General features: G+C 43.0%; 3 protein-coding genes, 1 long non-coding RNA gene and 2 pseudogenes across 84 annotated transcripts, besides 49 other annotated features; 3 read left to right on the top strand and 3 right to left on the bottom strand.

Annotated features, from left to right (window-relative positions):
• On the bottom strand, positions 8,417-9,274 carry RPS3AP36 (RPS3A pseudogene 36; annotated as a pseudogene).
• Positions 35,556-35,850: a silencer, noted in NCBI's record as "tiled region #13709; HepG2 Repressive non-DNase unmatched - State 22:ReprW". NCBI's record gives its function as "represses a minimal TATA promoter and a strong SV40 promoter by Sharpr-MPRA in HepG2 cells {active_cell/tissue: HepG2}" and the evidence as "EXISTENCE:reporter gene assay evidence [ECO:0000049][PMID:27701403]".
• Positions 42,122-42,491: a silencer, noted in NCBI's record as "silent region_2648". NCBI's record gives its function as "represses an Ori minimal core promoter by ATAC-STARR-seq in GM12878 lymphoblastoid cells {active_cell/tissue: GM12878}" and the evidence as "EXISTENCE:reporter gene assay evidence [ECO:0000049][PMID:35858748]".
• Positions 42,122-42,888: a biological region, named in NCBI's record as "H3K27ac-H3K4me1 hESC enhancer GRCh37_chr10:97320711-97321473".
• Positions 42,126-42,888: an enhancer, noted in NCBI's record as "H3K27ac-H3K4me1 hESC enhancer chr10:97320711-97321473 (GRCh37/hg19 assembly coordinates)". NCBI's record gives its function as "activates a minimal SCP1, AML or CMV promoter by ChIP-STARR-seq in naive H9 embryonic stem cells {active_cell/tissue: H9 hESC(naive)}" and the evidence as "EXISTENCE:reporter gene assay evidence [ECO:0000049][PMID:30033119]".
• Positions 42,471-292,069, top strand: SORBS1 (sorbin and SH3 domain containing 1). Of its 79 annotated transcripts, NM_001419685.1 has the most exons (34): positions 42,471-42,522; positions 112,722-112,807; positions 162,662-162,716; positions 166,287-166,352; positions 169,125-169,220; positions 171,266-171,394; positions 181,626-181,652; positions 181,769-181,881; positions 188,980-189,348; positions 193,065-193,209; positions 197,695-197,724; positions 204,653-204,825; positions 206,559-206,622; positions 208,767-208,841; positions 209,169-209,231; positions 219,557-219,604; positions 219,728-219,857; positions 222,043-222,157; positions 227,786-227,869; positions 231,793-231,858; positions 232,415-232,516; positions 236,143-236,192; positions 246,039-246,211; positions 248,875-248,960; positions 252,466-252,633; positions 257,390-257,436; positions 262,164-262,278; positions 262,432-262,557; positions 264,515-264,709; positions 266,548-267,321; positions 281,037-281,096; positions 281,821-281,879; positions 285,410-285,522; positions 288,716-292,069. In NM_001419685.1, exons 3-34 carry the CDS (start codon positions 162,707-162,709, stop codon positions 288,781-288,783), a joined length of 3,939 nt encoding a protein of 1,312 aa, NP_001406614.1. In that variant the 5' UTR covers positions 42,471-42,522; positions 112,722-112,807; positions 162,662-162,706; the 3' UTR covers positions 288,784-292,069. The 79 variants fall into 79 exon arrangements, with proteins under 79 accessions (NP_001406614.1, NP_001406631.1, NP_001030126.2 ...); NM_001419702.1 differs by lacking the exon at positions 209,169-209,231; NM_001034954.3 differs by lacking the exon at positions 281,037-281,096.
• Positions 42,532-42,641: a silencer, noted in NCBI's record as "silent region_2647". NCBI's record gives its function as "represses an Ori minimal core promoter by ATAC-STARR-seq in GM12878 lymphoblastoid cells {active_cell/tissue: GM12878}" and the evidence as "EXISTENCE:reporter gene assay evidence [ECO:0000049][PMID:35858748]".
• Positions 51,185-52,119: an enhancer, noted in NCBI's record as "H3K27ac-H3K4me1 hESC enhancer chr10:97311480-97312414 (GRCh37/hg19 assembly coordinates)". NCBI's record gives its function as "activates a minimal SCP1, AML or CMV promoter by ChIP-STARR-seq in naive H9 embryonic stem cells {active_cell/tissue: H9 hESC(naive)}" and the evidence as "EXISTENCE:reporter gene assay evidence [ECO:0000049][PMID:30033119]".
• Positions 63,613-64,114: an enhancer, noted in NCBI's record as "NANOG hESC enhancer chr10:97299485-97299986 (GRCh37/hg19 assembly coordinates)". NCBI's record gives its function as "activates a minimal SCP1, AML or CMV promoter by ChIP-STARR-seq in naive H9 embryonic stem cells {active_cell/tissue: H9 hESC(naive)}" and the evidence as "EXISTENCE:reporter gene assay evidence [ECO:0000049][PMID:30033119]".
• Positions 71,721-72,468: an enhancer, noted in NCBI's record as "H3K4me1 hESC enhancer chr10:97291131-97291878 (GRCh37/hg19 assembly coordinates)". NCBI's record gives its function as "activates a minimal SCP1, AML or CMV promoter by ChIP-STARR-seq in primed H9 embryonic stem cells {active_cell/tissue: H9 hESC(primed)}" and the evidence as "EXISTENCE:reporter gene assay evidence [ECO:0000049][PMID:30033119]".
• Positions 94,257-95,883: an enhancer, noted in NCBI's record as "VISTA enhancer hs2353". NCBI's record gives its function as "enhancer in: heart[4/6]" and the evidence as "EXISTENCE:transgenic organism evidence [ECO:0001131][PMID:17130149]".
• Positions 159,876-160,170: a silencer, noted in NCBI's record as "tiled region #10569; K562 Repressive non-DNase unmatched - State 23:Low". NCBI's record gives its function as "represses a minimal TATA promoter and a strong SV40 promoter by Sharpr-MPRA in K562 cells {active_cell/tissue: K562}" and the evidence as "EXISTENCE:reporter gene assay evidence [ECO:0000049][PMID:27701403]".
• Positions 172,871-173,371: an enhancer, noted in NCBI's record as "H3K27ac hESC enhancer chr10:97190228-97190728 (GRCh37/hg19 assembly coordinates)". NCBI's record gives its function as "activates a minimal SCP1, AML or CMV promoter by ChIP-STARR-seq in naive H9 embryonic stem cells {active_cell/tissue: H9 hESC(naive)}" and the evidence as "EXISTENCE:reporter gene assay evidence [ECO:0000049][PMID:30033119]".
• Positions 173,483-173,572: an enhancer, noted in NCBI's record as "active region_3800". NCBI's record gives its function as "activates an Ori minimal core promoter by ATAC-STARR-seq in GM12878 lymphoblastoid cells {active_cell/tissue: GM12878}" and the evidence as "EXISTENCE:reporter gene assay evidence [ECO:0000049][PMID:35858748]".
• Positions 179,917-179,966: a silencer, noted in NCBI's record as "silent region_2646". NCBI's record gives its function as "represses an Ori minimal core promoter by ATAC-STARR-seq in GM12878 lymphoblastoid cells {active_cell/tissue: GM12878}" and the evidence as "EXISTENCE:reporter gene assay evidence [ECO:0000049][PMID:35858748]".
• Positions 184,470-184,549: a silencer, noted in NCBI's record as "silent region_2645". NCBI's record gives its function as "represses an Ori minimal core promoter by ATAC-STARR-seq in GM12878 lymphoblastoid cells {active_cell/tissue: GM12878}" and the evidence as "EXISTENCE:reporter gene assay evidence [ECO:0000049][PMID:35858748]".
• Positions 256,277-256,929: an enhancer, noted in NCBI's record as "OCT4-NANOG-H3K27ac-H3K4me1 hESC enhancer chr10:97106670-97107322 (GRCh37/hg19 assembly coordinates)". NCBI's record gives its function as "activates a minimal SCP1, AML or CMV promoter by ChIP-STARR-seq in primed H9 embryonic stem cells {active_cell/tissue: H9 hESC(primed)}" and the evidence as "EXISTENCE:reporter gene assay evidence [ECO:0000049][PMID:30033119]".
• Positions 278,835-279,336: an enhancer, noted in NCBI's record as "NANOG hESC enhancer chr10:97084263-97084764 (GRCh37/hg19 assembly coordinates)". NCBI's record gives its function as "activates a minimal SCP1, AML or CMV promoter by ChIP-STARR-seq in naive H9 embryonic stem cells {active_cell/tissue: H9 hESC(naive)}" and the evidence as "EXISTENCE:reporter gene assay evidence [ECO:0000049][PMID:30033119]".
• Positions 278,835-279,390: a biological region, named in NCBI's record as "Sharpr-MPRA regulatory region 12220".
• Positions 279,096-279,390: an enhancer, noted in NCBI's record as "tiled region #12220; HepG2 Activating non-DNase unmatched - State 16:ElonW, and K562 Activating DNase matched - State 5:Enh". NCBI's record gives its function as "activates a minimal TATA promoter and a strong SV40 promoter by Sharpr-MPRA in HepG2 and K562 cells {active_cell/tissue: HepG2 | K562}" and the evidence as "EXISTENCE:reporter gene assay evidence [ECO:0000049][PMID:27701403]".
• Positions 293,512-293,691: an enhancer, noted in NCBI's record as "active region_3799". NCBI's record gives its function as "activates an Ori minimal core promoter by ATAC-STARR-seq in GM12878 lymphoblastoid cells {active_cell/tissue: GM12878}" and the evidence as "EXISTENCE:reporter gene assay evidence [ECO:0000049][PMID:35858748]".
• Positions 305,916-306,499: a transcriptional cis regulatory region, noted in NCBI's record as "candidate enhancer chr10.3436 targeted for multiplex CRISPR interference". NCBI's record gives its function as "positively regulates PDLIM1 gene expression with high confidence in K562 cells {active_cell/tissue: K562}" and the evidence as "EXISTENCE:mutant phenotype evidence [ECO:0000015][PMID:30612741]".
• Positions 307,988-308,167: an enhancer, noted in NCBI's record as "active region_3798". NCBI's record gives its function as "activates an Ori minimal core promoter by ATAC-STARR-seq in GM12878 lymphoblastoid cells {active_cell/tissue: GM12878}" and the evidence as "EXISTENCE:reporter gene assay evidence [ECO:0000049][PMID:35858748]".
• Positions 308,188-308,237: an enhancer, noted in NCBI's record as "active region_3797". NCBI's record gives its function as "activates an Ori minimal core promoter by ATAC-STARR-seq in GM12878 lymphoblastoid cells {active_cell/tissue: GM12878}" and the evidence as "EXISTENCE:reporter gene assay evidence [ECO:0000049][PMID:35858748]".
• Positions 308,284-308,880: an enhancer, noted in NCBI's record as "H3K27ac-H3K4me1 hESC enhancer chr10:97054719-97055315 (GRCh37/hg19 assembly coordinates)". NCBI's record gives its function as "activates a minimal SCP1, AML or CMV promoter by ChIP-STARR-seq in primed H9 embryonic stem cells {active_cell/tissue: H9 hESC(primed)}" and the evidence as "EXISTENCE:reporter gene assay evidence [ECO:0000049][PMID:30033119]".
• Positions 308,508-308,837: an enhancer, noted in NCBI's record as "active region_3796". NCBI's record gives its function as "activates an Ori minimal core promoter by ATAC-STARR-seq in GM12878 lymphoblastoid cells {active_cell/tissue: GM12878}" and the evidence as "EXISTENCE:reporter gene assay evidence [ECO:0000049][PMID:35858748]".
• Positions 310,189-310,278: an enhancer, noted in NCBI's record as "active region_3795". NCBI's record gives its function as "activates an Ori minimal core promoter by ATAC-STARR-seq in GM12878 lymphoblastoid cells {active_cell/tissue: GM12878}" and the evidence as "EXISTENCE:reporter gene assay evidence [ECO:0000049][PMID:35858748]".
• Positions 310,769-310,838: a silencer, noted in NCBI's record as "silent region_2644". NCBI's record gives its function as "represses an Ori minimal core promoter by ATAC-STARR-seq in GM12878 lymphoblastoid cells {active_cell/tissue: GM12878}" and the evidence as "EXISTENCE:reporter gene assay evidence [ECO:0000049][PMID:35858748]".
• Positions 312,482-312,561: a silencer, noted in NCBI's record as "silent region_2643". NCBI's record gives its function as "represses an Ori minimal core promoter by ATAC-STARR-seq in GM12878 lymphoblastoid cells {active_cell/tissue: GM12878}" and the evidence as "EXISTENCE:reporter gene assay evidence [ECO:0000049][PMID:35858748]".
• Positions 312,612-313,001: a silencer, noted in NCBI's record as "silent region_2642". NCBI's record gives its function as "represses an Ori minimal core promoter by ATAC-STARR-seq in GM12878 lymphoblastoid cells {active_cell/tissue: GM12878}" and the evidence as "EXISTENCE:reporter gene assay evidence [ECO:0000049][PMID:35858748]".
• Positions 312,839-366,270, top strand: PDLIM1 (PDZ and LIM domain 1). The gene is made up of 7 exons (NM_020992.4): positions 312,839-313,022; positions 332,058-332,209; positions 334,980-335,064; positions 339,779-339,978; positions 356,476-356,627; positions 365,157-365,274; positions 365,731-366,270. The coding sequence occupies exons 1-7, from the start codon at positions 312,927-312,929 to the stop codon at positions 365,915-365,917; spliced, it is 990 nt and encodes a 329-aa protein (NP_066272.1). The 5' UTR covers positions 312,839-312,926; the 3' UTR covers positions 365,918-366,270.
• Positions 313,052-313,151: a silencer, noted in NCBI's record as "silent region_2641". NCBI's record gives its function as "represses an Ori minimal core promoter by ATAC-STARR-seq in GM12878 lymphoblastoid cells {active_cell/tissue: GM12878}" and the evidence as "EXISTENCE:reporter gene assay evidence [ECO:0000049][PMID:35858748]".
• Positions 313,172-313,281: a silencer, noted in NCBI's record as "silent region_2640". NCBI's record gives its function as "represses an Ori minimal core promoter by ATAC-STARR-seq in GM12878 lymphoblastoid cells {active_cell/tissue: GM12878}" and the evidence as "EXISTENCE:reporter gene assay evidence [ECO:0000049][PMID:35858748]".
• Positions 314,003-314,322: an enhancer, noted in NCBI's record as "active region_3794". NCBI's record gives its function as "activates an Ori minimal core promoter by ATAC-STARR-seq in GM12878 lymphoblastoid cells {active_cell/tissue: GM12878}" and the evidence as "EXISTENCE:reporter gene assay evidence [ECO:0000049][PMID:35858748]".
• Positions 338,757-339,532: an enhancer, noted in NCBI's record as "OCT4-NANOG-H3K27ac-H3K4me1 hESC enhancer chr10:97024067-97024842 (GRCh37/hg19 assembly coordinates)". NCBI's record gives its function as "activates a minimal SCP1, AML or CMV promoter by ChIP-STARR-seq in naive H9 embryonic stem cells {active_cell/tissue: H9 hESC(naive)}" and the evidence as "EXISTENCE:reporter gene assay evidence [ECO:0000049][PMID:30033119]".
• Positions 342,755-343,444: an enhancer, noted in NCBI's record as "H3K27ac hESC enhancer chr10:97020155-97020844 (GRCh37/hg19 assembly coordinates)". NCBI's record gives its function as "activates a minimal SCP1, AML or CMV promoter by ChIP-STARR-seq in primed H9 embryonic stem cells {active_cell/tissue: H9 hESC(primed)}" and the evidence as "EXISTENCE:reporter gene assay evidence [ECO:0000049][PMID:30033119]".
• Positions 348,973-349,152: an enhancer, noted in NCBI's record as "active region_3793". NCBI's record gives its function as "activates an Ori minimal core promoter by ATAC-STARR-seq in GM12878 lymphoblastoid cells {active_cell/tissue: GM12878}" and the evidence as "EXISTENCE:reporter gene assay evidence [ECO:0000049][PMID:35858748]".
• Positions 358,370-358,429: an enhancer, noted in NCBI's record as "active region_3792". NCBI's record gives its function as "activates an Ori minimal core promoter by ATAC-STARR-seq in GM12878 lymphoblastoid cells {active_cell/tissue: GM12878}" and the evidence as "EXISTENCE:reporter gene assay evidence [ECO:0000049][PMID:35858748]".
• Positions 361,301-361,964: an enhancer, noted in NCBI's record as "H3K27ac-H3K4me1 hESC enhancer chr10:97001635-97002298 (GRCh37/hg19 assembly coordinates)". NCBI's record gives its function as "activates a minimal SCP1, AML or CMV promoter by ChIP-STARR-seq in primed H9 embryonic stem cells {active_cell/tissue: H9 hESC(primed)}" and the evidence as "EXISTENCE:reporter gene assay evidence [ECO:0000049][PMID:30033119]".
• Positions 361,965-362,628: an enhancer, noted in NCBI's record as "H3K27ac hESC enhancer chr10:97000971-97001634 (GRCh37/hg19 assembly coordinates)". NCBI's record gives its function as "activates a minimal SCP1, AML or CMV promoter by ChIP-STARR-seq in primed H9 embryonic stem cells {active_cell/tissue: H9 hESC(primed)}" and the evidence as "EXISTENCE:reporter gene assay evidence [ECO:0000049][PMID:30033119]".
• Positions 372,114-372,683: an enhancer, noted in NCBI's record as "OCT4-NANOG-H3K27ac-H3K4me1 hESC enhancer chr10:96990916-96991485 (GRCh37/hg19 assembly coordinates)". NCBI's record gives its function as "activates a minimal SCP1, AML or CMV promoter by ChIP-STARR-seq in naive and primed H9 embryonic stem cells {active_cell/tissue: H9 hESC(naive and primed)}" and the evidence as "EXISTENCE:reporter gene assay evidence [ECO:0000049][PMID:30033119]".
• Positions 372,114-373,252: a biological region, named in NCBI's record as "OCT4-NANOG-H3K27ac-H3K4me1 hESC enhancers GRCh37_chr10:96990347-96990915 and GRCh37_chr10:96990916-96991485".
• Positions 372,516-372,810: an enhancer, noted in NCBI's record as "tiled region #568; HepG2 Activating non-DNase unmatched - State 23:Low, and K562 Activating non-DNase unmatched - State 7:EnhWF". NCBI's record gives its function as "activates a minimal TATA promoter and a strong SV40 promoter by Sharpr-MPRA in HepG2 and K562 cells {active_cell/tissue: HepG2 | K562}" and the evidence as "EXISTENCE:reporter gene assay evidence [ECO:0000049][PMID:27701403]".
• Positions 372,684-373,252: an enhancer, noted in NCBI's record as "OCT4-NANOG-H3K27ac-H3K4me1 hESC enhancer chr10:96990347-96990915 (GRCh37/hg19 assembly coordinates)". NCBI's record gives its function as "activates a minimal SCP1, AML or CMV promoter by ChIP-STARR-seq in naive and primed H9 embryonic stem cells {active_cell/tissue: H9 hESC(naive and primed)}" and the evidence as "EXISTENCE:reporter gene assay evidence [ECO:0000049][PMID:30033119]".
• Positions 373,276-373,570: a silencer, noted in NCBI's record as "tiled region #8644; HepG2 Repressive non-DNase unmatched - State 23:Low, and K562 Repressive non-DNase unmatched - State 23:Low". NCBI's record gives its function as "represses a minimal TATA promoter and a strong SV40 promoter by Sharpr-MPRA in HepG2 and K562 cells {active_cell/tissue: HepG2 | K562}" and the evidence as "EXISTENCE:reporter gene assay evidence [ECO:0000049][PMID:27701403]".
• Positions 374,392-374,961: an enhancer, noted in NCBI's record as "OCT4-NANOG-H3K27ac-H3K4me1 hESC enhancer chr10:96988638-96989207 (GRCh37/hg19 assembly coordinates)". NCBI's record gives its function as "activates a minimal SCP1, AML or CMV promoter by ChIP-STARR-seq in naive H9 embryonic stem cells {active_cell/tissue: H9 hESC(naive)}" and the evidence as "EXISTENCE:reporter gene assay evidence [ECO:0000049][PMID:30033119]".
• ACSM6 (acyl-CoA synthetase medium chain family member 6) lies at positions 374,913-409,604 on the bottom strand. 3 transcript variants are annotated; one of them, NM_207321.3, is made up of 11 exons: positions 409,539-409,604; positions 409,165-409,377; positions 401,647-401,857; positions 396,427-396,634; positions 393,049-393,192; positions 391,808-391,964; positions 390,902-390,984; positions 388,867-388,990; positions 383,871-383,951; positions 378,451-378,552; positions 374,913-375,198 (listed from the first exon to the last, which is right to left on the bottom strand). In NM_207321.3, the coding sequence occupies exons 2-11, from the start codon at positions 409,354-409,356 to the stop codon at positions 375,058-375,060; spliced, it is 1,443 nt and encodes a 480-aa protein (NP_997204.2). In that variant the 5' UTR covers positions 409,357-409,377; positions 409,539-409,604; the 3' UTR covers positions 374,913-375,057. The 3 variants fall into 3 exon arrangements, with proteins under 3 accessions (NP_997204.2, XP_047280594.1, XP_047280595.1); XM_047424638.1 differs by lacking the exon at positions 374,913-375,198 and having other exon boundaries at positions 378,190-378,552; XM_047424639.1 differs by lacking the exon at positions 374,913-375,198 and having other exon boundaries at positions 378,190-378,552; positions 409,165-409,604.
• LOC107984257 (uncharacterized) lies at positions 375,064-500,310 on the top strand. Its single transcript, XR_007062253.1, has 10 exons — positions 375,064-375,153; positions 375,412-375,504; positions 378,131-378,294; positions 430,655-433,561; positions 434,716-434,812; positions 435,374-435,461; positions 459,424-479,623; positions 486,234-486,324; positions 492,077-492,511; positions 499,942-500,310. It is a non-coding gene; the product is annotated as an uncharacterized LOC107984257 (long non-coding RNA).
• Positions 375,706-376,447: an enhancer, noted in NCBI's record as "H3K27ac-H3K4me1 hESC enhancer chr10:96987152-96987893 (GRCh37/hg19 assembly coordinates)". NCBI's record gives its function as "activates a minimal SCP1, AML or CMV promoter by ChIP-STARR-seq in naive H9 embryonic stem cells {active_cell/tissue: H9 hESC(naive)}" and the evidence as "EXISTENCE:reporter gene assay evidence [ECO:0000049][PMID:30033119]".
• Positions 401,398-401,692: a silencer, noted in NCBI's record as "fragment chr10:96961907-96962201 (GRCh37/hg19 assembly coordinates)". NCBI's record gives its function as "represses an EF-1alpha promoter that drives an FKBP-Casp9 reporter gene in an ReSE screen in HepG2 liver carcinoma cells {active_cell/tissue: HepG2}" and the evidence as "EXISTENCE:reporter gene assay evidence [ECO:0000049][PMID:32094911]".
• Positions 419,619-419,668: a silencer, noted in NCBI's record as "silent region_2639". NCBI's record gives its function as "represses an Ori minimal core promoter by ATAC-STARR-seq in GM12878 lymphoblastoid cells {active_cell/tissue: GM12878}" and the evidence as "EXISTENCE:reporter gene assay evidence [ECO:0000049][PMID:35858748]".
• On the bottom strand, positions 419,623-420,194 carry PAWRP1 (pro-apoptotic WT1 regulator pseudogene 1; annotated as a pseudogene).
• Positions 419,689-420,018: a silencer, noted in NCBI's record as "silent region_2638". NCBI's record gives its function as "represses an Ori minimal core promoter by ATAC-STARR-seq in GM12878 lymphoblastoid cells {active_cell/tissue: GM12878}" and the evidence as "EXISTENCE:reporter gene assay evidence [ECO:0000049][PMID:35858748]".
• Positions 420,209-420,508: a silencer, noted in NCBI's record as "silent region_2637". NCBI's record gives its function as "represses an Ori minimal core promoter by ATAC-STARR-seq in GM12878 lymphoblastoid cells {active_cell/tissue: GM12878}" and the evidence as "EXISTENCE:reporter gene assay evidence [ECO:0000049][PMID:35858748]".
• Positions 505,736-506,030: an enhancer, noted in NCBI's record as "tiled region #2936; HepG2 Activating DNase matched - State 8:EnhW". NCBI's record gives its function as "activates a minimal TATA promoter and a strong SV40 promoter by Sharpr-MPRA in HepG2 cells {active_cell/tissue: HepG2}" and the evidence as "EXISTENCE:reporter gene assay evidence [ECO:0000049][PMID:27701403]".

Here is a 510,337-nt window from a genome sequence, read left to right as displayed (position 1 = left end):
TTTCTTCCATAATGAGAAGTCCAGAAGTAGCTCAAGACCAACGGGGCAACTCTGTGATGCCATTAGGAACCCAGACTCTTTCCAACTTTCAGCCCTGACATTCTTAACTCCGCAGCTTCCCTTGCACCATGATGGCTGTTCCATCTCCACACCTGTGTTCCATCTATGTCCCAGTCAGGAAGAAGGGCAGGGGAAAGAGGCATGCACAGCTGAGTTCGCCCAACACACCCACATTTAAAGAGCTCTCCTGGAAGCCCCAGTAAGTGACTTCCCTTACATCTCATCAGGAGGAACTGTTTATTGTGGCCACATGAGCAACTGTAGCTGCAAGGACTGGGAAGTAGAGTTTTACAGCTGGGCACATTCCTGCTCAAACAAAAATCAAGATCCTCTTTGTGAGGAAGAGGAGAAGATAAAAATCGGGTAAGCTACTACATTAGGGGGTAGCGATGTTAGGTACAGTTACCCCTAGTGACTTTCCAAAGAGATTTTCTTGGAAGGCTCTTTTGTTCCCTTGAACTCATTGATGAGTTTTGTAATGCGGGTTTAATATAGGAAAGCTGAAGTGCTCCATAAGAGGTGGAGAAAAGACAAAATTCCCAGGCAGTTTTGGAGAGGAAAGAGTGAGTTGTAGGCCGGTGCAGTGGCTCATGCCTGTAATCCCAGCACTTTGGGAGGCCAAGGCGGATGGATCACCTGAGGTCAGCAGTTCAAGACCAGCCTGGCCAACATGGTGAAACCTTGTCTCTACTAAAAACACAAAAATTAGCCGAGCATGGTGGCAGGCGCCTGTAATCCCAGCTACTTGGGAGGCTGAGGCAAGAGAATCTCTTGAACTGGGAGATGGGGGTTGCAGTGAGATGAGATCGTGCCATTGCAGTCCAGCCTGGGTGAAAAGAGTGAAACTCTGTCTCAAAAAAAAAAAAAAAGTGAGTTGTAAACTTGCCCTAGGCAGAGGCTACAGACTAAGGGTCAGTAGGAAATGAGGCTAGAGAAAGCTAAATGTAAGAAACAAAGTATAGGAAAAGCCATCTATTTTTAAACTGATGGCTTGATGGGGGTTGTTATGGACTAAATGTTTGTGCCCTTCCCAAATTCCTTCGTTGAAGTCCTACCCCTCAATGTGATGGTGTTTGGAGACGGGGCCTTTGGGAGGTAATTAGGGTTAGATGAGGTCGTGAGGGTGGGGCCCTCATGGTGGGATTGGTGCTTTCGTAAGAGATGCCACGTCTCTCAACAAACTGTTGAGTAAAAAGTAAAATAAGAGACTCTAGAGACCTTGACCTCCTGCCCTTCATGTGAGGACACAGTGAGAAGACAAAACAGTCTCCTGCAAGCTAGGAAGCAGGGCCCTCACCAGACACCGAACTGGCCAGCACCTTGATCTTGGACTTCCCAATCTCCAGACTGAAAAATAAATTTCTGTTGTTTGATCCACCTAGTCTATGATATTTTGTTATGGCAGCCCAAGCAGACAAAAACAGGAATAATTGTCTTGGAGATACCTGCATTTTAGAAAAGGAGTCCTAATATTTCAAAGAATTGGCCAGAGTGGCATAGTGGAAAGAGTATGGATTTGGAAGTCATATGACTTGCACTCCCATCTATAAATTGTAGGAATTTGCAGGATTGTTTTTTGCTGCAATGAGCCTCAATTTCCTTATTTGGAAAAAAGTAGACAGTTAATACTTACCTTGAAGACTCCTGTCAGTAAATAATCAGATAATGGACCGGACACCTAGCTCATGGAAGAAGCACCATCCAGGTTGGCCACAATTAGCCACATCTGGCATATCTGTCTTTGTATCCCCCACTGAGCCCAGCAAGGTGCAATGCACACAGATGCTCACTGAGTAGCTTTGAAACAGGCTACTTGGGCAGAGCTATAGAGATGGAGGGGGCTTTCTCTGAGATCCATGGACCATTAGGGACACTGGTATGAGGCTGGCAGTCTAAGACGATCAAGTCGTCCCTGACCCCAACTTATTTCTAAACCACTGAAGAGTGTCATTGTTCTCTCTTCCTTATGAAAGTGTCCTGTGGAGTCTCCTGTAGTAGAATTGAGTTAAATGTTACAATGTCTTTTCCACTAGCACTTCTGGCAAAAATCGATGAATAACTTCATAACTACCTTAAGGGCACCTCATTTAAGTTTGCAGATCTCTGCTATTTTACAGAACTCTGCTATTAGGGAGAATGAGATTTTAAAGCCTCATTCAGTATCCAGTGAGCACCCACTACGTGCCAGATGCTGGGGATAAGAGACATTCCCTCCACCTGATGGTCCAAACGTTGATCTGTCTGAGAATTGCTGCTCTAAATTCAGGTAATTCTTATCCTTAAGTCCCACCCTTTACAGCCTATTTTACCCTAATCCCTAGGAGAAACCCTTTGGCCAATAGGAAAACACCAAACTAGGCAGCTATGATCCCATACTGAAGGCAGGAGGAGTCACCATAACCTAAGAAAACCAACTTGCTCTTTATTCCATCTGGCCCCAGGATTCCTCTAACGCTAGAGGGCAGTCGGGTCCCATGGACCTAAGGAAGTCGGCCTGCTCTTCCTCAATGCCCAGCAAATTATCCCCTCCCGATCCTCAGGCTGCTCTCCTGGAAATGAAGTGCTGGATCAGTAAAATAACTTCCAGAGATCCTCTTCCTTACAGGGTAAGAGCACAGGCCTTTTCAGTTTAGAGGCAGAATAGGGTTTGGACCTTGATTCTAACACCTACTAGTTGTTTGACCTGGGGAAAGTGTCTTAACTTCTCTGAATTTTGATGATACGTATCCATAAATGGTTTTGCGAGAGTAAATGTAAAGCACTCAGCACGGTATTCAGCATATGGTTAACCTTTAATAACTATTGGCTGTTACTGTTTATGATTCTAAGGAATGGCTTTCTCTTAGTTTTCAACATTGCTTTTTTTTTTCCCCTTTGAGACAGGGGTCTCACTCTGTCACCCAGACTGGTCTCAAACTCAACTCCTGGACTCAAGCAATCTTTCTATCTCAGCTCCTGAATAGTTAGGATTACAAGTGCATGCCACCGCACCAGGCCCTACGTTTCTCTTTTATTTAAAGTCCAAGCATCAATTCCTAGGACATAAAGTGAGGACATTCTTAGGACAGATCTACTATGTACTAAGCACCATGTACTAAGCATCATAGTAAGGGGGCTAGATGAATTATGCATGATGCCACAATAATCTGAGTAGGGGAATTGTTACCCCTATTTTACAGGTATAGAACCTAAAGATCAGTAAATTCCCCAAGATCACACTGTAGCGGAGGAACCTGGATTTGAACCCAAGACAACAGAGCTTCAAAACTCTTCACCACCACAGGGGGCATAGCAGTAGTGTTTTCCCAGAAGCTTCTTGTACCTTATCCCAAAGGCAAGTTGTAAGGCTGAAGAAGGAGGTTGCCATAGCTACTAACTGGACCCCTTTTCACGTAATCAGATCCTCAGTCTGCCCCAGTTTTGCAAGAGGAGCTGCTTGTCTGGAAACTCTCCTCAACACCTGCCCCTGGAGGGAGCCGACTGTGTCTGAATTATTTAGAGAGTCTCTAGACACTTGATATAATGAGCAGGTGTGGATGCTTCTCTGACTTCCCCCACATGCCTTTACTTACCTCCTTTCCCCTCCCCCAAGTTGCCTATGAGGAAAAAGGAGGCATCATCCGTTTCCTCACTGTAGATGTGTCTGCCTCATCTTCATTTTTCATCCCGAAGTCTGTTTGTAAGAAGTGGACCACTTTCTTTGCAAATATCAAAAATCATATTGATTTCCATTGAAATTGGTGGTGTAAATTGACCCTAACTAGTAAATGCATAACTTGGCCAGGAGTGGTGGCTCATGCCTGTAATTCCAGCATCTTGGGAGGCCAAGGCAGGAGGATCGCTTGAGCCCAGGAGTCTGAGACCAGTCTAAACAATATAGTGAGACCCTGTATCTAATTTTTTTATATTTTTTATTTTTTTTTGAGACTGAGTCTCGCTCTCTTGCCCAGGCTGGAGTGCAGTATCACGATCTCGACTCACTGCAACATCTGCCTCCCGGGTTCAAGCGACTCTTCTGGCTCAGCCTCCTAAGTAGCTGGGACTACAGGTGCGCGCCACCATGCTCAGCTAATTTTTGTGTTTTTAGTAGAGACGGGGTTTCGCTATGTTGGCCAGGTTGGTCTTGAGCTCCCAGCCTCATGATCGGCCTACCTCAGACTCCCAAAGTGCTGGGATTACAGGCATGAGCCACGGCACCCAGCCAAAATTCTTGTTTTTGAAGAATATTTACTGACGTGGAGACGAGACGCACTAGAAAATATTGAATAGGAAAAAACTAAGCTATAAAACAGTATAAATAAAATTTCTCAATTATATATATTTAGTTGGAAAAAGACTGGAAGACAATGTATCAAATAATATTATGGGCTGGGCACAGTGGCTCACAACTGTAATCACAGCACTTTGGGAAGCTGAGGCTGGAGTATCACTTGAGGACAGGGGTTCAAGACAAACCTAGGCAACATATCAAGACCCTATGTCTACAAAATTGTTTTTTTACTTAGCCAGACATGTTATGTGTATCTGTAGTCCTGGCTACTTAGGAGGCTGAGGCGGGAGGGTCTCCTGAGACCAGGAGGTCAAAGCTACAGTGAGCAATAATCAAGCCATTGCACTTCAGCCTGGGTGACAGAGTGAGACCCTGTCTCAAAAAAAAAAAAAAGATATGTGTATATATATATATATATATATATGTATGTGTATATATATATATATATATGTGTATATATATATATGTGTATATATATATATATGTGTATATATATATATATATATATATATATATATATATATAGAGAGAGAGAGAGAGAGAGAGAGAGAGAGAGAGAGAGAGACTCTCGCTCTGTTTTCCAGGCTGGAGTGTAGTGGCGCGATCTCGGCTCACCACAACCTCTGCCTCCCGGGTTCAAGTGACTCTCCTGCCTCAGCCTCCTGAGTAGCTGGAACTACAGGCACACACCACCATGCTCGGCTAATGAGTGATTTCTACTGAGCAGTGAGACAAGTGAGTTTTATTTGTCATTATACTTTTCTAAGTTTTCTACTTTATTTTAAAATTTTCATAGCTATTAATATTTCTTTCTATGGGAATTATTGGTGCAGACCAGGCATGGTGGTTCACACCTGTAATCCCAGCACTGGGAAGCCTAGGCAGAGGATTGCTTGAGCCCAGGAGTTTGAGACTAGCCTGGGCAATATGGTGAGACCCTGTCTCTACAAAAAGAAAAATAATACAAAAAGTAGCTGAGGATGGGCCGGGCGCGGTGGCTCATGCCTATAATCCCAGCACTTTGGGAGACTGAAGCGGGCAGATCACAAGGTCAGGAATCTGAGACTAGCCTGGCCAACATGGTGAAACCCCGTCTCTCCTAAAAAAATACAAAAATTAGCCGGGCATGGTGGCATACACCTGTAGTCCCAGCTACTCGAGAGGCTGAGGCAGGAGAATTGCTTGAACCCGTGAGGTGGAGGTTGCAGTGAGCTGAGATCGCGCCACTGCACCCCAGCCTAGGCGAAAGAGCAAGACTCTGTCTCAAAAAAAAAAAAAAAAGTAGCCAAGCATGGTGGTGCACATCCGTGATCCTAGCTACTAGCTACTAGGGAGGCTGAGGTGGAAGGATTGCTTGAGCTCAGGAATTTGAGACTGCAGTGGGCCAAGATCGTGCCACTGCACTCCAGCTTGGGCCACAGAGTGAGACCTTGTCTTGAAAAAAAAAAAAAAAAGAAAGAAAGAAAAAAAGAGAGAGAGGAAGGAAGGAAGGAAGGATGGACAGAAGGAAGGAAGGAGAGAGAGAGTCAGAAAAGAAAGAAAAAGAAGAAAGAAAAGGAAAAGAAAGAAAGAAGAAATTATTGGTACAATGGTGAAAATAAAATTTGTGATAACAATTTTTTAAATTTATAGACAGGTTTATTTTCCATTCCATCCTTCTTTGTATTCTATCCTTTGCAGATGAAGAAATCAAGGTTCAGGTGCTCTTGGTGACATAGCCAGTTGAGGGGAAAGTACAGACTAGATGCCAGACCTCTACACTGGAGGGAGAGAGTGACCTCAAATGGGAGACTGGACTAGTGACTTCTAAGGTCCCTTCCAGCCTGAGGCTGTGTTTCTCTTTGCTGCTGTGCTGGTTTCACCCCCTGCTTTCACAGCCCTCCCAAGGTAAGAGAACTTCAGAAACTCATGAAGTGCTTCTGCCTCAGGTACTTCACTGAACTCTAGTTTTCTTTCTGTAACTTGCAAATAGGGCTACAACTCTGACTCTGTGTTTCCAGATTCTGTTTCAATGCAGACAATTAGATGGTAAATAATTCAAGAGAACGGAAACTGGCAAAGTGGTGTGTGATGTCCAAACAGCTATCTTATTTATTCTCTGGTGTAAACTTCAGGCTCATCTGCAACTCGGGAGCCCCAGGAGTAAGTGAAATGTAGAAACACAGGAATCTCCCCTGTTTCCATTCCCCCCATTTTTTAATATTGTCTGGGGATGGGAATGCAGTTTACTTTAATCAAAGATTAAGGTAAGACAGGTTGGCTTTGGATGACAGATTCAGACAACTTCTTAGGCATGTCTGAATTTCTTCCCATGGTGGAGTAGAGTGATCAGAATCTAGAGGCATCAGTTTCTCCTTGGCCTGAGGATTCATGATCCAAAGTTGTGGTCTCAGAAATATCACCATTCATCCTCTTTCTCTTCCTTCTGTGCAATGAGGGAGACACATTTCACCGGACCCTTCTAAACCTGCCCCACCATTAAAGAAGTAGTCTTAGTTAAGACTCGTTGAATTACAGGTAACATAAACCACCTCTGCCCTGCCTAAGAAGAAAAGGATAATGTATTATATGGACATAGGGGTGTCTTATAAAGCCCAAGGGCAAAGAAAATAGAGATGGTCCAGACTCTCAAGAAACTGGAGCTAGAGGCGTCATGTTACAGGACTTCAAAGTATATTACAAGGCTATAGTAACCAAAACAGCATGGTATTGGTATAAAAATAGACACATAGATCAATGGAACAGACTAGAGAACACAGTCAACTGATCTTCAACAAAGGTGCCAAGAGCTTACACTGGGGAAAGGACACCCTCTTCCATAAAGGGTGCTGGGAAAATTGGATAGCCACATGTAGAAGAATGAAACTGGATCCTTCTCTCTCACCATATGTGAAAGTAAATTCAAAATGGATTAAAGACTGAAACATAAGATCTAAAACTATAAAAATACTAAGAAAAACTCTCTTGGACATTGGCCTGGGCAAAGAATTATGACTAAGACCTCAAAAGCATAGGCAACAAAAACAAAAATAGACAAACGGAACTATAATAAACTAAAAATCTTCTGAACAGCAGTTGATTGTTTCAATCAACAGAGTGAAGGGACAACTTGTTGAAAGGGAGAAAATATTTGCAAACTATTCATTCAACAAGGGACTAATATCCAGAATATAAAAGGAACTCAAAAATCTCAAAAAGGAAAAAACAAATAATCCCATTAAAAAGTGGGCAAAAGACATAAATAGACATTTCTTAAAAGAAGACATGTAAATGGCCAACAGGTATATGAAAAATGTTCACCATCACTAATCATTAGAGAAATAAAAATCAAAACCACAATGAGATCTTACTCCAATCAGAATGGCTTTTATTAAAAAGATAAAAAAATAGCATCTTGGTGAGGATATGGAAAAAGGGGAACTCTTTTACACTGTTGGTGGGAATGTAAACTAGTACAACCACTGTGGAAAACAGTATGGAGATTTCTTTTTTTTTTCTTTTTTTTTTGAGACAGAGTCTCACTCTGTTGCCCAGGCTGGAGTACAGTGGTGCAATCTCAACTCATTGCAACCTCTGCCTCCCGGGTTCAAGCGACTGTCCTGCCTCAGCCTCCTGAGTAGCTTGGATTACAGGCACCCACCATCATGCCTGGTTAATTTTTGTATTTTTATTAGAGACGGGTTTTCACCATGTTGGCGAGGTGAGTCCCGAACTCCTGATCTCATGAGATCCACCTGCCTTGGCCTCCCAAAATGCTGGAATTACAGGCATGAGCCACTGTGCCTGGCCAGAGGTTTCTTAAAAAAACTAAAAGTAGAATTACCATTTGATTCAGCGATCCTACTAATGGGTATCTACCCAAAGGAAAAGAAATCAATATATCAAAAGGATATCTGCAAACTTGCATGTTTATTGCAGCACTATGCACAATAGCTAAGATACGGAATCAGCCTAAGTGTCCATCAATGGTAGAATAAAGAACATGTGGTATATATACACAATGGAATACTGTTTAGCCATAAAAAGAATGAAATCATGTCATTTGCAGCAACATGGATGGAACTGGAGATTATCATTATTTTTTTTCATCACAAATAGGACTTTTTATTTGCCACTATTATAAGTCTGAACTTTAAACAGATTCTTGGACTGGTCATTCATATCCATCAGCTCATTCGACTTTAGCACCTGTCTTGTCCCCAGTGGCTTTTCCAGAACTACTGCCTTCACCATGAAGCTCCATGAGTTTTCCCAATTCAAACTTGAGCTTCTTCAGCATTTTTACTTTTCTAACAAAGACATCGTGGAGAAGGTAAATAGATTGGCAAGCCTTTTCTATGTCTTTTCCAATGCTGTCTAGAATCAATTTATTGACCACTTCTTTCAAGTCATTTGTCTGCACCTCTTGGGTCATGATTTCCATCATCTTCTGGATTTGGCGGATCTGTTGGTGCTGAGCATAAGAGGTCTTCCGTATCTGATTGTTGCTTTTTTTAGTAAAACCAATACAGAACAGACAAAGCAAGTAACCATGAGTAGTCTTAACATCAACGTGAGCTTCAATCATTGTCTGCCATTTTTTGACCATGGAACACATTTTGTCACGAATAAGATCCATGCCATGGAAGTTAGGCAGTTTTTGCCCTGAACATCTTCAGTAATCAGTTTGAATTTTCTAAATGCAACTTAATCATTCTGCAAATCAACAAGACTCACTTCAAACACACGACCCTCGAGGCCATCGGATGCAATTTTGGTTCCTTGGGTCCTGGCAACTAGCGTCTTTCCAATATTTCTTATATTGAACATAGCAGATGCTTTCACATTATACCAATCTTTCTTAGAAAATGGATCCATCACTTTCTTCTTGGCTCCCTTTTTGCTGCCTTTTGTAAGGTGCTTGTTCTTGCCAACCACCGTGGTGCTGCTCAGAGAGCCACAAGGCCTGGAGGTTATTCTCTTAAGTGGAAAAAGCCAGGCACAGAAAGACAAATATTGCATGTTGTCACTTATATGTAGGAGCTAAAAAAATTGACCACATGGAGCTAAAGAATGGAAAAACAGATAATAGAGATGGAAGGGACAGTGGTGGGGGGCAGGCGGATAAAGAGAAGTGTTAAAACATACAAATATACAGTAAAATAAAAGGAATAAATTCAATATTCCATAGCAGAGTAGGATGACTAAACTTAACAAAAATGTGTTGTACTCACATGACAGACACCCCGAATGCCGCTTCTTGATCACTATGTATTATATACATATAACAGATTTTCTCATGTACCCCATAAATATACACAAATAAATTTTTTAAAAAAGAAACTGGAACTAGCTTAGGAAGAAAAGGGAAGTATGTGGCTCAGGTAACCAAACCACAGCAGGAGCAAGTGACTGGAATCAGGGACTCCAACATCCCCTGGGTGCTCCCAATGCCTCTCCTTTCCGTGGAAGGGCTTCATTTCCTCCTGCTGGAGACTGGCCTCTTCCATGAGCATGGGGCATAGCCATTGGAAGCTTCCAGACTTATTCTCACAGCTTTGTCAGACTTTCCACCCACTGTAAAAATAAAAAGGCTCATGGTCCCCAGTTTCGCTGCAAAAAGACTCTAGTCTGTTTGGGCCACCTGTCCTCACTGTAGTAGAGGTGTGGAGCAGGGGCCATGGTATGCTCTGGGTTGATTCAGCCGTATATATCTGGATGACCTCACTATGGTTAAATGTTGAAAGGGTTTCAGAGGGCTTCCTCTTCTGGATAGGATGTATATGTAGGAACAATCCAACACTCCTGCTGAAGCAACTAGAAAAAACAGAGTAAGTTACAGAAATCACCTTTTTAAGACACCTCAGAGTTGTGCCATCAATGAGGACTAATGAACTGAAATTCTGGAGAGGAAAGAGCCCTTTCCGTTTTTTTTTTTTTTTTTTGAGACGGAGTTTCACTCTTGTTGCCCAGGCTGGAGTGTAATGGCACGATCTAGGCTCACCGCAACCTCCGCCTCCTGGGTTCAAGTGATTCTTCTGTCTCAGCCTCCCAAGTAGTTGGTATTGCAGGCATGTGCCACCACACCCAGCTAATTTTGTATTTTTATTAGAGACAGGGTTTCACCATGTTGGTCAGGCTGGTCTCAAACTCCTGACCTCAGGTGATCTGCCCGCCTTGGCCTCCCAAAGTGCTGGGACTACAGGCGTGAGCCACTGCGCCCGGCCGGAAAGAGCCCTTTCTAAATGTGCTGATTGTCTCTGACCATTTTCTTCCCAGGGGGTATTTGCCAAATCTGTGCACAGGCCAAGGATAGGGCTTGACCCAGGCATAGGGTCTCTACTGGGGCAAAGAGAAACTGGTAGAGTTTTTGATGATCAATGTTATCTGGTGTAATGTTAGAATCTAGAGCTAAGCTGGAGCTCCTAAGAACAGAGCTGAATCTTCCATAGGCTTTCAGGGATGAGAAGACAGAGACATGCCAATGAAAAGCTTGAGTGGGCTCCATCCAAGGAATAGTGGTGACTCAGAGGTGGACTGGGACTAACCAAGACTGCAACCCAGCCTCAACCCAGCTGAATTCTTGACTAGGTTAAGGTGATCAGTCCCTCACCCCATCTGCTAACAGAAGAAAAAGAGATTCATCACTGGAGGAAAATAATATCATCTTTTGCCTCTGTTTTCTTTTATATAATTATAAGGCATGCAAAGAGCAGGAAAATGTGACTGATAAGGAAAATAAGCAGGGGCCGGGCATGGTGGCTCATGCCTGTAATCCCAGCACTTTGGGAGGCCGAGGTGGGTGGATCACCTGAGGTCAAGAGTTTGAGACCAGCCTGGCCAACATGGCGAAACCCCATCTCTACTAAAAATACAAAAATTAGCCAGGCGTGGGGGTGGACACCTGTCATCCCAGCTACTCAGGAGGCTGAGGCAGGAGAATCGCTTGAACCCAGGAGATGGAAGTTGCAGTGATCCAAAATCGCACCATTGCACTCCAGCCTGGGTGACAAGAGTGAGACTCTGTCTCAAAAAAAAAAAAAAAGAAAGAAAAAGAAAAAGGAAAAAAACAGGCTGGATGCAGTGGCTCATGCCTGTAATCCCAGCACTTTGGGAGGCTGAGGTGGGTGAATCACTTGAGCTCAGAATTTGAGACCAGCCTGGGCAACATGGCAAAATCCCATCTCTACTAAAAATAGAAAAATTAGCCAGGTGTGGTGGCACATGCCTGTAGTCCCAGCTACTTGGGAGGCTGAGGTGGGAAAATCACTTGAATCTGGGAGGCAGAGGTTGCAGTGAGTAGAGATCGCACCACTGCACACCAGCCTGGGTGATAGAGCGAGATCCTGTCTCAAAAAAAAAAAAGAAGTTAAAAAATTACCTGGGTGGCCGGGCAGAGTGGCTCACGCCTGTAATCCCAGCACTTTGGGAGGCCAAGGCGGTTGGATCATGAGGTCAGGAGATCAAGACCATCCTGGCTAACACAGTGAAACCCCTGTCTCTACTAAAAATACAAAAAAAATTAGCCGGGCGTGGTGGTGGGAGCCTGTAGTCCCAGCTACTCAGGAGGCTGAGGCAGGAGAATGGCATGAACCCAGGAGGCGGAGCTTGCAGTGAACCAAGATTGTGCCACTGCACTTCAGCCTGGGGCGACAGAGCCAGACTCCGTCTCAGACAAACAAACAAACAAACAAACAAACAAAATTACCTGGGCTTAGTCACAATACCTGTAGTCCGAGCTACTTGGGAGGTTAAGGAGGGAGGATTGTTTAAGCCCAGGAGGTCAAGGTTGCAGTGACCCATGATTGTACCACCACACACCAGCCTGGGCAACAGAGCAAGAACCTGCCTCAGAAAAAAAAAATAAAAGTAGAGAAAGAGCAGGCAATAGAAGCAGACCCACAACTGATTCTGATATTTGAGTTAGCAGACAAGGACTTTATAATGAGTATTATAAACATGGTAAATAGAGAAAATAGTACAATAGATGAAAAATAAAGAATTTCAACAGAGCATTCGAATCTATAAAAAAAGAACCAAATGGGCTTTCGAGAACTGAAACATGCAATATTTATAATTAAGAACGCATTAAGTGAAATATTTCCATAGCTGTTGGTAAATACCTACTGACCCAAGACTCCTAAGTTCCCTGTCCTCATCTCCTGGCCATCCTGGACCTCCTTGGGACACCCTGGACTTCCCCATGGCCCAACAACTAAGAGTTAATGGCTAGCCCAGCGTCCCTTGTGATTGGTTGGTGTCTGTGCTTTCCCATTGTTTAACTATTTTGATTTTAATGTCATCTCTGACTAATTGATTGACTGATAGAGTTGAGGGTTTTTTTGTTTTTTGTTTTTAGACTGAGTCTCGCTCTGTCACCAGGCTGGAGTACAGTAGCGTGATCTCGGCTCACTGCAACCTCCGACTCCTTGGTTCAAGCGATTCTCCTGCCTCAGCCTCCTGAGTAGCTGGGATTACAGGCATGCACTACCACACCCGGCTAATTTTTGTACTTTTTGTAGAGACGGGTTTCACCATGTTGGCCAGGAAGGTCTTGATCTCCTGACCTCGTGATCCACCCGCCGCAGCCTGCCAAAGTGCTGGGATTACAGGCATGAGCCACCGCGCCTGGCCTGAGATGAGATTTTACTGTGTTGCCCACGCTGGTCTCAAACTCCTGGGCTCAAGTGATCATCCTGCCTTGGCCTCCTGAATAGCTGGGACTTGATGTCTTGGTACTGTCACTGGAAGTCCCTATCAGAACCAAATAAATGAAATTGGGTAGAAAGAATTCCCCAAAGGTGGCAATACCAATAAGAGGAGATGTGGAAGGACACAGAAAGGATATTTGTTCACTTATGATGCCCACTCCGAAAGCCAGATATCTAAGACTGAAGCCTGCTGTTTGCCGAATTGAGCTTCTTTTAAGTTTCCTCACCACTGTATTTGAGGAGACTTGAGTGAGCCAGTGGGGAACAGATTCAGTGAGGCTAGATAAGTTTGCTGTGTGGCTTGGTCTCCTGAATATGATCAATTTGTAGCTCCTACACCAGTTATTTTCATGAAATAATCAGGACAGCCTTAGCAACCTGCGTTTCTCAAAGGCAAAAGAATTTAGTGTGGACTAACTGCCTCCCAGAATACAGGTTAAAAGAGTAGATTTTAGAGATGGACAGTTCCGGATTCAGACTCCATATCTGCAATTAACTGGTTGTTTGACCTTGGGCAAATCACTCTACCCCTCTGAATTGCTCATGTGTATCTCGAAGGTTTGCAGCAGACACTGTTGGTTAACTACCGAATGGGTTCCTCCCCTTTTCTTTGCTGAAAAATAGTGTTTTTGTTTTGTTTTTTTTTTTTTTTTTTTTTTTGAGCGGAGTCTAGCTCTGTCACCAGGCTGGAGTGCAGTGGCGCGATCTTGGCTCACTGTAATATCCGCCTCCCTGGTTCAAGCGATTCTCCTGCGTCAACCTCCCAAGAAGCTGGGATTACAGGCACGCGCTGCCACGCCCAGCTAATTTTTGTGTTTTTGGTAGAGAGGGGTTTCACCATGTTGGTCAGGATGGTCTTGATCTCCTGACCTCATGATCCGCCAACCTCAGCCTCCCAAAGTGCTGGGATTACAGGCATGAGCCACTGCGCCTGGCCAGATCTCATTTTTCTTTTTTTTTTTCAGAGTGTTTTATCTCTTCCTCTTTCAACTCAGGGGTGAATTATGCTTGGTGTAGGCCCATTGCAATAATACCACTTTTGGGTCAATGGTTGGATTAAGCATGCATGTATGACCCAGTTCTGGCCACTGAGATGAGAGGGGTGATCAACTAGAGGCTTCTTGGAAAGCTTTTCTTGTACTTAAAAAAGATACAAGGAAGAGATCGTCCCTCTGCTAAATACTGTCATGTCCAGATGGGATGCCTGGAAGTGTAACAGCCATTTTGTGGTCACAAGGGTACCCAGGCTGACGATCCAAGCCAACTAAGGATGGCAGAGTGAAAAGATGGCAAGAACTGGGGTGCCTAATGACATCATCAAGCTTCTAATTTAACCAACCCTAAAGCTACCCCTGGTAGGGACTTATTATTACATAGAAAATAACTCATTTCCTCACGTTTAAGCTATTTTTATTTGGGATTTCTCTTACATGGAGTCAAAAGCGTCCTAACAAACCCAGAGTTGTTTATGAGGATTTGATTCAATAAAATGATTTATGTAAAGCACTTAACACAATTCCTGGTATAAAAGGTGCTCAAAAAATAAGTATTATTATCATCATCATCATTTTTTTCTCATTTTTATCTCCCCTTATTGCCTTGGTGCTGGCTGTAAGCAGAGGATAATGAGTCTGGGATTTAAAGACGTGATGACAGGGATGGGGGAGTCAGAGGGAAAGGGATGAATTTAGGTGCCTGGGCTCTTCATCCAGAGCACCATTGAACAGTAATTTCAGTTAAGGGTTTTTCATCTGTGTGTGGATGCAGACAACAGAAACTGACTTAAGTTAGCTCGAATGAGCAAAAAGCTGTGTTTTTTGAAGGGTATGGAGTGTGTCACATAATTGAAGGAAAAGATGAACAGCAAAGATTTAGGCAAGGAAGGAATTAAGTTTCGGAAATTCTCATCCTCGGAACATCCCTCTCTCTTTGGAGCTCTCAGATAAGGAAATTTGGGCAAGGTGTCTGCACTGTGTTAATCAGCTTTGATCAAGGGGCAGGGGCATACAGTTGTGGTAATTGAGAGGGACTATCCTTGGCTATCAGGACCTTTCTGAAAGAAGGAAGAACCCAAGATGTATCTCTTGCTCCCAGATGCTTTTCCAAAACTGCAGGTTTCCCCTAACTTTACACAAAAAGCAGCAGCCCCAAGCCAAATTCTGGACATGCTCAGAATTCAGTAATGCCAAAGGTGGTCTGTTTTCCATGTTTTCCTTTCCATGACTGGGAAAGGAAAAGAAAAAGCTGGACAGGGGACTAGCCTGGACCATGAAGTCTAACCAGACGTCCTCACTTGGGGCATCCAAACACTCACTTGAAATGCCCAAGCCAGAAGGACCAACACTGCCCTGGTGTTTGCAAAAGTGCAAATATTGTCCCATGTGACAAATGTCTAAGTGCTTAAAAGCTATAAATCGAGTTATGCCCACCTCTATCTGACATTCTCAACCAGGCTTTTCCCTCTCACAAAGCTCACTTCTTTGAGTCTTGGAAGCTAAAGGAGACAGGTTCTGTTTGTGTCATTCCTTCCACCTGGATGCTTGAGTTGTCATACCCTGGTTATGCAGGGACAGGGCAGGGCAGTGCAGAAGCTGGCCTCAGGCCCAGGACTCTTGGGTGGTGACTGGATCCACCCAGTCTTGGGATAGGGACTGACTCAGTCAAGCTCTCTTTTTTGCCAGGGTGACCAGGTTACCTTCCTCACACCTTACTTTTCCAACTTAGGATCTCCAGGCATTTTTATGTGCCTCCCCAAACTACACTACCCTAACTGAAGAGCAGGGAGTGGGGAAGAGAGGGTCGGCAGGAAAGTAGTTACAGGGAATCAGTTCTGTTGAGACATGCACTTGGGTTGATTTGAGGAGATGACTTGAAATTGAAGCAACCACTCTCTCCCTGATTTCCCAGGACAGAGCTGTGATTCTGTCCCCCTACTCCCCACCCCCACCCCACTTTCACTGACAGCCTCAGGCCTCCTCCTCTAGCCTGAGGAGATGAGTTGGGTTTACACACACCCTCTTCCTCCTACCTTTCAGAAATCTTTCCTGTAAGACCCAAGAAGAAAATAACCTTTGTGTCTCAATGTGTATACTATATGAGGCCAAGGATGGGCTCTATTCTTTACTTGATCTGAGGGCAGGACTAAGAAGGACCTTAGAGATTATCTCAGAAGTTGAGTTCACAGAAAGTAAGAACCTATCAAACACCATGGAGTTGGGTCAAGAGGGCTCAGGAGCAAATTAAGAGATCCCCACAGTCCCACTGGCCAATGGTAGAAGAATCAATGAGGATTATAACTTCATTGATCTCAAACTCATTAAATATATTAAACCCATGAATTTTTAATGGTACTTAGAAAAAAAACAGCCTCATTTGTCATCTTTTGAAGGATGCTAGGAAATCAACCTATTATTTTGAAACTGACAAGGAAGGAAAACAAACAGCATTGATTCTGTCTTTTCTTTTCCAACTGTGTGTCATGATAACCAAATAGTTGATAAGAAGGCGATTTTCTTTATAGAAACATTCTAGCTAATAAATGAAGAAGAAAAGAAGCTAAGAAATGTTAGCATATCAACATTTTGCATATCGAAATTTTGCAACTCTTAATGAAATAATGGAGCTAGGCAATGATCATCAATAGCTGCTAACATCAAAAAAAGAAAGATAACTGGGCATTATGTGCCTCCTGATGGAAACACAAAAAGCTGGACCGGGTGCGGTGGCTCATGCCTGTAGCCCCAGCACTTTGGGAGGCTGAGGCAGGCGGATCACTTGAGGTTAGGAGCTCGAGACCAGTCTGGCCAACATGGCAAAACCCTGTCTCTACTAAAAATACAAAAATTAGCCAGGCATGATAGCGCATGCCTGTAATCCCAGCTATTCGGGAGGCTGAGGCAGGAGAATCGCTTGAACCAGAGCGGCAGAGGTTGCAGTGAGCCAAGATCGTGCCACTGCACTCCAGCCTGGGTGGACACAGTGAGACCCTGTCTCAAAAAAAAAAAAAAAAATTGTATGACGCCATCTGTGAAATTTGAACATGCAATTAATATTAAATGATATTTAAGGAGGCTGGGCATGGTGGCTCATGCCTGTAATCCCAGGACTTTGAGAGGCAGAGGTGGGAAGATCACTTGAGCCCAGGAATTCAAGACCAGCCTGGGCAACAAAGTGAGACACCGCTGTCTACAAAAAATAGAAAAAAAAAATTAGCTGGGGCAGGGTGGTGTGTACCTTTAGGCTGAGTTGGGAGGATGGCTTGAACCCAGGAGGTTGAGGCTACATGCCACTATACTCTAGCCTGGGTGACAGAGCTAGATATGCTAACATTTCTTAGCTTCTTTTCTTCTTAATTTATTAGCTAGAATGTTTCTATAAAGAAAATCATCTTCTTATCAACTATTTGGTTATCATGACACACAGTTGGAAAAGACAGAATCAATGCTGTTTGTTTTCCTTCCTTGTCAGTTTCAAAATAATAGGTTGATTTCCTAGCATCCTTCAAAAGATGACAAATGAGGCTTTTTTTTTTCTAAGTGTCATTAAAAATTCATGGGTTTAATATATTTAATGAGTTTGAGATCAATGAAGTTATAATCCTCATTGATTCTTCTACCATTGGCCAGTGGGACTGTGGGGATCTCTTAATTTGCTCCTGAGCCCTCTTGACCCAGCTCCATGGTGTTTGATAGGTTCTTACTCTGTCTCAAAAAAAATCATAATGATAAAAAATGATATTTAAGGAAGTATTATTAACATTTTAGGTCTGATAATGATTTTGTGGCTATATTTACATATTACTTATCTCAGAGTGACATACTGAAATATTTGTAGGTGAAATTATATAATTTCGGCACTTGCTTCAAAATGGTCTTTGGGATATTTAGAGGTCAGCTGATGGGAGCATAGAAAAGCTAGACTGGGCTTGAGGGATGATTCTTGGGGCTGGGTAATGGATGCATGGGGGTCTACTATGTGTCCTTTTCATGTGTGTGTTTGAAACATAATGAGCACTTCATGGGTGTGTGTGGTAAGAAGGCACTGTGTTAAGGATTCTAAAATGATGCATCACCATCCCTGCTCTAGAGTGACTTCAGTCTGGTTCCCAAACTCTTATCACTGAGCACCTATTTTATTTTTCTTTTCCCTCATGAGTCCTGTGTTTGGGAGATTCTCATCACCTAATAAATGTATTTATTTATTTATAAGGCAGAGTCTCACTCAGTTGCCCAGGCTGCAGTGCAGTGGTGTGATCTCGACTCACTGCAACCTCCACCTCCCAGGTTCAAGTGATTTTCGTGCCTCAGCCTCCCAAGTAGCTTGGATTACAGGCACATGCTGCCACACCCAGCTAATTTTTGTATTTTTAGTAGAGATAGGGTTTCTCCATGCTGGCCGGGCTGGTTTCAAACTCCTGGCCTCAAGTGATCTGTCCTCCTCGGCCTCCCAAAGTGCTGAGATTACAGGAATGAACCACTACGCCCAGCCAATGCATTTATTATGTAATAATTTAAAAGTACTCTTTGTGGTGTGTCCAAACATTTCTTCTTTTGTGAAGTCTTAAGGAAAGACTGGGAACCCCAAAGTGGCCCAACCTTTTAATTTTACAGAGACAGAAATTGAGGCCTAGACAGGGAGACTGCCCAGGCCACACGCATTGGCAGAGGTGAGACTGGAGTCCAGTTCTAGAACTCACTCTTCTGCTTGTCCAGTGCACCACCACTGGCTGAGCACAGATGGTGTTTTGGAGTGTGTAGCTGATCTAGTTTACAAACTAGAAACAGTCACTATATTAGCCTGTCAGCTTCTGTTTTTAAGACTCATTGATGCCAATTTCTTCAACTTTTCTTTTTAAAATTTTTTTTAAATTTTTTTTTTTTTTTTTTTTGTAGAGACAGGATTTCCCTTTGTTGTACAGGCTGGTCTCAAACTCCTGGGCTCAAGTGATCCTCCCACCACGGCCTCCCAAAATGCTGGGATTACAGGTGTGAGCCACCACGCCCAGCCCAACTTTTCTTCATAGATTTTCTTTACTTTCCACCTTCTGAGACTATCCCAAAGCTGTCTGACACATTGCCTGTGTCAATTTAAATTTTCTCTTTATGATGGGTTGCTGAGGACTTATTTTCTTCACCCCCTGTGGTGAAGAAGGGAGCTAGAAAAGAAATCAAGCACAGTGAACTCCTGGTTATCCCAGGGCAGGATGGCCAATTTTCCATCAATCATGCTGAAAACAAAACAAATGCGACTACATGATACGGGTAGAATAGCAATCAGTACATGCCACACTGGGTAACATTTTTTTTAAGACTGGTGAAGCGCAGTAGTGAGAAGGTCGGGAAGGAGTAGAACAAGGAGTATGGGCCAGGCGTGGTGGCTCACACCTGTAATCCCAGCACTTTGGGAGGCAGAGGTGGGTGGATCACGAGGTCAGCAGATCGAGACCATCCTGGCCAACACGGTGAAACTCTGATAAGCCAACCTACTTATCACCCTGCTTCCCTGACTTTCAGTGCTCGATTTCCCACCTAGAAACTCTAGTCTAATAACCACAACTACATATTATATAAGCTTAGCAAACTAAAACTAAAAATACAAAAAATTAGCTGGGCATGGTGGTGCATGCCTGTATTCTCAGCTACTTGGGAGACTGAGGCAGGAGAATCCCTTGAACAAGGGAGTCGGAAGTTGCAGTGAGCCGAGATCATGCCATCGCACTCCAGCCTGGGGTACAAGAGCAAGACTTCGTCTTAAAAACAAAAAACAAAAAACAAAAAAAGAACAAGGATTTCGATCTGTAACTGACTGAACAATCAATTGAGTTACCCCACTACCTTTGTACCAGCCCACATTGTGAAGCTTTGATGTTAGAATGTCCATCCTTTCACCAGTCCCACAGTATGTGCAGGTTGGTTTACTGAGAGATGCTTATATCTGAGTGTTTAGTGCTTTATTTTGGATGCTTATCACAAACACTTTTACTGAGATGTTTCCAGTGTTAAGTGCACCTCATTAATGTTTCACCTGCAACCTCCTCTCCCTCAGAACAATTTTCATGTCCTCCTTCCCAGCCTCTCATCAAGCTGACAAGGTAGTGTGAGCAACCAACCTCACTTGCCAACATTCTCACATGCAAGATTGAAATCTTTAAAAGCCCTTTTGGATGGTACTGTGGTCAACGCTTGTCTCCGTTGGGAATTATTTGGTTTCCTTCCTGAATTTCCATCAGGGAGAAAAAGAAGCTCAATCTGCCCATAGCAAGGACAAGAAGTAGCTTTCACAGCGCTGATTGGAATGGAAAACCAGCATCAGATCCACCTCCAAAAAAGCTTTCACTTGAAAAGGGATGTAGTTTCAGTTATTTGCTCCAATTTTTACCAAAAATCTCCTGGAAAATCCAGAGTTGCTTATATAAATTAATAAAAGAAGAAGCAAGAACTATAACTAGAGCCTCGTTTTGTCATTACTACACTCAAGGGTCACCTGAAATCTGAACTGCAACATCTCAGTTAGTTTATGAGCAGTGACTATCAGCACCATGACAGTCCCTCAGGACAGGATTCTCCACCATGCCCCAGCCTGCCCACTTGGCCTCAATTCTTTCTTCTGATATTCCCAGCCCAGGATACCTCCTATGCCAACCTACTTATCACCCTGCTGCCCTGACTTTCAGTGCTCGAATTTCTACCTAGAAACTCTAGTTTAATAATCACAACTACATATTATATAAGCTTAGCTAACTAGGCACAGAAGAGATCTCCCCCCAATTGGATAAAGACTGTTTGGTACAAAATCTAGAAAAAAGCATAATTAATGGCAAAAGATTAAAGGCATTTCCATTAAAGTTAGAACAAGATAGACAGCTATAACTGTAGTGGAGATCTTTGCTATTACAAGAGGTAAGAAATCAGAATCATTCATATAGGTGAAAGGGAGAGAGAGTTTTCTGGTTCTTCTCTGTCCTCACTGCTGACTGCTTCCCTTCCAACCTGGATTTTTACCTTTCCATCTGTGGCAAGGAGCAGATGAAAAATGGCCTGCAGCTTAAGATGCCTAAGTGATGAGAAAATGAGCATTTACTAGCCAGGCGCAGTGGCTCAAGCCTGTAATCCCAGCACTTTGGGAGGCCGAGGTGGGCAGATCTCGAGGTCAGGAGATCGAGACCATCCTGGCTAACATGGTGAAACCCCGTCTCTACTAAAAATACAAAAAATTAGCTGGGCATGGTGGCAGGCACCTGTAGTCCCAGCTACTCGGGAGGCTGAGGCAGGAGAATGGCGTGAACCTGGGAGGCAGAGCTTGCAGTGAGCCGAGATCGTGCCACTGCACTCCAGCCTGGGCGACAGAGCAAGACTCTGTCTCAAAAAAAAAAAAAGAAAATGAGCATTTACTGATTTTACTGTTACCATGTTGATTATTTCCTCTCAGCTATCTGCAGCCAAGGTAGAAGGCAGAATAGAAGGGGAGAATTTTTTTTTATGATCTTTCTGATTAGAGTTTTCATGCTATAAAGAAAGATGAGAGGAAAGAAAATAAGCAAGAGAGAATTAATTGAGCAAGAAAGACACATAAAAGAGAAAGGGAGAATGGCTATGTGGTGGATACATGAATGAGTAGTAATGAGGAAAGCGGAGAGGTAGGTGGAAAATGAAATGAGAAAATGGGAAGAAAAATAGTCAGGAAATCACCTAGAAGCTTATCATGACTGAAAAAGTGTGGAGGTGGGCCAGGCGCGGTGGCTCACACCTGTAATCCCAGCACTTTGGGAGGCTGAGGCAGGTGGATCACCTGAGGTCAGCAGTTCGAGACCAGCCTGGCCAATATGGTGAAACCCCGTCTCTGCTAAACATATAAAAATTAGCTGGGCATGGTAGTGGGTGCCTGTAATCCCAGCCATTCGGGAGGCTGAGGCAAGAGAATTGCTTGAATCCAGGAGGCGGAAGTTGCAGTGAGCCAAGATTGCACCATTGCACTCCAGCCTGGGCAACAAGAGCAAAACTCCGTATAGAAAAAAAAAAAAAAGTCTGGAGGTGTCCAAGACAGAGCTGGGGGGTTAACAGGAAGATTTTTTTTTTTTGACAGTCTGACTCTGCTGCCCAGGCTGGAATGCAATGGTGTGATCTCTGTTCACTGCAACCTCTGCCTTCCGGGTTCCAGTGATTCTCCTGCCCCAGCCTCCCTAGTAGCTGGGATTACAGACACCCGCCACCATGCCCGGCTAATTTTTGTATTTTTAGTAGAAACATGTTGGCCAGGCTGGTCTTGAACTCCTGACCTCAGGTGATCCTCCTGCCTCAGCCTCCCAAAGTGCTGGGATTACAGGCGTGAGCCACCGCACCCGGCCAACAGGAAGATTTGACTGGGAAAAATGGAGCTTATAGGGGCATGGAGAGCCATTTAGGTTAGAGGTAAAGTTTGCAGAAGCTCTGAGTCCTTAAAGCTGTGGCAGGCACTCTGCTAAAAGTGGTTTGCATTTCTTGTCTTATTTAACTCTTAGAATAACTCTGTAATATGGATGCCCTTATTTTTCCCATTGTACAGAAGAAGAAACTAAGGTTCAGAGAAAGTAAGCATTTTGCCCAGGATCAGTCTTTCAATAGCAAGTGGAGCTGAGATTCAGTTGTGCTTGGATCTGCTGACTCTAGAGCTCTGGCTGGGTTATCTCAGCTTCCCTCCTCCAAATTCTTGTCGCACCTGACCCAGTTTCTCTTCCAAGATAGGGTGTATTCAGGGTAATATGGGAGGGATTGCTATGCATTTTATGGGGACGTAACAACTTATGGATGCCAATGGGTACAAAATCCATGTCAAGTAAGGAAACTTTGGAGGAGCTGGAGTTGATTAGTCTGGATGAGAGAAAGTTGGGACATTGGATAGCTGAAGCACAGACATAGAAGAAACAATAATCTCCTGAGTTGTTCCAGAGAGATCAGTTGGTGCAAATGACAGGGAAGTGGATTATAATTCAGTCTTGGGACTGAACTTCAATTAAGGCTTTCTGAAAATGGATGAGCTGCTACATGCTGTAGAAGCTCCCCATCACCGAAAGTGTCCAAACCAAGGTCCCATCATTCATTCATTGATTCATTCATTCATTGATTCATTCATTCATTCCTACAAATTTTTGTGGAAGATCCACAATATGTTATCTCTGTTCTAGGGACTGGGGTACAAAAGGCAACAAGACAAGCACTCCTTCCTGGAGGTTTTAGTGGGGACAAACAAGGATAGAGACAAATAATTACACAAATTACTTGTAAACCATGACGTGTTCTATAAAGGAAATGAACAAGGGTCTGAGATAAGAAATAAGGGAGGGAACTGGAGTTGATCCTGTTGGTTGATGCTCTGCTGAGGTTTTCTTGAATCGCTTTTGCAGTTTTGATGTACTGGTTCCCCAGCTTCTGTGTGCTTTTATTTTTAAGGGCTGGGCACATACAGCTTTGTTCCAAGGGTAGCCCTTCAGCTACCAGAGCTCTTTGCTTACATGCACAGAAAGCCTCCTTAGCCAAGCACTCAGCTAGTCAGGTGAAGGCACGAAAGCCCAGCCCCATTATGTTTAGGAGGAACAAGTTCTGGCTGCAATTTATTCTGCAGTTTTCCTGAGGAATCAGGCTGAGGCTGGGTCTGGGCCTGAAATCCAGGCTTCCAGACTTTTCCTTGCCTGATGTATTCCACTTCCCTGTCCAGCTTTCCCTACTTTCTTACCAGTTTCTGCCTGGGGCTCTTTTTAAATAAAACACTTGCTCATGAATTTCTGTGTCAGGGTCTGCTTCTGGGAACCCAGCCTAGGATAGAGAGAGAGTCATGATCTGATTTACATTTTTAGAAAGTACCCTGGTTCCTGGGGAAGAATAGCCAGTAAGTCTATTAGGGACTAGCTGCCTATGTGTGGGGTGAAGGAGGCTTACTCTAGGAGAGTGCCAATGGTGCTAGCAGGAGAGGAGAGATCTAAGATCTTTTTTGAAGATAGAAACAAGGTTTGCTTGGGAGTGGCCGAAGGAAAGGGAGGAATCCAGGATATCCCCTAGATTAGACGAGGACATGTAGAGGTGTTTTCCACAGAAATCCCCTCATTGGTGGGAAGTAGAACTAGGTGACTTCAAAGGCCATGTATCCATTTGAAAATCCATCTGCAATGGCTGGATTCAGCAACCCAAAAAAAGGTAGGAGCTAGAGGTGGTTACACATGAGAACAAACATGAACACAGAGGACATACATATAGGCTGGCAGATAGCTTGCAAAAATCATTAAAGTTGCCCAAATTCCTTTTGAGTTATCTAATGGGGTGTTCCTATTTTCTGCTCCTACAGTGCCCCACCCACTTGAATCCAGGCATGCCTGCCTTGGTGAAATGTGCTGGGCTTTTCTCTAGGTGGGAGCGTCAGTGTGAGACTCATGCTGATCTTCTTGGCTTGGCTATCTTATGCTCTCAGTGACTACTTTTCTTTTCAAAAGAACAGGTGCTAAGCTTTATTATCACTATCATCATTATTATTGCTAGCATTTACCAAGCACTCACTAAGTGCCAAGTACTTTGCACATATAATCTCACTTAACCATCACAACAACTTTTATATTCCCCCTTCTGGGGTTGAGCCATCATGGCTTAGCCATTTGCCCAAAGCCAAATAGCCAGAGAGTGATTGAGTGGGGTTTTGAACCAGAAGTCCCATACTAGATCCCAAGTTCTCAACCAGTGTGATAAACTGACTAAAAAGAGTAAATGCTCTCAGAGGAGCCTGTGGACTTCCTCCATCTACATAAAACTCCAGCCCCTCATGGCTACTGGGCTTCAGGGCAGTAGTGCTGGGCTCTCACTTTCCCACCCTCCAGATTCTCTGAGCAGACACACCCACTGCCCACTGTCCCCACCCAGTCTGTCATCCCAGTTCTTCATAGCATCTGTCTTGCTCTGCTCCACAAAACAGGGCACCCTCTTACCACTCTGGTGTCTTTCTTAGTTCCTAGTGTACGGTACCAGCTCTTAAGGAGTCAGCACCCTGTGTGGCTTGAGAATTTCCTTAGAGGTGACTCCAAAGTGATTGTTGCAGGGCAAGTTGGATCCATTCCACCATGTTCATCAATACCTGCTTCATGTGTTTGGTAATGAGGGGAGAAGTGGTTGACAATGTCCTTGACTGCCGAGAACTCACACTTAATGTCAAACATGTCATACAGGTGACACATATCTAGAAAGGTATTTCCAGTAGCCTTATATCCCCCCTTCTCTGGAGACTTCAAGGGCCTTTTCTAGTTTAAGAGGGGATCCTCAAAGCCAGGAAAACTTCATGCCACAGGTGAAAGCCTAATAGTCTGAAAGTAAAGGATCGGTTAGCTCACTAATTTAATCCACATCGTGAAACATTCTTGTAGACTTTAAAAAAAAAAAAAGAAGAAAAATCCTGAATTACGTAGTTTCATACTATGTTGTTAAGTGGAAAAGAAAGGCAATATAATATTTTGCACACTATGATCCCATTTACATGAAAAAAGTAAATCGTGTGTATGGTTAATAGTGATTATCTTGAAATAGTGAAGTTTCTGATGATTTTTGTTTTCTTCATTGTGGTTGGCTTTCAATTTTTGATTTAAAAAATAAATGATTCAGGAGCCTATCTGAAAAGACACACTGTGTGATTCCAAGTATGTGACATTCTGGAAAAGGCAAAACTGGAGAAAGTGGAAAGATCAGTGGTTTCCAGGTGTTTGGGTGGAAGGAGGGATGAATAGGTGGCACACGGAGGATTTTTAGGGCAGTGAAACTACTCTGTATGACACTCTTATAGTGGATCTATGTCATTATACATTTGTCAAAATCCATAGAATGCATAATACAAAGAGTGAATCCTAATGAAAACTGTGGACTTTAGCTAATAATAAGGTATCAGTATTGGCTCATCGGTTGTAACAAATGACCCACAGTAATGCAAGATGGTAATAATAGAGGAAACTGTGAGGTGGGAATTTAAGAAGAAACTCCCTGTACTTTCTGCTCAACTTTTCTGTAAACCTAAAACTTCTCTAAAAAATGAATACTACTAATTTAAAAAATAATGATGTCTATATTTCAAACATGCAGAAAAATACAGACTATAAAGAACACATTTATTCATCACAGATTTAATACATTTTAAGGTTTTGCTATATTTGTTTTAAATCCTTTTAAAAGAAATAGCAGGCTGGGCGCAGTGGCTCACACCTGTCATCCCAGCATTTTGGGAAGCCAGGGTGGAGGATCTCTTGAACTCAGGAGTTCAAAACTAGCCTGGGCAACATGGCGAAACCCTGTCTCTACAAAAAATACAAAAATTAACCTGGCGTGGTGGTGCATGCCTGTAACCCCAGCTACTCAGGAAGCTGAGGTGGGAGGATGGCTTGAGACTAGCAGGCAGAGGTTGCAGTGAGCCAAGGTCATGCTACTGTACTCCAGCCTGAGAGATAGAGCCAGACCTTGTTTCAAAAAAAAAAAAAAAACCCAAAAAACAAATTATAGAAACAATCAAAGCTCCTTTATACTCCTCCTTAATTTCAACCTGTTTCCTCTTTCCCTGCAGAAAATTTTTCCCATACATTTTCTATACTTTTTTTTTTTTTTTTTTTTTTTTGAGACAGAGTCTCGCTCTGTCGCCCAGGCTGGAGTGCAGTGGCGCAATCTCGGCTTACCGCAAGCTCCACCTCCCAGGTTCATGCCATTCTCCTGCCTCAGCCTCCCAAGTAGCTAGGACTACAGGCGCCCGCCACCACGCCCGGCTAATATTTTTGTATTTTTAGTAGAGACAGGGTTTCACTGTGTTAGTCAGGATGGTCTCGATCTCCTGACCTCATGATCCGCCTGCCTTGGCTTTCCAAAGTGCTAGGATTACAGGCGTGAGCCACTGTGCAGGCCTCTATACTTTTTACATGTAAGTCAACATAAACAATGTATAATATTGTTTCAGATTTTTTTTTTTTTTTGAGATAGAGTTGCCATTTTGCCCAGGCTGGAGTGCAGTGGCACAATCATGGCTCACTGCAGCCTCTGTCTCTCAGGCTAAAGCAATCCTCCCACCTCAGCCTCTGGAGTAGCTGTGACTACACCAGCTAAATTTTATATTTTGGTAGAGACAGAGTTTTGCCATGTTGCCCAGGCTGATCTCAAACTCCTGGGCTCAAGCGATCCATAGGCCTTGGCCTTGAAAAGTGCTGGGACTACAGATGTGAGCCACTGCTTCTGGCATTAGAGCTTTTAACTTCTCAAAAATGACATTGAATTATATATTAATACCTGGCTCTGCAAATTACCTTTTTATTAACCTTATATTAACAATTATTTGTGTTGCTACATGAAGCTCTAGTTTATTCATTTTAACGGCTATATAGTATTCCATTTCATAAAAATACTACAGAAAAAGGTTTTAAAATAATGTTTTGTGGTTTTTTTTGTTACCTTCTTCCCCTGAAATACCACAGTAAAATAATGTTTTGGAATATATCTTAACAATATGAGGAAATATGATATTAAATGAAATAAACAAGATGTAGAATGTTATTTACAGTATGACACAAAACACATATATGCAAAGTAAAATACTATAACAACAAATTATAAAATGTTAGCAAGCAATGCTTTTTTTTTTTGAGACAGAGCTTTGCTTTTGTTGCCCAGACTGGAGTGCAATGGTGCGATCTCGGATCACTGCAACCTCTGCCTCCCAGATTCAAGTGATCCTCCTGCCTCAGCCTCGCGAGTAGCTGGGACTACTGGCGTGCACCACCACACTCGGCTAATTTTTTGGTATTTTTAGTAGAAACGGGGTTTCACCATGTTGGCCAGGCTGGTCTCGAACTCCTGACCTCAGGTGATCCAGTCACCTTGGGCTCCCAAAGTGTTAGGATTATAGGCATAAGCCACTGTGCCCGGCCACTTTTTTTTTTTTTTTTTTTTTTTTTTTTTTTTATACAGGGTCTTGCCCTGTTGCCCAGGCTATAGTGCAGGGCACTAGCATGGTTCACTGCAGCCTTGAACTCCTGGGCTGAAGAGATCCTTCCATCTCAGCCTCCTGAGTAGCTGAGGCTGCAGGTGCATGTCACCATGCCTGGCTATTTACTTTTATTTACTTCTATAGAGACAGACAGGGTCTCACTGTGCTGCCTGGGCTGGTCCTCAATGCCTGGCCTCAAGCCATCCTTCCACCTTGGCCTCTCAAAGTGCCGAGATTACAGGTATAAGCCACCATACCAGCAACAATGCTATTTTTGGATTGTGGGATTATAGACACTTTCCCATATTTCCTAAACCTTGTACAATGAATAAGCATTGATTTTATAATTTCTTAAAAGTTACAAATAAAAGCATGCAGTACTACTGAAACTGGAGTTTGAGCTATGTAATCTGTGAAATTATCACGTCCCTCTTCACCACCATTGGCAGAGCCCCTCCATAATCTCTAAATAGCCCCACCCTACTTCTGCCCAGGGGTCTCTCAGGGGCAGCAGCTGCCTCTACAGTTCCCATATCTCCCTGGTCTCTCTGTGGCACTTTGGGTTGGTTTTTCTGATGCCTGATACCCGCAGCACAATTGCAGGATTGGCTATAATTATGCCTGCAGTGATATTATGGGATTGGATATAAATATTCTTGCTACATGTGAACAGGGTTTATTTCTGTCCACAGTTTACCATCTGGTTGCAGCACACCCTTTTCTAGCTGGGACAGAGGGAGAAGAGCACTTTTCAATCCAGAGGTGAAACGGGAGTTGGATTAGAGGTTTTAAGTAATCAGCTTCTGAAAAATCATCTCAACATGTGTGATGCTGATGGGGCCATCGTGTCAGGAATCACAGGAAAGAGGCAGAAGTTCGTATCAGGTTTATATTGCACCTAACGTAGAGCGGACAGGCAAAGAGATCTCCATTTTTGTCCCTGCTCTGAGCTCGGCATAAAGCTCAGTCAGGCTGGCTCAGACCTTCCTAAGTCACAGTGCTCCTGTGGAGGTGACGCTCCCCTGTGCACAGAGGTATCCACATCTCAACCTTCTGTCTTGATCTCCCTCTCCAGGTCAAGTCCTACATTTTCTCCTGCCTGCTGGATAGTTCCATCTGCCCGCCCTGCTGTACCGTCAAACTAGATTCGGAATTATTTGTTCTTAGATGCCCAAACTAGTTCTTTCTCCTGACTTTGCTATTTCTCTTAACAGCAACACCATGGTCTTTGGTCACCTTCAGCTAGGACCTGGTATTCCAGCAGAAGGCAAGCCGTGCCACACCTTCCTTGATGAACTTAGTGGCTGATCTAGTAGAGTTCCTGGTTGTCAGTGATTAACAAATGCTTGTTGGATGAATGAATGAGTTGATGAATGAAATGTCTCTTCCTTTCCATTCCTCATCGTCACCTCCCTCATTCCAGCCCTTATTACTTCACACATGGACCATTGCAGCAACCTCTCAACTGGTTGTTCTGCCTCTGATCTTTCTCAGCTCCAGTTCCTCCTGCTCCTGCCACGAGGCAGGTTGTCCTTATGTATGACCTGCATCTCACCAGTTCCCTGTTTAAAAACCTTGGTGACTCCTCACCGGCTACCACATAAATTCAAAGTCATGAGCTTAGCTTTCAAAGCCACTGCACTCCAGCCCCAATTAATATCTCTAGCGTGTGACTAAAATTACTCACATTCCTGACCCTGTTTCTATTCTCACACATCTTTCACTTGACCATCTCTGTGGCTACGCTCAGGCCATTCTCTTAGTTTGAACTGATGTTGCCATTTCCATCTGTTCTCCAAACCTTCCCATCTTTCAGAACCCAGCTTACATTCCTTCCCTTCCACCAAGTTTGCTCAGGTTATCCCACCCCTGAATTCTTGGCCTAGGACTTACTGTCTATGCTATTGTTGGAAAATTAATCATGTTCTGCCTTGTGCCATGTTTAAATAAACTTATTGTTTATTCCTTGTTTTTGTTTTACCCTTTTCTATGCTTGTCTTAGTTTTCTAACTAGATCATACAATCCTTGCAGGGGAGACTGTGCTGTCTTAGGGACATTTTTGTTTGGGTGCTTTTGTGCTTTATCCATCCCCTCCTCCATGTCCATTTCCCACCGTGACGTGTGACCTGGACCAGACATTCATAGTACCCAATCCCCTTGTCACATTGATTATTCCAGGGATGACTCATCATGGTCCATGATCCCAACTCATCCAACCCTGGTCTTTTCCCAGTATTTGTCTCATTGAAGCTAGTGGGGAAAGACATCTCACCTCTGGGTTCCCAGAAGTGGAAAAGTATGAATCTGGGACCACCAAGTTCGCCTTCAAGTGGAAAAAGGTGGAGGTATCCTGGATTGCAGTAGGAGAGGATAGGGCCAACACCCAAAGAAAGGCAGTCAGAACTGAAAAGAGAGAGCTCTGACAATGGCTCTTGGATTGCTGGATCAGATTTTGCCTAAAGCTGGATTTACCCTTAACATTTTAATTACCAAGCCAGCAAATATCCTATAGAGGCTAATACACCTTACTGAATGAAAAAAAAGGGGGGGGGGCTTTTTAAGTTGATTACATATGTGCCATTTTATTACTTTATGTATTTTTATTAAAATTTTCTGAGGATAAGTGTGCTGTTAATAATTTTAGACAGTTTTGAGTGCAGAAAAGTTTAAAGAAAAAAACGATAATCATCCATATCCCCACCAGCCAAAGTTACTGCTGTCTACATTTGGCATGCTTTTTAAAATTTAATCCTTTTTTCTATGTATATTTTTTGTAAAGCAATGTCATTGTACTGTATGTTTGGTTTTATATTCTGCTTTTCTTTCTAATCACTATATTGTAAGTAGTTCAGCATTCACTGTTTTATAAACTAGTCTTCAAGTTGTTTATGTTTTTCTCTTAAAACTGTTTTTATTTTTTTTAACATTTGAAGAAGGGGCTAAGATGAGAGAGAGAGGGAGGGAGGGAGGGAGGGATTGAGGGAAAGATGAGACAGTTGCCAAGGAGAATACGTGAGAGAGAGAAAGAAAAGAAAGCAGAGATGACCCTTGTTTGCTTTCTTAGAAGTCCGTATTTTATGCTGTCTGGTTCCAGAGAAGATTTAAGGTACTATTGTCCTTGTAGCCTTAGAACAGCTCTCCGGTTTCTTTTTCAGTGGTGGTGGCTGCAGTGGCGGCTGTTGTTCCGAGTGTCTGTCCCCCTGAGGCTGAGCCAGAGCCGGCTTCTGCAGGCTGCAATTCAAGATGGCCAATTCGCAATCCTAGCAAAATCAATCTATTGGAAACTAATGAGGCACAAATAGTTCATGCACTTTGAGGCTGATCTGCCAAATGAGATAAACAGGGCTCAATCAGCAGGGAAAATCAGTGATGCAAAAATTCATTTCAATCTAGCATTATTTCCCCCTGGGATGCCCACGACATCACATTCTATTGTTTTGATGCTTCTGTGGCAATTCTTGTCTAAGCTTCTGTAGACCAGGCCAGGAGAACTCCCTCACTCAGGGTTTTATGCTTCCAGAGGCTGGTAAATGCCAAGATTTGATGGCTAAGACTGGGAGGTCTGGGCAGCCAATATGTGCAAGAAGCAAAGATTTTCTGTTTTGTAAACAACACTAACCTCTGTTTCTAAACCATTTTCTGTATTAGGCAATGTGATTAGCAAATAATATGATTATGAACTTTGTAAAAGAGCAAATCACAAAAGTATTATACAATTAATTCACATTTATAACACATATAGAGTAATATTTTTAAAATCCTATCATTTTTGTGCCACTAAGTTTATTTTTCCTTAAATGTTATACTAGCAAGATATGATCATTGCAAAAAATTTAAAAAGTACTGATGAGCAAAAATAAAAAAATTAAGTCATCTGTATTTTTTTATTTTTTATTTTTGGAGACAGAATCTTGCTCTGTCACCCAGGCTGGAGTGCAGTGGTGCAATCTCGGCTCACTGCAACCTCCACCTCCCAGGTTTAAGTGATTCTTGTGCCTCAGCCTCCCAAGTAGCTGTGATTACAGGCATGCACCACTACAGCCGGCTAACGTTTGTATTTTTAGCAGAGACATGGGTTTCACCAGGTTGGCCAGGCTGGTCTTGAACTCCCGAGTTCAGACAATCTGCCCTCCTTGGCCTCCCAAAGTACTAGGATTATAGGTGTGAGCCACCGCACCCGGCCTCTATTATATGTATTTTTAGAAATAGAGTTCTGCTCTCTTTCCCAGGCTGGGGTGCAGTGGTACAATCATAGCTCACTGCAGCCTTGCACTCCTGGGCTCAAGCAATCCTCCCACTCAGCCTCCCAAAGAGTTGGGACTACAGGCTTGTGCAACTATGCCTGGCCAATTTTTTTTTTTTTTTTTTTTGTAGGCACAGGGTCTTGCTATATTGTCATGCTAGTCTTGAATTCCCTGCCTCAAGTAATCCTCCACCCTCAGTCTCCTAAGGCGCTAGGGTTACAGGTGTAAGCCACCACACCTAGCCCCTCATCTCTATTAAATTTCATTTATGCTTGCCAAATTTCTTTCCATGCAGAATTATTTAAAAAATAAGATCATGTGATTCATGCTGTTGTATAACCTACTTAAAAAAATTGTAAAATATTGGAGTTGCCTATTCTATAATAAAGAGGCCTTTTCTGCTGTCATAATGTTGCTTGGATGGGTAAAGCCTCTGTGGATGCCCTGTGTGTTCAGAAGCCCACTTGCTTCTTCAGAGGCCTGATTAGAATAGATGGTTTGGCTCAGAAAAGTGGGGAAGGAATCAGGAAACACCAAGTCTGATCCTAGATAAGGAGTGTCCTGCTGAAACTGGGTCCCAGGCAAGGAGCTAAGTCTGACAGGCCTAATCAGTCAGCTAGCTCCACCACAACCACTGGGGATAAATGTCCACCCACTTTCCCCTATGGGGTCATCAGGTGAAACCCAAGGATGGCCAGCAAACTGAGGTTTGAGATCCAAGGCCCAGCCTAACAGAGAAGATGCAGGGTGAGGCCATGCTGGGGTCCTGTAGAACCTGTGGGGAATGTGAAATCATTGACCCATCACAGATCCTTTCCTTGAGAGTGAAGACTGAATCAATTTGTACTAGCCTCAGTGCCCGGTAGAGGAGAAATTCAGTAAATATTTGTAGAATACAGGAATGATTGTTTTACTTCTTCCTAATTATCCTTCTAGTTTTGGCTCAGATATTATCTCCTCCAGGAAGGAAGGCTTCCCTAAGCAACCACCCCTTTATTCATCATTTCTACCCTCATTCTTGGATAAATGCTCTCCACTGAGACTCATACAACTCAACAGTCAAAAGACGAATAATCCAGCTAAAAAGGCAAAAGATTTGAATGGACATATCTTCAGAGAAGATATACAAGTGGCCAATAAGTATATGAAAAGATGCTCAACAACATTGATCATTAGAGAAATGCAAATCAAAACCACAATAAGAAGCCAGGCAGGGTGGTGAGTGCTTGTAGTCCCAACTACTCCGAAGGCTGAGGCGGGAGGATCACTTGAGGCCAGGAGTTTGAGATTGCAATGTGCTATGATTACATCTGTGAATAGCTATTGCACTCCAACCTAGGCAGCATAGAGAGACCCTGTCTCTAATAAAAATAAAAGAAAAATAAAAAAGATACAAACCAACCAGAATGAGATACCACTTTATACCTGCTGAGATGACTATAATAAAAATTACACACAATAACAAGTATTGGTGGGGATTTGGAGAAATTGCAACTCATACATTGCTGGCGTGAATGTAAAATGGTGCAGCTGCTTTGGAAAACAGTCTGGCAGTTCTTCCAAAACTTAAACATAGAGTTCGCATATGAGCCAACAACTCTACTCCTAGGTATACACACAAGAAACTTGAAAACATATGTTCATACAAAAACTTGTACATAAATGTTCATAGCAGCATTATTCATAGCAGCCAAAAAGTAGAAACAACCCCAAATGTCTATCAGCTGAGGAACGGATAAATAAATTGTGGTATATATGTACAATGGAATATTATTCAGCCATAAAAAGGGGCAAAATGCTGATACATGCTACAACAAGGATGAACCTTGAAAACATTATGCTAAATGAATGAGGCCAGATGCAAAAGGCCACATATAGTATGGTTCCATTTATATGAGATGTCCAGAATAGGCAAATCTATAGAGATGGAAAGTACATTAGTTATCACCAGGGATTAGGGGAGAAGGAAAATGGGGAGTGACTGCTAATAGATATAACTTTTTGTGCATGTGGTGATGAAATACTCTAGAATTTCATTGTGGTGATGGTTGCACAATCTTATGACTATACTAAAAACTGCTGGATTATACACTTTAAAAAGATAAATTTCATGTATGTGAATTGTATCTCAAAGAAAGAGAAGAGTCTGTTTATCACATTGTCTTGTGATTGACTGTATATTTGTTGGTCTTTTCACTCAATTGTGTCTTCAGGATAGGGTCCTTATTTTCTGGTTCTCCAACACTGAGACCTGGAACACAATAGGCCCATGATGTTGGTTAACTGAACAGTTTGAGAGTTCTCTTTCTACAATCCCAGGGCCACCTGTCTGGCTGCTCCCCACCCTCTGAGAACTATTTGGGAGTTAACAGCCCTAGTCCGGGTATAACATCCTCTGGAATCAAAAAGTAGGCCCCATCTACCCAGCAGCCTATGGTTTGTATACCAACTGGGGGAACCACGTTGTTTAACGTATTGAGCCTTGTCAATAGAGGCCACACCAAGCCCAAGTAAAGGGGCTGCCACTGACCCCTTGGGAGTCCTTACTTTGCTCCTGTTGGAGGATTCACTGTGAATAACACTTCTTCTCTGGAGGAGGCAGCTTGGGCTGCAACAGGTTCTGGAAACCTGGTTCTAGCATGCTCTCTGTTTCTGCTCTACTTCTCCTTCAAGGTCAAATGAAGAAGTCCTTGGTTCTTTTGGCCTAAGGGAGGAGATAGGTATGTCTGTCCCATTCTCCCATCTACAAAGTCCAGTTGCCCTCACTCCCTTTGGCTGTAGGACATGGTTCTTTCAGAATATCTATTTTTTACAAACTGAGCCACAGAAACAGGTAGGTCATGCAAGCATGGCTTAGATTTGTCCATTTAAAGAGGGTTCCAAACATCCCTGGAAACAGAGGACTTTCCCAGGCCTCCTCTGAGAGACAGCCTATGTACACTTGAATGAACCACTTGGTTCAGACAGTTGGGTGAGCAGGTGGTAAGATCCCTATGGGGCATGGCCAGGTGACCAGAGATGGTTACTAAACTGCCCTTCAAGAAAGTGGGTCGAGGTAACTCAAGGTTTAGGCTTTGCTGAGAGGGGGCAGGCAAAGCAAGTTCGGGGACAGGACAGACTTGCTGAGGTAATGGAGAAGGGGTTGATACCCAATGCGCAGTCCAGCCACCTTCACTTCTGCCCTCCTCCACTCCCCCCAGCACTCTGCATCTCCACTTGAGAAACGCTGAAGAAGTGGAATTAGCCTTCCCAGGGCACCCCTGTGACTTGATTTGGTCCTGTGTAATGAGTTCCCTCAGTGAACTGTTCCAATCACCTCTGACAAGCTTCCAGCAGCTTCCAGAACATCAGTTATTCTGTTAACACCATTGTCGTTGATTTTTTAACCTTGTTAGGGTTATATTAGTGAGCCTAGTTGCTCTGTTTCTGAAGCTGCAGTTTTTTTCTCTCAGTCCATCAAGATGATCTCACTTTCTCTGGCTCTCTCCCAATTTCCCTGTGCCACCTTCTTCTTCCTCCTCTCTCTCTCCTTATTCCTCTTTCCTGGCACCTCTCCTCATCTCTTCAGTCTCAATCACAATGCCTCTCTTAGAGTTATCAGCTGTATCCTCCAACCTAAAAATGGTTTTCTCAAGTAAACACTTCATTAATGTAATTACTTTAGAGTAGGAAGCCTTCTAAGGTAAACTCAGCATGTTCTAACCAATAAATCCCCTGCCCCAGTCAGAAAAAAAAACTGATCTCTCAGCAGCTGCCTTCAGATTGGCACCTTGTGTTACCCTCTCCCAAACCCCAACCTTCCATTGACACAGTAGAAGTTGACAGAAGTGTATTCTGTACTTGTAATTTCTCTCAAAGGTCCATTGAGGTCAACTTCCTTCTTTCCCCTTCCCTCTTTCCTTCCTTCCTTCCTCCCCTCCCCTCTCCTCCCTTCTTGTCCCCTCCCCTCTGCTCCCCCCTCCCCTCTCCTCTCCCCTCCCCTCTTTTCTCCTCCCCTCCCATCCCCTCCCTCCCTTCCTTCCTTCTTTTCTTCTTCTTTTTTACAGGATTTTGCTTGCCTGCCTGCCTGCCTGCCATCCTTCTTCCCTCCCTCCCTCCCTCTCTCCCTCCCTCCCTCTTTTCTTCTTTTTTTAAAGGATTTTGCTCTGTTGCCCAGGCTGGAGTGCAGCGATGTGATCATGGCTCACTGGAGGCTGGAACTTCTGGGCTCAAGGTATCCTCCTGTCTGAGCCTCCCGAGTAGCTAGGACTACAGGTACACACTACCATGCCCAGCTAATATCTATGTATTTTTTTTTTTGAGACACAGTCTCACTCTGTTGCCCAGGCTGGAGTGCAGTGGCACGATCTCGGCTTACTGCAACCTCCATTTCCTGGGTTCAAGCAATTCTCTTTCCTCAGCCTCCCGAGTAGCTGGGATTACAGGCACCTGCCACAACACCTGCATAATTTTTGTATTTTTAGTAGAGGTGGGGTTTCGCTGTGTTGGCCAGGCTGGTCTCATCTCAAACTCCTAGCCTCAAGTGATTCACCCGCCTCACCCTCCCAAAGTGCTGAGATTATAAGTGTGAGCCACCATGCCTGGCCTTGCCCAGTTAATTTTTAAAAATTTATTTGTGGAGATAGAGTCTTGCTATGTTGCCCAGGCTGGTCTCAAACTCCTGGCCTCAAGTGATCCTCCTGCCTCAGCCTCCCAAAGCACTGAGATTATAGGAATGAGCCACTGTGCCTGGTCAGGCCAACATTTTAAATGTCTTTATTTTGACTATCTAATAGCATAAAATAATCTCCAAGCCAAACCTTGGATATTTGGTCAAATACAGTACAATATTTGGGGTGCTATTATGTGTACAAGTTTTCTCCCAAGCAACAACACAAGACACACTGGAGCAAGTGTTTTTATTTTTATTACCTTTTAGATACAGCATCTTGCTCTGTTATCCAGGCTGGAGTGCAGTGGTGCAATCATAGCTCACTATAACCTCAAACTCCTAGGATCAAGTGACCTCCCAACTCAGCCTCCCAAAGCACTGGGATTACAGGCGCGCACCAGTGTGCCAGCCAGAGCCAGTGTTTATAGATTGATAAACAGAGGCCCTGTGACCAGAGTCCTGGGGTTACTCATACTCATCCTATCCCTGCTTCCCAAGCACAGCAATCCCTCCTACTCCTCTGGGTTTCTACCTGGCCCCATAGACTTCTCTTGATCAACCTCCACCATTTCACCAAACTTCCCTAAAGCATTGTCCACCAGCATTGACCTCTAAGGAATGTGGAATTCTTGGCTCGGGCGTTCCATCATCTTCAAATCAGTTCCGTGCCCTGAGGCACGCGTTTGTAGATTTACTTTTTTCTCAGTAATTAATCAGTAAGAAACAAGACAATCAGTTATTAAGGAGTTTTGCTCTTTCCACTACTTGCTTCGCTTTCTGTAAGATGCTACAGAAGGCATTAGACAAAAATCATCAAGGGGTGTTTGGTGATACAGCAGCAAAACTCTTTGATTCATAACTCTCTTTCTCTCATTTGGTTTTCTTCTTTTCTCCTGGCATTCTCCAGCACGGCATCTCTGAAAATGACTATGGTCAATATTTCGGGTAACTGGGAAAACAACTTACCAAAACCAACGTGTTCTAAGAAGTTGTCTTTCTCAACACTGCCTCCTAGTAATGTTAAAATAATATTCACTTATTGATGCTTATGTGTGTCAGGCAGTGTGTAGGCACTATCCATGCACGATCTCATCTTCAGCTTGCAAGTAAACCTATGGAGGGTTGTGTTTTCTCCAGGTTACAGATGAGAGAAGTCTGCACACTAGGCACTGGAGCTAGGATTCTGCCAGGTGTCTCTGGAGCCCGCAGCCTTAACTGTTATGCTACTGCCAGCTCCAGGGCCTCTAGTTTATTTCCCTCTCTCCCAATCTGTGTGGCTCTGAAGATGAAGTAAAGGCTGACGACTCTGGGCTGTCCTCTGAAAAATCCTGCTCCCTCCTTTCCTAATTCCTCACACTTATGACCTGCTTGGGGATGCGTCCCACAGCATGTTTATGATCCTGGTTTGTGTGCATGACTCTCCGCCTGATATTTTAAATTCTCTCCAACAGCGGAAGGACTGCTGGGAATAATCTGATACACATGAAGAGAAAACGAGGAGTTACTAATAAGATTAAATTAAACTTAAGCACATTTTAAACAGCGTGTAAAACACAGGACTAAGCACTGTTTGAGATGAGCAGACACAAGGCACGACCTCATGGAATTTACAATCTGCTGGGGAGAGGAAATGAGGGATAAGACTACACACAAATATACAGGAGTTTATGCCAAATATGGCAAGTTCCATGAGAAAGGAAGAAATGAAGCACTGTAGGGCTGGAAGGCAGGAGTCCTCCCGTTTCCCTGTGGACCCAGGTTTAAGAGAAACGGTGGAGACTGAGACTGGAGAACAGGAAGTTTTACTGTTTTACTCAAGGGTCAGTCACTGATGCACTGACAAGGCCTCAAGGTTCACCCTCCCCAGGACAAGTTACATAATTTACAGGGCTCAGTTCAAAAATTAAAGGCAGGGCCCTTTGTTCAAAAATGAAGAATTTCAAGATGGTGACAGCAGAGCATGTAATCAAGTGTGGGGCCCTCCTCAGCACAGGTTGCATCCACACAGGGCTGGCCCTGCCCAAACGAACCTCCCTGGGCCTCTGATTCCCTAGGGCTCACCTTTGGGAAGTAGGGAGCAAGTATCTCTCTCACCACCTTGTAGCCAGCACCTAGCTCAGGGCCTGCTGCCCAGATGAATCTATGAATGACTGGAGATAGGATGAACTGACACGATTACACCTGATGATTTCTTGGGTTGCTTTCAGCGTTAAAACATTGAAGGACTGGCCAGGTGTGGTGGCTCACGCCTGTAATCCCAGCACTTGGGGAGGCTGAGGGGGGCAGATCGCTTGAGTCCAGGAGTTTGAGACCAGCCTGGCAAAATGGTGAAACTCTGTCTCTACCAAAAATACACAAAATTAGCTGGCCACAGTGGCCCATGTCTGTAGTCCCAGCTACTTGGGAGGGTGAGGCAGGAGGATCCCTTGAGCCCAGAAGATCAAGGCTGCAGTGAGCCGAGATTGCGCCATTGCATTCCAGCCTGGGTGACAGGAATGAGTGAAACCCTGTTTCAAAAACAGAAACAAAAACAAAAACCCAACCCATCGAAAGACCGTGACTTTCAACATTTCTTGGAGGAGACACCTGAGATGAGTCCTGAAGGACAGTAGGATTTTTCTTTTCTTTTCTTTTTTTGAGATGGAGTCTCGCTCTGTCGCCAGGCTGGAGTGCAGTGGTGTGGTCTTGGCTCACTGCAACCTCCACCTCCTGGGTTCAAGCGATTCTCCTGCCTCAGCCTCCCGAGTAGCTGAGATTACAGGTGCGTGCCACCACGCCTGGCTAATTTTTTGTATTTTTAGTAGAGATGGGGTTTCACCATGTTGGCCAGGCTGGTCTCGAACTCCTGACCTCGTGATCCGCCTGCCTCGGCCTCCCAAAGTGCTGGGATTACTGGCGTGAGCCACTGCGCCTGGCCACCAGTAGGATTTTTCTTTCTGTTTTTTCCACTTTCCTTCTTTCTTGACTTTCCACTATTTTACCATTTCTTTCATAAATCCTAATGGCAATGTTATGCCTTACAGTGAGACATGCAACAGTGACACAGACTGGAAACAGCAGAGAGGTTCAATATTTGAGGGATGACCTGAAGCCTTAGGCCTCCCTTAAGATTCCTTGAGATAGTGTAGATGAAATCTTCATTGATAGAGTCTGGTTTTTCATCTTAAAATTATTTTATTTTCACTGGACAAGTTGGTAGATGTTTATGAAGAAAAAAATCAGAAGACTATGGATGAGCAAAAATAATTACTTGCAATCCCATAAGAATAGTTCTAATGGGATTGCAGTATAAAACTAGTTTTCTACCTATTTTTCCATTCAATAATCTGAGCATCTTTTTTTTTTTTCTTTTTTTTGAGATGGAGTCTTATTCTGTTGCCCAGGCTGTAGTGCAGTGGCACGATCTTGGCTCACTGCAACCTCCGCCTCCCAGGCTCAGGCAATTCTCCTGCCTCAGCCTCCCACAGGTGCACGCCACCATGCCCAGCTAATTTTGGATTCTTTAGTAGAGATGGGGTTTCACCATGTTTCCCAGGCTGGTCTCAAACTCCTGAGCTCAGGTGATCCACCGCTGCCCACCTTGGCCTCCTAGAGTGCTGGGATTACAGGCGTGAGCCACCACTCCCAGCCTATTATGAGCATCTTTATGTGTCAATAAACCTCTTCATTTTTTGTAGCTATTAATATATGATATTCTGTCATATGGTTGTACTATTATTAACCAATGCACTCAAATTGGATATTTGGATTGTTTTGATTTTTTTTTTTTTTGGCTATTCTAAAATGGTGTTGCCCTGAATTTGCTGGGTAAGTAACTAGTCTCTCTACCCTTTGTTATACACCTCTGTGGATAACCTCAGGATAACGACACTATTCCCACCTGGGGTCGTGTGGTGGATGTGAGTTAACGCATGTAAAGCTCTTAGCACAAGTATAGTACGGTGCATAGCAGCCTAGACGTGCTCAATAAATACTAGCTGTTTTATTACTTTATAGCCCAGAGAGAGCTGTCTTACACAGATTGTGGAGTAAATAAATAGGAGAGCCGGGGAAGTGTTCTTTGAAAAGCTGCAGGATGAGGTGCAGATAGGGGAAGGCCGTGGGCTGGGGGCTCCCTAGGTTGAGTAGTTCCCCAGTGTTTTCTCATTTATAGAGTAAGCTTCCAGATGGCTAGGACTCTTCTTTTTTTTTTTAATACACAGCAGAGGACACCAGGTGGTCACCAAAGACTTGTCACCGTTCCCTGACATCTAAGAATCTTTGCTGATGAGTTTCCGATCAGTCTGTGCAGTTATCAAGGCCAGTCTTTACCCTGCCACCCACAGCCTGTTCACTGAGAATGTGCTCTGGCTGAAGATGCTTGCAAGGGCAGCTGACAAAAATCAGTTGTGCTCAGCCCAAAGGGCGAGTGTCTTATCTTCAGGGATGTGGGAAGCTGGGCATGGAGGGAGCAAGTTCCAGACCAGTACTTGCTGGCTCTGCGACCTTGGGCCAGCAGATTCCCCACTCTGATCCCTGTCTCTGTTTCCTTTTCTGTAACTCTGAGGGGGACTAGAGGAGGTCAGGAGAATGGCATAGCACAGTGGTTAGCTCTGAACCCCATCTAACACGGTGCCTTCCCCCCACTTGCAATGACCTTGTTGCATTGTATGCACTCTACTTTTCACATTGTAGAGGATCTTATTTATTTACTTGTCTCCACTAAAATGGAAGCTTCCTAAGGGAAAAGGCCTTGCCTGTCTTGTTCTCTGCAGTTAACACTGGGGTCCAGCACTGCCACAGAGCCTCTAAATATATGTGTGTTGCATGAGTGAAATCTCAGAGCCTGGGTTCAAATCCTGGTTGCACCACTTGCTGTGTGACCTCGGACAAGCCACTTAAACTACACCTCAGTTTTCCTGCATAAAAATAGTAATTATTTTCAGTTTTCTCACTAGAAAAATATGGATTAGTAATCGTTCCTCTCTTATCAGGCTAAGAGGATCAAATGAGGAAATATCCGGGAAGCATTAAGCACACTGGCTGGTACAGAGCACACGAATGACAACAGCAAACGTTTATGTAGCACGACGGCCAGGAACTGATCAAAATGCATCACCTATGTTAACTATGTTAATCTTCACTAGATTTTACGAAGTCGGACTATTATGCCATTTTACAGATGGGTAAACTGAGGCCCAGGAGTTAAATAACTTATCACTGTTATTTTACGTCTAAGGTTCCTTCCAAGCTCCCCGTGGGCGACCCTTCCGAAGGACCAGAAGGCGCGCCAGGCCAGCGTCCGGCCCGGCCAGGACGGAAAGGGTTACTAGGCCCGCGCGCCCGTTACCGGCGGAGGCCGGCGGGCTCACAATGCCAGGAGCCGGGCGCCGGACACTTCTTCGCCTCCCATCCGCGCACACGCCCCTTCCTGTCACGGCTGGGCCCGGCCCCGCCCCCGGCACCGCCCGCTGGCCGGGCGCTGCCAGAGTGGACGGTTCCAGAGGCATGCTAATGAGGGGGCGGGCACCGCAGCCCATTGGTTGTCCGCGGAGTGTCGGTGAAGTCAGCGCTGAGTCCCAGAAAAACAGAGCGGGGCCAGCTGCAGCGTGTAGTGCGAGTGGGGCGGACGCGCGCAGCCCGCCCGCCCGGCGACCAGCAAGGTAAGCCCGCGCTCGCCCGCCCGGCCGCGCTTGCCCGCTCGGCGGCGGCAGCGCCGGGGGTGTGCGCGGCTCGGCCCCCGCGGGCGGCGCCTTTGTTCCGCGCTCGGAGGAGGCGCATTTAAAGGGCCAGCTGTTGGAGGGACTTGGGGGACCCCCTCCCCCAGAGCATCCCCCCATGGGCACAGGGAAAGCGGTGGTCCCTCGCGGCCGAACCGTCCATCCTGCCTGCTCGGCGAATCCCCAGTCTTTCAAGGAAAGTTCCCCAGGGTGCGGAGGATCTGGGGGCTTCCAGGGTTGGGGGTTTTTAAATTTCCTTTTTTGGTGGGTGTGGGGTAGTACGATCATGGCCTCTGCTAGGAGAGAATGTCCGCCCGTCTCAGGGTGGCTGCAATTTGGGTGGGTGGAGGAGACATCAAAGCCCGAATGGGTTTGTGCTGTAAAGTGAAACTACCGAGGAGGGGCACCTCTGCAGCAGCCAGAGGAAGGCGGAGGGAGCGAGCGGCGGGATGGAGGCATCTCAGGTGTGTTCATTCATCAGCATCCCCTGGAGAGGGCGGCGGGAGGGGCGCAAGGACGACGCGGTTGGCCGGACCCGCCTGAATGAACGGGGACTAGTATGCGCCGGGGACACGGCGCCTGCCCGTGCCGCCCGTGCCCCTTCTTCTCCCCGAGTGGCTGACAGCATCTTGCTAGGCAGCTCATCACCGACATGGACAGCAAGCAACTCCTTTCTCCGAATTCCCCGGGCATCCCCTGCTACCACCTCGCTGCTTTCCGATGTGGCTTCCTTGATACGTGGTAGCGCCATTCAAGATAGAGGGGAAAGAGGCTTGAAGTCATTATGTTTCCTTCATGGGGGAATGTGCTGTCGAATTCTGCATCCCCATGCATCCGCTGTCGTAAGATGGCTTTGAAATTCACCAGTGCATGCTTTCTCCAGGCAGACAAGAATTTATTACGCTATTACATTGCTACGTAAAAGCAGAAGGGATCCCACTGAGCATGGCTCGTTTTGTTCAGTCCTCGGTTTTTCCCAGCATGTTCTGGGCGAGCCTTTGGATTTTTGTTTTAAACACTGAGCGTTGGGATGCCCCTGTTGTCACAGGGCCGACCTGCTGAAATTGCTGGAATTGGTTTCATCGTCAATAGGAGGGAGGTTCATCTAGAGACATCATGGAACCTATCTGGCGTGTCAGGCCTCTGACTCCATCTCTCCCCTCAACACCCCCCCCCCCGCCCAGCCCCCCGCGCCCTTTTTTCCTCTTAAGTGGAGGCGGGGGATGGATTGGCTGTCTTCACTCTCCTTGTGTTTTGAGCTCCTCTGCTTAGATTCAATTCTGTGGTTTTGGTTGGAAAGGTATCTTGGTGGTGATCGAAGAGAGGAGGGTTGGATTAAAAGTGGGGTGGACACAGAGGGGTCAGCAGCATCAATGACAGAAGACAGATGATGGACATATCTACAGCCTTCAGACACCGATGAGGCAGATGGCTGTCTACAGAGTGAGGGGCGTGTGTTTGGGCTGTGAGGGGGAGGGGTGGAGGAGGAGGATGCCTCCAGCAGTTTTCTGCCCCGCCCTCTGGATGCTGCCTTAAATAGCCCCTTGCCAACCAAGCTCTGATGTCTCTTTCTTGGCCTGAGGGGAAAGAAGGGAAGGGTTGGTCTGTTGGCACCTTTGCCCAAGGCACTGTTGGAGCAGATGGTTAGGAAAGGGTTAGTTCTCCAGGGGTTGCAGAGAGCACATTTCTCAGCTGGAGGGCCCTGAGACCACTCCTTTGGCGACTTCCCTGCAGGGAATTAGCAACTGAAATGAACTGCTGTCTACCCTGTGGGGTAAAGAGTTGGGAGGGTATTGTCATCTTGTGGACGATACCCGCCTTGTTGGCCTTTTCCTTCTCCTACCTGCTTTCATTTGTTGTAGTTGGAGAGTTTCTGTATACTTTTCGGAAGAGATTGGGCATATTGGGGAGTGGGTAGGAGTTATGGGAAAGGATGAGCAAATTCTTCCTGGCAGAACAAAGCACTGTTCAGCTGTTCCTCTCTTTCCCCTTCTCTAAAATAAGAGTTCAATACAGATAGCAGAGTCTAGGGTTTTCTTTGTAAACAATGAAAGGGCAGGGCCAGGAAAGAAAGTTTTTATTGTGCAGCATTGATAATGATCAGGTCATCCTAACTTATCTCCAGACCCTTCCCTGGATGTGGAGATAGATTTGCTGTAGAGGGCACTCTATGGTAATTTAGGATTTGACCTGTCTCTAGGAGAAAGGCATGGATGGTCTCAAAAAGCTTTGGTGGAGAAGCTCTGGACCAGAGGCAGGACAGCTAGCTTTGGTCCTGGCCACCAATCTTTGGGCTTTGGGCTAGTGGCTTCTGCTCTCTGGGCCTGTGTCCTTGCTGGTGAAGTGGAGGATGATAGGGCAGAAGGTCTTCCAGGGTTCCTGACAACTCCACTGTTCTTAGAGTCACAGTTTGTGATGGCATTTTCAGGTTCTTTCCTGTTTGCTAAATTGATAATAAATTCAAAGTATTGCACAATGGCATAGAAGAAGCATTCTAGGATGCAGGCTTCTGTTGGATTCACATCTACCTTTTCCTTGATTAGTGTGATTTGTGAGGTTTTACTGTAAGTATGTAAACAATTCAGAGCTAGAACGGTCCAGAGTGAGAGGCACAGACCCCAGAGTGAGTGGTTGTGGGAGATGAGGGTGGGATGATAGATTGCTGAGGAAAGGGAGTTTCTGTAATTTGTTCTCTTTCCCTGTGGATGTTTAACTTGCTGGTTTATTCATGGTTACACAGGTGAACGTTTACCTATCTAGAAGATGAGAGTTATAAAAGACCTCTGTGATTGCCATGTTCCTCCCCCTTCCCCGCCAAACTGAGGAATTTGAGGGGTTGGGAGGTTTGGCCATTTTTCCAAGGTTGCACAGCTAGCAAGATGTGGAGCTGGGGTGGGAACTCGGGGGGATAGATTGTAGATCTTGTTTCCAGATGTATCTGGGTTTTTTTGTTTTTTGGTGGTGGTGGTTGTTTTGAGACAGGGTCTCACCTGTCACCCAGGCTGGAGTGCAGTGGCACAATCATGGCTCACTGCAGCCTCGACCTCCTGGGCCCAGGCAGTCCTCCTACCTCAGCCTCCCGAGTAGCTGGGACCACAGGCACGCACTACCACACCCAGCTAATTTTTGTACTTTTTGTAGAGACAGAGTTTTGCGGTGTTGCCCAGGCTGGTCTCAAACTCCTGGACTCAAGCGATCCGCCTGCATTGGCCTTCCAGCATGCTGGGGTTATAGGCTTGAGCCACGGTGCCCGGCCTATATGTATCTGTTAAGCCCCCTCTTCCTCTGAGAGAAATGATTCTAAGATGGAATAGCGAAACATGAGGAGGAAATAGGAGCACAAGAAGAGAGAGATTGGAGAAACAGACGAGAAAGTAGGAGGCTGGGGACAGATTATGTGGGGAAGGGAAAAACACAGAAACCAAGCTTGGAGGAGAAAAGGATGGAGCTTGAAAGGGGGAGGCTCTATTGTCTCTGAAACAGCTGAGCTCTTCTGCAGCCCTTGGGGTGAAGTGAGGGGAGGTTTGGTAGCCTAGGATGGGGGGTGGGGGGGTGGACTGAGAGTTCAACCTCAGCCTGAGACTGTCTTGGAATCTCCTTGGGATTGCTCCTGTTGACCCTCAGATTGCAAAGTGTCATGGAGGCTGCTTAGTTTCAGGACCAACTGAGGCCTTTAGATCCACGGGAGCATGCAGAATGTGGACATGTGGGAAGTCAGGTGTGCGGGTGGTGATGCTGGCTGATGCTGAGGTGGGACTCAGTTCTGCTGAAGTCCCGGTTTTTTTGTAAATGCAAAACTCAGAACACTTTTCCATGGATTTCGTTTCAGTGCAAGCAGCATTTTCTCCTTGGATTTTCATCGGTGCTTTGAATGTTTTATGAGATAGTGTTTCGAATACTCCCTTTTCAGAGGAGATACTTGGAGATGAATGATTTACTGAATTGTAGCTCATTTGGGGGAGCTTCTGGCTTGTGACCTAAGCTAAGCCTCAGAATGTTTCAATGAGCAATTAAAGAGCTGTGAACAGTGGTTGACCAGAGCACTAACCATTCAAAGGCAAGGATAAAAGGTGATAATAGTTCAAGGTCTGGAGCTACAGCCAACAGCTGGCCATGAACAATGTAACTGACTTTGGCTAACTCTTCAAGCCCTAGAAAGTGTCTCTGTGGGTCCTTTGGTGGCTCCCCCTTTTTGTGTGCGGTTAGGCATGTGGACCCGTCCCTGAATCTTGCTGTCTCCCATTCTTCTTTTGCTACATCTCCCTCCACTATCCATTTCTTTTTCTTACCTCTTTCTCCTTGCCCTCCTCCCTCATTCTTTCTTTATTATCAACAATATATCTTTGTAGTTTCTTTTAATCTATTGCCATTAAAATTTCATGTTCTCTGTTCTTCATTTCAAATCAGTCGAGGGCCAGGCAAGGTAGCTCATGCCTGTTATCCGAGCACTTTGGGAGGCTGAAGCAGGTGGATCACCTGACGTCAGGAGTTCAAGACCAGCCTGGTCAACATGGTGAAACCCCGTCTCTACTAAAAATACAAAAATTTAGCCGGGTGTGGTGGCAGGCACCTGTAGTCCCAGCTACTCGGGAAGCTGAGGCAGGAGAATGGCATGAACCTGGGAGGCGGAGCTTGCAGTGAGCCAAGATCGCGCCACTGCACCCCAGCCTGGGCGACATAGCAAGACTCCGTCTCAAAAAAAAAAAAAAAAAAAAAAGACAAAAATTAGCTGGGTGTGGTGATGGGTGCCTGTAATCCCAGCTACTCAGGAGGCTGAGGCAGAAAGAATTGCTTGAGCCTGGGAGGTGGAGGTTGCAGTGAGCCGAGATTGTACCACTGCACTCCAGCCTGGGGGACAGAGTGAGACTCCATCCAAATAAATAAATAAATAAAATCAGTTGAATTCAGTCTTTTTTGAATGTGTATGTGTTTTACACACAAAACAAAAAAGAGGCAAATGAACCAAATCCAACTAAATTGCTTTTTACTTCTGTGTGGCCTTCCATTGATTTATCCCCCCACTTCTTCTGTGGTCAGCAGTGGCTTTTTATAGAAAAAAAAGTTCCCAGGTCTCTGTCATGCGGTTATTGTTTTCACAACAATAGAAAAAAGTTTCCACCCTTGTATTGTGGACCACAAGGGACACCCTCTCTCAAGGGATGTACCCTGTTTCTAGACTTCCTTCCATGGAAAAAGTGTCTTTAATGCATTCTGTAACAGAGGCCTGTACTGTAAGGGGTTAGGGGTGCTGATAGTGGAGGTGGGGCTCTTCTCAGTGACTGCGGTACTGCTTAGAATAGGGGCTGGCGGGCTATGGCCTAGAGAGTATATCTAGGAAGAATTAGCATCGTTGTTTTCTCTGTTTCCTCAGGCTGAGCTAACCTAACTGGCTGTAGCAGGACCCAGACCCTTTTGGAAAAGAATGAGATGCTTGTTAACTTTCTGATTAGTGTTGAGTGGGACCCAAGGTATGTCTTCTGCCCACCTTGGGAGGGTGGGCACCCACCGACAGTTGCTGGTGTAAAGTTCCCGGATTCTTTGATGGATGGATGCTGTACCGCTTTATGATTTTCTTCTGACTCTAATTAGTTACAGAGAGGATTGACTCTTGATGCTCAGTGGTCAGCAAGTACTTTAGTATCTAAAGTGGGCCTTGCAAACAAGAAGTCACCTTGTCACATTAGGTTTGTATTCTCTGTAATATATGTGTACTGGTTTTAGTATAAAAGTATTTAAGTTGCTTTACTGTTGAATACAATTGACGTTCTACGAAAATGTGTTTATTGTGGGCCCTCATTTGTACCAGCCCTCTGTAAATATGCATATCAGTCTCATACCCCAACTGGAGAAGCCGGGGATAGGGTAGGCATCAAACCTGCTGGTGCTGAGAACCACCCCTCCATGCTTTCCTGCTGGCTCTGCCAAACCACCAGATGCCCGGTCATTCCCTACTCCACGTCCCCAAAGGCCAGGCCCCCCTGCACCCCCCACCAGGACTGGTTCCCTCACCAGAAGGCCTTTTTCTGCGTTTCCTGGCTGATGCCTTCTCCCCTCAGACTCCCCTCACATCTTAAAGAGATGCCTTTCAGCTGGGCGCGGTAGCTGTAATCCCAGCACTTTGGGAGGCCGAGGCAGGTGGATCACCTGAGGTCAGGAGTTCGCGACCAGCCTGGCCAACATGGTGAAACCTCCTCTCTACTAAAAGTACAAAAAATTAGCCGGGCGTGGTGGCGCATGCCTGTAGTCCCAGCTACTCAGGAGGCTTAGGCAGGAGAGTCACTTGAACCCGGAAGGTAGAGGTTGCAGTGAGCCGAGATCACGCCATTGCACTCCAGCCTGGGTAACAAGAGCGAAACTCCATCTCAAAAAAAAAAAAAACAAACAAAAAAAGAGATGCCTTTCTTCTTGTGTTCAGCTTTCTACTTCTGTTGATATTGCTGGTTCCCTTGTCTGTTTCCTCCCCCATATTGTGAGTTCTGGGAATAGAGTGAGTCTGTGTTTCTTCTCTTTTTAAATTAAATTTTAATTTGTATAAAACTTTCGCGTGTGTGTGTGTGTGTGTGTGTGTGTACACAGAGAGTTTCTTTTTTGTTTGTTTTGAGACAGAGTCTCCCTCTGTTGCTTAGGCTGGAGTGCAGTGGCATGATCTCAGCTCACTGCAACCTCTACCTCCCGGGTTCAAGCGATTCTCCTGCCTCAGCCTCCCTAGTATCTGGGACTACAGGAGACCACCACCCCCCCAGCTAATTTTTTTATTATTAGTAGAGACAGGGTTTCACAGTGTTGGCCAGGCTGGTCTCGAACTCCTGACCTCAAGTGATCTGCCTGTCTTGGCCTCCCTAAGTGCTGGGATTACAGGCCTGAGCCACTGTGCACCCCCACCCCGCACAGAGTTTTGAAAGACAAATAGGCTGGGTGTGGTGGCTCACGCCTGTAATCCCAGCACTTTGGGAGGCTGAGGTGGGCGGATCACCTGAGGTCAGGAGTTTGAGACCAGCCTGGCCAACATGGCAAAATCCCATCTCTACTAAAAAAATACAAAAATTAGCCAGTCACGGTGGCGGGCGCCTGTAATCCCAGTTAATCTGGAGGCTGAGGCAGGAGAATCACTTGAACCAGGGAGGCGGAAGTTGCAGCGAGCTGAGATTGTGCCACTGCACTCCAGCCTGGGCAACAGAGCCAGACTCCCTCTCAAAAAAAAAAAAAAAAAAAAGTCAATACTACTAGAAAAATATAAAGGCTGCCTGGGCGCAGTGGCTCATTCCTGTAATCGTAGCAGTTTGGGAGGCTGAGGCCGGCGGATCACTTAAGGCCAGGAGTTCAAGATCAGCCTGGCCAACATAGTAAAACCTTATCTCTGCAAAAAATACAAAGAATTAGCCAGGCATGGCAGTTAGGATATAGACATCCTTGAGGGGCTGCTGTTACTCTGTTTACAACAGTTACTTCTAATGCACTGAGCTGTTTCTCCTGATATTACTATCATATTTATTGTTACCTGCTTACAATGCTGTTTTCTGATTGTCCATTTTAGATGTTATTTTTATTTTTCCTTATTTTTCTTTTTGTAGAGACAGGGTCTTGCTATGTTGAGACCCTGCTTGAGGCCAGGGTGGACTTTAACTCCTGGCCTGAAGCACTCCTCCTACCTGGGCCTCCTAAAGTTCTGGGATTACAGGTGTGAGTCACCATGCCCAGCTTAGAGGTTACTTTTAGATGTTATGTCTTGATGTCTTACTATGGATTAGATCCTCTCCTCTGCCCCCCAATACTTCCCTTTCTCCCTATCCTCTCATTATAGATATATCACAGTTTTTGATTACATTGATATTTGGTGCTTACATTATTTTGGCTGTGTAAATAGTGTTCATGACAGAGCCATATAGTATACTATAATATTTTCTTTCTTGTACATTTTTTGAGTTAATAATTATCTTACATTTTCTATTTACTTAGTTTCTATGTACTTATTGCTAATTCTCAAAGTATTTGACAGCATCTTAAGACATTTGTTTTATAACATGTGTTCCTATTTATTTATTTATTTATTGAGATAGGGCCTTGCTCTGTCCACCAGGCTAGAGTGCAGAGGTGCGATTGTAGCTCATTGCAGCCTTGACCTCCTGGGCTCAAGTGATCCTCCTGCCTCAGCCTCCTGAGTAGCTAGGACTACAGGCACCACCATGTCCAGCTAATTTTTAAAGTTTTTTGGTAGAGATGGGGTTTCACTACATTGCCTAGGCTGGTCTCTAACTCCTGCCCTCAAACAATCCTCCCTCCTCAACTTCTCAAAGTGCTAGGATTACAGGCATGAGCCACCGTGCCTGCGCTTGTTCCTTTTTATTTTATTACTGTTTTTTTTTTTTTACGCCCGCTTGGAGACTTCCCTCCTATAGGCCTCCATTCTGTCTCCTTTGTTCTTGCCCATTGACCTCTAGGCCTGTGGCATGACTCATCCTGGGAATTCCCTCACCTTATCCTGGGTGGGATCCTGTTTCCTTTGTTGATTTATTCTTCCACAAGTTTCTGAGAGAGGGTCTGTGGAAGTTGATCACTTTAAGCTTACAGGTCTGAAAATGTTCATATTCTACATTCATATTCGATTGGTGATTTGATTCATCTAGAATTTGAAGTCGAAAGCCATTTCCCTTAGAATTTTGAAGCCATCATTCCACTGTCATCTAGGTTCTAATATTGGTATCAAAATTCGGATACCATTCTGATTCTTGATCATTTATGGATAACCTGATTTCTCACTGAAAGTTTTTGGGATCTTCTCTCTTTTCCTGTATTTGAAATCTCCTTGCTTTAAAAATGATTGGCCTGGGTCTTTGGTGTGGGCCTTTTTTTTTTTTTTTTTTGAGATGGAGTCTCACTCTGTTGCCCAGGCTGGAGTGCAGTGGTGCAATCTCGGCTCACTGCAACCTCCGCCTCCCGGGTTCAAGCGATTCTCGTGCCTTAGCCTCCCAAGTATCTGGGATTACAGGCGCATGCCACCACGCCCAGCTAATTTTTGCATTGTTAGTAGAGATGGGGGTTTCACCACGTTGGCCAGGCTGGTCTCAAATTCCAGACCTCAGGTGATCCACCCGCCACGGGCTCCCAAAATGCTGGGATTACGGGTGTGAGCCACTGCGTCCAGCCGGTGTGTGCCTTTTTGATCTGAAGATTGACGTCTTTCAGTTTGGGGAAATTTTCTTAATTAGATATATTTTAATAATTTCATTTTCTCCATTTTCTGTGTTTTGTCTTTGGCATGCCTATTAGCTGAATGTTGGACTTCCTGGAGCAAGTTTATAATTTTAAAACATTTTATTTCCTTTTTTCATTTTATTATATTTTTGTCTTTCAGAGAGCTATCTTCAGCTTTATCTTCAACTCTTTTCCATTTTTAACTGTGCTTTCATGTGTTTACGTGGAACATATTTGCATGTTTTACTTTGTAAGAGCTCCCTAGTTCTCTGAATACTTGCTTTTCTTTTTTAGATGACATTCTATTCTTGTTTCATGGGTACAGTAAATTCCTTTATATTAAGGGTTTTGTTTGTTTGTTTTTGTTTTTTTTATGGTTTTCTGCTGTTCCCTGCTGTCCCTTGGAAGATGTTGTTTCTTCCAAGTCCCTTTTTCCATTTGTTTTGGTTACTGTATCTTCCATTGCAGCTATCCTTCCATGCATGCTGATCCTTGACTGTCTATGTATATTTTAAGAATGGACACCGAAATGCTGATTGGGCATCAGTGCCACAAGGAAGGGAGTCGTTAACTTCATTGTAGAGTGACCCAGCAGAGAGCCCCCTTTTTCTCTACTGGAGCAGCCTAGATATCAGCGCCGGTAGATCTTTTTCCTGGGGCTTTCCTGGATAGGGCTTTCTTGGAGAGGATTTTACCTGGGTGTGGGGTAGGGTGGGGTGGGGTGGTAAACAGCCTGGCCTTCCTGCATTCTGGGAGCCTCCATGGGGAAAGGGGCTAGGTATTAGTCTGTTTGATATGCAGACTTTCACTCAATCCCTGGGTCTTTTGAAAGTTGCCCCCACCTGCCATCCCTCTCTCCCATCTCTCTACCTCCCTCAGCTGTGTCCCTCCCTTGGCTGTATCTCTGGTGTAAGTTACCTGATCAGTGGATCTCCACCTTCTGCTAGCTGAGGCAGGGAAATCACCAGGCTGAGCAGACTGCAAGAGGGACCCTGGGTCTGACTGCTCTTTGTACCAACTTGCAGGCAGGCACCCTTCTTTTTAGCTTTACCCTGCTTTTCCCTTTAGAGTCCTTGGTGCCTCCACTTCCTGAACTGTCTTTGTGTTCTGTGCCATGAGTTGGGCACTTGTTTAGTGGCTCCTGCTCTGCTTGCACTTAGCAGAGCAGACAATGCGGAAACCTAAATCAGCTACTGCATGGTGGTCAGCTCTCCACTGCTGTTGACATATCTCATCTGCTGGGGTCTCTTTTTTCATTAAGAAATGCATCCGTCTACTGTCCTTTTAGTGGGAGTCCAGAAGAGAGCAGAGATAAACATGGGTGTTCAGCTCTCTGATTTGACCAAAAGTTTGTTTCATTTCTTCATTCACACACTTAAATTTGTGCCTGATATAGAGTATATTCTCAAGAAGTGTTTGTTAAATGATTGAAAGCCCGTTCCTAGGATGATATGCGTACATTTAGTCATCAGATTTCAAGACACCCAAACATACAGTGTTGCAAAAATAAATCCGTCGCTTATTCTGAGATAGACATAATAATAGGCAGCAGATCCTGCCTATTCTCCCCATGCAGTGGAGGATAAGACGCACTGGGAGGGAGACAGTGTTACAGAGTGTTGCTGTCTTCAGCCCTGTCAGTAACTACCTGAGTCACTTTGAGAAGTCCCTTAACCTATCTGGGCCTTGGTTTTCCCAGCCTTAAAATGAGATGTTGGTCAAGGTTTGATTCAGTTCTCTGCATTGAGCACCTGCTGTGTGCAAGCCACGGTGCTAGGATTCTCTACGTGTCTCTTCTAAGGCAGCCACTGTGGTGTTTTGTATGTATGTTTGTTTTGGCATGGGCCACACTGAGTTGATTGTGTTTGGTTTATATGTCTTTCTCCTGGCTTAGTTCAGTGCCTTGTACAAAGTAAGTCCTCTGCACATTTTGACTCTCCCTTTTTCTAAACCGAGGGCTCCTTGTGAGTATCACGTCGCCATCCTCTGTATCTCCTGTGTCTATCACAGTTGTTGGTACATAGGAGGTATGTAGGAAATATGAAAATGTGAGTTGTTCTGCCAGAATCCCCAGACCCTGCTTGGAGAACAAGCCTAGCTTGTTGAGGGCCTAGCTGCACGTTCCCTGGCCCACTTATGGAGTTGGGGGACTCAAATGCATTGGTATTAAAATCAATGGAGACAGCAATTCTGGACCACAGCCTTGACACTAGAGGATTGTTTTCTCCCAAACAGATAGTAGTCATATATTCATTTCAAACAGCACAGTGGAGCGGAGAAAGACTTGTTACCAGTTAAGATCAGATTCATCTTAACCATGAAAATGAATTATAGATGTATCCCTGCATTCAGGTGTTTAAAAACATTTAAGTGTTTTTTCATAACTTCTTTTGGTTTTCCCACACTTCTGAGTTTATGTGCCAGGACTAGTAACTAGAAATTTTAGGGATATTGATTTAGCTCAGTGGAAGATATTTTTTATTGTAAGAGCAACTCCCTACCAGACTGCATTAGGAAGCCCTGAATTCTGTGTCAAGCCAAGGCTAAATGTCCACTCTCCAGGGAACATGAAGAATCAATGCCTGTGTGGGAGATGAGGTACTATTAGAGCACCTGAAAAGTCCTTTGCTTTTGATTTGTTCATCAAATAGTTATTGAGCACCGGTTATAGACCAGCGTCCATGCTGGGCTCTGGGAATATAGCAGCGAACAAAGAGAAATGGCACCTTCCCTCTTGGAATTTATAGACTAGAGCTGAGCTGTCCAGTATAGTAGCTAGTAGCCACATGTGGCTATTGAAATTAATTAGATTGAAATACCGTTAAAAATTCAGCTTCTCGGTCATGCTAGCCACAAATGCTCTGTAGGCACGTGTGGCTAGTGACTGCCCTACGGTCGGCATGGGCAGTTGTAGAGTGTTTCTGTAATCTCAGGAGGAACTCTTAGGCAGGCTGATCATAGAGCTAAGATTCTGTGTTTCTAGACCCGACATTTATGATTAGCATTTCATGGTGGAGGCAACTGAGGCACAGAAAAGCCATTTGTTTAAGACTGAGCTAGGAACAGGTCTCTTATCTTTGAGTGTGGCTCTTCTCTCCCTGAGGTGAGGTAGGGCAACTGAGAGTATAGTCTTTGCACTCAGGCTGCCTGGGTTCAAATCCTGGCTTTGCTACTTCCTAGATTTAGGTCTTAGGGCAAGTCACTGCCCTGTGCCTCAGTTGTATCACCTGTGAAATGGAGGAAGTAATAGCACCTATCTCACAGGATTGCAGGGAGGATTAGATGACCCAGTCATTCAAGTCTTTAGAACTATGGGCTGGGCCTGGTGGCTCACACCTGTAATCCCAGCACTTTGGGAGGTCGAGGTGGGAGAGTCAGTTGAGCCTAGGAGTTCGAGACCAGCCTGGGCAACATAGGGAGACCCCCATCTCTACAAAAACTTGAAAAATTAGCTGGGTGTGGTGGTGCAAGCCTGTAGTCCCAGCTACTTGGAAGGCTGAGGTGGGAGGATCTCTTGAGCCTGGGAGGTTGAGCCTGCAGTGAGCCAAGATCACAGTACTATACCACTCCAGCCTGGGCAACAGAGCAAGACTCCAACTCAAAAAAAAAAAAAAAAAAAAAAGGAAAGAAAAGAACTATGCATGACACATAAGTAGTAATAATTCAGTAAATTCTGGTTACTATTATTGAGACTGAGAAGGGGACAGAAGATAGTGGGAGAGCCAAGGAGGCATTTTCAAACAGCAGAGTGGAGTGGAGAAAGACTGTTAGGAAAGGCTATGCTTGTAGAGCTGACTGACCACCTGGGGAGGGATACGTAATGGAATGTTTCTCAGCCAGGGGCTGCTTTAGTCATGTGAGCTGATGTGAAAATGCCAGTATGTCCATGAAGTCCTCTGAGTGTCACAACTGGTCACTGGTCCTCTGAATAAGGATCCTTTCAGTATCTCCTTTCTCCTGGCTTGCCTGCACATAGGCTGGTCCCCACACCCCTTTCCCCTGTCCCCATGCATTTCTTCTCCCCTCACTACATCTCCATCATGGAATGGGTGGGACATTTACCATCACCCCTGTGGAGCAGCGGGCTGCATCGAAGGAATGCAGAAGAGAGCAGGGACAGAAGCCCAGCTGGGCCCTGGTATTTTCTTGGAGGTTTGCATCTCTTGTTGGTGTCATTCCCTCTGTTGCTCAGTCTTTCACAGTGTTTTAGGGGTGCCCCATTTTGCTGCATGAGGAGAAAGAGAGCTCTGATGTTAGCCCCAGGGATGGGAGGGTGCCCCATTGGGTAGGTAAATCTCTGCTTATATGTGGAACTTTGGCTTAAGAAATACTTTATTTATTTATTTTTTGAGATGGCATTTTGCTCTTGTCACCTATGCTGGCATGCAATGGCGCGATCTCGGCTCACTGCAACCTCTGCTTCCCGGGTTCAACCTCAGCCTTTTGAGTAGTTGGGCTTATAGGTGCCCGCCACCACACCCGGCTAATTTTTTGTATTTTTAGTAGAGATGGGGTTTCACCATGTTGGCCATGCTGGTCTTGGTCTCCTGACCTCAGGTGATACACCCCCTCGGCCTCCCAAAGTGCTGGGATTATAGGTATGAGCCACTGTGCTCAGCCAAGAAGTAGTTTAACAGAGCAGTCTCATCAACACTGTAGACATGGGCCCCACCCTGCAGGTGTTTATTTCTTCATGAACACCCAGAGGGCAGGGCTCTTGTCTTCCACAACAGACATCAACAGTGCATTTCAGGCTATGAAATAGGAAGGTTCTAGTATGATACAGTGCGTGTGGAGGTGCAGGTAGTGAGGGTGCTCTAGAGGTACATAATGGATGTGGCACCTTGCCTCAGCCAGGGGAGGCACACAGGGAAAGTACTATAATAGGCCAGTGATGTATCTGAGGTCAGGTGTCTAGTAGTGGCAGACCCTGAGCTGACCTGTGAGGAGACTGTTCCTAGCAAGCCTGATTCTCAGCATGGCATAGAAATACAGGTTCTCCCTGAGTACCAGTGATCAGGAGTATTGAGTGCTTGGCCGGGTGCGGTGGCTTACGCCTATAATCCTGGCACTTTGGGAGGCTGAGGTGAATGGATCACCTGAACTCAGGAGTTTGAGACCAGCCTGGGCAATATGGTGAAACCCTTTCTCTAATAAAATTTAAAAAATTTGCAGGTGTGGTGGCACGCGCCTGTAGTCCCAGCTGTTCGGGAGGCTGAGGGATGAGAATCGCTTGAACCCAGGAGGCAGATGTTGCAGTGAGCAGAGATCATGCCACTGCACTCTAGCCTGGGCGACAGAGCAAGACTCTGTCTCAAAAACAAACAAAAAAAGAAGTATTGAGTGCTTGAGGCTTCACCTATGGTACAGTTTGGATGTGTGTCCCCACTCAAATCTCATATTGAAACATAATTCCTAATGTTGGAGGGGGGCCTGGTGGGAGGGGATTGGATTGTAGGGGCAGTTTCTCATGAGTGGTTTAGTATCATCCTGTTGGTACTGTCCTCATGATAGTGAGTGAGTTCTTGTGAGACCTGGTCATTTAACAGTGTGCAGCCCCTCCCTCTTTGCTCTTTTGCTCCTGCCCTGGCCATGTGACATGCCTGCTCCATGCCTGCTCCTCCTTCACCTTCTGCCTTGATTGTCAGTTTCCTGAGGCCTCCCTAGAAGCCGAGCAGATGCCAGCATCATGCTTCCTGTACAGCCTGCAGAACCATGAACCAATTAAACCTCTCTTGTTTATAAATTACCTAGTCTCAGGTATTTCTTTATAGCAATGCAAGAAAGGACTGATACAGCCTGTAACTGGCTTTGCCAATCCATTCTTGTTTGGGCCTTGATGTTCCATCATCTTGGGTGGTGGTCTAGCTTATAACAGTTATGATAGGAATGGGTGCTTAGTAGATCCCGGAATTGTTCTTCTGTTTGCATGTCAGTGTGAAAGCTCATTACACATTTATATAATAGCTTATGCATTGATCATTAACATCAACCTGTGGGCTGACCTCGGTTTCCTAGTATGAAAGGCCACTAGGACATACCTTGTGAAATTCAGTTTCTCTTATTGCCTGGAGTCTGTGTGGAACCTGGTGGCTGAGCATATGAGCAGTATGTCTGATGTGTAAAAAGATAATTCATTTGCATATTGCTTTTCTCCACTTAGAATTTATCTTCAGTTGGGGCAGATCCAGTGTTGGGTGACTGTTTCCTGTGAGCATGGAATTATGGCCAGGGGTTGTAATTGCTTATAACAAATTGACAGGGAGGAAAATGGGACTGTTTGCCTGGTACGTTGATGTAAGGGAGTCTTTCCAGTGCTGCTGTAAGATATACAGTGCTGAGTCTTCTGGGCTTGGGCCTTTGTTTCTCTCCCTTTTTTTTTTTTTTCAAGATGGAGTTTCACTCTGCCACCCAGGCTGGAGTACAGTGGCATGATCTTGGCTCACTGTAGCCTCCGCCTCCTGGGTTCAAGCGATTCTCCTGCCTCAGCCTCCTGAGTAGCTGGGACTACAGGCGCCTGCCAACACTCCCGGCTACTTTTTTTGTTTTTAATAGAGGCAGGGTTTCACCATGTTGACCAGGCTGGTCTCGAACTCCTGATCTGCCCACCTCGGCCTTCCGAAGTGCTGGGATTATAGGTGTGAGCGACCACAGGGCCTTTCTTTGTAGACAGTGCACACAGGAGGCTGGCGATAGGAGACTGGGCAGAGTCTAGAAGCCAGGGATGAGGTAAGAAAGGCTGGAACTGGAGCTGGGAGATCTGAGTTGCTGCCCCAGTGGCCTTGCCAGTGGGGAATCTGGGTGGAGAGGTGAGGCAGGAGTGGGAACTGCTTTTAAGCAGGACAAAGTGAATAGAGGCTCTGGAGAAGGAAAGCAAAATCCCAACAGGGACAGAAATGAGAGTAGCTGGAGAAAGCTGGAGCTTGGGAGAGCTGAGGGCCTAAGCAGGGTTTGGTGGTTGCTGAAAATCAAGTTGCCAGGCCCATGAACCGAGGCCAAGGCAATGTTAGGCCTTTTAGGACTATTTTGTGTTTGCTTTGCAGGGCCTCTATGTTGGACGTGGTACATTAGTGAGCCAGCAATGGCAGGTGTGAGGGGGCGAGGCCCCCTAGGAACTGGGAAATATTAGTCATGCCTGAGCACTGTTAGAAGATACGGCTTCTCATCAAGACAGCTGCTCCGGGAGGAGGGTCTGCAGCCGCCAGCCTGCATTACAGTTTATGTTCTTGGTTTTGTCTTTAATTATTAAAGGCACGGGCTATTTAAATACTCACCTGAAGCATCATTGTGAGTAATTTTCCCTTCCTGGGGTCAAAGGAGCTCCAGCAGGGAAGGGGTTTGGTGGCCTATGGTTCTGGGTTCTCCAGGTGCTTCCCTCAAGGAATGCAAGGATGTCATGAGGACGTTGTAAGATGCCCTTGACAGTAGGGTGCAGACCTCCCTGGGCTGTCTTGCAGATTGGCATTTATTTTGAGTGAGTCCTTAATTTGAGGAGTATAGGGTGTTCCCTTTTATCATAGGCAAGGAAGAAACAGTGCTGTTAGAAGATGTAAAATATTTAACACTCTCTTTAAAAAATTAACTGTCCAGGAACCTTTGATTGCTGGTGCCTATGGCAACATGCATGGTTTTCAGGAGTGTCTTCTCGGAGTCCCTGGGCTCCTCAGAAGGGGTGATATGGGGGTCCATGGGTTAGGGGTGATGTGAGGGTCCAGTCTTGGGAGGGCTGGCTGGGAGGCCAAGAGCCCACCTGTTCTGCTTGGCTTAGAGGCTGGGCAGTAGCAGGGCTGAGCCACTGCCTCAGAGGGTGGTAGTCGGGGGTGGTCTGTTTTGACAAGTGGAGAGGAGTGAAGGGGAGAAGGAGAGCTCGCCATCCTTCTTGGGCTTGCTGAGTTTATGCATTTGTTTTGTTTTACTGGCCTCTGTTAGTCCCTGGTGCCTACCGTTCTCCGTCCAGCCTCAGGACTTTTGCGCATGTGGTTTCCTTAGCCTGGAATGTAAAGGGAGCCTTCCTTCCTGACCTGGTTCGTGCCTCTTACCCCTCAGATCTCACCTGGAGCGTCATGTTCTGGGGAAATTATCTCTGGCCCTGCTTCCTAGGTGACACTCTCCTGTTTGAGGGCTCTTATGGTTCGGTGGTCTTTGTTACACTTTTTTGGAAAATCATTGTTTGCCCACCCTACCAGCCTGTAGGGTTATGACAACAGTGGCCAGGGCTCTTTCTTGTCACCAGTATGTCCCCAGTACCTAGCACGGGCCTGGCCTACAGAGGGGCCCCACTATCTGTTAAGTAAATTAATTCATTTTTTCATTTATTATGTTTTGGGTTCGGTAGAGATCCTGGGAATACAACGAGAATGAAACACCCCTGCTGTCCTCACCGAGCTCCTAAACTAGAGCAGTAGATAAGCAGTGCTCAAGATAGCCATTGAGGGCAGGAAGAAAGCTTTATCAGTTGGAGTTCTGTTTATGCTTTAACTAAAGGAAAGACTTAGCTTTCCTATTTATAGGAGTACAGATTTATAATTACTTTGTAAGTATCCTCAAAACTATTTCACAAATAGGAAGGTGTGATCAAAAAGTTTGGAGACTACTGGTCTGAAGGGAGAGGTAGGAAAATGAAAGGGTTTTTTTGTTTGTTTGTTTTTTGTTTTGTTTTGTTTTGTTTTTTGAGACAGAGTTTCTCTCTTGTTGCCCAGGCTGGAGTACAATGGTGCGATCTTAGCTCACTGCAACCTTCGCCTCCCAGGTTCAAGTGATTCTCCTGGCTCAGCCTCCTGAGTAGCTAGGATTATAGTCGAAAGGGTTTTTATGCCAAAGTGTGATGAACAATATGTTAGGGCAAGTACAGGGTGCCATGAGGGCATGTGGGTTGGGGGGTGAGCTGGAATCCAACCAGAGGACAGAGGGACCGGCACATGCAAGGGCAGGCTTAGTGGATTGGGAGAAGGGCACATACTTTAGTAAGGCAGGAGGAGGGCTTGCTACTGGGATTGGGAGGGGTTAAGAGTTAGGATTACTAAGAGAGATGAGACTGGGCCCCTGCCTGCAGCATGGGCATAGTCTAGCAGTGGTGCAAATGTGCCTTAGGAGAGACACAGCATGAGGAATACTTGGCATTCAGAAGAGGGTATATATTTTGCTTAGCAGGGATCGGGCCTGGTCATGCTTTAAAAATGGAACATGCTCAAGATCACAGAGGCCCCTCTCTTCATTGTAGAAGGGGAAGAGGAGGGTGCTGGAGGTTGACTTCAAGGCTCTTTAAAGCCCATCTCAGGAGAATGACATTCTCCTTGGTCTCCTGCTACCCAGTGGGATTTTTATCCTAATGTGATTTAGACCCCTCCTCAGGTTTTATTCTGCAGGTTACAACATTGTATAGGAACAAGAAAATGGCGTATGGTATATGTAAATAAGCATATTTGGTGTGTTTACTTACCTGTGTAATCACGCACACTCCCTTCTTTTCTTTGTTTGTTTTCAAGTCCCAGGGCTTGAAGTAATTACGTAATTAGAATCCACAAAGAGTATGGCGAGATAAGGTGTAATTAAAGAGGAAAGCCTAATTTTGGAAGAATGATAAGAGGTCATTTGACTCAGTCTGGGCCCAAATCCAATCTTGGAAGAACAGTGAGAGGTCATTTGGATGTAGGCAGCTTGAGGCCACCCAGGAGCCCAGACTGGCCTCAGAATTGGACAGATTCTGTTTCAGTTCACTGTGAAAGCCACTCATTGAGCATCCTCTTGGTATAGGGTATTGTGGGAGGCCCAGCTATGAGTAAGGAACAGAAGTCCTAGATCTCAGGGAGGACATGGGGAAATAGGGCCTGAGAGTAAAGTGGAGAGATGGCTCCTGGGGACAGGGTGGGGGGCGGTGTGGGGAAGGATTCACAGAACAGGTAGCATTTAACTTGTGCTTTGAAATGTAAGGAGGGTTTCAAGAACATGGACAAGAACTTTCTGGGTCTATTGGAGACACTCAGATAATATTTGTGGGATGAATGCCAGGCTGAGGTTGGAGGCAGAAGGAACATGGCCATATTGGTGGATGGTCATTTTGCAGTTTGGTGATGAGGTCAAGCTTGTACAGCTCAGACAGTGTAGTGACAACTCACAGCCAGGAGGCCAACAGGCTTAGGCCCTGAGTGTGTAGTGAGGATTGTGTGCAGAGGAGTCAGAGAGCACTGCGGGGGTCATGGGAGGCCTCCTTGTGGAGGGAAACTTGGACAGAGCCTTGAAGGACCAATAGGAGGGAGGAAAGGGGAGAAGGAAGGACCCTCCAAAGGAAGGGAATGACATGGGTACCTAGAGAGGGATTAGAGAGGAGATAATCCCCGCAAGAGGGGAGGGGTACATAGGGGAGCAGGGTGAAACCAGCTTGGCAGGGGTGGGTAAGACTGGTTTCTGGGGGTTGGGCATGTTGGGCAGGACAGGATTGATCCAGTGGGATAGAGGAGCCATGGCAGATTGTTGGACAGGTGAGTGGCATGAAAAAGGCATGTTAGGGCCAGAGGAATCTGGCCCTGGTGGGTGGGATGGGCTCTGGGGAGCTCAGCCTCAGCTCCTGGGCATGAGGTGGTAGGGACCAGGCAGTAGGCTTGGGAGGTTGGGGCCCTCTGCAGTTTCTTATCACGGAAGGGTTCTGGTCTTGGATGAGAGAAATAAGGCAAGGGAGGAGCTGGAGGTATTTGCAAGGTCCCAGCCTGGGAGAATGGAGATACTTGAGACAGGAGGGGTACCCGCTGTTGGGGAAAGAGGGCGTGAGTGGGGACTTGGTATGTTGAGGGCCCCAAGATCCCTCTTCTAACCCCCAGTTGTGATCTAGTGGAGAGACCTCAGGCCAGTCCCTTCATCTCCTGAGCTCCATTTCATTGTCAGCAGGAGTCACTGCCTTTACGGTTCCATCTCATCTCAGTGCAGTCATTGCAGCCCTGGGCTCAGGCAAGGGGAAGGGTCTAGGCTGAGGATTTGTGAGGCCATCCCTTAGAGGTGAGAGGAGAAACACATTGTCCTGTTCCTTGTTCTCCTGGAGTGAGCAGGAGCCTGGGGGAGGGCCTCTGGCTGACCAGCTTGGATGAGGAGTTGTGGGGAAGAAGGGGCTGTCCTGACTCAACCAGCCCATCTCAGGGTGGTTTTGAGACTCTTTGACGAAGGGGTGTATGAATTCTAAGTTTATGCAGATGTTGAGGTATGTGCACTATTCTGGGGCACAGCAGGGAAGGGGTTAATCTTCCTGAATTTGCAGAAAGGAAATTCTCAAGGTAGGGAACTGATGGCTAGTGACCTCCTACCTAACCTCCACAAAGCTAGTCTTTGGGAAACTTAAGGCCTTCGGTCTTTAGAGACAGAGTCTACAGGGAGGGCTTCCTGGCAGAGGAGGACTTGGACAGAGCCATGAAGGATGAATAGTATGTGAGAAAGGAGAGAAGAAAGAACTTTCCAGAATGACATGGAGTTATAGTACAAAATTCACAGAAGAGATTCCAGAAAGGAAGGCATATGTTTTTGAATACCTAGTATGCCTACCAGCTCTGTTTGTCAGGTGCTTTCATGATCTTTGTCTTGTTATCTTTACACCATTTCTGCCTCTCTTATTAGCCCATGTTACAGATAAGGCAGTAGGATTAGAGGGGTGAACCACTTTGCCCAAGGTCTCAGTGGTAGGGTGGGATTTCATTTTATTCAGATTTCTGACTCCAATGGCAACAAATAGCCATGCCACTATATTCTGCTGGCTCTCTGGGAATATAGGAACAACAGATAATGATTTGTCTACATGACTTTATTCCCAAGTTAAACACTTACCTAAAACGCGGCTGCGGCTGCCACCCCTGCTGCAGCTTTGCAGTACTGTGCAAGACCTTAGAGGCCAGTGATGGGAGGCCGTTAGAGCTCCTCTGAGTCTGAAACCCTCATTTATAGATGAGGAAACTGAGGCCCACAAAGGAGAAGAGAATGTGCCAAGGTTAGGGGCAGAATGGGAATGAGAACTAGAGGAGTCTGGAGACTTTGGCGCTTGTGGCTGTTTAAAGGCCCCCTAGGCTCCCTGTGTAAAAGTATGTTTTTAGACAACAATGGGAACCTTTGTCTGGAGGGTTGGTCTGACCAGGGTTGAATATGAAAGGGTCTGTGTGTATGTGTGTTTCTTTCCTTTGCTTTAACCTCAGATACCTTTGAACTAGCAGGAAGGATTCTTTCAGACCAAAGGTTAAGACTAAAGGCATTTAACAGGTGGAAAGAGCATAGGAAGGAGGGGGAAGATCAGAAGCCACAGAAATAGAAGACTAAACTCCAGGCTTGGATAAAAGGAATTTTCCAAGCCTGTAAATAATCACTAACGTTTATTGAACACCCACTGTGCCAGGCAGTCTTTACATGTCATTTTATGTAACTGCCATCGCTTCCCCATGAGGTAGGTGCTGTTTAATTGTTCCCATTTTGCAGATGAAGGAACTGAGGCTCCAAGAGTCTAAGTGACCTATTTAAAGTCATGGAATTAGTACAATGTAGAGCCAGGACTCCAACTCACCAGATCCTAAACTCTCCCTTTAACTCCCAAGGCATTTTATTGGACTAGGTGCTCCCAGGTGCCTGAGCATATGAGGATATATGAAATAGCAAACTTAGGGAGGTCATCCTTTGGCAATGGTTCTCATGGGGATGTGGATTTTACCCCTAGGAGACATTTGGCAGTGTCTAGAGTCATTTTTGGTTGTCACAAATCTTACTGGCATATAATAGGTAGAGGCCAAGCATGCTTCCGAACATCTTAGAGTGGACAAGATAGCTCCTCGTAACAGAGTTACCCCATGCAGAATGTCAGCAGTGCTGAGGTTGAGAAACTCTGGCCTTTGGGATCCTGGTTGTATCGTTACCACTCAGAGCACAGTGCTAGTGGAAGGTCCCATCTGAGGAACTTGAGTTGTTGCTTTAGCTCTAGAGACTTAAATTGTACCTTACTGAATATTTATAGTTTGGGTTTGTCACTGACTGAGACTTGATGGGCCAAGGTGGGGCTAGTGGTGGGTAGAGGCTGGAAAGAAAAATTCTAGCAAGGTGTGACCAGCCATGGTGGCCTAGGGCTGCATCTTAGTTGCAGCAGGTGAGAGGTGGTTGGGGTCCACTCCAGGCTGCTGAGAATTGATTTGCTCACTTCATATGTAACTGAAATAAGAATTCAGATGCAGCTAATTGTGCTTTTGTAAAATTTATTTTTATTTTTTTGTGAGACAGGGTCTTGCTTTGTCACCCAGGCTGGAGTTCAGTGGCACAATCACAGCTCATTGCAGCCTCAACCTCCTGGGCTCAAGTGATCCTCCTGGCTTGGCTTCCCAAAATGCTGTAATTGTGCTATTTTTTAAAAAAATTAAGTTATTGCTCTGACTACTCAGCATCAGAAACCTCCGAGGAAGGGTTACATGTTGCAGATACACTCAGATACAAGTATGCTGCTTGCCAAATTCCTCTGTTACCAGTTACTGTTTAATCTAACTCGAGTCAGCCCCTATCCACTTGGAGAATAGCGCACAAATGTGGGGAGCCCCAGGACCCTTGGCTTTTACTGGAGCCTCCCATGCTGAACTGGTCAGTCAGAGCAGCCCGTCTCCTGAGGGCAGTGCTGAGGAAAGGGGCCACTGCGTTACCCTGACTGCTGTTGCTTTCCGCTCCCTCTTCCAGGTCAGACATGGAAAGGTGGCTCTGTGGACATATCTCAGATGGTGACCTCCCCAGGCCTAATTTCTGCCCCAGCGCAGCCGCTCCCTCTGTAACACTGATTGAGTGCTAGCACTGCCTTGTCAAGCATCTGCTGTGGCCACAGACACATAATTATGGCCCTGCCTTCACCTTGCCGGCCACTTCCTTTCTATCACCTGGGACTCACCCCAAGGCCTCTTTCATGAAGCTCTCTGATCCCTCCAACTAACAGTGTCCCTTCACAAGCACCTTTTTTTTTTTTTGGAGACAAAGTCTCACTCTGTCCCCCAGGCTACAGTGTAGTGGTGCGATCATGGCTCACTGCAGCCTCAACCTCCTGGGCTCAAGTGATCCTCCTACTTCAGCCTCCCAAGTCACTGGACTGCAGGTGTGAGCCACCATGCTTGGCTAATTTTTTTTGGAGAGATGGGGTTTCGCCATGTTGCCAAGGCTGGTCTCGAACTCCTGAGTTCAAGTGATCCGTCCACCTTGGCCTTGCAGAATGCTGGGATTACAGGTGTGAGCCACCACACCGGCCTCTTTTGGCTTTTTATCCAGTCATTAAATTCTGAGTCTTTCCTGGATCACCTTCTGACCTCTCCAGTGGCCCAGCCACTCACTAGCTGTGTGACCGCAGGTGAAGCAGCACAGCACTGAATCACTTCCCTTCCAGCATCAGGGTGGAATGAGAGTCATAGTTGTGGGACCTGGGGTGTTGTTCCTCTCAGGTCAGTGGAAATTCAGGTTCTCCTTTGATCTCATACAGATTAATGGAGAATTGAGAACTAGTTGTTAGCAAACTCTCTTCAGATTAAGTAAGTAAGCTTCTTTAATATTAATTCTTCACCTAGCAAATGTTTGTTGAGTACCCGCTCTACCCAGGGGCGTGTGATAGGTTTAGCAGGGGTGGGAAATGGACCTCTTTGGCCTAGCCCTCAAGGAGCTTACTACAGCCTTGTGGGGTGGTGGTTGTGTCTGTTCAAAACCATAACAGGGTGGCTTCTCCAGCATGTCACTGTGTGTCTTCCTTAGGACCAATTATCACGGTTATGTGAGTGTGCATGCACCTCCCCCAACACTTGAATTAAAGTTTCAGGGAGATGGAATTTTTTCAGTCTTTTTCACCATGTGCCATAACAAGCAGGCAGTACATATTTGTTGGATGAATGCAGTAATGAATGATACTAGTTAAATTCTGTTTTGAATGCAGGGTGAGATTTAGACCTACCTAGATGGATAAGGGGGCGTTACAGACTGGTGGGGATGGGGATGGGTGGAGGCAGGAGGAGGGACTGCCGTGAGCAAATGGACAGAGACAGTGAAGCCCAAGGCATGCTGGGCACCTGCAGGCCCACTGTGATTAGACCATGTGGCACAGTCAGAACGCAAAAAGACTGTGAAGTAAGTCGGACCCAGATGGTGGAGAATCTTGAATTCAAGCCGTTAGAGGGATTGGATTTATTCTATATAGTAGGATGACCTTGTGGTCCAGTTTCCCAGGGTGCTTCGTCCCAATGTGACTATTACTAGTGCCCCCTTTTCCTCTTAAGTGTCCCTGCTTGGATGATAAATTACATGGTCTTGCAATCCTCAAGGCCATATGGCACCCCTGAAGGTTTCACAGTGGGCCATGGTCAAGCTGGTCTTAGGAAGGTCAGTGTCCACAGTGCCTGCTGGAGTCTAGGGGCAGGAGATGAGATGTCTCCTGGTCTAGGCACTTCAGGCCTTAGCTGGAGGAGCTGTAGTGACTTCTGAAAGGAGGAGATGGTTACAAAAGAGATTAAAAATCCAAGTGACACCCACACATGGTCTCTAAAAAGGCTCCAAAGTGGCTCTTCCAGCATAGACCCATTCTAAAGTTCAGGGATCCCGGACAGGCATTTTTCTAACTTGAGGTTATGACTGATTAAAAAAAACCCCCAAAAAACCAAAAAAAACATTGTGCCTACTTCCTGAGCAATTAGAAGTTAAGAGAAGCTTCTGCCCAGCCTCTAAAATGGCCTGGTGGAACTCACTGGTATTCACTTTCCTAAACCCCGGCATTGTTCCTTGGAATTCAAAATAGGTTATGAATGTGCTTGATGTCAGGAAAGATAAATCTGTGAGGAGGACTGTAGTCAATACATTTCCTTTTTAAGTAGAAACAATATAAAGAGCTTAATTCAGCCCTGAATCAATCTCACTTTGTTGCCATGATTGTGTAAAACCTGAACTGCTTTACGTCTGTCTTACAATGTTTATATTCCCCTGATGTTCCCCGTCTCAGCCGGCCGTGCAGAGTCCCAGCCTTTTTAGGCCATGCACGGCTCTCTCTTCTTGAGGCTGTTTTCTTGTGTGCTGCCAAAGGGCTGTGCGACGAGCAGTGATTTTATTTCATATCTAGGGGTTCTCTTCAGGGTGGCTATTCAGTGGTGCCCGCAAATGAGCTTCCTTGTCTAAGCAAGTTGGAAGGCTAAATTCTTTTGCCTTTTCCTTTCCATTAAAAGATTATTAAATGTAAAAATAGTTTGATACATACACATGGTTTGGAAATTAAGGCACTATAAAAATGTATACATTGAAAAATTTCATTCTTACCCCTGCTGGGTCCCCTATACTCCCTCCCTCACCCCACCTCCATTAGCTGGAATGAACTAGTTTGTCCAGAGCAGTTCCGGTTTACCTTCTTTGTTCCAGTGAATGATCAATCACACCCTCTTTCATTTTCAAAAGTGTCCCAGTTTAGGTGATGAATTATATATTATCCAACAGATAGGTAGTTACTTTTATCAGTTTCTTGCGTATCCTTCCAAGATTTCTATATGCAGATACATACATGGGGAATGTGTATAATATATATATATTGCTTTTGCCTCTTAACAATGGATCCTAGAAAACTCTTATCAGTACAAATGGAGTGTCTTCATTCTGCTAAACTGTCTTTGGAGAGTAATGTTTGTAGAGACTGATAGTTAGTTGCCTTTCCCTTGGTTTATCAGTTTAATTGCTGTTTAGGGCCTGCTTCTCTTTATCTAGAGAGAGATGGTAGGCTATAGGAAGTGAAGGCAGATTCCTTCACTTAGGAAAACCCAGTTCAGTAGTAAACCCATCCAGGATGCATTTGTGAAGCACCAACTTTATGCCTCCCTAACATGGTACTAGGCACTTTGGATGAAGTGGTCTCTTCTTCATCTCCACTTGTTCACATCCTTCAAGTTCTAGCTCAGATGCCTTAGCCCTCATGAAGCTTTCCCTGATTTGCTGGCCAGAATTCCTGGGCATCTGTATCCATCTACTCATCCATCCATCTCTCCACCCATCATCCATCCATTCATTTATCCATTTCATCAACTAGTGCTTATTGAGTCCCTCCTTGTACCAGGACTTGTGCTAGATATGTGAGGATGAACGAGATGTTGAGTCTCTTGCTACGGGAGACAGACAGATATGGTGCAGTGTGGTAGCTGCAATGATAGTTATATGCCGAGGGTGTTGGGGAAGCACAGAGTGGAGGGTGCCTGATCACTGAACTTGGGAGTGTAGGGAGGTCTTCTGAAGAGGACACTTCCCCTAATGGTACTTGCTTTTCACTTTCTCCTCTGTGTTTGCCTTATCCTCACTGTTAGACTGAGATGCTTCGTGCTTTCTTCAGCTCTGGCCCCCTCCCTTGTCACTGCAACCCCTAGTGTAGCCTTCTTCATTTAATAGTCACTCAAATACTTATTGAATGGGGAAAAAAAGCCAAAATGAATTAAATAGGCCTACCCGAAGGATCTTAACATCAAAAAGAGCAGGTGAGATGTTCTTTGCTGCCCTTGGCCTTCACGGTTTATTCACACAACTCATGTCCTGAAAGGGCTTCTCTAAATTGGTGCTGATGCCTCCTTCCAGTCTCCTTTTATCCACACCACACAGTCTCTGCCCCCTGATCATCCCTTAGCATTGCCATGGTAGGAAACCCCTATGACTCTGACTAGTGTTGAAGGAGCTGCATGGGCCGGGCGCGGTGGCTCGTGCTTGTAATCCCAGGACTTTGGGAGGCCGAGGAGGGCGGATCATGAGGTCAGGCATTTGAGACCGGCTTGGCCAGCACAGTGAAACCCTGTCTCTGCTAAAAACACAAAAATTAGCTGGGCATGGTGGCAGGCACCGGTAATCCCAGCGACTCGGGAGGCTGAGGCAGGAGAGTCGATTGAACCCGGGAGGTGGAGGTTGCGGTGAGCCGAGATCACGCCACTGCACTCCAGCCTGGGTGACAGAGCTAGACTCCATGTCAAAAAAAAAAAAAAAAAAAGGAAAAAGCTGCATGATTGGGGGCCCCAAGTCCCACCCCCTCTCTGGTCTTGGTTTACTCTTGGAATTAGGGGCATAGCTGTGACCCCTTAGGATTTCTGGATATTTGACATTTCAAAAACAATGATTTCTAGACAGCCTGGTGGCTCAGCCAGCTCCTTCTTTTATCTTCTTCTAATAAATCCAGCTTCCTTTGCCATTTCCTGGTGCCACAGGGGGTGATCTGTCCAGGATAAGAGATAGCCAGGCCAGGAAAATGACCTTTTAATAAAGTTAAAATGGCCACCGGGAGAGCGGGACGGCCAGTCATGTGGCCGTGAGCCTGTTTGCTGTGCTGTGTGCTGAGGTCCACAAGAACAGAGGTCCAGGTAGACTCCAGCTGTGCAGCTGTGGAGGCAACCAGCAGCAGTGGGTTGTCCTGGGAGAGAATTTTGGCTGAATGTTAGCAGACGGTTTCCTAAAACCACGCAGAAGCAGCCTTTTAGGGGAAGAGGTGCTATTTGTTTGACAGCTCATCACTCCCCTTTTGGTTGTCCTCATCTGTTCTTTCTGCAGTTTTTCACAAGTGAAAAAGTGGGATGGTGTTTCTCTGGTAAGTCCATTTTGGACTGTGGCATAGTGTTGTCTGTGTGCCTGGCATTGCACTGGACATCTCTACATTCCATTAAATCACTGGTTCTTAAACTTGGGGAGCGTAAGAATCCCCTGGGGTGCTTGTTAAAAATGCATATTACTCTCTGGTGGACCCAAAACTCGTGATTTTTAATATATTCCCTAGGTTATGCAGGTCATACCCAGATTTTTTCAGCTGCAAGTCAGAAACCCTAAGTCAGATTGGCTATGTTTTGCAGTGGGCAGGCCTATGCGAACCTACCCCCAAAGTTCAAGGATGCTGACAGGCTGAAGAAAGAGGCTGATTTATCTAGTTTCTCAGAAAGAAACATTCAATAGGGACTTATGAACAGAAACCATGTCTGTGTCTCGGATGGTGGTGAGACAAGATGGTGGATCCCTGCGCTATTACCCCCAAGACCCAGGGTTTATATACGGTACCATAGGGAGGGAGTGACTTACGAAGGGATGTGTAGGACATTTGAAGCATGATAATATCAAGGTTGTTTTCACCTAAGGGCAGGATTTATGTACAGTCTCTTAGACAAAGAAGAACCGATACACTGGAAATCTTAGAGGCCTTCCATGAACAGTGGTTAATCAGAAGTCAATGTGATGGATTAACATTCAAGATGGAGTTGTCTAGCCTGCACAGGATGACAATAGGGAAATTCATTGTCTTTCAAACAGGAGTGGTTTCATGTGGACTGCAATGTGAATCATGCCCCCTGGAGTTGTGCAATGGGGCCATTCTTAATCCAGACACTGGGCGGGTTTGGGATTGATTGTTTCAGTGGCTTGGTGATGTCAACAAGACCCCAGCTTCTTCTCATCTCTGTCATCCTTGGCATTATCTTCATTTGCAAGCTGGGAATGAGACAGCCACAGCATTTCCAAGCATCTCAGACACAACATTCTTGGAAAGAAGGGTATAAATGGATTCTGGTGCTTCTTCTCAGGAGTCAGGAAGCTTTTGGAGGCACCACCAGCTCTCTTCTCATCATGCCCTCTTGGCTGGAGTTGGGTTACATGTCTTCCCTGAGTCAATCACTGTTGACTGAAAGGGGATCCCATTTCCTGAGCCATCTGGAGGTGGGGTGGGTACCTGAACAGAGTGGAGGCTCTGTCAGGAAGGAAGGAGCAGGAACCAGAGGCCGGGAAGGTTCCCAGCAGGGCCTGAGGTGCAGGGGGTGTGCAGGCCACCCTTGGAGAAACCCTTCCTTCCACCATCCTGGACAGCTGGGGGTTGTTGGTGAGGTTATCTGTGTCGTGCAGATGAGGAAGTGAGGCTCAGTGAGGGTTAGTGGCTTGTCTTAGATAACAGGCCTTGTAGGTTGTGGGGGTTGGGACTGAGGGAACCTGGGGCATTTGAGAGGCCTTTTTAGCCCCAAGAGAGTAACCATCCCCTTTTGCCTTCCTAAGGTGTCCAAGCTGCCCCCTTCATTTCTGATTTCTCCTCCATGACTGCATTTATTTGTGGCAGGAGGCTTTCCTGAGTATTTCTTATGGGACGAAATCTCAGGGCATGAGAAAAATACATATACTGTGTTTTCCCCTCCAAGTTGACTTTGCCTGAAAGTAATTGAAATAATATCAGTTCCTATTCGGGGAGAGAGTTAAAATAATAAAACGTAACTTAAGAGGTCGTTGTTAGGATTTAAGGTCACACAATGCACATGTTGGCCCCTGTGCATGTTATCTTAAATCCTAACAACAATCCCTTAAGTTAGGTTTTATTATTTATATTGTGTGGTGGGGAAACTGAGACCTGGGAAGGTGAAGTTGACTGTGGTGGATTGCACAGCTCGTCTTCGGGGGTGGACCCGGGACGGGGGCTGCCTCGTTGAAAGTCCGTGCTGCTTCTCCATGCCACGCTGTGGCTTATCAGCAGCCACCAGCCTTGTTTTGCCCCTGAAGGCAGGTTCTCAGGGAAAGAGGTTTTAGTGTCAAAAGAGTTCCAAATGAGCTGAATGTTTCCTATGGGAATAATTCTCAGAGCATTAGGAAAAAATATCCTGACCATAATAAACACAAGAAAGAATCAGGAAATCTGGTTTGTTATATAGCAGCTAAAATGCAAATAGGGAAATCTCTCAAAAAGGTTTCAAGGGCTGTTGGCTTTGAAAATGGAAGGCCCCAGTTAAGACGGTGAGAAAACCGTACTGGGTCCAGGAGACGACTGATACATGTGGCCACTGTGGCAGCAATGAGTGGAAAGTCTGCACACCTTGCTGTGAGCCCCAGTTCTGCTGCTTTTGAGCTGTGTGACCTCCGGCAAGTCGCTTAGCCTTTTAGGGCAGTTTCTGCACATGTGAAATGGGGCTCTGGCTCGCAGTTTGGTGGGCAGAGGGAGCCTGGCCAGCTGCACAAGGCCTTGCAAAGGTGAAGGAGTAGCAGGTGTAAACCACAGAGTTGGCACCTCTGAGTTGGAAGTTTAGTGCTGCTCTACCTGGCTGCGAGCTGGTAGTTGCCTAGAGTGCGGGGATGTGGCAGAGCATGGCAGAGCAGGCTGAGGGCAAAAGTCTGGCTTTGACTTCTCAAAGAGAAACCGTCTTTGCCTGAAAAGCCCCTCTCTAGCTGTGGATGTTTGGAGAACCTCCCTTGGTGCTTTGCCTGGCCTGTGCACCAGGGAGTATTGTATGGGGACCGATGTCCTCCACAGATGCCCCAGGGCAGGTAACATGTACAGGGTGGGCAGAGATAAGTGCTCGGTTCTCAGTACAGACCTGTGGGAAGGTCTGAGACTCGGGAAGCTCTGGCTAAGCTGGGAGGAGGGAGTTGAAGGAATGTGTTGAGGGTGGACCACAGGTGTGTTGGGGTATTCACAGGGGAGGACCTTTCCAAGTGCTGCCAATACAACTCTCTGATCATGGTGGCTCTGGAGAGAAGGTGACTTGACTTTTCAGATTTGAGCAGAGGAAATACTAAAGTATTTCTTTACCCCAGCAGAGCACATCTACAACTTTGTAGGGTTTTGAGTCTGTAGTGAGATATTTTAGATTAGTTTCTCCCTTTCATTCTTCCTGCCTCCCTCCGTTTATTGAACACCTTCTAAACATTTGTTGAGCAACTTCTGCATGGCAAGCTGAGCTAGGGGCTGAGGTTTCAAAGACAAAATCATTGCTCTCAAGGAGTTGTCTCATAGGTAAACAAGATGATTACAAAGCTGTGTGATAAGTACTAACAGGTAAGTACAGGGTCCTCTGGGAGAGGTAGGAAGGAACACCTGGTTGTGTCTGGTGGGAGGAGGTGACACCTGAGCTGGAGCTGGGATGAAGGGAAATGCAGCAGGTGAACCAGCGTCTTGGAAGGCATTCTATGCAGAGGGTGGTAACAGCGTTCATTCTTGGAATAAAAGAGTTCATGAAGACTTTCTATGTGACAGTGGTGATGCAGAGATGGATGGGACCCAGTCCCTGCCCTGCAGGTGTTCACAGTCAGGTGAATAGGAAGTGGCAGTGCAGGTGACAGTGTTTGGGGTGTAGACAGAGTTCTGTGGCAAGAAACACAGGGGCCCTGCTGAATCCAGTTATTGCTATTCGCTTATCAGTCTTCCTTCCAGGGGACCTCTTTTGCAGGTTCTTTCATTGGGAAGAGGCTCTGTTTAAGGACCTAGCTTGCTGTCTGCTGCCCTAGGGGCTGACCATGCTCTTCAGCAATTTGGGTTATAATGTGAGGCATCTATTCTTATTTCTAGCTTTCTTCCTTGTGGAGCCATTATTGGACTTAGGAAGTTGGACTTGGGCAAGTCACTGCACTACTTTGGGCTTCATTTTTCTTACTTACAAAAATAGCCCATTGGACCAGGTCAGCGTTTCCTCAAGAGTTGTCTAGGGACCACCTACCTTTGAAAGGCATGGGGTGCTTACTGAAATATGGAGTCCTTATGGGGCAGTGCCTTTTTTGCGTTCATACAGTTAACCTTTTTAGGGGCTGGGCCTGGGGTTCTGCATTTATCAAGCACTCCAGGTGATTCTTAAACATCTTAGAGTTTTGGGACCTCTGGGCTACAAGATTTCAACCTGCAATCTTTTCCTCCCTAATCTCCTCAGCTGTATGTCTACAGGAACTGGACAATAAAATGTTAGCTTTTTGAATGTTTTATCGTTGCAGTGATGCCCTCGGCAAACTGCTTGGTAGTTTAAGTGTCCAGAATCTTGACAGTGTATGCTTATGAACTGTTTCTGCAGGCTGTTTTTGATATTCCTTAAGGAAGAAAAGCCTTGTTAACAGGCACCTGAATGTGGCTGTCAGAATCTGTTTAAGAGCTGAATCATGACAGCAAACACTCATCTCAGCCTTTCATCTCTGGCTTTGGAGTATATGACTGGCTTCCCTTTTCTGAGTCATTCTCTCTTGGCCTCCTACATTCTGAAGAGGTCATTTGCATTGTCTAACATGGGAGCCAAAGGTTTCAACTTCTCTGACAAATGGAATCTCCGCTTTGGTTCCAAACTGACCGTCTTTGTAGGGTCCTCCAGGGAGTTCTCAGTGTTTTAATAGCTGCTGTGTGGGTTCTCATTTGTTGGTACTGTGGAAACAGTTTTTTTTTTTTTTTTTTTTTTTTTTTTTTGAGACTGAGTCTTGCTCTGTCGTCCAGGCTGGAGTGCAGTGGTGCGATCTTGGCTCACTGCAACCTCCACCTCCCGGGTTCAAGCGATTCTCCTGCCTCAGCCTCCTGAATAGCTGGGATTACAGGCATGTGCCACCATGCCCAGCTAATTTTTGTATTTTTAGTAGAAATGGGGTTTCACCATGTTGTCCAGGCTGGTCTGGAACTCCTGACCTCAGGTGATCCACTCACCTCGGCCTCCCAAAGTGCTGGGATTAGAGGCGTGAGCCACTGCGCCCAGCCAGAAACAGTTTTTAATATACAAAGTAAGTAAATAAAGAGTCTTAGGCTTTATATGGCTGCCTGGGAGTCTTCCCCAGTTTCTTATCCTTTCCCCTTGGAAATCTAGTGCCTCTAAGACTTCACAGTGTTGGTGATGTTGAGAAGCTGTTGCCTAAGAACCATTCTCAGGATGACCCCTTTATATCATTCAGGTGTGAGTGAAATGGATTTTGGACAAGGGCTGGGCCAGGCACAGCACTGTGTTCTGACCCGTTACGAAGAGGTAAACCTTGACAACTGGTATCCTAGACCTTAAAAATTAAAAATTTTCATCTGGGTCTTGGTTCACTCCTCATTCTATTATTCTGTGTTTTGGTTTTCCTTGATGAAATCAATCTGTAAACACAGCTCTGCACTAGTAAATTTTAATGAAGCCCTCGACATTACCCAGGTGGGGGAAATTCAGAGCTATCTTTAAACAATGTGGTAGTTGCAGGTACACACCCAAGAAGGCAGAGAAGGGCATGAGCCTTCTCTGTATTCTCCAAGGGTCTTGCATAGTGTTCTGCCCACAGTGGGTGCCCAGAAAGTGGCTGTTAGAAGAATGGACTTTTAAAAAATAATAGACTGATAATTAAACTGGCAAAGGTATGGAATTCAAAGGGTGGCTCAGTGTGGTTTTGGATTTGCCCTTGGTTCTTCCTCAAGTTTAATTTTCATGGAGATATCAATTAGATGCAGGATTAGTTGCAATGCAGAATGGCAGAGAGGGGAAAAGGCAGACGTCGTATGCATTTTAAGTTCTTGGGTACATCTGTTAGTTGTTTATTATTTGCCAGTCACTTTGTTAGACAATCCCAAGAGGTTGACAAACCACTTCCTTTTGTGTCCAGGGAAATTGAGGCTGAGAAGTGCAACAATTGGTGTAAACTTATGTAGTGAAGCTATTGGCAGGCTTGCTGACCAGTAGTCAAGAAGGATTCATAGAGTGCCGCCTCTCTACTGGATCACACAGGAGTTAAATTTAGCTTTGTGAAAAATATTAGAGGTGATGGAGATCAACTATACATTGTCTTGGGGTGTATAGTTGCTTTGTGACATTTCTGTTACATGGCTATTTGGCCTCTGCTTGCATCTTTCCAAGGACAGGGAGCTCACTACTTATTGAGTCAGTTCATTTTATTTTTTGAATTATTTTAATTGTTAAAATTCTTAATTAATTAATCATTTTTGAGACAGAGTCTCACCCCGTTGCTCAGGCTGGGGTGCAGTGGCGTGATCTCGGCTCACTGCAACCTCCGCTTCCTGGGTTCAAGTGATTCTCCTGCCTCAGCCTCCCGAGTAGCTGGTATTACAGGCACCTGCCACCATGCCTGGCTAATTTTTGTATTTTTTTAGTAAGGACGAGGTTTCCCCATGTTAGCCAGGCTGGTCTCGAACTCCTGAGCTCAAATGATCTGCCCACCTTGGCATCCCAGAGTGCTGGGATTACAGGCATGAGCCCCTGTGTCCGGCTAATTGTTAAAATTCTTTCATATGAGCTGAAATCATCCTGTAATACAGTTTTCTCATTTAGAACCCATGTCACACTAGTTTTTACACCCCATGATTCATTTCGTCATTCAAACGTATGTATTGAGCACCGACTGTTTTAGGTTCAGGAGGAATACGAGTAAACAAGATAGATAAGGTTTTTGCCCTCTTGGAATTTAGAGCCTGGTGTTAGTACAGTGGAAAGAAGATTGAACTATATGTCAGAAAACCTAAGTATAAGCCAAAGAATTTTACAGAAAGAAAGAAAAGAAGAAGTGAAGATTATATAACACTTATAAACTTGGCTAAGACACTTGAGTATCAGTTTTCACTTCATTTAACAGAGGACATTATCCCATTGGACCTTCCAGAACAGTGAAGGCTCGCTGGAATAATGTACCTTGAAAAATGTTAATTGCTATGTATTACCAAGAGGAGTAGTAGTAGCTCTTGCTTCTGTAGAGTAGTTCTTAAAGCATGGTTCTTGGACCACCAGCATCAGTATCACCTGGAAACTTGTGCAAATTCTCCAGCCCCACCCCAGACCTGCTGATTCAGAAACTCACAGGGTGGGGGCCCCAAAATCTTTTTTACAAGTAATCCAGGTGAATTCGATGCCTTTCCTAGTTGGAGAACTACTGCTGTGGGTTAGAGCAATAATTCTCAGCCTTGCCTGCACATTGGATGCGCCTGAGAGAGGGGGGCGCTTTCAAAACTATATCTGTTCCCCCCAACTCCCCTCAAAAGTTAGATCAGGATCTGTGGTGGGGCCTGTGCAGAGGCTGCCCAGGTGATCTGCAGGTGCGCCAGGTCTGAGAATGCTGCTGTGGCCACAGGGCCCAGCCCGGAGGGACAGGGGATTAAGATAAGGTGCGGCAGCCTTGGAGTTACCTGGGTTGGTTTGAGTCTGAGCTCTGCCCCTTCCTGGCTCTGTGGCCTTTGGCAAGAGGACTCTGGCCTGAGTTTCCTTATCTGCGTAGTAAGGATAAAAATGCCCATCTCTCAGGGTTGTTGTGACAGTCGATGAGATGATGTATGCAAGCCTGCAAGCATGTGTCAGGCACAGGGTTGGTGAAGGAGGACTGAACTTATTGATGGTAGCTGTGGGTATCTGAGGGTGATGGTGCTCATCTTTCCCTGCAGCCCTCTTTGCTCCATATTAAGCCTCTTTAGTTCTTCCATCCGGGACATAAATTCCAGCCCCCCTTTTTAGAAAACTCCATTTTGTCCGTTTCTCTCTTTAAAAGGTGGTATCCAATTAGACAATATCTATCAAAATTACAAAGATACCCACTTTATCCTATAATTCCACTTTGTGGAATCTGTCCTACAGATATACCTGCATATGTGAAAAAAGATGTATGTCCATTTCTGACAGCATTGTTTGTGGTAGCGAAAGACTGGAAAACCTAAATGTCCATCAGTATAGTGTCTTCATGCAATCAAAGACTGTGCAGCCACAGAAAGAAATGAGGCAGCTTTTTAAGTACTGACATGGGACTCTGTAGCATATATTTTTTATGTGAAAAAATAATGTTAAGCTGTATGGTATGCTATCATTTGTGCAAAAACAGGACAGGACATTTGCTTGTATGTGCATATACTACACCTGGAAGGGTACAAAAGCAATGGGTAATGTTGGTTGCTTTTGACTTGGGGGTGGAATAGGGACTTTTCACTATAAACCATTGGGTGTCTTTTAAACCATGTGACTGGAATCTATTAAAAACAATACATTAAAAGAAGTGTGGTGCCCTGAGCTGAATCCTCCACTTGTGGCCTGACCACAGCAGGGTACAGTGTGAGTATTACCATTTTTTCTGTGAACCAGATGCTGTCCTACTTTTAATGCCTTTGAAGATTGTATTACTCTGGGCACTGTGGGCTCTGATGAACCTTGTGGTCAGGATGGCACCCTTCTCTGTTTCCCATGAATGGTTGCCAGGGCAGGTCTCGTGGACTTCAGGAAGTTTAGACCTGCCCCCAGCCCGTACTTTTGCACAATCGGCTTTGTTTTTCGCCCAGAATGCTGGGCTGTTAAGGTCATTTGAATCTTGATTCTGGCATCTATAGCATTAGCTCTTCTTCCCAGTTTTGTGCCATCTGAAGGTTTGATAAGCCTGCCCTTCATGTCTGTCTCTAGTCAAGTCATTGTTAAAAAGACAGTGGACAGTGTGTGCCTAAGAATTGAACCCTGCGTCATTCCACCAGTAACCCTTCTCTAGCTTGTCATCAAGTCATTAGTGATGCCAATGTATACATTTACTCACCAGATGTTTATTATGTGCCCATTATGTGCCAGGCACTATGCCAGTGCCGAAGGTATAAAGGAGTAAGACAACTGTCCTGCCTGGAAAGAGATCATCAGCTTGAAAAGAGATCATGATTGGCACACTTTTTCTCTAAAGGCCTAGATGGTAAATATTGTCAGCTTTGCGGGCCATACATTCTCTGTTGTAACTATTCAACTCTGCCATTGTGGCACCAAAGTAGCCATAGACAAGATGGAGACAAGTGGCGTGGCTGTTCCTATAAAACTGCAAAAACAGGTGACGGGCTGGGTTAGGCCTGTGGGTGTGTTTGCTGACACCTGGTCTAGTAGAAAGACAAGTAACTCAATCAAGTTTAATAAGTGCTCTGAGAGCATATGCACAGAGCACAATGGCGGCCCAAAGGAGGGAGTGATGTACGGTCAGTGGGGTAGTAACCACCTGGCTACATAGACAGTGGTGCAAGCAGCTTCACTCTGTTTCACTGTCTTATCTACAAGTGGATCATAGGAGGTTTTTCTAGATGCTTTGCTGAAATCTAGGTGCATGATATCTTTGGCATCTCACCTGATCTACCAACTTGGTAACCACAAGAGAAAAATCGATTGGTTTTGGCATGCCTTTGTCATTGTGGACGCACATTGCCTTTTCCCAACATTCACATTTTTTTCGAAATGTTCCCAAACCATTTGTTCTATAATTTTGCCGGGAACCATTATTGGTCTGTAGTCGTCCAGGCTTATTTATTTGTAGATATCAGGATCACCCACTTTCCTGCTTTAAAATTGAGACATTGGCCCATGTCTCCTACTCTTAGACCCCGAACTTTGTGTGATTTTGAAGTTGATCAATAGCAGTTCTAAGAAACTTTTATAATCAGTTAAATATGCACGAAAGAAATTATATGTTGTCAAAAGAAAAGTTGGAGCCACATCAAAAAGTGGAAATCAGCCATGGTCTTGCTGCTCCAGTGTTATCCCTGCTAACATTTTGGTGTTGCTTTTGCCAAATACATGAGAAATAATCAAAGCTCACAATCATATCGCTCTGGAAGGGGTATGGCTTATAGGGGGAGCCTGATGTGTAAGCTACTTAACCTTTTAGAGGGGCACAATTCATGTGTGTTTAAGGGATGGTGAAGGCATAGAGGAGAAGGGTTTGTTTCACCTGAACAAGTGGATGTCTGGGAAAGGCACAATAGAACAGGTGACCCTTGATAATCAAGTAGAAGTAGTTGAAATAAAACAGAATTGCATATGGGCTACGGTTACAACCATGTGCTAAATGTATTTTTTAAAAACTGCAGGGAACTGTCCTAAAATAATACTGTGGTTGGAATGTTGATGAATGTGGTTTTATTTTCTCTGGGTTTCCAAATGGGAGTCTATTGCCTCTTATAATTATTTTTCTTAATGCAACACATGCATGTCCCTGTCCTCAGGAACTCAGGGCTGCAGAGCTTGGCTGCAGTCTGCTGCAGGGTCAGGGAGCTTAGAGCCGTGTTCCATGCACCGTTGTCTTTTTCATTAGTGGTAGCTGAGGATGAAGTAGAGAATCTAATAATTCTCTGATAGCCTAGCCCTGGGAGTAGTCTAGTCTTGGGCGTGGAACCTGAAAGTTTTAGACAAATCTTGGAATATAACTCGAATACAGTAGTGCAGATTGCTTCTTTGAAACCCAGTCTGAATAGGTGAGACCTTGCTTTTCCTTGCTGAAGTATTTTACTTAGCAAAGAATTACTTGCTTTTAAACTGTTCAAGTGCAAAAGCATGAGGTAATGGTTTGAGAGGTAAGTGACATTATTTAGGGCATAGAGAAAATGTTTACACGTTTATTTCTGACACACAGATTTCCCATCCCCAGCATTCGTTCCCACCTGCCTTATCCACAGGCAGAAGAGAGGGCACCCAGAACTGAGGAGGGTCTCCAGACATTCTGAAGTCCTGTCTCACTCCTGTCCACCTCTGGGGAAAGGAGAAGTGTAGTTGTTGGATTGCCTAGGGTCCAGATTTTAGTGCTGCTTCTTAACTTGCTGTGTGACTGTGGGCAAAGTCTTGGAGCTCAGCTTTTCTTCTCCAATAAATTGGGATGATAAAATTGGCCTCAGTTGTAAGGATTGATTGAACCAGATAATGTATGTAAGCACCAGCTTAATGCCTGACCTATAAACAGGTACCCAATACAGCATGGCTGCTTTTACTCATTATTACTGTTCGATTGTTAGTGCCAGCCTTGGAAATCGGCTCTTGTGTGTCCCCTAAGTGGCCATGCAGAAAGAACTCTTGCCAAGCATTCATTATCAGTATTTTGCACCCATATGAATGATCTGCCTCATGGTTCTGAATATTGACATGAAGTTGGTGGGCACTAGTGGGATTTGTGGTCCAGCAACCCAAAATAATGTTCAGTGACATTTCTCTTCAGGGATTATTTTTCACAAAAGGCTTTCTATAAGATTGCTGAAGGGTTGTGTTCATAAAATGTCAGGTGCTATGTGTGTGACGGCATTATGTTGATGAAGGCAGTGTTAAACTGGGAAACATGCATATGTTAAGTAGGGACTCAAGAAATAAGTATGGGTTGAATAGAAGAACAAAAGGGGAATAATCAGCAACAAGGAGAAGGAAAGGGAGAAAAGGAGGCACCTTTCGGTTGGGCCTTGGGACCCTGTCAGAACTTCTGCACCCTTCCTGTCTCTCTTTAACCTATAGAACCACACTGGCACCTGGCTCTGAGCTTTATGAGGCCTGGAAAACTTGTGTTCTTGAAGTTAGTGATGTGTCTTCATCCTTTTTCCAGACACCCCCATTTTCACTTTTCTACCACTCTGAGATTCTACTAAGTTCCAGATTCAGTCTTATTGGTGACCAGAAACAAGATAAAATTAGAGAAGGAAGTCCGGGTGTGGTGGCTTACACCTGTAATCCTAGCACTTCGGGAGGCCGAGGCAAGGGGATCACTTGAGCTCAGCAATTCAGGACCAGCCTGGGCAATGCATATTGAAACCCTGTCTCTGCAAAACATACAAAAATTAGCTGGGCATGGTGGCGGGTGCCTGTAGTCCCAGCTACTCAGGAGGCTGAGGCAGGAGGATGGCTTGAGCCCCAGAGGTTGAGCTGCAGTGAGCTGTGATCACGCCACTGCACTCCAACCTGGGTGACAGAGAGTGAGACCCTGTCTCACAGAAGAAAAAAAAATTATGGGAGGAAGCTCTGTCCTCAATCAGGAAGGCCTGAAGGGTGGGAAGATAGGCTTATAAGTTAAGAGAGAATGCCAAGCATGGTGGCTCACGCCTGTCATCCCAGCTACTCGGGAGGCTGAGGCAGGAGAATCCCTTGAACCCTGGAGGCAGAGGTTGCAGTGAGCCAAGATCGCACCACTGCACTCCAGCCTGGGTGACAGAGCAAGACTCCATTAAAAAAAAAATGCTAAGAGAGAAAGGAAGATGAAAGAGTTACTTTTGTCAGCCTCTTAAGATGAAAAAGGATGACTTAGGGCTGACATGCTCCTCGGTTGCACTGAGCTCCAAGCTCTCTGTGTGCCGTTCACCTCTGCCTGCTGGTAAATATCAGCTGTATCTGAAGGTGTGGTATGGCATTCAGTCCCTCTTCATTCTTAACCTATCATGGCCATTGGCGACTGGGAAGACAAAGGGTCAGGCAAAGGGGGTACCTTATTAGCACTGAGGTCTGGCATATAGTAGGTATTTAATAAACACTCGTCTGTCTATTTTCTGGTTCAGAATCCATCTGTGGTAATTACTTTGAATTCAGGGCATGGATAGAACTGGAACCATTCTTTGTGTGTGTGTTGCTTTTAAAATATATTTGAGCAGTAGGACAGATGGTATTGAGAGTACTGAAGTTAATATATAAAAAAACACTTTAAACATCTTTTTGTAGAAATGTCCATTTTAGCAAATTTCACAGAGAGTAAAAGTCTGTTGGTTTCAGTTTAACTGCCAACTACCCTTTCCCCTAATTTGGAAAACCATAGCTAGATCTAATAGATTAGATTCTCAGTCTTTCTGCATTCTCTTAGGCCCCCAGGCATTTATGGCCAGATTGTGGGAGCATGTTGTGCCCTTTGAGTATGAATGCATAACGCTTCCTTTATTTTTAAATACCTTAAAATTTTAATTTCATAAAGCTGCATTTTACTATTTAATTTGAAGGGGTTTGCTGAAGTATATTTAGGCATTTATAAGCTTTTCTTTTGGAGATGGAGTCTTGCTCTGTCGCCCAGGCTGGAGTGCAGTGGCGAGATCTCGGCTTACTGCAACCTCTGCCTTCCGGTTCAAGCGATTCTCCTGCCTCTGCCTCCCAAGTAGCTAGTAGCTGGGACTACAGGCGTGCGCCACCATGCCCGGCTAATTTTTGTATTTTTAGTAGGGATGGGGTTTCACCATGTTAGCCAGGCTGGTCTCAAACTCCTGACCTCAGGCAATCCGCCCACCTCAGCCTCCCAAAGTGCTGGGATTATAGGCCTGAGCCACCATGCCTGGCCTAGAAGCTTTTTTTTTTTTTTTTTTTTTTTTTTTGAGATGGAGTTTCGTTCTTGTTGCCCAGGCTGGAGTGCAATGGTGTGATCCGGGCTCACTGCAACCTCCACCTCCCGGGTTCAAGCGATTTTCCTGCCTCAGCCTCCCGAGTAGCTGGGATTACAGGCATGCACCACCATGCCTGGCTAATTTTGTATGTAGAGATGGGGTTTCTCCATTTTGGTCAGGCTGGTCTCGAACTCCTGACCTCAGGGGATCAACCTGCCTCGGCCTTGCAAAATGCTGGGATTACAGGTGTGAGCCACCGTGCCCAGCCTAGAAGCTTTTTATAAGAAGCTGGAAATGTCTTCAAATTCTGTGTCTGGTATTTATGGTGGTCCACTTAATATTTGTCAGTTTGCTTTTCTGATTTTGCAGGAGATTGGGTGCTGACTTAGTACAATTATTTTGTCAGGTTTTGTTGTGTTTTTGGTGTTTGATGGTTAGAGTGGAATTGCAGAACTCCCTTTTGAAAGGCCTTGGTAAGTAGGGGGAGAGGAGAGCAGGACCAAGGCTATGAGGCAGCTTCAGGTTGGGATGACTTAGCATGGGGCTTTCTCTTTACACTGTTCCCCTTTCTGTATTTTTCCTTCTCCCCCTCTTTCTTTCCCTCATTTCTCCCCACTTTCCTGCTCCTGAAATATTTCATATACATTGCTGGATTTAGTGCATCTAGGATTATGGTAAAAAAGAGGGATTTTCCTTCCTTCCTCCACTCCTCCCCTTCTGCTCTTGCTTAAAATTCAGGTTTTATTTTGACGAACATTTTACAAAGTATCTTTGGCCATTTCCTCCATACCCTGCCATACATGTAAAAGTCAGTATGGGTTTTGCAGATTATAGAGCTCAGGAGTCATATAAAAATGGATGTCAGTTCTTTTGTGACTCCTATTTTGGTTCTGGGGTGTCTGTGCTCACTCTTAGTGGGGACAAGCAGGAGGTGGTAACATTCACAGGTGCTGGTGGCAGCACTGGTCTGTGTGCTGGAGGGGACCAGCAGGAGGTGGTGACATCCACAGGTGCTGGTGGCAACACAGGCCTGTGTGCTGCTGAAGCCTGGCCAGCACCAGGCGCCTTGGCTCCAGCTCTGCCCGTTGCTGATTGCATTTGGCTGTTGGGTTTTTTGGCTTTCTGATGTGTCGTTTGTATCGGCCATTTAGCCTATTCTGTTTCACAGCCTTTTCATCCTAGGAATCACACAACTTGAGCATTTTTGACCTTGTAAGGCTTTGTAGAAGAGACTGTAAATTCCAGATCACTCTGTACAGCAGTGCAGGGGTTGAAGTGAGGGAAGATCTGTTACTTGGACGGATGGCCTTGGCCTCTGAAGGCAGTCCCTGCAGTTGGTCTTGGGTGTATGTTGAACACATCCCAGAGGGAGGTGGGGCTGCACAGAAGACTGCTGATGGGTGTGAGCCCATGGAAGACTTGGAGACTGACACCTGCTTCTTTTGCAGCATATGGTATTTTTTCAGTTCTCTGCAGGAGGGAGGGAGGTTTAGATATTTAAATGTATGGTAAACAGTCTCCTTTCCCTTATTACTTATCTTTGATTCATTCCAAGCCAGTTTCAGGGGGCCTAGTAGAAAAGTAAGTGTCCTCTGTCATTCCTTCCCTCCCTACCAGAAAGCTCAAAGTTTCCGGCTAACCTCCGGTTTGGGTGAGAGATTGCTGAGAGGCAGTGTGGCTGGGTCCTAGGTAAAGGCCAGGCAGATGTGGTTTCATGATAGGTTCTAACTGGCACGTGTTTTTGTGTGCTCAACAGCATCCTATCTCTTCTCTTAATGGCCATCTAGTTCATTCTTTAACATTAGTGGGGAGGAAGCCTCCCTGGGGCCCAGGGAGGTGAAATGACTTACTCTGGGTCACATAGTAGTAGAAGATTCCACACTAGAATTGTATCTCTTTTCTGTTTTATATCATGTTGCATTGAGTCTCCAAGGTCTGTACATACTTCACAGACTCTTAGAGAAACTTATACCTAATATGGTGATGGATAGCTGAATATGGCTAAGAGCACACACTTTGCGATCTGATTTGGGTTCTATTAATAGTTCTGGCTCTGCTACTTATTCACTATGTGATCATGAGTATGTTCCTGGTCTCCCTGAGTCTCAGTTTCTTCATCTGTAGAAAGGGGACCATAACTACCTCATTAGGTTTTGAGGATCACCCAGGACTATTGCTTGGTACATGTAGACACTCAGTACATTGCAGCTGGCAGCATTATTTTCCATACCTTGCTGTAGAGCTCCAAGGTATAGTGAGGCTGCCAGCTGTGGTGAGGCTGGCATCCCTCCACTTTGAGACTGAGGTAGGGAGAACTGCAGCACATCTCAGACCTGCCTGGATTCCTGTGCCATTTTGCTTCATTCAGCACATGCCCTTTGAGCAGCCTGGGGCATGTGCACCCATTGGAAGAGGATGCCTTTGGGTTTAATAACTTGTGCGTTTAATAATCAGCCTTTTTGGCTGAGTGATATGGCAGCAGCAGATTGATTTTATTGGGGCAGAAAAAGAGTTGTGTGCTTTTCCGGGTAGCCCTGAGTCACAGACCGCCAATTTGTTATCTGCACATATGTGCAGTCAGCTGTGCACAACGTCCTCTTCCCTGCCCAGCTGCTCTGGTGTGATTCATTCTACAAATATTTGAGTACCTACTGTGTTCCAGGCACAGGACAAAGTACCAGGGGAAGATACATTGATGAGCAGAAACAGACCTGAGCCCTGACTTCATGGGCTTTGTGAGGTTGTGGGGAAAACAGGCATTAAGCAAATGAGGGTAACATTATAATCAGTGTAAGGCTATGAAGAGCAAGTACATGGGGCTACTGAAGCAGGTACTAGAGAGATTTGACCTAAGCTGGAAGTCCAAGGAAGGTTCCCAAAGAAGCGGCAAGTGAGCTGAAGGAAGGCCAAAGGTGTGAGGAGTGGGTGAGGGCCGGACCCGACTCTTGTGCCATCCCCTGAGCCCAACACCCTTCCTTCTTTTCCTTGGTCCTTTAGGAGGCAGTTAATCCTCTTGCAGTCAGTCTTGTTATAATTTCAGATGTATTTTATTTCTTTTCAATTGCATAGGTTTCAGGGCAAAAATAGAATATGGCCTCTACTTTAGGAGTTCAACAACAATGCAGCCACTTGTTGAATATCAACTGTGTGCATTTTCATTGAATCCTCTCAACCCTGGAAGGTCAGTATTAGGATTCCCAGGCGAAGAAACTGAGGCTCGGAGAAAGGCTAAGTAACTTGGGCTTTTGTCTCCTGTTGGTTACTGATTAGAAAGCTGGGATTTTAACCCTATGGCCCATTGCCAAACACTCTTGTGTCCTCTGCCTCTCCCTCTCAGAGACAGCTTTGTGGCTTGACCTGGGGATCCAACAACTATCTCCATGTCACGTCCATGGGAAAATGCAACCTGAGTTCCAACCCTCCAACTTGAAAATGAACTTTTGGCGCATGGCCTGTTTGTCGGTTGAGGGCTGTTGTCTTAATTCTGTGTCAGAGAGGCATTGAAAATCCAGAATTAATGGAAGATGGTCTTGGAAATAGTCACTTGAGGTGAGTGACAATGGACCAGATGAAAAGAAAGTCAATTTCACCCCTGTTGTGGCCAGTATACCTGTGGAGCGTGGGGAAGAGAAATGGGTGTGGGCTGGTAACTTTTAATTATTTAGAGTTAAGTCTCTAATTTTTGTGCGCTTTTTTAATGAGTGGGCTCTGGGTAGGGGTAATCTATGCTAGTTACTTCATCTATCTGAGCCTCAATCTCCTCTGTAAAATGGGATAATGCAGCTTATCTACTTCAGCACTGCTGTGAGATTCAAATGAACTACAGAGCCTTAGGATTAGAAGAGGGTATCAACATTTGATATATTATCAAATGTATTAAGATAATACACTTGAAAGTGTTTTGTAGGCCTGTGTATATGATGCTACTTTTGTTGATCTACCACCGTGGTTCATGTTATTATTAATAGCACAACACACTGGTTCTTAAACTTGAGCTGGATCAGAATGACCTGGAAGGCTTGTTAAGACACAGATTGCTGGGTCCCTCCCCCAGAATTTCTGATTCAGAAGCTCTAGGGTGGGGCCAGAGGATTTTTATTTCTAACAGGTTCCCAGGCAATGCTGCTGGGCTGGTGACCACACCTGAAGAACTACACTACCCAGATCTGGAGCCACCAGGCCCAGCTGGTGCCTCAGACCTAGACAGTGACAGGTAAAACCCACTGACCTTGGTGGGGGGTGGGTGTGGATGTCAATTCAGGGCTATCGTGTGGCCAGACAGAGCTGAGTTGGCATTGGCGACCCTAGGTCAGGGACTGTGATGTCTGGAGTAGGGTGGAGGCAGCTACTCTGCTCTCTTGGGTCCCTGAGGACTTAATATGGCCGCTGGCAGTCACCATTTCTCGGGGCTATGGTTTATGGTGCAGAAGGTACCTCTCTCATAGGGTGCGTTAGGCCAAATTTGGATAGACCTATCCACACTGGTGAACTCCTTCATTCTTGAGGCTAACTCAGCTCCATCCAAGCTCAAGCACCCTTGGGCTTCTGTAAAGAAATCATCTTCTTTCTAATGATTTTCCAAGGGTGCAGTAAAGGGAGCAGCCGCATTAATTCTGGGGCTGGGTGGCTGATCCTGTCTCATATCCTGTCCCTCATCCTAAGAGATTTCCTACTTCCTGCTCCAGCCACACTCCTTCCTGCCCCCCAGCCCGTGTGTGATTTCTGCTTAAATCTCTTTCTTAGTTGAGATAGACAACTTTTTAAAAAATTACCCCCCATTTCAGAATAGGGCAGGCTGGAGCAGGCTAGCAGCAATTTTTGTATTTTTGGGATCATATTGAGTGGGATCATTAAAGTCACCCCGAGAAATGGTGACTGCCAGTGGCCATATTAAGTCCTGAGGGACCCAAGGGAGCAGAGTAGCTGCCTCCACCCTACTCCAGACATCACAGTCCCTGACCTAGGGTCGCCAATGCCAACTCAGCTCTGTCTGGCCACACGATAGCCCTGAATTGACATCCACACCCACCCTCCACCAAGGTCAGTGGGTTTTACCTGTCATATTGAGTGGCTTGCTAAAGATGCAGATTCCCTGGCTATCCCCTCAAAGGTTTTAATTTCTCAGGTCTGGAGAGATCGCAGAAATTCTGATGCAGGGGTCTGAGAAACATACTTAGGGAGATAATCCAAGAGAATTGGACCTGCTTTTCAGTCTGCTGACAAGTGGATACCACTTTACTCCAGCTACCCAGTGCCCACGAGCCCCTGCTTGGACATCTGTCCTCTTTAGAGTCTGTGCCTGAAAGCCTATGCCCCATATTTGAGAGATGAAGCTGTAGTGTGGGAGGGGAGTGGGGCTTGCTTAATGGTTGCCTTCTTGGTTAGCCAGCTTCAGAGTTTCCATTATGGCCTGTAAAGAGGTCTTTTTACCTGCAGTGTCTTCCATCGATATTCTGCCTCATATACACTCTACTTCTGCCTCAAGGCCCAGTATGAATCTGAAGTCGAAGTGACTTTTGTAGCCCATACTTGGTTCCTGCTCACAACTTCTCTATGAATGATGATGGGTCTTCTGGTTTTTCTTTTGCCTTGTATGGCTGTCTGATTAGCTTCCATTGGGCTGATTTTATCTCTGAAATTATATTGTAAGCATCATGAAGGTTGTGGGGTCTGCATGGTGTTGGGCATACAGTTATCGATGATTATGGATAACTTGGTTCACCGTGATGTTTCTGGGGTGGAGTGACCACTGTTTGATACCTGGTTTGACAGATATCAAAACCATGGCAATAAGGGTCTAGAATTGGCTTGATCTCCACAGTATCTCTTAGATGCAAAGATGTTTTAGGTATAGGGCTTTGAGTATCAGTGCCATCAAATAGTACTTCCAGGGGGAACCCCAGACAAGTCTGGGTCCTAAGTGAAACCAGAGGTTTTAGCCAGAAATAAACCAGCATCAGGAAGGGAGCTGGTCAAACACTGTTCCACTGCATCAGTGGGTGGCAGAGGTTGCTGGCAGGACAGAGTTAGCTGGCATCAGTCATGGCAGAAGATGACTCATAAGGCTAGTTGAATGTGTGTGTATGAGTTTGTGTGTGTCAGAGACAGAGAGAAAAAAGATTCTTACTTCAAACGGCATTCTTCCTGTGTCTCCCGAGGATGTATTTTTTCCCCTCAGATGTTTCTTTTTTTCTACATAATAGTCAATGTTCAAGATTGTGTAAAAAAAAAAAATTAGGAAATAATCCAAGAACCCAATATTCAAAAGGGCCTGGGCAGACTGTCAGCATTTTGTCAATGGCTCTTTCTAGCCTGGGTTGCTTGTGTGGTAGCATGCCAGATCTATCCAACAAGATTGCCACTTGCTTTGCCTGTTCTTTGCTCTCAGTCTAAATAACTTCTCAATTCATTCTAGTCCTTTTAAATTTTCATGGCTTGCTGCATTTCGTTAGCTCACTTAAAATGAGAACATGGAATCAATACAGTACAACCACAGACCCAAAGATGGTTAGACTTAAAAGAGTCCTTTCTAGATGGTCCCATGTGGCCAAGGGAGATCTTAAGCTCCTTGGTGTAAAGGTCCTCAGCCCAGGTGTCCCATGTCTGGTGAATTTAATTTTCTTCTTTCAGCCCTGCACCTGCCATCCTTGCAATCCTGCTTTCCCTCTGTTCTTCCCTCAGCCAAACTGATGTGTGGTCTATAGAGAGAAATAGGTTTCTCAGGCCTGAGGTAGCTGGAACCATTTAAGTACAAGGAATCCAGTGTGGAAAGGGGTGTTGTTCAGATTGCATTTAAAAATGGGTTGGGAATAACACTGGCTGTGAAAACATTATCAAAAATCTGCAAAATCAACACTCTTTCTTCCTGGTAAACATGAAGGGCTCGGCAGCTGCACCTCCCTCACGTGTGTTTGGCCAACTGCTGCTTGGGACATTGTGCCTCCCTCAGCGGCTCATGGGTGCTGATTGGAGCCAGGATTGGCTCTTTGCTGGATCGAAAGGTGTCTCAATGCTCTGAAATGCCATACCAGTCAAGGGTGCAGTTGAACTTAACGGTAGCGTATACCCGTCCATCTGGGTTACATGCGCCCCACATCCCTGTTGAGGTTTCACTGCGTCAAGACCCAGGGCAGGCAGAACTGACCCTCCTGCTTAGGCAAAGGTGACTTATGGGTGATTTCTTTCCATCAGAATCCTCACCCTCTCAGTCACCGCATAACCTTATACAAGAGAATTTGTTTATTTCGGAGAATCAGCCCACACACAGGTTTGAAGCAAGTCCAAAAGGAACATTTGCCACTGTGTGAAACTTGTCTCATCTTGCTGCTCTTCGATGAGAACTGGTCCACTACTTCGCCCTGACCCCCGAAGTTGCCAATATCATTTGTGGAAATCTTACTGTTTGGAAATTTACTGGTTTCCCCGAACAGGAGCTATTTGCCTGAGTTTCTTTTAGAGAAAGCTGAACTGCCTTTTTGGCACTCCTTGTCTTCCTTTTTTTTTTTTTCCCATGTATCTTCATAAGTAGATGGCTTGGAAATAGTTACCAAGAAGAATACAGCTGTGTACTCCAGTCTAATTTCCTGGAGCGTGAGCCATGTCAAAGGGCTCGGATTCTGTTTTTGACATGGACTCAGGGATGTGCTGCAGATACAGTAGCAGGTGGGCTGATTTCAGGGGAGCATCTAACCGGAAAAGCATCTAACCAGGAACCTGTGGCTGAAATTGGATGTGGGGGCTGGATGATAAGGCTACAGGTAGATGCAGTGTTGGCTGAATTATTAGATCAGATTTACATCCTCGATTCAGAAAGCTTCTTATGGTACTTAGAATTGTGCCTGGACCTGCCTGGACCTGTCCTGGTCTTTTTTTTTTTTTTTTTTTTTTTTGAGACAGTCTCGGTTGGTTGCCCAGGCTGGAGAGCAGTGGTACAATGTCGGCTCACTGCAACTTCCGCCTCCTGGGTTCAAGCAATTCTTGGGCCTTCAGCCTCCCAAGTAGCTGGGACTACATGTATGCGCCACCATGCCTGGCTAATTTTTGTACTTTTAGTAGAGATGGGGTTTTGCTCTGTTGGCCAGGCTGGTCTCGAACTCCTGATCTCAAGTAATCTGCCTGCTTTGGCCTCCTAAAGTGCTGCGATTACGAGCGTGAGCCACCACGCCTGGCTGTGGTCATTTTTGATCAGACGCTGGAGCTCTGGAGGGCAGCCCTGTGAAGTGGGCAGATCTCTCAGAGCTGGGAGAGAGAGCTTACACTTCAAAGAGTGATCAGCACCTAACAGCTCTTTTAACATGTGTCTAGCATCTAGGTTACAAAAAAATCCTGTATGTGTAGGATGGGGGTGACCTGATTTTTAAAGAAGCCCTTGTGAAGAAAGACCCATTTTGGATGACCAGAAAAAGGAGAAGGCCCTTCTTAGAGGGCTGGAGGAAGAGGTGGTTCTTTAGCAGCATGCTCTGATAGCTTTGGGTTTGTCTTCTGGGGCAGTTGACTCTCCTGAATGGGGTGATGCTGGGCTGGTACCTCAGGAGCAGAGTAAGTTGGCTCTGACACTAGCCCTCTTCCTACTAGCCGTCTCTCCTCTAGAAAACTACCCTCTCCCTGATGCAAGGCCTCTTCCATGTCTATACTGGCTTCTCCAGGCAGGAGCTAGGGCTTTTCTCATTTCTGAGAGTTTCCAACTCAGTCCCAAAGGCTGCAACTGCCTTTGATGTTGAGAAACGACAACGACAAAAACAAGCAAGAAACAAGGCAGCAACATAGGCTTTAGGAGACAGACGTATCAACAGGCTGGGCGTGGTGACTCATGCCTGTAATTCCTGCACTTTGGGAAGCCAAGATGGGAGGATCGATTAAGGCCAGGAGTTCGAGACCAGCTTGGGCAACATAGTATGACCCCCATCTCTGCAAAAATAAAAGTAGAATTAGCTGGGTGTAGTGGTGCATGCCTGTAGTTGGAGTTACTTGGGAGGCTGAGGTGGGAGCATGGAGCATCCCTTGAGCCTGGGGTGTTGAGGCTGCAGCAAATCATGATCTTACCGCTGCACTTCAGCCTGAGCAACAGCATGAGATCCTGTTGCTCAGGAAAAGAAAAAGAAAAGTTATAAACAGAAGGCTTTGTATTTCAGTTTATAACTTAAAAATAAGGAGCACTTAATTCGATTCTGCAAATGTGGAGTAATAAGAATGTGATCTTAGTTCCACATTGCATCAGGTTACAGGTGGCACAGAAAAGATACAGGTGTGAGAGCGGAATAAAACAGGAAGTTGGGGTGGAGAGGAAAGCTAGTGACAAGTAGGGTTGTAGGGAGAAGGAGAAAGCAAAGACAGGCTTGCATGGAACGAGATAAATGTGCATGAGCAGGCTTGTGAGCAGAGTTAGAAAACAGCACAATTTGAGGTGGAACCAGTTTGTAGTAAGGATCTTCTCTTAATGCTGTAATTTATGTCCAGAAATTCTGAAAAATTACATCTTCGCTTTCATTTTTTTTCCACTTTAAAAATTTTTGACAGAGTCTCACTGTGTTGTCCAGGCTGGTCTCAAATTCCTAGGCTCAAGTGATCCTCCCCAGTAGCTGAGACTATAGGTGTGAGCCACCATGCCTGGTAATACCTTCACTTTCCAAAAACTTTTGACAACCTGACATACCTACCTGTCCTTTTAGAATGAACGCTTGATACTGACTGATGGTACTGTAAGAAGCAAAGACCCTATTTATTTAATAATCTTCAAAATAAAATGCTTTTTCTCAGGACTTCAAGACCAGCCTGGCCAACATGGTGAAATCCTGTCTCTACTAAAAATACAAAAATTAGCTGGGCATGGTGGCAGGTGCCTGTTATCCCAGCTACTTTGGAGGCTGAGGCAGGAGAATCACTTGAACCTGGGAGGTGGAGGTTGCAGTGAACTGAGATTGCACCACTGCACTCTAGCCTGGGAGGGAGAGTGAGAATCTGTCTCAAAAAAAAAAAAGCTTTTTCTCCCCCAGACAAAAACCTTATTGTCTTTAGATGAGCCCAAAGAGTTAAAGAAAATTGTCTGTATTGATACACGAATATACATATATGCATACATAAAAAGAGAAAAGGAAATACTTTCATATCATCCAGCAGTTTTTTTCTGGGTGGTAATTTTATGACTATTTTTTCTTTTTTTGGTGGGGGGAAGGGTGAGTTATTTTCTATCTTTTTAAAAACAGTGAACAGTATTACTTTAATCAGAAAAGGAGTTATTAAGATATAGTGCTCTGGTTGAAACATATGGATAAACAATATTTAAATACAGTATTATTATTTACCTAAAGTGTTATTTACTTTTTATAGCTTAAGTTTGGAAATGCATGCATTTAGTGTATATTAGCCCTTCCCCTGCTTTCTTCTAGCTTTTAAAATTTGTAATTTTTACCAGAGTTACACAGGCATAGAGTTTCAAGAATCCAATATTTCTACATGACTGCAGTCTCCGACACCGTCACCGTTAGCCCCCTGCTGCCCCGGTGGCAGCCACTTTAAAATCTTAGCTGATTCTTTTGATATTTACTTCCACATTTGATAGTAACCTGTATGTTTTACTACCTTTTGGACATCATCTGTTAACTTATCACCATGTAAGATGAAGATTTGGTTCTCTTTTCCTTTCCCTTCTCATCCTTGTTTTTTTTTTTTTTTTCTTCTTTTTTTTTGAGGAAGAAAAATCCTGTCTTCTCTGAAAATCTTGGGTGTCAGGCCTTATCCGAGAGGGACAAGGTTTCCTTATTTGGAATAATATGTGCATTCTTTGGCCTTTTGTGATTTTGCCAATAAGACTTTTAAAGTCTGCTCCAAAACTCTAAGTTATTGGCTTGAACTGGGCCATGTGTTGCTATGAGCTCTGTAGACCAAATAAAACCAGGGGATTGTCAGAATCTGGATTGAATTTAAGGCATCTCCTGGAGGTTGTTTTTTGGACCAAATTACAGATTACCAATTATTTTATCCTTTGCTTTGGTCATAAAAGTAAGAGTGTAGAGAAAATATACAACCCTAGTTCATTGTTTGCTGGCCTCTGGAAAACTTGGGGCAAGGGGGCGGTCCTAGAAGGTACCTTCCTTGAGCTCTCAGTTTCAGGAAACTCTCAAAAGACGGCTTCTGTTCATATTTGGTGATGTACAGGGTTTGTGAGGCAGTGTGTGGGGGACCCAGCTGGATTTGTATAAAGTCCCAAGAAGTGCTCCTTTTCCAGAAGGGCTGCTACAATCCAATCTCAGGAACGTGGACTGTTATCTGAGTTCTGACAGTTTCACTTTGTTCCCAGGGCCACCCCCAGTCACCTCCAAATTCTTTGTATAATTCCAGAGGCCATTCCTCTGGGCTTATCCTGCTTCCTCCACGCTGGTGAATAACTCCCACCTCCTGCCCTTTGTCTCTCTATTTATGGCCCTTCTGAGTTCTGGAGAAGACTTCACTGGGACTTACGTCAGTGAGCTTAACATCTTTCTCATTAATGAGGAATGAGAGAGAAGGCAACAGGACAATGCCCCCATGGCTTCCACTGTAAGAAAGTTGAAGACTGTGAATCTTAAAGTTATTAGAGCAGTTGGAAGCCACACGGTTTTAACAGTTCTACTTGTGTACCTCTGGCAATGAGGAACTCACTCTCTAGGAGCCACTCTTTCCATTGTTGGATAGCTCTTCTCATTGGAAAGCTCTTTCCCGCTGATCTGACATTCGTGTCTGGAACTTTCATCCATTTCAGAGGATAGGAGCATTCTTGACGGTACAGTTTGTCCAACCAGTCAACACATTACTCTTCCTTTTGTTCTGACATAAGTGGTATAAAATGAGGTAATAGATGCATTTTGAAAAAAGTAATGGCACTATACAAATGCAAGAAATGTTATTGATAGGCTTTTATGGCTTAGATGAGTCTGACTTGAACTTTCAGCATCATATACTCCATTAGTCGAGAACATTGCAGTGACCTTTTTTAGGAAGCAGTTTCCTGGAGATTTAATCAGTGTAGAAAAATACCATATTCAGCCTTTATTCCACAAAAGTGTCAAATATTTACATGTCTGAATAGTCTGGGCTGGGTGTGCCGGCTCACACCTGTAATCTCAGCACTTTGGGAGGCTGAGGTATGAGGATTGCTTGAGCCCAGGAGTTCAAGACCAGCTTGGGCAAAATGTTGAGATCCCATCTCTACAAAATACTAAAAAAATTAGCTGGGCGTGGTGTTGCACCCAGAAGTTTGAGGCTGCAGTGAGCTGTGATCATGCCACTGCACTCCAGCCTGGGCGACAGGGTGTGACTCTGTCTCAAAAAAAAAAAAAAAAAAAAAAGTCTGGGCCACTACTCTTTTGGCTTAGATGCCCTTTAATTTCTTCCTTTCGCTTTCCTTTTTTTTTTTTTTTTTTGATAGAGTCTCGCTCTGTCACCCAGGCTGGAGTGCAGTGGTATGATCTTGGCTCATTGCAACCTCTGCCTCCTTGACTCAAGTGATTCTTCTACCTCAGCCTCCCGAGTAGCTGGGATTACAGGCATGTGCCACCACACCTAGCTAATTTTTGTATTTTTAGTAGAGATGGGGTTTCGCCATGTTGGCCAGGCTGCTCGAACTTCTGATCTCAGGTGATCCGCCCTCCTTGACCTCCCAAAGTGCTGCAATTACAGGCGTGAGCCACCGTGCCTGGCTGCCCTTTAATTTCTATGTGTCCCGTTTTGTTTTTCACATATCTCCCTCTATGTGATCATGTGTGTGTGTTTAGTTTTAAAATTCTGTTTTTTTGAGAGAAGAAAGATATTGAGAGCTAACTCTGATACCTTTAAAAATGAAATTCTGAAGTTGAAGATTAAATTACTTATACATTTTATTAATTGATATCTTCCAGGAGGAAAATATCGTGTTTTGTGCAAGGGAAGATCAGGCTCTTTTTGATGAAGGGATAGCAGAATGGTTAAGAACAGGCTTTCTGAGTGGTGGCGGCTCTGTAATCCCAGGGCCTACCCATCCCTCACCTCTAAGTGCCTGTATTCCTTCCCAAGTCCTCACCCACCTGTGACTAGATATGGTTAGGGAGGAGGACCAGTTTTGTAAATACCAGAACAAGTATCTTCTAACTGTATTTGAGTCTTGATAAAGATGAGTCTAACACGCAGCTGTTGGCGGGGAGCAGTGGCTCACGCCTGTAATCCCAGTTCTTTGGGAGGCTGAGGTGGGCAGATCACCTGAGGTCAGGAGTTCGAGACCAGCCTGGCCAACATGGTGAAACCCCGTCTCTACTAAAAATATAAAAATTAGCTGGGCCTGGTGGTGTGTGCCTGTAATCCGAGCTACTTGGGAGGCTGAGGCAGGAGAATCGCTTGAACCCGGGAGGTGGAGGTTGCAGTGAGCCAAGATCATGCCATTGCACTCCAGCCTGGGCGACAGAGGGAGACTCCATCTCAAAACAACAACAAAAAAACCATGCAGCTGTTACACGTTCTCCCACCTGCCCTAGGATTTCTCTTACCTTCGCCCTCAAACGCTTTCTCTTTGGAAAAATCACTTGGGTGCAGTTTGTTGAAACTGGTCAGCAAATTATTCTTCCCATAGCTCTGGCATAAGTCTCATTAGAAATGGTTTTATGAAGCAACCGTAAAAGGAGCTGGTTTTCTCAGTATTTAAGAAAACTCTTGTTTTCTAAGTACTGAGTGTATTGCCAGAGGTTCAGTTTTGTTTTTCTTACTATGATTTTGATTTATTTGAGTCTGATAGAATGGTATCAGTGACATGAGGAATAATTACAGCATCTTTTGAAATTCTATCCTGGAACCCCACCAGGAACCGACCCAGATTGGTGCCAAGGTACACATAATAGGTTTTAGGTTTTAAAAAATACTTGTTGGAAATGCTAGGCTTTTTGATACTTAAAGAGCATTGTTTTAGTGGGTGGAGTTCTTTTTTGATCCTCTAAGTTTAAACTTCTTAGTTCAGGGGTGGCCAGTGACCATCCTGTGTTGTGAGAGTTTAAGAGGCCTCTGAGAGGCAAGACCTGCATTTGTATGTGTGTGTGTGTGTGTATGTGTGTGCACATGTGCACATACACACTCACATTTGTACTTCTTCATTTTGCCAACAAGTTTTAAGCTTTTCTGGACTTTCTGCTTTTACTGAATCTTCAGAGATGCTTGCTATCTTAGGAAATTTAGTGTGATATTAAGTCTTTAAATAAAGATAAAAATAATTTGCTTTAAACCAAGAAAAAGAGACAGAGAGAGAGAGAGATTGGCAGCAATAAATCAACATGTTAACATTGGTGGACAGATTCTTGTGTTTTCTTTGAGACTTCCTTTGTTTTCTCAGCTTTCTATGATTAACATGTATTACTTTTATATTAGAGAAAATGATTTGTAAAAAAGCATGGTTGCTTTGGAATTCATTCTCAGTCTGCCGATGGGATAACAAGGTAGAGAATACAGGAGGGATGACAGATTGGAGCTTAGGGACGTCAGGAGCCAGGGCTGCCATGGGAACTGTTGTTCCCAGCCTTTTTGTCATCAGAGACGCCCTCTTTTGTTTTTATACTTATTTATTTTTCTTCTAAATACCCCTTGCTCTGAAAAATTTCATCAAACCCAACACCATGTTTATTAAGTAATAATATATTTCCCCACTCTTGATCAATTGAAGATAGACTTAACTGCCTATTAGAGTTACCCGAGTCTTAATGGAGTTGATACTGTTCCAGCTGAGAGTAAAGATGTGTGGTATTTGAATTGACTCTTATGTTAGACATTCATCTATGTCCTCCACATTCATTTCTACCTGAGTGGAATTTTCTGGCTGTGGACCCAAGGCTGAGGCTCTGCAGTTAGAGCTCTTCTGTGTTTTGGACCCAGGATCCCTGTATTCCTTCTGACACTGGAGGCAAGAAATAGGCATTTCTGTGGCTGGGAAATGTCTCCTCCAACCCTTTTTGGTCCTAATCTAAATGAGAAAGGAGAGAGCCAAATCCCCCAACTCCAGCATCCACGTATGGGAATAAGCCCACTCCCACGGAGTCCCGCAGAACGTGGGAGGAGGAGCTTCTGGCACCGTTTCCCAGCCCTGCATTCCAGTTTTCTGGTCACCTTTTCTGAACCTCCTGCTGAGGAACTGTGAAAACAAAGAATGGTAACCATACAAGGAAGCAATCCAACTCAAACATAATAAAAATTAATTTAAAATATTAGTGGATCTCTTGTTGAACACCAAAGGGAGGGAATTAAATTATTAATGCCTAGGAAAATAACTTTAAAATCCTTTCTCCTTCTCTACCACTTGGTATCCTGTACACGACGGCAGCTGCTCCTCTAGAAACTCCCTTTTACTTTTCATCTCCTCACTCTCCCCAGCCCTCCAGGAGTAGTGGGGCATAGAAAGCCTCCCATCCCTTTCATCTGGACAGGTAAGGAAGCTAGAGGGGACACTTCTCTTCTTAGAGGATGACCTCAGTTCCATTCCAAGGATAGGGTGTAGAACAAGAGTTCTTAGTTTTTATTGGAACATGGACCCCTTTGAGACTCTGATGAAAGCTTTGGACACTTTTTCCAGAAAAATTATATGATAATAACTAACATTTATGTTGTAGACATTGTGCTAAGCACGTAGGTGTATTACTCTTGATGCTCATCACAACCCTGTGAGGTGTAGGCACTGTTATCTCTGTTCTGCAGATGGGAACACTGAGCCACTGAGATGTTAAAAGATTTGTCCGGGGATACACGTATAAAAAGTGGTGGAGTCTTTGCATATAGTTTTAGTTGGCACTCAGGTTAAGATCTTCAGCTCTAGATTATGAGCCACCAACTGCAATCACTTGAAGACAGATGTCTGCACATGTAACAGGGTAGCGGGTGGATACTAACCCCCAGGGCTGGTGACCAACCTGCTTGTCAGGGTGGTAAAGGAAGGGAAAGGCTGCTCTTGGCTCCCCTTTTGCAGAGTCCTCCCCCGTCCTCTTGCACCAATTAGGTGAGTCTGTGTGTGGGTTTCTAAGTGTCTATGCTTTGCAGTGATCCCACACAGTTATCTAATTGGCATTTAATGTGAGCTGGGAAGACAGACAATCTGGGCTTCTCTCTTGGTTTTGCTACCACCAAACTGTGACTTGGGGAGTCATTCAGACCCTGTGCGCTCATCTGCAGACCAGGGAGAATGAACTCTGGACTTCACTAGGATTGGGAGGGTCTTGCTACAGTGAGAGGAAGTCACTGCCCTTAATTTGTCTTTCTGTGGCCCATAAGTGAATGGCCTGCTATAGTGTGCACGTCTTTCTGTTATTAAGATTAGGGGTCCCAGAAACTGGCCTGTGACTGCTGACCACACTTGACACCTGCAGTTTTTGGAGTTGCAGTGAATGTTTTCTTAGAGCTCCAATCCGTGATCAGTAATAATTAAGATTTTGTAATAGCTGTACTCCCTCTTCTGTCTGCCCTTCTTCCCACCCATTTGGCCATGACCCCCATGGCAGGTATCCTTAAAATCACAGAGCTGTGAAACGGCAGTGCTGGAAAGGAACTTGATCACCTATGGCCAGCCATGCCATTGTGCAGAAATGGAAATAGGCTCAGAGAGGTTCAGAAACTTGCCCAAGGCCACACAGCTAATCCATGGGAGTAGAGGCTGGGTCATATTCATCATAGTTTCTCTGTTTTAGTCCTCACTGCCTCCCAAACTTCCTCAGTGCATGGAGAGTGACAGAACGAACTATTTGTACAAGCAGAGCTATTTTAGAAGTTCTTCATGGTGCTAGGCCCACAGTTCCTCATATTCAGGTAATTGTTAACTTCTCCCAGCACCAAGATGAATCTCTGCTATAGACAGAGACCTGGGAAATACCCCTCTCTATTTACTGCGTTATCCCAGGTAATGTAGAGATGGATATAGCCAGGCAGTGTGTTGAGAAACTTTTGGAGGTAGGGTGGTGTGGTTTATTAATGGCTGTGCTGGGGTTCTGTCTGCAGCAGAGGTTTAACTTGGATATAAAGAGCATCTTTTCTGAAGCTGGGCCCAGCTGATCTGAGTGGTGACATTTAGCACTACTAGGCATTAGCTTCCAGCATCCACCACCTCTTGCCACATGCCACTGTGAGTGTTCATGGACTTTCTCCTCTTCTCTCTGCAAAAGAGAATTCTATTGTCTATTACTCAACTTTCCTAGTAACACTACCTTCTAAGGAGAAGTTTCTCTTGGTTAGTTTAGTGCCTGGGCCTTTTTCATATGGAGTCAGGGCAATGAGTAGAGGCTGAATTAGAGAACTAGGAAGTAGGGATGGTCAGAGTGTTTGTGTGTGTGTGTGTGTTTGTGTGTGTATGTGTATGTGTGTAAGCACCTACTGGCATCTGAAAGGGCCAATACTTGTAGGTGAGAAGAGAGAATGGAGGCCAAAGGAGAGGAGGAGGGAGAGGCAAGAAGTGTTTATCAGCACAGGAGATGAAAAGTAAAAGGAAGTTTCCAGAGGAGCTGTCTGTGTTTAGGATATCAAGTGGTAGAGAAGGAGAAAGGATTTTGAAGATACTTTCCTGTGCATTGGGATTTTGAAGATACTTTCCTGTGCATTAATAATTTAATTCCCTCCTTTTGGTGCTCCACAAGAGATCCCCTAACATTTTAAGTTAATTTTTATTATGTTTGAGTTGGATTGCTTGCTTGTATGGCCACCAAGTGGACACTGGGCTACATGGAGACCCAGTAATGTTCAGGCGACACTGGTCTGTTCTATCTGGGGCATAGAACAGAGGATGGTGAGGCAGTAGAATGTGAGAAGCACACTCTGGAAGGTGAGTGATGGGGGAAATGCTCTGTGGCAGGGGGCCTGGGGCTGATCTGCTGGAGTCAGCATGTGCTTGGTGTTACTTCATTCTGCACAAATCCCAGATCATTTTCCTGTGTTAAAAATAAAGAAATATGTCAGAGTTCTCAGATTCAGTGCTTATTTACTTCATACCCTATCTTCAAAAATAATTTGAGGCAGTTTGAATTTAGTGGGGAAATGTGGCAATTCATTCAGACTGTATTTTTTCCATAAATAGAAAGGAAATTTGCGTTGAGAAGGAAGAAGAGGTTGAGTTTCTAGGCCACATTTTACTGACAGAAATATTATTGGGGAAGGATATTTTAATTTTTGTTCTCCAAGAAATTGCTCTTTTGTACTGCTTTGAGGTGGAGGTGGTTTAGCACAGAGAGGATTTTTAAACCAAGGGAAGGAGCAGTGACTGTTTGGCTTAGATAAAGAGAGTGCTTTCTTCTGTCTGTGCCTCCTGGAGTCGAATCGATCTGTGTGAGCTGCCTGTCCAACATTCACGTTCAGTGAGATGACTTCTTTGAGTGGCTAAAGGCCCCAGAACAAACAGCCTGCTGGGACTTGCAGGTCTGTGCATGGAGCTTCTTCCTGTCGGCTCCTAGAAGGGCAGAGCAATGCTTCTGCGGAAGAGTAACATCCAGAAGACTGACACTCAGAATGTTCAGGCAAGAGTACCAGTCAAAGGCAGAAAAAAAGACCCGCCTGGTACTGCTGGTAAGTAAATAAGCATCGCAGTCTTATTTACTTATTATTTGTTTATTTTTTTAGAGACAGGGTCATGCAATACTGCCCAGGCTGGAGTGCAGTGGCTGTTCACAGGTGCGATCATAGCACATTGCAGCCTTGAACTCTTGGCCTCAAGCCATTCTCCTGCCTCAGCCTCCCGAGGAGCTGGGACTACAGACCCACACCACCATGCCTGGCTTCAGCAAGGTCTTTTTAGCCCAGTGGCCAAGCTGTTGGTTACCTTGAAATTGTCCATATTTTTTGACTACCTTAAGGGGCCTTGTGTGAGGGCAGAAAATATCAGCTGCCTTCTGATGTTTGAAGCAGTGCCCAGGGCAGATGGTGATTCCCTGCCTAGGTTTGAAAGATCTCAGGAAAGCAGCCATTTGCTGGGAAAAGGCCTGTGACCAGTTCCTGGTGTCTCAACAGGTGGGTCACACCTGCCTTGTTGAGGCTGGTCTTTCTGACTGGCTGGGGAGGTCCCCAGGGAGTCTTGCCGATATTGGTCACAATTTCTCAGCTGTGTCAGTGTTTCTCAAAGTGACTTCTAGACCCCAGGCATCAGGATGTTCTGAGATGCTTGTGGGAAATGTGTATACCTGGACCCATACCAGGTGGACAGAGTCTGAATCTCTGGGAGATTTGGGCTTCCCAGGTGATTCCTTTTACCCTGTAGATGGAGAACCACTGTCCTACTTGCTGCCACTGTGCAGAACTGGACGTTGTGGTTAGTAAATTTGAAGCCAGATGATCTAGACTCAAATTTTGTGTCCTTAAGGAAGGCGGGGAAGGAAGAAGGGCCGGCAGTGTGCAGGTGTTGAGTACCAGCTGGGAGAAGATGCGTGGTTAGTGCTTCCAGCTCTCTTCTTTTATGTGCGCTCAGCAGCAGCCCAGGGTGTGGATGTTATGCCTGTGTACAGGGGAGGAAACTGAACATCAGAGATTGAGAACTCGTTTAACATCATAGAGTTGGCAGGTGGAAACCAGCATGGCCAGCCTTCTTGCGTTTTTAGTTATGACTGTAATCCCCACTCTAGAATGATGAGTGTCTCCTTGAGTCTGGCTGTGCAGTAGAAATATGATATGAGCTACAAAGGTAATTTAAGACTTTCTAGTAGCCACGTTAAAAAAGTAGAAACAGACAAAATTAATTTTAACAACACTTTTTTTCTAACCCAGTATATCCAAAATATTATCATTTCCATATGTAATTGCATAAAAAAACTCTCAGATATTTTACATTCTTTTTTAAAATTCTGAGTCTTCAAAATCCAATGTGTACATGACTCTTACAGCACATCTCAAGTCACACTAACCATATTTCAAGGGCTCAGTTGCCACCTGTGGCTAGTGGCTGGAGACGTATGTCCTACCCTGCTGTCCAGGTAGCCAGGGGTCAGAGTTTTCTAGATCACTGATTTCCAGGCACCCCAGGATGGATTCATGCTGGGCAGACTGCATGGGTGTCACCTGAGGAGAGGATATTAAAATTCCTCCATCAGGCTGGAGCCCCAGGTGATCTTTTTGTGTAACCTGGTTGGAAATGGCTATGCTAAAAACATTCACTGGCAATTTACTTGGGTTGTCTGTGACTATGCCCGCCCCCTTTTCAGGGACAGTTGCATTCCAAGCACGTTCTCCGGGAGTGGGTGGGGTGGTGGGGTGGTAAGAAAGGTGGGGGAACGCACACCCTAAGGGTCTTTTCCCTGCCTTACTAAATAGAACTATAGTTTCAGTGGAGAAAAGAAATCCCGCTTATTTTTCTGGTTGTGATCTTGCATAAGGGGTGGAACCTTTCCTTTTGATGGCTGAGAGCGGGATCCTGTGTTCTCAGGAAAGGTGAGATGAAAGAACCAACATACTTAGGGGAGAATGAGATGTTGTGTACTTAAGCTGTGTTCTTTTCCAGTGGTTTGATTTTAAAGTTTATTTGCTGACATAGTAAGAAATTTGGTCCAAAAGAGAGTCTGGGAGTCTAAACCTCAAATGCTTCAGAGGTCAGGCAGGTAGCACGAGATGAAGGGTAAGAGATTGAAGACCAAACTGTTAGGAATGTTCTCCGCACTCACAAAAATGTTGTGGTCTTCCTTTTTTCTGGAAACATAAGACTCTTGACCTTTCATTTTCCTGTTTTTGATAGATAAATATTTATCTTTTGTAAGAGAAAAACCAGTGCATGCAACTGGGATCAATGGCAGCCAACACTCAGCTTTGGCGTTAGGGAGATGAATCGGAGAGCCTTGGCCATTTACAGGGCAGCAGCTACTACCCGGCTCCATCCAGTTGTTATCCTTGAGGCCCTGTGTTGCCAGATCCTGTTATTTTTAAAGAGAAGCCACATTTTGAAATTATAAAATGTTTGGCTTTATAAATGTTATTGTAATTTAAAAATCATTACAAGGCCGGGCATGGTGGCTCGTGCCTGTAATCCCAGCACTTTGGGGGCTGAAGCTGGCAGATCGCTTGAGGTCAGAAGTTCGAGACCAGCCTAGCCAACATGGTGAAAATGTATCTCTACTAAAAATACAAAAATTGGCTGGGCGTGGTGGTGGACGCCTGTAATCCCAGCTAGGGGAGGCCGAGGCAGGAGAATCACTTGAACCCAGGAGGTGGAGGTTGCAGTGAGCCAAGATTATGGCACTGTGCTCTAGCCTGGGCGACAGAGCCAGACTCCGTCTAAAAAAAAAAAAAAAAAAAAAAAAAAAAAACATTATAGACTCACAGGAAGTGGCAACAAATGGTACAGAGGGATCCTGTGTGCCCTTCACCCCACTTCCCCAGTGTTAATATTTTATGTAGGTATAGTATGACATCAAAACCAGGAAATTGACAATGCTACAGTCTTATTCAGATATCATTTGTGTTATATGTACTCATTTGTGTGTGTGCACATGTGTATGTAGTCCTGTGCAGATTTGTATAATGACCACCATAATCAAGAAAACCTTTGAGGCTGGGCGCTATGGCTCATGCCTGTAATCTCAGCACTTTGGGAGGCTGAGGCAGGAGGATCGCTTGAGCCTAGGAGCTTGAAACCAGCCTGGGCAACATAATGAGACCTCATCGCTATAAAAAAAAATAATTAAAAAGAAAATCTTTGGCTTTTGAATTGTTTGTGCAAATATAACATTGAAAACTTTGTTTAGGTCTAAAGAACATGCCATAGGCCTGGTGTGGCCCGTTGACCTCCAATTTTCAACCTCTGTTCTAGTCTAGCCCTTTCTTTCTTTCTTTTATTCAGATAAATTTCACATGACACAAAATTCATTGTTTTAACCATTTAAGTAGACAGTTTTTTTAAGTATATTCACAAAGGTTTGCAACCATCACTACTAATTCCAGAACATTTTTGTCACCCCAAAAAGAAGCTCCATTTAGCATTTTCACCCCATTCCCCTCTACCCCCTTTTCCTGACAACAAACAATCTACTTTCTGTCTCTATGGATTTATCTATTCTGGACATTTCATGTAAATGGAATCATACAGTATGTGACCATTCGTGTCTGATTGGGCCTTTTATCTTACAGAGGAAGAAACTTAGGGCCAGAGAAGGAAGGTAACATGCCCATAATTATGCTGCTGGCAACTGCCCTAGTCTGGACTTGAACCCAGAACCAGTACTCTTTGTACCATACCTTTCTGCCTGTTAGCATTCAGGTCTTCAGTTTTATGATGATGGTGATAAAACTACCACCCCAGCTATTTCTTATCAGTTGGCTTAAGTAAGCATGCGTAATAACAGAATGTTTCTCTTACTTGTACTGAGTATTAACATTATGCAAAGAGTCACTTTGGAAATGGGAATTGTCACCGAGAAAACAAGGTAGTTTAGTTCAGTGTATGTTTATTGAGTGCCTACTATGTGCCAGGCTCTGGGCCAACAGGGATGAATTGAATGGGTCCCAGCCATCAAGGGGCAGTCATTTGGGGGAAACAAAGAGATTAAAGATAATTTCCAGATGTTGAGGGCAAATATGACTGTGGGGCAGAGGGAAAGGGTATCAGTTCTAGCCTGGGGGTGGGGTGGTGGTGATGGTGAGGGATGATTTAAGGGGTGGAAGGAAGCTAACAGGTAACGAGGCAGCAGAAAGATGTTTTAAGCAGTAGAGACCTGAGCAAAGGTTTAGGCATGATGGATCCAGAGAGTTGAACCGTGAGCTCATTGGTGGTGATGGAGGGCGAAGTGGGGTATTGGAGATATGGTTCGAGGGGTGGGCTTGGGTCAGATTCTTGAGGGTCTTGACGTCATAAAAAGTCAGACACGGCTATGGATGTCTGAATTTTTCAAGCTGAGGATGGCTGAATGGAGGCAGAGTAAGAGAAGCCAAACATGGGAACTGGGTTTCCTGGGAAATACCCAGGTCTGAACAATTGGGGTGGAGTCAGGGGTATATGGTGGTGGAACCAGTATCTAAGTAGCAACAGACTTGAGAAGAATCAAGGCAAGAGAAACCAAGAGACCCATTCTAGAGGCCATGATGAAGTCCTGCCCACGCTTCATGCCATGATGAAGATGCCATGGGGCATCTTTAAAGGGCTCTCAGCCCTGTTCCCACTGGCCTGCCTCCTCCTCCTTGTTTACCCGCCCACCCACTCAGCAACGTTTTACTGAGTACTTGCTATGTGTTGTGTTGCTGGGGGTACCGCAGTAAACAAGTTGGGCAAGATTCTTACCCCCTAAAGGGAAATACAGATAAATAAGATAATTACAGATTGTGAGAGGGTCTACAAGGAAAGCAGCTTTTGCTGGTGAGAGTAAGGTTAGGGAGTCTGGGCTGGCCCCAGTGAAAAAGCATATTTGATCTGAGCTCTCAAAAGTGAGTGCTCTCTTTCCGTGGTGAGAAAAAGGGAAAGAGCTTTGCAGGCAGAGAGAACAGCAAATGCAAAGACTGGGGAAGGACCCTCTGGCATGGGTTACCCTGGGCTTTGTCGAGATTTTTTCAGGGGGTCTCAAATCAGATAGAGCAGGTTTCTGGAGATCTGGCCCTACACTGTCTTAGGGAGGGGAGGAGAGAGAACCATTAGCTTTGGGAGGAAGAATACATATCCTAGTGGAGGAAAAATTGTGAAGTCATTGTGAATCATTGAAAGTAGGCATGCTTTCTTTTTTTCCTTTTTTTTGAAGGGAGAGCTAAACTCATTTTGTTATTTTCAACTAATTTTGTTATACTTTATGAGCTTTGTGTCATTCAGAGAACTTGGAAACATTCATTCTCCCTCCTACTGAATCAGTGGAGTAGGTGGAAGAGCTTTAAAAAGCTCTTGAGGATTCATCTTCCTTTGCCAATGGATGCAGGAGGAGGACAGCTGGGCAATGGGAACACAGCCAAGAGGTGTTTGGGAAGTGGGAGCGACCTCATCATTGAGCACCCAGGAAGCTTCAGTGGGGTTCAGGTCCTAGAGATGTTGGCACCAGTTATGGCCCCAGTGGGTTTTGTTATGGAAAAGAGAGAAGTCTTTTTCAAAGTCAGAAAAGGGATTCATTTTGCATATTAGAACTTCATCTTAAATAAAATAATGCAGTGTGATTTAAAAAAACACTGCCCATGGTGGGGCACGGTGGCTCACGCTTGTAATCCCAGCACTTTGGGAGGCCGAGGCAGGCGGATCACGAGGTCAAGAGTTCGAGACCAGCCTGGCCAACATGGTGAAACCCCGTCTCTACTAAAAATACAAAAATTAGCCGGGCATGGTGGTGCATGCTTGTAGTCCCAGCTACTTAGGAGGCTGAGGCAGGAGGATCGCTTGAACCTGGAAGGCGGAGGTTGCTCTGAGCCAAGATCATGCCATTGCACTCCAGCCTGGGCGACAGAGTGAGACTCTGTTTCAAAAAAAACAAAAACAAAAAAACACTGCCCAAACATGAAATAGATAACTTCTGATTTGTTTCCTTCCCAAACTGGTCAGCCTCAGGGCCAGTTGGGCATTTTCTCCCCTGGACTGCCTGTGTTTGTTGATGGAAGAGTTGGAATTTGTGGAGGGAGAAGGAGAAGAGAGTATGTCGTGAGCTCGGAAAGCAGCTTGGGCCTTGGATCTGGAACAAGGAGAGAGGGACCAAGTCTGAGCTGAGTGGCATGAAATTTGAGGTGTATTTTGAAGGAAACCAGAGGGCTCCAAGGTACTATATTGGGATACAGTGAGCCATCAAACAAAGACCCCTTAAAATTTTAAAACAACAGCAGTAACAAAGCAAAGCAGAAATGATTATATGGATCCCTGTCCATATATAGGTTAGTGGGACAACAATGTGAAAATATAAGTGATTCATGCTAGGAAGGAGAGATACATGGGGCTTTGAGAACTTGTAACAGGAGAGCCCAGAGTGGTCCAGAGTGGGTCGGGTGGCCTGGATTGATGTTTGGTAGGAATGAGGGTGGCAGAGGTGACTTTCACAATGGTTGGTATTGATCTGTATTCTTGGGATGGGGGATGAATTAGGGAGTGATGGTTTGAGGTCTTTGGCAGGGCCTGGGACAACTCTTGTGAAGTCTTTTGGGGGGTTGGGACAGAGAAATGTCTTGTTTTAGGCCAGAATATAACAGTACTGTAGGGAAAATTAGTGAATCTTTTAAAAATTGAGGACCACCACCGGGTGCGGTGGCTCATGCCTGTAATCCCAGCACTTGGGGAGGCCGAGGCGGGTGGATTACGAGATCAGGAGATTGAGACCATCCTGGCTAACATGGTGAAACCCCGTCTCTACCAAAAATATAAAAAATTGGCTGGGCATGGCGACAGGCGCCTGTAGTCCCAGCTACTCAGGAGGCTGAGGCAGGAGAATGGCGTGAACCTGGGAGGTGGAGCTTGCAGTGAGCCGAGATCATGCCACTGCACTCCAGCCTGGGTGACAGAGCAAGACTCCTTCTCAAAATAAATAAATAAACAAATAAATAAATAAATAAATAAATAAATAAAAATAAAAATTGAGGACCACCAAGAGGGGGCAAATTATGATCTTGAGCTTTTCCTAAACTTCCTCCTCCACCATGCTCTTCCAAGTTTGCATTATGGCTCACATGGAGGATCCTTAGGTTGATGGGGACACCTGCCTGTTTCCTTGTTCCTTGGAAGGATAGTATGGATTGCTGCTGGGCCTTGCAATCAGAAAGGCTGACCTTAGTCAGCTGTGGGTTTCTCTGGTGCTGGCTGCCTGAAGGTCACCTAGTGGCACCTTGTAATATTGGGGGAAGAGATTTCTGCAGGCTGGTGCATTCAGGGAGCCGGTTTACTCCGATCCGTCTGTCATCTTTGCGGTACACGGCATTTACTTTGCCAGTCTTAGCTTGAGATTGCTCAGGTCGTTACATGACCACAAAGTGGAGATCTGGAAAGAGAGGTGCTCAGCCAGGCTTGGCAGGTTTGCAGGCGCTGCATTGACCGGTAGAGTCCTGCGCTTTGGTGGGCAGGAAGGACCTGATCAGAGTGCTCTGTGCCTTGGAGCTATTCCTCGAAGGCCACCTGAATGACTGGATGCTCCCACATCCTTTCTTCTGCCAGAGCAGTGAACCCACACAGGTGTATGAAGGCTCAGATCTGCTGCTGAGATTGGACACCCCCAATCGTTTACCAAGAGGCACTGACATTGGGCCATGGTATACAAGGGATGGGGGCAAAGAGGAAGGCCACTTCACTTACCCATTTGCTATTCTGGCTGCTGGCATTCCTTTTTTTTTTTTTTTTTTTTTTTTTTACATTTATTTAAAAGAAGTTGTGGTTGTCATAGTGTGATGCAGAGAGTGGGTAAACATACCAGGGATGTGCTACTCCCCTAAAGATCTGGATCCTTGGCTCTTTCCTGGAGGATGCTGAATTCATGTCCTTGAAGAGGTTTTGGAGCTTCTGAGACCTCTGGGTGAAATACACTCTTTTCATATTGGACATCGCAATCACCTGTGAGGAGGTTCTGGACAGTGCTTGGACCTCTAAACCATAGATTTTGATTTAATGGCTGTGGTACATAGGGGGTTATTTTGTTGCTGTAGTTCTGCAGGTGTTTCTAATTTTCAGCCATACTCAGGAACCTGCCCACTAGTTACTGATTCAGGGAAGCTCTTCCGATTCTTCAGGTGAATTCTGCCTGTTTGTTTCCTCATACGGGCCTTGAACCGGAACCCTACCCTTGACCACGTGTTTGGTCTTTACTCCTCTGTGTGCTGCTTTCCAGCCTGTGTTTTGGAGTGCTTTTCCCCGGCTTTGCCTCAGCCTAGATCAGGGCTGGTGACTCACTTCTTTCTTATCTATGAAGAAAAGGAGAACTCCATGTGGGGATTTTGATGGGCAGATATTCTGGAACATTTTTCACAAGGCTTCCTGCTTGAGGCTCAAATGCATAGTAGCTTCTTGCTGCGGAAATCCAGGTCCTGGGGTGGAGATAGACAGGGCAGCCTTGTGACTGGTATGAGAAAAACATCTTTATTTACTGTCTTTTGTCCATCATGAAAGGCTTAGTATTTCTTTATTTCTTTTTTCTTTTTTTTTTTTGAGACGGAGTCTCACTCTGTCGCCCAGGCTGGAGTGCAGCGGCGTGATCTTGGCTCACTGCAAAGTCTGCTTCCCTGGTTCAAGCGATTGTCCTGCCTCAGCCTCCTGAGTAGCTGGGATTACAGGTGCGTGCCACCATGCTTAGCTAATTTTTTATTTTTAGTAGAGATGGGGTTTCACCATGTTGGTCAGGCGGGTCTCAAACTCCTGAACTCATGATCCACCCATCTCGGCCTCCCAAAGTGCTGGGATTATAGGTGTGAGCCACTGCGCCTGAAGGCTTAGTATTTCTACCACTGTGTTTCTTAGGCCCTGCAGACTCTGGGACAGCAGACTCCAGGGAGTCGTAGGTAGGCATTGCCAGGGAGCAGGGCTGAATTAGTGACATTTTTGATATGGACACTTGTCAAGATAAACTTCTGTAAGTGCATATGTAGGTCTGTGGATCAAGTCCAGCAGATGTTGGGTCACGTGGCATCAGGCAGGGGCTTTTAAGACCCAGAGCTAATAGGAGATCTGGACAAGACCAAATTGTAGGGGCTCTTCTCATCTCCTTGCTTTTGCCTCCATTGTCGTCCATTTCTCACTGTGCCTGGTCCACTCCCATCCAACCTTTAGGATTTCCTGAGGCCTCTGTCCATGCTAGGAAGTATCTTTTCACCTCCACTGCATCAGGTGCCCCTGCTCAGTGCTCCCATAACACAGGTGCATACTCAGATCACTACACTTACCGTAGAGGGTTTAGCTCAGGGGTAGAGCATTTGACTGCAGATCACTACAATTACCCATTATTTTATAATTCATTTTGAGTGTCTGGATCTATCTTTTATTCAGATCAACTTGAGGGTCTTGTTCACTTTTGTATCTCCATCACCTTGCATACTTCCTGGAGTGTAATAGGGCTCAATAAATATTTGTTAAGTGAATGAATCAATAAATTCTTTGTGGGAGTGATATAAATAAGTACTATCAAGATCTTATTGTTGAACATTGCTTACTTATTACAGTGCTGTTACCTTGTACATAAACTTATTTACAGTCTTGTATTGAAGATGCATGTTAGGGGAGATTTTTCTAGCATAAAGAGTACTCAAGACCGTTTAGGACACTGAGCACTTTTGATGTATGGCAAGCATTTTAGTGGAAAGTGGGGTGCTTCAACTGTATTTCCTTGACTTTAATACTTCTCTGAAAGTATTATTTTTGATAATTATCTTTAATTAGTTAATTGTGTGTGTGTACTTGTTTATTGTATTAATTTTTTTGCTTAATAGTATAAGACTAGTATGTAGTCCAGCATAGTGTACGAGTCCTGGATTAGGCAATCGAGAGACCTAGATTGACCTCTGCATCTAACTATGGGAGTGGGCAAGTCAGTTTCCTGCTTACATTTAATTCATGTAAAGTGGGAGTGTTGTACTTCTTTGGGGGTTGCAAATGTCTACAGGAGTGAGGCTACCAACTTGAGTTATTATATGGGCTCTACCATTTTTTTTTTCTTGGAACTAGGCCCCTTTTGTTTTCCCACTTGTGTTAGAATTATAAGTAGAAGAAAATATTTCTGTACCGCAAGAAAAAAATAATGCAAGGGCAATGACTAATGACAACCCCAGTTCTTCTCTGTGTGGAGGAGACAATAGGGAGTGGTGGGGACTGTGGTATATTGGAGCGGCCAAGCCTGCCTATGAAGGGTGACTGCTTTTAATGCTTAGCACCACCTGATCATTTTAAGACATAAATGTGGGCCATGTTGACAGGTCTGATTTTTTTTTCTTTCTTTAAGAGAAGCCAGAAATCTGGGTTTTTGTGTGATAGCTCTGATTTTTATGTTTGGCTCAGATTTTCTAAACATATCCATAGATGAAATGTAACACTTCCACAGGTTGGATGTCACCCCTTGTGCTTTCAGTTTGTGATCTCCATTAAAGATGATCTCTAAAGCTGCCTTCTGCCCAAGATCCTGTGATTCTAATGGGGACCATTTCAGCTGGTGAATTAAAGATCCTTGTTCTACTTTGGGAAGTCAGAGTGGGGAAGGAAATCGGGCTACAAGAGATAGGGGTTTATGCCTAAATTGCCTGGCAAATGGTGTTTAAATGAGTCCTGTTGGGGAGAGGCCACAGGGTGCCTGTGATTCACACCAGGTGTTTTGTACATTTGTCATTGCAGGAGTTGGCATCCTTTGGAAGAGTTCGTGAAAGCTTTCTGCCCAGAGCTCCTGGACCAATGCATCTTCCCACCACCTTAAACCACTGGTGAATATATGTGTTTTTTTCCTTCTTCTCAGTGAAGGGAAATGCTTTGTTAACTGTAGAATGCGATTTGCAGAGAACTATGCTGTCCTTTCTATTATAGAAGGAAGTATACTGGGCTGGGCCTAGGCATATCTGGGTTTTGGTACTTACTTGATTCTGCCATTTTTACTGTGGGATTGTAGGTGAATTCTTTGACCTCCCAGGCCCCAGACAGAGAAACATATCCTGCTGTTTACAGGATATGTTTGCTTTGCAGACTAAAAGAGATAATCCATGCAAGAAGTAATGTATGCACGAATGCTTATATTTTCCCAGGGAGAATAAAGTCCTGGGCAAATAGAAGGTAATACTGTTTGGCTCTGAGATGTAGAGCAAGGCAGTTCTCCCCCTATCTGCTACATTTATTAACTTTATTAACACACTTTTTCAAGTTGGAATTCCAGATATAAGTGTTACAGTGTAGCTGCCATAGTCAGCCCAATTCAACTGACCACCAGTTAGGGGCTTCCTGCCTTGACTTTTGTGATGTTCACAGACACCTTCATCTGCCAGTCTCATAGGGGTTTTCAAGCAGGGCACTTCTGAGCCAACAGATACATTAAAGTGTGAAACTGATATGTTGGAAATAATGGGTTTTAAATACTTATTTTCTGAGACTTTCAGAGTGGTTCTTCAAGAGATTTCCATTCTCTCTTTTTTTTTTCCCTTCCTACCACTATAGCTACCATTTTCTTGAAAGATGAATTAACGACATTTCACAATTACCTTCATTTTTATTTGAGATCAGAGAATTTCACAGTTAACAAATGTTCTTCCTTTTTTTGAAAGAAACTTAATTACTCATCACAGCAGGTACATGTCTTGCCTCTATGACAGTTGAAAGAGGCAAAAATATGTCCTTAATAACAGTGTGTTCCAGTGCTGAGGTGAGAGTGCCTCCAGGTATGACAGCTAGTGGATGTTGGAGGTCTTAGGTGAGATATTGAGGGAAAGGACCACCATGGGCCAGGGACGCTGAACAACCCATGCATCTTTATTTGAGCTACTCTTTGTAGAGAAAAGCTGGCCTGTTTAACACTACCTGGTCAGCTCCTATGATGTGGATCAGGTGCTCCTGTGACCTACTGAGACAGATCCCAGTGGGATGGCCACTGGTGAGTTTGCAGGATGCTGGGGGTTGGAATAGGAAGGAAGGGCAGTCAGTTAGGTAAGCAGGCCCAGGATTAGGGAACCAGATCAGCCACAGGAGGCTGGCTGTCTAGACTCCCCTGTCCAAGGGGACACAGTGACATTCTGAGTCCCAGAACCTGAATCCCATCTGGTAGGCAGGAAGGGCTCTGTAGTGGAAGTCCTCAGGGAAGCAGATGGCATCAGGTAGCAGGACACTTATGTATTCAACAAATATGTATTAATGCCTGCTCTGTGCCAAGGCACTGTTCTGGGGATTCAGTGGTCGTAAGATAGACTGTGCCTATGCCTCCCTGGATCTTAGATTTGAGTGGGAATGATACATAAGAATGTGAGCTCCATGAGGACAGGGGTCTTTGCTTGTCTTGTCTTGTTCACTGTTGTATCCTCAGCTCTTAGAAGAGCACCTCACACCTGATGGGTGTTCACTAAGTATTGTGAGCAATACTTATGAAGGAAGCAAACAAATAACTAAATAGACAATATAATTTCAGGTGGTAATGAGTGGTATGAAAACAGTAAAACAAGGTGAAGGGCTGGCGGGGCTCTTTTTGAAAGAATGGTCTAAAAAGGCTTCTATGTATGTGAGAGAGAAAAAGAAGGAGATTGGTTTTGTGCAGAGACCTGAGTGGAGTAAAGGAACCAGGGGAGGAGAAGTGTTCAGGCAGAGGGAATAGCAAGTGAAAAGAAAGGCCTTTGACGTAGGATAAGCTTGGCTTAGTAGAGGAGCAGTTTGGCTGGACTTGGGCTGGGGGGTGTTCATAGGGAGGGAGAGTGATGTGAAATAAGAGCAGTAGGTGAGAGCCAGACCCTGTAGGCCATGGTAAGGAGTTTGATTTTTACTCTGAGAGTGATTGGATTCCATAGTCCATGTGATCTTCTTTGTGCTTTAACATTTTTCCTCTGGATCCTGAGTGCAGAATAGATGCTAGGGGCAAGAGTAGAATCTGTATAACCTATCGGAGGTCCTTCCAGTGGTCCAGGCAGGAGATTAGGGTGTGGCTTGGATTAGAGTAGTGATGATTGAATGATACGAAGAAGCGGTCAGGCTCAGGATACATTTTGAAGGTAGAGCCTTCTAGGTTGCATGTGGCATGTGAGTAAAAACAAGAGTCAGGATTAGTCCAATGTTTTTGGCTAGGTGAATGACGTTGCCGTTCACTGAGATAAGGAGCAAAGAGGGACCCTAAGGGTTCTGTTGGGCCGTCTTAGGTTTGAGATGCTCATTCAATATTCTCATAAAGATGTAGAGTTGGCTGGGGCTGGAAATGGTATCTCTCATAGTCATTGGCATGTAGATGATATTTAAAGCCATGAGACTGAATGAGATCATCTAGGGAGAGAAAGGAAGAGATGCGTAGGATTTTTGACAGAGGAAAGAGGGAAGACGAAGGCAAAGGGTATATTTTCCATATAAAGTCCCCACTAAGAAGTAAATAAAGACATGCTAATGAATATGGTTTCCATTTTATGCAAATATGAATTATACAAATGAGATAATATGATATAAAAGTAGTCATAAAGTCTCACCTTATGTAAAAAGTTTGAAGTGCTGTGACTTCCCCAAATCAAGAAAATTAGTTTCAAGATTGCATAATTATAAATCTGGTCAGCTGAGTGAATTATTAGCAAGCAGGAACATCCAGCAGCCTTTGCCAATAGCCTGTAAGCTACATTGCTCTTAGGCACTGGAACTTCTACAAGCCATTTCAATGACTAAATTTAATTTACTGTTATTACATTTCAGGTATTTTTCTCATTCAATAGTTATATCATCCAAAAGTTCATTGAGGGTTCACTAAGTGAAAACATACCTGAAAATCAGTAATTTTGCAATGAAAAGTTAGACATCATAAAATTTTCTGAAGAAGGCCAAACAGGCACCATGATTTACAGGGCTAGAAGTTAGAAGATATTTATGATTATCTTCAAAATATCAAGGATAAATGCTACAAGATAACAAATATACTGTGATGGTTGTGGTAGATAGTTGCATTCCACCTGTACCCCTCAACTGCCATTGACTGATACGAGAAAATCAGTTCTGACTCATGCACATCTTCATCTATTTGTGGGCTTCTGGCATAAAATGCAGCTGTCCCATATTTGCTTTGTCTGTTTCCCAGACAAATCGTCTCATTGAGCTTCTTCCATCTCCTCGTTGGGCGCCTTAGTTTTCCCATTTTGAGGCTCCTAGTGAGTTCCTTTAGTCTTGCAGTCTCCAGCTGCCATAGACATTTTTGCCTCTTCCCACCATCACTGGCTCCAAAGCCTATTTGCCTCCTCCTCCGACTGCCTATGTGAGCCTTCCTCCGTCTGACTGCCTTTGTGAGCCTTTCAGTTTAGGAACCCCCCAATCCCCCTGCCCTCAAAGCTTTTGAATATCCTCACAATTTCCTTCTTTGAAAACATTTTCACTCCTTCCCTCAACCCCAACCCCATGTGGTCTTCTCAGGCCTTTTGTGGAAATGATGATGAGAGAGGGCAGGGTGATCAGCAGCATTCTAGAATGGGGTCTGGCCCTCCCGTGGGCATGGGCAGTGCTGACTTGCTTCTACATGTATTTCAAGACTCCCCAGCTTGAGTGAAAACACTCTGAGTGGTACTTCTGGAACATGTAATCTCTAGAAAATGAACATTAATTGTGTAGTGTTCTGTCTATGACCAACGGTTTATGGCAAATGAGGGTTTCAGTGGAATGGTATTTATAATGAATGGCATCAACCCTGGTTTTCATTTGTTGTCTTTTCTCACAGAGTGGAACTTAAATAAAATTAAAAAGAATGAAACTTACTGGCAATCATAGGGGGAGGATTTTTCCTTCTGATTCCTCCTTCAGTAAGTGATTTCAGGAATAAAAAAGGTATGGGATCTTCCTATGCCCCTGGAGACTTAGAGTGGTGGGACATTAAAAAACTGGTGGTATCCTTCGTAAGTTAAACACACACACAGACACACACACAAACAAAAAAACCGCTGAGGCTGTAGAATAGTCTTCAGTGCTTGTATATTTGTAGACCATCTCAGGAGGAGAGGCCTGAGATGGGTAGCTACTTAAAATTTTTTTGTGTGTTATGTTTATATATTATATTTAAAAAGGATAATAATAGTATCCCTTTTATTCTTTATAAATGATCTAGAAACATTGAAAGTTTCCTCACCAGTTGGTTTATAACTCCTCTTGCTCAATATGTCTTTTGATTGAGGGCATTGCCTGTTCACAGTGCCTTTAATTGGTCTGAGGCTTCACATTCATTAACGGCTTGGGACTAGAGTACTTTGACTTGAGTTTCAAATTTTGCATGTATGGGGATATGTCAGGCCAATTTCTTTCTTCCATCCTTTCCCTTATTTCTAAAAAGGATTTAAAGCTGTTTGTGCTCAATATTTTCTTTTTTCAGCAGCTTTAGACAAATATGGATTTGAAATGAGGTGGTCGCCATGAGTTGAGCCACAGATTATGGCCATTTCAACTGAACATCTCACTGCTGCCCTTTAGAACAAGGTCTTCTTGCATTGTGGAACAGAACAGGATTTGGAATCCTTTGTGATTGATAGTTTCTAACCGCGGAGTTCAGACAAATTAAAAAGCAATCCAAACCCATTTTCTTTATCTTAAGAATTCCAGCTACCCTAGGAAAATGCTCAAAATAGAATTTGTATAAGTTGCCACCTCTCTGAAAGAGTAGGGTGGCAACTGAATTCTAATTCGGTGTCCAGAACCAATGATGCCAGTCACCACACTGCTGTTTGGAGTGTGTGCTATTGGGGGCAGCTTCTCAGGGGTCATTGTCTAGAAGTATCTCCCTGGGCTGCCATATTGCTTTATATCACCAGAGGTTCATAAGGCCACTTTCTGGCCAAAGTTATTGTGACCTACAATGACATGATATCCATTTCACACAACAGCGACATCTCTTAGGTGTTGGTGTTTCTCCAAGAGATTTACACATTTGCATTTGTACTTTTTAAACAAACAGGAAGTTGTAGCACATTTGCCAGCCACATGTAAAAACAAGATACTTTCTCTTTTTCCATCTAGTGACTACAAATAGAGAGTGGAATACATTTTTTGTCTTTCCTTTTTTTTTCTTTTTTTTTGCCCTGGTTTGGAGAAGTAAACATTAAATTGTGTTGGGGTCGTCACTAAAACAAGGAGATCAGCATCATCTCCGGTGATTACTGCTCGTCATGGGAAGAAATCATTCTGATTGTTCCACTGACTAATTTAGACAAGGCACCATTTGATGCCTACTTCACAGCAGTGCCCTCATCCTGCTGTCTCCTTATCAACATAGAGATGACTCACTCCATGTTTTTCTCACTCAGAGAGAATTTCTCTAGTCTACTGATTATGGCAGTGATTAAATAAAAAATGATTCCTGCAGAGGTGTGCTTGAAAAAAATGATTGTATTATTTGTGCTTGTTGAACTTTGGATAATTCAGCATTCACTATTATAATCAGTAAGATATTGGTTTTTAGGCTTTTTGGGTAAAGGGTCAGGAACCCCTTTAAGGTACATATGCACGTACACAATTTCCATGTATAACACTTCTACATTTTTAGGAGATGACATTCCCCTGCCCAGTTACCATGCTTAGTCACACATCCCATGCTAAATGTGCTTCTGGATAGCTCTGTGTGGCAGGTAGGTGCCTGCTGTAAAAGATGGCTTTTCTGATTAGATCTAGGTGAAAGACTGGGGAAGATAGCTATGTTCAAGGCAGCCTAACTTCAATAAAATTTACAACTTCCAGAATTGTCCCAACATGGACTCAAAAGTTGGAAATAGTCTCTTATATGAGTTGCTAATCCTTTTAATTTAAAAAGGAAGCAGAAGCACCTTTACACTTTTTGTTTCCTTTCTATTTGAGACAGGGTCTCGCACTGTTGTCCCGGCTGGAGTGCAGTGGTGCGATTATGGCTCATTGCAGCCTCGACCTCCCAGGCTCAAACAGTCTTCCCAATCAGCCCCGTTAGTAACTGGGACTGCAGGTGTGCGCCACCATGCCCAGCTAATTTTTGTATTTTTTTGTACAGACAGGATTTCACCATGTTGGCTAGGCTGGTCTTGAACTCCTAGGCTCAAGCTGTGCACCCACCTCTGCCTCCCAAAGTGCTGGGATTACAGGTGTGAGCCACCACGCCCAGCCCCTTTTTGTTTTCTAACAGCTAATTTCATTTTCCAGCAGATTTCATGTTTCTGGACATTGTATTTATTTGTTCCCTGAATTTATCATATTTATAGCATTTTGTCTTCTGTGGCCAGATTGCAAGCTAGCTGGCCACAAAACACCAGTGTTTTAAAAGTTTTTAAAGTAGTGGCCAGAGTTTTAAAAATCAGAAAATCTTACATAATTTGATTTCTAACTACTCATGAAAAACTAGAATATCTAGCAGTACTGGGCTCTATTCTTGCATGGGACAGTGGGCTGGAATGGAACAGAGGTTGCCCCCTCAGGAGGGAGTCCAATTTGCTGTGGTCCCCACATCACCTGTTTGCTACCTGTTTGATCCTCTCAGGCTTTTGGTTTTGTCACCCCTGACTTACTGTTCGTTTAAAATCTTATCCTAAAAAATCAAGAGATCTTTAGGTTCAACAAAACAACCTTTTTTTTTGTTGAAATGGAGTCTCACTCTGTTGCCCAGGCTGGAGTGCAGTGGTGTGATCTCGGCTCACTGCAACCTCCGCCTCCCAGGTTCAAGCGATTCTTATGCTTCAGCCTCCCCAGTAGCTGGGACCACAGGTTGCACCACCATGCCCAGCTAATTTTTGTATTTTTAGTAGAGATGGGGTTTCGTCATGTTGGCCAGGCTGGTCTCGAACTGGTCTCAACCTCAAGCTATCCGCCCACCTCAGCTTCCCAAGGTGCTGGGATTACAGGTGTGAGCCACCACGCCCAGCCTGATACCTCTCTTTTTAAATAAGGAAACTAAAATTTAAATGATAGGGAAAAAAATGTTGGGACAGTAGGGTGAAACAAATATTTTTTTCTTTAAATAAATTTGTGTGTTTTATGGCTGGGCCTGGTGGCTGATGCCTGTAATCCCAGCACTTTGGGAGGCCGAGGTGGGCGGATCACCTGAGATGAGGAGTTCAAGACCAGCCTGGCCAACATAGTGAAATCCCGTCTCTACTAAAAATACAAAAAAATTAGCCAGGCATGGTGGCGGGCACCCATAATCCCAGCTATTCAGGAGGCTGAGGCAGGAGAATTGCTTGAACCTGGGAGGCAAAGTTTGCAGTGAGCCGAGATGGCGCCATTGCATTGCACTCCAGCCTGGGCAGCAAGAGCAAAACTACATCTAAAAAAAAAAAAGAAAGAATGGAATTTGTGTGTTTTTAACTAAGAGGAAGGAAAGAAAGCAACAATGTAATTTTTAAAAAGTATTCTTTACAAATATCAAGTCATTATATTAGTTTTGAAACATATAATGTCCTTTGTATAATGTGATTTACTCACAAAAATACCATGTTGGGAACATTTATACAAATTTACTAATTACATTTGCTCTTAAATATTTTCATTTTATTTTTCAAATAGAAGTGAACTACTGAACTCAAAGGAGTTGAATGTTTCTTAGGTTTTTTTCCTTTTAATAGACAAAAATATAAAACTGGACAACAGAAGTCACCAGTGTTTTAATGAAACAAAGAATTAGTTTTTGGGTCTGGTACCTTCTAAAGCATCTGTAGATTTTAGAAAAGGAATTTCACACCACCACCACCACCAAGAAAGCCCAACCAACCTAAAACTTGAATAACTGAACTTAATCCGAGTCATTCCTATTTTATGAGCCATCATGATCCACAGTTTCTGTTTCTTCTCATGTCGTCGTTTCCTTTCTGAAATCATTCTTGTAGACTGCTGAAGACTAAATGCTAGCCCAGATGGAGACTGAATTTCAACCTTTTTCATTTTTGGCTTCTTGGTTTTGGGGTGAGAGTTCATCAGACTGTTGGTATACGTGACTTGCCACCAACTCTACAGCAACCTGCTGTCTCTGAGCTTTAGTTGTTTCTGAGATAAATGAGATCATGTCTGGGCCTTCCTCAAGCTCTGACATTCTAGAATTCCACTATTCTGTCACATACTGCACATACTCAGTGCTGGGTAAACCTGGAGTACTGGCCATGTAACAACTTCTGTGGGGTTCAAAGGGCAGAGTCTCAGTAGAGATGGGTTCCTAATGTCATCGTTTATTTCTCATGGCTGCCAGTAATAAACACGAAAGAAGAACTAAATATAGTGAGTTATGTACTCACCAGCTCATGGTATTATCCTGAACTTGCCGCACTGAGAGGAAATTCTGTAGCTCTGTTTAGTAGATGGTACAGAGTAAACCCCAGGCAGAGAGTTTTCATCTTCTTGTCATCCCGCAGAATATTTCTGATGACTAGAGCTCTCAGGTCTGTAAGCCTACCCGTCTTCACCGGTGCTCATGAGACTTGGACTACCCTAATACTTGGATTTTACAATCCTGGGTTATATTGTTTCTTAATTTTTTTTTGTGGTGGGTCCAAAGCCAGTTGAACACCATCTCTTGGCTCTGATGAGTCAAAATTGTGACCAGGACAAAAATTAAATGGCACAGAGGCTTTAGCAGAGAAAACAAAACATTTTGTAGAACATGCTCAGCACAGGATGGTGTAATGGAGGCTGCAGGGGGTGTTTTGCTGTGGGCCTGTGTTAGCAGTCATTGGCTAAGAGCTTATAATGGCACTTAGAGCATGGTACAAATGTATATACACACCCACAAAGTATAGTGTACTATATGTGCAATATACTAAACCTGTTGTGCTTGTATTTTATACTAAATATATTGTTTTAGGAAGTTATTTCCAAAATAGCCAAAATACATCATTAGAATGATTCAGCACTGCTCAGGTTGGCATTAAGTGGGCTGTGTGTGTAGGAGCAAAGGAGGGACCAGAGTTTTGAAAACTCTGGTTTTAGAAAGGATCTTCTTGGCTGAATTCTAGACTGTGTTCCTGGTTCCTAAGCCTGATAATACTGTGTATTTTGCAGCTCTTTAGATTGCCTCAAATTCATTGATTTGTTTATTCATTTATTCAACCAACACATATGGAGTAGCTCTAATATTTACACAGGGCCTTTTGGCATGCGGAGTACATTCATATACCTTATCCCACCTAAGTGTGCTTGTTTCAGAGCCCAGTCACATGCATGGGCAACAGCCTGCATTGATGCATTGATTGATGAATGCAATCTCTATTTCTTCATAGAGTGTTTCTCTTTGCTTTCTGTTGTGCTTGTAAGCAGAGATATACGTGGTTTTGTCTGCACCATGTAGAAAGGAACTTAGGACAGGTGGGCAGGAGGGTTGCTATGGGAGTTGTGCTGGACAGTCATTCCCAGGAACAGAGGAGGTAGGAATCATCGACTAAGCATGAGATTGGGGTGGGTGGGAGGGATGTGATTGTGGCTTTGAGGAAGATGGAAACTATTTGGAACAGCTGACATGGGTTGGGCATTGGGGGCTGAGCAAGAGCTGAAAGCAAGGCCTGCTGGGTGACTGAGTGGAAGCTTCTGTGTCAGCAGGTGTGGCCTGGATGTGTAGGGCGGCAGGTGGAGCTAGATGAGACTCAGGGACAAAAGGAGAGGGCTGGGGGCAGGGGTGGGATGGTTGCTTGGCTGTTGACATAAGGGGACTTGGAGGAGCTGTTTCTGACCCTGATGTGGCCATATAGGGAGTTGTTGAGGTGAACAGCAGGGGAGGTACAGGGGCCCCGGGGGTGCTTGGCAGTAGCTTTTCTTAGTTTGGCTTATAAGGCCTTTGATCTCTTAGCACTCCTCCCACCCCACATGCCCTACTGGGCCATTCCTGAGTGCATACTATCATGTGTACATACTATTCCTTTTTTTCTTTCCTTTGGCCTAATTACCTCCTACCTCAAGTGTTAGCCCAGGAATCACTCCCGGGCAACTGTTTCTGATTGCTGTCTGCCCTCTCCTCTGCTGGAACCCTTCACCCTGTGCATGCATCTCTCCCTTTGTACTGTACAGACTCATTTGTAAGTCTCTCGCATATGTGGATTGGAAGGTTCCTTGGGTGCAAGATTGTGCCTCGTACCCAGCGGAGGACCTGGCATGCAGAATGTGTTCATGAAATGCTTGCTGAGTGGATGCATAACTCTTTTGTTGCATCATTAGTAGCATAACAGAATGATAGAGCTGAAAGACACCTACAAGATCAGCTAGTCTAAGTCATTTGTTTCATAGTTCACAGAGAATTGAAACTCAGAGGGGTTGAATGCCTGGCCTGAAGTCACACAGCTTGTCCTAGGCTGAGCCAGGACTCAAGTTCACCTCCTCTGACTCCAAATGCCATGCTCTTTCCACCACACCACAGTGTTCTCCAAATGTCTTTTATGTGTGTGAAGACAGCAGCCCTCTGCGTCTGCTTAGTGCCTGGATACAGCCTAATATCACTATTCGTACTGTTATCTAACTTTTCTCATCGGGAGGAAAACTATGTTCTGACCACGCGGGGAGCTTTTCCTCTGCGTGCATGGAGCCAGGTTTACAACAGGCCTTACCTCACTGCTTCCCCTTCCCTTTCCGGTTTGTCCTAGTTTATCTTTGGGCAGGGTAAGCATCAGCAACTGTTTCTAAGTAAATAGAGGAATTGCAGATTCAGGATTTGTGGTTTCAAGTATTCAGTGTCTTTTGCTTCAGCCCGTCCCCTCCTGGCTGCCATCACTGCCTCCCCTGTCTCCACATTGCCCCGATTTAGCATGTGTTGAAGACTGGTAGTGCACGATGGAGGTTTCTTTCTTGGGGCAAGCAGAAGAACCAACAGAGCATTGAAAAGGGAATCTTTGAGAGAGAGAGAGAGAGAGAGAGAGAGAGAGAGAGAGAGAGTGGGCATGTCTCCGAACCATTTTGTGTCAGTTAAAAAAAACAAACCAAAGTATATCTGCTGGTTTCTGGACCCATCCCTGGAAGATGGCATACAAGACGGCCATCTAGAAATGCTTGTTTGTACACCTCCCTTCTCCAAAGTGCGTCTCCGAGCTTTTGAGCAACACTGATGTTTAGTATGTTCTGTTTAGGGTTAAATTTGCAGCGTGACTGAGGCTGGGGTGTGGCTAGTTCCCTTACAGCCTGTCCATGGATGACGCAGTTTTGTGAGGTTGGTTCCAGATCGCCACGGATCATCTGACCTCTCTCCCCATCACCCTGGTCTGAAGTACCTCAGGGTCAGTTCCAGGACTGAATGCTGGGAGTGGGGCTGATTGGTTTGAACCTTTGGTCTCCTCTGTTAATTAACTAAACAGTGCATGGCTAAAAATGTCGCTTTGGGGAAAAGGGCTCTGAAGAACAGTCTTTAAATCCTTCACCACTTTAAGGAGCTCTGCAATATTGTTTCCCTTAGCGCTTGTATATTCCCCTCACCTTTTTTTTTTTTTTTTTTTTTAAAGTAAGAAGATGATGTACGATCTTCCCTTTAGCTTGGAAATCCTATGGCTTGGAACAAGCCCGGTGTCTTCAGTCTTAGAGATTTCTGAAGCCACTTTGGACCTTCTTCGCTTCTAGCCACATGGGAGCCTGTGTCTGATCCTCCCTGGGCTGGTCTTGAGTTCCAGGCATTGAGCTGGAAGTACATCAGCCAAGGATTTGGCTGTGTCAGGAAGTATTTTGATTTGCTATATTCTCTGCTTGGCATCTACTCATTTCCTTCAGGGACGTCCCCTTCCTTGGAAAAAATAGCTCCAAAGATGCTTGTCTCACTGATGAGCTAAGAAGGAGTTCCAACCAGGCGTTTCCATTCAGGGATCTTGGCTTGGCAGTCACAGGTCACTGAGTGAGAAGGGTGTCACCACACTTAAAATATTCTTAACATCCCCCTTCCCCTCCTGCCAGCAGTGGTCTTTATGCTGGCTAGTTTTGAGAATGACAGTCTGGAGACTGATCCAGCTTGGACTAGCAGGCCTTAACAAGCATGTATTTCTAAGGTGTCAGCCATCACACTGCTTGGCTGTGACCTTTAGGGGATATCCTAAGTGGCAGCCTTCCTTGCACCCTAACCTCAAGCTCTCCTCTCCTCCAGATGTGCATAATTTTCCTGTGTGGTGCCAGGGAACTGTGGTTATAAATGAGAGAGAAGGGGCTCTGTGGGGGTCCCAGAACTGTGTTGGGATCCTGTCTGTGAAGTTACGCTCATCTGAGCTACTGGTCTAATTCTATTTTTAAAAAGGGAAATTAATTGATACCTTTTGACAGTGAGCCTGTGTCAGTTTTTGGAGTGACACCAAAATAGAGTCATCACTTTCTTTTCATAGGTATTCATCTATTTAATATTCCAGGCTAGAATTCTTCAGGATGTTGATCCCAAGCTTCTTAGTGTATACTTCTAGACCCTTCTTAGTGTTAATTATTTAGTTCCTCAATTTCATCACCTTTCCTTTTCTCAGAGGTTTCTGAAGGATTACTGATAGTGATTCATCAGTGACAGTTCAGATTCTTTTAGCTGTCTATGGATGTGGTTCACCTGAGCCTGAAAACCCAAAAAGGAGTAGCTCTCACTTAAAGGGGCTGCGACTCTCCTAGCTCCACACCTGTCTTCTGCCTCAGTCACCTCTTACCAGAGTCTCCCTTTCCAGTAAGATCATTCTCATAGTTGGTGGAGGTGGAAACAACACGAGGAAGAGTGGCTTCTCTTATAATATGACGAGGGCTTCTTCAAGCAGGTCTGTTATCATACGCTTTGTTTTCTTCTTGGTCTGATCATAGATTTTTAAAAAAGAACCTCCAAAACAAAAAACCTAATGGTTATTTCAATTTCTTATGTTTTAACTCTTCCCAGACCTTAGAACAAGCTTGTCCAACCCAAGGCCTGCAGGCTGTATGTGGCCCAGGACAGCTTTGAATGTGGCCCAGCACAAATCTGTAAACTTTCTTAAAACAATATGGGATGTGTGTGTGTGTGTGTGTGTGTGTGTGTGTGTGTTGTTTTGTTTTAGCTCATCAGCTATCACTAGCATTAGTGTATTTTATGTGTGGCCCAAAACAATTCTTCTTCTTCCAATATGGCCCAGGGAAGCCAAAAGATTGGACACCCCTGCCTTAGCCTTTTGGACTTTCCTCTGACCATAAATGCTGCTGTCCTTTGTTCAGCTTTGACTCCATTCCTTCTTCCTGTGGCCTAGACATGCAAATAGGGCATTCCAATGTTAGGAGTGCTTTGCAGCCCCTTAAAAGATTTTCTAGTGCTTTCCTGGCTCCCAAATTTCCCCACCCTCTTTGGACCACAGAGTTTTTCTCCAAGCTCAGATAACCTCTGACTCCTCATTTGCCCTTCCAAAAACTTTGCTTCTCCCCATGGTGTTCTCTCTAATTTTAAGCTGTGACTGGCTTTCTGGGCTCCCAGGCATAACCATACAGGGCTGTGTTAGTGACTCAGATCAGGATTCAGCTGTGCTGACCACCCAGAACTTATTCCCACTCCTACTCCCCAAGAGACCAGCTCTTCAGGACTCCCACCCAGGGCAGGGCTGGGTGGGTCCACCAATGCCTCTGCCAGGGTTGAGTTCTCCAGGACCATCTGGGCCTCTCCCTGAGCTGAGGTACAAGACCGAGGCTGCCCAGCCCCTAGGTCAGAGACGAAAGGAAGGAACAGGCTAGGGGTGGGCTGGCAGAGAGTTCAGGCTCCCTGAGCTGGGAGTATTTGGGGAAGGGAAAAGAGGAGGAGGTCGGAAAGTTTGTGATGACTCTGAAGACTCTCAGGTTTGTCCCGGGGGGACTCAGGCCGCCAAACTGTTCACTTTTCTGCAGCTCGGTGTTGGGAGTGTGCTCTCTTTTGGAGTCACCCATCCTATTTTGGGATGACTGAGTCAAAGGAGTAGCTCTATCTTGGTGCCTGGAAGTGCCTCACATTTCCTCATTTTAGACTTGCCATTCTTTTCTTAAGGTGCTTTTCTTAAGGTGCTTAAGAAAAGCACCTTAATTCCATTATTAAAGATTCAGGATCATTAAGACTCAGGCTGGATTGAAATTTATCTCTTTACTGTCTATGGAAAAAGATTTAAGGAGAAAAATCACTGTGAGGGATGTCGATTTAGGAAAGCTTTCTAAAGAACCCACTTTAGGAATGTGCATTTGCATACAAACAATGAAAGTGCTAATTAAAATGATTCTCACATCATCATTTTAGCAGTGCAGGGACTGCTGCTTGGCAACACTTATGAAGTGGAAATGAGTGTACTTTGAAAATAATAAAATATTGTTCCATCCATTGAATCCACTAAGACATTAGGTCCTTTTATTTGCAAGGCACTGTGCTAGAACCACTGTGTGTGTTTGTATTGGTCAAGAGTATAAAACCTAGTCCTTGCTCTCTAGGGTGACCAACTGAGGGGTTTCCCTGGGATAAAAGACTATCAGGAAAGCCCGGGAAGAACCAGGTTGAATTGGGCCAAACCTACCTCGGGAGTTGAAAGGCTGGTAGGACTGAACAATGTTCCTCAAATATTTCACCTGTTGAGATAGGCCACACCTGTTCACATTGTTTTAGAAACAGCATTTTGCCCTGTAGGACGTTTTTGCCCTGGAAATTGAGTAGTCTAATTCCCTTTTAAAGCAAGAGCCCAACATTTAAAATATTTCTGTCATCATTGTCGTTATTGGCATCAGCTATCACTGGGCACCTGCTGTTTGAGGCTGGGACTTTGCCCTGGAGAGTGGGGGTGGGGCTGATCTGGCCTGGAGATGATGTGAAAACCTTTTAGCTCCTGGGCGAATAACTGCCACCTTATCTTTTTTTAAAAAAAGAATAGTGTTTTAGAACACGGAGCCTGGAGCGCAGTAGATGCAGAGTCAATATTTGTGGATTGAAGTTTATTAACTTTGTGGTTGAGAGTTCAGGGTCTGCAGTCACATAGACTTAAGTTTCAAATCCTGGCTCTGCCATTTGCCTGCTCGATGATCTTGGCTTGTGACTTACCTCTCTGAGCCTCATTTTCTTCATTTGTGAAATTGAGATAAACATAAATTTAGTTATTATATAATATTAATGTTCATATGATAATTATGACAGGCTGCATATTGTGGTATATAGTACCACAAACTCGAGTCAGGCTGCTAAAGTTCAAATCCCCCTTCCTAGTATCATAACTTCCAGCAAGTTATTGAACCTCTCTGGGCCTTAATTTTCTTATCTACAAAACAAGGATAATAATAGTACCTTTACAGAGGGTTGTTAGATGTGAGAATTGTCAAGCACCTCATCCCAGCCATAAGAAAACATTATATACATGTTTGCTAAACCTTAAAGACTGTGAAACTATTATTAATTATTTCATTTTGGTTCTTATAGAAATCCTGTGAGGTTAGATACAGGGCAAGTATTACTCCCCACTGCCTCATTCCCTATTTGTTGTTATTGCTTGTTTCGTATTTGAGGGGGAAAAATGGAGTTCTGAAAGGTTAAAGTGGTTGGCTGAAGGGAACCTGGCTAGTAAATGTTATAACTGAAACTAGAACCCATGGTACTTGCTATAAAAGATACAGGTGTGCCTATACACATTTATCGAGGGCATGAAGATATTAAGGCTTTACTGTAATAAATCTGAAGACAAGTGACTAGGGTATCTCCCTCTTCTGCACCACCACCCCCACCACCATGTGCCAGATCTGCTGGCATACTGCTAACTGATGTTCTTTGTGAATGATGGCATTGAGCTTGTGCCCTCTCATTGGGTCTCTGGGGCTTACTGAGGCAGCCAGTTTAAACCTCTTACAGATTCTAACTGCATTAAAGTTAGTGTTACCTGCTCTCTGGCTGGACTTCCTTTGGAGACCAGAAGATTCTACTATATTCCAATACCTGATTTCAGAACCCCTTAGGGGAGCCATGTCATTTGCGGGAAGCTCAGGCTTAAATAGGAATGCTCCCCTCCCCCTACCTTTCTGTTTGCAATAGAAACTCTTTATTGCTCTTGAGAAACTTAATTAGGAGAACCATATATCAGGGAGTGTAAACATAGCTTTAAAACACTTGCCAATCTCTTGTCACCTAGGCAGTTATCTTTAGATTAAAACGTTCTCATGTTTGTTCACAAACATGGGCACTTTAAAACATGCTGCCACATGAGGGGTTAAAACATAAATATTATCCTATATGAGCAAAGAAAGGTGCTTTAGTACTTAAGTCCTATTTTTGAGCTGTGGAATTCAATTCCTTCCTGTTGCCAGCTGAACCTGGGGCTCTGATGTATTAGATGAAAATATATTCCTATCTTCAAACGTGGACAACAGGACATTCTGTCCTCCAAATTTCAGTGTTTGAATTGGGTGTTACAGGAAACTTGGCACCCTCTCTTTTCAAAATAATAAACAGACATGATGTGGCTTCATGTTTCATCTGATGGGGCTTAGATGCTATTGCCTCATAAAGGCTGATTCACAGACAAATGGAGACTAATTATAGTAGCTTAAAAATAATATCGCTGTTTAAATTTGGCAAGGCAAGATGCCTCGCATGCTTTGTAGGACACGAGAGACTCCGTTTCTTTGGTGGCATGGAGGTGACATACCCATTTCTATTTCAGCCACACAGTGGTGGTGCTGGTTCATTACCTGCCATGTTTATTTTTTTTAAGGATTTCTTATGATCTCTCACATATACCCATGCACAAACATTGAACTCTCTCTTCCTATAATCTTTACAGGGAGTTCTTTCCTGCTATCTGTCCACTGCATTTTTAAGAAACAAATGTCTGGGCTGAGGAAAGTGAATGGCTTTTTGTTTTTTTTTCTAAGCATTTCAGAATCTCTACTGTGAAAAATTGCAGGAAGTTATTCACTTCTCTCTAAGGAATGGATAGAGGATGTCTGTCATAAGAGACCATTCTGATTACTTTTATTCTATCCATCTTCCCCAAAACTGTGCATTAGGTTGGAAAACAGTTTTAATTTGTTTTTGAATTTGCTTTAAATAAGTAGGTGATATACAAAATTGACCATGTGCAAAATTTAAAAATTAGTAAAAATGTTTTCAGTGAAAAGTAAATCTTCTACCTCTCTCATATCTAGGATCTAGGTACCTCTCTTTGGAAGAAATCCTGAGCACCATTTTATTCTATACTATTCTGGAGATTTTCTAGATATTTATAAATATGTATGTGTGTGTGTATATATATATTATATGTAGTTCATACAAATGGCACATATTATCTACAATTTTTTTTTTTTGAGACAGAGTCTCACTCTGTCGCCCAAGGTGGAATACAATGGTGTGATTTTGGCTCACTGCGACCTCCACCTCCCAGGTTCAAGCGATTCTCCTGCCTCAGCCTCCCGAGTAGCTGGGATTACAGGTGCCTGCCACCACGCCCAGCTAATTTTTGTATTTAATAGAAACAGGGTTTCACCATATTGGTCAGGCTGGTCTTGAACTCCTGACCTCAGGTGATCCACCCACCTTGGCCTCCCAAAGTGCTGGGATTACAGGCGTGAGCCACCGTGCCCGGTGATCTACAATATTTTGAACCATTTTTATTTAACTGTAATCTTGGAGATCATTCCACATCACACATTGAGATACCTCATTCTCTTTAACAGCTGTCTAGTTTTCCATTGAGTAGAAGTGCCATAATACATAAACAATTGCCTATGAACGGTAGTTAGGCTGTCTTAATCTTTTGTCCATAAAATCATTATATAATGAATAATTTTGTACATCTACTGTAGGATAGGTGGTCTGTCTCAGTGGTTACAAGCAGGGCTCTGGAGCCCAAGGGCCTGAGTTTAAACCCTAGTTTCTTCGTTTACTTTTTTTTTTTTTTTTTTGAGATGGAATCTTTCTCTGTCACCCAGGCTGGAGTGCAGTGGCGCAATCTCAGCTCACTGCAACCTCCGCCTCCCAGGTTCAAGCAATTCTCCGCCTCAGCCTCCTGATTAGCTGGGATTATAGGCACACGCCACAATGCCCGGCTAATTTTTTTTGTATGTTTAGTAGAGATAGGGATTCACCATATTGGCCAGGCTGGTCTTGAACTTCTGACCTCAAGTGATCCGCCCACCTTGGCCTGCCAGAGTGCTGGGATTACAGGCGTGAGCCACCGTGCCCGGCTCTTCATTTACTATTGAGGTATATATGGTCTTGGCCAGTTACTTTATCTGTCTGTGTCTAAGTGTCCTCATTTGTAAGATAGTATTTATCTTGTCGGTAGGATGTAACGGTTAAAATCACTAGTCTATCTAAGCTTATAGACCTGTGCTGGACATGTAGACAGGCCTGTTTGTATTTACTAGTGTTGTTTCATATGATCTGGAAACACATGAATCCTAAGCTATTCTTATCTCTGCCTGTTTCTGAACCATCTCAGTAGCTTTCAGAAGCCATACCACAGTTGTTGGGTCTGTGGGTTACATCGGTCTCCTTGATTTATTCAGATGTCACATTTGTCCTCCTGTCCTTCATCATTCCCTTGTTACTTTTGTGTAACATCCTGGAGAATAAGGAAGATGGTTTTTCAGGCCACTGTACTCATGGGTTCAAACCCCTTTAGAGGCATAAAATGTATTGTCAGTGGTGATAATTTTAAACAAATGGTCTGACTCCCCTCCCAACCCCAACCGCTGCCGCTCCATTCATAGTTAATTTAGAATCTTACAATACTTAAATATTTACATTTAGGCAAATATATAGCTCATGTGTATGTATGTCTCGATATTTAGTGAATTATTTCATCATGTTTTAAGTTATAAGTTGAATCTTTGGAAAAGACTGCAAAGTGTCCTCACCCTGTTTTAGTCGACTTTGGAGGTGGATGTTCCAGGGCCTTACATCACCTTAAAAGACTACCAGTTGGATTTAGACAAACCAGAGCTAAAATTGCCACATCGGGGTTTGTTAGCTGTCTGACCATGGGCAAGTCACTTAAGCTTCCAAAGCTTTGGTTCTCCATTTACAAATTGTTCCACCTCATGGAGCTTTATGAGGATAACAGGAGAGAGTAGGTGAAGGACTCAGCAGTATGCAGCACAGGGCAGGTGCTCAAGGGCCATCTGTTCTTCCCTTCCCTCTCCTGCCTTCCACTTCCTCCTGTCACTGCCTCACGGTCCCCTAGAAGTACCCTCCTTCACCCTTTCTTTTTGACACAGGATCTTGCTCTGTCACCCAGGCTGGAGTGCAGTGGTGTGATCAGAGCTCACTGCAGCCTCACCCTCCTAGGCTCAGCTGATCTTCCTGCTCAGCCTCCCAAGTAGCTTGGACTACAGGCGTGTACCACCATGCCCAGCTAATTTTTATTTTTATTTTTCGTAGAGATGGGGTCTCACTATGTTTCCCAGGCTGGTCTCAAACTCCTGGGCTCAAGCAATCCTCCCACCTGGGCCTCCCAAAGTGCTGGGATTACAGGTGTGAGCCACTGCTCCTGACCCCTCCTCCACCCTAACCTCAGCGTTCCTCCTCTCCACTCTCCTCCTGACTCATGCCCTATGATTTACCAGTGCGCTTTTTCTGCCTTTACTGGGAGGGCAGTTTACAGCTCAATTGTTGTCAATAGCATCCTACCTTAAATGTTAACCAAATGTTCAATGAATAAATGCCTGTACATGAGTGAATTAGAGGCAGGCTTATCATCTCCCTACTCCAAAGAAGTCATTACTATTTCTCTGACAGCAGTAACTAGCAACAGCTTTGCAAAATCAGAATTGGGGGCACAGTGGTGAATGGTAGCCCCTGAAGTGATAATAGAGCATGGTATTTTCAACCTTGATTATTCCTTTGAAGCATTTTGCCATGGCCCACTCACAAAATCCTTTCCCCAGATTTTTTTTTTTTTCCAAGACAGAGTCTTGCTCTGTCGCCCAGGCTGGAGTGCAATGGCGTGATCTTGGCTCACTGCAACCTCTGCCTCCTGGGTTCAAGCAATTCTCCTGCCTCAGCCTCCCGAGTAGCTGGGATTGCAGGCACCTGCCACCACGCCCAGCTAATTTTTTGTATTTTTAGCAGAGGCAGGGTTTCGCCATGTTGGCCAGGCTGGTCTTAAACTCCTGAATTCAGGTGATCCGCCCACCTCAGTCTCCCAAAGTGCTGGGATTACAGGTGTGAGCCACCGTGCCCCGCCCTTTCCCCAGATTCTATTGCTTGTTGTTTGGGAATGCAGCAGGACATAGAGGCGATGTCAAGAAACTGTTTCATCTCATCGAAGCTCTATTAGAAAGGCACTTGCATGAGAACTATTTTGACTACTTTGCTCCCCACTTTCCAAGGAAAGCATGAACTGTTGACTTGCAGATTTAGTGGTCCTTGGTTTAGGTTGTTGGGGATGGACTACAAGGCAGTGGGGGTGGTGACCTGAGGAAGTAAAGCTGCAGATGGAAAGGGAGCAGGAAGACCTTTGCTAACTCCTCCAAATCACTTATTTGTAGAGGAACTACTCTATTTTGCATTAAGTGTTTTGCTGTGAATTTTTGAGATAGCAGTCACACCCATATTTAAATGTAAGAATTAGAGTGTTTTCCAAAGACATACAGGCCAGGTCTCTTCCAGCTCCAAAAGCTATGATTTTACAAACACAAATATTGGGATAATAGGAACCATTGTTTCCACTTGGAATGCTCTTCCCGTGGAAAGCATTCATCTCTTTCTTATACAGACCTTTCTATCCTTCAAGGTCTAGCTCAGTTCTGTCTAACTTTTGTAATTCTTTGACTCTGGAATTTTTGGCAGTTAGTTAGATATGGCATTGTATGTTGAAGTGTAGTTCCTTAAACCTTTTGTCATTTAGGTGTTTTCACGTGTTTATGCCTCGGCCACCCACTAGGTCTTTACTCTTTAGGGCAAGGTGCCACCCATCTCCTGTACCCCTACAGATGGATGTAGTTCAGTGGTTCTCGACAGGTGCCTTGTAGCAGCAGGATCACCTGGGAACTAGTTACAAATGCGCTCATACCCACTGAAGTAGATAGAAAGTCTGGGGCCAGAGCTCAGCAGTCTGCCCTTTGACAAGCCCTGCTCGTGGCTGTGCTGTATGCTGACTTTTGAGAACCTTTAGTGTAGTGATAAGAGCAGGGGACTGAGGGTCTAAGAGACCTGGGTTTGAAGCCAGCTTCACCATTTACTCTCTGACTTTGGGAAAGTGAATTTGTCTGTCTTCTCTCCCCTTCTAGGGGTATTTTATGAACATTTATGATGCAGGATGTTAATGGGTACCCTAAGGGTTGGGGTGGGTGAGGGGCTCTGTGGCCAAATAAGTTGATGAAATGCTGCTTTGGCTAATTTAAATAGGATTCTTTTGGGCAAGACTTTTCAGATGCCTAAATATGTCATTGAAAGTCTCTGAGAGTCTCCGTGGATGTTGCAAACTTGCGAGACCCTGGAACACATTTTCTGCTGCATTCCTGCTAACTTTTCCGGGAACACACAGTGTTTTGTGGAACACATTTTGGGAAATGTTGGCTTAGCTAATCTAAGGGTGCTTTGAGCCTGGAGATTTTATGACCTTGTAAATCAGTGAGACATTTAGAAACTTCAAATACAGATTTAGTCAGACATGGTGCCAGAATCTATAATTTGGGTAAACCAGGCTTATAGAGACCAAGTTCAACATTGAGATGATATGGAAGTAATTAAACATTAGAGAGTAAAGGGTTATATTTTTAAAAGAAGTGAGTTTTTGTTAGGTAGAAAATGGCATATTAGGGGCAAGGTGGGGAAGATAAGGAAAGGAAAATGTCATTTACTGAGCGTTTTGGAGGCCTGGCAGAAAACATATGGCACATTTAAATCAGGTAATTTAAGGCGATTTTAATGAAGGAACTATTTATAAGGGGTGTGGGCAGAGCTTTGGAAAAGCATCGGCAATGACGAAGGACTTGATTCCTCTGTGTACCTAAGGTTTTACACGTATCACATTGTCATTGTCATAGCCCCAAAGCTGGTCTTATTATTTCATTCCTTGCAGAAGAGGAGTGAAGCCCAAAGAGGCAAAGCAAAATGCCCTTAGATAGGACCTGAAATGGAGGAGGCAGAACTCCACTCTGCCCTGTCCGGCCCCCAGCCTGCACCTCCTGGTTCACATTTCTTTAGGCTGAGCCTCCTTATTTCCTTCAGTCCTTCTCTATGTAATGAGGCTGAAAACATTGCTTTGTAGAAGCTCATATTTGGAGCTAGATGCGTTGCACTGAGCAATCAGTAGACAAGAGAAAATAGCACCTTAGGCAAATAAATACATTAATAATAAAAGAGTGCAGGTTCCATAAGTGGGAAAGAAAGAAAGATCATAAACACAAATTTTCATGTCTGGGTGAGTTGGGGCTGTGGAAATCTGTCATCCATTCTTTCCTAGGATCCATCCATCCTAGAAAATCTTTCTGGAGGAAGTGGGAACCATGTAAAGGACATGATGTGGCAGCTTAGCTTGTAGGGGCTGGGAAGAGGGAGAGGGAAAATTTTTCAGACAAGGGGGCACTGCTTGGGGAAGGCCTAGCAGTGAGAGTGGAAGGCAAGGGTGCTCCTTGCGTGGGTACCTTAACAAAATGGCAGTGTGGGCGGTTTGGAGAAAGGGTCACCATGGGATCTGAGGGGGCTGCTGAACTACCAGTTTTTATATCTGGGCCGTGCTGTTCCAGTGAAGTCTCTTTAGCCTAACACCTTTGTTAGAAGATGGTAAAGGGCTGGGCACGGTGGCTCACGCCTATAATACCAGCACTTTATGAGGCCGAGGCGGGTGGATCAGTTGAGGTTGGGAGTTCGCGACCAGCCAGAACAATATGGAGAAACCACATCTCTACTAAAAATACAAAATTAGCTGGGCCTGGTGGTGCATGCCTGTAATCCCAGCTACTCGGGAGGCCGAGGCAGGAGAATCGCTTGAACCAAGGAGGCGGAGGTTGTGGTGAGATGAGATCATGCCATTGCACTCCAGCCTGGGCAACAAGAGTGAAACTCTGCCTCAAAAAAAAAAAAAAAAAAAAAAAAAAAAGAAGATGGTAAAGGTTGAATTTTCTAAGAATTGATTTTGCTTCCTTTGGGAAGTTTCAGAGTATATGAATGCTCAGTTTCTCTTAAGCCCAAAGATAATTTAGAAGTCATGTTTCTGTGGAGGTTTCTTTCCCCATTGTGAGTTTAAATTTGGGGCGGCTTTTAATGCTCAATTAGAATACTTCTTATGGTTAAGTACTTTCTATTCCAAAAAACAAAAACACCTCTCAAATCCTCTGCACAAGACCTGCCTTTGAAAACATCTGGTAAAAATAACAAGTCACTTGGAAAACTGTGATTCTCAAATGGACCCCCGCCTCTTGGTTAGTGGGAAGTCACTGGGGTAAACCTTTATTTCCTGTTGCTTCCACACAGCCGGCCCTTCACGGAAATATTTCACATGTTTCCTCAGGCAGCAGGGAACCTTGAAGGGCAGACAGAGGGCTGGGGCCCCAGATAGGAACACAGTTGCTGTCTTTGCTCAATAGCGCCTCAGGGTGTGTGGAGAGCCAGCCTCTGCCTTTGAAGCTGGGCCGGCTCCCTGCCCCTAACTGCTGAAAACCCCAGCTCTCCCCAAGCCATGAGCAAGGCCCAAACTTGCCACACCTCTGGCTCTTTTTGCAAGAGAGATGTTTTAAAATAGTCTTAAATGTCAGACATATTTTTTTTCACAACATGCCTCAGACATCTCATAAATTATTCTGCAGTAAAACTTTAATAGGAATGCTTAGAAAATGAAGAGTTCTAGTCAATGGAGTTTTTGGTAACTTATACAACCGTTAACCCCAAATCACCCTACTTTTTCTACCCCAGAACTCATTGAAGAAAATAATTTAAAAATAGAGATGATTTTTCTGAACCCATGTTAGAGGCTGTCTTTGATGACTGAGGTCTTATGTTTCTTCATAATGCCATATGTTAGTTTGAACAACGTGATATTCCAATATTTGACTATTTTTTACTTTAAAAAGTTAATTTGAGATGGTTCAGTCTGATAATATGTAGGAAGTATAGGAGTTGGAGTTCAGTGTTTTCTGACCAGAATACACCGATAAAGTTGATTATTTTTTCTTAGAAAAAAAAAAAAAAAAGAAATCTGCGATATCCACCTTTCTTGCCATTTGCTTCCTTCTCTTGAATATGGGTAATTAAAGATTCTGGTTGCAGAATTTGCATGGTTGCTCAAGCTGTGTCTGCTGTCACATTGGCTCCACATTGGGGCTCTTACAAATATGTGTCACATCTATAGCTGTAGATCTAACGAGCTCTCTTTCGTGTGCACATGCTTCTGTACATGAGCCTGTGAGCCCTCCTTCCTTTTGTGGTTTTTCAGTGTTGTGGCTTAGATTTATTTCTATTTATAATGCTTACTGTCTTGATTTATTCAGTTACTAGTTCCTGAAAAGTTGGAATTTGGGAAGTTTTTTCTTTTTCTTTTTTTTTTTTTGGAGATGGAGTCTTGCTCTGTCGCCAGGCTGGAGTACAGTGGCGTGATCTTGGCTCACTGCAACCTCCACCTCCCGGGTTCAAGTGATTCTCCTGCCCCAGCCTCCTGAGTAGCTGGGATTACAGGCGCCTGCCACTACAGCCAGCTAATTTTTTGTATTTTTAGTAGAGACGGGGTTTCACCATGTTGGCCAGGCTGGTCTCGAACTCCTGACGTCGTGATTAGCCCACCTCGGCCTCCCAGTGTGCTGGGATTACAGGCGTGAGCCGCTGTGCCCGGCCAGAATTTTTTTTTTTTTCGAGTCTTGCACTGTTGCCCAGGCTGGAGTGCAGTAGCGTGATCTTGGCTCACTGCAACCTCCGCCTCTCGTGTTTAAGCGATTCTCCTGCCTCAGCCTCCCAAGTAGCTGGGATTACAGGCACCCACCAGCATGTCCAGCTAATTTTTTTGTATTTTTAGTAGATATGGGGTTTCACTATGTTCGTCAGGCTGATCTCAAACTCCTGACCTCGTGATCCGCCTGCCTCGGCCTCCCAAAGTGCTGGGATTACAGGCGTGAGCCACCACGCCCAGCCCAGAATTTTTAATTATTGGGACAGAGATAGATAATTTGAGCTGGGGCTGTCCTAACAAGTCTGGAATATGTGCTACATCACAGAATCATGATCATCAATGCCCAAAGTGGTGCTGCATAGATGCCTTTTTGCCCATAGGAAGATTCAATGATATTTAGATGCTAGCATACTTCGTTTCATGATATTTCTCATTCTTTAAAAATTGGACTTGCTAATTTACCAGTATATTTCATTATCTAGAACATTCCATTAACTCTATATTTGGCAAGTGTTTGAATTGAGAAGAAATTTCAAAAGTGAGGGTATATTTCCTAGTATCTTTTTTTTTTTTTTTTTTTGAGATGGAATCTCACTCTGTCGCCCAGGCTGGAGTGCAGTTGCGTGATCTCAGTTCACTGCAAGCTCTGCCTCCCGGGTTCACGCCATTCTCCTGCCTCAGCTTCCCGAGTAGCTGGGACTACAGGCACTCGCCACCACATCCGGCTAATTTTTTGTATTTTTAGTAGAGACGGGGTTTCACCGTGTTAGCCAGGATGGTCTCGATCTCCTGACCTCGTGATCCGCCCTCCTCGGCCTCCCACAGTGCTAGGATTATAGGCATGAGCCACCACGCCTGGCCTCTTTTGCCTTTTTATGTGAAATCAAAGCAACAAAATTGTCTCTTGCCCCTTTACTTCATCCAAGGCACCGTGTTAAAATTCAGAAGGTGTATTTGCAGTGACTAAAGAATTTTGCTTCTCTTTAAATGTGACACTAGCATGACGTTCTCCTTACCATTTGGTCTGTAGGAAGGCAAAGCTAGCTATCTGTGACTTGACTCAGGACAGCATCCTTTGGGGGAAACGGTGCTGTGTTGAAAGGTAGAGCCCTTGTTTCATTCCTGTCCAGGTCCCAAGCTCACTCTGACTTTGTGGGTAGATCTGAGTTTGTGGGTAGACTTTTTCCTTTTCCACCTGGACTGCTTCCTCTTCTATACAGTGAAGATGTCAAACTAGATCATTTCTAAGGTCTTTCACAACACAGTAAACCCAACAGTGTTTTTTATTGACTACTTTCCACTTCACAGGGTCCTGAGATAGTTCCAACTGTTAAGAGAGCATTTCACACCTGGGTGTTTTCAGAGGTCCCTCATAGATAAGTAAACCAAGAAAACATGTTTGTTGGCCATTCTGCAAGAGCAGAGAGAATGCCAGAGTGTGCAGAGTATTCAGCCCTTCCTTCAGAGAGTTATGCGTGGCTTGGAGAAGAATAAATGATACGGGACCTGTCACATGTGTGGGACAAAGAGTGGGCTAGACAGCGAGCACCCTGAGTGACAGCTGTTGTTTATCAAACACTTGCACCATCCCCGACTCTGCCAGGTGCTTTTAATTGCTTTACCTATAATATCCTAATCAAGCCTTGTAGTAACCACATGAGAGGAGTGCCCTGTTTACCCTGTTTTACAGATGAAGACACCAAGATAATTTGCCCAAGTTTCCATAGCCAGTAAGTGGTGGAGCTGGTACCTGAATTTGAGCCTTTTTTTTTTTTCTTTTTTTTTTTTTAAGACAGAGTCTCGCTCTGTCTCCCAGGCTGGAGTGCAGTGGCGCCATCTCTGCTCACTTCATCCTCCGCTTCCCGGGTTCGAGTGATTCCCATTCCTCAGTTTCCCAAGTAGCTGAGATTACAGGCACGTGCCACCTTGCCTGGCTAATTTTTGTATTTTTAGTAGAGGTGGGGTTTTGCCATGTTGGCCAGGCTTGTCTTGACCTCTAGTGATCCTCCCACCTCGGCCTCCCAAAGTGCTGGGATTACAGGCGTGATCCACTGCCCCTGCCTGAGCCTACATTCTTAATTGCCTTGCCTCTAAGAAAAAAGATGAAGGCACAGACAGAGAGAAGAAACAGGACTCTCTTGTTAAAGGAAAGCATGGAATTGCCAGGGGTTAACAATGGCAGGAGAACGGGACATTTGTGACCATGGGCTACTTAGGTGGACCCATTTCCTGATGGTTCTCTCACCTTGGTTACCTGTCACTGCCTTGTGGGCCCTGGGGGACACTGCCTCTCTATTAAGACTCTGGCTCAAGCTTGGCCAGAAAAACCTCCTGCCACCCCTCCTCCAGCACTCTGCCAGTGCTAAAAAGAGCCTTGTGTTTACTGGAACTTGGGATATCTTTTCCACTTGAGTTGACCAGAGCCAAGTCAAGGTAGTAAACAGCTGGACTGAAACAGCCATTTGGGATTGGAGGGTGACCCCAATAGTATAACTATACAAAGGCTTTAAAAATCCCTTTCCAAATTTTCCAAAACTTGGTTTTACTTTAAACTGGTATTTTCCTTTTAATGCCTCCATTTGCAGAACCAAAAATTCTCAGTTTTGGAATTTGTGCTGTGAAAGGGTCAGAGTGAACAATGTGAAGCATCCTCATTAGCTCTGTTTATTTCTTGGATGGAAGGGATCACTTGTATCTGCTCATGGGGCTCAGGACAAACTTCTGTTCACTGTCACTCTCTCAGCAGCCATCATCAGTGGGACACTGGCCAGGCATCACATGGCTTAAAAAAAAAATCAGTGTCTTGCTTTTAAGCACCCTCTGTGCGTTGGATTATAAGACCACTGCCTCCTTGAGGGGCAGTGATGATATTCATCTCCATAGCCTGGCACTGAGCACAGCATGTGGTACCAAGGAGACACTCCATGAGCACTTGGCATATTTGTTGAGCACATTCTTTTAATCACCATGCAAACAAATGCAATGGAAAGATGTTTTTAAAATGAGGTGAGTACAAGGAAGGGAAATGCATTGCAAGGCACAGCTTTGTAGTATGAGGCATGATAGTTCTTAAGAGCCCTGGGATTTAGGGTGGGATAGATTGGGTTATACATCACAATTCCACCACTTAATGGTAGGGTGACCCTAGAGAAGACACTGGATCATTGCCTCCTTTCTAAATTGGTAACAGTGCCTACATGATAAGGCTACTAGGATTAAATGAGATATTGTATGTAATGTGCTAAGCATGAGGGGAGGCTCTTGATGATAACAATAGGGTTTTTTTTCCCTAGCAATAAATACATCAAATTTAGCTGCCCTTCAAAAGAAGTGGGAAGGAGAACTTGTGTATATGCCCCCTCCCTGACCAAAGAAAAAAAGTTTGCATGTTGCACAGTGGTATAATACTGAATGTTTTGCAATTACCTGGATCAGAGGCAAGTTCAGCAGGATATGAGTGGTCGTTGTGGAAATGTAGTTCAACAGATTTCTGAAGTCTGGAAAACTCTTTATATAGAAAACATGCAGAATTAGAACCATATTTCAAAGCTTTTATAGCAAGAAGAAAAATACTTATGAGACAATACTATACATATACTGTGAACGTAACCAGATAATATAAAGAAAGATTACAGGGAAATTCAGCAAATAATGAGATTGTGTTAGGGTGGTGACATTATAGATCTTTTTATTTCATTTTCAGATGTTTAGTTGTGTGCTTATATTTCTTTTGTAGTTTAAAAAACGCTTTCAAAAATAAAACCTATTCAAAAAAAGCTTCACTCTTGAAATGAGTTGAAAAAGAGTCTTCTTACAAAAAGTTTGATACTTGAATGGCTGCCTTTGAATTTTTTAGTTTTAATTGCTTTTCCAATTGTTTTCTTTAAGAAACTTTTTCTGTTGCTGAATAATCATAAAGACTATACTTAGTGAAAACACATCGAGAAGTTGGAATTTAAGAGTTTGATGCAAAATGGAAATTTTCCTTTGAAAATAATGTGATAGGATAAAGTATTAATGGACTATTAGAGATCAAAGCCTGTCTAATTAAAAAGTAAACACTTGCTCTTTAGATGGCATCACAGATGTGTCAAATATATCCATTTTTTAAGTTATAGTCATTTTATGGATTATGATATGAAATAGTCTTAAAGGTAGGGTGCATTTCAATTCTTTGCTTTCCTAAACATCCAGGCTTAGAAATATTTAAGTTAATGGATGAGCATAGTCCTAGTAAACTTCTCACTCGGAAACCCTGTGCCAGACTGTGTGCAGATGGGGCAGCAGTCATGACTGGCAGGCCCAGCAAGTGGAATCACATTTGCACATTGTTTTATTCACTGTGAACATTTTTGCAGGAAAAAAAGGAAAAACTGTCTCCCTGCTTAATGCAATTCTGACGCGATCAGTACAAATTATAAATTACATTTAAAGTGATGGTACAAATTAGTGAACATTTCCAGCTTTGTGTGACAGTTTGGGGTTGAGCATCAGCGTTTAATACTTGGTGTTGCCGTCACTTGGTTGTATTGACCAACATTTCTCAAAGTATAGCCCTAAATGACATCTGCCAGAAATGCAAATTCCAGGGCCCCCTTGGAACTTCAGAATCAGCATATCTGGCTGCAGAACTTGTAATCCGCATTTTAAATAAGTGCCTCCCCAGGTGATCCATGTAAAGCAGTTTTGTTGAGGCCCTCTAGTACATACAGTGGGAACGTTTGCAAAGATTATTTGTTATCTCAATTTAAGATACTTATTTTTAAATCCAGAGAATACAAATGTATAATGAAAGTTTGAGAGCAAAGCTGACTGATTTTGGGTCCATATTTTTACTTATGAGTGAGATTTGAGACTTCAAGGCACTGTGGGTAGTGTCTTCAATTTGTGCAATAAAATTAATTTTCAAAGTACAAGTTAGAAATTTAGTTGAAGGGCACATGTGAGAATAATTTTAAAATGCTCTTGCTGTTTTTCCGAATTCTCCAACTCATCAGAGTTGACTTAGAACAGCATTGCAAGTAGTCATTTAAAATACTTTCTCAATATCAATAAGAAAACTTGCATTTGAGAAAATCTCTGATTATTAAATCATTTGTGAATTCATAAAACAGTAAATTTGGAGAAAAAGGGACGAAGACAGAGACCCAATGTTATATCAAGGATTATAACTAATATTTAGTTCAATAATTATCATTGGGGGTAAAAGTAAAGATAATATTCATTCAGTTATCTGCAAAAGAGATGATGATGGTTTTATTAGGGTCTTCCAACCACATACTTACATGAAGCAGCATTTTTGGCCTTTAAAGTAAAGAAATCAAAGCCAAAAAGGGGTCAGTTTGTTTCTGGCTGTACTCTGTATAAAGTTATTAATTTTTTTTTTTTTTTTTTTTGAGACAGGGTCTTGCTCTGTCTCCCAGGCTGGAGTGCAGTGGTGGAATCACAGCTCACTGCAGCCTCGACGTCCTGGGCTCAAGCGATCCTCCCACTTTAGCCTCCTGAGTAGGTAGGACTACAGGCACACACCACCACGCCCGACTAATTATTGTATTTTTTGTAGAGTTGGGGTTTCACCATGTTGCCCAGGCTGGTCGCAAACTCCTGAGCTCAAGTGGTTCACCCGCTTCGTCCTCCCAAAGTGCTGGGATTATAGGTATGAGCCACCACGACTGGCCTAAAGATATTTTTAAGGGACTGACAATTGGGATTAGAGAGAAGCAATCACTTTGAATATCTTAAAACTTCTTTGAGTTTAAAAGTGATCTCACATAATGTATCTGTGCTTAAATATAATTTCTTAATGTCACTTGTGTAGACTTCAGTGATAGAAGAAATAAGATTTAAATAAAACTTTAACCCTCTGTTTAGTGAATAAATTTATATGTATATTTTTATCTTTATAATTTTAATGATTCTTGTAACGAATTGGTGTTTCTTTTTCCCCTGCTGAAACAATGTTTGGGCTGGGACACATTGGTCTCCTTTTCATCCCCTCTGTTTTGCTTGTCTTTGGGGACTCCTCACCCCTGTGTCTCATTCTCCTCCATCTCCTGTCCCTCCTTGGCAGCAATGGGGTCAAGGAGACTGAATGTGGACCTGACACATCCTACAGAGAAACCACACTTTGTTTCCAGGCAGGATCAGAAGTACTTGACTAGGCAGCATTTTGGTTTTGCAGTTCCGAGGCAACCCCAACGCTGCAAAGGCATCTTCACATTGGAAGAGGCACACTCGAAGGATGATTTCCTTATCTTCCTGGCAGTTGCCTGAAATCTCCCTTCTAGCACTGTGATCTATGAGCTCTCACGCACTCAATTTATTTTCTTTGCTAGGAATTGCTAGAGCCATGGCTGGGTCACCCTTTGCTTTCCTGGCAGCTGGCTTCACTCTGAACTTAATGAGGTTGCAGAGCTGAGGGGCCACGGAAGGGTTTCCCCCGTTGAAAGGACTCTGCTGCTTGTCCCTATTAAAAGAGTAAATGCTGACTGCTGGGTGACTCCAAGGAAGGGCTTTTCCAGCCAGTTTCCATGTGGTCAGTGTCTAGGGCACATTCCGGAGCCCGCCTGCTCCTCCTTTTCTTCTCTTTGGACTTTAGTGTAACCAGCAGTGAACAAGGAATGTATTTTAAATGACATGTAGATGTAACTTTTGGAGTCGCTGGGATTTTCTGTCCCTATCCACTGGTCCATTTATCAAAGTCTGTTGGCAAACTTGTGTAGCCATCCCGGATTTCATGCTACCTAAGGCCTCCCTGCACCTGATTCTCTGCATTTGAGCTTGCTGGTTAGTTGTTAGAGCTGCGATATTAGCAGAGGGGAATTTGAAATGCTTCATTACCATTCTGAGAGTTCAAGTGTTTTTTATTTCTGTTTTTAGTAAGTGCTTAAAACACATATTTTAGTTTTTTTCCCTTACAATCTAGTGTATAAAAATCTTTTAAACTTAGGCTTCACATTCTTACAGAAGAAAAAGCTTATTTATTTTTGTACTTTTATTATTAAACAGATAGGAAAAAAGTCTACAATTACATGCTTCTTAAGCTGGATTTCCTCCAGAAGTGTAATATATTCACCAAACTCCACAAATACCAGAGCTCCCTTTAAGCATATTGGGAACCAACCCAAGAGTTCTAAAGTTACGTTTTTCCTGAAGGATTTTTGTTGCATACTTGGAAAAAAAAAAAAAAGGTGCAGGGGAGGTGAGGTGGGGATTCTTGTATGGGACCTTTATCCTTTCCCCCATCTCTATAGTCTTCTTAACATGCCCTCTGTCAGACTTTTTGATGGTTTGCTCTCTAGATATTCAAGATATAAATTTAAACAGTGAGATCCACTATTCAATGCCCCACATTTAGTTCACATTTAGTGAACTTTTACTGAATGAATGAGCTCAGAAGCACCAAAGGACATTTGTTTGTGGACTTGCTTTAAGTTAAGGATTTTTTTTCTTTTTCTTTCTTTTTTTTTTTTTTTTTAGGAGAAAGCTGACCTGAGCAAGGTGGTGCATGCCTGTAGTCTCAGCTACTTGGGAGGCTGTGGCAGGAGGATCACTTGAGGCCAGGAGTTCAAGGCTAACCTGGGCAACATAACAAAGCCCTTTTCTCTAGATAGCTAGATAGCAATTTATGCGCCAACTCAGTACTTGTATATATGACTTTAGTTTTAGAGACACTTGGACCTATATAAATGTTAAGAAACCTTAGATTTTAATTCTCAACTGCTGGCTTTTCCTTTTTAAGAGAGGAAGGGAATGCCACAATGAAATTTTAAAAGCAATTTAGAAATATTTGAGTGCCCTCGTGAATGAACAAACATCATACAAGCACACATAGATGACTGTCTTCAGGGAGTGTAACATCTAGAAAGCAGAGCAGGACTACAGACATAGTAATTGTAACATCTCCTGCTGACATGGCTTGCCCCTTGTCCTGTTGGAAGGGCTTGGCAGGATGAGAGTTATTTGTTTTAGGGAGGACGTGTACCTGGACATTGCATTTTCTCATCTCAGTGTATTGATCAGGACTGTAAAGCCCATGACATTTGGAAACTGTGTTTTTTTCCAGCCCTGAAATGCTTTTTTTTCTTTTTTGGTAGGGATATTTTATTCTTTTATAGACTTAGGGGTACAAGTACAGTTGTATTACATGGATATATTACATAGTGGTGAAGTCTCTAGCCTTGAAATTCTATGATGCTCTGAGTCCTTTGGCCTCATGAAACATTCTTAAAGATGATATTGCCTTGTTTTTGTTCTTGTTTTTTTGAGATTGAACTCAATTACTGGCCTGTTTAGCAGACAGCCAAGGGCACTGCTGTCCTGTCGCCTGTAAAGTTCTGCACAAATGCAGGGTGCTGGATGGAGTCACTACAAGCTTTGTGTTGAGTTTTCTCTGCCCAAGGCAAAAGCCTTCATTCCTGGCAATGCCCTTGTCTCCATGCAGGGTCCAGTACATTGTTGTTAAAGTAAAACAGTGACTAACTAGAGCCTTTTATTAACCAGGATTCCACTTCTGACTCTTCTCACACTTCATTTTTGGAGTTAGAACAGGATAAATAAACAAATTATGTCAATAGGTGACCATTTACTGAGTTCTTCCTGTGTGTCAAGCACTGTGCTATGTGGGTAAATGGTTATCTCGATTAATCCTCACAACAGGGAGGTTAGTGCTGCTTTTATTCCCGTTTTGCATGTAGGGAAGCTGTACAGTGGTAGCGTCACTGCCTGAGCACCTAGAATTCTTTGCTAACAGGGTTGTGTGTGAATAATTTAATTCGTCTCTTAAGATCTCAACACACTCCCTCCCTGGCCCCTGCTGTAAACATCCTACACTGATTGGAATAGAATACATAGTTCTTTTCTTCCAACATGGTGTGTTCTATTGATACAAGTTGTGAATTGTGGCGACAAGGCCATTTTGTATTGAGAACCATTCTCTTTAACATTTGTTAGTTTGGAAATGCTAAACATCCCTAACTCTGTCACCTTTTATTCCATTGTAGTGGTTGATATCGTAGTGTCTTTATTTAGTTATAATAAGCGTCTTTGAGTTCTAAAGGATTTTTCGACACCTTTTATTTTCTGATAATTTTATCTTGTCATCCACCAAGGCAATTGGGCAGAAAAAAAGCTTCACTGTGGACAAAAGTGGCAAAATGTGATTTAGGGAGTGTACTCAGAAAATCAGATTCTCTCTCAGCAGTAGTTTTTGCTACCCATAAGCAAGAGAATACAAATGTAGAAACTGTCACCTATGATTGCTGCCAGCAAGGCTTCTATGGAGTTTTCACAGCCAAATGAGCAGAACAAGTTTGCTGGGAGCTCCTCTCCTGGGCAGAGAGGGTATATATGGTTGAGGCGTATTTCTTTTTTTTTTTTTGGTCTTATAAAAAGCACTGGGCACCACTGCCCCTCTTGTGGCCCAACCCGCTCACAGGCAGTCAGCCTGCATGCTCTCTCTGCCCCAGGGCCCCACCTCTACAGTGCATTCTGCCTGCTTCAGCTGGATCAATCACTGTCTTAACTTGTTTCTTGCTGCATAACAGAATACCACAGACTGGGTAATTTATGAAGAGTAGAAGTTTGTTTGGCTCGCAGTTCTGGAGGCTGGGAAGTCCTAGATTATGGAGGGGTCGCATCTGGTGAGGGCCCTCTTGCTGCATCATAACATGGTGGACTCATCCTTTTATGAGGAGCCCACTCTGGCAGTAACTAACCCACTCTCTTGATAATGACAGTAATCTATTCATGAGGGCAGAGGCTTTATGAGCTAATCACCTCTTAAAGGTCTACCTCTTAATATTATCACAATGGCAACTAGATTTCAACATGAGCCCTGGAGGAGACCTTCAAACCTTTGCAATCTTGAATTTGAAAACTTCTCTTCTGCAGAACTCTCCTTGGTTTCATGGCCCAACAGAATGTCATTGCCTGGTATTCAAGGCCATTTTGTGGTCTGTGTACACCATCTACATAATGTTATTTCCATATACTCTGCAATACAAACCCTTTGCATTAACTGAATTGGACTTGGGTCTATTCTGTGTGTGTTCTGTGCTATGTTCTAAACATTACCTATGTGAGAATTGCTTTGGAAACTCTAGACACTTTGTGAGGAAAACAGTTTGTTAAAAGCAGAAGACATGGTAGACAAGTTTTTGTTTGTTTGTTTTGAGACAGGGTCTCATTCTGCTACCCATGCTGGAGTGCAATGGTAGAATCATGGCTCACTGCAGCCTCGACCACCCAGGCTCAAAATCAGTCCCCCTGCGTCAGCCTCCTGAGTAGCTGGGATTACACGCATACGGCACCATGCCTGGCTAATTTTTATACTTTTGTAGAGATGGGGTTTCAACGTGTTGCTTAGGCTGGTCTCAAACTCCTGGGCTCAAGCGATCCACCCACCTCGATCTCCCAAAGTGCTGGGATTACAGGCATGAGCTGCCACACGCAATGTGGAAGACGGGTTCTGTATATCCTGGAGGAAGTGGTAAAGTTAAAAAAAAAGTTTTACATGTAAATGAAGTGATACCTAGCCAGTAACATCCATGAGTATTAACTGTGGGGAGAAAGAGGAGACTAGTTACTTTACTTCTTATGGAAAGTTATGAGAAGATTGTGCTCTTGGGGAAAGACCGGACATGTCACCTCATGAGGGAGAGAAAGGTGCTGTAAGCTCTTCAAAGGAGCACTGACCGAGACTGTTCTTTTAATTAGCTTGAAAAGACTCACCTCTCTATGGTGGGAATAGAACATCTGCTGCTACTCAGAGAAACCACGTGAGGAGAAAGTGGTTCTGACCCCCGCCCCAGATGCTATTGATGATGAGGATCATGCTGAAAGCAGCTAAAATTTATTAAGCATTTTCCAACGTTGTAATAGGCACTGGATGTACTGAATCTTATTTAATCTTCACCATAATGCTATGAGATTGATGGCTGTTATTATTCCCATTTTATAGATGAGGAAACTGAGGCTTAGCAAGGTTAACTGACTAACCACAGAAGACACATCTAGTAAGCGTCAGAACAGCAACTCAAATCCAAGTTATACTAAGTCTAGGTATGTTGGTGGGTGTTGTTGCTTCCTAAAGTCTGTTAGAAAATTCTGTAGGTGATCTTATTCCCTTTTAACTTCCCCTAATGAAGATTTTCTATAAAGAAATTGATATCATGAGAACTATGGGCTATTTGGTGCTTTTGTCAGCATGTGCCTGGGTGTTTCCCAGGTAAGTTGTGAAGCTTGGCATTCTCTTAGCTGGAAGATTCCTGCAGTAGAGGGCAGTCCATGGATACTCTTCCATGCTGTTTGTAGTGGCTCATCAGGGTTTCAAGGGTTAGCCTTATCTCTCCAATTAGAATATAAAGTCTCTGAGGGCAAGCACCATCTCTTATCTTGATTGATAACTTCAATAATTTTATTGCCACAGCTGGATGAAAAAGCACCCAAAGAGGATCCGTTTGTCTTTGTTTTAGGTCTGTATATTCTCCAAGCAACCTTTGTACACAAGAGCATCTTGCTGCAGGCAGGGACTGTTTTGTGTCTCCTTGGCTGGGTTCATGTGGCAAAGTGGAAGGAGCCTGGGTTGAGGAGCCGGAGCCAGGACCTGTATTCCAGCCTTCCCGCTTGCTTCTGCAAGACTTTTCAATGAGCCTTCTAACTTTTACTGAAGCTCAGTTTCTCCATTGGCAGAATAGGTGTAGAAACCTTACTAGGTGTTCTGAGGATTAAAAATGACATGATGTGTCAAGTGGCTGGTTCACAGTGAGCATTTAGGAAATGAAGAGATGGTTCTCCTCTGCTTCTGTAGTGTGAGCACAGGGCCTTGCACAGAATGCATACACAATCAGTGTGTTTTGATAATAATGGTTTGGTTCTTTGGCACCTGAACCTAAGGAGGGAGCAACTGTGAAGGCTTTTAAAACATGATGCTTTTTTATCAAGAATGTCCTTCATTGCCAGACTTGGCATAGGAAGGCAGACCTGGAAACTGACTGTTTGGTTCTTGAATCCTGCTTCAGTTCATAAAACCTGATGTTTGGTACAGGTAAGTATTGGTAATATCAACCTCATAATCAGATATACAATGATCACATTCATTAGTCTGTTAATAAACAAAGGATAACAAAGAATAGACCCAATACCTTTGCTAGAATACTTTTCCTTTTATAACACAACAATTTACAGTGTTTCATATATACAGTTATCTGTCAGTATGCTATAGAGATTGGTCCAGGACCCCACGTATACCCAAATCTGAGCAGACTTATGTCCTGCAGCGGGCCCTGCAGTACTCACATATAGGAAAAGTTGGCCATCCACATACGCAGCTTCCACATCCTACAAATGCTATATTTTTGATCCAAGTTTGGTTGAAAAAAATCTACATATAAGTGGACCCTCACAGCTCAAATGTGTGTTGTTCAAGGGTCAACTGTATTTTAAAATTTAATCTTAAGAACAACTTAATGGGCTGGGCACGGTGGCTCATGCCTGTGATCCCAGCACTTTGGGAGGCCGAGGCGGGTGGATCACCTGAGGTCAGGAGTTCGAGACCAGCCTGGCCAACATGGTGAAACCCTGTCTCTACTAAAAATACAAAAACTAGCCAGGCGTGGTGGCATGCACCTGTAATCCCAGCTACTAGGGAGGCTGAGGTAGCTGAATTGCTTGAACGTGGGAGGCGGAGGTTGCAGTGAGCCAAGATCGTGCCATTATACTCCAGCCTGGGCAACAGAGCAAGACTCCATCTCAAAAACAAAACAAAACAAAACAAAAAACAATTAATGTAAGTAGGTTTTTTGCTTTTGTTTTTGTTTTTTTGAGACAGAGTCTTACTCTGTCACCTAGGCTGGACTGCAGTAGCACAATCTTGGTTCACTGCAACCTCTGCCTCCCAGATTCAAGAGATTCTCATGCCTCAGCCTCCCAAGTAGCTGGGACTACAGGCATGCACCACAACACCCGGCTAATTTTTGTATTTTTAGTAGAGACAGGGTTTCACCATGTTGTCCAGGCTGGTCTCAAACACCTGACCTCAAGTAATCCGCCTGCCTTGGCCTCTCATAGTGCTGGGATTATAGGTGTGAGCCACCATGCCCGGACTAAAGTAGTATTTTTAATTTCCTTTTATGGATGAGTAAACCGAGGCTGACAAATTAAGGGACTTCTCAATTTGCACAGCCCTGCCAAAGTTTGGATTCAAATTGAGTTCTTCTTACCCGGCTTTTTGTTGCTTTCCTGCAGCCACCAGGCACATATACAACTCAAGTCAGAAGTGTGTGCCAGATGCCAACTGAGCCAGAGTCCTTGTAAGCCTATAATATAGGCAAATTGTGTGTGTGTGTGTTTATATGTGTGTTTGTGTAAATATAAACACAGAGAGACTAATTTTTATATATTAATATATAAATGTATAATGCCAACCTATTTCTAGGTAGTCTGGAAGACAATATAGATTTAAAAAAATACTTTCATTGAATTTTTGCTGTGAGCTTGATATTATGTTGAATGTTTTAGTGGTTTTATCTTGGTTTGAAGAAAACTCATTACAGAAATTTGTATTGTAATTTCAGTGGTTGGATGTTGTGCTTTTATACCTGATATATTCAAAAATTGCCTAAAATTAGGGTAAAAATAAACAAGGATAGATAAAAGTAGCTAATGTGATATGTTCACTGGATGAGTGATGGGAGCCAAGGTCTTGCATTTATTACAGTGAGGTGCTAATGATCTGATTTGGTCCATGGCCTCAGAGCCTGTGCTCAGGGCTTATTGATTTTGGGCCTGTATATATGTGTTCCACCTCAGTTGTTAAACAAATGCCACCGAGAAGAGAGGTTTTCTCAGAAAAGATGGTGTTTGCAGTGTTTTATATTACCTTTTTGGTAGGTTAGTATATATTCAGTTACAAGTTCAAAACTTCTTAAGGAAAATAAGCAATTCCTGAACAAGCCAGTATTATGAACTGAAGTATTTAAGTTATGTGTTTGCTAAAGACCCAAAGTCTTTTTACTGAATGGAGCCTCTGTTCCCTCATTCCTGAGCATGGTATGGGTCTGTACTGCAGATGTCTGTATAATATATGATGTGGTAAATACATAGCCTCAGGGATTTTGTGGTTTAAAAGGAAAGTTGAGAGGGAACTGTGGACTGTCTGTAAGAGCAGAGACCTCTCCTGCCATATCAAACCCACCCTGCTTTCCCATTTTCAAGCTCTAACAGACTGCTTTTCAGCTTTTTAACATTTTTTTTCCCAGCCATACACAGTACTTCTTCATCTCGTTTACCTATATTGTGGACTATGGCCCTACCTTGATTCTCCTGAGAATCCAAAATGCTTTCATTCATGGCCTCTCACTGGTAGACATTGTATAGCGACTGCTTCAGAAGAAAAATGGCTCTGTGTCCTGGGCTTGTGTTTATTATTTTGAGGTTATATATTTATGATTTAAACAGAGTTAAGATGTCTTGCTTTTATCTCATGAATTTCGGAATCTGCCCTATTTTGAGTTATCTGGATTGTCTAAGGAGAAGGCTCCAAATGTGCTGAATGCCACAATTAGACAGCTTTGTTTTGGTTCTGTAGACACAACCATATTTGGGAAACACGAATAGGCTAGTTTTTGCATTTAAGACTTGTCTTGGTTAACTGCGTATTTTAGAAACTGTGTGTGCCCAGAGTTTTACATATAAAGGATTTGAGAAGGAGTTCAGGGCTCTGGAATGCCATGAAGCTGGGTTAGAAGCAGGGACTTGGCAGTGAGCAGGCACTGGGAGCAATGGGGGTAGTTTGTGTGTTGTCACCTGGCAGCTCCTGCTGACTATTTTAAGATGAAATGTTTTGGTGCGATTGCTTCTTTAGGAAATCTGGCTGAACAGTCGAGTCCGTTTATTGCCCCCTTCATCCTCCTGAGGAACTTCATGGGAGTAGTTTGGCTTTCATTAAACAAAAGCAGTCACTGATGGTGAATGTTAGAATCCCACAAGTTCCGTGGAAGATGGCATCAGGTGGCTCTGCCATGTTCTAATGGACATGACTGTCAGTGGCATTTTTAGCTTGTCTCCTAGAATTTTTTCTTTCAGGTTCTAAATATTACACAATTGCATATCAAATGTCACGTAGGAGCTAAAAAGGATATTTGTCATTAGCAAAGAAATGTATTATAAGCACATTATAAACAGTTTAGAAAATAGAAAAAAGAAGTTACCCATAATTCTATGCTACCACAATCACTATTAGAATTTGGATATATTTTCTTTTTACTATATACATGCGTTTTGCCTATTATATAATTATAACCACAGAGCCGGGCACAGTGGCTCATGCTTGTAATCCCAGCACTTTGGGAGGCTGAGGCAGGCAGATCACTTGAGGTCAAGAGTTTGAGACTAGCCTGGCCAACATGGTGAAACCCTGTCTCTACTAAAAATACAAAAATTAGCCAGGCGTGGTGGTGTGTGCGTGTAGTCCTAGCTACTCAGGAGGCTGAGGCAGGAGGATCGCTTGAACCCAGGAGGCAGAGGTTGCAGTGAGCAGAGATCGTGCCACTGCACTCCGCCTAGGCAACAGAGTGAGACTCCATCTCAAAAAAAAAAAAAATTGTAATCACAAATGTCACACAGACTTATACCCTGCTGTAGTCACCTAATCTTACGAGAAGTCTTTTCCCATGTTGTATGGTCTATGTTAGTTATTCTCATAACTGTTCAACAGTCCCCACAGTGGGTATGTGGTCAGGTAATTAGCCCCTGTGTTATTGAACACCAGAGGATTTCAAGGCTTTCACTATTACTAATAAAGCTATGGTAAACATCTCTGTATGTATAGCATTATTGTCATTCAAGCTTCTTTCTTTAGACTAGATTCTCCTAAAGCACAGGGATACGAGGTGCATAGCTCTTGGTGTGTATTGCTGAAGATAATGATAAAAATGTAGTGTCATTGGCTGTGTAGGAAAAAGCCAATGTCTTTGCATTTGCCCACATTGTTAGTTTTAAAAAATTTTTGGACTAATATAAGAAGTAGAAAAAATGGTTAGTCATTATTTTAATATATTTTTTAACTAGTTGGGTTAAGTAAACGTTTTCTCATAGATTTGTTTATTATTTGCATTTTGTCTTCTGGGAATCATTTCTTCACGTATCTAAAAATATTTTTCTTGGCAATTAGTATGATTACATTAGATTAAGGATATTAACCCGTCTATCTTGTTTGCTGCAAGCCATGCATTTTAATATGTTAGACAATGTAATATATAATTACAAATTATCCCCTAAATTCTGTTGTTTGAAGCACAAATAATACTGCATTTATAAGACTTGAAACTGTTTGGGGGGCTGAATTTGCTTATTGGGTTGGAAGTCAACATTTTATATTTATTTAAAAGCTCCACTCAAGTATAAAAGGTAAAAAAAAAAATGATTGCAGATTTATTGGTGGTGAATGTTCTAGCTCCAGATCTGCCCCTTCTCTGGCATGGACCTGGAACGAGAGTTTGATATTGGTAGTGGAGTTTGGGCATGGGCTTTCTGAATATTGTGATCATAAATAGGTCTTATTAAAATGAGTTCTTGGCTGGGTGTGGTGGCTCACGCCTGTAAATCCCAGCACTTTGGGAGGCCGAGGCGGGTGGATCACTTGAGGTCAGGAGTTCAAGACCAGCCTGGCCAACATGGTGAAACCCCATCTTTACTAAAAATACAAAAAGTAGTCAAGGTGGCACGTGCTTATAATCCCAGCTACTTAGGAGACTGAGGCACGAGAATCACTTGAACCCAGGGGGTGGAGGTTGCAGTGAACCGAGATTGTGCCACTGCACTCCAGCCTGGATGAGGGGGCAAGACTCTGTCTCCAAAATAAAAGAGTTCTTCATCTTCATGACTTTTAATAGGGATCAAAACCAAAACTATTTCTAGCCAGTGTAACTACAGAAAATAAAATAAAATAAAAAGTAGATGAAAATAAAAACCTTTAGTTTTTGTTGGGCCAATGCATCTGGCTATTGGGATTGGCCTTAAATTTGGGGAGATGAGGGAAAGGGCATTAGTGGGAAGCAACAAGGTTAAAGGCTTAGAAATGGGAACTCTTGTCAGAATTCAGTAGGAATAGCAAGTGTGGTACATGTGGAGTTTAGGGCTCATGGGAGGATGTGAGGGAGATGAGACTGGAAAAATAACTGGGACATGATCCTGCAGGGTCTTATGGCACATTAAATTAGGACTTGAATTTTTAGATCAGTGTTTCCAAAAGTGTGACATTTGAGGTGATTTTAGAAGGTATGTCATTGAACATTGGAAAATTTTGGTATTTATTCATTCCTTATTCTCTCTGTCATGCAGAATTTATTCCTTTTCCTTTTGTGCTCCCATGACACTTAAGCCAGATTGCTAGCAGAAGGGTTATCCCATTGTACTATATTTAAATGGACCACATCTGCCACCCTACAGCCCTGTGTTGGCCTCAAAGACAGCAATCCTGTCTGATCATGTTGGTCTCCCCTGGGCCAAGCACTTTCCTGGGTGCAAAGTAGGTACTAAAGAAATGTTTTTGAGCTGTATCATCAGGCCTGTGTTTTAGATATAATATTCTTTCCGGAAGCCTTGCTGCCTTTCCCTTGCCTGCCATACTGCCCAGCCAACCCCTCTGAGTGTATAGGAGCCCTGCGGAGTTTTTTTCCCCATTGAAATTTGACCCAGGTTGAATTGAAAGTTGGGGAGTGCATAGGTGGGTGCCAGCACAGTGGCTGGAGGGGGCTCATGGAACCTCCTTCCAACACAGCTGGAAAACCAGGAAAATGGGCTGGGTAACCTATATAGATGCTTCTGGTTCTAAAGAAGTGAGCATGTAGTTGGAACAGAATAAAGACCAGCTGAGGGCCCTCTGGCTCCCTAAACTCCTGAAGAACTGCAGAGGCCCTGTTCTAGAAGGATCCTCATGGCCCAGTGTAAATCAGTTTACAGTGACACTTAGAAATCAAGACCAGAAAGTGTGGGGAGGAGGAAGGAGTTAACTGTCTTAAATGCAGTGGAAAGATCAGTGAAGCCTGGACCAGTGCAGAAACCGTTGGACTTGGCCATGCGTGTGCACTGGAAGTCTTTCTGAAGGCCATTTCAGATAATTGGTTAGAACGGAAACTGAGTTGGAGGGACTCCAGGAGGAAATGAGAGGATGTGGAGGATGGCCTTTCTGATGTGTTTTCCTATTGCTCCCTCTCCAGAAACATTGGTCTTTTTACAGAAACTTCGTGCTTGTTGTGTTCTGAGCTCCCAGGAGTGTCATGGGATTCTAGACTGAAGTTAATGTCAGGGTCAAGTTTATCCCACTTTCTTCCCCTTGAACGGAAGTATCAGCGACTCAGTGTTTATCCTTTCTGGCTTTCTGAAGAGCCTTCTGCACCCTTTGCAATAATGTAGAGGGTGCATTTGAAGAGAAGTGACATTAATAGAGATTGAGAAGAGAAGGAGCTGTTGAAAAATTGGAGAAACGTGGCTCTGCTAGTGGATCTGCAAAGTACAAAGAAATAAGGCCAGGCATTTATTCTGGGGCTCTGTGCGCTGTCTCTATTCTTTTCAAGCTGTTGGAAGTAGCTGTACGTATATAAAATCAAGTCCCAGATTAGATTTTTTTTTTTTTTTTAAATACAGGGTCTCACTCTGTTACCCAGGCTAGAGTGCAGTGAGCAATCTTGGCTCACTGCAACCTCTGAGGCCTCCTGGGTCCAAGTGACCCTCCCACCTCAGCCTCCAGAGTAGCTGGGACTACAGGCGTGCACCACCACACCCAGCTAATTTTTGTATTTTTGGTGGAGACAGGGCATCCCCATGTTACCTAGGCTGGTCTTGAACTCCAGACTCAAGCAGTCTGCCTGCCTCAGCCTCCCAAGTGCTGGGATTGCAGGTACGAGCCATGGCACCCAGTACCAGACTGGGTTTTTTTGTTTTTTTTTGTTTGTTTGTTTTTGTTTTTGAGACAGAGGCTTGTTCTGTCACCCAGGTTGGAGTGCAGTGGTGCGAGCTCAGCTCACTGCAACCTCCGCCTCCCGAGTTCAAGTGATTCTCCTGCCTCTGCCTCCAGAGCAGCTGGAACTACAGGCGTCCACCACCATGCCCGGCTAATTTTTGTATTTTTAGTAGAGATGGGGTTTCACCATGTTGTCCAGGCTGGTCTTGAACTCCTGACCTCAAGCACCGGCCTCCCAAGGTGCTGGGATTCTAGGTGTGAGTCATTGAGCCCGGCCCAAGATTAGATTTTAAAGCTAAGGCATAACCAGCATTTTGTTCAAGTGGGGAGCTGGCTCCCTTTTAAGGAGCCATGGTGGAGTTAAGGAGGCTCTTGATTATCTTGAAGGTAAGACTCTGAAGTTAGGTTCCGAAGGTTAAACAGAGGCGAGAGCAAAGGCCGTGACTGAGCACCTACTGCATGTCCAGTGCTGAGGATGATGCAGTTTTCCTTTCCAGATATTTACAATCTATTGTTGGGGATGGGGGAGCTATGGAGGCAAAACACCATAGTGCATAGGAGAAGCTGGAGCATGCTGGCTAGGAGATTTAAAGGCTGTTTGTTTTCCAAGAACCTTTGCAGGACCTTGAATTCATTTTTACAGACATGCTCAATTTCTTCCTAGTCATATATCCCTAAACTACCCATATAAGGACCTTCTTTCCTTTCCCAGTAACCAACCCATATTTAGTTGATTGTTTTTCAGCTGGAAGCATGAGTATAACTTTGGCTTTTTAGTAATTAATCACTTTGTGTCATCAAAACTTATCTTAGAATTATAGGGTCATGGAATTGGCGGGGTAGGGGGGACAATATGGAATGATTAATTATCTGGATGCTTTCTTAACAACTCTGGCCACTTCACATCTTGTTCTTCTCGTGGAATGTCTGTGTTGATGCCATGGTACTTTGACCAAGTACGGCAGGTCCAAGCAGCTCAAAGCGTGGAATGGCGGTTTGACTCCCCGCTGGCACACCCAAGCTGTGACACTGCATAGGTTCCTGCAACTCACTAGGGGAATTTACTGCCCACTTGCAGTTGTGTCATTTTGCCACTAGATGGTACACTGTTGGTCCTTTTGGCTTTTACCCAAAGGTGCCTGGCTCATTTGGAGGGGACTTGTAAGAGGCATTCCAAAGACGTGCCATCATGTACTCAACCAAATCAGGCTCTTTACAGCTTAGTTTTTAAATAAATATTAAGTGTTAGAGGTTTTTATGTAAAATAAACTCTCAAGTTCTCATCTGATTGTAATGGCCCATATTATCTCTAAATAAACAGCAGGGACTAGACTATGATTTTCAAAGCTTTCAGTGTTCCGGTCAAGCTCAATTTGTGTAGTTTCATGGATGCGTCCTCACTGCCCAGGCTCTGAGCACTTAAGGTTGTAGAGACACAACCACTGCCGAGCCACTTGGGATTCAGATCTGGTCAGCCTCATGTCAGGAGAGAGGAATGAAGATTCTCCTCTTCAGATGAAACCTTGGGGACTTCTCCCTCCCATCTTCTGCTGGTCAAGGTTCTTGGGTGGCAGATAACCAGAAACCACCTCTGGTGAACTCAAACTGAAGAGGGATTTATTGGCAAGATCTTGGGTAGTTCACGGAGTTTATGGAAGGTTGGAGAACTGCACTCAGAACTGGGGCAGGAATTCCAGGAGGCTGAGCTGGCTGGGATCAGAGCCAGAATCAGGCCCTGGAATAGTCTGGATAGGACGTTGCTGCTGTTGCCACAACAGGGGAGGACTGGATGCAGGGCACTGTCCTTGGCACTGCTGCCGTTGCTGCAGTTCCTTTTCTTCAGTCAGCCCATTCATCCTCAGCACTTTTAATTTTATTTTAAACTATCCCTTGTTTGTTAGTATCACCTGCTGCAGATTTAATCACCAGAGTGAGAACACACAACAGAACCTGCTACTCAAAAAGTCCTCGTGTGCAAGAGCTGGTACTCACCTGTGCATTGTCATTGTCACGTACTATCGTCATACTAGCTCTTAAAATATCAAAGTAGTCTCTTAACACCCAGGGTCCATTCTCCTTCTACCCTCTCAGCATCCAGCCATTAAATGGTTAATAGCAGGCACAGGGAGGGGCCTCCCAGAGAGTGCTACAACTGGTGTCTGCTCCAGTTGGTAGACATTTGTGGCAAAATGATGGTTAAATATTTTGAAGATTATCCCTGACTGTGTCTATTTTAGGTTAGTTTGTAAGTAAGGGGGCTGACACTTAGAAGTTAGTAGTTTCTATATTGAGAAATGTGAAATGTGCAAAGGGCTACCCGCATATGACGGTGATTACTTATCATGTATGAGTTGAGGTATCCTTTTTGTTTGGTTCACAAGACATCTCCATTCATTTCTTCTCCAGCCTAAGAATGCTGTGTGCTTTGTACTTGTTTTTTAAATTAAGACGAATTAAACTATACAAAGGGAATTGGTAAATGGATTATGGAGTGTTATTACAATGAAATACAGCCATTAAAATGATGGATATGCTGACTATATAGAATCCCAGAAAAATGTTCATGAAATACTTGATTTAAAAATTAGAACACAAAGCTGTCCAGATATTATGTTTACAATAATGTACTTGCTATTTATGTATCTAAAGGCTAGAAAAAACTTATAAAAGAATGAAAATAGTTTCAGTTAAGATAGCTTCACAGTGGAAACAAAAAGATTTCTTCAATAATGCTTTAAAAATTGAGGAAAGGCCAGGTGCAGTAGCTCACACCTATAATCCCTGCACTTTCAGAGACTGAGGCAGGAGGATCGCTTGAGGCCAGGAGTTGAGGCCAGCCTGGGCAATAGAGAGACCCCATCTCCACAAAATAAAAATTTTAAAAATTAGCCAGGTGTGGTGGTGCATGACTGGTCCCAGCTACTTGGGAGGCTGAGGTGGGAGGATCGCTTGAGCCCAGGAGGTTGAGGCTGCAGTGAGCCGTGATCACACCAGTGCACTCAAGCCTGGGTGATAGTGCAAGACCCTGTCTCAAAAACAAAAACAAAAATAAAAATAAAAATAAGGAATAAAAACCTTAATACAATTGCTCATGAAAATTATTTATAAAATAAAAGCATTTGGATGCTATCACAACAACACTTTTGATCCTGGGAGGCAAACTAAGGTATCAAAAACTTAGGACTGGAAAACATGAGGACATACAGATAACAGCAGGTTGTGTGTTTCTCGATTGAAAGAACAAATGTTTCCACAGCTTAGAGAACCATCTGTGGGGACAGCTATTGAAGGTCATAGATAGTCTCAGATGTATTTGACAGTGACAGAGGCAAAGTTCCTGCTGATTTGGGCTGCAGAGATGGACTTTGAATGATTTCCTCTTCATCCCTAGCATTCTACTCTCTTAATTACAAGGACAGTAAGGCAAAGCAACCATCCAGAAAGGAAACCAGTGTCCAACTTCAGCTTTTTTAAAAGAAAAAGCTAAAGCATGTCTCCTTTTGCAGACCTTCATACCATATCTTCATATCCCTATTACAGAATTCGTGAACCGGGGTTTTTCTCTGTATCATTGCTTCTCACACCTTAAAATGCAAAGGGAGCACCTGGGATTTTGTTAAAATGCCCATTCTGATTCAGTAGGTACAGGAGTCTGAGCTTCTGCATTTTCTTTCCTTTTATTTTTTGGAGTTGGAGTCTCGCTCTGTCACCCAGGCTGGAGTGCAGTGGCACACACGAACTTGGCTCACTGCAACTTCTGCCTCCCAGGTTCAAGCAATTCTCCTGCCTCAGCCTCCCGAGTAGCTAGGATTACAGGCACCCACCACCACACCCGGCTGCTTTTTGTATTTTAGTAGAGACAGGGTTTCACCATGTTGGCCAGGGTGGTCTCAAACTCCTGACCTCAGGTGATCCGCCCATCTTGGCCTTCCAAAGTGCTGGAATTACAGGTGTGACTCACCACACCCGGCCGCTTCTACGTTTTCAGTAAGCTCCCAGCTAATGTGAATGCTGCTGGCCTGTGGACCACACTTGAAATATCAAGGTTCTACATATCCCGAGGACTTGTTTTTCAGATTGTGTGACCTTCAGATGTGTTCAGTAAGACCTTATTAGTCGAGGTATGTACAAGACTTGTACTTTGAAAAAACTATAAAACATTACCAAGAGAAATTAAAGAAGTCCTGGAAAAAGGGAGAGATAGGTCATACTCATGAACTGGAAGACTCAATATTGTTAAAAATGTTAGTTTTCCACAGATTGATCTATAGATTCAACATGATTCCAGTCAAAATCTCAACAGACTTTTTTAGGTAGAAATTGTTAAGGTGGTTTTAAACTTTATATGAAAATGCAAAGGATCTAAAATAGCCAAAATGATTTTGGAAAAAAACTCAAGTTGGAAGACTCACTGTATTAGGCCATTCTTGCACAGCTATAAAGAAATACCAGAGACTGGGTCATTTATAAAGAAAAGGGGTTTAATTGGCTCACAGTTCTGTAAGCTAACTGTACAGGAAGCATCTGCTTGGCTTCTGGGGAGCCTCAGGAAGCTTCCCATCATGGTGGAAGGCGAAGGGGGAGCAGGCGTGTCACACGACAAGAGCATAAGTAAGGGTGCGGGGGGGGGGTGCCACATACTTTTAAATGACCAGGTCTTGTGAGAACTCGCTATTGCAGAGATAGCACCAGGCCATGAGATATCCACCCCCATGATCCAAACACCTCCCACCACGCCCACCTCCAACATCGGGGATTGCATTTTAATGTGAGATTTGGGCAGGGACAAATATCTAAACTCTATCACTCATATTACCTGATTTCAAGGCTATGTAAAACTACAGTAATCAAGACAGTGAGTTATCAGATAAAGACAGCTCACTGAAACAGAAAAGAGTCCAGAAATTGACCCAGCCATATCTAACCAGTTGCTTTTCAGAAGTGTTATGCTAAACGAGAGAAGCCAGACACAAAGGATTACCTGTACTATGATACCATTTATATAAAATCCTGGAAAAGGTAAAACAATAGTAACAGAAAGCAGATCAGTCGTTAACAGGGACCTGAGATGGTACTTGGCTGTAGAGATACACATGGGAACTTTTTGGGGTGATGGAAAGGCTGTATATTGTGATTGCGGTGGTGGTTATAGGATGTATATATTTGTCAAAACTCATCGAATTGTACAATTAAAATGGATATTTTTGGTTATATGCAAACTATAACTCAATAAAAGATCTGGATATATATTAGGGCATTGTCAGTATAATTTCAGCTTTCTTTGAGACCCTACTAAATTAAGGGGTTATCCATTTGAACATCAGGGATTGGTTCCCACCTCCAGGTGGTAGAGCACAGTGCATAGGAACTTGGGCCAGAAAGTCAGGCTGTCTGGGTTCCAGTATCAGCTCCTCCACTGCAGCAAGCACACAGCTTCACCTGTCTGTGTCTCGGTTTCCTCATCTGTGTAACTAACCTGACATTAGTGGTTACCTCCTAGGGTTGTGAGGGTCAAATGCGTTAATATATTCAAAGCATTTAGAACATTTCCTTGTGCATAGTAAGCTATATATAAGCATTCAGTATGATCAGTAAGTTCTCAAATCAGTTTGTGTTGTGATTTTACCTCTTTCTCCTAAAATGTGTTTTTTCCCCTTTCCTTTACCCTCTCTTTAAACCACGTGCACTCGTGTAGCTTGAGGTTTTTAATAGAATGTTTGAAAGGGATGTCGGATAACATCAGCACCAAATATGGGCAACAAAACTGAAACCAGTGAGGTTGAGTGATGTGCCCAAGGTCACAATAATATGTGGGTGACCACAAACCAGAAGCCTGGCCAGGTGACTCCTGGTTCAGCTCTGTTTTATCAAGGGTTACAGTGTTTGCATTTTTAATACTAACCATTGGGATTTATCGCGAACCTGCCATTCATCAATTGCATTGTGTGGTGTTTGTTTTTCTACAGAGCAGTTCAGAGCCCCAGTTGCAGACGACTTGTCCTGCCACCACCATGAGTTCTGGTAAGTCATTTTAAACTCATCTTTCTCTTATCTACCAAACTGGGCAGTTTACCCAGATTTCCCACGCACCCTGAAGGCCCCACTCTGGCATTTTATTTTTTATTTTTTGCCACCTGGGTGAATGCCAAAGCTTTGTCATAAGTTGTCATCATCACTCTCATCACCTTCATGGTTAATGATTTTTTGAGTGCCTACTACTATTGCCAAAGAACTGTGCTATACACTTTACATGCACATTAGCCCTCTCTTTATTGAGATGTAACTGGCATACTATAAACCACAGATATTTTTAGTATACAATTTGATAAAATTTGACATATGTGTTACACCTTCATGGCATTTCTTAATCTGGGTGACTGCAGCAAAAGTAAACTGATTGGCCATAATTGCCCAAGGATGTGAACTAATCTAATGCTTCCTTCATCTAGGCTAGTAGAGTAGTTTGCTCCCTCTTTTGCTTTGCCTTTGGTAGTAAAAGTCAAGACCTAAAGAAATAATCAGTTTTGAGTATTTTTAGTTTTGAGCTGAGGTAGAAAACGTGGGTTAGGGAAGACAGAGATGGGAACAGATCCCTGCTCATCATGCAGCTAAGAGCTGTCAGCTTTCCAACCCAGAATTGGAGCAGAGAAGTTTCCATCTGGAGATTCAGCCCCACCTAGGCTACTGAGCATGCCCTGGACCCTCCTGAGACCTGCAGGTGGGGCAGGCTGTGGGGTGGGAAGATGATCATGTGGATATCTCATTCCGGAGTCTCCCAATCCTGCCGTATTTCGTGAGTGTTGTCAGTGACCTCTGTGGATTAAAAATCACCCTTTTCCATTTATTTGCATACAATGCCGTTTTAGGCAAGTTCTGAGTAGGACAGTATGTAGTTCAGACCTAGGAAGGCTCTGGGCTGGAATAGCTGAGGCCCACACCCTGACCTCAGTGTTTACTGGCTGCATAGCCTTGGGCCTGTGGTGGACCCTTCTCCTCTGCAAAATGGACATAATAAAAACACCAGTTCATTGGGATTTAGTGAGGATTAAGTGAGGCAATGCTTTTATTTATTTATTTTTGAGACAGAGTCTCGATCTGTCACCCAAGCTAGAGTGCAGTGGCGTGATCTTGGCTCACTCCAATCTCTGCCTCCTGAGTTCAAGTGATTCTCCTGCCTCAGCCTCCCGAGTAGCTGAGATTACAGGTGCCCATCACCACGCCTGGCTAATATTTTTGTATTTTTAATAGAGACGGGGTTTCACCATGTTGACCATGTTGACCAGGTCTCGAACTCCTGACCTCAGGTGATCCGCCCCTCTCCGCCACCGTGCCTAGCTAGCCTAAGGCAGTGCTTTTAAAGTGCTGAGCTCTGTGTCCAAGGCATAGCAAGTGCTTCATCTTTGGGCTCTTACTGTTATGAGCTGAGTTCCTCCCTGCAAAGCCAGGGACTTGGCTTCTCAGCAATTCCTTGAGTGCTTTTGCTGTGTGCGAAGAGGCCGTGCACCTTTTCCCCTCTAAGCAGGCTCGGGTACTGCCAGTAGCTCCTGCTTCGTAACTCATTTTTTGTTGTCTCCTTGGCTTTTTGCTTTTGTTGTCATTTAAAATAGGCCATGATGTTTTGCTTTATTTTGTTTTTAACTTTTTCTCTGTAGCCTAAAGCTACTTTCTCGTCCAGTGGCAGAACTGGCCTCACTTTGCTTTACTACTCTTGGCATCAAGGGCCAGAGAAGGAGGAAGGGAGGGGCCTGGAAGAAGGGTATGGGTGTGGAAAAGCCCAGGAGACTGCTCCCCAGAATCTCTCTCTCAGGTGGGGGGTTGGAAGGAGGCGTTGCCTAGGAAGAGTTCAGAAATTCTGGAGCCTTTGACCTGATGATCCCACTCTTGGGAATTTCTATCTTAATTCCAAGGAAACAAAAATATCACCTACATGAAGGGGGGGTATGAGTAAGTACGTTATGTGTATTTACTTGATGGAATATTATGCCGCTGTTAAAATGGTCATTAGGAGAAAAGCAGCTACATGGGAAATATTTGTTTTAATCACTGGTGGAAAGAGCAGTGTAAAAATGGTGGATTCTTTTAATTCCAAGTTTGGGCTGGGCTACCAGTCACTGGGGGAAGTGCTTTACCTGTGTGATATTGTTACATTCTCCTGGAAAACCCTCACAGGTGGGGCGTGGTTTGCCACCCTCATTACACAGATGGAAAAACTGAGGCCCTGAGGGGTTAATAATATGGCTGGGATCACTCAGCTAGTGTGTACTGTTGCTGAATCAAACTCAGGAAGCTGGACAGCAACATTGTGCTGCAGAGGTTTGAGTTTCAGGAGATGGAGTTACTAATTTTTAAATACCTTTCCAAAATTTCTTCAAGTTTGGTTGTTACATTTAATTAAAAGAAAGGAAGAACATGGGGCTGGGCCTGCTGGTAGCTCAGAGGCTGCCCCACACTAGCCTGGGGAGGCCTGGAGCAAGGCCTACAGTCACAGAAGGAACTAGAGCAGGTACTTGGATTTCTGGCCTTCTCACCAGCACCCTTCTTCCACCCATCTCAGAAATCAGAGCTCAAGGGAGACTCAGACATCTAGGAGAATTAGCCTTCACCTATAGGTGGGTGTGGGCAATTAACAGGTCACAGCCTGTGGGGCCAGCATGCGGAAGCCCAGGCACCAGGTGGGGCAGTGGCCCTGCTCATGTGTGGCCCACAGGCAGCATCCAGACTGGCCTGTCAGTGTGGTTTATAGCAGGCGACCCCCCTTTTGGAAGGCTGATTGTTAAGGGCCTAGGTAAGGTGACTTAGTCTCAGCCTAATGAATTACAGGGGTGTGGGACTAAGCTTCAGTCCCAGCATTTGGAGAAATAGAATATATATATGTATCAGGAAACCCAAATGTTTATCCCATTTGGGGAGGAAGAAGATGAGCTGTGAGATGGGCAGACCAGAGTTCAAATTTCAGCCTAGTGATCTTGGGCAGGCCTGGAATCCTCTCTGCCTCAGTTTTCTTATCTATAAAATAGGCATTCCTAACTCCTAGTTCTGGAGGTCTGGGTCTTCAGGATAAAATGAGGTGCTAATTATGGAATGCTAAGCATGGATCCTCACACCAGGCAAGTCAGTGTTTAAAAACCCATAGCTAGTCATGATTATGTTTGTAGCTTGGTTAACTCTGGGCTTGGAGGGGTTCCTCCAAGCACACATGTCCCAGGGCGACAGGGCCTGCCGGCCTTCCTTCCTTGGCGTGCCTTTATCTATTTTGGGATGGGGACCTGGGCGGGGCTTAGGCTACAGGGGAGCAGGGAGGATCTTAGCTTCTGTAACTGAGCAGAACTCAGGAAAGTCTCAGCCAACACAGAGGACATGACATCCGAGGGGAGCTCCAGGGATGCGTGGAATTTCCATCAGGTGAGAAGGGAGGAGGAGGCATTCTCGGCAGAGGGCCTCATAGGAACCAAGGCCTAGAGGTCTGAAAGTATCTGGGCAGGACCCCTCTGCTTCCTCCTGATTGTGACCCCAGCACCTCCTGCCACACAGGACTCAGTAAGTGCTGGGGCAGCTTACTCACAAACCTCATGCTCTCTTTCTTTCTTGCAGAATGTGATGGTGGTTCCAAAGCTGTGATGAATGGCTTGGCACCTGGCAGCAATGGGCAAGACAAAGGTAAGGTTCTTGGAGAGAAATCTGGATTGGTACTGGAAGGCATTTCTAAAGGTGCGGAGTATGTCAGGCCGGGGCCATCCCATCTGCCTGGTGCAAACATCATTGGCCTAACCAAGCCATAAACTGGTGACCTGTTCCCTACACTGATTTTCTGAGACCTGGAGCCTGTTGTTGCATTTCGGGAGTCTGAGGCTGCCATTTTCCCACTGTGAGGTATTAAAAACTTTCCCTAGCTCACAAGGATGCTGTGAATGACAGATCAGATACGAGGACCAAGGCGTATTTCATGCCTGGTACAGATGGCATTTATCAGCCTGAAATATCCCTTGCTCAGCCTTTTACCTTCACCTGTAATAAACAGTGATGTGTTCACAGTCCTGTCCCTAAGGCAAGAGCCTAAATCATTAAAATAAATTATTTCAGTGGCATTAATTTAATGCACATCCTCTCATAGTTTCAGTTTTTAAAATTTTTAGGATAAAAGATTTAAATGTGAAATGAATGATGGATGCGATGACCTTTGAGGTCCTGCTTAGCCTGGAGACTTTCATCCTGACCTCAGTGTGGCTGCACAGATAGCCTGGCTACGGGGCTCGCGGTGCCACTTTTATTGTGTTGTGTGATGGATGCTGAAGCTGGAGTGACAAGGCATGGGTTCAAGTCCCAGCTCTGCCACTCATGAACAGGACATCTTGAGAGGCCCTTTATCTTTGTGGGTGTGGGTTCCCTTATCTATAAGATGAGGGAATTTATGATCTGCCGTATTTATTTCTGCTTCAAATTCAGAATTGGAATGAACGCTCATCCCAGTAAATTTTCTGGTAACCAAGAGGAAGGGCCAGAATCCTTGCATTGGGCATTTAAGTCAAGATGCATCTCAAAGAATAATTCCAAACAATTTGGCATTTTGATCTTTGTAATTTCCATCTGGGTCAACAAAGTGTTCCTTTTAAGACAAGGCAAAGTGTGAAAGGAACCAGCCGTAGAGGGTATGTCCAGAGACTAGGAGGGGCTGGGGTACAGGGCCCAGGTGGTGTGGGGGTGGGTTCCTTGGTGGCCAGAGGGGACCTGCCATGCTCCTGTTCTTGCCTCCCTGCCTGGTCGCCCCTCTGCACCCACGGTGTGGGGCCCTGGACAGTCTCGACCAAGTTGCACTTAGGGAACTCTGAGGGGCAGTGCCTGTGGAGTGGCTGTAGGCATGTGTTTAGCATCCAGTGAGGAGCATGGGGAGGGGTGGGGGCCCTATTAGTTTAAAGCCTGTGGGGTCATGGACCCCATCCATGTGAACTCATTTATACAAGAGACTTAAGGCGTGTGGGGGAGGGTGGCAGGTGGAGTGAGTCCCACTCTCTCCTTGGTGAGACTCACCTTTGTCTGCAAACAAGCAGGCAGGAGTGACTGAAGGGCATCAGGGTGGCCTGAGGTCACTGAACCAGAGCTGGGATAGCTGAGCTCCAGTCTCAGCCTCTCCGCTTGAGAACTGAATGAGCCTGAGCAGTTCACTGAGCCTCTTGCTTCTTCCTCTGAAAATGGTTACAAAAGTCTCCCCCAAGCCCATCTCCCAGGTGGAGCAGACAGGAGGATGCTGTGAGAGCACATTTGTGTCTTAATCCATGCAGCAGCGTCATTGGCAACCTAGTCATTGATGGCCAGGCGCCGTGTGACTGCCCCATGCCTTATGAGGTGAGCTGACAGCGGGATGGACTGGAAGGTGCACTGTCTCTGGCCGACATGCCTCCCTTCTGTTGCCTTGACAGGCTCACCAGCACGATGCTGACTTTGCAGTGGCGGTCTTGTTCCCAGACAGCCCTACCCGCTGTGTTTCTGTAGATCTGTGGCCACAGTCGACTCTGGCACCTTCACACAGAGCTCCCATCCCTCTTTATGTGCTGCCCTTGAAAGAGAGGACGAGGGGAGGCCTCACAACAGGCTCGGTGTGAGGAGAGTTAGGGAACGTGCCTACCATGAGATTACAGAATCTGGGCAGGCAGGGAGCCCAGAGACCCTGCAGATAGATAAGTTTGAGCACCCAGGATGTTCGAGCGGTAGCCTTCACCACGTCCCAGGCAGGCATTCCTGCTCTGCCTTAGCTCAGCTGGGCATTGGGGTCCTGGGCTGTGCACTTGGGTGCTGCCCAGAGACTACATATGCACTTGGACACTTGGCACCTCCTGACCAGGAAAGGGTGGGTTTGAGCAAGGCCATCTGCCGTTTAACAGATGGGGGCTTTGATTTGCTTGGGGCCAGAGGGCTACAATTATCGGAGCAGGCACAAGACCCCGGAAGTTATGCTATGGGGGAAGTAGCTCTGATGGCTGAAGGGACCAGACAACTCACGATCTTGTTCCTTCGTTCTTCCACTCATCTGGAGCCCATGGGCCACAGCCCTCCTCCTCGGAACCCACTCCCCAGCCTTCTCCCAAGAGGCCCTGTGGACCCTGAGTGCTCTCCCCTTCTTCTGTTTGCCAGGCCATCTGTGTGCCTCTGTAAATCTTTGTCCAGAGCTTTGGCAAGCTCCTGGTGTGGTAGGAGGCACCGGTCAACACTGACCAGCTGTATTTGGGTGATAGTTAGAGGGGAGGGGTCTGTTGTCTTGGCCTAGAACTCTAAAGAGAGAAAGCAGGTTATTTTTAATTACTGCATCTACTGCCCTTTGTATTGTTCTTGTTGTGTGGGCGACTTCCTCCTATTGTCCCTGCCCAGTTCCTCAACTGCCTGAGTGTTTCCCAAATGTTCTTTCTGGATGCACCATTTACCCTTTTGTGTTTTCAGCAACTGCCGACCCTTTACGCGCACGCTCTATTTCTGCTGTTAAAATCATTCCTGTGAAGACAGTGAAAAACGCCTCAGGCCTAGTTCTCCCTACAGGTATCTCCTTGGGTCGGTCGATTTTCTCTAACTGTGAGCGGATCATGGCATGGTTTTCCTTTCTTCTTTTCTTCTAACACGCACTTTGAGCTGAATCGTTGCATGTTTAGGAGGCATTCCGTCTCACTTCCTCAGCTTGCTTCCTTACTTCCTCTGTGTATGTGAATGTCTGTGTGCGTTTTCCTGAGAGCCAGCGAATGTGGGGAGGAACTGAGGACAGAGGCCTTGCCCCTCTTTTCTTTAGGAGAAGGGTCAGTCCAGAGGCTCAGCTTTCCCTTTGGGATGGGTCTGCGGTGCATGGACATCCTAGGCTCTCCCTAGAGGTTTCCAGCCCCCAGTACTTTAGCAAAAACTGCAGTCTCCCTGAGAATTAACCTGGTCTCACAGAGAACCTCTGAACTTAGCTGAATTTGAAGCAGCTGCCCTTAGGTGCCCAACCTAGATTCGCCTCTGATGCTCACCGGGCCATCCCAGAGCATCCCCTTTGCCTTCCCCAGTTTTACCTGCAGCCACTTCCTGCCTCTCCCCTCCAGAGGGTGGGGGAGTACAGTTCAGATGTCAGCTCTGGCTCATCGCTTCCTTCTGTACAAAGTGGGGACACATGAGGCCTACACAGTACTTTATCCAATGGCGCTTTCAGAAGTAACTGGGCTGTGTGTCCAGGAACCTATGGATGGGCTGCATCCATCAGTGTGCCTCTCATCCTTTTGAAGTGACTATGAACCAGTTTTCCCAATAGTTTGGTGACATCAGTCGCTTAGCCTCTTGATAGAGTTGGATAAGTCAGATGCTCTCCAAGGCTGATGCTTGCCCTGACACATTGTGCGTTTCGTGCATTGCGTTCAATACAAGAGGTGCTGACGAGGCAGGTCCATTCTCTTGTCTAACGCTAATGATCATTCTCCCTGAGTTGTTGGCAGGGGGCTGCTGGCGTGGAAGGAAAGGAAAGAAGAGGCTTTGCTTCTCTCTGCCCTCGGAGGGGAATGGGGATGAGCTGGATGTTTGAACTCACATCCTGCCCAGACACACACCCTGAATGTCAACCTGTAATCCTAACTGTGACAATTTTAGGTCAGGGATCTAGGCTGTGAGCAATTTGAAAACAAAACAAAACTGTGGCGTTCTGCATAGCTCAGCTGCACATAAAGAAACACTCTGCGTGTGCCTCCCAGAACTGTGTGGTCTGCCCTGGTTCCCTGCCTCCGTGACTGATTTCCTGCAGGATGGCATTCAGATCTTTTGAAGCGTATTTTGAAATCTTTCTCAAGGAAACTCTAAAAGTTGACCTGGGTCTGTTATTAGGCCCTAGTGAAACTGTAGGAGACGCCAGGACCCTGTGAAGACAGCTGAGGCTCGGTGGACACTGCTCATTGAAGGATTTAGCCTTCTGAGTCGTTTTTGTTGCTGTGAGTTTTCTTTGTTATGTTTGGAAAGTGAGACTGTCACTCGTGAGCTTTCTCGCCAGGCAGCATATCCTTCTGTCTCAGCATTTTGGGAGTCTTGACTTGCTGATCCAAGGAGATTTGCTTTTCCTTTTCCCACTGGAAAACTGCAAAGGGGTAGTTGTTCTCCATGGGACCACCCGCCCCCACCCCCCCCACCGCCCCCACTTCCGTAGTTGCCAGCCTGGTCTTCAATGAGAAGTATGGTCTGGAAGCTTGAAACATCTTTCATAAACTCTTTCTTGAACTGTGCCTTACTAACTGGTCAGAAGTCTGCTCATCAACCTAAACTTCATTTAATAAAAGGAATAAACCTGCTTTCATTTTGAAATGTTTTCAGCTGATAGTATAACTCATCCATTTACTCAGAACTCACCATTGCCGCCATGTTCCCCTAACTTCATGATGCACAGTAAACCTCTGAAAACTTGCCCCTCTCCACCACCCACAGATTAATTTCATTGACCACAGGTGTTCAAAGACTTCGCATGGCTGTAACCAGGTTCATCTCATTCCCCGGCTGTAACAATTTGCTAACCAACTGTCCTTTAATCCTTCAGGAGTCTTGGATTCAGTCTTCAATTTTGGACCTTTTCTTTTCAGACATGGATCTTACAAAAATCTGCACTGGGAAGGGAGCGGTGACTCTCCGGGCCTCGTCTTCCTACAGGGAAACCCCAAGCAGTAGCCCTGCGAGCCCTCAGGAAACCCGGCAACACGAAAGCAAACCAGGTGCGCGGAAGCTAGGGAAAGCTGTTCAAAGCCACGTGGGAAGGGCGGGAGGAGGCTCTGGTGTTTTTGCTCAGGAGGGTGTGAGTTCATCAGATACCTCTTGGGGGGGGGGGGTGTGTGTGTGTGTGTGTGTGTCTCTTACGGTCCCCTGGGACAGTCAAATCATTTGGATGGGTAGTGGTCAAAGCCTCAAACTGACAGTCACATGCTGCAGATGAAGGCACAGCAATAACCACACTTTATGTTAGCTTTGACTGAGCAGGTCATCCTGTGACCACAGCCAGTGCTCTGCAGACTGCTCTCATGCAGACTGAAATAGCTTAGGGCATGGGGGGTAAGTAAGCGGTGCGATGGGCTAGAGGTTGGGCTTCTCAGAGCTCATCCCTGCTTCCTAGAGGTTCACTGTGACCTGTCCAGGCTGGGCTGGAGGTGCAGCCAGGGGAGACTGAGAAGTGTGGATGACTCAATGATCTTGCTCCTGGAAAAGCAGAGGTGGGGAGGGCTCAGGCCTGGGATTGGCCACTAGCCAGCTGCGGGAGCAGGATCAGGAAAGTAGCTCAAAGGCCCAGTGTAAACTAGGAGCAAAGGGAGATCAAAGAAGCCACATGAAGCCCATCTCCCCACCTTAACCCATCACTTGGGAAACCTGAGGTATTGAGGTTTAGAACTGGGACTTCAGAACCGGGTAGATCTCTGTGCACACCCTGTCCCCACCACCTGTCAGCTGTGCAACTTTGGTCGAGTTATTCACTGTCTCTCAACCCTGATGAACTGTAGAATGGGGTTGATAATTGCATCTGCCTCAGGATTATTGTGAGGAAGAAGTGTATGAAGTGCTGTGTATCATGCCTGGTGGCATGGAATAGACTGTTAGATGTTAGCTGCTATTTGATTATGATTAGATTATTTTGGCCTCTCCAGGGACGACTTTGCACAGCCCAAGTATTCTGGTAGTTGGCAAATGCTGACTTTGAGATCAGGCACAGTTAGTTTAGGGTGAGACAGCACCTCTCCACTCTGTAGGGCAGTGACTTTCACACTTTAGCTGCATCAGAATCACTTGGAGTAAAAAGGTAGGTTGCTGGGCCCCAGCCTGGAGTTTTAGAATGTAGGGTTCCCACTTGCAGGTCTGAGGTAGGGTCTGAAGGTTCACATTTCTGACAGGTTCATGCTGATGCTGCTAGTGCAAGGACTGCATCTGAGAGCTGCTGCTGTAGGGGATGGGAGCTTGCTTTCTTGAAGGAAAGGGAGGGAGAAATGGAATGGAGGGGAGGACCATTCCCTTGGGACCAGAGAGGCTAGGCAGTAGGGTATGCAGACCCCTCTGGTGCAGCGGGAGTGGTGTGTTGTGATAAGACAGATATGATATGTAGGATGGAAATGGCCAGACCTAGCATCCTGGAAACTGATTTTCTTCCTTCCCAGCTACCCATAACAGGTGCCAGGGCACATGCTGGTGGATGAGGCCAGGCTAGGGTTTGAGCACAAACCCCTTTCTGGTGATGTTGGTCCCCGTGAGGGCTTCTTTGTCCTTAGGCTGAGGGCAGGCCCGAGCAGCCCACAGCCCTAAAAGTCAACAGAGTAGCTTCTTGGTCCTGCATCCCTGAGCCCAGCCCTGACTCCTGACCCGCTGGAAAGGTGGGGGTGAGGAGAGAAGGCAAAGTTATTTTATTCTAAGGCTAACCTCATCCAGCCTCTCCAAGCCTAACTGGGACGACCCACTTCCAAGCTAGAGAGCATTTGGAGAAGAGAGAATCCTAAGGGATGATGCAAAGAGAAAGGCTTTAATGTGCAGTCCCCTGGCCCAGTCAAATAACCTTACAAACCAACTGTCCCGTCCTCTGGCAGCAAATGGAGGTGGTGGAGAGGGAGCTTGGAGCTCCCTCTAGTGGTTACAGTGTGGCATTGACGTAGAACACAATGCCCACCAGGTGTACGCCTGTGCTACCAGTACCGTGTGTGGATTTGTTTTTTTTTCTGTTTCGTTTTCTTTTTTTGAGACAGGGTTTACTCTGTTGCCCAGCTTGGAGTACAGTGATGTAATCATGGTTTGCTGCAGCCTCGGCCTCCCGGGCTCAATCTGTCCTCCCACCTCAGCCTCCCAAGTAGCTGAGGTGCACGTCACCACACTTGGCTAATTTTTGTATTTTTTGTAGAGACAAAGTTTCTCCATGTTGCCCAGGTTGATGTTGAACTTGTAGGCTCAAGTGATCCACCTGCCTCGGCCTGGCAAAGTGCTGGGATTACAGGTGTAAGCCACCATGCCCGGCCCCGTGTGTGGATTTGAGGCACTTTTGGAAACACTCTCTTGTCCCAGAATACTTTTGTGTCTTACAAATTTCTACCAGCTAATTTGGTGAAAAGAAATTTCACCACATCTTTTTCACCAAACCATCAGCAGATTGTTTTAAAATGCAAATACTGTACTCGGAAGAATTAAGGGATAGTTATCAGTCATTCACACCTTACAGTAAGTTCATCTTTGTAAATTGAGATCATCGAATCCAAATAAGCATACATTCATTCAGCATTATCTATGTGCCAGGTGCTGCATGAGTCACTTGGAATTGTGATGAGAAAGGAGGAAAAGAGAGCAATTCTAGGTGCATTAGGTGAGGGCAAAAGGCAGTATGTTGCAACAGGAGTCAGGTGTGGACTTGTAGTCAGCCATCTTCCTTTCGGGCTGTGGGTAAGTCCTAGTGACTTTGAGCCCATATCAAGTATGAGGAACTTGGGCCAGATGCTTTCCAAGCCTTTCTAGCTCCAGAATGCTCTGCGACCTTAGGAAGTTTGGAAATTAGCCTAACAAATGGAATCCCTTTGATTGGTGATAAATTTAAGATGGTACAGGAGGGCAGTTTGGATGAAAAGGAACAAGCTGGGTTTGAGTAGAGGAAACAAAGAAAAAATCCACGTGCTCATTAAGTATACAACGCAGACTAGAATAAGTTAACACTGGGGAGTGGGCTTAAAAGAGGATGTCAGTAAGCCGGGCGCAGTGGCTCACACCTGTAATCCCAGCGCTTTGGGAGGCCGAGGTGGGCAGATCAGTTGGGGCCAGAAGTTCGAGACCAGCCTGGCCAACATGGTGAAACCCCGTCTCTACTAAAAATACAAAAATCAGCCAAGCATGGTGTTGCACGCCTGTAATCCCAGCTACTCGGGAGGCTGAGGCAGGAGAATTGCTTGAACCCGGGAGGTGAAAGTTGCAGTGAGTGAGATCATGCCACTGCATTCCAGCATGGAAGACAGAGCAAGATTCCATCTCAAAAAGAAAAAAAAAATGAGGATGTGAGTATAGGTAATTCAGAAATGGTAATCTTGTCCCCTTACCATGCTACCTATTGGCTAACATCCTGCTGGCTCTTGACTCTGACAGTGTCCATGTCACCCTCCGGACTGACAACTTGCTGGCCCATACCAGTCTATTGTCCTATCCTGGGGCCTAGGAGCCCCTGGGCCTTCCCTGGCTTCATAAAAACAGTTTTCAGCAGTATTTGCAGACAGCCAAGCCCAGTCTGGACTGGGAGCCCAAGTGTGAGGTAGTGGATGGCTCTTGCCAAGGATTGCTTCCTACTCCCAATGCCTTTGCAGATAGCTAATGTCAGATGGCGTCTGGCTCCCTCCCTTCTCACCAGGGACAGCATTTGTCCCCCAGCTGCTCTGCCTGCTTCCTCTCTGACTTGCTCCCTGTTTGCCACCTTCTTCAATGCCTATAGGTGTCCAGGTTGTTGATTATTTGCCTGGACTGGAAGGTCCAGTCCCTACCTGGTCCCCTGATACCCACATTTCAGCAGTGCCCCCTATTTCTAGTCCTTGTCCCAACCCCCTCACCTGGGAGAGATGATATAGTTCTGGTTTCACACAGTTCTCTACTGAGGCTGAGCACTGCCACTTACTGTCTTTGCGGTATGGACAAATTACTCCACCTTACAGGGCTTCAGTTGCCTTATTTGTAAATTGGAGATGACCATAACAGAGTTGTTGAGATTAAATGAGCTCTTTCTTCTTCTTCTTTTTTTTTTTTTTTTTTTTTGAGATGGAGTCTCACTCTGTCACCCAGGCTGGAGTACAGTGGTATGATCTCGGCTCGCTGCAACCTCTGCCTCCTGAGTTCAAGCAATTCTCTTGCCTCAGCCTCCCAAGTAGCTGGGACTATAGGTGTCTGCCACCACATTCGGCTAATTTTTTTTGTATTTTTAGTAGAGACCAGGTTTCACTGTGTTGGCCAGGCTGGTCTTGAACTCCTGACCTCATGATCCACCCGCCTTGGCCTCCCAAAGTGCTGGGATTACAGGCATGAGCCACCACACCCAGCTAAATGAGCTCTTTCATGTCAAGCATTTGGCACAGGCCCAAAGCAAGTGCTTTTTAAGAGTAACCATTCTAGTTCCTGCAGGTCAAGAGGCTTGTTAAAGATTTGAAAGAATTTCAGTTTGAAGCCATGAGGGCCTCACCCCTAGCATGGTGGCAATGGGAGTGAAGAGCAGAGGCTGAGGTCAAAGTGTCTTTTGGAGAATGAAATGACCAGGGCTCCTTGTGGTGTATTTAAGGACCACAGAGAGGTAAGACTCCATGTGGCCCAGGAGATGCCTTCCCTGGTTGGCTAGGAGAGTAATTGTGGCACTCATGGAGTTGGGGGGATTTGTGAAGAGTGCTGGAAAGAATGTTGAATTCCATCTTTTGACATGTCAAGTTTCTTGGCAAGGGAAGGACTTCCAGGAGAATGTTTCTAATGGGAATTTGGAAATTTGGAGTCCAATGTGTGGATTTGGAAGCCATCTGCATCCACATGAACTTTGAGAGAATGGAGACATTCTCGGTGGAGTGACAGAGAGAGCCCTTGAAATTGCCCAGTTAACACTCATTCTCCAGACTCCTCCATTCAAGTGGTGGCTTAACTCAAGATCCCTGACCACAGCTTCCCGATCAGCCTCCTCATCTCTGAATGTGGACCTTGGTTTTTGGATCAGAACCATCTGAAAGGAATGGCAGTAATCTTAGTACCGACTCCCTGCCCCCAGGAGAAACCTCATCACCTTATCCCTGCCTCCTGACCTCATTGCCACACCAGGTCTGAGCGTTGGCCATGTTGGTTCAGAGTGACTTGATCATGTCCCAGGTCAGGGTGTTTTCACTCCAGACAGGGAGCCTGAGTTGGTGGTGAGTGTGATACAAAGCTTTCTGTCTGGTATAGTCTAAAGATCTTGTGGCTTGATATATCAATTCCTGTGTTCTGACTTAGATGCCAGGGTCCAGTTCAGCCCTTATATTTTGTTAATTCTGTACCAGTTGGCTCCAGTCCTTACTGCCTGATTCTTGAATGCAAAGTTAGCTTTGGACATAAAGATTCTTGGACCTGCAGTCCAATTATTTCCTCTGGTTTTGACTCTCACATTTGCTCTCCAGGAATGGCAGTAGCAAAAAGGTACCATAAGAAGGTTAACATTGAAGCAGTTGAAGGTACCCCGTACCTCCATTAAATTAGAGTCTTTTTGATGAGTACATGTGTGAGAATTAGGGCCAACTGAGAAGTTGGAGGGAAAAGTCCTCACAAGAGTGCACCCTCCCTTCTGACACCAGCTGCAAGTTCAGGGGATTCACAAAACCACTCTCAGGTTTGGTACAATGCTGGAGGGACTCACACAACTTACTGAAAGCTGCTACACTCCGGGTTATGGTTTATTGTAGGGAAAGGATACAGATTAAAAAAGGCAAGAGAAGATGCACGTAGGCTGGAGTCTGGAAAAGGTACCAAATGCGGAGCTTCTGTTGCCTACTCTGCGTGGAGAGTCAGGACATATTATTTCCCAGCAGTGATGTGTGACAGTGTTCTCAGAGCATTTTCAACCAGGAAATGTACCTGAGCCTTTGTGTTCAGCCTTTTTGCCATGTCTCCATTACATAGGCATGATCCACTGCCCACAGGGCAGTTCTCAATCTCCAGTCCAACTTTGTAATCGATTGAGCTCCTGGTGGCTCAAAGCCCCCACCCCAAGTCACATAATTGGTGTGACTCAAAGCCCCAGATAAACAAAGTCACTCCTATCAGGCATGACTTTCCAAGAGCTCAGAGATTACATCCCAGAAGCTGAGGGCCAAGGCCAGACCTCTTTTTGGATAAAGTTAAATTCTCTACTGTACAGTGTGAATACAAAATAAACACAAATAAGATTTGGAACACCCTTAGACTTACTATTAACACCTGTCATCTACCTCTTAAATACTCTTACCAGAACACATCAAGACTCACTCAGTGAAAATTATCCTAAGATGCCAAGAAGAATTGACTGATCAGCAAAAGGCTTTAAAACAGGTCAAAATGAAATTAGCATAGAATGAGATGAGATAAAATAAAATATCAGGAGGCTACAGCCACAGGCCAGAAAAGATTGCAAATAAAGAACAGCTGGAGGAAAAGATAAGGCAAAGTAAATTATGCTGCTTGCAGAAAGGGTAGGTCTCTCAGGACTGCAAAAGCTCTCTAGGATCCAACTTTCCGAGGCACTCCCCCCAGCTTGGGAGCTCTAAGGTAACATTTATTGAAAGAAGCATTTTGACAGTCTCTTCAATCAGGAGTTAATAATGGATGATCATGTGTGCAAAATTTCATACTTCTGCACATAGGCACAAATGGCCCTGGGCTGCTACCAACCTTCCAAGTTCAGAAGATGAGGTAATAGATGAAGGATGATAAGATGTCAGAAATATAGCTCTCCTTTAACAAGGAAGAGAGGAACATTTAAGAGGTCCTGAGAACTGCCTTTTTGGGATAGGGGAAGGGGAACAGTTTTAAAGACTTGGAATGAGAAGAAAAAGTGGATCTATCCCTAAGGATCTTACGTTCTTAAAGCTATTTATCACATGGCAGAGATCAACAATGCTCATTTTTTTCCATGGTTTTTTCCCCCTTATGCTTTGAATTCTGATTTTGCAAAGCACATGCTTTATGCCAAATACTTTCATTTAGTCCTCTTGATTCAAAAGAGGTAGATATTATCTCCATTTCACAGACGTGGCCAGGTCATTTGCCACAGGATATGCAGTTAGCAAGATAGAGACTCAGGGCTGAAACTAGGCAATCTGATGTCACAGTGATGGTCCCTTCATGATACCTGGAGATTTAGAAGAACAGTTCACATTTCAGCTTTCCGTGACATAGCTGTTTGCTAGTGTCACTTGAATAGAACCAACCCAACTGAGAACCAGAAAGTGGGCAAAATAATGTGTCCCCAATTGCATGTACGAAGTTTACATCCTTCACTAGATAGCCCTTCACTCAGAACCTGTTGACGTTAGTATATGCATAAATCTAATAAATTTGATAGACTTATTTGACAAAGGTGGACTAGAAATAGCAACTTAGTAAAGAAGATGGAACGGTAAAAGTGATAGCTGTGAGGGAAGAAGTGGACCATTGTCATGGCATGTCACCAGGTGTTTAAGGGCCTGCCAGGTGTGAGGGGAGCTCTGAGCCAGGGAGCCGTCTGGATGCGACAGGGAGTGTGGTGCACTCAGAGGTATTTTCATGTACCTGATCTTTGATTCTCAAAGATTCTCCAATTCTTCAATTGGAGAGAATCAAAGAATCATACTCCCTGTGAGGAGTATGGGGTAAGGCTTATATTTTATAGGTGAGAAAAGTAAAATTTAGCATGGCTAGTGAACTTGCTCCTGGTCATACAAGCCGGTACATTGCAGTAATGTGAGCAAAACACATGTCCTGTATGTACCTTTCCCAACTACAGTTGTCCCTCAGTATCTGCCAGTGATTGGTTCCAGGACCTTCACGGATACCAAAATCTGAGGATGCTCAAGTCCCTTATATAAAATGGCATTGTATTTGTACATAACCTATGCAGATCTCCTGTATATTTTAAATAATCTCTAGATTACTTGTAATACCTAATATAAGTGCTATGTAAATAGTTGTTACTCTGTATTTTTTAAATGTTGTATTATTATTGTTTTCTTATTTTGTGTTTTTTCCCCCAATATTTGATCCACGGTTGGTTGAATTAACAGATGCGGAATCCGTGGATATGGAGGGCTGACCGCACGCAGTTTTTGCGGGTTGGAGAAGACAAATGGCAGTGAATTGTCTGTAAGGAAGTGGCAGAAATGTAACAGGCAACCTGCTAAAAGAATATGTAGCTAAATTTTAAAACTGTTTTAAAGGGGAAAAAATAAAATGGATACAGCTAGTTTTCCAGAATAAGGACGTTTTTGAGTGTACCTCTCATCAGTGGTTCTCCAGGTGTCGGTTACGGACTGGCAGTCTCAGCATCACCTGCAAACTTGTTAGAAATGCAGATTCTTGGGCCTCACCTCATACTTACTGCATCAGAAGTGCCAGGATCCAGGCCCAGCCACCTGTGTTTCAGCAAGCCCTGATGCAGCTACACCACTGCTATACGTGAATGCCAATCACTTGGAACCTTTACCCTACCTTGCCTTCTGCTCCAGCTCTTTTTGGCTCCCACCACCTCTCTGAAGCATAGCATCCACTTCATGGCCGATGGGGAGGCTGGTGGCTGTGGGGGTGGTAGGCAGAGTGCTAGGTTTGGATTCTGGAGACTTGGGCTGACTGCTTTGTCACTTCCTGGCTGTGCGACTTTGGGCAAGTCATTTGGCCTCTCTGTTTCCTCATCCATGAAGGAGAGTGATTACCTACTTCACAGAGTTGTTGTGTACACTGAACTAAAACTAAATGGGCGTAACAGTGACTCACAGTGGCACTTAGAGAGGTGTTCAGTAAATGTCTGTAAATCTCAACTTGGCATCTGGAAAGCCCATGTCTAGCACCTGAGGGACCCACATTGAAACGGAGGATTGGGCAGTGAGACTGCAGTGTTAGTCCCTCTTTCTCTACATGGTGAGGCAAGAGGAGGCAGCCTGGGAAAAGAAGGGGTTAAGGCTTGGCTAGATTAGGGATTGGCAAACTGTGGCTGTGAGCGGAATCTGGCCTGTGCCTTTTTTTGTACAGCCCTCGAGCTAAGAAGGGCTTTTACATTTTTTAATGGTTGAAAGAAAAATCAAAAGAAGAATGGTATTGTATGCCACATGAAAATTTTATGAAATTCAGATTTTAGTGTCCATAAATAAAGGTTTATTGGAACACAGCCATGCTCATTCATTTACATATCATCTGTGGCTGCCTTTGTCCTACAATAGCAGAGCCAAGTAGTTGCATCTGAGACCATATGGCCCATAAAACCTAAAATATTTACTATCTGGCCCTCTATAGAAAAAAGTCTGTGGACCCCTGGGTTAGATCAAGGACAGAGAGTAGAGACAAGAGATGATACAGAAGATGATAAATAGCAAACATTTTCTGAGCTTTGCCAGGCACTGTGGTAGGCATTTTGCATGCATAAATGTTCTTATTAACAACACTTATAAAACAGGCATATCATTATCTCCATTTTTCAGATGGGCAAACTGAGGCTTATAACTTGCCCAGGGTCATAGAACCCTTAGGTGGTAGACCCAGGATATGAATTGAGGCCCAGCTGCCTTTCCAGTCGGGCTTGTAACCACTGCACTCTGCTGCCTCATGGTGCTATGTGCTATGTGGATCAGACTAGAGGTTTAGGGTCTCTGAAATGCATCAGGCAGTGGCTGGGAAGGCTGAAGGGAGACAGGGGTGCTTTGTGATGTGATGAACACTCAGGAAGGGTGATTAGATTTTGAAATGTTTATGTGCCTCATTTAATGGAAAGAAGAAAAGCAGGCAGGGAGGAAAAAAAAGTCTTTATCGCAGCAGATACCTCCCAGCTTAAGTCATGTGCTGCCCCTTAGCCCAGCACCAGCACCCCTGGAAAAAGTGTTTATCCACTTCTCTCTCTCCTGGGCCTGTTAGTTGGTTGGGAGTGGTCATTCTGAGCCCACAGCAGGCTCAAGGAAGGGGAATGAGAGTCAGTGAGTAGGGACTGGACAGTAGAGAATTCTGTTGCCTTTTTGTCTGTAAAATAAGAATGTCAAGTAACAATTGTTTCTTCATCCCTGTGAATGTGAGCCTTGTGTTTTCAAAGGTCAGTGCCTGTGAGCACATCATGGTTTCGAGTGGGTTCCTATGGTAATCAGGCCATCGTGACTGAGGGCATTTTGTGTCAAACAACGGGGTGCTGGATTTTCAACCTTCTATGCAGTTTCATGCTTGTTTCCTGCAAATGTAACCATTTCTGTTTTTCCCCTTTTCTTGTTTTCATCCTTTCTGCACCACGTGTAGGTCTGGAGCCAGAGCCTTCTTCAGCAGGTATGGCTTCTCTTGCATTCTCACCTTTCTGGCCTTCTACCAAGGACCCCGGAGTTACAGGGGAACCAGGGAGTTATTCCCTGTGAGTGAGAGATTTTTTCCTCTCTATTTCTCAGATGAGTGGAGGCTTTCTTCCAGTGCTGATGCCAATGGAAATGCCCAGCCCTCTTCACTCGCTGCCAAGGGCTACAGAAGTGTGCATCCCAACCTTCCTTCTGACAAGTCCCAGGTAGGCATGTGCCCAAGGGCAGGGTGGGGACTGGTGAGTGGTACCTGTTCTTGAGTCTCTTAACTTAGACTGGTGACTTCCTGCTTCCCCAGTTGGATAACGGAATAGGTTTCAAGCTTTTGGACAACTCTGGATAAGCTCTGCAAGGACCTAGCTAAGGGAAAGTTGGGGTCAAGGGGAGCAGAGGCATGGAATGAGGTTGGTCTGTACCAGGGTGTTGGAAATAGGCCTTGATGCCTATTTAGGTTTGTTCTGTATGTAGAAGTGTTCTGAAAGAGGGAATTCATTTAGCCTTGGATATGTAGGAAAAAGGTCTGAGACGTTTTTAAAAAAAATTCTTTAGAGTGTAATATTCAAGAGAAGAATGCATCTTGTGTTTATTCCAGTTGTTTTCTGGAGATGGGGCTGTAAGAACTCCAGCAACAGTATCCTTACAGATTAAGATCAGGTAGCTGTGGCCAGACCCTAAGTCCAGCAGCCCAGGAACAGGCAAAATGGCAGTACAGCCCAGCTGTATCCTACAAAAGAAATCCCCCAAAGCTGTACAAATTGGAGTAAGGATACTTTTGCTTAAGTCTTTCCCCCTAGGTGGCTTTCCTGATCTTTTCTTTCTTCCCTCTCCTGTTGTTACTTTGTCATTTTGATGATGGGAATAGACCATGTTTTAATTTAGGTGATCTGTGATGAACATTTTTGCATACAGGAGCCACATCTGTGGAGTCGACTACTACTTCTCTCTCTCTCTCCCCCTCTCTCTCCCCTCTCTCTCTTTCTCTCTTCCTCTCTCTTTTTTTAAGACAGGGTCTCTATCTGTTGCCCAGGCCAGAGTGCAATGGTGTCATCGTAGCCCACTGAAGCCTCCAACGGCTGGCCTCAAGCCATTCTCCCACCTTGGCTTCCCAAAGTGTTGGGATTATAGGTGTGAGACACCACACCTAGCCTAGTCCTTTCTCTTAAAGGAAGCTGTGCTGCTCAAAAACTATAGCAGAAATGTGTTCCTTGTGTGGTCCGCTTCCCTGTGCCTTCCTTCTGTGAAGGTGTTCCCCGAACTCACAAGGAGTCCGCAAATTCTGCAGGTCCTTCCTAGTTCCCACCCCACTTCTCCAATGATCCTCTGGTTCCTGTTGTGAGGATGTAAAAATGCACTTGCTGCTGAAATGAAGCTGAATCAGAGATGATGTTTTTCTCCCTCTCTACAGATGCTTATCCTCCTCAGCGTGGAATTGGTTGCTTAATTGTCTGCCTTGTATGCTGAGCAACAAACACATTTAGCCTTTCTGCCACCTGCTATGACTTGCCTCCCTAGGTACAGCCGTATGCATCCTGGGTCACTGGTTAGAACCAGGAGCTGCGAATGAGCCTGGCTTTTTGAAGTCTTCATTAGACAGAGGGACTGGGGAGGTCACTTGTCCGGTAAATGACTTGCCATGGTTTTCCCGTCCCTAAACCCTTTCACAGTGTATAAATGTGCTGCCTGTGGCAGACATACTTCTTTTCAACCATCTCAAGAATGGATGCCATCAGCTCTATGCAGATCAAGAAACAGTGCTGATTAATTCAAAGCAAATGTAGAAGCATGTCCTCTTCCACTATCAGTGACTTAGTTCAAAGGGTAACTCAGTAATTCTTTTTGGCTTCTTAAGCAGCTCTTTTGAAAAGACAATTTTAAAAGCATGTGAAGTAAATAAAAATTCTTTTAAAATTTATTTAACACAGCTTTATTGAGCATCTCCGTGGTGTTCAGATCACTGTGTGAAACATTGCCCTCAAGAGGTTTATAAGGGTGAACACCCTATAATATCTTTTACAAAGTATGTTTTCTTATCTGTCACTATCCAAGAATTTTCTTTCTACTGGGGTTCCCTTTTAAGGGAACTTGGTAAATTGCTCATAAAGAGGTTTTATCCTTTATATTCAATGTAAAATCAGCCATTCAAATTTCAGGAACCTTTAGGTCATGCATTACCTCTTAGGTGTGTTTTCTGAATGGAAACATGACTTCTTGTCTATATAGTGATTGCCAGAGCTGTAAGTATGCACTGGCTTAGAGGAGGGAATTGGTAGTTTATAGAACTGTATAAACTATAAACATACCAGGATTTTCCAGAAGCCTCATATTTTCACTGACCCACCTTCTGAAAAGATAAATAGAATTTCATTTATAGCCAACTGGGCAGAATGCAGACTGCCTGTGTGGTTCCTACAATGTTTACAACAAAAAGTAGTTCCCTGCATGTAAAGTCACTGTGCCTATCCCCTTTCTTCTTCAGGACTAAAAGAAGCCCCAGGGCAGGAGACCTTTGGATCTGAGTGCACTGTTGATGCTCTGGGGAAGCGTCCTCTCTACAGGGTCAAAGCCCTGGGAAGGCTCATGCCTGATGTAATGCACCATATATGGCGAGAGCCAAAATAAGTTAGAAACTCACTGAAGCTGATTTCTATCTTTGGACAAGAAGAAATCACATATGGGACATTTGAGCTGAAAGTAAAAGTAAATCTGAGCTCAAATCAAAATGATCTTTTGCTTACCTCCCTACTGCCATTATCAGCATACCCGCCAGTCCCTTTGGTGCGTGCTAGCCCACGTGTTTTGTTTCTAGAATCGTTTAGTCTGTAAACATGTTCACTGAAACCAAGTGAGTTCACCTGAAAGCTTTTGCTGTTGCTGAATACTAGAGAGGGGCTATTCATTTTGTTTTTTTTTTGGCTGGTGCATATTCACTGGCACTGCCATGGGTGCCCTGTGGAAAGGATAGGCATTGAATTAGTCAAGGATATCCAAATGAGCTGCTTGTCCAATGAGCTTATATGTGTGCCTTGAAAACTGAGTTTAAGGAATAGGTTATTTACTATTTCTGGGTTGATGTTCTAATCTGGACTCAAAAAACTTTTTTTTTTTTTTTGACAGTCTTGCTCTGTCACCTAGGCTGGAGTGCAGAGGTGCCATCACAGCTTACTGCAGCCTTGACCTCCTGGGCTCAAGCAATCTTCCCTTCTCAGCCTCCTTAGTAGCTGGGGCTACAGGTGTGTGCCACCACACCTGGCTATTTCTTTTTTAAATTTTTTGTAGAGACAGAGTCTCGCTGTATTGCCCAGGCTGGTCTCAGACTCAAGTGGTCCTTCTGCCTTGGTCTTCCAAAGTGCTGGGATTACAGGCTTAAACCACAGTGCCCAACCTATAAAACTTTTAAATATTTTTCACCTATTCACCCTTTCTAACATTCTTTCTTCTTGCCACCTGTATGCCACAAATATAAGAATGAAATAGGCCAGGTGCAGTGGCTCATGCCTGTAATCCCAGCACTTTGGGAGGCTGAGGTGGGTGGATCGCCTGAGGTCAGGAGTTCGAGACCAGTCTGGCCAACATGGTGAAACCCTGTCTTTACTTAAAAAAAATACAAAAATTAGCCAGGTGTGATGGCAGGCACCTATGTATAATCCTAGCTACTCAGTAGGCTGAGGCAGGAGAATAGCTTGAACCTGGGAGGCGGAGGTTGCAGTGAGCCAAGATTGTGCCATTGCACTCCAGCTGGGGTGACAAGAGCGAGACTTAGTCTCAAAAAAAAAAGAATGAAATAAAATTGGCCGGGCGCTGTGGCTGACGCCTGTAATCCCAGCACTTTGGGAGGCCAAGGCGGGCAGATCACTTGAGGTCAGGAGTTCAAGACCAGCCTGGCCAACATGGTGAAAACTCGTCTCTACTAAAAATACAAAAATTAGCCGGGTGTGGTGGCACAGGCCTATAGTCTCGGCTACTCAGGAGGCTGAGGCAGGAGAATTGCTTGAACCTGGGAGACGGAGGTTGCAGTGAGCCAAGGTCACACCACTGCACTCTAGCCTGCGCAACAGGGTGAGACTGCATCTCGGGAAAAAAAAAAAAAAAGAATGAAATAAAATTAAAAATAAATTCAAAATAGACCCAGATCTTGCACCCTCCCCATTTTTGGTCAAAATTCACTTACCGATATTGATCAGACTCTAATATACTTCACTTGCGTAATTTGGAGGAAAGTTCTGGTTTTCTTCTAGAACTGGGATATCTTTAAAAATAGGAGCCATTCACGCCTGTAATCCCAGCACTTTGAGAGGCCGAGGCAGGTGGATCACAAGGTCAGGAGCTCAAGACCATCCTGGCCAGCATGGTGAAACCCCGTCTCTACTAAAAATACAAAAAATTAGCTGGGTGTGGTGACATGGGCTTGTCCCAGCTACTCAGGAGGCTGAGGCAGGAGAATTGCTTGAACCTGGGAGGCGGAGGTTGTAGTGAGCCTAGATTGTGCCACTGCACTCCAGCCTGGGTGACAGAGTGGGACTATGTCTCAAAAAAAAAAAAAAAAAGGAGCCATTAAAGAAAACCTAGGCTGGGTGCAGTGGCTCACTCCTGTAATCCCAGCACTTTGGGAGGCTGAGGTGGGCAGATTATGAGGTCAGGAGATTGAGACCATCCTGGCTAACACGGTGAAACCCCGTCTGTACTAAAAATACAAAAAATTAGCCAGGCATGGTGGCATGTGCCTATAGTCTCAGCTACTTGGGAGGCTGAGGCAGGAGAATCACTTGAACCCAGGAGGCGGAGGTTGCAATGAGCCGAGATCGCGCCACTGCAGTCCCGCCTGGGTGACAGAGCGAGATTCCATCTCGAAACAAAATAAAACAAAACAAAAGAAAAGAAAATCTAGCAAAATGCAGTTTCCTCATCTCATAGTCTAATTCCCAGTTGAGCCGCAGATTGCCAGATGACTCTTGTTGACATGAGGATCAGACTGGAGGGTCATCCCATTTCCTGACCCTCTTCTCCACTGAGACCCAAAGAGGAGCAGTGTTGAGAAGAGAGGGATGCTGTGTGAGCCTCTGGACCTGCAACCAGAGCTTTGGGCTTAAGCTGTGAATCTGAGGCTGATCATTTACCTCTGGGGCTGATTCCCTTTGTGTGGTGGTGGGCTGGGTGAGATGGGCATGGGGCTAGATTTTGAGAAACTAGGCACAGTCCAATCCGGTAGAGGCCAATTCAGTCCTTCATTGCCTGGTCCCCTTTTTTGTGTACATCAAAAATGGGAGACTGTGTGCTTTTAATCTCATGCTTGTCTTCCTTCTAATAATTAGCTTCATCAAATTCTTTCCTCTGAGAAAAGAGCACATGTGTATTCAAAAATCCTTAGCATTCTCTTCTTAGGGCACGTTAATTTGTTATGCTTATGGAATTGAGTGCTAAATCTCAGTGACTCAATTAAGACATCTGTCTCCTGTGAACACAAATAAGGACGGTTCTTCCAGTTCTCCTTTTCCTAAAGGAAAAGAATGAAAGGCACTCAAAAGAGTTCCAGTGAACATAAACTTCTAAGGCCAAAGGCTCGAAGATAAATCTTGAGGGAAGGAGGTTTGAGAGGGAGTTGGGGGCTTTGGTGCTTCTCCCACTGGTGTTTAGTTCACTTGGCTCCCTTCTTGAGTCAGGATGTCTAATAAAGATGCAGTCAGCCAAGGATTGGTGTCACAATTGATGTAGCATGTGGCCTGCTACGGGCTGGGCTCAGCCTCTCTGGATACAAAGGAGAGTCAGGCCTACCTCTCCAGGTGAGTGGGATTCAGTCTTTGGCTTCACTTAGAATTGTGGATACTAGGAGGAGTCTAACCTGAGGATGTGCTGAAAAACGTGTTAAGAATTGTTTTTGCTTGAATCATGTTATGCTGTCGTTTCTAATGATCGTCCTTCTTTCCATTTCCCCTCCTCTTTCTTTTTTCCCTGTTTGATAACATATCTTGAAAATATTGCTAAAGGTTCTCTCTCCCCCACGCCCTCCTCTCCCTCAAAAGGACCGCTTTGCATGGCAGTCCCCCACCATCCACAATACCTATAAGGATTCCCTCTACCTGAGCTCACCAAAGCCTTATGTCCCACTCGGCACCCCCAGACAGCAGAACCCCTCACAACCCCAGCCTATCTCTGTCCTCCTGGCAGCTGGATCGGCTCCCAAAGGTGTGGTGTGCCCTGGTTCCTTGCTTCCGGACTCCACGTTCCCCAGTGCTTCATCCCAACCCCAGCAGCGCTATGCAGCCACCAGGACAGTTTATCATAAGAATGTGAGCTCTAACCCATGTCATGAGGCAGTTGGGATTAAAAAGGTCAGCAGCTTATATGTACCTTGTTTATCCAATAACATTTGCCTGGCGGCGTCAGAAAACTCCTCTCGTGTTGCACGTGACCCTGCCGAAGGCACTCCCTTGGAGGCTGCGGGCACCCGAGCACCGGCTCCCGGCCTTGTCTCCCGCACAGCCGGCACAGGAAAACCACCCCCTGCTCCTCCTCCTGACCCTCCCAAGCTATTCTTTGACATCCGTAAAGATGCCGTTAACCGTGGCGAGAGTCCTTCCCTGGGGACTCAGGCTTCGTTCCCAGATGTGAGACCACCTGTGCTAGGCCCCCGGGTTACCTCTGATCCCGAAAACCGGAAGAGCAAAGAATCTTACCTTTTGCAGCCGAGTTATCCAGCCAAGGCAAGAAATTAGGAATGTTTGTGTGTCTTCTCTACTGTCTCTTTCAAAACTGATGCGAGCAGCTCATTGTTCACTGGGCTGCCCTACCCTCCCTTTCCTCATTAATGTTGTTGTGGCTTGAGTCCCGAATTCTTCTGTCTGAACCTTTCAGCACAGTACTCTCTTTGTCTGTCTCTCTTTTCTGTAAATGTGTAAGTATGCCGGAGCGTGGAATCCAGAGACTAATAACATGGTGAGAAACTCATTGTTCATGTTTTATTACAAGGTGCCAAAGAAATTGTATTTACTCCCAAGCTTTTAGGCTCTATGGTGGTGTTGTGGGGTTAAACACAGCCTGCCTGCCTGTTCTGTTCTTTCTCTCTCATAAAGTGTTAAAAGGATTCAAAAATAGATGGATGAAAAGCGGAGTTGGATGGGGTTCCCTCTGTGTCATGGAGTGTCAGAAGGCCAGCTGGCCAGCTCCGACTGTCTCATGTACTCTGAGGAAAGGGCACTGATTAAATATTTCTCAGAGTACCTCACTGCATGCCCACTCTCAACCGTTTAAATATGGAATTCTTTCCTCGTATCATACCCCTTTCCATAACGACCCCCTTATTTCCACAGGATGCCACTTCCTCCAGTGCAGCCCAGCCGGAGGTAATAGTTGTCCCTCTCTACCTGGTTAATACTGACAGAGGGCAAGAAGGCACTGCCAGACCTCCAACACCTCTGGGGCCTCTTGGCTGCGTCCCCACAATCCCAGCGACTGCCTCTGCCGCCTCACCTCTGACCTTCCCGACTCTAGATGATTTCATTCCCCCTCATCTGCAGAGGTGGCCCCACCACAGCCAGCCAGCCCGCGCCTCTGGCTCCTTTGCCCCCATTAGCCAGACGCCACCATCCTTCTCACCACCACCTCCGCTGGTCCCTCCTGCCCCGGAGGACCTCCGCAGAGTCTCGGAGCCTGACCTCACGGGAGCTGTTTCGAGTACCGTAAGCTTGCTGGACTCCCCTCCTCACGGCTTTTCTGAATGTCTCCTCCCAGCAGTCACATTCCCTTTCTCACTGAAGCACTGAGCTCTGAGGACAGCACTGGCTGCCGCTGTGCCTGTGTGATGACTGGAGCCGTGTCCCCTGTCACTAGCGTGCATGCTTCCCGTGTGTCTTCCCTGGGTCTCTCGGGGCTGTTCCCCATCTCTGCAGTGCCTCATCTGCTCTGTCCTGTTGGGAATGCACATCTTTCTCCCTCAGAAGACAACATCTGTGGCCTTTATGTTGACTGGCCATGCTTTTCACAGGCCAGGTCGGGGGTCGTGTGGTGAGCTGAGGAAAGCTAAGAATTATGGGGGAAAGCAACGGCAGGCGTGGTGGGTGCTACTTACCAGGGAGCGGGGAGATCTCGGGGAGGAAGCGATTCTCTGATTCTCTTGTTGACCTAGTGAGTAAATAAACTCTCTGTAGTATACAGAAATGACAGAGACTAGGATTTTTTTTTTTTTTTTTTTTTTTTTTTTTTTTTTGTGAGAGAGTTGGGTTTAAGTGAGCAAGTGGGTCTGAAAGCCCTGTACAAATGTTAGGACTTTTACCTCAAAAGGCAGGCAATTGCTAGGGCCCCTGAGGAGAAGGTCCCAGGAGCCTCTGTGACAAAACAGTGCCCCAGTGGTCACAGGAAGTCAAAGGGCCCTGCTGCCTCAGGTCCCATCCTGTGGGTGGGGGAATGAGTTCCCATCACAGCCGGGAAAGCCCAACTGCTTAGAGAAAAAGCTGAGTCAAAGTGCTTGGGTCTCCTTTTTCCTTAGGAGCCCTGGGAATTGAGAGAATCTGATAACTTCATTGCGAGTTGTAATATGGGAATACGTGAATCTACTCACAGGGCTTCGGGTTCAGTAGGATCGAGTGTAAAAGTTCCTGTTATGGAGCTTGACATAGAGAAGGTGCCTAGTGAATGTTAGCTATGTTGCTGAGGACTTACCCTGGCAAATGAGGGCCAGGGTCACTCAAAAGCAAGTAACTGGTTAGTTAACAATTCATCATTGAGTTTCTGCCGTGGTCTAGGCATTCTGCTAAGTACCCTGGGTACAACCATGAGTCAGGGTCTTGTTCTCAAAGGGATTTTTGGAGTAGGAGGTCACTTCTCAAGCTTTGTGTACATGGGATCATCTGAGGGTCAGGGAGGCTTGTTTAAATCGTCACCCTCAGGTTATACTCCTAGAATTTCTGACTGAGTGGGTCTGGAGAAGAGCCTAGGAATCTCACTTGGTAGCAAGTGCTCAGGGGTTTCAGATGCTGGGGTCCACACCCTACATTTTGAGATACAGTCATGTAGTGGGTCATGCAATTGGCTGATGGAACTAAGCGTTTACTGACATCCCTTTGTGTAAAGATGTATGCCTGCAAAACTGTTCCAAATGGCTTGTTAAGCTGAAGCCAGTCATGCAGAAATCAGGAAGGAAACTTTTCATTTGGCTTATTAGATAAATTATAATGAGGCATCAAACACATCAAAGCTGGGAACCGTTACATCCTGAGCTGGGGCCTGTTCTGAAATCTCTAGTGCTGTGCAGTGTAGTTAGGTCAGCACCAGGCCCAATGTGACCCACGGCCTTGGATATCCTTCTAGCTTTGAATTTCGCAGCTCAGTCCCATTGAAGAAAAATGCTAGATGTTTCCCTGGTCTATTCCCGTCTACCTTCAGCTGAACTTAGAATTTAGAAGCCACTCTTGTTTTGGGGAGTTCAAGCATCTTCCCTTTGACACAGATTATGTTTGCCTGGAGTAGCAGGTAAGGTGTCTTATGTTTAGTGTCCTCATAGACCATTGTGAGTAGTTTGATTGTGTATTCTATAATTTATTTGTGTAGACCTAGGTTTTCATATCGAGTTGGTTTTAGGTGTACCAGGACAGATTCGTTGGGACAGGGTCCTCAGTTTCTCAAACCTGACTAATCAGCCTGGTGTAGACCTCCCAGAAGGACCTCAGTTTGGCCTGATAGCTTCGGGTTTGGCCCTGGGTAACAGAGGTGAAAAAGGAAACTACTTGGATTCCTCTTCCTCCTCTGTCAAGAGGAGGAGCCTCTGTGGATGGTGTCTGAGCTGTGAGCTGATGCCTGCTCCATCTGTAGCTAGTTGAGAGAAAGAAGGAAGAATAAAAGTCATGTTAATTGATTTGAGTTATTTTAATCAATAGCTGTTTTTGTGATGTTCCAGAAATAAGACACAAAATAAAATCTGTAAAGTGCTTAATGCTCATATGATCCACCCAAACATCACATTAGGCATTTATACTTTAAAGAGCTGTATGCCTGATATTTTGTGTTTCTTGGATGCATTCAGGCAGTTTTTAATGATATGTCATTTATCATAATTATATCACTTTGGAGATAAATTAGGAAAAGTGTAGTTATTTTTCACTTTCTAAATGGAGGAATCAAGGTGAGGCACTTTTGTATAAAATCATACTGTGCTTCTCAAGTCTTGAGAAAAGGTTTTATTCATGACATTGAGCTGCCCCTCATAACTAAATAGCGGCGGCTATTTAGTGGACTTTCAGAAGAGATAGACTGACCTAGGCAGTGTTGTGAAGTTCCTACTGTGTGTTGGGAGCTGTCCTGGGTGCTGATGCCCATATCCTCTTTTGATAAGCATTTGTTTTCTTGCTACAAACATTTGCTCAGACACAACATTGCTGAAAGATCCCACCTGTCAGTCACGTGACATTTACTAGCACCTGCTATCTGCAGGGCATTGGGCTAGGTGTGAGTGAGGGGGTGGCCCTCATCTTGTGGGTACGTTCACAGGAGTTGATCTTTGATTATTGCTTCAAGATAATTATTGCCTCAAAAGTAACTATTTAAAATCTTGTTCTTAAAGCCTTTTAAGAAGAGCATCCTCAATTTATGGTTTATAAACTCAAAAATAGAAATGTATAGATATCATGAAGGAAACTGTCTAAATATTCTTAGTACCTTTTGGGGTCTTATTTTGTTTTAAAAGACTGGCATTATCCCCAATATGCAGATTATAATGTTAGTATTAATAATTTTATTGGTATTTCTGGCAGAGACCTCAGGTTTTTAAAGTCAGGATTCTCACAAGTCTTAGGGATCTTTGTCACTTTAATATTAGAGTGAAAAAAATGTCACAGTAGGATAGGATAATCTCCAAATCTCAGAAGCAAGCATCAGTAAAATTGCTCGGTGATGCTGATGCTAAGAGTAGCTTTCTGAAAAAACTGTTGCTCAACTCCTCCCTGTTCTTACATTGATGTCTTCTTGTCCTCACATTGTCTTACATTTCTCTGTACAGTGTACTAAACTTCCCTGATTTTTCCCAATTAAACCAGCTCTTGTTCTTGGATCGCATTTGGAATTGCATGGGTTTTGCATGTTATTCTACTTGGATTTGAATTTGGTTTTTCAGTAACCAGATTGACCCACAACTGTTAACAGGTGGACCTAATGAATGATGTTGCTGAGACTTGCAGTAACATTCACCTTCTCTCTCTCCTCCGCCCCATACTAATACCAACAAAGAGGATAAGCATTCCGGCTTAAACTTCTAACTGGAATTAATGATACGATGTATCTCATTGATTGCATTTCTTTTTATAATTAAGATCATTGTAAAGCTTTAAATTTCTTCTTTTTAAAAAACATTAACACTAGCTTTTTATATTTACAGTTAGTTACATTGTTTGTTTGTTCGTTTCAGGATTCCAGTCCTCTACTAAATGAAGTTTCTTCTTCCCTTATTGGAACTGATTCCCAAGCCTTTCCATCAGTTAGCAAGCCTTCATCCGCCTATCCCTCCACAACGATTGTCAATCCTACTATTGTGCTCTTGCAACACAATCGAGGTAAGAGAGGCTTGTGCCCCACTCCCAGCCCACTGGAATCAACATAGCTATTCCATGATACTTGGGTCAGAAATTCTGTTATTTCACAGAAATTTTCACAAATCCCATTGTTTCCCAAGGCCATTTGCCCCAGTTTACTCACTCTCATGGCCCATAAAATAAATCCCAGCAGACAGACAGAGGCCCCTGATCTGAGGTGATATCAGGTGTCTGAATAAGTAAGCTGGGTTCGTTCCACTTCTTGGGTGTTCATGATTGTCTTCTTCAAATCGTAACACCAAAAAAAAGGAGAAAGGAAAAAGTTTGTGTCTCTTGATGGTAATAGAGATTTAACTTCGAAAATCTAGGTACAATAATACCTCTTTTAAGTAGTATCTTAAATGATTTATTTTTTTGACATAATGAAATTTAGAGAGAGCAGAATTTTGAGTATCAAATTTAAAAAAGAAAACATATTGTGTAGACAATTTTCTGGAATGTAAAACACGTTTTTGTACCTTGAAAACAGAGACTATTGAATTTTTCTTGAAGACTCACTGGCCTTCATTCTTGCCAGCTGTTTGTCTCTGTACTATGTGGCTCTAGGCAGCTCTGCTTAGAGTTTTCATGTTTGTTTTCTGTAGTGTCTCTGACTGCTTCTGGTTGGTTTTTCTGCTTCTCTGAAAAGCAGAGAAGCTTTGAGTTGGGGTGAAGCGGAAGTTCTTTGGGTATATGTTGACCCTTCTGCTTTAAAATTCCAGACGATGATTCTAAATCCCAAGTTTTCCTTTTTGGAATTCCATACAGGAATAAACTTTGTCTTTACAAAAGTCCTTTGCAGCATGAAATGTAAAGTTTTCAAGCTGTTTCCTCATGTAGAAAGGGCTTGTTAGTCTGAATTTCTGATAACAGTGGAGGTTTAATTATTTTGTTCAGAGCTCACGTCTTCCTTTTGACTCTGTGCTCTCTGACTTCACAGTTTTCCTCCACTCCTCCCCCTCCCCCTTCCTCTCTGCATTAATTTGAATGAGAATGGGACTGGAGTCTATTTTTAATTGTTTTCCTTACTAAATAGAGTTTTTCTGTTTCCTGCTTCTAACTTGAAAAGCAGATGAATAAAACATTTTCTTTCACTTCAGATCTTTCCACTAAAATCTTAAGGTTGTTTTAGTAGTTTTGTATTTTTTTCACTATGTGTGGCTCCTGTATTAATTTTCACCCATGAATCTGGGTTCTTAATAAAAAGGGCCCCAGCTCCCACACGGAACCATGCAGGAGCCCATTCTCCTTCAGCGGTGCCATGCCCCTTACTGGCAGTGGCTCTCCTTGCCCAGAAAGTGTCTGTAATGTGGGACAAAGTGAAATTTTGTTTCTCTGAACTTCCTTGTGACTCATATTTAAAAAAAAAAAAATTCAGTCAAACAGAATTAAGTTAGTTCCCAGAAGGACAGGCAGTTTCTTTAAAAATGGGATTTATTCCCAAGGCAACTTGGTTTTTGGGAAATGCCAAGTGTAATGTCAGCTGCTTCTGCCAAGTCCCTCTGATGACACCTAGTGAGACATCTTTGGGCACAGAAATGCCTGTAGTTCCTTTTTGTTTCTTCCTTGAATAGATGGATTCCTTTTATTTACCCAAATGCCTTTGGTTCTTGCCTTTCTCTGTTGTCCAAGTCCTGCCCTTGGGTTTAAAAATCAGAATTGTGCAGCCTGAGACACACATCCTTCAGAAAAGGATACAAGTAATGACATTCATTTTTTGGAATTAAATGATAGATTTCCATAAAGAGCAAAACCATATGTTCACTAAGCAGGTGGGGCAGGAAGCATCAGGAAGAAGAGAAGAGCCTCACTGGCCCAGCCCCGTATTACTAATCATAAATGGGGTTTAGGTCAAGTGTTTTTGGCATTGCTTTGGAATTTGCCTAACCTGGCAGCTCTGCTTTGCTTCATAAACAGTACCCATAAAAATAATTTCTTAATTATTGCAAAGTCTCCTGAGGGAATAACTTTACTCCACTTCTGGAATTCTAGTTTTGTCATCCTAAAAAATGCCTCCCTCCCTGCCCCCCCCCCCCTTTTTTTTTTTTTTTTTTTTTTGCCTAGACTGTCCCAGGGCATAGTGTGGCAATAATCCTGTCTCTCCAAGCCAGCTTACCCCTACTAGAAACAGAGGGGCACTGAGCCTCTGGCCTGGTACTGATGGTTGTGAACAACACAGCCCTTTCCCCTTCTTTCCTGAGTTTTCACACCACATGGGTATGAAGACAAATCGCTTACCATCTGTCTGGGAGGGAGGCTTTGAATCAGAAAACTCTCAGGATGAAAAGAGGTGCGTGGGTCCCCTTGCTTAGGGCTTCTCAGTCTATGTGCGTCGGATCCTGAGAGTCTTGTTAACTTGCAGGTTCAGCCTCAAGAGGTTTGGGGTGGAGGAGACGAGATTCTACATTTTCAGCAAGCTTGCTAGGCATACCAGTGCCACTGGCCCACCGACCACATTGAGAACTAGAGCTCAGAGGTTCCCAGACTTACGGACACATGAAGCAGTCTAGGGATCACCCTAGGGTTTTTCATTCTAATGCTTTAAAATAACACCACTAGAAAGTGGCCACTGTTACCTGTGTTGCATGTCATCCTATGAAAGAAAGGCTATTTCACACCTCAAAACTGGAGACAACATAGTCTTTTTTTTTTTTTTTTTTTTTTTTTTTGAGACAAGGTCTCACTCTGTTGTTGAGGCTAGAGTGCAGTGGTGCAGTCATGGCTCACTTCATCCTCAACCTCCCAGGCTCAGGTGATTCTCCCACCTCAGCCTCTCGATGCCAGTAGTTGGGACCACAGGCGTGTGCCACCACACCTGGATAATTTTAAAATATTTTTTGTAGAGACGGGGTTTTACCATGTTGCCTAGGCTAGTCCTGATCCCCTGGGCTCAAGGGATCTGCCTGCCTCGGCCTCCCAAAGTGCTGGGATTATAGGCATGAGCCACCGTGCCTGGCCAACGTGGTCTTTTTCATTTATTTATTTATTTATTTTTTGAGGCAGGGTCTTTCTATGTCACCCAGGCTGGAGTTCAGTGGCACGATCTTGGCTCACTGCAACCTCTGCCTCCCAGGTTCAAGTAATTCTCATGCCTCAGCCTCTGGAGTAGCTGGGATTATAGGCGTGTGCCACCACGCCTGGCTAATTTTTGTATTTTTTAGTAGAAATGGGGTTTCGCCATGTTGGCAACATGATCTTTTAAGTGGAATACATTCACTTCTGCCAGCTGGAGCTCAGCAGCCTTCAGTGTAGTGTGTGGGAACCGTAGGTCCCCTTAGTACCAATAGGGCCCTTTGACATAACAGACAAGGAAACTGAGGCCGAGAGGTTTAGTGAATTGGCCATTGTCATCTGAAAGTTGCTGGCAGAGCTGAGGCCAGAGCTGCACTGGGCTTCTGCATGTTCAGCCAGTACGAACCTCATCCATGTGGCAGAGGTGGCCAGGCACCGCTTCCCAGGCTGTGAGCTCCTGAGCTGCTCGCTGTTTACTTCTGGTTCACACTGATTGTAGCAGGAGGGTGGGAACGCAGCCAAGGGGAATGATGACAGTACCCACGGGTTGGCAAATGTTCTATTTTTATCTATGTGGCTGCTTTATATTTAGCGGCTGTGGAAGGTAAAGGTCATTTTTGTACTCTCATCTCATAGCACGTACACATTAGGACTCCACAAAGGAGATGTGGCTTCCCTTCCACATGAGTGCCCAGGATGGTGAGAAACCAATAACCCTTCAATGCCAAGGACCAGCAAGGTCTTGATGACTAGAATTGGAATGAACTCTGGACTAGGAGTCAGGGATCCAGGTTCTAGATCCAGCTGATTTTCAGTGTTATCTTGGGCGATTTGTGCCCCTTATCTGAAGTTTCTCGGCCATTGCTGATTTTTTAAGGATTTTTCTTGTACTCCGGACAAGCCAGATTACTATAGTGACTAAGGCCAGGCTTTCGTTTCCTCCTCTGTACAATGGGAAAGAATAATCGTACCCAACTACTAGAGTTGTTGCAAAGTTTACAAGTGTTATTTGCAAAAGCGCTAAAACAGCGCCTGGCATTTAGCAAGCTCTCAGGAGACGGTCACTGTCATGGTTGTGATTATAATTACATTTCCCTCAAAAGGTACCAAGACTGGGGTCATATAAGGCCTTGCTCACTTGAAGCTGGAGGGTTGGATGGATTCCCTTCTATGATGGAATCATCTTGAGATAAGATGTAAACAGCTAGAAAATTGTGGCAGTCCCCTGAATCCTGGTGTAGATCTGGAAGCGGGGCAGGCTGGGAGACACCACACTGGCATAATGGGAGCCACGCTAATACCCCTGCAGTCAGCTGGCTGCATGCACATTGTACCATCTAAGTCCAGAGGACAGTGAGGACTCAGGGTTGAGATCCTAACGAGTTATGCCAGGGCTTCTTGGTCTTACTATGTGCTGTATAAATCTTACTTACACTGTGTGTTCTTTTATCACAGAACAGCAAAAACGACTCAGTAGCCTTTCAGGTAGGTGAGAAATATTTATTTATGTGTTAATCCCTGTTCCTGTTGAAACCGTCTTCCGGTCACCGCCCGATATTCAATCAGCAATATCTTCCAAGATCCTCTGATGTCTTGGGGAGACTCTTTGTTGCTGGACTACCAAGATGATGAAAATAGGCATAGTTCCTGCCTCCCTGGAGCTTGCAGGGTGGTGGACAGACCAGACCAGTGAGCCACACTAGTAAACATGTCCCATGGAACTGTGATAAGGGCCTTGATGGATAAGAACAGGATGTTCTGGGTTAAAAAGAACCAGGAGTCCAGCTTTAGATGCAGTGTTCATGGCAGGCCTCTCTGAAGAGGTCATCTTTCTGCTGCTTCTGTCTCCCTTCTGGATGTGAGGAGTCAGGGGTTGGGAGATATGGGCAAGTTCTCTCCTTTTTGGGTGGCAAGCCCAAATGCCAGTAGATGCCCCTGGGGTGGTGGGTCCAGGTGAGAACCTTCCGACCAGCAGTGCCCAGAAGACAGTGTGAGAAAACTGCTTCTTGAATTTGAGCAGGCATCAGAAATTCCTGGAGAGCTTGTCGAAACTCAGATTCCTAGGCCATCCCCCTAGAGATTTGGATTTAATGGTGGGTATGAGTAAGAATTTGCATTTCTTTTTCTTCCCTTTTCTTTTCTTTTCTTTTTTTTTTTGATACAGCATCTTGCTCTGTCACCCAGACTGGAGTGCAGTGGCACAATCATAGCTTACTGCAGCCTTGAACTGCTGGGCTCATGTGATCCTCCTACCTCAGCCTCCTGAGTAGCTGGGACTACAGGTGTGCACCACCATGCCCAGCTAGTTTTTTTTTTAAAGTTTTTTTGTAGAGCTGGAGTCTCACTATGTTGCCAAGGCTGGTGTCAAATCCTGACCTCAAGCAATCCTCCTCCCTCAGCCTCCTAAAGTTCTGGGATTATAGGCACCAGCTACTGTGCCTGGCCAAGAGAATGTGCATTTCTGCCCAGCTCCCTGGTGATGCCAATGCTGCCCTCTGTGCTGACCGCACTTGAGTGTGGCAGGTGGCAAGAGTTGACAATGGTGGGGAGTGACTGCAAATATAATCAGACATATACAAATATAATTAGCTCACCCTTTGATAAAGTGTGTAGGATTGGGACCATGTCAGAGTAGGGAGGGAACCCAGGAAGGGGAATGTGTAGCTATTTCCTTGTGGCTTCCTGTAGCCATTCTGCTTTGAATCCTGGGTCTGGTGCTGCCTCAGGCAGGTTATCTAAGTCTCTGGGCTTCAGTTTTCTTACTATCAAGTGAGGAAAGCTGTAGTGCCTCCCAGGTTGTATGACGATCAGATGAGATTCCGCTCATTAACAGCTCAGCACTGAGCTGCTGCTTAATAGATGCATGACTTAATAGATGTGCATTCCTGTTACCAGGCGGCGCTCTGTGGGTTCACTTACCATTGTATTCAGGGCTTCCTTTGTACCCTGCACTGCACGGGGCTCTGAGGCTACATCAGGGAACTGTGCTGCCCTTGAGCTGCTAATAGTGTGGCGCAAGAGTGTGTAACTTTTCTTTGTTAATGGACTCCTTGAGAGAAGCTATTGAAGGCAATAGATTGATTCTAAAAAAAAAAAAAAAAAAGCCACACGTGTAAACATGTGCACATGATTTCTGTGGATTTGCACACACTCATGAATTTCAGGGTTCAGAATCACTGATTGGTGGATAACAAAAGCCACTGTTTTCTGAACAGCTGCTACATGATTTCTGTGCAACTTCATGCCACTGCTGTTCTGTGATTGGTGGCGAGCCTGGGTGGGGAGGACATGGGGTTCTCACACCCTCTCAGCCTTATCAGGACTTGGCTCTGAGACCAAGACAGGCTGTGGTTGACCTCAAGGTGTCCTTGGCTGTCCCTCCTCCAGCTGCCACTCTCCAGCCCACCTCATTCTCTGGCCCCAGCCGAGGTTGCTAAGAGTGGTGGCTCTGAAAAAAAAAGGTGGCTCCTGTGGGCTCCTTCCTGTTGGTGGGAATTTGAAAGAAGGGTAGAATAGATAAAAAAGGCCTCCAGCCATACGTTAGGAGATGCAGAGTTTGGTCCTAGCTCCTTCTTCTTGGAGCTGTGTGTTTCTGTGTGAGTGACTTCATCCCTCTAAGCCAGTTTCCTCATATGGGAAACAAGGGTGGTAATCCTTGCCCCAGCCTGGAGGAGGTGTTATTGTGACAGGAATGGGGAGGATGTTTTGTGCATTGAGAAAAGACATGTAAAAATTTGAGGGTGGGCCGGACGCAGTGGTTCATGCCTGTAATCCCAGCACTTAGGGAGGCTGAGGCAGGTGGATCACAACGTCAAGAGATGGAGACCATCCTGGCCAACATGGTGAAAACCCGTCTCTACTAAAAATACAAAAATTAGCTGGACATGGTGGCACGTGCCTGTAGTCCCAGCTACTTGGGAGGCTGAGGCAGGAGAATCGCTTGAAACAGGGAGGCGAAGGTTGCAGTGAGCTGAGATCGTGCCACTGCACTCCAGCCTGGTGACAGAGTAAGACTCTGTCTCAAAAAAAAAAAAAAACAAATGAGGGTGGCTCCACCGTGCTGGCAGCTCAGGCTTATTCCTTGGCTCTAAAATAAGACTGATGCTATCGCTTTCTCTGAGTTTTGGGACAGATCTGCTGATGATGTTTGATAGAGTGGGGCCTAAAGTAGGTGCTCACTAAATATTAGTTTATGCTTTAAAAGAAGTAGTACAGCTTTGTTCAGGAGCTCCTGAAAGAGAGAGGGCTGGCTGGGTTGGCACTCTCTAGTCTCTTAGAGCAAGTAAGGCTTAGCCATCACCTGTGGGGACGGGACTCCAGGGCTGCCAGCCTCCCTCTCTGTAGCAGATTTTTGTTGAGTCTCCATGAGGCTTGATGTTCAGGGAGAGTCATCTGGGAATGAAGCCTACATGGTGTTCTCAGGTACCTCTCAGTCCCCTTGGGGAGATGGATGGGATAATAAGATAAGGGCTGGGAGAGAGAGGCTGGCATAGGGTGTAGAGAGGCCATCGTTCTTCTGCAGAGAAGTGTGAGCATTGCTGTAATCCTCAGTCACCAGCTCTCAGTGTGAAGAAAAGGGAAGCTATCCCACCTCCTTCAAACAGAGGCCCCATCTGAGGTTATCAATATTGTCATTTATTTAGTGGCCCAGAACCTTCCATTTTAAAGCACAGTATAAAACTAGAAGGAGGCTAGATTTGCAGTGGCTCACACTTGTAATCCCAACATTTTGGAAGGCCAAGATGGGCAGATTGCTTGAGCTCAGGACTTTGAGACCAGCCTGGGCAACATGGTGAAACCCCGTCTCTATAAAAAAAAAATACAAAAAATTAGCTGGGGCCAGGCGCAGTGACTCACACCTGTAATCCCAACACTTTGGGAGGCAGAGGCAGGCAGTTGGGAGGCAGAGGTGGGCAGATTCCTTGAGCCCAGGAGTTTGAGACCAGCTTGGGCAATATGGCAAAATCCCATTTCCACAGAAATACAAAAAAACTAGCCAGATGTGGTGGCGCACACCTGTAGTCCCAGCTACTTGGGAGGCAAAGGTGGGAGGATCACCTGAGCTCAGGGAGGTCAAGGCTGCAGTGAGCCATGATCATGCCACTGCACTTCAGCCTGGGTAAGAGAATAAGACCCTGTGTAATTAGAAAAAAAAAAAAAAAAGACTAAGAGGAAATGCCCCCAGGATGTCATGTGAAGGATCAGCATTTTCCTACTGAGAAAATAGCAAGCCCTCATTGTAATATGGATGTCAATACCTGGCCCTGTCACCTGCATGGTACAGTTAAGTGTCACTTTGGGTTTTCATTATGTAAAGTGACACTTTTTCTTCAGGGGCTCTCTGTATATTGAAATCCACTCAGTGATGAGTCACATGACCACAAGCTTTCAAGTAAAACAATTCAGGGCTAAATTTTGTAGATCAAAAGGACACTGGCAGCTTTAGGAGAAATCCATGGACTATCAGCCTGATTTTTTCAGTCAAGTGTGATTGTTGTTAGAGTCACCTGCCTTGACCCTGAGTATGGCATGTCTGTGATCCTCACCATGATCTTAAAGCACCATGTAAGACTGAGCTTGAACTCAGCCTCATCTGCTCCTTTCTGCTCACATTCAACAGAAGGCCTTTCCAGGTGGGAGGAGAATGTTCAGCAGAGCCACATTAAGGGTAGACTTGGGTAACTCAAAATCCCTCTACACTTCCAGGCTTCCTGCCAAATCCTTGGCCTTGCATTGCAATTTTCTGGGAGCATGAGAACTCATTCCATAAAGCCAATCTGTTCTTAACATCCTTTGACATTGATGGTGATGATGCCAGGGATCAGGCTTTCTGAAGCACTTACCAAGCCTTGAAATCATTTGGATGTGGGCAGTCACGACCCCATGGAGGAGAATGAAAGTTGTAAAACCTGAGCATGCTGGAGTCATTGTTTCCCCCACTTCTACAGCGTCTCCTCCACTTACAGACATCTCTGACTTTGTCACAACTTTGCATGTGTCCTCACATTCTTCCTTTTCACCCGAGTGTAGTCCCCCAGCCAGCAGTCTGCACCTGTTCCTTTCTTAAAGACGAGAACCTGTCCATAGTCAATCAATAAGCAGGTTTTAACTGAGCAATTACTAATTGCCACAGCACATCTTGATGCCCTTCATCCTTACCTCATGGGCCTCATTCTCACTGACAGGATTTTAGGCTCCCTTGGCCTAAACTTTTTTTTTTTTTTTTTTTTTGAGACAGAGTCTTGCTTTATTGCTGAGGCTGGAGTGTAGTGGCATGATCATGGCTTACTGTAGCTTCGAACTCCCAGGCTCAGGAGATCCTCCCAACTTAGCCTCCCAAGAGCTGAAGCAACAGGCATGTGCCTGGCTAATTTTTTAATTTTTTGTAGCGATGGGGTCTCGCTATGTTGCCCAGGCTGGTCTTGAACTCCTAGGTTCAAGCAATCCTCCTGCCTCAGCCTCCTGATATGTTGAGAGGCATGAGCCACGGCACCCAGCCAGCTTAAACCTTTTTGTCCCTAATCCTTTGACCTCTTGAATTACCATCTAGTACATTCCTTCCTCTGTGCTGAACTCCCCACTCACTCCCCCAACTTCCTGCTTACACCTTCAACCCTCTGTGCAATCTGGCACCCACCCCCACTGCCCTCCTGAAGTTGCTCCCTCAGAGTGTTCCTGTGACTTCTCTCTTGCCTAATCTAATGCCGCCTCCTCCTCTGCTTCAATTTCTGGGGTTTTTTTTTTTTTTTCTTTTGAGACATTTAACCACCCACTTCTTGGAGTTCTGTCTTCCCTGGTTCAGTGGCACCTTGTGTACTTTTCTGGTTCATCTCCTGTCCCTCGGATTACTTTGCATCACTTTGGGGATTCTTTTGCCTTGCAGCTATAACTGTGGTGCCCTTCCATGCATGACTTTAGCGCTTTACTCTGGCCTTGCTTCTGTCCACCACTGAGCTCTGCCATCTCCCTGGCGTCAGCCATCACTTTTGGGCTGATGCCTCCAAAGTTGCACTCCTGTTAGGGTGTCTCACCTGGGCCCCTTCATAGTTCCTCTAGGGATCTCTAGGGCATTCCTACTTGAGTATCTTGCTGTCTTCTCAAAGTTACCATAGTCCATATGGAAGCAGCCATTTCTCCCTCCCATTCCTAACCCAATTCTAACTTCTCCATTTGGCTTAGGCCAGGCTTCCAGACTTGAAACCTTGGTACCATCTTTGAAAGAGGCAAGACAGGATGTGGTTCAGAGAGGACTGCTAGAGTCAGGTGGACATTAGGCCACATCACAGCTTGGCTATGAGCTGGTTGTGTGGCCGCAGGCAGGGTACTTTAACTTCTCTGTGTATTGATCCTTTAACTATTAAAAAAAAAAGGTGATAATAGTTTCTTCCTCATAGATCTTTGGGAGGATAAAATGAGAGAACGTAAATGAAGAGTTTATTGCATTGCTTGGCACATAATTAGCTCAGTAGTCCAGAGGCCCCCAAGCATTTATTTAAGCTGTTCCTCTGGAGCACCCTTCGCTTCCTGTGAGTCTGATTGGCTTCTCTTCTGAGAATCGGCCTTTGTCACCCTGCATTCTCATTGCTGGCTCACTTGGTTTTTCTGCCCACTAGACTGTAAGCTCCCTGAAGGCTAAGATTCTGGAATGCTCACCTTCATGTCCACAAGGCAGAGCACAATGTCTGCCCAATAAATAAATGTCATAGCTTGGAAGCCAGATTCTATTAAGTAATTTTATAATCTTAGGTCATATGTGGTATCTTTGTTAGTGCTCTATATCTTCCAGTCTTGAACAAAAATAATCTATAATGTATACTTAGCAATGTACAGCTTCCTGAACACTTTGGCATAAGTTATCCTGATAAGTCCTCTCACCACATTGCTGTGAGCTTGCCAATAGAAGTGTTATCCCTGTTTTTGGATAGGAAAACTGAGGCATGGAAAAGTTAAGTGACTTCCTCAAGAGGAATCGAAAACTTTCAAGTAATGTTAGCCCCATCCTGTGGTTCTACCTGTTCCTTAATTTCTAGAACAGTCAGAACTACTCAGTTGACCAGAGCACGATGTGCATACCTCTGCAAAGCTCTGATCACACTGTTGGCAAGGCTTTTTTTTTTTTTTAAGGACCAGATGATAAATATTTTAGACTTTGCAGGCCATATGGTTTCTGTCACAGCTACTCAACTCGGCCATCGTAGTGCAAAAGCACCCATAAATAATATGTAAAGGAATTGGCATGGTTGTGTTCCAGTAAAATCAGCCCATGGGCCAAAGTTTGCTGACCCCTGCTCTAAACAGAACTAATTCCAGTTGAGAATTAGCAGACACGCTTCCCCCCAGCTAGCCTGTTCAGGAGCGTTTTGTTTTGCAGCTACCAAAAGAGCTTCAGCTAACAATTGCTTTTCATTTCCAGATCCTGTCTCAGAAAGAAGAGTGGGAGAGCAGGACTCAGCACCAACCCAGGAAAAACCCACCTCACCTGGCAAGGCTATTGAAAAAAGAGCAAAGGATGACAGTAGGCGGGTGGTGAAGAGCACTCAGGACTTAAGCGATGTTTCCATGGATGAAGTGGGCATCCCACTCCGGGTATGTATATTGACTTAGAGGTCCTTCTTAGGCTTCATCTTAAGCTGTGACAAGTGTACACTCTGAGTACATGTGAACCCCATCACACCATCGTCTCTGTAAGCCCCATGAGTGCCAGATCCCCCAGAAGCTATGCTCCAGACTTGGTGTACAACAGCTTTTCCCAAAGTGGGTGTTGGATGTTATAAGTCCTATGAATAAAGGGTTTCGTGGTCAAGTAAATGTGAGGAAAAGCTGGGTGGACCAAGTCAGAGAGATTTCTCTGCTGTAGAACTTTTCAGAGGCTTTGAGTATGTGAGTGTTCTAGGGACAATGTTATGGGCAGTCTTCATTATTGTTCTGTGTGGAGCATGTTGAGAAATTCCTGGTCCAGGGTAAGAGAATCCTGGGGAGAGTGTGAGGCCCAAGGTCCCTTTTGACAGGTTCAGGAAGATCTCCCTGGATGGGAGATCACATGTCATCCAAAGTGAGTAGGGAACACTAAGGGAACCTCAGAATGGATTCCGCCAGCCAAGCCTCCAGGACAGAGCAGGTCTCATGGCATCCCTGACCCAGCTCTCCCCGGCAGCACAGGCCTGCCAGTCCTGCAGGCCCTAAGGAATTCCAGGGAACAGGCTCCAATGGGCAAGAAACATTTAACATAAAGCTAGGCAACTTTTGGAACTGGATTTGGGTGAATTCCATTCTTTTCCATGTGTCTACTAGACCATTGCCTGCAATATGTTCCACTGTGATTTCCATTTAACAAATATGTCCCTTTGGAAGAGGCCAATAGAAACCACAGTGGACTAAGCCTCAAAATAACTCTTCTCTGGTTCTAAGTAGTAATATAGAAGGAGAGTTATTCCTAAGAGAAATCACAGCTACCATTTGCTGAGTACATTATCTCATTTAAGCATCACTCATCCAAGTGAGTAATGGATACTAATATCATTTCCATCTTATAGATGAGGAAATGGGGACTCAGGGATTTGTTACTCATCCAAGATTGCACAGCTTGTGGGTGACAGAATGGTCTGTCTGACTCCCAAACCCTTACCCCTAACCGTCACGTTGGATGGCCCTTCCACTCACCTTCTCATCAGCTCTGTGACTTTGGGCAGTTTGCTTTGTCATTCTGTATCTCATTTCCTCTTCTGTAAAGTGGGAGTGAAAATATCTAGCCACCTATCTGTCACCTTCCTTGTTTTATTTTTATCTTAAAAAAAAAGCCCAACCATTCCAACTTTGTGGTTAGGGTGAAAACTCTGGCAGTGGATGCTATAACGAGTTATGTTTTAATGTATGCATTCTAAATCTGGCCCTATGCAAGGTGACTCGGATACATTGCTGTTGAATAATCTAGAATGGTTGGGGGCACAGCATGATAAGCAAATATCCTTTGTCTCTTATATTTCTAGGAGACTTTCCTTCAGTTTGGCACAGTCTATATATGGAGAGATTCTATCTAAAAGTGAAATTTTAAAAATTTAAAAATGGATACCTTTCAAGTGTATCCTCATCCACTGTTTTCAAAATCTGTATCCTTTCAGCCAAATATTACCCTGTAGATTGAGGTTTGGGACTCTTGGTTTTTCTCTTTCTAAAAAGTTTTGCCTTTTTAAAAAAGATAAATGTGGCTGAGTTTTGAATTCAGATATTGTTACTTTCCATTTTGATTTTGAAATCATAGGAGGTCTGAAATGTGTCAAGATAGTCATTTAATTTTGCTCTTTGCCTTTGTTTTTCTACAGAACACTGAGAGATCAAAAGACTGGTACAAGACTATGTTTAAACAGATCCACAAACTGAACAGAGGTACTGATTTTCATTTGTAGAAGCTGTGCTGTGCTATGTGCCAATACACGTTTTGTGGGCCTGAACTCACTTTGCTAGGATGCCAGAAGACTGGGTCCTGCAGTTGGACCTCATTAGGTACTGGTCTGCCTGAGCCCAGCCATGCACCTTCAGAGCACAGGAGGGAGGAAGCACTTGTGTGCCTGCCTCAGAGGTGGAATTTGAGATCTGCTCTCAAATCCTTCCTCCCAGATGTGGAATGCAGCAGGCTGAGCCCAGCACTCTGCCTGTGCTCCAGCATCTGTCTGCCTGGGATGTGAGCAGCTCCATCACCCACCTGCTTCCAGCTTTAGGTACATCTCCCTGTGTCAGCCCATGACTGCCTTGTGGGCAGAGTGAGTTGAGAATGCACTGAACTGGGAATTAAGAACACTGTTCTCTGGCCGGGCGCGGTGGCTCAAGCCTGTAATCCCAGGACTTTGGGAGGCTGAGGCGGGTGGATCACCTGAAGTTAGGAGTTCGAGACCAGCCTGACCAATGTGGAGAAACCCCATCTCTACTAAAAATACAAAATTAGCTGGGCGTGGTGCCACATGCCTGTAATCCCAGCTACTTGGAGGCTGAGGCAGGAGAATCACTTGAACCCGGGAGGCGGAGGTTGCGGTGAGCCAAGATTGCGCCATTGCACTCCAGCTTGGGCAACAAGAGTGAAACTCTGTCTCAAAAAAAAAAAAAAATGTTCTCACCTGGATTGAGTCCCCCAAGCACTCGGGTAACCTTGGACCAATCATGTACCTTTCTGTGTTTGTTCTGCTTCCTTTCCTCCGGAGAATGTCACAGGTCTAAAGGAGAACACATTTGGCCTTGTGAAGTAGAATGCATAGTACGCCTCTCAGGCTGTGTTAATACGAACAATAATCTGCCCCAGCTGAGAGCCAGCCCTTGGCAGGTAGCCCTGAGAGTCAGTCAGGAGCTGACACACCAAAGCCCGCTCAAGCTGAAAGAGCAGCACTTCCAAATCAGATGCCGGCTGGGCTATCAGCAGGTGACCCAGCATGGAGAACCGCAGGCCAGTGCTTGGGCAGGACATGACCCCACCGGCTCCCATCGCTGCCTGTGCCGCCAGTCAGCTGATAGGCGGGATGCAGCTGCACTGTGGGAAGGGTACCACTTCTCCCACAGGCAGAGCATCCTGCCCTTCCCCTTACCCACATCCAGTCTGGCTGCCTGTCATGGATGACACATGAAGGCAAAGAGAAAGTGTTCTGGTCAGTGTTCCCACCTAAGTGCAATCTCTCTGATGAGCTGCGGATGCCAGCTAACATCACTGTTAATTAACTCCTGCTGGGTTCAAAGTGAACCTGGGTGTGCCCCTGTTCAAACTGTTTCTAAATATCGAAGTGCTCTAAATATTGAGGCGTTTAGCATTTCCAATGAAGAGTAAATCCGCTGTGGTTGGGTGGATGAGCGTGGTCACAGTGGTGAAACTAAATGCTTGGATTTCTGTGATCAGATGGGGTCATCTCCACTCATCACTTCCTGAAGTCACTGCCCATTTCGTCTTGCAATCTGTGACTCTCACCTTTAGACCCAGCTTTGGAAGCCTAACTGCAGAGACATTAATGCATGTAAATGTGCAAAATATGTAATTTTGCCCCACAGGCAGCTTTGGTGTTCTCATGTTATAGTTCTTAATCTAAATTGTAGGTGCTAAACAAAACTACCTGCCTTAATGGTAGGCAGAGGTATTTGAAAAATTAATGATCTACTTGTTTGCTGAATGTCCACAATACAAGCTTTGATTTAAAAAAATCATGTTAGGATAGCATGTTTATTACATACTATTTATTATCATACTTAATATTTCTTGCCTATCAAAAGTAAAAACCTGATGCTTTATGTTAAATGTTTCTTGCCCATTGGAGCCTGTTCATGGCAATTCTTTGTCCAAGAAGAGTAATGGTATTGTCTCTTTCTATGTGTCTCGGTAATTCAGGCAAAAGGACTGGATTTTTAAAAGCAGTTTGAATTTCTTTCATATCACTAGTGAAGCTTAGTATGTTCCAGAATTCAAGGAGCCTAAATTGTATGTGGATTCCTACTCGTTTATTCTCTCCATTTGTATCTTCCTCTATTCTCTCTCCCAAACCTGCTCCTCTGCCTAGACACTCCTGAAGAAAACCCTTATTTCCCTACGTACAAATTCCCTGAACTTCCTGAAATCCAGCAAACTTCCGAAGGTACCATAAACTTAGACAGCATATCTGTTGTCCGAGCTTTAAATTAATTCTTATAGTTCCATTGTAGGCATAAGATTTGGGCTTTTAGATTTTATTTTCATAGTCATTTTTGGCTGGTGAAAATTTTATTTCACTCATTTGCATGATGTGCTATGTTAAAATAACTAAATCCTTTCTAATTCATTAATCTATTTTTAAGTGTGATGCCTGTGTGCTTTAATAACACTAAAATAGGTAATCAGTCATTCGAAAGAGTCAATTGGGATTTGTCACTTCCTCTACTTCCTGGTGGATAGTTTCAAAATCCACTGCTTTTCTCTGCTACAGAGGACAATCCTTACACTCCCACCTACCAGTTTCCTGCATCTACTCCTAGTCCTAAATCTGAAGGTAATTAAAGGAAAATTGTGTGCCTCTCCGTACTGGTGCTGCTACTTTCTTTTTTACCTTGGGGTTTTTCCTGGTGGCTAAGGGCTGTTTCCCAGTCATTTGCTTCCCTCTAACCTTGTGTTTTGTGGTGGTGTCTCACTCCTTGCTGACTGTATCACCGGAGTCTATCCAGATGGTATTTTAGTCCTATTCCCCTAGGGTTTACATGATTAACGGGGTAGCCAGTGTTAGCTTAGTTACAATGTTTTGAACATGTGGGGCTCTGGTCAAAGCTGCCTTTACCCAACTACCCAAGGCTTTGTACCTGAGGTGGTCACCTGATGCTGGTGGTTGAGCAGTGACTCAGGGAAGCTGAGTCATTATAGCGGGTGGGCAGGAGGTAGATCTGTAACCGTCAACAGGAAAATTACCCAGTTCTCATGCCTGCAACTAACTCTTTTCATGGGCCCTCAGGGTATCTCTCTTTGGTAGGGAATTCCTAAAGAGGTATCCAGGTATAAGATTCAGTCATAGTGGGAGATGACATTTCTTGAAAATAAGGGTTTTAGCTAAGCTGGAAAACATTTAATGAAAGAGCTGGATAGGAATTTGTACCTGCTGGGGAAGACAGTCACATTTGTGTCTAAGAAATATTATTTCTGGGGAAAAAGTCTAAATGTCAAGGAAGTTTCTAAAATGTGAGTTAGGGGCAACATCTTGAGAATTATCCTAATAGCAGGGATTATCTGATCTTTGGATGAGTAATCCAGATGAGGGTGAATAGATACGGTATGGAGGAGGAAGTTTTGTTAAATACTGTTCTAGGATGAGATGTTGAGTGCTCTGAACTTCATTCATTCAAGTAGTATTGAACACTTGCTGTGTGCCAGGCACTGTCGTTGGAAGTAATGCCATGAATAGGACATGTACCCCATCCTCAGAAGTTCCCATCTGGCAGAGAGTTCAGCAAGGTCACTTCAGCTGACTGAGTCCAGTGTGGGGGCAGTTGTGAGAGCGTGTGTCCAGAACGCCACAGAAAACCTTGCCGGCACACAGTGGGCCCTCAGCAATACCTGGAAAACAGCGATGATGAAGGCTTTGGACTGTGGAGCCAGAGTTCTTTCTTAGGGATGAATGCCAGTGCCACCATCTTGATGCTTCTCTACTCTAATCTGCTCAGCAGACCATCCCTCTCAGCCCTTCTCATCATTGGTAAAGTTGTTCATTCAATCATTCACCAAACTCTTACTGATCAGTCATATATGAGATGACACACTGGGATGTGTTGGATACAGTTAAAATACCATAGGCCATTTTTGGTCTCTCATATGCCCCAGTAATTGGTTTCCAACCATTTCATACCTGGGGCCTATTTTGAATGAAAAGAAAGGTCTACCAAACAAACCCAGACTTACAGAACTAAAAGCTGATAATTTAATTCTGATCAGTGTCTTCCTCAAGGCCAAGAAGAGTCTATTTGGTGTAGAGAGCGCAGTCTTTCTGTCTCATGATACTGATTACCACACAAAAGCATTGGTGAAGAAACAACTGACTGAGTTGAGTTAGGGAGTTTTTTCAGAGTAATTTTGACTAGTTGCAATTTTCGATTTGTGCTTTATTTAGACTTGCAAACCCAGCCAAACTCGTAAGATAAGAGTTTCCTTCAAGGCAACAAGCACAGAGCATGCAGAAGGCACAGTATCCCACGGACACAGGCAAAGGAAGGCCCACTTGAAGAAATCCTGTGGAGAGGAACAGTGGCTCCCATCAGACTGGAAGACTGCCTTAGGCCTGCCACAGGCAGCACCCACAGCTTCCACAGTCAGCTTGGCTGTTGGTCCAAAGACAGGGTTTCATGGCCGCACAGCCAGAGCTCCTGTGTCATCAGCCACCATACCTAGCAACCCCTGCTGACGATCACGTCTGATTTTTGGCATGCATCAAGTCCAGCATATGGGGAACTGGATTTATTTTGCATAGAGGCATAAACAGTAAGGGATGTCATGATAACTTATCACATATAATTTAGAAGCAAACCTTACTATTTTTTTATTTTCAGAGACCGAAAGGAAGAAATAGTCTTAAAGAATAAAAAGGAAAAAATTAGGTTGGATATAAAAAAATTAATAGCAAAGATGATTAGACTTTAACACAAGTTTCTAAAAAGACATCCTCCCTGGAGATCTTTTAAAAATAGGGTAAATTCCATCTCACGCCCCCACTCCTGCCTAGATGACATATCCGGGCATAGATCACTGATGTATTCAATTAGATCAAGGCTTCTTACAAGTGATGGAAACATTTGAGCTAGATCATTTAAAATAATCACAGGGTTTTTGGTTTTGAGGTTTTTTTTTTTTTTTTTTTAAACCATTTCAAGAGAGTCTCTGGATTTCTTGATCCTTGATTTGTGGTTTTCATGTTGTCTGTGAGCTCCAGCAGGGCCTCATCAGCCCTGTCCGTGGTGCTGCTCCAGCTCTGTGCTCCCCGATAGGTGGCCCTGCGCTCTATGCACATCCTTCTTAACATAGGAAAGATGTATGCCTTTCAAAGAAAGGCATTCAAGACAGATCAGCACCAAGTGGAGGCTCTACCCACAGATGTTAATGTGCATTAAGAAACAGCGTTACTGAGAAATCTGAGCCATCATTCCAGAGTCTCTCTCCTGGGGAGAAGTTTGTTTTTACTGCTGGGTTTTTTTGTTTGGTTTTAATTCAGAATTTGGAACTAGAATTATTTGTAATAAACCTATCAAAGCCTAGCCTAAGGGCTGCCATCTCTGTCTAAATTCTAGTTGTTTATACAGTATAAAAAAGACATTTCTAAAGCTCTCAAAGCTGATCCTCCTCAATAGTAAGGGACTGTGTGAAAGTTTGTTTATGCTGGCTTAGCAACCTTCTTTTTTCCCCCAGCTACAGTGAAAAAGCAAACTTTTGGCCAGACTTTTAGACTATAAATAGAGTTATCATGTCTCAGTCAATGAGGGTTAAAATGTTCTTTTTAAAAAAAGAAAACTTTGGAAATTCCAAGAAGGGGCAGTCACTTTTAATCATTTTGTAATCTTGGAGACTGCTGTCTACGGGATGGAAGAGATGTTAGCAGAAGGGAGGGGGCAAACTGTGCAGAAACAGCTTCAGAAATGCAGTCCCCCACTTTCTTCCCTGCTGCTTTAAGGAACAGCAGTGTGGTGGCCAACATCTCAGCAGCCCAGAGTGGTAATCCTATTAATAATAATAGTCTTATAATGACATAACCACCACCTCAGTGACTATGTGGCTGTCATTAATTGAGCCCTTGCCACATACAAGTTTCTGTGCTGAATATATCACTATTGTTATCTCATTTTCATTCTCCCAGCAGCCCCATGAAGTAACTCTTCATTTTATCAATGAGGAGTATGAGGTTCAGAGAGATTAAGTAATATATGCAAGATTACACAGTAAGTAGCAGAACCAGGATTCAAACCTAGGTGTTTGGGGCTCCATTAACACAGGCTTTTACTCAACGCTGCTATACTGCCCTGCAGATTCCTTTCCCCTTCCTGACTCTGTGTTCTTGCTTGTCCCCTTCTTGTCCAGAGGCTCTCTGGTATCTGACTGCAGGCATTCAGCTTCCCCTGAGTCAGTCCTGCCTCAGTCTGCTAAGCCAGTACCTCCCAGATGGTGCCTGGAAATATATAGTTAGGGACCCAGCACGGTGGCTCATGCCTGTAATTTCAGCACTTTGGGAGGCCGAGGTGGGCAGATCACCTGAGGTCAAGAGTTCGAGACCAGCCTGGCCAACATAGTGAAACCCTGTCTTTACTAAAAATACAAAAAAAAAATTAGCCAGTGGGCGTGATGGCAGGCGCCTGTAATCCCAGCTACTTGGGAGGCTGAGGCAAGAGAATCACTTGAATCTGGGATGCAGAGGTTGCAGTGAGCCGAGATCGCACCACTGCACTCCACCATGGGCAACAGAGTGAGTCTCTGTCTCAAAAAAAAAAAAAAAAAAAAAAAGAATATATAGTTAGGAAAACTCCTCAAGTGATTGACAGACAGGATTGAGAACCACTGGGATGGGGAAATACCACTCTTCCCAGCCCCCAAAAAGAGATGAAGAAAATTGGCCAGATGCAGTTTTGGGAATATGGATATAGGATGAGAATGGAGAATGCAGATTTTATAGAATTAGCGCCCCCTACTCTGAACACGCCCAAATGATGTTGGCTCACTTGGCACATTTGATGTCAAGAAGAGGGAAAATATTTTCAAATAATGGCTCAGAATTTGCAGCAAAACCAGATAACTGGTATGTTACTTCATGGTCCGTGGCTTCTCCTGACTTTCCGTGACCTGTGAGGACCTCCTGGACCATGTCAGTGAGAAGGCGAGTCCAGGTGAAGCCCCAGAGACCAGCTTTTTTCCCATGCTTTGTGATGCCTCTTCTACCACTTCAGGCTGGTGGTGGCCACTGCCACCTCTCGGTGATGTCACTCAAGACACCACCTCTAGGCATCCCCAGGTTGTGGTGTCAAAATGGTCTGTCTCAGTGCTTCTTCCTCATTCCTAGAAGAGATTGCACTAAGGCAAGGATTTAAAGAGGTGCATCTTCTCAGGCACAGCTGTAGTTGAGTTAAAATAATTCTCTACTGGCCTTACAGGATTTGTAAGAATAGCTTTGTTTTGTTTGAGTTCAAGCAAATAATTCTATTGTGAAGATGCTTGGCCGGGATCTGTGCCTCCTGCCCCAGACTCCAGCCAGTACTGCCCAGGGGAGAGTCTGAGTCGTTCTCCTAATGAGAGCTTCCCAGGAGATCTCCGCCTAGCAAGTGCAAAAGGCATTGACTGGCCTGTGGGACAGTTAAGAAACGGTAGCAGTTACTCCCTTTCCACCTTCACGGCCCAGGAGTTCGATAGCAGATGAAGACGGTGAGTCTTCTTCTAACCCTATGGTTCTCCCAAACTTTCTCCTTTAACTTATTTTTTGCCCCACCTCATTCTCTTCTTCAGAGTTCTATTTTTTTCTCTGTGTCTTCTATAACTACTGTACACCCTATCCTGGTCTTTTTTTTTGCATTCTTTAGAACTTGATTGCCACATCTGTAATCCCAGCTACTCAGGAGGTCAGGGCAGGGGGATCACTTGAGCCCAGGATTTTGAGGCTGCAGTGAGCTACGATCACACCACTGTACTCCCTCCAGTCTGGGCAACAAAGTGAAACCCTGTCTCTTAAAAAAAAAAAGAACTTGATGGCCTTTAACTAAAACATAGACAGCTTTGTAATGCTTTCCCCCAAGCTCTCTGGGCTTCCTGACGTCCTTGCCCTTTTGTTTGTTCTTCCTTTCCCACCCCACCCAGACTCAGTACCCAACTCTACATCTGTGTCTTTTCCCCTGACTACTATTTTTGTTCATGGGGGTCATGTATGACTATCTTTACCCTTTTATCCTTTCTCTTCCTAAGTGTGGGGGGTAAAGCCAGAGGAGGATTTAGGTTGAGCAGTGGAAGAAAGATTGTGTCAAAAATGAGCCATTAATATTTGGAAAATTGTTTTAAGTTTAAAGGCCTGAGAAATGCATAAAATTGAAATTTAATTGATATAGGCAAGTGGTTATGCAAATGATTTTTGCCCATCCTCCCATTTTAGTCAGGCAATTTTTTAGAACAACTTTCAACAACTACTTTCTTCAGTTGTCTTTGAGATTTTTATAAATTAAAGAAAAAGAAACAGGAAAAAAAAGTGATTTGGAAGCTCATTTAAAGTCACTGTGGTTGAAAAGGCAATTATGTGGCTCCTGGCAGTTGTAGGAGAGTGGCTGTCCCCAAATCGAGCTACCAAGGACAGATTGCCAAAGCCCAAGAAGAATCATTGTGTAAACATTAGAGCTCAGCTGGACCTTCAGAGGCCTAAGTGAGTTGTTTACCCTGTGTAAATCCCATGCAGTGTTACAGCTTCCTGCAAATCACTGGCATAGGAAGGTCTGAGTGTTGCTGCCAAGGTTTGATGTCTGCTGCTTGGAGCTCTGAGGAGCACAATTAGCATGTGGTTCCACCATGAGCAGAAACCACAAGATTTCTGCACAGCTGAGCCCACTCTAGCATTGTTTTAAAGGGCCTTTGGAGAAATACTGAAGGCCGAGCTTCAGGTGCTAGGTAATAGACAATTTGAGAAACATTTCATTTAATGTGTCTTAACTATATTGAGCACACTTGTCCCATTTGGCTGGCTCTAGTGTGGAGAAATGCAGACATGCTCCTTACACTGTTTTCCCATTCCTTGGTATTTCTAACTGCATACCCATCATCCCCAGTGTTGACTTAGCCTCCCAGGAGAAGGCAGCAAGGAACAGCAACTATTAATAGAAGGTGTAGAGGCCGGGCAGTGGCTCATGCCTGTAATCTCAGCTCTTTGGGAGGCTGATGCGGGTGGATCACCTGCGGTCAGGAGTTCGAGACCAGCTTGACAAATATGGTGAAACCCCATCTCTACTAAAAATACAAAAACAAGCTGGGCGTGGTGGCAGGAGCTTGTAGTCCCAGCTACTCGGGAGGCTGTGACAGGAGAACTGCTTGAACCCGGGAGGCAAATGTTGCAGTGAGCCAAGATCGCACCACTGCACTCCAGCCTGGGCAACAGAGTGAGACTCTGTCTCAAAAAAAAAAAAAAAAGAAAAGATGTAGCAAGAGTGACTCAATGTTATCCATTGTCCCTGGAGACCAGCAAGAGGAAAACTAGAAATGTGAGGCAACTCAGAAAACTTGCTTAAACATCACTGAGGGCGAGGGGATGCAAAAATCGGGCAAAGGCTTCAGGGGCTGGAAATTGGCCTGGCCAGCAGTGCAGTGCATGCCTTGAGTTTCAAGACAGCATCTTTCTCTGCCTCTTCCATAATAACATGGTAATAGAATAGCCAGTCTTTCAGCTTTCCCAGGATTGGGCAGATGAAGCTGGGGTGAAAGAACACAGTAGGCATCTCTGTCACGGGGCTACTAGATGACATAGGGAAGTGGAATCTGAAAGACCTTAAATCCATTTCTGCTTTGTCTGTCTCACTCTGCAGCTAAGGGCAAATCTTCTCAACCTACTTGGGCTTTCATTTCCTTGTCTGTAAAATGAGGTATTTAGTTCCTCTTGGAGTTTTTTGCAAGGGTGAAGTGAGATGACGTTAGTAAATTACCAGCCATTGTTAGTCACTTAATACTGGGAGCTACAATTATTATTTTTATTCATAAGCTGAGGTAAAATATCCTTCCATTAGATTTACAAGACAAGCATCGAAAATTAAAATAATGGATTTTACAAGCCCTAGAACTTGTCCTGTGTTATAGTTGTTCAGATGAATCTGTATGACTTGTTTGTCCTGTTAAAAGTTCATGAGCTGAAATCCACATATCAGAACCTGTGGACCCTTTGGGAGAAATGAAAACTTGTTCACAGATACTCTCCTGCCCTGTGTTAGCCTGGCGTGGGTGAGATTTCTCTACTGACACTGAATAAGAAACAAGTGTTTTTTGTTTTTTTTTTCTTTAGAGACAAAGTCTTGCTCTGTCATGTCACCCAGGCTGGAGTGCAGTGGTACAGTCATAGCTCACTGCAGCCTCAAACTCCTAGACTCAAGCAATCCTCCCACCTCAGCCTCCCAAGTAGCTGGGACTGCAGGTGTGTGCTGCCATGCATGGCTAATTTTTTAAAAATTTTTTTGTAGAGATGGGATCTCGCTATGTTGCCCAGGCTGGTCTTGGGTTTCTGGCCTCAAGCAATCTTCCCGCCCCAGCCTCCCAAAGCACTGGGGTTATAGATGTGAGCCACCAGGCCCGTCCAAGAAAGGAGCTTTAAGCACATTCAGTTCTTCAGACGCCTCTGTTACCTGCATCCCCCAACTCCAACTTTCCTGCTTCTCCCTCTCCTTTTCAAAGTACATACATTGTTAAACTTCCCAAGTAGTGCTGTTTTTTTCCGCATCTTATAAGAACTATTTCTCATTTTCTTCTTCTTACTTTTTTTTTTTCTTTTCAAGACAGAGTCTCACTCCATCAGCCAGGCTGGAGTACAGGGGCACAATCTTGGCTCACCCCAACCTCTGCCTCTGGGGTTCAAGCAATTCTTCTGCCTTAGCCTCCCAAGTAGCTGGGACTACAGGTACATGCCACCACGCCTGGCTAATTTTTGTATTTTTAATAGAGACGGGGTTTCACCATGTTGGTCAGGCTGGTCTCAAACTCCTGACCTCAAGCGATACACCCACCTCAGCCTCCCAAAGTGCTGGGGTTACAGGCATGTGCCACCACGCTCAACCAGTATTTCTCATTTTCTTCTAATAAACCTTCTAGAGTTCCACATTAGAAAGCTCTAGATAGAAACATTTTTTAAAGAGCTCAGGCTTAAAAAAAAAAAACAAAAAAACCTGAATATTTAAATGCCACTCCTCTCCACCCAGTGAAAACTTTGCTTCTTACTTCATGAACCAGGTAATAGTTATAAATTAACCTTCATCTTATCATCTACTGATAAGCTATAATTTCTCCATGATTCAGAGATGTACAGGGTTTTGAGCTAAAATGCTAGGCTACGTTTTAAGCAGTGCATACATCAGCTTCTAACTAGCTAACTTTTCATTTGGGCATTTTCATTGCAGCATTTTTTCTAATCAAGTCCCTGTAATCAAAGCTCATTTTTAGTTTTCTTTGACATCATGGCATTTTGTCAGTATAATCAGACGTTCTGTTTAAAAAAACAACTGTCAACACACAATTTTTCAGAATAATCTTTCAAAAAATCTTTTTCTGGATCCCACTTTATCTCTTTCCCCTGTTCTATTTTCAGAAGATAACATAAATAAGCTTACACACTCAATTTAAAATAGTGAAAGGCTTGGCTATGTTGGTAGAAAAAAACCTTAAGCCCTGTTCAACCTTGATATTGATAAATTCTTGAAAGTGAGGGAAGGAAGTAGGGGAAAAGGTACCTTGGTACCCGATGCCTGTCCCTTATGTGGGCCAAGGGAGACCTGAGACAAATAAAAATGGGGAAAAGAGGGGACAAGAAGGAGTGATTGTTAGAGAGGCTGTCTGAATAATGCTTTATCAAAATAATAGCAATGTTAGCTTATTTATATTTCATAAAATATTCTGGCCTTGTCTCTTCTGAAACTTAAAATGATTTGCATAGAAACAAGGACTTGATTAACACGAAGTCACCACCATACAGTGGATTCTTTGACTTGTCTTTGCAGGTTAGTTCATGTGCTTTCCTAAAGTTGTCATGAACTTTAGGGAAGGAATTGGGTCTTCATTCCATGTATGTGAATTTTGAATCCAGATTAGCAAGATGTTAGAAATGGGAAAGGCTAACTATTTCAGACTAACTCTTTTTGGTGTAGTGCTTTGGAGGGACCATCATGGATGTAGTGACTAGATAAAGTGCATTTTCAGGACAGTCCCACTTTAAAAACCTGTTCCCATCAATGTGCCTGTGGTCTGATTTTTAGTTCAGAAGATACAGCCACTTCCACAAGGGCTTCAGGTCTTGTATAGGTTCTGCAAGTTTTAGAACCCAGTGTCTAGCCTACGTAGGAATGTGTGTCATGCCTTTGGAGAGCCACCTCCCACCATAGAGACACGCGTGAGTTTGATTTGCTCCAGAGATGCAGTTTAGATACTCACTCCGAGTAGTACCTTTGCAGAGGAAGCCGTTTGACGATGGGTCTGTTGTGTTCCCAGGAAACAAATCTACTCAGGGAACCAGATTGAGGTGGAATCAAAACAAATTTTGATGAGGGTTTTCTCAAATTCTTCTCTTAGCTGCAGAACTTCTTTGTTAATGATGTGTATGAAAGCTTACCATATAAAACAGGTCAAAGCTGAGGCAAGAAGCTAGAAAACCCACCCTCTGGGCCTCTCCTTCCCACCCAATAGCAGCCCGAGGCCCCGGTAAGAGGCCTTTCAAGACACTGTTGAACTCGGTGAGCTTAACCGTACACTGAGCTGGTGCAGCCGGGGATCCATCTCAGCCCCTGCTTCCCACTCAGCCAGACCCAGACCCTGCATTCCAGCTTTGGTTGTGTGGATTCTCTAGAGAAGGACCCTTGGCTGTTTGTCCCCATGCATTTCTTGATGTCAGGCAGCAGCATCTGCCAGTTGTGACTGTCCTGCCTGGACTACAGGTTTGGTTGGGTGTGCCCTACAAACCTTGCTCCTCTCAAACGTGCTCTGCCGTGGTGTAGCTTCTGGCGCTTCACTCTTCTGTCCGCTGGGATCCCTAGGGGGGCTGGATGCTCGTACCAGACTGTGGAAATGGGGAACATACAACTTGGTTCTCTTACCTTAGCCAGACTTCTCCTGACTACATTTTGTTTTGTTCAATAGATGATGATTCAGATCTGTACTCTCCCAGATACTCATTTTCTGAAGACAGTAAGTGACTTCAAATAACCTGGTTGTGGGGGCGGAAGGGAAAGTGGTGGATGAGGGAAGATAATTGCCCTGTTCTCAGTTTTCATGAGTTTTAAGTCTTTTGTCTGCACTGTCTTTCTCCAGCAAAATCTCCCCTTTCTGTGCCTCGCTCAAAAAGTGAGATGAGCTACATTGATGGTGAGAAGGTAGTCAAGAGGTCGGCCACACTACCCCTCCCAGCCCGCTCTTCCTCACTGAAGTCAAGCTCAGAAAGGTAAGTGCCCGCTTGTCTCTCATTCATTCAGCCTGGGCCTTGTTGTTCATTGAGACCTAGGAGCCTCCATTCTTAGGAATGTGGAATTTGAGTCTGTCCCTTGTCACCTATTAGCAGTGACTTATTTCTTAGCCTCAATGTCCTCCTCTGTAAAATGGGGATAAAAATAGCATGATTCCTAGTAAGGATAGTGCAAGGTTAAAATGAGATAATACCTGTAAACATTCCTGGTAGCACTTAGCTCCTAGTATGGGAGCCAAGTTAAGAGTATGGGCTTAATTAATATTGACTATCATTATCATAACTTTTTGCATTTTCACAAGAGAAATCTTAACTGCAAGATTTGTCACATGTTGTCATATTCTTTTTGCATACTGTGTTCACATATTCATAGCAATGACTATAACTTAAAAAGAAGCCACACTTTTTAATGTCCATTTACTCATGCAACATGTATTATTGAGACATAAGCCTTGGACTTGTTCTAGTGACAGCATTAATAAATCTCTTAAAATGCCTGCAGCAAACAAAACAGTTTTCTTTTTCTTGAGTTTTTTTTTTTTTTTTTTGAGACGGAGTTTTGCTCTGTCATCCAGGCTGGAGTACAGTGGTGTGATCTCGGCTCACTGCACCCTCTGCCTCCCAGGTTCAAGCAGTTCTCATGCCTCAGGCTCCCGAGTAGCTAGGACTGCAGGTGCACACACCACTCACGGTTAATTTTTGTATTTTTTTAGTAGAGACAGGGTTTCGCCGTGTTGGCTAGGCTGGTCCCAAACACCTGACTTGAGTTCTTATCTCTAAAAATGCCCTCTGAAGCAATCTCCTCATGCTATTTGGACAGGAGTTCCATGCATCTTCTAGCCCCAACTTACACCACTTCTCAACACACAAAAGGCTCTGGCCAAACAAAATTATTTACTTCTTCCTTAAATACACATCCAATTTCACACCTCTACCTTTTCCAACCTCACAGACAAATTAATGGCTGTTTTTAAAAGCACCACACGAACTTAAGTGGCCTCTACCTGAGGAGTTTGATAATTAATTTGAAAAGAAACCTGGGTATACCCACAAATCCTTTATAGTTGCCTTCATCCAGAACCCACTGGGTGTATTCCCTGCAGATTTAACCATATATCATGGAAGGATATAGGTATATATAAATCATTGTCTCTGCCTTCAAGAAGTTTACAGCCTTGCATGAAAAACTTAATCACAGTGCAAAGTACGGTAATGCACAAATAAAAAATTTGCAAACTAGAGCTTATAGTAAACAAAACAGCTTGGTACTAGCATAAAAACAGACATATAGACCAATGGAACAGAATAGAGAACCCAAAAACAAATCCACACACCTATTGTGAACTTATTTTCCACAAAGGTGCCAAGAACATACATTGGGAGAAAGACAGACCCTTCAATAAATGGTGCTGGGAAAACTGGTTATGCAGAAGGGTGAAGCTAGACCCCCATCTCTCACCATATACAAAAATCAAACCAAAATCAATTACTGACTTGAATCTAAGGTCTCAACCCACAGTTACCTCTTCCCTATTCCAGTGTGGAACAGGGAAGAATGCAATTATGGTAGCAACTGACATTTATTGTGTGGTTACTATGGGCCTGGCACTTTGCTCAGTGATTACATGTGCTGTCTCATGTAAATTGTTTAGTCCTTACAACAACCCCATTTTTCAGATGAGGAAACTGAGATACCAAGAGGTGAAATACTTGTCTAAGATCACCTAGTTAGCAAGGGGTGTGGCAGGATTTGAACCACAGTCAACTGGCTCCAGGACCTGTGTTCTCTCTCACTGCTCTAGTGTGAATGGGAAGTACAGGCATGTCTGTGGAATGAAAAGCCCATAGAGCGAAGCAAGGTGAAAGATTTTTCCAGAGCCAGCTTTGCTGCTGCCGCCTCTGTTCCTGTTGCTTTGTCCACTCCCCTTCCTGGTGCCTGGTTTTGAGCACAGGACATCTCAAGCCTTGTGAGAAGCGAACACCAAACTTTAACTGGTTGTTTTGAGAAGCAAACCAACACAACTAAATTGTTCACCCTGACTCCGATGTTATGCTTTGGATATAACAGTTCTTTGATTACACTACAGCCATCCAAAGTCAGACCGTGTCGGAAGCTAATGCCAGTTGTCATGAAAATAGCTCTAATAGAATTTTCTTTCTGCAGAAATGACTGGGAACCCCCAGATAAGAAAGTAGACACAAGAAAATATCGTGCAGAGCCCAAGAGCATTTACGAATATCAGCCTGGCAAGTCTTCCGTTCTGACCAACGAAAAGATGGTAATGTGCATATTAAAGTTATTTTGTCTCACCGTGCCCATGTTCTTTAATCAGAATGCATTGTGCAGTTGGATTACATTCTTTCCCCTTGAGATAGACTTAACTTTGTTTTGAAGATAATGACAAAAATGAAGTACTTTTACCCTTTTCATTTTTGCAGGTGTTCATAAAATAAGTCCCGCGAGTCTGCTTTTAAAAAACCCTCTTATTGTGGCTCTGTTGCTTTTTTTGTGCATGGTTTTAACTAATATTAATTTTTCTACTAACATAAAGATTGATTTTGCTGCTGTCTTTTTTTGAATGTCTAAGTGTTCATTTATCAGGCTTGTCATTAAGTGGACTGAAGTCCAGTTTTTTTTAAGTGACTCTGAACAGGCATAAATTTTGTACAAGTTACTAGAATGTCATTAAAAGCTACATAACTAATAGGATGTTGTGACTTGGAAAAAAGGCCCAGGCTGTTAGAATATATCCTTTAGGTCTTCCTTTTTTGACAAGTGCAATATTGAGGACAAATTTCATATTCGACCTGGTTTATGATTCCCTATACAAGTTTACATCTCTAAGCAATTATGAGTGGGGAAAATGGTTTGTATGCATATAGCAGACCACCCTGGAAAAGCGGCCTCTTCTGTGAAACAGGAAGAATTCTTACACATTGATTAGTTTCATACCTGCCAATCATGCATCCTTTTATTAACCCTTCATTGGGAAAAGCTGTTTTGGAATTGTGATCCTGGTTAAGGGGTTCTCCAAAGCTCCATAAACATTGCAGTCCTCCAGCAGGACAGCAGGATGGAATTATTATGCTGGAGTTTGGTTTTTATTAAAATACGGTCACCACAATGTCTACAGAATAAGCAGGCCTCTGAAATGCAGGCTCAAATTATGTTCCCTCCGCCTCATCGGCTCTACATGTTTTGAAAGAAGAATCGATTTGACTTCTACTGAGATAAAAATGTGACATCTCTAAAAGCACTGAAGGATAAGTCATTTTAATTAGGAAAAAAGGTCAACAGGTCACAGAAATACTTAGAGTTGTCATTCTTCAGCGTTCACTATGCACCAGTTATTTCAAGCAGAAAGTTCAGAGAGGAGCACAGAATTTCGCCTTCTCCCCACTACTGCCCTTCTTTGGAGGTTCTCTGCTGTTAGAAGATACTGTACGTAAGAAACATAGAAGGTAACCTTGCACCCAGGTGCTCCTGCAAAGAAAGTCGTGCTCCTTGGGTTTATTTCCAACACTGGGACCCACCATTACATATTAATACATTTAAATGATTTCAGGGACTCTGTAGACCTTTGAGTGTTTTTGTTTTGGCAGTATTACCATTCATAGATTTTCATGGCTCTTACCGAAGGCTCCCTTTTCTTAATTTCTCCTTTGTTTCCAGCTCCTTTCCCTGGTTCTTAGTCATTTAACCACTACTCAGAACTAGGAAAAACAACATAGTTTAGTTTTTCTCATTGATACCGCAATAGTTTACCAGGATCTTCCATACCACAGTTCTTGGGATCATTTACGTTGTTTTTACAAACCCTGAAAAGTAACACATAGTGCCCCACGGGGCCTTCTTGGAGAATGGTGGTGAGCACGTACATGGATTGCAAAGCTCCTCTGTGTAGTACCAAGCCCTAAGCCAAGCCACTAATGGGGCATGAACACCAAAGGCAGGCCAAGGAGGAGTAGGAATGTCCAATAGTTTCACCCAGTTTAGCTCTGTTCCTCCAAAGAGAAGTTTTAGTTGAATCTTAATCTTTTGACAGTCTGCCCTTCACAGTAGTTGAATTCATCCTTTATGTTTGATTTTGTTTCCTGCTGTTTTTATCACATGGACAGAAAAGGTGAAGTGTGAGTTTCAGCATGTGAGTCTTGGCTTTTGGTATCTAGTATCTGGTTTGCCAGAATTTGAGCATACACCCCCATCGCCCCAAAACACACACTTCCGTTGTTAACTGTGGGTAAGTATACTAACTAGTGACAGATGTAGAATGTAAGTCTGCTCTCAGATATGCACTACCTCATTTTAGGAGAAAAAATGCTTTTTCCATTTGAGGTACTTACGTCTGCTTAACTCTGGCAATTTAAATTGTGACTTCATAGGCACATCTATGCATGGTTAGCAGGAGAGGTTGCCCTAGAGCTCACCTTGCCCTGGAGCATACTCTAAATCATTCCAGAAAGATGAAAGAAACACTGTACTGCCTTCAAAACCCCCTACAGAAGACTTACAAACTTGATGACCTAGTCATCTATTTGAAAGACTCATATGAAGGTCTTTTTTTTTTTTTTTTTTTTTTTGTTGAGATAGGGTCTCACTCTATCACCCAGGCTGGAGTACAGTGGTGTGATGATGGCTCACTGAAGCCTTGACCTCCCAGGCTCAGGCAGTCCTCTCACCTCAGCCTCCCAAGTAGCTGGGGCTACAGGCACGCACCACCATGCCCGGCTAATTTTTGTATTTTTAGTAGAGATGGGGTTTCACCATGTTGGCCAGGCTGGTCTTGAACTCCTGGCCTCAAATGATCCACCCACCTCTGCCTCCCAAAGTGTGGGATTACAGCCATGAGCCCGTGCCTGGCCCAGCTAATTTTTTATTTTTTGTAGAGATGGGGTTTCACCATGTTGCCCAGGCTGGTCTCAAACTCCTTGGCTCAAGCAATCTGCCCCTCTTGGCCTCCCAAACTGCTGGGACTACAGGCTTGAGCGACCAAACCTGGCACGTATGTGGGTCTTTATCTCTACTTGGTCCCCTCTTATCATAGTAGGATACTTTTTTCTCTTCTAGCCTTGGAATTGGAGATCTATTGGTCAGTCCTTGCTTTGTCAGAAATGGCCTTTTTCAGGACTCATTCTTTTATACCTTCCTCTAAGTCTCTTACAGAAGTTCAGTTCAGTTAAATATATACATACATACATACACACACACACACACACACACACACATATATGTAGTAGGACGGACAGATATTAAAAGAGGGATTACAGACACAGTGTACATTTTAGAAGTGTAAAACAAGGGGATTTCCCCAGCTTGGTTTCTTCCCAGTTCATCCTCACTTTGTGTTCCTTTCCTGGCTTTTCAGCATGGTCATTTAGCCCTGCTTTAGCTTGGTGTCATCGCAAACTTAGTGGGCCTGCCCCCCTGTCATGTGGAATATGAAAAGGGGAATATGGTATAGTGTAAAGAACACTGGACTAGGAATTGGAAGATGGGGTGGGTCAAATGTGATAATATGGGTACAATAACTGAATATTATGAAGTGCTACACAGACATACCACATTCAGGCGACTTACTTAATTGGAATTTGAAGCTGGTCTCTGGCTTCCATTCAAGAAGCAAAACTGTCTTTGAGGAGAAGTTGGCATTTTTCTGGTGAGTTACCTGCCCTTTTCCAAGGATTTTTTTTGAGCTGGGAGAATAGCCTGTGGTACTAAAGAACTTTGCCAGGCATTATGGAATTTTTCCCTGTCTGCCAGGCCAGAGTTCCTGCTCTGTGTCCAGAAGGATGTTTTTCTATTGGTCTGTTCCATAACAGGATCCACAGCTGAGTTATACTTGGCAAAATCAAATGCAGATGTGAGGGCTGTGTGGTATCACCTTTTTAGCTTTATCTCTGGGCAGCTCAAAGGACTGAGGCTGGTTGCTCTCACCCATCGCTGTTTGACATAACCTCCTGATTCTATTATTGTCACAGCATTAACCTCCACAGTAAAACGATCTGCAGACAACCTTTGGGAATAAAATAAGTTAATTACTTCAGGATCATGAGTACCAAAACTTTCAGGCAGTTCCCCGAAAGAGCTGGTACATTTTATTTAAGAAAAAAAAAAAAAAAGCCTAACCATTCCCAGAGGGCAGTTTATAAATAGTCTTTGTAAAAATAACAAACATGAAATAGATTCATGAAACCCCATCATATTAGGATCTAGAAACTCCCAATGTCTAAATTGCCACTACTGAGTAGTTGTGTTTTTGTAGGTATTGTACCTCCTTTCACTGAATTGAATAAATATAGAATCCATTTACTACAGGGAGGGCAAGGCTTCTCCTTCAGGATTTAAACCGTAAGTCCCTAAAGACATTTGGAGGAAGTCTTATCTGGATGCAGGAGGACAGACCTTGTGTTTCAGTATGATTTTCCCTCCGATTTCAACCTAGCTTGGTTTCAGTTAAAAGAAGGTTCCCTGCCATATTTCCATAGTCCTCTACCTGTAGCAAAAGTGAAAGTAATGCTAAAGATTCTTTTAAAGATCTTAGAAAAAGGGATGGTAAAGGTCACTAAGAAAGTTAGCAGCCATTTTTCTACAAGCTGCAAAGGGGATGTTAACTGTGTTGTAAGTAAAGTACAAGAAGAGCTGCTTTGTGAAGCACTAGCATTAAAGACCTGCACACCACACATGGCAACCCCCTCCCTCAGGTGTTATAGCCCAGAAGTAGTGAAGTTTGTTGTGCAGTGTTTTCAATCTCAGTAGAAAGTGTATGCATTTTATATTTCAGGTTATTGTAGAAAATCACCCCAACTCTCTTTTTGCGATTATCAATGTTTTTTGAAACATATATACATACTTAATTAGTCATGAACCTCAAACACTTTTCCCTGATGTAAACATTTCTCCAATTTATGAAGGGGAAAACATGATTTGCTTTGCACACATTCATTTTCCAACTAGTTATTTCCAGAAACACGTGTTATTCCATGAAATAAGGTGCCAGAACTTTATACTTATTTGGTTAAATATTATATCCCATGAAATCAAATTATCAGTCTATTGATACCTCATAGTGTTATATAAAGTGAGAAATCTAACTTATTTTTGTCATATAACCCAGAAGTTTTTTTCCCCTTTGTTCTGTTATCTGTCTTGTCTAGCTTTTCTTTCACTTTATTTTTTCCCAATTCTTTAACATTTATTTGTTAAAACACGAAGTATATTCTGTCTGTATTCATCCGCCATGGATACTTGTTTAAAATGTTTTTTCACTGTGTCCTCTGTCTTTACTTATATCATTTTTCACTTTCACTTTACTGTGTACGGGACATGGTTTCCTACCTACTCATGTGCCATTAAAGATGCAGTATTAACCAATTGGCTTTTATAAAGTGTCAATATTTGTGTTTATTTCGAAAACCTTAAGGCAGCTTTGCAAATAAGTACTAAAGTTGTACTAGCCCATAAAAATCAGCTCTACTCAACTGGCATAGATGGCTAAATGTTTGGTGTGCTCACCAGGTCATTTGCTCATAACTAATAGTTCTTTGTAAAGGGCTTTCTTTTCTTCCACATTACTGAAAATTATTGCAGAATGCTGTTATGCCCAGATTCAGACTTGTTGTGTAGGCAGCAGTGTGGTGCAGAGTTGTCCATCTATAGTCCATTTTCCTCTGCCTTAGGGCTGAGAATGATTCACTTACTGTTCCCTGCCTCAATTTCCCTGTTTTTATAAACCCATCCTCTCCCTCCTGTTTTTGCTGTTGTCAGTAAAAACAGATGATTGCTGCTGTTGAATGCAGCTCCTGTATATACCTGGAAACCACTGCATCTCTACTGGCCTGTTCCTATGTAATCTTTGCATAATGTTATCCTTCTCTTTCTTCCATTTCTCTATCACCAACCCCTATAGAGTCGGGATATAAGCCCAGAAGAGATAGATTTAAAGAATGAACCTTGGTATAAATTCTTTTCGGAATTGGAGTTTGGGAAACCGGTAAGTTTAATAGCTTCAGTGGTTATACACCTTTTAAACTAATGCTGTGGATGCGTTGTTGCTGCTAAAGAATCAGATGTTTGTAAGGAATTCAGAAAGTGGGGAGCAGTCATGTTGGTTGTCCGTAGTGGGATTGTCTCTTCTCACTACAACCTCTGAGCTTTCTTTTGCCTTACTTCACTGAGAAAGGATAGTGAGCTCTGGAAGTATATCTTGCTGGAATATCCCAGAGAAACACAAATAATCATTGCTTGTCTTAGACCTCCCCCCACTAACAACAAGTACCACATGCCTTGCGGATGGCATTATTTCAGCCATTGTTTTCACTTCCTTGACCAAAGTCTTTATGGTCTGTGAAAGACAAGCTGAAAATGTGTTACACACTGAGAAGACCAGCATTGTCTCTGCTTTAAATAGCATTTTTAAAAGCACATATGTAAATGAAGTCCCAGAGCAGGCCAACAAGGACCTCTTTGTGCAGATGTGACCCACAAATGCAACCCCATTATAGGTGACTTTTAGGGAATGATTTCTATGATGTAGGATATTTCCCAAAGTTTGAAATGGGAGTAAGGAATTCTAGCATCTTTAGTATTCAGCCTACAGTTGCCCCATGATATCTCTGAATTGGCTTTGGTACAAATTGACTTTTGGCACTTAAAGGAGGATTTTCTTAGCCTTGCACCCAAAGGAATATAAAATAGAAGGGAGAATTGAGCTCATCCTTCCTCTAGAGATAACGAAACTGACTTTAAAACTCTAGTTATTTTAAAGTCTTAATTATTACAGCTGCAAAAAGAATTTACAGGTAGAGGAGTTAAGTGTATAAACACATTTTATTCAATGATTGTATGAGACTTTATGCATTGGATCCAGCTTTTGAGTTTCTGTGGTCTGGGATGATAGTTTTATTTGCAGACAGGAATGTATTTTATAGTTGAGTAAATAAAATGTTTTAAAATTTTTTATTAAAACAAAGACAAAGAGAAATTAAGTTGGTGCTTAGGAATTGCTCTTTGATTTGGCAGTGCTGAGCTTTGAAAGTTCAGGCATCTTCTGAGTTAAGAGCACCAGACTTGCAAACAGCCTGCTTGTTCCTCTCTTCTGGTCCCTCCTAGACACTGTCTCCCGATAGCAGCTGAGCTGTCCTGGATGAACAGCGCCACCTAGTGACCAGTGGAGAGGGACGCATCTGACCCAAAGTCTGCACCCTCCTTCTCCCCTCCCCAAAGCATTGGTGCACACCTCATTTCTTCTCCTTTCTCTCCTTTCTTTTTTTCGCCTCTGCTGTTCACCATTCAGACATCAGTTAAATCTACCTCAGGCAATCTTTTCCACGTGCAGTATTTAACAGTATCCTAACCCTTTCTCTTTTCTCCTTTTCTTAAAACCTGGTCAATTATGTCACCGAAAAAAGCTTTTGCTGTGTGTAGTTGTCTCCCCACCCCCAAAACAGACCATGATTGGTATATGAAACAATAATGCCATACTTTAGTCAAGGAAAGCAAAAGCTATTAAGTTATGTTTAATAGAGTCCATGCCGTTGATTTTTCAAGTCTGTTTCAGAATCCACACATTTCTGCCCATCTCATCTGCCAAACAACTAAATTAGTTTTATCTAAAATATTAGCTTTCAGGAAAAATGGTGGAATTTTTTCCCTAATTAGTTGTGATTGTTTTACTAAATCTATCATTACAAATAATTTTTGAGGATAATATATAGTATTTTAATACCAGCATACATTTAAATAGTCTCCATGCATAGCTTGATAAATTAACAGTATTGCTGCCAAAAACTTCACTCCAGGTACCACACAGCTAACTTCAAACAAATGTTGAGAACACAGTCCAGTTGTATACTGGGGCTTTCCTCTAGCTTGTCTCCCCACCCCATTGCTCTAACAACCTCTTAATTATTTAAAGACTCAGAGATGCTTTTTCAAAGTAGCATTTTCTCTGAAGCCACATGCATTCTTTGCACAGGCCTCAGAGTTCTTCTAATGAGACTGCTTCTTTTTGTGTAGGTCTTACTTTAAAAGATAATACTTGTGAAGACTTGCCAAATTAACTAAATCAATGCCCATATCCTGAGGAACAGTCCTGAAATGAACAGCTCCTTATGGTCTGAGGCATCCTAATGGTGGGCTTATTACCTAGTTGAACTAACAGGGTTTGGGAGGAAGGTGTGGTAAGGATAAATTTTTTCTTCACTTCCTACTGCAACCACTCTGCCACAAAAGAGTAAGAGACATAAATAAAAGTGGCATAAACCATGGAAGCTGTTTTGGAAAGCTTTTCAGCCATTCAGAAGCAGAATCAAAATCCTACCAGATCATGGGAATCAGCATTTCTACTTTTTTTTTTTCTCACACCAACTGGGGACCACTTTCCCCAGTAAAGCCTGCCAGAACTTTGACACTAGACATTTACCCTGAACTCCTTGCTTCCTCCACCCCTTCGCTTTAGCCACCCAAAATGAACTGAAATTTCAGCAAGATCCTGACTAAAAAGATACCTTTTTAGCTCCAACAAGTTGTTAGAATAGCAAATAGTTCAAGACTCCAGGGACCATTTTTGGACAGATTATTTAAAACCAGTTTAATTTGTAAACACTGCCCTGTTTATTGCAGTAAAGAAATGATCGTAAGTCATTAGGCTTTAAAAAGTCTACTTCTGCAGATGAACAGTCCAAGTGTATTAAGTGCTTAAAGATGAATGGTAATTGGTAATATCACTTACTTTATGAAATGCGGAATATACATGTGCAGAGATGACATTACTGACCTGTTGCTGTCAGTGGTGAACACACCTTGGAATCAGATTACTTCTCATTTGCAGATTTATTACAAAGAGCCTGGGAATCAGTTTTTTTTCTGAGTTGTTTTCCTCTAATTTCTATAGAAATTGACATGATTTCTATATGTAAGAGCAAGTCAAAATTTCACAATGTAAACCAATTTGAATGCTTCCATGGAGTTGGCTATAATGAAATTTGCACAAAATTTTAGGAGCTATTAATGATCTCCTATTTCTTATCACCCTAGGGGTCATTATGTAAGAAAATTCAAGTCTAAATAGACAGAACAAGTAGAAGAGAGGATCCAGAGTTAGAAGTCACCTGTAACCTCTGAATGTTCCACCCGCTGGACTCTTCCCTCATTAAACTTACAACAATCTTTTGGCAAATTTCTGTCTTAGGAATGCAGCTGTAAATCTGACTTGAAGAGTTAAAAGACAAAACAAAAATAACCTTACAGTCCCCTCTTTAAATTCTGGGTTTAAACTCTGTTCTCTAAGGGGGATGAAAAGTATGTTTCTACCACTATCAAGGTCTAGTTAAACTGTAAAAGGAGGTTTTAAAACTACTGGTATGAAATTGTCTAGTGTACTATTTAACACCCATTTTATATATGAATTTCTTTGCTACAAACCACAGAAAGTAAATTTGGTTCAGTCTGTTGACCAAACCTCTAGATTCACACATGTGTTAATACACAATGAATTTTACAGCAGAAGACTGCCTCAAAAATGTGGAATCTTCAGTGTCAATCTTAGTTTGAAGAGAACAATGAGGAATTTAAAAGTTTCTGTTTTTGTTCAAATTTGTTAATGCTTTTTTTTTCTTTTTTCCCCCCCGTCTTTTCTTAAGTTTTCAATATTTAGAATCCAACGATGATTTGCTCTTGAAACATAGACATAGAAACAGACTTCCTAGGTAACAGTCCCAGCTCCCAAATCCTCAGGCTTCCGCTCCAGCAGGCAGCCTTGTGTCCGTAGGCAGCACCCACTCCCCTTGCTTTTGAGTTCACCTTTCTGTGTTGATACAGTTCTCCCAGTGTACCCCTCCTTGTTTGAGCCAGTCTCCATGTTTGTCTTTATGTCTTTATGCTCATTTCTTCATTTCCTCCTCTGCTTCCCGTCAGCCTCCCAAAAAGATATGGGATTATACTCCTGGAGACTGCTCTATCCTTCCTAGAGAGGATAGAAAGGTAATTCCGCTGTGCCTCCTCCGTTGGACTGTGTGTGCTCTCTAGCCTTGGTTAGTGTGAGTGTGTTGTGGGTTTGTTTGTTTGTTTGTTTGTTTTCTTAAATCACTTTTGAAAAAACTTGATGCTTTTTTTTTTTTGGTTAGGTAATAAAACTATGTAACAAATTCTCTAAGACATATACTAATGTTTAGAGGTTTTTAAAGCAATTACGTATTCTTCTGACATATAGTATTTGTCACTGTCACCACACTCTGAAAAAAGAGAAAATAGGCATTTCCTTAAAGGTAGGTTTTTGTAGTTCTCCGTAGCAAGTAGAATAGCTTTTTGAAGCTCTGATGACTTCAGGATTTCTGCTTTATATGCCTAATGTTACATTCTCTGTTTTCATGTCTTCAACTAATTTCCAGTGAGCTCTTGTGTTTTAATCATGCTATCTTGGCCGTATGAAAGTATAACACTAAGAAAAAAATTCATTTTTTTCAAACGTAACCTTCCATTCTTTCTCCCTTTCCTCTAAACTAAAACCTTCTTTCCCATCTTTTCTTTCTTGAACCAGACTAATCTAGACAAAGATCTCAGCCTCTGCCAGACAGAGTTAGAGGCAGATTTAGAAAAAATGGAGACGCTTAATAAAGCACCCAGTGCAAACGTGCCACAGGTATTTCCTAGTTTTTCTCATGCCATCAGTTCCTTTTCAAGCTGTGCTTTGTTTTCTTCTTTGTTCTATGGTTTTTGATGTAGTTGAGGTGACGGATGGTGATGCTGGCTATTTTAGGCTGCATGGCTTTCTGACTACTGTTTTAGACTCCTTCCCCCACACCTACCCAGTTCATTTTTGCTTGGTTTTCTTTTGAGCTTGGCATCTTCCTTAAAGGGGATTCTTCAAATATATGCAGAGAGGCTGCTGATTGAAACTACTCTCCCACCTTATTCTCTTCCTCTGCTTTCCAGGGGCGACCTTTTAAGTTCCCTTCCTTTGCCTCTGTCTGCCTTCTCTGAATTTTCAGGGAGCCATTTTTGGCAGTTTCCATGTCTTTTTTGCAGCCCTGGGAGATACCAACCTCAAAGATCAGTTTCAAAAACTCAGCAGCAGTGCTTTGGGTACCCTTTCTGTGCATGGTGCTCTCAGAGTAGTAGTGTTTGTCATTTTAAAGTTCAGAAAGTTCTCAATGAAAAATGCACTCAGAGGTCAGATGGCCTGGACACACAAAAAAAGTGTTTGAAACTGAGTCTGCCATGATATTTTAAAGGGAGCTATGTCAAAATGTGGTTTATTAAAGGGTATACGAGAGAGAGTAAGAGAGAGAGAGAAAGACATCATGGTAAGTAGGTTTCCAAGGAGGAAAAAACCAAATGTTCATAGAACTGCCTGGAGGGCTCCCTGACAAAACAAAAGAGACTCTTAAAAGGAAAAGGTATCTTTAGAGAAGGTACAAAAGGAGGCCGGGCGCGGTGGCTCACGCCTGTAATCCCAGCAATTTGGGAGGCCGAGGCAAGTGGATCACTTGAGGTCAGGAGTTCAAGACCAGCGTGGCCAACATGATGAAACCCAGTCTCTACTAAAAATACAAAAATTAGCCAGGCATGGTGGCAGGCCTCTGTATTCCCAGCTATTTGGGAGGCTGAGGCAGGAGAATCGCTTGAATTCGGGAGGCAGAGCTGAGATCACACCTCTGCACTCCAGCCTGGGTGACAGAGCGAGACTCCGTCTCAGGAAAAAAAAAAAAAAAAGATACAAAAGGAATATGGAGCTGAGGAGGCCAGGAAGGTCCACAAACCATGACAGGAAAAGTGGAAACTGCTGATGGACCCATGCCACACTTAAGCAGAACCAAGACAGATCTCCAGCCCCAGTGACTTGGGCACAAAAGTCATGAGAGCAGCAGAGACTCAAACCAGGGAAGGGGTGAAGAGACCGGGGATTTGGTCTGGGGTAAGAGAGTCAGGAGCCAAGGAGCTGCAGGTTGCTTGAGGGTGTTAGGAATTGGGGATCCAGAGACAGCAGAGCATGAGGAAGCCAGCAGGGCCAGGGGTTAGGCTCAAGCTCTCCCTCAGCACTTGAAGGAGCCACCAGAGGCACTGCACACATGGGTGAGGCAGACAGGTGATGGGTGGGGCAGGTGGGGTGGGGTTAGGGGCTGAGTTTCCAATTAGGGTGAAGGAACCAGATTAGCCACTGTGGAATTGAAGGTCCCAGGTGAGAAGAGATCACAACTAGCCCTGGAGTGAGAATGGTGACTGTGGCTGTGGTGAGAGCCCTTGCTGGGTGTGCCAGCATGCAGTGAGGAGGGCAGATGCAAGCCAGGTCACTGAGGATGTTGCAGTGGGATAGTTTAATTAACTGGTGTAAAGAGCAAAGAATTGGGGGATGGGATTAAGACAAAGACAACCTTAAGGTTTTGGCCAGGCAGATGGAAGAATGAGGATGTGAGCACGTCACAGAGGACAGCTGGGAAGAAGATCAGGGCAGAGGCAAGGTGAGGGAGTTGGCTTTAGGTAATTGACCTTTGAGGTGTTGGTTGGGTGTCATATAGGTAATATCCGGTAGGCAGTTGGAACTCTAAAACTAGAGTTCTTGGAAGAGGCATGGGCTTAAGATGGGGATTGGAGTCACCTGAGGAGAGGCGATGGTTGAAGCCCTGGGGATAGAAGAAGATACCCAACTAGGGAGTAGATGAAAGACTGAAGAGGGGATTGTGTTGAGAGAAAGGATGTGAAACCAAGAACTACCCATGGGGACGTTGGGTGATGTGGAACAGGAGAAGGGGAGAGGGAGAGAAAGGAGAGTTCACAGAGGCGGAGGGAAAAGCGAATGATGGAGCAAGAGGAGAAAGCATGAGATCTTCCCAGATGTCCAGAAAGGTGGACTCCCAGGAAGGTCAGTGGATGTGATGACTAAGATGTTTCCAAAGGCTTTGGAGGTTGCTGGGTGAGTAGTTCTTGGGAGTTAGAGTATATGGCAAAGAATCTGGAGCCTGCAGAGGTACAGCACTGAGTGAAAAGATGTGGCCGTGGGAGGAAGGAAGGGAGGGGAGTGTTCCCAGAGGACTCTACAGGGTCAAAGTTTTTTCAAGGTGGAAGACTGGACAGGACAGGTGTTCAGAGATAGGAGACTCAAGAAGGAGAGGATGGGCAGGCAAGACAGTGCAGCCAAAAGGGCTGGAGGATGGATGTGAAGGTAAGAGGGGTGTGCTCTCTGAGGAATAATTGGGGTGGCGTGGGGTACAGTCCTCATCCCAGAGCAGAGGTGCCCTCAGAAATGAAAGCATACAAGCCCAACAGGTTTCAGCAGGCAGGGGGCTAGTGGGTGAGTTTGCCTCTCCTTCCCTGTCATTTCCTTTTCTCTCTTTCACAATCTCTTCCTTTTCTTTCTGTCCTTTCCTTAAATGTCTCTTCTCCAAATAGCTAGTTTTTCTTAAAATGGTCATTATTAGAGATAAGGCCATTATTTAAGGTAGAAGTATCTTTAAAATTAACCTTTGCATTGATTTATTCAACTACTCCCTTATTTTTAAAAACAAGCATATCAAAGCATTTGCATTTTTCTCTCCAAGACAACAGAAACCCTAAACTACAGAATTATGTTGCTTTTTCTCTGCATGTAGCTCTTGGTTGTTTTCTTCCTTTTGCGTGGTGCCTGGTAATTTTATAAAGCATTCCCTTATTCATGCTGAAGTGATCATTAATGTAGTTGGTGAAATTGCATTTCTCCCCATTTCTGCACTCCTAAATTTGCAGGCATACACAAGTTATCTAAATACAGTGTGGTATTTTAAAGTATGCTTTTGTACATGCTGGACCTAAAGTGTTGGGTGACCCTCTCTCTGGATGTGGCATTTGGGGTGCATGAAGGGCTCTGCATTGGGCTCAGAGGGGGGTCTGAGGGCTGTGGAGAAGCTGGTGGAGGATGTGCTGTCCATGTCACTAAAGCATGTTGGCCCACGGTGGGCCATTGCCCAGTGACCTGTGACAGAAGATGAGTATGAGCCAGGAGGCCTTCTCCTGACCCACCCAGAGGGCCTTGGCTGCATCCACTGGAAGGCAAAAGACCAGGAGTAGGAGAGCCCACCTGCCCATACATTCTCCTTCCAGAGAAAGAGCACCACCCTCCACCAGCACCGAAGACCTTTTCCTTCCAGCCCCCCTGACTTCCAGAGGTCCTGGTCTAAACTAGGAAAAAGAAATTGACCTCTCTCTTTTTCCTCTTGGCTTGAAACATATGAGTCAAAATAAATCATCTACATTATTTTTTTCTTCTTTTTTTTCTTTTTTGGACATGTACAGAGCTCAGCCATCAGCCCTACTCCGGAAATTTCTTCAGAGACTCCTGGATAGTAAGTTGCCATTTTATTTTGTTTACATTGCTTACTATGTTAAATGTCAGAAATGGGAAGAGAGAAGTTTATATTTTGGACCCAGAGTGTGTTTTGTTTGTATCAGCCTAATGGCTCTGAATGATGTACAGTTTGGTGATAAAAAGTGATCTAATTATAGTCTTCAAATTATTTTTCTTCTGTTCTGTCCTCCTCTTCCAAATTAATTTTGTGATGATTTGTATTACCTTTTATAAAGTTTTCCCCATTTTAGCATCTTCACCTTTAGAATGGGAGTTTATTTGTCTAAGTTTAGAATCCAAGTTCTTGCCTGGCATGGTGGCTTATGCCTGTAATCTCAGCACTTTGGGAGGCTAAGGCAGGAGGATCACTTGAGCCCAGGAGTTCAAGACCAGCCTGGGCAACATAGACCCTGTCTCTACCCAAAAAAAAAAAAGGAAAAGCTGGGTATGGTGCTATGCATCTATAGTTCCAGCTACTTGGGAGGCTGAGGCAGGAGGATCTCTTGAGCCCAGGAGACTGAGGCTGCAGTGAGCTGAGATTGTACCACTGCACTCCAGTCTGAGTGAAAGAGCCAGACTGTGTCCCAAAAAAGAAAGAAAAAAAATCTCATTTGCTGGTTCTTATGGGGAGGGGAGTGTGACTGAGACAGGCCACATCTGGTGTAAAGATTGTGGGAGGGGGCTGGGTGCAGTGGCTTACACCTGTAATCCCAGCACTTTGGGAGGCTGAGGCAAGCAGATCACCTGAGGTAAGGAGTTTGAGACCAGCCTGGCCAACATGGTGAAATCCTGTCTTTACTAAAAATGCAAAAAATAGCTGGGCATGGTCCTAGCTACTTGGGAGGCTGAGGCAGGAGAATCACTTGAACCTGGGAGGCGGAAGGTGCAGTGAGCTGAGATCGCACCACTGCACCCCAGCTCGGGTGACAGAGTGAGACTCCATCTAAAAAAAAAAAAAAAATAGACGGGGGGAGGGAGGTGCCGAGAAGGGGCTAATTTACCTGATTCTCACATAGATGGGCATCTGTTTTCCTCTGTCAGTTCTTAGGACTCTGGATGATGCATGCATACCCCACTCCTTTGTGGGGTGCCACCAGCCTCTTCCCCTGCCAAACCATCCTGAATCCTATAGCAGATTGCCTTTCTCAGCACTTTGCTGTGAAGCTGTTATCCCAGCTGAAAATGTTCAGTGCTACCCTCACCTCCTGTTCTATATGTGATAAATAGCAAACATTTTAGCTTATATAGATAGGCCCTCGTGGAGCCTTCCTGTACCCAGGCTCACGTTAGTACCTCTGTGGTCCTTACTTCTGTTGCTGTATACCTGACATATACTCTTGTATTTTTATAATTGCTAGTGTATTATAAACTCCTCAAGGGCAAGGCCCCAGTCTTCACAGTGCCTGGGGCACCCAGTGAATTTAGGAAAGGAGCTTGTTCTGGTAGGAGCTTTTCTTATTTTGTCACCATCGCATCTGTGTCTTGTTCTTTGAAATATGACAATGAGGGGAAGACACACCTATTACCTATGCTAGTAGGGTTGGATAAATCCACAATGAGCAGAGTTGCTGAGTGTATAAGGTTTTTTTTTGACAGATATTGTGGTCTCTGGGACATATCCTACCTACATTGCTGGAGAATGTGCTTTACAGGAAGAGTTTCATTTGAAAGTCAGCAGGGATTTGGGTATTTTGGTGGAAAAATGGAAAAATTTAATCTATTTAGGGTAGTGATCAAAAGCTCTAGCTAGATCCATCATGTTAATTTTTCTTCTATAAATATGTGTGTTTCATGATTAATATACCCAGGAGCATAAGAAGAAATTAAGAAGACATATTAAGACAGCAGCTAGAGAAGGACTGCCTTAGGGGACAGTTCCCACCTTGGAGAAGGACTGGTGTAAAGTCTCTTGCATTCACTGTGGGGTTGGTGACTCAGTCGCCAATATGACAGGTGTCAGGGCTCAGGTGTAGCATCACAACCCGTGTCTCCTACTCTGGCTTTGCAGCTCACTCCCTTTTAAAGAGCTTCCAATTGAGCCGGGCCTTCAGCTCTAAAAATGACAATAAGTCACAGGTCCTCTAGGTCCTAGGATGTGCCTTCAGAGATGAAGCCCACCAGATGACCCTAGGCTACCTGCAGATAAAGGGTGTCCTCAAGGCCACAGCTCCGAGCAAGCTCTCCTTGGTCCCCCAGGCCACCTCTTTATTCTCAGCTTGTCACTTTGGCAGTCCTGACTGCCCGTGTTAACCCTGCTGCCTGCTCTCCTCGTTTACCTCCTCACCTCCATCCCCCTAAACTGCACAAGACGGAAAGGGCTTCATGGGACAGCTGGCAGAGTGAATTCCCTAGCTCTACTGGATCCAAGGCACTAAGCTCTGTATTCTAATAGGAATGTAGATATAGTCCCTTAATAGTTTTGGGACAAAACACACACACACACACACACACACACACACACACACACACACACATAAGGTTAGTAAATGAAAAGGCCAAGTGGCAAATGCTACCACAGGCAGTCAGGATAAAGGAGCACAGGTATCGAATAACATCATTTTAACAATTTATCAGGCATTTACTACGTGCCAGGTCCTGTGCTTGGTATTTTATCTACCTTACCTCATTTAATCCTCTGAACATTCCAAGATGAGGCATTATTTTTAATCCCCATTTTATAGATGAGGAAATAGGCACATCAAAGCAGTGTAATGCCATAGTTCCTCAGCAGGTTCAGGGCAGAGCCATATCCAGATTAGGAACGGTGAAGCTCTAGGCCAAGGGACTAGGGTTGGCAGTAAACTCTCATCTGCCCCATACTGATTCAAAATTTTGTAATAAGTTAGCAGAAGATATACTAAGGTTTAATGTTTTCAAGCTATTAAAAAACAATTTAGACCTGGCGTGGTGGCTCACGTCTGTAATCCCAACACTTTGGGAGGCCAAGGTTGGGGGATCACTTGAGGCCAGAGTTCAAGACCAGTCTGGGCAACATGGCAAAACTTCCTCTTTACAAAAAATACTTTAAAAATTAGCTGGGCTTGGTGGTGCACGTCTGTAGTCCCAGCTACTCAGCAGGCTGAGGTGGAGGATTGCTTCCCCGGGAAGCGGAGGTTGCAGTGAGCCAAGATCGCACCACTGTACTCCAGTCTGAGTGACAGAGCGAGACTCTGTCTCAAGAAAAACAAAAAGCAAACACCCCCCCCCACACACACACAATTTAAGCAACTATTTATGATATTGGGTTAGCAGGATTGGAGGGTACTAATGTAAGCTGACTAAAAGAGCAAATTGTTTTCAGACACTGTGAATGTGCGTGAAGATATTCAATCTGTTAATTTACCAAGAATTCTTATTTATATCACTGAAAATAGGTCTTCAAAGCCTCTGTTTTTCAGCTCTCATGAAATACTTGGCAGGAATAAATGAGTTTTTTCCTCCTGCTAGTCTACCATTTGGGGATTTTTCAGTAATCGGGCTTGGTTTTCCCCCAGTTTATCCAAATGAATAAGATTTTTTCATATCTGGAATTGGTGAGGAACCAGCCTAAATGGGGTGCCTGACACAAAGGAAAGCATACAGTAAATGTTTGCTCAATGAATGGATGGATCTGTAAATCTTAATCAACTGAAATCCAACTTGGTTAGCACTGAGGCAGGCAGCTTGTAAGTTGAACCTAGTGCCTTTCACTGGTTGGACAGGAATGATGTGTAGGCAGAAACATTGGCAGGACTTGACCTTAACCCAAAGAATGAAGGAGGAGGAGTCACAGGTGGCCCAGGTTCACAGTTTTGTGGCAACTGGAGAAGTGATGGTGTTGTTTTAAGTCCACTTTAATAAATTGGACAGACTTCAATTGATAATTTTATTAACTAACACTGATTACATATGATAATATTAAAAGAACTGGGAACAGAGAGGAATTCACCCATAGTCCCAATATCCAATACAACTACAAGTCCTTGCCTTCAATATATATATTTTTTATAATTAACATCACAGTGTGTGTCCAGTTTTGTACTTTATTTTCCTAGCATTTCAGATCTATAAATCAGTAGTGGTAACTACTCATTACTTTCATTTCAATGTATTTCAGCATTGATTAACCTTCTTTGCCTAACCAAAGAGCTTTACTCTATTTGACCAGCAGGTGGCACTCAAGAACAAGCTGTTCTTCCCTATATGGTGATGGTAGACTAGCAAACGCTTTTTCCCCTTAATCTGATTTGAGAACAAAACACAGATCATAACCTGAAGAACTATATGAAACAGTAGAGGTCCTCCGGGACTTTACAAATGTGTCAGAAATCTGTATGCATGTAGGCATTTAATTTTATAGAATCATTTATTCCATTAATATTTATTGAACAACCATGCAAGGCACCAGATATGCAAGGATTAAGAAGATAAACTTTCTGCCCTCAAGGGGTTCCAGGTGTAATAGGGGAGACAGATTTGTAAATAACCAGAGTCCAGTGGGGTAAATGCAATGATGGGGCCCAGGAGGGAGGAGTGAGCACCTATTGTTTTGTGGAGGAAGAAAGGTTAAGCTTTATGGAGGAGGTGCAAATAAAATGTGAATAACAATATCAGTATAGATATAATTTTTTTCATGCAGTACAAAAGGCTATAAAATGAAACTTCTAGAGGATTATCTAGACTCCTTCCTGCAAAGCCACAGTTAACAACAGTTAGGTTTTTTTTCTTCTTCTTCTTCTTGAAATAACTAAATTATTTTGAATGGTGAATGTAAGCTTTATGAGGCTGGAACTTTTTGTCCGTTCTGTTGCCTGTTGAATCTTCACCTAGGAGAGCGATTGACACTTAATAGATGCTCAGTAAATATTTGTTGACCGAATAAATGAGCAGTAGAATGACATGATGAGATCTTTTCTAGACAGAGATGACTGGAGGGCATCAGGGCTGGAGACTGGGGGAGCAATGCGTGTTTGTTGTACAGTTGTAGGTGAGCAATGATAAGGCGGGAGGTGGAGAGTAAAGGGATTAATGTGAGCTGTGTCAAAGATAGGGAAGAAGCAGGACTTGGTGACTGATTAGGCTTAAGGAGCAAGGAGAGAGAGAGAAGGGGACCGATTTCCTGAGCTTTCTGGGTTGTGTGATGGAAGATGGTTTGGGACACGTTGAGTTTAAGATGCCTGAGAAACATTCAGGTGGATGTCTAGAAGGCGGTTGAATGTATGTGTCTGGAGCTCAAAAGAAGGGTCTGTGTACATAACAGATTTGCAGGTGGGTTTCTTGTACAATCTCCCCATGCCTATTAGTTTTGCAAGTGAAAGAAATTGAGGCCAAGAGAAACAGACTGTTCGCAAGTTTTTAAACAAGAGTGGGTTTGCCTCTACTGATCCACATTCCTTGTTGGAGTCAGGTGGGAATCCCAGTCTCCAGGACTCTGTCCACTGCCTCCGGAACCTGCCCGTTAGCACAATTGGAAACAGTTGGCCCTAGGATGATTGCTCTGTTCTCTCACTTTACTCTTCCAGTGAGTGTGTTTTTGTTGAATCCCCTTGAAACTCAGCAGCCAGCTCTGCATCTTAGCCAGAGGCTGAATTCTCTGTGCTAGCTCTTCTTGCTTGCTCTTCCTGAACCAAAATCTGGGTTAATCAAGGCTGCTCAGAGCTGAGCTTCTGAACTTAACTTGTTTTGTTAAGTACTCAGCTGCTATTCCTGATTGGACCTTTCTCAACCAGCTGAGGGGATAAGGCTGCTTCTCTCATCCTCTCTGGTACACTTGGACAGAGCAAGTACTCTGTGACCTTGGGCAAATGCCTTTGACATTCTGGTCTTCAGTTTCCCCTTTTGTACAGTGAAACAAATGGTCTCTCTTCAACATTAGAAGATCTGATGGATATGATACACTTAAAAACACTGTTGTGGCTGGGCATGGTGGCTCATGCCTGTAATCCCAGCACTTTGGGAGGCCAAGGCGGGAGGATCATGAGGTCAGGAGCTCAAGACCAGCCTGGCCAACATAATGAAACCCTGTCTCTACTAAAACTACAAAAAAAAAAAAAAAATTAGCCAGGCTTGGTGGCAGGCACCTGTAGTCCCAGCTACTTGGGAGGCTGAGGCAGGAGAATCACTTGAACGTGGGAGGCGGAGGTTGCAGTGAGCTGAGATCACTCCACTGCACTCCAGCCTGGGCGACACAGCATTGTTGTAGAGCTCTTGGGTATTGTTTTTAAACAAGGAGTGCCTCAGTTTCAAAATGTTACCCATCTGGAAAAAGCATGTTTTGTTAGCTTTGGTATCAGAAAAAAAACAATTGGCTTGGCAAATCCATTCTGAGAGATTTCCTGAGTGCTAGTTTATCATTCTGGTAGGAAGCAGGAAAAAACGGTGATAATGGGTGGAATAAGGCCAGAGAGTGAGGTGGCTGAGGGGTTGGGGTGGGGTGAGATCTGACTGTTGGTGAGGTAGAGCAGAGATGTGAGGTCAGGCAGCCAGTTATGGTCAAGAGTCATGACAGAACAAAGTTATTAGGAACTTAGGAAGATGGCTTAGAAGTTCTGGACAGGCTGGGCATGGTGATTCACTTCTGTAATCCCAGCACTTTGGGAGGTCAAGGTGGGTGGATCACCTGAGGATAGGAGTTTGAGATCAGCCTGACCAACATGATGAAACCCTGTCTCTACTAAAAGTACAAAAATTAGCCGGGTGTGGTGGCGCATGCCTGTAGTCCCAGCTACTAGGAAGGCTGAGGCAGGAGAATCACTTGAACCCGGGAGGCAGAGGTTGCAGTGAGCCAAGATGGCACCACTGCACTCCAGCCTGGGCGACAGAATGAGATTCTGTCTCAAAAAAAAAAAGTTCTGGCCAAAGCTGAGGCAATTCAAAGGATAGCAGGCACAGCAGAATGGAAGCTGCTGTCAGTCACTCTGTTAAAAGAAAAACTTTAGACAAATTAAATTTAGCAGATTTATTTAAGGCATAGAAGGATTTATGTTCAGGCAGCCCTTAGAACCAGGGGCAGTTCAGAGAGCTTCACCCAGCAACATGGGCAGGCAGCATTTATAAACAACAAAAGACAGCAAGTACAGCTACAGCTGGATTGGTTGCAGCTCCACAGTTGCCTATTTGGGCATTTATATAGATGTGGGCTGATCAGTTGGCAGCCTGGGATTGGCTGAAGCTTGGCTGCTGTGATTGGCTGAGACTCAGCTACTTGTTATAAGAGCATACTCTTAGATTGTACTTTGTTTACATAGTTAGGTTGCAGAAGAATAGGAACTCAAAGTATGGATGCAGCCTCAAGCCCAATTTAGTTTACTGATCTCCAATGCTTAAGGAGGTGTGGTAGCCCCAAACCAAGGTGGGAGGGGCTTCAGACACCATACCTTCAAAAGAGACCTCAGTCACCACAGCTGTTGGTCAGCAAAGATAAAGGACATCTATTCATGGATGTTTTTGCTGTTGAAGTTATACAAAAAAGAGGAAACATAGCATTAAACTGAAGGGCAAAATCAGAAAATGCAACCAAAGGGAAGAGGGTGGATAATGAATAGGAAATTTAGAAAAGGGACATATTTATTTTTAATTAGGAAATTCAAAATTATAAGCCAGTTTAGATCAACTCACATTTATTTAAATTGGCATATGGTGCCACAGCCTTGCAAGCTACCCTCAGGTTCTTCCATCTCCTCTAAGTAAAGAGGAAAAGCATTTGACCTCCACATCCAGGCCAGAGTGAATTAAGAGGGTCCTGGGGGAGCTCTGACCCCCACCCTCGGCAGTCCCCTGAAATAGGGTATATAAAGCCCTTAGCCCCAGGTGGGTACAAGGTGAGGCTCAGTAAGTGGCAGCTCTGCGAGGGGATTACCAGTGCCAGAAGCAATAGTATTGCTCAGGGGACTTTATTATTCTAAGGTGGAGATGTCGCGGTATTCTACCAGAGTCCCCACCTCTTTTCCATTTCTGACTCCTGTGTCTGGTGCCGCTTATCTTAGGGGTGTATTCATGGTGAGTAACACTCAGCAGTGATGGTGTATACGGAGCTGGAGCATCCCTGAGCTCCCTCTGGTTCCTGTGGTGTGCAAGCCACTGCCTCCTCAGTTGTAGGAAAATGTTGTATCTATTAATAAAACAGCAGCTGAAGGTTGGGCACAGTGGCTCATGCCTGTAATCCCAGCACTTTTAGAGGGCAACGTGGGAGGATTACTTGAGGCTAGGAGTTCAAGACCAGCCTGGGCAACATAGTAAGACCCTGTCCCAACAAAAAAATAAATTAATGAGCAGTAAAATAAAACAGGAGCTGAGAGAGAATACTATCCGTGTAGTGCTCAATGGCCTAGTTCAAGTTCCAGCCCTGCCATTCTGCTAACCTGCCTACTTTGACAAATTACTGAATCTCTCAGTGCCTTGTTTCCTCATCTAAAAAATGGCAGAAGTAGGAATGTTAGGATTGAAGTGATAATGATCAATAGGCACGGTGCCTGCCACATAGGACGCCTCACCAAGAGGTGTGTAGAGTTGTTTTTGCTGTCATTACCAGTGACCATGGGGACTCAGAGGCTGCAATTATGCACAGAAAGAAAGGCCAGTTTCCCGGAATGTAAAAGCATCACATTATTGATCGTTGCTGGTTGAGTAGAGGAAAATATAGCTGGACAGATGTGTGATCAAGCAGTCACAGTTTGTGGCCCCCGTAGAAGCTAGGTGGGGGGAATATGGGTGTTCACTCTGTAATTCTTTAAGCTGTTCTATATGTTAGTTGATGTTCACAATGAAACAGAGGGATGAAGGAATTCCACCTAGCAATGGGTCTTCAGAGCTGAAAAATCTATTTTGATACCAGTAACCTGAGTTGGGTAGGAATAAAAGAAGCTCAGCAGAAGCCTATGTGGTTCTGCGGGATAGGAGTCATTCACTTAACTGAGAAATATGTGTGTGTGTGTGTGTGTGTGTGTGCGCGCGCGCGCGCGCGCATGTCTGTGCATGTGCGTGTCTGTGTGTGTGTGTGTGAATGACAGTGTGTTAGTGGCAGGCATAGAAAAGTGGGATTAGGAGAAGGGAGGGACTCAGTGAGTAAGTACCCTTGATTTTTTTTTCTGTGCCTCACCTCATTCCAAAAGGAATTTGTGGTAACTTGCAGAAATACCTCGATGTTAACAAGATAAAAATAAATGGAGGCTATAAAGGAGCAATTGTTTATGCTTATACTACATGTCAGGTCATAATCTTCTGAACACAAACTTTGAAAGAAGTGAGTGCAAATGTGGCTGTGATACTAAGAGCCCATAGAATCCCAGGTTCCAATTTCACTTGGTCACTGATTTTTCTGGAGACCCAAGACAGTTGGGCTTCCCCCTTTCATTGATGATTTTATATTCCAAATGCTTACGAAGAATAACCAAGAAAAATAATCCAGGTAGTGGACTTGAAGTAGCTGACACTGCCTGGCTACGTGACAGAGGCACGTCTGACAGAGAGCTTGACTGCACCATCTTGCGTGCAGCCATTGGGTCCTCCTGCCCTCCCCTATGTGTGATCCTCCCCCTGTTCTCCCCTATCCTTCCTCCAACCCTTCTTCCCCAGGCAGCGTTCCACAGAATTTTTCTTTTAAAGCACAAATGTAGCCATTCCAATTAGAGAACTTTGCTGTTTGGTCAAGATTCCTGAGCATTCAGGGCTCCATGGGCCTGTCTGTAGAAATGTCTGTCTAAATAAGAGCACTCTTTAGAAAGGACAGTTCTTGATTAGGATACCAGGTGTATTTCTTGTCCTCAGCAGGTAATGTGCTGTTTGAAAAATGTTAAAAGCACTAACTCCTATTCTTATCTTTATTTTTTCCCTTTTCTCTCTTTCTTTCAAAATTACCTGTTCATAGTATATATTCTTCCAACTTCCATGCAGTGAAGAGGGAATCAGACGGGGCTCCTGGGGATCTCACTAGCTTGGAGAATGAGAGACAAATTTATAAAAGTGTCTTGGAAGGTGGTGACATCCCTCTTCAGGGCCTGAGTGGGCTCAAGCGACCATCCAGCTCTGCTTCCACTAAAGGTAATTAACTGGGTGAAGCCTGCAGGCCTCTGTCTCCCATCCACCTCCATTCACTGAGCGTCGGCCGTGGTGAACCTCCAGCAATGGGGATAAGTCCTGCCTTGTTCAGACCCACATTCAGGCCTCAGAGCCCTCTTAAATTCCCTCCCCTATTTTCTTACCGGCCATTTTTCTTTCTGGTTTTAATAGTTTCTGTTCCTTTGACCCCCCAACCTTGTTCTCCTTCAAGATTTCTCTCTCTCTCTCTCTCTCTTTCTCTCTTTCTCTCTCTCTCTCATTCTAATTACCTTTTCTTAGAAATTAGCTGAGCTTTAGCCATTCCTAACTCTAGCAGGGTAGCCATTTTTTTTTGTTGTTGCATCCTTGCACCTGCTTTGCAGCACAGATTATTTTGCTTCCGGACCTCGACTGGAAATTTTTTAAAAGCCCTTATGACAAATGAGCATGTTACCTCTCCTTTTTCTTTTTAGCAGCTTTCAGCTTTAACCTAATGGGTCTATTTATTTTATTCTGCATGCTTACCAGTGGATCGTAAAGGTGGGAATGCTCACATGATTTCTTCATCTTCAGTCCATAGCCGAACGTTTAACACTAGCAATGCGTTAGGCCCTGTGTGTAAGCACAAGAAGCCCCTGTCAGCTGCGAAGGCCTGCATTTCGGAAATCCTTCCATCCAAATTCAAACCCAGGCTCTCTGCTCCCAGCGCTCTTTTGCAGGAACAGAAGAGTATCCTCTTGCCCTCAGAGAAGGCTCAAAGCTGTGAGAACCTTTGTGTTTCTGGTTCTTTAAATGATTCCAAAAGAGGCCTCCCCCTCCAAGTGGGAGGGAGCATTGAGAACCTGCTCATGCGCTCCCGACGGGATTATGACAGCAAGTCGAGCAGTACCATGAGCCTCCAGGAGTACAGCACCAGCGGCAGGAGGCCCTGTCCTCTCTCAAGAAAGGCTGGGATGCAGTTCACCATGCTTTATCGGGACATGCACCAGATCAACCGATCTGGCCTCTTCCTGGGCTCCATCTCCTCCTCCTCGAGTGTGCGGGATCTTGCCTCCCACTTTGAAAAGAGTAGCCTGGCATTGTCCAGGGGTGAGCTGGGCCCCAGCCAGGAGGGCTCGGAACACATCCCCAAGCACACCGTCTCTTCCCGCATCACCGCTTTTGAGCAGCTGATTCAGCGGTCCCGTTCCATGCCATCCCTGGACCTGTCCGGAAGGCTGAGCAAGTCTCCCACACCTGTGCTGTCCCGGGGCAGCCTGACCTCAGCCCGCTCGGCCGAGTCCCTACTTGAGTCAACCAAGCTCCATCCCAAGGAGATGGATGGGATGAACTCCAGTGGGGTCTATGCTTCCCCAACATGTAGCAATATGGCACACCATGCCTTGAGCTTCAGGGGCCTTGTGCCTTCTGAGCCTCTCTCCACCTGCTCTGATGACGTGGACCGCTGTTCAAATATCTCCACTGACAGCAGAGAAGGCAGTGGCGGCAGTGTTCATGGAGATTTCCCCAAACATCGCCTCAACAAGTGCAAGGGCACCTGCCCGGCCTCATACACCCGCTTCACCACCATCCGGAAGCATGAGCAGCAGCAGACCTCTAGACAGCCTGAGTGGCGCCTGGATGCCAGAGGGGACAAGAGCACCCTCCTCAGGAACATCTACCTAATGAGCCCCCTTCCTTTCCGGCTGAAAAAGCCCCTCCACCACCACCCCAGACAACCTTCCCCTGGTGACTCCTCAGGCCTCCTGGTGGGCCAGAAGCCAGACCTCCCCAGTCAGCCCCATCAGGACCAGCCCCCTTCTGGGGGGAAGCCCGTGGTTCCCACACGCCTGTCTTCCCGACACACCATGGCCAGGCTTAGCCGCAGCTCAGAGCCCTCTCAGGAGAGACCCACGGCCCTGGAGGACTACCCAAGGGCCATTAATAATGGAAACTCCGTGCCATACTCAGACCACAGCCTGGACAGGAACAACAACCCACAAAGTGAACTGGCACCATCCCGTGGAGGTGGCATTTTGTGTGTTTGCCTAGTCTCACCTGCCCGTCCCTCCACTTTGCTTGCATTATCCCGTCCTCCTCTGTGCCCTTGGTGCTCATTTTCTGGTCTGTCCTTTGTTTTCTGTTTGTTTTGCTTGGCAATTAATCATGGCTCGTAGTGGCTGCACTTCTTTAAAAACAAAGCCCCCATGTCATTTAGACTAACCACCAAACTGTGTTTCGAAAGAAAAATTGGCCGTTTAGCTCAACTGAGAAATGTGTTCATTTGAACTCTTGAACCCCTTGCTGTTTGCACCAATCCCCAACATACCCCATGGTTTTTTGAGAGGCAGCCTCTCTCAATGGCCCTATATGTGTGTGAGTGTGTGCCTTGTCCCTATAAGGTCCTGCACGCCTCTTTGTAGGGACACTTTACAAAGAAAGTTCTCTCATTTTGCTCACCTTTTGCCTTTTGAGTAGTTTTCTTTGCATTAAACTAGTTCACAAATAAATCCAAAAAATGGGGTGGGGGGTGGAATTTTTTTTTCCTTCAGAATTCGACCATTGATCATTAATCAAGAATGACTTCAAAATTTTGATATTTATAATAGATGAAAGGTGAACTCTTTTCGCAAGCTGGTTTCCAGCGAAATCTTTGCCTGTTTTAACTCTACTTTGTTGTTTTAAAGATTCAGAATCGCCAAGACATTTTATACCAGCTGATTACTTGGAATCCACGGAAGAATTTATTCGAAGACGTCATGATGATAAAGAGGTAAATCCCATCTTTTAAATCCATTAGTTTTTGCTTGGAAAAATGTATGAAGCAAGTACAGATTCTTGACATCTATCAGAGAGGTGACATGATCTAGCAATTAGAGGCAAAAATTGAGGCTTTCACAAGTGATTTTTTCATATGACATAGGCTCAATCATGCCTCTTTTAGTGGACTTTTCCAAAAAGTAGGACTGATTTCCCCACAGGCACTAGCTTATAAATGCCAAGTCCAGCCAGCACTGCTGCATGGGAGATACAGAGATTGTCCACTGCTGCACTTAATGCCCTGTAAGCTAGAAACCAGAGTTTGCTCTTTCATCCCCGCTCAACCCCACCCTTGATAATCCCTAAAGAAATCCACCTGCATATTTCTCCAATACTGCCCACCCCTCTGTTGGCACAAAGCATTGTTCAAATTGAGAAGGGTGCAACAGGAGAAAGAGGAAAATGAAAAATAGTAATGACCTTGATACATTTTATAAAACAATTTGAGGAAGTTGCCTATAACTCTCTTGCTTTCAATTCAGAAGAAGGCAGATACACCAAGAAATGCTGGAAAACCCCAGCCAAGAACTTCAAAATGTGTATATTTTCTTGTAGCTACTGAAATGCCTGTCCTGCCATGGGGTGACTGTCAGGGCCTGAGAAAGAGCCCCTTTTCTTGGGGATTTGGGAAGAGGAAGTTCTTCATATCAGCCAAATGGGCAAAATCACAAGCTTCTGCTGGGATAAAGCATTGTGATGATACATGCTTTCTGGGCCTCACATCCCCAAGAAAAAGAGTCCTAGAGATTAAACAAGCTCCCAAGCCCATATTCCTGAAATGAATTAAGAGCTGGAAAAATCACCTTGACCTGGTAGCAGTGGGGGAGGGTGTGCGTGTGTGCACAACTCTGTCCTGGTCACGTTCAAGTCTGAAGCCCTTTTTCTCTGTTGTTCTGCTTTGTTGAGTAGTTCCAGAGTTTAGGTGGGGTTTCCCGAAGGATTTAGGATAAGGCTGACTTGGGGATGAGTAGGATGATGATAATTATTGCCACCAGATGGTGAAACAAAAGACAAAAATAAAACCACCGTGGCCAGGTGCAGTGGCTCAAGCCTGTAATCCCAGCACTTTGGGAGGCCAAGGCAGGTGGATCACTTACTTGGTCAGGAGTTTGAGACCATCCTGGCTAACACAGTGAAACCCCATCTCCACTAAAAAATACAAAAAAATTAGCCGGGCATGGTGGTGGGTGCCTGTAATCCTAGCTACTCAGGAGGCTGAGGCAGGAGAATTGCTTGAACCTGGGAGATGCAGGTTGCAGTGAGCCGAGATGGCGCCATTACACACCAGCCCAGGTGACAGTGCGAGACTCCGTCTCAAAAAAAAAAAAATGAAACCACTATACCTCTCCCCATCTCCAGGCACAATTGAACAGTACTCAGTAAGAAACTTGCACCTGTCCATGGAAAGAAACAAGAGGAAGCATTTGATGTATAGTTATTATTTGTAATAACTCACTAATGATGAGTGTCCATCAGGCCATAGAGCAGATTCATTTCTATAGCTCTTTGTTAACCATTTCCTGCCACAAGATATAAGATTCCCATGTATGTAGGCCAGGGCTGCTATGATGAAGGAAGGTGAAATTCCATTTTAGTAATATAAGCCCTAGTCTCTGACCTAGAAGGTTTTATGGGACAATTCTTGCCTACCACATGGGAGGTGTAGTTTATCTAGTGGTTTAGCAATTGATATATTAGAAGTTACATAAGAAGGTGAGCAGTTGTCTCCTAAATAACACTGGCTCATAGATTCTTAAAAGTTTTGTGTCTTTATCCATGGTTTTTGGCTTATATGGTTAAACTACAGGGCTGAGGGACTTACTAAGGTGAGATTCAAGTACTAGATTGGGAGCTTTACCCCATTCGATGTCCACTTCCACTGATTATGTTTAACTCCAGCCAGAACACAAGGGGCCTTGAGTAAGAACTGTGGCAGTTTCAAGCATCACTCCATTCCCGTGGCTACAGAAACAGCTCACACTCCCCAGCTCATGGGGTGTCAGTCAGGCCCTCCCCATTGCAAATACTTTATCATTGACATGGATTTTCAGAAAATGAGACATATCAGACTTGGCAGGAACATTAGTGGTCATGTAGTGAAGCCCCTGGTTTAGTCCAGGAAGGGACCACAGCAAGGTAGTAACTTGCCCAGGGCTGGATAGTAAGTTAACTTATACCAATAGCAGAGCTAGAAACCAGGGCTCCAGATGCCTGGACCAGCACTCTTTCTATGGCACTGGGCTTCGCAGAGGACTTTCTCATGTCTTTTCTAATTTAATCTTTACAACTTATTTGAGTACTGGAAATCCCACAGCCATTTGATGAGTTGTCACTTCGTTATTTGTAGTCTTTGGAGAAAAATCGGGCCCACCCTCCTTTAGGGGTGCAAGTCACATGAGGCATTTAATTGCCTGCTGGACGAAGCCTACTGTCTTCCAATGCTAAGAATTATCCATTCTAATTCATGCTTTCCTACAAGGAAAGTTAATCCCAGGAAAGTAAGATTGTTTAGTATCAGAAAACACATTAAAATTCTATTCCATGGGGTCATTTTAATGGGCATTGAGGGCATTTGGTAAAAAGCAACATTGTTTGATTTTTCAAAGAAGCCTTTAAAAATAGAAATAGATGACTTTTTCCTTACTCTAAGAGAGAATATTTCTTCTAATCCCAGGTAGCGTTATTCTTAGGGTTTTTTTTTAATATTTATATTCTCTGTCATTCCCTTTAACTCAGCTTCATTTCACCCAGTGAAGAAGTCATTCAGTAAAAAAGTAAGTGATGCTGTCAGCCACATAATTAGCCTTTGGTGCATATCCTAAGGCCTTCTAAAAATTGTGCCTAGGGGAAGAGTTGGCTGCCTAGAAGGGGCATCATCCTTTCTGAAATGGGCAAGAACATATTAGAGTAAGAGATACAGGAAGCACAAAAATGACCTGGTGCCATAGACTTCACTAGCAGAAGCCTATAGCAGGTTTAATAGGCCTGAGGTGGGTAGGAGGAATTGGCCAGCCCTGGTCCTGCCAGGGGAATATGCTGTAGGAATATATCCCTGCCTAAAAACAGGGTAGAGATGGCACTTCCAGCCTCCTGCTGCCAGCCCAGCATGGTTGGGAATGCCCTGGATGTGCCCCCTGGCTCACCTGGCCTTTTGCTGCCAGAAGCAAGAGGCTTTGGGCTGAGCCGGGGGTAGGTAGTTTGCTGGACAGTGTAATCATGTGGAATCATCCTTCCCCTATCCCGGCTTTTCCAGTGAAGTGCTGCCTCCTTTCTACAGTGCTTGGAGGGTGGTTATGATGGGAGTGTAATAGTTGTGGCTCTACAGCCGTTCTGACAGCTGAGTCTTAAAGCTTCTGCCCCATTCACCCAGTACCTCCTTCCCTAATTACTTTTGTTGGCAGTTTTCTAATATGCTGGAACAGATGATTCACTGCCCATTTTATGCAATTTTATGGCAGAAACTTTTAGCGGACCAGAGACGACTTAAACGCGAGCAAGAAGAGGCTGATATTGCAGCTCGACGCCACACAGGCGTCATTCCGACGCACCATCAGTTTATCACTAATGAGCGCTTTGGGGACCTCCTCAATATAGACGATACTGCAAAAAGGAAATCTGGGTCAGAGGTCTGTTTTGGTCACCTCAATCTGCTGCTTGACCCAAAGCAATATTTGCCTATTTGCCTCCCCTCAGCATTGTCCTCTGTAGGCCAGTTTAGTTCTCCAAACAGCATCTGTCATCCTGGCCTCCCTTAGGCTTGCTTTGGCTTCTTGCGGCTGGTAAATAGACATGACCCCATTATGTCCTGTGCTCTGTATGTTCAAGCATGCCTGGCTGGGGGACCGGGATCTGCTGGCACATGCCCCTGTTGCATGCCTTAGACCATTGGCTGCCTTCATGAGTCCAGCCCTCCACATCCTGCATTTTATCATGCTACTGTGTTGCCTGTGCATTCTGCTTAGAAACCTTATACCTGAGTCCATATGCATTGGTAGCTATGGTGTGGACAGTTACACAATTCTTCTTTGAAAAGATGGTTAATGAAACTTTACGAAAGTTAGCTTAACAATAATTTATGCCATTTACAAAGGCCTCCAAATTTAGTGACATTAATTTTGAAATATAGAACAGTGCTGCTGCTCACATGTAGGTGGATGAATTGTGTGAAGTGTTCAGCAGTGCTGCAGTAGTGCGCCTCACTAAAGAATTTTGAAGCCCAAAGACTTTTGCAGTTAGGAAAAACCCACAGAGGGTAAGAGAGTTCTCCAAGGGACGTTTCATTTGTTCTTTTAGTTTTGACATTTCCAAGCCTAGATTATGAAAGCTTAATATTATAAGAGGAAAGAGAAGAACAAACTTTGAAGTGATTTTTATCCAGATCTTGGCCTCCTGCACTAAGGTCAACATGTCGAAATTCTCATGCTAGCCAAATGCTGTATCTTGCGTAAGAGTTTATGCTTTGCCATGTAACCCTTAAGTAGCGCTGCTGAAGATGATCTCTTTTAGGGAAAATGGGTAAGTCTGGGATTTAGGGTGGGAGCTAGGGGAATGGGGGAATAACACCCAAAGTATGTACTGTTTTATAACCTTTCAGTACAGTAGATTAATATTTGTTTCTATCTTTTTTATTTTATTTTTTATTTATTTTTCTATCTAGAGTATCATTGCCTATCTTTTTTATTTTAGAAATATGACTGGGCATAGTGGCTTACACCTGTAATCCCAGTACTTTGGGAAGTCAAGGTGGGAGAATTGCTTGAGCCCAGGAGTTCGACACCAGCTTGGGCAACATAGTAAGACCCCCATCTCTAATTAATTAATTAATTAGATAGATTGGTAGATAGCCAGGTGTGGTGGCACATGTCTGTAGTCCAAACTACTGAGGAGGCTGAGGCAGGAGGGTTGCTTGAGTCTGGGAGCTCAAGGCTGCAGTGAGTCATGATCATGCCGCTGCACTCCAGCCTGAGCAACAGAGCAAGACCCTGTCTCAAAAAAAAAAAAAAAAATGTGTCTGGGAAGAAGAGATAGTGAAAAGAGGGAACCAAATTAAAAGAAAGAAAGCTGGCTGGGTTTAGTGGCTCAAGTCTATAATCCCAGCACTATGAGAAGCTGAGCCAGTAGGATCACTTACGGCCAGGAGTTCGAAACTAGCCTTTGCACCATAGGGAGACCTCGTCTTTACAAAAAAATGTATATATATAGAAAAATTAGCCAGGCTTGGTGGCACACGCCTATAGTCATAGCCACTTGGGAGGCTGAGGTGGGAGGATCACTTGACCCCAAAAGTTCAAGACTGCAATGAGCTATGAACACATCACTCCACCATGGATGGCAGAGTGAGATCCTGTCTCAAATTTAAAGAAATTTGAGGCTGTCTCAAATTAAAAGAAAAAGGAAAGCTGGGGAAGAGAAGGAGACTCTAAAATGATGGAGAGAAAGAAAATCTATCAAGGAAGAAGCAAAAGTTAGCGAATGTTAATTGCAAGGGAAAGATAGCCCTTGAGCCCTCAACATTCCAGCTCCTCCTCAAAAAGGCCCTTCTCAGAAGGCTCTGGGCATGGTTTGTCCTCACTGACAGTCCTGCCTGCTTGTAGGTAGAAGAAGATGGGAACAGGTGAAGGCACTACGGCTGCACACTTACACATGTACATGATACATGCAAACAGAAATGCACCGTGGGTGGAATAACCACAGACAGAGGCAGGCAAACTCAGCTCAGTGAGCCTGCCTCCCTTCTAGAGCAATGCTTCTCAAACTCTGACAAGTGCGTTAGCATCCCCTGGAGGGCTTGGTAAAATACAGACCCTGGGTCCTATCTGCAAAGTTTCTGATTCTGCAGTGGGGCCTGAAAATTTACATTTTTAACAATTTCCCAGGTGATATTGATTATACCAGTTTAGGGACCACATTTTGAGAATCACTGCCCTAGAGGTTGACTGTGGACTAGAAAAAGTAGAGACCAACACATCCCAGGTGCACCACACTGTGTCAATGCACTTCAATCCCATTCGGTAGGACTTGGGTGACCACAGGTTCTGTGTAAGACCCTATGGGAGGCAGAAAGAACTCAGTCTGTGCCCTTGGGGAGCTGATAGTGGAAGTCTCCCTCTTATACAGTTATCTCTGTCCTGTAGTAAGTAATACAATACTGTGAAAGCCAGAGGAGGGAAAGATGGATTTAGCCTTGGGAGCTATAGGGAGATAAAGAAGGAGAGGATGTTGCTTTGTATAACCATCGATGACTCACATACACGTCTCAAGAGTTCAATGGAATCAGTGAATTTTAACAGGTCTTTAATGAAAAAAATCTCACCACCCCACATTATTAACCTAAGTCTGCTTACAAAGTAACCATAAACTACACAGCTATATAATTATATTGATTTAATTGATAGGAGATATTGTTTTGACAGAACTCAGTTACCAAAGTGTGAATGCTGTGCTGCTTTGGTATACATTTTTTAAAGTTCACACAGCTCTACAGCTGGGTGACATGAGGTAACCTACTTCCTTGTGTTTTTCTATTGAAATCACTGTGAAATTCGTATCCTTATAATTTTGGTCATTTAGTTTTCTCTTGTGAACTTGTCATTTATCATTAACCCCACATCCATTATTTTCTTGTTCACCTGCAACTGTGAAATTATGCCCTTTGGTTACAGACACAAACACAGGTATTGAAATTGTGTGGCTTTAACTAGATTATAAGGTGATCATTCACTTGGCCCCCGTACGTTTGGTATAGATGGGTAGATAGATGAAAACATCAATGTGAAAATGCAGACTTTAAAAATGCCTGTGGAAGGCTAGGCACAGTGGCTCACACCTGTAATCCCAGCACTTTGGGAGGCCAAGGCAGGAGGACCGCTTGAACCCAGGAATCTGAGACCAGCCTGGGCAACATTGTGGGACCCTATCTGTATAAAAGTTACCCAGGCGTGGTGGTGCATGCCTGTAGTCCCAGCTACTCAGGAGGCTGAGGTGGGAAGATCACCTGAGCCTGGGGAGTCAAGACTGCAGTGAGCCATGATTGTGCCACTGCCCTCCATCCTGGGCAACAGGGCAAGACGCTGTCTCAAAAAAAAGAAAGAAATTCCACAGCCGGGCGTAGTGGTTCACACCTGTAATCCCAGCACTTTGGGAGGCCAAAGTGGGTGGATCACTTGAGGCCAGGAGTTAGAGACCAGCCTGGCCAACATGGTGAAACCCAGTCTCTACCGAGAAATACAAAAATTAGCCTGGCGTGGTGGCACATGCCTGTAGTCCCAGCTACTCGGGAGGCTAAAGCAGGAGAATTGCTTGAACCTGGGAGGCAGAGGTTACAGTGAGCTGAGATCGTGCCACTGCACTCCAGCCTGGGAGACAGAGTAAGACACTGTCTCAAAAAAAAAAAGAAATTCCAGATAGAGGAGAGGGTAGGAGGGGGTTCAGCTGAGGTGTAGCAAATAGATTTGACTGGAACAGGAACAGTGTAGTAGAGATAAAGGCAATTCTGTAAGAGTAGGGAGAAACTACCCAAAGGCCTTCACCTATGGCAGGAATTGAGATTTGAACTGAGGGAAAGTTGAGAGCAGCAGCCAACTTCAAAGCAAGGAAGAGATGTGAGGAAGAATGTTAGGAATGTTATTTGTGCTCCTGGGTGACAGATTAGAGTGAAGAGAATGTGAAATCAAAGGAAGCTTTGTGTCAATGGAAACTAGATGTCAGCTTTGAGCAACAGGGTTGTGGAGGGATGGAGGTGTGGAGGGAGGTCCCTCCTGACTTAATGACACACTTGATCAGGAAGTGGAGAAGGGGCAGAGGCTGACTTGGACCTGGGCATCTGGGAACAGAGGGCTACCCAACAGGATTGGAAGTCTTGGCAGGAGTCATTTGAGCTCAGGGACCACTTTATCTGGCTTTTTGGATGATGTCACAGACCGTAAGAAATATATGGAGTTGGAGATGATGTGAGAAGTGAATCGGCATTTCACCTACTTGCATATCATAATTTAAGCAAGTAGATGTCTCTAAGGAATAAGACAGTAGATAAGGAACATCTTAGGACTTCTGGCTGACTTTGTCTTTTTGTTTGTTTGTTTTTTTAATAGCCATGGTTCACATGTTTTGAGGAACTGTTACCTCAGCTTTGGGACCTTTCTAACCATCTCTTCCCCAGATCTGGCTGTTTTTAGGGGGATTCTCATGAATGACATACATAGTTGACTAAACATTTATCTAGTGTTCTACTAAGGTCAGACAAATGCAATTTTGCCCAGATTTCTACACTAGAACAAACTGGCTAGAGTGAATTTTTCTGCTTTGCTTTCTAGAAATTTGTGAAAATGTGTCCTTGTTGTCCATGAATCCTGATTTTAACTTGTCATTGTTTCTTATGTTCAGATGAGACCTGCCAGAGCCAAATTTGACTTTAAAGCTCAGACACTAAAGTAAGTGCCACCAGTTATATTTATTTGTCTTTTTAGCTGCCTTTTTGAAACACAGCAGTTTGTTTGTAGAGTTGGAGAAATAACAATTATAAAAATTGTTGTTAAAAAAAAAAGAACAAAACAGTAGTTCATAGAGTTTGCTATGTGCCAAACACTATTCAGAGTACTTTGCTTATGTTAATTCCTTATGGAGTGGGTGCTGTGATGATCCCCACTGTTCAAATGAAGAGACCAAGAGACTATAAGGTTAAGGAACCTGCTCAAGCTGGTGTGATAGAGTTGGAATTCAAACCTAGGCAGAGGTTGGGGTCTTATACCCTGCCCCACCCTGCCTCCTCCTATGTAGTGGCTCTATTTGCTCAAGTGGTGGCTTGATCTGACCCATCTTTTCTGTGGAAGGATCTAGACCAGTCTCTAGGGAGATAACTTTACCCATTTTGCTACAACATCCCAAGAGATTAAAATCTTACATGAACCCACAGGAGACTGGCGTTTCTCTTAAGTGTGTTCTTCAGAGTGCTAGCCCTGTAAAATTTTTCTCAAAAAGAGAGTTCTGTTGTAGAATGAGTTGGGAAACACTGCATGCTCTATCTATACCTCCCACCCACTTTGAAGAGATACTTTGTTGATGACATATTAATAGCTCCAGAAGTCTTTCAAGAAAGGAACCTGAAACACGATTTGGGAGATGCTACCAAAGACTGGGTTCCATAAGGAAACAGCTGGCTTTTTATCTAATAATGGATTTAAATAGTCCATGAGTTCTCATTGGCAGCTAAAAGTACAATGGTCAGTGGCCACCCCATTGTCCTGCAGATGGATGGTTGTGCATCTGGTGATCAGAGGGAGAGCTCCCTGTCCTTAGATGCTGGGAAATGCTGTGTGGAGCTAACCAACCATGGTTCTGATCTCCTGGATCACAAAATGAGTGACCAGGCCACAGTGTCTAGAGCCTAGGCACAAATCTGGTATAGTTGGGTTTGTGTGTATTACTCCAGTCCTTTAGTTGGTCAGCTAAAGGAGGTGGCTGTGTAATATACTGCAAAGATTGTGGGCTTTAGAGTCAGGAAGCCCTGTGTTCAAATCCTGACTATGCCACTTACTATCTTTGTGACTGTAGTGAAGTTATCAACTTCTCCCCCACTCAATTTTCTTTATCTGCGAGATAGGGGTAAAAATGCCTCTCTTGCAGGGAAGCTGGGGTAATACCTGTAAAACATTTTGCATAGTGACCAAAATTTAATACTCAAAATATGTCATCCTCTTCCCCCCCTTTTTTTTTTAAACCAGAAAGGATAACAGAGATATATAAATTAATTTGCAATTTAATTAATACACTTATTTCTTTGAATTGAGGAGTCTTTGTAAGATTTATTAAATGGTATAGTGATGATAATATTACATTTTCCCAGATTTCATAAAGAGTCTTAAAACAATTTTTTTTTAGAGCAACCCTGTCAAATAGAACAGGTGAGAAAGCTTAGATCCACAGAAATTGTCACCTTTTATCAACATTGCTAATGCCGGAGAGAGGGCTCCTTCCTCCTAACTCAGTGTTTTCATCACGACATGCTGCCTCCAAAAAAATGTCCACAAAATTTAGTGAAAAAAGTAAATTCTAGCTCCATGGTCTTTTAAGCCCTTCAGTCACTTGGTTTTACATTTCGCCATAGTCAATTACTCAAAAAAGCATGCTGTCGGGGCCAGGCGTGGTAGCTCACACCTGTAATCCCAGCACTTTGGGAGGCTGAGGCTGGCAGATCACTTGTGGTCAGGAGTTCAAGACCAGCCTGGCCAACATGGCGAAACCCTGTCTCTACCAAAAAATACAAAAATTAGCCGGGTGTGGTGGCAAGTGCCTGTAATTCCAGCTACTCAGGAGTCTAAGGCATGAGAATTGCTTGAACCCAGGAGGCGGAGGTTGCAGTAAGCCAAGATCATGCCACTGCATTCCAGCCTGGGGGACAGAGTGAGTCTCCATCTAAAAAAAAAAATAGCATGTTATGGAATACTTGGTTCAACAAAGTTAAACAAGTTTCTTTCCCCCTGGCCTTCTCAGGGCCTCTGCTGTGCTGATGTACACCGTGATGCTCCAAAAAAGATCTAAAGCGAATCATATTTCTCAAACCCTCTCACCAGCAGTGGTTCTTTGGGAGCTAGGGGTATAGTCCACAGCAGTGGAAGAATGGGGCCCCAGGTTTCCCATGGTAGTCTTCCATCAGCTACAACTACAGACCCCTCAGTTCGTCTCTCACACACAAGTGGGTCCTTTGCTTAATAGTAGGACCATTATGCTCCCATCCCCCTCCACAGCTGCGAGATACTTAGTATAGCAGAATCAGGAGCCTGCAGATCTCCATAGGGGTGAATATGCTGAGGGTCTTGCTCATCTATGTGCCTGTGGTTGGGGATGAAGGGAGGGGGAATTCGTAATGCCCCCCAAAGAGGGCTGTGGCAAAAATGTGGCCCGAGACATTCCTTCTCACAGAGACAAATGTCCATATCCCCTTTACGGACCTCTTGAGAGTTAGAATCCTGTCTGCTAATGTGAGACCCACAAAGGTTGCCTTGTGCTTTTATTCAGCACAGAACTGACTTTCTGTAGTTTTCCAGATGTGCCCTCATTGTTCGGCCAGCACCCCTCACATACCGTGGGACTTCCTGGCATCCTGCAAAGTGAGCACACCCCTTCCAAGTTACAATTGGAGACCTTTCCATCCTATTGGTTTGACTCAAATGAAAAAGATCTAGGTCATTTTTTTTTTAATTCAAGAAAATGTTACAATTTTAAAATTATTTAATTCAAGAAAAAGTTATAAGGGCCAGGCGCGGTGGCTCACACCTATAATCCCAGCACTTTGGGAGTCCGAGGCGGGCGGATCACCTCAGGTCGGGAGTTTGAGACCATCCTGACCAACTTGGAGAAACACCGTCTCTACTAAAAATACAAAATTAGCCGGGCCTGGTGGCGCATGTCTGTAATCCCAGCTACTGGGGAGGCTGAGGCAGGAAAATCGCCTGAACCCGGGAGGCGGAGGTTGCGGTGAGCTGAGATCACACCATTGCACTCCAGCCTGGGCAACAGAAGCGAAACTCTGTCTCAAAAAAAAAAAAAGAAAAGAAAAAAAAGAAAAGGTTATAATTTTTATCCTTCTTTTTTCATTTTGTTTAAAATTTGCCTTTGTCTCATTTTTTTTTTTAAAGAGTCCTGGTTAAAAATTAACATAATCTGGGCCAGGCACGGTGGCTCACACCTGTAATCCCAGCACTTTGGGAGGTCAAGTGGATCTTGAGGTCAGGAGTTCGAGACCAGCCTGACCAACATGGTGAAACCCCGTCTCTACTAAAAAAAACACACACACAAAATTAGCCAGGCGTGGCGCCTGTACTCCCAGCTACTTGGGAAGCTGAGGCAGGAGAATTGCTTGAACCTGGGAGGTAGAGGTTGCAGTGAGCTGAGATTGTGCCACTGCACTCCAGCCTGGTGACAGAGTGAGACATCGTCTCAAAAAAAAAAAAAAAAATAATAATAATAATAATAACATCATCATTATTGAGGCAAGCAAAGGAATGGATATGGAAACGTTGCAAAGGGGTACAAAGAGCATTTGAAGGAAAATCTACTTTTCTTTCCAACATCACTTTTCCATGTTTAAAAGCAAAGGAATTAGGCCAGGCGTGGTGACTACATGCCTATAATCTCAGCATTTTGGGAGACTGAGGCAGGAGGATCACTTGAGCCCAGGAGTTCAAGACCAGCCTGGGCAACATAGCAAAACCCCATCTCTACAAAAAGATACATAACAATTGGCCAGGCATGGTGGTGCATGCCTGTAGTCCCAGCTACTCAGGAGGCTGAGGTAGGAGGATCACTTGCACCCAGGCGGTTGAGGCTGCAATGAGCTGTGATCATGCCACTTGCATTCCAGCCTGGGCAGCAGAATGAGACCGTCTCATGAAAAAAAGTAATGGAATTAACATTTATTGAGTGTTACCTACCTGTACAACAGGCACCATCCTAGCTGTTTATTTTTAATTTGTTGAAGCATTCTCCAGCAACTCTGAGTTAGCTCCAAGTTCAGCTAAAGAAACAGTGTCTCAGATTAAGTATTGTGTCCAAGGTCCCAGAGCTACTAAATTTCAGAACTGGATTTTGGACCAGATCTGCCTAACTTCAGAACCTTTCTACTGCATGATGATACAAAGATAGATGGTAAAATGGATGGGTGGACAAATGGTGAAATTGATGGAATGATAGAAGGATATCAATATATCACAAATAATTTGAGGGCAATTTAAAGCAACGAAGGCATGCCCTGCTAGGGCGTAGAAGAGGATAGTGAAGGTATCCAGGAGACGTTTTGTTTAACAAACATCAGTTAAGGCAGCTGAGTGCATTGCTCTGTGTTGCATAAATTTTCTGAGCATAAGACAACATTCACAAAAAATGCATTTAGAAAACCACAACAAATTAATAAGGCCTCTGAGCACTTTCAAGGGCTAGTCAATTTGAATGTTAACATCCATCCTGCAAAAGAGTGGAAAAATGCCAAATGTGATGTAATTTCCTGAATAGTGGGGTTCTTACTTCCAAATATGGAGGCCCCTCTCTGGAATTTGTACCCTTTGACCCCACTTAAAAGTCTCCTTTTGCTACAAAACTGAAGTGTCTTAATCTTACACATATTGAAACATCTGCTAAAATGCCGTTGACCTTCTGTCAACAGGGAGCTTCCTCTGCAGAAGGGAGATATTGTTTACATTTATAAGCAAATTGATCAGAACTGGTATGAAGGAGAACACCACGGCCGGGTGGGAATCTTCCCACGCACCTACATCGAGGTACCGCAGCCTCTTTTCTTTCTAAGGAAAAGCCTGACAGTGCCCAAAGCACCATTTATTTACCAAATGCTTATGTTTTGTTTCCTCCTTTTCCTCTTGTTTCCCTGCTTTCTTCTCTTCCCTTGTTCTCTTTTACCTCTTTCCCTTTCTCAGCTTCTTCCTCCTGCTGAGAAGGCACAGCCCAAAAAGTTGACACCAGTGCAGGTTTTGGAATATGGAGAAGCTATTGCTAAGTTTAACTTTAATGGTGATACACAAGTAGAAATGTCCTTCAGAAAGGTAAGCTGCACTTCTCATGCCTTGCTTTGGGGCTCTCTTGGATGGCGCAGCTATGTGGGGAAGCGTGGTGTTGCTATCACACCCCAGTCTGGGGGTGCTGTCTGTACCCTTAAGAGAAGTATGCCAATCAATAATTGCATTAAGGGCTGGGCACGGTGGCTCATGCCTGTAATCCCAGCACTTTGGGAGGCCGAGGTGGGTAGATCACTTGAGGTCAGGCGTTTGAGACTAGCCTGGCCAACATGGTGAAACCCCGTCTCTACTAAAAATACAAAAATTAGCTGGGCATGGTAGTGGGTTCCTGTAATCCCAGCTATTCAGGAGGCTGAGGCAGGAGAATCATTTGAACCTGGGAGACAGAGGTTGCAGTGAGCTGAGATCGCTCCACTGCACTCCAGCCTGGGCAATAGGTCTCCAAAAAAAAAAAAAAGAATTGCATTAAGGCCTGTAATCCCAGCACTTTGGGAAACCAAGGCAGGAGGCTCGCTTAAGGCCAGGGGTTCAAGACCAGCCTGAGCAACGTAGCAAGGCCCCATCTCTACTGAAGAAAAAAAAAAAAAGAATTGCATTAAGGGCAATTGGAGAATTTTCTGAGGTAAGGTATTTTTAAAATAAACCCTAGGCTAATATCAGGGTTTAACTATATTGAGCTCACTGATTAAACATAGTATTTCTGGAGTCTTAGACATCTTTTATAAGCTGTTTTCAACCAACACTTACCAACTAATGATGTCATAATGCATTGTGTTGGGGACTGGGTTTTACAATATATTGGTGTGACCTAGTGGAAAAAACAGGTCCATTGATACCAGGAGAAGTTTGAAAAGCTTTGAACCCAAAAGGCACAAACCAACTACGCAGAATGTGGGAGTTAAATACTTTTTCCAAGCCACCATTTTCTTATAGAAAAAAAATGAAGATAGATGGCTCTCTCCTAGGTGGTTGTAAGAGGCTTCGGTGAAACAACTTATGTGAAGCCCCCAGCATGACACATGGTATCTTGTTGGTGCTTAGTAAACAGGAGATGCCAGTATTATTATTATCACCATCATGCTTATTCAGAACATAATTACATTGTGCAGAGAAGTTGTTCTTTCCAGAATCCAAACACTCTACATGGCAAAATTCTCTGGCTTGCTAAAGTTACTAAGTTACTGATTTTATTGAGGCTTGAGGGAAGTGAGCACATTGTTAGAAAAAGCACTGGAAGCAACCCAGTTGCCCAACAGCAGGGGATCAGTAATTAAATCATTATATGTGTGTGCGACAGAATACCCTGCAGTGGTCCATTAAGCTATGCAATGCCATTAAAAATCTAGAATTCTATTTCTTGATAAAGAAGGAGGTTTACTATGTGCTATTAAGTATTTTTTAAAAAGCAAGTTGGAAAAGGGAAACACAGTTCATACTCAATTTTTATAAGAAAAAATATGTGCAGGTTTAATTCACATGCATAGAAGTAAATCTGGGGAGTCCATATGCCAAATATTAAGTGTTTATCCCCAAATGACTATGTGATGGGTGATGATTGTTTTCTGCTTTACGTTTGTGTTCTGATTTTTCTATAATGATACATTATAAGTATCTATAATGCTACAAAAGAAAGAAAAAGTGAAACCCCCCAAAATCTTTGCCTTAGAAATGAAGATTGGGTATCTGTTTCACATTAAATGAGTCAAAAACACTACATTTGTTCCCTGGCTTAGGGACACAAATCTGATGTTCTCCTTTACTAAAATACTTAAAGAACCAAGCTGAACTTCCCAGCATCAAGATAGCTCCTCTGCCATTAGCATCCTCATCCCAGTGGTGTTAATTCCCTCCAGGTTCAGCAGGGAAGGTTTTTCCTGAGCTAAGGATGTGATAAACAATGCAGGACATTGAAGCATGCAGGCAGAGGCCCCAGGCATGCAGAGGCATGCTAGGACAAGGACCCTCTCTTTGCTGTGTCTTCCAGGGTGAGAGGATCACACTGCTCCGGCAGGTAGATGAGAACTGGTACGAAGGGAGGATCCCGGGGACATCCCGACAAGGCATCTTCCCCATCACCTACGTGGATGTGATCAAGCGACCACTGGTGAAAAACCCTGTGGATTACATGGACCTGCCTTTCTCCTCCTCCCCAAGTCGCAGTGCCACTGCAAGCCCACAGGTATCTAAGCTTCTCGTCACTGGTTTTCATACTCAGCATGTGAATTTTTGTAGTCAACAGTGCTGATGGCACACAGCCTCTCTGGGGAGGTTTTTGAGCACTGCAATTAAAAACTGTCTGCAGGAGGCCGGGTGTGGTGGCTCATGCCTGTAATCCCAGCACTTTGGGAGGCCGAGGCGGGTGAATCACCTGAGGTCAGGAGTTCAAGATCAGCCTGGCAACATGGTGAAACCCCATCTCTACCAAAAATTCAAAAATTAGCCAGGCGTGGTGGCGGGCGCCTGTAGTCCCAGCTACTCGGGAGGTTGAGGCAGGAGAATCGCTTAAACCTGGGAGGCAGAGGTTGCAGTGAGCCGAGATCATGCCACTGCACTCCAGCCTGGACGACAGAGCGAGACTCCATCTCAAAAAAAAAAAAACTGCAGGAAAGCAGACTGTACACTGGACTTTGTCTTTATGCATACAAATGGCCTTTTCCAGTGCTTGGTTGCAGATATATCTCAAGGGAAAAGGAATAGTCAAGTAATTGCTCTGGGAATAAGGTGACTAGGGAAAGAGAAACAGAGAAACAAGAGCCTTTATCAGTTGGCCCCTCTTGGGTGAAGCTGTTGGTGTGGGTACCACCACTGTGTCATAAATCCCATGGTCCAAATGCGGTCCTCAGTCATCTTGGCCAAAGTTGACCTGCAGAAGACAAAGGCTGAAAGAGAGACTTACACCTTCTCATCAGCCATATAGACCAGATCCAAAGTATTATTTGCATTCACTGGAACCAGGTGATTGGAACAAGTAACTTACAGCATCTCAGTCTCTGTGGGCTGAAAGGATATAGGTTTATAGGCGTAATAAGATGTTGGCTTTCCCAAACATTAATTATGAACAAACTTGTTTAGAAATATAAACTATTCCTAACTGATCCCCACTTTCCCAAAGCCAAGAAAATGTCAGAACCTTGAGTTCAGGGTGACACGGTGGGGGTGACATCCCTGTGAAAGAGCCTGGACAAACCACCATGTATGTTGTAAGGAGGTTGGCAGAGGAACAAGAGTAGGACCTGGGGGCCCAGGTTGACCCTGAGATGGTGCCTCTTGTCTGGTCCTCTAATTGTTTCCTCCTCTGCCACCTGCTCATCACTGACCCCAGTAGAGGGTTCTTGGCAGAAAGCATTAAACGGGCTGACCCAGGGCTTCCTGGACAGTGATAGCCGCATCCTGTTGTCTTATAGGACAGAGTGTGTGACTGGAGTGGGACATTCTTCTTTGTAAGGATGCAGGGAACTCAACTACATTTTTCACTTGACTAGCCAAGAGTGATTGTAAAACAAAACTAGTACACTACTCATACTCCTCTCTGGAAGACTCTGCTGAGCTCCCAGAGAAAATAAAACCCCAGGGAAGGGCCATGGCAGTGTGGGGCCACCTTTCCCCGTATGGTTCCGGGTCAGGGATCTGGATGCACAGGGGCTGGGTTGGCTGGGATGGGGAGCTTCCAATGTGTCCCTTTGAAAATCTGATTCTGCAAAGCAGGGCGGCCTCATCCGTCACTACTCTGACGGGAACCTCTCCCCATCTCCACACCTCTCACTGCTTCCTCCACCCCCTGCCTGCACACATCAGGATCACGCTCGCACATGCTCAAACGCACACTCACCCATCCTGGTTTCTCCCCAGATGTAACCTGAGGATTTCCTTTTTGGACACCAGAGTGTCCTTGCTCATCCTCTCCATTTCATTCCTCTTTATATACCCCTTGTGATTATTTTCCTTCTTTTTCCTTTATGCTGACACTTGTACCTTTTGCTTCTTTCTTTTGTTTTCCTCTCTTTTCTTCTTTTTAAGTTTTCCAGTCACAGCAAGCTCATCACGCCAGCCCCCTCATCTCTGCCCCACTCCCGCCGAGCCCTGTCCCCCGAGATGCACGCTGTCACCTCTGAGTGGATCTCACTGACTGTGGGGGTCCCAGGCAGGCGTTCTCTGGCCCTGACCCCACCCTTGCCTCCTCTGCCAGAGGCTTCTATCTATAACACTGACCACCTCGCCTTGTCACCAAGGGCCAGTCCCTCCCTGTCTCTCAGCCTCCCCCATTTGAGTTGGTCAGATCGTCCCACCCCACGATCAGTAGCTTCTCCACTGGCCCTACCTTCCCCACACAAAACCTACTCCCTAGCACCTACTTCCCAGGCCTCCCTTCACATGAATGGAGACGGTGGTGTCCACACGCCATCTTCAGGCATCCACCAAGATAGCTTCTTGCAGCTGCCGCTGGGGAGCTCTGATAGTGTCATCTCCCAGCTTAGTGATGCCTTTAGCAGCCAGAGCAAGAGGCAGCCATGGCGCGAAGAGAGTGGACAATATGAGAGGAAAGCAGAGAGGGGGGCAGGCGAAAGAGGCCCTGGTGGACCCAAGATCTCTAAGAAGAGCTGCTTGAAGCCTTCAGACGTGGTCAGGTGCCTGAGTACTGAACAGAGACTCTCAGATCTCAACACCCCTGAGGAGAGCCGGCCCGGCAAGCCCCTGGGTAGCGCTTTTCCAGGAAGTGAGGCTGAGCAGACAGAGCGGCATAGAGGTGGCGAGCAGGCGGGGAGGAAAGCTGCTCGGAGAGGTGGGAGCCAGGTAGGACTGCAGCATGCCGCGTGTGCACTTGGCGTCTCACTTGGCAGGGTGGGCTGCACGTCTCGCCCCTGGTCCATCTACGGAGGCCAAGTGAATGCTGGTGAGACCATTTGCTTGCCTCAGGAGCAAAGAGATGGCCCCAGAGGGAATGGGAGGACATGAATTCAGGTGCCAGGACTGGATACAGTTGGAGGGAAAGGACAGGCTATATCTGGCCACTTGAGGTCATTTGGAAGTTATCTCTACTTTGAATGCCTCCTGGCCTGCTGCAAGGGCCTCTGAGAAGGCAGACCTTCCTCACATCCCATGTATGCCTTAGAGATGACCCTCAGTTTGCTTTGACTAACACAGCTGAGAACACCAGGCTTTGGTGTGGTGTGGTTTGCTTTTATGTAAGATGCACTTTGTTTCCATAACCCATGGTGCTCTGCTAGTGCTCGGCTCTGTCAGGTCTTTGTCCTGTCTCGTGTTTGTGTGGGAGCGCGGGGCCTTTGTTTGCTATGAAACAAAGGTGTTTTGGTTCTGGAGAGGAGAATGCAGGTCTCCTGGGGCCCTGACTGACATGGGGTATCCTCGAATAGCCATGCCAGGTTTTGGGGTGAGTGTACCATCTTCTCTCTGGGTCAGCTACAAAGACCCAGAGAGCATTTGGACAAAGGTAGCCTTAGGGTGTTTTGAGACCTGAAAATTTTTTTGGAGAAATGAACTTAGCAACTAAACAAATCACAATTCTGATTTTGGCTATGCTGTTGACTACTGCGAAAGTCAAAGACTTTCGGCAACTTCTCAGAAGCAACCAGGTTTGAATGCCAGCTCCACCTCTTACAGTCTAGTGACTTGGGAGTTGCTTCCCCTGTCTGAGACTCAGTTTCCTCATCTGTAAAATGGAGATGATAGCACCTACCTCAAAGAGTGGTTGATTACAAGGGCTTATGATCCTGGGAACATGGTCAGCACTTTATAAACGGAAGCTATAGAGCCACCATCTTGGGTGATCTAGAATTGCTTCTAGAACTGAGAATATTTTTAGAACTTCCTTAGACCCAGATTGAGTTCCTGAAGATGTCTCCAAGCCATTTATTAAGTATCTAGTATGTCTGATGTCCACAGTAAATAGTGCTTAACCCTTAGGCTTGCAACCTCAGTTTCCCTTTGAGGCTGTAGTTATTCAGTCTATGAATAAGGCCTGCAGGTACCAGCCTCTGGGCAGAATACAAAGGTCATTTGTCTCTCCTCTTGAGAACCCTAAGTTCAAGGCTCCTCAAAACAAGGAGGAGCCTAGCAATATCACCAGGGCAATAATAGAGGCATGCTTGGGGGACACAGGAGCACAGAGGCTTGAGACACACTAGGCCAGACTTCCAGCTCCAGCCAAGCACATGTGGGCCCATGGGTGGGCCAGCACATCAGGAGTGGGGATCACTGAGGGTGAGCCGGCATGGGGCAGTTTATAAGAAATCAGGCTTAGCCTTTTGCTAGAAAGCCACTTAACCTCTCACATGCTAAGCAGGAGTGGAAGCAGTCCATCCCTTGTAGGGCAGTCATAAGGATTCAGTGAGGTAATTCATGGAAGTCGGTGCTTGGCATGTGCCAAGGCTCCATATGTGGGGTCACCCGCTGCTGTGGAGGGCTGTAGGAAAGCAGTAATACCTGGCAAAGGCTTTGCCTGGCCCTGGAACAGGTTGAGGAAGGAATAGAAGAGATGGTGAAGTGGCTAGTTGAAAAGAATTAAACGTTTCTGACACAGGAACAATTCTATAAACATTCTAAGTCAACCCAAGGCACCCGGGGACATCCTTATCGTCAGTGTTGAGTCATCATCCCGGCCCAATTCCAGGATCCTGTGTGTATAGGAAGTGCGCACGGTGCCGGATCTCCGAGTAAGGTTAGGGGTATACGCTTCCTGCTTCCTAAGGCAGGATAGGAGGGGAGTAGCTGGCAACACTGAAGATTATGTTGATTGGAAAGCCAGGCTTGTTGAAACTTGGTGTTCCTTTCTTGGTGGGCCTCCAGACCCCAAGTGTACCACTTCCTGTCCCCTCCCTTCCTCCTGCCCTCCTGGCACAAGCCCCTTCTCCATGGGTGTGCACAGGCTGTGGCCTGGGGCTCGCTCCCCCTTGAGAGCTGGCATTTGTGTGAAAAGGGCTGCTGCCCACACCTCCCCTTCAGCCCCCTCACTTTCCCCTCCTGTGGCTGGAGCAGGAGCTGACAACTCTGGAAACGGGGTCCTTCAGAAGGGGCTCCTGTGTCTTGGGCCCCCTTTGGGTGACAGACATGCTAAAAATGGGAAGGACTTGTATGACAACTGTTCTCTGGCAGCCCCATCAGGATGACGTGACCACAGGCTGTGTTGCTTATTTGGAAAAATGCATTCCAGACCAGTTTGTGTATCAAGAAAATTGTCAGCCATTATTCTCCTTGCTGAACTAAAGAGCTGAAACAAAAGTTCACTTTTATTGTAGGTATTGGGGAGGTAGGTTGAGAATCTGACCAATAATGGGAGGGAATTTTACCTGAGAACCTTAAATGAAAAGATATTCTGAAATGTTATGATCATTTATTCTTTGAAGCATTTAGGATATTCCAGGTACTTAGCTGCAAGAGATAGAGAGGGGTGAACATCATCAGGGCTTCCATTTAGATGTAACTTCTAGGAAGCTGTTGGGGCCAAGGGAAAGTTTCCCTCTTATCCTTGAAGTTTCCCTAAAAATTACTGACAAGAAGCAAAAATTTTTTTCTTTCTTTTTTTTTTTTTGAGACAGGGTCTCACTCTGTCACCCAGGCTGGAGTGCAGTGGCACAATCTCATTGCAACCTCTGCCCCCAGGTTCAAGACTCCTTCAACCTCAGCCTCCTCAAGTAGCTGGGACTACAGGCACATGCCACCATGCCCAGGTAATTTTTGTATTGTTTGGTAGAGACGGGGTTTCACCATGTTGGCCAGGCTGGTCTCATACTCCTGACCTCAGGTGATCCTCCCGCCTCGGCCTCCTCGGATTACAGGCATGAGCCACCACGCCCGGCCAAGAAGCAAATTAATAGGAGAAAAGGCATACAGATTTATTCGATCATAGTTTTATGTGACACGGGAGCCTTCAGAATGAAGACCCAACCAATGGGGTGCAGAAGCTTATACCATCTTGAGGTTACAGAAGAGTGGGGGCTCAGAGGATGGCCAAAGACAGGTTATGGTGGTAAATCAGATTTTAAGCAGCAAGACACGTTATGGGAGGGAGAAAAGCAAGGCTTGGCTAGCAAAGGGGTCTTGTTATTTAGATGAAAGCTCACAGGTAGCAGCCTCGGAGAGAATAGATGGTAAATGTTCCTTTTAGGCCTTTAAAGGTGTCAGACTGCCAGTTAATCTTTTCTAGATCTAGACAAGGGAAAGCCTCAGAGAAAACCTGGCTGCATCAATGCAGATTTTTCTCTACAAATACAAATCTCCTGCACAAAAGACAGCTTTGCAGAGCTACCTCTTTTTGCTGGCTCTCTGACAGCCATGTCAAAATATGTCAAAAAAATATATTTTGGGGTAAAATATTCTGATTTCCTTTAACACCTTTCCTGACAGCCTCCCCCACCCCTGCATGAGTGGATTAGTGCTCTGACTTTGGGCTGCCATAGCCCCTGCAATGGTCTGTGTGAGCCTCTCTCAGCCCCCTTTGCTTCCCTGTGTTCCCATACAGTATCAGTGCTCCAAAGGCGGGACCGTGATACCTAATGTATGGAAGGCACTTCAGTGAATGTTTGTTGAATGAAAGAAAAGGCAAGCCAGACATGGTGGCTTACACCTGTAATCCCAGCACTTTGGGAGCCTGAGGCAGGCGGATCACTTGAGGTCAGGAGTTCAAGACCAGCCAGCATGACGAAACCCCATCTCTTCTAAAAATACAAAAATCTCTTCTAAAAAAATACAAAAATCAGCTGAGTGTGGTGGTGCATGCCTGTAATCCTAGCTACTTGGTAGGCTGAGGTGGGAGAATCACTTGAACCCAGGAAGCGGAGGTTGCAGTGAGCAGAGATAGGGCCACTGCACTCCAGCCTGGGTGACAGAGCAAGACCCCATCTCAAAAAAAAAAAAAAGACAAACAATGACTGACTCCAACTAAAGGAGTTTAGGATCTTCACCGGGGGAGTAAGACCTGTTCCCAAATAGTTACAATGCAAATAAGGAAAGAGAGTCACAAACAGTACATCCTGGAAGATCAAGATGGGGAGAAATAATAACCGGGAAGGAAGGTGGTTGTCTGGAGACTTCAGGAAAAAAAAATGCCAGGCAGGGTGTCAGAGCCCCAGTATGAGGAGGTGGTTGACTTGAGTGTTGGTAAGAAAAATTGACTGATAACAGTATAGATTTGAAGAAGGCAAGTTTATTAGAAAGAAAGAACGCTGCAAAAGGGTGCAGCAGGGCACTCAGTGAGAGAGGACTGAGCGCACTGAGGTGGATTTTCCTTAGGAGCATTTATGGACCTTAAGGCAGAAGCTTAAGGGCAATTTGGACCATACTGGCCACATAGGTCATGATACATGATTACATCTGTAGATGTTTTGGTGCCTTAACGTCAGCAAGGGTTGCACAGTGAGTTTCAGCATGCCATTCCAGAGATGTGTAGAAATTCTAGTTACTTATAAATTTGGAGGGAAAGAAATCTGGGACCAGATGCCTGCTTTAAATGATAGGGAAGTCTAATTACTTCTAATTTTCCCAGATAAGGAATTTGGCCTGTTTGATGGTCACCAGGTGGTCATTGCTCCCTTCTAAATTCCTCAGATAAGGAGTTTTTGCCTCTGGGGCTTGCTGGATGGTCACCAAGTGATTTTGCTCTCCTCAAAAAAGTAGCATTTAATCTGAGCCTTAAAGAATAAGAGGTTTTCTCACAGATGTACAGCAGGAGGGTGGGACTCGAGGCAAATAGCTCAAGCAAAGGCCCAGAGGTAGGACCATGAAAGGTGTGCATAGAGAATGATGCATTCCTTGTTTGGGTGAGGCTTCTGGTGTCCACAGGTGAATAGAAAAGGGGGTTTCTGGAGAAGGGGCTGGGACCAGAAGTTATGTCAGGAGTCACGGTGACCCTTTGAATCAGTCACCTGCCCACCTCCCTCAACTCTGCAGATGTGTGGACACTTCCTGTGAAATGGTTTGACTTTTCACTCCTAAACTGTTTCACATTGGGTCAGTTGCCCATGTTTTTAGGTGTGTTTTTTCTCTGAACAGCAGAAGAGAGTGAATGAAATGAATGCAGGGGTCTTCAGGGAAATCAGGATGGGGTGGGGAAGAGCACTGGATTGAGAGTCAGGGTCCCAAGTTCTAGCTCTAGCTCTGCCATTGGCTTGCCAAGTATCTTTTGTTGAGTCACTTCTCTTTCCTGGCAGCTACTCTGTCCGTAAACAAAAGATTCAGACAAGAGAAATGCCATTCTTTTTAGCTTTGATATCCTTTGATTAGGTAAAAATCCTGCATGAATTTTAGTTTAAATGAGAAAGAAGAACACATACAAAAATTTAAGTCAGGGGTTTATTGTCAACTTACAGACCTTCACAATGGAAAAATAGAAGTTTTGCCTTTTAGTTTTTGTTCTGAGGGACAACTTAACTTATTGGATGAAAAATGTGCGTACAAAATGCCCAAGCAGTCAGAATTATCAACCAAGTTCTTGGATTTTCTTGGGCGCAATTTTGGCCAACAACATTTAGAACAATCAAGAAAGTAGGCTGGGGCGTGGTGGCTCACACCTGTAATCCCAGCACTTTGGGAGGCCGAGGCGGGCAGATCACTTGAAGCCAGGAGTTTAAGACCAGCCTGGCCAACATGGCGAAACCCTGTCTCTACTAAAAATAGAAAAATTAGCCGGGCGTGGTGGTAGACATCTGTAATCCCAGCTACTCGGGAGGCTGAGGCATGAGAATTGCTTGAACCCAGGAGGTGGAGGTTGCAGTGAGCTGAGATCATGCCACTGCACTCCAGCCTGGGTGACACAGCAAGACTCTATTTCAAAAAAATTTTAAAAAGTAAACAAAAAAAAAGGAAAGTAAGGGGGACAGGTCTGATGGTAGTGAGTTATCTCAATTCATTGTTCACAGTCAGTTACAGATCAAACTGGTTGTTCCACTAAAAAAAAGAAAAAGAAAGCAAAGGGAAGATCATCTTGAAAAATCCCATCGTTTGCATGATCAAATATTTACTGAGTTTCTCTGTGACAGAAGCACTATTTGTTGACTGGCATCTAGCCTTGGTTTTTAAGTGTTTTTACAAATTGTGAGAGTACTTCCTAGAATTTTTGAATTAAAGAGAATATTTAGAGACCATCTACTCCAGTAACTGACAACTTTTTCTGGATCACAGAACCTTTGAGAATCTGAGGTCAGCCAAGGACTCTAGGCCAGTAGTTTGGGGAGGAGAGTGACACACAGTTTTGCATCATTTCAAAAGGCCCACACCCAAGTCTACCTGTGACAGATCACCAGGTTAAGAGCCTCCAGTCTTTTACAATGAGATGAGGAAACCAAGGCCTGAGGAAAGTGACAGAAATTTTGTGATGTCAGTTTGGTTCCTAAAGGGAAGGAAGCTAATCAAATAAAATCTCAATATACTGGAAAGCTATGTGTCCTTAAAGCATCTGTCTGAGAAGCATAAGAACAAACTATAGGCTTAGAGAAAGGAGAAGGAGGGAAAGTGACTCAACTTGAGACAGAAAGATGTGACTTCAGAGGGAACACTTCTCAACACAAGGAAACTAAATTAGTTCCCAGAAAGATAAGAACAGAGGCATAGGCCTGCCTTGAGGATGGAAATCAGAAATAGAAAAGGAAGCTGTGATGGAACCTGCAAGAAAAAAAGAAATTTTAAATGTTAAGATACTCAAGTAAATATAGGAAACATTTTCCTTTGACTCACTCAGAAGGGAAATCTCTAAATAGAGGGCGTTTAACAGCTTACGGGATGGGGAGAGACGTTGGCTGCGGTACTTACAAAAATAAGCAGCAGGTATTCTCTCATCACTAACGGTAGGGAACTGGCCAGGCACGGTGACTCACACCTGTAATCCTAACACTTTCAGAGGCCAGCACAGGAGGATGTCTTGAGCTCAGGAGTTTGAGACCAGCCTGGGCAGCACAGGGAGACTACGTCTCTACAAAAAAACATTAGCCAAGTGTGGTGGCGAGTGCCTGTGGTTCCAGCTACTTGGGAAGCTGAGATGGGAAGAGCGCTTGGGTCTGGGAGGTCAAGGCTACAGTGAGCCATGATCACACCACTGCACTCTAGTCTGGACAATAGAAAAAAAAAAGGGTAAGGGACTAAGACCCAAAGCTAAAGTGTCTACCCTTATAAAGGTGTTAGGAGAATGGAGCATGTCAGTAGGAAGTGCCAGCCACAGGGTACTGGACAAATTAAGGTGACCTGTTGGTGAGCATCTCTCTCTAGCTCTTCTGATATCTTCCTCTGGCAGAGCACAAACCTAGAAGTTTGGGGTGTGGTGGAATGTGCAGAACTTGGAGTCTGAGAGACAGATGTTCCAATACTAACTGTTCACATTCCCAATTCACACACGGCAGGTCTTCGTTTTCTCATTTGTAAAATGAGGTCAATGTTGACCACCTTCTTGAGTTGCTATGAGAATTAAATGAAATATAATAGAGATGAAAGCAGCTAGCGCAGCCTGTAACGGGACCATAAATACCTGTTGTGTGATGTCGAGGTACCAGGGAAATGAAACAAAAGTAGTTTACTTTATCCACCTTACCCTGTTCCACCTAAGAGAGAAAAATGGTGGGTGGGGAGGATGGGAAGAGAAGAAAATAGAGAATGATGGGAAAATCATTTTACTTTGGGTTACACAAATCGAGAATTTAGAAAATCTGGAATTTGTGCTCCCCAAATTAGTTTATTCTACCTTCAGTATAAAGGCATAAGCTATTCTTGGAAAGCCTTTGGTTTCTTCACACTTGAATATGTATCTGCCATTACCCCCCAACTGTCTTATGAAAGGAAGAGAAGACTGTATGATAGTCTATGAAGAGAAGGCTGAGCATTGGTTGAGTATTTACTGAGCATTTAAGTTTAGTGTTGTAATCAGATTCAAATTACAACAAAGTTAATGTGTTGTCTAGTGAGTGACTTGCAAGGAGATAAAATCTAGATGGTAAGCAATTGAACTAGTTGTTTGTAATTAGTTTTATATTTAAGCTGTGATCTTTTTCTCAGTAAACTCAATAAGATAACTCAGTGGAGTCAGAGACTGTTTTGAGGGTGCTCTGGTGGTTTCCTGGAGCTCAAACCCAGGAGACTGACTCATTCGGGCCTTTCTACTCCTCTGGAAGAGTTTGCCCATGATGTTCCAGTAGGTGCAAATCTATCACTATTTTGGGGCAGTCGCTTGGGATACTTCCAGAAGTGAGCACTCCATCCATATCTGGAGGCTGCAGTCGAAAGCCTTCCTCCTCCCAGTCTTCAGTAAGCAATGAGTAGAGTGCTGCCTCCCTTAAGCCAAGTCAGCCCCTACCCAGTCCTACTTCTTAACCCATGGGACAGGCACATTGCAATCATAGAGCATTAAAGCCAAAAAGACATTTATGTAAATTATGTCCAATCCTCTTATGTATTTTAGAACTTGAAGTCCTAAGACGTTAAGCATTTTGTTCACAAGACAATCAGTTAGTACAGAGCATGGCCTGGAACCTGGATTTTCTCACTGTCCCGCTGGGAGGTCAGGGTAGGTCACCAGAAAGGTGGGGTGGGGTCTGAGAAGACTTGGGATGTGAGATGACTAGAGGAGTGCCATCTCTGTGAGACTCAGGCAGGTTAGGGGAGCAGCAGAGCCTCGTGCTGTTTCTAGAGGGGATTTGGGGCCAGGGAGAAGTAGAGTTTCTCTGTCCTGTCCACATCTTCAGGACTTCCTGCTGTTCTGTAGCCTGTGTGCAATCTATTTGGGCCCACAAGGCTTTGGCACACACCCAAAGCTGGAAGCGGATGCTTAGTAACTCCACAGTAGCGCCAGGTGTTCTGTGGATCCAGAGGGATTAACAGCTCCAGGGAGGCTAAGATCTGATTTCTGGGGGATTTCTGTGAACTGAAAGTAGAAGGGCAACAGCAAGGACGCATGCAGGGTCACCCACTTGAGGAGAATGAAGCAAGCTCCAGGCCAGGAGAGGCGACTTGTGTACAAATACAGAAGAAAGCACTTTCTGGATCAAGGACTGTCACCTGCTTCCTATTAATGGGGGAAAGGAGGGGAGTGCAGTGTGTGTGTGTGTGTGTATGTGTGTATGCATGCGCTGGGCTGGTTGTTTTTGTAAACACGTGAAAAACTGGAATGCCGTCACCAGAGTTGGAAATGTCCTTAGCATTTTTTTTTTAGTCTTAACTTTATTCTTTTTTATTCTTAACACTAGATGAAGTCCTTGTTAGAACTTGTATCTTCTCTTAGGCTTAAATAAGGGCAGATGCTGAGTACCTGGGGAGGGCTCAGAGAGGCATTGTCTAGTAGAAATATAATGTAAGCCACATGTGTGATTTTAAAATGTTCTAGTACACACAGTAAAATGGAACAACTGAAATTTTAATAATATATTGTAACCCAGTATATCTAAAAATTATTACTGAGATTTTACATTCTTTATTTTGTACTAAGTTTTTGAAATCCAGTGTATATTTTTACACATAACACATTTCACTTCATACTTGCCACATCTCAAGTGTCCAACAGCCACCTGTGGCTGCTGGCTACAATCTTGGACAGGATAGGTCCAGAAGAAGCACTGTACAAAGCTGTAAAGTGGTTAGAAAATGGGGACAGGAAAAGAAAACATAACTAGAGGGGAAAAAAAACCTGAGGATAAACAGCCTTCAAAATGAAGGGCTAATTCTTGTGATAGATAGTAATGGTTTCCATTTCCACTGAGGGTGTACCCCCATGCCATGTCTCCGTCCCCTGAAAAAAACTGGTTTACATTTCAGTTATATGAGCTATTTCACTTAAATCTAAACAGAGAGAAATTGAGTCTTAACTAATAGAATAAATGTTTATCTTGCCTTCTTCCTTCATTTATTCAACAAACGCTAAGTGAGGCACCCAGTCATCCCTACCTCTCAGGAATGGGGTTAAGTTTGTACTATACAGATGTTAAAGCTATGATGATGATTATCCTTAGCTTTGGGCATGGCCTGAGACCAAGGAAGGTACAAGGTGGACCATCAATGTCCCTTCCGGTACTATAGTTCACAATTAATGATTGGACGCTATTACCGTACACCGTATCTTTTACATAAGGAAATGTCTTTGAACACCTAGAGTAAAAAGTATTCAAGAAGAGAAATGATAGATAGTGCCTGTTTTCAGACAAGGCAGAAATTGGGTGTTGCTGTCATAGTTACACAAGCAATCTAATCATGATCCAAGAGGGAGGTGGCAGGTAGTATATGGAGATTAGATGTCAAAGGGCTCAGCTTTCACACTACCTTGTACAAACTTCACAAGGTCAGGTCCCAGCCACCTGGCAAAGGCCCAACATCCTGAGACATTGTAGAAGAAGCATGAAATGGCCTCTTTCGTTTTGTCTCTTCCTTTACCCCTGTCAGAGTCCGAGGTGACTGATTTGAGTGATTGCAGTTTAGAAGGGGTTTGGAGAACTTGAAGATGCTTCCCAAAAGGACAAGAGTATAGAAGTGGGGTCGGGCACAGTGGCTCACGCCTGTAATCCCAGCACTTTGGGAGGCCAAGGTGGGCAGATCATTTGAGGTCAGGAGTTTGAAACCAGCCTGACCAACATGGTGAAACCCCATCTCTACTAAAAGTACAAAAAAAAAAAGCTGGACATGGTGGCCCACGCCTGTAATCCCAGCTACTTGGGAGGCTGAGGCAGGAGAATTGCTTGAACCTGGGAAACAGAGGTTGCAGTGAGCCCAGATTGCGCCTGGGCAACAGAGCAAGACTCCGTCTCAAAAAAAAAAAAAAAAAAAGAAAAAAAAAGAAGTAGTGCCTGGGATGGAACTCCTCTGAGCCTTAAATTCCTTATTCTGCACTCCTCAAGTCAGAGGGTTAGTACAAAAGTCAGATATGTAATGGATCTATATATGCTTGTAAAATATCAGGTTCTTCTTACTATATTTGATTCACTGATCCTCTTTTCAGCACCAAATTGTTTGCTAGATAATTGATTCCAGTCACTCCTTTGGGATGAATGAAGTTGAGTGGAAGGAGGCTAGGTTTCTGTAAACTATGGAGATCTTGCCAAGAGATTGTCTACATCCTCTCTTTATACCGCATTTGACCTGAGGTCATGAGGCCACCAGCTGGAATTTGGAAATATTTTGTTTTTTATGAGAACTTTTGTTTTCATGAGGTGTGACCCAGACCACCGGTCTTGGCATACTATAGCCAAAGAATCTCAGTGTAGGGCAGTTGAGGTCCTCTGCACCCTTGCCGCCTACAGTTGGTCTGTGAACCAGCAGTGTCAGCACTACCAAGTAGAAATGCAGAATTTCACAATACAGCCCAGGTGTATCAAGTCAGAGTCCACATTTTAACAGGATCCCAAATAATAGCTATATACATTAAAGTCTAAGAAGGATGGCTCTACAATATCCCAGTTAGTCATAGTCCACAGCAGCCTCAGCTTAAACAGCTGCCAAGGCAGCCAACTCATTTCCACTTGAGGCAGCCCCTTGTATTGTTGGATTGTTTGGAAGTTCTCCCTTCTGTCATGTTAAAATCTGCATGTCATTGTCACCCACTCAAGGTGACATTTCAGACGTTTCATTCTTCTGAAAGCCCACATAGAAGGTACTTGGAAATGTCCATTTCTTTCCTTTGTGATACGGACACCTTAATCCAGAGGCAGTGAGTGGAGGGTGGGTGGTGTTGGAGCCATACAAGGTCGGCTCCCAGTCACCCGGCAAAGACCTAACGTCCAGAGTCATTGTAGAAGAAGCATGACGTGGCTCATTTAGTTCCGCCTCTTCTTTTACTCCTGTCAGAGTGCAAGGTGACTGGTTTGAGTGGTTGCAGTTTAGAAGGTTTTTGGAGAACTTGAGGAGGCTTCCCAAAAGGACAGGGGTATTGAAATGATGCCTGCAACGGAAGTTAGTCCTGCAGGGCTTGCTAACGGTTGAGGACATTTCCAGGGGAGGTGAACAGGAGAGGGTGGTCTGGTGGAGCGGAAAGAGCAGCTGAGCCACTTTACCTCTTACTGGCTGTGTGATGTTGAGGAATGCATGAAACCCCTCTGAGCATCAGCTTCCTGGGTTTTTTAAGAAAACAATGATAAACCCTGTCCTGCCTGACTCCAGGGTTTCTGAGGGAGTCACTGAAGATGAGGTCAGTGAGCACACTTGATAAGGCAGAAGATGGTCTGAGGATAAAAGACAAGGTCAGTTGGGACAATAGATGAAGCCAGGAGAAAAGCCTACCACTGACTTGATGTGTGACCTCAGGGGAGGCTCCCACTTTTTCTATGTCTCTCTGTGAAACAAGTGGGTCATGCACAAAAGATTTCTAAGCGCCCATCTAGAAGGCCCTGGAGTTGTGGCCTATTGCTTTATTTTTTTATTTTTGAGACAGGGTCTTGCTTTGTCACCCAGGCTGGAGTGCAGCGGTGCAATCATGCTCACTGTGGCCTGAATCTCCCGGGCTCAGTTGATCCCAAGTAGCTGGGACTGCAGGTGTATGCTGCCACATCCAGCTAATTTTTGTATTTTTTTGTAGAGATGGGGTTTTGCTTTGTTGCCCAGGCTGGTCTCCAACTCCCCGGCTCAAGCAGTCCTCCTGCCTTGGCCTCCCAAAGTGCTGGGATTACAGGCATGAGCCACCATGCCTGGCCAGCCTGCTGCTATTATTGCATGTTACCTGGAGGATTTTTTCAAGGATGGCTCTTCAGGGTATTTATTTAGAAAAACTTCCTAGAGCTTGGAATTGAGTCCTGTCTGGGGGACATGGTTCCAAACACTCTCCAAGTGAAGGCTGGCCTCTACAATGGAAGCCCCACTCAAAAGGCAGGTTTGCTTGGCCATGTTTGCACCTGTGTTTCTATGTTAGCATGTGGTACCTGGGTTGGTAAGTGAAGAGTGACAGTTTCGTCACACACAGTCCTATTTCTGGAAGCAAGCTCTGTCCTACAAGCTATCTGAATTCATCTCATACCTCACTGGAGTGTGTCATTTGCAGATTTTTCCAGGGGAATGGTCTTGGTTGGTACTTCATATATTACCAAGGAAGTTTTCAAAAATGTTATTCCCTTTTTCAGTTTTTATAAGTTTCTGAAATACAGCAGACTTGATGGTTCTATGGGCCTGCTCTGCTAGAGGGGGCTTCCAGTCAACAAAATAACCAAAACTGGCTTTGGGTTCAGCCACCTTCCCTAGATGCTTACTAGCTGAGCGTGAGGGGACCAATATGTGTGAAGGGACCTGGCTAAGATGGCCTTTCTGAGTCTCTCTCCTGCCAATCTGGGGACCCTGTGTTGTTCATCCTCACCTCACTGCAGCCATGTTTCCAATTTCCCATTTCATTTCCTGGATGCTTGCTTCTAACTCTACATTTGCATTTTCTTCTGTGCACCCACCCTGTTGTTGTGGAGACTTGGTGGCCATAGGCCGCCGGTATCTGGTGTCATCCAAGCGTGATGGTGTGGTACGTGGATTTGCTCATGCTTTTATTTTGAATCCTTTCCAATGTGACATCTGCTAAAATGTCTCCCTTATAATTTGCTTGGTGATCACAGCTTTCTCATCATTCATTGAGAGCAGGACCAGATCTCACAGAATCTGAAAAGAGCTATGTGGTAAGATGCCTGTTGAATAAGACTGCAGCTTTTCTAAAGAGAATTTTTACTGATCCTTACTTCTGGAATCTAGACTAGAGTGATGCCTGGTTAACCCACAGAAATATTATTTATAAGAATTCTGTGGCTATTGTAGTAGAGCGAGATGTTAGGCCACTGCATTACCCCCAGCCCCTGGAAAAAAGCAGAGGAATTTAGAGACGATATTTCTACTCTGCCTATATGTGGGATTAAATTAATGTATTAGTGCATGATTGGGGATACATACTTGCATTTCTACCCTAAAGTATTCCATTTGTGACAGTTACTCACTAATTTCAGGCTTTTATGCTGCTGCCTTTTTTTTTTTAATATTCTTACTAAATTCCAAATTCTTCTGTATCTTACCTGTTTTTCCATGCTTACGCCTGGATCCCTCCTGCACTCCACTACTGGAATATCTATTTTTTTAACCTGGATCTTCAACTCTGTTTTCTCCCTGGACTTATGTGCTTCGTCTGGAATGTTACATCTCTTCCTCTCTTTCTTTTTTTTTTGTCCCCATGTTGACTGTTTTATTGGGGTTTCTGGATATCTCGGGGCCACCTCACAGGAAGCGGTTTGCAATGAGATCATAAACATTGCCGAAAAATCTGTTCATTACTGCAGCACTGTTTCTCATCCCCTTGACTTTCATCACAAGGTATCCCCTTCTGACAATAAATCATCTTTAATCATTTCTCAGCAACCTCAAGCCCAGCAGCGAAGAGTCACCCCCGACAGGAGTCAAACCTCACAAGATTTGTAAGTACTCCTGGTGAACTTCGATTCTCATGTTCTCAGAGGACTGTTGGTCTTAGAAAGTGGGTCGCTGGCTGAATATGGGGCAGTCATTTGCAGGAATGAGTGAATTACACCCAGGTTCTCTCCTGAGGATTTCTAGTGAAGGCCATGTTCTGCATCAGCCAAGGTGAAAACAGGTGGCAGGTAAATAAAGGCCGTCATAGACTGCTGGGAGAGAGAGACAGGTAAAGATTAACTGCTGTAGAATGTCAAATGAGAGCTGTGCTGACTGGTTTCAGTGCTAGTATAGTGGGAATATAGAGGAAGGAATGGTTAATTCTGACCAGCCGTGAATGAAAGGGTTGCTTCATTCATTCATTCATAAAAAATTATTGGATATCTCCTATGTTTTAAGCACATAGGAGAAAACTCTGTGCACAGAGAAAGAGAGATTTGGACCAAACACTGAAAGACAAATTAGATTCTGAGAGCTAGAAAAGGGAGGAAAATATCTTCCCAGAGGTGAGGACCACATGTGCAAAGGCATAGAGTGGGTGGTATTTGGAGAACTTGAAAGGGCCCGTGTAGCTGCAGCATATGGTTCATGGAAGAGATAGAGATGAAGCTTAGAGGTGGGATGGGACCAGATGGTAGATTCCAGAATGCAGTTGAAGTAAGTTTGGATTTTATTCTGCAGGTACTAGGGAGCCATTGAAGGTTTTTGAAGTAAGGAACATATTGATCATATTTTGTTTTAGGGAGATAACTCTGGCAACAGAGTGGAGGGTAGATTTCATAGATCAGGGACAAAGATGTTTGTTAGAAGACTTCAATCCAGCTAAGAAGCCATGAGGGCCTGAGCCAGGACAAAGTGGGCATTTTGTAACCGTGGAAGTGAGTATAATTACCAACAGAGATACATGTAAAGAAGCCTAGCCAGCCACAGAGACAGAGAAGGGCAACAAGAGATGCCAGTGAGGGTCTAAGACGTTCACTTTCACAGAACAGCTACAGCATCTGGTCAGCAGTGTCACCTGCCCCAGAGAGGCCAAGAGTGGGAAATGAGAAATGTCCACCAGGCATTTTCCATGGCAACTGGAAAAATCCCTGGTGACCTCTGATACGGCAGTATTAGTGTTGGTAGGGGTGGTGGCAGGTGCTGTGTTAGGAAGGGTCAATGGTGAGTGGAAGGCGGGGGGCTATAGATCAAGGGAATAGCAGAGTCAGGGGAGGTGTTTTTAGGGTGCAGAGACAAGCAAATTTTACCAGAGTAAAATGCCAGTTAATGCAAATAAGATGTAAGTGAGGCCAGGTGCGGTGGCTCACACCTGTAATCCCAGCACTTTGGGAGGCCAAGGTGGGCGGATCACGAGGACAAGAGATCGAGACTGTCCTGGCCAACATGGTGAAACCCTGTCTCTACCAAAAATACAAAAATTAGCTGGGCGTGGTGGCATGCGCCTGTAGTCCCAGCTACTTGGGAGGCTGAGGCAGGAGAATCACCTGAACTCCCGAGACGGAGGTTGCAGTGAACCAAGACTGCGCCATTGCACTCCAGCCTAGAGACAGAGTGAGACTCTGTTAAAAAAAAAAAAAAAAAAAAGTAAGTGAAGGAAGAGCCCAGGAAGGGGGTTCAACGTGGCTTGGAGAAGGGACCTTTCTTTCCTCACATGTGTGAGCAGGGGCAGGAAGGTGAGTGGAGGCACAGAGACTTAAATCTGGAGGGGAGGAGGATTAAGGTGCTGTCCACAGCAAGCTTCCATCTCCAGAAGTGGGGGCAGAGTGAGAGCTCTTGGCTGAGCGTGGGGCACCAGGATTGGCAAGAGAGCTGGGGGAAGGACCCCATGGGACAATGTTCTGAGGAGTATGAGGTTCATCCCAAATTAGAGCTGACTGGGGTACCCAAGCAGCAAGAGTGTGGGACTTTGTCCAGCCAGTCTCCACTGTCTGGGAGTGAAAATAGAGAAGCAGATATTGGAGTTATTTCCCAGGGCTGAGGCTGGCAAAGCAGCCATGGTGGGAGTTAAAGGGCCCAGGCATTCTAAGAAGCTGGCAAGGGGCATGTGTTGGGAGGCCAGTAGGAGACTCCAAATTGAGTAGGAGACAGCAGGCAAATACAGAAACATGAAAAAAAAAAGTGTTTATTTACCAATTGGAAATTGATCTGCATCTCTTAATTCCTCATTTGAGACCTTCCTTCTGGCAACCAGATCCATCCTCCAAATTATCAATACATTTGGATAAATATGGAAAGTGAAGTTGTCCCTCTGGTTTTAGCAGAGCAGAATGAACCTCTTGTTTTTGAGAACTGACTCCACTTGCTTGTTTCTAGTCTTTCTTGCTTGCACACTGGAATTCATTGACATCTACTGGAAATGGTAGATGACTGGCTCATTTACAGTTTTGCCTGCTACTGTCTTGTCTCAAAATAGTAAACAGAGTTGTGAAGTTGGTACATAGTAGGTGCCTCTTATGTATTTGTTGAAGAAATAAATAAAAACAAAGCTTTTCCTTGATGCCAAAGCAAGGATCAGATTTCACCACAAGCAGTCCAGCTGTCTCCAGTGGCTGCTAGAACAGACAAAACAGCACAGACCCAATGCCTTAGGCCAACTAGCAAGTAAATAAAAATCTTGCCCTCAATGCTCACTGGGATAGAAAAAAGAAAAAAGCTTTCAAGGGTTTCAGAAAAATGACATCCACATTTAAAAGCAGTGAATGAAATGTGTTTAGGCATGTAAAGAAACTCAAGATAGTTTTGCTAAACAGTGAGGCAATTGGAATGTACTTTTAATAGCATATATATAGCTATTATATATGGCTATTATACACACACTTTTTTTAAAAAACAAATGTTTTATGTTCTCCATATATATGACCAGAATGTAATGTCTCTGGGCCCAAATAACTTCTGATTATGCTTGATAATCTACATATATTATCCTGTGTTAAGGAAAAGGCTTAGTTTACTTTAAAGCAGGGGTCCCCGATCCCCAGGCACTACCACCTGGGCTCTGCCTCCTGTCAGATCAGCAGTGCATTAGATTCTCACAGGAGCGTGAACCCTATTGTGAACTGCACATGTGAGGGATCTAGGTTACGCCTTCCTTATGAGAATCTAACTAATGTCCTGATGGTTTCATCCCAAAACCATCCCCCCCACCCCACCCCATCTGTGGAAAAATTGTCTCCCACAAAACCAGTCCCTGGTGCCTAAAAGGTTGGGGACCACTGCTTTAAAGGCAGAGGTCAGAGTAGAGTAGGAAGTGCTCTAGATAAAAAGGCTTGGCTGTGGTAACCAAATGAAGCGAAATAAGAGTGATCATGGCTTGCTTGTCAGAAGTTCTCCATCCCTCAGTCTTAATTATATGTTGAATGCATCTCCCCAAATGCTAAGTTATTAGGGAAATAGTCAATAAAATGCTTTTATCCCTACTGATAAGTAGGAAACACTGCTGAAAAGTTTATTGAACTTGAAATGGAGTTTAAAAATTCCTTATTTAATCCTGTCGACATTTGAGTCACTTACTATTCATTTTTTTCATGTATAGATTTAGCTATCAAGCATTATATAGCTATATACCACAGAATGATGATGAGTTGGAACTCCGCGATGGAGATATCGTTGATGTCATGGAAAAATGTGACGATGGATGGTTTGTTGGTAAGAATCTCATCATGCTTTTCTTACTAGTTGTGTATTGAGGGAATAACAGGGGGCGATGAGCCATGCAAAAAGCAAAGCAATCTCCTCTGCACAGAAAGAAGAGCCTTCTCAGATTTTTATGACCTTGGAAATTCTGGGCCACCAGTCTGTGTTGCTATTATGATGGTGTGGATGTTGCTAATGTTGAACCTGAAACCAAATCTGCTGCACAGAAGAGCAGTTGTCAGATTTATTAATTGGGTTTCCATTTATTTTTTATATTTATTTATTTATTTATTTATTTATTTATTTATTGAGACAGAATCTCACTCTGTTGCCCAGGCTAGAGTGCAGTGGTGTGATCTCGGCTCACTGCAACTTCTGCCTCCCGGGTTCAAGCAATTCTCCTGTCTCAGCCTCCCGAGTAGCTGGGACTACAGGCGCCTGCCACCACGCCCAGCTAATTTTTTTATTTTTGGTAGAGGTGGGGTTTCACCTTGTTGGTCAGGCTGGTCTTGAACTCCTGACCTCAGGTGATCCACCCACCTTGGCCTCCCAAAGTGTTGGGATTACAGGCATAAGCCACCGCACCCGGCCCTAGTCTCCACTTATATTTATATTGTGCATGTGTCTATTTTGCATTTGGAAATTTTATTTTTAAAACCCTTATGAAATAACACAAGAAAATGTTGACTGAGCCTATGTCTCTACCATGAAACTCAGGCATACGTGTAGACATTCTAAAGACCTTATTTACTCCAGGCTTTCAATAATATTAGTCAAAGCACCCTGCTTAATTAAAGGATTTGCCTTTACAAGGAGAGAGATCAACATTTATTGAGATTCTATTACAAAGCAGACACTGTGTTTGATATGCTTTTATTGACGTTCTCTCAACAAACAGCCCTGTAAGATAAGAATTATCCTCATTTATCAGATTCAAAAACTGAGGCCCAAAGAAGTTAATTAACTATGCCAAGATCACCAGGGTAGCAAATAGTGGGGCCAGGATTTGAACTCAGGCCACCCATCTCTCCTGAAATCTGTGTTCTTTCTGCTCAGGCATGAATATAATGTTGGGAGATATTGACCCACTCTGCCTCAGTTTCTCCCTGTACAAGTGGCTTTACCTTCACCTTCTTTCCAAAGACCAGCCCTTCCCTGATTTTTCTGGCAAAGCTTTGCTAAAGCAAAGTAATATCAGGGCTGGGGTGGTAAGGACAGCAAGACCTCAACATGAATGAGAAGTCAGTAAGATTTGCCTTGTCCTCACCAGCCTCTTAGAGAACTACCCCATCCTCCCGAGGTCCTCAGAAGCCCACGGCCCTCACTACTTTGAGTCGTCTGTTCAGTAGAAATCAGGTCTGAGAAGTCAGTGACCACTCTGGTGCAGTGCAATCCAATAGAAATGCAATGTAAGCCATGTGTGAAATTTAAAATTTTCTAGAAGCCACATTGAAAAGAAGTAAAAAGAAACCAGTGAAATTAATTCTAATGTATTTTGTAAACCCAGTGCATTCAAAATGCTACCATTTGAACATGTAATCAATATTAGAAATGGTTAATGATTTATTTTACAGACATCTTTTCATACTGTCTTTGAAACCCAATGTGTATTTTATAGTTACAGCACAGCTCATTTCAGACTAGCTACATTTCAAGTGCTCAGTAGTCACACGTGGCTATCATTTTAGAGAGTGCAGCACTAGTATGCAATAGCTGTTAAACTCGTTCAGGAATATATATATTTTTTATGAGAACTTAGGTGTGGGAAGGAGCACCAGTTCTCTAATGAAGGCCTGCCAGGCAGCTGGGTAAAGGAAATATTTTGGGATGAGTATCTTCCTTGCATCCCTGAACTCTTCACTTGCTTCTTTTTTTTTTTGAGATAGAGTCTTGGTTTGTCACCCAGGCTCGAGTACAGTGGCACAAACTTGGCTCACTGCAAGCTCCACCTCCCGGGTTCAAGTGCTTCTCCTGCGTCAGCCTCCCAAGTAGCTGGGACTACAGGCCCGCATCACCACGCCTAGCTAATTTTTATATTTTTAATGGAAATGGGGTTTTACTATCTTGGCCAGGCTGGTCTCGAACTCCTGACCTCAAGTGATCTGCCTGCCTCAGCCTCCCAAAGTGCTGAGATTGCAGGCGTGAGCCACCATGCCCAGCCTCCTCGGTCACTTTGAAAAGTAGCATTTTCAAACTACAAATAAAGTAGCCTTAGCAGAACTCATTTTTCTCATCCATAAGGAAAGATACTAACTAGCTATGTGGCCCTAGGCAAGGTTCTTATTATCTCTGGACCCTACCATCTCAGTTCTCTAACCTTCTTGGCCATTCTCCATAGGAGTTCAACTAGATGTTTTAGGTTTCCTAAGCTTTAACATATTTTTTTAGCTTAGAAGTTTCACTTTGGGTAGTAATTCCAACCCATTGGTAGTGGCTGCTTGAGATGTGTACAACAGGATTCCGAAGCCAAATCTAAGCCAATTGTGATAAGGGTGCAGTTATCAAATTGGGATGTCTGCTAAAGAAACGATAATGATGATACAACATATATTTGCCACTCCTGCTTTAGAGAGAGAATCCCAAGGGAAGGAACTAGATTAAGGATCAGCAGTGCTGCATCTGGAGCAGCCCAGGAAGGGCTTTGTTCCCAGATGGCTCAATGCTCCTGGCTTAGCAGGAGCCCTAACAAGGTTAGTACCAAAGATAGGGACTCAACTGGGGGCTTAGGCACAAGCTGGATAGGAATTTCCTTTTGATGGGTGGCCATAGTCAGTGGGCTTTTAGAAACTGCATGGTTTAGAAAATCTAAATCTCAGGTATCTTCTTGTGTCAGATAAATGTATGAACTCCTCCACAAAGCAGAAGTGTTGGAAAGAGCAATGGACTGGGAGTCAGAAGACCTCGGTTCAGATTCTGCCTCTGATAGTTACTAAGCAGTGGGACCTCAGACATGTTACTTCTACTCTCTGAACCTGGGTTCCTTCTGAAAAACAGGAGTACTAGAAATGCCTACATTGCTTACCGCCCAGCATTATTTGGCAGCCTAAGTGAGATAAGATAGGGGAAAGTACTTTGGAAACCATACGGTATTCTCTAAGCTGCAGGACTGTTACAAGGGGTTTTGGAGCAGAAATCTCTGCAGCGTGCTGTCTCAACTCAAGCGAGTGGGTCTTCTCATGTTTTGTATGTGTGTGTTTTTTCATAGGTACTTCAAGAAGGACAAAGCAGTTTGGTACTTTTCCAGGCAACTATGTAAAACCTTTGTATCTATAAGAAGACTGAAAACCATGGAGATTATTTTTATTGGAGGAGGAAGCATCATTCATGAACCGATCTTTTTAGTTGAGTCAGTAGGAAAATTAATACAGTGGATAAAGTAAGAAGCAAAAGACAGGGACAGAGAAGTGTTGTGTTTAAAACCCAAGCCTGTCTAAGGTTACTGTGTATTAGACAGGGCCGAACTAGTGTGCTGAGCAAAAAGAATTGAAGCAAATTGTATTTACTTAGCCGCTTCTGGGAGCCACTTCAGCCTTTCCCCTCCCCTCCACTTCTTGGGTAATCTGACCTGAAGCATAGTCCAGGAGCAGAGTTAGCCAGAAATGCCTCCTGCTGCCCCAGCCTTAGAGAGCTCCCATCTCAATCATTGAGCCTGAAGGCTTCAAGCCCAAGAATGCAACAAGACCCCCAGCCTACATTTCTCAGCTCCCCTGGAGCCAGCTGATCCTGTAACGCTGCTGGAGGTCAGTCTGAGCTACCAAGACTGTCCCTAGACAAAGGTGGAGTCCCCCACACTGCCCAAGACCAAATCCCTCACTCAACCTGCTGAGGTGTGGATGGGGAAACAGAGGCAAAACTGAGGCACCTGATGCATTCAGCCTGCTGTGCAGCAGTGCCATTGACTGCCCTGATGTTCAGAGAGAAACGCACACAAGGTTTGCCCATGAGAATTGGGGAGCAGATGGCCAAGCAGATAGGTTATGTCTGTTTTCTGAGTGATGAAGTCAGGAAGCCCTGTGGCTCTGGAGGCCACTTGTGGTTCATTCTTTTCCCATATCCTTGGCTTTTAGAAATGGTTACCTTCAGGACAGTGCAGCTGCATTTATCAGAGCACTATTGCTAAGTTTTCTTTTCTGGCTTGTGTTTTTCTGGGACAGTTTAGAATTGGGAGGCCTATTCTCATAGAACACCAAAAATGATGTTCAGTGATTCATTTAACATACACCAATGTACTCTGGCTGCTGGGGGGACAACCATAAGCAAGACATGCCCAGGGTTTGCCGTGGCTCCAGATCTACTCCCTGTAGGAGTTCAAGGATCACACAAACGGTAGTAACCAGGGTTGTGAATCTGAGTACACCCTGGCAAGGCTTCTCTTCAGACTGAAGCAGCAATTCTGCCACTACCAGCAGCAACCAGGACGTCTGTTCTTTGTGGGGGCCAGATCAGAAGAGAGAGGCCCCTGTGACGCCCGGGCTGCTTGGTCACAACTCTGTCCAATTCAAGGATGTTTATCGGCCTCTCTTAGATCCTGAGTGAGACAAATACAGAAATGACCCATTCCCTGCCCACCAGAAACTCAGAGGTGATTGGGGAGACTGACACAGGAAAATGAACTTAATCAAGAGAGACTGTGATATGTGCTAAGAAGGGTGTGAGGGAGGGAGAGATGAATTTTCCCTGGAGGGATCCTAGAAAGCATTGTCATATTGCCATCTCCATTAGCTCACTTTTAAACAACTAGGGTGCTGGAAGAACCTTTGTCTGAGGGTAGTTCATAGCTGGAAATACTTGGAATATTTTCCAGAGTCTCTAAACTCTCATCTTCCCCCACAGATACACATCCAAGCTCACAAATAGGAGTAGCAATTCTAGGTGGTAGGGTTGTGTACGGAACCCCTGGCTGTCTGCATATATCTCAGAATTACCCCAGGACCATTGTCCCAAAGTCTAGAGTCTTTACAGGTAGGCAAAATTTGTTTTCAATGCCTGTGCCTCAGCTGCTGTCACAAATACCCATCTTAGGATCCCATCAGCTTCCCATCCCCCACCAGACAGCCACAGTACCCTCACTTTCTCCCTATTGTTCTTTCAAATCCTGTTCTCAGGAAAGAAACTGCCACTAATTCATTCACACTAAGGTGTAAATGATTGATAATAGGAATGAGTTACCTCTTCCCACAGACATTTGTTTTTAAGTATGACAGAGCAGGGCCTTAATCCCAAGGGAAAAGGTTATGGAACTGGAGGGGGTGAGCTTTCTGGGTAGAAGGAGACTTCCTGAATTTCCTTAAAACCCAGTAAGAGTAAGACCTGTTGTTTTGGAAGGTCTGCTCCACCATCTAAGAGCACTGTTTTTTTTTTTTTGTTGTTGTTGTTGTTTTACGGTCTCTGAGGGAATATAGTAAAAATGCATATGCACGTGCAATTTGCACGGCAGCATTTCACCGATTGTGGACTGTATTGGCTAATGTGTTTCCTGGTCTTTAGATGCAAACCATTAATAACACTATCTTATCTCATAGTTTTTTCAGGGGTGCTTCTTGATTAGTAGGGAATTTTGAACACCTCTTTAAATACAGCTAGAAAATAAAACCAATTTGTAAAGCCACATTTGCATATGATGCCAGCCTCACGCATTTGTATATCTCCAGAAATTCAGGTATGCCTCACCAATTTGCCCGTCTTTAATAAAATCTTGTGTTAAAATTTGCATCACGTCGCCTTCCTATGTATGACGAAACAAGAAACAGAGATTTCCAATTGCTCTTTTGTCTTCAGACATTTAGTAATATAAAGTACCTATTTTTATGCTGAAATGTTTATACAGGTTTATTAATAGCAAGTGCAACTAACTGGCGGCATGCCTTGCAACACATTTTGATATATTAGCCATGCTTCCGGGTAAAGGCAAGCCCCAAACTCCTTATCTTTTGCAGTCTCTCTGGGATCAGTAAAAGAAAAAAAAAATAATGTGCTTAAGAAGTGGGACTGTAAATATGTATATTTAACTTTGTATAGCCCATGTACCTACCTTGTATAGAAAAATAATTTTAAAAATTTGAATGGAAGGGGGTAAAGGAAGTCATGAAGTTTTTTTGCATTTTTATTTAAATGAAGGAATTCCAAATAACTCACCTACAGATTTTTAGCACAAAAATAGCCATTGTAAAGTGTTAAAATTTACGATAAGTATTCTATTGGGGAGGAAAGGTAACTCTGATCTCAGTTACAGTTTTTTTTTCCTTTTTAATTTCATTATTTTGGGTTTTTGGTTTTTGCAGTCCTATTTATCTGCAGTCGTATTAAGTCCTATTGCTAGAATAGGTTACTACAAAAAAGGTTATATTCTGAAAGAAAAATAACTGACATTATATATAACCAATTAATTTAAAGTATTGCCATTTAAATTACACACTGAGAGCATGTCCTATGCAGACATAGATTTTTCTGTTCATTTATTTTTCTTCATTGCAGTGGATTGATTTGATAAATAGATGTGTTGAATTACTACATTTGCTGTACATATTATTTAATAAACTTTATTCAGAATTGCGTGGCATATGTTTGTTCTGGTCATTCATTGTTTCTTTCCTCCCTTTGCCAAGCTTCTCAAATGAAGCTTAAATTCACTGCTTCAATTTCTTATACCCTCCTTTCCATCCTTAATCATTTACCATCTGCCTTCTGCCGCCTCCTTGAAGACACCACTTCTTACCTTACTTTTTTCTCAATAACCTAACTCCTGACCCTCTGAATTAATTGATTACTGTTGACCATTTTGCCATTATTTCTAAAATATGTTCGTATTTGTTCTGATAACAAAAGTGATGCACAAATGTCTTTAAAAACAAAAGTAAAACATTATAAAATATGTATAATGGGTCTAGATTTGCTTTATAAAACATGGGTATGGGAAATGACATAGCACTTTGTTTTTCTAAATCAAATTAATCTGGCTATGAGTCCTCTCTTGGTATGGGTGGGCGAAAATGCAATCTGTCCTTTTTCTCCTCCAAACCAAATGTGTTAAGGCACTAGGCATGCAGTCTCCCCTGGCATCCCGTGGCTACAACTACTGCCATCTTAGTCTGGGATGGGGTCTGCTGCACACAAGGCATGGATCTGTCCCCTAATAGGAAAGCTCACGCCTCTACCCTCTCCCCCTGGGTTCTGTCCTCCACCTCCAACTCAAAGCACCAGTTTGCAGTGCTGCCTCTGGGGTAACTCAGTGTACTTGGGCCTCCCCTGGGAGAGGGGCCTAACAGTCTCTTGTTTCAAGGGTCTGACAGTCCTTAACACTAGGTCCTGAATCACAGGCCCTATGAACCCTTGTCTCCAACAAATCCATCAGCTTACCTCCTAACTACATTTAGAACCCAGCCATTTCTACCATCGTAGCCCAAGCCATTTTCTCTCACCTGGATCATCGCAATAACTGTCTAACTGGCCTCCCTGCTTCTGCTATTGCCCCTCTAGTCTAGACAGAGCAACCACAGTGATCATCTTAACGTTGGTCCAAAACCCTCTAGTGGCTTCTCATCTCGCTAATGTGGTACAATGGCAAGTCCATAGACATACTGCTCCTCCCCTCCCCCTAACCCCTGAATTCATCTCCTTCATTCCAGCCACACAGCCCTCTTTATGGCCTCAGACTCATTAAGCACATTTGAGGTTCAGGGTCTTCATGTTTGCAATCCCCTGTGCCTGGAAGGCCCTTTCCCCAAGAGCTGCATGGTTTTCTTCCTCCTTTAGGTCTTCCTGTTGTCTTCTCAATGAGGCTTTTCGTGACTACTTTACATACATCTAGGAACCTATTGTCCCCACCCCCTGCATTCCATCCCCCTCTTCCTCCTCTGTTTCTCCATAACACTTATCACCATCTGAAATTTGTCTCCACAAGCAATCCTGTAAAATCCATGGGGTTAGTGACTCTGTTTTGCTAATATATGCCTGGCACCAAGAAGAGAGTCTAATGTGGCACTCAATCCTTTGTTTATCAAATAAACAGATAAATAAGCCCTTGAGGCCAGAGATCCTAGAACTCAGAATATGTTCTACCAACAATGAAAGAAGGGAAACCATTTTCTTACAGTGGCAGAAACAATGAATTAATCTTTCAAATTATGCTGGTTTCATACAAACATAGAAAGTGAAAGTTCTCCATAATAACACTCCTCACAGAGATCACTCCTATATATGGTCCTCCCAGCTTGCTTTTCTACACATACTAAACACACACGTCTCTAAAATGCTTTATGTAGTCTCATACACTTTTACTTTCCTTTAGTAGAACTTGGACATGTTTCCATAACTTACTTAACCCATCCTCTATTGATGATGCAGGTATTTAAGGTTATTGCCAGCTTTTTACAACAACAATGCTGCTTTGAGTAAAATTATTGGCTTAAAGAGCAGGAACATTTCAAACCTTAAGAGATTTCCAAATTGACTTCCCAAAAATTCCAATTATACTCCCACCAAGTCCATGGAAGTGTGTTTCCCACCACCCAATTAAAACTACTACATTGTCCGCTTCCATGAATTGGGGCTCCTTGGTTCACCCGCTTTTGACTGGCCAACCCCTTCTTCATCCTCTTTCTAGATCTTCACTGCATCCTCAGCCCTCTGTTATTTTATCTCAATACATGCTCCTGCGGAGAGCAGATCTCTCCCAATATAATTACGGCCCAAAGAGTCAATTGTGGGAGGGCCCTTTCAATGATTAAATGGTAGAAGCTTAGGCCGGGCGCAGTGGCTCACGCCTGTAATCCCAACACTGTGGGAGGCCGAGGTGGACGGATCACCTGAGGAGAGGAGTTTGAGACCAGCCTGACCAATATGGTGAAACCCCATCTCTACTAAAAATACAAAAATTAGTCAGGCGTGGTGGCGTGTGCCTGTAATCTCAGCTACTCAGGAGGCTGAGGCAGGAAAATCGCTGGAACCCGGGAGGCAAAGATTGCAGTGAGCCGAGATCGTGCCACTGCACTCCATCTCACAAAAAAACAAAAACAAAACAAAACCTAACACTACTGCATTGGCTGAGACATACCAAAGGGCGTTAGAACTAGTCTCAGTCAGGAGTTAATCCAGAGACTCAAACTTTCTCATCAGTATTTGTCTTATTCTTGGCGTTTTGTTTGGCTACATTTTCACCTACTGAATGCAGCAGTGGGAAACATGGCTGCAAGCTGCTCCAGCCTCCTTCCAGCTCTCTGACTCCAAATTCTCAAGGCAAAAGGACCTTCCTATTTGGCTTTCCCTGAAAACAACTCCAGATGCTGGCAGGCCCAGCCTGGATATTTACTCTTCCCTAGACTAATCACTTTGACTAAAGAGGCAACTTTACTTGTAAAAACCTTTGTGGCTTTTGGCCAGGCATGGTGACTCACGCCTGTAATTCCAGCACTCTGGGAGGCCGAGGTGGGTGAATTGGCAGCTCAACCAAAACCTCAAAGAATGAGGGAGAGGAGTGGCTGGGCGAAGGGGTGTCTGCTCTAAGAAGGGGAAAAGGAAACTGGACAGATAACAGCTCAATGGTCCACTGGACTTGGAGAGTTATTGTAACACACTTTGAAAATGGAACACTATTGTCCTGTCCCAGTATAAACTTCAGTGTAGTTGAAAGCAGGCTATGTGCTGAAGTTTTGCTAGCCAAGGTCTTGACAAGAATACAGTGGGAGGAGAAGTCCCAGAGGAGGGGGCCAATGCGACCAGGGGGGCACAGCACAACCGTATCTCATGCTAAAAATATCAGACTCTAATGGAAGGGAACAAAGTTGATGTCTCAGAAGTCACAGAGGATGTTTGGATGAGTTGTACGTGGGAGTATTTTTCCAAGTCTTAGCACATAGAAACCACATCTGTCTCAGGAACACTTAACCAGGTCTTTTAGGACAAATCAAAGAACTTATCACTTGATACAGGTAATTTTTGGAACAAATTAGCCAACAAAGTGGTTCAGATTGAAAATATTATAGAACATTTAAGATAAATCCATAGATGCAAAAATCCATAATGAGAAGCTCTGAATGACCGTGTGACACTATGAAGTCTGTCCCGGAGGACAACTGCACTGGTCTTCCAGGACCCTCACTCTAGCCTTGTCAGGGGCAAAATATTGAGTAGATTAAGAGTCTCTCTACCTTTAGGGTTTACTTGTTTTTCAAGTAATATCTGACAAACAGACGAATCTGCAAAAGGGAGATCAAATCATCTTCAATAGTAGCATAATGTAAATCGATGATCTCAAAGCTTGGTTCATGGTCACTTTGGAATCTCCAAGCCCTTTCAGGAGATTCATAATGTCAGAACTATTTTCAAATGATGTGAAGCTGCTTGTGGTAGTCAGCGTCCAAAGATGCCTCCAGTCACCCTCACCTCTTGGTATTCAGGCTCTTGTGTGATCCCCTTCCCCATTCTATGAGGGTTGGTCTGTGTGATCAATAGAATGTTGCAGAAAAGTGACAGCATATCACTTCCAAGGTTAGGTTGTAAAATCCTTTATGGCTTTTGGCCAGACATGGTGACTCATGTCTGTAATCCCAGCACTCTGGGAGGCCGAGGTGGGTGGATCACCCGAGGTCAGGAGTTCGAGACCAGCCTGGCCAATGTGGTGAAACCCTGTCTCTACTAAAAATACAAAAATTAGCCGGGCATGGTGGTGGGTGCCTGTAATCCCAGCTACTCGGGAGGCTGAGGCACAAGAATCGCTTGAACCTGGAGGCAGAGGTTGCAGTGAGCCGAGATTGTGCCACTGTGTTCTAGCCTGGGTGACAGAGTGAGACTCCATCTCAGAAAAAAAGAAAAAAAGAAAAACCTTTGTGGCTTTTGTCTCATGCTTGGATCACTCACTTGAGGAGGAGTGGACTACAGTTTAGAACTTCTAAGTTCTGGTATTTTGTTGTGTTGGATACATGCACTAATTCCTGAAAAAAGGAGAAGTATTGGAAAGAACAATGGGCTGGCAGTCTGAAGACCTGAGTTCAAATGCCTCTTAGGCTTACATACATTGTGAGACCTCAGAAATGCCACATAGGCTGTCTTGAGTTTTTTCATCTAGGAGGGAAAGATGCCTGGACCAAAGTGAGATCCTTCTAGGAAGGAGGAAGAAAAAGGATGTTTGGAAGGCAATCTGCAATGTCCACATTGGAGCTCCCCAGTCATTCTATTGCCTACTGTATACCAGCACTTTCCATGTGTTATCTTTTAATAGCACCTCGGTGAGGAAGGTATTCTTATCTCCACTGACAGGTGAGGGAACTGAGACTCAAAGGAGTTCAGCCCCAGGGTATATGTGCAAGTACATGGCTTCAGTCTGACTCCAAAGCCAGGGTCCTTTCCATTGATCACACTCTACTGCCTGCAAGGCACAGAGCTGGGACAAGACTGTGGACCAGTATACCTCTGGATCACCTAAAGCTTACCAAAAGACTATAACATCTTCAAAAGCAACCTCATTGAATAATAGTGATAACCATTAGATGAGCACCTACTACGTGCTTGAACATTGAAAGTTGCATTAAAGGTCTATGTCCCTCCTTGGTCAGTCTTCTGCCAGAGCCGAGACAGCAGCAATGGCATAGAAGAAATCTGCCAATTTCATGTCATCTTATTCTCCAGCACTCACAAACCTCTCAGAAGTGTGGTCCGGCCTCGAACCTGTATTGCCTGACCACTAGTCTGAACCCTTTGTCACCTGCACTGTGGCTCCCATATGTGGTGTTATAGATCTGCAAAGCTAAAAGTGAACAAAAATTTGCACTCTTATTTTCTGTGTCAATTAAGAATAACTCCAGCTGCAGTAACATATGGCCGAATAAATGCCAGCTTATGTGACGCAGATGTGTCTCATTATCTCGTGGAAAAGAAGACAGGGCTCTGGGTTAGTATGTCCCCTGGCCTTTGTCTCATAATGGCAATCTGGCTACCATGGCAGTTCCAAGCACCACATCCTCATACAACTGCTTTTGAAGGTTGGAAGCAGGGAGCAACAACACAGGACAGAGGTTTTATCTTTGCAAGTTTTCCCTCATCAGGGAAGAAAAATCTTTTCCAAAAGCACCCCCCACCAACCCACCCCGCATCTCATTGGCTAGAGGTGACCATGGGGCTACTCCTAACTACTAAGAAATTGCTTCGAGGAAGTGGACCAGGCAGAGAGGACTGGGAGTGGCTTTGAAGTAGCCAACCAGGGGTGGGTTTTGTAAGCAAGTCCTTTCTGTATCTTTTTCTTAGGTTTCTGTGAGATCTTCCTGCCTCTTCCCTCAGTTTCTTTGAGTTCTTTCCTGGCTTCTCACCTTCTTCTCACTCCCTAAATAGGAACGTTTCCAAGTTTCTCTCTGTAATCTGTTAGCTGCGCAATCTTATCTATTCCCTTTGTTTCAAATATCACCTCTCTGCAAATTACTTGTTTCCACCTTTTAAATTAAACAAAACAAAGTTATTAGCTAAACTTTAAGAAGTAAAACAAACTGAAAACTTGTATAATCAGCCAGGCGCGGTGGCTCACGTCTGTAATCACAGCACTTTGGGAGGCCAAGGCGGGTGGATCACTTAAGGTCAGGAATTCCAGACCAGCCTGGCCAACATGGTGAAACCCTGTGTCTACTAAAAATACAAAAATTAGCTGGGAGTGGTGGCACGTGCCTGTAATCCCAGATATTCGGGAAGCTGAGGTAGGAGAATCACTTGAACCTGGGAGGCAGAGGCTGCTGTGAGCTGAGATGGTGCCACTGCACTCTAGCCTGGGTGGCAGTGAGACTCCATCTAAAAAATAAATAAATTGTATAATCACCACTGCTGAGACATAACCTTTTTAAAGTGCTCTGCCAAACATATATATAGGTGATATGTGTATAAACTGCTTTTTTTACTTACTAGATTAAAAAGTCCTTTCTTGACAACATATACTCATGTCTGCATCATCATTGTAATGATTACATGATATTCTGTAGTATGAACATGACATGGTATATTTAGCAACCCTCTATTATTGATACTTGGGATGTTTTCAATATTTTGCCATTATGGAGAATTCTATAATGAACATCCTTTTCCATACTCTTGACACTTTGAATGGCTACTTTTTTTCCAGATAAATTCCTAGAGTGGAATTGCTAGATCAAAGAGTATGCTGTATTTAAGAATTTCGACACCTACATTTTTGTCATCTGACTGTTGACAAGACCTGTCGGTTCTTCCTTGAAAATTATCTTGGGTTTGTCCTTCCTCTCTGTCTCTGAGAATCATCACCTTACACCCTCCCTCAACTGATACCATTGCCTGAAATCTCTTCTTCTATGATAAAATTCTTCCTACTCACAAAATGGTTGTGGATTTAGAGGTGCCCTTGTCACCTTCAGTTTGGGAGTCCAATTACAGGTGAACAAGACTTTAGTATTTTTGCAAAGTTTCCAGAGAATTGAAGAGCGGGTCCTTAACACAGGGCATTGGGAGTCAAGGAAGGCGGCTGTGGTAAAGGGGGCATGCTTAGCAAATTATGGGAGAAAAAGCCCAGATGGGACCAAGGAAAGAGGGGGAATCAAGGAAGAGAGAGAAGCTTTCCAGAAGAGCTGCAAAAAGAAACGTGACAGGTAGGAAGTTAAGCTTTAATCCTCTGGGCATTGTAAGGTCAACCCAGGGCAGGGTCAGGCCATAAAGGAGAGTAACAATAGTGCCCCATTTACCTAAGAACAATGAAGGGCCCTGTATACAATTACAGCGGCCTTTCTATGACCCTGCTGAGAAGGTCTACACCCCTCTTTTTCAGTTAAGGAAAAACCTCTCTCGTTCCTTCTCCTCCTCCAGCTCCTGCCTCATTTCTCTCATTCCCTTTAAGGTAAAACACCTCAGAAAAGCTGTCGATGCTGGCTATCTCCAGTTCTGGTCCTCTCATCCTCTCTTGAACCACTCTGTTTAGGATTTTGACCCCTTGCCTTAACAAAACCATTCTCTTAGGACACTCAATGACCTTCCCAGTATTAAACCCCATGCTTGACTTTCAGTTCTCAACTTCCTTGACTTTTCAGCAGCATTTAGGACACTTGACTTTTCCTGCCTCCTGCAGAGGCTTTCTTCACCTGCTTGCAGATGCACCCTCTCTAGGTTCTCCCTGCTCCTTCTCAGTGTCCTTTGTTAGTTCCTCCTCATTTCCCAGGCTCCACCCTTGGCCTCCACCTTTTTTCCTACTTCCTGGTGCCCTCATCCACTCTTGTGTCTGAATGTCCTCTATATGCTGATCTCTTGCCTGGACTCTCCCCTGGAATCCAGACTCCTATATACAACCGCCTGCTCTACATCTCCACTGAAATATCTCATGGGTGCCTGAAACTTAAATATATCCAAAACTAAATTCCTAAACTCAGCAGTATCCCCAAAAGCTGCTGCTTTCCCTTTTCAGTTAATGGCGATTCCATCCTGTAGCTGCTGTTCAGGCCAAAAAACATGACTCATCCTCAAACATCCCTCCTATACCTTACTTCCTATCCCTCAGCAGATGCTTTAAAATATAGCCAGGATCCAAGCACTGCTGCAAACTCCTCGACTCCCACCCTGGGCCCAAGCCAGTCATCAGCTCTTGCCTGGATGATAACAACAGCCGGTTACTGCTCCCCTGCTTCTGCGGCTTGCCTCCTCCATCTGTTTTCAACACAGCAATCAGAGTGCTGAAAACGTAAGTCAGGCCATGTTCATCTTCCGCACAAAGCCCTCATGACCTTCCCTCCTACTCCTGGTGCTTCTCAAATGCCCACGAGGCGCTGCCCATTCAGACTCTCTGTTATTTCTCTGACTTCATCTTCCCCACTTTCCCTCACTCCCTCAGCTCCTGCCCCACTGGCCATCTTGCTGGTGAATGCTCCAGGCTTGTTCCTGTCTTTGAGCTTATTATTTCCTGCACATGGACTGCTCGTCTTCCAGATATCTCCATGGATTGCTCATTCACCTTATTCAGTCTTTCCTTAAATCACTTTCCCGGAGAAGTCTTCTTTCATTACTCTTATTGTTGGCATTTGCTTTATTTTTGACCCTGCTTCCATAGAACATAACAGCATCTGTTGTACCATATATATATGTATATAGTTTTATACACACACACACATATATACACACACACATATATATATAGAGAGAGTTTTTTCTTTTCTTTTTTTTTTTAGAAAACATTTTATTTGAGCCAGGCATGGTGGCATGCACCTGCAGTCCTACCTGAGGCAGGAGGATCACTTGAGCCTAGGAGGTTGAGGCTGCAGATGCAGTGAGCCAAGATTGTGCCAATGCACTCCAGCCTGGGTGACACAGCTAGATTCTGTCTCTAATAATTATATATAATAACATTATATATGTTTTATATATAATATATATATATATATAATCGACCAAGTGTGGTGGCTCATGCCTGTAATCCCAGCACTTTGGGAGGCCGAGGCGGGTGGATCACCTGAGGTCAGGAGTTTGAGAGCAGCCTGACCAATATGGTGAAACCCTGTCTCTACTAAAATTACAAAAATTAGCCAGGCGTGGTGGTACGTGCCTGTAATCCCAGCTACTTGGGAGGCTGAGGCGGGAGAATTGCTTGAACCCGGGAGGCAGAGGTTGCAGTGAACCAAGATTGTACCACTGCACTCCAGCCTGGGCAACACAGAGAGACTCGGTATCAAAAAAAAAAAAATATATATATATATATATATATATTTATTTATATATACATAAAATATATATTTATATATTTTATATATATATATGCCCAGACTATTTATTTATTATCTGTATGGATTGTGGATTTTTATTTTCTCCAATGGGTTATAATTCCTTTCATAATTATATATAATTCCTTTCATAACTATATTATATAATGTATATAATATATTATATTGTATATATAACATATATTATATATAATGCATATATGAATATATAAAAATATATACTATATAATACATAAATATATATTATATACTTAATATATATTATATATATAAAATATATCATGGTTACAAAATGATATTTTTGAAACTCTTGCACTTCCCCTACATTTATCAGTTGGTATTTATAGTTCTACTGTAAGCAAGAATCCTTGCTTCCCATCCATCCAACCACGCACTCATGCATCCATCCATTTATTTATTTATTTATATTTTTTGAGACAGAGTCTTGCCCTGTCGCCCAGGCTGGAGTGCAGTGGCATGATCTTGGCTCACTACAACCTCTGCCTCAGAGGTTCAAGTGATTCTCCTGCCTCATCCTCCCAAGTAGCTGGGACTACAGGCTCATACCACCACGTCTGGCTAATCTTTTGTATTTTTAGTAGAGACGGGGTTTCATCATGTTAGCCAGGATGGTCTTGATCTCCTGACCTCGTGATTCACCTGCTTCAGCCTCCCAAAGTGCTGGGATTACAGTCGTAAGCCACTGTGCCCGGCCTATTTATTTATTATCTGTATGCATTACGGATTTTTATTTTCTCCAGTGGGTTATAATTCCTTTTATAATTATATATATGTATATAAATAATGGGCTGGGCGCAGTGTCTATGAGGCAGGTGGATCACTTGAGGTCAGGGGTACGATACCAGCCTGGCCAACATGGCAAAACCTTATCTCTACTAAAAATACAAAAATTAGCCAGGCATTGTGGTGTACACCTGTAGGTCCCAGCTACTTGGGAGGCTGAGGCACGAGAATTGCTTGAACCTGGGAGGTGGAGGTTGCAGTAAGCCAAGATTGTACCACTGTACTCCAGCATGGGAGAGAGGGAGACTCTGCCTCAAAAAAATAAAAAATAATAAAAAACATTTTGTTTGGGAATAAATTCAAGACTACAGAAAAGTTACAAGAATAAGGACGGTACAAAGAGCATCCATATGTCCTTTACCAAGATCCCCCTTTTGTTAACATTTTATCCCATTTGCTTCATTTACTCCCTATGCCCATCCTGACCTCAACACACACACTCACATACACAAACATTTTTCTGAACCATTTGAGAATAAATTATACATATTGTGGCACTTTATCTCTAAATACTTCAGTGTGAATTTCCTAAGGATAGAGATACTATCTTACATAACCACAGTCCAGTTATCAACCAGTAAATTTAACATTGATACAATACTTTTATCTAATCCTCCATCTGTTTCCAATTTCATCAATTGATCCAATAACGTCTGTTTTTTTTTGTTTTTTGAGATGGAGTCTTGCTCTGTCACCCAGGCTGGAGTGTAGTTGGGAGATCTCAGCTCACTGCAACCTCCATCTCCCAGGTTCAAGCAATTCTCCTGCCTCAGCCTCCTAAGTAGCCGGGACTACAGCCCCTGCTACCACTCCTGACTAATTTTCGTATTTTCAGTAGAGACAGGGTTTCACCATGCTGGCCAGGCTGGTCTCGAACTCCTGAACTTAAGCAATGCTTGGCACGATTTCTGCTCATTGCTGCCTCAACCTCCTAGGCTCAAGTGATCCTCCCACCTCAGCCTCCTGAGTAGCTGGGACTACAGGTATGTGCCACCACATCCAGCTCATTTTTGTATTTTTAGTGGAGACAGGGTTTTGCCAAGTTGGTCAGGCTGGCCTTGAACTCCTGGGCTCAAGTGATCTGCCTGCCTTGGCCTCCCAAAGTGCTGGGATCACAGGCCTAAGCCACTGTGCCCAGCCTATTCTCCTTTAATCTGAAACGTAGCTACAGCCTTTCTTTGTCTCAGGACATTGTCTTTTTGAAGACTATAGTTCCACCCACACTCAGTTTTATTAATAGGGGGTTGTCTGATATTTCCCTATGATTAGATTCAGGTTATGCATTCCTTCCTGGAAGGTAACGTATGAGGTGTGTCCTTATCAAAGTATCATATCTGAGTTACACGATGTTCTTCTGCCCCTCACTGGGGATGTTAATTTTGATCTCCTGGTAAGGTATTGTTGGAATTTGCCATGTATCATACTATAGTCCATGCTATGGTTTGAATGTGTCCCCTCCCAAACTCAGGTGTTGAAACTTAATGGCCAGTGTGATAGTATTAAGAGATGGGGCCTTTAATAAGTGATTAGGTTATGAGGCGCCTTCCCTCATGAATGAGATTAAGGCCCTTATAAAAGAGGCTTCACACAGAGTGTGGTTCTCTTGGCCTTCTGCCATGTAAGGACATAGTGTTTCTCCCCCTCAGCCTTCAGAACTGTGAGAAAATAAATTTCTGTTCTTTATAAATTACCTAGTCTCAGGTATTGTGCTATAGCAGTACAAACAGACTAAGACAGAAAGAATGTTGTGTCCCCCCTCAAAGTTCATATGTTGAAATCTAACCCCCCAAGTGGGGCCTTTGGGAGATGATTAGATCATAAAGGCTCCATCCTTTTTTTTTTTCTGTTTTCTTTTTTTTTTTTTTTGAGACGGAGTCTCGCTCTGTCGCCCAGGTTGGAGTGCAGTGACGTGATCTCGGCTCACTGCAACCTCCGTCTCCCGGGTTCAAGCGATTCTCCTGCCTCAGCCTCCTGAGCTGGGATTACAGGTGTGCACCACCATGCCTGGCAAATTTTTGGATTTTTAGTAGAGATGGGGTTTCAACATGTTGGTCAGGTTGGTCTCGAACTCCTGACCTCGTGATCCGCCTGCCTCAGCCTCCCAAAGTGGTGGAATTACAGGTGTGAGCCACCACGCCTGGCAGCTCCATCCTTATAATGGAATTAGTGCCCTTGTAAAAGAGGCCCAAGGGAGCTTGTTCGCCTCTTCCACCATTTGAGGACACGGCAAGAAGATGCTATGTATGAGAAAGTGGACCCTTACATGATAATCCCCTAGTGCCTTGATCTTGGACTTCTCAGCCTCCAGAACTGTGAAAAATAAATTTCCTTTGTTTATAAGCTAAACAGTCTATGGTATTTTTGTTAGAGCAGCCCCAACAGACTAAGACACATCATTGTTGTTTTTTCCTTTGCATCAAATAAGCAATCTGTAGGGAGACATTTAAGACCATACAAGAATCCAGCTCATCATCAAACTCTCACCCTAGATTTTGCATCCAGTGATGATTCCTGCCTAAATAATCTTTACTACTATGGTTGCAAAATGATGTTTTTGAAACTCCTGCACTCCCCCTACATTTATTAGTTGGCATATTGGTTCTACTGTAATCAAGAACCTTCGCTTTTCACTCATCCACCCATCCATTCATCAATTTATTATCTGTGTGGACTTGTGGATTCTTATTTTCTCTAATGGGTTATAATTTCTTCTTGTTCTTATTATTATTTGAGATGGAGTCTCGCTCTGTTGCCCAGGCTGGAGTGCAGTGGCATGATTTCGGCTCACTGCAACCTCTGCCGACCGGGGTTCAAGCAATTCTCCTGCCTCAGCTTCCCAAGTAGCTGGGATTACAGAAATGTGCTACCATACCCAGCTAATTTTTGAATTTTTGGTAGAGACAGGGTTTCACCATGTTGGCCAGGCTGGTCTCAAACTCCTGACCTCAGGTGATCTGCCTGCCTTGGCCTCCCAAAGTGCTGGGATTACAGGTGTGAGCCACCGCGCCTGGCCAATTCTTTATTATTTCAGTGCTCAAATTGCTGCGTGCGTCGCCAGTGGGAGCCCCCTGAAGCAGGCTTCTGTGTCCTTTAACATGCCCCCATCACTTTTTACTTTTCTAAGTTATTTTTTACTTTATGCATAATAAGCCATTTCAGGTGCATCTTATACCTATCCTGCCACAGCTACCTATTCTGGAATTTATCTGAGGGGTCATGGTTCCTTTTCATTTAGAAACCAAGGTATGGGTACTGGGTGTGTATATTGCTCTGGAGTATTTTTGCTTTTAGGCCTTTGGGGCAGAAAAACCTATGCATGCAAATACACATACCTATACATATGTATATTCATGTACATACTTATATAAATACATACGCGCCTACATAAACATACATATACAAAACATACCATATAGTTTACTTATTTATTTTATTGTTTGCCCTTTACACTAAAATGTAAGCTCTACAAGGGAGGACATTTTTGTCAGTTTTGTTTGCTGTTGATTTTCTAATACATAGAACAGTGTATAGCCAATGGAAAGCATTCAATAAAGAGTTGTTGACTAAAAGACAATCAATACCTCTAGTAGGCTAAAGGACTTGTCAAATCCTCATAGCTGACAAATGGAAGAACTCTTTTTTTTTTTTAACCATGCTTTGAAGACTCCAAATAGGAGCTAAGTTTGGCTAGGATAGTATTAATAGATATCTTCATTGTGATTTTCCCACCTTTATTGTTTTTTCTGTCCTCTTCTATCTCCAGACCTCTGTCATTTGTATCTCTTCTCTTTCTACCCTCTGGGATTCACAACTTCAGGCGGTCAGTAGGTAGGAGTTGAAGGCAGAGGCTAGGTGGGAGGGCCTGGGGGTAGAAGAAGAGGACCCCAGGCCTACATTACCCAGCAGTGATGGCTGAGCCCCAGCCTGGTATATGCCCTAATGTGAAGATGGGAGGACAGGGGGAAATGGTGCTGGTACCTGGAGCCAGCATTGTCACTGCTAGCTGGTCTCCTGCTGTGTTCTCACCTAGCAGCAGCCCTGATGCTACCCAAGGAATAACACTGGAAGCAGTGTTGGAGATAACTGGAGAGAAGGTGGACCCAGAGGAGATGGGTGGGGACCCAGCAGAGAGGAAGTCACCCTCTAGGAGCCCTGCTGTCATGGAAACTGGCCCTGCCATTCTATCTGTCCTCAAATGCTATAAATAGTCAGCTTCAGTATCAGTTATGGCCAGACCAGGCCAGCAGCACAGGCAAACCCTGAGAGGAAATGGATTGGTGGGGGAGGATGGAGTTATAGAGACAGAGTGTATGGGTGGAATGAGAGGGGCTGGCGGGAAGCCTTTGCCTGTCCCTACCGCATCCACATCAGACCACTGACATTCAAAGCCCTCCCGAGCAAAATTTCCAGCCTGCATATCATCAATAATGTTATTCCACCAGGCCATCCCGCTTCCCTCCCACTACCTTGTTCATTCTGTCCCTGCTGCCTGTATGGCCTTTCTGCCTCCACAGTTGCTTGTACTTTTAAAGTATGTTTCAAATTCCACTTCTTCCATGGAGGAAACTGAAAAAGCCATTCCTGAAAGGATCTAGTCTAGTTCCTAGATGGTGACACTTGGGCTGTGGGCATCCCTGTTAGTATAGGAGGAAGATTTAGCCCTTTGGATCTCCATGAATTGTGGACCTAAATGGTCTCCTGGGGTCCTAGGAACCTCTGAATAACCTTCTGCTCTGTTACAAGGCCCTTCACATCCAAGAGCTCTTCCCTTGCCTCTCTAGCCCTTTTCCTGCCTCCTTTGCCCTGTTCCTTGGTTACTGAGTGATTTTAGGGAAGTCTCTTAGTCTCTCTGGACCTGTTGCAGGCTGAATTCCCTGGTCCCAGAGACAGTTTATCATGCAGGATGTTAATTAAAGAAGGTCCTCAGGCTCAACACCTGTGGAAGAAAGCAGGGCGGGGGATGGATTGGGCAGAGGAAGAAGAGCCGCCATGTCGGCCTGACGGCCTTCACTGATTCCATGGGGAGCTCTGGAGTCAAAATGTCCCATCAGAGTTGTCCCATGTTAGGCCCAAATGGCCAGTCTTTCACCCCCACCTAGATGATGTGTGACCCTGGGCAGGCAGCGTAGGGAAGGTGTGCTTTTGGGAAAAGCTGCTCTGTAGTAGAGATAGTCCCTAAAATAACTAAATGCTGAAGGGTGTCCACCTCCTGGCACCTGGGACAGGTCCTTTCATGAAGGGGTTCTGGATGGTGCCTCAGTGCCTCAGCCTTCTCCTTTGTGAAAAGTGCATGATGACACTTCACTGGACTCTTGTTCTGATATAGAACTATATGTATATACATACATATATGGTCTCGCTCTATAGTCCAAGCTGGAGTGCAGTGGCACAGGAACTGCTCACTGCAGCCTCAACTTCCTGGGCTCAAGCAATCCCCCTACCTCAGACTACTGAGTAGCCCTGACGACAGTCATGTGCCACCACACCCAGCTACTTTCGTATTTTTTGTAGGAACGGGGTCTTGCTATGTTGTGCAGGCTGGTCTCGAACTCTAGAACTCAAGCGATCCTCCTGCCTCGGCCTACCAAAGTGCTGGGATTACAGGTGTAAGCCACCGTGCCTGGCCTAATTCATTAATACTAATATAATACATTGTCTTTTTGTTTTAATTTTTCAATATAAGCATTTAATATGAACCACCCTATCTATTACCCTGTTTTGGAATTTCTTCTTCTCCTTTTGATACTCAAGGATGCTTGAGACATTATCGCCCAAGTTTCTCTCTGCTTTTGAGAACACCAGTGCCATCTGTCCAGGTGGAATGGGAACCAGGAGGCAGGTGGGTGACATAGCTGTGGTCCTTGGGCTCGCCCCTCAGTTCTTTGTCTACTAGGCACTCGGCAGGCCTCAGATCTGGCAGTTCATCTACTCACACCTCACCAGCCCTGAGGGAACGCCAGACAGTTCTGTGCCCAGGTAGGTAGGTGTCTTTATATCCAGACGCCCACGAAGCATGCTTTGTGCAACTGGAATCCGAGAGGCACCCAATCCCCAGTGGACACTTCAAGATTTCCCGAGCTGGAGCAGAAAGCAGGAGAAAAGGATTGGGAGCTCAATTCCCTGCCCAGTCGCTAGCGCGGCCGGGAGAACCTCTCCCCGCCGGGTCTCGCATGCAGCCAGCTGCCTGGAGCGGCGCCGCGACGAGTTGCGCGTGGGGCTCCATCAAAGACGCGCAGACCCTGGGAGGGGGGTGACACAGGATAGCACTGGGCGGGTAAAGATGTCTTTGTTTTGCGAGGCTCTGAGCCTGAGTTTCGGTTCTTTTCACAGCAAAGGGAAGCAAGTTGCTTGTTTGATCAGGGCGCCCGCGGCAGGCAGTTGCACGTTTGCAGACGTGAGAACCGGTGCGCGATCTGCGCTCGGCCGCGGTGAAACCAGAGCTTCCGGCGGTTCTTTGCTTGGCTGCGCAGAGCCTGGCCTCACTTAGATACCAGAGCGGACCTCCCAGTCAGGAGTCACACGCTTTCGCTTGGTCCCAGCTAGAAGCCTAGCCCCACAGAGGGCTCTTGAGTTACCTGGGCAAGTCCAGGACTTGTTCTGCAGAGTCAACGAGACTTATTGTAAAGCTGAGCACAATCCTAGACTTACTGTCTTTAGGAAATGGGGCTGTTGTTCCAGGAAGTAGTCTCCACACAGTGGCTCTAAAAGGTCCTGGTAATTGCACCCTGGGTGTGGGAGTTGCCAGCTCTGCAGAGGCCAAGCTGGGGGAGCCAGGGCATCAACCACTTCCCACCCAGGTCACATTGTAAAACTGGACTGAGAGCTGGAGAGACCACTGTCCCACCCCTTGCACTTTCCACCCTCCTTGCTTCCCTCTTCTCATTCTCCCCGCTTGCCCTAGAACACCCAGATGTTGAATTTAGGCTGTTTAGGTTAACAAACTTTCATGGAATGTGTTATAATAATAAAAATAAGGCAAACTGAAGTTTGGAGAGGTTGCTTAAGGCCATTCAACTAGCACTGGGCAGGAGTCGAGGGTCTGAGGGAACTGGAAAGCATGAATAAATTGTGTTTAAGTAATGGTGTTTAAGGTAAGAGAAGATTGTTTATGTTTTGGGGTGAGGGTCGTCAATCTTTTTCTGGGTATTTTCTGAGTATATATGCTGTGTGCCCAGTTCAGAGCTAGCTGGTTGGGGGAGAGAAGAGGAGATAAAAAAGATAAATGGAGGCCGGGCGCGGTGGCTCACGCTGTAATTCCAGCACTTTGGGAGGCCGAGGTGGGTGTATCACTTGAGGTCAGGAGTTCGAGACCAGCCTGGCCAACATGGTGAAACCCCATCTCTACTAAAAAGACAAAAATTAGCCAGGCGTGGTGGCAGGTGCCTGTAATCCCAGCTACTTGGAAGGCTGAGGCAGGAGAATCACTTGAACCTGGGAGGCAGAGGTTGCGGTGAGCGGAGATCGTGCCACTACACTCCAGCCTGGGAAACAGAGTGAGACTCTGTCTCAAAAAAAAAAAAAAAAAAAAGGATAAATGATCAGGTCTCTATCCTGAGAAAGACTAGCATTTAGTCTCCATCCAAGGAGCTGGGACCATTTTGATGTTTATTATGAAAATTTTACATCATCATTAGAGGCAATTATTAAAAAAAATTCTCATTCTGTCTGCCACTACTTTTCCTACTTTCTCTTAATTTCAATAGGTAGATAAGCTTTTATTTTTTAACACGGTATACGAATAATTTTGTTGCACTCTTTTTACATATTTTGAAAACACATTTCCCTGTCTCTTCACAGTCTTCCTGGTTATTTTCATGCTGCATACTCTTCCCTCTTACGGCCATACCATATTTAGCCACTTTTCTGTTACTGGTTGATTCCAGTTTTTTGTCATTATAAATAATGCAGCTATAAATATCTGTATACATACAGCATTTTTCTTTTTAAAAATTATGTCCTTGGAATTGTTGCCCAGAAAGTGGATGACTGGGTCAAAGGGCTGACTGTTTTATAGCTCTTGTTATGTAGAGCCAGACTACAACCGAGGACATTTAAAAACAAAGCAACTGAGGACTCAAGTCTCACAGACATTTTGCTAACACATTAGTGCACTATGTCTGTATAGACTATTGTACGGAATAAACACTTATTGACACCTACTGTGATTGAGGTCCATGCTAGCAGGGCACTTGGAATGAATGAAAGGCAGTCTCTGCCTTCAGAAGCACAGAAGCTGTGACTTTTCAACCCTTTTCTCCTTCTAGGACAGAAAATATTCAAGATGGTTACACATCTAGGGACAGATTCAGAATTCGGTGATTCCTGCAAATTCTGCAGGGACTTGAAACACAGTCATGCTTTCTAATCAACAGAATCTTAAACAAAGAGAATGTATTTTTGGTGTTCATAAAGCAGGTGGCTGGTTACTGGCTATAACACCATTCTTTTTCTCAGGTTCAGGAAAGAATATCAGGTTGCAAGAGGTTGAGAGGGATGTATAATCATACAACTCCACTTTCATTTCCTTTTTTTTTTTTTTTTTTAGACCGAGTTTCGCGCTTGTTGCCCAGGCTGGGGTGCAATGGCGTGATCTCGGCTCACCACAACCTCCACCTCCCGGGTTCAAGTGATTCTCCTGCCTCAGACTCCCGAGCAGCTGGGATTACAGGCATGCGCCACCACGCCCGGCTAATTTTTGGTATTTTCAGTAGAGATGGGTTTCTCTATGTTGGTCAGGCTGGTCTCGAACTCCAGACCTCAGGTGATCCGCCCACCTTGGCCTCCCAAAGTGTTGGGATTACAGGTGTGAGCCACCGTGCCCGGCCCTCCACTTGGATTTCTAAAAGCAAACAAACTATTCCCAAACATAGGCATTTGTGCTGTCACACAATTGGACAAGCAAGATAATCTTTTTATGTGTAAATCTGTGCACAGGGCTCTTCAGTAGGTAGGCCAGGATCACAGGGAGACAGAGCTGCACAGGGAACAAACTCATTGAGCATGGGCTCTATGCCAAGCACTGTGCTGGGGCCTGGGTACCAGGATGAATGGGTGCCAAGAAAACTGCGAAGAAACTGGGCCCAGAGAGGGTAAGTGGTCCTGAGGATGGCCAATGTGTTATATACATTAAGTACTATGTGCCAGGCACTATTCTAGGCACTGGGGCACAGCAGTGATCTAAACAGATAAAAACCCCTGTCCTTATGGAATTAATGCTTAAGAGTGGGGGTGGAACAAATAAATATACAAAATATAGAGAATGCCAGATGGTGATACATACAAAAGAAAAAAATAAGGCAGGGGAAGGTAATAGAGCATTCTAGAGAGGATATCTTAAATGATGCTCAGAGATGACCTCAGAAAATGACATTTGCATTTTTTTTATTTTTTAGTTTTTGAGATAGGGTCTCACTCTGTCACCCAGGCTGGAGTACAGTTGCACGACCACAGCTCACTGCAGCCTTGACCTCTCCGGCTCAAGCCATCCTCCCACCTCAGTCTCCCTAGAAGCTGGGACAGGTGTGCCCCACCAAACCTGGTTAATTTTTATTTTTTTAAATTTTTTTGTAGAGACAGGGTCTTGCCGTGTTGCTGGGGCTGGTCTAGAATTCCTGGGCTCAACTGATCCTCCTGACTCAGCCTCCCAAAGTGCCGGGATTCCAGGCGTGAGCCACGTGTCCGGCCCCTAGAAAATGACAGAGAGTGGTGGGGATGTCTGGGAGAACAGCATTGCAGACAGGGCCCTGAGGCAAGGCCCTGAGTTAGGAGCAAGGAGCACAGCCTGGCAGACTGGGGGGCAGGTGAGGAAAGGGCAGGAGGAGTTGGGGTCAGAGAGGGAGTTGGGGCCATTCTAGGGGTGGCCTTGTAGGCATTGTAAGGATCTGGGTTTTCACTGGTGGTGAGGTGGGGACGCCATGGACAGCATGAGAAATGGTCTGGTCCGGCGTGGAGAATGCACTCCACCGGGAGGGCGTCAGGGGGAGCCTGGCTAGGAAGCTGGTGGGAGGCTGGGAATCCAGGTCCCGGACTCAGCTCTTCTTTTGCATTGACTTGGCCCTTGGCCCGCCCCAAACTTGAGGTTTGAACTGTTGAGGTCAGAACCTACCATGAACTCCAGCCTGGAGGAAAGATTTCTAGGAAGGCCTTGAAGTTCAGTTATAACCTGAGTGATGGTCTCATTAGCATTATAAAAGTTCCAGGATGGGGTTCTGCAGCACTGGGCCCGGGCAGTGGTCCAGATGCTGACGAGTGGTGTAGCGTCGGGCAAGTCTTCTCACCTACTGAGCAGACTCAGTTACTTCATCTGTAAAATGGGACTAAACGTCCCGGTTGCCTCAGCATCAAATGAGATCGTTCGAAAGCACCTTTTAAACATCATTACCGATTACAAAAAGCAAATGGGAAGTCGGAGCCGACCTCAGAGGGCTGACTTGGCACAGCACTTCAAATTTCTCGTTTTACAAAGCACGAGGCGCGAGTTTGTCTCGCTGTCAGGACCTGCTTCCCTCTCACCTAGCACCCGCCCCGGGCCCGAGAGCCGCGGTGCGGCCGTGCGTACAGGAGGGAGGGAGGCGGTGTGGGGTCCCGGGCAGAGCTGCTGAGAGCCCCGGCCCCGCATCTGACTCGCGCTCTCTCGGCGGGACTCCGGGCCAGGGCCCCCAGGCCGGCGCGCAGGGCGGGGAGCGGCTGCGGGCGGGAGGACGGGCGGGGCGGCGGGCGGCTACGCGGCCTGGGCGGAGCCGCCCCCGCCCTGGCCCTCGCGGTTGCCCTGCCCCCGCCAGCCCCAGGCTCCCCGGGCCCGCGCCGCGCCGCTCTTTCTCCGACAGCCGCCGGGGGTGCCCTGCAAGCTGTTCCGCGCGTCCTGCCCGTCTGTCCCCGCGGGTCGTCGCCCGCCACAGCCGCGCCATGACCACCCAGCAGATAGACCTCCAGGGCCCGGGGCCGTGGGGCTTCCGCCTCGTGGGCGGCAAGGACTTCGAGCAGCCTCTCGCCATTTCCCGGGTAAGAGCAGCTGGGACGTGCGTGGAAGCGGGGCGCTATGGGAGGTGATATGCGGAGACTGGGGCCCCGCGGGCGCGGTCGGGGACGGAGTCGGAACCGCAGCCGGGCGCGTCCAGGTGCGCTGTTAGTTGAGCGCTCTCCGCGCGCCCGGGCCCCGCCGCTCCCCGCCGCCCCTTCGCGGAGGCTGCGCTCCCGGGCTGGTCGGCCCGCCGCGGGCGCGCTCCGTGTCCGCCAGAAAAAAAGAAGGCAGTTTTCGTTCTTTGGCCCCGGAAGCGCGGCGGGGCGGGTGTTAGTTCTTTGTCAACCAGCGAGGGGACGAGGGTCCCCGCAGATCCCGCGCGCTGGGAGATGGCACTTCTCCCTTCTTCCCAGATCGCAGTGCAGCCGAACGCAACAGGAAAGACCTGGAAAGTGAGGTGGGGTGGGTGGGAAGTTTACTGGGGTGGGGGGCAAGTGGGATTAACCTAAAAAAACAACCGAAACACGCTCTTTGGACTTGACCCACGGCCGAGGCTCGCCCCTCGAATGGCTTTTGGAGAATGTGCTGGATTCGGGAAATAAACACAACAAACAAACTCAAGTAAACCCTCTTGGTCATTCTCCCCTCTGCAGAACGTGGCCCCGCCGTCATTCTTCCTAGCATTCCCAGATTATCTCTTTCCCCTCCCCGCACCAGCCCTTTTTTCTCAGGGCATGAGTAGATACTGCGATGGGGTGTCCACCTGGGGTGGGGTTGAGGTGCTTGAAATCTAAGAGGGGCTTCGGATCTTTAGAAGGACTCACGTTGAATCAGGGGCCACCAGAACCATTGCCCCCCTAATAAAGTGAAACCCCCAGGGAGACCCAGACTCAGTGTTCAGAGGTCTGGGCTTTGGCCATTTAATCTGGCCAAACACAGGTTGATGTCCCACTAAGAGATGTCACGTTCAGTGCTTGGGCACCAAGAAGAGACTCAGTAAGTACCTCGAATGAGGAAAGGGAGAAAAAGAAGTCCCCTTTCTCCCCACCCATGGCCACTCCTTGCCTGTAGGCGGCACATTCCATTCTTGGGCTCATCTGCCTGCTGAAGCTGCCCTTCAGCTTGTCTCCCAGACTTTCTAAACATCCTTCTTTTTCACTTGGGGTTGGGGGAAGGGTGGAGAAGAAAGGGAAATATCCTTATGGATCCTTTTGACTCAAGCTCCTGCGTCCAGCAGCTGAAGGAGTTTGGTGGGAGGTGCAGGAGAAGAATTGGTGGCCTCCTCTTGACTTGTCTGCCAGCCACAGTCCTACCCATGCTTCTTTCCCGGTTGGCCTGGCCCAGTGAGGAGGTCTTCTCTATCTCACCCCCCTAAAAGAGTAGGCGGGCCAGTTTTTGGGCCTTATCTTCCACCTGTTTGCCTCGTCCCACAGAGACCTCTGATTATTCTCAAAGGTACACACTGCCTTTCCAGCCACCAGCCTAATTCCTCAAGCGCAGGAACTGTGCCTTCCCCAGAATCGTCCCCGAGCCTGGTAGCAGACCTGTACCTGGCCGGGCTGGGTAAATCCTTGCAGGCTTATTAATAAATGCTTGTCCAGGGAGGACATTGTGTCTGCACATTTCAACTCGCTTACCTCATAGTCCATTTGTCCCTGTTCTTTGTGTCTATAATTAACCTGTCAGCCCTCTCCACTTCTGAGATTTATATATGACATGAAACCCTTTTTTAAGTAGTGGAGGATGTATTGGCAATCTGTTAAAAGGGCAGTTACTGCCTTTCACTTTAGCTGCTTTTAAAAGTCTTAATGCATGAGTGAATGATGGAATGGGGTGGAAAACACCACACTGTGAATTCATTGGTTTTTACCTTCATATATTCACTCATTTATTATTTATATTATTTATTTATGGCGTGTGCACGTGTTTAATGAGCACGTATCATATTCCAGAAACTGTGCAAACGCCTCAGAAATGAGAGGGCACAGCTCCATTCTCAAGGTGTTCATGGTCTAGTGATGGAAACTAATCTTTATAATGCCCTTGGCAGGTGCTTTAATTGAAAAGTGGAAGTGACTCAGAAGAGGTAACATTTTCATGCTGACAGTAATTTATTTGTTTCTCTTCAGCTCCTTATTAATACATGGAAAAATTGTGAGCCTGTTCACCTCATGGGAATGGGAAAGTCATTGTCATAAAGGGACCCTGGTGTGGCCATCTGAGATCTGGTGCTGGTCCAGTGTCTTCTTGCTTGAGCTGTACCTGGGGTGAATCTTCCACTGTCTGAGGCTACTTAAAAAAAAAAACCTCTGCAGTGGGGATAGCACCAGCCCTTGGCTGTGAGTTAAGGTATGTGAGAGTGCTCCGTAAATAGTGATAGTGAGGAAATGTGAGCACTGACAAAGAGCTGTACACACTTTCTGATTGGTAGGTATGCTACATTATTTATCATCCTGGGCAATTTGCTGGTATAGTTTTGTATATGATAGACTTTGAGTCTCCACACCAAAGCAAACCATAAAATTAGGCTGGGAGAGGAGTGCCTTTTATTTAAATAACCATGTTTGCTTTCTCTTGCATGAATTATTGTGGTATTGGCTCCAGTCTTTTGCTAAACTGCTAAAGCTTCTTAATATAATGCTAATCTTATGTACTTGCAATTTTTTTATTTTTTAACTTATTTTTTATTGTGGAATAAAAAATCATAAAATACAAATGCACAGCAAATGATTATAAAGCAAGCATCTGTATAATCACTACCCAAGTCAAGAAATAGAATATTGCAGCACCCAAAAGTTCCCTAAATGTAACGCTATCCTGACCTATGGTAATCCCTTCCTTGCTTTTCTTCATAGTTTTACCACCTAAATTAGGTATCCCAAATACCATAGCTTAATTTTGCCTGTTTCTGAACAGACTCATACAGAACACGTGTGTGTGTGTGTGAACAGCTTCTTTAGCTCCTTAATGTTTTCATCTAGTATCGTTATCAACTTAAAATTTCAACCCAGGTTTCCAACTTTAAGTGGACATAGGCTAGCTTCTTTTACCCACATTCTCGTTTAGTGCTCTTGCCTTGTGTTCCCTGATGATCCAGCCACACATTTGCCACTGTTCTCTGATATTTTTTTCTGTCAGTTCCTGCTTCAAATCAACACTTGCCCATTTCCTTGAGGTATTTTTTTAATTAAAAAAATTTTCCATGTTAATTTCTCCTTCCCTCTAGTTACTTTCAAGGGAAGCCTTCAGAGAAATACCCAGGCCAACATTGCAACTCAGTTTATGTTGACTGTTTTTCTCTCCCAGCAACTGATAAAAGACAGGAAAGGGTGAGGCCAAGATCAAGGGATGCCCTTAGTTGGAGGAGTTGCTCATTTGTCTCTGGAGTCCTGGGGAACCCTTTGCTAAGAGCTGAGCGGTTCTGTGGCAAATGCTTATGCTTTTTCTCAAGTATCCCAAGGGATGCTTAATAATGGTTACTGTGGCCAGAGGGTCATTTCTGATTTTTAAGAGTGGTATTTCCGGATTCAGATAGATTTTACATCATGTCGTAAAGATTGAAAGAGAAGGGTTTGTCTGTCAGATTATGAAAAGCAGGAAATGTCCAAAAAGGGTCATTATGTTTTAATGGCCATTGTGCTGCATGCCCTTGGTCTGTGAAATTGATACCTGGGAAATATTAGCGACTTCAGCTGCTCACAGCTGACTTAAGGAGAGAGGGGGAAGAGGACAAACCAAAGAGAATGACATGTAAGTGAATGCCTGAGCCCATACTACATTATCACCCTCTGACCAGATAGTCTCCCCTCCCTAAACTCCTGATGCCAACCTTGCTGGTTTGTTTGAGGAGGCAAGAGGGAAGAACAGTGGCTTTAGGGTATTGCAGCCAGGTAGATGACTGAGAGGAGAGTGTCATCTAAGCGTCTGGGTCATATTCTCCTAGGCTGACCAGGACTGGGAAAAGCACCAAGGAATTGCTGTGTACTGGGATCAGGATAGGACTGGCACATTCTTAGGCCATGCCTTAACTCTTGCTCCACAGAGGAGAGGAAAGCTAGCATTCTTTGCCTTTTGCAAACAGAAAAGCTCAGGTGCTCACAGGTTAGGTAATTTGGTTGAATTTACATAATTTCTCACTGGCTGACTTACTACTCAACTTCCTTGTAAAGGATAGGATAGAGACTGGAGCAAAAGTGGTTGTGTCAGAAAACTAACTTTTAAAGGATTATTTCGCTTCCAGTAGGTCTCAGAGGAAAGCCTGGGGGAAGCTTCCAGGACTTTAATTGAGGGCCTGGTACAATGTCCAGGGCAGGGACTCAAGCTGAGCTCTAGTCCGGAGCACCTTGGTGGGTGATCCTGGGAAAATCATATGTCTTCTCCTGGGTTCAGTTCCCTGTAAAGATAAAATAAAATAATATTCCCTGTAAAGATAAAATAAAATAATAAGCAAGCAAACCCAGAGGTTTTCATACCCTTTGAATATGAGAGCTACTTTTTTTTTTTTGAGACAGGGTGTCGCTCTGTTGCCCAGGCTAGAGTTCAGTGGCATGATCTCGGCTCACTGCAACCTCCACCCCCTGGGTTCAAGCGATTCTTGTGCCTCAGCCTCCTGAGTAGCTGGGATCACAGGCATGAGCCACCACATGTGGCTAATTTTTGTATTTTTAGTAGAGATGGGGTTTCGCCATGTTGGCCAGGCTTGTCTCAAACTCCTGGCCTCAAGTGACCTGCCCACCTTAGCCTCCCAAAGTGCTGGGATTACAGGCATGAGCCAAGAGCCCACTTTTTTATTGTTAGAGTGTCCTAGTCTCTCATGGCATTAGTTGTACCTTCAATCATAAGTTGATTTAGAAAACACTGTGATTTCAGGAATGTTTCAGATGTATTTGTCTTCTGTTAATCACAGCAGCATCCATTTACATTTGAAAGATTTGTGTGAGAAATATTTATTTGATCTGCTTGCAGTAATAACCATAGTTAAAACATATATAGGACTTTTAATATGCCAGGCACCATTCTAAGACCATAATATATTCAGTGATCTTCACACGTATTTTGTGAGGTAGGATTAAGATCCCCATTTTACAGATGAGGGAACTGAGGCTTGGAGACCTTAAGTACACTGCCTGCATCATATAGCAGTGAGTGGTAGAGCTGGAGTTTGGCTGGGGAGTCCGGCTTCCAAGCCTGTAGTCTTAATCTCTATGTCATAGTAATATATTAATAACAGCTAACATTTTTTGAGTGCCTGCTCTGTGCTAAGCATGCACTTACATTATCTTCTTCTGTATTCCCCACAACCCATGACAGAGGGACACAGAACACAAAGTCAGACAATTGCAGAGCTGGGAAGTGAAGCCAGGCAGACTCACTTCCAGGCCAGCTTTAACCACTATATTCTGCCTCCTAATAAGCCATAACTGTCAATATTTCATTGCTAACAGTGTTAACCCAGCACACAGCTCTGAAAAGTGCTAAGGGTGGTGCAGGCTTCAACATGAGGGATAAGACACTCCTGGGCTCCACACCCTGGAGCCTCTCATTCTCCTGAGGTTGGTTGGGGTGGCTCTCCAGTTGCCTTGTGGCCTCAGCTCAGAGCACCTCAGAAAGCAGCACCTCCCTTCCCTGTCCCTCCTGAAAAACTGAAAGTCATGGCCCCACCTGGGAGAATTTACAGTCCAGTTATGAGGTTCCATGCCCACTTGGACAGTGAAGAACAAGAGCAGAGGAGTGGAAGGACTGGCTAGAGAAAGACCTGCTTGTGGGGGATAGGAGGGCATTTGGGAATGGTTCTTGTGGTAGATGAAGATGACCAGGCAGTGAACAGTTCCACCTTGCGGTAGCCAAGCTAAGTCCAAAACCGAATATACCCATGAAACCTAAGACAAAAAAGGTAATTCCTGTATGGCTGTTAGCACCCTGTGTGATTATTGATACTCTTGTTAGCCACATCCTGGGCAAATTGGGCTGCTCATCCGTGGCTGAGTTCTGTGGTGCACTTTCCCATGTGTAATACACTGTCTCCTTGGTAAATGCCATAAATACTAAAAATGATTTTGTGAAGAACACAGCGGTCTTGTAGGAGGCCAGATTCCTTACTGAACACTCAGGGACTAATTTTTATAGACACGACCATTCGTATCAAGTAAGACAATAAGAACATAGATAGGACCTAGTTTAGATAAAGATATTGAAAATGCATACAGAGGCTGGGCTTGGTGGCTTATGTCTGTAATCCCAGCACTTTGGGAGGCCAAGGTGGGTGAATCACCTGAGGTCAGGAGTTTGAGGCCAGCCTGGCCAACATGGTGAAACCCTGTCTCTACTAAAAATTCAAAAATTAGCCAGGCGTAGTGGCAGGCACCTGTAGTTCCAGCTACTCAAGAGGCTGAGGCAGGAGAATTGCTCTAACTTGGGAGGCGGAGGTTGCAGTGAGTTGAAATCACGCCACTGCACTCCAGCCTGGGCAACAAGAGCGAAACTCCATCTAGAAAAAAAAAATGCATACAGATAGATTAAATATGGTTGATGCAGCAAATAGTTTGCACCCATTTCTTTAAAAAAATAATAAAAAATACTTATGCTTCTGAAGCTGAGCATACCCATACCATATAACCCAACAGTTCTCCTAGTTAAATAGTCAATAGAAACTGGGTCCACATGAGTGCTAAAGGACAAGTTTGAGAATTTTCCAAGCAACACTATTCATAATAGCCCCAAATTTGAAACGATTCACATGTCTAACAGCAATAGAATAGATAAGTAGTGGGTGTAATTATATGGTATAAAACATCACAGCAACAAGAGTGAAGAAATTACAACTATGCACAGTGACATGAAGGAGACACACACACACACACACACACACACACACACACAGAGAAAAAGGCCATACCTAAGAGTGAAGAGTAAATACTGTGTGATTCCAGTTACATAAAATTAGACAGAATTAATCTACAGTGTTAGCAGTCAGGATCATGGCAGACCTTTGCCGGAAGGTCAGTGACGGAAGGCGGGCACAGGGAGGTTTAGCAGTTCAGGTAATGTCCTCTTCTTTATCCCATGCTGTTTCCTTGGGTGTGCTCTGTATGTGAGAATTCAATCAGCTGTATCGTTACCATTTGTGCTGTATACATGTCATCCTTCAGTAAAGGTTACATAGAAGCCCGCGTAATTGTTTAAAAGATCGGACAATATAAACCTACAGAAAGCATAAGGTAAAAGGCTTCCCCAGTCTTACTTTACAGAGGTAAACACAGTGAACAGCTGGCTGCAAACCTTTCCAGACTTTTTCCGCACACGTAGCATTTCTAAAACCAAATTACTATATCTCAGTGAACTATTGGGACTTCATTGCTTTGTGCTTTCTGCCTTATTTTTACTGTAACAAATCAAGAATTAAAGACATCTTAATGTCAAGGGAAAAATACATTTTTGATATCTGCTAGATCTAGTTCAAACCTTATCTTGTCCATTTACTAGCTTGTATGTTCTTGGACAGGTTAACCCCTGAAAATTCAGTGTCCTCATTTGCAATGTGGGAATAATAGCGCTTGTCTTCAAAGGTTGTGGTGAGGATTAAGATGATATATAGAGAGAGCCTAGTGGTACTATTAAACTATTAAATATTAAAAATATTAATGGTAGCTACTATATATTGAGTGTTTATTACGTGCCAGGCATTGTTCTGAACTCTTTACAAATGCAGTCTCATTTAAGCCTTCCAGCAACCTGATGAGGTTGATGCATTATAAATTTCATTTGATAAATGAAGATACTGAGTCAGAGAGAGTAATTCCCTCAAGGTTTAGTGAGTGTTTAGGCTTTGGGTTATGGGTGGTAGCTGTTGGAGCTATTTAAAAGCACGTAGGGTTCATAGGAGCTTGTTTGGAAACTTTTGAGGAACTCGACGACTTCTTGACGGAGTCTCGCTCTGTCGCCTGGGCTGGAGTGCAGTGGCATGATCTCGGCTCATTGCAACCTCCATCTCCTGGGTTCAAGTGATCCTCCCACCTCAGCCTCCCAAGTAGCTGAGATTACAAGCGTGCGCCATCACACCTGGCTAATTTTTTGTATTTTTAGTAGAGATGGGGTTTCACCATGTTGGTGAACAGGCTGGCCTTGAACTCCTGACTTCAAGTGATCCGCCCATCTCGGCCTCCCAAAGTGCTGGGATTACCGGCATGAGCCACCACGCCTGGCCTCGATGACTTCTTAAGAATTTAGTCAGAGTATTCTATTTGGCTACCTGTTTTATTATATTCCTGTCTGAGAAATGGTGGTCGGTCTTTCAGACTGAGAGAGCAGCACGTCTCTTTGAACTGTCACCCCTTAGCACTAATAACTTCTTTTTGCACCATGCATAGTGTGAAGCTGGATTAAGGTGCAACTTATCTACAAGCATCTACCCTATTTTATTGCCTCATTTCCCTGAGAAAATGGTTATAGACTAACCAAGAACATTTTAAAACAGTGTTATGTTTTCAGGTCACCCTGTGTAAATGCATACAGCTTCTGCAGCCATAATATGGCTGTGAAGTCTGTGCCACAGCCTCGGCTCACAAACATACTGAGTCAGAAGATTCTGACTAAAGAGAGTTCAAATTCCACATGTAAATGGCATCCTACAGAGCTGGGTCCTGCTTTATCCCCAGTTTAGAATCTGTTAAATTTGTACCCAAATACCTTGACACAACTGTTAAATCAGCGGAGATTATGCTTAAAGGCATGTAGCATTGCGATTGAACTTGAATCTCACATTTCTTTATCCCAGTTGTATATAATTATTACTATCGTTATTTAGGCTGTCTCTTTCACTTACTTGCAGGCTTGTCTTAGGCTTGTCTTTCACTTAGTTACACATTTACAATATTTAAAACACAAGAACACATATAAGATTTAACAAAAAATTGGAACATGGAAGAGGAAAGAGAGAGAAGTGCCAGGAACTTTAAATCAGTTGGTTCTGTAATTGCACACTACATTTAGCTGTGAGTTTTCTGGCCAAGGGAAAATAGGACCCACGTCGAGTTATTTAGATATCTTGTTTGGAGTTATTATACTTCTACTGGTTGGACGCAGTGGCTCATGCCTGTGAAACTAGCACTTTGGAAGGCCGAGGTGTGAGGATTGCTTGAGGCCAGGAGTTCAAGACCACCTTGGCCAACACAGTGAGACCCCATCTCTATTTAAAAAAAACAACAAAATTACTTATGCAATGCTTCATTTGCATAGCATTTTCAGGGGTGTTAACCAACATTACAGGGGCTGTATTTTTTTGTTTGTGTTTTGTTTGAGACAGCATCCTGCTCTATTGCCCAAGCTGGAGTGTAGTGGTGCTATCATAGCTAACTGCAGCCTCCACTTCCTCCCAGTTTAAGCGATCCTTCCACCTCAGTCTCCTTGAGTAGCTGGGACTACATGCCTGGCTAATTTTTAATTTCTTGTTCAGACAGGGTCCCACTGTGTTGCCCGGACTAGTTTCAAGATCCTGGGCTTAAGCAGTCTTCCTGCTGTGGCCTCCCAAAGTACTGGGATTATAGGCATGAGCCATCCCTGCCTGGCCTATTTTTTTTTTTTTAAGTCTGTTTTGGTAAGAGATAGAGGAATACTATTCTAATGGATATTCCTTTCAAGGGCTTTGTATGTATTTTATAGGAGTATAAGTTCTGCCCTTGAAGGTGTTTCTGGAGGAGCTGAGATTTTAGGGTCTAATTACTTTTTGTCTACCTGATGACTTTAACTTCATTCAGGGAGAGAGTTTAAGGGGAAAAGATAGTCATAGTCATCATCTCTCTTGGTGTTTCCAAACCTGATGAGCATTAACATTTTCTGGGAAGCTTTAAAAAGGTATGGGTTCTTGGGTTTCACTGTATAGGCTGTCTTTGGTGGATCTGAGATGGGTTGTGGAGCTCTATCTATATTTTGAATCCCTGCCCCCATGGGATCTGATGACCAACCTGTTTGAAAACCATTGCCTCATCCTTGCAAATATCACAGTTGGCTGAGTATTGGTGAGTGGGGTTGATTTCTGGCCTGAGGTTTAGAGCCAACTCCAAGGGGCAAGGTTAACAACGTTCCATAAAGAGTCAGGAAATTGACCTGTAGTCCTGTCCACAAATAAGCCTTCTGAATAGACACGGTTTTTCCCTCAAGAAAAAGAAAAAAATAAAACAAAGCAAAAACCTCTGCCTGAGAACCATTTAAACCATTTGACAAATATTTGGTTAAAACCCCCACCTCTGTCAAAAAGGCAACAGTACTGTTTATTATCCAGGCTGGAGTACTTCTGCGAATGAAATGGGGTGGTCTTGATAGTTAAGCTGTTTTGGGCAAATCAGGGCATTTGGTAATCCTAGTCATAAAGTATTTCTACATATAATCATGCTTTCCATAACTTTTAAACTGAGCCAGTGGTCACAAACTCATTTGTATCAAGGGGCTAGGAGGCAACACAAGAGTTTTTAAATTTTTTTTTAATTTTTTGGAGATGGAATCTCGCTCTGTTGCCCAGGCTGGAGTGCAGTGGGGTGATCTTGGCTCATTGCAACCTCTGCCTCCCCGGTTCAAGTGATTCTCCTGCCTCAGCCTCCTGAGTAGCTGGGATTACAGGCACCTGCCACCACCTGGCTAATTTTTTGTATTTTTAGTAGAGACGGGGTTTTGCCATGTTGGCCAGGCTGGTCTTGAACTCCTGACCTCTAGTGATCCACCCACCCTGGCCTCCCAGAGAGCTGGGATTACAGGTGTGAGCCACCATGCCTGGCCTAAAATTTGTTTTTTTAAAAAGAAAATTTACTAAAAAGGACTAATATGCTCATACTTACTCATTTTTGTTAAATTCTGTATGTTATATATGTAAAAGAACATTTTAAAAAATGCAACTTTTAAGAACTTGGCATTGGGTTTATGTTGCCTAGAATTGAAGCATATGGCCTGTTTGCAGCAGGAAGTTGCCTGGTAAATAATATTTTTCCTCATCGCTGAATCCCAGTGGGTCCCCAGTGGGATCTCTGCTATCTTTTCTTTCTTTGCCCACCAAAACTGTTTCTTTGCCTATGAGAATTAAATAAGAATGTTGCTTGGCTTGTTTGAGAATCACATTTTCTTGCTGCATCCATTTCTGCTTTAGTAATTTTACAGAAGGCAAATTATAATCCCTAGTCCAAACCATTTCTAGCACAGGGACAACGTTTTGCTCCCCTGAGTAATCACAGTAAACTCTGACTCAGCCCAGTGTGTAGCATGCAGAGCTCAGCGTGTTGGTTGAATCAACAAATGATGTGGACCAGACCTCCAAAATGATTTCCCCTAAAAACTGGCACCCTTTAAGGCAGTAGAGAGGAAAAGCGTTAGAGTTGGGGTTTGAATTGCCTCACCCAGTAAGCTCTGCTCAATTATTTTTTCCCCATACTGTATTAGAAGAGTCAAGAAGGTAGTTATATTGTGGTATAAAGTATAATTATATGTGTGTATTAGAATGGGAAAAAATGGCTAGAAACTTATATACCATAATAAATGAGTTTTGAGTAGGTGAGATAGTCAGAAAATTAATAGCTGCAAGAATGATCATAAATGGTAACAGGTACTGGGTTTCTGTGGCTGGGGCAGTAGAGCATGGTAGAGCCTGTGGCTAAATGGAGAGCATGTGTCTCATATAGAGGATCAGAGGCTCCTCATTTGGTGCTGATTGTTGCCATATGGGAATCTAGGCCCAGAATTGCCAGATTTTCTGATTTTTCTAAAGAAGCTGCGAATCTAGGGGTTTGAGTGATTTTGTTGATATATAAATATTGGCATGTAATTTAAATGTAAGAAAAAAAACAAGACTGTTGGCTGGGTCCATTTCACAGGCCTCTAGCTTTCAATCTTGAGCCAGAGAGTTAAAGGAACCCCATCTAGCTGTCAGTAGAACATGTGATTTTTAAGTAGGACTGCCTTCTGAAAGACCTGCTAGGGAAAGCCAGCCACAGAATGGCTGACCTAGAGGCCCAAAACGGGTGACCCCTTGAATGGGTTTGCTTCTTTGAGCGTCGGTTAGAGTATCTGTCAAATGCAGTCACCTTAATCTCAGCAGAGCTAAGGCTCAGTGGTTGTTTCTTGGCAGTTGACTGGGCAGTCAATGTCAGATGCTATGTTTCAATTTCTTTGTTGGTCTCCTAGTCTGTGTTTACATCTACAGCCTCATCCTCTTCCTCTCCCTTCGCTTGCTAAATTTCTTTCTTTTCTTTTCTTTTTTTTTTTTGAGACTTGGCATGCTCTTTCCTTTTGCTTTTTTCCTTTTGTGGCTTTGCACAGTTTTAAGCAGCACCTCCTCCAGGGAGTGTTCCGTGATTCCACCTTTAGGCCCCTACTACCTTGTTGGTTCTAGCACAACACTCATCAGCTGTTGTACATGCTTGTCTCCCCCCAGGAGACTGTGAGCTTCTTGATGGCAGGCACCACCCTTTTCACAGCTGAGTTCCAGTGCCTTGTGTGGTTCCTGGAATCTACAAACAATAGCTCACATTTCTGGAGCCCTGACAGTGGGGGCTCTGCCTGAATTGCCTAATGTAATCCTCGCAACAGCCTTCTGATGTCAAAGCTGTTCTTTTCATCCTTGGTGCATCCTTGTTTACACAGAGGTGAAATACCCTGCCCAAGGACACTTAGCTCACAAGCCAGGCAGGACTTGAACCCTGGCCATCTGACTCCAGAAACCACATCTTAATGAACAAGTTACACTGTCTTTCAGAATGTACATAAGGATGTCTGATAAGTGAATGAACAGAGAGAGAAAGAAGGAACAGGGGAGGGATGAAGTAGAAACATGCCATTATCACTGAGGAGGAGGGTTATCTTTTTATTTGTCATGGGTATGCATCCAGTTCTGTATGATAGTAGTGTCATTTAGGTATGTAGTTATTTAAATGTAAGTTGAAGAAAGTGGGAGAGCTACATCATCATCCGATTTTATTTACACCAGTTAGAAGTGCAGTTAAACTTCAAACACCTTCTTATGTGCTCAGGACTGGCAGCAGTGGACAGGTCTTAAAGATGCATTATGAACTTGGAGTGGAGAACATGTTGGCCTCTAAGCAAGCAGTGTCTGCCTGGGGTGCTGGTGGGGACGAAGAGTGAGGGACACAAGAATGAATTGAGCAGAAAATGATAGATTGTTCATTAGTGGAAATTGTTGTGCCTAAACCCGTTTACTGTTTTATTTTATTTTATTTTATTTTTAGACATTCTTACTCTGTTGCCCAGGCTGGAGTGCAGTGGTGTGATCTCGGCTCACTGCAACCTCCACCTCCTGGGTTCAAGCAATTCTCCTGTCTCAGCCCCCTGAGTAATTGGGATTACAGGCAGTGTGCATCACCACAGCTGGCTAATTTTTGTATTTTTAGTAGAGATAGGGTTTCACCATGTTGGCCAGGCTGGTCTTGAACTCCTCAGCTCATGTGATCTGCCTGCCATCTGACCTCCCAAAAGTGCTTGGCCTCTCAAAGTGCTGGGATTACAGGCATGAGCTACTGTGCCTGTCCCCATTTATTCTTATGCAGCAAGAGTTGTGTGATCTAGTTGTATGGTCTCTGGGGAAAAAGGCTGGCAATGGCACGTTCATTGAACTAATGGGAGTGAGTATATAATTTTTTTTTTTCTTGTTCTGAGACAAGTCTCACTCTATCACCCAGGCTGGAGTTCAGTGGCACAGTCTCAGCTCACTGCAGCCTCTACCTCCTGGGTACAAGCTATCCTCCCACCTCAGCCTCCTGAGTAGCTGGGACTACAGGCGTGTGCCACCACACCTGGCAAATTTTTTTTGTATTTTGTAGAGACAGGGTTACGCCATGTTGCCCAGGTTGGTCTCGAACTCCTGAGCTCAAGGCGAGCCACTTACCTTGGTCTCCCACAGTGCTGGGATTACAGGCGTAAGCCACCATGCCTGGCCCAGAAGTTTTTTTTTTTTTTTTTTTTTTTTTTTTAGGAAACTGAAGCTGACTCTATTATGAGCTGGTTCTGATGGAACTTGATGGTCAGGAGGAAATTAGAGCAGATAGTGTGGCCTAGTTGGTTAAGTGGGTGGACTCTGGAGCCTGCTGTGGCCTGCCGCTCACCAGCTGTGCAACCTCAGGCAAACTGCTTAACCCCTGTTCCTCCATTTCCTCATCTGTAATGATGCAGATAACATTGCCTGTCTGGTAGCATCACGTGAATATTGGTGAGTTAACCCTTGCTAAAGACTTTGTCATGCTTGGTACCTAAACGCTCATTAACTGATGGCTGTCATTTTGATTATGATTGTGATAAATAGTGTTTGGCAAGGATTGGAATCCACCATTCAAGACAGGAACTATCCAGTGTTGGAGGCACAGGCCTTCTCTCCTGTAACCCTTGTCACTTCTGTGTTATGGTTTGTAAATTTTATAATGGGTGGGGTTACTGGGCCCCAGATCAGTACAGGGCAGGGGAGTGACTGTCCTGTGGTAGGGAGGCACTCAGCCAGCATCAGGACTTTGTGACACTCCAGGTCCTATGTAGAAGGCCACTGCAGATGAGTCTCCTGGATTTTTTTTTTTTGGCTTTGACAGTTGAGTTTGGAGCCTCTGCTTGTGGCATTGTGCTAAAGCAAAAAGGAATGGAATTTGCAATGAGAGAGCCTTTCAAGTTCAGGCTCAGCCTTTAGCTGTGTGAACTTGAACCACTCACAATTTTTCTGAATCTCAATTTCCTCATCTGTAAAGTTTATCTAATATGTTGGTGGTGAGGTAATCATATTATTATCTCAAATAGGAGATTGTATATGAAAGGGCTTTGGAAAGGCAAATCCCATTATTTGTTTAAATCAATTTTTTCCCCTAAAAAAGATAGCTCATAAAAGAATGTGAACTTAATCTGTATGTGTAATTTCTTTCAAGTCCTATCTGATGTTGCTTGTGACTTTCTGAGATTTCCTTTGGCTTCTTACCAGTTTGGCTTTAAAAAAAAAACAAAGAAATTATACTGAAAGATAGGATGACCAGACCTCAATTACTCAGGCTTGGGGCGCCTAAGACTGGTTCTAGCTTGTCCAGGACCTGTTGGGATATACTTAGCAGAAATGTCTCTCCCACAAAACAGTTGGAACCAAATGCTGGACATTCTGGACTTCTCAGCAGTTCACCGTAAAAAAGTGAAAGGAAACTTCTTTTTCATCTTCTCAACCTCTCCAGTTCCAATCTCATTTGAGTTTTGTGAGTGGTCATGCTTCAGGATAGCAGTGTAGAGGGAAATGATTATTTCATTTTTGAAATAAAAATATTTTTGATGTTTTTGAAATAATTCATTTTAAAGGATAAAATGAAGCAGGCTGATTACATATTTAACAACACTAGGTGTTTTAGAGCCAATCATTTATTATACAGATATTTATTGAGCACCTACTATGTTCCAGTTATTGGGTGTTGAGGATACTGTAACTGCCCAGTGGATTCTTGCCCATTGCCCAGATAGAGCTGATTTATCAAGACAGGGGATTTGCAATACAGAAAGTTTAATACACGTAGAGCTGGCTAAATGGAAGACTAGAGTTTTATTATTACTCAAATCAGCCTCCATGAAAGTTGAAGGCTAGGGGTTTTCAAAGATAGTTCGGCAGGCAGGGGGCTAGGGAAGGTGAATGCTGATTGGTTGGGCATGCCATCACAGGGGTGTGGAAAACAGTGTGTTGAGTTCGCATCTTGGTCGGGGGGCATCCAGTAGGTAGTCAGAAATGCAAAAGCCTGAAAGGACATCGCAAAAGGCCAATCTTAGGTTCTACAATAGGGGTGTTATTTACAGGAGTAACTGGGGAAGTTGCAAATATTGTGAGCTCTGGAATAATGGCTGGTAATCATTTAACTATGCCTACATCTTAGCAGAATTCAGGCCCCTCTCATCCTCCTAACCTGGTGGTCTTTCGTTAGTTTTTCAGACAGTTTAGTTTTGGAAAGTGCTACCATCATTTAAACTATACACTAAAATTTCTCCGGAAGTTAGCTTTGCTGATGCCCAGGAATGACCAAAGACAGTTTGGAGGTTAAAGGCAAGATGAAATTGGTTAGGCCAGATCTTTAACTGTCATAATTTTCTCACTGTTAAAATTTTTGCAATATCACAGCACAGAAGGCAGACAAAATCCTGCCCTCATGCACCTTACTGCTGAGTAGGCCTTTCAACATTAAACAAACTAACCCACCAAGGAGGTTTGCAAACATAAAGTGACCAGTGCCGTGAAGAAGAACCAAGTGTATTAAAAGGATGACTGAGCTGGGCATGGTGGCTCACGCCTGTAATCCCAGCACTTTGGGAGGCCGAGGTGGGTGGATCACCTGAGGTCAGGAGTTCGAGACCAGCCTGGCCAACATGGTGAAAAAACCCCATCTCTTCTAAAAATACAAAAAATTAGCTGGGCATGGTGGTGCAGCCTGTAATCCCAGCTACTCAGGAGGCTGAGACAGGAGAATCGCTTGAACCCGGGAGGTGGAGGTTGCAGTGAGCCGAGACTGCGCCACTGTACACCAACCTGGTCAACAAGAGCGAAACTCCGTCTCAAAAAAAAAAAAAAAAAGGATGACTGTGGGGGTATAGCTTAGATTGGAGGTGAAGGAAGGCCTCTTTGAGAAGAAGGGTTGTTTACACAGACACTTGGAAGATGAGAAGTTAATCAGGCAGAGGTAAAGGCAGGTGTGAAAGTCCTGAGGCCCTGTAGCTGGAGCCCAGTGGGGAAGAGGCATGATGTGGGTGGGGAGGGAGGCACTGGCTTTAGCGGCCTTGTTAAAGATTTTGGATTTCATCCTAAGGGGACTGCTCTTTGAAACTGCTAGATTTAGCTATGATAAATGAGTTCCATAAGGCATTATTCTCCTTGATTCAGGCTGCTCTCCTTGGAGTTAGAGTTTGTCAGTCAAGAACGCTTGCCAATCCCAAATAAAATGATGCTTAGAGCCGTTTAAAAACTGAGCCTGCGTTGTCCTTTAGTAACAGTGAAGTGTGTATGAAGATGCACCAGATCAGTCTTCTCAGGACAACAGGTCAGAAAACGGAGGAATTTTTTTTTATTGCATGCACTGGATGACTCAGAAGCTAACTCTCATTGTTGACTGAAATGAGAGCGGCCTGTGCTTGCCTGGATAAAAAGTCCTGTCCCAGTGGCTGGATGAGGGGACGATCTGAACCTTGAATCAGGAGGCTGCTTTCGTTTCCTAAAACCCAGATCTCTGGTAAACAAATGATGGGAGAGCCAGAAAGGAAGGTTAGGAGGTCAGGATCTCGGTACTGGTTTCCACATCCTGCCACATTCCAGGAGAGTTTTGCCTGATAAAGTCATAGCATGTGCGGGCCAGAAGGGACCTCAAGGATCAACTTGTCCTCATTTTTTGGGGTCAGGGTGCTGATGGGGAATGCACCATAATAGCGGCACCACACTAGCTGCGCTGAGGGCTAATCGGAAACTGTAGCTGCTGAAAACTGCATCAGATACTGAGGTTTAGGACCCAACTTGTGTGTCCTGGTTTGGTGCCTTGAAGAACCTGTTACCTGTGGTTCAGCCATAAGGAGACACCCAGGTGTTCATAAGATCTTCCTCAACTGGATCCCGAGAGTCAAGGGCCTTCTCCAAAGGGTGGCCAGAGCCCTGTGGGCACTGGGAGCCTGGGGGTGTTACTGCCACCTTGATCCTGCGGACTTGGAATTCCCATCCAGGAAGGTCTTGTAATGTGGAAAAAAAAAGTTGTGAACTTACCCTGGGATGATGACAGTAATATTTTTAGTATACCTTAGTTTAGAAAATCTAACCAGATACCTTGGTTAGAGATAGTACTCTGAGGTGAGTACTATTTCAAAATGAGTTTGGATCTTGTTCATTCTAATAGCATCTGTATTCACTTGAAAAATGGTTGTACATCAGTGTAGGAGATGTGATATGTATTGAGTCCGCATGTATTGCTCTGTAGGCAGGTGAATTTAAGGACCTATTGCAGTAATTGATTGGCTTCCCCCAAGCATCAATGATCTGTCAATTTGGAACCACTGGTTTTAGAAGCATCAGTCTGCAGAAAACCAGCCGTCTATAGGGAATGACCCTAGTCATTTTGGGAGATTAAACCAGTATAAACCTATACTACCATACTTTAGGATATCCTTGATTGCTTTTAACAATTTTTTTTTAAATTTTTATTTTATTATTATTATTATTTTTTGAGACGAAATCTCACTCTGTTGCCCAGGCTGGAGTACAGAGGCATGATCTTGGCTCACTGCAACCTCCACCTTCTGGGTTCAAGTGATCCTCCTGCCTCAGCCTCCTGAATAGCTGAGATCACACCCGGCTAATTTTTTTGTATTTTTGTTAGAGACAGGGTTTCACCATGCTGGCCAGGCTGGTCTCAAACTCGTGGCCTCAGGTGATCCGCCTGCCTTGGCCTCCCAAAGTGCTGGGATTACAGGCATGAGCCACCATGCCTGGTCAACAATTTTTTAAATTAAAAAGTAATTCAATATTATTGTAAAAAACATTGCAAAACTGTATAACTGTGAACAATTTAGTGTGCAGTGTTTCCACTTTCTTTTGTATATATAACATTATTAAGATTTTTAAAGAAATAGGGTATTATAGTATATAATGTTCTCTAAATGTGTGTGTGTGTGTTTTTTTAAATGTAATTGTTAACTAATTTTAAGGAAGCAAACGTGGTTCAGTGGGAAGGACATCAGATCTGTTCGGGGTTTGTTTCCTGGCTCAGTAATACACTAGTTGGAGGACCAGTAATATAATAATATACTAGTTGGGTGATCCTGGGTAAGTCATAGGTCTTTCTAAGCCTCAGATCCTGGTCTTGGAAATGGGGACTGCTATTTGTCCTCCTTTCTCATAAGGTTGCTATAGGGATACAATGAGATCATATTAGAAAAGCCCTCTTTGTCAATGATAATATAAATGATTGTTATTATTTAAGCTATGATTTCAGCCCTCTTTTCTTTTTCAGGGCTTTGCTCCATATCAGTGAATACTTAACTTGGTGGTAACTTAGTGGTTTGGAGACAAATAGTAACTAGCCTGCTTTCCCCTTTTTTTCTAGGTCACTCCTGGAAGCAAGGCGGCTCTAGCTAATTTATGTATTGGAGATGTAATCACAGCCATTGATGGGGAAAATACTAGCAATATGACACACTTGGAAGCTCAGAACAGAATCAAAGGCTGCACAGACAACTTGACTCTCACTGTAGCCAGGTGAAGCCTATGGAAACGTTTTGTTCATTTCTGATTGACTAGAAGCTGTTTGTGGGCAGGGACTGCCTTCCCTATCTCAGAATCCCCCAGACCTCCTAGCTCAGTGCCATGTATATACTATAGGCATGCCAAAAGGTCTGTGGAATTTGAACTTCAGATTGCTTATTTCCCCTCTATTTTTTTTTTTTTTTTTTTTGAGACGGAGTCTCACTCTGTTGCCCAGGCTGGAGTGCAGTGGTGCAATCTCAGCTCACTGCAACCTCTGCCTCCCGGGTTCAAGTGACTCTCCTGCCTTAGCCTCCTGAGTAGCTGGGATTACAGATGTGCACCACCACACCCAGCAAATTTTTGTATTTTTAGTAGAGATGGGGTTTCACCATGTTGGCCAGGCTGGCCTCGAACTCCTGACCTCAGGTGATCCACCTGCCTTGGCCTCCCAAAGTGCTAGGATTACAGGTGTGAGCCACCGTGCCCAGCCCCCCTCTGATTTTCACGGTGCTTATGATGTGGGCTTCTTTCAGTAAGATACTTGCATTTTCACTTGATCCAACTCAACCAAAATTTTGAGTAAGTAAAATGTCCTGGCCAGGTGCGGTGGCTCTCTTTGTAATCCCAGCACTTTGGGAGGCCGAGGCAGACAAATCACTTGAGGTCTGGAGTTTGAGACCAGCCTGGCCAACATGGTGAAACCCTATCTCCACTAAAAATTAAAAAATTAGCCAGGTGTGGTAGCGTGCACCTGTAGTTCCAGCTACTCGGGAGGCCGAGGCAGGAGAATCACTTGAACCCAGGAGGCAGAGTTTGCAGTGAGCTGAGATGGCGTCACTGCACTCCAGCCTGGGCGACAGAGCGAAACTCCATCTCAAAAAAAAAAATGTCCTTAGGATGCTGCTGCTACTGCATTGTGCTGAGCAGTGGGTACCATGCCAGGAGATTGCAATAACAGAGAAAAACTTGAACACATTAGCAGCAGAGTACTGAGTGTAACTTTAGGTACATGACAAGCAAGGAGCGCTGGGGATAAAAGAATGAATGAGGGTAGCACCTTGGGAGCTGTAATTAGGGTAGAATTTCCATTCTTCTTTCATTTAGCCTTGGAAGGGGTCCCGCAAAGGCAGGATTTCGGAAGTGATTTGGTTCAACCCTCAGTTGGCTCCCTGTTTCCTACTGCATCAAATTCAGATGTTTCATTCTGATCACCTGTTATCTCACTAACCTTAGCTGCCACAGCTCTTTGTCATGGAGCCTTTGGTTAGATTCTCATCTGTGAAGTATGTTTTTTGCTTTTTTTTTTTTGCTTTGTGGCACAGGACTGGCAGGTGGATCGAGTGTGGGGGAGTATATAAAAATATTTTGTACACTTCAGAGACCTACCCCATGAGAGGTACACTGTGTTATTACTACCCCCTCAAAAGCACATCTGCCCTTCATTCTCATCTCCATTTCTATCTTTGTCCAAATCCTCTCCTTCAAGCCCGAGTTCAGGACATTCATTCATTCATTGATTAATTGATTTTTTATTTGTTTACCGGCATGTTGAAAAGGGACATCTTGTATATCTGGCATAGACATTGTGACAAATATAAAGTTAAGTATGGCCAGGTATGGTGGCTCTAGTCTGTAATCCCAGCACTTTGGGAGGCCGAGGTGGGTAGATCACCTGAGGTTAGGAGTTCAAGACCAGCCTGGCCAACATGATGAAACCCTGTTTCTACAAAAACACAAAAAAATTAGCTAGGGATGATGGCAGGTGCCTGTAATCTCAGCTACTCGGGAGACTGGGCTGGGAGAATCGCTTGAGCCTGGGAAGCGGAGGTTGCAGTGAGCCAAGATCACGCCATTCATTGCACTCCAGCCTGGGCGACAGAGCGAGACTCTGTCTCAAAAAATAAATAAATAAAATAAATAAAGATAAGTATAAATATTTTCTACCTGCAAGAGAGGAAACAACGACACTAATGAAAACTGAGACTAAAGTAAAATCATTGCTCTGTGGTTGGTACAAAGAAAATAGTTTATAAGAGCAAAAGAGGGGCGTTCTTCTCTTTTTTTTTTTTTTTTGGGATGGAGTCTCACTCTGTCACCCAGGCTGAAGTGCAGTGGTGCTATCTCAGCTCACTGCAACCTCTGCCTCCTGGGTTTAAGCAAGTCTCCTGCCTCAGCCTCCCGAGTAGCTGGGATTATAGGCGTATGCCACCACACCCGGCTAATTTTTGTATTTTTAGTGGAGATGGGGTTTCACCATGTTGGCCAGGCTGATGTCAAACTCCAGACCTCAAGTGATTTCCCCACCTCAGCCTCCCAAAGTGCTGGGATTACAGGCGTGAGCCACCACGCCCGGCCAAGAGGCATTATTTTCATTTGGGTCAAACAGGCTTCACAAATAAGTTGGTTATTTGGTCTGGACCAAACACACTGGGTTGAGATAGAGGAGAAGCCCATTCTATCCTGAGCAGAGATAGGGCAGTGTGAGTCATGCTTAGGAACATGGAGGAGACCACACTGCTGGTGTCAGCTACCCAGAGTGTGGTGAGGGAGGATGAAGTGCTTGGGAAGCCCCTTGGGGCTATGCTGGGGAGCCATCAGCCATGGATGTTATCAGATTGGGGTGTTTAAAAGATCAACCTGGTGGCAAATGGAAGGTAGAGCTGATGGGAGGGTGCTAGTTCAGTGCCTAGTCCAGGAAAGAGGGGGCATTTTTCCAGTTTGTCTTTGGTATATATTATTTATTTTACATGAGTGAAACAGCAGCTTTGTTAATCTGTTGCAGATCTGAACATAAAGTCTGGTCTCCTCTGGTGACGGAGGAAGGGAAGCGTCATCCATACAAGATGAATTTAGCCTCTGAACCCCAGGTAAGTTCTTGCTCATCGTTGCCGCTGCTCTCACCACCCAGCACTTTGCCGTTTCTGACACTGCTCAGCACATTCCTGTTTTTCCTGCCCTGGAGGCCTGGGGATAAGACCCTTCACTGTCTCTGCTGGTATCTGGCTCTTGTTCAGTTCTTCCCGTAAGGGAACTGCAGGAGGATAGGGCTGGAAAACCCCAGGGCAGTGACGCTGTGTCCTGGGCTGGAAGCAGGGGGTCGGAAGGCGATAAGGGAAGCCGGTGGAAGCCTTCCTGCGTGGGAAGGGTTGGCAGGATCACAGTGAAGTCAAGGAGCTATTCAGCTCGTTATGGATTTCAGCAACAAATGAATCATGACAGGGATGAAAATAAGTTTAGGTCTGGAGGCCTAGAGCCTAGAAGAAATCGGGGAATATGTAATAGGAAGCCCTGCTTCTCCCCACTGTATGCCCCTGTCTGGTTTCCATGAGCCATGGAGTGGAAATCTCTATTTTTGTTACAGTGAAACTTCTAGTGAGACTTTAAAATTACTAAAATAAAGCAGCAATTAATATAAAAAAAAGCAGTACATAGTGTACAATTTGTCACCCAGATAGAATTTCTCAGGACAGTAGACTGCCCTAAGATCCCATATTTGTGAATAAATCTCTCAGTAGTTGGATTATTGGATTGTAGGTGATTTTATTTCTTTCTGCCTTATGTGCCTCTTCTAAATAATCTACAAGGCATGGGTATTGTTTTTGAAATAAGGGACAAACTTAGAGATGTTTAGAACATCTTTTGTAAAATTCCTCACACCCAACATGCTACTTGTCTCAAAGTATGTGTCTGTTGGATACATTAATGAATTAGTAATGATAAACTAGGTATGTTGATAATGCCTTTTGAAAATTTTACACTGGTTTGTGATGGTTATGCATTTGACCCAAGTTGAAGATTTGAAATTTAACTTATTTTTCTAAATTTGGGATACTATTTAGTTTTTATGGTGAATTAAGATGTAATTAAAATACAATATATAGCTAGCTATCTTTTATACATAAAACAGAAACTTGTATGAAGTTGAACTCACTTGGTATATTAGTGTGTGTTAATTGGGTGGTTGGATATAAGTCATATTTTCTCAAATAGAATCCATTAAAATTTCAAAAACGAAGTCACATAAAATTTTTGCCATTAAGATAGTAAAAATAATTATTAAAAATCCCAAGAGTCATTTTAAGGATCATTTTGCATCATTTCAAAACTGATGTGAACATATTCTTCTATACAACTCCTCTCAGGAAAGTTCGTAAAATGGCACTTGGTCTATACACTGGCAGTTGTGCAAACTAATTTAAAACATGCCACAGTTAGTTTCAGTTTCCTTGGGAGTTCTCAGCTACTTCATTAAATTTACCATAAATGTTAAATTTTAATTGTTAAATTTTAATTTTTACATATTTTATAACACACAAGGAATGATTTCGTTTTAACTTGGTCTATCTGAAATCCTCATTTTCATGTAAATAAGGTAATTATGTAAATTTCAGTTATAGTTTTCATTTGTAGTATATTTGAATTTTCATTTTAAATCTGTAGTTACCTGTATTAATCTTTTGAAGGTAGTTCTCTTCAGATTACAAAAATTCTCAAATACTTTAAACCCTTGTATTTTTCTTGTGATTCTAGTAATGCTTTATTACTGTAAGAAAAACTTCTCACCCATCATTTTTCCAGTCTTTTACTTCCAGCCATTCTAAAGTAGAGGATAAATGAGTAAGAGCAGAGTTCATCTATAATAAAAAGATCTGTTGGTTCATGTAATGCCAACCAACACCCCAGCTTATCTGAGGTCAGCATAGTTACACACCTAGTTTGTACTTCCTCATTATTGAGTTTCCTTGGAGACTGATAAATACAAAGCCCAAACAATTACATCATCCCTTCTAAAAGGCAAGCCCTGAATCTGCCTGCTTTCTGGAAAGACCAGTCAGTATTCAGATGAGGGTAGAGATATTCCTTTTATGTACAAACCAGATGCATTCTTGAAAGATTCTTTAGAAAGTGAAATCATCCGAATTTTCAACCTGAATTTTCCATTGACTTCCATTCTAATTGGAAATGTGTTTCGGTGGAGGGAGAAGGGAACAGACCCTGGTTGAATATGTGCCACGAGCCAGGCACTGTACTTGACACTCTAGTAACTCACACAAATCCTTGTAAAGAAGGCTTTATCTTCTTCATTTTAAAGATGAAAAATGGGCTTAGAGGGGTATTCCTTGCCAAACAGGAAATTGCAGGGAAAAATTGAGCCAAGGCGGAAAAATAAAGACCCTTCCTTGGGGCTCTGCATCCTCTGCTGCTCCTAGGAATTGCCATGGTGATGGAGAGAAGAAGAAAGAATGACCATCCTGGCTGCGGCACATGTAGGCAAGGGTACCAGGCCACCCATCTGTAAATCTCTGTCTTCATGACCATAGCCTTTAATTACTATATATTATTTATTTGGGTAGCTGTGCCATAAAATTTACTTAACTACTCTTTGATAACTGCTGAAGTTTTGTGTTGTTTTTTATTTTTTGTTATTTATTTTTATTTTTTATTTGTGAGATGGAGTCTTGCTCTGTCACCCAGGCTGGAGTGCAATGGTGCAGTCTTGGCTCACTGCAACCTCTGCCTCCTGAGTTCAAGTGATTTTCTTGCCTCAGCCTCTGAGTAGCTGGGATTACAGGCAGGTGCCACCACGCCTAGCTAATTTTTATATTTTAGTAGAAACGAGGTTTCACCATGTTGGCCAGGCTGGTCTTGAATTCCTGAACTCAGGTGATCCTCTTGCGTTGGCTTTCCAAAGTGCTGCGATTACAGGAATGAGCCACCGTGCCTGGCCTGTTTTGTTTTTTTAGGGATGAGAGTCTAGCTCTGTCACCCAGGCTGATGTGCAGTGGCACGATATGGCACACTGCATCCTCCATCTCATGGGCTTACATGATCCTCCTGCCTCAGCCCTCTCAAGTAGCTGGGACTACAGGCTACTTGACTGTCTAACTTTTTTTTACGGATGGGGTCTTACTATGTTGCCCAGGCTGGTTTCGAACTCCTAGGCTCAAGCAATCCTCCTGATTTGGACTCCCAAAGTGTTGGGATTACAGGCGTGAGCCACTGCACCCAGCCAAAAGAGAAATCTTTTTTTTTTTTTTTTTTTTTTTTTTTGACAGAGTTCCACTCTCGTTGCCCAGGCTGGGGTGCAATGGTACAATCTCGGCTCACCGCAACCTCTGCCTCCTGGGTTCAAGAGATTCTCCTGCCTCAGCCTCCCGAGTAGCTGGGATTACAGGCATGCGCCACCATGTCTGGCTAATTTTTGTATTTTTAGTAGAGATGAGGTTTCTCCATGTTGGTCAGGCTGGTCTTGAACTCCGGACCTCAGGTGATCCGCCCGCCTCGGCCTCCCAAAGTGCTGGGATTACAGGCGTGAGCCACCACGCTCGGCCCAAAAGAGAAGTCTTAAACATAAAAATATTTTCAGGTTGTTTTCTTTTATTTTAAATTAGGTACTCAATAAAGCTTTTAGTTTTCATGATTTTTTTTTTTTAAGAAAGCATAAAAGACTTGAATATTTAACAAAAAAGGAGAGAAAAAAGGAAGTGCAACAGATGACAGGAACTCTTTTGGAGGCAGCTGTTCTGGGCCTGGGTGTTTTAAGAAAGAGACTAGAGTTCAGGAAGATTTTTCTGGAAAACACAGACACTAAGACACATTTTGAGTTCAGCTGGCTGCACAGAGCATGCATCACCTAGAAGCCATGGGTTGTCCAGACACCCATATAGAAAGGACCTTGCTGATTGGGCTATCAGAAAAGCTGTGATGCTGGCAGGAGGGAAAGAAAAAGTAGAAAAGCTGTAGTTTTAGAAAACAGGAATGTTAATTTCCAAAGTGGCTTTGCGGGTTTGTAAAGGAGCTCTGAGATGTTGTAGCTGTAGTAATTATTCACCTGACTCTTAACAAGTCTAGGGTGGGGGTGGAGGGAACTTTCTCAAATTACAGAAAGAGGGGAATGAGAACACAAGGAACTCAAAAGTCCTTTTCTGCAGCTCTGCTGGGTACCGCCCCTGTAACAGGTATCCCCGACCTTCTATCTGATTAGCCTTGTCTTTCTCCCAGAAGAAACAATAGATCCTTAATTTCCTTTACCCTTGCTCTGCAGGAGACTGAGACCATCTCTGCCTAGTCAGCAGCTGCTTCCCCTGTGACACCACACCCTCTTACCTTGCTTGTCTAACTTGCTCACTTATGGAGAATTTATCTCCACCTTTTATCATCTCCTGCTTTTGCACTGACCAAAGTGACTGCATATTTCTCTTCACCTAGTGCTTTAATCTCTTTGGTATGTGCCCTGAAAGCGTGTTTTAGCTCTGACTTGAATCTTACAGCCCAAAGCATCAAGGGCTGTCCTGCCCGAGGGTGCCTTAGAGGGCAGGCTTTGCTGGGCCTCAAGGAAGAATCAGAAGGTAGAGATGATTCAGGGGGTGTGAACTCGCACAGGTGCCCATTGTGGGAAACTTCCCCAGTCATTGCCCGTGTGTCTCAGTGGGTGTGTCAGTGTCCCTCAGCTAAAGTTTGGGTTGAACTAGGGCCATCTTAGCAGCTGGAACACCTCTCCCTGGCGCTCAGCCTGCACTGCCCATCAAGGGGTTTGCATTGGATGCCCCCCTTGATTTCTCCTCTGATCCCTGCCTGCAGGAGGTCCTGCACATAGGAAGCGCCCACAACCGAAGTGCCATGCCCTTTACCGCCTCGCCTGCCTCCAGCACTACTGCCAGGGTCATCACAAACCAGTACAACAACCCAGCTGGCCTCTACTCTTCTGAAAATATCTCCAACTTCAACAATGCCCTGGAGTCAAAGACTGCTGCCAGCGGGGTGGAGGCGAACAGCAGACCGTAAGTAGCCCAGGAGTCCTCCTCTGAGCCGCTCCTGGGAGGGGCTTTTCACATCAGGACCAGGGCTGCCCAGGCAGGTGCAAGAGCCACTACTCCAGGGAGAAAAATGACTACATTAGCAGAACACTTCTGTGTTCATTTTCTTCATCTACACAAAGGGGACAATACCTCCTGCTTTATAGGGTGTCTGTAAAAGTAAGAATTAATACGTAAAATGCCCAGCATTGTGTTAAGCACAAACAAATCACTTAATCCTCCAGAACTGTTTTTATTTGTGTTTTGATTTCTGTGGTCATCATCTTCTAATTGAACATAGTCCTTCCTTGACAGGCCTGCTGCTTCCCGAGAAATTCTTCAGTATTATTAGTCGGGGAGTGTTTGAGGGAATCTAGAGTAGCCTGTGCTTATGTCCACCATCTGAACTAAGCAAGGGAGAAATACTTCATGCTGCATAGTTTTGGTGAAGCAGTGTTTGCTTTTTCCCTAGAGTGGACCAGAGGTCATGAAAGAAGAGAGGTCCCTGAGGATATAAATGCTTGTCCTAGGAATAGGTTCTGATCTGGGGACAGAGGCAGGCTTAACTGGGGGAGAGGTAGGGCTGCAGGTGGAAAGGGGAGAGGTGTCTGAGGAAGTGCCTTGCTGGGGACTGAGGAGGCATGTCCTCTTCTGTCACAGATCATCTGGCTGCAGCTGCCTTTGAGTCTTTTTTTTTTTTTTTTGAGACAAGCTTTCGCTCTGTCACCCAGGCTGGAGTACAGTGGTTTGATCACAGCTCACTGCAGCCTCGACCTCCTGGGTTCAAGTGATCCTCCCACCTCAGCCTCCTGAGTAGCTGGTACTACAGGTGTGTGCCACCACACTTGGCTAAGTTTTACTTTTTTTTGTAGAGATTGGGGTCTCACTGTGTTGCCCAGGCTGGTCTCGAACTCCTGGGCCCAAGTGATCCTCCCACCTCAGACTCCCAAATTTCCGGGATTACAGGCATGAGCCACCAAGCCCTTTGAGTCTTTATTGGAGTCTCCTGGATCTTGCCAGCAGAGGGGCCCAGTGTCTGCTCCATCTCAGGCTCTTTGAGGATGAATCCAGAAACACTGGGAATCCCAGCAAAGGAACTGGGTTTGAGGATGGGTTAAAGATGGGGCCAATTCTCTGTAGGTGTAAAGTGGGTGGACTAGGTTAGGAATTGCCCACTCAAATACCCAAAAGTGGCAGGCAGGATGAGGAACTGAGGCAGAGCTCTGAGTAAACAAGGGTGCTGGGTGGGGGTGGGGGTGGCAGCTGGAGCGTGCATTCCTGGTCCGGAGGGGACGCTGCTCCTTGGCTCCAGCCACGTGCCTCATGCAGGTCTCATTTCTGCTAATTATTTCCATTAAAACAGAAGTTGGAAAGCCTCTTTTTTTCGGAAATCTCCTGATTTTTAATTATTGGTGACATTTAAATTTTGTTGGAAAACACTGTGTGGTCCAAACTTGCCTTAGCTCTGAGAACCTTTCTCACTTGGAATCATCAATTTTTGTATTGCCTCTGAAGCCCGCTTTGCCATTCAGTTTCTCCCCAATTCACCTTTAACAAGAACCTGCTCAACTCTTAGGGTAATTAAATTGCAAACCAATGGCTTCAAATGCAGGTTGAGAGAGGTTAAGATACTAGAGGTTCCAAACTACTTAAATGTTTGGAAAGGGCTGTTGTAGCAACACCTCTCAAGGGCTCCTTGGGCATTCCTTGCATATAGTCACCCCTCCCCTCCCCAGAGAGAGACAGATGTCATTGGACACCCATGACATGTGCATCCCTGTTCCCTGTGCCTGACACTGAGAGGACACTAAGATTTCTTTCTTTCTTTTTTTTTTTTTTTGAGACGGAGTTTCACTCTTGTTGCCTAGGCTAGAGTGCAATGGAGTGATCTCTGCTCACCACAACCTCCGCCTCCCGGGTTCAAGCGATTCTTCTGCATCAGCCTCCCGAGTAGCTGGGATTACAGGCATGCGCCACCACGCCCGGATAATTTTGTGTTTTTAGTATAGATGGGGTTTCTCCATGTTGATCAGGCTGGTCTCAAACTCCCGACCTCAGGTGATCTGCCTGCCTCGGCCTCCCAAAGTGCTGGGCTTACAGACGTGAGCCACTGCGCCCAGCTGACACTAAGATTTCTTTTAACATTTCTTTGAGTCTGGTAGGGCAGACTTTTTTCTGTGTGACTTTGGCTTTAGAAGATGTTAAAGGTTACTGGCCATTTATCATAGTAACCAAGGCAGTCTCCACCAATGTTTCTTCTTCCCTCAAATTCTGGTTCTTGCAAGGGCTTACTGGCTTGAGATGATGATTCTCTTCCAGGCGACTGTGGGGACATTTGAGATACCTGAGAAACGGTGTCATACTGGTCCCCCTAGGCTTTCCACAGACACACCCTGAGAGGAAGCTTCCAAGCAGCTCAGGAGTGGTGGAAACACTGGGGGCCTGTGATCCCTGTTTTTAGCTGCTTTGGTGCTGGGGAGGCTGAGAACATGACCCTCTTTTACTGTCCCAGAGTGGAATATTCCATGATCTGGACTTAGTAACCCAGGAAATGACACATCCTTAATTGAAAGAGCTGCTATGCATTGGGAGAAATATGTGCCTGGGAAATATTTTTAGTATGGCCTTGGCTATTTTTCCTTCATTAATGTCTCTCTTCTCTCATGTTCCCTGCCTGCTCCCTCCTCTGAGTCTGAAACTACCAGGTGGCTGTTTAAGCCTTTCCTCTAGCCCCTGGCCCAGACTCTTTGGCTGCAGTAGTTGCCGAGTATCAAAATTTGTCTCTTTGCAGATTTTCTCAGCAGAGAGGGTCCTGTTTCTGTTCCACCCCGCACTCTTTGAGGCTGAACCCAGAAACAGTGGGAAAACCAACAGCCTAAGGCAGAGGAGCTGCCTAACTGGCCATGCTGCTTGTATGGGGGGATCTCAGCTTGCTGGTGTATTTCTAGTGCATTCCCACAAAGAAAGATTCTCCTGTGAGCCCAGCAGTCACCTGGTAACTTTGCTTGCTCAGTCAGCACAAGTCCCAAGTGCTCGCTCCCTCCCACTGTTTAGTCTGTGAAATTCGCTGAAGTTCCAGAATTGGCTCACTACATACTTTGCATCTGAGGTCATCACCCATTCTCTGGGGCTTGCCCTGGATTTCTTTGTCCTATGCACTTGAAAGTATTGTGGTGTGTCTGTTGCTATCTGTCTTGTAGGTCTTTACAGAGCTGTGTCCCAGTCAGATAAGAACAGAGATAGCCTTGCCAACTGGTAAGGCAGGTGAGGGGGTTTCTCTGCTGCCCTTCCTCCCAGTGCACACAGTGGAGGGGGAGGTCCTCAGTGGCCTTTTTCCTCTAGGTCAGTTCAGCATAATCATTTATTGAGTGCCTACTGTGTACCAGGTGGGCGAAGAAAATGTCAGTTCAGCAGAAAGCTAGCACCTTTCCTCTGTTCTCTTTTAATTGAGTTGAGGGGACCCTGGTCAAAATCAGAAAATTCAGAGCCCAGATTTCATTGTTTATATGATACTGCCTGATACTTCCTAAAGGCTTGGTAGATAGAGGGGCCTGAGCCTTGAATTCCAGCTCTGCCTCTTACTAGCTGTGTGACCTTGGGAAAACCATGTAACATCTCTGAAACTCAGTCTCCTGAGATCTAAGGTGGAAATAATACTAACTTCTTTACCACCAGGTTGTTGAGACAATGCAATGGGATGTGCACAGAGCACTCAGCACAGTGCCTGGCCCCTGGTAGGTGCTCACTAAATGCTAATTATTGCTAACTTTAGTTTCCATGAGGAACTCCATCCCCATCACTTCTGAGAACTGGGGGCTACAGAAGTGTGGAAGCACATAGACAAATGTAATGGAGAAGACTTTGCTGTGGCTTATGGTACACTTCTTTCTTGCCCATTAAATTCAGCCAGCCCACACAGCTAATCAGCTTACTGATGGGGTGGTGGTGTTCTCTTCAAGGAATGATTGGAGAGCTCCTGTAACCAACATACTAGGCCCTAGATAATAGCTCTTCCAAATTGTGTTGTAAGGTGTTGCCCCCAAACATTCATGAGGGAGATTTCTAAGCAGCTGCCCTGGAAATAAAGGGATGCATCATTTTCTATTCAAATATTATCACAAGGATGATGTTAACCCTGGCTTCTTCAGAGCTGAATCAGAAGTACACCTCTATCATGAAGGCTGCTTGCCCCTCTAGCTAAACCTGCCTGCCACCCACAGAAAACTGGCTCTGCTGTGCGGGCATTCCTCTCTCTTCTCCTGGTGCCCACAATTACCCCTCTGGTTTCTTATTGCAGGACCAATATGTGTGCCTTTGAAGACCAAAACTTAGGAAGCACACAGGCCAGGCTTCCCTTCTGAAAATGATTACATAGGGTTTCCCAGAATGGCGTTTTTGGGTGAACATTGGGGTAATCAGGCTGGGACATCTCATTTCTTGGGATATGAGATAGGAAAGATTTTTCTGGGTCCGCCTACCTCCTTTCCCCCACCTACATAAAAAACAAGTATTCCTCTACATTATTTCCAGCTAGCACTTAACTTCCACCATTTGGGGAAAATATTTCTTAAAATTAATTAAAATTTTTATTTTGAGATAATTGTAGATTCACTTGCAGTTATAGGAAATAATACAGAGATCCCCTATACCCTTTACCAATTTCCCTCAATGGTAACATCTTGAAAACACAATAGTAACAAAATTAGGATATTGACATCAATACACTCAAGATACTGAACATTTCCATCTCTGCAAGGGTTTCTCATGTCGCTCTTTTATAGCCACACTCGCTTCCCTCCTTTTCCCTCATCCTCCTTAACCCCTGGCAACTTACTTATCTACTCTTTATATTTTTATTATTTCAAAAATGTTATATTAATGGAATCATACAGTATGTAACCTGGGATTAGCTTTTCTACTCAGTATATTGTCTGGAGATTTATTTAGGTTTTTGTATCGATAGGTTTATGTATCAATAGTTTGTTCCTTTTTTTTCTGTTTTATGGGTTTGTCTTTTTTTATTGTGTTAAAAAACATGAAATTTATGATCTTAAACGTTTTTAAGTGTATTGTAATGTTTACTATGTGTACATTGTTGTGCAACACATCTCTAGAACTTTTTTATCCTGAAAAACTGAAATTCTGTACCCATTGAAAAACAACCTCACCTTAAAGTCCCCATCTCTCAAGCCCCTAGCAACCACTATAATACTTTCTAAGTTTGATTACTTTAGATATCTCATATAATTGGAGTCATGCATTTGTCTTTTTTCAATTACCATAATGTCCTCAAGGTTTTCCCATGTTGTAATATATGACAGAATTTCCTTCTTCTTTTCTTTTTTTTGAGACAGAGTCTCGCTCTGTCCCCCAGGCTGGAGTGCAGTGGCGCGATCTTGGCTTACTACAAACTCTGCCCCTCCAGGTTTAAGCAATTCTCTGCCTCAGCCTCCCGAGTAGCTGGGATTACAGGCGTGTGCCACCATGCCCGGCTAATTTTTTTGGTATTTTTTTAGTAGAGATGGGGCCTTCTTTTTTTAAGGCTGAATAATATCCCATTTTTTTTTCACATTTTCTTTATTCATGTTGATATGGTTTGTCTGTGTCCCCGCCGAGATCCCATCTTGAATTCCACGTGTTGTGGGAGGGACGAAGTGTGAGGTAATTGAATCATGGGGTCAAATCTTTCCCATGTTGTTCTCATGATAGTGATTAAGTCTCACAGGATCTGATGGTTTTAAAAAGAGGAGCTCCCTTCACCAGCTCTCTCTCTCTTTGCCTGCTCCATCCATGTAAGATGTGACTTGCTCCTCCTTCCACCATGATTGTGAGGCCACCCCAGCCATGTGGAACTGTAAGTCCAATTAAACCTCTTTCTCTGTAAATTGCCCAGTCTTGGCTATATCTTTATCTGCGGCATGAAAACACACGAATACACATGTTTTTATGGACGTTTAGGTTGCTTGCACCTCCTGGCTATTGTGAGTAATGCTGTAATGAACATGGGTGAGCAAATATCTCTTTGAGATCCTTCTTCATTTCTTTTGTATATAATCAAAAGTGGGATTGCTGGATCATATGGTAAATTTTTAATTTTTTGAGTAATCTCCATACTGTTTTCCACAGCAGCTGCACCATTTTACATTCCCATCATCAATACGCAAGGGCTCCATTTTCTCCACAACCTTACCAACATTTGTTTTATGTCTTTTTGATAGTGGCCATCTTAATAGATGTGAGGTGATATCTCATTTTGGTTTTGATTTGCATTTCTTTAATGATTAGTGATGTTGAGTATCTTTTCATATGCTTGTTAATCATTTTTGGCTAAATGTCTATTCAAATCCTTTGATCATTTTTTAATCGAGCTATTTGTTTTTTGTTGAGTTGTAGGAGTTTTTTTTTATATATTCTGGATATTAATTATACGTATGTTTTGCAAATATTTTTTCTATTTCATAAGTTGCCTTTTCACTCTGTTGTTTCCTTTGTGGTACAGAAATTTTAAAGTTTGATGTAGTTCTATTTGTTTATTTTTGCTTTTGTTGCTTGTGTTTTTGTGTCATATTCAAGAAATCATCACCAAATTCAATGTTAGGAAGCTTTTTTTATTTTTATTTTTATTTTTTAATAGAGACAGGGTCTCAGGCTGGTCTCGAACTTCTGGGCTCAAGTGATTCTCCTACCTTGGCCTCCCAAAGTGCTGAGATTACAGGTGTCAGCCACAGCACCTGACCCCCTATGTTTTCTTTTAGAAGTTTTATATTTATAGTTTCTGGTCTTATGTTGGTCTTTAATCTATTTTGAATTCTTTCTTTCTTTCTTTCTTTCTTTCTTTCTTTCTTTCTTTCTTTCTTTCTTTTTTTTTTTTTTTAAGATGAAGTCTCATTCTGTTGCCTGGGCTGGAGTGCAATGGCATGATCTTGGCTCACTGCAACTTCTACCTCCTGGGTTCAAGTGATTCTTTGGTCTTAGCCTCCTGAGTATCTAGAACTACAGGCTTGCGTTGCCACTCCTGGCTAATTTTTTTGTAGTTTTTGGTAGAGATGGAGTTTCACTGTGTTGGCCAGGCTGGTCTTGAACTCCTGACCTCAAGTGATCTGCCTGCCTCAGCCTCCCAAAGTGCTGGGATTACAGGCATGAGCCACTGTCTCCAGCCAAATTATTTTTTTATGTGGTGTTAGGTAAGGGTCCAACTTCATTCTTTTACATGTGAATATCCAGTTTTTCCAACACCATTGAAGAAATTATTCTTTAACCATTGTGTAGCTGTGGCACCCTTGTTGAAGATCATTTGACAGTGTATGCAAAGGTTTATTTGTGGGCTCTCTATTCTATTTCATTGGTCTCTATATCTGTCTTATGCTAGTACCATACTGTTTTGATTACTGTAGCTTTGTAAAATGTTTTGAAATAAGGACGTATGAGGCCTCCATTTTTGTTTTTCCTTCTCAAGGTTGTTTTGGCTATTTAGGATCCTTTGAGATTTTATATAATTTTACAATGATGTTTTTTTATCTGCAAAAAATGCCATTAGGGTTTTGATAGTGATTGCATTGAAGATGTAGATTGCTTTGGGTAGTACAGATATTTTAACAGTCTTAGGTCTTCCAGTCCATGAACATGAGATGTCTTTTTGTTTATTTGTGCATTCTTTGGTTTCTTTCAACAATGTTTTATATTTTTAAACATTTTAAAATGTTTTATAATTTTAAAATGTACTCTATTCAGTGTACAAGTCTTTCACCTCCTTGGTTAAGTTTATTAGGTATTTTGTTCTTTTTGATGATTACACAAGATTGTTTTCTTAGTTTTCTTTTTGGATTATTCATTGGTAGTGTATAGAAACAACTTTTTTGTTTGTTGATTTTGTATTTTGCAACTATGCTGAATTCATTTATTAGTTCCAATTGTGTGTGTGTGTGTGTGTGTGTGTGTGTGTGTGTGTAGTGGGGGGGGATCTTTAGGGTTTTCTGTGTATTCGATCATCGCATCTTTGAACAGATACAATTTTACTTCTTCCTTCCCAATTTGGATGCCTTTTATTTCTTTGACTTGCCTAAGGTCTCTGATTAGGACCTCCAATGCTATGTTGAAAAGAGGTGGTAAAAGTTGGCATTCTTGCCTTGCTGCTGATCTTAGAGGAACAGCTTTTGGTTTTTCATTTTGAGTGAGAGGTTAGCTGTGGGTTTTTCATACATGGACTTTATTATGTGGAGGTAATTTCCTTTCATTCCTGTTTTGTTGAGTATTTTTATCATGAAAGTTTGTTAAATTTTGTCAAATGCTTTTTCTGCATTCAGATGACTGTAGTTTTTGTCCTTCATTCTGTTAATGTGATGTGTTACACTGATTGATTGTTATATGTTAAAACATCCTTGCATTACAGGATTAAATTCCACTTGGTCATGGTGTTTAATCCTTTTAATATGCTGTTGAATTTGGTTTGCTAGTAGTTTGTTGAGTATTTTTGCATCAATATTCATTAGTAATATCAGTCTGTAGCTTTTTTTTTTTTTTTTTTAGTATCTTTGGTTTTGGTATCAGGGTAATAGTGGCCTCATAGAATGAGTTTGGAAGCATTCTCTCTTCAGTTTTTTGGAAGAGTTTGAGAAGGATTAGTTTTAATTCTTTTAAAATTGTTTGATAGAATTCACCAGTGAAGCCATCTGGTTCTGGGCTTTTCTTTGTTGGGATGTTTTTGATTACTGATTGAACCTCCTTACTAGTTATAGGTCTGTTTAGAGATTTTTAATTTTTGTATGACTCAGTCTTGGTAGGTTGTGTTTTTGGGAATTTATCTATTTCTTCTAGGTTTTCTAATTTGTTAATGTATAATTGTTCATAGTAGTCTGTTATTATCCTTATTTCTGTGGTATTAGTTGTAATGTCTCTTTCATTTCTGATTTATTTATTTATTTACTTACTTACTTACTTACTTAGAGGCAGTCTCTCTCTCTTGCCCAGGTTGGAGTGCAGTGGCTCACTGCAACCTCTGCCTCCTGGGCTCAAGTGATCTTCTTACCTCAGCTTCCTGAGTAGCTGAGACTACAAGTATGTGTCACTATGTCTGGTTAATTTTTTTTGTAATTTTTGTAGAGACAGGGTTTCACCATGTTTCCCAGGCTGGTCTCGAACTTCTGAGCTCAAGCAATCCTCCTGCATTGACCTCCCAAAGTACTGGGATTATAGTCGTGAGCCACCGTGCCTGGCATGATAGTATTGTTGAATTTTTCTGTATCCTCTCTGATTATCTGTCTAGTTGATCTATCAGTTGTTAAGAGAGGGGTATAGAAGTCTTCAACTAAAATTGTGAATGTGTCTCTTTTCCTTTCAGTTCTATCAGTTTTTGCTTTACATATTTTGAAGCTCTGTTGTTTGATGCACACACATTTAACATTGCTATAGCTGTTGGTGAGTTAACCCTTTTGTGGTTATATAATGTCCATTTCCATCTCTGGTAAATTTACTTGTTCAGAGGTATACTTATCAGATATTATTAATAATATAGCCACTCCTGTTTTCTTTTGATTAATATTGGCATGATATATTGTTCTCTACCATTATACTTTTAGCCTGCTTATACATTAATATTGGAAATGAGTTTTATGTTGATAGCATGTATTTGGGTCATGTTTTAAAATGTACTGTTTTGTATCTACCCTGTTCATTTCTGTCTTTCAGTTGGTTTATTTAGATGATGAACATTAATGCGATGATTGATATGTTAGGGCTTAAGTCTGGTATTTTATTTTGTTTTCTGTTTTCCATTTCTGTTTTCTTTTTCCTGCTTTCCTGTGGGTTATTTGACATCATTTTTTTTAGAATAACATTTTTATTTGTAGTGTTTTTTATTCTATGTCTTTGTATAACCTTTTCAGTAGTTATCTGGGTATTACATTGTGTATATATAACTTATCACAGTTTACTGGCGTCATCATTTCAGGAGTTCAAAGAAGTATAGAAACTTTGCTTCTCTTTGTGAACCTTTGCCCTCCCCTGCTTACAATATAGTTAAAATAGATCCTTTTATACACTTAGAACCACATCAGACAGTGTTATAATTTTTGCTTTACTTGTCAACAAGAGTTAGAATATATTGAGAGGGCAAGTATTTTTTAAACCCATATTTTTGCTTATGGGTTCTTTTTTCATTCTCGATATTCCAAGATTCCTTCTTTTTTTTTTTTTTAAGACAGAGTCTCGCTCTTGTCACCCAGGTTGGACTACTGTGGTGCGATCTCCGCTTACTGCCACCTCCACCTCCCGGGTTCAGGTGATTGTCATGCCTCAGCTTCTTGAGTAGCTGGAATTAACGGGCATCCGCCACCACGCCCAGCTAATTTTTGTATTTTTAGTAGAGACAGGTTTTTGCCATGTTGGCCAGGCTGGTCTTGAACTCCTCACCTCAGGTGAGCCACCATGCCTGGCTGGTTCCTTCTTTTATTTTTTTTCGTCTATTTAGAGAACTTCCTTTAAACATTGTTAGGGTAGCTTTGCTAGAGATAAATGCTCTCAGTTTCCCTGTATCTGAGAATGTCTTGATTTCTCCTTCATTCTTGAAGGATATTTCCACTGGATACAGAATGCTAGGCTGGCAGTTTTTTTTCTTTCAGCAGCTGAAAGCATTGTGCTACTTCCTTCTTTTCTTTATGGATTCTGATAAGAAATCTGCTGTCTTTTGAATTGGTTTTCCCCTCTAGATAAGGCGTCATTTTTCTCCTACTGCTTTGGAAATTCTTTCTTTGTTGTAGTTTTCAGAAATTTACTATGATATGTTTTGGTGTGGATTTTTTTAGGTTTATCCTGTTTCCTGTTCACTTCACTTCTTTATGTCTTTTGCCAAATTTAGGACACCTTCAGACATGATTTCTTCTAGTACTTTTCTAGTTCCACCTTTTTTCTCTTCTTCCAAGACTCCATTGACATGAATTTTTGATCTTTTATATATTCCCATAGGTTTGTGAGGCTCTTCATTTCTTTTTTTTCTCCCCATTCTATTTTTCTATGATCTTGAAATTGTATAATTTCTAATATTCACCTTCCAGTTCACTGATTCTTTCCTTTGTCTCCTTCATGCTGCTGCTGAGTGTATCCACTGTGGTTTTATTTCAGTTATTTTGTCAGTTCTAGAATTTCCATTTCATTCTTTATATCTTCTGTTTGTTGAGACTTTATTTGTTTTAAATGTGCTCATAATTGTTCATTGAAACATTTTTATGATGACTGTGTTACCATCTTTGTTAGATAATCCCAACATCTCTGTCATCTTGGTGTTGGCATCTCTTTATTGTCTTATTTACAGTTTGAGATCTTCCTGGTTCTTCTGAGAGATGTGATTTTTCAACTGAATCTTGAACATTCTTGTTACTATGTTATTAGATTCTGGATCGCATTAAAACCTTCTGTATTCACTGGCTTCCTCTCAGATATGGGATTGGGGATGCTGCCTCATTACTGACAGGTGGGGGTAGAAAGTCCACTTTCCCCACTCTGCCTATGTCACACCTGAGGTCATTGGGGCCACTCATTACTGCTGGATGGGGTGGGAGTTCTGGCTCCCCATATGGCTTCCACTGACACCTTATGGGTGAGTGGTGGCCTAGACACTGCTGAGCAGTGGTGAGAGTCCTGATTCTCTCCTAGGTTTTCTTCATTACAGCTGGGTAAGGATGAAATATGGACTCTCTATTGGGCTTTCTCTGAATCTACCCCAGTGAGATAGTTGGGGAACCACATCATAGCCTGGTGAGACTAGAAGTCTGGACCCCCCACTTGGCCTTTTCTGGCATTTGGCTGGAGAATAGTGTTGTTTCAATGTGTTGTGTTTTGCTGGGCTGCCCCTTTCTGGTTATTTGGTCAGATACAGCAGGCTCCTCTTGAGACTTCTTCTGTCTGTGCCCATTGCCCTTTCCAGGTTGCTGCCCTCCGCTCCATGTCTGGGATGTCCAAGGAAACAAGAACACCCTGGGAGCTCACCATCGTGGTCCTCAGGACGTGGGGTCCCTAGCCAGTGTGGCTTCCGTTGCCCTGTCAGAGTCTTCTCATGTTGTTTTATATGTAATGTCCAGGGTTTTTGGTTTTACTGGGTGAAACAGGGAAAAATATGTCTACCTCATCTTCTCAGACAGGAAAAATATTTTTATGAGGAGACCATCTTCTCCTGTCTGGATGCTTTCAATAATTCACGTAATCCCCGTTTCTATTCCAATTTTTATCTCACATACAGGTAGTTTTATTAAAGTATCAAAATGTTCTTACTGTGTGAGAAAATGACCCTACTAAGGTTGTATCAGCAATGAGGATTTTTTTCTTATGGCTGTCTTGTTTTAGCAACTTCTGCCTCCTAGGTTCAAGCGATTCTACTGCCTCAGCCTTCCAAGTAGCTGGGATTACAGGCACACGCTGCAGCACCTGGCTAATTTTTTTTGGATTTTAGTAGAGATAGGAGTTTCACCGTGTTGCCTAGGCTGGTCTCGAACTCCTGAGCTCAGGCAATTCACCTGCTTCGGCCTCCTAAAGGTGTGAGCCACCGCACCTGGCCTAGCTGAGATTTATATACAGATAATTAAGTTGCTGCCACAGATGATGGCCCAAGTTAAAAAAAAAAAAAAGCCCCTTATATCCTCACTCTGGGCACTTCATGGTTCTGATGGAGTAGACTTTCATCCCAGGGTTGCTGTGCTGACCCATGCTCCAGAGCCATGGGCGTACTGCTTTCCATCCTCCTCGTCCTTCTGACCCTCACCCCAGCTGCCCTTTTGGCTGGAGCAGGTGTGAGAAACACATAAGGTCTGCAGGCTCAGCCTCCAAAATCCTCCTCTGGGAGGTGGGCTCAAGGGGAGTTTCTGCTTATGTTCTAAAGACCACTAGGATCCTCCTACGCCTGGCTGTGTCAGCCATCTTATTTGGCAGGGATGGGAGTGGCTTGGCTAGAATAACCCTGGGGCCCTCAGGTCACGTCCTAAAATAGTGGGAGAAAATATTAAACATTTAGGAAACAGATACACATCAGCTCCCAGGGAGAAACAAGAACTAGGAAACTTTGTGTAACGTATTGTTACTCCAAAGTAGTTGAATTTGCTTAAACTCGTTATTAAAACTGTATAGAGTGGGTTCAGAAGAAAGTGTTCATTTTCACTGTTACGCCGTCAAAACTTTTTCTCCTGGAGACTGAGTGGTGTGTATTATATTTTCTGAAGCCATATCACTGTAATATTCTTTCATTGCTGTTTTTAATATAAAAACGAGAAATTTTTTGCTCCATTTCTCCTTCATATTTTTGTCATCATTTTTTAAGATATTGTGGTATCATGTCAATACCTTGTAATCTAGTGTCTAAGACTTAGACGTTGGATCTTAGGATGTTATTTTTGAGTCAGGTGTATCAATACCTTAAGTAAGGTAATAGATATTGAGAGTCCTTTATAAATTGTCCAGTGGTTTAAAGATACTATCATTATTTGAGAAAAATGGTAAGTTTTTTTTTTTTTTTAAATTATAGAAATCCCTCACAAGGTGATTTGCTGGAAGAATATGTGATGGCCTTGTGGTCTGGGTTCTGTCATTTTTTTGGTGTGTTCCATTGGTGGCTTCCAGACATAACATACACCAAAGAAGAAGAAAAATCTTTCCCAAGAACATTCCATAGTCTGATCTCAATTTTAAAATAGTCCTAAGTGTAATAGAAAAAAGATTTATCCAAAAATAATGTAATATGCTTATTATGGGGCAAGTTCCAAACTCAGGACTCAAAGAGTCAGGCATATAACTCAAAGAAAGGGCTGGAAAGTGAGACAAAGAAAGACCCTTGGTTAAAACAACTCCCCCAGGTGGCCCCATTGCCTGCCCTGAGAGGCACCCACAGTTCCCTGCAGGTGGGGGAAGAGGCCAAGCAGGAGTGGGCAGGACAGGCAGGGATAGCTGCTTTCCCTTCCCCAAATGCAGCCGGCCGGAGTGACCAACCCATGAATCTTGCTACTTAAACTCTGACCTTCTTTGGTAGCCATGAAGCATATGCCACTCTTTGGGTGCCTTTTCCTTTATTGTGAGAACATGGTTGGAGTGGAAGGGAAACACCTGGACCTTGATTGCTATGATTGACTCTGCCTTTAGCTGGGGACCTGAGTACTGAACGTGCCCCAGAGGTTGTCTCAGAAAAGAGAAAGGAAGAAAGGAGAGGAAGAGAGGGAGAGGAAAAGGGAACTTGCGGAGAATTACCCAGGGAAAACATATACCCTGGAAATGAGTAAGCGTAACTGATATAATTCATTTGCACCTGTGAAAGTGGCTCCAGCCCTAAAGAGAGTCTGTTTAGAGTTGCTGAATAAAACCACTCCTGGCCACTGCCTGCATCTGTAAAGCTGGGAGGCAGCCTGGTGGGCTGGAGACTTTATAGCTTTATTACTCAGGAAGCACAACTTGTTTATATACAAATCTATCCATCTGCATCAATAAATTGCCCCACCATCTGATATTTGCTCTTTGGTTCCACTGGGCACACTGGCCTTTCTCCTTAGCAGCTCAGCTGAGAGGAAGGTGGTGATCTGGGGCCAGGAGGTGGGGCTGCCCATGTCCCTGGCACAACCCTCAGAGGCTGGCTGCCCTGGAGGACCTCGTGAGCCTGCAGGAACAGGGGGAGCACAGCAAGGAGGAAGGAGGCCCTGGACCCATTCTGCAGTGTTCGTTCACTTGCCTGATGCCTGCTGCCTGCTGAACTGTGACCTGTGCCAGGCACTGAGCCGGGCCTGGGAATGTGATGGGGAGCAAGACAGGCCATGCTCCTGCCCTCCTGGGGCTTACTTTCCAGGGGGAGATAGACAACAAAGAAATAAGGGAATACACTGGAATCCATGGTGAGAGAGCAGGTAGGGAGTTAAGAGTGATAGTGGGGATGTGGCGGACTGTTTGGAGTCGGGGTCAGGAAGGCCTCTCTGAGGAGTGCACTTGAGCAGAGACCTGGATGAAGCATGGGAGCCATGACAACACCTGGGAAGGGCATTGCAGGCTGAGGGTGCAGTAAGTGCATAGGCTGTGAAGCTAGTGTTTCCCAGGCACAGCGGGAAGCCTGGTCTCAGTAGAGCAGAGTGGGCCAGGGCTGGCAGGGGATGTGTGTGGAGGGAGAAGTTTGGGTCACATATGTGAGGGACTTTCTCCTCTGTGATAACATTTACTCCAAAAAAGTTGAATTTGATTAAACATATATTTTAGTATTAAAACTAAATATTTTGTGCTAAGTCAAATGAGAATACATTGAGCCACAGCATGACACAGTCTGATTCATGTTTAAAATATCATTCTAGGCCAGGCACTCTGGCCCATGCCTATAATCCTAGCGCTTTGGGAGTCCGAGGCTGGAGGATCACTTGAGGCTGGGACTTTGAGACCAGCCTGGGCAACACAGCAAGACTCTGTCTCTACAAAATAATGACAAAATCAGCGGGGGATGGTGGCACACCTGTAGTCCTAGCCACTCAGGAGGCCGAGGCAGGAGGATTTATCTATTGAGGCCAGTAGTTCGAGGTTACAGTTACCTGTGATTGCACCACTGTACTCCAGCCTGGGTGACAGAGTGAGTCCCTGTCTCTAAAAAACAAAAAATATCACTCTGATATTTTGAATAGAGGCCATCACTTTGGCCTAAGCATGGCATGGCTTGGACCTGGGGGAGGTGGGGAGGTGAGAAGGGGTCAGATGGAGGATAGATTTACAGGTATAGCTGATGAGAGACTACCTCCCTGTCACCGTCCACTGCTTAGAAAGTGGAGCCCTCAGGGAAAGAGGCAGGCTCTGCCTGTCTTATCTTGTTCTGGGTCACCCAGCATGACAGGAGGAAGGTGGGGAAGACAAGGCCTGGCTTGCCCAGTCCCTGGGCCTGAACATCAACAGTTCACAAAGCACTTGCGTGTCCCATCCTTACCACCAAACTGTGAACCAGGCAAGGAAAGTACTGTTACCTCTGTGTTATAGGTGAGGAGACCCAAGTGCCTGGCCTTGAGAATCAGGAAGTATTTATAGACAGGGAAAGCACTGTGAGATCGTCGGGAATGAATAACACTATGATTCCTGCTTGTGCAAGCAATGTTTGTGGCCCATACAAGGGGGACCCGGCTGAGTTCTTCATGGTTGGCTTGTGGTTGACATTTTTTTTTCTCTAAATTTTCTCTGGACATAATGCTGCTGATGGAATTTATAAAGAGATAGAGCATTCTCATTCCACTGGATTAGGCCAAAAAGTAATTGAGCTACTGAAGCTATTTAGAAGAAGAGCCTCTGATTGCATTGAAGCAGCAGCCAGCTCTGACTACAAAGACATCTCAGTTTCACTGTGCTGGCAGCAGGTCTGTGGCTGATTTAGGAGAGGGCTTTGAGATCATTTCTATCCATCCTTCAAATCAGCAGTGTCTGCCTGGAGGAGGTTCCTGGTGAAGTTATTTTTAACTTCTGTCATGTCCTAATCAATTTTTCAAACATTCTTTACAGCTTAGACCATGCTCAGCCTCCAAGCAGCCTTGTCATCGACAAAGAATCTGAAGTTTACAAGATGCTTCAGGAGAAACAGGAGTTGAATGAGCCCCCGAAACAGTCCACGTCTTTCTTGGTTTTGCAGGAAATCCTGGAGTCTGAAGAAAAAGGTAATCAGCTCCATCTGCAGTCAGAGGCTCTTGTTCAAGGTCAGATGTGAGAGTCAGTCATTGTGGAAGCACAGGTGAACACACTCTGGAGCCTGCTTTGGAGGGCATGGGCTTTTAAAATGCTGAAATTCTTTAAAAAGAGATAGAGGGAGAGAGAGAGAGAGAGAGGAAGAGAGTGCTGACCACATTTTCCCATCTGGGTCTGTATTTAAGAAACTCCAGGCCTGGCCAACTGTGTCCTGTCACATGTGCAAGAGGATGCTAAGGTTGGGGTGAGCCTGACTGCTGTGGGAGCCTGTTGGTCTGTCCCTTGGCCATTTATTTGCTTTGAGCCCAGAAACAATACCTTGGTAGTGGCTGAGGAACTTCAGTGATGAAGGCCATGGGCAATGAGCAGCAGAATGAGAATGAATTAGTGCTCGGTGAAGCCAGGGGCTGGCTTTGCTTGGGGGCATGTGTTTGCATTTGCTCTAAGGTGGGTGGCCTCTTGAGGGCCCAAGAGCTCCCCCTTGTGGCCATGTTCTTATTCTGTGACCTTTGGCAAATCTCAACCTTCCCAGGTCTGTTTTCTCATCTGTCCATCAGGGATAAAACTCCTTTCCTCTAAGATTATCATGGTCATGAAATGGCATAAGTTGTGTAAAACATCCATCATCGTAACTGAGTACTCGCTTCATAGTTATTGTGGTGTTTGAAATGTCATGAAGAGGCTTTCTTGTCCTTGGGGTGAGCTTTGATGTTGAGGCACCCAGGGTCACCCCGTAGGGTTCTGCAGGTCTCAGGAGACATGCTTCTCACTGAAGACATTATGTAACGTACATTTATTATGATCATGTTTAAGTGGACAGTGGTAAAAGTATCTTCACTTAATAACAATGCTATACGTCGAGAAATTGTGACAGGTGGATGTATTGAAGAAGGGATGCTTTATTCCCCTCACAAAGATGATCAGCAGCCCTCACACCCGCTTCTTCCCTGGTAGTTCCTCATCAGCACCTCCTGTGATGCTCATGGGCAGTCTTTTCCAGAGAGCTGGGTTTTGTACCCTTTCCTGGTCCCTGTGATGCCCAGTCCTCCACACTCTCTCTTCCTTTCTTGAGGCTTGGGCACTTCAGTGGGGTCTTGTTTTCTATGCCCTCTATCTCTCTCATGGACCCATCTGCAAAGAGACAGTGGATGCTCCAGTGAGGGGACACCTTGTGATGGTGAGTGTGAGACCTGCCTCAGCCAGGCTGCAAAGGGATTGGCATGTTGGCTGAGAGGCTTGTGCCCTCTGGAAGATGAACCTCCCTCCTCAAAGTCCGCAGCCGAAGATTCAGCTTCCTGGGGAGCCCTTTCTGATAAGAAAGTTCTCTTCTGAACACACCCGACACCTGGGCTTCCTCCCCATTTGTGTGATTTCTTTAGAGAGAGTGGCAGTTTACAACCATAGGAAATTAGGAAACCATGGGCCATGTGTTTGCATGTGCTTCTTTTATGCTAAAATGATACTGTTCTACCACTGCTTTCCTCTTTTGCTTGGAGTAGCTGAGCAGCTGGGAAGTAATGAGCCATACTTCGTATCAAGTTCCAGTATTAGCTTTGCCTGACAAACAACTTGGGGGCCAACCCTTGAGGATGATAGCTTTGTAAAAACATGTGAGAAACCACAACTTATTTCACTCTTACGTGGATGTGAAACCCTTCAATGAGAGGCAAGGTCAAGTTCATCCGTGCCCAACTAGACATGCTGCAGAGCTCATCTCAGCTCACAGAGAAGGACCTGAGCATGGATTTGGAAGCTCCATGCTCTTCAAGATCTGGACTCCTATCCGGCACTCCAGCACCCAAATTTGTGGCTTCTATTCCCAAGGTTACTTCGTGGTCCTGGTTAGCAGCTGGTGTTCCAACCATCATGCTTACCCCCAGGTGACAGGGAGGAAGAAGGGAGATAATGCTAACCGGGGAGTTCCAATTTCAGATGAGCCAGCTTTCTCCTTCCCAGAAGTCCCACACTACTCTTCCATTTTATTGACCATGATTTAGTCACCTGGCTACACCTAGTTAAACGAGAGTCTGGGAATTAGGATTCTTTTTAAAAAAAATTTTAGCCCTTAGTCTGGATGGTTCTTGCCCCAAAGAGAATCAAGATTCTGCTGGAAGGGAAGAGGGAGATAGCAAATCTTGTAGTTTCTCCTGTATCTCTTACTGTGTACCCGCATTAAATCTTTACTGACAGTAACAGGATAAATTCCATTCTAAACATTCTTTACATGCAGAAGGCTCTTCGGGGAAGGAACCCAAATGCCTGTTTGTTTTTGTTTTTGTTTTTGTTTGAGACAGGGTCTTGCTCTGTTGCCCAGGCTGGAGTGCAGTGGCATGATCTCGGCTCACTGCTACCTCCGCTTCTCAGGTTGCAGCGATTCTCCTGCCTCAGCCTCCCAAGTATCTGAGATTACAGATGTGTACCACCATGCCCAGATAATTTTTGTATTTTTAATAGAGATGGGGTTTCTCCATGTTGGCCAGGGTGGTCTTGAACTTGTGACCTCAGGTGATCTGCCCACCTGGACCTCCCAAAGCGCTGGGATTACAGATGTGAGCCACTGCACCCGGCCCCAAATGCCTGTTTTTATTTGAGATAAAATGGTGAAAGGTTAAGGTAGTAAAAGCAGTTGATGAGAGGTCCTGTCATTCAGAAACGCCTCTGGTTCAGAAAGCAGTGCTGCAGGGCAGAAAGAGCACTGGCATCCAGGATCTGCCTCTGACCTGCTGTGACACCTCCAGCAAGTTGCTTGCCTTTCTAAGCTCTAGTTTCTGCACAGATCCATTGAAGCTAATAGCCAGGACCTCATGGGATTGTTTACAGGGTTAAGTAAAGCCACGTCTGTAAACTGCCAGGTGCACAGTGAGTAAGGCCCCTCCCTGAAGGAAGCTTGGCTACAGCAGTATTTGGTCATAAACCTTGAAGACCCAACACAAGCTGTCTCATTTTGGGTAAAATTCAGCTTCTAGACTAGGAGAAAGGGGCCCTTGGTTCCTCACCTTCATCTTGTTCTGGATCAAATTCCAAAACTTGCAGGCAGAAGAAGCCGTTATATTAAGAAAAATGGTGAAATATACTTAATATAAAATTTACCATCTTAACAAATTTTAAGTGTACAATTTAGTGGTATTAAGTACATTTATGTGATTGTGCTACTATCACCACCATCCATCCATAGAACTCTTTTATTTTGCAAAACTGAAACTATTCCCATTAAAGAGTATTTCACCATTCCTCTCTCCTTCCAGCTCCTGGTAACCACCCTCCTGCTTGTCTCTATGAATTTGACTACTCTAAATACCTTGTATAAGTGGTGTCATGCAGTAGTTGTCCTTTTGGTCCTGGCTTAGTTCACTTAGCTTAATATCCTCGGGGTTCATCCATGTAGCATGTGTCAGAAATTCTTTCCATTTTAAGGCAGAGTATTATTCCGTTGTTTGTGTATATTACATTTTATTTATCCATTCATCTGTCCATTGAAGGAGACTTTCAATGATTGGAGGTTTGGAAGGAGCAGTCATGGGCTGAGAAAACACAGTGGTGGCCAGAGGCTCTGAGATGAGAAAACTGGAGACTAGTTCAGCAAGTACCGAGGCTCGTTTTGGCTGGTTACCCAGGGTTCCAGGTGAATCCTTGGGTGATCTCGAGTTAGATATGGGGGACCACCAGGTGCAAGGTTAAGAATCATGAGCTTGATTCTAAAGGTAGTGTGAAGTCATGCAAGGTTGTTGAGCAGTGAAGTGGACAGAAAAACAGCTGTGGTTTATTTAGCTAATTTTCACTTTTTTTCCAGAAATATTTGGGATACAGGGTTCACTGTAAGAAGAGAAATTTGGAAATTTTTGTAGTTGCCTGGAGTTCAAAGGAAGCTAGTATTTTCACTATAAGCTAGTTGAGAAGAAAGGAAGAGAGATTTCTCTGGATTCGCAGTGTTGGCTGGATATGTGAGAGAAAAAACCTTGAAGCCAACAGGTGGCACTGTAGGGCTGAACAGGCCACAGTGAGTCTTCTGTTGGGCAGGCAGCCTTCTCCCCCAAGCTGTGCCCAGTTTTATCCAGGTCAGGTCTCTTCATTCTAGAAAAAGATGTGGATTCTCCTACCTAATGGAGATTTCATGTCCCTCCTGGCTTTTTCTCATTCTACCCTTTTGCAGCCTCTCTTCTTTCCTGGTGATTTTTCTATGGATTGAGTGGATTCCAGGTCTTTAAGTGTGAAATGTGAAAAGCCCATTGCATAAGAGAGCCCGACCTCATTGAGCTGGTTCTCAGCCCAATCAGTGCCTTTGCAAACTGCCCAGGTATGTAGAGATGCTGCCATTTCCTTCTTGTCATGGGCAGGCAGCCAGATGGCTTCATCAGCCAGAAAATGAGGGAATCCGTTTGGGATGCTTGAGGCATGATGCTTAGAGAAGATGCCCACCCAGGCCCTTCTGAGATCCCTCTAGGAAGGGCCAGGATCAGGGTGAGGTGAGGGAGGCACTGCTTTGAGGGCAGAATTTTTTTTTTTTTTTTGAGACCTCTGTCGCCTAGGTTTGGAGTGCAGTGGCGTGATCTCGTCTCACTGCAACCTCCGCCTCCCGGGTTCAAGCCATTCTCCTGCCTCAGCCTCCCAAGTAGCTGGGACTACAGGCACGTCCCACAATGCCCGGCTAGTTTCTGTATTGTTAGTAGAGATGGGGTTTCACCATGTTGGCCAGGCTGGTCTCGAACTCCTGACCTCAAGTGATCTGCCCGCCTTGGTCTTCCAAAGTGCTGGGGATTACAGGCATGAGCCACTGCGCCCGGCCTTGAGTGCAGAATTTAAGGGGGCACTGGAAAACTCAATAATCATGAAAAAAAATGACATTTAAATGCAATATTAAAAAAATTAATACAGGTAAAATATATGGTGAACAAAGTTGGAACTTTGGCCTCCTCCCAAAGGAAGGGAGGAAGGCTTGGGAAGGGCAAGAAGTTGCCCTAGGCTCGGGGAGAACAGAAGCACCAAGGTGGTTTCTCCTTATGCACCTGCTGGTGGGGCAGAACTGAGTCTTCCCCAAGCCCATCTGTAGAGCTCACCACTTAAAACCATGGAGCCTCCTAATCTCAGCCCCATCTCATGTGCTGCCAGGTGGACATCTGTGTGCATCGGTTCCCAGCGATGAATAGTCCCAGCTCTGAGGGGGGAAGCCTAAGTCTGAGCCATGGCAGCATGATAGGGCTATTGAGAGTTCAGGCTGCATTCACATATACCCTCTTGTTGTTCCCCATAAGCCAGCCAAGTACCCCAAACCATCTCTCATATTGTATTATTCAGCAGTGGGTAATCTGTATTTATGAGGGCTACCGGATAGCTGTGGCTCTGCTGGGCTTGGCAGGGCTGGACCAGGCCCCGAGTCCTCTCATTCAAGCCCAGGGAAGGGAGAGGCACTCTGGTGCTTGCTGTTTTCATGGCAGAGGCAATACCTCTGTGGGAACAGGGCCAAACCACACAAGTGCCCTTAGTGCTTTTGCCTGTATAAGGCTCACATCTGCTCACGTTGGCTAAAGTCAGGATGGGGAAGTCTACTCCATCGAGAGCAGGGTTTCTCAGCCTTGGTGCTATTGACATTTTGGGCCATATGAGTCCTTGTTGTGGGGCTGCCCTGTGTATTTTGGGATGTTCAGCAGCATCCCTGACCTCTGCCCACTAGACGCCAGTGGCATCCCCTTTCACTGTGACAATCGAAACTGCTCTCTAGGAGACAAAACTGCCCCCAGTAGGGAACCACTGACTGGAGGTAAGCATGGCAAGAGAGGGGCGGGGTAATTGTGGTCAAAATACAGTCAACCATGTATTCTAAATGCCCCTTGTTGCCAGGCACAGTGGCTACTGGAGAAGCTCTGGTGGGAGGATCGCTGGAGGGCAGGACTTTGAGACACAACATAGCGAGATGCTATCTCTAATCAGTAAAAATAAACAATTAATAAATGTCCATTGTGTGAACATGTGTCTCAATTTTTGGTTCGGAAGGATTGGTCAGCATACAGGGACTCACTTTCTGAAAGAACAAGAGAGCTAAGGCCCTTGTCTGTCAGCCCCGCGATTGCCCGACGTGACTGCAGTCATGGGGTGACCCTCTCTTCATCCCCTCACCTGGCACAGGAAGCTGTTTCTTTGCTCTTGTCCAGTGGTTCTTGGATCAGTGGCGCCTGGGAACTTGTTGGAAATGCAGTCTTAGGCCCCATCCTGGGCCTTCTGGCTCAGAAACTCTGGGGGTGGGGCCCAGCAATCTGTGTGTTAACAAGGCCTCCAGGTGATTTTTACCATTATTAATAGCTACCATGGTACAGGGCTTTGTTACCTAAGATGTGATGAGTGGGGCCTTAGGCAGCTCAGCATCTAGCTACTAGGGGCTTATTTTACACGCACCAGGCTGACTACAGAAAGGCTCCTTCCTCTGCTCTGTAGGAGATGATTGTTATCTGCCTGCTGTAGCATGCTGTATTCTGATGGTTTTGTTCTATCTGTGATGTGGATTTCTTTTCTAAGAACTTTATTTATTTTTAAATTTCCAACATTTAAGTTCAGGGGTACATGTGTAGGATGCACAGGTTTGTTACATAGGTAATGACGTGCCATGGTGGTTTGCTGCACAGATCATCCCATCACCTAGATATTAAGCCCAGCATCCATCAGCCATTCTTCCAGATGTTCTCCTTCCCCCACTCCCCACCATCTGACAGGCCCTAGTGTGTCTTGTCCCTCCACCATGTGTCCATCTGTTCTCATCATTCAGCTCCCACTTACAAGTGAGAATATGTGGTATTTGGTTTTGTGTTCCTGCATTAGTTTGCTGAGGGTAATGGCTTCCAGTTCCATCCATGTCCCTGCAAAGGACAAGATCTCGTTCCTTTTTATGGCTGCATAGTATTCCCTGGTGTATACGTACCACATTTTCTTTATCCAGTCTATCATTGATGGGAATTTAGGTTGATTCCATGTCTTTGCTATCATGAATAGTGAGTGCTGTGATGAACGTAAGAGTGCATGTATTTTCATGATAGAATGATTTATATTCCTTTGGGTATACATCCAGTAATGGGATTGCTGGGCTGAATGGTATTTGTGCTTCTAGGTCTTTGAGGACTCACCACACTGTCTTCCACAATGTTTGAACTAATTTACATCCCAACAGTGTGAAAGCGTTCTTTTTTCTCCACAACCTTGCCAGCATCTGTTGTTTTTTTACTTTTTAATAATAGCCATTCAGACTGGCGTGAGTCGGTATCTCATTGTGGTTTTGATTTGTATTTCTCTAATGATCAGTGATGTCGAGCTTTTTTTCATGTTTGTTGGCCGCATGTATGTCTTTTGAAAACTGTCTGTTCATGTTCTTTGCCCACTTTTTAATGGGGTTATTTTTTTCTTTTATTGAGATGGAGTCTCGCTCTGTTGCCCAGGCTGGAGTGCAGTGGCACAATCTCAGCCCATTGCAACCTCCGCCTCCTGGGTTCAAGTGATTCTCTTGCCTCAGCCTCCTGAGTAGCTGGAACTATAGGTGCATGCCACCACACCTGGCTAATTTTTGTAATTTTAGTAGAGAGGGGGTTTGGCTATGTTGGCCAGGCTATTCTCAAATTCCTGACCTCAGGTGATCCACCCACCTCGGCCTCCCAAAGTGTTGGGATTACAGAAGTGAGCTACTGTGCCCGGCTTATTTTTTTCTTGTAAATTTGTTTTAAGTTCCTTGCAGATGCTGGATATTAGACCTTTGTCAGATGGATAGATTGCAAAAATTTTCTCGCATTCTGTGGGTTGTCTCTTCATTTTGATGATAGTTTCTTTTGCTGTGCAGAAGCTCTTTAGTTTAATTAGATCCCATTTGTCAATTTTTGCTTTTGTTACAATTGCTTTTCGGGTTTTCATCATGAAATCTTTGCCCATGCCCATGTCCTGAATGGTATTGCCTAGATTTTCTTGTAGTGTTTTTATAGTTTTGGGCTTTACATTTAAGTCTTTAATCCATCTTGAGCTGATTTTTATATATGGTGTAAAGAAGGGATCCAGTTTCAATTTTCTGCATATGGCTAGCCAGGTCTCCCAGCACCATTTATTAAATAGGGAATCCTTTCTTCATTGCTTGTTTTTGTCAGGTTTGTCAAAGATCAGATGGTTGTGGGTGTGTGGTCTCGTTTCTGGGTTCTCTGTTCTCTGTTCTTCTACCAGTACCATGTCGTTTTGATTACTGTAGCCTTGTAATATAGTTTGAATTTGGGTGGCATGATGCTTCCAGCTTTATTGTTTTTGCTTAGGATTGTCTTGGCTTTTTGGGCTTTTCTTTGGCCAGGTGTTAATCTCCTATTTTATAGAAAAATAAACTGGGGACCAGAGAGGCTAAGTTACTTGCCCAGGATCACAGAGCAGAGTCACTCCAGTTCCCATGGCCTTGCTTGAACATATATTTATAAGTGGTTCTGAAGAGCTGAGTGATACTTATGCAATTCTGCCCTTCCTGGCCAATGACAGTGTTTTCCTCATTTCAGGGGATCCCAACAAGCCCTCAGGATTCAGAAGTGTTAAAGCTCCTGTCACTAAAGTGGCTGCGTCGATTGGAAATGCTCAGAAGTTGCCTATGTGTGACAAATGTGGCACTGGGATTGTGTGAGTATCTGCTTCCCACAGCCTTTGCAGACCCTGCAGGTTGGGTAAACCATGAAAATGTGGAAAGTGCTGGATGTTGCACATTTTGCTTGTGAGGGAGACAAATCCCTCCTGGAAAAATGCAACAGAGAGGCCAGAAAGGTCCTGTGTCCCAGAGCCAGGTTGTGAAGGTTTTCCTTCACTGCGGAGCCCTTAGGTTATGAACATGTAAAATGAGAAAAATCAGGGCTGCCCTGTTGAAGTAGGAGGGGTTTTTGGAAAAATGTCTCTGGACCCTGGGAAGGAGAAGCAAGTCCCTTATGATTGGAGGCCAGTTGGGAGGCCCTGGTTTCCCCTGTGATGGGTTCCTGGGGAGAAGCCCCAGGCCCCTGCTCAGGAAGGATGGTGCCACCTGCTCAGGTGCCACCTGCAGGTGCTTGTCACTGATGGAGTCCCTTCCCTCCCTTGCTTCTGTAGTGGTGTGTTTGTGAAGCTGCGGGACCGTCACCGCCACCCTGAGTGTTATGTGTGCACTGACTGTGGCACCAACCTGAAACAGAAGGGCCATTTCTTTGTGGAGGATCAAATCTACTGTGAGAAGCATGCCCGGGAGCGAGTCACACCACCTGAGGGTTATGAAGTGGTCACTGTGTTCCCCAAGTGAGCCAGCAGATCTGACCACTGTTCTCCAGCAGGCCTCTGCTGCAGCTTTTTCTCTCAGTGTTCTGGCCCTCTCCTCTCTTGAAAGTTCTCTGCTTACTTTGGTTTTCCCTCTGCTTGTAAAACATTGAGTCCCCTCCCTGCCTTGGTTAATTGACTCACACCAGCTGTGCGATGCCCGCTTTTACAATTAAAGGAAAACTGTTTTGTTCAGTGTCACCTTGTCAGCAACACTGTGTCCCTTCGCCCCACCGTTCTTCTCTGCTGCATTTGGACATCAGCCAAATTTGAACCCAATCAAATATAACGTGTCTGACACTGATTTTGTTTTTACTCAATAAATGTATAGACTACAAAGCAGTGTGGTGTCTGTTATCTGATTATGTGTCCCATTTCCTACTCAAGCCTGATGAGATTTCTGAGGCCTGTCTTCTTGTTTTGGGTTTCTTGTTTCTCTCAGATTTACTGGCCTTTCCCCCGCAACTTGCATCTTAACAAGCTCTGTTCTTACATTTCTTCGAAGCTTGCTTGAAATCCTCTTTCTGTAAAGCTAATATAAGATACCTAGCTCTGTTTTTTTTTTGTTTTTGGAGACGGAGTCTCGCTATGTCGCCCAGGCTGAAGTGCAGTGGCGCTATCTCGGCTCACTGCAAGCTCCACCTCCTGGGTTCACGCCATCCTCCTGCCTCAGCTTCCGGAGTAGCTGGGATTACAGGCACCTGCCACCACGCCCGGCTAATTTTTTTGTATTTTTAGTAGAGACGGGGTTTCACCACATTAGCCAGCATGGTCTTGATCTCCTGACCTCGTGATCCGCCCGCCTTGGCCTCCCAAAGTGCTGGGATTACAGTCGTGAGCCACCGCGCCCGGCCCCTAGCTCTGTTTTAATGAAATCAAGTTTTCTTTGCATTGGGCTGTTCTGAGGCTTATCTGAGGAAATGAATGCTTCCCAAATAATAGGTGGGAGCATTAGCAGTTGGCTTGGAAACATTCCCTAGTAAGTCCCTCTTCAGGCTGGTTGCTGACATCACAGCTGCTCCCCTTCATGAAGGGCAGCAACCTCAGGAAAGTGTCCAGCAGCAGCAGAGAGCCCAGGACATGGCCACTGTGTCCTCCTCACAGAGGAGACTGAGGACCCTGGCTGCTAAGAACGAGTCCTGAGTCAAGATCTGAGGTCACCACAGTTTATCTCCTGGTGACTAATCCCTCATGGGCTCAGTGGTGCCCCCATCCCTCCAGACACTGAGACTAAGTGATTGTTATGAGAGGCGGACAGGGTACTCCAAGCAACCCTCTTTCCTCCAAAGGAGCAACCATCTATTCTTGAGCAGTGCTCACCACCCTTGGTAATAGTTCATGACCTTTCATTATGAATGCACTAACATGGTACATACTCTAATAGTAAGAATTGTAATCAGTACCAGGATTTCATACCACAGACTCTGAAGCCAGAATGTACGATGGACAGTTCATGCACGTGAGCTGTTGTAGTGCCACAACAAGCAGAACTGAAACTGTTCAGGCAGAAAATCATGTCATGTTAAAGCTCTCGATTTCTTTTTTTTATTTTTTGGCAGTTAATGAGTTCTTACTTTAAACCCCATCTGTTTCTACGCTTATAAAAGTCAAGGTGGCTTAAACTATGCAATTCTTAGAAATCAACATAAAATGAAAAGTCTCTGAACCACAGCAGGTCTGACTCATTTACAAAGACATTAACAGTCATGATTTGGATTTTGATTGTAAGGAATAGATGAGTCATGGATACTTAGAACTTTCTCTAATCCCTCTCCTCAGATAATGTGCCAATCAAATGTCTGACATTTGTCAGTATTACTTCTTAGGTGTGGGTCTTTCATACAGATATCTTGCTTCCAGGGGAGGCCAAACACCAACAGCTTCAGGTGACCATTATTACTATTCAATATAGCCTGTATGAGGAGTTCATTTCCTGACTGAATGAAACAGAATGTCAGCATTACCACCCCTAAGTGCCAGTTGTGTTATGTGGCAAAGAAGCCCTTCCCTTTTGCCCCCAGTATTTGGCACATACAAATATTTACTGCTCTGCCGGGCGTGGTGGCCCATGCCTGTAATCCCAGCACTTTGGGAGGCTGAAGTGGGTGGATCACTTGAGGTAAGGAGTTTCAGACCAGCCTGGCCAACATGGTGAAACCCTGTCTCTACTAAAAATACAAAAGTTCGCTGGGCATAGTGGTGCATGCCTGCAGTTCCAGCTACTCTGGAGGCTGAGGCAGGAGAATCACTTGAACCTGGGAGGTAGAGGTTGCAGTGAGCTGAGATTGTGTCACTGCACTCCAGCCTGGGTGACAGAGTGAGACTACGTCTCAAAAAAAAAAAAAAAAAAAAAAAAAAAAATTACTGCTGAGAGCAATTTGAGATTTGGCCTATTTTTTGTGCTTCATGCCTACCATATTTATCTGATTGTTTCTCTTTCATGCTTCCTCTAAAATGAAAAGATTGGAAGGAACAGTCTAACTCTGTAGCCATCTTTAATTACTAAGCTTTCAGAAAATTTCTTGAAGAGGAAAAACTCAGCCAGAGTCATGCAGACTGTGATCAAGCTGTTTTCTCTGACTTGGTATGCTCTTCCTGCACCCCTTGATTACTTTTAACATTTAATAAATTTCTGTTGTCTTTCGAGATTGAGCCACCTCCTCCTCCAGACAGGCTTCCTGACTGCCCAGCATGACTTGGATGCCACTCTCCTATGCTTCCATACCCAGGGGACACCTTCTTGGCATGCATCACACAAGACACTAATCACTCATCTCGTGAAAGGAAAGAAGCCTTGCATGAGAGCTGATCCTTTGTCTTTTTCAGCCTTTTCTCCTCGGCACTCAGCTCAGTACCTTGCTAGTGGCAGATAGTCCACAAGCTTGGTAAATCTGTAAATGGGTGATTGCTGCTTCATCGCTGTCCAATAGAAGTATGATGCAACGCATGAATGTAATTTAAAATTCTCTAGTAGCAATGTGAAAAGACAAAAAAAGCAGGTAAAATTAATTGTAATAATACCTTTTTTTTTTTTTGAGACAGAGTCTAGCTCTGTCGTCCAGGCTGGAGTGCAGTGGCACAATCTTGGCTCACTGCAACCTCCACCTCCCAGGTTCAAGCCATTCGCCTGCCTCAGTCTCCCAAGTAGCTGGGATTACAGGCGCGCACCACCATGCCTAGCTAATTTTTGTATTTTTAGTAGAGAAGGGGTTTCACTGTGTTGGCCAGGCTGGTCTCGAACTCCTGACCTTGTGATCCACTCACCTCGGCCTCCCAAAGTGCTGGGATTACAAGTGTGAGCCACCACGCCCGGCCAGTAATACTTTCTTTTTTATATTTTTTGAGACAAGGTCTTGCTCTGTCACCCAGGCTGGAGTGCAGTGGCACAATCATGGCTTCCTCGACCTCCTGGTCTCAAGTGATCTTCCCACCTCAGTCCCCTGAGTAGTTGGGACTACAGGCACAAGTCGCCGTGCCTGGCTAATTTTTATATTTTTTAATAGAGGTGGGGTTTTGCTATGTTGTCCAGGGTGATCTTGAGCTCCTGGGCTCAAGCGATCAGCCCACCTCAGCCTCCCAGAGTGCTGACATTACAGGTGTGAGCCACCGTGCCCGGCCAATAATACATTTTATATAATACTATATATCCAAAGTATTATCATTTCAACATTTGTCACAAGCCACATTTCAAGTGCTCAGTAGACACATGGGGGTAGTGGCTACTGTATTGGACAACACAACTTTAAACACACCTTAAAACAAAGACATCTTGGATTTCTGTTTCCCTTCAAGGCTGCCAGCTTTGATCTGGCCCAGAGCAGAAAAGTGATCTGCAGCAGGTGCAGGCTATAGTGGAAGTGGCTCTGTGCTTGGTTCATGTGATCTAGGAGACCCTATGATGTCAGAGTTTTCAAGATGGTACACCAGTGGGAGAATAAAAACCCAAGCCCCTTGGGTTCTAGAACAAGACTGCCATCTGCAGTACAGAACTTTATGCTTTTCATAAAATAACTCCTGGCATTCTTCCACAGCTTGGATAGAGACAAAGCCCCTGACCATGGGACATCAGGTGGCAGAACTGCCCATCATGATTTGGGTTCTCTCATTCTCATTAGGTCAGAAGGTCAGGCATCTTCCAGAGCAATCCCTCATGAGATGAGAGGAAGGCTTGAGCAGGGCTGAAGGAAATATGTGAGCTGTAGGGGCATGGAAGCCTGGATACTCATTCTTTCTACTGCTGTGCCCCTCCCTTAGCAATTCCCCATGGCTGATGGGGGATCCCGTATGAGCAGCAGATGGTGGAAGAGGAAGCCCAGACTTGATTCATGGATGAGTTGGCTAGGTATGTAAGGGCATGCTGAAATGGTGGCTGCACTGCTGTACTTCTTGAGCTGGCTTTGTAAGGAGAAAAGAAGTCCTCCCACTGGGCAGAGCTTCCGGTAGTATTCCTAATGATCTACTTTGTGTGGCAAAAGAAGTGGCTTCAGTATAAATGTGCCTGGACTTATGGACAGTGGTGAATGATGTGGTTGGCTGATCAGAGGGTAAAGATGAGAAGATCAGGACAAGGAGGTCTGGAGTAGAGGAATGTGGATAGACCTCTGTTAACCCTCATTAGAATAAACCATGGAAGAGACAGTAAGTGACCAGGTTGACAAAATGAATTAACCAATGGACATGAGCCAGCCTGTTGTTGGGCACCCCTGTGTTGGCGTAATGGGTGCGTGGGTGGGGTATCCATGATTGTCAGAGGCTCTACGTGGTTGCAGTAAGATGGGCTTCTATTTCAAGGCCAATCTAGCTATTGGCTGCCAAATGTTCAACCTTCCAGCAAGAATGACCAACTGAACAGTGCTATCTTTTGAAGACACCAGCTAAGCCACTTGGTGGCAAGCTGACTAGCTTGGATCCCTTCCATTTTGGAAAGTGCAGTGATTTATTTATTCAGTCAGGAATAGACCCATATAGGTATATTGGGTTTGCCTTTGCTGTCCACAGGGCCTCAAACACAACACTTTCTGAGGACACAAAGATCTTTAGATCCACTAGCGCAGGATCCCTCATGGCCTTGTGGGACCAAGGACCCATTTTACTGCAAAGGAGGCACAGCAGTGGGCACATGACCATGGAGTCCAGTGGATCTATCACAATCTGCACCACCCAGAAATGGCCAGCATAAAAGGGTGATGGTATGGCCTGTTGAAGACATAGTTGAAATGCCAGCTTATATACGACCCCTTGTGAGTGTAGAGTGCCATTTTCTAGAACATAGGAACACTCAATCGGTGAAATTTACTTAGTGCTGTGTCCCCAAGAGGTAGACGGTATGAGTACAGGAGCAAGGGGGACAGTAAGAGCATTCCTGCTCAGGATAACTCCTTGTGACCCACTTGGGGAATTAGTGCTCCCCACACGATTATCAATTATGAAAACAAAAACAATTAAAAAATTCTTCCAGCTGATTTTTTTTTTTAAAGCAGGCAGGAAAGAAGGCACCTAGACATCTTATCTAAAAATTTTTTTCCGTGTAAACTTATACGAAGGAATCTGGAGTGGGACTTCATGGGTTCAAATCCTGGCTCCACTTCTTGATCACTGTATGACATGGATAAGTCATGTAATCTCTCTGAACCTCAGTTTACTCATCTGTAGACAAATTAGTAATAACAGGAGATTCACAGCTCAGGTAGAACTCAAAGCACAGGGGTTGTCCCTGATAAACACACACAACTTTTGGCCAGGTGCAGCGGCTCACGCCTGTAATCCCAGCACTTTGGGAGGCCGAGGCAGGCGGATCACCTGAGGTCAGGAGTTCGAGACCAGCCTGGCCAACATGGGCAAACCCTGTCTCTACTTAAAAAAAAAAAAAAAAAAAAAAAGCCGGGCGTGGTGGCGGGCGCTTGTAATCCCAGCCAAGGCAGGGGAATTACTTGAACCCAGGAGGTGGAGGTTGCAGTGAGCTGATATTGCGCCATTACACTCCAGCCTGGGCGACAAAAGCGAGACTCAGTCTCAAAAAGCAAAAACAAAAAAACCACGCAACTTTTATATTTAGCCTTGATGAGTCCTGGAGGTACAATTTCTACCTGGTTAACTGGATACATCTCAACTCTTCCCGTGGTTTCGCCTCTTCCCCAGGCTCGCAGAGAAGACGTTGTCCTCGCAATATTTTTAAAAATACTATGCACCAGTCTGCAGGAAAAGGCGCAGGGGGCGGCGAGGCAACCTAGGCCTGCGTGCCTCTGGCTTTCCTTTTGGAGGAAGCTTTCATGCGCGTCCATGTGAAGAGACCACCAAACAGGCTTTGTGTGAGCAACATGGCTGTTTATTTCACCTGGGTGCAGGCGGGCTGAGTCCGAAAAGAGAGTCAGCGAAGGGAGATAAGGGTGGGGCCATTTTACAGGATTTGGGTAGGTAAAGGAAAATTACAATCAAAGGGGGTTGGTTCTCTGGTGGGCAGGAGTGGGGATCGCAAGGTGCTCAGTAGGGGTGCTTTTTGAGCCAGGATGAGCCAGGAAAAGGACTTTCACAAGGTAATGTCATCAGTTAAGGCAAGGACCGGCCATTTACACTTCTTTTGTGGTGGAATGTCATCAGTTAAGGTGGGGCAGGGCATATTCACTTCTTTTGTGATTCTTCAGTTACTTCAGGCCATCTGGGCTTTTACGTGCAAGTCACAGGGGATGCGATGGCTTGGCTTGGGCTCAGAGGCCTGACAGAAGCGCCCCCTTGGCGAGCACATGCGCGCCTCAAAGGGGATGGAGCTGCGCGTGCGCGGCAGAGTCACAATGGCAGCCAGATTCAGGTGCGGCCATTTGTGTGTCCCCGAGGTTCCTCGCGGGCCGGCATCCCACGCCGAGGGTGGTGGTGGCAGGCTTTCCAGAAAGGCAGCACACCAGGCTCAGCTCTGCTGGCGAGCAGGAGGCGACGGCAGAGGAAACTTCAACCCGATGAACTTCCTGGTTGCGGGGACATTTGCCTCCTCCTGCCACTCACCACCTCTGCTCTGGTCCCTCCCTCCAAGAATCCTCATAGCGTCCTCTCTCCCCACTCTCTCCCATCCCGCGTCTCCCATATTTGCCCCAGCTTGGCTCAGGGCCACAGTTCTGCACTCTTCAGCCGGCGGCGCCACCAGCAGTTGTTTCTACGCGGGAAATAGGGCAACAGCATCCCAGCACAGCTGAGTGCCCAAGGATGGTCAGCCGGGTAGGGCAAGAAGCTTCTTTCAGGGATTCTGATCTCACGGTACGAAGTGGAAAGAACTTTGAGGGTCAAAGGCGTAAACTGAGGGGCTAGTTTGGTTACGGGAACTTAAGATAAATGAATTAACCAGGGGACCCCCGTCCCCATTTTCTCCTCCTACACAGTCTTTAAAATCCAGAGAAGGCGGGGGTCGGGTGGGGGGATGGCCCGTTTTGACTGTTTGGAGTGGTGCAAACTCTTTTGTGACACCTGCTGTGAGAGCTGCTAGGGGGGCTTGGAAATCGCTGCTGCTTGACCACCCGCACACTTAATCCCAAGGGTGAGAGAAAATGCCTAACTTCCCAGGTGCAGCGGTGTTGGGCAAAGGAGGCATTCTTAAATTGGAAACAACCTCAGTCACCATTAACATAAGAATGGATAAATTCTGGGTGTATTCATACAATGGAATTCTGCATAGCAATGAAAAAGAATGGACTGTTGATCCATACAACAACATAAATGAATTGTCCAGACATTATTTTGTGAGAAGACAGACACAAAAGGGTGCAAACTGTATGATTCCATTTATATGAAATTCAGGAACAGGCAGATTTGACCTGCACTTTAGAAGTCAGAATAATTGCTACTTGTGGAGGAGGGTCTCAAAGTACAAATTGAGAGCAGTTAGAGGCAGAGGCAAGCACTTCGTTTACTGCTACTGCAACAAGGAGTGCTCAAAGGAGAGAGACTTCCTGAGCAAAATATAGTTGGGATTGTTTAATTGGGTCAAGGATCAGAGTGGAATAGTGGAGAGAAAGCAAGTTTGCTGACTCACGTCCCAGAAGCAGTGGCATGTAATAGCAATGAGTCCATAAAACCTAGATCTTGATTTCTATTTCTCAACATTCCTGTGATTTTTGTGGTCAGCAAGCTCTGAATCAGGATGACCCATGGTATCTACTTGCCACCATCTGCCCTTGGAATTTGTTGCTCCTTAGAATTTAGTCTCCTTTTCTCAGTCTCTGAAACTGTTATTAGGCATAGAAATTCGTCCAAAATTCATGAAAGAAGTACAGCTTTCACAGAGGTATGAGGACATGAGAGAGCCCAGGAGGCTAAAAATATCCTATATCTTGATCTAGACGGTTACAGGGGTGTGTATGTGTGTAGACATCCATTGGGCTATTTTTCATTCGCATCCGTGTGAAGAGACCACAAAACAGGCTTAGTATGAGCAACAAGGCTGTTTATTTCACCTGGGTGCAGGCGGGCTGAGTCCGAAAAGAGAGTCAGCGAAGGGAGATAGGGGTGGGGCCGTTTTATAGGATTTGGGTAGGTAAAGGAAAAAGGGGGGTTCTCTGGCGGGCAGGAATGGGGGTCACGAGGTGCTCAGTAGGGGAGCTTTTGAGCCAGGATGAGCCAGGAGAAGGAATTTCACAAGATAATGTCATCAGTTAGGGCAGGAACAGGCCATTTTCACTTCTTTTGTGGTAGAATGTCATTAGTTAAGGCAGGAACCGGCCATCTGGATGTGTACGTGCAGGTCACAGGGGATATGATGGCTTAGCTTGGGCTCAGAGGCCTGACAGTATTCATGTAAGATCTGTGTACTTATTGGTCGTGATAAACTAATTTAAAAAATGAATTTTTATATTTAATTGCACAGAAAAATATTTCTGTTACATTGTTGAGTGAAAAAGGCAAGTTACGCTAGAGCATTTCTCCCTGAACTCAATTCTACCAAAAAAAAAAGTTTATGTATAAGAAGAAAGAAGATTAGAAGAATATACTCCACAATATGAGATTATGGATGAGTTTTATTTTTTTATTTTTGGTTGTTTGCATTTTCTAAACTTTAGAAATATAATTCCTACGTATTGGAAGCAGTCCAGAGTCTTCTTCAAACTCCCACAGCCCCAGGCTCAATAGCAATAACCAAAGCATTCACAATCTCTGACCCAATGCATTGGCAACATCATCAACTCTACCAGACCACCAGAAGTAGCCGTCTTCATCCATGATCCCTCTGTCACCTGTGAGGTAAAGCATGTGGCCTCTTGCTGAAGCATATTCCTCCCAGCTCACCTGATAGAATGATGAATCCAGAAACCTACATTTACTTCCCTCTCACAATCATTTAGTGATATGAATTGAGCACTCTGGCTAGCCCCAGGGGAGACTGAGAAAAATAAGTCAGGATCCCCACTCTCCAGGGGATCTCACATAGAAAACTCAACAAACACGGAGAACTTTCCTTGGTCATTTCTCTTAACTTCAGCTTTTTTTTTTTTGTCCCAGCTAGAAACAAGAGTAATGATGGCACTTCACTCAGAGGTTTGTCCTGAGGCTTAAATGAGGCAACATGGACACAGCATTTTAGCACAAGGCCAGGTACAGTATGTGTAAGGAGTGTTGGCTGCTATTTTCTCAGGCTCATCATCCATCAGATGCAATCACTGTTCCCTGTCTTTGAATTGTGCCTTTAATTTTCATACCGCCCCTGACCAAAATTCCATCAGAAAAAGGTGGCTTCAGCTAAAGGTTCTTACACCAGAAGCACAATTAGAGTGATTGGTGAAAATTTCCCTTTGCATGAGATTGGCCCATTTTGCAGGATCGTTCCATGGAGTGTTCACAGATTCTTTTTTTTTTTTTAATTGAAACAGTCTCACTCTGTCACGCAAGTTGGAATGCAGTGGTGTGATGTCGGCTCACTGCCAACATCTGCCACCCAGGTTCAAGTGATTCTCGTGTCTCAGCCTCCCCAGTAGCTGGGATTACAGGCGCCGATCACCAAGCCCGGCTAATTTTTTTTGTATTTTTAGTAGAGATGGGGTTTTGCCATGTTGGCCAGGCTGCTCTCAAACTCCTGACCTCAGGTGATCCGCCTGCCTTGGCCTCCCAAAGTGCTGGGATTACAGGCATGAGCCACCGCGCCCGGCCAGATTCTAACAGCATTTGACTCATTGCCATAGAGACCACGTCACCAATGTGTCCAGATTCTTAGATCTAATGGACAACCTGCTTGTTAGAGTTCTAATAAACTTTGGTGAAAAGCTGTGTAAGCAGCTCATTCTCAAACAGCACAATAATCCCAGTAGGTATGTGAGATATCTGGGTCTCTTCTTTGGAATCTGTCTTATGGGTGAGAACATGATTTTAAAGTCTCAGTGTATTGAAGTTGTGTTATCAGTCTGGAAATATTCAGCATTATTCTCTCACAGAAATTATTAAAATATTTAAAACGTTTTACCTAGGCTTTAACTCAAAAACTCCACGAGAGATACTCAAAGAGGCATTTAAAGAGTTAACAAGGATACTCATTGAAGAAATATTTACAATATAAAACATTGGAAGTAACCAAAATTTTCAACAATAGCAGGTATGTTAAATAGATCATGATAGTTCTCCTTGATAAGATTTTATAAAATTATTAAAAATGTTTTCATATAAGGGCTGGGTGCGGTGGCTGTTGGCATTTTGGGAGGCTGAGGCAGGTGGATCACTTGAAGTCAGGAGTTCCAGACCAACCTGGCCAACATGGTAAAACCCTGTTTCTACTAAAAATACAAAAATTAGCTAGGCGTGGTGGTGAGAGCTGGTAATCCCAGCTACTCATGAGGCTGAGGCAGTAGAATCGCTTGAACCCGGGAGGTGGAGGTTGCAGTGAGCCAAGATTGTGCCACTGCACTCCAGCCTGGGTGACTGAGTGAGACCCTGTTTCAAAAAAAAAAAAAAAAGTTGTCATATAAGATTTACTGATCCCTGAAAATCATAAGTAAAAAAACAGGCTTCACAAAAGCTGATAGAGTACAATCCCACTTTTATAAAACAAGACAAATAAATAGAAAAAGAATGAAGGATATATACACATCAAATGTTAATAGTGGCTAAGAATGGTGGCATTATGAGTTAATATGCTTTTCTTCTTTGGTCTTTTCTGTATTTCTGAAAGTTGTCTATATTGAACACAAGTGAGTTTTATTATCAGGAAAGGCTAAATAAATATTTTAAAAGTAGTTAAAAGAAAGCCTCTCTTTATAGATAAAATGGACTGCTCATCTTTATGGAATAATGCCACCTAATTAATGTATAAGAAATAGCAGTTTGAAAATCACCGTTCTGCACCCTCCATTTTATTTATTTGTTTTTGAGACAGGGTATTGCTCTGTTGCCCAGGCTGGAGCACAGTGGTGCCATCACACCCAGCTCACTACACTCTTGACGTCCTGCTCTCAGTTTATCCTCCCACCTCAGCCTCCTGAGTAGCTGGGACTACAGGTGCATGCCACCATGCCTGGCTAATTTTTGTATTTTTTTTTTGTAGAGATGGAGTTTTGCCATGTTGCCCAGGCTAGTCTTGAACCCCTGGGCTCAAGTGATCTGTCCATCTTAGCTTCCCAAAGTGTTGAGATTACAGGCATGAGCCACTGTGCCCAGCCACTCTTTATTTTAATAATTGTTTCCAAAAAGAAAAGAATCATCTATGGATGCTAAAATGATTGGGTGAAAGTTAATTGGAGAATAGGATATTTACAGAGTCTCAAATTGTTACACGGCAGATTATTACTAATTACAAAGAGGAAAATGTACCTTTACAATGGAAATGGCACTCACCTCCTTAATCAAAAGATCAAAATGATCAGCATCCAAAATGAGACAACCTAATGTTTCCCCCCATAAGCAAATAAGAAATATACATCATCTACATAATAGTCTTGAGAAAGATGTTTATCCTGGATCTCATTATAAAGAAACAATATGTAAGCCTAGAAAGTGAGGCATTTTTTAACACAACCGTCCTCTATTCTTCAAAATGTCCACGTCACGAAAAACATGGTGGTGGAACAGTTATAGATAAAAACAACTAAAGAGATATGAGAACCAAATAAATGCATGAACTTTGATTGAATTCTGGATTTACAAAAGGTATAAAACACATCTGAGTACAATTGAGAAAGTCTAAGTATTGGCTAGATATTAGATAGTATTAAATAATTATTTTTAATTTTCATAGATGTGATGGTGCTGATGTTTAAGAAGAAAGTCCTTATTAGGAGGATGCTGCTGAAATATTTAAGGACAAAGTGTCATAATGTCTGCATTTACTCCCAAATGTCTCATCAAAAATGTGCAAATATGAAGTAAATGGGGCAAAATCTTAATAAGAAGTGAATGTAGGTGAGTGCTACTATTTAACATTTTTGGAGACTCAAAAATTTGCAAAATTAAAAATTGGGACAAAAGTATTTGGCAAATCATAAAGTACTCAACAATAATGGCACTACGATTAGTAGCAACAATGAAAGTATTTAGGAAAGAAGAAAATTTTCTTACCATGTGTGGACAGTACAGAGAAGCAGGTTGGTTTAGTTTTATGCGGATTGCAATATTTCCTTCTTCCCCTGGAGGCAGGAGATTTGAGTTTTCATCCACAATCTGAAATTAGATAATCACTAAAGGAATTTTCCTTACAAACCACTTGTGCTCTTCCTAAAACACCACAAGATCTAAACTTAAGCCTTTCTACCCCCATTTAAGATGCCAGGAAAGTGCTTGGTTGGTGTACTTAGATACTGGGCAACCTAAGAGGCAGTGTGGTTCAGTCGTCAGTGTGAGGGTGCCAGAGCTGGAAATATTTGGGTTTGCATGTCCACTCTGACACCTTCTGACTCTGAGATTCTTGGATACTTCTCTGTACCTCAGTTTCCTCATCTAGAAAATCAGAGATTTAAAGTGCACCTATTATACAGCTTTATTGTGAGGATGAAATAAGACAATACAGGTAAGGGCTCCATTGCCTGGTTAGTACAAAGTTTTAAGAAAGCCAGCATCTCAGAAAGGCCTTTCAAACAAGGACACTTAATTAGCCATCTTATGTATAAGAAAAGAAATATAAAGAACATGAAAATTTAAAAACAGATTTGGCAGTTTTATAACAGTCTAGGAGGTGGTGTTATTTTTTCCTATTAAGAATTAGAGGGCAGGTTAGGAATAAATAAAATACAGTTTGAAAATAATGAGTTATTGGCTGGGCGTGGTGGCTCACGCCTGTAATCCCAGCACTTTGGGAGGCCGAGGTGGGCAGATCACCTGAGGTCGGGAGTTCGAGACCAGCCTGACCAACATGGAGAAACCCTGTCTCTACTAAAAATACAAAATTAGCTGGGCGTGGTGGCGCATGCCTATAATCCCAGCTACTTGGGAGGCTGAGGCAGGAGAATTGCTTGAACCCGGGAGGCCAAGATCATGCCATTGCACCCCAGCCTGGGCAACAAGAGCAAAACTCTGTCTCAAAAAAGAAAATAATGACTTATTTCAGCCGAGTGGCTTCTTTATTGACCTGAAATGGAAGGCATGACCATGAAGTAATGTGACAGGAGTTAAAAAGTACACTGAGATGCTAGCTCAATTTTGAGGGCTACAACCTTCCAAATTGTCACCTTGGAAAGCAATATGCGTACTCATTTTGAATTTATTATCCTTGCTGAATACTTGGAAACTTTTCTATGGAAACTACCAGCCCTAAGGATCAGAGGTCTTCAGGGATAATACATCTTTATACTTTGATGACGAACTTTAGACTTTGGGAAAAGAAGTGGCATTTAGTACTAAGTCTAGTAAATTAGATGAATTATCTAGAGAATACATTTTTAAATGAGATTTAAAAAATTTTATTTTCAATGAGATTGTTCTATTAATTTTATTTTTTGATTGTTTATTGATACTATGTAGAAATACTATTAATAATTTTTTGTATATTGATCTTATTTCCTGCAACTTTGATGACCTCAATTTTTAGCTCTAATAGTGTGTGTGTATTCCTTAGGATTTTCTATATACATGGTCATGTCATGTTGAATAGAGATAGTTTTATTTCTTCTTTTCCAATTGGGATGCTATTTCTTTTTCTTGCCTGATTGCTCTGGATAGAACCTCTATGAAGAGTGAATATTCTCATAAGTCCTGATCTCAGTGGGAGCACTTTCAGTTTTTTACTGTTGAGTCTGATGTGAGCTATGGGGTTTCTGTATGCTCTTTGTCAGGTTGAGAAAGCTCCCTTTCATTGCTAGTTTGTTGAGGGTTGTTACCATAAATAGGTGTTGGTGTTAGATTTTGTCAATGATTTTTCTGTGTCTGTTGAGATGATCATGTGATTTGTGTACTTTGTTTTATGGTGTATTAATTGGTTTTTATAGTTTGAACCAACTTTGTATTTCTGGAATAATTCCACTTGGTTATGGTATATAATCCATTTATATGTTCCTTGTTAGGTTGGCTGGTATTTTGTTGAGATTTTTTGGCACCTATAGTAATCAGAAATATTAATTTATGGTTTTCTTTTCTTGTGATGTCTTTGGTTTTGGTATCAGGATGATCCTGGCTCATACTATGACCCCATTTTGAGACACAGCCTCCAAAATCCTGGTGTTATATGTTTTTGGGGAGAGTTTGTGAAGGATTAATGTTAATGCTTCCTTAAATGTTAGATAGAATTCACCGCAAAGCCATTTGGGCCTGTTTTTCTTTGTGGGAAGTGTGTGTGTGTGTGTGTGTGTGTGTGTGTGTCTGTATGTGTGCGTGTTTTGGATAGGGAGTGTAAGGAATGAAGTTATACTTCATTTGACAAATTAAAAAATATCTCTTTCATCTTCCCCCTTTGTGTGGGTCCTCTTCTCCTTTCTCACCTGAATTAAAAAAATAAACCCTCTAATGAGGTATAGTTGACATGCAAAAAGCTATACATATTTAATGTATACAACTTGATGAGTTTGAAGATAAGTAAACACCCATGGAACTGTCACCACAATCTATGCCATAAACCTATTCATCACCTTCAAAAGTTTCCTCCCACCCTCTTATTATTATTATTATTTTGGTAATAAGAACACTTAATATATCTCCTTAGCAAGATTTTAAGTATGTAATACAGTGTTGTTAACTGTTGGCATTATGCTGTACAGTAGATCTCTAGTAGTTACTGTCTGTGTAGCTGAAATTTTGTACCCCTTGGTGGATACCTTCCTGTTTTCTCCTCTCCACCAGCTCCTGGCAACCACCAATTCACTTTCCAGATCTATGAGTTAGACTTTTTTTTTTTTTTTTTGAGACAGATCTTGCTGTGTCACCCAGGCTGGAGTGCAGTGGTGTGATCTCTGCTCACTACAACCTGCACCTCCCGCGTTCAAGTGATTCTCCTGCCTCAGCCTCCTGAGTAGCTGGGATTACAGTCATATGCCACCATGCCTGGCTAATTTTTTTATTTTTAGTAGAGATGGGGTTTTGCCATGTTGGCCAGGCTGGTCTCGAACTCCTGGCCTCAAGTGATCTGCCCACCTTGGCCTCCCAAAGTGCTGGGATTACGGGTGTAAGCCACCTTGCCCAGCCAAGATTGTTTTCTTAATTTCCTTTTTGATAATTTATTGTAGTGTATAGAAACACAACTGATTTTTGTGTATTGATCTTGTATCCTGAAACTTTGTTAAATTTGTTTATCCTAATTTTTTTGGTTAATCTTTAGACTTTTCTTTATACCATATGTAGAAATATAATTTTCTGCACATCTATAAGATCATGTAATCTGCAAACAGAGATAATCTTACTTCTTCCTTTCTGATTTGAATACTTCTTTTTTCCTTTTATTTTCTACTTACTCTGGCTAGGAATTATAATACTATGTTGGATAGAAGTGGTGAGAATGTGTATCATTTCCTTGTTCCAGATATGAGAGAAAAGCTTTCAGTTTTTGACCATTGAGTATGATGTTAGTTAGCTATGTGCTTTTTATATATGGCCTTTATTGTGTTGAGGTAAGTTCCTTCTCTACCCAATTTCTTGAGAATTTTTATCATCAAAAGGTGTTGAATCTTGTGGAATGCTTTTGCTGTGTCTTTTGAGATTATCATGTCATCTTTGTCCCTCATTCTGGTAGAATGCATCTGTGAAGGCATTTGGTGCTGGGCTTTTCTTTGTTGGAAGGTTTTTGATTACTAATTTAATCTCTTTGTTAGTTATTGGTATGTTCTGACTTTTTAATTCTTTATGATTCAGTCTTGGTAGGTTGTATGTTTTTAGGACTTTATCCATTTTTTCTAAGTGGTCTATTTTGTTGACATATAATTTTTTTCCTTTCTTTTTTTTTGAGATGGAGTTTTGCTCTTGTCACCCAGGCTGGAGTGCAGTGGCATGATCTTGGCTCCCTGCAACCCCCGCCTGCTGAGTTCAAGGGATTCTCCTGCCTCAGCCTGCTGAGTAGCTGAGATTACAGGCATCTGCCATCACACCCGGCTAATTTTTGTATTTTTGTAAAGACGGGGTTTCACCATGTTGGCCAGGATGGTCTTGAACTCTTGACCTCAAGTGATCCACTGGCCTCGGCCTCCGAAAGTGCTGGGATTTCAGGCATGCACCACCACACCTGGCTTTGTTGACATATAATTATTCATAGGGATTCTATAGGGATTCTTCACATTTCTATGGCATGAGTTGGAGTTTCTCCTCTTTCACTTCTGATTTTATTTCTTTGTGTATTTTTCTCATTTGTTTTTCTTAGTTCTAAGGTTTGTTGATTTTGTAGGAAGATTTTTTTTCTAAGAAAATCCTAAGGAACATTTTATTTTTCAATTTCATTTATTTCATTTTTGTTTATACTTTAGTATGCAAGGAACATTTTAATTTTTTCTTATTTTTTGAGAGGAAAATTACATGCTCATTTTATTCATGTCTCTAAATGCAAAGGCCCAAACAAATAAAAATTAAGAAATTAAATCCAAGAAAATAAAAAGAAAGAAATGCAACGAAAATTTAACATTTGAAAATATTTTTAATTAACTCTATTAATAGAGAAAAACTATTTTACCTTTTTAATAGGATCAGAAAACACATTTAATATAATGTAGTACCTATTCATGATTACTGGAAAAAACAAACATATAAACCTCAATGTATTAGGTTAACTTCCACATCCTGTTAAATAATATGTAGTGAAACTGGATAGGCAAACAAAAAACAAAAAATAGAACTCTACAGTAAACATTATCTTTAACAAAATTGGGTCAATTTCAGAATGATACAATAGTTAAAGTAAATACTAATATTTGTTTCATTCAGGTTGAGAACTTACTATTTCCTTTTGACCAATGTTAAAAAAAGGCGAGATAGGCGTGAAAGCAAAGGACTATCTTAAAATGAATAATGGTAATTTCATAAGTGCTGCTAATTTGAGTCTGCTTTTATGTAATAAAATCCTAGACACAGCATTTGCCCTACCATCTTAGTATTGCTTCCTATGCCCATACTGTGAATTCAGCTACATCATTTGGGAATCACATTACAGTATTTATAATAATCGACACCCGAGCAGCTGACTAGTGGCTTAGACTTCCCACTTTAGTATATTTTTAGTTCAAGTACAGAATGCTTATTATGGTGCATTCAAAATAGTTGTCTTTATTTTGCACATATCTTTTTAATAGCAATTTTTTTTATTCGATTTCTCCATATTTGAAACTTGAACTACATTAAAGGGATATTCTGCAAAATTGTCAGCATCTCCTTCCCTCATTCCTGTGTCTGGGCTTTGTATTCCAAAAGGATATTGAGGTGGAAATAAAAGCAATAATGTGAGATTATCCTTGGGGTGAATTTAGAGAATGGTGGACTTTCCTCATTGCCTACCTTTATGTCAGAAATTTAGATAAACAACTGTAAGAGCTCACTTAATAATATCTGTCATAATCATTACTATGATCTCCTACCTGGACAATATAAGGTGGCAATGGCTTCCCCAGAGAGCTTGGCTTCAATTTTATTGTTTTGGAAGTGGCACAGAGTAGACCCTGTTCAAAGAAATGCAGACAAGTTTTTCTTTAAAAAAGCAATAAATTAATGGATCTAGTTATTGATCATAACCAGACATTATGTGCCTCCTAACAGAACAACATTACACAGTCTAACAAGTAATCTTGATTAAAAAAAAATCAAGCAGGAGTGTGACTAAATTAACCTCTAGGTCAATTTACAGGAAATGCAGGGGAACAGAAGAACATGTAAACCATACTGCAATTAGCAAAATCCAGGCTGTGAAATATTCAAAAGAACCAACAACTCAGTTTTTTAAAATAACAAATTCAAGGAAAAAAGAAGGTAATGAGGAAATTCATAGATTAAAAGATACACAAAAGTCTTACCAACTAGCCACAATGTGTGTGCTTAATTGGAACAAATGGTAGCAAGAAAACATGCATGACTTAGATGATGGATGAAAATGTCAGTGGTAGATATTTGTTAATAAAAGGCAATTACTGTTAACTTTCAGGTATAATTGGAGAATATGTTTGTTTTTTAGTGCCTTTTTTTTAAATATACTAAAGCTATTTATGAGAAAATATTGTTTTTGGGATTGTAGAGGAGTAATGATAAAACAGGATTAGGTAATAATTGATGAAATGGGCAGTGGATGCATGGGAATTCAAATACAGTTTTGTCTATTTTTGTCTTTTGAGATTTTCAATAATAAATGTCTCAAAAATAAGTAATTGTTGGCTGCTGAGAAATACTTCAGCATACATGCAGGGCACCCCAAAGAGGGCACAGAGGTCTACCTTGGAGGACATGAGAACTGGATCTTGGATGAGTCAACCATGGGTGTAATGGGATGGAGAAAATTTTATTTATTAGAATTTTACCCCTAAAGTGCTGGGACTATAGGCATGAGCCACTGTTCCCAGCCTAGAACAGGAATTATTTCTGTCTTCTACATAGTTATTTTTCCAGTACCTATTGCTGTGTCTTACACGGAAAGAGACTTAATATTTTCTTGTGTTTACATGCTAACAAATTGGGAGCCCCCAGATTCTGAATGTTTTTGAGGATGGCCATAGTAATCTCTCTCTAGTGTACCGCAGTAACTAGTTTTATGGTTCCTTTAAGAACTCCTCCTTCCCTTCATCTAATCTGGTGGGACTATTAATCATGGTTCTGTAGATCCACTTTTTGGCATGAACAAATGTCTCAGGTTAGGCCCCTTAAGTTATAGTCCAAGGGAAAAGCATATGACAGAAGCATGGACAATCAGAGTCTGTTCCAAGAATTTTCCAAAGTAGAGGTAGAAGTAGGGCTATTTTGATCTTGTCTGAAGGAGTGGTGACTCCAGAGTTGCTGGTGTTAATCTTGTCTGCTTTGTGGAAGAAACTCATCAGAGAACAACTCAGAGAAAAAAGCAGATGGAGCAATTGAGAGGGAGAGAAAGAGAGAGCTGATGTTTTAAGAGTTTTTTTAGTCCTGGTGTTTTGGCCTCTCCAGTCTTGATTCCGTAAGCCTTGAAGCTATTCCCAGCAAAATGGACTTATAATTTCCACTTTTGCTCAGGCTTGTTTGAAATATGTTTCCATCACTTGCATCCCAAATAATGCTCACAAAACACAAGACTCCTTAGCTATTGCCAGTACATTACAATTAAATGGAAGATGTACATTTTCTCCCATGCAGGTTGTGTGACTAACTAAAAATGCCAAGTTTATTAGGTGTTGCTGGAGTCATATCAACTTAGTGTATCAACCTTGCCTTATTTCAGATGTTCTGAGTGTCAGTTATATTTGTATTTCATAAAAAGAAAGATAAAGCCAAAATCATTACTGCCTAAGATGTGCTGTTTTCTTGCTAGACAGAATCATTCACAACCTGAGATCAGTGGGGAAATACAATGCAATGAGTCCTGGGTGCTGAAAATGTCAACTCTTTGGATGTAATTAAATGGATCTGTGAGTGTAGTATAGACAGAATCTGAGACAGAATTTGATCATTTCTCAAGTTCCCTCTTTTACAGTTTTGAATTGTAACTTGCGTACCAAGCGTGAGCTTGACTATGAGGTCTCAAAGTTTTGAACCTTGTGTTCTGAATTTTCTTTAGCTTTCTAAGTGAGGATGTTTCCTGAGCCATATGGAACTACATAGCTCCACCAGGGTCCTCAAACTATAGACCTCTCCCCAGAGCCTAGGCTATCAATTTGGCTGTTTTGTCTTCTCCCACACAGTCTGAGGTTTTCTTAGTCACCAAAGAATTTTTTTTGGACGTATGACAGAACTAAGTCCTATAAAAAGGCTTTGGTGTTACCAAGATTATGGAATTCCCTTCTTAGTATAATTAATAAAAACAGTAGTAATATATAAAACAAATGTAAGAAATCCCCCTGCCCCCCACCACAAATTCTTATTTCTCCCATGCTATTTGAATGTTTTAAAAACATTGGGTATTCAATTCTCTCAAAAATATTTTGTGTTTTTGCTTCTCAGGAAGCCTATTTTATGGACCATCTGGCAGTGAATGCAGTTAATCCAGGCAACACTTCCCTATTTTCTTTTTCTTTTTCTTTTTTTTTTTTGAGATGGAGTCTCACTCTGTCCCCAGGCTGGAGTGCAGTGGTGCGATCTTGGCTCACTGCAACCTCCGCCTCCCAGATTCAGGTGATTCTCCTGCCTCAGCCTCCCGAGTAGCTGGGACTGCAGGTGCGTGCCACCACACCCGGCTAATTTTTTGTATTTTTAGTAAATACAGGGTTTCACATGTTGGCCAGGATGGTCTCAATCTCTTGACCTTGTGATTTGCCTGCCTTGGCCTCCCAAAGTGCTGGGATTACAGGCGTGAGCCACTGCTCCTGGCCCACTTCTCTATTTTCTTTTGTTCCTATCTACCTGGAAAACACTGAAACCAATTCATGTAAAAATTTGGCCACCAGCCTAAGGTACCAGCTCTACATTCTTATCTGTGGTGTTTCCATCATATAAGCTTTCCTGCTTATTTTCATCCTCATGTTGCAGGAACAGGACTGTTTGTTCCCTGACTCTTTCCTTCCAGAAACTTTTCACATGGTGTCTAGATAGAACATCAATTGAGTGGTTAAGGAACTATTCTACATCCACATCTATATCCTCTTTACTGGATGTTCTCTTCATCAGTTACCTTTCCAGAGACCTGGCTCTTCCATGGGAAGAGGTTTCTACTTATTTTTTTCAAGTGGGGGATGTTGATCCTTTTATATTCCTTGGGTTTGGCATCTTTTGAGCTCCCAATACCACCTTCTGACCATTACTTCTCTGACGCTATGTGCAATTCCCTTGTCTTTTTGAGATTCATGCCATTTACATTTACCACCCTATACCACTCTTTGTTGTCTATAATTTACCAACCTCTCAGTCATTCCTTATCCATTAAGGCCTTCAGCATGAGGTTCATTATCTTTCCTTTGATTCCAGGTCCCGCTGTCATCCCTAGTGCCTCCTGCAGCCATATGAATGATCAGTTCTACCCCCAGTCTCTTCCTTCCTTGATCCTGATCTCCAGGGAGTGTGATGTGTCTCCTCAAAATTTATGTGCTAATTCCCTACTGCTCACTGTGATGGTATTTGGAGATGAGGCCTTTGGGAGGTCATTGGGTTTAGATGAGGTCATGAGGGTGGCACTCTCATGATGGGATTAGTGCCCTTATAAGAAGAGATGCTGGGCACAGTGAATTGTGTCTGTCATCTTGGATATGCTGGGTTGCTGAGGTGGGAAGGTCCCTGAGGCCAGGAGTTTGAAACCAGTCTGGGCAACATAGCAAGTCTGTGTCTGTGCTAAAAAATAAAATAAAATAAATAGCAAGCATGGTGGTGCACACCTGTAGTCCCAACTGTTTGAGAGGCTGAGGTTGGAGAATCTCTTGATCCCAGGAGTTTGAGGCTGCAGGGAGCTATGGTCACACCACTGCACTCTAGTTTGGGGCAATAAAGCAAGACCCTGCCTCTCTTTAAAAACAAACAAACAAACTGAAAGACACTAAAGAGCTTGGAAAGAGCTTGGTCTCTCTCTCTCTCCCTGTCTGTGAGAACACCATGAGAAGTTGGTAGTCTGCAACCTAGAAGAGGACTCTTCCTAAAACCCGGCCTTTCTGGCACTCTGATCTTGGACTTCCAGCCTCTAGAACTGTGAGAAAAATAACTTTGGTTGTTTAAGCCACTCAATCTATGATATTTTGTTACAGCAGCCTGAGCAGACTAAGACAATTATCTTCAGTCCTTCCAGCTCCATTGACATCTCCAGTGCCTTGTCTTCTCACCACTGATCTGCCTTTTCTTGAATTCCCTTCCTTCTCTGATCAGCTTAGTTTCTTAGTCTTTCATCTTAATGCCAATATCCCTATATCCCTTGCCTGCTGCCCTTTTATTGCACCTTCTTGGCAAAATGTTAATCCTGTTCCAATCTAACTGTCCACTTTTACCATGCTTTTCATCTGTGTTTTAGAGTGATATTGGAGAAAATGACACAACTAAATAGTTAGTGACTTTGAAGATTAATGCTCTCCAACCTCAAATGTGCTCTTATCATAACCCATTTCTCCTTTATTTTCATAATCTACTCTTTCTTCCATTTTCAGCAGTGATAATTTTAAACATCCTCCACTCAGACTTGTACCCCATCATTTTTTCATTCTTATCACATGATATTGCCTTATACTCCACAAAGAGGGCAGGAATTGTCAGGTGGAAACTAGTTCAAGTTTCTGTTGTGAAATCTGTAAATCTGTAAGTTATCTGTACCTGTAATTCTTTGTCTTATCATGGAAGAGGGGTCTCCCTAGTTTAAGCCATTTCCTCTTCCTGTGCTTAAGATCCAGTTGTGCATTTCTAGTGCGTGCTTAGTGCTTTGACAGTGTGCTTACACAGTGAATGGGCAAGTTTGGTTTCTGGCTAAATAGTGAGTCAGCATCAACCTACAGTTTCCGTCTGCCCATAGCCTTCATAGATGTCCAACTTAGTGATGCGTTTCCAGTCCTCAATCACCCCAGGGCTGATGGGTCCTCCTGCAGCCACACACTGCTTCAGACTCTTGAATCTGTAGCTGGAGAGGCATCAAAAGTTGTTCTTAGCCTCAGGGAATATTTCTACCAATAACAGGTCTGTTAGAAAGAATCTTGGAAAAATGATGCAGTTATTCCAATACAGGAAATGCTCATTAAGTGGTGGTTGATGTTCTTAATACTACTCTATTAGATAATCTATTCAGACACCCCAGTTAGATCAATCTCCATGAAGACTCTCATTTACTCTTCTGGACAAGCGGCATTAATGTTAAAAGCAAATCAACCAGTGCTAACTGATGGCAGGAAGCCAGCCTTCTGCAGAAACCCTTCTGAGTTTTATTACCTCTCCCAAAGCCAGAAGTGTTTGTGAAGGATGTGTCAGCAATGGTAAGGTAAAAAAGGAACTAATTTTCTGAAGTCTGGAGGTGGAAAGAGAGCCACTAATTTTATAAACTAGGCTCAAAATCTCTAGATATTATAAGTTTCCACAGCGCCCCAACAATAGAATAGTAGTGAGCATTTTTTATAAACCCACAATTCATTTTATGTTTATTTGATTTTGGTGATGTCCAGTGGAAGGGTCAAGTGTGGGAAGATTATAGCAAAACTTTTTATGGTCTCAGATAGAGGCAGTGACCCTGTATATTCTGAATACATGAATGTACCATATTAATGGTAATGTGGTAGCTCATCTGTATTAGATAATAACTGCCTGCCCAGTTAGGTCCCAAGACTAAGCAAGATCAAAATTGGAGAACTGATTCTGAATTAATCCCAAATATACCATTACATCATTGCCTTTATATTATTAATTTCAGGGTATAAGCGAGAGATGACTATTTTAAAATTTTTAAGTGCTTTTAAGGGTTTAAGAAATAATCTGAACATTTTATATGAGATGGAATGTTGCTGAATAAAGATATACCATATTTAATCATAGCGATTTTTAACTGCTCCACAAAATGCCAATGAACTAGGCGTTCCTTCATGTCAACATAATTTAATACGGTGGTATTGTTTGCTACCATGGTTGTTTCCTTCTGTAGAGTTTATGTCCTTGCCCACATAGCTAAAATGAAATTTACACTTAAATGATTATTTAGCAAACACTAAGGCTTGATACAATGATTGAGAACCTGTGATTTCTCATTAATCTTTATCGATGATGATTGGCAATTCTACTTCTTAGTTGGTACCCTAGGGAATTGTGGGGTGTGTGCAATGATGCTCATTTCAGCAGCTTAGAAAAGATTCAACTATCTTTGATAGGTACTTGGCTTATTAATGTACAATTCATTCATACTAAAGAATACTATGCAATGATTAAAAATGTATTACCCATATTATCATAAATAGAGCTTTAAGGAATAGTGTGAAAAAAATGCAAGTTTCACTATGATATAAACAGATACCATCTATATAATCCCACCCCAATATCATAATATGTTTCTTTTGGGATAGATGGATAGGTAGATACACATAGGTATAAATTTGTTTTAAAAAGGCCTAGAAGAATTCATATCCAAGAGAGAAGGTGGTCTTTGTCTATAACTCATTTCCCGTTTGCTCTGAGAAATGAGTGCTGGCGGTGAATTACACATTTTTTTTTCTTCAAAATGGGAAATGGGTTAATATTTACTTTTTGAATTAAAGGTAGTATATTTGTCTTTAATGTTTATCTTTTTAAAGGGAGGTATAATTATAAATTTTTTAACAAACTCAACCTTCTAATTATAATTTAATTTTATGTTCTGGGTCAAGATATGGATTTCAAGTTGCAAGGGAATAAAAAATCACACACACTAATGGAGTTGTTGTCATGAATGGCAACAAGACAAGTGTGTTACCGGAGGGTAAGATTGGATCTACTTCAACAAATTAAGGGGTCCTAATTTTATTTATGGTACCATGAGTGGAAATGGACTCTCTCCTGAGGGATCCTCTCTTACCTGGTGAAACACTTGTGCTGAAGCAGTTCCTGGTACATCTCTGGATTTGCAGATAGAGTGGTGATGGGAAATCTGGACAGGACCTGGGCCCCAAAGGAAGGAAAAACAAAATCTGCATGTGAGGTGGGAGAGACAGTGAGACTGTGGCAGGGGTCCAGGCGGGAAAGTCCAGGGAAGAGGGTCACAGACTTTGAAACTCAGCTTGGGGATGCCTTTTATCTCAAAGACTTAGTGATTCCCCACCTTCCACACCTTGGGAGAGAATTTAGCTTTAGCTCTGTGAACATAGGAGCTATCATATTAATCACTGATAACCGAATGCATACACAGCGAGGCATTTACTTCTGGATCCAAGAAGCCTTGTTTTGATCTTTGTCGCTTTAAATAATAAGCCTAGATGTTGCCAGCAAAATTGTGGATTGTGCAGCAGTTGAGAGGTTAGCACAGCAGTGTAGAAATTGTGCTGTGGAGTTCAGTAGACCACAGTTTAATTCCTAGTTCTGCCTCTGTGATTCCTTAGGCTACTTACTTAACCTCTGTGAGAATCAGTTTCCCCAGTTCTTCCCTCACAGGGTTCTTGGGGAGATGAAATAATCCATATGAAGTGCCAGTAAGTAATCAGTAAATGATAACTGATATTAATATTATCTTCCTCAATATCACTATTGTCTTTTAAAAGTTTCCTTCTCAGTGATACAATGGAAGTAGCCAAGTCTTCCTAATTGCAAAGCCCCTAGGGAAGAGAGAGAGCATTGCTCTCACAAGCAGGGAGAGCATCTTCAAGTCAAGATCACATTCCAAATTTAACTCTTGATTTGCCCCATTCTGGGCATGAGTCACTGGGTCATTGCTAATGCCTCTCTCTGGCCTTTGTCCCACACATTCCACACTAGGAATTGATCTTACATTTAGAACAGTCTCAGGGCAGAAGGTTGGCATGTGACACAGAAACACACAGGCTCCTTGGAACCAAGTTCCCAAGACAGCGCTCAGGGATAAAGATCCACCAAAGGCATCACCCAGACTCCACAAGACATCTGTTGGCTGGAGATCCATCCACCGTCTAAAGAGAAAGAGGAAAGCCATTTGAATTCTCTCGTGCTGGTACTAGCAACAACAATAATACTTGCTATTATCAAGCCCTGACCTGTGGGGAGAAACAAAGATCACACAAATGAAAACAGGCAAAGCCTATTTATGAGGTCATGAGGCCAATGGACTCCTTAAATTTTTTCAGTATCAGTCTTAATTGGCATGGCATTGCCTTCCAGGTTTTATGGCTTTCAGGGGTCTCAGAAGTTTATTAATTAATTAAATTAATTAATCCAGTAGGCACTTTTATTAATTAATGGATTGATTAAGTCAGTGATCTCAGCTTCCCCTGTTTTATTTCTCTACCTGATATCTACTGGCCGTTGTTGCTTATGAGAGTCAAAGACTTTGAGGTGAAGGTGAGGAACATACACCTATTTCCGCTAAGGGACCTTTGTGTAGTTTGTTAAGAGAACTTGAGGGTGGAGTAACAACACACAACCATTTGTCTAAGGCAGGATTGAATGTAAGGTGGGGAAACTTAACCCCAGACAAACCAAGCTAACACAAGTGCAAGCCAACTACTTCATTGCATGTTCAACCAAAGAGATTGAAATCAGTTTCAGTGCCCTTTGAATTTGCCGAGAGATACCCATGAGCTACTTAACTAATTTTCTTAAAAAAGGGGTGGTGTGATGACATGTGATTTTCATCTTAGAGGCTGACTCTAGAACCCAAACCCCTTATCAATTATGACTCTACCTCTGTGTTTATCACTACATATAGTGGTCAACACAATTGTTCACCCTGGTGCTGGTAGCATAGAAAAACAAGTAACATCCCACAGTGTGTCTTTGGGGTGATCATCCTGGATCCCTCACCTACTGCATGGAATCCCTGCTCTTCCTCTTTTCCCTCCTGCTTACTCTTAGAATTTTGAACTATAGTAATTTGCTTTTCATCTTTTGGGGCCCTCAGCCCTGTTCCTTCTCTCAATATTGACACTTTCTGCAGTCTTGAGTAAGAAACTCCTTTCTTAGCTTTAGTCCCATGAAGCTCCCTTTACCTGCAAGAGAACAACTTTCAGGCCTGTACAGGCTGTGCGAGAACCGTACCTGGAAGCCTGGCTGAATCCCATTCCCAAACCATACTGGGAATACTCGACCATTTTGGGAGCTCCTGTTGTACCCTTGGTGAAGAATATGGCCATTGGATCTTGGCTTTTGGTCCTCATGTAGGTCTGCTTTGGAGGGGCAACTCTGTAAGCCAGGAAAGAGGCAACAGTGAGATCTAAATTTAGGTTCTCTGATTAAGTGCCTAGGCCCTGGGTTTGGTAATCTCTGATTTTAAAAAATAACAGCTGGTATCTTGATATATTTGAGGATTATTTGTTAGAGGGGCAGCTGCCATTTTTCCCTTAAATTTTTTTTGCATTAATTTTTGTTGCATAAGAAATATATGATGCATTTATACGCCAGCCTTATTTTTCTCAGTAAAAGACCCTCTTTATTCATTCAATTGCTCAAGTCAAAAATCTGTAGTAATCATTATTGTTCCTCTTTCCCCATCTATCGACTTACCTACCTAGCTATCTGTGCCACATCCTAACCATTGCCAAGCCCTGACAACTCTACTTCCAAAACATGTCACAAGTCTCTCTCTCTTCACTATTCCTAACCAGGGATGGGACTAAGGTGGAGTGAGTGAAACATTTGCCACAAACATTGTGATATTTAAGGGGATACCAGCAAATTCAGTAGTCAAGATAAATAATATTTTAGTGAAATGTTTTTAAATAATGAAAACTAATGCAAAAATCCATGATAAACAAAATATTGAAATTTAAAACAAAGACAGGACAACAACACTTCCAAACTGTTCAAATATTCCCAGTATGATTTAGGAATGGGATTCAGGCCGGCTTCAAGATGCAGTCCTCACACAGCCTATAATCCAGATAGGCACTTGCATGACTCACCTTACCTGTCAGCCCAGTCCTGTCCCTGGTTCCAATAAAACTTTATTTATAAAAATAGGCAGCTGGTCTGTCATGAGAAGTTTACCAATTTGATTTTTTTAATTAAAAAAAATTAAATTATTCAATTGAAAAGAGTATACAGTTTATAAAATTATAAATTATGAAAACATTACATAAATATATAAAATAAATATTTGTGGAAATTTAAAACTTCAATTATAAAAATTATTTTATAATTTAATTAAAAATTATTTTAAAATTAAAATATTATTTCCCTCGATCACTGGATTTTTCAGTGCCCTTTTACATTTTGTGCCTGAGGTGAGTTCCTCATTTGCCTGGCTTGTTTTCGGTCCTGTCTCCATTGCCACCACCATGGTCCACACCGGCACGGCCTCTCATCTGGACGACAGCAACAGCCTTCTCCTGGGTCCCTTTACTATCTCTCTTGTCTCCCATTTTTCAGACAGCAGTTGAGGGAGTTTCACAATTGTGGCTGAGATCAAGTCCTTCCCTTTAGTGTTTCCTAGACGACTCCTACATGACCTCCAAGACCTGCCGCAGTCTTCCCCTCCCTTGCGCTTCGGCCTCCTCTCCTGCTACTCTCTTCCCCACTCTCCGCACTTCAGGTGCCCTGGTGTTCTTTCTGTTCCTCACACAGTTTAAGCTCGCTCCCACCTCAGGTCCTTTACCTCTGAGTTCCCTCTGCAAGGGACAGTGTTCCCTCAGAGCTTCCAAAGGCTAGCTCTGTCATATTCAAATCTCAGCTTATCCTCACCTCAGAAGTCACCAAATCTAAAATCATTCCCCCATCTCCACATCAGACCAATTTATTTAATTTGCCTGTTTTGTTTTGGAGTTTCTTTTGGAAACTTTATTATATTGATAATTTATGTGTTTTCTTGTTGTCTATTTGTTGTCTATAATATAAAATCCATGAGGGTCGGGGTTTGACTGTCTCGTTTACTGCTTTTTTTTTTTTTTTTTTTTTTTTTTTAAACATCCCTGGACACTGAAATACTGCCCTCTAAAGACCACATTGATAATTATCAAACTTAATTTAGTAGTCTTGCCTTATCCGTGGGGGATGTGTCCCAAGACCCTCAGTGGATGCCTGAAACCATCAATAGTACTAAGCCCTATATACACTATGCTTTTTCCTATACATGCATACCTATGATGCAGTTAAATTTATAAATTAGGTATAGTAAGAGATTAAAAACAAAAACAAATAATAGAATATAACAATGTACTGTAATAAAAGTTATGCAAATGTGATCTCTGTACTCACCTATTTTGGACGGTAGTTGACCACAGGTAACTGAAACCGCAGAAAACAAAGCCACAGATAAGGGGGCACTACTGTATTTGGCTAACTTGAGGATGAACATGGCATCATCTCGCTATTTTAATAAGTATTTCCCCATATCCCAGTGAGGGTGAGGTTTACTTTTGTATAAACTTAAGGGGAACAAGTGCAGTTTTGTTACGTGGATATTGCATATATATATGGTGAAGTCTGGGTTTTCAGTGTAACCATCACCAAAATGGTGTACCTTGTACCCATTAAGTAATTTCTCATTCCTCATCCTCTCCCATCCTCTGACCTTTCCGAGTCTCCAGTGTCTATTATTCCACACTCTGTGTCCATTTGTACACATTATTTAGTTCCCACTTATAAGTGAGAACATATGGTATTTGACTTTCTGTTTCTGAGTTATTTGACATAAGATAATGTCCTCCAGTTCCATCCATGTTGCTGCAAAAGACATTATTTCTTTTTTTTTTTTGAGACAGAGTCTCACTCTGTCCCCCAGGCTGGAGTGCAGTGGTGTAATCTCGGCTCACTGCAACCTCAGCCTCCTGAGTTCAAGCGATTCTCCTGCCTCAGCCTCCTGAGTAGCTGGGATTATAGGTGTGTGCCACCACACCCAGCTAATTTTTGTACTTTTAGTAGAGACGGGGTTTCACCATGTTGGCCAGGCTGGTCTCGAACTCCTGATGTCAGGTGATCTGCCCACCTTGGCCTCCCAAAGTGCTAGGATTACAGGCATGAGCCTCCCGAAGTGCTGACATTGCAAGCATGAGCCACCATGTGCGACCATGATTTCATTTTTTATGGCTTCATAGTATTCCATTATATATAGTCTATATATAAGTTTTTTGTTATGTTTTTTGTAATATGTTTATATTTATATTACCTAATTTTTTATCCTTTCAGAACGAATGGTTACATATGAATCAGAACATAAGACTTTCACTCAGACTGGGAACTTGTAGGTCAGACCAGGGATGCTTGTGTTGGGGGTTACTCTGCTTTTTTCAGGACTAGAAATTGCCATTCAGCTTTTCATTCTGACCACTCACACCACCTTCTCATACATCATCTAATCTTGCATAGAAATTGCCATTCAGCTTTTCATTCTGACCACTCACACCACTTTCTCATATATCATCATCTTTCAAAGTCAAACATTTCCTTCATTTAAGCATCTCATATTCAGTGTCCACTTACTGAATCAACTTCTTGAAATCCAACCACCCATCATAGCTCTTATCTGACACCAGGAGCTTGGTTTTCAAGGTGGGGCAGTCGGACACGGCAGAGTTTACAACTGGGGCCATAGCTTCATTAGCCACAATGCACTGGGCCTTAGACATGCGTAATTGATAGCGAATTTTCTTGGCAGTCAGCTGGGGGCTCCCAGGCACAAAGGTGATTCCTGAAAAAAACCACAAAAGAAGGCTTCATTTTTATCTTTTGAGTAGAGAATTTTTCCTCAAGCATTCTGGCAGGCATGGATGAGGTCTCTGGGTTACCCTCTCTCTTAGGAGTCTCTCTTCTCTATTGGGTCAGTAACACGATGGCGACTGGGGAAAACTGAGACAGGCAGGAGACTGAGCCCACTGAAACAATCCAGTGATCTGTGGCTCTGTTGCTGTTATCCTTTCACCTCAATCAGGTCCTGAGTTTATATGGCTAAGTGTCAGACCACCAGTTACTTGAAATATAGCCTAATTTTGAAACTGTGATGCAAAGGGATTATGAAAACTTCCTCTTTGTTGTTTTCTCATGGCTTGAGAATGGCTTTTGCTGTGGATTTCTGGATTTGCACTGGAGAAAAGACAAAACAAAAAGACCTTCCTGCCTCTCTTCTTGGGCTGTTTCTATAGATTCTTCTGCATCCATAGAACACCTATTGTGGACCTCCTATGAGACTGGCATACGCTGGTTGCATCTGTGTGCCAGAGGCTCTTCTGACAGACGCTTCTTTTTAGTTTTCAGGCTTAGAGAACTAGAATACTTCTAGGATTAACTGGTGATGACCTTGCTTGTCTTGCAGTAATGCTTACACTCCCAACTACAGACCTATTGATTTTTGGAAAAGGATCTGCTTTACCGGTGTGGGCCTTTCCCACATACTGCACCTTCATCTTCTGTTTCTCACACTGAAATCTCTTGGGCATCATAAAATGTCATTGTTCGTAATAGCCCAAATGTGGAAACAACCTAAATATCTATCAGCTGATGAACTGATAAATGAAATATAGTATATATATTTACACAATGAAATACTATTAATTCATAAAAAGAGTGGAGTACTGACACATGCTATAACATGGGTGAACCTTGAAAACATTATGGTAACTGAAAGAAGTCAGGGACAAAAAGCTAGATGTTGCATTCTATTTGTAAGAAATATCTGGAAGAGGCAAATCCAAAGATAGGAAGTAGATTATTGGTTGCCAGGTTTTGCAGAGAGCGGGGAATAGGGAGGGACTGCTAATGGGTTTCTTTTTGGGGTGATGAAAATCTTCCAGAAATAGACAGTGGTGATGGTTGCCCAGCTTTGTGAATATTCTAAAAACCATGGATTTGTACACTTTTAAACGGTGAATTTTATAGTATATAAATTATATCTCCAAAACAAAGTCATAGGAAACAGGATCTGGCATGGAATGGGGAGTTCATCTAATTCGAGTTACTCACTGGGCTGATGGGAAGGCCGAGGGACACAGTGGAAAAGACCTGTTCAGTATCACTGATTGCCATCTTATAGCTATCAAGTTACCCTTTAGCATTGAGTATATATATATGAAACCGTGCAATTGTGGGTGACACAAAGAAGTATCTTTCTTTAGATAACTGCAAACACTTTCAAGTGCCCCCACCCTTAGATGAAGCATTTGAAGAGGAGTGCCAAGTAATGTTAATTTATTTTCCCTATTGATTAGTAAGAACTCTTTCTACATTAAGGCCATTGACCACTTATCTTTCATAAGTGTTGCAAATATGTTTTCGATTTTGGCATTTGTCTTTGCCATGGTCTGAATTTGTGTGTCCTCCAACCCAGATTTGTATGTTGAGATTCTAAACTCCAAGGTGATGGAGGTGAGATCTTTGAAAGGTGATCAGATCATGAGTGGAGGTCTCATGAATGGGATTAGTGCCTTAATAAAATAGGCTCCCAAGAGATCCCTCATTCTTTCCATCATATGAGGACACAGCTAGAAGGAGCTATTTCTGAATCAGAAAGTGGGCCCTCACTGACATTGCGTCTGCCTTGATCTTGGACTTCCCAGCCTCCAGAGTTGTGAGAAATAAATTTCTGTTATATATGAGTTACTCAGTTGATAGCATTTTGCTATAGTAACCCAAGCAGACTAAGGCAGTGTTCAAATTTCTTTTGTGGTGGTTTAAGAAAAATACTAGAACTTTATAATAGTAGAAACTATATCTAAAAAATAATCTAACAGCTTTTCATTTTGTTTACAGATATAATGTTGAAATTTCTTGTGATAATGTCAGCGTAGTTTAAAAGCCAATTTAACTTTATCATGTTGAGTAATTTATAATAATTGAGAGCTCTCTCATTAGGAGAGATGCATGTGTTGTTAGAGCCATCACTGTGCAGCTTTCTGGATGCCACCAAAAGGGCACATCAGATGTAATCACACAGACAGATCTCACATATATGGAGAAGGGAGGAGTGCACCCTGGTCCCTCCTCCAAGTTGGCCACACAGATGTTTCTTATACATTATAGTGATTTTTTTGATGAATGAAATTTTAAAAATTTCATTAAGTGTAGTACATCTTTTTTTTCCTTTTTTGTTTGGGTATCTGGTGTCATATTCAGAAAGCCTTTCCATGAGTTTATGTACTCACCTATATATTCTTCTAATACTTAAGTCCTTTTCTAACATTTCAATTTTTAATGGTTCATTTGAATTTATTTTGGTACATTATTTGGAGGTAGAGTTATGACATTTAACGTTTTCAAACAGTTATCTTTAAATCATTTAAGAACTAATCAATGCTTTCATTAATGGCTTGAAAAGACCTGATAAATTATTATTATTATTATTTTTTTAAATAGACAGAGTCTCATTCTGGCACCCAGGCTGGAGTGCAGTGGCGTGATCTTGGCTGACTATAAACTCCACCTCTCGGGTTCAAGCGATTCTCCTGCCTCAGCCTCCGGATTAGCTGGGATTACAGGTGCCCACCATCACGTCTGGCTAATTTTTGTATTTTTTTAGTAGAGACGGGGTTTCACCATGTTGGCCAGGTTGGTCCCGAACTCCTCACCTCAGGTGATCCTCCCACCTCGGCCTCCCAAAGTGCTGGGATTACAGGCGTAGCCACTGCGCCCGGCTGATAAATTCTTACATATACTTTGGTCTGTTCTGAGTTTTCGATTTTGTTTTCATTCATTTTGCCTTATACCATCAATAAGCAATTTTAATTATTGTGAGTGAAAATGATAGCCCTGCTTTGGACTGGTATGTGGCTAAGGAAATCACTCTGCGTAACTTGGCCTCAGGTAGGAAGAATTTCTGGTGACCCAGACTGAAGTGGTCCCTGTCCTTTCTCAGACATGGATCAATTGTCCCTCAGGATAACTCAGTCCATTGGGAACTGGGGAAACACTGGGAGCCTGGATAGGCCTGAGGGTAGGGTTCACTCCCTTCCTCTCTTCTGTATGCTCCCCATAACTGACAGCTGGCATTCTCAAAGACACCTGCTCTTTGAATCACTTTTCAGTTTTTTTTTTTTTTTTTTTTTTTTTAAATCTAGCATCCCTGTTAGCAGGCAAAGGCAGTAGGCCAGTTGTGGCAACTCCTAATGAGTTTGGCCCATCTCAGGGGTACTTTGTTTTTCATACGCACCTTCCAACTACCAAAAAATATATGCCTGTATCCTAAGAATAGAAAGTCAGGTACTATAGCAGATAAAGAGGAATGATATTGGGGGTGGGCTCCTTTCCAGTATCCTTCACTTCTCACATGTGAAGGGGCTCTTGATTGAGGCATTTCCTGTTTATGTTGGAGGATTGAGCCTCAGGGGCATGGATGGGATATCCACAAAGAGCAGCTCTATTCTGGCTGATCCCAAGCTCATTCAGGGTGACTCTCAAGGACTCTCTAATACTGGATGAAGAGCAGTGGTCCCCAACCTTCTTGGCACCTGGGTTTTGTGGGAGACAATTTTTCCACAGACTGAGGCAAGAGGATGGTTTTGGGATGATTCGAGTGCATTACATTTATTGTGCACTTTATTTCTATTATTATTACATTGTAATATATATTGAAATAATTATACAACTCATCATAATGTAGAGTCAATGGGAGCCCTGAGCTTGCTTTTCTGCAACTAGAGAGTCCCATCTGGGAGTGATGGGAGACAGTGGCAGATGATCAGGCATTAAATTCTCATGTGGGGTGCACAACCCAGATTCCTCGCATGCACAGTTCACAATAGGATTTGCGCTCCTATGAGAATCTAATGCCACCTCTGATCTGACAGGAGGCAGAGCTCAGGTGGTAATGCAAGCAATGGGGAGTGGCTGTAAATACAGATGAAGCTTCACTCACTTGCCCTCTGCGCATCTCCTGCTGTGCAGCCTAGTTCCTAACATGTCACAGACTGAGGTAGAGGACGCTTTAGAGATATTCCTACCTTCTCTGTCTTTTTTTTTTTTTTTTTTTGAGACAGAGCCTTGCTCTGTCACCCAGGCTGGAGTGCAGTGGCACAATCTCAGCACACTGCAACCTCCGCCTTCCAGGTTTAAACAATTCTTGTCCCTCAGCCTCCTGAATAGCTGGACTACAGGTGTGTGCCACCACATGCAGCTAATTTTTTTTTTCTGCTTTGTGTTTTTTTTTAGTGGAGTTGGGGTTTCATCATGTTTCCCAGGCTGGTCTCAAACTTCTAAGCTCAGACAATCTGCCTGCCTTGGCCTCCCGAAGTGTTGGAATTACAGGTGTGAGCCACTGCACCCAGTACCCCTACATTCTCTTTTTTATAGATGGGGAAACTGAGGCCCAGAGAGGGCAAGATGTGCATGCTCTGTCTGTTGTTTTGATGATGACTATGTTAGGACAGAGGTCTACAGTTCCTTGAGGTGATAAACAGCCTATGAGCTAAGCGCTCTGTGGATTATTTACTCTTCACAACAGTTCTGTAAGACTGGACCGTAACAGTTCTATAAATATGGACTATTACTGTCCATATTTAATAGACAAGGAAACTGAGATTCAGAGAGGCATAATTTACAGAGGTGGTAAGTGGTGGAGCTGGGTTCAAATCTAGGCCTGTTTAAAGATCCCCCACACTGTGGGAAGAATTCAGGCATCAGATAGAGATCCCTCTAACATCTCCATTCTGTGAATAACTGAGGCTGGGATTCACATAAGCCTCCAACCCCTGGGGTCCGTCTCCCATGCCTCACCCAAGCGCACACAGGCCAGGCAGATCCAGTAGGCTTCAGGTGTTGGGGGCAAGATTATCATCAGCCGGTCTCCATGGCTAAGGGCACAGGTGTCTGAGAGGATGCTGGCGGCCTTCTTGGAGAGTTGAGTCATCCTTTCAAAGCTCCATTTGTCCTCTTCTCCTTTGGCACTAACCTTCCAGAGGGCGGGGTAAGGCCCTCTGAGTCCGTCCTAGGCAGGGTGATGTTTAAAATATGAATATTAGTCAGCATGGACATTGGCTATGGGAGGCCACTGTTGCCAGACAGCACCCTCAAGTGGCTAGATCTTGAGAGGCTAGGATGCCTGGGCTTAGGGGGAGCTACTGTTTCTCAACTGGCACAGAAATATTTACTGTTTACTGACATGGCAGTACTGGTAGGTTTCAACATAATGTCAGGCATGAGCCTAGGGAAGAACCTCCTGAGAGAACTCAGCATGTAACGTGAAACCAGCCCTGCCCAGGATGGCAGAGATTTCTCTGGGCATAAATCCCACTACTGGGTGTCTACCCAAAAGAAAAGAAATCATTATATAAAAAAGACACCTGCATTCATGTGTTTATGGTAGCACTCTATTCACAATAGCAAAGTGATGGAATCAACCTAAGGGTCCATCAGTGGATGATTGGATAAAGACAATGTGGTATACATACAACATGGAATATTACTCAGCCATGGAAAAGAATGAAATCCTGTCTTTTGCAGCAACATGGATGGAGCTGAAGGCCATTATCCTATGGGAAATAACTCAGAAACAGAAAATCAAATACTGCCTGTTTTCACTTATAAGTGGGAGTTAAACAGTGGGTACATATGGACATAAAGATGGAAATAATAGACATTGGGGAGGCTGGAGGGGAGTGAAGTTTGCAAAATTACCTATTTGGTACTATGGTCACTGTTTGGGTGATGAGTACACTAGAAGCTCAAGCCTCACCATTGTGCCATCTATACATGCAACAAACCTGCACATGCACCTCCTGAGTCTAAATTTTTTTAAGAAAAGATTTCTCAGGGCATGATCCTGTAAGTAGAGAAGAGTGCCCTCCTCCTAGCGGATAGGATTCTATTCCTGCCTTCAAATATACCTGTCTTCCAATGCAACTTATTTTTCAGTGGGACGAGTTTTGAAGGGGAAAGAATTTAATTTCCAATACCTCTTAGTGAATGCATGGATGAAGTTACCTAGAACTTTCAAAGCATTTCCATTCTAGCTGAGCCTTCTCCTCCTTAACAACACGGGTTTGTCCTCTTCTCTCCCTGAGGATGGAGGGAAGGAAGGCTCTTTTCTCCCTTTTTTCCTTCTTTCCCTCCTTTATTCCTTTTTTCCTCCTTTCTGTCCTCTCTCTCTCTCATCTCTTTCCCCCATCTCTCGCCTCTTTCCCCATCCCTCCTTTCCTTCTCTCCTACCTTCTGAACTTAACTTCTTTCTTCCTTTACAACTTTCTTCCTCCTTTTATCTCTTTCTCTTGCCTTTCTTCTCTTTTTCTCATCCACCCTGGAGCAGCCCATAGAATTGCTACTTTGTTCTGACCTGTTTAGAGTCTTCTTCTTCTTCTCCTTCTCCTTCTCCTTCTTCTTCTTCTTTCTTCATCTTCTTCTTCCTCTTCCTCTTCTTTCTTCTTCTTTTCATCTTCTTCTTCTTCCTATTCTTCCTCTTCCTCTTCTTCTTCTTTTCTTCTTCTTCAAGTTTTAGGGTACATGTGTACAATGTGCAGGTTTGTTACATGTGTATACATGTGCCATGTTGGTGTGCGGCACCCATTAACTCGTCATTCAGCATTAGGTATATCACCCAATGCTATCCCTCCCCCCTCCCCCCACCCCACAACAGTCCCCAGAGTGTGATGTTCCCCTTCCTGTGTCCATGTGTGCTCATTGTTCAATTCCCACCTATGAGTGAGAACATGTGGTGTTTGGTTTTTTGTCCTTGCGATAGTTTGCTGAGAATGATGGTTTCCAGCTTCATCCATGTCCCTACAAAGGACATGAACTCATCATTTTTTATGGCTGCATAGTATTCCATGGTGTCTATGTGCCACATTTTCTAAATCCAGTCTATCATTGTTGGACATTTGGTTCCAAGTCTTTGCTATTGTGAATAGTGCCTCAATAAACATACATGTGCATGTGTCTTTATAGCAGCATGATTTATAATCCTTTGGGTATATACCCAGTAATGGGATGGCTGGGTCAAATAGTATTTCTAGTTCTAGATCCCTGAGGAACGGCCACACTGACTTCCACAATGGCTGAACTAGTTTACAGTCCCACCAACAGTGTAAAAGTGTTCCTATTTCTCCACATCCTCTCCAGCACCTATTGTTTCCTGACTTTTTAATGATCACCATTCTAACTGCTGTGAGATGGTATCTCATTGTGGTTTTGATTTGCATTTCTCTGATGGCCGGTGATGATGAGCATTTTTTCATGTGTCTGTTGGCTGCATAAATGTCTTCTTTTGAGAAGTGTCTGTTCATATCCTTTGCCCACTTTTTGATGGGGTTGTTTGTTTTTTTCTTGTGAATTTGTTTGAGTTCATTGTAGATTCTGGATATTAGCCCTTTGTCAGATGAGTAGGTTGCAAAAATTTTCTCCCATTCTGTAGGTTGCCTGTTCACTCTGATGGTGGTTTCTTTTGCTGTGCAGAAGCTCTTTAGTTTAATTAGATCCCATTTGTCAATTTTGGCTTTTGTTGCCATTGCTTTTGGTGTTTTAGACATGAAGTCCTTGCCCATGCCTATGTCCTGAATGGAATTGCCTAGGTTTTCTTCTAGGGTTTTTATGGTTTTAGGTCTAACATTTAAGTCTTTAATCCATCTTGAATTAATTTTTGTATAAGGTATAAGGAAGGGATCCAGTTTCAGCTTTCTACATATGGCTAGCCAGTTTTCCCAGCACCATTTATTAAATAGGGAATCCTTTCTCCATTTCTTGTTTTTGTCAGGTTTGTCAAAGATCAGATAGTTGTAGATATGCGGCATTATTTCTGAGGGCTCTGTTTTGTTCCATTGATCTATATCTCTGTTTTGGTACCAGTACCATGCTGTTTTGGTTACTATAGCCTTGTAGTATAGTTTGAAGTCAGGTAGCATGATGCCTCCAGCTTTGTTCTTTTGGCTTAGGATTGACTTGGCAATGCAGGCTTTTTTGGTTCCATATGAACTTTAAAGTAGTTTTTTCCAATTCTGTGAAGAAAGTCTTTGGTAGCTTGATGGAGATGGTATTGATTCTATAAATTACCTTGGGCAGTATGGCCATTTTCATGATATTGATTCTTCCTACCCGTGAGCATGGAATGTTCTTCCATAGAGTTTCTTATTATAACAATGAGAATTGGCAGGGATGGGATGGGCCTTCCCCAACCCCTTCTCCTCCCATGACCAATAACAACAAACACAACTATATCTCTCCCCTGCCATTAATTTTTATTTTCTTGTCAACCACATTTTGATGTAGTTCAGGCCTAGGCCGTCAGAGATAATTTTATTTATGTGACCATGGAAGTAATTTTTTTTTTTTTTTTGAGACAGTCTTGCTCTGTCGCCCAGGCTGGAGTGCAGTGGCATGATCTCAGCTCACTGCAACCTCTGCCTCCCGGGTTCAAGCAATTCTCCTGCCTCAGACTCCCAAGTACCTGGCACTACAGGCACACACAGCCACACCAGGCTAATTTTTTGTACTTTAGTAGAGATGGGGTTTCACCATGTTGCCCAGGCTGGTCTTGAACTCCTGAGCTCAGGCAATTCACCTGCCTCGGCCTCCCAAAGTGCTGGGATTACAGGCGTGATCCACTGTGCCTGGTTGTAATTTTCATTTTTGTTCTATAATATCTTTGTGCGACCCAAGTAAGAACTCTGCTCACATCACTCAAGCACCTTTAGTGGTTTGCCACAGCCCATCACATCAGGTCCAAATTCTTTGGCTTCCTGGTTTTTTTTTTAGGGTGATATGTAGGGAAAAGAAAGAGAGATCAGACTGTTACTGTGTCTATGTAGAAAGGGAGGACATAAGAGACTCCATTTTGGAAAAGACCTGTACTTTAGACAATTGCTTTGCTGAGATGTTGTTAATTTGTAGCTTTGCCCCAGCCACTTTGCCCCAGCTACTTTGACCCAACCTGGAGCTCACAAAAACATGTGTTGTATGAAATCAAGGTTTAAGGGATCTAGGGTTGTGCAGGACGTGCCTTGTTAACAAAATGTTTACAAGCAGTATACTTGGTAAAAGTCATCGCCATTCTCTAGTCTCAATAAACCAGGGGCACAGTGCACTGCGGAAAGCCGCAGGGACTTCTGCCCTTGAAAGCTGGGTATCGTCCAAGGTTTCTCCCCATGTGATAGTCTGAAATATGGCCTCGTGGGATGAGAAAGACCTGACTGTCCCCCAGCCCGACACCCGTAAAGGGTCTGTGCTGAGGTGGATTAGTAAAAGAGGAAAGCCTCTTGCAGTTGAGATAGAGGAAGGCCACTGTCTCCTGCCTGCTCCTGGGAACTGAATGTCTCGGTATAAAACCCGATTGTACATTTGTTCAATTCTGAGATGAGAGAAAAACCGCCCTATGGTGGGAGGTGAGACATGTTTGCAGCAATGCTTCCTTGTTATTCTTTACTCCACTGAGATGTTTGGGTGGAGAGAAACATAAATCTGGCTTATGTGCACATCCAGGCATAGTACCTTCCCTTGACTTAATTATGACATAGATTCTATTGCTCACATGTTTGTTGCTGACCTTCTCCTTATTATCACCCTGCCCTCCTACTACATTCCTTTTTGCTGAAATAATGAAGATAATAATCAATAAAAACTGAGGGAACTCAGAGACCGGTGCCGGTGCAGGTCCTTGGTATGCTGAGTGCCGGTCCCCTGGGCCCACTGTTGTTTCTCTATACTTTGTCTCTGTGTCTTAATTCTTTTCTCAGTCTCTCGTCCCACCCGACTAGAAATACCCACAGATGTGGAGGGGCAGGCCACCCCTTCATGATAGAATTTACTGATGAACAGACTAGTACAAATGAAAAACAATGAAAATACCAAGAGTTTATGTATGTATGAAGAAACACACCCTACCACACGATGCCATTGAGTGTGGGAATTGGCACTTTTTTGTAGAAGGCAATCCAGAAATGTATTTTCCAAATGCTCGTGTAGTGCATTTGATGGAGTAATTTCACTTCTGGTAATGTAAATGAAGAAAAGAATATAGATACACAAAGATATTCATTTCAGCCTTGCTTACAATAGCAAAAAAAAACTTGTAAACTACTTAGAGGGGTAACAATAAAGAATAAATACATCTTGGTTCAACACTCAATGAAATACTTTATAAACATAGAGATATTAAAGTATTAAGTAGAATATTTATTGGTGTTGAAAGGTAGTTTCCACATCATATTGTTTCCACATTATATTATTTCTACAGTGCATTGTTTCTACATCATGTTATTTCCACAGCATAGTGCTTTCACAGCATAGTGTTTGGAGGAGAAAAACAGCAAGTAACAAGTCAAGTAACAAGTGTGATTCCAGGTTACAAATAGTTATATATAGAATGACTCCACTTTTGTGAAATCGGATGATCTATAAAAATCAGTAGAAAAGAAATATATATGAAAATTACCAGTGGTTATCTTTGGGTAATATTCCATATTAAAATTTTTTCATGTTTACCAGTATTTTCTAACAATTCTATGATGAAGTGCTCTTAAATGATAAAGGGTTGGAGCAGATGATTTGTAAAGTTCCTGCTGACTGACGTTTTGGGCACCTGTGATTGATGCCCCAAGTGACTTCAGACAACCAATGTTTAGTTGGGCTGACTGTGTGGCTTTTGGAGCCCAAGCCTTTGCTCACAGCTGCAGCCCTCTGAATTCCTTGGCACCCAATCACTGCTCATCTGTCTTGCCTCCCAGCCTGGAAGCTTCTGCTGGGTAGGGCCCAGCTGGGCCTTTGTCTGTAATCCATATGCTTAATCAAGAGCTGAGCAAAGGAACAAGGCTCTGCATGGTGCCAGATGCCATGCGGGCACAAAGAGATAAAAGGCACAACGCTAGCCCTAGAATCTTACTGGGACCCAGGACTCACACATAGTGCCTGGTGGTAGAACACAAGCTAAGAAAAGCAGAGGAGAGAGAAAGCAGCACAGGCTGGGCTGGGAAGGCAGAATGGGTGGGGAGGGCACCCCAAGAGGGGGCACAGCTCAGCAAAGATGAAAGCACCCCAAAGTCCTTCAGGATACATGCCTCAAACCTTTTCAAGGAGCTTTCACAATCCTTGCTCTACAGAATTTTTGTTCTTTGGCCCAAATGGGTAAAAATTAAGTCTCCTAAACAGAAGTCTTCCCTCTTATCTAACCCTAGATGATGCACCAAAGGCAGTAAGTATATTTTGCACAAAGACAATGAATTACTGTTTTGTCCACTTTCCTTACTCCTCCCAAAGCGGGTGATGAAGGTGGGGAGGGCCAGGAAGGGGCCTGGGGAGGGGAGGAGAATAGAGGGGCAATCAGATATTACACATGCAAATAACTCTCGCTGCTCACTCTCCACACGCACTGGATTCTCCTGCGGGCACCACCAGCCCCACTTGACAGAGGGAGGAAATGAGGCTCAGAGAGTTAAAATGACTTGCTCCAGAGTTACCTAGCCAGAGAGTAAGCAAGTCCACTCCACACAGCAGGGCCTTTCAAAATTAGACTGCTTCCTGCCTGTTTTCTCCTCATAACTCAATACTCTTCCCTCTGACCCTATACCTAGCCAAACTGTTCCTGAATACTCTTCCTTCTTTCCATGATGTCTCTATTCATGTGGTTGTTCCTGCCTAGACAGTCTTTCCCTTGTCTTTTTGTTGAAATTCTTCTCATTCTTCAGGATGCAGTAAATACCACCTCCTTTATCAAATCTTTCTAAATTCCATTATCCAGAGGCATACTTATACTTATTTCCTTTGGCACTTCTTTTTCAGCACTTTGTGGCTATCATTTGCTTTAAAGAAAAACACTACGCAGTAAGTTCCTTTAGTGTTTGGCTTCTAAAATTTTGTATGTGCTAGAAGATGCTCAAAAATGTTGGTTAATTAGAATCATATCTATGTGACAATAATATTACTAGTGATAATAAAAGCTAACTTTTATTGAGTGTTTTCAGGGTGTTGAGTCCTGTGCTAAACACTTTTTATTGATTGTCTCATTTAATCTTCTCGACAACACTGTGAAAAACACACCATTAATATCTCAATTTTACTGATAACAAAACTAAGGTCCTAGAAGGCAAATAACTTGTCCAAGTTTGCATGGTTATTTAGCAGCAGAGCCAGGATTTCAATGTAGAACCATCTGGCTGTCAAGCCTATGTTCTTAGTCATTTTGCTATAATTTCTTTTCTCTGAATTTGCACTTTCTAGTGCCAGCCATAGATGGGATATGAATCTCATGATCTTTGGACGCTTTACCAACTGGCCTTGGCCAAAGTTTCCAAGGTAGAAAACAACAAGTTTTACCTTTTCCAGCTGGGACCACTGATCCAACACATCCTTTGCAAAATTAAAGTTCTGAGAAACTGCTTGGACTAGGCACCTGGAGTCAGGGGGTCTGATGGTCTGAGTAGCACATTTTTGGTTTGGATAGCAGCAGGCTTCAAATCCCAGTCTGAAACTCCGGACCAAGGAGAAGGGTTGAAATCGGCCTAGCATTTGGGTCAGACAGGGAACCACCTAGGTAAATTGAGGAAAAGACAGGGAGTAATTGAGCAGCTCAGAGGGATAATCACTGAGATTGTAGTGCTGAGAATGAATCCATAAGGCAAACAATTTCCTTATGAGTACAAGCAACAGTCAGATCATTGGAGAAGAAGCCCATGAGCACAGATACTTACCAATTCCAAGAGGAGTTTCTATGGGGGGCTTCAGATGTTTGGAGGATGGTAGAGCTGTTGCCTTCTGTCTCCTCTGAGAACTGCTTACCTCTTATAGTTTAGTTGCCGGCTCTGGGGAAAAAGGCATTTCCTTGGTGCCAGCACAAACTAAGTCCTGGCTCACTTTCATTGGCTCTCAAGCCTAAAAGGCAATCTCTTTTGCTTCTGGGAGATAAAATCTATGGGCTGTGAGCTAAGTTGAAGCAACAGGTGTGCCTTGCTTTCTGATATGATGTCAGGAGAAATAGGTCACAGACTACTGTGCCAAGTGTGGTGAAAAGATGATGGACACAGAGTTTAAATAAGATTTTGTTGCTTACAAAATCCTGCACTGCAGAAAGGGAGAAGGGGGTTGCTCATCAGCCAGGTGAGGTAACCACACCCTGCCTCTTTAACCCACTGAGATGACAGGCCTTTTTTTTTTTTTTTTTTTTTTTTTTAAATAAATAGGCACATCGAAGGCCCTCTAGGGATTGCCTCTCGAGGTAGTGTAGGTGAAAGTCTCGTACTCAAGGTAGTGTAGGTGAAAGTCTTGCAACAATCAGGTAGGGAGCCAGATCTCATGATCCTCAGCGGGGGGCGGTGGGAGGGTCCACCTTGGAGCCTCAAATTAGCAAAACTAAAATTTGAAAGGGGGTGTGTATAACATATATTTAAAAGAGGTCACAATATTTGTTTAATAAAATATTGAAGATTTATTGTTTTGATAAGATTTTAACTTTATTTATAACTGTGTGAGGTGTAACTTGGTTACTGGTGGTTGAAGTTCTTCATCACAATTCCTATCCATGTTTCCAGTCGCCAGAGGGAGTAAAATAATGTAAGCTTTGGATGATGGGTTCACTTATTCGCATTCCAGAAATCTGAGATTTAATGGTTTCAATTTGATGATATTAACATTGTAACTATATCTAATATTAGAACTAAAATATTCCAATAAATTATCTAGTCCAAGTACTGCCTAAAACATCACGCTGCCTTTAAGATGAATAAACTCCTTATTGTGGTGCATTGGTTAGATATAAGTTTGGCTGCTTCAACAAAGACACAAAATAGTAAATTTGTTTCTTCAATTGACAGTCTGAGCATATGCAGTGAAAAGCTGTTTGTATTAGTCAGGGTTCTCCAGAAAAACAGAACCAATAGGAAATAGAGAAATAAAGATGAATATAGATACAGATATGTGAGAGGGACTTACTAGGGGAATTAGCTCATGTGATTATGGAGGCTGAGAAGTCCTATGGTGTAAGCTGAAGAACAAGAGAAGTTGGTAGTGTGGCTTAGTCCAAGTTTGAAATCTTTAGAACCAGGGAAGCCAATGGCCTAACTCTCAATTTGAGGCTGAAGGGCTGAGAACCTGAAGTTCTGATATCCAAGGGCAGGAGAATAAGGGTGTTCCAGTTCCAGGAGGGGGAGAGGTAGATAGACACACACACACACACACACACACACGGAAAGAGAGAGAAATTTTCCCTTTCTCAGCTTTTCATTGCATCTAGGCCCTCAGCCAATAAGATGGCGCCTACCACATTGAGGGTGGATCTTTCCCACTCAATCCACCTACTCACACACCAATATCCTTCAGAAGCACCCTCACAGGCACATCAAGAAATGAATACTTTACCAGATATCTAGGTATCTCTGAATCCAGTCAAGTTGACACCTAAAATCATCCATCACACTGGTTTAGTATCTTCACCCTTTCAGGGACCCAGATTCTTTCTGTAACGTTGCTCCACCATCTTTAGGGCATTTCTGAAACAACTTGCCATCACGTCCATATTCCATCCAGTGGGACGGGAGAGTGGTGAGGGGAAGAACATTCCCCTTGCCTAGGTGAATAACTAGAAATTTTTACACATTACCTCTGCTCATATTCCATTGGCGCAGACTTAAGTTATGTGGCTTCAGAAAGAGTCTGGGAACTGTGATCTTTATTCTGAGTGCCTATATGCTCAACTAAGAACTGGAGATTCCATATGCATGAGAGAGATGTGGGCATGAATACTGAGAGACAACTAGCATTTTCCATCACAGTCTATTCATTGACTATCCATGAACACAACATGGAACAGTTTTCCCATTTATAGAATATTCTCCAAGAAGCATAACCTCTAAGTCTCACAGAATTGCTACATCTAACTCAAAATTCAAGATGGAGGGTATTGCTCAGTTCTCTTCAACCAACAGGGATGGGGTCCCTGCCATATGGCAAACTAGAAACTAAAACATAAGTTATCTCTACTCTCCAAACAACCCACTCTTTAGGTCTGAAGTGGGAACCATAAAATTGCATGGAAAACTCCAAGACTGGAAAGAGAAAAATGAGCATTACCCAGCTGACTTGGGCCCAGCAATACCCAGTTGTCAAATCCTGCTGGGCAGGAATGGTGAAAGCATACATCCTGGCAGTGTTTGGGTTCTCAGCTCACTTGGCAAGTACTAATTCTGCTTTCTGGGAGGCAATCTCACCTTTGCTGTCATCTCGATATTTGGCTTGCCTTCTGGAAAGCCATTTCTTGTTTGTGATCCTCTTTGGCCATATCTGAAGTGGCACTGGTGAATATGCCCTTCTTGAGGACAGCATGGCTTTTGTAGCCCACCTCATGCTGGTACAGAACTGGGGTCTCAGGAGTTCTATTATGGGTCAAACTAGTCTATGTATCAGAAAGTCCAGACTTACGAGTATTTTTTTTTGTCATACAATTTCCTCAAGCATTTGGCTTCTGGTCTACTTTCCTTAGATAAATTCCATGTGTAAATAGACATAATCAAATATTTTGTCAAAACATAGCTTGCAGGCCTGGAAAGTATGATCTTCTATATACTGGCTTCTGGGCTTCACCAATCCTCCCTACTAACTTAATGGTAGCTACTTTGGGGCAATTCAAAATTATAGGTTTGGGTAAAATGGGAATGTAACCAGTTTCCCTTTAGGTTTGCTGTATGGAGAAGGTGACTGAGAAATCCTAGGTACATTGTCCTGCTAAAACTATCTCTATTTCTTTTATAAATGTTTTATGATTTTCAGTTTACAAGTCCTTCAGCTCTGTGGTTAAATTTATTTCTAAATATCTTAATTTATTTTTCATGCTCTTGTAAGTGGAATGGTTTCCTTGATTTCTTTTTCAGATAGTTTGTTTTTAGTGTATAGAAACACCACTAATTTTTGTATGTTAGTTTTATCTCCTGCAGCATTACTGAATTGGTTTATTAGTTCTAACAGGTTTTTGGTGAAGTCTTTAGGTTTTCTCTATATAAGATCATGTTTTCTACAAACATTGGCAATCTAACTTCTTTCATTTTGATTTGGAGGCCTTGTATTTCTTTTTCTTGCCTAGTTGCTCTGGTTAAAATTAACAGTGTTATGTTGATAGCAATGGTGAGAGTGGGCATTATTGTCTTGCTCCTGATCTTAGGGAAAAGCTAGTTGACTGTAATGTTAGCTGTAGGCTTGTATATATGGGTTTTATTATTTTGAGGTACATATATGTACCTTCTATATGTAATTTGTTGAGAGTGTTTAATGTGAAGGATGTTGAATTTGTCAATGCTTTTTCTACATCTGAGATGATCATATGGTTTTTGTTCTTCATTTTGCTAATACAGTGTATCATATTTATGTAAAATTTTATCAAAGGCAAAAGAATTCCATAGTGACAGAGAACAGATAATTAGTTGCCTGGAACAGGGGAGAAGCAGTTGGATTGCAAAGAGGGACAAAGAGTACATTTTGAGGGTTATGAAAATATCCCATATCTTGATTATGGTGATGGCTATTACTGATATAACTTAAAAATTAATAAGCTATTTTCATTTTTTAAAAGTGATAAGAAATCAGAAAAATGTAATACCAAGTCCAAAGATAAACTCTATACCAAAAATGCATTCAAATGAGTAAAAATCAAAGATTTAAAACATTATATAATCTGCATTTTCAAAGAAAATGGTATTTTCTGAGCATAATACTACATAATCAATCTAGAAATTTTGGTAATAGACATGTATTGGGAAAAGGAAAGGAAAATTATCTTGGTCCCTGTGAATAGGTGTTTACAGTATTTTGTGGTATTTTTATGTAGCAGTTTTTCACTCTACGGGCAGAGCATATATACTTTTAATTATACTATATAGAAACTCCTGGTTTCTGCTTTCTTTTATCTGACATTAGCTCAAGATTAGTGTCTGTATCCTAAAATGTCTTTGAAACATGTGAATTTTAAGAACTGCCTAATAGTCCACCTTAAGGGTGTAAAATAATTTAATAATTCTCCTACTACGTATAATTTAGATTATTGTATACTTTCACAATAATAAATAATGTCCTCCTATAAGTTCTTTGAATGCACAACTGGTTATTTTGCTAGGGTAGATTGCCAGAGATGAAACTATACTGAAAAAAGGATATGAATATTTTAAAGCCTTCGAAGATATATTTTATTATTCAGTTGCCTTTTAGGATGCCTGTGAGAATTCACGGTACCGCTAACAGTATGCAAAAAAGCCCACTGACTACTAAATATATGCTATTGCTTTTTTTTGATAGAAAGGATTTCTTTCTTTCTTAATAGAAGGAATGTGTACATTGAAGTTTTAAAATTGAGATTATACAGTTGTCTTACTCACTGAGGTCTTTACTAAAAGGTTATTTTACAAGTTTGCTTTGATTTCAAACATAAATTAGTGTTCATGTTAGTAACTTGATGGGAAACAAAAAGAGGGCCTAGGTTTTCTTTTGAACATACATGAATTGTCTGGGTTAAATCCTTTGGGAAATATCCCAATATACATCCAACCAGTATGAAAGAATGGAAAAATTTTAAAAATGCAAATAATGATCAAAATTTTATATTGAAAAAATAATATAGAAATACATTATAGATGTAACAAAAAAACAGGTGGCCATTATTATAGTTGTACTGGGATTATTCCATTAATCCATGCTTCTAATACCATTTCAGTTTTTGTTCAACATTCACTTTCATTTTGAAACAAGGCACATAATGTAAGATTTTTAAGTATATAAAAGACTTCATACTAGAGGATTTTTGTATATTATACGATTAAAACTCTGAAAATAGAAGCTTATTAGAAACACAATCCCAAATAATCACCACTAAGAATTCACCTTCATGTTTCATAGTATTGCATCTAAACCAATTAATAGCAGCTATAAAATTCTTATGAAAAAAGATATAAAATTTCTGGAACATATTATCATCAGAAAAAAGACAAACATACTGTTTTACAAAGACTAGATTTTACAGGTATTTTAGGAGACAGTAAACTCATAATGTATACTGATCCACATTCAAGCATTAGTTTCTTGCATATAAAACCTCTCTGAACTCTTAAAACACTTATCTTCAGCACTCACTGCTAAGGCATGTAAAGTGTGTACTTTTGGGAAAAATATGCTGTCCTTGAGCAGCCACTTTCTGAATGGGAGCAGTAGCTCTGAGCACAATGATTAAAGATGGGGATCAAATGGACAAGAAGGACAAAGGCCATTTTGTCACTACTTGGGAAAGCATTCCCAGTCATGGTCACTCTGGTTCCATCTGGCAACTGTCTGGACACAGATAACCATAGTGGACTCTCCTACCTAGATTAGATCCAACAGGGCCACAAAAGCTGCAGGTCTCATGGTGGTTGTCTGAACTCTGAGAAACTGAAAAGTACAGCAGAGCGAAGATACACAAACAATTAATTTGAAAGCTAAGAAGAGAGAATTTAAAATTTCCTAAGGTATCAGGCTTGAAAATGAGAGGGGAGACGGAGAGAAAATATACTTTTCTCTATGAAAAAACTTAAATAAGAGAATATGGAAAGGGAAAGAAATAAAAAATATATGAAGAAGGGTGAGATATAAACCTTTTTAACCTTTGAGACCACAGGTCATAGCATTCTTTACATGTGGTAGTGTCACATTTTTATGATATACCACATAGTGTAGTGTCAAACAGTGTGCCATACATTCTACCACGTACTACACATTCTACCACATGTGGTACACTCCATTCTTATACATTCTTATACATGTGGTAGTTTCACATTTCTTGCACCCTCACAAATAATTTTACAGAATCTTAGACTGTCAACATTGGAAGTAATCTTTATGTTGAACCCCTTATCCAGTGTTTAACTGTACTGATATAGATCAACCTCAGCAAGGAATTACTAATTTGATTTAAAAAGACATGTAGGTATTATTTCAGTGGGACAAATTCTGCTCAAGTGATGCACAAAATACATGGAAATATGAGCTGCTGCCAATACGGAAATATCCTATAGGATAGGTCAACAGACAAGACCCAGTTCTTTCCCTTACAAAACCTGTGACTTTCTAGAGGAGGCAAATTTATAACAAATTACCTGCAATTTAAGGCAATGAACTCAAATGCCCCATAAGCAGTATAAACAAAGTGCCACTGAAACACTTGCAGAGTGTACAGATTCCTTCTGGCTAATCTTGAAGATCAGAGCTACTTAACAGCGTGAAGGATAAGAGTTGGTCTCAGTCATAATCCTAAGCAAATTAATACAGGAATAGAAAAACCTAATACCGCACTTTCTCACTTATAAGTGGGAGCTAAACATAGAGCATCCATTGACATAAACATGGGAACAGTAGACACAGTGTACTAGAGTGGGGAAGGAGGGAGAGGAGCGTGGGTTGAAAAACGACCTACTGAGTACTATGCTCACTACTTAATTGCAGTATACCCATGTAACAAACCTGCACATGTACTCCCTGTATCTAAAATAAAAGTTAAAAAAAAAGTCCTCAGAAGGCTCAGGGGAATTTTGAGAGGCGAATGCGGCCATGAGCAAGGGTGGAGGTGGGAAATGCAAGACAGCTTAATTTATCCAAATGCTCAAAGATGCTAGGAAAAGAGAGGTTAGATGACCTATGAAAAATGCAGCCAAGATAGAAGCAACAACAACAACCAACAACAAAACCCCCAAAACTCTAAGAATAAACGTTTTCAAGACATTTGCCCTTTTAAAAGACTCAAAGGAAACAGAATAGGTTCTTTTGATTGGAAGTATTCAATTGGCCTAACACTGCCTAAATGATAGGGTTGTTCCTGAACACTGGACCTTTCCAGATCCCTCCATAGGTATCTGGGCCATGGTGATCAGAAGAAATTTATTAATACTTATCTTAATGGGAAGTGTCTGATCAACTCCCTTTTTCTCTTTCTCTCTCCCTGCCTTGGGTAAATCAAGAGATGACAAGTGACACATTTCACAAAGGAAATGACAATAATAATTCACCTCCTGGTCATATGTGATTCCCCCACTACAAACATTCCAGCAGAATATAGCCATTTATTTTGGTATCTGATGGGTTTCTTAGGGCTCTCATCAAACTGGCTGAACAGGGAATCCCTAGGGGCAGCCTGCCAGAGAAGAAGAAAAGGGATGACCCAGATGTTGCTAAAAATCAACAAACTCGAAATAACAGAGTGCAAAAGACATTTCACTTTTTTTCCGTAAGTTATAGGGGGTACAGGTGGTATTTGGTTACACAGACTAGTGCTAAAACCAACGATTAAGTATTAGTGTTCTTGGAGCTGTCAAGCTTTCACAAACATAAATAATGTACTCATAGGGAAACAAGGTTCACACAGGTTGGACCCCAAACTTGCAGAACTTGAAACAGGATCTTGCAGAGGGCTTCCAAGAATGCCCATGATGATTATTAAATAAGATTCCTTATGTTTTAAAAAACAACTTTATTGAAATAGAACTCATATAGCATACAACTTCCCCATTTCAGGCATACAATTCAATGGCTTTTAGTATATTCACAAATCCTTTTTTTTTCATATATATGTACCACACTTTATCCGTTCATCCGTTGATACTTAGGTTGATTTCATATTTTGGCTGTTGTGAATAGTGCTGCAATAAACTGGGAGTGCAGATGTCTCTTCGACATACTGATTTTCTTTCTTGTAGGCATATACCCAGCAGTGGGATTGCTGAATCATATGATAGTTCTATTTTTAGTTCTTTGAGGAACCTCCATGCAGTTTTCCATAGTGGATAAACTATTTTATGTTCCTACGAAGAGTGTTTGAGCGCTCCCATTTCTCTGTGTCCTTTTCAGCATTTGTTATTTTCTGAGTTTTTGACAATTGCCATTTTAATTGAGGTTAAATTATATTTTATTGTGGTTTTGATTTGGATTTATCTGATGATTAGTGATGTTAAACATGTTTGCATATAACTGTTGGCCATTTGTGTATCTTCTCTTGGGAAATGTCTATTGAAATCTTTTGCCCATTTTTAAATTGGATTATTTGGAATTTTTGTTTTTGAGTTCTTACGTATTCTTGTTAGTGATCCCTTGTTGGATGAATAGTTTGGAAAATTTTTCTCCCATTCTGTGGGTTGTCTCTTCACTTTATTTTTATTTTTATTGATGTGAAGAAGCTTTTTAGCTTGATGTAATTCTATTTATCAATTTTTGCATTCGTTACCCGTGCTTTTGAGGTCTTACTCAGGAAATCTTTGCCTAGACCAGTGTTCTAAAGTATTTCCCCTATGTTTTCTTCTAGTAGTTTCATAGTTTCCTACATGTAAGTTTTTAATTCATTTTGATTTGATTTTTATATATGATGAGGCATAGAAGTCTAGTTTTATTCTTCACGTGTCTCATTTTCCCAGTACCATTTATTGAAGAGACCATCTGTTTCCCAAGGTATGTTCCTGGTGCCTTGGTCAAAAATGAGTTGGTTGTAAATGCAAGGATTTATTTCTGGGTTCTCCATTCTGTTTCACTGGGCCGTGAAATCCTTACTTTTCGATATTATAAGTCACCATTTTCAGCTTTCCATCCTGTCAACCTTGCTGTATTTGGGCCAAGCAGGGCATGCAGGACCCAGAACTTGGTGTGGACAGGTGGGGCCAGAGCCCCTGTAGGCTGCTCAAGAAATCTGCACTGAGGTCTGCAGGGAGGACCAAATCCCCATAGATGATTCCACAAAAACACTGTTAGGTAAACCACAGTGTGAAACAGCTTGAGAAATAGAATCTGTGTCATATCCAACATTTACTCACACTCATAACTGCATGAGCGGGATACTTGAGCAGGAGGACCCAGAAGAACACCCTCTTCACCTGCATGTCCAGGTCCCCTTTGTGTCACCTAGGGCAAGAGGCTGGAAGGAGAGGCATCTGGGATAGGGGCAGGCTATGGTCGGGGCAGTGGGGTGGTAGGACCTGGACAGTGGGGGTGGTGGGGTTAGTGAAAGGTCTGGGGCAGGGCAGAGATCAGGAGGAACAGCATTCCAGCAGGGCTGGGAGACATGTCAGTAGGTTGGCAGACACAGGAGCAGGTGGCCTGGGACTCAGAGGAGCAGCTGGAGTTGGAGGAGAAGGGCTCTGTTTTCCTCCAGTCTTCTGCTTGGCTGCTGCATTAGCACCCCACTGCACCCCCAACACTCGTCTCTCCCTTGCCCTCACTTCCTGAGTCTTAAAACCAATTCCTTCATCCCCAGCATGCACCTTCCTAAGGACAGTTCCCCTCTGGATCCTTCCTAAGGTTCTAACTATTTATTTATTTATTGAGACAAGGCTTGCTCTGTCGCCCAGGCAGGAGTGCAGTGGCACCATCTCGGCTCACTGCAACCTCCGCCTCCCGGGTTCAAGCAATTCTCCTGCCTCAGCACACCCTAGTAGCTAGGATTACAGGCGCGCGCCACCACGCCCGGCTATTTTTTTGTATTTTATTTAGAGACGGGGCTTTGCCATGTTGGCCAGACTGGTCTCGAACTCCTGACGTCAGATGATCTACTCGCCTCTGAGCTTCTGATTTTTAATCCTTCCTAGCCCAGCTCCCCGCCATCCCCCCACCCCCGCCGTCCCCCCATTCTGCCTCACTTCCTCCTTTCCTGATTCCCACAATTTCCCACAATCAGTCTTGGCCTCAGATTCCCACCCTTCAGGTGCCAGGGTTCCTTGGGTCCTCCATCTCCCCTGATCCTCTCTGATTAGGGGCACGGGGTGTGAGTTGGAATTAAAGCCAGCGTTTGAGTCCTGGGGCTGGATTCTGCATTGGGTTCCGTTGTGTCATTGCACCTTCTCGTTTCCGCTCTTTCTGCCCTGCTTCCTCATCTTCAAAGTCATCTAAGATCCGCCAGCGGATGCTGACCCAGCCCGTGGAGCGCCGCTTCTCCGCACCTGCTGCTTCTCCATCTCTCCATCTTCTGCTCCTGGCCTTTTCCTGGCACTGGAGCCCGAGCTCTGAGCTCTTGCCCTTCTCTGGGGCCCCGTCCTGCTCCTCCTCGTCACCCTGGGGCGGCGGCCGGGGCCCCACGGGTCAGCGTGGCAGGGCCGACGGCGCAGTTCTCGCCCCGGGGCGGCGGCGGCGGCAGGTGCGGTGGGAGCGCCGCCTGGAGGTTGGTGTGGCGCTCATTGGTCGCGGAGGCCGCCGAGGTGTCCAGCGCCCAGGACCTGGGCTTCCTGTCTGCGTCGCTGCTGCCCCCTGCTGGGGCGGCGGGGCCCGGGTTCCGCTCTGCGGCGTGTTTTTGCGGGGCGCCTTCGCTCCTCCGGGAAGTCGGCGGTGCAGCCGCGGAGGCCGTTGTTGCTCTGGTAGCCGGTGGTTGTTTCATTCCCCTAGGGGCCGGCCGGGCTTTCGCCTCAGGCCGCCCACACCGGCTCCGGCCGCCGCCGCCTCTCGCTACCCGCGGCCCGGAGGAGGCGAGGGAACGACCTCCAGGCGCAGGGCGGCCGCCGCTCCCTCAGCAGCCGGCGGGGCAGAGGGAAAGACGCCGGGAAGCGTAAGGTCCCCGCCAGGCCCGAGGGTCGCCACGGACTTTGCCCTCTGGTTCCTGCCCAGGAGCAGCTGCCAGGTCCCCTCCCTGCCAAGCTTCTCCCCGAAAAGTTCTAAGGTTGTCAGGTCCGCCAGGAAGTGACATTTTTCTCCCCTCACTGTAAGGCTGGAAACTCTTGAATCCGGGCATTTTATGCATATTCTTAAATATGATGTTTCAGTCAAAGCCTTGATAATATAACCAATATTTCCGATTTTATCCTGCTTATAAAGAGCCGATATGTAAACGAAAATTAGAATATTTGTGAATAGTTTCCAAATTTTGGAGGGATCAAGTAGGGAGAAAAACCAAATGCTTCCACCTTTGTTTACAAGTGTGCTTTACCAAACTGATGTAAATTATAGATAACATCTGTGAGAAACCTTTCTTAAATCTAGAATACAACCAACAGTGTTTTAAATAAAAGTTATAAAAATATTATCTTAATTTCATAGATTTTTTGTTTTGCTTGATCTTGCTTAGCAGTTTTTTGAACCCTTAAGTTTATTAGAGTTCTAGGAATTTGTGTTTAGTTTATTTTTTTAAAACATTTGTTTTAATATATTTAAAGGGTATAAGTACAAGTTTCTTACATGCCTATATTGCATAGTGGTAAAGGCTGGGGTAGTTTATTGATCTGAAAGTTATCAGAAACCTGTGTTCAAGAGGACCTGTTAAGAGTTTTTTCCATGAAAAGCAAATTTGGACTATCGCTGATCGCAAATATTTTTCGAATTCAAAGCAGAACTGTGGATGATGGAAACAGAATAGCTATGATGAAAATCTGATGAAAGTTCCCAATTGACAAGGAAATTTAGTTACTTCTCTTACGTGCAGCATGTTAAGACAATAACCAGAATCATGACTGACAGCATCACATCAGGACCACCAGGCTTTTATAAATTTCATACAATCTTCAGAATGCATTAATAACATATTTATACAAATGTAACTTTAGCAAATATTTAGCGTAACAATCAAAATTATGAATCATTAAATTTTTATAAGTTTATATAATTTTTGGAACATGCGTGTCAATAACATACCTATAAATGTAACTGAAGTGGGATCTAATATCACATAATTTGACAATGCTCTCCCATGCAGTATCACAACATTTGACAATGCCCGCTCATACAGTCTACCAAATCTAATAATTTAATATCTCTACAAGGTGAGAGATCCATTCTTTAGACTCTCCAGGGACCCAGCTGAACAGTCCCGAAGTTAATTTTAAGACTTAATTTAGGATTTTTGACTCTGGGGAAACCTGTCAAAGATTGAAAACATTTGATCAAAACAGAATCACAGGTCACTGTTAAAAGAATAGTCATTTAACCAGAGACTTAAAAGCTATACAGAAAGTTATGTGGATATGAAAACTCGAACCCTTTTAAAGCTTAGTTTTCCTGAGTAATCAAAAAGGGTACTTGAATTTAATCAGACACAGGAAGAGTATGTACGGGGATATGAGTGTACACTGTATTTTAGAGGAATGTAAACAAGGAAATTAGTACCATGAGCCAGGGAATACATGGCTGTTAGTAACAGCATGGGAAGTTTCCTGGTTACATGGAACAACAATTTAGACATAGGAAGAAAAGCCAAAAGTACAGATTCAAGTTATGTTGGAGGAAAACATTGGTTTTCCAGACCTTCATGCTAACCATTTCAGTGTCAGGCCATAACAGCAGAACTAGAACCAGAGAAAAAATGTTACAGGAGTTGACAAAAATGTTGAAAGACAGAGCTACCACTGTTACCATTGTGGCCATGCAAAAAGATACACCTTTTTAAAGGGGGAGAAAACAGAAGGCAGTGGTTTATGACCTGCAATGTGGTACAGAGAAAGTTGAATTTCGGATATAAATCTGAGAAGTTTGAAAAAGAAAAATGTTACCTCTAGAAATGAAATGGCCATTCTGAAAGAAAGACACCGCATTTCCAATCTGAAACTAGGGAAGTTAGTTAGATCTCAGGAAGAATTAGAACTAGTTTAAATCTTCTATTAAATAAGATTTTAGAATTAAAAATAAAACCTCTTAAAATTTTACTAAGAGCAAATCAGTAAGCAAACTGTCATTCTAACATAGGGGACCAACTTATTTTGTTGTTTTGTATTAATGTATTTTAATGTCAAATTTCAATCTTTAGAAAGACTTCTGTTACCAAAATTACATCTTAATATCCATAACTTTCTTTACATCTGTCTCCTACTTACTAGTTCTTTTCTAGCTACTGTGAAACAACTTTTAAATGATCCCCAAATTCGATAAAAATATTCTTTTTCTCAATAAAATGTATTTTTTATGACTTTCTAATAATTTTTTTCTCACCAAGAACGCCTTATTTTTTGGCACATTGTATATATAGAATTATATGTACTAATTAAAAATTTTAACTCTTAGTAACCTTAAATTTTAGTGAAAATTTCCTTAATTTTTTAAGACGGAATCTCACTCTGTTGCCGAGGCTGGAGTGCAGTGGCATGATCTTGGCTCACTGCAACCTCCGCCTCCCGGGTTCAAGTGATTCTCCCACCTCGGCCTCCCAAGTAGCTGGGATTATGGGCATGCGCCACCACACCTGGCTAATTTTTTGTATTTTTGGTAAAGATGGGGCTTTGCCATGTTGGCCAGGCTGGTCTGGAACTCCTGACCTCAGATGATCTGCCCGCCTCAGCCTCCCAAAGTGCTGAGATTACAGAAATTTTATTTTTGTAATAAAAATAATTGTGAACCACCATGCCTAGCTGAAAGTAAGAAATTTTAAATTGTCTGTCACCTATCAGTATTTTATAGATAAGAACCATTTTATAATTTTTACAAACATATTCCCTAATATATATATATATATAATACACACACACACTTTTTTTTTTTTTCTTTTTTGAGACAGGGTCTGGCTCTGTCACCTGTGCTGGAGTGCAGTGGCACAGTCTCAGTTCACTGTAACCTTTGCTTTCTGGGCTCTAGTAATTCTTCGATTTCAGCCTCTCGAGTAGCTGGGACTACAGGCGTATGCAACCAGATCTGGTTAATTTTTGTATTTTTTTGTGGAGACTGGGTTTTGCTATGTTGCCCAGCCTGGTCTCGAACTCCTGAGCTCAAGCGATCCACCCAACTTGGCCTTCCAAAGTACTGAGATTACAGATGTGAGCCCCGGCCCACAGTGTGAGCCATGGCCCCTGGTCCCCTAGAACATAACTTTAAAATCTTATTTGGAAATGACCTACACATTTAATTAGTATCTATTATTTAATGTAACTTTAAGACATCAAGTTACATGAAAACTTTATAGACATTTTTCTCATTTACATTTAATTTTCTAACATTTACCTGGATTACCAGTGAGAACTGGGATATTAGACAAAACTCGATCTCATTTCAAGTTATTTCCCTGTTAATCATTTTTACAGCTTGTGAATATCAATGTTCACCTGATTAAGGACCTTGAAGTTAAATGTAGGAGCATGTTCCCAACAACTCAGAAGATACAGCTGTTTTTATTAAAGCAACAGTATTAAGTTAGTTTTGCTTATCAAATAATTATACAAAAATCACTTTGTTTTAGCCTGGGCTTACAGTTGTATAACCTTCATGTGAAACCCTGACACCTTAAAATATCTATCGGAGACAAATATTAAAGTAACCAGTAAACCCAGGCAGAAATATATGCTGACAATTCTAAAGACATTTTTATTTTTACCAATAATTTAAAAATGAGCTTCAGTAAATAAATAAAATCAAATAATAAAAATAAAATAATAATAAAAAGATTTATTTAAGTCATGTGAACTAAAAGGCATTTGGTAATTATTATATATTTTGTACTTTATATGAGTACTCATTTATCTTTAAGGAATTTCTGGCTGACTATGCCAGATTTCACCATGTAGACATAATATGTAACATGATACATGTGCTTCTATATGAACACATCTAAACACATATGTATACACACAAAAAATAAAAATCTCATCGCTTTTATTTTAGAATTTTGGTTGTGAGATAGTAATACAAACTCACTGGCTGATAAAACATTTGGACCCAAATTATATTTCTGACAAAATTGGGACCTGTTTACATATAGAGGCTAAACTTTATTTGCCCTAATAGATAATCTGGTGAAGGCTGTGGATTTTGGGTAAAGCAGTTTTCACAGCAGTTTGAGTAAAAAAAAAAAAAAAAAAAAAAAAGCCTTTCACCCTTTTCTCTGCCTTTGTTCAGTTTCTAATAAATTTATGGTTAAATTGTCAATGTGTACATTTTAACTAGGACTGGTGGAATAGTGTAAGAAAGAACAAAATCTCCAAGTAGCATTGAATTAGTAACCAGTCTATCTTTTGTTTGCTGATTTAGTTTGCTTGGTTAGCAAATGTGGGCAAAAGAATTTTAGTAGTTTCTTTTTTCTCTCCGCTTTTACATTTTGGCTTCTGTGTGGCAACAAAAGCAAACATTTTTTTTGCTGGACAGAGATAACATATTATTGCTCTGAGCTTAAGATTTTGACCTGTTTGATCTAAGAGCCTAACTTTTGTAAACACTTACCTAGTTCCTTTTCTTTTAGATTATTAATTTTTAAGTAAGTTAAGTGTTTTATCACTGTACATAATTGTAAGACAAATCTAAATGTGTATTTATAAAGGTATCTAGGTTGTTGCTCACCATGGAGCCATTGTAACTTGTAAAGCCATTAACTTAAAAGCCCTTTAAGACTTATTTTTAAAAATTTTTAGCTGGAATGCCATAAGCAATGAGTTTTATATTAACAACACTAGAAAAGTCAGCTGATTCAGAGTAGGCAGGAAAAAAACAGAGATAGAGAACGTAGAAGACTCTGTTAACTCTATACTTGTAGGTTTTTGAATAATGACCATTTGAACACTGAACATTTCTTAATGTGATTTGCCCACAGTTTTGAAATGTGCACAAGAGCAGGCTGTAATATGTAGCTGTCTAGAGTGTCAGAAAACCTGTCATCCCTTAATGTTTGAGAATACCACTCAGTTCCTTGTTAATCTCTTGAGAGCAAAGAAAATTCTATAAATCCTATCAGGGAATGTCAGGAGTTTACATGGGTATTTTAGATGGTGGTGACTTCACTGGTGACTTTTAACTAGTCATTCTGCAAGGGAAAAGAGTCCAACCAAATCAAAAGAAAGCAAGATAAAAGTGTTTGCAAAAATTTTGACATAGGCATGCACACAGAATTAAATATTAAACTAGGCATGCAAACCAGAGAAAACATACAGGCAGAATGTAAATTCTGTAGACACTAAGAGTACTCAGTCCAGAAGGACACTTGTCTTTATACCAGAAAGGACCTACCAGAAAAGACAAAAAGTATTTTATCATCCCTGGATGGATGTATGATCTTTTACTAAGGCAGCATTATCCCAACCAAATCCCAAGTCAAGTGAAAAAGCCTCTACCAATAGGAAAAAGGCTTAATCTAAGAGAACACTCACCAGGAAAGAAAAGGTGAGCCATGAAAGTGAAAAGGTCAAAGAGCCCGAGTGTGTGCTCCACACAGGTTACAGGAATCACTGATTCCTTCCAATGGTGATCTTGTTCAAATCCCACTCCTGACACCGTGTATATAAACCTAGACACCAAACAGAGAGAGGCTCTCTAAGACAAAAAATACTTATTTGGGAATAAAGTGTTGCAGTGAGAATACACCTGTCATATTAAACATGTGTGCACTCACAGAGGTAAAGGAAGACACAGGTTTTTACATAACATGAGGAGGATTACTTAATTGTTTTGGAAATAATTATACTTGGCTACAAAGATCAATAGAAAGTGTGTTCAGTCCAAGGTTGGAGAGGCAGTTGCTGGGCAGATGTCCTTGTAGAAGTATTTCTTGTGTACTTGCAAAAGGTTGTGGGTTTTGCAGTCTTTCTGTGATAATTTTTGTTATTAGGCATACAAGCATGAAAACTTTATGGCCTTTGCTGGCTCTATTAGAATTTTTAAAAAATTAGTAACTCCATTTAAAATAATTTATTTAAATAGGTTTTGGGGGGGAACAGGTGGTGTTTGGTTACATGAATAAGTTCTTTAGTGGTGATTTCTTAGATTTTGGTGCACCCATCACCCGAGCAGTGTACTCTGTACTCAATATGTTGTTTTGTTCCTCAGCCTTCTCCCACCCTTTCCCTCAAGTCCCCAAAGTTTATTGTATTATTCTTATGCCTTTGCATCCTCATAGCTTAGTTCCCACTTGTGAGTGAGAACATATGATGTTTGGTTTTCCATTCCTGAGTTACTTGACTTAGAAAAATGGATTAAAATTAGTGGCTCTGTTTTTTTTAATTTTTATTTATTTTTTATTATACTTTAAGTTTTAGGGTACATGTGCACAATGTGCAGGTTAGTTACATATGTATACATGTGCCATGTTGGTGTGCTGCACCCATTAACTCATCATTTAACATTATTACACTTAAACCTGCTAGCAAGCTTACTAAGGCAGCCTTATCCCAACCAAATCCTAAGTCAAGTGAAAAAGCCTGTACCAATAGGAAGAAGGCGTAATCTAAGAGAACACTCACCAGGAAAGGAAAGGTGAGCCATGAAAGTGAAAAGGTCAAAGAGCCCAACTGTGTGCTCCATATAGGTTCCAGGAATCACTGATTCCTTCCAATGGTGATCTTGTTCAAATCCCACTCCTGACACCATATATATATAAACCTAGATACCAAACAGAGAGAGGCTCTCTAAGACAGGTCTTTATAGTTTGGGCCCATGGCACAGGCAGGTCACAGGTCTCTGGCTCCCTTTGACCTTTACCCACCTTGCCAAGGGAAAATGTGACCCTCCAAAGCAAGAAACTTGAGGGTATGTGTCACCCCAGCCCTGGCATCTGCCCAGAGCCTGAGAAGGAAGGAACAGTGATCCTTCAGCTACCTCATAGGGCTGGCACAGGTGGTCACTGCCCTGTTGATCACCCAGCTGTGTTGGGCAACCTGGACCCCATCTGCGGGGATGTGAGGAGGAAAATACAAAAGTCTTTAGGTGGCCACTAAGAAGGCAGATGTAGGAGAAACCTCCAGTCCTTAACTACCCAGTGTTGGACCTGGGGTGGAAAGAGAACATAGTTGGCGATCATATGCACTTACACTCTAGGGTCACAAGCTGGCACTGTAGCCTTGTGTGTGGCTCTGAAAATGAAGACTTGGAAGGAGATCATCACAGCTAATATTTAACAAGCCCCTACTATGTGCCAAATTATTAATTCCTTGCAACAACCTAATAAGCTAGTGATTCTTATTATGTATATTTTATAGAGAAGGAAACAGAGACATAAAGAGGTGGATTAACTTTCCCAGATCACACAGCTAATAAGTGGTAAAGGAGAAGAGAATCTAAACAGTGTGGCTCCGGAGCACACATTCATTGATTCAGCAAGTGTTTATTGAGCACCCGCCATATAAAAAGCCTTGTGCGATTAAGCAGGGTTATAATTAATGATATAAAAATTACAAATCACTAGCACTTTCTAGAGTTAACATTTTCTTGTTTTGTAGGTTTTAGGCACAGAACTGTATAGACAATAATAGTGAAATTGATCCCACTACTAATAATGACAGGAATAATCATACATTTAAGCAAGTTGGATGTTTTATATGTTTTATCTCATGAAATATTGACAGAAACTGAATGAAAAATGAAACTTTATTTTTCCCATTTCACACAGAAGGAAATTGAGGTTAAGAGGGGTAAAGTAATTTTGCATGGCATGAAGTAGAAATTTGAAGTACAGGGATGTGAAATTGATCTTGTTCTTTTCTGAAGCCCCCATGCTTTTGAGCACTGTAGACTCAAACATCACCTTGTTTTTCCACTCATTCAACAAACATTTTCTTTTAAGCAAATCAATAAACATAATCCAGCATATAAACAGAACCAATGACAAAAACCGTATGATTATCTCAATAGATGCAGAAAAGGCCTTTGACAAAATACAACGACCCTTCATGCTAAAAACTCTCAATAAATTAGGTATTGATGGGACATATCTCAAAATAATAAGAGTTTATCTATGACAAACACACAGCCAATATCATAATGAATGGGCAAAAACTGGAAGCATTCCCTTTGAAAACTGGCACAAGACAGGGATGCCCTCTCTCACCACTCCTATTCAACATAGTGTTGGAAGTTCTGGCCAAGGCAATCAGGCAGGAGAAGGAAATAAAGGGGATTCAATTAGGAAAAGAGGAAGTCAAATTGTCCCTGTTTGCAGATGACATGATTGTATAGCTAGAAAACCCCATCATCTCAGCCCAAAATCTCCTTAAGCTGATAGGCACCTTCAGCAAAGTCTCAGGATACAAAATCAATGTGCAAAAATCACAAGCATTCTTATACACCAATAACAGGCAAACAGAGAGCCAAATCATGAGTGAACTCCCATTCACAACTGCTTCAAAGAGAATAAAATACCTAGGAATCCAACTTACAAGGGATGTGAAGGACCACTTCAAGGAGAACTACAAACCACTGCTCAAGGAAATAAAAGAGGATACAAACAAATGGAAGAACATTCCATGCTCATGGGTAGGAAGAATCAATAACGTGAAAATGGCCATACTGCCCAAGGTAATTTATAGATTCAATGCCATCCCCATTAAGCTACCAATGACTTTCTTCACAGAATTGGAAAAAACTACTTTAAAGTTCATATGGAACCAAAATGCGCCCACATTGCCAAGTCAATCCTAAGCCAAAAGAACAAAGCTGGAGGCATCACGCTACCTGACTTCAAACTATACTACAAGGCTACAGTAACCAAAACAGCATGGTACTGGTACCAAAACGGATAGACCAATGGAACAGAACAGAGCCCTCAGAAATAATGCCGCATATCTACAACCATCTGATCTTTGACAAACCTGACAAAACAAGCAATGGGGAAAGGATTCCCTATTTGATAAATGGTGCTGGGAAAACTGGCTAGCCATATGTAGGAAGCTGAAACTGGATCCCTTCCTTACACCTTATACAAAAATTAATCCAAGATGGATCAAAGACTTAAATGTTAGACATAAAACCATAAAAACCCTAGAAGAAAACCTAGGCAATACCATTCAGGACATAGGCATGGACAAGGACTTCATGTCTAAAACACCAAAAGCAATGGCAACAAAAGCCAAAATTGACAAATGGGATCTAATTAAACTAAAGAGCTTCTGCACAGCAAAAGAAACTACTATGAGAGTGAACAGGCAACCTACAGAATGGGAGAAAATTTTTGCAATCTACTCATCTGACAAAGGGCTAATATCCAGAATTTACAATGAACTCAAACAAATCTACAAGAAAAAAACAAACAACCCCATCAAAAAGTGGGCAAAGGATATGAACAGACACTTCTCAAGAGAAGACATTTATGCAGCCAAAAGACACATGAAAAAATGCTCATCATCACTGGCCATCAGAGAAATGCAAATCAAAACCACAGTGAGATACCATCTCACACCAGTTAGAATGGCAATCATTAAAAAGTCAGGAAACAACAGGTGCTGGAGAGGATGTGGAGAAATAGGAACACTTTTACACTGTTGGTGGGACTATAAACTAGTTCAACCATTGTGGAAGTCAGTGTGGCGATTCCTCAGGGATCTTGAACTAGAAATACCATTTGACCCAGCCATCCCATTACTGGTATATACCCAAAGGATTATAAATCATGCTGCTATAAAAACACATGCACATGTATGTTTATAGCAGCACTATTCACAATAGCAAAGACTTGGAACCAACCCAAATGTCCAACTATGATAGACTGGATTAAGAAAATGTGGCACATAGACACCATGGAATACTATGCAGCCATAAAAAATGATGAGTTCATGTCCTTTGTAGGGACTTGGATGAAGCCGGAAACTATCATTCTCAGCAAACTATCACAAGGACAAAAAACCAAACACCGCATATTCTCACTCATAGGTGGGAATTGAACAATGAGAACACATGGATACAGGAAGGGGAACATCACACACCAGGGCCTGTTGTGGGGTGGGGGAGGAGGGAGGGATAGATAGCATTAGGAGATATAGCTAATGTTAAATGACGAGTTGTTGGGTGCAGCACACCAACATGGCACATGTATACGTATGTAACAAACCTGCACGTTGTGCACATGTACCCTAAAACTTAAGGTATAATAAAAAAAGGGGAAAAAAAATAAAATTATCTAATAGGCTGGCACTCATTATGTGCCTCTGTTCCCATTCTGCAGGTGGTGAAGCCCCCTAATGTCCTGACTCCACAGTTCCTGTCCCATGACCAGGGCCAGCTCACCAAAGAGCTATAGCAGCACATAAAGTCAGTGACAGGCCCATGCAAGTACCAAAGGAAGGTGAGTGAGCACAGACAGATGGGGCCTGGTGCCCTTGAGCAGTTTCTGACTTTCAGCTGCCCTGTGTCTCATAGCGTGGCCATGCTGGGGGAAGCTTAGGCAGTCACAGTACTGGCCTTTTCCTCCTTTTTCATTCCATCTGAGTGGCTTAGGGATGGGGTGGATGAAAACCACTGTCTTGTGTCAGAAACCCAAAAGGAATCATTGCTGGCATGTTAAGCTAAAGAAAAACAACCAGACAAGTGCCCAACAGTACTTAAAAAGTTATAATCCTGCAAAATTCAAAAAGGGAAATCCAAATAAGCAGCTTCTAAACTATTTTTAAACATTACAATAAAAATACCTTCCATATTGCATATATATGTGCTTATATGAATAATAGAATTAACAAAACATAGTTATTTTATAACATGTAATACATTCTTATTTTTAATTCTCTTTCATTTGTTTTAAATGCTGTGTGCAATCTACAAAAAGTTCAATAGTAATAATTAAATTATTCATTAAATTGAGCATTACTTGTAATTTAAAATGATAATCTTAAACACAATCTTATTTTTGAGATAAAAATATTTTAGCAATATACTATTAAGAGAAAAACACTGGCTATGAAAGAATTTACATAGTTTCATCCTATCTGTTTGAAAATAAAGTTTGGAAGAATACATTTGAAAAATAGTTAACATTTCCTTTTTTGTAGTACTTTGCGGCATTGTCTAAATATTGACAGTCAATACACATTATGAAGTTACATGGTTAACGTTGATTGAGTACTCACTGTGTGTGCCAGGCCCTGGGCTCAGTGCTCTGTGTGCATTTTTATTTTATTTAATCCTCTCCACAATGTGAGATAGTATAGCCAACTCATGTTACAGAGGTGAAACAGGCTCAGAGATTGAAAGTTAAATGCCTGAGGTTGCAGTCAATAAGAGGAAGAGCTGTAACTGAAACCTATGTGTGTCTGACGAGCAGTTCATGTTCTGATGGTAGGCTAGTCTGCTTAACAGAGTGTGGAATAGATGGTGCATGCATACTAGGATGGGCTAGATACCACTGTGGGTCACAAACAGTCTTAAACAATGGAGGTTGTTTTCCTGCTCATGCTGCACGTCCATCATGGCTCTCCTGGGCCCTGTGCACCACATCTTCTTATCCTGCTGCCAGGGTAAAGGAGCAGCCTCCATGTGGAACCTGTCAGGTGCTCTCGGAGATAGAGAAGAGGGTGTCCAGTCTCAATGGCTCCCAACTCTTCTGCCTCAAGGTGACATGCTTCGCTTCCACTCACTTTTGGGTCAAAGCAAATCACATGGCTACACCCAACTTAAACGGCCCACGTGGAGAAGCTGAAATACTCAGTGGACACCATTAAGGCCACCATATGGTGTTAGCCTGTGTGGGAGACTGTGGAGGGGCAGAGGAGGAGAGTAGGGGATTGGTAGGAAATGACAGCAGGACTAAGTCACCACAGATTTGCTTTATCTTCAGCCAGGTGGAGTTTGTCCCAGAGCTGCCAAAAACCGTCACTGGCAAGATTAAACGGGAACTTCAAGTTTGGTCAGATGTAGTCAGCAGTGAACTCAGAAATGACTGAATGACATTGAGTCAGTAAATCCCTGACTGCCTCAGTTACCCCACATGATAGTGGTGAGGATGGGAGCATTGAAAGAGTTGATTTGGAAGGATATCAGGAGTGTGAAAATTCCAACATTTTACTTCAAGTTAAATCCAGGCACTATCCTTCCTGCAAGTCCCCTGTTTCTTTCAGATTGCACAGGTGAGAGTGCTCAGATTAGGGCTGTAGGTTATAAAATATTGGCTCCCACATGAACAGTTCCCCTGTGTCGTGTTTGTATTCTGAGCATTTTTCTGTGCTAAACACTTCCCCAAAACATCCTGGGTCCTGATTCTTCCTCCTTGTTCTGTCAGTGCTGGGTGACGCAAGTGCCCATTTTTTGGCCAGGACACAGAAGTCTCAGAGGGATGCTCTGTGAGGCCCCAGGTGCCAGCCTCTGCCCTGCTGGAATGTGAGGCAAGGGACAGGGCATCTTCTGTGAGGGGGCAGTGGTCAGCCAGCTTGGTGACTATGCTTGCTTATCAGACCATCCCACACCTGCCACCTCTGATGAATCTACTGCCTCTGTGCCTGCCTGTACTGCTGATACAGGACTCACTCAGCTGTCCCCAGGCGTGCCCAGACTTTCATTCCTATCCAGAACCTAGGAGTCCTGCCCACTGGCCCTCCCTCATCAGCAGTAAATGATGATTTACTGCTGTTATCATCATGACTGCCTTTAGCATCTGAGAACTTTCCAGGGTGCCAGCTCTGGAAGGACAGATGCCCTTGGGAGGTGCTGACACTCAGGTACACAGGTGCTCAACAGATTTCTTCCTCCTGTCCTCAGACAGTCTTTGCATGTAGCCATTGGCACTCCCATTGTATGGAAGGAAACCAGCCCAGGGTCACACAGCTGGTCAGCAGCACAGCTGGTCTCAAATCCAAGGTGCTTGGCCTTGCCTCCATGAGGGACCTGCCTGTGAGGTTGACACTGGCTTTGGGGAGCCTTTCCTGGGCTGCATAAATAACCTACCCTGTTTGAGGCCCCAAACTCTGCTCATATTGCCCTCCTTTCCTTATGTCTACTTGGGCTATAATCAAGGTGACCCCAGCAACCCTTCACGGACATTATGGTAATCTGTGCCGTTCACTTTTGTGCAGATCTGACTTCAACCCCCTCTTGGTCTCTCCTTTTACAAGCAAGACAACTGAAACTGGGGGTCTTTATGCAGGTGACAGTATACAAATATAATTTCATTGTTTTGTTATCTGTGTTTTGTTTTTGTCATGCTTGTTTCTTAGGATTTCTTTCCATTTATGGTAAAGGCATTGGCTTTCTATTTGTAGCCTCAATGGAATATTTCCTGTTTATAATAACTTTATGTCATAATAAATGGTAAAGGGATTTAAAGAAGTGGTTTTAAGCTGCTAGAAGCCTGGGTGAGTTTGGGCACACTCTGTGCAATCAGGCAGAAGAAGGCCTTTGGGAGGTTTAGCTGAAGACAGGACCAGGAAAGGTGATGGCCAGTGGGGGTCTGTCCTGGTCACCGGGCCCCTAGGTCCTGCCCAATTGCTTGGTACTCCCCACCCATTACTCCTGGTGCTGCCTGGCCCTCTGGGTATTGTGGCCAAATCTCCCAGGAGAGAAGCTGATGAACTTCGTCACTTGAAATGCACAGATTCCTTGGTCATACCTGGGAAGTCAATCATGAGAGTCAACTTGGTTTTCCTCCCCTCATTAGGGTTCAAAATTTAAAGCCCATGGTCACAGGCAGTAAGATGACATAGATAAGTGACATCATCACCCCATTTCAGATGTTAAAATGTCTAGGTGGGTTAGAAATGATTTGGGACCACACAACCTTGTGCCACAAAGTGGAATTCCCAGGCCAGAGGGAGATGTTTTATTGCCATATTATGATTCTATCATTGAGTGCAAAGGCAGTCTTGTTTCATTTTGGGTTCTTCCTTATGTTTATATCTTACTTATAAGGGCACATTGAATTTCCAAGCATATAAGAATTTTTGGTTAGCTTTTTATCGTTGACTTCTAGCACAATTATATGATCAGAAACGTGATTTGATTCCTCTGAAATATATTGAGATTTGCTTGATGAACAAAATAAGTCAGGTTAATTTTTGTAAATGTACCATATGTGCTTAAAATGAATATATCGCCAACATTTATTCCCAAGATACAAGGGTGATGGATAGATGACTACATGAATGTGATGGAGATGGTTTACTATTTGGACCTTCTACATCCTACTGATGTTTTGTTGCTTAGTATATGAATTGCTGAGAGGGGGCTGTGGAGCCTCCCACTCTGCTTGTGTATGAGGTTCTTCCTGCCATCCTGCCATCATTTGTTTTTCATGTTTTGCAGCCAAGACTGACCATGAGGAACACTTGGAGCTCAGGAAGGAAAGATCAGCCCAGAAGCAGGGACAGGGAGCTGGTTGGGGAGGATGAGAAGTCAGAAGGTCTGCGAAGTTTCCAGAGAGGACCTGTCTTTGGGATGGCGCATCAGGGGTTCAGGTGGGGGAGGGGGTGTTGGAAGAATGTGGACATCACATGGAATGCCCACTGTGAGGCACTATGGTACCAGGACCGAGGATTGGTGGAGAGGAAGTATAAAGCCCCAGGGTTGCTAAGGTAGCGCCCAGACAGGAGAAGGTTTGGTAGAAACCAGAGCCCTGGTCTCCCTCCAACTGCTCCTGAGCCTCCTGCTCCCCTGCCCCACTCCTCCTGCTGTTTTGCTGATAGACTTTTTCACTGACCTATAGCTGAACCTTCCACCAGCACTTGAAGACTTAGTTTTAACTGGATCCTTTCCCAGGGTTCCTTCTTTTTCTTCCTCCTCCTTCTTCTCCAGCCCCCCACCGCCCTGCTCCTCCAGGCCCCCCACAGTCCCCCTTGCCTTCCCTCCCCTCCCAATCCCTTTCCCTCCCCTCCCCCTCCCCAACTGCAGTCCCACCCCCAGTCCCCATCCCCTTTCCTCCCTTAGCCCTAAACCACCCTCACCTCTGTCCTGGCCTCCTCAGGGGGCCCTGAGAAAACCAGGACATGCGGGTCCAGTGGCTGCTGTTTTGGCTCCTCCTGCTTGGGTTTCCCAGCCATCAATCCACCCATGTGAGTATACGCTGGACCCACAGGGTTTCTTCCTTTTCATCATTGTGCTGTGTCATGCCACGTGAAATTACACAGTTCAAGCCTGTAATCCCAGCACTTTGGAGGGCTGAGGTAGGCAGATCATTTGAGTCCAGGAGTTCAAGACCAGCCTGGACATCTTTGCAAAAAATTTCATAAAAAAATTAGTTGGGCCTAGTGGCGCCTGCCTGTAGCCTCAGATACTGGAGAGACTGAGTTGAGAGAATCACTTGGGCCCAGGAGTTAGAGCCTGCAGTGAGCCCAGATCACCCCACCGCACTTCAGCCTGGGTGACAGAGTGACACCTTGTCTCAAACAAAACAAATCAAAACAAAGTGAAATGTCATTTGAGTTTTGTGCCACATGGTTTGATGAATTTCTAGGAACTTTTTTTTTTGCTGGTGATATCAATTTTATTTTTATTATTACACTGTAAGTTCTGGGTTACCTGCGCAGAATGTGCAGTTTTGTTACATAGGTATACACCTGCCATGGTGGTTTGCTGCACCCATCAACCTGTCACCTACATTAGGTATTTTTCCTAACGTTATCCCTCCCCTAGCTCCCCACCCCCCAACAGGCCCTGGGGTGTGATGTTCCCCTCCTTGTGTCAATGTGTTCTCATTGTTCAACCCCCACTTACGAGTGAGAACATGCAGTGTTTGGTTTTCTGATCTTGTGATAGTTTGCTGAGAATGATGGTTTCCAGCTTCATCCATGTCCCTGCAAAGGACATGAACTCATCCTTTTTTATGACTGCATAGTATTCCATGGTCTATATGTGCCACATTTTCTTCAGTCTATCATTGATGGGCATTTGGGTTGGTTCCAAGTCTTTGCTATTGTGAATAGTGCTGCAATAAACATACGTGTGCATGTGTCTTTATCATAGAATGATTTATAATCCTTTGGGTATATGCCCAGTAATGGGGTTGCTGGGTCAAATGGTATTTCTGGTTCTAGATCCTTGAGGAATCGCTGCACTGTCTTCCACAATGGTTGAACTAATTTACATTCCCACCAACAGTGTAAAAGTGTTCCTATTTCTCCACATCCTCTCCAGCACCTGTTGTTTCCTGATTATTTAATGATCACCATTCTAACTGGTTTGAGATGGTATCTCATTGTGGTTTTGAATTGCATTTCTCTGATGGCCAGTGATGATGAGCATTTTTTCATGTGTCTTTTGGCTGCATAAATGTCTTCTTTTGAGAAATGTCTGTTCATATCCTTTGCCAACTTTTTGATGGGGTTGTTTTTTTCTTGTAAATTTGTTTAGGTTCTTTGTAGATTCTGAATATTAGCCCTTTGTCAGATGAGTAGATTGCAAAATTTTTCTCCCATTCTGTAGGTTGCCCGTTCACTCTGGTGATATTTGCTTTTGCATAGCAAAAGCTCTTTAGTTTAATTAGATTCCATTTGTCAATTTTGGCTTTTGTTGCCATTGCTTTTGGTGTTTTAGACATGAAGTCTTTTCCCATGCCTATGTCCTGAATGGTATTGCCCAGGTTTTCTTCTAGGATTTTTATGGTCCTAGGTCTTACGTTTAAGTCTTTGATCCATCTTGAGTTGATTTTTGTAAAAGGTGTAAGGAAGGGGTCCAGTTTCAGTTTTGTGCATATGGCTAGCCAGTTTTCCCAACACCATTTATTAAATAGGGCATCCCTTCCCCATTGCTTGTGTGTGTCAGGTTTGTCAAAGATCAGATGGTTGTAGCTGTGTGGTGTTATTTCTGAGGCCTCTGTTCTGTTCCATTGGTGTATATATCTGTTTTGGTACCATGCTGTTTTGGTTACTGTAGCCTTGTAGTATAGTTTGAAGTCAGGTAGAATGATGCCTCCAGCTTTGTTCTTCTTGCCCATGATTGTGTTGGATATGCGGGCCGTTTTTTGGTTCCATATGAAGTTTAAAGTAGTTTTTTCCAGTTCTGTGAAGAAAGGCAGTGGTAGCTTGATGGGGATGGCATTGAATCTATAAATTACATTGGACAGTATGGCCATTTTCACGATATTGATTCTATCCATGAACATGGAATGTTTTTCCGTTTGTTTGTGTCCTCTCTTATTTCCTTGAGCAGTGGTTTGTAGATCTTCTTGAAGAGGTCCTTCACATCCCTTGTAAGTTGTATTCCTAAGTATTTTGTTCTCTTAGTAGCAATTGTGAATGGGAGTTGACTCATGATTTGGCTCTCTGTTTGGTGTATAGGAATGCTTGTGATTTTTGCACATTGATTTTGTTTCCTGAGACTTTGCTGAAGCTGTTTATCAGCTTAAGGAGGTTTTGGGCTGTAACGATGGGATTTTCTAAATACACAGTCATGTCATCTGCAAACAGGGACAATTTGACTTCCTCTCTTCTTATTTCAATATCCTGTATTGCTTTCTCTTGGCCGATTGCCCTGGAGAGAACTTCCAATACTATGTTGAATAGGAGTGATGAGAGAGGACATCCTTGTCTTGTGCTGATTTTCAAAGGGAATGCTTCCAGTTTTTACCCATTCTGTATGATATTGGCTGTGGGTTTGTCATAAATAACTCATATTATTTTGAGATATGTTCCATCAATACCCAGCTTATTGAGAGTTTTTAGCATGAAGTGGTGTTGAATTTTATTGAAGGCCTTTTCTGCATCTGTTGAGATAACCATGTGGTTTTTGTCATTGGTTCTGTTTTTTTTTTTTTTTTGAGGTGTGGAGTGGGAAATCAGGAGTCTCACAGCCTTCAGAGCTGAGAGCCTCGAACAGAGATTTACCCACTTATTTATTTATTTTATTTATTTGTGTATTTATTTTTTTTATTTTTTATTATTATACCATAAGTTCTAGGGTACATGTGCACAACGTGCTGGTTTGTTACATATGTATACATGTGCCATGTTGGTGTGCTGCACCCATTAACTCGTCATTTACATTAGGTATATCTTCTAATGCTATCCCTCCCCCCACCCCATGACAGGCTCTGGTGTGTGATGTACCCCATCCTGTGTCCAAGCGTTCTCATTGTTCAATTCCCACCTATGAGTGAGAACACACGGTGTTTGGTTTTCTGTCCTTGAGATAGTTTGCTCAGAATGCTGGTTTCCAGCTTCATCCATGTCCCTATAAAGGACACGAACTCATCATTTTTTATGGCTGCATAGTATTCCATGTTGTATATGTGCCACATTTTCTTAATCCATTCTATCACTGATGGGCTTGGGTTGGTTCCAATTCTTTGCTATTGTGAATAGTACTGCAATAAACATACATGTGCATGTGTCTTTATAGCAGCATGATTTATAATACTTTGGGTATATACCCAGTAATGGGATGGCTGGGTCAAATGGTATTTCTAGTTCTAGATCCTTGAGGAATCACCACACTGACTTCCACAATGGTTGAACTAGTTTACAGTCCCACCAACAGTGTAAAAGTGTTCCTATTTCTCCACATCCTCTCCAGCACCTGTTGTTTCCTGACTTTTTAATGATTGCCATTCTAACTGGTGTGAGATGGTATCTCACTGTGGTTTTGATTTGCATTTCTCTGATGGCCAGTGATGATGAGCATTTTTTCATGTGTCTTTTGGCTGCATAAACGTCTTCTTTTGAGAAGTGTCTGTTCATATGCCCACTTTTTGATGGGGTTGTTTTTTTCTTGTAAATTTGTTTAGGTTCTTTGTAGGTTCTGAATATTAGCCCTTTGTCAGATGAGTAGATTGCAAAATTTTTCTCCTATTCTTTAGGTTGCCTGTTCACTCTGATGGTAGTTTCTTTTGCTGTGCAGAAACTCTTTAATTTAATTAGATCCCATTTGTCAATTTTGGCTTTTGTTGCCATTGCTTTTGGTGTCTTAGACATGAAGTCCTTGTCCATGCCTATGTCCTGAATGGTATTGCCTAGGTTTTCTTCTAGGACTTTTATGGTTTTAGGTCTAACATTTAAGTCTTGAATCCATCTTGAATTAATTTTTGTGTAAGGTATAAGGAAGGGATCCAGTTTCAGCTTTCTACATATGGCTAGCCAGTTTTCCCAGAACCATTTATTAAATAGGGAATCCTTTCCCCATTGCTTGTTTTTGTCAGGTTTGTCAAAGATCACATGGTTGTGGATGTGTGGTATTCTTTCTGAGGGCTCTGTTCTGTTGCATTGGTCTGTATCTCTGTTTTGGTACCAGTACCATGCTGTTTTGGTACCAGTACCATGCTGTTTGTTTTGGTTACTGTAGCCTTGTAGTATAGTTTGAAGTCAGGTAGCATGATGCCTCCAGCTTTGTTCTTTTGGCTTATGATTGACTTGGCAATGCGGGCTGTTGTTTGGTTCCATATGAACTTTAAAGTAGTTTTTTTCTCAATTCTGTGAAGAAAGTCATTGGTAGCTTGATGGGGATGGCATTGAATCTATAAATTACCTTGGGCAGTATGGCCATTTTCACGACATTGATTCTTCCTGTGCATGAGCATGGAATGTTCTTCCATTTGTTTGCGTCCTCTTTTATTTCGTTGAGTAGTGGTTTGTAGTTCTCCTTGAAGAGGAGACTTGGAACCAACCCAGATGTCCATAAATGATAGACTGGATTAAGAAAATGTGGCACATATACACCATGGAATACTATGCAGCCATAAAAAATGATGAGTTCATGTCCTTTGTAGGGACATGGATGAAGCTGCAAGCCATCATTCTCTGCAATCTATCGCAAGGACAAAAAGCCAAACACCACATGTTCTCACTCATAGGTGGGAATTGATCAATGAAAACACATGGACACAGGAAGGGGAACATCACACAATGGGGCCTGTTGTGGGGTGGGGGGAGGGGGAGGGATAGCATTAGGAGATATACCTAATGTAAATGGCGAGTTAATGGGTGCGGCACACCAACATGCCACATTTATACATACGTAACAAACCTGCATGTTGTGCACGTGTACCCTAAAACTTAAAGTATAATAAAAATAAAAAATAAAAAAATAAAATCTTATATGTAAAAATAAAAAAGAACAAGAGAAGTAAGAGCTAACAAATTCAAAAGATAGCAGAAGGCAAGAAATAACTAAGATCAGAGCAGAACTGAAGGAGAGAGAGACACAATAATCCCTTCAAAAAAATCAATGAATCCAGGAGCTGGTTTTTTGAAAAGATCAACAGAATGGACAGACTGCTAGCAAGACTAATAAAGAAGAAAAAAGAGAAGAATCAAATAGATGCAATAAAAAATCATAAGGGGGATATCACCACTGATCCCACAGAAATACATATTGCCATCAGAGAACACTGTAAACACCTCTACACAAATAAACTAGAAAATCTAGAAGAAATGGATAAATTCCTGGACATAAACATCCTCCCCAGACTAAACCAGGAAGAAGTTGAATTTCTGAATAGACCAATAACAGGCTCTGAAATTGAGGCAATTATTAATATCCTACCAACCCAAAAGAGCCCAGCACCAGATGGATTAACAGCCGAATTCTACCAGAGGTACAAAGAGGAGTTGGTACCATTCCTTTGGAAACTATTCCAATCAATAGAAAAGAGGGAACCCTCCCTAACTCATTTTATGAGACCAGCATCATCCTGATATCAAAGCCTGGCAGAGACACAATAAAAAAAAGAGAATTTTAGACCAATATCCCTGATGACCATGAATGTGAAAATCCTCAATACAATACTAGCAAATTGAATCCAGCAGCACATCAACAAGCTTATCCCGCATGATCAAGTGGGCTTCATCCCTGGGATTCAAGGCTGGATCAACATACACAAATCAGTGAACATAATCCATCACATAAACAGAACCATCGACAAAAACCACATGATTATCTCAATAGATGCAGAAAAGGCCTTTGACAAAATTCAACACCATTTCATGCTAAAAACTCTCAATAAACTAGGTATTGATGGAATGCATCTCCAAATAATATGAGCTGTTTATGACAAACCCACAGCCAATATCATACTGAATGGGCAAAAACTGGATTCATTCCCTTTGAAAACTGGCACAAGACAGGGATGCCCTCTCTCACCACTCCTATTCAACATAGTGTTAGAAGTTCTGGCCAGAGCAATCAGGCAAGAGAAAGAAATAAAGGGTATTCAATTAGGAAAAGAGGAAGTCAAATTGTCCCTGTTTGCAGATGACATGATTGTATATTTAAAAACCCTATCATTTCAGCCCCAAATCCCCCTAAGCTAATAAGCAAAGTCTCAGGATACAAAATCAATATGCAAAAATCACAAGCATTCCTATACACCAATAACAGACAAACAGCGAGCCAAATCATGAGTGAACTCCCATTCACAATAGCTACGAAGAGAATAAAATACCTAGGAATCCAACTTACAAGGGATGTGAAGGACCTCTTCAAGGAGAACTACAAACCACTGCTCAAAGAAATAAAAGAGGACACAAAAAAATGAAAGAACATTCCATGCTCATGGGTAGGAAGAATCAATATTGTGAAAATGGCCATACTGCACAAGGTAATTTATAGATTCAATGGCATCCCCATCAAGGTACCACTCACTGCCTTTCTTTACAGGATTGGGAAAAAACTACTTTAAAGTTCATATAGAACCAAAAAAGAGCCCGCATAGCCAAGTCAATCCTAAGCAAAAGAAACAAACTGGGAGGTATCATGCTACCTGACTTCAAACTATACTACAAGGCTACAGTAACCAAAACAGCATGGTACTGGTACCAAAACAGATATATAGAGCAATGGTACAGAATGGAGGCCTCAGAAATAACACCACACAGCTACAACCATCTGATCTTTTACAAACCTGACACACACAAGCAATGGGGAAAAGATTCTCTATTTAATAAGAACACTTTTACACTGTTGGTGAAAGTGTAAATTAATTCAACCATTGTGGAAGACAGTGTGGCGACTCCTAAGGGATCTAGAGCTAGAAATACCATTTGACCCAGCGATCCCATTACTGGATATACAACCAAAGGATTATAAATCATACTACTAGAAAGACACATGCACACGTATGTTTATTGCAGCACTATTCACAATAGCAAAGACTTGGAACCAACCCAAATGTCCATCAATGATAGACCAAAACTGAACATTTGCAATGCCCTTTTCTCTGTCAGGCTGAATGAAAGGCTAAACTCTTTGCATTAATCATAAGTTGGGTACCTTTGGTGTTAGAATTCAGTTTTAATTAGTTTCAGTTAATTCACTTCATTGTCCTGAGAGGAGAATCATGCCCCTTTCCGCATCAGGGCTTGAGATATAAGCACCTGAGACTTTTTGTTTGCTTTCCAGCTGAGCTTCCAGCTTTTCATACTAAGGAGATCTCTTCTTCCAGCCCACCCTGTTTATAGCATGTTTATTTGTAATAGCTCAAACTCAGAAACAACCTAGAGGTTCTTCAGTGAGTGAATGGTTAAACTAATTGTGGTACATGTATACCATACTGACCAATGAAAAGTAACGAATTATTGATACAGGCAACAACTTTGAGGAATCACAAAGAATTATGATGAGTAAAAAATATTATCCAAGAGATTAGATACTGTATGTTTCCATTTATATGACATTCCTTAAGTGACAAAATTATAGAAGTGGAAACAGATTATGAATTTTCTAGGGTCTAAGAATAGGGTGGAGGGTGAAGGGGGGAGCATGGGTGTGGCTATAAAGGGGCTGCATAAGGAATCCTCGTGGTGATGGAATTGTTCTATGTCTTCACTATCAATTTAAATGTCCTGATAGTGATATTATAGTATATTTTTGCAAGATGTTATTGAGAGGGACTGGGCAAAGAGTACATGAGATTTCTGTGTATTACTTCTGATAACTGCATATAAATATACAATTACCTCCAATAATTTGGTTAAAAGGTAAGAAAATATGGATTGTTAAAATAACTGAACTAGGCATGCAAATAATTTAATAGAAATTTTACGATTACACATAGGTCTCTTGTCTTTACTTCATTACTTAACTAATATAAATTCCCTAAGAATAATATATGCATGCCAAGCACAGCATTGGCTACTAATTTGTCATTTTCATTCCCACTTTTGTAATTCTACATCAATTTACTTTGAAATTATGAAATCACTTTCACCCTGAAGAGGAGACCCCAAGACAAAACAATAAAAGAAGGCAGAACATTAATTTTGGTCTCACGACCAGTAGTCGAAATTTTCAGTGTAGATGGGAAGAGTATGGTGCAGACACTAGCAGCCATGTTCTCAGGTGGATTGCCAGGTAGGTTAGAAGATTGATAGACAGAGTCTGTGGTCCTGAGAAGTGTCTCTGTCTTGATGATACCCATGCGATTTTTCTTACAATCTACTTTTATCATGTACTTATACTTATACTAGGCCTACTGTGATGATTAATTTTATGTCAGCTTGACTTGACTAAAGCATGCCCAGATAGCTGGTGAAAGGTTATTACTGGGTATCTCTGTGAGGGTATTTTGTTGTTGTTGTTGTTGTTATACTTTAAGTTCTAGGGTACATATGCACAACGTGCAGGCTTGTTACATAGGTATACATGTGCCATGTTGGTTTGCTCCACCCATTAACTCGTCATTTACTTTACGTATTTCTCCTAATGCTATCCCTCCTCCTGCCCCCCACCCCACCACAGGCCCCAGTGTGTGATGTTCCTCACCCTCTGTCCAAGTGTTCTCATTGTTCAATTCCCACCTATGAGTGAGAACATGCAGTGTTTGGTTTTCTGTCTTTGTGATAGTTTGCTGAAAATGATGGTTTCCAGCTTCATCCATGTCCCTGCAAAGGACATGAACTCATCCTTTTTAATGGCTGCATAGTATTCCACGGTCTATATGTGCCACATTTTCTTTGTCCAGTCTATCATTGATGGGCATTTGGGTTGGTTCCAAGTCTTTGCTATTGTAAATAGTGCCACAATAAACATATGTGTACAGATGTCTTATAGAATGATTTATAATCCTTTGGTTATATATTCAATAATGGGATTGCTAGGTCAAATGGTATTTCTGGTTCAAGATCCTTGAAGAAACACCACACTGTCTTCCACAATGGTTGAACTAATTTACACTCCTACCAACAGTGTAAAGGCATTCCTATTTCTCCACATCCTCTCCAGCATGTGTTGTTTCCTGACTTTTTAGTGATCACGATTCTAACTGGTGTGAGACAGTATCTCATTGTGGTTTTGATTTGCATTTCTCTAATGACTAGTGATGATGAGCTTTTTTTCATGTTTGTTGGCTGCATAAATGTCTTCTTTTGAGAAGCGTCTCTTCATATCCTTCACCCACTTTTTGATGGGGTTGTTTGCTTTTTTATTGTAAATTTGTTTAAGTTCTTTATAGATTCTGGATATCAGCCCTTTGTCAGATAGATAGATTGCAAACATTTTTTCCCATTCTGTAGGCTGCCTGTTCACTCTGATGATAGTTTCTTTTGCTGTGCAGAACCCCTTTAGTTTAATTCGATCCCATTTGTCAGTTTTGGCTTTTGTTGCCATTGCTTTTGGTGTTTTAGTCATGAAGTCTTTGATCATGCCTATGTCCTGAATGGTATTGCCTAGGTTTTCTTCTAGGGTTTTTATGGTTTCGGTCTTACATTTAAGTCTTTAATCCATCTTGAGTTAATTTTTGTATAAGATATAGGGAAGGGGTCCAGTTTCAGTTTTCTGCATAAGGCTAGCCAGTTTTCCCAACACCATTTATTAAATAGAGAATCCTTTCCACCATTGCTTGTTTTTGTAAATGGTTGTAGATGTGTGGTGTTATTTCTGAGGCCTCTGTTCTGTTCCATTAGTCTATGTATCTATTTTGGTACCAACACCATGCTCTTTTGGTTACTGTAGCTTTGTAGTATAGTTTGAAAACAGCATGATGCCTCCGGCTTTGTTCTTTTTGCTTACGATTGTCCTGGCTACAGTCTGGGCTCTTTTTTGGTTCCATATGAAATTTAAAGTAGTTTTTTCCAATCCTGTGAAGAAAGTCATTGATAGTTTGATGGGGATAGCATTGAATCTACAAATCACTTTGGGCAGTATGGCCATTTTCATGATATTGATTCTTCCTATCCATGAGCATGGAATGTTTTTCCATTTATTTCTGTCCTCTCTTACTACCTGGAGAAGTGGTTTCTAGTTCTACTCGATAGTTCTCCTCGAAGAGGTCCTTCACATCCCTTGCAAGTTGTATTCCTAAGTGTTTTTTTCTCTTTGTAGCAACTGTGAATGGGAGTTCACTCATGATTTGGCTCCCTGTTTGCCCGTTATTGGTATATAGGAATGCTTGTAATTTTTGCACATTGATGTTGTATCCTGAGACTTTGCTAAAGTTGCTTATCAGCTTAAGGAGATTTTGGGCTGAGATGATGGGGTTTTCTAAATATACAATCATGTCATCTGCAAACAGACAATTTGACTTCCTCTTTTCCTGTTTGAATACCCTTTATTTATTTCTCTTGCCTGATTGCCCTGGGTAGAGCTTCCAATACTTTATTGAGTAGGAGTGGTGAGAGAGGGCATCCTTGTCCTGTGCCGGTTTTCAAAGGGAATGCTTCTAGTTTTTGCCTATTCAGTATGATATTGGCTGTGGGTTTGTCATAAATAGCTCTTATTATTTTGAGATACATTCCATCAATACTTAGCTTATTGAGAGTTGTTAGCATGAAGGACTGTTGAATTTTGTCAAAGGCCTTTTCTGCAACTATGAGATAATCACGTGGCTTTTGTCATTGGTTCTGTTTATGTGATGGATTATGTTTATTGATTTGTTGTTGATTGTATGTTGATCCAGCCTTGAATCCCAGGCATGAAGCTGACTTGATTGTAGTGGATAGGCTTGTTGATGTGCTGCTGGATTCAATTTGCCAGTATTTTATTGAGGATTTTTGCATCTATGTTGATCAGGGATACTGGCCTGAAATTTTCTTTTTTGTTGTTGTTTCTCTGCTCGGCTTTAGTATCAGGATGATACTGGCCTCATAAAATCAGTTAGGGAGGATTTTCTCTTATTCTATTGTTTGGAATAGTTTCAGAAGGAATGGTACCAGGTCCTCTGGTGTACCTCTGATAGAATTTGGCTGTGAATCCGTCTGGTCCTGGACTTTTTTTGGTTGGTAGGCAATTAATTACTGCCTCAATTTCAGAACTTGTTATTGCTGTATTCAGGGATTCAACTTCTTCCTGGTTAAGACTTGAGAGGGTGTATGTGTCCAGAAATTTGTGCATTTATTCTAGATTTTCTAGTTTGTTTGTGTAGAGGTGTTTGTAGTATTCTATGATGGTAGTTTGTATTTCTGTGGGATCACTAGTGATATCTCCTGTATCTTTTTTTTGTTTGTTTTTTGTTTTCCTTAAGCTTTTTAAAAAAATTATACTTTAAGTTTTAGGGTACATGGGCACAAAGTGCAGGATTGTTACATATGCATACATGTGCCATGTTGGTGTGCTGCACCCATTAATTCGTCATTTACATTAGGTATACCTCCTAATGCTATCCCTCCCCACTCCCCCCACCCCACGACAGGCCCCAGTGTGTGATGTTTCCCTTCCTGTGTCCATGTGTTCTCATTGTTCAGTTCCCACCTATGAGTGAGAACATGCGGTGTTTGGTTTTTTGTCCTTGTGATAGTTTGCTGAGAATGATGGTTTCCAGCTTCATCCATGTCCCTACAAAGGCATGAACTCATCATTTTTTATGGCTGCATAGTATTCCATGGGGTGTATATGTGCCACATTTTCTTAATCCAGTCTATCATTGTTGGACATTTGGCTTGGTTCCAAGTCTTTGCTATTGGGTATAGTGCCGCAATAAACGTACGTGTGCATGTGTCTTTATAGCAGTATGTTTTATCATCCTTTGCGTGTATACCCAGTAATGGGATGGCTGGGTCAAATGGTATTTCTAGTTCTAGATCCCTGAGGAACGGCCACACTGACTACCACAACGGTTGAACTAGTTTACAGTCCTACCAACAGTGTAAAAGTGTTCCTATTTCTCCACATCCTCTCCAGCACCTATTGTTTCCTGATTTTTTAATGATCACCATTCTAACTGGTGTGAGATGATATCTCATTGTGGTTTTGATTTGCATTTCTCTGATGGCCAGTGATGACGAGCATTTTTTTCATGTGTTTTTTGGCTGCATAAATGTCTTCTTTTGAGAAGTGTCTGTTCACATCCTTTGCCCACTTTTTGAAGGGGTTTTTTTTTTTCTTGTAAATTTGTTTGAGTTCTTTGTAGATTCTGGTTATTAGCCCTTTGTCAGATGAGCAGATTGCAAAAATTTTCTCCCATTCTGTAGGTTGCCTGTTCACTCTGATGGTAGTTTCTTTTGCTGTGCAGAAGCTCTTTATTTTAATTAGATCCCATTTGTCAATTTTGGCTTTTGTTGCCATTGTTTTTGGTGTTTTAGACATGAAGTCCTTGCCCATGCCTATGTCCTGAGTGGTATTGCCTAGGTTTTCTTCTAGGGTTTTTAAGGTTTTAGGTCTAACATTTAAGTCTTTAATCCATCTTGAATTAATTTTTGTATAAGGTGTAAGGAAGGGATCCAGTTTCAGCTTTCTACATATGGCTAGCCAGTTTTCCCAGCACCATTTATCAAATAGGGAATCCTTTTCCCATTGCTTGTTTTTCTCAGGTTTGTCAAAGATGAGATAGTTGTAGATATGTGGCATTATTTCTGAGGGCTCTGGTCTGTTCCATTGGTCTATATCTCTGTTTTGGTACCAGTACCATGCTGTTTTGGTTACTGTAGCCTTGTAGTATAGTTTGAAGTCAGGTAGCGTGATGCCTCCAGCTTTGTTCTTTTGGCTGAGGATTGACTTGGCAATGTGGGCTCTTTTTTGGTTCCATATGAACTTTAAAGTAGTTTTTTCCAATTCTGTGAAGAAAGTCATGTGTAGCTTGATGGGGATGGCATTGAATCTGTAAATTACCTTGGGCAGTATGGCCATTTTCACGATATTGATTCTTCCTACCCATGAGCATGGAATGTTCTTCCATTTGTTTGTATCCTCTTTTATTTCCTTGAGCAGTGGTTTGTAGTTCTCCTTGAAGAGGTCCTTCACATCCCTTGTAAGTTGGATTCCTAGGTATTTTATTCTCTTTGAAGCAATTTTGAATGGGAGTTCACTCATGATTTGGCTCTCTGTTTCTCTGTTATTGGTGTATAAGAATGCTTGTGATTTTTGCACATTGATTTTGTATCCTGAGACTTTGCTGAAGGTGCCTATCAGCTTAAGGAGATTTTGGGCTGAGATGATGGGGTTTTCTAGCTATACAATCATGTCATCTGCAAACAGGGACAATTTGACTTCCTCTTTTCCTAATTGAATCCCCTTTATTACCTTCTCCTGCCTGATTGCCCTGGGCAGAACTTCCAACACTTTGTTGAACAGGAGTGGTGAGAGAGGGCATCCCTGTCTTGTGCCAGTTTTCAAAGGGAATGCATCCAGTTTTTGCCCATTCAGTATGATATTGGCTGTGTGTTTGTCATAGATAGCTCTTATTATTTTGAGATACTTCCCATCAATACCTAATTTATTGAGAGTTTTTAGCATGAAGGGTTGTTGAATTTTGTCAAAGTCCTTTTCTGCATCTATTGAGATAATCATGTGGTTTATGTCTTTGGTTCTGTTTACATGCTGGATTACGTTTATTGATTTGTGTATGTTGAACCAGCCTTGCATCCCAGGGATGTAGCCCACTTGATCATGGTGGATAAGCTTCTTGACGTGCTGCTGGATTCGGTTTGCCAGTATTATATTGAGGATTTTTGCATCGATTTTCTTCAGGGATATTGGTCTAAAATTCTCTTTTTTTGTTGTGTCTCTGCCAGGCTTTGCTATCAGGATGATGCTGGCCTCATCAAATGAGTTAGGGAGGATTCCCCTTTTTTCTATTGATTGGAATAGTTTCAGAAGGAATGGTACCAGTTCCTCCTTGTACCTCTGGTAGAATTCGGCTGTGAATCCATCTGGTCCTGGACTTTTTTTGGTTGGTAAGCTATTAATTATTGCCTCCATTTCAGAGCCTGCTATTGTTCTATTCAGAGATTCAACTTCTTCCTGGTTTAGTCTTGGGAGGGTGTATGTGTGGATGAATTTATCCATTTCTTCTAGATTTTCAAGTTTATTTGCGTAGAGGTGTTTATAGTGTTCTCTGATGGCACTATGTATTTCTGTGGGATCATTGGTGATATCCCCTTTATCATTTTTTATTGCGTGTATTTGATTCTTCTCTTTCTTCTTTATTAGTCTTTATTAGTCTTGCTAGAAGACTATCAATTTTGTTGATCTTTTCAAAAAACCAGCTCCTGGATTCATTGATTTCTTGAAGGGTTTTTTGTGTCTGTATCTCCTTCAGTTCTGCTCTGATCTTAGTTATTTCTTGCCTTCTGCTAGCTTTTGAATGTGATTGCTCTTGCTTCTCTAGTTCTTTTAATTGTGATGTTAGGGTGTCAATTTTAGATCTTTCCTGCTTTCTCTTGTGAGCATTTAGTGCTATAAATTACCCTCTACACACTGCTTTGAATGTGTCCCAGAGATTCTGGTATGTTGTGTCTTTGTTCTCACTGGTTTCAAAGAACATCTTTATTTCTGCCTTCATTTCGTTATGTACCCAGTAGTAATTCAGGAGCAGGTTGTTCAGTTTCCATGTAGTTGAGCGGTTTTGAGTGAGTTTCTTTTTTTTTTTAATTAATCACATATTTTTTATTATGACAGAGGCTCCTTCAGAGTTATTCAAATGTGTCGCAACCTTGACCATAGAGGAGCAGCAGCTTTAGGGCCTTTAATTCCAATTGCACAGTCTCTGTTTTTGAATTTTGTTTTTTTTAGGGAGAAAAACTTTTTTTTAAAATTTATTTATTTATTTATTTATTATTATACCTTAAGTTTTAGGGTACATGTGCACAATGTGCAGGTTAGTTACATATGTATACATGGGCCATGCTGGTGCGCTGCACCCACTAACTCGTCATCTAGCATTAGGTATATCTCCCAGTGCTATCCCTCCCTCCTTCCCCCAACCCACAACAGTCCCCAGAGTGTGATGTTCCCCTTCCTGTGTCCATGTGTTCTCATTGTTCAGTTCCCAAGTATGAGTGAGAATATGCGGTGTTTGGTTTTTTGTTCTTGCGATAGTTTACTGAGAATGATGATTTCCAGTTTCATCCATGTCCCTACAAAGGACATGAACTCATCATTTTTTATGGCTGCGTAGTATTCCATGGTGTATATGTGCCACATTTTCTTAATCTAGTCTATCATTGTTGGACATTTGGCTTGGTTCCAAGTCTTTGCTATTGTGAATAATGCCGCAATAAACATACGTGTGCATGTGTCTTTATAGCAGCATGATTTATAGTCCTTTGGGTATATACCCAGTAATGGGATGGCTGGGTCAAATGGTATTTCTAGTTCTAGATCCCTGAGGAATCGCCACACTGACTTCCACAGTGGTTGAACTAGTTTACAGTCCCACCAACAGTGTAAAGGTGTTCCTATTTCTCCACATCGTCTCCAGCACCTGTTGTTTCCTGACTTTTTAATGATTGCCATTCTAACTGGTGTGAGATGGTATCTCATTGTGGTTTTGATTGGCATTTCTCTGATGGCCAGTGATGGTGAGCATTTTTTCATGTGTTTTTTGGCTGCATAAATGTCTTCTTTTGAGAAGTGTCTGTTCATGTCCTTCGTCCACTTTTTGATGGGGTTGTTTGTTTTTTTCTTGTAAATTTGTTTGAGTTCATTGTAGATTCTGGATATTAGCCCTTTGTCAGAGGAGTAGGTTGAGAAAATTTTCTCCCATTTTGTAGGTTGCCTGTTCACTCTGATGGTGGTTTCTTTTGCTGTGCAGAAGCTCTTTAGTTTAATTAGATCCCATTTGTCAATTTTGGCTTTTGTTGCCATTGCTTTTGGTGTTTTAGACATGAAGTCCTTGCCCATGCCTATGTCCTGAATGGTACTGCCTAGGTTTTCTTCTAGGGTTTTTATGGTTTTAGGTCTAACGTTTAAGTCTTTAATCCATCTTGAATTGATTTTTGTATAAGGTGTAAGGAAGGGATCCAGTTTCAGCTTTCTACATATGGCTAGCCAGTTTTCCCAGCACCATTTATTAAATAGGGAATCCTTTCCCCATTTCTTGTTTTTCTCAGCTTTGTCAAAGATGAGATAGTTGTAGATATGCAGTGTTATTTCTGAGGGCTCTGTTCTGTTCCATTGATCTATATCTCTGTTTTGGTACCAGTACCATGCTGTTTTGGTTACTGTAGCCTTGTAGTATAGTTTGAAGTCAGGTAGTGTGATGCCTCCAGCTTTGTTCTTTTGGCTTAGGATTGACTTGGCGATGTGGGCTCTTTTTTGGTTCCATATGAACTTTAAAGTAGTTTTTTCCAATTCTGTGAAGAAAGTCATGTGTAGCTTGATGGAGATGGCATTGAATCTGTAAATTACCTTGGGCAGTATGGCCATTTTCACGATATTGATTCTTCCTACCCATGAGCATGGAATGTTCTTCCATTTGTTTGTATCCTCTTTTATTTCCTTGAGCAGTGGTTTGTAGTTCTCCTTGAAGAGGTCCTTCACATCCCTTGTAAGTTGGATTCCTAGGTATTTTATTCTCTTTGAAGCAGTTGTGAATGGGAGTTCACTCATGATTTGGCTCTCTGTTTGTCTGTTGTTGGTGTATAAGAATGCTTGTGATTTTTGTACATTGATTTTGTATCCTGAGACTTTGCTGAAGTTGCTTATCAGCTTAAGGAGATTTTGGGCTGAGACAATGGGGTTTTCTAGATATACAAGCATGTCGTCTGCAAACAGGGACAATTTGACTTCCTCTTTTCCTGATTGAATACCCTTTATTTCCTTCTCCTGCCTGATTGCCCTGGGCAGAACTTCCAACACTATGTTGAATAGGAGTGGTGAGAGAGGGCATCCCTGTCTTGTGCCAGTTTTCAAAGGGAATGCTTCCAGTTTGTGCCCATTCAGTATGATATTGGCTGTGTGTTTGTCATAGATAGCTCTTATTATTTTGAAATACGTCCCATCAGTACCTAATTTATTGAGAGTTTTTAGCATGAAGGGTTGTTGAATTTTGTCAAAGTCCTTTTCTGCATCTATTGAGATAATCATGTGGTTTTTGTCTTTGGTTCTGTTTATATGCTGGATTACATTTATTGATTTGCATATATTGAACCAGCCTTGCATCCCAGGGATGAAGCCCACTTGATCATGGTGGATAAGCTTTTTGATGTGCTGCTGGATTCAGTTTGCCAGTATTTTATTGAGGATTTTTGCATCAATGTTCATCAAGGATATTGGTCTAAAACTCTCTTTTTTGGTTGTGTCTCTGCCCGGCTCTGGTATCAGCATGATGCTGGCCTCATCAAATGAGTTAGGGAGGATTCCCTCTTTTTCTATTGATTGGAATAGTTTCAGAAGGAATGGTACCAGTTCCTCCTTGTACCTCTGGTAGAATTTGGCTGTGAATCCTTCTGGTCCTGGACTCTTTTTGGTTGGTAAGCTATTGATTATTGCCACAATTTCAGCTCCTGTTATTGTTATATTCAGAGATTCAACTTCTTCCTGGTTTAGTCTTGGGAGAGTGTATGTGTCGAGGAATTTATCCGTTTCTTCTAGATTTTCTAGTTTATTTGCGTAGAGGTGTTTGTAGTATTCTCTGATGGTAGTTTGTGTTTCTGTGGGATTGGTGGTGATATCCCCTTTATCATTTTTTATTGCATCGATTTGATTTTTCTCTCTTTTTTTTTTTTTTTAGTCTTGCTAGTGGTCTATCAATTTTGTTGATCCTTTCAAAAAATCAGCTCCTGGATTCCTTAATTTTTTGAAGGGTTTTTTGTGTCTCTATTTCCTTCTATTCTGCTCTGATTTTAGTTATTTCTTGCCTTCTGCTAGCTTTTGAATGTGTTTGCTCTTGCTTTTCTAGTTCTTTTAATTGTGATGTTAGGGTGTCAATTTTGGATCTTTCCTGCTTTCTCTTGTGAGCATTTAGTGCTATAAATTTCCCTCTACACACTGCTTTGAATGTGTCCCAGAGATTCTGTTATGTTGTGTCTTTGTTCTCGTTGGTTTCAAAGAACATCTTTATTTCTGCCTTCATTTCGTTATGTACCCAGTAGTCATTCAGGAGCAGGTTGTTCAGTTTCCATGTATTTGAGCGGTTTTGAGTGAGTTTCTTAATTCTGAGTCCTAATTTGATTGCACTGTGGTCTGAGAGATAGTTTGTTATAATTTCTGTTCTTTTACATTCGCTGAGAAGAGCTTTACTTCCAAGTATGTGGTCAATTTTGGTATAGGTGTGGTGTGGTGCAGGAAAAAATGTATATTCTGTTGATTTGGGGTGGGGAGTTCTGTAGATGTCTATTAGGTCCGCTTGGTGCAGAGTTGAGTTCAATTCCTGGGTATCATTATTAACTTTCTGTCTCGTTGATCTGTCTACTGTTGACAGTGGGGTGTTAAAGTCTCCTATTATTAATGTGTGGGAGTCTAAGTCTCTTTGTGGGTCACTCAGGACTTGCTTTATGAATCTGGGTGCTCCTGTATTAGGTGCATATATATTTAGGATAGTTAGCTCTTCCTGTTGAATTGATCCCTTTACCATTATGTAATGGCCTTCTTTGTCTCTTTTGATCTTTGTTGGTTTAAAGTCTGTTTTATCAGAGACTAGGTATGCAACCCTTGCCTTTTTTTGTTTTCCATTTGCTTGGTAGATCTTCCTCCATCCTTTTATTTTGAGCCTGTGTGTGTCTCTGCACGTGTGATGGGTTTCCTGAATACAGCACACTGATGGGTCTTGACTCTTTATCCCATTTGCCAGTCTGTGTCTTTTAATTGGAGCATTTAGTCCATTTACATTTAAGGTTAATATTGATATGTGTGAATTTGATCCTGTCATTATGATGTTAGCTGGTTATTTTGCTCGTTAGTTGATACAGTTTCTTCCTAGTCTCGATGGTCTTTACATTTTGGCATGATTTTGCAGCGGCTGGTACTGGTTGTTCCTTTCCATGTTTAGCGCTTCCTTCAGGAGGTCTTTTAGGGCAGGCCTGGTGGTGACAAAATCTCTCAGCATTTGTTTGTCTGTAAAGTATTTTATTTCTCCTTCACTTATGAAGCTTAGTTTGTCTGGATATGAAATTCTGGGTTCAAAATTCTTTTCTTTAAGAATGTTGAATATTGGCCACCACTCTCTTCTGGCTTGTAGGGTTTCTGCCGAGAGATCCGCTGTTAGTCTGATGGGCTTCCCTTTTTGGGTAACCCGACATTTCTCTCTGGCCGCCCTTAATATTTTTTCCTTCATTTCAACTTTGGTGAATCTGACAATTATGTGTCTTGGAGTTGCTCTTCTCGAGGAGTATCTTTGTGGCGTTCTCTGTATTTCCTGAATCTGAATGTTGGCCTGACTTGCTAGATTGGGGAAGTTCTCCTGGATGATATCCTGCAGAGTGTTTTCCAACTTGGTTCCATTCTCCCCATCACTTTCAGGTACACCAATCAGACGCAGATTTGGTCTTTTCACATAGTCCCATATTTCTTGGAGGCTTTGCTTGTTTCTTTTTATTCTTTTTTCTCTAAACTTCCCTTCTCACTTCATTTCATTCACTTCATCTTCCATCGCCAATACCCTTTCTTCCAGTTGATCACATTGGCTCCTGAGGCTTCTGCATTCTTCACGTAGTTCTCGAGCCTTGGCTTTCAGTTCCATCAGCTCCTTTAAGCACTTCTCTGTATTGGTTATTCTAGTTATACATTCTTCTAAGCTTTTTTCAAAGTTTTCAACTTCTTTGCCTTTGGTTTGAATTTCCTCCCGTAGCTAGGACTAATTTGATCATCTGAAGCCTTATTCTCTCAGCTCGTCAAAGTCATTCTCCATCCAGCTTTGCTCCATTGCTGGTGAGGAACTGTGTTCCTTTGGAGGAGGAGAGGTGCTCTGCTTTTTAGAGTTTCCAGTTTTTGTGATCTGTTTTTTCCCCATCTTTTTGGTTTTATCTACTTTTGGTCTTTGATGATGGTGATGTACAGATGGGTTTTTGGTGTGGATGTCCTTTCTGTTTGTTAGTTTTCCTTCTAACAGACAGGACCCTCAGCTGCAGGTCCGTTGGAGTTTGCTAGAGGTCCACTCCAGACCTTGTTTGCCTGGGTATCAGCAGCAGTGTCTGCAGAACTGCGGATTTTCTTGACCGGGAATGCTGCTGTCTGATCGTTCCTGTGGAATTTTTGTCTCAGAGGAGTACCCAGCCATGTGAGGTGTCAGTCCGCCCCTACTGGGGGGTGCCTTCCAGTTAGGCTCCTCAGGGGTCGGCGGTCAGGGGCCCACTTGAGGAGGCAGTCTGCCCGTTCTCAGATCTCCAGCTGTGTGCTGGGAGAACCACTGCGCTCCTCAAAGCTGTCAGACAGGGACATTTAAGTCTGCAGAGGTTACTGCTTTTTGTTTGTCTGTGTCCCGCCCCCAGAGGTGGAGCCTACAGAGGCAGGCAGGCCTCCTTGAGCTGTGGTGGGCTCCACCCAGTTGGAGCTTCCCGGCTGCTTTGTTTACCTAAGGGAGCCTGGGCAATGGTGGGCACCCCTCCCCCAGCCTCACTGCCGCCTTGCAGTTTGATCTCAGACTGCTGTGCTAGGAATCAGTGAGATTCCATGGGCGTAGGACCATCCAAGCCATGTGTGGGATATAATCTCCTGGTGTGCCATTTCCTAAGCCCGTTGGAAAAGTGCTGTATTCAGGTGGGAGTGGCCTGATCTTCCAGGTGCCGTCTGTCACCCCTTTCCTTGACCAGGAAAGGGAACTCCCTGATCCCTTGTGCTTCCCGAGTGAGGCAATGCCTCGCCCTGCTTCAGCTGGTGCACGGTGCACTGAACCCACTGTCCTGCGCCCACTGTCTGGCACTCCCTAGTGAGATGAACCTGGTACCTCAGATGGAAATGCAGAAATCACCCGTCTTCTGCTTTGCTCATGCTGGGAGCTGTAGACTGGAGCTGTTCCTATTTGGCCATCTTCAGGGATTTCTTTTCTGACGTCTAATCACATTTTCCCGTTCCCTCAAAATGCATTGAACATCCAATCTTCATTAAGGAGAGTTGCTTGGGTCATTGCATAAGTATATCTGCTATTATTAATATTCTGTAATACTTCTTTTATTGATGGCTACACATACTAATAATTAGTGCTGAGTTTTTAATATGTTATCATTATAAAACAGAGAAAAAGGATTACCATATCATAATTCAGATTCATTTCTTCTGTGAATATTCTAAATGAAAAGTGTTACTAATTGCTAGCCCATTCTCAAATTTTTCCTCTTTTTTGCATAATGGAAGAAAGAAATGAAACAGAGTATCAACCATGCTGTCCCTCATAATGATACTCATAGAGAGGGACAAAGGGAAAGAGGGTGGGGAAGCTTTCTTGGCTGCGTGTTATCTAGAGTTTCTCAAGATTTGGATTTGAGAGAGAAGGTCTGTCAAACAGCAAAACTAACCTTTAGGGAAATATTAAAAGTATAAGTGACAGCTAGGAATGAACATTAAGTGTCAGAATTCATGCCCTTGCTTTGGTGTTACTGTCCACACTAAATACAAATTTGAAATATTATTTTTACTTCATGTTTCCAACTTAGAATCAAGTATAAATATATGCTCTCAAATTGCTATTCATGTGTTCTGAATGTTATTCTTCTCTCCCCAAACAAGAACAATATCTCTGCAAAGCCTCAGTAGATTATATTATTTTTCTAATTTCTACCTCATTGTTTTACACTTATCATTAATGTGATGATAATTTGATTCTATGGCCCTGAAGTAATTAGCCTCATTTTATCTCCAAAATATACACAATTGAACGTCTAGTACACATCAAATTCTAGTCATCCATTCCCATTCCTTCTATCTTCAAGTTTATGAAATGAGAACAGACATCAGTGATTACTCTTTGTGAGCTTATCTTCCAGAGGGAGCCAATTTGTCATGCATTTTAAGCTAATATATAAGCGTATTGATGTACATATAAGTACATATGTATCTATACACATATGACTGCATAAATATATATTCACTCATTATGTATAATATATACACACAAATACGTATGCTATTAAGTGTGGTTCTTTATAAAATTTGGCTCATATTACATGTATTTTCTACAACTTGATGTTTTTCTAGTAAACAATATACCAGGAACTACCCCAATATAATAAAAACATGGAAAAATGATTCTAATGAACCACATCGGAAAAGAAAATGGAAATGGTTATTAAACATGAAAGTAGCTTAAAAACAAAAAAATATATATTATATATCTTTTCAACATTCTTGATTGGAAAATGAAAACGTGTTCATGTAAGCATTGGTCAGGTGTGGGCAAACAGGCACTCTTGTACATTTATGTAGAAGGTCAACTTCTCAATGAGGCATACATTGAGTACCTTATATTGAAATTTGTACTCTTCCCTCCATCAGCACCTTTCCCCATCAGTCAACTTTTGGTTCCCTTTACACATTTTTTTTGGAATTTTGCATGTTTTGTGTTAATCTTTCTTATAAACCTAGGAGGTATGTAGAATTTGTGTTAGTTTCCATGAGTACTATAACAAATTAGAACAAACTTAGTGGTTTAAAATAATGCAAATGACTATCTTACAGTTCTGAAGTTCGAAGATCCAATATCAGTTTCACTGGTCTAAGATCAAGGTGTTGAGCAAGGCTGTTTCCTTGAGAGAATTTATTTCTCTGCATTTTTGTTTTTGCTTCTAGAGACTGCCAACATTCCTCAGCTCATGAGTCCTTTGCTTGGGGTATCACATCTTCTACTATCCACTCTTATCCTCTTATTTCCCTCTTATAAGGATCAATGTGATTACATTGGGCCCACCTGGATAATCTAGTGTAATTTACCCATGTCATATCCTTAGCATAATACATTTGGAGTGTTTCTTTTACCATGTAAAGTAACAAATTTATAGGTTCACATGTTGCTAGGATTAGGACATGGCATCTTTTGTTGGGGGATGAAGTTATTATTCAGCCTATCACACTACTGTTATACCCATTTTATCACCAGATAACTGAGATGATGTTTTGTTATGAATCTTGCTCAAGGTCAGACAGATTTTAAGTTCAGAGACTGCAATTGAACCAAGCCTAACTGACTGAAAAGTGGAGTTGCTAATCACCTTGCTATTAACTCTTTTTCCCCCAATTTTGTGCCAAGATAAAATACCCATAAATAAAATTCACTATCTTAAACATTTTTAAGTGTACAGTGTTTTTATGGTTTGGCTCTGTTTCCCCATCCAAATCTCATGTTGAATTGTAATCACGTGTAGAGGGAAGGAGGTGATTGGATCATGGGGACAGTTTCTCCCATGCTGTTACATGACTGGGAGTAAGTTCTCATGAGGTCTGATGGTTTTATAAGCGTCTGGCCTTTCCCGTTTGCACTTCTCTCTCCTGCGACCATGTGAAGAATGTCCTTGCTTCCCTTTTGCCTTCTGCCATGACTGTAGGTTTCCTGAGGCCTCCTCAGCCATATGGAACTGTGAGTTAATTAAATCTCCTTTGTTTGTAAATTACCCAGTCTCTGGTATTTCTTTATAGCAGTGTGAAATTGGACTAATACACAGGCAGTCGTATTAAATATATTTCTAATGTTATTCAACCACCATGCTCATTCATCTCCATAACCTTTTTTATCTTCTAAAACTGAAACTTTCTACCCATTGAATAATAACTCCCATTTCACTGTCCCCCAGCTTCTAGCAATCATTCTACTTTCTAGCTCTATGATTTTAACTATTCTAAGTTCCTCATGTAAGAGAAATCATACAGTATTTATCTTTTGGTAATTGGTTTATTTCATTTATCATAATGTCCCCAAGATTTATCCATGTTGTTGTGTGCTGTTAACTCTTATTGTGTTTATTCTTTATTGTTTATTTTCTTTCAATACAATACATGTTTCATGTCCAGCTGGCACAGGATTGACTCCTGGTGGAACCCAACTCAGTGATCTGTGCAGTGTGGTGTTTTCCAAACTGGCCAAGGTGTCTGCAGGGCCCTCAGAATTTTCCAAGCAAGAAAAGATTTGGCTACTTGGAGAAACTTCATCCTTCTGGAGGTTTGGACTAGTGGTAAACTCCTGTGATTCTAAAGCATTCCATAGCAGAATCCACTGATGATGACAAACTGAACCTTGGTGTTCCTGGATTAGTGGGAGGTGGTGAAAGGATTCTGTGGTAGTTCAGGTGTTCACAGCTCTCTTGCTTTTGACAGAATTTCTTAAGTATTTTTTTAAAAAGAATTTAAAAATTTAAAGCGAATTACCATATCATCTAGCAATTCTACTTGTGGGTACATACCTGAAAGAAATGCAAGTAACTTATCATAGAGATATATCCACACCCCTGTTCATAGCAGCACTATTCACAATATCCAAAAAGTAGAAACATCACAAGTGACCACTGAGGAAGTAATGTGGTGCAAATATACAATGGAAGATTATTTATCCTTAAAAGAAAGTAAATTTTGACACATGCTATGCCATGAATGAAATTTAAAGATATTAATGCAAAGTGAAATAAGACAGCCACAATCATACAAAATACTATGTGACTGGCTTATCTAAGGTACCTAGAAATACACAAGTTCATAGATATAGAAAATTTCTATGGGTTGTTATATGGGGGGTAGTCAGGAATAGGAGGAAATTGAGGATGGGTAGTTACTGTTTAATGATACAAAGTTCAGTTTTGCAAGATGAAAAGAGTTCTTGAGACAGTGATGTTTGTTGCATAATAATTTGAATGTAATTATGGATGCTAAAATATACACTCTAAATGATCAATATAGTTAATTTTGTTATGTATATATTATCACAATTAATAAAATATCATTTGTGTCTTAAAAAAAGTATTACTTGTATTATCTAGACATTAAAATAGAATGAGAATACTTAGTGTTTATTGAACAAAGCTACCCTGACAACTATAGTAAAATGAAGATGCAAAAGAGCATAAGGGAAGCCATTCATGGGGCATGTATTGGTGAAAAGCTGTGCCCTCAAATACTTCACTCCTTGCAATTCCTTTTTATAGGCATCACCTCCAGAATCTACTTGAAGTGGATGACACTGACTTCCATGAACTGTTTTCCTGTGAGTAATTTCTCCATTTTAGACAGAGTTATCCATGGGAAGGTGAGTCTGATCAAGCTGCTTGACCATGATCAGAACAATTTGCTTCCCCATTGCATCATCAAACTTTAATTTAAAAAGCCCCACTTTCTGTCCGTCCCCATAGCTCCTCCCTCACCCACCAAAATGAGTCACTTGGGGCAGTGGTGGGCAGATGATTTCAGATATCCTGATCTCAATTCCCTGATGTCAGTACGTCTGCACATTCTTTGTTTTTTTTTTTTCAACTTTTAAGTTCTGGAGTACACATACAGGATATGCAGGTTTGTTACATAAGTAAACATGTGCCATCGTGGTTTGCTGCAAAGATCATAGCATTACCTAGGTATTAAGCCCAGCATCCATTAGTTATTCCTCTTGAAGCTCTCCCTCCCCCAGCTCCCTGCTCCAAGAGGCCCCAGTGTGTGTTGCTTCCCTCTAGGTGTCCATGTGTTCTCATCATCAAGCTCCCACTAATAAGTGAGAACATGTGGTATTTTGTTTTCTGTTCCTGCATTAGTTTGCTGAGGGTGATGGCTTCCAACTCCATCCATGTCCCTGCAGAGGAGATGATCTCATTCCTTTTTATGGCTGTATAGTATTCCATGGTGTGTATGTACCACATTTTCTTTATCCAGTTTATCATTGATGGGCATTTAGGTTGATTCCATATCTTCGCTATTGCGAGTAGTGCTGCAATAAACATATGCATGCATATATCTTTATAATAGAATGATATATATTCCTTTGGATATATACCTACTAATGGGATTGCTGGGTCAAATGGTATTTCTGCCTCTGGATTTTTGAAAAATCACAACACTGTCTTTCACAGTGCAAACCACCGTGAAACTAATTTACACTCCCACCAACAGTGTAAAAGTTTTCATTTTTCTCCACAATCTTGCCAGCATCTGTTGATTTTTGACTTTTTAATAATAGCCATTCTGACTGGCATGACATGGTATGTCATGTATATCATTGTCATTTTGATTTGCATTTCTCTAATAATACACTTATTATTTAGGAGCTTTTTTTCATATATTTTTTGGCCGCATGTGTATATTTTAAGAAGTGTCTGTTCATGTCCTTCGCCACTTTTTAACAGTGTTATTTGTGTTTGTCTTTTAAATTTGTTTAAGTTACATGTAGCTTCTGGATATTAGACCTTTGTCCAATAGATAGATTGCAAAAATTGTCTCCCCTTCTGTAGGTTGTCTGTTCACTCTGATGATGGTTCCGTTTGCTGTGTGGAAGCTCTTAAGTTGGATTAAATTCCAGTCGTCAATTTCTGCTTTTGTTATAATTGCTTTTGGAGATTTCATCATGAAATCTTTGCCCATACCTATGTCTTCAACGGTATTGCCTAGATTTTCTTCTAGGGTTTTTATTTTAAATTTATACTTTAAGTTCTGGGGTACATGTGCAGAATATACAGGTTTGTTACATAGGTATAAATGTGCCATGGTGGTTTGCTGCACCTATCAACCCATCATCTATATTAGGTATTTCTCCTAATGCTCTCCCTCCTCTAGCCCCCGCTGTGTGTGATATGCCCCTCCCTGTGTCTATGTGTTTTCATTTTTCAACTCCCACTTATGAGTGAGAACATGTGGTGTTTGGTTTTCTGTTCCTGTGTTAGTTTGCTGAGAGTGATGGTTTCCAGCTTCATCATGTCCCTGCAAAGGACATGAACTCATCCTTTTTTATGGCTGCATAGTATTCCATGGCATATATGTGCCACATTTTCTTTATCCATTCTATCATTGATGGGCATTTGGGTTGGTTCCAAGTCTTTGCGATTGTGAATGGTGCCACAATAAAAATATATGTGTGTGTGTGTGTGTGTGTGTGTGTGTGTCTTTATCGGAGAATGATTTATAATCCTTTGGGTGTATACCCAGTAATGAGATTACTGGGTCAAATGGTATTTCTATGACCAGTGATGATGAGCTTTTTTTCATATGTTTGTTGGCTGTATAAATGTCCTCTTTTGAGAAGTGTCTGTTCTGATGGGGTTGTTCGTTGCTTGTAAATTTGCTTAAGTTCCTTGTAGATTCTGGATATTAGCCCTTTGTCAGATGGATAGATTGAAAAAATTTTCTCCCATTCTGTTTGTTGCCTGTTCACTCTGATGATAGTTTCTTTTGCTACATAGAAGCTCTTTAGTTTAATTAGACTCCATTTGTCAATTTTGGCTTTTGTTGCCATTGCTTTTGGTGTTTTCTCATGAAGTCCTTGCCCATGCCTATGTCCTGAATGGTATTGCCTAGATTTTCTTCTGTGGTTTTTAGGGTTTTAGGTCTTAAGTCCTTAATCCATCTTGAGTTAATTTTTGTATAAGGTATATGGAAGGAGTCCACTTTCAGTTTTCTGCATATGGCTAGCCAGATTTCCCAACACCATTTATTAAATAGGGTATGCTTTCCCCATTGCTTGTTTTTGTCAGGTTTGTCAAAGATCAGATGGTTGTAGATGTGTGGTGTTATTTCTGAGGCCTCTGTTCTGTTTCATTGGTCTATATATCTGTTTTGGTACCAGTACCATGCTGTTTTGGTTACTGTAGACTTGTAGTATAGTTTGAAGTCAGGTAGAGTGATGCCTCCAGCTTTGCTCATTTTGCTTAGGATTGTCTTGACTATGCAGGCCAAGACATACATTTCATATGGAATTTAAAGTAGTTTTTCCCAATTCTGTGAAGAAGGTCAATGATAGCTTGATGGGAATGGAATGGAATCAATAAATTACTTTGGGCAGTTTGGCCATTTTCACGATATTGATTCTTCCTATCCATGAGCATGGAATGTTTTTCCATTTGCTTGTGTCTTCTCTTATTTCCTTGAGCAGCTCTTAGCAGTCGTCCTTGAAGAGGTCCTTCACATCTCTTGTAAGTTGTATTCCTAGGTTTTTAATTCTCTTTGTAGCAATTGTGAATGGGAGTTCACTCATGATTTGGCTCTCTGTTTGTCTGTTATTGGCATGTAGGAATGCTTGTGATTTTTGCACATTGATTTTTTATCCTGAGAATTTGCTGAAGTTGCTTATCAGCTGAGGACACTTTGGGCTGATACGATGGGGTTTTCTAAATATACAATCATGTCATCTGCAAACAGAGACGATTTGACTTCCTCTCTTCCTATTTGAATACCCTTTATTTCTTTCTCCTGCCTGATTGCCCTGGCCAGAACTTCCAAAACTATGTTGAATAGGAGTGGTGAGAGAGGGCATCCTTGTCTTGTGCTGGTTTTCAAAGGGAATGCTTCCAGTTTTTGCCCATTTGATATGATATTGACTGTGGGTTTGTCATAAGTAGCTCTTATTATTTTGAGATACGTTCCATCAGTACTTAGTTTATTGAGAGTTTTTAGCATGAAGAGGTGTTGAATCTTGTCAAAGGACTTTTTTACATCTATCGAAATAATCATGTGGTTTTTGTCACTGGTTCTGTTTATGTGATGGATTACATTTATTGAATTGTGTATGTTGAACCAGCCTTGCATCCCTGGTATGAAGCCGACTTGATCATGGTAGATAAGCTTTTTGATGTGCTGCTGGATTCGGTTTGCCAGTATTTTATTGAGGATTTTCGCATTGATGTTCATCCAGGATTTTGTCCTGAAAACTTTTTTTCTTGTTTCTCTGACAGGTTTTGATATCAGGATAATGCTGGCTTCATAAAATGAGTTAGGGAGGTTTCCCTCTTTTTCTACTGTTTGGAATAGTTTCAGAAGGAATGGTATCAGCTCCTCTTTGTACTTCTGGTAGAATTCGGCTGTGAATCAGTCTGTTCCTGGACTTTTTTTGGTTGAAAGGTTATTAATTACTGCCTCAATTTCACAACCTATTATTTGTCTATTCAGGGATTTGACTTCTTCCTGGTTTAGACTGGGAGGGTGTATGTGTCCAGGAATTTATCCATTTCTTCTAGATTTTCTAGTTTATTCATGTAGAGGTGTTTATAGTATTCTCTGATGGTAGTTTGTATTTCTGTGGGATCAGTGGTGATATCCCCTTTATCATTTTTTATTGTGTCTATTTGATTCTTCTCTCTCTTCTTCTTTATTACTCTGGCTAGCGGTCTATCTATTTTGTTGATCTCAAAAAAACAGGTTCTAGATTCATTTATTTTTGGAGGGTTTTTTGTGCCTCTATCTCCTTCAGTTCTGCTCTGATCTTAGTTATTGTCTTCTGCTAACTTTTGAATTTCTTTGCTGTTGCTTCTATAGTTCTGTTAATTGTGATGTTAGGGTGTCAATTTTATATCTTTCCTGCTTTCTTTTGTGGGCATTTACTGCTATAAATTTCCCTCTACACACTGCTTGAAATGTGTCCCAGAGATTCTGGTACATTGTGTCTTTGTTCTGATTGGTTTGAAAGAATGTCTTTATTTCTGCCTTAATTTCATTATTTACCCAGTAGTCATGCAGGTTGTTCAGTTTCCATGTAGTTGTGCAATTTTGAGTGAGTTTCTTAATTCAGAGTTCTAATTTGATTTCACTGTGGTCTGAGAGAATGTTTGTTATGATTTCCATTCTTTTGCATTTGCTGAGGAGTGTTTTACTTCCCATTATGTGGTTGATTTTAGAATAAGTGCAATGAGGTGCTAAGAAGAATGTATATTCTGTTGATTTGGGGTGGAGAGTTCCATAGATGTCTATTAGGTCTACTTGGTCCAGAGCTAAGTTCAAGTCCTGAATATCCTTGTTAATTTTCTGTCTTGTTGATCTGTCTAATATTGACAGTATGGTGTTAAAATCTCCCACTATTATTGTGTGGGAGTCTGTGTTTCTTTGTAGGTCTCTAAGAACTTGCTTTATGAATCTGGGTGCTCCTGTATTGGGTGCTTATATATTTAGGATTGTTAGCTCTTCTTGTTGAATTGATCCCTTTACCATTATATAATGGCCTTCTTTGTCTCTTTTGATCTTTGTTGGTTTAAAGTCTGTTTTATCAGAGACTAGGATTGCAACCCCTGCTTTTTTTTGCTTTCCATTTGCTTGGTAAATATTCCCCGATCCCTTTATTTTTAGCCTATGTGTGTCTTTTTCACATGAGATGGTTCTCTGAATACAGCACACAGATGTGTCTTGACTCTTTATCCAATTTGCCAGCCTGGTGGTGATGACAAAATCTCTCAGCATTTGTTTGTCTGTAAAGGCTTTTATTTCTCCTTCACTTATGAAGCTTAGTTTGGCTGGATATGAAATTCTGGGTTGAAAATTCTTTTCTTTAAGAATGTTGAATATTGGCCCCCCTCTCCTCTGGCTTGTAGGGTTTCTGCAGAGAGATCCACTGTAAGTCTGCTGGGCTTCCCTTTGTGGATAAACCAGACTTTCTCTCTGGCTGTCCTTAATATTTTTTCTTTCATTTCAACCTTGGTGAATCTGACAATTATGTGTCTTGGGGTTGCTCTTCTCAAGGAGTATCTTTGTGGTGTTCTCTGTATTTCCTGAATTTGAATGTTGGGCTTTCCTGCTAGGTTGGGGGAATTCTCCTGGATAATATCCTGAAGAGTGCTTTCCAACTTGGTTTCATCACTCCATCACTTTCAGGTACAGCAATGAAATGTAGATTTGGTGTTTTCACATAGTCTCATATTTCTTGGAGGCTTTCTTCATTCCTTTTTATTTTTTTCCTCTAACCTTGTCTTGTCACTTTATTTTATTAAGTTGATATTCAATCTCTGATATCCTTTCTTCCACTTGATTGGTTTGGGTATTGATACTTGCGTATGCTTCACGAAGTTCTTGTGCTGTGTTTTTCAGCCCCATCAGGTCATTTATGTTCTTCTCTAAATTGGTTATTCTAGTTAGCAATTTGTCTAACCTTTTCTCAAGGTTCTTAGCTTCCTTGCATCGGGTTAGAACATGCTCCTTTAGCTGAGAGGAGTTTGTTATTACCCATCTTCTGAAGTCTGTCAATTCATCAAACTCATTCTCCATCCAGTTTTGTCCCCTTGCTGGTGAGGAGTTGTGATCCTTTGGAAGAGAAGAGGCATTCTGGTTTTTGGAATTTTCAGGCTTTTTGCACTGGGTTCTCCCCATCTTTGTGGATTTATCTACCTTTGGTCTTTGATGTTAGTGATCTTCCGATGGGGTCTCTGACTGAACGTGCTATTCCTTTTTGCTTGTTAGTATTCCTTCTAACAGGCCCTTCTGCTGCAGGTCTGCTGGTGTTTGCTGGAGGTCCACTCCAGACCCTGTTTTCCTGGGTATCACCGGCAGCGGCTGCAGAACAGCAAAGATTGCTGCCTGTTCTTTCCTCTGGAAGCTTTGTCCGAGAGGGGCACCTGCCAGATGCCAGCCAGAGCTCTCCTATATGAGGTGTATGTTAGGCCCTACTGGGAGGTGTCTTCCTGTCAGGATACACGGGGGTGAGCGACCCACTTGAGGAGGCAGTCTGACCCTTAGCAGAGCTTGAACACTGTGCCAGGACATCTGCTGCTGTCTTCAGAGCCATCAGGCAGGGACATTTAACTCTGCTGAAGTTGTGCCCACAGCCACCCCTTCCCCCCAGGTACTCTGTCAGCCCCTGACTTCGACTGCTGCCTTATTTTCAGAGATGCCCTGCCCAGAGAGAAGGAATCTAGAGAGGCAGTCTGGCCACAGTGGACTTGCTGAGCTGTGGTGGGCTCCGCCCATTTCTAACTTCCCAGTGGCTTTCTTTACACTGTGAGGGTAAAACTGCCTACCCATGCTTCACCAATGGCAGACATCCCTCCCCTCACCAAACTTGAGCTTCCCAGGTCAACCTCAGACTGCTGTGCCTACAGCGAGAATTTCATGCCAGTGGATCTTAGCTTGCTAGGCTCCATTCAAGTGGGACCCACCAAGCTATACCACTTGGCTCCCTGGCTTCAGTCCCCTTTCCAGGGGAGTGAATGGTTCTGTCTCAGTGGCATTCCAGGTGCCACCGTGTTATGAAAAAAAACTGCGGCTAGCTCAGTGTCTGCCCAAACGGCTGCCCACTTTTGTGCTTGAAATCCAGGGTCCTGGTGGTGTAGGCACTGGAGGGAATCTCCTGGCCTGGGGGTTGTGAAGACCATGGGGAAAACAGTATCTGGGTCGGAGTGCATCATTCCTCATGGCGCAGTCCCTCATGGCTCCCTTTGGGTAGGGGTGAGAATTCCCCGACGTTTTGCACTTCAAGGGTGAGGCGATGTCCCACCCTGCTTCTGCTCTCCCTCCATGGGCTGCACCCACTGTCCAACCAGTCCCATTGAGATGAACCAGGTGCCTCAGTTGGAAATGCAGAAATCACCACCTTCTGTGTCAGTCTCGCTGGGAGCTGCAGACTGGAGCTCTTCCTATTCAGCCATCTTGCCAGAAGTCCTCCATTTTTTTACATTGGTAGAGTATAACCCTCATTGACAAAATCAACCTTCTGTCAGAATAACACCTCATTCTCTGAGGCAAATGTACTTGTAACAGGCATAATAGAGCATCTGGCATGTTAGAAGTGTTGTAGATCTTGATGTGAATGGTGTTTATGAAAGTTTATACACGTGTAAATATTCATTAATGTTTATACTTAATATGATTGCTCTTAACTGCATTTATTTTATATTTCAACAGAGCAAAAGAAAACATGAAAGAACTAGATATGCAAAAAAATAAAATGACATACCAAGTATAGTGGTGCATGCCTGTAGCCCTAGCTTCTTGGGAAGCTGAGATGGGAGCATTGCTTCTGCTTAGGCATTTGAGTTATGCCTGGGTAACATAGGGAGACCCCATGTCTAAATAGAAATAAAAACAAGACACATAGAGAAGTTTGAGAATAAAATATAGACAACAGAATAAAACCCCACATTAACATAAATCTTGGAATTCTCTGAAAGTTGTATAACAGTAAATGTTACTACATATATATAGAAATAAATTCAAAGGTAAATAATACCAGCATAACAATATAAAATATTTTAAAATATTAAATGAACATTTTGCAACTAAAAATACACTAACTATAGCGAATTGCTTAATGAATGGGTTTAATACCAGATATTTCATAGCTAAATAATTCATAAATTGGAAAATAAATGAGAAAACAACATACAGTCTTAAGAAAAAAATATAGAGAAAAGGCAATGAAGAAGCTTATAGAGCTTAGGTTGAAATTAGACTTCCCAAGGAGAGATAAGATAGAATGGAGAAGAAGCTATTGAACAGATAAACACCTGGAATTTTTCAGAGCAGATTAAAGATATTGGGTTACATATTGGAGGAGAACTATGAGCCTGAAACCAGATATAAGAAAACATGTTTAGGCAGAAAATATTCAAAAGACTATAAAACACATATTAAAGAAAGTTCCTAAAAATTGAAAGAGAACAAAATGCATTTCCTTTCAAAGTAACAATACTATTGCTAACTTCTAAATAAAAGCAATGAAATTCAGAAGATGATAGAATAATATCATCTAAATGCTAAAAGGAAATAACTGCCAGTCTATAATACTTTATCCAGCAAAAAAAATTCTTTAATGATGAAGAAAAGAAAACCAGACAGGACTTCGATAAGAAAATACAGGACTTGAACAATACTATAATCAGTTGGACCTAACAGACACATGCAAAGCACTCCACACAACAGTAACAAAAAACCACATTTTTCTCAATGCATATGGAAACTTCTCCAAGATGCAACATATGTTAGTAATATATGAGTTTTAAAAAGTTATTTAGGCAGATAGTGAGAGCACAGGAGTCCTCAGTAAGGTTTTCCTTTTAATGAAAAGCAGCCCAAAATACTTTCTTTTCCTACAAATAGCAGACTGTAAAATGACTTGCAGACATAGAGAAACAAGCTGGAAGCTTGCACTGGTGAATGCCATCAGTTGTGCTAATAAGAAAAGGCTGCCTGGGACTGGGCACATTCAAAATGTCAGTTCCATCTTCCCTTCTCTTTGCCAGCCACATGTACAGTAAGGAGCAGGGAACATGGCATTAGTCAAGCAAAGATCCCATTTGCATAATAAGACGATTAGGATGGGATGGCCAGCTTCCCCATGCACTATGTAAACCTCACCCCTGGTCCAACCAATCTGTGGGCTCTATGTAAATTAGACACTGCTTCCTCAAGCCTGTCTGTAAAATCTGGTTCACTCTGCCATGGGGCAGAATTCTTATTTGGACGCCCCCTCTCTCACAAGAGAGAGAGCTATTCTCCTTTCTCTTTCTTTGGAAATAAAACTTCTACTCCTAAACTCACTCCTTGTGTGTGTCCATGCCCTTAGACTTCTTGTTGCAAGACGATGAACCTCAGGTATTTACCTTAGACAACAATGCATCTTCATACTGGGGGTGTGTCCAGGATCCCAAGGTACTTTCATTGGAATGTTGAATACAGGAGTGAAACTCAACTCTGTCCTTTCATTTCAAGGCTCTCAGCCTCCATTTTAGAATCAAATCATACCAAATACTGGGCTCCCTTCAGTCATTTAAAAATAATTAGCATGGCTGCCAGCTTTACAAGACATGGGGGAGAGGCTTGCTGGGGAAAACATGTAGAATCCCCCAGTACCCACACGTTGCTGGGCATATTGGCCATGTTTGAACCAGTTTTCTTTCAGAGGACCTAGCAATTGAATGGGGCTGGAAAAAGTTCTGAAGCAACTGAGGATTTCTGGCGGAAGCTACTCCCTGGTGTTGTTCAAAGGATTTGGACTGACCTCATCCTCTGACTGCCTGACAGAGTGTCAGCAACAGGATCTCCAGCTTTCATACTATAATTTCCTCCATTCCTGTCTGCAACCACCATGTCTCCCATCCTCTCTCTCTTTGTATGCAATGCCACAGCAATTTTACAGTTCAGGGAAGTAATCTTGTTAGGTAAGATCAGGAAATGCCATAGTAACTGAAGGTGTAGCTCAAGGGAATGCCGTTGTAATTTTCTAGGAATAGAGGGTCCCTCATCACAGTGAAGTCACTCTCTGCCCTTGGTCTGGAGAGCATATGGCATTTCCAGGTAACACTCTACCCTTGTCTGGAGAGCACATGGCATTTGAAGTTCACTCTCTGCCCTTGGTATGGAGAGCACATGACATGTCATGGTCACCCTGTGCCCTTAGTCTAGAGATCACATGGCATTTCAAGGTCAACAGCGCCACCTAGTGGGATGGGAATTCTCTCCATGAAGCACATTGTTGGTCCTCTGCCAAAACACTCTAGCCTCCAAATTCTCCTCCCTTTTTGTGCCCCTCTGCTAGAGACCAGGCTTCATGCTGCTTCTGTGAACAGGAAAACTCTGCCTTCAACAACAATTAGGAGTAAAATGTCCTCCAAAGACAAAGTTGTTTAGTTTCGATACTGTCCCATCAACTAGAAAACTGCCATTTGGTCCCTATGTTCTTTTAAGGCACCTATTCTGCCTCCAATTAAAATGGTACTGAAATAGTAAGGGGATTTTTTTTCTTTTTCTTTTTTAATTAAATTAATTATACTTTAAATTCTAGGGTACATGTGCACAACGTGCAGGTTTGTTACATATGTATACATGTGCCATGTTGGTGTGCTGCACCCATTAACTCGTCATTTACATTAGGTATATTTCCTAATGCTATCCCTCTCCCCTACCCCCACCCCATGACAGGCCCCAGTGTGTGATGTTCCCCTTCCTGTTCCAAGTGTTCTCACTGTTCAATTCCCACCTATGACTGAGAACATGTGGTGTTGGGTTTTTTGTTCTTGTGATTGATAGTTTGCTGAGAATGATGGTTTCCAGCTTCATCCATGTCACTACAAAGGACATGAACTCATCCTTTTTTATGGCTGCATAGTATTCCATGGTGTCTATGTGCCACATTTTCTTACTCCAGTCTATCATTGATGGACATTTGGGTTTGTTCCAAGTCTTTGCTATTGTAAATATACGTGTGCATGTGCCTTTATAGCAGCATAATTTATAATCCTTTGGGTATACGCCCAGTAGTGGAATGGCTGGGTCAAATGATATTTCTAGTTCTAGATCCTTTCTGCACAGCAAAAGAAACTACCATCAGAGTGAACAGGCAACCTACAGAATGGGAGAAAATTTTTGCAACCCTCTTGTCTGACAAAGGGCTAATATCCAGGATCTACAGAGAACTCAAACAAATTTACAAGAAAAAAAACAAACAACCCCATCAACAAGTGGGCAAAGGATACGAACAGACACTTCTCAAAAGAAGACATTTATGCAGCCAACAGACACATGAAAAAATGCTCATCATCACTGGCCATCAGAGAAATGCAAACCAAAACCACAGTGAGATACCATCTCACACCAGTTAGAATGGCAATCAGCAAGGGGATTTCAAGTTTGGAAGTTAATTGGAACCATTCTCTAAGGGTAAACGCTTTAACATGGGCCATAATAAGCAGGATATAGAGTTCAATCTAGCATGCACTATCCATTAAAGGAGCCTTGCTCAAATGCAAATATTATAGTTTTTCCCAAGATCCATCCTTCTAGGAGCCACAGAGGCCACATAAGTCTAGGAAGTCAAAGGGAAATCACAAGTGGAGGACTAGAGTCACATGGGTAAGCATGACTAATCTCAATTGCTTAGTTCCTCTGGTCCTGTATTTTTAAATGGCTGCAGGGTTGCAAGAATGCAGCCATGGGCAGCACATTAAATAAGGTGCTGGTACTCAGGAGCCAAGGAGGGAAATCAGTAGGTGGAGCATGCCACCACTGTCTTCCCCTCCACCCTAGGTCACACCAATAGGAAGGAGACTAAAGGGACATCTTTTTCATGCTTCCATTTCTAGATGAGTAACAGATCATCTTCGGCCTGTAGTCCTCTGGAGTGCATTTGAAAACACTGGGACTCTTTTTACCCTGAGATATGAAGAAAAGTGGCTTTTTTTTTCCCACAAAGGTGTGGCCTTCTTACCCACTTGAAACAGCCTAAACTGTGGAAGGAAGCTTTAATTTAAATTGTGTCCAAGAATTAGATCTTTTCTCCATATGGGAGGGAAAATGGCCCAAGGTCCATTATATACAAGATTTCTTTGCCCTATGAGAAAACCCAGACCTTTGCAAGCATTGCACAATTCACCCAGCCCTTCTAGCAATCATATCAGGAAGGCCCAAAGGGAATGATTCCCCAAGACTAGAAAAGCAACTTCCAGAGTGTATTAGTCTGTTTTTCACACTGCTGATAAAGATGATATACCCAAGACTAGGCAATTTACAAAAGAAAGAAAGAGGTTTAATTGGACTCACAGTTTCACATGGCTTGGGAGACCTCACAATCATGGTGGAAGGCAAGGAGGAGCAAGTCATATCTTACATGGATGGTGTCAGGCAAAGAGAAGAACATGTGCAGGGAAATTCCTCTTTTTAAAACTATCAGATCTCATGACACTTATTCACTATGACAAGAACAGCACAGGAACAACCTGCCCCCATGATTCAATTACCTCCCAGCAGGTCCCTCCCACAATACATGTGAATTCAAGATGAAATTTGTGTGGGGACACAGCCGAACCATATAATTCCACCACTGGTCCCTCCCAAATCTCCTGTCCTAACATTTCAAAACCAATGATGCCTTCCCAACAGTCCCCCAGAGTCTTAACTCATTTTAACATTAACTCAAAAGTACATAGTCCAAAGTCTGAAGTCTCATCTAAAACAAGGCAAGTCCCTTCTGCCTATGAGCCTGTAAAATTGAAAGCAAGTTAGTTACTTCCTAGATACAATGGGGGTACAGGCATTTCATAAATACAGCCATTCCAAATGGGAAACATTGACCTAAACAAATGGGCTTCAGGCTGCGGGGAAGTCTGAAGTCCAGTGGGGCAATCAAATCTTAAAGCTTCAAAATGATCTCCTTTGACTCCATGTCTCACATCCAGGTCACACTGATGCAAGAAGTGGGTTCACAAGATCTTGGTCAGCTCCACCCATGTGTCTTTGCAGAGTAAAGCCTCCTTTCTGGCTGCCTTAATTGGCTGAAGTTGAGTGACCATGAATTTTCCAGGTGCATGGTGCAAGCTGTTGGTGAATCTACCACTCTAGGGTCTGAAGGACAGTGGCCCTCTTCTCACAGCTCCACTAGGCAGTGCCCCAGTAGGGATACTGTTTGGGGGCTCCAACCCTACATTTGTCTTCTGCACTGCCCTAGCAGAGGTTCTCCATGACAGCCCCATCTCTGCAGCAAACTTCTGCCTGGACATCCAAGCATTTCCATACATCTTCTGAAATTTAGGTGGAGGTTCCCAAACTCCAGTTCTTGACTTCTGTGCACTGGCAGGCTCAACATAATGTGGACAAGGCTTGAGGCTTACACCCTCTGAAGCCACAGCTTGAGTTCTTTATTGGTCCCATTCAGCCATGGCTGTAGTGGCCAGGATGCAGGGCACCAGTCCCTAAGCTGCATAAAGCATGGGGACCTCAAGCCCAGCCCACAAAACCACTTTTTCTTTGTAGGACTCTGGACTTGTGTCAAGAAGGGCTGCTGTGAAGGCCTCTGAAATGCTCTAGAGACATTTTCCCCATTGTTTTGGGGATTAACTTTTGACTTCTCATTACTTATGTAAATTTATGCTGCTGGATTGGATTTCTCCTCAGAAAATAGGATTTTCTTTTCTATTGCATTGTCAGGCTACAAATTTTCTGAACTTTTATGCTCTATTTCCCTTTTAAAACTTAATGCCTTTAACAGCACCCAAGTCACCTCTTGAATGCTTTGCTGCTTAGAAATTTCTTTTGCCAGATAACTTAAATTCTCTCTCTCAGGTTCAAAGTTTCATGAATATCTAGGGTAGAGGCAAAAAGCTGCCAGTCTCTTTGCTAAAACATAACAAGAGTCACCTTTGTTCCAGTTCCCAAGAAGTTTATCTCCATCTGAGACTACCTCAGCCTGGGCCTTATTGTTCATATCACTATCAGCATTTTTGTTAAAGCCATTCAACAAGTCTCTGGAAGGTTTCAAACTTTCCCACATTTTCCTGTCTTCTTCTGAGTCCTCCAAACTGTTCTAACCTCTGCCTGTTACCCAGTTTCAAAGTTGCTTTCACATTTTGGGGTATCTTTTCTGTAGTGCCCCACTCTACTGGTACTAATTTACTGAATTAGTCCATTTTCACACTGCTGATAAAGACATACTTGAGACTGGGAAGAAAAAGAGATTTTAATGGAATTACAGTTCCACGTGGTGGGGGAGGCCTCACAATCATGGAAGAAGGCTAGGAGGAGCAACAGGCCAAAAAGGCTTGTGCAGAGAAACTCCCATTTTTAAAACCATCAGATCTCGTGAGACTTATTCACTATCACAAGAACAGCACAGGAAACACCTGACCCTATGATTCAATTACCTTTCACCAGGTCCCTCTCATAACACCTGGGAATTCAGGATGAGATTTGGGTGGGGACACAGCCAAACCATATCATGGAGAAATCATCTATTGAGTGTTACAGCCCTTCCAATCCCCCTTACCTGGGGCAACCTCCCACTGCACCACCAGGTGCTCTACCCCCACCACCTTAAAAACTCCCCATTTCTGCACCTTCACACTTATGCCTACAGGTAATGCCCAACAGAGGTGATGCCACAAGGGTTCAAGCTCCCTTCTTATTGCAGGACCTTAGGCAAATAAAGGGAGACTTAGGCAGATTTTTTATGACACTGTTAGGTATATAGAAGCTTTCCAAAACCTAACTCAGGTGTTTGACCTCTTGTGGAGGGATGTTATGCTGCTCCTAATCCAAACCCTAACCACAGTGAAAAGCAGGAAGCTCTGCAGGCAACAGAGAAATTACGAGATGAGCAGTATGTCTTCTATAGTAGGCCAAAAAGGAAAAGAGAAAATAAATAGGGAAGGTGAAGAAATAGGGGAAAAGCCATTCCCAATAAGAAGAGGGGCAATACCTCTTGACAACCTTAATTGGAACTTCAGTGACACCACAGATGAATGAAAAAGAAAACAGTTTCTAATGTGCATATTGGAGGGCCTAGAAAGAATTAGGGCCAAAGATCTTAATTACTCCAAACTGTCTATGATAGACCAAAAGCCAGATGAGAATCCCACAGCCTTTATGGAAAGACAGACAGGCACTAATAAAACACACCTCCTTATTCCCCAATTCAGTTGAGGGACAGCTCATCCTGAAGGACAAGTTTATTACACAGGAAGATCCTGATATTAGAAGGAAACTACAGAGGCAGGTTATAGGACCAGATAGCACCTTGAAGAACCTCCTGAGGGTGGCCACCATTGTCTTTTATTATAGGGACCAGAAGGAGGTCCAGGAGAAAGAGAGGAAGTAAAAGAGAAGAACAGAGGCTCTAGTAACTGCTTTGCAAACTTGCAAAGTCCAGAATCCCTGAGGTGCATCCATTAGTTGCTATCAGTGCAGCAAGTCAGGGCACTTTAAGGAGTGCCCAGGCAGCAAGAAGAAACCACCATGACCCTGTCCAGAATGTGATGGGGATCACTGGAAATTGGATTGTCCCTGGAGATAAAGGTCACTGGGTTCAGAACCAATCTCACAGGTGATCCAACTGGGCTGATATGTCCTGGGGCTCAAACCTCTGGCTCCAGGAGCTCAAATGCCACTACAGCACAGGAGCCCCAGGTGATTCTGGAAATTGAAGGAAGAAAGGTAGACCTCCTTCTGGACACTACAGCAAGCCTCTCTCTTCTTCTTTCTAATCCAGGCCTCCCATCTTCCCATAACTGTGAGGGGCACCTCAGAAAAAACTCTAATCTGTTATTTTTCTTAACCCCTTAGTTGCAGTTGGGGGGAACCTATTAGTTACACATGCCTTTTCAATCACACCTGAAAGTCCCACTCCTTTATTAGGTAGAGACATTTTGGTTCACATGGGGGACAAACTCTTTGTCTCCCCCTGGTAGAAGCTAATATCAATCCAGAAGTGTGAGCAACAAGGAAGAGTAGGTTGAGCAGTAACCACTAGGCCAGTCCAGATCCATCTTAATGATCCCACTTATTTTCCCAACCAAAGACAATACCCCCTAAAGCCAGAGGCTAGGAAAGGGCTAGAAGCCATTATTAAAAACCTGAAGATGCAGGACCTTTTCAAACACTGTAACAGCCCCTGCAACACCCCAATATTAGGAAGGCAAAATCCCAATGGGGAATGGAGACTACTTCAGGACCTCTGCCTCATTAATGAGGTGGTAGTCCCAATTTATCCAGTAATACCTATTCCCTAATACTGTGCTGACCCAAATACCTCAGGGAACTAAATGATTTGCAGTCCTAGGTTTAAAGGATGCCTTTTCTGTATACCATCACATCCTGACTCTCAATACCTGCTTGTCTTTGAAGATCCCTCTGGCCAAATTGCCCAGTTAACATGGATAGCGCTGCTTAGGGATTTTGAGACAATCCTCTTTTGTTTGGACAGGCTCTATCAAAAGACCTCTCTGAGGTTTTCCATCCTCAGGTCAGGGTCTTGCAATATGTGGATGATATACCACTCTGTGCCCCACCTGAGGAAGCTTCCCAGGAAAGCACTGAAGTTCTTAATTTATTAACTAACAGAAGATATAAGGTTTCAAAATATAAGGCCCAGCTTTGCAAAATCTCAGTGAAGTACTTGGATGTAGTTCTGTCTGAAGGGACCAGAGCATTAGGGGAAGAAAGGATTAAGCCCATTTTTTCCTTTTCCCTCCTCAAAACCCTAAAGCAACTAAGAAGATTTTTGGGCATTACAGGATTTTGCAGGCTATGGATACCTGGGTATGGTGAGATAGCTTATCCTCTATATCACCTCATAAAGAAACTCAAGTGGCTAAAACTCCTCTCTTAATCTGGGAACCTGAAGCTCAAAAGGCCTTTAACCAGTTACAACAAGGCTTGCTTAAGGCACCAACCCTCAGTCTTTTCATAGGGCCTTCAATCTGTATGTATCAGAAAGGAAGGGAATGGCCCTGGGAGTTTTAATGCATGCCTGAGGACAGCTCAACAGCCAGAGATTTATCTGAGTGAGAAATTTAATTTGGTGGCTAAAGGATAGCCAGCATGCCTCTGAGATATTGCCATGGTGGCCCTACTGGTCCCAGAAGCCTCCAAATTAATCCTGGGAAAGGATTTAACTGTTTACACCCCACATAATGTGGCAGGATTACTCTCCTCCAGGGAACATTTAGCTAACAGATAGCCAGCTCCTTAAATATCAAGCTGTCTTGTTAGAGGGTTCCACCATCCAGGTAAAAACTTGCTCTTGCCTAAACCCAGCCACTTTTCTCCCTGAGGAAACAGGGAAACCTGAGCATGACTTAAACAGGTTGTGGTACAGACCTATGCAGCCAGGGAGGATCTCAGAGAAACTTTCCTAGAAAATCCAGACCGGACCCTCTTTATGGATGGAAACTCCTTTGTGGAGCAAGGAGTCCATAAGGTGGGATATGCAATAATCACTCTGAATTATGCAATTGAAAGTGCATCTCTTGCTTCAGGCCTAAGCACTCAACTAGTTGAACTGAAAGCCCTTATAAGAGCACTTGAATTAAGTAAGGGAAAGGTAGCTAACATTTACACTCACATCAAGTATGCTTTCTTAGTTATCCATCATGCTCATGCTGCCATTTGGAAGGAAGGACACTTTTGTACTGCCAATAGATCCCCTATAAAATACCAACAGGAAATTAACAGTTTTCCTTCCACAAGAGTTTGCAGAGATGCATTGTAAGGGACATAAGAAAGGAGTAGATAAAATACCCAGTGGAAACATGTTAGCTGATCAGGCAGCCAAGTCAGCAGCAAGGAAGCCTCAGGACATCAGCACACTTCAAGGCCCTTTAATCTGGGAAGGCTTCATAATAAATTAAACCTCAGTACTCCCCTGCAGAAATGGAATGGGGCACTTCTTTAGGGTACACTCTCCAGTCCTCAGAATGGCTACAATCAGGATGGCAAGCTCCATTTGCCAGCCTCCAGCCAATGGAAAATCCTTAAACTCCTTCACCAAGCTTTTCACTTGGGAAAGGATAAAATTTATCACTGTTTCCAGAGATTGTTTTCAGGAAAGAGCTTATTAAGAACAGTCAAACAGGATGTTAATTGTTGTAAAGTCTGTCTTAAAAATAATTCCCTCAACAGATGGCTCCTTCCTTCTCAAATCCAAAGGATGGGAAACTACCCAGGGGAGGACTGGCAAATTGACTTCACCTACATGCCAAAGATGAAGGGCATCCAATACCTCCTGGTATTGGTAGATATTTCCACTAACTAGGTAGAAGCACTTCCATGCCATACAGAAAAATCCTGAGGTAATAAAAGTGTTAATTAATGAAATTATTCCTTGTTTTGTCTACCTAAGTACCTCTAAGTGACAACAGCCCCTCATTTAAGGCAGCAGTCACACAGGGCATCTCAAAGGCACTAGACATACAGTATAATCTCCATTGTGCTTGGAGACCTCAGTCCTCAGGAAAGGTAGAGAAGACAAGTGATATCATCAAAAGACATCTCAGGAAACTGTCTCATGAAACCCACCTTCCTTGGGTCACTATTCTTCCCATGGCTTTACTGTGAAAATTAACTCAACTAGCAGAAGCCCAACCGCAAGAAACAGGACCACCTTTATTTAACTCAGAAGATTTGGTGTTGGTAAAAGCTCTCCCTTCCCTCTCTACTTCCCTATGCCTAATCTAGGAAGGGCCCTGAATTGCTCTTCTTTCAATCCCCTCCACAGTAGAAGTTACAGATATCAGCTCCTGGATACATCATACTAAAGTCAAAGCCTGGAAAACCAAGAGAGCAACCCCTGACAACCTAGAGGAATGTCCTGGAGATTAATGTGAAGAACTAGGAGATTTCAAGCTGAAAATCATAAAAGATAAGTAAATGAGTAAGGGCTACTCATCCTACTTAGTCCCATGTTTACCTTACCAGATACATTTAGTCATTTCTACTTTTCCTCTTGAGAGTCACTACCAGGTTTTAAAACATATTTTGATGCATACTTGCAGGGAGATTTTTAATTATTCATGAAATTGCATTTGTAACTTCATAGACACCCAAAGGGAAATGTTATGTCTTGGTGAGTAAAATTTTAAATGTAAATTATCTACTACACCACACTTTCAGGAATTGCTGTACTTGCTCTACTATTTGCAGTGTGACTATATACTGTAGCACCTTCTAACTAGAAAATCAGACAGTTTCTATTGTTGTAGTATTTTGCTTAATTATTATCCTTATAGCAGAGATAATATTTACCAACAAAAAGGAAGCACAAAACTTTTACTATCACTGAGTCTGCTAGAATTTTTTATTGAGTTTGGCCACCATAGCTATGCAAAGAAGGTTATAAAGGAAAGAGATTTTATATAAGAAAGGATATTTTAGGGGAGGTAAATTCTTGTCCTAAAGAGAATAACTGATTGTTTAAAAAGCGGCATGTTTAGGACAAGTGAGAAAGTTTAAGCATTTTCTAGATGGTATGTGGAAGTCTTGAAAGAATTAATAATTGCAGGAGAGATTTAGCCAAGGTTAACACTAAAGTTACTCTAGCCACAGAATAATGTATTTCTCCCAATCATATCACAAATTATAAAAGATGACCTAGACCTAAAATTATTCCTTAATGGCAAGTCAAGCAGGGAATATAAGTTTTTCTCAAAAAAAAATTGTTGCTTTCATATTAAACTCTCAATTGGGAGAGAAGCCCACACTTTTAGAGCAGTGAGAGGGAGCATGGCTGCAATCATGAGGAAATACAGAGAAGCCATGTGGCCAAGCAAGAATCTGCCTACTGACGATCACACTTCAGTTCCATCAAGGGGTCACAGTCCAAAACTTCAACACCAAAAATACTTTGCTAAAATACCCCCTGTGAATCCAAGGACAAATTTTCAGCTGCAAATAAGACTCTGCACAAAGCATTGGCCCTGTTAAAACATTCAGAAAAGAAGTCTACTGACTGTGCTCAATTTACACTGCAGTTAAAGGAATACCAGCCCACACAGATGAGAAAGAACCAGAGTTTCCAAAAACTCTGGAAATTCAAAAAGCCAGAGTATCTTTTTTTTCTCCAAACAACCACACTAATTCTCAGCAAGGGTTCTTAACCAGGCTGAAATGGCTGAATTGACACATATACAATTTATAATATGGATAGGAATAAACATCATTGAGATTCAGGATACAGTCAACACCCAATCCAAAGAATATAAGGATTACAATAAAATAATACAGAAACTGATGGACAAAATATCCACTATAAAAAAAAGAACCAACATGATCTGATAGAGCTGAGATATACACACAAAAATTTCATAATGCAACCACAAGTATTAACAGGAAGCATAAGGGAGCTTCTGTGGTCCTGGGATTATTTTTTTCTTGGCCTGTTTGTTGGCTAAACAGATATATTTGCTTTGCGATAATTCATTGAGCCATATATTTAGGACATATGCAACAATCTCTATGTATTTTATTCTTCAATGGAAATGGTTATTTAAAAATAAACAACTTGACAGGGGGTGGAGCCAAGATGTCCAAATAGAAACAATGGCAGTCAGAGGCTCCCAACCAGAAGAATAAAAACAGCATGAGAATCTTGCATCAGCAACCAAGGTATCCAGGTTCTATCATCAGAATTGACTAAGCAGTTGGCATCACCCATGGAGAGCCAGGAAAAGCAGGGTGGTGGGTTGCCCCACCTGAGAGCTACATGGGGCAAGGAGAACCCCAACTCCCAACGAAGGGAAGTGGTGAGTGAGCAAGCTACCCAGCCTGTGAAACAGTGCTTTTTCCATTGGTCTGTATAACCCACAGTTCAGAAGACCCCACTTGTGATCCCACACTACCAGGGCCTTGGGTCTCAACCATAGAACTACACAGATTCTCAACAGCAACTCAGCTGGAATCTGCCTAAGATTACCAAGTTCCCAGAAGGAGGGGCAGCCATCATCACTGCAGCTCCCTGTTGTCTAAGCCATTTGAACTCCCTGGGGGAGGGGTGGCAGCCATCAATGCAGCTACTGCCTGCCTAAGAAAACTGAACTCCCTGGGGGAGACATGGCAGCCACCACTGTGGCTGCTAGCTGCCTAAGACACTGAACTCCTTGCGGGGGATTGCAGCAACCATCACTATAGCTCAGGCCATGTTTTTTTCCTGCTGGAGCTGAGGAGACTGGCTTGGTTCCAAAAAGTATTTCCTCACAATGAAGCACACCAGCTGTGCAAACCTTATCCAGACTGCCTTTTTAGGCTGGACCCTGACCCATCCCTCCTCAGTGGGCAGGGCTTCCCTGTAGGAACTCCAGCAACTACAGCCAGGGGCTTACGGACATAGCTCTGATATCCCTGGGCCTGAGTCTCTAAAGGGAGTGGTGGCTATGGTCTCCACAGACCAGTATATTTATTCTTTCCCCCTCCTAGCTCTGAAGAATCTGCATGAGATGAGAATGAACCAGCCCAGATGAATAGGTTTTCCCACAGCACAGCACACCCCCTCCACAAAGGGACAATCAAAGTGCTTCATTAAGCAGGTCCTGGTTCCCATTCACCCCAACTGGCTGAGACACCACAACAGGGGTCACCAGACATCCTATACTGGAGTGTGTCTACTGACATCAGGTTGATGCCCCTTGATGTCAGACATACCAGAGGAAGGAATAGGCACCCATCTTTGCTGTTCTCCAGCCTCCTTGTGTCACATCACCATGTGCTGGAGAGACCCAGATGAATATGGCAGGAAATGGACCCCCAGCAAACTGCTGCAGGCTTATAGAAAAGGGACCTAACTATCGAAAGAAAAACAAACAGAAAGCAACAACAACAGCATCAACAAAAAAGTCCCCACAAAAACCTCATCCAAAGATCAGCAGCCTCAAAGATCAAAACTGGACAAACTCATGAACATGAGAAAGAATCAATGAAAAAATGCTGAAAACTCAAAAAGCCAGAGTGCCTCTTCTCCAAATGATTGAAACACCTCCCCAGCAAAGGCACAGATCTGGACAGGGGTTGAGATGGACAAATTGACAGAAGTAGGCTTTAGAAGGTGGGTGGTAACAAACTTTACTGAGGTAAAGGAGCATGTTCTAAGCCGATGCAAAGAAGCTAAGAAACATAATAAAAGGTTATAGGAGCTGTTAACTAGAATAACCAGTTTAGAGAGAAAGATAAATGACCTGATGGAGCTGAAAAATAAAGCGCAAGAACTTCATAATGCAAAAACAAGTATCAATAGCTGAATTGATCAAATGGAAGAAAAAATATCAGAGCTTGAAGACTATCTTGCTGAATTAAGGCAGACAGACAAGATTAGAGAAAAAAGAATGAAAAGGAATGAACAAAACCTCCAAGAACTATGAGACTATGTAAAAAGACTGAACCTACAACTGATTGGAGTACCTAAAAGAGACGGGGCGAATGGAACCAAGTTAAAAAACACACTTCAGGATATCATCCAGGAGAACCTCCCCAACCTATCAAGAGAGGTAAACATTCAAATTCAGGAAATACAGGGGACCACAGTAAGATACTCCATGAGAAGATCAGCCCCAAGACACATAATTATCAGACTTTCCAAGATTGAAATGAAGGAAAAAATGTTAAGTGCAGCCAGAGAGAAAGGCCAGGTCACCTACAAAGGAAAGCCCATCAGACTAATAGTGGGCATCTCAGCAGAAACCCTACAAGCCAGAAGAGAGTGGCAGCTAAAATGCAACATTCTTAAAGAAAAGAATTTTCAACCAAGAATTTCATATCCAGTCAAACTAAGCTTTATAAGCAAAGGAGAAATAAAATCCTCTTCAGACAGCAAATGCTGAGGGAATTTATCACCACCAGGCTTACCTTGCAAGAGCTCCTGAAGGAAGCACTAAACATGGAAAGAAAAAATTGGTACCAGCCACTACAAAAACACACTGAAATACAAAGACCAATTACACTATAAAAAAACTGCATTAACTAGTGTGCAAAATAACCAGCTAGAATCATGATAGGATCAAATTCACACATAACAATATTAACTTTAAATGTAAATGGGCTAAATGCTCCAATTAAAAGACACAGACTGGCAAATTGGATAGGGTCAAGACTCATTGGTGTGCTGTATTCAAGAGACCCATCTCACATGCAAAAACACACACAGGCTCAAAATAAAATGATGGAGAAAAATTTACAAAGCAAATGGAAAGCAGAAAAAAGAGCAAGGGTTGCAATCCTAGTTTCTGACAAAACAGACTTTAAACCAATGAAGAAAAAAAGACAAAGGGCATTACATAATTGTAATAGATTAATTCAACAAGAAAACATAATTATCCTAAATATATATGCACCTGATACAGGAGCAACCAGATTCACAAAACAAGTTCTTAGAGACCCACAAAGAGGCTTAGATTCCCATACAATAAAAGTGGGAGACTTTAATACCCTGCTGTCAATATTAGACAGATTGAGACAGAAAATTAATGATATTTAGGACTTGAACTGAGCTCTGGAAGCTCTGGATCAAGTGGGCCTGATAGGTGTCTACAGAACTCTCCACCCCAAGACAACAGAATATACATTGTTCTCAGTGTCACATGGCACTTACTCTAAAATTGATCATATAATTGGAAGTAAAACACTCCTCAGCAAATGCAAAAGAACTGAAATTCTAACAGTTTCTCAGACCACAGTGCAATCGAATTAGTACTCAAGACCATACAACTACATGGAAATTGAACAACATAATCCTCAGACTCAGCCCAAAAGCTCCTTAAACTGATAAGCAACTTCAGCAAAGTCTCATTATACAAAATCAACGTGCAAAAATCACAAGCATTCCCATACACCAACAGTAGACAAGCAGAGCAACAAATCATGAATGAACTGTCATTCACAATTACTACAGAGAGAATAAAATACCTAGGAATAGAGCTAAAAGGGTATGTGAAGTGCCTCTTCAAGGAGAACTACAAACCACTGCTCAAGGAAATAAGATAGGAAACATAGAAACAGAAAAACACTTCATTTTCATGGATCGGAAGAATTAATGTCATGAAAATGGCCATACTGCTCAAAATGATTTATAGATTTAATGCTATTCCCATCAAACTATTATTGACATTCTTCACAAAATTAGAAAAATCGAATTTAAAATTCATATGGAACCAAAAAAGAGCCTGTATAACCAAGACAATCCTAAACAAAAAGAACAAAGCTGAAGGCATCACACTACCTGACTTCAAACTATATTACAAGGCTATATTAACCAAAACAGCATGGCACTGGTACCAAAACAGACATATAGACCAATGGAACAGAATAGAGATCTCAGAAATAAGACCACACATCTACAACCATCTGATCTTCAACAAACCTGACAAAAGCAAGCAAAGGGTAAAGTATTCCATATTTAATAAATGGTGCTGAGAGAACTGGCTAGCTATATGCAGAAAATTGAAATTGGATTCCATTTTTAGACCCTGTACAAAAATTAACTCAAGATGGATTAAAGACTTAAATGTAAAACCCAAAACTATAAAAACCCTAGAAAAAAATTTAGGTAACACCATTCAGGACATAGGCATGGAGAAACATTTTATAATGCAATGACCGAAAGCAATTGCAACAAAAGCAAAAATTGACAAATAGAATCTAATGAAAGTAAAGAGCTTCTGCACAGCAAAAGGCAACATACAGTATGGGAGAAAATTTTTGCAATATACCCATCTGACAAAGGTCTAATATCCAGAATTTACAAGGAACTTAAACAAATTTGTAAGAAAAAAAACCCATGCAAAAGTGGGCAAAGGACATAAACAGACATTTCCTAAAAGAAGACATTTATGCAACCAACAAACATATGAAAAAAAGCTCAACATCAGTGATCATTAGAGAAATACAAATCAAAACCACAATGAGATACCACCTCATGCCACTCATATCAAGTCAAGAAACAAAGATGCTGGTGAGGCTGTGGAGAAATAGGAATGCTTTTACACTGTTGATGGGAAGGTAAATTAGTTCAACTATTGTGGAAGACAGTGTGGCAATTCCTCAAGGATCTAGAACCACAAGTACCATTTGACCCAGCAATCCCATTACTGGGCACATACCCAAAGGAATATAAATCATTCTATTATAAAGACACATGCACACATATGTTTACTGCAGCACTATTCACAATAGCAAATATATGGAATCAACCCAAATGCCCATCAAAGATAGGGTGGATAAATAAAATGTGGTACATATATATCATGGAATACTATGCAGCCATAAAAAGCAAAGAGATCATGTCCTTTGCAGGGACATGCATGAAGCTGGAAGCCATTATCCTCAGCACACTAACACAGGAACAGAAAAACAAACACACATGTTCTCACTCATAAGTGGGAGCAGAACAATGTGAACATATGGATGCAGAGAAGTGAAAAACACACACTGAAGCCTGTCAGGGGCGGTGGGGAGAGGGAGAGTATCAGAATAAAACTAATGTATGTGGGGCTTAATACATAGGTTATGGGTTCATATGTGCAGTAAACCACTATGGCACATGTTTACCCAGATGTAACACACCTGGACGTTCTGCACATGTATCCTGGAACTTAAAATAAAATTTAAACCAAAAAAAAACCTCTTGTCAAGCAAGGTTTATGATTCTTTTTGTGGAGCACTTCATGCTGATGACATCTTGTCCATTCATTTAGGCAATGATGGAAAATCTTATTGATGTGAAAAGTCACTGAACAGGGAATTGGAAACCTGGATTTGAAAAAAATGTCTTCTTCTCATTCATAGGTAACGCATCACCTCACTGAGCCATGAGTTCCTTACTCTTAACGATAAAGTAGGGAATTAGAAGAGTGGGTTGCTGAGGTTCCTTCTATCTTTAATTATCTGTAATTCTCTCATTTTATAAAATGATACAGGTGGGAGTCTTATGATAGGAAGGAAGAGGAGAGTAGAGACCTGCATCTCTTAGGGAATAAAGCAGATGATCTAAAGACAGCCAGTGTTCATTTTAACCATAATAAAGGAGTGTGTTTCTTTCAGAGTTTAGAGCAATGTGAATCAGGCATCAAATTGCGGCTTATCTTTGTTCTAGTATAAAAAGTTCACTAAGACCTGGGTTCATGCAAGTTCAAAAGGTTACAAAATCAAACTTTCTTGACCCCCTTTTTAATCAACTGGTGCTGCAATGATTAACTCAATGTTTATTTTGAAAGTCACTGATTAGAGGAAATAATGAAATGGTGTATCACAGTACACATTCATGAATGTTGAACTGAATAATTTGCTTAGAGAGAAGTTTTTGAGGTGCAAAGGTTATGGGTACTAGCCTCTGCTCTACAACTTGCAGACACCATGTTCTTGGCGCAGATGATAAGTCCCTGAGTCTTGATATCCTCATCTTTAAAATGGGGATGATTTTACCATAGGTGAAGATAATTGAGAGAATCAAAAGTGATATAATGGGAGTGAACATTCTCTGTGAATTATCAGAGTCCCTGAAAACCTGAGGGTTAAACATTGTGTAAGTGGAGTCTTGACAAAAACTCAATTTTTCCTTATAAAACAGCTTAGAATAATTATGCTGACCAATTTAAAATAAATATGATAAAAAATTAAAATAAATATGTTAATATCTCTACAGTACATACCTTTGCACAAGCATTGCATTAGTTATCTAGCAATGTATATCATCCTAATGATACATAGGTCCTTATGCTCACTGAATTCCATCTCCCATTCAGGTTTGTATATTGTGGTCCTTATGTGCTATAAGTTTGTTTAATAAAGTCTCCTCTAAGAATAGACCACATGTTATGTACCAAAACAAGTCTTAAAATGTTCAAAAAATTGAAAAAATAAGCATCTTCTCTGACCACAACGGAATAAAACTAGAAATTAATAACGAGGAATTTAGAAAACTATACAAATACATGTAAATTAGACAATATGCTCCCGAATGACCAGTGGGTCAATGAGCAAATTAAGGAGGAAATTCAAAAATTTTTTGAAGGAAATGTTATTGGAAACACATTATACCAAAACCTATGGGTTACAGCGAAAGCAGTACTAAGAGGGAAGTTTGTAGCTATTAAGTGCCTACATCAGAAAAGAGAAAAAACTTCAAATAAACAATCTAACAATACATCTTAAAGAACTAAAAAAGAGAAAACCAAACCCAAAATTAATAGAAGAAAAGAAATGGTAATATCAAGGCAGAAATAAATAAAGCTAAAATTACAAAATTACAAAAAAATCAATGAAACAAAAAGTTGTTTTTTTTGAAAACTTAAACAAAATTGACAAACCTTTACCCAGACTAACAAAAAAAAGAGATAAGATCCAAATAGACAAAGTCCGAAATGAAAAAGGAAACATTACAACTGATACTTCAGAAATTCAAGAGATCATTAGTGACTACTATGAGCAACTACATGCCAATAAATTTAAAAATCTAAAAGAAATGGAAAAATTCCTAGATACAAACAGCCTACCAAGATGGAATTAGGAAGAAATCCAAAACCTGAACAGACCAGCAACAGGTAATAACATCAATGTCAGGATAAAAAGTTTTCCCATAAAGAAAAGCCCAGGACCTGATGTCTTCACTGCTGAATATTACCAAACATTTAAAGATGAAGTAATACCAGTCCTACTCAAGCTATTACAAAAAATAGAGGAAGAGGGAATACTTTCAAAGTCATTCCAGGAAGCCAGTATTATCCTGATACCAGAACCAACCAAAGATTCATATGAAAACAACTACAGAGCAATATCACTGTTAAACATTGATGCAAAAATCTTCAACAAAATACTAGCAAACTGAATTCAACAGTACATTACAAATGTCCATCATGACCAAGTGGGATTTATTCCTGAGAGGCAAAAATGGTTCAACATATGCAAATCAATCAGTGTAATACATTGTTTCAACAGAATGAAGAATAAAAACAATATGATCATTTAATTGATGCTGAAAAGCATTTGATAAAATTTAACATCCCTTCATGATAAAGACTCTCAAAAAATTGGGAATAGAAGAAACATACCTCAACATAATAAAAAGCACATATGACAGACCCACAACTAGTACATACTGAATGGGAAAAGACAGAAAGCTTTTGTTCTAAGATCTGGAACAAGATGAGGATGCCCATTTTCACCATAGTTATTCAACATATTACTGGAAGTCTGAGCTAGAGCAATCAGACAAAAGAAAAATATCAAAGGCATCCAAGTTGGAAAAAAAGTCAAATTATTCTTGTTTGCAGATGATACATCTTATATTGGGAAAAACCTAAAGACTCCACAAGAAAACTATTAGAAGTGATAAACAAATTTAGTAAAGTTGCAGGATACAAAGTCAAGATATAAAACTTAGTAACATTTCTTTATGCTAACAGTAAACAATGTGAAAAAGAAAAAATAGTAATCTCATTTATGATAGCCACACAGAAAATTAAGTAGCTAGGAATTAACAAAAGAAGTAAAAGATCTCTATACTAAAAACTATAAGACGTTGATGAAGGAAATTGAAGAGGACACAAAAAAGTGAAAAAAATTTCATGTTCATTGATTGGGAGAACCCATTTTGTAAAAATATATATTGTTAAAATATACTGCCCAAAGCATGCAGTTCCTTGCATTGCTACAGATTCAATGCAATTCCTATAACAATACCAATGACAGTCTTCACAGAAATAGAAAAAAAATTCTAAAATTTATATAGAACCATAAAAGACCCAGAATAGCCAAAGCTATTCTAAGCAAAATAACATTACTTGATTTCAAATTATACTGCAGAGCTATAGTAACCCAAACAGCATGGCACTGGTATAAAAACAGACACATAGATCAATGGAGCAGAATAGAGAACCCAGAAATAAATCCACTCTCCTACAGCAAACTCCTTTTTGATAAAGGTGCCAAGAACATACCTGGGGTGAAAGACAGTCTCTACAATAAGTGGTGCTGAGAAAACTGGATAGCCATATGCAAAAGAATGAAACTAGACCCCTATCTCTTGCCATATACAAAAATCAAATCAAAATAGATTAAAGACTTAAATTTAAGACCTCAAATTATGAAACTACTACAAGAAAGCGTTTAAGACAATCTCCATGACATTTATCTGGGCAAAGATTTCTTCAGCAATACCCCGCAAGCACAGGGAACCAAAGCAAACATGGACAAATGGTATCACATCAAGTTAAAAATCTTTTGCACTGCAAAGAATACAATCAACAAAGTGAAGGGACAACCCACAGAATGGGAGAAAATATTTGCAAGCTATTCATCTGGCAAGGGATTAACAATGAGAATATGCAAGGAGCTCAAACATCTCTATAGAAAAAAAATCTAATAATCCCATCTAAAAATTTGCAAAAGTTTTGAATAGACATTTCTCAAAAAAAGAAATACAAATGGACAACAGGCATATGAAAAGGTGCTCAATGTCAATTATCATCAGAGAAATGAAAATCAAAACTACAATATTACCTCACCCCAGTTAAAATGGCTTATATCCAAAAGACAGGCAATAACAAATGCTGGTGAGAATGTGTACAAAAGGACACCCAGGTACACTGTTGGTGAGAATGTAAATTAGTACAAGCACTATGGAGAACAGTTTAGAGATTCCTCAAAAAAAAAAAAAAAAAGAAAACAAAAACAGAAACAAAAATAGAGCTACCCTATGATCCAGCAATCCTACTGCTGGGTATATACCCAAGGAAAAGGAAATCAGAATATTGAAGAGATAGCTGCACTCCCATTTTTGCTGCAGCACTGCTTACACTATTCTAGATCTGGAAGTAACCTAAGTGTCCATCAACAGATGAATGGATAAAGAAAACGTGGTATATATATACACACACAATGAAGTACTTTTTAACCATTAAAAAGAGTGACATCCAGTCATTTGCAGCAACATGGATGGAACTGGAGATTGTTATGTTAAGCAAAATAAACCAAGCACAGAAAGACAAACATCACATATTCTCATTTATTTGTGATATCTAAAAATCAAATCAATTGAACTGATTGAACATAGAGAGTAGAAGGATGGTTACCAGAGGCTGGCAATGGTGGTGAGGGACTCGAGGAAAGGTAGGGATAGTTTATGTGTGCCAAAAATAGAAAGAATGAATAAGAACTACTATTTGATAGAAAAGTAGGGAGACTATACTCAATAATAACTTAATTCTATATTTTAAAATAATGTAAAGAATGAAATTGGATTCTCTGTAACTGAAATGATAAATGCTTGGGGGATAGATACCCCATTCTTCATGATGTGCTTATTTCACATTGCATGGCTATTTCAAAACATCCCATGTACCCCATAAATACATACATCATCTACTATGTACCCACAGAATTTTTTTAAATACTAAAAAAGTAAATAAAAAATAAAAAAATGAATTACATAAAAATAAACACAATAAAGTACATAAATATTTTGCTTGTGTTAAAAGTTATTTTTTGGAAAAATAAAAGAACCTCAATAACTCCTAAACATTACTAATCCATGAGAATTTATAATTTTTGTATCAAAATGGGACATATAAAATTTGCTTGCCTACATTTTTGCAGTTTATTTATTAGTTCTGTACTTATTGGAGACATTGAGATGATCAGTCCAGAAGTATTTGACAAGCACCTATTGTGTATATGGATGTGACCAAAGTTTCATGGAAGAATTAAAAATTAAATTGTTAAATAATTAGAATATACTAATTACACTGTTTTTAGTTAATAATAATCTAAGAAAGACAGAATGCATATGTCAGGTGAAATGGAAATACAAACAAGTTAAAAAATACAAATATAAATTGAAAGTAGGCATAATCATATCACACAGCATATGGAAGAGAGAGAAGGAAGGGTTAAACCTAGGAGGGCCTCTTGCAATCCCTGAGTTTTGATGTAGATCTTTAAATACTTGCACAAAACATAGGAGTGGGGATTTTAGATGAGTAGAATGGTGCTGTCAACTAAAGAAAAACATCTTCCTTTTAAAGAATTAAAGTTAATTTTATTCAGAGTCTTCCTGAGGACTGCAATCTAGGGTAGTTTTCAGAGTTTCTGTTAAAATACTCCAAAGTACTGTTTCAGCCAAGAGCTTATATACTGGTGGTGGAGGTTCTGCATGTGCTCATAAGTTACATCAAATGTGGTTAGAAGTTACATTAGAGCTAAACTTCATCAAAGTTTCAATGTAAAGGTAAATCTACTTATAAATTACAGATGCATAATTATTAAACCTGTAAGATATTATCTTACATACAGAAAAAGGCAAAGGCTATAATCATTAGACTTACAATTTTTAAAAATGCCATAATTCAGGAAAGATTATTGGAGACCTGTACTGTATCCTGCTTATAGCCTTCAAGTTATTCTCCCTGAAAGCTGCACTCAGTGGCTGAGTCAGAGTTTTGTGAATTCATGCTGACAAGTGGAATGAACAAACAGATTCTTCATGACAAGGGCTGACTATGTGGCTGGACAGAGCCATATGTTTGCTACTATTGTCTTGCAGTATGAAGAGATGTACAGAGGTATTTGGTGGCAAAAAGATGGAGGAGAGAAACCTTAATTGAGTGGAACCAAAAATGAATTTGAATAGATATGGAGTTGGGGATGTCTTTCAATAACCTGCAAACCTGAATGTTGACATGGAATGTTATTTGGTCAGGTATGCACCAGAAAAAGAGTTGAATGTGGATAATTATTAGAGGAAATTATAGTAGTTCTGTAGAATGATATATACAATGAGAATAGAACTCAGAGACCAGATTATGAGATTGTTCCTCTCTTTGGCCTCTGTCTTGAAGGAAGTCTGGATTATGGAAATGCAGATTCTATAATAAAGCCTGGCTCTCCATTCCAAGATGGCTGAATAGGAACAGATCTGGTCTGCAGCTCCCAGTGTGATCAATGCAGAAGACAGGTGATTTCTGCATTTCCAACTAAGGTACCTGGTTCATCTCATTGGGACTGATTGGACAGTGGGTGCAGCCCATGGAGGGCAAGCTGGAGGAGGGCAGGGCATCACCTCACCTGGGAAGAGCAAGGGGCCAGGGGATTTCCCTTTCCTAGCCAAGGGAAGCTGTGACAGTCTGTACCTGGAAAAATGGGACACTCCCACGCAAATACTGTGCTTTTCCCAAGGTCTTAGCAACTAGCAGACAAGGAGATTCTCTCCCATGCCTGGCTTGGCAGTTTGCACACCCACGGAGCCTTGCTCACTGCTAGCGCTGCAGTCTGAGATTGAACTGTGAGGCAGCAGGCTGACTGGGGGAGGGCGTTCACCATTGCTGAGGCTTGAGTAGGTAAACAAAGTGGCCGGGAAGCTTGAACTGGGCAGAGCCCACCGCAGCTCAGCAAGGCCTACTGCCTCTATAGACTCCACCTCTGTGGGAAGGGCATAGCTGAACAAAAGGCAGCACACAACTTCTGCAGACTTAGATGTCCCTGTCTGACAGCTCTGAAGAGAAAAGTGGTTTTCCTAGCACAGTGTTTGAGTTCTGGGAACAGAGAGACTGCCTCCTCAAGTGGGTACCTGGCCCCGTGTAGCCTAACTGGGAGACACCTCCTAGTAGGGGCCAACAGACACCTCATATAGGTGGGTGCCCCTCTGGGACGAGGCTTCCAGAGGAAGGATCAGGCAGCAATATTTGCTGTTCTGCAATATTTTCTGTTCTGCAGCCTCCACTGGTGATACCCAGGAAAAATCTGGAGTGGACCTCCAGCAAACTCCAACAGACCTGCAGCTGAGGGACTTGACTGTTAGAAGGAAAACTAACCAACAGAAAGGAATAGCATCAACATCAACAAAAAGAACATCTACACCAAAACCCCATCTGTGGGTCACTAACATCAAAGACCAAAGGTAGATAAAACCACAAAGATGGGGAGAAACCAGAGCAGAAAAGCTGAAAATTCTAAAAACCAGAGCACTTCTTCTCTAAAGGATCACAGCTCCTCACCAGAAATGGAACAAAGCTGGACAGAGAATGACTTTGACAAGTTGACAGATGTAGGCTTCAGAAGGTCAGAAATAATGAAAAACTTATCTGAGCTAAAGGAGCATGTTCAAACCCATTGCAAGGAAGCTAAAAACCTTGAAAAAAGTTAGACAAATGGCTAACTAAAATAAACAGTGAAGAGAAGACCTTAAATGACCTGATAGAGATGAAAACCATGGCACAAGAACTTCATGATGTATGCACAAGCTTCAATAGCCAATTCCATCAAGTGGAAGAAAGGGTGTCAGTGATTGAAGATCAAATCAATGAAATAAAGTGAGAAGACAAAGTTAGAGAAAAAGAGTAAAAAGAAATGAATGAAGCCTGCAAGAAATATGGGACTATGTGAAAAAACCAAATCTCTGTTGAATTGGTGTACCTGAAAGCAGTGGGGAGAATGGAACCAAGTTGGAAAACCCTCTTCAGGATATTATCCAGGAGAACTTCCCAATCTAGCAAGGCAGACCAACATTCAAATTCAGGAAATACAGAGAACACCACAAAGGTACTCATTGAGAAGAGCAAACCCAAGACATAATTGTCAGATTCACCAAGGTTGAAATAAGGAAAAAATGTTAAGGGCAGCCGGAGAGAAAGGTCAGGTCACCCACAAAGGGAAGCCCATCAGACTAACAGCAGATCTCTCTGCAAAAACCCTACAAGCCAGAAGAGAGTGGGGGCCAATAGTCAACGTTCTTAAAGAAAAGAACTTTCAACCCAGAACTTCATATCCAGCCAAACTAACCTTCATAAGTGAAGGAGAAATAAAATCCTTTACAGACAAGCAGATGCTGAGAGATTTTGTCACCACCAGGCCTGCCTTACAAGAGCTCCTGAAGGAAACAATAAACATGAAAAGAAACAACTGTTAACAGCCACTGCAAAAACATGCCAAATTGTAAAGACCATTGATGCTATGAAGAAACTGCAATGAACAGGCAAAATAACCAGCAAACATTATAATGACGGGATTAAATTCACACATAACAATATTAACCTTCAATGTAAATGGACTAAATGCCCCAATTAAAAGACAAAGACTGGCAAATTGGATAAAGAGTCAAGACCCATCAGTGTGTTGTATTCAGGAGACCCATCTCACATGCAGAGACACATAGACTCAAAATAAAGGGATGGAGGAAGATCTACCAAGCAAAAGGAAAGCAAAAAAAAAAAAAAAAGCAGGGGTTGCATTCCTGTCTTTGATAAAACAGACTTTAAACTAACAAAGATCAAAAGAGACAAAGAATGGCATTACATAATGGTAAATGGATCAATGCAACAAGAAGAGTTAACTATTCTAAGTATATATGCACCCAATACAGGAGCACCTAGATTCATAAAGCAAGTCCTTAGAGATCTACAAAGAGACTTAGACTCCCACACAATAATAATGGGAGACGATTAACACCCCACTCTCAATATTAGACAGATCAATGAGACAGAAGGTTAACAAGGATATCCAGGACTTGAACTCAGCTCTGCACCAAGCAGACCTAATGGACATCTACAGAACTTTCCACCCCAAATCAACAGAATATACATTCCTCTCAGCAACACATCACACTTATTCTAAAATTGACCAGATAATTGGAATTAAAGCACTCCTCAGCAAATATAAAAGAACAGAAATTACAACAAACTGTTTCTCAGACCACAGTGCCATCAAATTAGAGCTCAGGATTAAGAAACTCACTCAAAACTGCACAACTACATGGAAACTGAACAACCTACTCCTGAATGACTACTAGGTAAATAATGAAATGAAGGCTGAAATAAAGATGTTCTTTGAAACCAATGAGAACAAAGACACAATGTACCAGAATCACTGGGACACATTTAAAGCAGTGTGTAGTGGGAAATTTATAGCACTAAATGCCCACAAGAGAAAGCAGGAAAGATCTAAAATCGACACCCAAGCATTACAATTAAAAGAACTAGAGAAGCAAGAGCAAACACATTCAAAAGCTAGCAGAAGGCAAGAAATAACTAAGATCAGAGCAGAATGGAAAATATAGAGACACAAAAATACCCTTCAAAAAATCAATGAATCCAGGAGCTGGTTTTTTGAAAAGCTCAACAAAATTGATAGACCACTAGCAAGACTAATAAAGAAGAAAAGAGAGAATAATCAAATAGATGCAATAAAAAATGATAAAGGGGATATCACCACTGATCCCACAGAAATACAAACTACATCAGAGAATACTATAAAAACCTCTATGCAAATAAACTAGAAAGTCTAGAAGAAATGGATAAATTCCTGGACACACGCACCCTTCCAATACTAAACCAGGAAGAAGTTGAATCTCTGAATAGACCAATAAAAGACTGTGAAATTGAGGCAATAATTAATAGCCTACCAACCAAAAAAAGTCCAGGACCCGAAGGATTCACAGCTGAATTCTACCAGAGGTACAAAGAGGAGCTGGTACCATTCCTTCTGAAACTATTCCAATCAATAGAAAAAGAAGGAATCCTCCCTAACTCATTTTATGAGGCCAGCATCATCCTGATACCAAAGGCTGGCAGAGACACAACAAAAAAAGAAAAATTTAGACCAATATCCCTGATGAACATCGATGTGAAAATCCTCAGTAAAATACTGGCAAACCAAATCCAGCAGCACATCAAAAAGCTTATCCACCAGGATCAAGTCAGCTTCATCCCTGGGAAGCAAGGCTGGTTGAACATATGCAAATCAATAAATGTAATCCATCACATAAACAGAACCAATGACAAAAACCACATGATTATCTCAATAGATGCAGAAAAGGCCTTTGACAAAACTCAACAGCGCTTCATGCTAACAACTCTGAATAAACTAGGTATTGATGAAACGTATCTGAAAATAATATGAGCTATTTATGACAAACCCACAGCCAATATCATACTGAATGGGCATAACTGGAAGCATTCCCTTTGAAAACTGGCACAAGACAAGGATGCCCTCTTTCACCACTCCTATTCAACATAGTGTTGGAAGTTCTGGCCAGGGCAATCAGGAAAGAGAAAGAAATAAAAGGTATTCAATTAGGAAAAGAAGAAGTCAAATTGTCCCTGTTTGCAGATGACATGATTGTATATTTAGAAAACCCCATTGTTTCAGCTCAAAATCTCCTTAAGCTGATAAGCAACTTCAGCAAAGTCTCAGGATACAAAATCAATGTGCAAAAATCACAAGCATTCCTATACGGCAACAACAGACAAACAGAGAGCCAAATCATAAGTAAACTCCCATTCACAATTGCTACAAAGAGAATTAAATACCTAGGAATCCAACTTACAAGGGATGTGAAGGACCTCTTCAAGGAGAGCTACAAACCACTGCTCAATGAAATAAAAGAGGATACAAACAAATGGAAGAACATTCCATGCTTACGGGTAGGAAGAATCAGTATGGTGAAAATGGCCATACGGTGCAAGGTAATTTATAGATTCAATGCCATCCCTATTAACCTACCAATGACTTTCTTCACAGAATTGGAAAAAACTACTTTAAAGTTCATATGGAACCAAAAAAGAGCCCGCATTCCCAAGACAATCCTAAGCAGAAAGAACAAAGCTAGAGGCATCATGCTACCTGACTTCAAATTATATTATAAGGCCACAGTAACCAAAACAGCATGGTACTGGTAACAAAACAGATATATACACCAATGGAACAGAACAGAGGCCTCAGAAATAACACCACACATCTACAACCATCTGATCTTTGACAAACCTGACAAAAACAAGAAAAAGGAAAAGGATTCCCTATTTTACAAATGGTCCTGGGAAAGAAAACTGGCTAGCCATATGTAGAAAGCTGAAACTGGATCCCTTCCTTACAACTTATACAAAAATTAATCCAGATAGATTAATGACTTAAATGTTAGACTTAAAACCACAAAAACCCTAGAAGAAAACCTAGGCAATGCCATTCAGGACATAGGCATGGGCAAGGACTTCATGACTAAAACACCAAAAGCAATGGGAATAAAAGCCAAAATAGACAAATGGGATCTAATTAAACTAAAGAACTTCTGCATGGCAAAAGAAACTACCATCAGAGTGAATAGGCAACCTACAGAATGGGAGAAAATTTTTGCCCTCTACTGATCTGAAAAAGGGCTAATATCCAGAATCTACAAAGAATTCAAACAAATTTACAGGAAAAAAACAACCCCGTCAACAAGTGGGCAAAGGATATGAACAGACACTTCTCAAAAGAAGACATCTATGCAGCCAACAGACACATGAAAAGATGCTCATCATCACTGGTCATCAGAGAAATGTAAATCAAAATCACACCAGTTAGAACGGTGATCATTAAAAAGTCAGGAAACAACAGATGCTGGAGAGGATGTAGAGAAATAGGAATGCTTTTACATTGTTGGTGGGAGTTTAAATTAGTTCAACCATTGTGGAAGACAGTGTGGTGATTCCTCAAGGATCTAGAACTAGAAATACCATTTGATCCAGCCATCCCATTACTGGGTATATACCCAAAGGATTATAAATCATGCTACTATAACATGCATGCACACGTATGTTTATTGTGGCACTATTCACAATAACAAAGACTTGGAACCAACCCAAATGTCCATCAATGATAGACTGGATTAAGAAAATGTAGCACATATACACCATGGAATATTATGCAGCCATAAAAATGAATGAGTTCATGTCCTTTGCAGGGACATGGGTGAAGCTGGAAACCATCATTCTCAGCAAACTATCACAAGGACTGAAAATCAAACACTGCATGTTCCTACTCATAGGTGGGAATTGAACAATGAGAACACTTGGACACAGGGCAGGGATCATCACACACCAGAGCCTTTCATGGGATGGGAGGCTTGCGGATGGATAGCATTAGAAGAAATACCTAATGTAAATGACGAGTTGATGGGTGCAGCAAACCAACATGGCACATTTATACCTATGTATCAAACCTACACATTGTGCATGTGTACCCTAGAACTTAAAGTATAATTTAAAGATAATAAATAAATAAATAAAGCCTGGTTGTTCACGTTGCCATATCCTCAATGACCTATAAATATTAGCTGTAGTTAGAGGAGCATATGAGTGCCAAATAATAGGAGCCATGTGGGAAATTTTATTAATGATACTAGATATTGTATTTGATAAATTAAACCAAGAAGGGAAATGTTTGGATCATGAATTTGAATAATAGTAGAGTCAATTTGGACACTGGGATAAGAGTAATATAGATGTTATAAAGATAAATATAGGTGCAAAGTCTTCTTTAAACTGGGGAGAGACCCAACCAGAACAAACTGAAAACAGCTAACTCTAGACAAGAAATTTTTTACCTAAGGCCACTAATATTTTATTCAGTCACTTCATAGTACTGGAAAGAAATGAGGAATCAGTCAGTGAAAATGGCAATGAGTCGATAATGCTGATGAAGGTGACTTTCAAAGAATTGTCCATGAATATGACCAGTACCACTCAAATTATGTGTTCCAGATGGAATGAAGTAAAGGTGGAATAGTTCGATACAATTGGAGGGGAAAGAAGCAAATTGTTCCTACTCTTTGCCTTCTTTCTCCAAGGTCAATGATTCTTATCTTTTGGAAATCAATTAATTTTAGAATCTCATTAAATGTATGAACACCTTACCAGAAGAATGTAACTACATGAGTTCCCAGTAGTTTTCACACATTTATATGGGTTTTCTTAATGCTGTGGAGCCTCTCCACTAATCCAAGGTTAAAAAGAACTGTAAGGTCTCTGGTATTTCAGTTACCAGTGGCTATTTTCTCATTACTGTCTTTTAAAACTGCATTGCTCATTAGACCTCACTATAATATTCAGAATATAACTTTTTTTCTTTTTTGTTCTATTTACATAATATTTTTATTGAGGACAATTCATATACCATTTCTTCATACATTTTAAGTACAATTCATGGTTTCATTATTTTCATAGAGCTGTGCAGCCATGACAGAAATCAATTTTAGAACAGTTCCTTCAACCTGAAAAGATAACCAATATGCTTAACAGTCACTTCCTATTGTTCCCCAATTCTCCAGCTCTAGGCAATGCTAATCTACTTTGTGTATCTATAGATTTGCTATTCTGGACATTTTACATATATAGAGTCATACAGTAATTGATCTTTTGTTTCTGTCTTCTTTCACTTGCATAATGTTTTCAAGATTCATTGATGTCGTAGCACACATAAGTACTTCATTTCCTTATACGGTTGACTAATACTCTAGTGTGGATATATTATATTTTATGTTTCCATTCATTGATTGATAAACATTTTGATTGTTTCTATTTTTTGGCTATTATAAATAATGCTGGTATGAATATTTATGTACAAGTTTTTGTGTATATATATGTTTTCATTTGTTTACAGCATATACCTGAAAGTGGAATTTCTGAGTCATATGGTTACTCTATGTTTAATCTTTGGAGCAACTGTGGCTGGATCAAAGACACACCTATAAGAACTAAAAAGAAAATATTCCTACAAGAAAACATAGGCATAAAATTGGCTGAACCATTTTATATCCTCAGCAGCGTGTATGATGGCTTCCATTTTTTCATACCCTTGCCAATGCTTTTCATTATCTGTCGTTTTCACTCTAGCCATCCTAGTGGGTAAGAAGTGGCTTTTTATTTTGGTTTTAACTTGTATTTTCCTCATGGCTAATGAGGTTGGGCATTCTTTCATGTGCTTATTGACCATTTGTATTATCCTTTTATGAAAATATGTATTCAGATTCTTTGCATTTTTAATTGCATCATTATAATTTTTTAAGTTATTGAGTTGGAAAAGTTCTTATATATTCTTGATACAAGTCTCTTATCAGATACATAATTTGAAGATATTTTCTCCCATCCTGTGGGTTATCTTCTCTTTTCTTGCCAGTGCTCTTTGACATACAAAAGGTTTCTAATTTTTATAAAACCTAATATACTGATTTCTTTGGTTGCTTGTAGTTTTGGTATCATATTTAAGAAACAGTTGCCTAATCCGGGATCATAACGATTCATTCCAAGTTTTCTTCTAAGAGTTTTATAGTTTTAACTCTTGCATTTATGTCTATAATCTCATTCTGAGTCAATTTTTCATTCTAGTGTGAGTTATGTGTCCAAATTTATTCTTTTGCACACGGATATCTAGTTGTCTTAGCGCCATTCATTGAAAAGAATACTTTTGTCCTAATGAAGAATCTTGGCACATTTGTTGAAAATCAATTGGCTATACATGTGAGGGTTTATTTTTGGATTCTCAATCCTATCCCATTGATCTATAAATCTTTCTTTGTACGCCACTACACCCAATCATCTTTGCTGTAAATTTTGATGTTGAGAAGTGTTATTCCTTCAATGTTGTTTTTTCCACAATTTTTTTGGTTCTCAACAATTTGGGTTACTTATATTTCCATATAAATTTTAGGACAACCCTGTCAATTTCTGCAAAGAAGGTAGGAGGGATATGGTTATGGATTGTATTCAATCTGTAGATTTATTTAGGAAGTAGTATCATCTTAACAATGTTAAACCTTCCAATAGATGAATGTGGGATATCTTTCCCTTTACTTAGATCTTCTTTAATTTCTTTCAACAATATTTTCTATAGGCTAGCTTAATCTTGATGGACTGTCTTTATACAACCACTGATTCATCAAATTCACTTCCATTAATGGAAATATTAACATTGGCTTATAAATGTTCTACTCTCCTTTGGCCTAAAAATAATTTTGAGTTGACAAATTTAGAAAAGTGTATGAAGTTGATGTTACAATTGAGGATGATTTTGTATGTCTAGCAAGTATAAATGTGGAAAGGATTGGTGTGTCTCAGTAGAGTTGATTACACAATATTGGAAGTTCCACATATCACTCAGAAATTATAAGAACATTAATAAAATAATCTTGGCATAGAACATTGAATACGATAAAAAGTACTTTGGGTATGTTAATGATCCCCTGTAGTCAATATTTCAAATTGTCACATTTTATTGTCTTGAAAGCTGACAAAGTGTGTCTTCCAAATTTGTTCTGCTTACTTAATAAGTTTTTGGTTACTCTTAGGTGCTTACATTTCCAAATAATTTCTAATGGTATCTCTTTGTTAATTTCCCCAAAACACTCTTCTGTTATTTTTATCAGGGTGACATTAACTTTGTAGGTCAATTTTAAAAGAATTGATTTCTTGACATGTTGAATTTTTTAATTCATGAATCTGATTATGCTTCCAATTTGTTACGGCTTTTTTAATTTTCTTAGTAATCTTTAGTTTTAAGTGCAGTGACTTGTACATCTGTTAGGTTTTTTCCTTAAGCAAATGATATTTTTGATGTTATTATAAATAGTGTGCATTACAAAATGCCTTCTTATTTCTTTTTTTCTGGTACAAGGAAATATAATTACCTTATTATGTTTATGACCTCATATCTAGCAACTTTGCTAATTTTAGTTATCATTGACAATAATCTTTTTCTTGATGCATTTGTAATTTCTATGTACACAATTCTGTGATCTGATTTAATGTTTATTTCTTATTCTGTAATGGTCATAACTTTAATTTATCTGTATTGCATTATTTCACTGGTAAGGACAGTGTTGAATATAAATCATGATAGTGGGGAGCCTTGTTATATTTCTAATCTCTAGGAGAGAGTGGAGGTTTAATATCTCACAATTGAAAATGGTGTTTAATGTATAGTTTGGTAAATTTTTTTTATCAGATTTAGGCAATTGTCTCTCTTATTTTAATTTTTTTTGTCATGAATATGTATAATTTGATCAAGTGGATTCCGTTTGTTCAAATTTTATTTCATTTTTAGTTGACAACAATTGTATATATTTATGGGGTATAAAGTGATATTTTGATACAGGTATACATTATAGAATTATCAAATGGGAATGATTATTATATCTATCATCTCAAACATTTATTTCTTTGGGATGAAAACTGTTAAGCTTTTATCTATTTTGAAATAGATATTATTGCTAATTATAGTCACATTTCTGTGCAGTAGAACACTACAACTTATTTCGCCTATCTAACTGTAACTTTGTGGCTATTTGCTGATGACTCCCCTTTCCCTATCCACCCCTTCTCCAAAGACTCTAGTCACCATCATTCTACTCACTATTTCCATGAGTTTGACTTTTTTAGATTCTACCTATATGTGAGATCTTATAGTATCTGCCTCATTGTGTCTGCCTTATTTCACTTAACATAATGTCCTCTAGGTTCATCCATGTTGTCACAAATAACAGAATGTTCTGGATTTTTTAAAGATTGAGTAGCATTCCATTGTGTATATATACCACATGTCTTCATTCATTCATCTGTTGATGGACACTTAGGTTGTTCCGATATTTTGGCTATTGTGAATAATGCTGCTATGAGCATGAAAGTGAGGATATCACTTTCACATGCTGATTTTATTTTCTTTGGGTATAAACCCAGTAGTGGGATTGGTGGATTATGTGATAATTCTATGTTTAGTTTTCTGAGAAACCTCCATATTGCTTTCAAAAATGGTTGTGCTAATTTACAATACTAACAACAGTGTATGAATTTTCTATTCTTTACATCTTTGCCAATATTTATTTTTCTTTTTAAATCTATTAATATGGCCATTTATTTTGACCTGCCTATATATGTGGTATACATAACGTATATTAATATGCATTAATGAAAATACACATAGAGACACAGTTATATTTGATTTGCTATATTTAGTTGAGGATATTTGTATTTATATTTATAAGAAACATTGGTCTGCTAATTTTACTCATCAAAATTTTATTGTCAGTTTTCTGATATTAAGGTAATATATGCTTAATCATATTAAGGTAAATGTTGCTCTCTTAAAATAATATAGGGAATGCTCCCTAGTGTAAACATATTTTTATTGCCTTTTTTCCTTCTCTGTTTTTTTCTTTTTATTATTATTATTATTATAATACTTTAAGTTTTAGGGTACATGTGCACAATGTGCAGGTTAGTTATATATGTATACATGTGCCATGCTGCTGTGCTGCACCCATTAACTTGTCATCTAACATTAGGTATATCTCCTAATGCTATCCCTCCCCCCTCCCCCCACCCCACAACAGTACCCAGAGTATGATGTTCCCCTTCCTGTGTCCATGTGTTCTCATTGTTCAATTCCCATCTATGAGTGAGAACATTCGGTGTTTGGTTTTTTGTCCTTGCGATAGTTTACTGAGAATGATGATTTCCAATTTCATCCATGTCCCTACAAAGGACATGAACTCATCATTTTTTATGGCTGCATAGTATTCCATGGTGTATATGTGCCACATTTTCTTAATCCAGTCTATCATTGTTGGACATTTGGGTTGGTTCCAAGTCTTTGCTATTGTGAATAGTGCCCCAATAGACATACGTGTGCATGTGTCTTTATAGCAGCATGATTTATAGTCCTTTGGGTATATACCCAGTAATGGGATGGCTGGGTCAAATGGTATTTCTAGTTCTAGATCCCTGAGGAATCGCCACACTGACTTCCACAATGGTTGAACTAGTTTACAGTCCCACCAACAGTGTAAAAGTGTTCCTATTTCTCCACATTCTCTCCAGCACCTGTTGTTTCCTGACTTTTTAATGATCGCCATTCTAACTGGTGTGAGATGGTATCTCATTGTGGTTTTGATTTGCATTTATTTTTTATTGCCTTTTTTCCTTCTCTATTCTTTATCTGTTCATTTATTTCTATCTTTGCCATGCCTAGTAAGCCTTGGTTAAGTGCCAGTAGTTACATATAAAAAAATGCAGAGTTTCCAGTGAGGTTTATCTTCTTCCAGTAAGGGTTCATCCCTCTCACACTAGGCAGATAGAATTATTTAACACCTCCTGCCTTCACCCAGAATTAGATATGAACAACATCCAACATTGACTGTAGCCATCAGCTGACCTCTGAGGTTCTCCCATCTATGGATCCCTGAGACTAATTTTTAGCTCAAAAGTTCTCCAATCTTCTAACCCACAGTTTCTGTGTTTAATCAGACTTTTAGTTGCTACTCTAATAGCTACTCCATTTCACTTGAAGCCAGCACATATGACTAGTATTATTTTAAAAATGAGATAACGGGGAGGCAGAGGTTGCAGGGAGCAGTGATTGTGCCACTGCACTCCAGCCTGGGCAACAAAGCAAGCCTCCATCTATAAATAGATAAATAAATAAATAAATATAAATTTTAAAAAGATAACTAAAATTCTAGTTTGAAAGAAAAAATGGATTGTGAGTTTGCTGAGGTTGAAATTACTACTGTCATCTGGGTAAGAAGGAATTCTGAATATCTGTGTTGTGCCATATGGAAGCCACTAGCCACAGGTACGTATTAAGTACTACAAATGTGATTAATGCAACTGAACAACTGAATTTAAAACTGCCTTTACTTGTAATTACTTTAAATTTAAATTAAATAACCATGAATCATTATGGCTACTGTGTTGGACAATGCAGATCTAAGTTTTTTTTTCAGTAATGCAGGGTTAGAAATCCTTCATCCTCAATCTGTAATACTAAAATCCTGAAAAATTAAAAGCGAATTAAGTTATTTGTAATTTTATTTGATGGCCAAGACTTTAAGTGAAGTGAAATGAATCCATTTATGTCCCTTACTCATCCATCTTTGTGTAATTACTAATATTTTTCTAAAGAAATATCAAAATGTTTGATTATATTTTATCATCCACATTACTGGAAGTTTCCAAAATCTGTAGAAAATATAACAATATATATTTAAAGTCAAACCATTCTGAATTAGAAAACATATTGGGCTCCAGGGATTTCAGATAAAGGATGGTGTACTTATACCTCCATGAAGACAAATAATCATATCCCCAGTTAAAGCAGAAAAGTGGGAAGAGGGTATGATTGACTACCACCCCCCACCCACAGATAATTTTGAAATGAATGGTAAAAATAATTTTGAGAAAGGACAATTTCCTCCAAGTTGTAAAATAGTTATGTGGATTTTATGTGCCCAAATTATGCCTCTTCTTAGGTTTTCATGTGATTTTCCTTCCAGGAAAAGGCATGATCAGAGTCACAGTTGCATGCATAGGGAAGAAGGTTGAAGGAGTGTCATTTATGAACAGAGCATTCTCCCTTTGGCTTTTCTAAGTAAGTCAGGTACTGTCTCATGCAAACTGCCCTGAAAATGGAAAATTCAAGTAGGTGTTCCAAAACACAAGTGACCTGTGATAAGTCAAGTTTAGCCTACAGGTATCTGTTTACACGTTTTAATGTCAGTCCAAAGGTTTCTCTATAGATAGTGGACTCTGACCTGCCTGAACATGTAAACAAACTGTAACCTACTCTTGTACCAGTTACCAAGTTTCAGCTAATCAAAGGCAACCAAATGTTCCAACTATGTTCAAATAAGACAACTGCTAAGCTGTAACCAATCTAGCTATTTCTGCACTTCACTTCCATTTCTTGTACATCACTTCTCTTTTTCTGTCCATAAATCCCCTCTGACTACATGGGAGTACAGAGTTGCTCTGAAGCTATTCTAGCTTAAGCAGCTGCCCAATTTACAAATATTATTTGCCTAGTTAAACTTTGTTAAATATAATTTGCCTGTAGGTTTTAATTTTAACAAATGTTGTCTGAAGTGGGATCCAAAGTAGGTATTTTAGTGACCCCCAAAACATCAAATGACCAAATGAGGTACCTGCCATGTTGATTCATGTCCATTACTTTCTCACAGCTACTGGGGATTGTGGTTAAATTCTCTCTTGGATTACAAAGCTCTACAGATTTGCATTTTGAGCTATCTGTGTTTGAACACATTTTTAATCCAAGCTGGGTTTAACAGTCACAACAAAAACTGGATTAAATTAAAATTCAGATTAAATTTAATCCTTAACTGACTTGGATTCAGTTAGAGGCCTTAAATGCCTGACTTGGTCTTACAGAAACTGACAGTAAATGGAAATACTGAAAAGGGTGTGAAGTTCAGTTTTCATAAATTGCAGAGTTTTTTTTTGTGTGTGTGTCCTATCCCCTTTGTTTCTTCTTCGTGCGTAGTTAGGTGGGGAACAATCATTGGCTAAAGTGATCAAGAGGAATCTGAGAGCCAAAGCTAACATTTAACATAAAGATAAGATTCTTAATATCTAAAGAAATGAGTACTCTACCTTCTGGCTATGCCTACCTATACATGTATAATTATTAGGCTCCTAAAACAATAAATGCTTACAAAACTGACAGTTACTAAAAATATTAAATTACAATAAAATGTTCCAAATGAACAACACTACACTTTAAAAAGTACACTTACAAATGATAGCTTCCAAACTAGTCTCATCCAGGGATACCTATTGATATGCAAGAGCTTCTAAAGAGTGCAATATGTGTATTGCATCATTTAAAAGGCTTTCTAAAAGAAAAATAAAAGGCTTAATTGAATAATTAATAAAAATGTTCCATATGCTGATTCTCTTGGAAAAGGCAGAGCAAAATGGCAGAAGAGAAGGCAAAATTAGTTGAACCCTCATAGTATCCAGTTTTAACTACGTATTACTAAAGAGGCACTAAAGAGATAGAAAAAAAACCAAAAACAATCTTGACTCTCCAATCACCCCTTCCCCACTTCTCAACAGTAGCAGCATTGTGCAGAGAACATTTCTGTGTGCTTGTGGAGGGAGAACACAGCAAATCTGAGGCATTGAACTCAGTACTGTCCTGTTAGAGAAGAAAGAAAAACTGGATTAAAACTCAGCTGATGTCCACCCATGGAGGGAGCATTTAAACCATGCACAGCCAGAGAGGAATTGCCAATCCCAGTGGACCAAACTTGAGTTAACACAAACCTCACCACCAAGGGCTGAAGTACACTGTGTCTGTAAGTAAACTTGAAAGGCAGTCTAGGCCATAAGGACTACAACTCTTAGGTTAGTCCTGGGGCTGGACTGGGTCCAAAACAATAAACTGGGGGTGGGGAGGGCACACAACCTACTGAGATACCAGTTAAGGTGGCAAAGGGAATGCTGGTGTTACCTGTCTTATAATCGCAGGTTGTACAAGTTGTGACTTCAAAAATATCCCTTCCTTCCACTTGAAGAGAAGAGAGGAAAGAGAGGGGAGGACTTTGTCTCACACCTTGAACACCAGCTTAGTCATGCTGGATAGGGCACCAGTCACAGGCATGAGGCCCCCATTCCAGGCCCTAGCTCCCAGATGACATTTCCAGACACACCTGATCCAAAAAGAAACCCACTGCCTTGAGGAGAACCCAGTCCTGGAAGCATTTATCACCTGCTAACTGAAGAGTCCTTGGGTCCTGAATAACCAGCAGCAATACCCAGGTACTACATCAAGGGCATTTGGTAAGCCTCTGAAACTTGCAGGCTTCAGGTGGGATTCAGAACATTACCAGCTATGGTGTCTATGGGTTGAAACTCCTTCCACTTGAGAAAAGCTGAGGGAAAGTAAAGGGTTTTTTTTGTCTTGCACCTTAGGTACAAGTGCAGCCATAGGAAGGTGGAGCACCAAGCAGGCTCTTGGGGTCCCCAATTCCAAGACTTGACTCTTAAATGGCATCTCTGGACCATCCAAGATGGGGGACGCCCTGAAGGGTGAGTCCCAGGCCAGGTAGCATGCATCACAAGCTGACTTAAGAGCCTTCAGCTTCAAAGGAAATATGTACATAAAATATACATATCCATGTATATGTAATGTATATTGTATAAATTTGTGTAGTTACTGTTTTAAATTACTAAAATAATTTATAATTAATATTTAGTTTGTCAAATCCAAAAATCCTAAAAAAATAAAAACTTTAGGTACATTTCTACCATCTAATGATCCATTTTAACATGTTTAGAGATACTTCATTCAATTATTATTTTCAATACATGTTTTCTAGCTATATAATAACTTTTTCCTATACAAGAAGACACATACTATAACAGTAACTAAAAGGTTATTAAAAATGTGTTTTCTTCATGGGACATTTTGAAAAATATATTTTCTGACAAAGGTACTTATTTTACAAGCTATAAAATATTATAAATATGGTAACATTAGATAAAGATAACTAAATCAATTAGATTGCATTAGTAAAAACCAATACAGATTAATGGCAATCAGATCCACTTCCAGTGGAAAACATAAGTTCACCTCTTATAAAATAGTCACTAAAAGGCCTTTGCCCCTAATAACAAAACTTCATATACATTCACTCCTATATTCTAATATCACTAAATATTATGAGACTCTAATACATTATGCCATAATATATATTTTACCATGTAAAAAAGCTTTTCATAATCTATTGACTAAATACAATCCTACCTATGATAATCTAAAACCTAAACTTTGGGTCTTCTAAAAACAACATAAAAAAAGACTACCCTTGCCATGCAGACAATAACAAAATTTTAAGACCTCAAACCTTATGTTTGTAATCTCACAACTCAAAATGGTCCTCCAGACTCTGAAATCTATACACCCATTACAGATCTTAAAGTAAACCTTTCTCCCTGAAAACAGATAACATCCTAGACATGGACAACTACCCAAAATAACAAATCAAGACTTCTCTGCCATTATAGAAACTCTTAACTTTCTCAATTTTTTCCTACTTATGCCTTTATAAAAATTAAAACTAAAATAGCGGTCTTATGCACACTCATAGGATATACTTTTATTTGTAAAAATATTCACAGCCAACTTTATACATAGACAAACCTATGCCTTAATAAATAAAAACCAAAGGGCCAGTGTGGACAAAAAAATTAATGGTACCTTCACTATTCCATAATCAGTCAGAAACAAAACATTGGTTAACTCCTCTCTACAAAGGTTATGACTATATAGCAGACTTCTTTAAATTCCATTATAAGAGTTATATTAAATAATAAAATTACACTAAGTTACTGACTAAACACAAAAATTATCCAATTACTAACACTTCTTGGAACACATAAATATATTGAATATTATAAAAATTTGATTATAAAAATTAACAGGCTATTTGCTTAAAAATAGACTATCTAACTCATTCTTTAATCTATTTGATTTTAATTCATTTGGGTCATGGCTCATAAAAATCCTTACCAAAAAAATACTTCAAACTGTTACCATTATCCTCATAGTCATAATAATAATCCCCTGATACGCTAAATTCTCTCGAAAGCTTTAAATTTTTACATGTAGCCTTCCATAAAATGTCAAATAGTCTGTCTTCAACTAAAAAACCAAAAATTCAAATATAATGCAGTCATAAAAGTACTAAAACCTATAAACAATGTATTAAGACCAAAAAAAGTAAAATGACATTAAAGTTCTAAAAGTCACTCTCACCTAAATTAAAACCACACCCAAAAAACTTTTTAAACAGAACTAGGAGGCCAATTTTTCTGCTATTTATTTATTTGTCTATTTGTTTTTATTTCTACTTTTATGTTCAAGATGTACATGTGTGGGTTTGTAGTGTGGGTAAATTGGATGTCACTGAGGTTTGGTGTACAAATGGTCCCATCACACAGGTAGTGAGTATAGTACCAGATGGGAAGCCTTTCAACCCATGCACCCCTCTCACTCTCCCTCTTCAAGCAGTTCCCAGTGTTTATTGTTCCCGTCTTTGTGTCCATGTGTATTCAATGTTTGCCTCCCACTTATAAGGGTATAGAATATTTGTTTTTTTTTGTTCCTGCATTAATTCACTTAGGCTAACAGCATCCAGCTGCATCCATGTTGCTGCAAAAGATATAATTTCTGTTTTTTATGGCTGTGTAGTATTCCACTGTGC

Source organism: Homo sapiens, chromosome 10 (genome assembly GCF_000001405.40).
Source record: "Homo sapiens chromosome 10, GRCh38.p14 Primary Assembly".
Classification (NCBI taxonomy): Eukaryota; Metazoa; Chordata; class Mammalia; order Primates; family Hominidae; genus Homo; species Homo sapiens.
Note: the sequence above shows the minus strand (reverse complement) of the source record. Positions and strands in the feature narration are given on the sequence as shown.

Coding starts and splice junctions, on each gene's coding strand:
- SORBS1 (NM_001384452.1), top strand. Junction 236,193..246,038: donor TCTTCAGAGACTCCTGGATA/GTAAGTTGCCAT, acceptor ACCTGTTCATAG/TATATATTCTTCCAACTTCC. Junction 262,558..264,514: donor TAGAAATGTCCTTCAGAAAG/GTAAGCTGCACT, acceptor TGTGTCTTCCAG/GGTGAGAGGATCACACTGCT.
- PDLIM1 (NM_020992.4), top strand. CDS start 312,927: ATGACCACCCAGCAGATAGACCTCCAGGGCCCGGGGCCGTGGGGCTTC. Junction 335,065..339,778: donor ATTTAGCCTCTGAACCCCAG/GTAAGTTCTTGC, acceptor CCCTGCCTGCAG/GAGGTCCTGCACATAGGAAG. Junction 356,628..365,156: donor CCTGGAGTCTGAAGAAAAAG/GTAATCAGCTCC, acceptor TCCTCATTTCAG/GGGATCCCAACAAGCCCTCA.
- ACSM6 (XM_047424639.1), bottom strand. CDS start 409,356: ATGCTAGGCCGATTTCAACCCTTCTCCTTGGTCCGGAGTTTCAGACTG. Junction 401,858..409,164: donor AGTGGTCCCAGCTGGAAAAG/GTAAAACTTGTT, acceptor CACCCTGCCTAG/GACGGACTCAGAGGGCCTTA. Junction 390,985..391,807: donor GCCCTGAGACTGTTCTAAAT/GTAAGATCAATT, acceptor TTTGGGGCCCAG/GTCCTGTCCAGATTTCCCAT.